A 544,326-nucleotide genomic window follows, 5' to 3' on the forward strand; every position below is an offset into this window, starting at 1 on the left:
ACCTAGAAACACCATAGCAACCACCCTGGATACCATAGCAACACCTTAGCAACCGCCTAGCAACACCATAGCAACCACCTAGCAACCATCTAGCAACACCTTAGCAACCACCCCAGATACCATAGCAACACCTTAGCAACCGCCTAGCAACACCCTAGCAACCACCTAGCAACCACCTAGCAACACCTTAGCAACCACCCCGGATACCATAGCAACACCTTAGCAACCGCCTAGCAACACCCTAGCAACCACCTAGCAACCACCTAGCAACACCTTAGCAACCACCCTGGATACCATAGCAACACCTTAGCAACCGCCTAGCAACACCCTAGCAACCACCTAGCAACACCTTAGCAACCACCCCGGATACCATAGCAACACCTTAGCAACCGCCTAGCAACACCCTAGCAACCACCTAGCAACACCTTAGCAACCACCCCGGATACCATAGCAACACCTTAGCAACCGCCTAGCAACACCCTAGCAACCACCTAGCAACCACCTAGCAACACCTTAGCAACCACCCCGGATACCATAGCAACACCTTAGCAACCGCCTAGCAACACCCTAGCAACCACCTAGCAACCACCTAGCAACACCTTAGCAACCACCCCGGATACCATAGCAACACCTTAGCAACCGCCTAGCAACACCCTAGCAACCACCTAGCAACACCTTAGCAACCACCCTGGATACCATAGCAACACCTTAGCAACCGCCTAGCAACACCCTAGCAACACCCTAGCAACCACCTAGCAACACCTTAGCAACCACCCCGGATACCATAGCAACACCTTAGCAACCGCCTAGCAACACCCTAGCAACCACCTAGCAACACCTTAGCAACCACCCCGGATACCATAGCAACACCTTAGCAACCGCCTAGCAACAACTTAGCAACCACCTAGCAACCACCTAGCAACACCTTAGCAACCACCCCGGATACCATAGCAACACCTTAGCAACCGCCTAGCAACACCTTAGCAACCACCTAGCAACCAGCTAGCAACACCTTAGCAACCACCCCGGATACCATAGCAACACCTTAGCAACCGCCTAGCAACACCTTAGCAACCACCTAGCAACACCTTAGCAACCACCCCAGATACCATAGCAACACCTTAGCAACCGCCTAGCAACACCTTAGCAACCACCTAGCAACCACTTAGCAACACCTTAGCAACCACCCCGGATACCATAGCCACACCTTAGCAACCACTTAGCAACACCTTAGCAACACCACAGCAGATACCAGCCAGCACTGCAATCACACTCGCAGTTTCTGTAGGAACTGCAATCTAGTTATTATTATTCCACCTGTTTTTTGTCCGGTTAACTAGTGCCGCAGTTTTCGAAATATCGACTTCGTTCAAAAGAGAAAACGTGCGTCCATATCGGGAATGGTGGGCTTGTATACAGCTTTCCGATCGGACTTACGTTTTTCGTAAAAACTTCGTAAGTACGCGTTTTTTTGCCCATTGAAAATGAATGGGCAGAACTTTGCACGCCCGTGGACGTCGCAATTTTTGAAATACGAAGATGAAACCAATTGAGGACCTGTAGAACTTATTGAGCTCTTTCCGAAAATATGCGTTACGAAAAGTTACGACGTACGGATTTCGTACGAATGTCGTACGAAGTGGCCCCATTGGAATGAATGGGGCCAATCGGAGGACAGCAGCTAGATCGAAGGACAGGTAGCTAGAACTCCAGTACTGTGAGTGTATGGAGCAGCTATGGGATTAATCAGCGTTAGGTCAAAAGTTTGGACACCCTGGCCCCCCCCAGTACTGTGTGTAATGGAGCCATGGGTCAAAAGTTTGGACACCCCGGCCCCCCAGTACTGTGTGTAATGGAGCCACGGGTCAAAAGTTTGGACACCCCCGAACGGCCAGAGCAACCTAGCGTGCATAGCTGATTGATGTATTTGCACGTTGCGTAGCAACGTGCAAACACCATTTAATCTAATTTATGCATATAAATCACCTAGCAACCACCTAGAAACACCATAGCAACCACCACAGATACCATAGCAACACCTTAGCAACCACCTAGCAACACCTTAGCAACCACCTAGCAACCACCTAGCAACACCTTAGCAACCTCCCCGGATACCATAGCAACACCTTAGCAACCGCCTAGCAACACCTTAGCAACCGCATAGCAACCACTTAGCAACACCTTAGCAACCACCCCGGATACCATAGCAACACCTTAGCAACCGCCTAGCAACCACCTAGCAACACCTTAGCAACCACCCAGGATACCATAGCAACACATTAGCAACCGCCTAGCAACACCTTAGCAACCACCTAGCAACACCTTAGCAACCACCCCGAATACCATAGCAACACCTTAGCAACCGCCTAGCAACACCCTAGCAACCACCTAGCAACCACCTAGCAACACCTTAGCAACCACCCCGGATACCATAGCAACACCTTAGCAACCGCCTAGCAACACCCTAGCAACAACCTAGCAACCACCTAGCAACACCTTAGCAACCACCCCGGATACCATAGCAACACCTTAGCAACCGCCTAGCAACACCCTAGCAACCACCTAGCAACACCTTAGCAACCACCCCGGATACCATAGCAACACCTTAGCAACTGCCTAGCAACACCATAGCAACCACCTAGCAACCATCTAGCAACACCTTAGCAACCACCCCGGATACCATAGCAACACCTTATCAACCGCCTAGCAACACCCTAGCAACCACCTAGCAACCACCTAGCAACACCTTAGCAACCACCCCGGATACCATAGCAACACCTTAGCAACCGCCTAGCAACACCTTAGCAACCACCTAGCAACCACCTAGCAACACCCTAGCAACCACCCCGGATACCATAGCAACACCTTAGCAACCGCCTAGCAACACCTTAGCAACCACCTAGCAACCACCTAGCAACACCTTAGCAACCACCCCGGATACCATAGCAACACCTTAGCAACCGCCTAGCAACACCTTAGCAACCGCCTAGCAACACCCTAGCAACAACCTAGCAACCACCTAGCAACACCTTAGCAACCACCCCGGATACCATAGCAACGCCTTAGCAACCGCCTAGCAACACCCTAGCAACCACCTAGCAACCACCTAGCAACACCTTAGCAACCACCCCGGATACCATAGCAACACCTTAGCAACCGCCTAGCAACACCATAGCAACCACCTAGCAACCATCTAGCAACACCTTAGCAACCACCCCGGATACCATAGCAACACCTTAGCAACCGCCTAGCAACACCCTAGCAACCACCTAGCAACCACCTAGCAACACCTTAGCAACCACCCCGGATACCATAGCAACACCTTAGCAACCGCCTAGCAACACCTTAGCAACCACCTAGCAACCACCTAGCAACACCCTAGCAACCACCCCGGATACCATAGCAACACCTTAGCAACCGCCTAGCAACACCTTAGCAACCACCTAGCAACCACCTAGCAACACCTTAGCAACCACCCCGGATACCATAGCAACACCTTAGCAACCGCCTAGCAACACCTTAGCAACCACCTAGCAACCAACTAGCAACACCTTAGCAACCACCCCGGATACCATAGCAACACCTTAGCAACCGCCTAGCAACACCCTAGCAACCACCTAGCAACCACCTAGCAACACCTTAGCAACCACCCCGGATACCATAGCAACCGCCTAGCAACACCCTAGCAACACCCTAGCAACCACCTAGCAACCACCTAGCAACACCTTAGCAACCACCCCGGATACCATAGCAACACCTTAGCAACCGCCTAGCAACACCTTAGCAACCACCTAGCAACCACCTAGCAACCACCTAGCAACCACCTAGCAACACCTTAGCAACCACCCCAAATACCATAGCAACACCTTAGCAACCGCCTAGCAACACCTTAGCAACCACCTAGCAACACCTTCGCAACCACCTAGTAACCACCTAGCAACACCTTAGCAACCACCCCAGATACCATAGCAACACCTTAGCAACCGCCTAGCAACAGCTTAGCAACCACCTAGCAACATCTTAGCAACCACCCCGGATACCATAGCAACACCTTAGCAACACCTTAGCAGATACCAGCCAGCACTGCAATCACACTCGCAGTTTCTGCAGGAACTGCAATCTAGTTCCACCTGTTTTTTGTCCGGTTAACTAGTGCCGCAGTTTTCGAAATATCGACTTCGTCCAAAAGAGAAAACGTGCGTACATATCGGGAATGGTGGGCTTGTATACAGCTTTCCGATCGGACTTACGTTTTTCGTAAAAACTTCGTAAGTACGCGTTTTTTTGACCATTGAAAATGAATGGGCAGAACTTTGCACGCCCGTGGACGTCGCAATTTTTGAAATACGAAGATGAAACCAATTGATGACCTGTAGAACTTATTGAGCTCTTTCCGAAAATATGCGTTACGAAAAGTTACGACGTACGGATTTCGTACGATTGTCGTACGAAGTGGCCCCATTGGAATGAATGGGGCCAATCGGAGGACGGCAGCTAGATCGAAGGACAGGTAGCTAGAACTCCAGTACTGTGAGTGTATGGAGCAGCTATGGGATAAAACAGCATTAGGTCAAAAGTTTGGACACCCCGGCCCCCCAGTACTGTGTGTAATAGAGCCACGGGTCAAAAGTTTGGACACCCCGGCCCCCCAGTACTGTGTGTAATGGAGCCACGGGTCAAAAGTTTGGACACCCCCGAACGGCCAAAGCAACCTAGCGTGCATAGCTGATTGATGTATTTGCACGTTGCGTAGCAACGTGCAAACACCATTTAATCTAATTTATGCATATACATCACCTAGCAACCACCTAGTAACACCTTAGCAACCACCTAGCAACCACCTAGCAACACCTTAGCAACCACCCCGGATACCATAGCAACACCTTAGCAACCGCCTAGCAACACCTTAGCAACCACCTAGCAAACACCTAGCAACACCTTAGCAACCACCCCGGATACCATAGCAACACCTTAGCAACCGCCTAGCAACACCTTAGCAACCACCTAGCAACCACCTAGCAACACCTTAGCAACCACCCCGGATACCATAGCAACACCTTAGCAACCGCCTAGCAACAACTTAGCAACCACCTAGCAACCACCTAGCAACACCTTAGCAACCACCCCGGATACCATAGCAACACCTTAGCAACCGCCTAGCAACACCCTAGCAACCACCTAGCAACACCTTAGCAACCACCCCGGATACCATAGCAACACCTTAGCAACCGCCTAGCAACACCCTAGCAACCACCTAGCAACCACCTAGCAACACCTTAGCAACCACCCCGGATACCATAGCAACACCTTAGCAACCGCCTAGCAACACCCTAGCAACCACCTAGCAACACCTTAGCAACCACCCAAGATACCATAGCAACACCTTAGCAACCGCCTAGCAACCACCTAGCAACACCTTAGCAACCACCCCGGATACCATAGCAACACCTTAGCAACCGCCTAGCAACACCCTAGCAACCACCTAGCAACCACCTAGCAACACCTTAGCAACCACCCAAGATACCATAGCAACACCTTAGCAACCGCCTAGCAACACCCTAGCAACCGCCTAGCAACACCTTAGTTACCACCTAGCAACCACCTAGCAACCACCTAGCAACACCTTAGCAACCACCCCGGATACCATAGCAACACCTTAGCAACCGCCTAGCAACACCTTAGCAACCGCCTAGCAACACCTTAGCAACCACCTAGTAACCACCTAGCAACACCTTAGCAACCACCCCAGATACCATAGCAACACCTTAGCAACCGCCTAGCAACACCTTAGCAACCGCCTAGCAACACCTTAGCAACCACCTAGCAACCACCTAGTAACCACCTAGCAACACCTTAGCAACCACCCCAGATACCATAGCAACACCTTAGCAACCGCCTAGCAACACCTTAGCAACCGCCTAGCAACACCTTAGCAACCACCTAGCAACCACCTAGCAACACCTTAGCAACCACCACGGATACCATAGCAACACCTTAGCAACCGCCTAGCAACCACCTAGCAACCACCTAGCAACACCTTAGCAACCACCCCGGATACCATAGCAACACCTTAGCAACCACCTAGCAACACCTTAGCAACCACCTAGCAACACCATAGCAGATACCAGCCAGCACTGCAATCACACTCGCAGTTTCTGTAGGAACTGCAATCTAGTTATTATTATTATTCCACCTGTTTTTTGTCCGGTTAACTAGTGCCGCAGTTTTCGAAATATCGACTTCGTCCAAAAGAGAAAACGTGCGTCCTTATCGGGAATGGTGGGCTTGTATACAGCTTTCCGATCGGACTTACGTTTTTCGTAAAAACTTCGTAAGTACGCGTTTTTTTGCCCATTGAAAATGAATGGGCAGAACTTTGCACGCCCGTGGATGTCGCAATTTTTGAAATACGAAGATGAACCCAATTGAGGACCTGTAGAACTTATTGAGCTCTTTCCGAAAATATGCGTTACGAAAAGTTACGTCGTACGGATTTCGTACGATTGTCGTACGAAGTGGCCCCATTGGAATGAATGGGGCCAATCGGAGGACGGCAGCTAGATCGAAGGACAGGTAGCTAGAACTCCAGTACTGTGTGTAATGGAGCAGCTATGGGATAAAACAGCGTTAGGTCAAAAGTTTGGACAGCCCGGCCCCCCAGTACTGTGTGTAATGGAGCCATGGGTCAAAAGTTTGGACACCCCGGCCCCCCAGTACTGTGTGTAATGGAGCCACGGGTCAAAAGTTTGGACACCCCCGAACGGCCAGAGCAACCTAGCGTGCATAGCTGATTGATGTATTTGCACGTTGCGTAGCAACGTGCAAACACCATTTAATCTAATTTATGCATATAAATCACCTAGCAACCACCTAGAAACACCATAGCAACCACCACAGATACCATAGCAACACCTTAGCAACCACCTAGCAACACCTTAGCAACCACCTAGCAACCACCTAGCAACACCTTAGCAACCTCCCCGGATACCATAGCAACACCTTAGCAACCGCCTAGCAACACCTTAGCAACCACCTAGCAACCACCTAGCAACACCTTAGCAACCACCCCGGATACCATAGCAACACCTTAGCAACCGCCTAGCAACACCTTAGCAACCACCTAGCAACACCTTAGCAACCACCCCGGATACCATAGCAACACCTTAGCAACCACCTAGCAACCACCTAGCAACACCTTAGCAACCACCCCGGATACCATAGCAACACCTTAGCAACCGCCTAGCAACACCTTAGCAACCACCTAGCAACACCTTAGCAACCACCCCGGATACCATAGCAACACCTTAGCAACCGCCTAGCAACACCCTAGCAACCACCTAGCAACCACCTAGCAACACCTTAGCAGCCACCCCGGATACCATAGCAACACCTTAGCAACCGCCTAGCAACACCTTAGCAACCACCTAGCAACCACCTAGCAACACCTTAGCAACCACCCTGGATACCATAGCAACACCTTAGCAACCGCCTAGCAACACCCTAGCAACAACATAGGTCAAAAGTTTGGACACCCCGGCCCCCCCCAGTACTGTGTGTAATGGAGCCACGGGTCAAAAGTTTGGACACCCCGGCCCCCCAGTACTGTGTGTAATGGAGCCATGGGTCAAAAGTTTGGACACCCCCGAACAGCCAGAGCAACCTAGCGTGCATAGCTGATTGATGTATTTGCACGTTGCGTAGCAACGTGCAAACACCATTTAATCTAATTTATGCATATACATCACCTAGCAACCACCTAGCAACCACCTAGCAACACCTTAGCAACCACCCCGGATACCATAGCAACACCTTAGCAACCGCCTAGCAACACCTTAGCAACCACCTAGCAACCACCTAGCAACACCTTAGCAACCACCCCGGATACCATAGCAACACCTTAGCAACCGCCTAGCAACACCCTAGCAACCGCCTAGCAACCAAATAGCAACACCTTAGCAACCACCCCGGATACCATAGCAACACCTTAGCAACCGCCTAGCAACACCCTAGCAACCACCTAGCAACCACCTAGCAACACCTTAGCAACCACCCCGGATACCATAGCAACACCCTAGCAACACCCTAGCAACCACCTAGCAACACCTTAGCAACCACCCCGGATACCATAGCAACACCTTAGCAACCGCCTAGCAACACCTTAGCAACCACCTAGCAACCACCTAGCAACACCTTAGCAACCACCCCGGATACCATAGCAACACCTTAGCAACCGCCTAGCAACACCCTAGCAACCACCTAGCAACCACCTAGCAACACCTTAGCAACCACCCCGGATACCATAGCAACACCTTAGCAACCGCCTAGCAACACCCTAGCAACCGCCTAGCAACCAACTAGCAACACCTTAGCAACCACCCCGGATACCATAGCAACACCTTAGCAACCGCCTAGCAACACCCTAGCAACCACCTAACAACCACCTAGCAACACCTTAGCAACCACCCCGGATACCATAGCAACACCTTAGCAACCGCCTAGCAACACCCTAGCAACCACCTAGCAACCACCTAGCAACACCTTAGCAACCACCCAAAATACCATAGCAACACCTTAGCAACCGCCTAGCAACACCCTAGCAACCACCTAGCAACCACCTAGCAACACCTTAGCAACCACCCCGGATACCATAGCAACACCTTAGCAACCGCCTAGCAACACCTTAGCAACCACCTAGCAACCACCTAGCAACACCTTAGCAACCACCCCAAATACCATAGCAACACCTTAGCAACCGCCTAGCAACACCTTAGCAACCGCCTAGCAACACCTTAGCAACCACCTAGCAACCACCTAGCAACACCTTAGCAACCACCCCGGATACCATAGCAACACCTTAGCAACCGCCTAGCAACCACCTAGCAACCACCTAGCAACACCTTAGCAACCACCCCGGATACCATAGCAACACCTTAGCAACCACCTAGCAACATCTTAGCAACCACCTAGCAACACCATAGCAGATACCAGCCAGCACTGCAATCACACTCGCAGTTTCTGTAGGAACTGCAATCTAGTTCCACCTGTTTTTTGTCCGGTTAACTAGTGCCGCAGTTTTCGAAATATCGACTTCGTTCAAAAGAGAAAACGTGCGTCTATATCGGGAATGGTGGGCTTGTATACAGCTTTCCGATCGGACTTACGTTTTTCGTAAAAACTTCGTAAGTACGCGTTTTTTTGCCCATTGACAATGAATGGGCAGAACTTTGCACGCCCGTGGACGTCGCAATTTTTGAAATACGAAGATGAAACCAATTGAGGACCTGTAGAACTTATTGAGCTCTTTCCGAAAATATGCGTTACGAAAAGTTACGACGTACGGATTTCGTACGAATGTCGTACGAAGTGGCCCCATTGGAATGAATGGGGCCAATCGGAGGACGGCAGCTAGATCGAAGGACAGGTAGCTAGAACTCCAGTACTGTGAGTGTATGGAGCAGCTATGGGATAAAACAGCATTAGGTCAAAAGTTTGGACACCCCGGCCCCCCAGTACTGTGTGTAATGGAGCCATGGGTCAAAAGTTTGGACACCCCGGCCCCCCAGTACTGTGTGTAATGGAGCCACGGGTCAAAAGTTTGGACACCCCCGAACGGCCAGAGCAACCTAGCGTGCATAGCTAATTGATGTATTTGCACGTTGCGTAGCAACGTGCAAACACCATTTAATCTAATTTATGCATATAAATCACCTAGCAACCACCTAGAAACACCATAGCAACCACCACAGATACCATAGCAACACCTTAGCAACCGCCTAGCAACACCTTAGCAACCACCTAGCAACCACCTAGCAACACCTTAGCAACCTCCCCGGATACCATAGCAACACCTTAGCAACCGCCTAGCAACACCTTAGCAACCGCATAGCAACCACTTAGCAACACCTTAGCAACCACCCCGGATACCATAGCAACACCTTAGCAACCGCCTAGCAACCACCTAGCAACCACCTAGCAACACCTTAGCAACCACCCCGGATACCATAGCAACACCTTAGCAACCGCCTAGCAACACCCTAGCAACCACCTAGCAACCACCTAGCAACACCTTAGCAACCACCCCGGATACCATAGCAACACCTTAGCAACCGCCTAGCAACCACCTAGCAACCACCTAGCAACACCTTAGCAACCACCCCGGATACCATAGCAACACCTTAGCAACCGCCTAGCAACACCCTAGCAACCACCTAGCAACCACCTAGCAACACCTTAGCAACCACCCCGGATACCATAGCAACACCTTAGCAACCGCCTAGCAACACTCTAGCAACCACCTAGCAACCACCTAGCAACACCTTAGCAACCACCCCGGATACCATAGCAACACCTTAGCAACCGCCTAGCAACACCTTAGCAACCACCTAGCAACCACTTAGCAACACCTTAGCAACCACCACGGATACCATAGCAACACCTTAGCAACCGCCTAGCAACACCCTAGCAACCACCTAGCAACCACCTAGCAACACCTTAGCAACCACCCCGGATACCATAGCAACACCTTAGCAACCGCCTAGCAACACCCTAGCAACCACCTAGCAACCACCTAGCAACACCTTAGCAACCACCCCAGATACCATAGCAACACCTTAGCAACCGCCTAGCAACACCCTAGCAACCACCTAGCAACACCTTAGCAACCACCCCGGATACCATAGCAACACCTTAGCAACCGGCTAGCAACACCTTAGCAACCACCTAGCAACCACCTAGCAACACCTTAGCAACCACCCCGGATACCATAGCAACACCTTAGCAACCGCCTAGCAACACCCTAGCAACCACCTAGCAACCACCTAGCAACAGCTTAGCAACCACCCCGGATACCATAGCAACACCTTAGCAACCGCCTAGCAACACCCTAGCAACCACCTAGCAACCACCTAGCAACACCTTAGCAACCGCCTAGCAACACCCTAGCAGCCACCTAGCAACCACCTAGCAACACCTTAGCAACCACCCCGGATACCATAGCAACACCTTAGCAACCGCCTAGCAACACCTTAGCAACCACCTAGCAACCACCTAGCAACACCTTAGCAACCACCCCGGATACCATAGCAACACCTTAGCAACCGCCTAGCAACACCCTAGCAACCACCTAGCAACACCTTAGCAACCACCCCGGATACCATAGCAACACCTTAGCAACACCATAGCAGATACCAGCCAGCACTGCAATCACACTCGCAGTTTCTGTAGGAACTGCAATCTAGTTATTATTATTATTAGTGTGATTGCAGTAATGCAATCACAGTATTGATCTTCTTAAGTCTGTTTCTTATTATTATTATTAGTGTGATTGCAGTAATGCAATCACAGTATTGATCTTCTTAAGTCTTATTAGTGTGATTGCAGTAATGCAATCACAGTATTGTTCTTCTTAAGTCTTATTCTTCTTCTTCTTCTTATTATTATTATTAGTGTGATTGCAGTAATGCAATCACAGTATTGTTCTTCTTAAGTCTTATTCTTATTATTATTATTATTATTATTATTATTATTATTCCACCTGTTTTTTGTCCGGTTAACTAGTGCCGCAGTTTTCGAAATATCGACTTCGTTCAAAAGAGAAAACGTGCGTCCATATCGGGAATGGTGGGCTTGTATACAGCTTTCCGATCGGACTTATTATTATTATTATTCCACCTGTTTTTTGTCCGGTTAACTAGTGCCGCAGTTTTCGAAATATCGACTTCGTTCAAAAGAGAAAACGTGCGTCCATATCGGGAATGGTGGGCTTGTATACAGCTTTCCGATCGGACTTACGTTTTTCGTAAAAACTTCGTAAGTACGCGTTTTTTTGCCCATTGAAAATGAATGGGCAGAACTTTGCACGCCCGTGGACGTCGCAATTTTTGAAATACGAAGATGAAACCAATTGAGGACCTGTAGAACTTATTGAGCTCTTTCTGAAAATATGCGTTACGAAAAGTTACGTCGTACGAATTTCGTACGATTGTCGTACGAAGTGGCCCCATTGGAATGAATGGGGCCAATCGGAGGACGGCAGCTAGATCGAAGGACAGGTAGCTAGAACTCCAGTACTGTGTGTAATGGAGCAGCTATGGGATAAAACAGCATTAGGTCAAAAGTTTGGACACCCCGGCCCCCCAGTACTGTGTGTAATGGAGCCACGGGTCAAAAGTTTGGACACCCCGGCCCCCCAGTACTGTGTGTAATGGAGCCACGGGTCAAAAGTTTGGACACCCCCGAACGGCCAGAGCAACCTAGCGTGCATAGCTGATTGATGTACACCATTTAATCAAATTTATGCATATAAATCACCTAGCAACCACCTAGCAACACCTTAGCAACCACCCCGGATACCATAGCAACACCTTAGCAACCGCCTAGCAACACCCTAGCAACCACCTAGCAACCACCTAGCAACACCTTAGCAACCACCCCGGATACCATAGCAACACCTTAGCAACCGCCTAGCAACACCTTAGCAACCACCCCGGATACCATAGCAACACCTTAGCAACCGCCTAGCAACACCGTAGCAACCACCTAGCAACCACCTAGCAACACCTTAGCAACCACCCTGGATACCATAGCAACACCTTAGCAACCGCCTAGCAACACCCTAGCAACCACCTAGCAACCACCTAGCAACACCTTAGCAACCACCCCGGATACCATAGCAACACCTTAGCAACCGCCTAGCAACACCCTAGCAACCACCTAGCAACCACCTAGCAACACCTTAGCAACCACCCCGGATACCATAGCAACACCTTAGCAACCGCCTAGCAACACCCTAGCAACCACCTAGCAACCACCTAGCAACACCTTAGCAACCACCCCGGATACCATAGCAACACCTTAGCAACCGCCTAGCAACACCCTAGCAACCACCTAGCAACCACCTAGCAACACCTTAGCAACCACCCCGGATACCATAGCAACACCTTAGCAACCGCCTAGCAACACTCTAGCAACCACCTAGCAACCACCTAGCAACACCTTAGCAACCACCCCGGATACCATAGCAACACCTTAGCAACCGCCTAGCAACACCTTAGCAACCACCTAGCAACCACTTAGCAACACCTTAGCAACCACCCCGGATACCATAGCAACACCTTAGCAACCGCCTAGCAACACCCTAGCAACCACCTAGCAACACCTTAGCAACCACCCCGGATACCATAGCAACACCTTAGCAACCGCCTAGCAACACCCTAGCAACCACCTAGCAACACCTTAGCAACCACCCCGGATACCATAGCAACACCTTAGCAACCACCTAGCAACACCTTAGCAACCACCCAAGATACCATAGCAACACCTTAGCAACCGCCTAGCAACACCTTAGCAACCACCTAGCAACCACCTAGCAACACCTTAGCAACCACCCCAAATACCATAGCAACACCTTAGCAACCGCCTAGCAACACCTTAGCAACCGCCTAGCAACACCTTAGCAACCACCTAGCAACCACCTAGCAACACCTTAGCAACCACCCCGGATACCATAGCAACACCTTAGCAACCGCCTAGCAACCAGCTAGCAACCACCTAGCAACACCTTAGCAACCACCCCGGATACCATAGCAACACCTTAGCAACCACCTAGCAACACCTTAGCAACCACCTAGCAACACCATAGCAGATACCAGCCAGCACTGCAATCACACTCGCAGTTTCTGTAGGAACTGCAATCTAGTTCTTCTTCTTCTTCTTCTTCTTCTTCTTATTATTATTATTATTATTATTCCACCTGTTTTTTGTCCGGTTAACTAGTGCCGCAGTTTTCGAAATATCGACTTCGTTCAAAAGAGAAAACGTGCGTCCATATCGGGAATGGTGGGCTTGTATACAGCTTTCCGATCGGACTTACGTTTTTCGTAAAAACTTCGTAAGTACGCGTTTTTTTGCCCATTGAAAATGAATGGGCAGAACTTTGCACGCCCGTGGACGTCGCAATTTTTGAAATACGAAGATGAAACCAATTGAGGACCTGTAGAACTTATTGAGCTCTTTCCGAAAATATGCGTTACGAAAAGTTACGTCGTACGGATTTCGTACGATTGTCGTACGAAGTGGCCCCATTGGAATGAATGGGGCAAATCGGAGGACGGCAGCTAGATCGAAGGACAGGTAGCTAGAACTCCAGTACTGTGTGTAATGGAGCAGCTATGGGATAAAACAGCATTAGGTCAAAAGTTTGGACACCCCGGCCCCCCAGTACTGTGTGTAATGGAGCCACGGGTCAAAAGTTTGGACACCCCAGAGCCCCAGCACTGTGTGTAATGGAGCCACGGGTCAAAAGTTTGGACACCCCAGAGCCCCAGCACTGTGTGTAATGGAGCCACGGGTCAAAAGTTTGGACACCCCAGAGCCCAGTACTGTGTGTAATGGAGCCACGGGTCAAAAGTTTGGACACCCCAGAGCCCCAGCACTGTGTGTAATGGAGCTGCGGGTCAAAAGTTTGGACACCCCAGAGCCCCGGCACTGTGTGTAATGGAGTCACGGGTCAAAAGTTTGGACACCCCAGAGCCCCAGCACTGTGTGTAATGGAGCCACGGGTCAAAAGTTTGGACACCCCAGAGCCCCAGTACTGTGTAATGGAGCCACGGGTCAAAAGTTTGGACACCCCAGTGCCCCAGTACTGTGTGTAATGGAGCAACTGGTCAAAAGTTTGGGTACCCCGGTCAGCTCTGCAATCACACTCGCAGTTTCTGTAGGAACTGCAATCTAGTTCCACCTGTTTTTTGTCCGGTTAACTAGTGCCGCAGTTTTCGAAATATCGACTTCGTTCAAAAGAGAAAACGTGCGTCCATATCGGGAATGGTGTGCTTGTATACAGCTTTCCGATCGGACTTACGTTTTTCGTAAAAACTTCGTAAGTACGCGTTTTTTTGCCCATTGAAAATGAATGGGCAGAACTTTGCACGCCCGTGGACGTCGCAATTTTTGAAATACGAAGATGAAACCAATTGAGGACCTGTAGAACTTATTGAGCTCTTTCCGAAAATATGCGTTACGAAAAGTTACGTCGTACGGATTTCGTACGATTGTCGTACGAAGTGGCCCCATTGGAATGAATGGGGCCAATCGGAGGACGGCAGCTAGATCGAAGGACAGGTAGCTAGAACTCCAGTACTGTGAGTGTATGGAGCAGCTATGGGATAAAACAGCATTAGGTCAAAAGTTTGGACACCCCGGCCCCCCAGTACTGTGTGTAATGGAGCCACGGGTCAAAAGTTTGGACACCCCAGAGCCCCAGTACTGTGTGTAATGGAGCCACGGGTCAAAAGTTTGGACACCCCCGAACGGTCAGAGCAACCTAGCGTGCATAGCTGATTGATGTATTTGCACGTTGCGTAGCAACGTGCAAACACCATTTAATCAAATTTATGCATATACATCACCTAGCAACCACCTAGAAACACCATAGCAACCACCCCGGATACCATAGCAACACCTTAGCAACCGCCTAGCAACACCATAGCAACCACCTAGCAACCATTTAGCAACACCTTAGCAACCACCGCAGATACCATAGCAACACCTTAGCAACCGCCTAGCAACACCCTAGCAACCACCTAGCAACCACCTAGCAACACCTTAGCAACCACCCATATACCATAGCAACACCTTAGCAACCGCCTAGCAACACCCTAGCAACCACCTAGCAACACCTTAGCAACCACCCCGGATACCATAGCAACACCTTAGCAACCGCCTAGCAACACCTTAGCAACCACCTAGCAACCACCTAGCAACACCTTAGCAACCACCCCGGATACCATAGCAACACCTTAGCAACCGCCTAGCAACACCTTAGCAACCACCTAGGAACCACCTAGCAACACCTTAGCAACCACCCCGGATACCATAGCAACACCTTAGCAACCGCCTAGCAACACCCTAGCAACCACCTAGCAACCACCTAGCAACACCTTAGCAACCACCCCGGATACCATAGCAACACCTTAGCAACCGCCTAGCAACACCCTAGCAACCACTTAGCAACCACCTAGCAACACCTTAGCAACCACCCCGGATACCATAGCAACACCTTAGCAACCGCCTAGCAACACGCTAGCAACCACCTAGCAACCACCTAGCAACACCTTAGCAACCACCCAAGATACCATAGCAACACCTTAGCAACCGCCTAGCAACACCTTAGCAACCACCTAGCAACCACCTAGCAACACCTTAGCAACCACCCCGGATACCATAGCAACACCTTAGCAACCGCCTAGCAACACCTTAGCAACCACCTAGCAACCACCTAGCAACACCTTAGCAACCACCCCAAATACCATAGCAACACCTTAGCAACCGCCTAGCAACACCTTAGCAACCGCCTAGCAACACCTTAGCAACCACCCAAGATACCATTGCAACACCTTAGCAACCGCCTAGCAACACCCTAGCAACCACCTAGCAACCACCTAGCAACACCTTAGCAACCACCCCGGATACCATAGCAACACCTTAGCAACCGCCTAGCAACACCTTAGCAACCACCTAGCAACCACCTAGCAACACCTTAGCAACCACCCCGGATACCATAGCAACACCTTAGCAACCGCCTAGCAACACCCTAGCAACCACCTAGCAACCACCTAGCAACACCTTAGCAACCACCCCGGATACCATAGCAACACCTTAGCAACCGCCTAGCAACACCCTAGCAACCACCTAGCAACCACCTAGCAACACCTTAGCAACCACCCAAGATACCATAGCAACACCTTAGCAACCGCCTAGCAACACCCTAGCAACCACCTAGCAACCACCTAGCAACACCTTAGCAACCACCCCGGATACCATAGCAACACCTTAGCAACCGCCTAGCAACACCTTAGCAACCACCTAGCAACCACCTAGCAACACCTTAGCAACCACCTCAAATACCGTAGCAACACCTTAGCAACCGCCTAGCAACACCTTAGCAACCGCCTAGCAACACCTTAGCAACCACCCCAGATACCATAGCAACCGCCTAGCAACACCTCAGCAACCGCCTAGCAACACCTTAGCAACCACCTAGTAACCACCTGGCAACACCTTAGCAACCACCCCGGACACCATAGCAACACCTTAGCAACACCTTAGCAGATACCAGCCAGCACTGCAATCACACTCGCAGTTTCTGCAGGAACTGCAATCTAGTTCCACCTGTTTTTTGTCCGGTTAACTAGTGCCGCAGTTTTCGAAATATCGACTTCGTTCAAAAGAGAAAACGTGCGTCCATATCGGGAATGGTGGGCTTGTATACAGCTTTCCGATCGGACTTACGTTTTTCGTAAAAACTTCGTAAGTACGCGTTTTTTTGCCCATAGAAAATGAATGGGCAGAACTTTGCACGTCCGTGGACGTCGCAATTTTTGAAATACTAAGATGAAACCAATTGAGGACCTGTAGAACTTATTGAGCTCTTTCCGAAAATATGCGTTACGAAAAGTTACGACGTACGGATTTCGTACGAATGTCGTACGAAGTGGCCCCATTGGAATGAATGGGGCCAATCGGAGGACGGCAGCTAGATCGAAGGACAGGTAGCTAGAACTCCAGTACTGTGAGTGTATGGAGCAGCTATGGGATAAAACAGCATTAGGTCAAAAGTTTGGACACCCCGGCCCCCCAGTACTGTGTGTAATGGAGCCACGGGTCAAAAGTTTGGACACCCCGGCCCCCCAGTACTGTGTGTAATGGAGCCACGGGTCAAAAGTTTGGACACCCCCGAACGGCCAGAGCAACCTAGCGTGCATAGCTGATTGATGTATTTGCACGTTGCGTAGCAACGTGCAAACACCATTTAATCAAATTTATGCATATACATCACCTAGCAACCACCTAGAAACACAATAGCAACCACCCTGGATACCATAGCAACACCTTAGCAACCGCCTAGCAACACCATAGCAACCACCTAGCAACCATCTAGCAACACCTTAGCAACCACCCCAGATACCATAGCAACACCTTAGCAACCGCCTAGCAACACCCTAGCAACCACCTAGCAACCACCTAGCAACACCTTAGCAACCACCCCGGATACCATAGCAACACCTTAGCAACCGCCTAGCAACACCCTAGCAACCACCTAGCAACCACCTAGCAACACCTTAGCAACCACCCCGGATACCATAGCAACACCTTAGCAACCACCTAGCAACACCCTAGCAACCACCTAGCAACACCTTAGCAACCACCCCGGATACCATAGCAACACCTTAGCAACCGCCTAGCAACACCCTAGCAACCACCTAGCAACCACCTAGCAACACCTTAGCAACCACCCCGGATACCATAGCAACACCTTAGCAACCGCCTAGCAACACCCTAGCAACCACCTAGCAACCACCTAGCAACACCTTAGCAACCACCCCGGATACCATAGCAACACCTTAGCAACCGCCTAGCAACACCCTAGCAACCACCTAGCAACACCTTAGCAACCACCCCGGATACCATAGCAACACCTTAGCAACCGCCTAGCAACACCCTAGCAACCACCTAGCAACACCTTAGCAACCACCCTGGATACCATAGCAACACCTTAGCAACCGCCTAGCAACACCCTAGCAACCACCTAGCAACCACCTAGCAACACCTTAGCAACCACCCCGGATACCATAGCAACACCTTAGCAACCGCCTAGCAACACCCTAGCAACCACCTAGCAACCACCTAGCAACACCTTAGCAACCACCCCGGATACCATAGCAACACCTTAGCAACCGCCTAGCAACACCCTAGCAACCACCTAGCAACACCTTAGCAACCACCCCGGATACCATAGCAACACCTTAGCAACCGCCTAGCAACAACTTAGCAACCACCTAGCAACCACCTAGCAACACCTTAGCAACCACCACGGATACCATAGCAACACCTTAGCAACCGCCTAGCAACACCTTAGCAACCACCTAGCAACCAGCTAGCAACACCTTAGCAACCACCCCGGATACCATAGCAACACCTTAGCAACCGCCTAGCAACACCTTAGCAACCACCTAGCAACACCTTAGCAACCACCCCAGATACCATAGCAACACCTTAGCAACCGCCTAGCAACACCTTAGCAACCACCTAGCAACCACTTAGCAACACCTTAGCAACTACCCCGGATACCATAGCCACACCTTAGCAACCACTTAGCAACACCTTAGCAACACCACAGCAGATACCAGCCAGCACTGCAATCACACTCGCAGTTTCTGTAGGAACTGCAATCTAGTTAGTGTGATTGCAGTAATGCAATCACAGTACTGATCTTCTTAAGTCTTATTCTTCTTCTTCTTCTTCTTCTTCTTCTTATTATTATTCCACCTGTTTTTTGTCCGGTTAACTAGTGCCGCAGTTTTCGAAATATCGACTTCGTTCAAAAGAGAAAACGTGCGTCCATATCGGGAATGGTGGGCTTGTATACAGCTTTCCGATCGGACTTACGTTTTTCGTAAAAACTTCGTAAGTACGCGTTTTTTTGCCCATAGAAAATGAATGGGCAGAACTTTGCACGTCCGTGGACGTCGCAATTTTTGAAATACTAAGATGAAACCAATTGAGGACCTGTAGAACTTATTGAGCTCTTTCCGAAAATATGCGTTACGAAAAGTTACGACGTACGGATTTCGTACGAATGTCGTACGAAGTGGCCCCATTGGAATGAATGGGGCCAATCGGAGGACGGCAGCTAGATCGAAGGACAGGTAGCTAGAACTCCAGTACTGTGAGTGTATGGAGCAGCTATGGGATAAAACAGCATTAGGTCAAAAGTTTGGACACCCCGGCCCCCCAGTACTGTGTGTAATGGAGCCACGGGTCAAAAGTTTGGACACCCCGGCCCCCCAGTACTGTGTGTAATGGAGCCACGGGTCAAAAGTTTGGACACCCCCGAACGGCCAGAGCAACCTAGCGTGCATAGCTGATTGATGTATTTGCACGTTGCGTAGCAACGTGCAAACACCATTTAATCTAATTTATGCATATACATCACCTAGCAACCACCTAGAAACACCATAGCAACCACCCTGGATACCATAGCAACACCTTAGCAACCGCCTAGCAACACCCTAGCAACCACCTAGCAACCACCTAGCAACACCTTAGCAACCACCCCGGATACCATAGCAACACCTTAGCAACCGCCTAGCAACACCCTAGCAACCACCTAGCAACCACCTAGCAACACCTTAGCAACCACCCCGGATACCATAGCAACACCTTAGCAACCGCCTAGCAACACCCTAGCAACCACCTAGCAACCACCTAGCAACACCTTAGCAACCACCCCGGATACCATAGCAACACCTTAGCAACCGCCTAGCAACACCCTAGCAACCACCTAGCAACCACCTAGCAACACCTTAGCAACCACCCCGGATACCATAGCAACACCTTAGCAACCGCCTAGCAACACCCTAGCAACCACCTAGCAACACCTTAGCAACCACCCTGGATACCATAGCAACACCTTAGCAACCGCCTAGCAACACCCTAGCAACCACCTAGCAACCACCTAGCAACACCTTAGCAACCACCCCGGATACCATAGCAACACCTTAGCAACCGCCTAGCAACACCCTAGCAACCACCTAGCAACCACCTAGCAACACCTTAGCAACCACCCCGGATACCATAGCAACACCTTAGCAACCGCCTAGCAACACCCTAGCAACCACCTAGCAACACCTTAGCAACCACCCCGGATACCATAGCAACACCTTAGCAACCGCCTAGCAACAACTTAGCAACCACCTAGCAACCACCTAGCAACACCTTAGCAACCACCCCGGATACCATAGCAACACCTTAGCAACCGCCTAGCAACACCTTAGCAACCACCTAGCAACCAGCTAGCAACACCTTAGCAACCACCCCGGATACCATAGCAACACCTTAGCAACCGCCTAGCAACACCTTAGCAACCACCTAGCAACACCTTAGCAACCACCCCAGATACCATAGCAACACCTTAGCAACCGCCTAGCAACACCTTAGCAACCACCTAGCAACCACTTAGCAACACCTTAGCAACCACCCCGGATACCATAGCCACACCTTAGCAACCACTTAGCAACACCTTAGCAACACCACAGCAGATACCAGCCAGCACTGCAATCACACTCGCAGTTTCTGTAGGCACTGCAATCTAGTTTATACAGTAAATCTAAATAGAGTATATATTAAATTCTTATATATTTTCTAATATATATATATATATATATTAGATATATATTTGTTGATCCACAGTGTCTTAGGGAGATCACTGGACACGGTACTCCTCAAAATGTTTATATTTTTGAGGAGTACAGTGTCCAGTGATCATTATATAAAATATTATAATAAGTGGGGATATTATAATAACTGTTAGGATAACCTGACTTCCTTTCCACTCATAAGAAAGGCACCAGCAAATACTGTTCAATTTAAGGGAAAATTACCCAATGGCATTATCAGCAGTGTCCCTATAGTTATTCACATGAAAAGTTATGTTCTCAATTTATTTAGTTTATATTTTAAACGTTTGTTGTTGAACACAAACGTATTTCAATTAATGTTTAATTAACTGCACTTCATAAGAAAATGCTAATAAGCATTTCAAGCTTTAATTTTGACAAATTGCTTGACAAAACGCCAGCACAAATTAAATATACCACTGCTGTGGGTACCTCACCCAACAGGTGTTGGGCCTGCGGTGGTTGGCGTCCCTTATTTTAAATTCTAAAAGGTGGCAACCCTAATTGGAATGTTATCCTCCACCAATCTTACACACTGCTTTTGGATAACTTTATGCCACTTCTGGTGCAAAAATTCAAGCAGTTCAGCTTGGTTTGATGGCTTGTGATTATTCATCTTCCTCTTGATTACATTCCAGAGGTTTTCAATTTGGTAAAATTAAAGAAATTGTCTCTTATTTTTTTCAGAGCTATATTTGTATTATGTTAAATGTTCTCCTTTTTATATGTTGTAATTATACAGCAATAAAAAATGACAAACAAATAAATAAATGGAAATAAAATAATGGAATAATGTGGGAAAACACCACACCCCCTCCTCCCTCTCCTCTCCCTCTCCCTCTCCCTCTCCCTCCCCTCCTCCTCCCTTCCTCCTCCCGCCTCCTCCCCCCCCGCACAGTCACCGGCCGCACTCCGTGGCGCCCCCTGCCGGTGCGCGAGTCTTCACCGGAGAGCCAAGATGGAGGGTCTCCGCTGCCCGAGTAAAGGCACGCACCTACGGGTCGCTTTTCGATGAAAAGAGCGAGGACTCCTCCCTCTCCCACCCGCCTCTTCGAGCAGGAATACCGGCGCTGGAGCTTTCTGCAGACCGTCGCGAACCGATGCAGCCATGAGCTCGGGGGACGGAGACGACACGTCTAAGGACGGGGCAGACATAGCGGCGTTTTTCAAATCCGGTGAGTCCAGCTCTGTGAAAGGGGGCGGCGGTGGTAGAAAAGGTGGTGCACGAGCTCGTTTTTACCCTCATACCCCATCATATTTTCAGATCGGGGCAACGAGCTTGTTTAGAACAAAGCGCCGTGGGTGGGGGGTGCAGGAGGAGGAGGAGGAGGAGGAGGGGGTGTGGAGCAGCCGAGCACGAGTCTGCAGATGTGGTGGTGATAATTGCACGATTGGGCCCCAGTGATGCAGCATGGCAACCTAACAGCAGCAGCAGCAGCTTTAATGTGCTGTGATTTTTTGTGCACTGGAAGACTGCAGTCTGCAGCACTGGATCATCTATTCATCTATTAAATATTATCTATTACAAAAAGATGAATTAGTCCACCAAGTAGATTAATGATGCTAACAGGATAGTAGCTGGGATGCTTCCCATGATGCTCAAACTATGGAAATGTGATGTTCTGCATCATTGTGGCTGTGTGCACTACTCTATATCCCCAGTGAGGCTGAGTGATGAAACCTGGTACCTGTCCCTCCACCAGGTTGGAGATGGGTAGGTTTTACTGCCAACATCTTTTCTGCTCCTATCATGGGTAAGAAAGGGTAACGTTATGTTGCACCACCATTAGCAGTGTTGTATTATTCCTTATCTAGTGAAACTGAAGGTAGGTTGATAATTCCTATGAGGCTGAAGAAAGCAAGCTAGCAACATGTTCTGTTTTTCCCCCTCTAGTGAGGCTGAGTGTGGGTAACAGACCCCATGAGGAGCATGAAGGTGCATGTATTTAACCTGCTAGAGGCTAGATATATGCCCTAGTAAAAGCTGAATGTAAGTTAATGCCTATAAGGCTGAAGAAATCTAGCAACCTACTCTGTTTTATCTCTGGTTATTGTATCACATGAGGATGAAGATATGTAGCAATGTGTTTTATTGTAACACGTACCCAGGGTGAGTGTAAGTTACAAATCCCCCTCTCCCCCAGTGAGGATGGAAATGTGTAGTATTATACTCTGTTTTACTCCTAGTGAAACTGAATGTAGCTGCCCACTTAAAGCCCTATCCGGAAAGGATTAGATTCTCAGGAGTTCCTGGGGTAATTTTCTCTTTTATGAGGGGTCTGCCGTGATCTTACTCCCGCCCGAAAAGACCATGTATGTGTTTTTGTCAGACGTCCTCTGAGAAAATTACAGGCTGTATTACCTGCGTTTTTTGCGGAACTCTGTGGTCCTCCAGTAATTTTAGTCCCGACCAGACTCACATGTCTTGAGTTTTGTCACCTCACGCTTAATAAAATAGCTATTTGTCCACTTCCACGCACCGTAATTACACTTTGGGTGCACATTTCCACTGAAATCCATGAAACACAACAGCGAGTGGAAATGGAGGAGCTACTGAACGTGATGTAATGTGATTGAGAAAGTTGAAAAACTCACTGGTCCTCCTGTTTTTAATTGCAGTCCAGATTTATAATTTTATATTGATTAGAAGTGTGAAAATTTTTTCACAGACGTCCCCCTGAGAAACTTATCCTGTTCAGATAGGGCTTCATGAAACAAATGTTGGTTTCCCCACATCAGGCTGGATATAGAAAACTTTTTTTTTTTTTAACTCCTAGTGAGGCTGAGGATAGGTTACGTCCCCATGAGGTCTATTCTAACCCATACCCTGGGTGAATAAGTGTAGGTTGTGAATCCCTCTCCCCCAGTGAGAATGGAGATGTGTAGTATTATACTCTATTTTACTCCTAGTGAAACTGAATGTAGCTGTAAACTATATAGGCTGCCTCCCATGAGCCTGAATATAGAAAACATGCTCTTTTTACTTCTAGTGAGGCTGAGGATTTATCCCCATCCCCATTAAGCACAAGATAGGTAGCTGCCGATGTGCTCTATTCTAACCCATACCCTGGGTGAGTGTAGGTTGTGAACCCCTCTCCCCCAGTGAGGATAGAGATGTGTAGAATTATACTCTATTTTACTCCTAGTGAAACTGAATGTAGCTAGAAAACATTATCTTTTTACCTAGTGAGGCTGAGGATAGGTTACTTCCCCATGAGGATCAAGATAGGTAACTACCAATGGGCTTTATTCTAACCCTAGTAAAGCTGATGGTAGTTGTCCATCCAAAAGCATTAAGGTATATTTCTTCCCAAGAGGCTAAAGATAGCTAGCATTAAGTTCTGTTTTACTCCTAGTAAAGCAAAAAATAAGCAGCCGTGTGCTCTATTCTAACCATGCTGTGACTGAGGGTAGGTTATAACTCAAGGTAGCTGTCTAACCAAAATCATTAAAGTAGTTTTTTTTCTCCCCATGATGCTAAAAATGGCTAGCAACATACTCTAGTGGTCCCCCTAGTGAGGCTATCAGGCTGAAGATCTGTTTCTGAGAGTATCTGTAGGTACCTGCCCCTCTAAAAGACTCAAAATAGATAGAAATGTGCTCTGTTTTACCCCTACTGTGGCTGCAGTACCTCCCAATATTCTACCCCTAGTAAAGCTGAATGTAGCTGTTTACCTATTAGCTAGTAGCAGCATGCTCTGTTATACCATTAGTTAGGCTGACGGTAGGCAGCTGCCACTCTGGAGTGTAATGTTAGCAGTGTGTTGTATTCTACGTCTAGTAAAGCTCAATGTAGTTTCAGAGTGTGATGTTGTCCAATCTGATCGCACATACTGGAATGACGTCACTCAGCTATGACTAACCACCTCCTAATATGAACATTGATAGGACTGTGGTGATGCACAGGGAAATCCTGCTGCTGATCTCTTGCCGCAGACTTGGATTGAGTCAGCGGATGTTTGTGTGTGAGCTTCAGACCTGCGCTTATTTGCTCAGAACTGAGATTCCTCGAGTTCGGACCACCTCTGGTGGCTGCTCTACACTCAGCTGTTTCTTTGGTATCTGTCAGCTGTCTCAGATGAGACAGGTGCATTTAGGAAGGAAGGGGCTGAGGGTCTGGTAGTAGGCTCTGTGCCCAAGCTTGTGTTTGACAGCAATGAGGTCTTGTAGTGTTTGTGTGTGAAACATAGTGAAAACACTCATGATCTCATATGAATGTATTACAGTAGATACAGAAATCAAATGTGGAGAGGATGGAGATGAAAAGCAAAATGTACATATATTTAGGCTGTTGACAAAATGAATAAAGTATTTGTATATATATGTATATATCAATATTTGTCATGCTTCAATTTAGTCAATTGTGGTGCCTCCATTGTATTTTCTCAGCTGGAGTTTAATGAATGTGTTTTTACATTTAAAATCAACAGATTAAATTGATATCTGAATAAGTAATGCTTGAGAATCAAACATTGTTTTTATTTTTATTTTTTTCTAATGAAGTCCATTATAGAGAGACAATGTGTCCATTACGGCTGGGAGATTTAATCAGTTAATTTAATTAGTCAAGTTACTGTTTCAATTTAATTTTCAAAATTGAGCAATTGAGATTATACATTTTTACACATAGAAGCTTCTCTCAGAAACCTGTAAAGAACTATTTTATAGGGCAGTTATGTGCATATTTTGTTCTTGCTTAACTAAAATGTAAGGAGGTCATTTTTGCACCTTGTTTAATTTAAAAGTTGCTTGTAATGTTGAATGTTGGTTGCAAGTCAAGAGAAAATGGGTAAATTAAACTTTTGTTTTGAATTGGTTTCCTCCAAGTTGAATTATGCTTGTATGATTTTGACTCCCTTGAAAAAAATATTAACTAAAAAATATTTTCCATATTTGATTGGTGCTGTTTGTTAAAATTTTGGCACATCTACTTAAAAAAAAAAAGAATAAATCAAAATAAATTCAGTTTTGTAACTTCAAAAAATCAGAATTGTAATCAACAATCGATTGTATAATTAAAATATATTGAGATTTCTCTTTTTTACAATATCTCCCAGCCCTAGTGTCCATATTCCTCTGTTTATTGCATTGTTTATTAGAAGAAACTTTTGTGAAACACAACCTACCTTCCTCCTACTAATTTAGGATTGTTTATGCAAATCAAGTTAGGCCTTCCTTTTCATTTCAGCTTTATAAATAATAAAGTTTATCCACACTAGTTTTTTAATAAATTGTTGTATGAAACATGTTTACAAAGCTTTTTTATAGATTTGTAAAGATTTGGTATTCACCAAGATTACAGCCATAGTTAAGTCCAAGCTTTAAGAAGCGTTTGTTTTAGTGGGAAAGTCCTTAACCTCCTGCTTGTGAATTTAAAAGTACAAACACAACACCTTCATAGGCTTTGTTGTCTGAACAGCAAGAAAATTGGTAGACAGTGTAGTCAGTATGATCGGGCTAGAATGTTAAATAACATTGTTTTGCAGATTAAAATAAACCATCAACAACACCTGCACAGATTTACATAAATAAATCTATAACATCCAGTGCTGATTCTGTGTTGTTAAAATGTTAACAACACAGAGTCAGAATCAGTTCTCAATTTTAGAACTCAGTTATCTAAATTAGGGCTGTGCCATATTGTATCGTATGCAATAATATCGCCAACATTTTTGAATATTATAAACGATATTATACCCTGAAATATCGTGCCATATCACCCACCCCTAATTATCACATCAGGTACTACTTTTTTGCTGTTTTTAGCAAAAGAAAAATTCACACTGTTCTCATTTCCCATTATATATCTACTAGAGACAGATTATATGTGTCCTGTATCAGTTATTTTACTATGGTCCTGGATATATGGAGATATTTGGAGTGCATTATTGGTATTATGACGTTATGGATCATTGACTTCTGTTACAAATCTGATAAAATTCTTGTATTTTTTAACATCTCAGTTATATCTCATATTGAATGTAATAATAAAATTAAATTTTCATGTTGTTGCAGTAGTGTATTCTTGAAATATATATTTTTGAATTCAGTGTTTTGTCATATCGCCAAGAGTATTGCTATTGCGAAAAATACCATGAAATATCATGATATTATTGTAGGGCCATATTGCCCACCCCTAATCAAAACTATGTTTCCTAGTGTCCCACTAGACATTGCAACTTTAACTTTCAGGTCGTTAACTCATATTTACCGTAATTCTGACAGTTCAGATTTTCACTGAACTCCTCCTGTAAATGTACTGTTGTCTAGGGCTGCAACGATTAGTCGATATAATCAACAATGTTGATTAATTAAATTTGTCGACTACACATTTCATTGTCTGCTAATCGTTAATTTGTAACAGTACTGCATTACACAAAGTGCTGGGGACAGAAGAAACTTGGTCTGTGTCTCCAAAAGTGCCAAAACACAACAGATTACATATTTACTCACTAAATATCAGTACTCTCCACGTTCAAACAACATGTGGACATTTAAATGCCCTTTAAATATCCTGTTTAGCTGTTTTTCTGTTGTTTTTAGAGATGGAGGACATGGCAGAAATATTCGCTGACTAATCGACTAATCGAAAAAATTTTCATCAGATTAATCGACTACCAAAATAATCATTAGTTGCAGCCCTACTGTTGTCAGTTATGCATGGTAGTAAATGTTTAGGCAGCTTAGGTTGAACCGTGTTCTGGCATTTCTACAAACATAGATGATAGCTAAAGGAATTCTCTAACAGACCTGAGATTCTGTTTGCTGTTAATTTGGGTGAGCTCAATTCTGCTGTGTAAGCATATCACAAATGAATTAATGGAAAGCCAGGAGTCTTGATAGATACAAAATCTGAAGTAGTTGTAGTTGTATGCCTCTGGGACCCTATGCTGACTGTGGGTTCAATATTGCACACTCACTGCTTGCAGCTATAAATCTACTGGTTTGTATGTGTTGGACTTGTGTAGTGTGTTGGACTTGTCTTTCCTGTTGATAAAACCATGTTTTTAGCCAAATGGGAATACAAAACTCATTTAAAGACTCACTGTAATATCAGAGCTGATCATTTCTGGTAGATTGGACACCGCAGAGGTGAGAAAAATCACTGGATAATGGTATTAAGCACCCGTTGTCTGTTTGTGCCAGTTTCAGCTAATATCTGATATTTGTGAATGCACCGGTCAGACTGACCAATAGGAAAGTCGCCAAATGTGTTGGCAAAGCACGAGATTAGCTTTCTAGCTCCATGGAATCAACCCAGAGCTATGGTTTGGAAAGGAGGCCGTTCCTCTGTCTCCATTTCTCCAGCTGGCCTCCTAATTGCTCTGGGCTTGTTAAGCACTCTGGCCTTGGCACTCATGTCCAGTTCATCCCTATAGCCACTCTAAACGCATTTGGTGTTTCCGGAGGTTTGGACACCTCCTTGTTGCCCCACTTAACCATTGAGTGGACCTCTTTGGATTTAACAGATCGTCTAAAGTGCTTTTGTCCAGTTTGGAACTGTCTGTCTGCCCAAGTCATGGTTGCCAGAACTGCCCTGTGGAAGCCTGATGGAAGCAGTAAAGGTGCATCTCGAGTATGAGGATTGATAAAGCGTAAATAAACACTTCCAGCAGCATAAACACACCTCTCAAGCGAGTATTCAGTAATCAAAACCTTTGCCTAAAACAAGTGAATCACAAGTAATACGTTGTGTGTAATGGGCAAGTTTGCATATTCTGTTCTCACATAGCAATCGGATTTAAGTCTGACTAAACAGAGACACATTTGCCTAGGCCAGGGCGCTATCTACTTTTTCATAGTCTCATAAGATCTCAAAACATGTCTGTGGTATATGGTGTTTGCCCAAACTATTTAAGCCCTGTATTTATATGCCCACCATTACATCTAATTCTGGGTTATTTTATAATTGAAAAACTGTCAAATACAAATTTCAGTTTGTTTCCAAACTATGTGAACACTGTTCACAAGTCCTTTGAATGGGAAGTGACCACAATACTCAAAAATATAAGTTTAGGCACCCCTGATCATTTTGATGATTTTCCTTTATAAATCATTGGTTGTTCAGATCAGCAATTTCAGTTAAATATATCATATAGCAGATGAACACAGTGATATTTGAGAAGTGAAATGAAGTTTATAGGATTTACAGAAAGTGTGCAATAATTCTTTAAACAAAATTGGGCAGGTGCATAAATTTGGGCACCTCAACAGAAAAATTACATCAGTTTTTAGTAGATCCTTCTTTTGCAGAAATTACAGCCTCTAAACGCTTCCTAAAGCTTCCAATGAGAGTCTGGTTGAAGACCTTCTGGTTGAAGGTATTTTGGATCATTCTTCTTTAAAAAACATCTCCAGTTCAGTCAGGTTTGATGGTTTCTGATCATGAACAGCCCACTTTAAATCACACCACAGATTTTCAGTAATATTCAGGTCTGGGAACTGAGATGATCATTCCAGAACATTGTACTTGTTCCTCTGAATAAATGCTTTAGTAGATGTTGAGCAGTGTTTAGTGTTGAGGGTCGTTGTCTTGTTAAAGTATCCAGCCCCTGCGCTTTAACTTCAGCTTTCTCACTGATTCTTGAACGTTGTTCTCAAGAATCTGCTGATATTAGATAGATAGATAGATAGATATTTTATTATGAGCAGCAGAAGAAGAAGATATACAATACAGCTACTCAAAAAGGAGTGGGAAGAAGAAAACTTATTTAAACCCACCCCTTTCTTCAAAATTAACATAACTTACATAGCTTACATAGCCACTTCCCATCAACTTACATTAGATGAAACTTAACAACAGAGAAAATTAAATTTACAAATACTTAGAATCCTCTAACCTAGATACCAACAGCGATAGTAAAGAAGGTTCTAATACTATACACAAGCAGCCCTCATACCAACAGTGGTAAGAGGGCAACCATACTAGTTACGGTAACAAAGAGAAAAGAGAGAAAAAATAAAATAAAATAACAAAACAAACATACAAGCACATACCAACAGTGATAAGAGAACAACAAAACATGCAATGGTAAGGAAAGAAAACAATCATAATAAACAAATACCCACATTTTTTTTTTTTTTTTTTAAGTCCCAATCACTCTATACTGATCCCAAACCATCTTTTTATAATATAACTTAAATTTATGAATACTTTGGCATTGCTTGTGTTTGGAGTCCAGGCTATTCCATAATTTAACTCCACATACAGACACACAAAATTTTTTTCTGGTAGTTCTAGCTTTACATGATGAAAACTTAGCAAAACCTCTAAGATTATGAGCACACTCTTTAACTATGAAAAACTTCTGAATATTACTTGGTAATAAGTTGTTAAACGCCTTGAATAAAATCTGAACTGTGTAATAGTTTACGATGTCATGAATCTTAAGTAATTTTGATTGAATAAAAAGATTATTACTATGCTCTAAAAATCCAACTTTGTGTATAATTCTCATTGCTCGTTTTTGTAATTTAAATAGTGTTTGTATTGTACATTGATAATTGTTGCCCCATACTTCCGCACAATATGATAAGTATGGGAGAACTAGAGAACAATATAATATACGGAGTGCTTTGTGATCGAGAAATTGCTTTACTTTGTTCATAATAGAGAGGCTTTTGGAAATTTTTGTTTTTATGTGTCTGATGTGGGCTTTCCATGTTAATTTACTGTCTATTATTACTCCTAAAAATTTGTTTTCAGTTACAGTTCCAATTGGGGCACCATCTATGCTTATTTGAAATACAGAATTAATCTTATCATTACCAAATATCATTGCTTTTGTTTTAATTAAATTTAAAGATAACTTGTTTCTGTCCATCCATTCTTTTATTTTACTTAATTCATCATTTACAGTATTTATGAGTTCATTATGATTGTCACTGCTATAAAAAATATTAGTATCATCCGCAAATAATATTAGTTTTAGTGATTTTGATACATTGAAAATATCATTTATATACATGTTAAACAATTTTGGGCCCAACACGGCCCCCTGGGGGACACCACAAGCGATGCCAAGATATTCAGATGTATAATTACCCATTTTCACATATTGAACCCTTTCTGTAAGATAACTCTCTATCCAGTTACCTGCTACTCCTCTAATTCCATATTTCTCTACTTTTTTTAATAATATTGAATGGTCTATAGTATCAAATGCCTTTTTGAGGTCCATGAATATTCCAACTGCATATCTTTTCCTGTCCAATGCATTTGTAATTTCTTCTATTGCCTCAATAATAGCCATTGATGTAGTTCTTTTGGCTCTGAAGCCATATTGACCTTCATTTATTAACTCAAATTTTTCAATAAATTTTTCTAAACGAGAATCAAACAATTTTTCAAAAATTTTTGAAAATTGCGGAAGTAAAGAAATAGGTCTATAATTAGTAAAAATATATTTATTGTCGTTTTTGTAGATTGGTACAACTTTTGCAACTTTCATTTTTTTCGGAACACATCCAGTTTGGAAAGACAGATTACAAATATAGGTCAGAGGTTTTGAAATGTTATTTATAACTTTTTTAACTAATACCATATCTATATCATGACAATCTGTAGATATTTTACTTTTACATTGGTTAACAATATTTTTTACTTCATGTTCATCTGTTGCAGAAAGAAAGATTGAGTTTAAATTTCCTTTTATAGTTTCATTGGACTGATGATGTCCTAAACTTGGGATATCAGCAGCCAAGTCTGGGCCAACATTGACAAAAAATTTATTAAACCCATTTACTATATTGTTCATATTGAAATCATAAACATTTTTATCAACAAAATGATCTGGATACTTAGTTTTTGAAGCTCCTGGTTTAATTAAACTATTCAGAATATTCCAAGTTTCCTTAATATTATTTTTATTGTTTTGTAAAATTTCATTAAAGTACAATTTTTTACTTGTTCGAATGATTTCTGTTAGCTTATTTTTGTATACTTTATATCTTTTTTCATCCACATACGATTTTGTCTTTATAAATTTTTTATATAGGTTATTTTTCTTTTTACAAGCATTTAATATTCCTTTGGTTAGCCAAGGACATTTATTGTATTTATTGTTTTTACGATATTCTTTAAGTGGACAATGTTTATTATATAAAGAACAAAAAATCTCCAAGAAATCATTATATGCCTTATTTACATCTGTCTCTCTATAAACTGAGTTCCAATTTTGCATGCTTAAACTACTATTAAAGGCTTTTATTGTTTCTTCTGTTCTTATTCGTTTGTAAACTACTTCTTTATCCTGTTTAGTGTTTTTATAGTCACAGTTGACTGAAATCCATGTAACTCTTAACTTTAACAAGATTCCCAGTACCTGCACTGATCACACAGCCCAACAGCATGATGAACCAGCACCAAATTTTACTTTGGGGAGCTTGTCATGGAATACTGTGTTCTTTTTCCTCCATGCATAGCTAACCACCCTCCAAATAACTCAATTTTAGTTTCATCAGTCCACAGCACCTTATTCCAAAATATGGCCCGAAAATAATATCTCAATATTTCATGGTATTTTCACGATAACGATACTCCTGGCAATATGACAAAACATTGAGTTTAAAAAAAAAGAAATAAAAAAAATTCATGAATACACTACTGAAACAAAATAAATTTTAATTGTATTAATGTATATGATATGATATAGCACAAACCCAACTGAGATTTTAACTGCGAATTTTATCAAATATGTAACAGAAGTCAATGATCCAGAATGTTAATACTAATAATGCACTCCAAATATCTACATATATCCAGGACTATAGTAAAATAAATTATACTGGACAGATATAATCTGTATCTAGTTGAAATATAATGGGAAATTTTTTTTGCTGTTTTTTATAAAACAGCAAAATATTAGTACCATGATGTAGTAATTAGGAGTGGGTGATATGGCACAATATTTCAGGGTATAATATTGTTCACAATATTCAAAAATGTAGAGGTGGACGATATGGCTCTAAAATAATATCACGATTTTTCATGGTGTTTTCACAATAATGATATTTTTGGCGATATGACAAAACACTAAACTAGAAAAAATTATTTAGAATTTTATTATTGGATACAATATGATATGGCTAACTGAGATATATATAAAAAAAAAGAATTTTATCAGATTTGTAACAGAAGTCAATGATCCAGAACTATGCGAACACTGTACACAAGTCCTTTGAACTATATACTATATATTCTAGACCTATAAAGTGGGCAGGTGTAAACGGGGTCTGAGATCGGCTCTGTGTGGTATGTTGACTGGGTCAGTGGCAATACACAGCAGCACATTTATCAATAGCCTCTGTAGGTATATGCTAGAACAATTAGTGCTCTGTGAACTCTGTGAACTGATCCATTGCCCTTCAGGACTGGCGTTTGTCACTCTTGATTCTGAGCCTTTGCTTTTAGAGCATCAGACAGACAGCAACTTGTCTTTAGAGATTAGGAGAATTAGTTTGCCCTGCATATCAGGAAAAAGCAGGCCACAGACTTTAAGTGTGTCGTCCAGCTCCTCTGGCCTTAGGAGGATCAGTGATCCAGTTTATCCCCCTCACTGACTCGGTTGGTAGGAAGACTGTGTCTGTTTTCCAGAGAGCCACAGGTGGTGTCAGTAGGCCTTGCTCAGTCTACGTGATTATACCTTACTTACGGTTATTTGTTTTGGTTGATTCAATGCATTTTTGTAACTTTCTGCAAAGTCAAAAGTTTACATACACTAAGATTACTATGCCTTTAAACTAATTGGGACAGACCATATGATGATGTCATATCTTTGGAAGCTTCCGAAACTCTTCCTCAGTCTCCACTGTCTGCAATAGCTAAGAAAGGAAAATGCTCAGAAAAACAAGTCGATCAGGAAAAGTACCCATGTCTACGTCAACGCGTGAATTAGTATTCATGGCCTCGCCCACCTTGGCTCGCGACTGCCCACAGACAGAGCCGAAGCCGGGCTGCAGCAGAGCTGACACTGTCTCGTCAGCTACAGAACTTACAACTCTGTTTACACCAGCTAGTTAACGTTAGCTATCTTGTGTAAGTAACTATAGGTTTAAATCGGATCTCCGGTTGATTCCGCGTTTTACTGAAACCTTAAATATACACTAGGGAAGCACGGTTTGACAAGGCAGCACAACTCGACAGAACACTGGTCAAAGTGGGTGCCGTTCACGTCGGATTTTATGATATAGAGAGAACTTTGGGGCTTTGATGTGGTGAAACTGCCCAATCACTGAATCACCATGTCTGAGGTAAGAGTTTAGTAGCATTAGTTTAGCTGAAAGAAATGTCACTCAGCACTATATGCTATATCTTTACAACTAACGCTGTATCTCTGAAAACATATTGTCCGTTGAGTTTTAGAGCTGTAAAATTGACTGGGGGGACGGCAGGTAGCGTTCTCTGCTCCAGTGCTGTTAGCCAATCAGAGGTGATTTGTTTGTATGTATGAATATTCATGAGCAAGAGCCCAAAATTCTGACTTTCTTCAGAGACCTCTAATTTAATGAACTATAGCAGGGTTATACAGAAACACCAGAGCACTTTTTTCCACAAATAAACATCTCACATGGCTTTCATTTATACTAGAGACCACAACTATTCTGTTGAAAATAAATGCAAAAATAATGTAATTAGTCCTTTAAGGCACACCTGAAACATACTGCTTCTTTGTATAACATCATGGAAAAGTCTAAAGAAATCAGCCAAGATATTAGGAACAGAATTGTGGACTTGAACAAGTGATGTTGATTGCTTTATTTAATTGAATTAATGTAACTGTTGTTTGCAAGCTGCTTGCTGGCTCTGTCTCACACTCTCTGTTGCTCTATGTACAGCTGCACCCTGATAAGCAATGACAAGGGGGCCAGGGGAGGAGTGTATTTGCACTTGCCACCACTGCTTGTTATTATCATTATAAGAAACAGTTACGTTTTTTTTTTTTTCTTTTTCATTTATTTGGCCAAATACTTATTTTGGTTTCAACTTTTCTGTGCATTCCTAACATACATAAAATATATATATATATTTTTAAATTATTATTTATGTTGGTAAACTTTTTTCTTTCTGAAGCTGATGCTTCAAGTCAAAATGTTCCCTCACATTTACTCGCAGTTTGCTCTATGTGTGTGGAGGTCCCTATGTGTATTGATAGTGGTGATAGTGACCACTGATAATGGTGCGCACCTACATTTCTGTCCAATACGATCATATCTGTCCTAGTCTATGACAAAGAGCAGATGAGAAAATGCAAGATTGGCTAATCTGTTAAAATTGGCATATTCCTGTTAATAGTTAGCAAGAAAATAAAAAATATATATATTGAGGTAAACAGAAATGACTAGGGTTATGTCTATACATTGTACAATCCTTGAACTTGCCTAGTATCAGCTCCATCCATAGTGATGCCTCAAAGTGCAGCAGAAAGCTGAGTATTTCATGGCCCTGTCACTTTCAAACACCCTACCTGCCCGAGGGATGCTTTGCTAAATTACCCAGATGTTGTAGTTGGGTTATACCTGGAGTTACAGTATATTCGAAGGAGCTTTTTCAATTTGACACAAACTCTTTCCATCCTAACATTTTAGGCTGTTTCAAGAATGGATTTCCAGGCGATATCATCCTCCTGACAAGTTCTGCCTCTGCAGTGTAATCAGCTCTCCCATTTTAAAAGATCAGTGTGTTTCCAATACATTTTCTTGTTGCAATTCCTGTGATGAGGTGGGATTAACTGCCTTTTTCCATTACGCTAGCTGCACATAACCACTTAATTGCGCTGGGAAATTACATACTGTAAAGCCCTTGGCCTCTTGTCCTACTGAAACTGTTCCATGCTCAGTGTTGGTGGCTAATTCAGTGTGGGAGTCCCCACATACTGCGCACTTACAGTTGAGGACGATATTATTAGCCCCCCTATGAAATTTTAAGTCTCCTCGAGATTCTGGCAAGATCCTTTTTAGCAGAGCAAGGCAGTTCTAACAGAGTATTTCTGAACATACAATTTTATATTAGAAGGACCAAAATATTTATATTTGTGCACCAAAATATTATTATGTAAGAATAAGCTAAAATGACCAGGGACATTATTATTAGCCCCCTTTAAGAAATTAACATTTATTAAGTCATCACACAAGCCACTTTTGTGCAGTGATGTGCTTTACCTTCTCAGGTGATGTGCATAAAGGTGATCAGGTGAAACAGATGACTGCACTCAATTAAGTTAAGTTAATTAACTCATTTAAGTTAAAACATGGTATAAAAGCCTCATTATGGAGCTGGCAGTTGAGGAAGCAACATGCCAAAAACAAAGGAAATCAGTTTGGACCTGAGAAAAAGAATTATTGATGCACATAAAGCAGGAGAGGCATATACAAAGATATCCAAGCGTTTCCAAGTGTCAAGAACTGGAGTGAGAGGCATCATTCAGAGATTCAAAGACATCAACACAGTGCAGAACAAGCCTGGCAGAGGTAGAAAGAGAAAGATTTCAGAGAGACTGGAAAGAATACTAGTGAGAAATGTGTCTAGAGACCCCAGATTAACTTCCAAGGCACTGGCAAATGACTTGGCCACATCAGGAATCATAGTCTCTAAGAAGACCATCACTAGAGCTCTGCACAGGAATGACCTGCGAGCGTGCAGACCAAGAAAAACTCCACTTTTGAGGAAGCGGCACCTTCAAGCAAGACTTAAGTATGCTCGGGACAACCTGGAGAAAAATTATTCATACTGGAAGCGTGTCTTATGGTCTGATGAGACTAAACTAGAGCTCTTTGGCCACAGGGACACTGCTTATGTTTGGAGAAAAAAAGGACAGGCATTCAACCCAAAGAACACCATCCCCACAGTGAAGCATGGTGGTGGGAGTATTATGCTATGGGGATGCTTCAGTGCATCTGGAACTGGAAATCTTGTCAAGGTGGATGGAATCATGAATAAAGAAAAATATGTGACTATTTTGAAAGAGAACCTTAAGCAGTCAGCTGTGAAACTGGGTCTGAGACGTCACTTCATTTTCCAACATGACAATGATCCTAAACACACATCCCTCCTGGTGAAGAACTATCTCCAGATGACCAAAGTGAATGTCATTGAATGGCCTGCACAAAGCCCTGACTTAAATCCAATAGAAAATCTGTGGGGTGACCTAAAGAAAAATGTCCATGCAAGACAACCATCGAATCTAGAGGAACTTGAGAGATTTGCCAAAGAAGAATGGGCCAGGATTCCTCAAATGAAGTGTGAGAGACTTGTTGTAAACTACAACAAACGTCTGCAGGCAGTAATCCAGCAAAAATGATACACAATTAACTATTAGGATGTGGGGGGCTAATAATTTTGACCCTGATAGTTTTTGTGTTTTGTGTAATATCTTCATTTCTGAGTGGAATATAATATGGTGTAAGCATCCAAAATAAAACTACGATGTCTAAAAAAGCTGTGTTTAGTTTATTTTGCTCTGGTTAATATCACTTGGAAAATCCTTAGAAAACAAGGACTATTTTGTAAGGGGGCTAATAATATCGTCCTCAACTGTATATGATAAGTGAGTTTGTCATGACACACTCCAAACACTTGACAATCTGGCAGCTGACGACCAAAAGCCATGTCAAGCTGCTTTGAACCCCTCTAGATTTCTACACGCAAAGTACAGAAATCAATAGGAGTGAGCATTTTGCCAAAAAAAAATGTCCTTTTTCTGTGATTTTACTGTCCCTTGACTATTTCTGCACCAGCTTCACATCGTTATCATCCTCAGTCCTTTTGAAGTCAAGCGCAATACAAAGCAGCGCTGTGGCTACTGAATATTTATACTCCACTGTGGTGGCTCTGTGGACTTCATGTCCACCATAAAAGAAGACCACAGGAATCTCTGCTCAGAAAGAAGGCCGGAGATCATTACAACCCTTTCACCAAACTAGCGAGGATTTCTCAGCGTGAAAGGTCTGTTTTGGAGATCAAGGATTCAGATGAAGTGTGAATGGCTTTTGTGGCCTGCACTTGGAAATGAACTGAAGTTATAAGGCTCATGGTAACAGAACCACGAGAAGCTGTTTCTTCCTGTCTCTATTGTACTGAATATCAGGTTCCGTAGAGAATTAGAGCCTGGCTATGTCAGAGTAGTTTTTGGGCTTCCCATGATTTCCCATCATTTTGTCATTTACCAGTGGAAGGCTAATTGAGCATTACCCACTTCCTGTAATCCACAGTGGTGTTTTTAGCTCAGAAGGATATTTCGTTGTTGAAATCATTTGCTACTTTTATTACTTCTGATTAGGGGTTAGCTCAGTGAGCACAGACGATTGCGGTTTGGATGTTCCTCTGCTTTGCCTTATTTCAGCAGTTCAGCTATACTGCTGTGCTTGCTGTATATATGCTGTTCTCTTAGTAGTACAAACTATTTTACACAATTGCATGTTTATCACAGGTTATCCATCTTGGAGATTATACTTTCTTATTAAAAAATCTGTACTAGATGTAGTAAGAAGATGGAATACAGAAATACAGAACTTGGCGATACAATGTGTATCACAATACCAGGATTACAATTCAGTATATTGTAAAGTATTGTGATACTGTAAGCAAGGGATATATCGCACTTGTTTAAAGGAGTACTCCAGTGTAAAATTAACTTTTGGTGTAGTAAAACATAATAAAAAGTAATTACCTTTGAAGAATAGCACACTTTCGTTCTCCCAGAAATTTTAACAGTTTGTCCAAACACCCTCCAGACTGGGTGACACAGGGCATAATTTGCCCCGATAAATCGCTATTTCCACCGCTATTCAGCTCAAAGTAGCTCCACACCTCCCTGCTAGAATCTGGAGAGCCCTGTCATTTAAAACGAGGCATTAATAACTTAAAAAGTGCTTCAAAAAAAGCTTAAGCTCCGAGTGCCACCATTACTGAACTGAAAATAACATAGAAATATATATATACAAATTTATATACACAAAATATGCCCCATGTCACCCAGTCTGAAGGGTGTTTGGACAAACTGTTAAAATTGTTGGATCTCGGAACACTGTGGGAGAATAGAGGTGTGCTATTTATCTATCTATCTTTAGCTATTTTACTACACCACTTTTTTTTTTTTACTACAAGTCCATTTTACACCGGAGTTCTCCTTTAAATGAAATATGAAAGGGGGGAGCATGCAATAAATTGAGGCAGTCACGTTTAGGGGTGTGCCACATCGTATTGTTTGCAATAATATCACCAACATTTTTGAATATCGTAAACGATATTCTACCCTAAAATATCGTGCCATATCACTACCCCTATTTATCACATCAGGGTACTGCTGTTTTTAACAAAAGAAAAAATTCACACTGTCCTCATTTCCCATTATATATTTACTAGAGACTGATTATATGTGTCCACTATCGTTTATTTTACTTCAATCCTGGATATATGGAGTGCATTATTAGTATCATGAGATTCTGGATTACAAATCTGTATTTGTATTTTGTAATATCTCAGTTAGGGTTGTGCCATATCATGTATGCAATAATAAAATTAATTTTTTATTTTGTTGTAGTAGTGTATTTTTGAAATATATATATATATATATATATATATATATATATATATATATTTTTTTTTTTTTTTTTTTTTTTTTTTCAGTATTTTGTCATATCGCCAAGAGTATCGTTATCCCAAAAATGCAGTGAAATATCGTGATATTATTTTATGGCCATATCGCCTAACTCTAGTCAAGTTACAAAATGAACCAATCACACAAACTTGGTGTGGTCTGCGCCGGAGTCCACTTAATGTGAACCCCAGACCAACGATTTCAGGATTACTTGGGATCGGTACACCGGGCCAATCCTGGACTAGACTTTTTACACTTGACTAAATGTCCAGACCCGCAGGGAAAACACACCCGAGTCCAGAAAATAACAGTACCTCAACCAGCTGTTAGCTAACAGACTGTTTATGCTAGTCTGGCTAACGCTAGCAAGATGTGATGTTTGGATTTGGACTTTTACACTTCTACACACTTTTAGCAGCAAACAATATTATATTATTTGTTGCCTGTTGAACCTTACAGCAGTTTTTTTTTAAGGTATGCTACTATTTTGTTGTCCATGAAAGTTCATACCAGAGGTTAAATTAAAACAGGTATATCACCAAGCAACACAGTGGTCAAGGTTTAAACACAACACAAAGCAAACCATTGCCTACCGCCAATCCTGTGTATTTGAAAGTCAGTACAGTATTGCAAATCAAAATATTGTGTTTAGATGCTGTTTTTACATTATTGTTTTTATTTTTTAAATCCTTAATTGATTATGCATGTGGAATAATGTTCTAATGTTAATTCTACTCAAGCAGACTATTAGTACTTCAGCCAAATGTATACCAGGCCTCTGCCTGCATATTTTAGCAAGCGAAATGACATTAATTTCTATGGCATTTGCCAGAATATAAATACATTTTGTGTGACCTTTAAATAAGTGATTCAGCTTGAAAGACCCAAAACGGAGGAAAAGCTAGTGTCAGCTGTGTCCTAGCACCTCTATTTCTTTCCCTCTTGTCTCTAAATGAAATATTAAAGGAGATAAACTGCATACAGTCAGTCAGGAGAGTGTTTAACCATCCTAATGTAACATTACTGTTTATTGTAGCCAGAATTACCCATATAGAATTACCCATATAGAATTATGCTAATCTCTAGCTTGCTTCCTTAGCTGATCATTCACTATACTAACCACAGGAGATACAGCTGCATTTTTATGCTGGTACTCAGTTTGCTGCACTGTACCGTACTAAATATGTTATTAACTGCCACATTTGTAAGTAGCTAGCATGCTAATCGCTAGGTTACTTCCTTAGCTGATCATTCACTATACTAACCACAGGAGATACAGCTGCAGTTTTATACTGAAACTCAGTTTGCTGCACTGTACTGTACTGAATGTTATTTTTCGAAAACATTTGTAAGTAGCTAGCATGCTAATTGCTAGCTTACTTCCTTAGCTGATCATTCACTATACTAACCACAGGAGATACAGCTGCAGTTTTATACTGAAACTCAGTTTGCTGCACTGTACTGTACTGAATGTTATTTTTCGAAAACATTTGTAAGTAGCTAGCATGCTAATTGCTAGCTTACTTCCTTAGCTGATCAGTCACTATACCAACCACAGGAGAAACAGCTGCAGTTTTATACTGACACTCAGTTTGCTGCACTGTACCGCACTAAATATGTTATTATCTGCCACATTTGTAAGTAGCTAGCATGCTAATAGCTAGCTTACTTCCTTAGCTGATCAGTCACTATACCAACTGCAAGAGATACAGCTGCAGTTTTATGCTGAAACTCAGTCCAAAAACACGGAGATCAGGTAAACTGGATACTCTAAAATTACCCAGAAAAACGTAATACTATAAATTAATTTGTATATGTATTGTATAGGATTGTGTGTATAAAATGTATGTATGACTGTGCCCAGATATGGATTGGCACTCTGTCCTGGGTTAATGCTGTAGTGCCCGATGCTGTCCTCCAGGTGGACTGTGGTTTCCAGTTGAGAGTATGCTGTGCGCTATTGGCTGCCGCTTCTCACTGGTGTGTCGATGAGTAAAACGTGTAAAGAAAGGACTTTTGTAACAAACAGCAAAATATTATAATAATATAAAATATTATTAATGGCAATAAAAAATGCATATGATACAATATGGCACACCCATATTGAAAATATAAAGACATGTTCATACTATGTTCACTTGTTTTGTTTTTTTTTTTTTATTATTAATTTTGTTTTGTTACGGCAGCTATACTAGCCAACCTGCTAATTGTTCATGCTTAGAAATATTACAAGTTTAACATTAAACTTAAGTTAAATTGCAGTCTGTTTATTGTGACTAGATATGCAGCAGTCAGAATCAATTTAATAGATGTAATTATTTTTTGTGTTTTGTCTGTTTACGTTTGGCAACAGCACTAAAACCGGGAACATTGTAGTGACCAGCCATCTGGTTAAGCCTTCGTCACTGACTGTGTTCACTTTCTGACTTTTCCGTTAGGTCTAAACCAAAATTGCATAGTGTGAAAGGTGCGGCACACCATGGTCTGAACTAAAGAGATGGTCTCAGTCCAGATCTGCTGAACCATGCTCCAGTTCATCTGCAGTGTAAAAGCACTTTTAGCGATAGCACCAGCACTTTTAGGACTTTTGGACCAATTACAGGATGTTGAGTCAGGCTGTCTTCAGCCTTTAAACAAAACAACAGGAAAAAGAGCCTGTGTTGCGCTAAAATCCAGCTCCCTTTCACATTTTCGTATATCATGCAGCAATATGGATCCTAATGCTGAGACTTATGACTCTTGTATCTCCTGTAACTCTAGATTACCCTTTATTTATACACAGAAATAAAAACCATCCAAGGGTAATCTGGTCTACTCATTCTGCTCCTTGATTTACCTGCCTGTGAACGAGAGTCGAATTTAGACAGAGAGACAGGATTCAGCACAACACCTGGAAAGGCAATTTGTCAAACTAACATTCTACAAACCCCTCATTGTAGTATCCCAAGTATAGTATATCTCAAGTATAGTCCACTTAGGTGGTGATGATAATGAAAAACTGCAGTGTAAATCCAAAACAATTCAAAATCAGTTCTTCTGATTTTGCTATTTATAGGTATATATTTGAGTAAAATTAACATTGTTGTTTTATTCTATAAACTACAGACAACATTTCTCCCAACCCCCCCCCCCCCCTAAAAAAAGCTGAGATTTCAGACCTCAAATAATGCAAAGAAAACTAGTTCATATTCATAAAGTCTTCAGAATTCATTATTTGGTGGAATAACCCTGGTTTTTAATCACGGTTTTCATGCATCTTGGCATGTTCTCCTCCACCAGTTTTACATGCTGCTTTTTGGATGAATTCATGCCACTTTTGCTGCAGTTCAGCTTGCTTTGATTGCTTGTAATCACCCATCTTCCTCTTGATTATATTCCAGAGGTTTTCAATTCAGTAAAATCAAAGAAACTCATAATTTTTAAGTGGTCTCTTATTTTATCCAGAGCTGTATGTAAAATGTAACAAAACCATGAGCCTTGGTTCAATCTCTGATCCACACTTGATAGAGCAGCTTGTGTTTAAAAGTGAGAACTGTTTGTTATTTCAGGCACAAGTCTGCAGTGAAGCATCCTGCCCTATTTCCAGGTTATTAACTCCGAAATGCAAGCTTGCATGCTGATGACCTAGCAGTGTTGTTGAGTTTAGCCACAGTGCCTCCTGAAGCAAAAAGCCCAGTGTTATGTAATGTGATGAAGCTCTGATGATTGCACATTATCTGCTCCTGCTCTCAGCGTAGCTGAGGTAGCTTTAGATATTTTCTAAAAGGAAAAACAGTAATCAGTAGTGATCACAAACAAACCCATAGGTTGTGGGAGAAAGACTGGGGTGGAGTTCTATCTTGTGAAAATCGTACATTTTCCCTCATCTTTAGTCAACAAGGTCAGAATCCTCTCTCCTGCATTCCACGTTAGCCTAATTGCCAGTTAGCTTCAGCGGAATCTAGATGTGGAATGAAGCAGACCATGAAGTAGACCGCTATGTCATCTTATTTAGAACTGAAGGAAGAGCATTTGGCTGGAGTCCAGGCTTTGGCGGTCGCTCTCATTTTTTTCCCTCTGCACCTCTTTTAAGTTTCTGTACGTATTGCGACTGGCAGGCAGATGTTTGGGGGCGGCTTGTTATGCACGTGTCTTCTTGCGTGGGGCCAGAGGGTGCCCAAAGTAAGGCCAAGCTGCACTGAGTAACAAAGCCTCCCAAACTGCAGTAGTCTCTCATTTTCAGCAGTTGTTGGGTGTATCTATCTATTGGGACGGGATTAGTTTCTCAGGGGGACGTCTGTAAAAAAAGATTTCACACTTTTAGTCAGTGATAAAACTCATGCATCTGGACTGCAATTGAAAAAAAACAGGAGGACCAGTGATTTTTTTTTTGCTTTCTTGGTCACATGACATCACATTCAGTAGCTCCTCCATTTCCACTGTGTTGTGTTTACGTGGATCTCTGTGGAAACTAGCACCCAAAGTGTAATTACGGAAAGTGGCTGTGGACAAATAGCTATTTTATTATAATCAAGAGGAAGATGGATGATCACAAGCCATCAAACTAAGCTGAACTGCTTGATGTTTTGCAGCAGGAGTGGTATAAAGTTATCCAAAAGCAGTGTGTAAGACTGGTGGAAGAGTAATTGTGATTAGAAACCAGGGTTATTACACCAAATATTGATTTCTGAACTCTTAAAACTTTATAAATATGAACTTGTTTTCTTTACATTATTTGAGGTCTGAAATATTTTATATTTGGAATTTGGGAGAAATGTTGTCCATAGTTTGTAGAATAAAACGACAATGTTCATTTTACTCAAACATATACCTGTAAATAGCAAAATCAGAGAAACTGATTCAGAAACTGAAGTGGTCTCTAAATTTGTTCCAGAGCTGTATTTATCATAATATACAAATAAACGTGAGCAATATATTAGAATGTTAACCAAACAAATCAAAGATGATTATGTCTGTGATGTCCTTTATGGAAGTCATTAAAAAAGAAAAATAAACCCTTACAGTGTATTTCAGGACCCTGGCAAACAACAGTAGACCCTCCCACTGCTAGTGGATCTGTATGTGTGTGTGTTATTGATAAAAGGAGGGCTGCTCTATGCATTAGTGATAAAGCTATACATCAGCATAAATCTCCGCCCACAGCAGCAGTTCTATTTGGATGGAAATTGGCTGAAGTAAATCATTCATTTCTGCGGGCTGCCGGCACCGCCTGGGGTTATGGACTAGAGCATTGTGCCAGCTGAACGGCGACTAGTCAACCGTAAAAGCCTCATCTGATCAGGGCTGATATCGGCCCCATTAGCGCTTGAGTAGCTAGTCCCAGACCAGCGAAGATGCTTGTCTGATGGGGAAGGTGGCATGTTGGATTCAGATGACTGCTCTGGAGTCAGTGGTTGGGCCCTGGGTCAGGCTCAGGAGAGTCTTATCAATCATTGTCAGTCCTCCTCAGCCTAGCATGAAAGAGGGGTTAGGATTTGCTGTTTTGACACTTCAAGCAAGATTACATTATTGAAAACAGCAAGAGGCTATAGATGTTAGAATAGTATAGAAATGTTACAGCAGTGCCAAACACATGTATTCTAGGGTTGTGTCTGCCATTTGTGACGGAGTTTTTCTTGTTTTGCCACTGCGCCATGTTACTTTGGATGAGCACAGGTATCTCAAAGTACAAAGCCCATAAAATAGGTGTTTTAGGATATCTTGTGTTTGTAGATACACTGCCTGGTCAAAAAAGGTCACACACTCTAATATTTGGTTGAACACCCTTTAGATTTGATTGTGGTACGCATTCGCTGTGGCATTGGTTTGATTAGCTTCCCCAACGTCACAAGGTTTATTTCAATCCAGTGTTGCATTAATTTTTCACCAAGATCTTGCAGCATTGATGATGGTAGAGTCTGACCACTGCACAAAGTCTTCTCCAGCACATCCCAAAGATTCTCAATGAGGTTAAAGCTCACCTTCCGCGAAAATCCGATTTTTCTTGTTTTTTGTGGAATACAGTAGGTCTCTCCGAGTTGAATGTGTACACCTGCACATTAAACTGTTTTGCAGCCCCCATTGTCTGCAGGAGCTAAGCAAAGAAATCCCCCCTCCCCCCCTCCGAAAAACGGGTGAATTTTGAATTATCTTTCTGCCTACGTAGGCAGAAACTCACAGACCAGCCCACCTTGGCTCGAGAAACTCCCAGAGGCGGAGCTGAAGCGACGCAACATCACCGCTCATCAGTTAGGAGGTGGGAGGCAGTGAGCGGCAGAGCGGTGGAGGGGCGTCGCAGTGCTCCTAGCCAATCAGAGGAGAGATATTTGCATGCTGTTTGCATGTATGAATATTCATGAGCAAAGCTGGAATCCGGTCATTTTGGACACACCCCTAAAACAGTCCATTAAAAAAGAGCTATACAGAGACACCTGAGCACTTTTTTTTTACAAAAACGGCTCACATGTCATTCATTCATACTAGAGACCACAACTAGACATTTTAAAATGAAAGAAAAAACGACGGAAGGTGACCTTTAAGATCTGGACTCTGTAGTGAACAATCCATGTGTGAAAATGATGATCTCATGCTCCCTGAATCACTCTTTCCAGACCCATCAATCCTGATATTGTTATCTTGGAATATTCCCGTGAACATCAGGGAAGAAAAAATCCATTGATGGAATAACCTGCTCTATATTCAGTATATTCAGGTAGTCAGCTGATCTCATTCTTTCAGCACCTATATTGTTGCTGAACCCAGACCTGTTCAACTGCAGCAATTCCAGATCATTTACGTATTTATTTATTTTTTTGGCCAGGCAGTGTACCTTTAAGGACTAGCATTCTGACCAGCATCAGATTTAGATAGCACTTCATAGCAGATCCTGATGACCATGTTGACAGTTGGCTATCTTGATTCATTTTTGTTTTAGATACAGCTTTGCGACCACTTCAGTTTCTGAATCAGTTTCTCTGATTTTGCCATTTATAGGTATATGTTTGTGTAAAATGAACATTGTTGTTTTATTCTAGAAACTACGGACAATATTGTTATTTAGAGCGTTTATTTGTAGAAAATGAGAAATGGCTGAAATAACAACAAAGATGCAGAGCTTTCAGACCTCAAATAATGCGAAGAAAACAAGTTAATATTCATAGGTTTGGTGGAATAAACCTGTTTTCTTTCACAGTTTAATGCATCTTGGCATGTTCTCCTTCACCAGCCTTACACACTGCTTTTGGATAACTTTCAAGCAGTTCAGCTTGGGTTGATGGCCTGTAATTATCCATCTTACTCTTGATTATATTCCAGAAGTTTTCAATTTTTTATTATTTTTGTTCCGGAGCTGTATATGTGAGATGCTCTGGAATGTGCTATATAAATAAAGATTACTTACTATTACTAACCACATCTTAGCAACCTTAACTTATATTAGCTAGAGTGTTCTGTTGAGTTCTGTTATTCGGTTTGTACTATATTTTCCTGTGAATTTACACTCGCACACAATCACACACACGGAAAGTTTTTAATGTTTTTAATAGTTTTATGCCGATTATTCTGCTTTTCTCTGCTGTATTCTACAACCTGAGCTTACTGTCAGGACGACACAAATTGACTAAAATTAGCGCCTTTTCTACCACCAGAGAAATTCCACATAAAATGCACATATAGCATTTTTAATCTAAACTTTTTAATCAAATGGTTTGTTATATGGGTATTTCCTTAGCTTAGCTAGCCAGCTAACATGTTAGCACACAGCCCACCAATAAAGAACTCAAAAATAACATGTCTGCTTTTTATTATAATTGATAGCCATATGATTATTTATTCCCCAAAGCTACAATTTTTACCTCTGAGGATGTTTTTATGTGCACTGCAAAGCACTTAGCCCCCAAAACGCGAGGGGATTTGGGATTAAACGCTATTAATTTGGGGAAAGCTGGAAGTTGATACAGATATTTAGGTTTCTTAAATGGGAGCTAATTAGCAGGGTAGCTAAGCTACGCTAAGCTAGTTCTCTAGAAGAGTTTCTAACTGACTAAGCTAAGCTTTTCATTCAGAACTATGTACAGGTTGTGGCTGTGCTAGCTAGTTAAACAATCTCTGATTTGCGCTTCAAAATGGCGGAAGCTATATATTATGATGTCTGTTGAAATGTAATAATCTGCAGTGGTTTAACCCTGTGTCTGAAATTGTAAACACTTCCTACTAGACAAGAAGAGAGCGATCTTCAGAGAAATAGCTGTGTTCAAGTGCACATGCTAACATGCTGGTGGTCTCGACTGCTAAAACAAATAAAACAGGGTTGAAGTCACTTTATATATGGGGGGCGTTTTAATGAACGGATGACTGAAATAAAGGAACGGTCCTTGATCTGCAGTGGTTTTCTGATCTGCAGCTGGAAACAGTATGTTGGTCTCTAAAGAACAGCTGTCCAACAGGAGGATTTACTCACATACACTCACACTTCTTAGTCCTTGCTTTGTTATGATGTCTCTGTTTGTGCTGTAAGGTTGTTTGTTGTAGTTCTGTGTTGAGAGAAAGTTACAAAACACATGTATTTCCCCCCTTCGGTTTATGTTTAAGACTTCTTCCAGGTTTTTAAGTCTTTTTTGCTTTTAGGCTCCCTGTACAAAAGGAAATTGGAATTTTCATTTTGAGGCACTCCTGAAGGACATGCTGTACGCAGAACTGTCACTGAAAGTTAAAGAAGCATATGGACTGAGGGAATAGTATGGCGTCACATCAAGTCAGGGGCCCATAAACAACAGAAGACCCTCCCACTACTACTGAATCTGTATGTGTGTGTTATTGATAAAAGGTGGTTATTGATAAAAATCTGTGAGTTTAAGCATTTTGTGTGTGTAAATGTTCATGTTGTGAGCGCAAAGAAAGAAATTGCGTGTGTGCTGAACTAAATATTGCGCTCAAGCTAAATTTTCCTCTTTTTTTCAAGTGTTCTTTATCCTCTCAAATTCACAGTTGTCCTTGCATGCTATGTTGGAGCTGTTCTTTTGCTCAAGTGAAGCTTTTGCGAGTGTAGAAAAAGTGTTTTTGACAATTTGGGGGCAAGGTCAGGTTCATCTCCCTTAATGAATGCTATTAGCTGTTATCTTCAGGTTTTGTGAGTGACCCCCTACTATGAACAGCTTGCATTAATTCTGCGTTTACACTAGAACCTGACGGGTCGCCCATCGTTTGTTGTTCGCGAGTGTGTCAAAGGTCAATGCACGCGTGTATCATGGTCCAGCTTCAGACAAGAGAAGACACAAAAAATGTATTGCTTCAACTAAAAAAATATATTATAAATTAAATGTGTTTGTATTGTGTGTCATGGCGACAGATCGTGTCCTGCCATAGAAAATAAATGGTCGCTTTCCAGTGTAAATGCAGGGTTAGAAAGTAACTACAGAGGAGGGTGGGATATAAGGACAACAGAAGAATTTGCTAGCTATGCTAAAAGCCAAGCACTATTAATGCGGCAGAGGTATCAGCCAATAGCATTCACTAAGGGAAATGACCCTGACCCTGTCTCCAAACTGTCAAAACTACCCCTTTCTACACTCGCATGCAAAATCATCACTGCGGCTGCAAAAGAGCAGCCGCAGGCGATGCGCATAGTACGCGAGTACAACTGTAAATTCGAGAAGTCTAAAACACAAAAAATGAAGCTTGCGAACGGGCACAATATTTTCTTTTTTTCACAGTTGTGCTCGCAAGAAGAAAATTTACAGGTGCAAAATGTTAAAACTAAGATTAAGATTTTTATTTGTTTTTTGCACAAAATTGATGTATCGCAATACAGTAGAGTTATATTACAGAATTGTACACACATTGGAAGATGTACAAAGTATGTGACAGTACTTATGTATGTTGTATATGTTCTTTCACACTAATGTTCACACTTATGTTATCGACCTATCGTATAATATATGGACAAAGCCTGACTTAATGAGGAGAGCCTGTTACTGTAAATGATTTTGTATGATGACTTTAAAAATGTTGGTATTGTTTTTGTTTGATTTTATTTTATTCATGTTTTACTTCAGAAGGTTCAGGATATTTAAGCATCTTAATAGTCTGATTTAAATGTCAGAATTTTGTTCATAATTAAAACTTAAATTGCTCTTTTTATTTGCTCTTTAGTGTGTAAATGCCTTATTAGTCTGCAATATTAGCAATATATTAGTGGGGAAAATGGTCTAAAAATAAAAAAAATTGTGTTGCCATAACAGGCAGAGTTGAATTGTGTACTTCTCCAGAGTTACATAGTGCAGGTAGTGGTGTGCTAAGCCCAGAGTAGTAGCAACAGAAATGCTCTTTTCCTTTTTACTTGCTAAAGGAACACCATAGTAGCTGTTACTTTAGGGTAAAAATGCTTCATGATGTTGCTTTAAGTAAATTAAAAATAATGTTTTTTTTCAATGATTTAAAACAAAATGTTTATGTATTATGATGTATTTTTTAATATTTTTTTTTTACATTTTTTATGAAATTTAGAGCTTTATTTAATTCTTGTCATCTTATATATGCAGTTGGTATAAAATCAGCCTCTGATTCTGCTCGAGCTCTGTTTTGTTTGTTACTAGAATTGGAAAGTTCAGGTCCAGAAATTAAATATCCAGGCAGTTCAAGCTAAATCTTTAGGTGCATTTTCCATCATTCTGTATTACCGTCCATTATGAAAGGCTACCATAAGCATGTGAAGTTACCACTCTGCCCTTGTCTGGCTGAAGTACCCCCTGGCATGACCAAAGTGGCTTTGAACTGCAGTGATTCCCTCCCCCCAACCAGCAGGACAGATTTCCTAACATGTGGAAGTCTGTGTTGGACCACATGTCCCATGTTTCTAATCTCAAGAGGGACTTAGCCTTCATTGTATTCATTCATCTCTCTCTCCCTCCCTCCCTCTCTCCCTCCCTCCCTCCCTCTCTCTTTCCCTCTTCCTCCCTCTTGTTTTACAGACTGCTCTCTTCCGAAGTGTGAACCCAAGCATGATTTAGCTGGACACACAGGTGAGTGACTGGATCATATGGATGACCTTCTGGCAGAGTCTTTAGGGGCAGATTTGTAGAATGTGTGACAGCTTCTCAGGAGCAGGAAGTCACCATGGGGGTGATTAGTGCTCCAGATTGTGTGTGAAAGCCAATTCATTTGTGACCTAAGATGTGTTGTTATTAATTTAGTTAAGGGTAAAAAGGATGAAATGAGTAAAAAAAAAAACCTTTCAGACCTGAATTATGTTCCAGTTATGGAAAAAAATATGTGAATGCTGTTTTCTGTCTGTAATGCCCACAAAATAAGACACTAGACACTACTATCCCAATATAAAGCCTATATTAAAAGAAAATTAATTTGCATGCCTATATATAATAAAAAATCACAAAGAATGAGCTTGTATTCCATTGCCTCATTTGTTCTGTAGTACTGACATGAGATGCTGATTTTTTTTTTTTTCCAGTGCAGTGGGCGGGGCTAAGCTACTGTTTAATTGGCTGGTTTATGGTCTATTCTGGACAACAGGTCTCAAATAGTGTTCTGTGCATTGAAACATTTGAAAACAAAAACAAAAAAAACAAAAAACTACATGATGTCCGTTGTAATTGACGCAGGTCTGAAAGGGTAAAGTAAAAGAATAAAACACTATCAAATAGAAGCTGGCAAAAATTGTAGTTTTGTAATTGCCTTTTCTAGGAAAAACAAGAAAAAGAAAAAAACACTGAAAGGCTATTTAATATATGCAGTGGTAAAAAAAAAGGCAAAAATTTTTGAAAATCTGCGTTTGTTATTCACTATTCAGTATTTGTCTTTCAGTTTGAGCCAAAAACTTTATTTTGTTCAGTGTCAGTTTGGAAAAAAAAAAAACTATTTGTTGCATCCCTAAATTTAAAATCATAAAGTTCAGTATATTTACAGAATAATTTAATAATACAGAATAATATTTTTTTTGGTGACACTATCAATAAGAGCTTTTTCTATGAAACACAAGACAAAAACTCTCACAGGCTATTTAGTTTATGCATGGTGACAAAAAGCGGTAAAAAAATTTGCAAATAATGCGTTTGTTAATCGGTGTTCAGTATTTTTTTTTTTTTTTTTTAGTTTGAGCCAAATCTTTATTTTGTTCAGTGTCAGTTTGCCCAAAAAAAAAAAAAAACAACTTCAGTGCATCCCTAAATTTAAAATCATAAAGTTTAGTATGTATATTCCATTAATATACTTGCATCAATGCAACTCTTTAATAGTGTCTACCCTAATTAGCATTTCCTGTTGTGAACAGTAGAAATGAACCATTCTTGTGTTTGAATGTGTTACTGCAGCACTGTTCGTTTCGAACATCTCATTAAATGTGTCTGTGTTTTATGAGTCTGGCCCTTTGTGTTGAACTGCGTGGGTCACAAATCTAGGTTTTGACCGATGGACGCTCTTTGATCTTCAGCCCAATTTACACCAGATGTAGTGAAGGTTCAGTCCTATATTAATCACACTAGCCTTTCACACAGAACGCATGGATCATGTAGCACAGCAAATAACCTCTAAAACACAAAAGCACACATTGGTTACGCTCAACTGGGCAGAAACAGTACAGGAAGTAGTATTTTACTATTTTATATTAACATAATACATTATTGCAGTAATAATGCTCAGTGTATGGTAAAGTTATAGTAAGGTAAATAGTAGTAAGTATTTGTTTATATTACACAACAATAAGCTATTTTACACTTGATAACAGCTTGCTAGCTAACAAAAACATAAGACTCATTAGAAGCTAAACATACAGGTAGCAGCAAGGCCTTTTAACCTTATTCAAAGCTAAAACTTGTGCTCAACTTAGAAACTGTTTTTGCCTCACAACACATGTCATTTTGCAGAAGTGGTTCTGCACATGTGCATCACTTCTGTTTTGCCCTGGACTTTAAAGCTACTTCAACCCTTTAACCCTGTTTATGTTAGCATTACAGTCATAACATCAGTCTCATAGGCCCTAAAATAGAAAAGAACCATGTGGGGCCATTTAGCTTCTTTATCCAGTAACCCACCATAGTTTAGTTATGCATAACTAAAAAAAGGCTATTCTATTTGTTTTAAAGGTGTCCTTCTGCTAAAATCCACTTTTTTTGTTCTTTGTGAAATACAATAGATCTCTCTGAGTTGTATATGCATGCTGCACATGAAACTGAATTCAGAAAAACAAGTAGAGAGTTGCTACTGTAAAAATGCTGATTCTACCTAAAATCAATTATTTGTTTTCATTAATCCCTAATAAACCTCCTGCTGCTTGGTTTAAGTCATTAGACTCAAACATTTCAAAATTTTTATGGAAAAATAAAACATCGAGAATAAGTCTGAAGACTTTACAGAAGCTAAAATGCCATGGTGGTCTAGAACTACCAAACTTCTATCACTATTTTTTAGCCAATAGATTGCAATATGTTACAAGTTGGATTAAAACAAACCCTTTAGGCAGTCCATGGCTGGACCTAGAACAAACACTCAGTGGAAAAGTGAAAATCTCTGACTTACCTTTCATTAGCTCCAGTATTAAACACCATAGCTGCTTTAAAAGCCTAAACATAAACACCACTCTGACAGCTTGGTGGGAATTTTTAAAGATAGCTAAGTCTTCACTAATACCATGTAAAAGGACACCCATTTGGAACAACCCAGATATATGTCAGAAAAAAACAGTTATTAATTTTTCGCAATGGCAAGAGAAAGGAATTAAGAATTTAGAACATGTTATACAGGAGGGGACCTTTATGTCATTTGAAGATCTTATTTCAAAATACGAAATTAGCAGTAGCAAATTTCTGGAGTATCTACAATTAAAGTCCATTATACAAGCAAGATTTAATTTAAATAATCTAACATTAGAAATCCCAGTATTGATAAAAGAGTTCATGAATCTCTATACTCCTAAATTGTTATCAAAAATATATAAGTTATTATCCAAAATTAATGATTCAATATCCCTCCCAATTACAAAATGGGATCGAGATCTCTCCATGAACCCAGATAAGAACTTTTGGACACAGATATGTTTAAACAATTTCAAAATGACGAAAAGTCCAAATTTACAACTCATACAATACAAAATTCTCCATAGAACACATTATACAGGGCATAGAATGTTCCAAATGGGCCTTAGAGAAACAAATATATGCACTAACTGTTCGGGCAATCATATTGAGAATTATATACATGCTATATGGTTTTGCATGCCTGTTCAGAGATTCTGGAAGATGATATGTGAAGACTTATCTACCTGGTTTAATTGCAATATCCCAGCTTCACCCAAACTATGCATTTTAGGTGATGTAAGTGAACTAAACATGGAAACAAATATATTGCACATAGTTCTCACTGTCTTATGCATCGCTAAGAAAACTATCCTCATGAAGTGGAAATCAAAAAATGATTTATGCATAAATCACTATAGAAATTTACTTTTAGACCACATTAGTCTGGAAAGAATGTCTGCAACCTCAAAAAACCAATTGGCTACATTTGAATCTCTCTGGTTCCCACTGATCAGCTCCATCACATGATGGGGGTGGGCGGCTGTAGTCGTGTCTCCTGGTGCGTCCGGCAGGTGGCTGGGGGGGAATCGGGGGATTCGGGTGTCTGATGGCCCTTGGACTGGGGACGGTGGCTGCCGCTTGGTGATTTCTGTGTGCGGGCCCTGGTTGTTGGTGGGGGGGGGGCTGGATGTATGCTCTTGTGGTCTTGGGGTGTGGGTCTGGGGGGCCCATGGTGGTGGGTGCTGGCCCTGTCCGGTTGGCTGGGTTCCCCTGTGGCGGTCGGGGTGCGGAGTCCGGGGCCCTGGTGCCCGTGGGCGTCTGTCGCCTGTTTGGGTCCCTCCCTGCGCTGGGGAGGGTCTATGCCTCTCTTGGTCGCGCCGTCGTGGGGGGTGGTGGTTTGGTCCGTGTTGGGGTGTCTGGTTGGCATTCCGGGATTCTGGGTGCCCTCCCTGTGGGGAGGTAGGGGCGCTCAGGTGGGGAAGCGGCAGTCTCCCACTTAAGACCGGTTGGTCCTGGGCTCAGGACCACTGTGTGTGTATGAGAAAGAGTGGGATGTTGAGTGTAAATGTGTCTGTGTGTGTGTGTGTGTGTGTGTGCGTGTGTGTGTGTGTGCGTGTGTGTAATATCTGTTGTCTTTTGTATGTGAGTGGGGTGTGTATTTATGTTGTATTGCAGTGTGGGGATGGGGGCGCTGTCTTGCAGAGCGGCGGTGTCCTGGGGCCGTAGCCGCTCTACACCCTGGACTTGCCTTCCCTGTACTGCGGTTGGGTGCATGGAACTGGGTGCCTAGTGAGCCAGCAGTAGTTGGCTCTCTTCCTCCGGGGGGTAGTCCTCTGCCCCTCGGTCCTTTCCTGCCCTTCCCCGACTCCTACTCAGTCTAACATCGCATTACACATACAAACTCATCATACAGCTTACACACATCATATTACACATAGGGTTTTGGGGGGCAGGTGCTCCCTGCTCCTCAATTTTATTTTTGCATTTTAGACATTGAGGGCCTTTGGGGGGGCAGTGTGGTTGGGTGCTGTTATTCAGTTCTCATATTACAGCTGTCCCTCCAATTTTAATAGCACTGTAGCTTTCATTCATTCTTCTCATTATACACAATCATATCACTGCAACATGCTGGGTGGGGGAAGGAGGGGGGTCAGGTCTTCTCACACCCTGGTTTCGTGCACCCTGCCTGGGGTGTGGGTCGGGTGGTTGTTCGGGGCCGGGCTGGCTGCTTCCCTAGGTTGCCGCTGGCTCGGTACTGGTGCCCGCATGCCCGCATTAGGTGTTTATGTATGTTCTGTGTGTGTGACTGGTGTGTGTGACTGGTGTGCGTGACTGGTGTGCGTGACTGGTGTGCGTGACTGGTGTGTGTGACTGGTCTGTGAGTGAATGTGCACGTGTGCGACGGGTGTATGTGTGACGGATGTGTGTGTGACGGGTGTGTGAATGTGCATGTATGCGTGAACAGTTGGTCCTGGGTTTGGGGCTGACTGAGCATGGACACCTGTGGGACATGGTTGCGTAGGGCGGGTTTTTGCCCTCCCTACCGCTCCACGCTGCTCTCCGCCGATCGTCACTGCCGTTCCTGGGGGGGTGGGCGTCCGTGGGTCCATGGGTGCGTGGCCGGATGCCCTAATGTGGTCTCTGGCCCGCCCCCTTGGTGGCCGTGGCCTGGGGGTGGCTTGGGCCCCCTTGGCGTGGGAGGGGGGGGCCTGCCGGGTGTCGGGCTGTTCCCGGGTGCTTGGGATCTCGGGGGCCGCATGCTCGGCTCGTGCAGGGGGTGCTGGCCTGCCGGGGGGTGGGCTGCTCGCTTCCTTTGGCTCTCTGGACTCTTGCTCTTTGCCATGGGGGCTTCGTCTGGAGTCTCCCCCGTCCTCATCTGGGGTGTGCACATGGTTACCATCGGGATGTGTGGCCGCGGGTCTTCTGGGCTCCTAATGGGCTGTGGATGGTCTGGGTCCACTGGGCTCTTCCCTATCTGCCTCTGGATCGCAGGGGCATGGTGGCGGTTTCTTGCCTCCATTGTGGTAGGCATTTCATGACATAATCCGTAACACATGACATATTTTTGCAAAAAACAATAGAATAGAAGTAATTGTGCGTGTGTGTGTATGTATTTATGTGTATGTATTAATATCTATGTATATTTATGTATGTGTGTATATGTATAAGCATATGTATAGTTAGATATGTGAGTATGTGTATATATGTATGTTTGTTTATTTTATGTTTGTTTTATTTTATTATTATTATTTTTTTGTTTGTTTGTTTGTTTTTTGTTTAGTTTTTTTTTTTTTTTTTTTTTTTCTTCTTCTTTTCTTTTTCTTCTTCTTGTACCCCCCTCCTGTACCTCACACTCCGATCCTTCCAACCCTGAACTCCCACAACTATATCCACACAAAATATATATATATATAAAAAAAAAAAAAAAAAAAAAAAATTAATAATAATAAAAAATAAAATAAATAAATAAAAATAAAGTATTAATTGTCCTCCGAAGAGGGGGGGTGGTGGTTGGGCCAAAAAAAAAAAAAAAAAAAGAAAAACAAGTAGAGTAGGAAAAGCACACGTGTCTACGTAAACCCGGGGATTAGTATTCATGGCCTCGCCCACCTTGGCTTGCGACCGCCCACAGGCAGCGCTGAAGCCACAGTCTCGTCGGCAGAGTGACGTCGTCTCCTAAGACAGGAGCTAACAGTGTTAGCAACAACATGGCAGTTCTTTGCTGTGTTTTTGTGCAAATAACACATCAGTGTTATATGCTTTGCCCAGTAGAATTTTGTCTATGGAACACCTCCAGCGAACACCATTGTGTGTAAGTGGCTAAAGGTTTGCATAGGATCTCCGGTGGATTTTGCGTTTTACAGAGACTCTAAGACTAGGTCAGTGGCTGGACTGCACTTAGCAGGGCATTACACAACTGTTCTCCGTCTCGCTGCCTCGCAGTGATGATCAGAGACGATATGTTTGCATGTATGAATATTCATGAGCAAGAGCCAAAAAAAGTTTCTCCTCACCCACTCCTCAACTGAACTGAAGTGTTCTTTTTTTCACCAAAAACAGCTCACATTACATTAATTCATACTAGAGACCACAACTAGACATTTATAAATGATAGAAAAAACGATGGAATGAAACCTTTAATATTATAGATCATCATTAAATGAAACAACCTGGTTCAGGGGAGGTTGAACCAGGCTATATAAATTTGGCTTGGCATCAGATTTATAGTCTTGCATTGGCTGTGAATACTTAACATCTTTCACTCTTCAATAGGTATTAATGCTGGCATTGTTTTTACTGCACCAATAGCACAGCTTTAGCTACCATTTAACAAATAATCAAAATAAAGTATGTTATACATTTTTTATATTAGCAATGCATGGTTTGCTAGTGATGACAAACTGCGCTAGATCTTCTGTTTCTCTATAGTCCAAGACTTTTTTCCCAGGATAATACATTTTTTTGGCCTTTACTAGTCCTGGCGTTTTAGGCCGTGTGAATATTACAGCTTCGATTTGCATGATTTTTTTGTGTTTGCATAAAATTGTCATGCCAGCAAAGTGAGAAATGCTGTTTATCTCTGTGCTCTCCGAGCTGCATGGAGAATTTCAATTAGCTGTGCAAATTCCCTTTAGCGATGCTGAATGTTGGAACAGTAAAGTAAGCATATCTATAAATATCCAAAGGTGCAGGACACTTTCTATTTTTTTCTGTTATTTGTGCCTTGTCCCTGACACCTTTCTGGGTAGAGCTCAGCCTAAATCCAGGCCTGTTTTTCATTTCATGCTGATTACCCAACAATAGTAGCTGAACTTAAGAAAGGTGATAATGATTACAAGAGACTACACTTTCCTTTCAGGTCAAAACGCATTAGAATCAAAATGTTGATGAAACGGAAACTGGTTGAAATAAGACATAAAGACTGTAAATGTGGAATACATTCTTAAGCTTTTTTAAAACTGTGAACAGTGAAGTCGGACATATTGACTCCAACAGACACTCATACATACTCGGGTTCTGCAGCATTCCCAGCAGTGTTAAGGCCCTCCTCTAATTGGAGACTGAAGCGTTTCATGCTTATACTGAGCTTGGCCTGGCTAGGCTGCTCTCTCCGGGCCGCAGGGAGAACATTTGCACAAAGGAGCTCTCTAGAGAAGGTCTTTGTGTATGTTGCCAAAGCCCTTTACCAGACAGACACTGCCGGTCGGACCGCCGGAGCCGCTGGCCTGAACTGGGCCGGGCTTGAAAGCAGCCGAGCGTCTCTTTCAGCCTCTGCAGTGAAGGGAAAAGCTTTGAGTGTCAGTCTTGTATCCGGAGGGCTTCTTAAGCAGGTGAAAAAAAGCTATTGAGGAATGCTCTGAAAGACCAAGGCAAATGATTCATTTGACTGAAACACAGCGTTTGGAAGGCTGTAGCTTCCAGCATGAGCCTGTATAGACAAATGGTGACAGTAATGGCGTGAAGAAGTTCTTACCTTATTTTTTGCACTAAAAGGTGCGCTTAAAATCCTTTAATTTTCCCAAAAATCGTCAGTACGCCTTATAATCCTAGGCACCTTATGTATGAATTTTACCAGTCAGGTTGTAAGGAGCAACAAAGCAACTCTGCCAAAGAACAGTGTTTATACAGGAGTGTCAGTATAAGCATTAGCCACTAATCTCGCTAAGCGCTAGCTCTTTCGCTGTTCAGATGCGATCATATATCAGCCTGTAGCCTGCTGCTAAGCCTGGCCAGCACTGCTGGAGCAGCATTAGCATTAGCCGCTAACCCCGCTGAGCATTAGCTCTGTAGTCTGTAGTCTGTAGACTGTAGTCTGCGTGTTTACCGTGTTAAAACAAGCTACGTGGGACGAACCACTAGCTAATATCACCCTGACTTCCTGAAACACTCAGGGTTCCACAGTGTAGTGCTGTAGGGCAGCATTAGCTGCTAACCATAGCTAGCGCTATGGAAATCTAAGCTTGATTTAAATGAACAGAAGCGCTTTACTCACCCAAATAAACTGTTTCAGGGGAGAAATCTGTGTAGATTAACATCCAGCACTCGTTTAACTTTAAGTTTTTTTTTTTCTTTTTTGAATTACAGCTTTACTTAACTTAAAAACCCCCACCCTCACCACTGGTGCGCCTTATGTATGAAAATAGAGCAGAAAATAGATGTTTATTGAAAGTGCGCCTTCCACATTAAAAAAAAAAATCCACATACCTTATTTTTTTGATTATTTTTATACGGTAAGTGTTGAATAATTACTGGATGAATCCAGTGACTGAACATGCAGCATCAAATTATAATTCATATTTAACTTTTCCTTAATAAATTACAGGACTAATATTGTGGTACAATAGAGCAACAGACAGCTTCTCAGCTGTATAGTTTATACATATTCAGGTCAGGTGGGTGTCTTGTTAATTGTCAGAAATCTTATAGGATACAAATGAGTAAAGTTACAATTTAGCTGTACAATTTAAAAACTGGCTCATTTATGTTTATAGGCTCTTCTTGCTAATTAAACACAGTGGAAAATTGGTTGGGCAATATGACCCTAAAATAATATAACAATATTTCAGGGTATTTTGCAGTAAATATAAAGGGGTTGGACAATGAAACTGAAACACCTGTCCTTTTAGTGTGGGAGGTTTCATGGCTAAATTGGAGCAGCCTGGTGGCCAATCTTCATTAACTGCACACTGCACCAGTAAGAGCAGGGTGTAAAGGTTCAATTATCAGGCTAAAAGCACAGTTTTGCTCAAAATATTGCAATGCACACAACATTATGGGTGACATACCAGAGTTCAAAAGAGGACAAATTGTTGGTGCACGTCTTGCTGGCACATCTGTGACCAAGACAGCAAGTCTTTGTGATGTATCAAGAGCCACAGTATCCAGGGTAATGTCAGCATACCACCAAGAAGGACCAACCACATCCAACAGGATTAATTGTGGACGCAAGAGTAAGCTGTCTGAAAGGGATGTTCGGGTGCTTACCCAGATTGTATCCAAATTACATAAAAAATCACGGCAGAATTCATTGTGCACCTCAACTCTCCTGTTTCCACCAGAACTGTCCGTCAGGACAATAAATTATTGTGGTCTAAAACCAGGTGTTTCAGTTTCGTTGTCCAACCCCTGTATTTGGTGATATGATAAAACATAAAAAAATCAGGAACACACTACTGCCACAAAATTAATATAAAATTTAATTTACTGATTTTATTATATACAATTAAAATTATGATACTATTTAATAGTAAATGAAAACTGTGAATCTTCTTTTTTGCTACAAACAGCAAAAAAGATGTACCCAGATGACCCTAAAATAGTATCACAATATTTCAGGATATTTTTGCAATAAAGATATTCCAAAATTTTGGTGCTATTTTTCGGTTAGATACAAAATCACACACCCTAGCAGACAATATTGAGGTCAGCTAAAATGATTGAGTATATGTGCGTATATTTCGCAAAAAACATTAACCGTTGTTATATAACACTACCTAAAAAAGAAGTGGTCCGTTTCAGTAACAACAGTTCCATCCATCGACAAACCCTATGTGTAGAATGGGAACTGAGAAATGTTCACATCTGAGTTTAAAAGGAACTGTTATTATGAAGTGAAAGCTACATAATAACAAGCAGCTTCTTATTTTTTTTTATGAAGGTTCTGTTAGCCTTTACACTATTTTTTATCTCTCTTGGTTCTTTTTGGCTGTTATTATTATTTCCTGGAGCTTCCTTCTGGAACCATGAGTGGTTCTTCTGTGGCATCACCTAAAGAACCACTTGTAGCACTTTTTCTCTGCAAGCAGCAATTTGGCAGCTCAATTAAATGGGTTTCCACAGTCATTTTGCCACACACAACCATCGTCTCACAATGTGCAGTGCCAGAATTGAACTACAGTGGTGTAAAGCACACAAATCCTGGACTGGAAACGTGTTCTCCACACTGATGAATCACACTTCACCATCTGGCAGGTTTAACAGACAAATCTGGGCTTGGCAGATGCCAGGGGTTTAGGGAACAGTTTGGGAATAAATTGGAACGCTGACTGTAAGCCAGGTCTTATCGCCTTCACGGAAGTTCTTGTGGTTGAGTGGAAGCGAATCCCCAAATCCATGTTCCACAAATTAGTGGAAGGACTTCCCAGAACAGTGCAGGCTTCAGCCAAGACGGGGCTAGCTAGTCATAGTCCATGATTATGGAATGAGATGTTCAGTTAGCGTATATGTATGTGCTGTACAGGTGTTCAGTCCACTGTACTATACTGGCTGTGCCTCTGTGAGACCTTGGTGATAATTAAAACAAACAGAAAAAAAACAAGCCATGTTTGATGCAGACAGAATATATGCAGCTTATATGACCAAAAATATATATATTTTACTCTGCTTAGCGAAAATAGACACAGCAGGCCATATATTTGAATACTAAACATCTAACTAGGGGTGTGCTATATCGTATCAAGCACAATAATATTAACAACATTTTTAAATATCGTAAACGATATTAAACCCTGAAATATTGTGGCGTATCACACACCCCTAATCATCACACCAGGGTACTAAGTTTTTGCTGTTTTTATATAAAAAAAAAAAAATGAAGTTTTCTCATGTCCTATTATTTATCTACTAGAGACAGATTATATCTTTCAAGTATCATTTAATTTAAATTCTGTCTTGTATTTTGTAATATCTCAGTTAGAGGTGTGACATATAATATCGTATGTAATAGAAAAAAAATAATTTTCATTTCACTGCAGTAGTGTATTTCTGAAATGATTTTAATCTAATTCAGTGTTTTACTGAAGTACAAAAATGAACCTTCACCTTGCACTCTTTCTGAAGTATAACGATGTGTCGGGCATCCAAAAAAAGCTATAATGTTCCCTTCATGGAACAAGGAAGCCCGCTCTCAATAAAAAGCAAGAATTTAACTGCTTAAATCCTTTTATTCCAAGGTGGACATGTTTTGGCTCATGCCGTCTTTAACGCCCTTTTTTGTTTTGTTATATTGCCAAGAATATAGTTACGCGAACATCATGATATTATTTTAGGGCCATATCGCCCACCCCTACATCTAACAGTTTTAAAGTCTGTGTCAACTGTTTCAACAGTTAAAAGCTGTTTAAATCTTTTACGTCATATTTGACAGTTCATATTGAATCTAATGTTTTTAATTCTGATTGAAGAAATCTGATGAATTTCCAAGTTGCAGCAACACAACTCTGTCTGAACAGACAGTTTGGAATTCATGTGACATTCGTTTTACATAAAGCAGAGGCGAAAAAAGGCTTTGAGAAGACAGTGGATGTGAGAACACAGGACTAAGCAACAACAGTGGGTTTTACTGGTGTGAAAAACAAGTAGAAACAGAGCTCAGAATGATTTGGACTGACGTTTCTGTTCTAATAATATTAAAACACTTACTGTTGTCAAAAAAAGTGCTCACAGTTTGCCGGTGCAGAATTAAAGGAAATATTTAAAAAATGTAAAGAAAGAACAGAAAACTAAGCCATGTCGGTGGCTGAATTACCTGCCCTTTATATAGCAATTATCATTTTATTACTTTATTATTACTTTATTACTTTATTACTACTGTGATTCTGGCAAAGATGAAACCGAAACTAAATGTGAAGCATTGTTGTTCTGCTCATATCTTGGCATAAAATTGTATGAATACCCAGCTAAAGGAAGGGGTCAGCCTGCAGTGCTCTGACCATCAACTCTGTCTACATGGCTCAGTTCTAGAAGAAATCCTCTTCTGAAGCTGAAGCACAAGAAACCCCAAAAATGTTAAGGCAGTGTTTAAAAATAATAATATTGACACTTTAGGAATTTGGCCATTTTTCCTTAGTGGTGTACACTCTTTTTTTTTTGCCAGCATTTTAAATATGTTGCTGTGTGTTGAGTTAATCTAAGGGCTCAGCAAATTTAGCAGTTATACAAGCTGTACACTGACTACTTTATATTGTATCAAAGTGTCATATCTATATATATTTTTAAATAAGAGACCACTTAAAAATGATGTGTTTCTTTGATTATACCAAATTGAAAACCTCTGGAATATAATCAAGAGGAAGATGGATGATCACAAGTAGGGATGCAATTTGAAAGAATCAGAAGAAAATTGAATTGTGACCCCAAGAGTCGATTCTTAATCGAATTGTGGGATTCCCAAAGATTCACAGCCCTAATCACAAGCCATTAAAACAAGCTGAACTGCTTGAATTTTTGCACCAATAGTGGCATAAAGTTATCCAAAAGCAGTGTGTAAGACTGGAGGAGGAGAAAATGCCAAGATGCATGAAAAATGTAATTAAAAACCAGGGATATTCCACCAAATAGTGATTTCTGAACTCTTAAAACTTTATGAATATGAACTTGTTTACTAGACATTTTTCTATTTTCTGCAAATAAATGCTCTAAATGACAATATTTTTATTTGAAATTTGGAGAAATTGTTCCCTGTAGTTTATAGAATAAATCAACAATGCTCATTTTATATTTCATCCACTTCTCATTTTCTGCAAATAAATGCTCTAATTTGGGAGAAATGTTGTCCATAGCTTTAAAACAACAATGTTATTTTACGCGGTCATATACAAAAATGCAAAATCCGAGAACCTGATTCAGAAAATGAAGTGGCCTCTTAAATTTCCAGAGCTATATATATATATATATATATATATATATATATATATATATATATATATATATATATATATATATATATATATAGACACACACACAAAAGGTGAGGGGTGTATTTCAGGCTGGGCAACGCTACTTTGAATTTGGTAGCAATAACCAAACTATTTTAAACTAGTTTTGTCAGTCAAACATTTTTTTTTTATGAATTTTTGACTAGTGTGGTTTATGCTTTTTTTGGTATCCAGCCCTAGTTGTCCTTACTTTTAAGAGATACTGCATAAAAATCTAAAAAGAATGATTTTGTATGGCCTATTCAAAGTGGTTGAAATAAAGTTGTAGTAAATATTGATTGCGGTTATTGCTGCTCAAGGACACGCAGCAAATGATTCATTTTAATGGAGCAATTAGCAATAACAGAGGAAGTGATGAATGGAATACATTCCTCTGCACAGCACTGTAGGTTCCCTGGTAACGTTGAAGCCTTGTCCTCTAGTCCTATTAAACCCAATTGACTAATTTGTTCTTGCTGAGATGTTTATGCTCCTCAACGTCGTCTGACTTTGACCGGGGGTTTTCCATTCATGCCTAGGAGGCACTGGACTAGGAGCAAAGCCAGCCTGGAGCTGCTGCTGCTGCTGCTGTTGTTGTAGGTCTGTTGTGTTTAGGCAGGGCTGTGGCTGTGTTTGGACAGCTCGTTGACCCTCGCTGCTCTGTGGAGCTGTGGAGCAGCTCCAGAAAGATTGGAGATTAGGCTGCTGCACATGGACCTCTCGATCGGAAGTGCCCTCAAAACTCGAACAATAGTATCCCACTGACAGCCTAATCCGAGTTCTGAATGCACTGTTGGTTTTGGCCTAGTAGAAATACCGCCTTTTTCAAATGTGGAAATGTCAGCTTTGACGATATGATAAGGCCCAAAACAGAAAAGCAAGTAGATTTAAGTAGCGAAATATATATTATGTCTCTGTATATGCTGCAATAAACATACAGCTCTGAACAAAATTAAGAGCCCACTTCAGTTTCTGAATCATTTTATCTGATTTTGTTATTTGTAGGTTTATGTTTGAGTAAAATTAACATTGTTGTTTTATTCTATAAACTACGGACAACATTTTTCCCAAATTTCAATTCAAAATATTGTCATTTAGAGCATTTATTTGTAGAAAATGAGAAATGGTCAAATTAACAAAACAGATGCAGAGCTTTCAGACCTCAAATAATGCAAAGAAAACAAGTTCATATTCATAAAGTTTTACGAGTTCAGAAATCAATATTTGGTGGAATAACCCTGTTTTTAAATCACAGTTTTCATGCATCTTGGCATGTTCTCCTCCACCAGTCTTACACACTGCTTTTGGATAACTTTTTGGATAAAATTCAAGCAGTTTAGCTTGGTTTGATGGCTTGTGATCATCCATCTTCCTCTTGATTATATTCCAGAGGTTTGTTTTTTAATTTGGTAAAATCAAAGAAACTCATCATTTTTAAGTGCTCTCTTATTTTTTTTTTCAGAGCTGTATTATTGTTTTGATAATTAATCAGTCTGTGGGTACTGCCGCACCCTTAATGCTATGTATTTAGCCTGTTGGTTTTCTGTGTGAGCATTTGCCTTTCAGGTAGTATCACACTGACTGATCACACGTCTGATCCCAGCACTGTTTCAGCGGTGCGTTGACCCAGATAATATCAACACCAGGGTTTGCTCCAGGGAGGGTCAGCAAAGAGGTGGTTGTGGTGTAGTGCAGTACATAAACTGCTCCATGGGAAATTATTGAGAGTAGTACACGGCTCCTGTGATGGAAGGGATTGAAAATAAACAAAATGTTTTATTCTTTAAACTACGGACAACATTTCTCCCAAATTCCAAATAAAAATAGTCATTTAGAGCATTTATTTGCAAAAAATGAGAAATGGCTTTCAGACCTCAAATAATGTAAAGAGTTAAAAAAAAGTTTTAAGAGTTCAGAAATCAATATTTGGTGGAATAACTCTGGTTTTTAATCACAGTTTTCATGCATCTTGGCATGCTCTCCTCCACCAGTTTTACACACTGCTTTTTTGGATAACTTTATGCCACTCCTGGTGCAAAAATTCAATCAGTTCAGCTCGGTGATTTAATGGTTGTGATCATCCATCTTCCTCTTGATTATAATTCCAGAGTTTTTTTAATTTAGTAAAATCAAAGAAACACATCCTTTTTAAGTGGTCTCTTATTGTTTTTTTTTTATTGTCCAAAGCTGTATACATTATGACTGTTTAAATCATGCAAACAAGTCCAAAAGCTGCAGTTAGTGTTTGTAGGGCAGCAGAGTGAAAGCTATAGCTCTGGCAGGAATAGGAATTAGTTGATCCCCTGGATAATTTATAGGCCAAACTCAAAGCCGCTGCTACTAATCACATCAACATCATCATTCCAAGACTGTGTCTTTGTTGGCTGTGGAGGACAGAAATAGCTGCAGTGCAAATGCAAATGGTTCACTGTAGAGAATCTGTGGATATTTCACATAAACAAACACTAGTTACAAAACTCTTGCCTGTATCTTTAAGGCCTTGTTAAGCTTGATTTATTGATCCTCTCCGATTTTTCAGTTTCGCCATGTTGATCTTGCTTCTCCAGGTAAGCCTGCTTATCGACAGCAAGCCTCCACTGACCAGCTTATGCATAAAATTCCATTATGCTAATCGACCCCCATGTGTTTGAACAGCACCCTGGCGTTCGTGCAGCATGGCTAATTTTAGCGTGTTTACCCAATGTGAACAGAAGATGTAATTGTCCTCTGAGGAGTTTCCTCCTGGAGTCGCAGAGAGGAGGAGGAGGAGGACACTTCGTTTTCTGTGAAGGACTTTGTGGTTCTGTGTGTGTGTGTGTGTGTGTGAGAGAGAGAGAGAGAGAGCAGGGGGGCTCTGACCATATTTAGCTGCATTTTAGCAGACTGGTGTTTTGTGTTGACTCTTCATTTGAATGAAATTAAATCCAATTGATTAGTGTAGTCATTTTTATGTTATTTATGTTTTTCCATAGGGATCTGTATATCTCTATAAATGACTGACTGCTGCAGGAGACTAAAGAGGGTTTTCCATCCACCAAGTTTTTGCGCATTTTGAAAATGCGCATGAAAAAAGCTGGATGGAAAAAGTCAAAAATTCGAAAAAAGCCCCAAATATCGCAAAACGATTTTTACGCTAGGAGGGGGTGGAAAAGTTAGAATATCGCATCGCCAAAATTCGGAAAAACTGGATGGAAATGACGTATCAGGCCTCAAGTCATGTGATTCTGTACCATGTGATCAGACCTAAAACATGGCGGGACAGGATTGTCCGTCGCGTTATGTGTGGACGGACGAGGAGACTTCAGCTTTCCTTGATTTAATCGACGAAAGCAACATAAACGCTATACTGGATGGCAAAGCTGATCAGAAAAATGGCTCTGAATGATGTTCTCCCAGAACAGTTTGTTTCATTTGTTTCGTTTGCGCTCCCAGGTATACGGTGGCTGTCGCCGTGGTCGCGCCGAGATTTCCGCCCTTAATAACGTTTCCAGTGCTCGTCCTGCCCGGCGTCTTTGAACAGCAAACACCATCACCATGTAGAGATGGCAAATGGACACGAAAATAATTCTGCACAGAGCAAAAACAGAATCAAACCTCTCCATGCTTGTTTGGCGTCCTCTCCCACGTTATCTAAAGTATATTCGCATAACTGTAGTGAATGGAAACACGGCTTAATTCGCATTTTTTTCTGCCGAAATTTGGAAATTGCGCATTCTTTTTTCGAAAGGTTTGGATGGAAACCTGCCTTAAGGCTATGTTCACACTGCAGATGAAAGTGGTCCAAATGCGATTTTCGATTTACGATGAACTCCAATGTTTATTTTAGGCTGTTTACACTGTAACCGATTTCTGAACAGTTTTCAAGCTTTTTAATCTTTTTATTTATTTATTTACTTTGAAGCTACAGGTGCTTCTCAAACCCTCACCTGCAGCTGTCGTCCATTTCCCCTTCTCCTCATGTCTGTTTATCCTTCTCCACAACATCTTTTTAAAATTTTCTTTTTTCTTTTAAATCTTTGATGTAAAAGTCACATCAAGAAATTGTGTCAGAGCTAGGGACCAAGAGAACGCGTCAGCTAGCTGAGTCAAACACAAGTCTGCTTAGCCTACTGATTATAAAATTACATTTTATTTATTTTAATTTGCGTTATTTATTTTAAGTGTATATATTTATTATACTCTACTGGACTGTTTAAAAAATAAGGTCTCGGAACTCGAGGGAAGAGTCTCTGTGATTTCAATACCACATATTGAAGTAACCCAAATCGTAATTGAGAATGTCAGATTCCGTGTTTTCCTGCTGTTCACACTTGCTCACAATTGACACAACTGTGTCACATGTGACAGGCCATTGTTACCTGCTAGATGAATACAGCCTAATATCAATGGTAGAGGTGGGCAACATGATTGATATTTTATTATGTTGTGATAAAAAAAAAAAGTTCTTATTGTATTGACATTATACCTTTTCAGGCATATCAAGGATACCCTTGGTGCCTAAAGACCATTGAACTCACGTTGACCCAACCTTGTTTCATTACAAAGAGTGTTAAACTGCCTGGCCAAAACATTTCGCCACCAAACAGAAAAAAAGGTCACACACAATAATATTTAATATTAATAATTTGGAATATCTAATATATAATATTTGGACTGCCTTTAGCTTTGATTGCAGCACACATTCGTGTTGCATTAATTTTTTACCAAGATCTTGCAGCAGCATTGATGATGGTAAAGTCTGACCACTGCACAAAGTCTTCTCCAGCACATCCCAAAGATTCTCAATGAGGTTAAGATCTGGACTCTGTGGTGAACTCTCTCTCTCAATCCATGTGTGAAAATGATGATCTCATGCTCCCTGAATCACTCTTTCACAATTCCAGCCCCATCAATCCTGACATTTTCATCTTGGAATATGGCCGTGCCAACAGGGAAGAAAAAATCCATTGATGGAATAACCTGGTCTATATTCAGTGTATTCAGGTAGTCAGCGGACCTCATTCTTTCAGCACATACTGTTGCTGAATCTAGACCTGACCAACTGCAGCATCAAACCCACATCATTTACTTACTTAAATCCATTTTTTGGCCAGGCAGTGTATTACTGTGTATTATCTCTAATTAATTTGAGAGAGTTTTTAAATTGTGTTTTTAAGATCATTTTGTCTTATTATCACTATATTGAGATGGATAAATATTTTGTATCGTGAACTTGTTTTAAAATATTTTGACATGGACTAATATTTTCATCATATCGCCCAGACCTTATTTAGGACTTTCTGTTGTCATTGTGCAAATGAGACAAAAGCACGCAAAATCAAAAGGCAGTTTCTACTTGTATTGTAAATTGATTGGGCATTGCATGAAGCATTTATTTTTAAAGAGTGTATTTCACTCTGTTTTAAACACTTTAGCGTAAGAATATTGTATTTATTACCTCATATCCTTTACGCAGTTTATAATTTAACCTTCTACTAGAGTATAGATGAGAGAGGACGTGCAACCTCCCCTGTACCTTGAGGGCATTCACGCATATCTGCTAGGTCTCAGTCTGTGATGCTCAGATCATCATCATCATTGTCCTCGACTGATCCGGCCTCCAGACCAATCACGTCCCAGAGAGACCAGACCTGGTCCAATGGCACACGATGAGCTCATAATGGGCCCTGTCACAGAGCTGCGTGCAGGGGCCCTTGTATTGACTGCAGGATTGTAATGTGATGTGTGGGGGAGATAGCAGTGAGCGGAGAGCGGATGGATGGAGCGCTTTCCTGCAGCTAGGCCTCTCTGCAGCAGCAGCAGCAGCAGCGCATCTATGCAGTACTGGATCTCTGCAGCCAAGCTGGGCTTGATGGTCAGGATAAGAAATGATGGCCTTGCACATCCTCTCCTCCAGCGAGTGTGAGTTCATTCTATAGCTGCTATGACTCTGCACTTTTACTGCACTTTAAAGTAGAGGTAGAGCTAATGCATCTCTGCAGTTTGTATCTGATGTAAGGCAGATAAAGTAGATGTGTGTTTTCCTATTTAATAGGATAGCAGGAGCACTACTAGATGTGACATCATTGATTATAATTTAAAGAATATGAACAGGAATATGGAAGTACATGCATGTTTAGTTTGGCCTACATAACAGCCTGTGTGTTTTTATTTTGGTGTGTTAATTTAGTTCTAAAAAAATGTTGTTTTTGTGATGCATAATGTACTTCTATGGGCATATTGTGGATGTCACCAGTGCTTAAACACTTAAACACAACAGTTCATTACAAATAGTGAAATTAATCCATTTAAACCGGATGGAGTTCAGCAAATTCTGTAAAAAAAAGTACTATATAAAATATATATATTTTCAATTTCTTTTTTCTTTTCAAAATAATAGATGAATGGATTTTGTTTATGTTATGTAAATTGGTGATACTAGACAGTTAACAGGCAGACAGTGACTGCTAAGGTCACTATATTGTTGTTGTTATTATTCAGTGTGTTCAGCCATAACATGAAACTTGCATTGTAAGATTCAAGATTCAAGATTTGCTCCTCGCCAAGTATGCCGCATAAACATAGAAGTAGAAAATATACAATAAAGAAGGAAATAAACTAACTACATATAAATATTAAATTGGTGTTAAATTTACATCCAGGATGGAAATATAAACATGAAAACTGTAATCTGTTATGGATATTATTTACAAGTAAGTACATGTTATCTACAGCAGTGGAATATGAAAAAAGTGCAAAAAGTAAGGTCATAAAATAAAACTTATGAAGCACAGAATTATTCACATACTTATTTTGTGACATTTCAGTTTTTTTTTGTGACATTTCAGTTATTAAATTGACAAAATACATTTTGTACATATGATGTAAGTGTCACGCCCTTGCTCTGTTGCCCTGTGTTTCTCCGTTCCCCAGTAGTTTTCTATTCACCTGTGTCTATTTGTAGCTTCGCCCCCTCGTTACCCGTTTCCCTAGGTGTGTGCTTTCTGAGTGTATATATAGTCCACTTGTGTCAGTGTTTCCTGGTCGGTCTTTGCACCTTCCTCTGTCGTTTGTCGTTCCGCGTTTCTTCTTGTTATTTACTCCGTGCTTATCTTTTGTTTAATTCTTGTTATTTCTTGTTTATTCCTTGTTTATGTTCCTAGCCCTGTTTAGTTTATTCTGTCTTGTTTTATTTCCTTGTTTGTTAGCCTCCTGTTTATGTTATCGTTACTTCTTGTTTTTTTGGTTTGTTTTCTTGTTTATTTGCTTATTTATTGAATAAATCCGTCTTACCTGCGTTTACAGCTGCTCCTGCCTGCAGTTCGTGACAGGAAGCTGTTGATTAATATATGTAGTGTAACTTTGCTTAAGGAGGTGTATAAACAAGATGTAACAAGTCTGTTTACTATCCTGTTATTTTGCCTTTGATCTTTATTGGCTGGTTAGTGGCTGGTTGGCTCTGTTAGTGACAGCTAGCCGAAGCTGCATGTTATGGCATAGCATTGTTTACAATTGTCACAATAACACTGTAATTATTCCTTTTTCAGATAGTGTTGCTGTCCCATCAGGGGACTTGGCAAACTTAAGACATTTTAGCTTGTTAGCTTTTAGCCTTGTACCCACTTTCTTCCTGGGGTCTGGCTTTCTTAAATCGTTTTTACACCTGTAGTTGGTTTCTATGGTCTGGATCAGTTGATGGTTTTGTTTATTTGGTGTGTTTTCTCCCTCTGTTTGGTTTGGTTTCACACACAAATGTGCATCAATAAACCATGTGACCGTGTTTTCTCCTCTAATTGTTCAGAACTGTCTGGGGCTTGAGCAAGAAAGTAAATATAGTGAGAAGATTCTGTGTTCCAGCACGTATGTCTATGCAGTGTGAGGCTGCTTTAACACAGAATGCTGAAACACTGCGCTTTCAAACACAGTGTTTTAAATAGGACGTGCAGCGCAGATGTTATTCCGCATTTTAAACAGAGTCACATGGCTGTGAATTGTGAACGCTGCACACACCACGCGTGTAAACAGCATGGAGCAGAGACAGTGTTTGTTCATAGCTGTGGTAATTAGCGTTATCTGACCATTAAATCAGATTAGACTGTAGTTTAGCTTAAATAAAAGGAGTAAATTTAATAGCTGGGTTGGATATGGACCCAATCGCGTTCACACCACAAGTGGACCGCTGTAGAATTTGTTTGGGACCAGACCAAGACCATCTCCTCTAGCATGTCTCGGCCTGGTTCTTTTGATCCACACCCGAGTGCAGTTACTGTTCACACCTGCTCAATCGAACCACACTAAGGATACAAACAAACAAGTGTAAATTTCAACCCATTCCCTGTGGTAAAACTGTCTAGTTTGTTAGTACAGTTTGTTTCTGAGAAACTGGACCAAAAGAAAGAAGAGACTGTAGCTTTTAGCCTAGCACTGATTCCTTTTTGTTTTTATTGCTTTTGCTCAATCACTTGCTAAGATTGGGCTTTTACTTATTTGTGTTTTCAGTCTCATGTACTAAGCTCTTACTGCTTAACTATGCCAGGGAAAGTACAGTTTCATTATATTAGGGCCCATTTAATTAAAACGTGGCTGACGTTTGTGTTTTTGTTACATGTTGCTTTAAAACAAAAGCTAAAAAAAAAAAGATGTAGATTAGCGTAGCAAAGTCTGCTCAACCATAATACAGTGAATGATTTAATAATAGTTTATTTGTATAGCTATTTAGTTTCCTGTGGCTGTTTTTAAGTAATCGTTCATGTTCGCCCATGCTAACACATCTCTAACTGGTTCATGGGCTGCTCCTTGGCTCGTGGTAGCTCCCATGGCTTGGTTGGCTTGACTCTCTGTTCCTGGCTCTGGGTGCCACAGTGATGCGAGAGACTGTATAATTGGCCTTCTTTCATTTTACCCTCAAGTGGCCAATTAGGTCAAAATGGCAAGTACCTTTTGACTGGTGGTGTCTCTGGGGATGATGTAAGGAAAATAAATTGGCTTCTTATTTATTTGTGGCAGTTAAGACTCTTCATACTTTCCAAAAAATAACAACTCATAATATAAACACTGCAAAATGATCTAAGTTGTAATGGGTTGTCAGTGGATTCTTTACTTTGGGACAGAGATTTGAACTCATCCAAGAGCTGCTTCTGGGTTTTGGTCTTTATCTCCAGCACTGTATTACCAAAAAAATACAATTCCCTAAATAGTCAGCTAAGCCCTCCCACCACCACCCAGCGGCAAGACCTGAACAGTAGAGATAGTTATTCCAATGAAAGCAGAATTAACCCTAACACTCTTTTTTTAATACTCTTGATTTTGGAAGAAGCAGGTGTCCTAGTACTTTTGTCCGTAGTTTATGTGTATGACGACATGGTATGAGACCAAGCTGTGACTTAATTAAAAATTCATTGGTTTTCTCCAACAGCAAAGCCCTTGCTCAAATTACACTTTTGTCATTTTTCACATTTTGAGATTATTTAAAATATGCAATTTGTTTTTTTTATATTGTATCAATATTTCATGATGAATGGACCAATAGAAGTCCTCCTAAATTACTTAAATATAAAAAATATTATGAAATATTTCCCACTTATCATGTTTATGTAATGTGTGTGTTGTGATGTGTATTATGTGTGATCACTGTGATCATTGTACGTAGAAAAAAAAATCTCTTTGAAAAACTGCCCCTGTTTCCATACAACTTCTCTCCAACCTTTTGGAAGTGCTAAATATTTAACGACACTGGTAATATTCGTCCATCCTAAAGAGGAAAGAAATAAATCAGACTGACAGTATCCCAATCACATCCCACTGCTCCTCCAGTAGAACTGTGATAATGTCCTTAGAAGAACATTGAACTCCTCTTCAGCTCTATCTTCAGCCTCTTTAACCACCATCTTCCCTAAAATTATCTTGCTCTTGGTAGTCATGGCTCCCATTGCTGAGCTATTAAATGGATAAATACATTTGACAGAAGTTAAACTTTCTTTAAAAAAGGTTCTACATACTCTACATACAAGGTACATACAAGGTTCTACATACAGCCCTTTACTCACCCAAATATACAGGAGAGAAAACTGTGTATATTTTAGGGGTGTCACGATTCTCTAAATCCTCGATTTGATTTTATTTCCGATTTTAGGGTCACGATTCGATTTGATTCTCGATTTTCTTTTTTTTTTTTTTTTTTTTTTTTTACAGCAGAGAGGCCTATGCCAGTTTTAGATTAGTCTATGGTCATTCATTGGTTTGATTAATCAAATTTACAATATCTTATTTCAAAAGGTGGGCTTGATATAAGTGATGCAAAGTGATCTGTAATACACCACATTAGACACTAATGGTCAAATTTAAATAATTTAATTAAGATTTATATGTAATGCCATCTAGTGGCTTTTTTTTGGTAGCAACAGTGTGCACTATTAAAACAGCAATGTGCAACATAACACAATAAATAATACAAAAATACAGGAACAGTCATGTACAAAATAATAGAACAATTAGAGCCTTAACAAACTGAACTCTATCCTACTATAACAGTTAAACATGAAAAATAAGATTTTAAGACTTTTTTGGTCCCTGAGAATGACAAGTTTTATTATAATGACAAGATATATTATTAACTTTATCTGAGAGAAAAATGCTCATTCAGGTACCACAACTAATAACATATTTGAGGCTAGACAACTTTAATTTTTTTATTTTCAAGTTTTCTTTATGAAGATAAGAATGTCCACATTCTCTGGAGAAAGGGCTGCTCTTTGAGCTACAGTGCGCTGCGCCATTTGCTTAGCGCTGTGCGTCGTTTGTGTCGATCCTCTTTTTGACTTCGATGCTCGAGACCATGACATAATTTCGATCGATTTTGATGAAATATCGAAATCGTGACACCCCTAGTATATTTACATCCAGCGGTTGTTTGACTTGTCTGACTTATCTGAAATGTACTTTTATGTCTAATCTGAAATATACTGTAAATTTACAGGTCTCTCCTGTAAAGAAGGAAAAGATGGCGACACCCCTGTTGCTTACTAGTGTTGCATAGTATACAATATATGCGCCTTATAATCCAATGCTCCTTATAGTGTGAAAACTACAGTACTGATATTAATACTGATGATACTAATACTGAGACTAGTCAACACATATGAATACAGTGGACATCATTAGTAGAGCTCGTTGTGAATGAGATACCGAGATACGGTACAGTATGTGCTATGTTAACACAGGCTGCTCAATCACATCTCCAGTTCCTCTGCACTTAGTGTTTTACATTAAGGCCAAGAGCTGTGGGCTGATGTCTCTGGTCAGAAGGTCCTGAACTGCTGGAGTCAGTGTGTAATAAGACACAGATGATGTCATCCCTGTCCTATCAGTGAGGGGGCATGCTGCTGCACAGCTGTCAGACAAGCCTTGGATAACCCTTATCTAGCCTTTAGCATTTTACACTGAGGGAGCTTCTCTGTAGGACATTTATAGCGGTGATTAAAAAATGGTGAATACAAGGATTCAATCAGTAAATAATGAGTGAAATGCATTACAGCTTTAATATTGATGTATATAATAATATAATAACTCCTGGATTCTTATTGTGAGCTGTGGACAAAATAAAACCCAGATTTCTATTTTGAGCGGGATTATTTTGAGGTTTACTTAATTGACAGGATTAAGCCTAGTCCTGGACTAATTATTTACTCATGTATGTATGAATTTATTTATTTTTAATTTTTAGTTTTATTCTATAAACTAGAGACATTAGTCCAAAATTACAAGCCATAGTTCATAAATCAATATTTGGTAGAATAACCCTGGTTTTTAATCAGTTTTCATGCATCTTGGCATGTTCTCCTCCACCAGTCTTACACACTGCTTTTGGATAACTTTATGCCTTTACTCCTGGTGCAAAAATTCAAGCAGTTCAGCTGAAGTTTCTGAATGTTTCTCTGATTTTGCTATTTTAGGTATATGTTTGAGTTAAATGAACATTGTTGTTTTATTCTATAAACTACAGACAACATTTCACCCAAATTCCAAATTGAAATATTGTAATACAGAGCATTTATTTGCATAAAATGAGATATAACTGAAATAAATAAAAAATAATGCAAATAAAAACAAGTTCATATTCGTAAAGTTTTAAGAGTTCAGAAATCAATATTTGGTGGAATAACCCTGGTTTTCACCATGTTCTCCACCAGTCTTACACACTGCTTTTGGATAATTTTATGCCACTCCTGGTGCAAAATCCAAGCATTTCAGCTTGGTTTGATGGCTTGTGATCATCCATCTTCCTCTTGAATATATCCCAGAGCTTTTCAATTTGGTAAAATCAAATAAACTTATTTTTGTCCAGAGCTGTATATATTGAGTATTTACACACTAGTCCCTCAACATATCCACATGAAACACTAATCAGATGAGTAGGATGTTATTGTTTTTGCCTGTGGGATAAAAAAAAAAAGACATTGTGGGTAGTGTAGTTCAGCTGCTGAGTTCGTATTAGTTCAGGGTATACTGACATCTGCTGGGAGAGACGACAGCTTGCAGAAGGAGAAAAAGAAAGAAAACAAAGTAGGCTGACGTTTTCTCCTAAAGGTTTTTTTTTTAACAGGAAAGTCAGGAGTAGTTTTTGTTTCAGTCTCATGGCGTTCGTGTGATTTGTGGTCAGACCCGCTCAGTGAGGTTTTATTGCAGTTTAATGGAGGGAGGCAGACTGTTTGGGCCTCTCTCAGACGTGCAGTGGGTGGAGCACTGGAGTGTGACATGAAAACCCAGTTTGAGAGACCTACAATTACAAAATAAGAGCAGTGCATCCTCCCTCTCTCTTTGCTTTGAGCTATTTTTTCCACATGTTAAAAAGGAAATTTGACCCAAACAAGGGCAAGTTCTGCTGTTTAACTGTAATGTTTGAAATGAATAACCTCATTCACCTAGAAGTCTGCACTGTGCTTTCCTTTTTATTGATAGCAGTTATAATTATATGTGCATTTTTATGTTTGTTTGAAATGCATGAAACATCAATATGTAGTGCAGAATGAGCTTTATGAACTGAATTACATTTAGATATGATTTTCCTCAAAATTGTGAAGATAAATTGTATTATTATTCACATTTAGTTAAAAGTACACGCGTGCATTTGTGTCCAAATTTTTTAACCCACACTGCAGTAAAGTGTTTTAGCAAGTTTATTTTTTATCCTGTTCTCAATCAGATCAAATAAAGACTTTTATAATAGACAAATGCACCTAAAATTCCAATATTTTTTTCTAATATCCTCTTAAGACCCGGCGTCCTCGTATGGGGACGTTACATTTCTGCTTCTCCGCAGCAACCTTTGACAACAGTATACTTAATTGATTGAAAACAAGGTTGCAGGAATCCCAGTCAAAAGTTTTTATAGTCAGTACAGATAGAAACAAAGGACATATACAAATTCTGATCAAAGCTACAATGCTGTTTTTGGACTAATTGGGTTATTCTGATCGCAAATTGCAAAGATAATGTTTAATGTTGAAATAAACAACTGTCCCCATATGAGGACATTTTTTCTTTTTTTTTTTTTTTTTTTTGCAAAAACGACTTCCTGTGCAAAGACAAAGTTTTGTTGTTCTACTTGTAGGTCCTGCTAATCCCAAATAGCTAGAAGCATTTACAAAATTCAGACCAAGAAAACGCCTGGGACTCAGGAGGATATACCACAAATGTCCTTAATGTGCTTTTCCTCATTGACTGAATTATTTAACCCCTTTATTAAGATTCCACTCTCAAGAACAGAATTTCAAATTCAATCAGGTGTTTTCATTCAGGCATTGAAAGCACTTGTAGATGTGAACAGAACCATAAGGAGCAGCAGTTAAGCTAATTTAAAAGAGCTTTACTTGGGCGTGGCAGAAAGAGGATGCTGTCGGTGACTGCTCTCCGGTACCTGAAGCGAAAGGTGGAGAAAAATCCCCGGCTGACAGCTGAGGAACTGTGACAGGACTTGTGTCAACTAATGTTGTATGTAACTAAAAGCTTAAATATTATTAATAAAAAGGACATTTTGTTGGTTTATTCGAAGAAAAAAAAAATTGCAATATTTAAGTTGCATTTGTCTAGGAGTGTTTAATCTTCTTCAGTATCACAGATGATGTGAAGTATCATATTTTTTGCAATATTTTGCAAGTATTGCAGAATCACAGTATCGTAATCAGTGTTTGGTTTGCATTGATCCCAAAATACAAGGTACTGTGTGTATAATGTGTTTTTAATAAACCATCTGTGCATTTTCATAGTTCTTAGTTAAGTGTTTTTAAGATGTCAGGATCCTCAGAATTTCTACCAATGATGTGTGGAGCTGCTTAGAGCTTGTTAATGATGTAAATATAGTGATTTATTTGCATTTAGTTGCAACACTATGCCCCATTGCTAGCATTGTAAGCCTGTTGGAAGCATCACTACAACCCACGTCCATTTCACACCAGAGTCCTCCTTTAAATCTACATAGTGCTAATATGATCCTATGTCATCAAAAGAAATGATAAAATGATAAATGATTTTCAGACAATAGTGTACTTTACACAGAATTATACAGAAACATTTACACTGTCTGTTCCTGCTAAAGAAAGTGTTACAGAGAGAGAGAGAGAGAGAGAAAGAGAAAGAGAGAGAGAGAGAGAACAAGAGGGAGAGCATGTAAGACTGTGCAAGAGAGAAGATAATGTGTGTGAGAGTGTGGTGTGGGTGGGAGGGAGAGAGAGCGAGAACAAGTGTCGGAAGAAGTGAAAGGAGCAAGAGAGAAAAAAAGAGGGAGAGAGAGAGAGAGAGAGATAGATACACCCTGGCGTGAATGAGTGAGGGTCTATTCACAGTGGATTTGGTAAAGTGCTCTCTTTACACTGCCTGAGGACTGCAGGAGCTCTGTAATATAGTCTCTGCTGCACAGTCTACTCACTCACACACACACACACACACACACACACACATGCAAGCACACAGAACCCACACTACTGTCTGGGGTGAAAATTACATAACCCACCACACACAGAGCATACCTCTAAATATAATCAATACAATCAAGAGGAAGATGGATGATCACAAGACCTCAAACCAAACTGAACTGCTTGAATTTTTGCACCAGGAGTGTCATAAAGTTATCCAAAAGCAGTGTGTAAGACTGGTGGAGGAGAACATGCCAAGATGCATGAAAACTGTGATTAAAAAACAGGGTTATTCCACCAAATATGATTTTCTGGACTTGTTTTCTTTGCATTATTTGAGGTCTGAAAGCTCTGCATCTTTTTTGGTTATTTTAGCCATTTCTCATTTTCTGCAAATACATGCTCTAAATTACAATATTTTTATTTGGTATTTGGGAGAAATGTTGTCAGTAGTTTATAGAATAAAACAACAATGTTCATTTTACTCAAACACATACCTATAAAAAGCAAAATCAGAGAAACTGATTCAGAAACTGAAGTGGTCTCTTCATTTTTTCCAGCGCTGTATATACATTTATTCCATTAACATTAGAGTTTAATACAAAAGATGTGATTGTGATTGTATGCAGTATTAATGGCACTGATGGATAAATATGATGTGTATATTGTTTGAGTAAGATCTGCAGCTTTATTATATTCATATATCGTAATATAATTTCAGAGCATACTTTTTGCTTACAGCGTGTGGCAGTTATATAATTCTATAATTATAGAAGCTATTGTTTGCTTGAATATGTAATATTTGTAGTTTATTTGAAGATAACTATGAACATTAAGAAACTGTTGAACATGTCAGACATGTACATATCACCCTAATTCCATCATACTCACCAAAAAACAACAACATACCTTTCACAGCTGTTGCTGTTATTATTCATCTGAAATCTGATTCTGAGCCCTGCGTGTGCAAACAAATGAGACAGTAGCAGGAAAAACTGCCTGTGGGCTAGAGGAAGAAACATTGAGAGGAAGGAAGACTCATGAGAGGAACCCATCCTCCCGTGGTCTATACTGGAAGGCAAAACAATAATATCATAAGGCTTTCAGATGATTAAATATAAAAAATGACTGAGTATACAATAATAGAACATAATACTATAATTAAAAAAGAAGGTACCAAAGTTACCTTAAGCTTAAAATAGGATAAAAGTATACTGCTTAACAGATTAAGACAGATTAAGACTAATGACAAGTATCAGTCATCCAATAGAGCACAACTGGCCTATCTCTCTTTTGCTGTTTGCATAGAATTGGGCTATCACTCTCCACATATCACTCAGTACAGTGCTAGTCGTTTTAGTGGTCTTTAAGGTGACATGACAAAATTGGTTATTGGTGTTTTCCTCAAGTGTTTTCAGTTGTCCAAATACTATTTGTATTGTCATGTGATTGGGTGGATATATAGAGACAGTTAACACTCCATTCATGTGCCAACTATGTGAGTTGGCAATACTTCGCAATGGACAAAGGGGACTCCAACAGGTTTCAATAGATCAGTGTAATGGTCAACAGGAAAAACAGCTCAGTTATCAAGTGATTGGCTGGAGTGGAACATGTATTAATGCTAGGGATGTCCCGATCCAGCTTTTTGAACTTCCGATCCGATACCGATATTTATTTGCACTTCCGATCCGATACCGATATCCACCGATACCTATACCGGCCTATCCGAGCAAGTTTAAAGTTATTTAGCCAACTTACTTTGTTGTCAAACTCATGTTGAAAAGCGTTTTACTCTTGATAACAAGTAGCCAGCAATTAGGTATGTTTGAATAATACACAATGGTTGGTAAGGAGAAACTGACCTGTTTATTAATAATAAATGGGTGCACTGGAAAACCCGGATCGGACTTAAAAAAAAAAACTGGATCGGGTGTTTGGATCGGCATTTTCTCGTGCCTGCCGATCCGATACGCATTTTTTGCAAATATCGGTGGCCGATATTGGATCGGGACAAGCCTAATTAATACTATCAGATTGCTGAGGATTCTGGGAAATGTAGTAGTGTGTGGACTCGGTGGAGGCAGGTCCTTCATGATGGAAGCTTCAGCATCAAGTTTGTTCAACAAATGAGGGCCACTAGTATATCCATGTATTTTTTTTATCACAAAATTTCACCTTTTTTTAAGGGTTTGTTAGGGCTGCAACGATTAGTCGATATAATTGACAATGTCAATTATAAAAATTTGTAGACAACTTTTCATTAATTTGCAGCCCTACACAAAGTAGTAGGAACACTCACATATTTTACACTCAACTTGGCCTCAAAAGGTCTCCAAAACACAGGTGCCCAAACACAACAGATTACACATTTCCTCACTAAATATCAGCACTTTCCACATTTAAAGGGCAACGTTCTGGACATTTGAAAGTGCATTTAAATACCTTGTTCAAGTGTTTTTATGTATGAAGCGAAGACATTAGTCGACTACCAAAATAATCATTAGTCGCAGCCCTAGTGTTCATCTGTTTCTCCATAGCTCATTTATAGCCCCCCACCCCCAAACAGCTCACATCTTTTCTGAGCTCAGATTTTAAGTGCTGTGTTCATCTGTAGGCACAGCCTGGTCAGTTTGTTCTTTTGACCTCTTCTTCTCTGGACAGGCTGGATTTATTTGTGCCGTCTCTTGGAAGAGGCCGCCAGAGCCTTCCTGCTTTTATTGATGCACTTTGTCATTGATCTGCACTGAAGCAAGCCCTGAAGCTTCTACAGAGCTATCAAATCCTCCCTGTCAGTATGAAAGCTTTACGGTGCCATGAAGACAAAGGGAGATCACCGTGGTGACGACTCTTGCTCTGAGGGCATCAGAAAACATCGGACATCAAAACCCAATCGCTTAGCAATTCACCTCAGGAGCTGGGACTCAGGAGCTTGCATTAAAATGAACTATGGTGGATAGTTGGAAAGAGGAAGTACCTGCTAGGCATGTTATATATGTGGATGAGTGCTGATATCATTTTAAGCTACATATCTGCTGATGCTGAAACAAAGAGTACAAGTACAAGAATGCCAAAATACATAGTGGAGATTTACTTAATTTTGAAACTGTATTAGTCGGTAAAAGATGTGTTTTTTTGTGTTAATTTGCGACCAAACAGTGACATTTTAACTCTCTGTGCCACTGAACTACATACCAGTATTATGAGCTTTATAATTCAAGATCAGAATAAGGTCATATCATGCAGAAAACATGCCCTTAGATAATCAGTGCCATCGACCTGTCTAACCATCTGAACAAGTGTCTAACCCAGCATGGAAAAACAGTAAGCATCATGGCTTACATCCTGTTCTACGCTTCTTAACTCAGGTTTAATGCTAGACATACTCTATCTAACCAGCACAGTTTCTTCAACCTGTCATCAAGACATCGCCGTCCACCAAAGGAGAGCACTGGAAGCAGCCAAGTGGGCCATGGTCACTCTGGAGGAGCTGCAGAGGTCCACAGTTGAGGAGTGAGAATCACATTACATGGCAACCAATTTGGTTGCACGTTCAAACTAATTTCTCAGTTGTGCAGAAAGGTTGTCTGGAGATCCCTGTATTAGTTGTTTACTCCACAACTCTGGTGATTGTGGAAGCGTGGCAATAAGAATGGCATTTTTGTAAGCAAGTTAATTTAAATTGCAGGTATCTCCCTATTATCGTATTTTTTGCACTATAAGGCACACTTAAAATCCTTTAATTTTCCTAAAAATCTTCAGCATTCCTTATAATCCAATGCACCTCATGTATGAATTTTACCAGTCAGGTTGTAAGGTGCAGTAAACCCTCCCAATGCGTTATAGTTTAGTTTTTTAGTTTAGTTTAGTTTTTAGTCCAGCACTGAGACTGGAGCAGCATTAGCATTACCCGCTAACCGCACTAAGCACTAGTTTGGTTTTTTCGCTGTTCAGAGGCGAGAATATCGGACTTTAGCTTGCTGCTATCCCTGGCTAGCATTGCTGAAGCAATATTAGCATTACCCACTAACCACACTAAACGCTAGTTAGCACTTGCACCATTCAGAGCAAGCATGTCCGACTGCAGCCTGCTGCTAATCTCAGCTATCACTGCTGGAGCAGCATTAGGATTACCCACTAACCGGTCTAAGCGCTAGTTAGCTCTTTCGTCGTTCAGAGGTGAGTGTATTGGACAGAAGCCTTTCCATTTTCTGTGTTAAAACAAACTATGTGGGACGAACCGCTAGCTAATATCACCTTGGGTTACTGGAACATTCAGGGTTCCTCAGTGTAGCACTGTCTGGCTAGCCTTAGTGGAAATCTGTTAAGTTAAGTTTACTGTAATAAACAGAAGCACTTTACTCACATAAATAAACAGTTTTTAGGAGAGAAATCTGTGTAGATTAACATCCAGCACTCGTTTAACTTTAAAATAATGTACCTTATAATCCGATGCCCCTTGTGTATGAAAATAGACCAGAAAATAGATGTTTATTGATAGTGCACCTTATAGTGCAAAAAATACAGTTAGTGTTCTCATCCAAGTGTGTTCTACACCAATGTCTCATTAGCTTTCTGGCTTTATGTGACTCTGAGAAAGCACAATGCTATGCTCCCATCACTGGTAGAATCGTGTGATATCTTTCCTCTTCCCTCCAGTGGCTGTGAAGGCCCTGCCCTACAAGGCCAAACAAATGACCCTGAGCTCTAGCGAGACCAGCGTGATCTGCCCTTTCATCTCTCTAGACAACCAGCACAAGCTGATCCCTGCTGCTGTTGGTGAACTTGACGTGTCAAGTGCTCATGTTGTATTCATTGTGTGTCAATTGTCAATTTTTTTTTTTTCGAGGACACACTAACATTTAACAGCTCTGCAAAAATGCAATTGCTAACTGCAACTGACTGCAGACAAAACTAAATGCAAATAATAATGTGAGCAATTATATATATATATATATAATTATATATTAATTACCCTTAATGGCCCTTGCCATAGTACAGGGCAACCAATCACAACAACGTTATTAAACTGATATGTAATGATACATTTATTACTTTTCAGACAGGCAAAATGTAAAGTAACACTGGTCTAATATAGGGCTGCGATAGTTTATGTAGTTGTCAGTATCGATTACAAAAAATGTATTGTCAACTAATCGTTAATTTGAAACATCTAGCTGAAACATTGTGATGTCTGACTTAATGTTCTGCAATCTCATGCTGAGGGCTGCTATTTTTAGTTTAGTTTAGTTTAAGGCACACTGGATTATAAGGCACACTATCAATAAATGTCTATTTTCTGGTCTATTTTCATACACAAGGGGCACTGGATTATAAGGCGCATTATTTTTAAAGTTAAATGAGCATTGAATGTTAATCTACACAGATTTCTCTCCTGAAAACTGTGTATTTGGGCGAGTAAAGCACTTCAGTTTATTTACAGTAAGCTTAGGTTTCCAGATTTCCACTAAGGCTAGCTAGACAGAGCTACCCTGAGGAACCCTGAGCGTTCCGGTAACCCAGGGCAATATTAGGTAGCCATTCATCCCACATAACTTGTTTTAACACAGTAAATGGAGAGGCAACAGTCCCATATACTCACCCCTGAACTTCTCTGAACGGCAAAAGAGCTAACTAGCACTTAGTGTGGTTTGTGGGTAATGCTAATGCCTCGGGGTTAGTGCTACAGGCCAGTAACACTCATCTCTAAACAGCTAATGAGCTAGTGCTTAGCATGTAATGCTAATGCTGCTCCAACAGTGCTAGCCGGGGTCTAATATACTCACCTCTGAATGGCAAAAGAGCTAACTAGCGCTAGATAATTTAGAAATAAAAGATCTATTTCTTAGTAAATGATAAGTTTTATAGACTTTCTACTAGTAAAACATTCAACAATATTATTATTACTGTTTTTTATTTTTTAAGTTTTTGACAGATTCACTTTTAAATTAGTGTTGTGTTACAGTATAATATAATCATGTTTGTTTAATTGTGAGAGATACTTAATTTGAATTGAGATGGTATAGTTATCTGTGTAGCAGGGAAAGGGTTGGAGATGGTTGTAGAGAAAAAGAGAGAACATAAGCTGAGGGTAAAAAGCTGTGAGTGAGGAGGAATAGAACTTTCTGTAGTCTGACGTATAGAGTGTCTCCTGAGATTGAGGATTTCTCTCATATATTGTCAGGGAATGTCTTTTCCGGTGGGGATCTGTGGCAGCGCTGTGTGAAATTACACATCATCCTCTTGCCCCGCCACGGGGGATGGGATTTTTTTCTATCAAGACTCTTCACTCCTGTCAACTGTCAGGATCCTACAATGTACCTGAAACAAAATAAAACCTTAAAAATGAAAGTAATAATTCATCAATATCATCAAGCACTCTCACACTCTCAGACTTGCTGATGCCTTTAACACTATTTTTACAGCTACCCTATTTTGCACTAGTAGTTAATTCACTAGTTCATTCATCTACTGTTTACGTATATTTTGCACTGCTAAATTTAAATTATTATATAACTATGTATTTGCACTTTCTGTATGGCTGTATCAGTTATCCTCACTTTATGCACAATAACTGGTGTTCACTGTATATTGTGTTCAACTGCACTACCTCCATTCTACATTACACTTACACTAAAGACTTTTATACTTTTAATTTTATTTTTTAAATTTCATCGTATTTATATGTATCGTTATATTTTATCTTTTTGTAACTTTGTGTACTATACATACCTGCTGCTGGATGTGTAGAATTTCCCCTCGGGCATAAATAAAGCATCCATCCATCCATCCATCCATCCATCCATCCATCCATCCATCCATCCATCCATCCATCCATCCATCCATCCATCCATCCATCCATCCATCCAACCAACCAACCAACAAACCAACAAACCAACAAACCAACAAACCAACAAACCAACCAACAAACAAACAAACAAACAAACAAACAAACCAACCAACAAACAAACCAACAAACAAACCAACAAACAAACCAACCAACCAACCAACCAACCAACAAACCAACAAACCAACAAACCAACAAACCAACCAACAAACAAACAAACAAACAAACAAACCAACCAACAAACAAACCAACAAACAAACCAGCAAACAAACCAACAAACCAACAAACCAACAAACCAACAAACAAACCAACAAACCAACAAACCAACAAACCAACCAACAAACCAACAAACCAACAAACCAACAAACAAACCAACAAACCAACAAACCAACAAACCAACAAACCAACAAACCAACAAACCAACAAACCAACAAACCAACCAACAAACCAACAAACCAACCAACCAACAATATTTACACATTAAATGCATGTCTCTATATCTTTATATACAACAGGATGTAGCATTTTAAATTATTTTATTGTGGCAACAGTGGCCATTAGAGCACCGAGCACCGGGCCACTGATGATAAAGTTGAAGGTTTGACGACACAGCAATGACTGCACACTTGTAATGACTACAAATGATCATATAATATTACACAAGTATAATGTATAACATAAGTAATATTTACTGACCTTAGTGTTACCCATGTATTTTATTCATGTTTTTGTTTTAGGATATTTAGATTTTGTAATGTCAAATTTCTATATCATTATAAATTTCTAAATAACTTGGAAAAAAAAGGGTGTAAATGCATTAGAATGCTAATATATTATCATCATTCCACTGTTTCCTGCAGCACTATTTAGGTAAGGCTTGACAACAACCCCATCCCTTAAAGGTGTCCTTCCGCTAAAATCCACTTTTTCTTGTTCTTTGTGAAATACAATAGGTCTCTGAGTTGTATATGATGCTGCACATGAAACTGTTCCTCAACCTCCATTGTCTGCAGTAGCTAGTAAAAGAAAATATATAAAAAAGAGTCCATCAGGAAAAGCACCATGTCTAGCATCAGTGTTATATGTTTGTTGTATTTTTAGAACAGTTCTGTTTACACGAGTAAAAAAAGTAAAAATCTTGTGGCTCAGCCAACCCTGGGGTGTTTTTTTTGGACTTTCTGGACCTGGACTACCCACCTCTGTGTGTAAGTAACTATAGATTTATATAGGATCTCCGGTGGATTTTGCTTTTTACAGAGACTCTAAGACTAGGTTAGTGGCAGAACTACAGGGGTTGGACAATGAAACTACAATGATTTATTGTCCTGATGGACAGTTCTGATGGAAACAGGACAGTTGAGGTGCACATTGAGTTCTGTCGTGATTTGGGCAGCCGTGGTTTAATGTTTTTTGGATACAATCCGGGTTAGCACCCGAACATCCTTTCAGACAGCTTCCTCTTACAGCGTCCACAGTTAATCCTGTTGGATTTGGTTGGTCTTTCTTGGTGGTATGCTGACATTACCCTGAATACTGTGGCTCTTGATACATCACAAAGACTTGCTGTCTTGGTCACAGATGCTCCAGCAAGACGTGCACCAACAATTTGTCAAAAGTCCTCTTTTGAACTCTGGTATGTCACCCATAATGTTGTGTGCATTGCAATATTTTGAGCAAAACTGCCATGAAACCTTCCACACTAAAATGGCAGGTGTTTCAGTTTCATTGTCCAACTCCTGTAGGTCAGAGGGCATTACACATGTAAAGTAAAATATGACATTACAAAGACTGTTATTAGTGTAAAAATGTCTTTATTTTAAAACGTTTCTAACTGTTGTTTGTCTTGCTGCCTCGCAGTGCTGTTATCCAATTAGAGGCAATATGTTTCCATGTATAAATATTCATGAACCAACAACTGCCTGGAAACTCAGTAGTAGTTATGAAATAGTTATAATGAAGAAATTATTAATAGATGTTTTCCAGTTTCTTATCAGTTCTAGGGGACTTTAGGAACCACCCACTGACAGTAGCTGAGGAAAGAAGCGAGGGCTGGGTGTTAGACTGTGTTCAGTTTTGCACATTCTGAGCTGTGTCGCATGGACAGCTGGCGGCCTGTGAAAGTGACCCTGTTTGGTGTGAAACCCTGGCGTTATTGTGGGGAGAAATGTATGCTGCGCTGCTCTCCCTGCTGTCAGAATGAGCTTTATTGTGAATGCCTCAGTGCTTTATTGTTTACTCAGAGGAGTTTATGGACTGGCTTTTATTGCTTCGTAATAAGAGCAGGGTTTCACTGAGAGACCCTGAGAAGTTAAGAGGCTTGTGTAACCCCTAAAGTGTCAGTGGACACATACAGGCCTCTGTCTGCTGGTTAAGTTGGTTAGTCACACAGAGAATGAAAGGGGGGGGGGGGGTGTTCTGGCAGTTGCACAGTTGCAGTGGTTGAATCTTTCATTTGTGATGGCCAAGGTCGTATCTGAGGCCTACTGGCGAAGGGTAAACTAAATCCCCCGTCCCTCTGGAGGTTTATAATTAAAGAACGATAGAAGGCTATGGTGGTGGAGGGTGATCAGCTGATTAGGAGGAGGGGGGTCGGAGGAGTGCAGCGCTCCTTTCAGCACTGTGTAGTACGTTATGCCTTCATTGCTCCTCCACCCATGTGTGCTCTTGCAGCTGTGTGCCCTTTCCATTGGCACCTTATTGTACTCCCTTTAAAGCATGCCAGCATCTGTCCCTCCCTCTCTCCCTCTCTCCCTCTCTCTCTTTCTCCTCCTATCTCTGTGATAGACAGCTGGCACTGCCAGTGACTGAAAGGTGACTGAAAGTCTCTCTGCCTATTTTAGGCCGGGGGGCTTTATTGTGCGGTGACCCTGGGACACAGTTATGAAGACCAACATTAGGAGATAAACAAAGCAGGAGAGCGTCAGTATCTCAGGCCTGGTAGAGAGTGTGTGTGTTCTGATATCTGACTGAGTATGGACTGAGTTTGGGATTGGTGATTTGGATTGGGTCATGGCTAGCCTCTCGGTACTCTTTCGCTTCTTGTACGTGGGCTTCATGAGAGATCGACAGGGACGACTCACACAGCAATGCCTGACCTTGGAGAAAGGTAGGCCAACTAATGATGATTGTTGAGAAAAAAGTAAAATATACAGCTCTTATATATAACAATAGATCAATTAAAAATGATGAGTTTCTTTGATTTTACCAAATTAAAAACCTCTGGAATATAATCAAGAGGAAGATGGATGATCACAAGCCGTCAAACCAAGCTGAACTGCTTGAATTTTTGCACCAGAATTAACGTAAAGTTATCCAAAAGCAGTGTGTAAGACTGGTGGAGGTGAACATGCCAAGATGCATGAAAACTGTGATTGAAAACCAGGGTTATTCCACCAAATATTGATTTCTGAACTCTTAAAACTTTATGAATATGAACTTGTTTTTTTTTTTTTTGCATTATTTGAGGCCTGAAAGATCTGCATCTTTTTTGTTATTTCAGCCATTTCTCATTTTCTGCAATTAAATGCTCTAAATGACAATATTGACAAAATATTTGGGAAACATTTTGTCTGTAGTTTATAAAATAAAACAACAGTGTTCATTTTACTCAAACATATACTTATAAATAGCAAAATCAGTATATTCGTATATATTGGAGGCATTATTTCTTCATTTTTTTGTTTCTGTGTTGGCTGTTTATTTATTGTTTGTTATTTTCTTTGTCATTATCAATTACAACAATTAAACCGCAGTTTATTACTAAAATAAATTACTAAAATATAGACGTATAGAACTGCATCCATATGCTGTTCAAAATCTTTTATGTTCATAGTCTTTAATAGTGGTGTAAAGGATCGCAAAACTCACAATTTGGATCTGATCACATTTTTTAAGTTACATATCAGATCATTTTTCAGATCAACAACAAAGAAAAAGAAAAGACAAATGTAAAAGATTAATTTTAGTTCTTAATTTGACAGTTTTTAGTATTACTACTTAACTTGTGTTTTTTTGAATTAATTTGATACAGTCTGTTTTACAGTAGGGTTGGGTGATATGACCCTAAAATAATATCACAATATTTCAAGGTATTTTCACGATAATAATACTCTTGCCGCTAATTTAAAAATACACTACTGCAACAAAATAAAAAATAATTTTTATTATTGCATACAGTATGATATGGCACCCCTCAAACTGAGATATTAAAAAATACAAGAATTTGATCAGATTTGTAACAGAAGTCAATGATCCAGAATGTCATGATGCTAATAATGCACTCCACATATTTCTATATATTCAGGATTAAAGTAGAATAAAAATGACACTGGACAGATATAATCTGTCTCTATTCGATATATAATGGGAAATGAGAACGAAATTAAAGTGAAAATTTTCTTTTTTGCTAAAAACAGCAAAAAAAAGTAGTACCCTGATGTGATAATTTGGGGTGGGTGATATCGCACGATATTTAAGAGTAAAATATCGTTCACAGTATTAAAAAAATATATTATTGCAGACAATACAATATGGCACACCCCTAACTAAAAAATATGCTTGATTATATGACAGGACGCAGAAAATATTTTATTCATTTTAACATAATAAATGATAAATTTTATATTTAAGTATAATTTGGTTAAAACCAAACATCTGCAAACCATTGCCTATACTTTAAGTGTAAATAAAATGTTAATAATGTAACAAAGTAAATTAAATAAAGTGTAATGTAACTAAAGTGCAGAATTTTAAGTTTCATAATTCTTTCCTTTTTCTTTGCATTGTGAATACTGTATGGTCCTAAATAGAGGAGGCCTTATTAGGGCCTGGTTGTTACAGCAATTCTTGATGGCATAATGACGTTACAATGTTTGGAAATCCCTGGTTTTATCCCTCTCACTGCTTTTTAAATGGCTATTATAGTGTTGCAAATGCTGGCCAACCATAAGGCTTTAAACTCATTAAAGTTTATCTGGGTTTAACTACTGCCTTGCAGAGATTATCAGTAAATGAGAAAATAATGATGGATTTCCGTCTCAGGATATCGTTTGGAGTACTCTGAAGGTTTTAACCTATTTGTGTAATTTTAGCTTCTCATTAAATTACAGATCGAGGTTCTGCGGTTGGTACAAAGCCTTGTTGTGTCTTTCTTTGGAGTGATCTAGGGGGCACTGGAAGTCGACAGTTCACGTTTAATATGGGTATGGCAAATAAACAAGCGAGGGTCCTGACTTTAGTGGGTGGATCAAATCCACAAACCCCCTTTTTGCTTCCCAGGCCTTTTTTTTCCCCTGTTAAGCTGCAGACCTCTAGCACTGTGCTGCCAAACACCCTCACATGTCTACACACTCCCAGGCTAACTTGTAAATCTGTCTTGCAGTAGGGGGAACACCAAGTCACAGACAAAGGGAGGTGGCACTGCCATTAAAACGGAGGCATTTTCTTCCCTGTAGTGCCCATTTTACCCCCTGATTCAGCTTCAGGCTCCACTGTTCCCTTAGTCTTAGTCCAGCAGCAGATGTGAGCTGTGGTATCAGGGTTGTAGTGTGTTGTAGATGTATTGAAGTATGGGCACGGTTGTGGATATTCACAGTTGGCAGTATGCTCAAGCTGGGAAGAGGCTCATCCGACTCTCAGGTACAGTAAAAACTGCTGCTGTTCACTTTTAGTGGACCTTGTATGAAAAGGACCTTGTATTGAAAGGACAAGATTCAGTTGAATACTTGAGTGCTCTAGCATTGGCATTATTAATTACACAGACTGTAGCAAAAATTGCACTGTAGTATAACACTGCAATATATATCTTTTAAATACATTTGAATTCTAAAATATTAATTCAATGAAGATGTTTCATAGACTTTATAGATAGATACTTTCCTGCTGGTCATATGCTGATATATATCTGAAAAAACTGAGAAGTGGCAGAACTCAAAATGATAACTCACTATTTCAACATGTGGCACCCCTGTCAGTTGCTAATAGCTGCATTGCCTCATGTTCTGCAGTTTATTTTCTTGGCTGTATGTTGTCATTTTTATTTGTTTTCTAGTAGAGATGCATTGTAATGTATTTTATTTTTTTTACAAAACTAATCAAAATTTCTGAATGTCAAAAAGTCTGAGAGACAAAGGCGAGTTTTTTCACAAGTTTACATTGATTTTGCCAAGTTTTAATTGATTAAATTTTATTGAATTACCATTGAATATATTAAATAGCCTGAATTTGTTTGTGTTATGCTTTTTAAACAAAAATATTAACTAAACAATGAACCTTTTTAATATGCCAGCAGACATAGCAATTCTGTTCTTGTCGTAACTTTACCTCAGTAGTTTCATACTATTCACACATTTACCCCAGCAGGGCATTTTTAGTCACAAATGTACCTCAGTATTGCTATTGTAATAATATACAGCTCTGGAAAAATTAAGAGACCACTTCAGTTTTATTTATTTTTATTTTTTTTACCTCAGCACTGCTACTGAAGTCCGATATGTGTAGCTACAGGTTGGAGGCTTGTATTTGTGCAATTTACTGATGTCTGCCTGTAAGATGGACAAAAAATGGACAAAAGGAGCGCTCTAACAGCCAGAATGACGGAGCTGCCTACAGCACTGCCTGTCTACATTGTTTAAATATCTGCCTCTTGTGCTTATATTTCGGCCAATGCCGATTATCTAAAAAAAAAAAGTAATAAAACTGGCCCGATTAATCGTCCAGCCGATATATTGGTTGATCACTACATGTGAGTAGCATGTACACAGACTCTTTTGTTAAACAAACATACAAACCATCAAACAAGTGCTAAGGGTACGTTAGCTCAGTTAACGTTACTATCCTTGCCCTGTACAACTGATATCTTCCAGATGGAAAACAGCCCATTTGAAGCAATAGTAAACTAAGTAAGCTGATAGCACGTATGATAAGTGATGCTGAATGCTTTAGTTTGTTTAGCTTGTGTTAGTAAAGCATAAAAATATTAACTTAAACCTGGCTTTTTTTGGCCCTCTCTGCCTGTTATATCCCTCACTCCCTGAATTGTTATATCCGAGCTTTGAAACACAGCACTGCTGGGGGCTGGAGGAGGAGGGGAAGTGAGGGGAAATGCTTTTATTAGAGAAACCACTACAGTAAGACTTTTAGCGGTTAGAATTATTACTTTTTTTCACCTATATGGCCTTTTTATTCATTTGGCTGAATATTTTTAGCTGTCACATATTCTGTGCACCTCTATTTTTCACATTATAAGACGCACCGTATTGTAAAGCACACTATCAGTTAAGGTCTATGTTCTGGTCTATTTTCATATATAAGGCGCACCCGATTATAAGGCGCATTTTAAGATACACTATAAGGAACTTCTAATTCAGCAGGTCTCGCCGCTGGGTGGTGGTGGGGGAGGGTAGCTAATTAAGTTCAGTAAAGCTAAGCTAAGTAAACAACAAACTGTAGAGAAAAAAAACTTTCTTTTAAAGTCAATTTCTCTCCTGAAAACTGTTTATTTGGGTAAGTAAAGCGCTTCCATTTATTTACAGTAAGCTTAGATTAATGAATTTCTCCAGCATTAGGATGGAGCATTAGCATTAGCGGCATGGAGCAGGGCTAGCTGGGTTAAGGAGCAGTTTACAGACCAATAATACTCCCCTCTACACAGGTGAAATAGCTAACGTGGTTAGCAGGTAATGCTAAAGTTACTCCAGCAGTGCTAGCCAGGGTTAGCAGCAGGCTACAAGCTGATAATACTCACCTCTGAGAACAGGGAAATAGCGGTTAGGGGCTAATGCTAATGCTACTCCAGCCTCGGTGCTGGAGAACTAAATTGAAACTCCTGAATAACGCTGCAGTTTGGAGAAATGGCTTTATTGCTCATTACAACCTGACTGGTAAAATTCATACATAATACATACTGGATTAAAAGGTGCAGAAAAGATGTTTTTTGGTAAAATTAAAGGATTTTAAGTGTGCCTTATAGTGCAAATAATATGGTATACAAAACAACAGAATATAATCCTCCTAATAAAGCTAAATATAGCTGAATGCGGGAATCAGTGAACCCTGGCCACTTCAGGGTCAGGGAGACAATTCAGCGATGGCACCGCAGAATGAAATCATGTCTCGAGGGCATAAGGAAGGGGAGATTTTCACTTTTGCTCCGCACATATCATTTTCAGGGGACATATGAGAGTGTAACCCCCTCTTTTGACTCGCTGACCGAGCGGTCCCTGAGGGATGCACTCAGGCTGCATCTTGGCCTCCGTCATGCTGTAAAACAACAAGCAATCAGGGCTTGTGAACAAGCTCATAAAACTGCGCAGGAAAGGTTGCCAGAGTAGAGGAGGCAGAGCAGAGGGAGAATAGCAGGGGCGAGAAATGGAGGGACGAGGCTGGGGAGCTGTAACTCATGCTAGGTACTGGCTGCATTCAGAGGCGCTGATGTGTGAGAAAAACGAGCTGGCATGAGCTCACACACCACTCTTAGCTGCATTGGGCTGTGGTGGAGGGGGGAAATGGCTAGTCTGAATGCTAATTTGGCAAAAATCTAAATAAGTTGTTGTGAAATGGTTTTATTAGCCTTTGTGTGAGTTAAAGCATGAAATGTGCAAACACATTTTAAGTAGTTTATTCATCTTTTTCAGTCTCAGCAGTTTTAAGAAACCGCTGTTCTGCCATGCTGTATGGTTACTAGACATAAGATATTGTGTCACCTGAGAAGTAGTGCAGATGGTGCTATGTTTCTGTATTTACTGTAAATTCTGTATCATGTAATCAGACTTATTTTAAAACAAAAACCTGATCAGATGCCAAGATCAATTTGCATACAGGGTTGCGGACTAATTTAATACAGTACAAACTTTTTAATTAATGTCAAGTCAAGTCAAGAGGCTTTTATTGTCATTACAACTAAGTACAGGTACACAGTGTAGTTAAATTACATTCCTCCGGAACCATGGTGCAACATGGAACAACAAGCAGTAGACAACATAAAGTACAAGAGTGACGACAGTGCAACATAAAACTATAACACTAAATAACAATAAATACAATAAATACAAAAGACGAGACAATTTAAAGACAGGACAGTGCAGTACCGATACGGTATAATAGAGATGTGTAACATACTGTAACGTATATAACATATATAATAACAGCAGTTACTGAGGTAGAGAGTTTATAGTTTTTGAGATTAGCAGCAAATATTGCTGATAGGAATAAAGATATTTCAGTCTCAGTGTGCTGAGTGGGTGTGTGTGTGTGTGTGTGTGTGTGTAAAGAGGGGAGGTTCAGTTCAGTTATGTGTGAGTGTGTTGGGTGTGTGTTGGGTGTGTGTTGGGTGGGGTGGGGTTCAGCGCCGTCTCTGTGTGTTGAGGAGTCTGACTGCCTGGTGGATGAAGCTGTTGCAGAGTCTAGTAGTGGAGGCTCTGATGCTCCTGTATCTTCTGCCGGATGGCATCAGAGCGAAGAGTCCGTGTGAGGGATGGGTGGGGTCGTCCACAATGCTGGTGGCTTTGCGGTTGCAGTGTGTGGTGTAGATCTCTGTGATGGACGGAAGAGAGACCCTGATGATCTTCTCAGCTGTCCTCACTATCCGCTGTAGGGTCTTGCGGTCTGAAGTGTTGCAGTTCCCAAACCAGACGGTAATGCAGGCGCTCAGGATGCTTTCTACAGTCCCTCTGTAGAACATGGTGAGGATGGGAGGTGGGTGATGTGCTTTTATCAGTCTCTGCAGGAAGTAGAGGCGCTGCTGGGCTTTCTTGGTTATGGAGCTGGTGTTGAGGGACCAGGTGAGGTTCTCTGCAATGTGAACACAGAGGAACTTGGTGTTCTTCACAATTTCCACAGCAGAGCCGTTGATGTTCAGCGAGTACTGTGGTGTATCTGTCAATAAATGGTAAACCATCAGTTTGACACATGCCAGTCTTATAGTACTATAAAGGCAAATTTGTACTTCTCCATTAATACTACTGTGTTGCCTACATGTACCCTGTGAAAATGTCTCATGCAGCAGCATGCATACGGTTCTAATTTCCCCTCAGGTATACCGCCCAGCACTACCTTTATCTTATTAAAAGAGCAAAAACATATTTCTTTATTACTCTGTCAAAGGAAGAAGCAACACTGTTCAATCCGAGCAATCTTTTGCTGTGTGAGCTCCATAATTCTATGTGGACGCCTTCACAATAGACTTGTAATTAATTCAGCAGCTGAGGACGACTTGTTTTAACCATATAATTCAGAATGAACAGGATTTCGTTACGTGTTTCAGGCATGCCCTTTGATTCTCTATTGCATCATTGAGCTTCAGTCATGTCTCAGATGTGCTACAGTGTAGCAAATCCCCTTTTCCCTGCCTCATGCTGCTTTTTAATTGAACTGAACCAGGACCAGCTGTCTCCACATAGCTTACCCATCACCCATTAACACACAACCATCAGGACTGGCTGTGGGATGTGTTTGTTTCTCGTCCCCCTCCTCTGTTCTGAGTAGATTGATATGGGATGACAGAATGAGATGAGCAATGGGCTGGTAGCTCAGAGACCTGGCCAAGGCTCTGGCCTGCTTATCCAAAGTCCCCAAAGCTGAGAAAATGGCACGTTGTTACCTCTGAGGCTGCGCTATATTTAGAGCAGAGACAAAAAAAGGAAATCTAGCCTAGCGCTGGCCAATGCACACACACACTAATACACACACACACACACACACACACACACACACACGCTGCCAAAGTTTCCATCCCACCATGATTAGATTGGGGGCCTGAGCGGGAGAGAGAAAGAGCATGAGGCCAGACACCCACGTTTCCTGCCTGCCGTGCCAAGCAATACAGCACTGTAAAAAAAGACCTCCCCTGAATCACTGTTCAGTGCCACCAACCTGCAACACTAGCTAGACATTGTTTCCAGTCCATTTTGGTTATTAAAAGTAGTCAGTGGTTGCCATTTTTGTCTTAAAAAAAAAAAAAAAACCTTGTCAAGATACATGAAGATACTGTTATTTTTATATGACAATGCAAAAGCTGGTTTCCCAATACTTATACTACAATATAATGAGATTTTATTAATTGTGATCATGTTGACAGTTATCTTTTTTTAACCATGTGTAGGAGATAATCAGTGTTTAAAGCACACCGACCTAACAGTCCATTTCATCAAGAATAGTATATAAAAAAGTGTTAATTTAAGTGATGTGTAGCAAAATGTAAAAAAAAAAACTTTACTATGCATTACAAAATAATTTAAACCAGTTTTTAAGAATCTGCTGATGATGATGCATTTGGTCTGCATGGCAAAACTTGTGATTAATATTGTTTATTGCGAAAATATCTTCAAAAAAGTGACAGTCCATAGTATTTTGTTTCTAAACTGAAAGCAGAGAGGGGATAAAATATTGTGTTTAATGGTACCCTGTTAAGCCTAATATATTCATTCTTAAAACTGAGGTGTAGGGTCGCTTCTTCTGGCCACGTTACACATCTTTACGTACTTGTGTCACACTTACAGCCTCTAAATAAGGATCCGGCTCTGTTTTACTGAACACGAGCAGCTGGTGGAGCAATGGAGACTTCAGAAGAGGAAACTCAGACCTCAGTAGCTCTTTCACTCAGAGTAAAAACAAAGAAACCAAGGGGTGAAGCAAGTTCTGAAGCCAAAAAGTAACGTGATAGAGTCCGCATTAAAAAACAGGAGTAATATCGGATTGGCGTTTGAACGGTGGACAGAGCCCCGTGGCCACACTTTCTCTCTCTGTCTGAACATAACCTGGAATCCAATTCATCTGCCCTGAAAGGAGACCGCATCACACCCGCTCAGTTTAAAAGGATTCTTCCACATGCAATTACCCATTCTCACCAGAGAGGGCCCTAAATCCCCCAAATCCCAAAACTTACGGACATCAGCTTTTACATATTGTATTATCATAATTTTGCCTTATCGTCCAGCTCTAAATCTTGCAATGTACTCATGATTTTAATTAATATAATATAATTTATGCGGCCTAAAGCGCTGCCACTATGAGCAGGAGGTCCCAGGTTCGAACCCCCGCTCCTGCAGCTTTGCCATTAAGCTGCACACGATCAGAGGGAGTAAAATTGGCCCTGCTCCCTCTGGGTGGGTAGATGGCGCTCTCTCCCCACATCACTTCTACGGTGATATCTGCAGCACAGAGCGTCTGTGAGCTGATGTACCGGAACCAAGCCGCTGCACTTTCCTCCAGGCGCTGTAATGCTGCTCGGCAAGAAGCGGTGGATGGCTTCACATGTATCGGAGGAAGCATGTGCTAGTCTTCGCCCTCCTGGTGTGTTGGGGCATTACTAGTTATAGGGGGAGTCCTAATGAGTGAGTTGGGTAATAGACCGTGTAAATTGGGGAAAAAATGGGAAAAGTTTGAAATAAAATGATAAAAAAATAAAAAATAATAATATAATTTATTTAATAATTTATTTATATAGCACTTTTTATGCATTTAAAATCAGTACACATAAAACTGTACATATATACAGATGAACAAAACCCCTAGCAAAATGTACCAAACACACAAAAAGCAACTAGGTTTAAAAAAAAAAAAAAGAGATTAACAAAATGAATAAAGTACATAAAAAAAGAAAAACAAAAGAAACTAAAACCAAGCAACAAAAATATATATAATAACCTAGATATAAAAAAATTAATAAAATACAGATTAATATGAAAACTGTTTAATAATAAGAATGAAATAATAATAACTAATGAACATTAATAACATACAGAGTAATACAAGATGCAGAAAAGAAGATCTAAAAAAGGCTAATGGGAGCTAATAAAAGCCAACATATATGAGTATATATTTAAGTATTTATTCAGAATTGATTTGTGCTCAATGTTCAATACATTTTCAGGGACCAGTTTGTAAACAGATTTTCTTTTATCCTAAGAGAAGAAAAACTACAGAATATACAAAAACTCTATAACTATAGAACAGGGTGTGTATATATATATGTGTGTGTAAAATGATTTGGTGAAAGCTAGCTCTCAGTATTGTTGTGTTCACTGTAGAGGCTGAATAGGTCTGAGAGGAATCTCTGCAGGTGCTGAATGAGTAGCAGGGCTGCTCGTAAAGTGTTTCTGACTGCTGTGTAATTGGGTGAGCTGATTGTTATGCTCTGGAGTGCAGTGTGATGTTCCTGTCTCACCGTGTTATTGGATCTTTACCGGTAAGCACTAGAATCATTTGTTGAGCTGTGTTTGAACTGCTGAAATGAAAAAAAAAAAAAAAAATTAGCTCCTGCTTAACGGCACCGAATGATCTGTACTTAAACGACATGTTCAGTTTTTTGTGTAGAAGCTCTAAGTGATTTAACTTACTGGGAATTAAATTTTCTGGTTTGGATTTATTTGTTTTAGATTATTTAATATTTAAAACTGGTTGGGTGGAGAAGATTACAATAAACACCATTTAAATAACAGCTTAAAATGTGCCTAGAGCTTAGATAAGGCCCAAAAATCCAGCCCACCCCGGCTCAAGCCTGTGCACATTCTGCCCGAGCCCAGATATTTTTTAAGTAAGCAGAGTGTTAAAACTATTCAGAGTAATGTTAATTAACATTGCAACATGGAAGAAGCATAGACCTATTATTTAAGAACAAGACCTGCAACAAGTCCAGACCTGCATGATTATTACATTTTAACTTGTGCCACTTTCTTTTAAAAAGTTTGATTTGTTACTTTGCTATATTGTGATTATCACGCCATGTATTTATATGAAATAAAAATAGCATTAAAAATGCCAGACGCCTGTGTCACAGACTAATTTCTGTAGCTTGACCCAACCCAACCCGAGGAAAGAGGTAAACTTAAATGTGCCCTTTAATAGTAGTACAGACCTCCCAAGTTGCAAAAAATAAATTTCAGACACACATATATCACAGTGTCACATTAAAGCAGCACTAGGTAGGATTTCCTTGATTTTTTATCTTTTTAAGAAGTAAAATTACATTTTGAAATTCACTGCAGCGCTCCATTGAGGTGTAATAGGAGGAATAGCGGTCTGTGCCGGGCTCCTCTGAGCTCAAACCAGACTCTGTAAGTTTTCTGAGGCGGCCTGAATGGCTGACTAAGAGACTCTTCGTAGAGAACAGGCCAACCAGAACCCTTTCTGCTTTGTATGCGCTTCTATTTTACACCTGTGATTGAGGGGAAAAAAGTATTGGGCCACTTGTTCTAGATACTGGGTAGATTTTATCTGACTTGCAGGAATCAGGGAGCTGTTATTGATATGTGGTACACTCCCGCAACTTCCAGGAGACTTGGGATGTCTGGTAATACACAGTAATTCATGTCATGTATTATATAAGGAGGTCAGGAAGTTTGAGTTTGTAGTGAAAGTCCATGAGTCGTCCAGAAAGAAACCCGTGTTCACCCCAGCTTGTCTGATCTTGCCGTGATTGCAGTGGTTTGCAGGGTCTCAGAACACAGTGAAGGTGTTGGATATGCTGAGGCTGTCCTTGCCTGTCTGTAGACAGATATCACAATTGTAAAACTTTAGACAGTGATAGTTTCGGCTGTGTTTCTTTTTTTTTTTTTTTTTTTTTTTTTTTTTTTTTTTTTTACAATGGTGCTTCTACACAGTTCAGTCACCCCACTTTACATAGTGGTCATTAAGCACCTACTCACAATGCTAATGAACACTGCAGTTTAGCTTAGCACTCCACACAGAGAGCTTCAAATTGTTATATATATAAAAAAACATTCAAATGTGAGTCTGAGTGGCAAAAGAGGAGGTTAAAATGGTTGTATTGGTATTGAAAACCAGTTATGATCCCCGTTGTTCTATTTACATCTAAGACTGCATTTTAAAATAGAGCAGAACAATTAGCTAGCTAGCGCACTTAGCAGTAGCCTGTCCTGATCTATTTTTTAACATAGCGAACAACAAATTCTGATTTAATTAGTTGTTCACTATGTTAGCATAATTAGAGACTTTCATTTGTTGTTATCTTGCTATGTTAGCTTATTTATGGATGATTAGGCTTTTATTTATTGTGCACTTTGTAGTAGATAACTTGGACACAAGCTTCTGTTTGTTGTTGGTGGGTTTTTTGTGGGTTGGACGGCCAATCCTGGAAAGTGTTCCCCTTAATAAATGAAATTATTATTTAAAAGTGCTTGTTATATTTACCCAGATTGTATTTATCTGATATTAAAATTGCAAATTAAAATGCAAAAAGAAATCTTTAGGGGGGCAAATATTTTTTTTCTCGCCACTGTATGTATTCAAAGGTGTTTATTTAGCATTACTGCTTATGCCATTTTTAAATATCCAGCTGTCAGAATGATAAGAGTGAATCTCTCCAACAAAGAACAAACACGACACATAGAAAATTAATAATAAATTATGGAATATATTTACCAGATCCTTTTAAGAAGAATTCAAAGCAGAAAGCATTTTTTCCCCAATTATTATTTTTTTTAAATAAAATTATATTAAAACTACGTATGAGGTGGCATACCCAGATGTGTATCATTACCTTGTTGAAATGCAGTATATTTACATTAGAGAAGCAGATAAAGCAAAGTGCAGTTTAGAGGAAAATTTGGGTATATTTGGCCCCCAGTGCCGAGGGCATCATTATTTTGCATGGTGTGTGACAGTGGTTACTGTCTGTTGTTTTAAATGCTGTTTGCCATGGACTGGAAGCGGCATAGGAGGAGCTAAATCACTTCCTATGCTTATAAACGAAAGGGTCTATGTCAGAAACACTAACAATTACTGCTCTTTTAAAGACTAAATCATCAAAATTAATAATTACCAGAAAATTATTTATTTTAAATTGAAGTGGTTTATTTGACCTTCTGACCAATTTAAAAATACTTTATATACAGCTCTGCAAAAAATAAGAACAGTTTCTTTGATTTTTCTAAATTGAAAACCTCTGGAATATAATCAAGAGGAAGATGGATGATCACAAGCCAACAAACCAAACTGAACTGCTTGAATATTTCCATCAGGAGTGATGTTAAAGATAAAGTTATCCAAAAGCAATGTGTAAGACTGGTGGAGGAAGACATGCCAAGATGCATGCCATTTCTTATTTTCTGCAAATAAATGCTCTAAATGGCAATATTTTTAGTTGGAATTTGGGAGAAATGTTGTCTGTAGTTTATAGAATAAAACAACAATGTTCATTTTACTTAAACATAGACCTATAAATAGTAAAATCAGAGAAACTTAATTAGAAACTGAAGTGCTCTCTTAATTTTTTCAAGCGCTCTATATGACTTTATATTTTGTAGCATATTTGATACATCAGGAATGTATTGTTTCAACAGGGTTTTTAAATTCAAAATAAAACCTGCAGAAATCAGAGTGTAACTCTTTTTCTGCTACATGCATTCAACACAGATAATCCACCAGAAAACATGCATCTGTGTGCAGTATTTTTTATTAGTAGCCTTTTTGGCGGCTTTACATCAGTAGCATATTTATGTATGTGTCCATATCCTCTTCGTGCTCTGTTTTTTTGCGGGGCAAAGGTCAGATGCTCATCTGTTGATGCTGCTGTCGCTGCTCCATGACTCATATTTTTTTGCGTAACAGAACAGAGGAGTGCAGCGGAGGGGTGGTCTGTGCAGTACTGACCCCTTCACTGCAGGCTGAATAGCAGCATGACATGCTGGAGGGCTTTAAACACAGACTGACGGATATAGGAATGGGATATAGGCAGTCAGGCCCTTATATATAAGCTGCGTATAGATGAGGCCAAAACAGTGTGAGGGTAGAGTATGAGCAGTGAGATGAGGTCAATTTCTCCATGCCTTACCCCTTTCCCAGCTCTCTCTCTCTCTCACAAATACAAACACACACACACACACACATGTACACCCACACAGCCAGAGGCTCTCCTGTTCTGCACTCTTTTGACTGAGCTCTCTGCAGTAACTGATAGTTTTCCCTGAAGCCAGGCAGCACTGGGCAGTTTAGCCCGATGACATAATGTATGATAATAGGCAGGCAGGCCTGACCACGCGCTAAGCTGAGGAATCAATAGCAGGGAAAAAACGAGGGCTTCTTGCATTGAAAACAAGCTCTTCTCTCTCTTAGGACTTTAATGAACATCAATAATACCCAACTGGGGGGGTTGCCACAGCTCTTCTTGACCATCCTTCTGACATTTTGAAGGTCTTTTCTTTGTGAGGAAGCAGCTAGCGTGAAGGTTGTTTTTGTGGCAATGTCGTAGGTGCTAATTCAAACAAATACATCTGGTACTAATACTGATACTAGTATTGCATTTACAAGATGGAGATGTTAGTAAATCAATTAATCTGTGTTAATTTTTCTTTAGGAATTTTGATCTCAAATAAAACACTTAAAGTAAAACAGCTACTATATTTTTCGCACCTTAAATCCTTTAATTTTACTAAAAATCGTCAGTGCACTTTTTAATCCAGTGTGTATTATGTATGAATTTTACCAGTCAGGTAAAGCCACAATTCAGCAGTAAAGCCTCTCTGCTGAAGTACAGAGTTATACAGGAGTTTCAGTTTAATTCTCCAGCACTGAGTCTGAAGTAGCATTAGCATTAACCGCTAACCACTATTTCCTCATTCAGAGGTGAGTATTATCGGCCTGTAGCCTGCTACTAACCCAGGCTAGCACTGCTGAAGTAGCATTAGCATTACCGCTAATCACTCTTGCTATTTCCCCATTCAAAGGGGAGTATTATTGGCCTGTAGCCTGCTCCTAACCCCGGCTAGCACTGCTAGATTAGCATTAGCATTACTCAATAACTGTGCTCGCTATTTTCCCATTCAGAGGGGAGTACTATCGGCCTGTAGCCTGCTCCTGATCATGGCTAGCACTGCTGGAGTGGTTAGCTGCTAATGCTAACCGCTCCAGCCTTAGTTGTGGAAAAATTTGTGAATCTAAGCTTACTTTTAAGAAATAGAAGTGCTTCACTCACCCAAATAAACCGTTTTCAGGAGAGAAATCTGTGTAGATTAATATCTAGCACTTGTTTGACATTAAAAGCTATTTTTTTAATACAGTTTTGTTTGCTGAGCTTAGCTTTACTTAACTTAGTTAGCTTCCTCCCACCACCACCCATCGGTGAGACCTGCTGAATTAGAAGTTCCTTATAGTGTCTCTCAAAATGTGCCTTATAATCTGATGTGCCTTATGTAGACCAGAAAATACCATATAGACCAGAAAAAAGACGTTCATTGATGGTGCGAAAAATATAGTACGAAATAGGAATGCACTGAATATTAGAAAACTGGACATATAAGTGAATAGACTAAATTATTAATACCGAACAATGAGCGATTTATTGTCATAGTCATTTTGTAGTGTTTCCTCTAATGTTAGGATTTGTTCCAGCAGTGGCAAGGGTTGTGTAAAATGTGATTTTGGAAAATTGATTTTGGAACGTACAGCCTCATTTTAATGTGTCTATGCTTATAAGATGTAATTTTGACTGAAGTTTAAGGCCTTTTTTTATACATGTAGTTGGTTTCTATGGTCCAGATCAGTTGATGAGTTTGTTAGTCATACTTGGAGTATGACTAACACTAAACACTGAAATGCTGCACTTTCAAGCACAGTGTTTTCAAAAGGACGTGCAGCGAAGATGTACATGTAATAAACAGAGTCGCGCAGCTGCGAGTACTGAATGCAGCACACACTGCGCATGCATACACACAGGGTTTGTTCATAGCTGTGGTAACTAATTAGTGTTATTTGCCTTATATATCAGATTAAACTGCGCCTTATCAGCCGTATAGCTCAAATAAAAGGAGTATATTTGATAGCTGGGTGGGATCAACACCAGATCATGTATATACACCTCTTATAGCAGGTTTTGGTTTGGTTGTTTTGATCTAAACCCAAGATCACATCTGCTAAAATAAAGTACACTAAGGGTACAAATAAACCAGAGTCTGTTTTAACCAGACCAAATAGTCCTGTGTGAAAACACCCCAAGACATTTTGCTGATTGCTGATTGAAGCGTGTATAAAGTAGTCACCCCACTCACACCCGCTCTCTCTAAACTGCTGACAGTGATCCTGTAGAAAGGTACCTGCTTAGTGCTCTCGTCTCTTTCTCAGGTATTAAGATCATGCCATCTGGTGAGTAGGCGGGAGAGCATGGAATCAGGACAGAAGAAAGCGGGGTGTATAGCCTGAGCAGCTGAAGCAGTTTAAATAGAGGATAGCAGGGGCTCATTAAGAACAAATACAAATATAAATGACATGTAGTTTAACTGAACTATTTACCTAAATGAAAAATAGAAATTTGGTACAAAAAAGTAAGCATGCATTTTATTGCTGTAACAACTGTTGCACAATTTGCACTAAAATCACCATAATTAATTAAGATTAATTAAGTTTTTAATTAATCTTATATATCTTATAGATTTTTTTGTGGCCAAAACTGAAGAAAAAGAATAATGGCAATATTTAATATGTTTTGCACATAATTAAATAGCCTAAGAGAAAAAAAAAAACAGTTACAGAACTACAATTTAAAAATATTTATTCAACACTGAACACGGAAAGAAAGGAAATAAAAAGGGGAAAATGTGTGTAAAGTTTTAATACTTATAGTTTTTAATAAATTATTTAGTCTCTTCACTCATTTGTGTTGAATATTCAGTGCATTTCTGATAAATACTGTATGATATTTCATAAATAATTCTTCTGAAATGATCTCTTAATATTAAAGGTATTAATCCACAAGTTGTTTTTTGTGTTTCTACTGTGAATTATTTCGTATTGCTTAATCTGTGATTGTGATTATGTGAGTTTGATTTAATGGCTCTTTTTAATCTCCTGTTTCTTCACAGGGTTCAACCGAAATGAAGAGATGAAGGCCATCGAGGTTCTGCCCATTCTGAAAGAGAAAGTGGCTTTCTTATCAGGTGAGCTAATGAACCCACATCTGCTCTCCCACAGCTTTCCCAGATCCAGTATTTTTTTGCTTTTTGCCCAGCACTTTTTAAAATGGACACTTAACTTTAAAAAAAAAAAAAAAAAAATATATATATATATATATATATATATATATATATATATATATATATATATATATATATATATATATATATATATATATATATAAATCCTTAAACTTGCAGATACCCTGGACTTATTAACCATTATGTATAATTTATTTTAAAAACAATAAAAGTGCTTTTTTGCTGTTTTAATCCAAAGAGTTTCTGTTGCCAAATATTTGGCGCATCCCTGTTATAAATGTATAGGCTGTAGGCACTGTTATCAGAAGATAACAATGCCCTACCTGTCATCACAAATAATCAAATTTACAATGTTTGAGTATTGTAAAGTTTTTGTCTTTTTGTACAGTCCCTTGATTTAAAACATGTATTTTAGTAATGTACATATTGATTGTAATCATTTTTGGCAAGTATTAAATCAGGAAGGAAAAAAATCTGTATATTCACATCATTTGCCTTTAGTCACAACATTTGTCCTACAGTCCTAGTTTTCCTGTTTCTCCTCTCTGTGTGTGCTTTCTGCCTGAGAGTGACTGCAGCAGGGAAGTTTAGTGTCTGTCTGGCTGACTGACCCAGATAGCATAAGTATGTTTTAATCCGTGCCACACCAACTTGTCTATCAGAGGCTTAGCTTGGCTAAAGTAGAGATAACACACTCCTCCTTTTTTGAACTTTGCTCTGGGGATTAGAGGAAAGTTCAGAGAGGTTAATAGGTCTCGATTTAGAGCATCATCGGTATAATCGGTTTTGTCTTGGGTGAACATTAATATATCTAACTGTAAGCGTTTAATTTTGGTAAGCAGGAGCAATTATAATATGCGTGAGTAAAGTTTGAAGTTATTACTCAACTGTCAGTTAGCTTTTATTATGTTCTTAAATCTTCTTGCTCTCAAAATCTAGTCTGTTCTGAATATATTCATGTTTAATATATATGGCCTGAATCTTTTCCACAAAGTTTGTTTGACCTGGCCTGGTTTTCTAGAAGTGACTTGCCAATAGTTTGCATCTTAATCACAAACACAGCAAGGTTTAGAAATGGCCTGTTGCCTGTAATGCCCGGCTCAGGCTACACGAATTTAGCTCGATTTTGACCCGTTTTGTCGGAGCCAACAAATTGCCAAATTTCAGTTTCGCGAGAGACAAAAGTTCCGTGTAGAGCAGTAATTTGACGTGAGCGATGCCGTCGGAGCGTCCGACGGAAAGACTAGCATGTTAGAATTTATTTTATCGCCTAGTTTGCTCCATTTTATCTCCACATGCTGCTCCTCAATGTGCTCCATGACTCTGACCAATAGTAAGACAGAGCGTTCTTTGACTAACAGATGTAAACACGGGAAAAGAAAGCTGGACAGTGCTCCTGCAGTTCACTGGACCAGCGAAAAGAGTAATCTAATAATTATCTAAAAATCTACTTAATCCATGAGGCACTGAAACCTAAGTAGCTACATCTTTACCATACCTCAAGTTCTCTCTGGAGTAAATTTACACAAAGCCCGTGACGTCCTCTTTGGGTCGCCCAGGAACGAACCCACAGTCGCTTTTTCCTCTTTTTTTTTTTTTTTTTTTTTTAAATAGATTTTCTGATCACAAAACGCTACTATCACACAAATCGCTTCTGTTAGTTTGACCACAAAAAAAAAAAAACAAGAAATAATCAGGATAGTATGACATTCATATATATCTACCTAATTCGTATCATATAAAGGATATGTAAAATATTTGATTTTAAAATCAAATTAATTTATATACACTGTCTAGATTAGTCAATTATTTTTGATATAGTTAAGTTGCAAATACTATACAACATGTTTATCTTAAGTCCTGTTTTTACAATTTTACAGCTTTTAATTTACTCAACTGGTTATTTCCAGTATTATAGGTTTAAAGAACACAGCACAAATTCATAGGAAGCAGCATAGAATGAAAGTAACTTGCTCTTACAGCCTGCAACACTAAGAACTGATGGCAACATACAGCTCTGGGAAAAATTAGTTTCTGAATCAGTTTCTCTGATTTTGCTATTTATAGGTATATGTTTAAAGAAAAATGAACATTGTTGATTTATTCTATAAACTACAGACAACATTTCTCCCAAATTCCAAATAAAATAGTTTCATTCAGAGCATTTATTTGCAGAATATGAGAAATGGCTGAAATAACAAAAAAGATGCAGAGCTTTCAGACCCCAAATAATGCAAAGAAAACAAGATCATATTCATAAAGTTTTAACCCTGGTTTTTAATCACAGTTTATATGCATCTTGGCATGTTCAGAAAAAAGGCTTCAGGAATCAATATTTTTTGTGCGTCTTGGCATTTTCTCCTCCACCAGTCTTGCACACTGCTTTTGGATAACTTTATGCCACTCCTGGTGCAGAAATTCTTGCAGTTTAGCTTAGTTTGATGGCTTGTGATCATCCATCTTCCTCTTGATTATATTCCAGAGGTTTTCAATTTGATAAAATCAAAGAAACTCATCAATTTAATTGGCTATTTTTTTCAGAGCTGTATATATAAAATACAAATGCACACCCCAAAGAAGGCTGCCTGGGGCTGGACAACACCACACTGACGGTAAAGAATGGAGGCAGACATGCCCAGCATGCAAATATATGATGCCAGGAATGCTTTACACAAAGTATTGTACAAACACCCTACAGGTCACAGTTTATTATTTAAACAGCACAGCTGACTTAATAATGTGCCCTTGTCTAGTAAAATTAAATGTCTGTAGATAATAAACTGTAGATAATCTTATAACCTTCACTATATGAAGAATAGAATTTGAAGAAGTATATTTGGTATATATTAACTGAGGAGCATACTGGTTTCGCCTTGAAAGACAAGACAACTGGAAAAACTAAATGTTTGAAATTCTTTGATATCATTTGGTGCCTCAGCAAACATTTATTATTTAAACATTAAAATAGTAGATGATCTGAATAAAACTAAAATCACTTTTTAAAGTCTGGTGCTTTTTATTACATAGAGCAGTTTTAGAGAGATTCCTCTGAGCAAGCCAGTAGCAACAGTGACATTGAAAATCCCCCACAGTTAAGGTAGGAAAAAATACATGAGAGCAGCTGAAATTCAGAAGATTCAGTTTCAGTAAACCCATTCTCCTCTGGTAGAAACTGAAAAACACAACAAATAAAAAACTTAAATGTAAAAGTTATTTAGCTTACCAGGTATAGAGAACTTTGTGAGTGGGTCCTGTGATGCTACGTGCCATTTTGATTAGGCAGTGAGTTTTTACTGTCTTTCCAAACACACACATTAGACAAAATCTCAGGTCAGACTATAAGGGTGTACTCACACTAGGCACGGTTCGGTTGAATTGCGCTGGAACACAGCTCTTCCCCCTCCCCACTCCCCCGCTGACCTGCACACACACTGCGTTTAAACAATCCGTGCCTGAGCACGCTTACCTCATTACTCACTGCTCAGTGGGCTTGCCGGTGTTGTGCCGAATTCAACACCCCCATCATGAAGAGCACCCTCTCTCTTGGGAGCGCGTCTTCTTGATAAAAACGGAGATAATCCACTTTAACTTACTTAGAAATAGGCACCAAAAGTTACGGTTATCTCAGCCACAGTTACATACAGTACATTGCGACTGAGAGGCCACTGATGTTTTTTTTTTCTTCCTCTGGTTGTTTAAGGCAAAACAATTCTACTTATTAGGCTTGTATGTGTGAAAACTAGATTTCCTCTCACATTTCATCACGTTGATATATACCATTAACCATTTAAGGCAGTGGGCTGAGCTCAGGTCATTGTAGTCAGTGTGTAAAATGTTTGTGTGTTGGTTTGTTCTACAGGGGGCAGAGACAGACGTGGTGGGCCGGTCCTCACCTTCCCTGCCCGCAGCAACCACGACAGAATACGACAGGAGGACCTCCGCCGCCTCATCGCCTACCTCGCAGGCATACCCAGGTATGAGTGTGTGTTTGTCTGTTTGTCTGAGCTCTTTGAGAAACATTTGAGAAGGTGATGATATTGATGATGAACAATTTGTCCTACCTTGGATGTGGGTGTAATTTTTGGCCAGAGGTGTTTGCCTGTTCATGAACAGTTCAATCCAGATGCCACTGTTGTTCGTCATTGCAATGCTCTGCACTGTCCACTGTGGGTGGCAATGGTAATGCTTTCTATCACATATTACTGATACAAGCTTGACACTGTTGATCGAGGACTGTTAAATGTCTGCACAGCTTTAGAAATGGGATGCATCATTCATCTCTTTACCCACTGTCATGCTTCACTTGAATTTTTGATTATTGAGGACACTAGCCAGTGTTCAACTTCACTCACAAGATAACACCTTATGATGGGATGTGATATACAGCTCTGGAGAAAATGACGAGACCACTTCAGTTTCTGAATCAGTTTCAGAAAACATGTTCATATTTATAAAGTTTTAAGAGTTCAGAAATCAATATTTTTCGTGCGTCTGGGCATGTTCTCCTCCACCAGTCTTACACACTGCTTTTGGATAACTTTATGCCACTACTGGTGTTCGGTTTGGTTTGATGGCTTGTGGATCATCCATCTTCCTTTTGATTATATTCCAGAGGTTTTCAGTTTGGTAAAATCAAAGAAACTCATAATTTTTAAGTGGTCTCATTTTTTTCTAGAGCTAGAGCTAAAAAAAACAGGCAGTTGAACTGGAAGCCCTGCTGCTTTCAAGGAAAACACTTAAATCTACTTGCCTCATAGTGACCACTAGGGTCCTTTAAATCTGGGTGGCTTTAGGTACGACACCCCCTTCCAAAACATACCCCTACCCCACATCCCTCTCTCCTATGGTGGACATTTGCCTTTGTAGGTCTACATCTGTTTAATCCGAGTTCCTGTTTCCTGTCATATTGGTGATTTCTGACTGGAATCATGGGTTTCTTGTACTATATCTATAATGCATTCAGATATAAAGTCAGGGATTCCCTGAGAAGAGACTCACACTTCATACAGCCCTTTCCCTGTGTCTGGATCTGCGGCAATGTAGCTTCCCAGCCTGCATTGATTTATCTCTGAGGCAAACACAGTGGCGCTCCACGTGAGCCTGTGTCTAGGGAACGTGTCGCAGTGGAAGCCACAGCCAGCACTGCATGATGTAGAACTTGATGTGGGTTAGTGTCTGCCCCGAGGTCCTTTCCAAACGCTGTTCCGGAGCGCTGTGATCCCTCATGATCCAGCTTCTCAGAACTATAGACTGCAGTATAGACAGATCAGAGATTGAGCTTAAGGGGAGTTGTAAAGAGGCTTGGCTAGTCCATAACCTTTGTGTGGGCTCGCGCAGCTATGCACTGAAGGGTTACAGCTGTTTTTGTTATGATTTTTGTGCACTTATGTGCTTTATGATAAAACATTTAAGAGACAGAGATGCTAAAAGGGATAATAGTGAACTAAATCATTTTTAGAACACTCAGAACACTATTGTTTTTGTTGCACATGGCCTGTAAAAATGCCTGACAAGATGGATTGAATTGGAGAATAATTATCACTTACATATATTTTCCTAGAAATCATCAGTGCGCCTCATAATCCAGTGCGCCGTATGCATGAATTTACCAATCAGGTTGTAAGAAGCAGTAAAGCCACTCTGCTGAAATACAGCGTTATAAAGGAGTCTCAGTTAAGCTCTCCAGCACCGAGGTTGAAGCAATATTAGCATTAGCTGCTAACTGTGCTAAGCACTAGCTCTGAGTATTATCAGCCTGTAATCTGCTGTTAACCCCAGCTAGCACTGCTGATGCAGAGTTAGCATTAGACACTAACTGCGCTAAGTGCTAGCTAGCTCTTTCTCCGTTCAGAGGTGAGTATTACCAGCCTGTAATCTGCTCCTAACCCCGGCTAGCACTGCTGATGCAGAGTTAGCATTAGCCGCTAACCATGCTAAGCTCTAGCTCTTTAGCCATTCAGAGACATGTATATCGGACTGCGTGTTTAACATGTTAAAATGAGCTACGTGGAACAAACCGCTAGCTAATATCACCCTGGCTTACCGGAACACTCAGGGTTCCTCAGTGTAGCTCTGTCAAGCAGCATTAGCCATTATCCACAGCTAGTGCTAGCAGTTAGCTGCTAATACTAATTCTGCTGCACCCAGTCTTAGTGGAAATCTGGAAATCTAAGCCTACTGTATATAATAAAAAAGTTTGACTCTAAAACTTTAATTTAGCTTAGCTTTACAGGTCTCGCCACTGGGTGGCTGAATTAGAAGAAAAACATGGCAACACCCCTGTTCCTTACTAATGTTGCTTAATGCGCCTTATAATTGTGTGCGCCTTATGTATGAAAATAGAGAAGAAAATAGATGTTCAATTCTGGCCTGCTTTTAAGCATTTAGATGAGATTGACTGCTGTCAGATAGCTAAAATTATTATTATTTTTTTTATTGTTCCACCCCTCATGGTGTGTTTATGTGGCTCACTTGGTTAGCCCTTCCGTTTATTTACAGTAAACTTAAATTTCCAATATTTCAATAGTGTGCTTAGCAGCAGTGCTAGTCACGGTTAGCAATGCTTAGCCCTAGTAAATCGCCATCCGATAGCCCGATATCGCCAGGGCGATATAAGCTAAAAGTTCATCCTGAAACTCCTGTATAACGCTGCACTTCAGCAGAGTGGCTTTACTGCTCCTTACAACCTGACTGGTAAAATTCATACATAATACACACTGGATTATAAGGCGCACTGATGATTTTTGGGAAAATGAAAGGATTTTAAGTGTGCCTTATAGTGCGAAAAATACAGAACTTAACTGAAAGACATATCAGACAAATCCTAATTTTGGAATAGTGTCCTCATTTGGAGATATGTCAACATTTTTAAATATCATGATATGCAGCATATGCACTGCTAAATAAAGCTACATTGTTTGCTGTTTGCCATTAAACCAAAACACACTGTATCACAAGACCCACATTTTATTTTCATTATGGAAGCCAGTGTGGATCAAAAACAAGTGCAACCAAGAAAAGTGCATTTGATATTGAATAGTGTCAGTAGTGCAGGAAATCAGAATTTTAACATTGAAAAAAAGTTTAAATAATTAATAATTTTGGCAGCATTGAGGGCCAGAGATGACAGAGACCCCTGAGATTGGAAAACAGAGCTGGGGTTCATAAGGATTGTTAGTCCAACATATCATGGGTCTGTAGAGAGACACTGTTCTGACTTAGGGTCTTTCTTCCTTTCTCTCTTTCTCTCTCTCTGTTGTCACAAACATCTTCCTTCCTTTCCTCCATCCTTCCTTTTTGCTTTAAATAACCCTCTCATTCCCTCATTGTTTTTCCCCTCTGCTTCTTCCTCTCTCTCTCTCTCTCTCTCTCTCTCTCTCTCTCTCTCTCTCTCTCTCTGGGAGAGGGAGGGCAGTGTGATTCAGATGTGCTGTTTTCACTCCTCTGTGAGAGTCAGAGCAGGCAGGAAGTGCAGCTGTGGATGTTAGAGCTCTCTCAGGTCCACAGCTCGGGAAGCTTAAGTCAGATCTACAGCTGTGTTATTGTCTTCTTCAGTAGGATGTGTTATTGTTTGTGCTGCAGCTGTAAGTAGGAAGTAAGGAGTTCTTTACTGACGGGGTTTCACTCTTATTTTCTGATATTATATCATATTTCTCATGTATTACTCTTGTTTTTGTTGTGGGGTACAGCGAGGAGGTCAGCAGACATGGCTTCACGGTCATCGTGGACATGCGCGGCTCCAAATGGGACTCCATCAAACCGCTTCTGAAAATCCTGCAGGAGTCCTTCCCTTCCTGCATCCACGTCGCGCTGATCATCAAACCTGACAACTTCTGGCAGAAGCAGAGGACCAACTTTGGCAGCTCCAAATTCGAATTTGAGGTGAGGCATCTTAAGTTTTAATGTATTATTCATGCGCAGAACCGTTTATTTAAGTGGAAAAGGTGGAGATGTGTCCGTGGCACTGTTCACTGAGTTGTAAACTGAAGTGAAAATGAGATTCTGTCAACATGTAAATTGAAAATAGCTATTTGTCAAGTTTTTAAAGTATAAAAATACCCAGAAAGTTTTGGAAAAGTCATAAAAGAATTTGCTCTACTAATCTTTATGTTTCAGTTTATCAATGGAGAAAATCTATTTTGAGTTAATTCAGTAATTTAGCCCTACACAATGGAGCTCTCAGGATCTGACACACATTTTATTGTTATAGATTGTGTGATTCATTTCAGACCTGCTGTTATCAATTTTTAATTGTAGTTTTAGTTGATTTTGTGGTTTTATTGTCCATGTCTGCACTGATGTTTTAAAAATTGTATGGTTATGAAAAAGTCATGAAAAAATCATGGAAATGTATTGGTTAAAACCTGCATGAACCCTGTGTCAAAGTGTTGAACTCAGAGACTCAGAGACAGTTAACCAAACTTTATAACTTCAATGGTTTATATATAAATATACTGTAACCACACACATTTATTAAGTTCTTTTTAGTGTTTAATGTAATAATATATTTGACAGCTAAACAGCTATATACAGTTTGGGCATCCCTAGTGAAATTAAGTATATATATATATATATATATATATATATATATATATATATATATATATATATATATATATATATATATATACAAAAAAAATTAGACAATGTTAAACTGCATGGTGAAAAAAAATGTTTATTTGAAAAGAACAGAAAATGCCGTGTATAAGTTGGTTTGATATGGATGATTTTTTTACACTAATTCTGAACTACAAAATCAACAGATTTTATAATTTGAGTAACTTTTACATAGGAATTGTGTTAATCAAATGAATTTAATATTATTTGGAGTCTGATGAAGAAATAAAGACAATGTAGAGAGGCTTAGGTTGAGCAGATGAGCAGCACTGGTTTCTCATGTAAGCGTGACTCGTTTCTACCTCTGAAGTGATCGTTTTATACAGCACCACAAGAATAATATAATAATATTTTTTTATAATTATTGGCACCTATTTAAATTTACTGATATTTTAAACATTATTTCATTGTTTTAACTCCAGATGAGCGTGTTTGTGTTGACACAGCCGCTGTACTTTATTGTCATTGTTGTATATTATAAGTTTGATATATAGATTTAACTGATGTGTTTTTTTTTTTTTTTTTTTTTTTTTAATATAAGCTAACCAAAACAGGAATTATAAAACAGTTCAATTCCTTATACCCAAAACTGTTACAGAAACTACAGAAACGTAAGGCTTTTGGGCCTTAAAGAATAAGGAAGCTAACTAAAACATTGCAAGCTAAAAGGTTAAAGCTAAGGAAGCAAGTAGGTATTTGTGCTAGGCTTAATGCTAACGCTAGCCCAGTGACTTTAGCCATCTCTTTTCTTAGGGGTATATGTTCAAAAAAAAGCTCAAAAGTAAGTTTTCATGTGCACTCTTATTTCCACCTGACAGTTTTCCTGGGTGGTTTCCAGCTGTTTTACCTTTTTTTGTAGATTGTAACCAAAAAACACTTATTGCTTCATGCATTTCAGTTTTTTTTTTTTTTTTAATATCAGTATTACATTGAAAAAAAAAATAGTTATATTAGTGGTGTGAATCTCTTAAAAATGTATTATAATCACGATTCTCTTTTTTGATGCTGCTAGTTCTCTGTATTTTTGAGAGAGGGACAGTAATAATAGTGTAGTGTGGTTTAGGTCAGGCAGACGTAAAGATGTTTTTTTTACTGTATTATACAGTGGCTTGCAAAAGTATTCATACCCCTTGAACTTTTCTACATTTTTCACCTTATAACCACAAACTTAAGTGTATTTTATTGAGATTTTAAAGGAATGAACAAACACAAAGTATGGCATACGTGTGAAGTAGAACGAAAATAATACATGGTTTTCAAAATTTTCATAAAAAAAAAAAAAAAAATCTGAAATGTGTGACATGCAAAAGTATTCAGGCCCTTTAGTCTGAGATTTTTGTGCGTGCTCTTCACTTGTGCATGTCAGGGTGCTGTTGCGTTTTTTTTTTTTTTGGAAATAAATCGCATTCAAAATGTAAACTGCATAGCAGGCTTCATACTACAGTATGGTCATTTTTAATATAATTTTATTTCAAATTCTTGTACCATTTTATACCAGTTTACACCGCCAATTACCAACCCACTCATTAGGACTCCCCCTATCACTAGTGACTCGGTTCCAATACATACTGAGCTCTCTCAGGGCTCCGGTAGCTGATGGCAAGCTGCATGAACAGGATTCGAATGAGTGATCTCCTGATCATTGTGGCAGCACCTTAGTCCGCTGGACCATCTGCTTTTTTTTATATATCTTGTATATCTTGTATGAAAAGTTTCTCAGTGGCACCTGTACAGTACTGTATATTTTTCCAGTCCAGACCGAACATTTGTTTACAGATTTTATTTTATTTCTTTATCCCAACTGCTGCGTGTTTTTTATCATGGGAACGTTTTATAACAGAATTTTAGTTTCTTAAACAGTCGCTCTGCTAATCTGAATTTAAGTTTTTTTTTTTCTAACACCAGTGATGATACAGACTAACACAGATGAACGCCAGGCTTATTTTCATAACCCAGTTCTTGGACCGCAGTTGTGTTTCCTCGAGAGAAGGCAGATATGCACAGATGATCGCTTTCTGGAACATTCTCGGCTCTGGTGAGAAACTGGAGCTGTTAAAATTAGTGCTGCCCTATTTAAGCAAAGACGCAAGATGGATTGAGCCGCAGCTTCAACCAATCAGGTTAAGGGTCGGCCTGCAGATTGCCTGTTCTCTGGTTAAACTTCACAGCACAACATGCAATTTTTAAAACTTGCGTGATAAGTGAATATTGCTGCCTTACAGTCAGTTAAGCATTTATTATCACTTTATAGCAATCCTAGCAGCTGAACCGTTACTTGGTAATGCTCTTTCTCCACAGTTTTTTTTTTTTTGTATTCCTGCCTCTGTACACCACATCAGTGGATTAGTGGATTAGAAAGATGTGATTGAAGTGAAGACGTAGCAAGTTTTTTTTATGATTATTATTATTATTTTTATTATTATTTCCATTCTATTTCCACAGTCTTTAAAGTAACTGGACAAACTAAAATAAATATAATATATAATTTAATAAGCATTTTTATTACTCACTTTAAGCTGTTGCTTGTTTGTGAGTCTTTCTGCTTTCAGTTTTGTCTCTTTTATGGTATTGTTTGGGTTCATCCTATCATTTTTTCAACATTTGACTGAATCCAGCTCTGAACAGTTCAGAATCCTCATGTTAATTCAGTGCCATAACACTGCCTCCACCATGTTTAACAGATGATGTGGATGATCTGATCTTAAATCTTTCATTTTTCTTTTTTATACTGCTCTCTTTCCATTAATAAGAAACTAATCTTGGTTTCATCGCTGTCCTCAATTTGTTTTCTCTCCAGCCTATTCATGGCCTTCCTTACTTGCATCATCCCCCCCCTTTTTTGTACTGCATATCAAGAGTTTATGTGAACGCATAGCTATGCTACTTATGGGTGGGCGATACGGGCCTAAAATGATTTCACGATATTTCATGGTATTTTCGCGATAATGATACTCTTGGCGATATGATAAAACAAACAAAAAATATTTCAAGAATACACTACTGCAACAAAATTAAAATTAAATTTTATTATTGCATACAGTACGATATGATATGGCACACCCCTAAATGAGATATTAAAAAATAATACAAGTATTTTATCAGATTCGTAACAGAAGCCAATGATCCAGAATGTCATGATGCTAATAATACACTCCAAATATCTTCATATATCCAGGATTAAAGTAAAATGAATGATACTGGACAGATATAATCTGTCTCTAGTAGATATATAATGGTATATAAGAAAAGTGTGAAATTTTCTTTTGCTAAAAACAACAAAAAAAAGTTGTGCCATGATATGATATGGCTCATCCCTAATGCTACTCATTTTTCTTATTATTTTGTCATTAAGCAATAATTGAAAAAATATGAGCCTGAATGTACATATCAAAGTGTTTTAACATTTTAATTCTATTAAAAAAAGTGCATAACCTATAACTGTAGATTCAAATCACACTCTTATGTGTGGACCACTCCCAAATCTCATTCTTAGAGCCGGGAGTTGTTACACATGTGTCCACTGTTGTCTCTGACAACATGACCTGTGTGGAACTTTCTGGAATGTGCTCTGGCACCCTGTGAGTAAAGCATTGGAAGTAAGTGATCTGACAGGGAACACATTCTTGGTGCAAACAAGCTTTAATTGTGTTGTTATTAAAAACGCTGTTCCTGGACTGACTGTGGAAACCTCCCACTGAGAGAAAGATAACAGGAAAATGTGTTGTGCTAATATTGCACCCCAAAAATGTTCCCTCGTTGTGGGCTGCATCATTTTTAAGTTCTTTTTTACTGCAATTTTTCTTTTAAGAAATGGCTTGAACACTAACACCTTTTTATGTATGTTAACATACTGATACTACCAAGAGTGATACAAGTCAGGAAACATCTTTTTCCTTCTCAAGCTAAGCTGGTAATAATGTTTGTGCCCCCTTGTGTCTGCGTGGACCCTTCTACTGATTTTTTTGAAGGGTGTAGTAATGAGTCTGTTAGCAAAGTCGCAGGACAATCTAAACTAATCAGATTCATGATTTTCACTACGGGGGCGGGGCCATGGCTGTCTAACCCTTTCTCAGCTTTCTGATTAAGGGGCTACACGCATTGGTTAGTCGTAAAACGGCGCTCAAGCTGGATTAGTTCAATAGTTGGGTATTGGGTATATCATGGAATTGCAACTGAAAATGTGACAGATATTGTGTCACATCATAATAAATAGCCTTTTTAAAGGCTGCCCTTCAATGTGAAACTAATTCACAATAATAGGCTGTCTGACTGGTGAGTTTTTTTGTGTGCTTAATGTTTTGGCTTCTCTGGCCTCCTGTAGACATACAATTGACTGATCTTTGTTGAACAGCTGTGCTTGTTGGCATTGATTAAGCATTTGGTTACTGCACACCACTGTATTTTACCCACATAGACGTGAGGTTATGATGGTGACATTCCCAATGCTGTGGTAAGGAGAGCAATGTTCTAACCAGAGCTTTGAAAATCCTTAAAGATGAAATTAATGACTAAAGGAATGAATAATGTTCTTATGCCCTTCTCTTTTCTCCCTCTCAGACCATCATGGTGTCCTTGGATGGTCTGTCAAAAATGGTGGACCCCTCTCAGCTGACGGCCGACTTCGATGGCAGCCTGGACTACAACCATGAGGAGTGGATTGAGGTGCGCGTGGCCTTCGAGGAGTTCACGGGCAACGCTGCACGGGTGCTCTCCCGCCTGGAGGAGCTGCAGGACCTGGTGTCTCAGCGAGAGCTTCCTGCTGATCTGGACGGAGCGCGGCGCAGCATGGAGGAGCACGCCTCTCTGAAGAAGCGCGTCACCAAAGCTCCGGTGGAGGAGCTGGATGCCGAGGGCCAGCGACTGCTGCAGCGCATCCAGTGCGGAGACCGGGGACGTGGAGACGTACAGGGACTGTCTCCCAAAGTCTCTGCACTGCTGGACAAACTCCACGCCACCCGCCAGCACCTGCACCAGTCCTGGCACATGCGCAAACTCAAGCTGGACCAGTGCTTCCAGCTCCGGCTCTTCGAGCAAGATGCCGAAAAGGTGAGGGGGGTAGGATTTGGCAGTGGAGAGGATTGGTTGAAAAATGTTGTGAGAAATGGTTGATATTTGAGAAATTAACTGTAGTGCGTATTTTTCACACTATAAGGCGCAGTGGATTGTAAGGCACACCATCAATGAACCTCTATTTTCTGGTCTATTTTCATACATAAGGCGCATTGAATTATAAAGCGCATTATGCAACACTAGTGCAGAACATGTGTGTCGCCATGTTTTCCTTCTAATTCAGCAGGTCTGGTCAAGCAAATCTAAGTGAACAAAACTGTAATTCTAAAAAAAAAAGTTTGTAAAGATTGTAAAGTGCTGGATGTTAAATCTACAAAGATTTCTCTCCAGAAATCTGTTTATTTGGGTGAGTAAAGCACTTCCATTTATTTACAGTAAGCTTAGATTTCCAGATTTCCACTATGGCTGGGTGCAGCAGCATTAGAATTCGAGGAACCTTAAGTGTGCTTTACTGCTTTTTACAGCCTACACCAGATTATAAGGCACCTGGCACTGAACCTGACATACAGTAGATGTCAATAATTTTGTCATATTGGTTCCAAATTTAATTAAAAAAAGTTGTAAATGCCATGACCATGAATTAGGGTTAGGCGATATGGATCAAAAATAATATCCCAATATTTTTTCACTGAATAATATACTGTTATTTTTATTAATATATTTTCATTTCATAAAGTAATATCATACATAGTATAGTTGCGTAGCCTAGTGGTACTAGCAGCATTTTGTCATCAATAACTAAAAGGCAAGATTCAGATTATGCTGATTAATTACACATTACATTACATTACATTTGGCAGACGCTTTTGTCCAAAGCGACTTACAATAGTGAAGTACAAAAGTAATAGAAGTTAAAGTTCAAAACACCTTATGGGGATAGGGCTTGAAGGAGGTTGAAGGGAAATAATGTGATAGAGGAGAGAAGGAGGGGAAGAAGGAAGAGAGGTTAGGAGTTCAGGAGTTTATTAAAGATAGTGAGAGACGCTCCTGATCTGGTAGTAGAAGGTAGTTAGTTAGAGGTTTGGCAAAGCGAGGCGACGTTCATTGGACGAGCGCAGCGGCCGGGAGGTGGCGTAAGCCTTCAGGAGTAATCAGTGCAGGTAGGAAGGAGCCTGTTCTGTCATCATCTTGTAGGCGATTGTAGCAGCTTTGAATTTGATACGAGCAGCAACTGGTAGCCAATGGAGCTCAATGAGCAGCGGGGTGACATGTGCCCGTTTTGGCTGGTTGAAGACCAGACGTGCTGCTGCATTCTGGATCATCTGGAGTGGTTTTACTACACAGGTCGGGAGGCCACACACACACACTCTTTAAGTAAATGCAAACCAATGGAAAATAAAAATAAATAAACTGCACAGTTGAATGTTGCCGTGACAGGGCTTTCTACAACCTAAGCCTCTGATTGGCTAACAAGTGATTAATAAAAATAGAAAAAAGTGTAAAGATGGCTGCTGAACTATGATCTGTAGTTTCTGGATTCCAGAGCTCAGTTTCACTAGTTGGAATGTGTCACATCTCAAATCATTGCAAACTGGATGTTAGGGACCACCAGGAGTCTGCAGGTCACTTATTAGGGGGAGCTAACTTTAATTAGTGGTTGAGGATGGTGTTAATATTAGTATTAAATGAATGTGAATGATGACACTGAGCATGACACTGAATATGCCATCAGACATGAACTTGTATTGTGTCCCATGATTTTTGCCATGTCCTTGACCTGCAGGGTAATTGTGTGGGGTCTTCTGCGTTGATTGTAGATGTGATTTGCTTGTCTGTTCGCATGGACAGTTCTAGCCAAGCACTGCCAGTGACTCTCATTACCACCCGCTGTGCTCTTGACAGTGGGGGGTAATGGCTTCTGTGATGTGTTCTCAGTACACATGTGACACTGTGGATTAAGCAATTTTAGATTCCTGTTGACCCCCACTATCAGGCCTCACTCAGACCTCCACAATCCACATTACAGATCAGCTGATATCACCTGACAACTTACTCACATTACTGTATACAGGTTGATTTTATTAATTTTCTGATATTTTAATACTTACCATATTAAATATTTAACCTTTAATTTTCCCTAAAATTATCAGTGTGCCAGTCAGGTTGTAAGGAGCAGTAAAGCCACTCCACTGAAGTACAGAGTTATACAGGAGTTTCAGTTTAGTTCTCCAGCATTGCGACTGGAGCAATATTAGCATTAGCCGCTAACCGTACTAAGAGCTAGCTCTTTCCCCGTTCAGAGTTGAGTATTATCGGCCTGTAGCCTGCTGCTAACCTTAGCTATCACTGCTGGAGCAGCATAAGCGTTACCTGCTAACCGCGCTAGCCTTTCAGAGGTGAGTATCAACAACAAGCTAAATGGAATAAACTGCTAGCTAATATCACCCTGGCTTAACAAAACACTCAGGGGTCCTCAGTGTAGCTAATTGCTAGTTCGCTAGTGGTTAGCCCCTAATGCTAATGCTAAAGCCTTAATGCTGGAGAAATTCGGGAATCTAAGCTTACTGTAAATAAACAGAAGCGCTTTAGTCACCCACATAATCAGTTTTCAGAAGATAAATCTGTGTAGATTAACATCCAGTGCTCGTTTGACTATTTAGTACAGTTTTATTTACTTAGCTTAGCTTTGCTTAACTTAGTCACCTCCAAGAAGGAAAACATGGCGACACCCCTGTTCCTTATTAGTGATACATAACATGCTTTATTATCCAGTGCGCCTTTTGTATAATAATAGACCAGAAAATAGACGTTCATTGATAGTGCGCCTTTAAATATGCTGTGCCTTATAGTATGAAAAATACAGTATATATGTATTTAATATTTATGTACAAATACATGTTGTTGATACACATACCACTATAGTTCTCTTTCTAAGCTTTATGGTCTTTTGTGATGTATTCTCAGTACACATGTGACACTGTGGATTAAGTAATAGATCGATTGCTGCTGACCCCCACTATCAGGCCTCACTTAGACCTCCACAATTCACATTACAGATCAGCTGATATCACCTCACAGCTTACTCTGCTTACTGTATACAGGTTGATTTTATTAATTCTAGTTCTAGTGACATTCATTTTTGTACCAGCTATTTTTTTTTCTGGAATATTGTTTCTGATATTTGAATACTTACTATATTAAATCCTCTTAATTTTCCCCAAAATCATCAGTGCACCTTTTAATCCAGTGCGTCACATGCCACTATGGTTCTCCTGTCTTTTTTTGCCATCCTATAGATGTTTGACTGGATTGTGCACAACAAGGGCCTGTTCCTGACCAGCTACACAGAGATTGGAGCCAACCACCAGCACGTGCTGGAGCTGCAGACCCAGCACAATCACTTCGCAATGAACTGCATGGTAAGAGCAGCGCGGCACCCAGTGGGGCAGCACTCATATCTCTCCCCCAGGCGGGCATTGTTATTCGCTGCACTGTGCTCTGCGGTTACATCACAGCAAATTACTCTGTGTGTGTGTGTGTGTGTGCCGTTACACGTGAGTGCCTCGTACCACTCACTCAGGAAACACAAATACACTAGGGCTGCAGGATGTGAGGAAAATGCTGCGCTGCACTTTTATTACTGTGCAAAATATTCAAATTAATTTTCTATCAAGTTCTACATTGACTAAATTGCCTCATATCATGCCTGTATTTATCCAGCAGTAGAACATCATTGATCAATACAGAACTGTAGGAATATTGTTTTATATACTATACTTTTAATATATTACAATTACCTAATGATCTGAAATGAGGTTGTCGTGCAATTATGCAAATCTATTCAGAGCCTGCTGAGTGGGAGGCATAAGTGTTAAACTGTGCAGTTGGCACGGCATTTTGGTAACAGTGCTGCCCTCCTCACGGCAGACTGATGCTTGATTCCGCATTATATGATGAGAGTTCTTAGATAAGACGTTTAGAAGACGATTCATTTTAGCCATTAATAAGCCAAAGTTGCTCTGTACACTAAGTAAATGTAAACAACGCATTAATACAGATAACATAATATGATAAAATGCATCCAAACCTATATTAAGACAACAAAACCTGTATTAATGTTTTTATTTAAAAAGGGCTGATTATAGTAAAGAAAAAACTTGGGTATGTAAAGACTTTTTAGAAGTTGTAAAATGTATACAATACTGTGCAGTGAGTTTTAGCAAACAGTAAAGGGTCTTTTCTTGACAGTATGTTTGTAAATATAGAAATTGTAAACAATATACCAGCATGAGAAGTACAAAATTGGGTCATACATGCAAAAAACTGCAAAAAAAAAAAAGAAAAAAAAAGGGCAACGCAAAAGGAGAGTCAATATACAAAAATAGGTCGGCAACAGTAAACAAATGATATAGAGGGCAAGGCAAGAGAGAAGTCAAAAAAAAAAAAAAAAGGTCGTAACAAAGGAAAACAAGAAAAGAAACACATCATAGAAACGCTAGCAAACTAGATTCAATACTCTGCGAAGAGCTAAGGAAACAGAGGGGTAGTTATACTAAAACAAAGCAGGTATGAGCAATCAGAAGCTAGGAGAGCGTGAACGTCATAGTGTCACATGATCAGCAGAATCAGGAAGGTCCAGTGTGAGTGCATGCTGGGAATTGGAGTTTTTGTTGTGTGAATCAGAGTTTAGAGCAGGCATATTGACGATGTCAGGACTAACATGCGCCTTATATCATTCAACTGGTCACTTCTGTTGAAATCTGGTTATAAATACGTGTATATAAAATTCAAAATATACTGCTGAAGAAAATATATTGCATCGTCAGTTTTGTTTGTACTGTGCAGCCTTAGAATGTTCAGTTTTTGACATGATATAACTATATTGCTCATTGTTACCGATTATTTGAATTGATAGCTGCTAGAGACATATAAAAACAGTGCATTGATATCTCCTTCATGTTTTTTTTTTTTTTTTTTTAATGTGAGATAACGTGACAAACAAATCACTTACAGATCAAATTATAAATGAATAAATGAATACTAAAAATAATGCAGTACAAATTAGATTGAATTTGATCAAAAGAACAAAGAACACTCGAGTGGATTGCCTTTAAATGTAAAGTAGGGATGAGTGACCCTGCATTTAAACAGTTGTAGACAAGGGTATTCTTTATATACATTCTCTAAAAATGGAAAACGTTTTCCAGATTTACACTTAAGAATCAGGTTTTATTTGAGTATTATTAGTGTTAAGAGGTATTTATTTGGGTATTTTATAGAAAACCTAAAAGCATTATTATAAAAAAGGGCAACAGGGAAAGTTGAGTTGTACCCAGTTATAATAATGAACAAACATAAAACACTGATACAAAATAATCATTAAAAACAACTTATGTTCATGTCTTTCTTAAATGGTTGATGATACACTGGTTCATTTCATCTTAACAGGGTTCGTACGGGTGCTTGAAATCCTGGAAAATGCTTGAATTTTAACGTTCTGTCTTTTCAGGCCTGGAAAGTGCTGGAATTTTGGAGAAAGTGCTTGAAAATGCTTGAAATTGTAACTGTATTTACTTTACTACAAATAACTATCTGACTAAATAAGTTTGCTTAAGGAAAAACTTGCAGAGTATAAAACACAAACACAAGTCTGGTTGTATTTACGTAAATATAATACTATCTCTTGCAGTGTGACAAAAAACAAATCAGTAATTTTGAGTATATGTATGTATAAATGCTCTCAACTCATTCTAAATTTGACATACTACAGTAACTGTTTAATTAAATGAATAAGGTGAAGAACATTGGTATTTAAATTGTGTGAAACTGACACCAATAATTGCATAATTCTTTTATATAAATTTTATTGAAGTTTTTTTTTACAGGAAAACAGTACATACAAAATATTTCAGTCATGTTTCATCATTACATCCTTGTTACATACATTAATAAAAATGAAAAATAAAATACAGGTTACAATTTCATACTATGTCCTTTTACAAAATTCAAAATATTTAAAAATAACTGTATTTCCAAATAACATCATTCAAACATTTTTCTGAATCTTTTCTTCTTTTTTTAATATCAACCAGAGCTTGTTTTAAAACGCAGAGACCTGGAATTACACAATTATCCATAGCAATCTTACGTCGTGTCATGCCTGACCCTGTTTCCTGTCTGTCCTCGTGCCTGTGTTGTCCCACGTGACCCGTGCCCCTGTGTTCTGCCTGTGATTTTCCATTACCTCATGTCTCATTTGTAGCTCCACCCCTTCCCCAGGTGTTTCCACTCCCAGTGTGTTTCCTGTTTAGTTAAATAGACTTCCTCTGTCACTTGTCCTCTGTCGGTCTTTGCACTGTCTCCTGTTGTTTGTCTCTTTCTCTGCGTTTCTTAGATTCTTAGTGTTTCCTTGTTCCTCGTAGCCGTTAGCTCTCTTCCCTTGTTATTTTGTTCCTAGTTTAGTAGTTATTCCCTGTTTAAGTTCTTAGCTCTGTTTAGTTTCTTGTCTACTCCCTTGCCCTGTCTAGCTTTAGTTATTAGTTTATTTCTTTGTTTATCTACTCCTGCTTTGTTTGTTAGTTATTATCTATCTAGTTTAGTTCCTTATTGTTTTCCTCGTTTGTTTTTGTCAGCCTCCCTATTTGTTTGTAGTATATATTCATCTTCCTGTTTATTCTGTTATTTTCTAGTTCCCTGTGTTTTCCCTAGTTTATTCCCTTGCCCTGTTTTGTTTATCCTGCCTAGTTTTATAGTCTCCCCGTTTGTTTATCTTTAGTATGTCTTGTTTGTTTGTTAGTTTTAGCTCGCCTCTGTTTCTTGTTTTTCTTTGTTTCTTGTTTACTTGTTTATTTGTTTTTATATATATGTATGTTTATTAAATTATTCGTTTCATCCCTACCTGCACTTGTGTCCGCCTCCACGTCTCCCTGCCTGGGTCATCCGTGACACGTTGAGTTTTCCACATTTTATTTTTAACAATACATACCCATAACCATACGAAATCTATTTGGGATCTAGAGAGGTTTTCTTTACAAATTCCGTATTTTATGGTTTTTAAGTCGAAAGTTATTTTAAAATTAAAAATCTTTTCAGAAAAATCCCAGATCAGTTTTGATCTATGGCGTTCAAGAATTAAATGATCTATTGTTTCTTCTGCATGGCAATCTGGTATAGGACAAGTCGGGCTGTCCACGTTATAGTTCCATTTTAGCAATCTTTTAACAGGTAGTCTTTCATTTGCTATTAAACAGGCAGTATCTTTTATATTTTCTGTTAGATTAGAGCTCGTAAGATTTTTTATAGTTTTTTCAGTTTCTAAATTATTTAAACCTTTATAACTAGCTATTTCGCCTTAATCGGCTTCTTGTATTATTTTATATATATATTCTTATTTGTTTCAGTAATCCAGTTTATTTTAAGGTGTTTATATTTATTTATAAAGTCTAAATAAATTAATTTAAAATAAGGGATGGAATTTCGTTTTAGACCACGCTTTCTTACCCACTGAATTGCATAATTCTTGCTATTTACTTATTAGACTTTTTTTTTCTCAGTAGCATAGTCACTGTGAAGTGTGGATAATAGTTTTGTAATATATATATATATATATAATCACTGAATGTCAGTTTTGAGATATCACCATTATAATTAATTTACCACAACTGAAAGGAGCTGGAAAAACTTAAAAATGGGCTTAGAAAGTGCTTGAAAACTGCTTGCCTTGTAAAAGGTGAATGAACCCTGTCTTAATATTTGTTAAATTTCCGCCTTAAAGAAGCTCTATTTTCTCTGGACTCTAGAGCTGGCTACAGTACGCTGCTGTGCAGCCGCTGGGTATTGACAGCAGGTCAATAGATGTTTTATGAGAACGTCAATGCTCGTATGTTACTGTGCTGAAGCCTGGTTATAGCTACCCCCATAACCACGCTCTAGCACTCCACGAGCCTCATGGGTTAATGGAGCTGGAGAGCAATATTAGACCTGTATGGGTTAAAGTGATTCTGTGTCCACTCAGTCACACTGGATAATAAAGAGAGAGAGCAGTTAAAACACCATCTCCTCCTGCTAACGGCTTATTACACACAGCAGATCCATACGCAATCTTCCATCACTGCTGTCTATTGATCAGTTCTATAGATCAGTGAACCGTGGATTGCAGTTCTTATGCTTCAATCATTTGAGACGTCAGTCTCTCCACATAAATGCAGGTTCCACAACCTGTGCTGCATGCTGGGATTACATCCATGAGAGTGCAGGAGTTTTATCATTTAGTTATTAATTACAAAGCGTGTTATGTGTGTGTTTAATATACGCTGATCTTGATTTTGCCCATTATTAATTTCTAAGCAAGTGGAGCCCATTAACATGAATAAGTCAGTGTGTTGACTGTTATATAAAAAGGATATTCCAATTCCAGTATTTGAATATTCTTAATAGTTAAAGATTCACTTTCCTTAAAAAAAGAGTGTAACTGCATTATTTTGCTTATACATCTCTGGAAAAATATATAAGAGAGCACTTAAAAATGATGAGTTTCTTTAATTTTACAAAATTAAAAAAAAAAAAAAAACTCTGGAATATAATCAAGAGGAAGATGGATGATCACAAACCAACAAACCAAGCTGAACTGCTTGAATTTTTGCACCAGGAGTAAAGGCATAAAGTTATCCAAAAGCAGTGTGTAAGACTGGTGGAGGAGAACATGCCAAGATGCATGAAAACTTGATTTCTGAAGTCTTAAAACTTTCTTTGCATTATTTGAGGTCTGAAAGCTCTTCATCCGTTTTGTTATTTTAGCCATTTCTCATTTTCTGCAGATAAATGCTCTAAATGACAATATTTATATTTGAAATTTGGGAGAGATGTTGTTTATAGTTTCTAGAATAAAACAACAATGTTCATGTTACTCAAACATAGAACTATAAATAACAAAATCAGAGAAACTGATTCAGAAACTGAAGTGGTCTCTTAATTTTTTTTTCCAGGACTGTATATATATATATATATATATATTTAAATATAATATCCAACACGTATATGCATGTTATGTCAATAAAGCCTTCCTTATGTCTTATGTCATGTTATAAGCACTGGCATAAGCTATTGAATAATATATTGAAGTATTGCTTTATACACGCACTATTCAATCAATCAGCCTTTATTTCCACTCGGTAAATACATTGAGGGTAACCTTCGTTTTCAATGCAGCCGAGCATACATTAAAGGGATTGAAGATTATAAACAAGCAAACAATGTAAGCTTTAATTAAATCAAAACAAATGAAAATAAAAGGATATGTAGACAGGCTAAAATATAGAGCAATAAAACAAAGCGATTAATAGAATAGAATAGATAGAATAATAAAATGTAAACAAAGTAAATAAAATGACTAAACTAATCACAATTGTAAAAAAGTAAATGAACTAAAAACTATTAACTAAAAACTAAAATAAATAATAAGTAAAAAAACAATAAAAAAATAAAAAAAATAAATGAAATAAAAAGGTAAAAGGCCAAAAGTAAAAGTAGTAATAAAACAAATAAAAGGATAAAATAAATAAAATAAAAGTGCTAAAAGGTAAAACATATAATTTGATAATTAAAAAGACAAAATAATTAAAATAAATAACAAGGTAAAAGAAAAACTCAACTAAAACAGTTACAGGCTATCTGAAGGTGGTTAGATATTAAAAGTTTAAAATGATTTAGAGACACCAGTAAACTGAGTTTTTCAGTTTTCTGTTTTGTTTTAGAGTTTCCAGTGCTTATGAATGTGTAATGAAGCTCCTTTGTAGGTACACTTCAAATAGAGTATTACTTTTTCCCACTTTGTCAGAGAGATGAAACAATGTTTCTCCTCTTACCTTTTGGCTCGGCTTCGATAGTGTAATGTGATATATACATGTATATATATATATGTGTATGTGAGTGTGTGAGCGTAAGAAGCTGAGGTATGCAAGGGCCTTCCTCACTGTTGACTTTACATTCTACATACGTTTTCCATTAATCTGTGAGCGTGGTCTCTGAGCACCCCCTCTGCCCCCCCCCCCTCTCTGTGAGGAAGCCCCTGCAGTAATGGAGCTGCTCTCTTTAATGCCCTACAGATGGATCTGGAGATTCATGCAGGGCTTTTAAGATTGGTGGTCCCATAGCTGTGGTCAAAGAATGGATATTGGTGGCCTGCCAGTCTACATGATGTAGTCGACTGAAGGGAATACTCCCGTGATATATCTGGAAGACCACCCAGATGTGATGTTGGGATTGAGTTTCAACATATATGCACCAGTGTATTGCTTTATAATTGATTTGTTTTAGCCAGGAAAGAGGTGTCGGATTAGAACAGCCCCCCTGTGCTCGAGATTTTAGTGTTTTCCTGATCTGCTCCTGTGATTTTTAACTTTATGAAGGGCTTGGCAATGAGTTAGTGAGTTCACTCAGGGGTAAGTCCTGGTTTTATGGTTTTCATGATCATGTACACTCTTGGTCTGTTTTATTAGAAGTAGATATATTTTTGTTGCACAACTTGCCATCAACTCTCTACCGTATTCATTAGAAATGCACTGAATATTTGGCAACTCAAGGTTAGCAAAATACACATTTTACTTCACTTCACAATTATTAAGTGATAAAACTGAATAATTCATAGCAAACAGTGACTTCATTTATTTAAATCATATTGCGATTGGTTGTTAATGTTTTGACCTTTTTCAGCAGTGTCCAGTTTCTCCTCCCAACCCTAGAATAGTAAAAAAAAAAAAAAAGAGACCTCTTAAAAATGATGAGTTTCTTGAATTTGACCAAATTGAAAACCTCTGGAATATTATCAAGAGGAAGATGGATGATCACAAGCCAATAAACCAAACTAAACTGCTTTAATTTTTGCACCAGAAGTGATATAAGGTTATCCAAAAGCAGTGTGTAAGACTGGTGGAGGAGAACATGCTAAAATGCATGAAAACTGGGATTAAAATTCAGGGTTTTTTCCACCAAATATTGATTTCTGAACTTTTAAAACTTTATAAATATGAACATTTTCTTTTCATTTTTTAAAGTCTGAAAGCTTTGCATCTTTTTTTGTGATTTCAGCCATTTCTCATTTTTTGCAAGAAAAAATGCTTTAAATAACAATAGATTTATTTGGAATTTGGGAGAAATGTTGTCTGTAGTTTACAGATTAAAATAACAATGTTCATTTTACTCAAAGATAAACCTATAAATAGCAAAATCAGAGAAACTGATTCAGAAACTGAAATGGTCTCTGAAGCTTTAGTTCTCCTTCCGGTAACATTAGTGTGTAATTTAGCTTGTTGCTTAGATTAGCTAGCTCATCGCTAAGGTTAGCTAGCTCGTCACTAATGGTAGTTCTCTCCCCGGTAGCATTAGTATTTAAGTTAGCTCATCGCTAAGGTCAGCTAGCTCTTTGTTAGCTTTAGTTGTTACTCCAGAAACATTAGTGTGTAATTTAGCTTGTTGCTAAGGTTAGCTAGCATATTTAAATTAATTGAACTGTTTAAATTAATTGTTTATGTTCAGTAACGATAAAAAAAAATGTTCAGTTTCTAATGAACTTCACTTCAGACAGAGGTCTCTTACTCAGCCCGTCTCGTCCACAGTCCACTACACCCCCAGACCGAGACAAGTCCGATTCCAAACATGATCGAGTCCAAGACGAGATAGAGAACACTTTACTACTTCTACTTAAGTGTGTAATTTAAAGAAAACTTCAACTTCTACTCAAATCACTTTTTTGATAGAGCTCTTTTACTTTTACTCAAGTCTGGGTCTCTAATACTTTTTACACCTTTGGTCACTAGAATAGCACTGCTGAAGTAAATGTATGTCTTGTTCTATACTGTCTTTTAAGCAGCATTAGCATCCATTTAGCTATCGTATCACACAGGCCTGTCTCTCATGGCCAGTTGTGTTTTGCAGCTGCAGCTGTTGTAAATTAACATGATAATGAGGTAAAAGAGGCTGGTTATTAAATATATTCTTGAGCTCGTGTACAATGCACACACTGGCGAGCACATGGTGAAAGGATCTGGGCTAATTATTTGGTTTCTGCTGGTGCATGGCATGGCTCCTCAGGGCAGAACTGAAGGTGTGTGTAATTCAGCAGCTCTTCTTGCAGGCGCTGCAGTGATTTGTGAATTGTGTGCACGTTGTTTTGTTCATTTGTAATTTCGAGGATTGATGATAATTTATTTATTGACGATGCTATTGGGGATACCAAAATGCAGTGTTCTCATATATAAAGAGGGTGTGTCCAAGCAAGCAAACTATTTATTTATTGTGAAGTATGATGTGGTATCAGACTTCCTTCTAAGAATGTCCCAGACTGATCCGGTGGGCCGATCCCGGCATATTTTAATAGATTGGGTATTAAATATTAAAATCACAGTCCCATTCTCCTTTTTTTATATATATATAATTTTATTTCAGTTTGTTTTCCCATTTTCTCCCCAATTTACATGGCCAATTACCCAACCCACTCATTAGGACTCCCCCGATCACAAGTGATGCCCCAACACACCAGGAGGGTGAAGACTAACACATGCCTCTTGCAATAAATGTAAATCAGCCACTGCCTTTTCAAACTGCTGCTGATGCAGCATTGCTGAGTAGCATCACAGTGCGCTCGGAGGAAAGCGCAGCGACTCGGTTCCGATACATCAGCTCACAGACGCCCTGTGCTGCGGACATCACCCTTTGGAGTGATGAGGGGAGAGAGCGCCATCTACCCACCCGGGGAGAGCAAGGCCAATTGTGCTCTCTCAGGGCTCCGGTAGCCGATGGCAAGCTACATAAACAGGATTCGAACCGGCTACATAAGCTACATAAACAGGATTCAAGCCTGCTGGACCACTCTGAGCCCCATCCAAGTCCCATTTTAAAACCTTAAAACCACAGTGTTCAGGGAGCCGTCTGGTGTCCTCATGGTACCGTTAACAGACATTAACCATCGCCCAGCCTGCAGCACTGAGGAGAGTTCTCAGGGAGTAAATTAAGGAGTTTAGTTGAACCAGTGTCTGAACAGCATGCTCAGAACGTAAGAGAGAGACAGACAAAGAGAGAAGGGGAGGGAAGTGTTAGACACTGAGAGTCAGTTATGAGAATAATCCATATTTCAAAATAAAGAAAAAAATAATCTACCTTCTAAACTCCTTCTGCAGTATTGTTGCTGTGCTAGATACTGCTAAAAATGTTAAAAACAGCCTACCAGTCCCTGTAAAAGAAAGTAAAAAGAAAGTATTTTACTTCAGTATTAATTAGCAACACATCTTCTTTAATATAAACACAAAGATCAGATAAGATGGGCCCAGAGTTGTTCAACAGTCGAAAGTGCTATTATTATGATCAGGAGATCGCTGGTTCGAATCCTGTTCATGCAGCTTGCCATTGTCTACAGAAGCCCTGAGAGAGCACAATTGGTCTTGCGCTCTCTGGGTGGGTAGATGGGGCTCTTTCCCCTCATCACTCCAAAGGGTGATGTCGCTTAGCACAAGGCGTCTGTGAACTGATGTATTGAAACCGAGTCCGAGTCCCTGCACTTTCCTCCGAGTGCACTGTAATGCTACTCAGCAATGCTGCATCAGGAGGCGTGTGTTAGTCTTTACCCTTCTGATGTGTTGGGGCATCACTAGTGATAGGGGGATTCCTAATGAGTGGGTTGGGTAATTGGCCGTATAAATTGGGGAGAAAATGGGATTTAAAAAAAAAAACAAAAAAAAACAGATAAGATATTTTTGGCTGATTCTCAGAATTAAGAGACTTAAATATCCTGATTAGGGCATCCACACTTCCTGTCCATGAAGTTTCATTCAGATTTTTAAAGAAACAAATGCAGCCTGACCGAGTTCTGCACGTGTGCAGTGGTGATCATTGTGTTGTATCATTGAAATCAATTCCACTCAGGCCATTAAATGTCTCCCAGTAGGCTCAGTGGATTGATCCTCTGCCCTGCCAAATGCCCCGAGCTCTGTAATTACCCCTCATGAGGTTAACAGCGTCAAAACTAGCGCTCCAGCCCAGAGCTCTCTCCCACACACATACAAACATGAATACACCACAGTACTGTGACTGAAACTGCACGTGCTGTACTTCCACTGGGTTCAGATCACCACCAGAGAAACACTAGTGCTTCAGAGGCTCATTAATGTTGCAGTGTTTATGCTAAAAGATTGGCATTGTCATTTCATTTAAACAGACAGTACAAAGGGTCAGTGTTATAGATACAGATTTAAACAGTACTGGATTTTAATCCAGGTTTTATATTCCAAATCTGGACCATCCATTAAGATATGTATAGTTTTAGAATGTTTGCTTAAAGTTCTCATTCCATCGTTTTTTTTTTTCTCTCATTCATTTTAAAATGTCTAGTTGTGGTCTCTAGTTTAAATAAAAGCAATATAAGCCATTTTTTGTGAAAAAAGAAAGTGCTCCGATGTTTCTGTATAACCCTGCTTAATTTCACTGGATTAGTGGTCTCTGAAGAAGGACAGGATTTCGGCTCTTGCTTATAAATATTCATATATGCAAACATATCGCCTCTGATTGGCTAGCGTCACTGCAACAGAGAATGCTACCTGCTTTCGCCCCACCCACTGTCAATTATACAGCTCTAAAACACAAAGGACAAAATGTTTTCCATGATAACATTTCTTTCAGCTAAAGTAACGCTACTAAACTCTTACCTCAGACTTTGTAAATCGGTGCTTGGGAAGTTTCACCACGTCAAAGCCCCAGAGTCCGCTCTATATCATAAAATCCGACATGAACGGCTTTCGCTTTGACCGGAGTTCTGTTGAGTTTGTGCTACCTTGTCAAACCGTGCTTCCCTAGTGTATATTTAAGGTCTCTGTAACAGGTGGAATCCACCGGAGATCCGATTTAAAACTTTTAAATACTTAAACAAGATAGCTAATGTTAACTATCTGGTGTAAACAGAGCTGCAAGCTCTTTAGCTGACAAGACAGTGTTGGCTCTGCTGCAGCACGGCTTTAGCACTGTCCCAAGCCAAGGTGGGCGAGGCCTAGAATACTAATTCAGGGGTTGACACTGTGCTTTTCCTGATTGACTTGTTTTTCTGAGTATTTTTTTTTTTTTTACTAGCTACTGAAGACAATGGAGGTTGAGGAAGAGTTTCATGTTCAGCATCAAAAACAACAGAGAGACTTACTGTATTTCACAAAGAACAAGACAAAGTGGATTTTACCAGAAGGACACCTTTAACAACCTTGAACATCTATATTGTGCATGATGCTATTGACACAATATAGCAGAGTGTCATGTCACTAAAATATGCCACTGAAACACTGTAGATGTAGCTCACTGATCCAGATATTTGTTAATTAGTCCACATTAAAATTCAACCCAGTTTCTATCATCTGGATAATAGCAGCTTGGGTGAGAGTTAGTCTGCCACATTTAGTATTGCCGACATACTCTTACAGTGCTACCAGCAGAGACTCTTGCACATTTTATCCCCGTATTTTCCGCATTATAAGGCACACTCAAAATCCTTTAATTATTCCAAAAACAGTGTGCCTTATAATCCGGTGCTCCTTACGTAGGAAGTTTACTAGTCAGGTTGTAAAGAGCAGTAAAGGAGATTCAGTGAATTTTCTCCACGGCTAGTGCTAGCCACAAATGCTAATGTTGCTAATGCTGTCTTAGTGGAAATCTAAGCTTGCTGTAAATAAACGGAAGCCCTGTACTCACCCAAATGAACAGTTTTCAGGAGATAAATCTGTGTAGATTAATATCCAGCACTCGTTTGATTGAAGAAAGTGTTTCTTTTTAAGAATTACAGTTTTTTTTTAAACTTATCTTAGTTTTACAGCAGTGAGACCTGCTGAATTAGAAAGAAAACTTGTTTCTCACTAGTGTTGCATAATATGCCTTATACAGGGGTTGGACAATGAAACTGAAACACCTGGAAAGTTGAGGTGCACATTACAATTAAATTGCAATTTGGAATGTTTTTTAATGTTATGCTTTTTTCGCATAATCAAACATAATAGATTACATAATTATCCCTAGTGTTTATATATATATATATATATATATATATATATATATATATATATATATATATATATATATATATATATATATATATATACACACACACACACAATGTAAATAGTCATTAAAAATAAAGAAAACGCATTGAATGTGAAGGTATGTCCAAACCTTTGGCCTGTACTGTACATATTACCAATATAAATAACTTTACATTTACACCAGAGACAGAGCTTCTTATTCTTTTGTAAACAAATTTAACAGATCAATACAAAAGTGCTTCAACCAGGATAAAGAATGCAAGAAGCCTTCATATACATAAAAGGAACAGGATATCACTGTCAAATAAACGAACCTATAGGCTTTATTAACTATAAATAACTTAGATACAACATAAACTATGCGGTTAAACATGTGTTTTGAATTTAATTTCCCACATTCTTTTCAAGTTGCTATTCTGTTTCTGTTATGTCCTAGGATGTTAAACTAACTGGAACCACTCACTGATATTGGGCTTGCACTAGCTGGATGTTGTGATGTGTCACAAGAGAGGGGACTCTATAACCTTTATAGACCTGGATAATGGAAAGAATACGCTTATTAAGAATAAGCTTGTTCAGTTGAGCCAAGAGTAATTACAAGTGTTGCTCAAGCACAAGTTGCTAACTCAAGTGCCCATCTCTGCATTGCTAAACTATATTTACGACCCTTTATTCCATTCTTAATATATAGGATTTAATACGATGTCGGCCTTTAGACCCTTTGCAGCTATAACAGCTTCAACTCTTCTGGGAAAGCTTTTCACAAGGTTTAGAAGTGTGTTGAGTGGTGCACAGTAATATTGGAACAGGAAGGGGCCATCCACAAACTGTTCTGAGCAAGGTCTTGGTATGATTAAGCATTAAACGTTCCTTTCAGTGGAACTAAGGGGCCGAGCACAACTTCTGAAAAACAACCCACACCATAATACCCCCTCCACCAAACTTTACACTTAGTCATACGGGTACCAATATGTGTCTTTGTCATAAACAATTTGGAATACACACTGTTATTACAGTTATTACACACCTATAATTTATGTTATATAAGTGGTTCTACACATACAAACAGAAAGCCTCAGAGAATACTTTTAAATGATAACATTTAGAGATGTGATTTTGCAAACGTCGTACATATTTTTGCAGCCAAGTCTGCATTACTCTGAATTGATCAGTCTCTATACATGTCCAGCTTATTCACCAGCTGAATCTGAAAGCCTGGAAGGAATAAAAATGTATATTAAAAAGGTAAAGTCCCACATAAATGTAAATTATACCAGTATAGCAAATTTGTGAACTTTGAGTCCACTCACTGCAGTCCATATCTGGACTAAGGAATGTTACAGAATGTATTGCTTTGATTGGATGTGTTTTGTTTAAGTGTAAATGTATTTAACAGATTCTCACAGTGTGAATATTTCTGTATGATCTCCTCAGTATTCCAGAAATCGAAAAGGAAGAGAAAGAAAAGTAGAACCACTGACCCAATCATGAACCTGCTATAGAAGTTCCCTCCCCGCCTTGAGATATTTCCTCCCAACAGGAGACACACACATAGACACAGGCCACAGGCTGTGGTTAGCACAGAGCTACTCCTCCCTGTGTGTGTGTGTGAGAGAGAGAGAGAGAGAGAGAGAGAGAGAGAGAGAGAGGAAAAAGAGAGAGCCATCCTCTTATAATAATAGTTAAGGAGGAACATATGTGCACACAGACTGACCTGTAGAGGTCAAAACTGCCTTTTCTTATGTCTTCACCTCAAACCAATTTTAACCGGTTAATTGAACTTTTTTGAAAGTTACTGAGCAACTCTGAAGCCCAGTAGTGCCCAGCTTCCGTGCTTCTGTTTCCTGAGATTATCTCATTGTGTTTTGAATATTATTTCCTAAGGGGATTATTATTATGATTATTATTATTATGTTCCATTTATAATGCTTTTGTTTGGTTTGACGTTGCATGGAATGCACTGGCAACCAACTTTTGTAACTTTATGCAAGAACAGCTTGATCAGAATGTGTGAATGGCTCTGATTTTTTGTTTTGTCCAATAAATATTAAAGCGACACTATGTAGAATTATAGCTTCAAAAAAGTTGCTTCAAAAAAGATTTTCATGCTGCGCCGACCTTTTTTTCATATTTGCGCAGATGTAAAATCAAAGCTTTGAAGGAGAACTCTGGTGTAAAATGGACTTTTGGTGTAGTAAAACATGATGAAAAGTACTTACCTTTGATATATAGCACACCTCCGTTCTCCCACAGCGTTCTGAGATCCAGAAATTTTAAAAGTTGTCCAACCACCCTTCAGACTGGGTGATAAATTGCTTTTTCCACCGTTATCCAGCTCAAAGTAGCTCCACACCCCCTTGCTAGAATCCGGAGAGCCCTGACATTTAAAACAAGGCATTATTAACTTAAAAAGTGCACAAGAAGCTTATTAAATTCACTGTTTACATTCTATAACGCTAGCTTTAGCTCCGATCGCCGCCATCACTGTACTGATAATAACATAGACATCGGGGCAAATTATGCCCCGTGTCACCCAGTCTGAAGGGTGTTCACAGTCGTCTTTAGGGGTGGTGGGTTTTTAGCTTTGTAGGTCAGTCTCAAGGTTCTGGATATGATGTAGGGCACCAGTAAAGAGAGCACAGTAAGAGTTGTATGCCTGAGCTTCTAGATCAGTTGTAAGAGTTTGATGGCATGCACAGGAAGACCTGCCAGCATAGCAGCAGTCAGTTAATACTTCACACTTAACCTCCTGTGGTTTTCTCCCTCCTGCAGAACGTGTACGTAAACATCAGTCGGATCATGACGGTGGGGAACCGCTTGCTGGAGGGAGGTCACTACGCAGCGATGCAGATCCAGCAGGTGTCCGGGCAGCTGGAGCAGGAGTGGAAGGCGTTTGCAGCTGCGCTGGATGAGAGGAGCACTATGCTGGAGATGTCTGCCAACTTCCATCAGAAAATGGACCAGGTGATTATTCATATACACATGCTCAAATTTTATACAACACAAATTGAAAAGGGATTAAGGAGCAACAGCAGAGGAATTACTAGAAAATAGAGAAGTGTGCTAGGTTCGCCTTGTCTACGACATTGCTTTGTCTTAATTGCCCAAAGAGGGGACGTAATAGGCAAATAGTGAGTAATAGTAAAAGCTAAGCTATAGTTAGCTGTAAATGGCTGTGTTATTAGTAGGTGTCTTAAAGCAGGAAACACACTAATGTACAGTAGAGCTTAGATTCGTTTAGTAATTAGAGCTTTAAACGTACCTTTTAACTACAAATCCTAATTGTTTGATAAGATGTTAATGAACAGTGCAGCACAAATGAAGCAAAGGCCTGTTATTTAAGAAAATTGTTCATTAAAAATGGAACTCCAAATAGGCTATAAGAATGATGTTTGAAGGACTTTCCTCTACTGTAATACAATTAAACAATCTTTAAATATATAAAATACTTCCTGAAGAAACAAACACATTTTATGTTATATGTGTAGCACAAATACAAAAACTCAAAACACAGATTTCAGACCGTAATTTTGCACTATAAGGTGCAGCGGATTATAATAAATGTGTATTTATTTGGTCTATTTTTATACATAAGGCGCACTATGCCTTTAACTATATGGGTTATAAGGCGTATTATGTGACTCTAGTAAGGAACAGGGGTGTCGCCATGTTTTCCTTCTAATTCAGCCAGACAGTTATATGGGGTTCTTTTAAGGGTTTGTTTCCAAAGAAAACTGTAAAAATCTTAGCTCTTGATTGTTACGTTCACAAAGGCTACCAGTATGCAGCTGTCTGCTGAAAAAACATGCACACGCCATCAAGATCATACTTCAAAAGAGGAGATTACAGGTTTTCAGACTTCAGAAAGAAGATCATACAAAGACACGTTACTGTATGTTCAGAGGAACTGTAAACACAGGTGGGGAATGGGGGCATACCATACCATCCTAAACCTGAACCTGACTGGTATGCCAGTATGTTAAACATATTCCAGGTCTTTGCTCTTAGTGGTGCAACAAATATTTGGCAAAAAAAAACACTTTAGTCTGAAAAAGAGAGCAAAATAAAGACCCAATAGTTTTAATCGTCGCTGTCCAATGAAAAACACTCAATCTCCAAAACAGCAACTTTACAGGAGAGAGAAAAAACCTTGTAAACTTTAAATGGAAGTCAATGTAAAAAGAGTTTATTTCAGGTCATTTCAGGTCAAACAATAGTTTCTATTGGTCCGTTTATCAAGAAATTTTGGCACAGTTTGTGTGTTCAAATTATGTAGTAAACTAAAAATCAACAAAAATGGAGATAAGTGTTTTTCATAGGACAGTGACGATATGTATCATTGCTAAATGCGTTTAAAATAATATTATATTGTTTTCTTTAATATTTAGATTTTTATTTAGCAGTGGTGGCAGCCCCATACTACACTACTTTCTTCCTTGGTACCCAGCCTTGATGCACTATTTGAGCACTGCTGTGTGTGAGGCAGGGAGTGTGGGAGAGAGCCATTAAATGACAGGATTACGTTCATTTTTATTTTTACATGGGTGTTGTGTGTAGTGTTACATAGAGCTTAGATTCTCTGCCCAGACCCGACCCGACTCGAGGCCTGGGCTAAAGAAAATAGTCTGCGACGTAGGCGTCTGTTTTTTAATGCTATTTTTATTTTATATAAAGCTATGGCGTGATAATCACAATATAGCAAAGTAATAAATCAAATAAAACTGTGTTTTATTAAAGTTGCACAAGCGCGCAGTGCACACTCCTCTTCTCAGTCCATTTTACGTACTTGACTTGCAGCGCTGTGCAGTACAGTGCATAGACTTATTAGTTTGTTTAGAAATTGTTTTCTATTCTTAAACCATCTTAAATTATATTAGATCAGAGGAAAGTCAATCAGACATCATTCTTGTTTCCTAATTTACCGATGTTTAGGCCTGTGGATCATTGTTCGCGTTTTAATCTTTCGGCGATCTGTTCTTAATAATCATTTTACTTAAATAATAGGTCTATTCTTCTTCAGTGTTGCAATGTTAATTATCATCATTCTGAACAGATTTCACTCAATCAAACAGCCTGGACATGTTTTTTTAAAAGCTAATTTTTAACTCTATTTACAAAAAAAATGTCGGGTCGTTGTTCGCATTAGTCGTCTTTTAATTTTTCGGAGATCTGTTCTTAATAATCGTTTTACTTATATAATGTGTCTATGCCTCTTCAGTGTTGCAATGTTAATTAACTTAATTCTAAACAGATTCAAACATCTGAAAAATGTTTTTAAAAGCTCAAAAAAAACTAAAAAAGTGTCGGGGCGTTGTTCACATTGTTCATTTTTACATTTTTCGGAGATCTGTTCTTAATAATCGTTTTATTTAAATGATAGATCTACGCTTCTTCAGTGTTGCAATGTTAATATACATCATCCTGAACAGATTTCGCTCATTCAAACAGCCGAAAAATGTTTTTAAAAGCTAAGTTTTAAGGCTCTACTCAAAAAAATGTCAGGTTTCAAATCGGACTCGGGCTCAAAATGACAGTGTATGGGGCGGGTCGGGGCGTGCTGTGTCGGGCTGGATTTTTTGGGCCCGATCTATCCTCTAGTGTTGCATATGATTGCTGTGGTATTTCAAGTTGTTGCTTTGGTGTTGCTTAGTGGTTGCTATGGTGTTGCTAAGGTGTTGCTGAGGTATCCCAGGTGTTTATTTCTTGATCCTAGTCTACAAACAAGCTATGGATCTGCTAAATACCTTAAATGTAAATGTGTGTTTTATGGTGTTAGTGGTCGAAAGTGATGATTGCGCTGGTATTTCAGGAGATCAATTTAAAAAGGTAGAAATGCAAATTACACCCACAGTTTCATGTTCAACTAGCATTAAAAGCATTGAAAGTTAGTAAATAGAACTGTTGGTCAAATTTCAGGCTGAATTGTGGTGATGTATCTTGTGGAGATAAAGTAAAGTAAGTTTTGAGATGCTCTGAGAACAGCCTAATTGAGATGCACTCCACATCTTGTCGGCACGGTTTGTTGTCCTTTATGAGTTAAAACGTAACTTTGTTTGGAAGTGTATTCCAGAGGGGAGAGCCTGAGAGAGGGAGCGATGGTGAACCAGATGATTCCTTCCCTTCTCTCTCTCTCTCTCTCTCTCTCTCATTCTCTTTGAACAGTAATTGCTTGTTGTCAGCATCATAATTAGGTTGATGTGCTCTTTGTTCTCCTCATCCTTTGCCTCCCATTAGAAAAGACAAAAATAGGCTGGTGTATATTAGCTGTGTGTCCCTCTATAGGCCAAATTGAGGCATACAGAGAATCTTGTGTGTTTGTCTTTTTTTATCTGCTAGTTGTTGTAGTAAACATTGAGATGAGTAGCTCTTTCAGTGTCTGGCTTCAGCTCCGGGCTGAATTCACTCCTTTGTTTGGGGGAATAATGCGCGTCTCTTGATTATCTGCTTTGTAAGCGTCTGAGTAGCACTGAAGTCTGCCCAGATCATCAGCAGTCTGCAGTGAACTGTCATTATCTGTTATGATCATCTGCAGCAGCTGGGCAGTGTGAATATTGTTGTTCTCATAAAGCTGTTTCAATGCTTTTTAGAACAAAACCTTATTTTTATTAATATAAGCTCTATCTAAGCTGATAGAGCTTAGATCGGGCCCAAAAATCCAGCCCGATCCGGCCCAAACCCGTGCAGGTTTTGCTGGAACCATAAGTACATGCGTTCACGTGCGCCCAGAGCTACGTGATTATAAGATTTTTCATTATAGTTTAATTTAATTTTGTTTTTATTTTTTCTTCTACAATTCTGCCGAATCAGACTCCCTGCTGAATCCGACTCCGCTTCACGAACAGAATCGGCACAACACCGCCCGCTGTACAACTGCGGGAGTAAAAACAGAGCTTATAAATAAATTAAACACGAAAATGAGGGTATTCTATCAGTAATTTAAGTTCGTTTTAGTTCGTTTTAAACGCACAATACAGTTCCAGTTAGTTACGTTTTTTCTTTTAATTATCGTTTTTATTAGATTTATTAGATTCAGTTAACAAAAATGTTTTTTTCACTTTCAGTTTTCGCTATTTGGTTCGTTTTTGGTAACAATAGTAATTGGTTACTTAGCAACATTGTGATTATCACACCAGAGCTTCATATAAAATATAAATATAATTAAAAAACAGATGCCTACATCTCAGACTATTTTCTGGAGCCTGACCCGACCCGGTCCGCGGAATGTGGTGCGGAATCTAAGCTTTAGTATGAGTACACATTTCCCTAGCACCTGTTTGTTTACCGAAAGACTGACTGCCTTCCTCTGTGTGAATTACACTCTCATGTGACTTAAGTAACACTACTGAGGTACATGTATGATTAAACTAACTGAGGTACATTTATGACTGTAAAGCACTACTTAATTAAATTCATGATTTAGAGTTTGCATTGCTAATGTAAATGTGTTGTGGTTTGCTGGCATGCATCCTGGGATGTAAAAAATGTTCAATGTTAGTGCATCCTTTTTTAATAGTTAAATTGTAGATTTGTAATTGCTTTGTCTTTGAAAAAGCAGACAAAAAACATTTAAGCTGTTTCCTTTTTTCAGTGTTTAAAAAAATGAAAACTTTTAAACACTCATCATTTATTAATTTATTTTTATTTATTTATTTATTTTTAAATCTGATATAATAAAAAAAGAATCTGAAAATGGAGTTCCTGGAGTTCCTGACCTCGGCTCTAGTATCTTGCTGTTCATTGCACAGGTTTTTCCCAGGCTTACCTCACCTCTCTCTCTCTCTGTTTCAGTATCTGAGTAACGTGGAGCCATGGTGTAAGGCCTGTGGAGAGGGAGAACTGCCCTCTGAGCTACAGGACCTGGAGGACACCATCCACCACCACCAGGGCCTGTACGAGCACATCACAGCCGCCTACTCTGAGGTACTGACCCTTCTGTTGACTTGTAGTCTTCTGTCGACCTATTGCTGCTTTGAATTGCTAAATATGAATAAAAATACAAAAAAAATATTTCACTAGTATCTGTCTCTGTCTAACTTTGTAATATAATCATAATAAAACAAAAATAATGCCATTGCAATAACAGTAGTAATCAATCAATCAATCAACCTTTATTTTAACTCAGATGTACATTGAGGGCAGCCCTCATTTCCAATGTAGCCGAGCATTTACAAAAACAGGGATTGACATGATAGAGAAAATAAAAGCTAAATTTAATTATTGTTAAATAGCATTAAATAAAATGTAAAAATAGATAAAAAAATAAAAGTAGAATTAGAATAAAATATAGAAAAAAAATGATTATAATTAAGTATAGTTTAATTGACAAAAAAATAAGATCAAAAGAAAGTAAGACTAATACAACAAAAATGAGTTAAAATTAGCTAAACGTAACTTGTACATAATACAATAAAAATTCAAATAAATAAATTAACTAACAAAAATAAACGCAATCATAATAATAAAAATAGTAATTACAATAAAAGAATATCAAAATAAGTTAAAAAGCAATAATACAAAACTGTTAAAAATAATAAAAATAATAATATAATAACTATAAGAATAATAATAATACAAAATATATAAAATGAAAATAAAATAAGGAAACAAAATTAAAAAAAGGAAATAAGAAAACTAAAAGAAGAACTAAAATAAAAGTTAAGAATAAATTAGATTAAGTAAAACAGGAACAGGCTGTCTAAAGGTGGTTAGACATTAATAGTTTAAAATGATATAATGACACCAGCAATAATAATAGTAGTTAGTAGTCCTACTAATGACACAGTAGTGATAATACTGTTATTACTAATGTGTAATAAGCGTGCTAACACTATAGCGATCATGGTAATAGCACTGAGGTAACAACATTGTATTAGCACTATAGTATTAAATAATAACACACAATAATAAAAACTAACATGATAATAGTGCAATAGTAACACCATAGCTATAACACAATAGTAATAACATAATATTAGGGTAATTACATTGTAATAACTTCAACAAGGCACTTTTGTTAATTTTGTTATCATAACAACCTTATGACGCAATGAAATATAGCTACAAACTACTATCTATCTGTCACTCTGTTTATTAATTAGTCTCTCTGTCTTTAGCCCTATCTGGATGGGATTAGTTTCTCAGGGGGTCCTGGGGTAATTTTCTCTTTTATGGGGGGTCCTCTGTGATTTTATTCCTGTCCAGAACAACCATGTATGTGTTTTTCTCAGACGTTCTTTGCGAAAATGACAGGGTGAATTACCTACTGTTTTTAGCTGAACTGTGGCCCTCTGGTAATTTTAGGTAATTTTTTTAATAAAATAGCTATTTGTCCACTTACACACACCGTAATTACACTTTGGGTGCACGTTTCCATGGAGATCCATGTAAACACAACAGCGAGTGGAAATGGAGGAGCTACTGAACACCTGAATGTCATGTGACCGAGAAAGCCTAAAAACTCACTAGTCCTCCTGTTTTTTCAATTGCAGTCCAGAAGCAAGAGTTTTATCACTGAGTAGAAGTGTGAAATATTTTCCTTCAGGAAATATATATGTAGTTTTTTTTGTAGTATTTATGGAATTGCATTCTAACCCTCAGGTGAGTCAAGATGGGAAGTCCCTGCTAGACAAACTCCAGCGCCCTTTGACCCCAGGCAGCGCAGACTCACTGACCTCCTCAGCCAACTACTCCAAGGCAGTCAACCACGTGCTGGACATCATCCACGAGGTCCTGCACCACCAGCGGCAGCTGGAGAACATCTGGCAGCACCGCAAGCTCCGCCTCCACCAGCGCCTGCAGCTCTGTGTTTTTCAGCAGGATGTGCAGCAGGTAAGCCCCGCCCCCAAAGTGCCACGGGCCTGTACACTTAATGGCAAAAAAAAACAAACAAACAAAAAAAAGTGATCTAGTGGTCAATCACAGTGTCCAAAAGTTCCATTATGTTTGTTTTACCAGATTACCACAGATTTGGACCCATTAGTACTACAGTTCCAGTCATCTTTGAATACGAGAGTGTTTGTAGCAGGTGTTGGCAATTAAGTTTGGCCGCGGGACAGATATTTTCCAAGCCATTACGTGGCGAGCCATAAAAAAAATTGTTTTGCTGTAAAATAAAGTATAATGGGATGGAGTGCTACAGACTAGTAGCTCTCCAGCTCAGAAGGTTGTTGAACCCAATTACAGAACAGTTGATCTCAAAGCAGATAAACCCAAGAAGAAAGGAAAAAATAAATACTGTGAATAAACACTCCGCTCCTCACGCGTGATTGAACCCATGTCTTCAGGGTCGCGGTCCAAAACGCTATCGCTGCCCCGGCTAGTGAATTGGGACACGGCCAGGGGAAAACGCCCTTATAAGGAGATAGGGAGCCCGAGAACGGGTGGAAACTAAAGTGACGCCGAGAGTGACAGAGAGACTGGGGAGGAATGTAAACACAAGCTCACCAGAGAAGCATTTTATTTTTCTTTCTTTTTCATTATTAATTCATTTTAGTTCAAACAACCTCACGGGCCAGATATTTCCAGCTTGTGGGCCACTTCTGGCCTGTGGGCTGCATATTGTTGACCCCTGGTGTAGATGATAAAAATCTATTATATTAATCGCAACATATTCTGTGATTTAAGGTGATCAGAATGGACAAGATAAATCTCATTTAGTACCCTTATATCATGTTCCATAAAAGTATAGTGCTAAAATATGTGAAAAACAGAATTTATAAATGGCTTATTTATTGATATACAGCTCTGGAAACAATAAGAGAGCACTTAAAAGTGATGAGTTTCTTTGATTTTACCAAATTAAAAACCTATGGAATATAATCAAGAGGAAGCTGGATGATCACAAGCCATCGTGTAAGACTGGTGGAGGAGAACATGCCAAGATGCATGAAAACTGTGATTAAAATCAGCGTTATTCCACTAAATATTGATTTCTGAACTCTTAAAACTTTTTCAATATGAACTTGTTTTCTTTGCATTATTTGAGGTCTGAAAGCTCTGCATCTTTTTTGTTATTTCAGTCATTTCTCATTTTCTGCACATAAATCCTCTAAATGACAATATTTCTATTTGGAATTTGGGCGAAATTATTTTCATTATTTATCATTATTTAAGTTCTTTTTTAAATCTGACATTGTAAAATCTATTGTTTGAGTCAACAGCAGATGATCACAAGTGAAGTGACATTGCTGCACTTTGTGGTATTTGGGATGCTAATAGTGCTTTAGTGTCCAAAGCTCAGGACAGTGTCCTCTCTGTCTGAATGTCGATAGTCTCGGGGTAACACACTGCTGTGTCTTGAATGATGAATGCGAAAGCAGATTCTCACTTATCTGTCTGAAACAGGCTTCTGCTGCTGGACTGAGTGTGGAATAATGAGAGCATATGAATGGGATTCAAGGCGATGCGAGGCGTCTAATCATTGTAGCGGCTCATGGGTGTCGCAAATGAAAAATGTACTCTAATGCAGCTCAGAACAGATGCAGTGATAGCTGCTGGATCTTCTAGCTCAGGGTAGAGGAATAGCACAGTAAACATGCACATTTACATACTTCAAATGTAGTAGGTCAGCCAGGACACTTTTGGAGAAGTTTATTGCACCTTTGGATTTGGGTCTGTGGTCTGTGGGTTGACTATGACTGTTCTCACCATCCTTCTCCTCTGCTTATCTGAGTTTTTTTTCTCGATCACACACTTTCTTTAAGCTGCCTTAAGTTTGTCAGTAAGCTTACAAAACTTTGCTCATGTACTTTTAGACCTTTTTTGTCAATTTTAAATGATAACATAGTCATGCAGTTTCAGATGTCTTGCAAACATGTTGATTTACAGCTATCCTACACGTAATCCTAGGTTTATTATTTACTTTTTAGAACTAATATAAAAGCCGTTAAAATTTTTAGCTAATATTTGCATTCTCACAAGGTTTTGTTTAGGATTTGTAAATCTGTTTTCTAGATTAACATCAATGTTACCATTACAATTCTCGGCCTATCCGATTTTACACATGTACAGTGGTATAAAAAAGTTGGGGCAACCCTATAAAATTCCTATGATTTTCCTTGGTTGTTCAGATCAGCAATTTCAGTTAAATACATCATATAGCAGATGAGCACAGTGATATTTGAAAAGTGAAATAAAGTTTATAGGATTTACAGAAAGTGTTCAATAATTCTTTAGACAAAATTAGGCAGGTGCATAAATTAGGGCACCCTAACAGGAAAATACATCAATATTTAGTAGATCCTCTTTTTACAAAACAGAACAGTCTCTAAACTCTTCCAATAGCTTCCAATGAGAGTCTGGCTTCTGGTTGAAGGTATTTTGGATCATTCTTCTTTACAAAACATCTCTCAGTCAGGTTTGATGGTTTCTAAGCAATGGCTTTTAGCATACCTCAAGTGACTCTGTTTGTGGCGTGTGCTTAGAAAAGGCTTCTTTTTAATTACTTTTCCATACAGTCTCTCCTTGTGTAAAGTGCGCTGAAAATCTGAACGATGCACAGTGACCCCATCTGGAGCAAGATGATGATGTAGGTCTTTGGAGCTGATCTGTGATCTGTGGGTCGACTATCACTGTTCTCACCATCCTTTTCCTCTGATTATCTGAGATTTTTCTTGTTCTGACACATCAGGTCTTAACTAGAACTGTACCTCTTCTCTTTTATTTCCTTACTATGTTCCTCACAGTGGAAACTGACAGCTGAAATCTCTCAGATAGCTTTTATTATTCTTCCTCTAAACCATGATGTTGAACAGTCTTTGTTTTCAGGTTATTTGAGAGTTTTGTTTTGAGGCATTTGGCACATAAACCCGTTCTTATAATTAGATTCACCTGTGTATGTAGGTGTAGAGTCTGTAAGGTTTACCAAACTAATTCTGTGATCCAATAATTAGTGCTAAAATAATTTAAATCAATACAACTACAAGGGTGCCCAAATTTATACACCCACCTAATTTAGTTATAAACGTCTTTTCACTTCTCAAATATCACTGTGTTCTTCTGCTATATGATATATTTAACTGAAATTGCTGATCTGAAAAACCAATGATTTATAAAGGAAAATCTTGAAAATGATCAGGGGTGCGCAAACTTTTTTTTATACATACGTACATAAATGCCAAATTTAATGGCGATATACACAGTTATATCTCACTGAGAGACTAGGCGCCCTGGTATTACTTCATAACTGTAAAACTAGTAACAAGTAAATAAGAATTAGCGTAAATAAAGGGACTCGAAAGTAGAGAAATAGTAGTAGCATGGTCTTTTTTTGGCATACAATAAATATGTCAGCAAGTATCGGCCAAATGCTTATGCTGATGTTGCTAAAAAAAAAAGTTATCATTGTGAATCCCTTTTTACTATTATTTGCTTACTGAGTGCTTTGCTTAGTTAAAAATACTGTATTTTTAAATTGAAACCCCTTTTCATCATTAACAGTGTGAAGGAAAACCCATATTCCCAAGGGTATTGTGGGAATTGTAGTAGATTTGAGTTTGATAATGGTGATGGTAGTTTTGTTCTCTCTCTCTCTTTCTCTCTCATTTGCTGCCTCTGTTTTGTTTGCAATTTGGTGAGATTGAGAGTGATTTGGGTCAGTTTACCTGCTGTGTGAACTGAGCTGCAGTCTTTTATTAGCTGCGGTGGTTTATTATAAACTAAAACCAAACCATGAGCTCCATACTAGATTGTGACCAAGCTGTGACTTTTGTATATACTCACATTACACATTTTTTTTTTTATCTCTGCAGTTAAACTACCGTATGCAATTAATTAGCTGTTAGCTATAGCAGCCCTTTAGCTGTAGTACAGAAATAAAGAAGCAGAATACTGAGGCGCTACATTAAAAATAGTAATTGTAATGTAAATTTGGTTTCTGAGGAAATCAGGACTGTTCCTTTAAGAAGTCTTATTCTAGTTTTATTCTATCTCTTCTTTAGGCTCGCACACGCAAACGCACACCCTCTCAGGGTATCCTTAAAGGTTGCCATGGTTACGTCCTTCGGTGGGCTTATTATGTGGAGGGTATGCCCCATCAAGTGATGCGGGAGGAGGAGGAATCCTCTGTACGGGTCTGTGCACGGGCGAACACACTCGCGGCGTCTGAGTGCACACTCAGAAACGTTCAGGACAGCGTGTGCCCTGCTGAGGCTGATCAAAGGTGCTATAGTGAATAATGCATGAGTCACACAGCTAGGTGTGTGTGTGTGTTGAGATTTTGGTAGGGAGCAGCTCTTTTTCTTGTAAAATGAAAAGTATCTCTAGGTTTAAATGAGGATGTGCTGAATAAAACATTTATCAGTGTTTTTCAGTTATGGATAGGGGAGCGTTTCATATACAGGCGATATACGATTTTTCTTATGCTTTATTTTAACACAATATATTCTGTGCATTTTATATATTTTTATTTAATAGAAGAGCAATATTTTTTTTTTTCATTTGTGCATTAACACACAGAGAATAAAGCAGTGAGCATGATTAGGCTAAATAAATCAAAACTGTCTTTAACCCTATTTGAATGAGATTCATTGTACTGTATCTGAGGAGATGGAATAATGTCATTTTATAGCAGGACTTGCCTGAGACTTGTAGTAATAATATCATTTTACTTAAAATTTAGCAGTTAAGCTCTGAGTGGTTGGCACTATGATCTGGAGATCACTGGTTCGAATCCCGTTCATGTAGCCTGCCATAAGCTGCCGGCAGGGCCGGATTAAAAGAATGGGCTGAAAGGACTGCAGCCCCGGGCCTCGCCACTAGGGGGGCGTCCGGTCGCTGAATGTCAAATGACAAAAGTGAATTTAAAAAACGAAAATTACAAGCAATAAAAAAAGGAAAGAGCGACAGAATTATTACAGAAAACACCCAAATTAACCAGCGTGGAGAAGTCAGCCTGCTGTAGCAGCTACCACCAGCACCACCAGCAAAGATGCGCTGCGCTCTCTCTCTGTCTCTCTTTCTCTCTTTCTCTCTCTCTCTCTCTCTCGCTCTCTCTCTCTCTTTCTCTCTCTCTCTCTCTCTCTCGCTCTCTCTCTCTCTTTCTCTCTCTCTCTCTTTCTCTCTCGCTCTCTCTCTCTCTCGCTCTTCCGCAGCGCGGAGCTGAATTCAGCGCGAGGCTACAATAATAATAATATAAATAATATAATACAATAATATAAAAATCAGTTTAGTTAAATAAATGAAGATGAGTAAGGACCTGTAAAGTTAATCGAATATTGTCAAATATAAAGGAAAGGTTGAGGTTTTGATGAGCTGTTTCAATGACTTGAAACTGAAACTAACTGAAACTGAAACTTGTATTATTCTGCGCACTATAAGAAAGCCTTTGATTGTGTTTTAAATGAGTTTTTATTTTATATTAATTATTGTTTTATTCATCTGAAATATTTTTATTATTTTATTGATTCAATTATTTTTTTTCCTTCATAAGATATCCATTCTTTATTTTTTATGTATCCATTTTAATGATCTTTTTAACGTGTCCTATTTTTCCTTTTTTGCGTATATATTTTATTCGTCTATAGTAAATGTATAGTAAATATAAGTAAAATATAGTAAATGTCAGTTTTTAGTTATTTCTAATCAACACCCACCCCCCACGATATCATCGTCCATCGCGATGTTTCCCTGTAAACATCGTCATCTGCCAATTAAAGAGACATCGCCCAACCCTGAATTGAATTGAAATCATAATACCAGTTCACTTTAAATGGTAGTCTGTCATAGATTGGTACTGTGTACGCTGTCGCTGATGTGTCAGTGTGTTTGTGTGAGGTCATGCATCAGAACATGATATGAAGGGCCTCATCCTGGTAACTAGCCCCGGGCCTCAAAAAGTGTTAATCTGGCACTGGCTGCCGGAGCCCTGAGAGAGCACAATTGGCCATGCTCTCTCGGAGAGGGTAGATGGCGTTCTTTCCCCTGATCACTCCAAAGGGTGATGGCGATCAGCACAGAGCGTCTGTGAGCTGGTTTATCAGAGCCAAGTCACTGCACTTTCCTCTGAGCGCACTTTGGTGCTACTCTGCAATACTGCATCAGCAGCAGTTTAAAAAAAAGGTAGTGCCTGACTTTACATGTATCGGAGGAGGCATGTGTTAGTCTTCACCCTCCTTGTGTTGTGACATCACTAGTGATAGGAGGAGTCATAATCTGTAAATTAGGGGGAAAAAGGATAAAAATAGAAATAAATTATTTTTAAAAAATAGCACTTACACATTTTTAACATGTGTGAATGACTTCAATCTGCAGTAATGCTGATCTAGGCCATACCAGAAATGTGTTAATGAGGAGTAACTTTAGGAATAGAATTTCTTATAAAGCTAATCATGGCACCTATTTATGTATAAAGTGCTGCCTTTCAGCAAAAAGAGCCAGTCAGCTTGCTGGTTGTATAGACACAGAGAAGAGTCAGCATGCTAGTGGGGAAGCCCCCCTCACTGTGGAGATGTGCACAGGCGCAGTAGCCACAGCAAGCATAAAATCTACTTTGCTAATAAAGAGGTTTTTTTTTTAGCAGATTTCATCAGCGATTTAAAATATGTTTCTAAAATGTGTTTCTAATGTTTGGTTTCCTGTATTTTGGTCTCTCCCTATATAAATAAATGAAAGGCTGGTCTTGCATGACTGGAAATAAGCATGGTAGAGACCAGGGACACAACTAAAATGTGTATTTTAACCCTTGTGTGGTGTTCATATTTTTGTTACTCGTTTACTTTGTTACTTGTATTTAATTCAGCAAAATTAAGAAATTTTACATTAAAATGCTTTACACATGCTTGCTTCACCTAAATTGCAAGCAATATAAACAGCTTACATGGTTAATATTTGCCCTTTACCTTTCTTATGTTACATTTCTTTCAAAAAGTGCTACTCTTTTTTTTTATTAGTTTTTTAATAAAATGTAAAAGAAAATGAATTTAACTCAAGATATGAGTAGAAAATATGTTTAGTTTCAAATTTACAAATGAAACAATGTTTATTAGCCCTTGGCCAAACATACTGTATGCAATATAAATGTGTGTGTGTTGGGGGGGGGGGGGGGGTGTACAGTTTGTGTTTATCGAAAATGTGTTTTGATATATGTTTCTCACAAAAAATGAGCCAATGCCAATGAGTTTGAATTAGAAAAAATATTTTTTTTGTATCATTTGATGAAAAATGAAAACGGGTCCCACAGACCTGAACACCACACAAGGATTAACTTAAATCTTATGGATTTATTATGAAATAATTAATTTTGGGATTTGGACTCACAGTTTATAGTTAGAGAGTGGGGACAGGTAACAAATGCTATTTTTTAAGTGTTCTAATTCATTTTATTAATGTTCTTAATAACATATATTACTTTTGCAATTAGGTCAATGTACAAGACACTATGCTTAATAAAACATGTATTTTAAAGTTATTTTTTGGTGTGCACATTTATACATGTCATTTCCTGTGGACAACAAATAGCACCAGTTTGGCAGAATCTGCCATTTATGATCCTACAAATTCCTGAGCATCTCATTTACATTTAGAGCAGGTCCTGTCTGAAGCTGGATGATGACTTCACTTCACTGTGAGTGCGGTGACGCAGTGGCTTCTGCTGCTCCAAACTGCCCCCTTGTGTTTTTACAGAGCAAGTGCTGGTATTGACCTGATTCCTGTTTACAGTCTCATCTCAGTGCTTTAGAACCAGTCTCAACTTCTTCTTTCTTTTTTTCCTTCCTGACCTTCAGGAGAAAAATAGAACATTTACATGGTTAATTGCTGACTTTTATCTGCTGGTAAGCTCATAGACTTATCATGGGTTCCTGTAGGTCATAGCAGATCTCTGATTTTCTTGATCAGTGCAATATCTTCATTATCTTTTTTGTTTCTTCTTCAGGTTCTGGACTGGATTGAGAACCACGGTGAGGCGTTCCTCAGTAAACACACTGGTGTGGGGAAATCACTGCACAGAGCCAGAGCCCTGCAGAAGCGCCATGAAGACTTTGAGGAGGTGGCACAGGTGAGAGGAATAATGGCTTCATATATGTGCAGAACTGTATAGAAATAACGGCTTCATTATGCGCATATCGTAATGCGGTGAATCATTATTAATGTCTTATTTTCTATTTTTCCTAAAATTAATTCTCCACACAAGTGATGAAATCAAGGGATGCACCAAAATGGGTGAAACCAAACCCGAACTAAAAAAATAGCTTTTCATTCAAATGTGTCACTTTATTCACTGTTGGATTAATTTAATCACCTAAATGTAAATTGCATAAATGTTATTTTAAAAACGTTTATTTCACATCCCATCTCACTGCGATTTTGTCAGGTTATTAAAAAAACGTCATCTTTTACGATAAATTATCTGATCTTTTTACAGGTTTTTGCATATCTGAACACAGAAAGTGTTGGACAGATATTTGGTACATACCTAATCATATTGATTCATGGTGACAACAGCAGATTTTTTTCTTAACTTTATCAGGCATATCAGCTGATTAAAGCTCTCATTCCATTGTTTTTACTTCATTTTAAATTGGCTAGTTGTGGTCTCTAGTATGAATGAATGCCGTGTGAGATGTTTTTTGGGGGAAAAAAAACAAAACTCAGCTGTTCAAGGGCTCAGGTGTTTATATTTAGCCCTGCTTTAGTTCACTGAATTACTTTTGCTCATAAATATTCATACATGCAAACATATTGTCTCTGATTGGCTAACAGCACTGCAGCACTGCAGACTGCCTACCTGCTTTCCTCACAATCAGTTATACAGCTCTAAAACTCAAAGGACAAAATGTTTTAAAAGATACAGCCTTAGTTGTAAAGATATAGCTTTCTGAGTGCTAGATAAAGTTAACGCAAGGCGAGTCGCCCTCCGACCAAAAGAAATGTTATCAATGTCGTGTGCCGAGTGAAGGCTCCCCGTCGTGGCGCATATACAACTTAAAGAGACCTATAGTATTTCACAAAGAAAAAGTGGATTTAAGCGGAAGGAGACATTTAAGGATGCTGTTGCCTGAGACTTTAGTTTTACGATTCAGCGACGTCCATGCCTTTTACAACCAAGACCATGCAAACCATATGCTGCACACATTACAGAGACATGGTTCTGTCCCTAATAGAGAATGTGTGGAAAACTTGGGGGGAACAAGAGACAATGGCTTACCCTGGGGGGAAGAGACAATGGCTAACCCTGTACTGTTGCACATTTTAAGACCCTGGTTACGGTCACCTGTTGACATAGACCCTGCCTTGTCCTAACTGTTTTTGAAACGTGTTGCAGGCCAGGAATCTAAGTATAGAAATAAATGAAATCAAATTGAGCAGACAATACAATGCAATCAAATAAAACAATCTGAAATCTCAATCTTCAGTCTTGAAATTTCATCTCTCTTTTGTAGAACACGTACACTAATGCTGATAAGCTGCTGGAGGCTGCAGAACAGTTGGCTCAGACTGGCGAGTGTGACCCGGAGGAGATCTACCAGGCCGCCCACCAGCTGGAGGACCGCATCCAGGACTTTGTGAGACGAGTGGAACAGCGCAAAGTTCTGCTGGACATGTCTGTGGCCTTCCACACCCACGGCAAGGAGGTGAGAGAGGTTGTGTGTGTGTGTGTTTGCGTGTGCTTTGAGTATCTAGTGCAGTCAATAAATACTTTTCAGTGTCCAAAATCCCTGTCTCGACTACGCTAGTGGTGGCGATATATTTTTTTAAATTACCTATCTATAGATTTACAGTGACCTTACTCAAGAATGTTGTGACTGTTGTCTATACCTGGCAAACCAGGGTGTGGAAATGGCACTGGGGATGATAGGCAGATTCAGAGGCTACAACCCACATAGATTTATATGACATACCACACAGATCAAATAAGGAAATACTGCCTGAAGTTCTGCTGACAAGAGCTGCCCCTGCTTTTACTCAGCATGTTTTCTTAATATCTGATGATACATCCTGGCCTTGTTATGAGTTACTGTAGAAAGTATAATCCTTAATCGAACTTTAAGTTACTTACTTAACCACCAGAAATGACTTTTATAGGGTTACAAACGTGAAAGAACTGTTTGAAAAGATTCCACCAGCTAAAATACTTAGTTTTCTGAAAGTCCTTCATATGAAGACACTGATTTAAGGCTGTGATGCTCAAGATATGAACATTGTTGATGCCATAAAATAGCCAACATGTTGCTGATATGGCACAAAACCCAAACAAACAAACAAAAACTAAATATTTGAATTGTGTTTGTATTTAGATTCAGGCTTCCGTTGTGAAATTGCTCTTGTTTGTGTTTGGATATCTCTGGATCAGAGTATCTATTTTTTATTATTTCATTTTTTTTCTTGGTTTGTAGCACACAGTGTACAGTTTTATTTATTTTTTTATTTAGCCTTTATTTAACCAGATCGGTCCCATTGAGACACAATGATCTCTTTTTCAAGGGAAGCCTGGCCAAGACAGCAGCCTAAACATCAGTTTCAACATTTAAAACAGACAGTTCACAGTTAAGCCATAAAACAAAGAATCAAACAATAAGGAATCAAACAGTAATGTACAATATACAGTCTGGATGGGTCAATATGGTTGAATAACAGGACCTTCACACAAAACATGAACAGAAACAATAAGAGGCTGATTCCAGGTTTCTTACAAAATTTCTAAATGTTCGAAGGGAAATAAGTTCCTTCAGTTTCAGAGTACTCTGCAATGAATTCCAGGCAGCAGGTGCAGAATGCATAAAGGAGCGTTTGCCGAATTCAGTGCGAACTTTGGGAACATTGAGGAGATAGCAATCATTTGAGCGTAAAGAATAAGTACTCTGGAGTCTCGAAATGTAACCACTTAAATATTGAGGGAGTTGCCCCAGGATGGCTTTATAAATAAAAATGTGCCAATGTGAGAGACGACGTACAGCCAGTGAGGGCCATTCGACCCTGCCATATAATGTGCAATGGTGGGTGAGAGCTTTACAACCTGTGATGAACCTCAGGGCACTATGATACACAGAGTCCAACGATTGCAGACATGTTGCAGGGGCATGCATATAAATAAAATCCCCATAATCCAATACTGGAAGAAAAGTAGCAGAAACTAACTTTTTCTTGGCAGCAAATGAAAAGCATGTCCTATGACGATAAAAAAAGTGTAATTTCAGCTTTAATTTCTTGACTAGATTTTCTATATGAGATCTAAAGGAAAGTCTGTGATCAATCAAGATACCCAGATACTTATAACAAGGCACCAACTCAATTGCAGTCCCTTGTAGGGAAAACACACTAGGAGAGGGCTCAGGTATCTTCCTGCCATTTGAGAAAATCATCACTTTGGTTTTAGAAGCATTCAGAACAAGTTTTAGGTCTGTAAGCTGGTGTTCCACAAGGTTAAAGGCGGTCTGTAAATAGCCAATGGCTTTGGCAAGAGTGGAACCACAACAGTAAATAACTGTATCGTCTGCATAGAAATGGAATTTTGCATCAGGAACGTTTCTACCAAGTACGTCTACATAAATACTGAATAAAATTGGTCCTAAAACAGATCCCTGGGGCACACCAGAATTTACATTTAGCATTTTAGAGGAGATACCTTCAAAATGTGTACACTGCATTCTGTCTGACAAATAATTAGCAAACCATCCAACAGCATGATTAGACAGACCAATATTCGACAATCGCTCTTTCAGAATGGAATGATCAACAGTATCAAAGGCCCTAGAAAGGTCAACAAAGAGAGCTGTGCAGAATTTATTATTGTCCAATGAGTCTATTAAATCATTTATAACTTTTAGGGAGGCTGTAATAGTACTATGTTGTTTCCTGAAGCCAGACTGATATGGAGAAAGAATATTATTTGTATGTAGAAAGTCTTTCAGCTGACCATTTATCAACCTTTCAAGGACCTTTGACAAAATACATAACTTGGAAATTGGCCGGTAGTTGTTCAGACAGGTAGGATCTCCTCCTTTCAAAAGAGGAAGAACATGAGCAACTTTCCAGATGGCAGGGATGCAGTTTGTAGCTATTGTAAGATTAAAAATACATTGAACAGGTTTAGCAATGAAATCAGCAGCTAACTTTAAAAATTGAGGTTCCAATCCATCTGGGCCTGCAGATTTAGTAATATCCAAAGAGAGGAGAGCTCTACGAACTTCCTCTACTGTGAACGGTTTAAAACAAAAAGGCTGCACAGCAGATTTAGAACCATCAGCTGAAACAGAAGGTGCTGGGCTTAAGACTGGTGGATCACTTTGGGGAGAAGAACTAGAGAACAGGGAGCCAGAGGCGATAAAATAATTATTAAAACAATCAAGCATGGTGGCCCTATCAGATATAGTTGTGTCATTGTAAACAATGCTGGGTGGGAGATCACTATGATTTTTATCAACTGAGATAGATTTTACCACCTTCCAAAATTTCTTAGGATCATTTAAATTTTCCATTGTTGCAGAGAGGTAAAAGTCAGATTTGGCTTTTTTAATCAGAAAAGAAAAACGATTTCTGAGTTGCCTAAAAGTGAGCCAATCAGCCTCAGACCCAGTTTTTCTGGCCTTTGCCCATGCAAGGTTTCTAATTTGCAATATGTCGGATAACTGTGGTGTAAACCATGGATTATCTCTCCCCTTGACTTTATACCTTCGGTAGGGAGCGTGTTTATCAACAAGGGAGGAAAAACCTTTAAGGAAGAACTCCCATGCTGTCTGCACATCGCTACATAATTCAATGCGCTCCCAATCAAAGGCATACAAGTCATGAAGGAATCCCTGCTCAACAAATGCCTTCATGTTACGTTTAATCAAAAACCTAGGATTATTTTTAGGCACCTTTGCATTTCTGACTGCAGCAATCACACAATGGTCACTTACATCGGTCGCGAAGATGCCTGTAGAAGAATACTTGTGAGGAGCATTAGTCAAAAACAAATCGATCAATGAAGATTTATCTGGGAATTTTAGGTTGGGATGTGTGGGACTGTCAATAAGCTGTGTAAGGTTAAATGTAACACAAACGTCCTTGAAAGCATCAGATGAAGATGAAAGCCAATTCCAATTGAAATCACCAGTCACAATTATTTCACTATGGTTCAAATCAGCCAACAACTTAGTCAAAGAGTTAAGTGTCTCAGCAACAGCTGATGGTGGTCTATAACAACCCACCACAGTTAGTGAAAACCCTGATGAGACTTCAAGATTGATAGCCAGAAACTCAAGCTGTTTGCAAATTGATTTGGACTCTAAGACTTTAACATTAAATTTAGATTTACAATAAATTGCAACCCCACCCCCTTTTTTGGGGCGATCAGTCCTGAAAACATTATATCCCTTAATAGGGATGGCACTATCAGAACATGATTTACTAAGCCATGTTTCAGACAATACAATAACGTCTGCATCAGTTGATTTAGCCCAAATGCGTATCATATCAATCTTTGGGAGCAAGCTACGAATATTCAAATGGATTATGCCTAGGCCTGACCTATTCTTAAACTCTATAGGGGTGTTACAAGTAATAATATCAGGACCAGGGTTTATCCGTAAGCCAGAAATCAGGAGTAAAAGAAACAACAAGTTACGTTTCCTAACTTCATTGTGATTGCTAGGTAATGCCCTTCTAGAGTAAGATGTAGCTGTAAGTAGGGCAGAAGGCCTTTCTGATAGAACAAAGTTGGACTCTAAAGCAAACAAACTAACAAGACACAACCAATTGGCATAATCAAAAGTATCTACATAAGAATGAGATAATGCCTGGCCAAATGGACTGATAAACAATGCAGTTGTTAGAGGGTCTGGAAGGATCAGAGGGGAGTACACCCTTTCTGATGTGCACACCCCAGTGGACCCACTTAAGTCCCAGAGAGTCAGAGCAGCAACAAGCAAAGCCAGGGAGAAATTCATTGTAACCATATAGATTTCACAACAGAAGTCCAAAAAAGGCTGGTAGCCTAGTGGAAGCTAGATTCAGTAGAGCTGGAGGCTAATGGCCTGATAGAAGCTGGCTTCTACAGAGCTAGAGTCTGGTAGCCTGGTAGAAGCCAGATTCAATAAAGCTGGAGGCTAGTGGTCTGGTGGAAGCTGGCTTCTGCAGAGCTGAAGGCTGGTAGCCTAATGGAGGCTGAATTCAATAGAGCTGGAGGCTGGTGGCCTGGTGGAAACTGGCTTCTGCAGAGCCAGAGGCTGGTGGCCTGATGGAAATTGGCCTTCAATAGAGCAGGAGGCTAGTAGTCTGGTAGAAGCTGGCTTCTGCAGAGCCAGAGGCTGGTGACCTGATGGAAACTGGCCTTCTGCAGGGCAGGAGGCTGGTAGCCTGATAAAAGCTGGCTTCTGCAGAGCCAGAGGCTGGTAGTCTGATGGAGACTAGGATCAGTAGAGCTAGAGACTGGTGGCCTGGTGAAAGCTGGCTTCTAGAGGCTGATAGTCTGGTGGAAGCTAGAATCAATAGAGCTGGAAGCTAGTGGCCTGGTGGTAGCCCAGGCTTCAAACAGTCCAGTAGCAAGCTAGGCCTCAATGTTTCCTTAAAATAAATCCCAGGCCTTCAGCAGGGCAGGAGGCTGATAGCCTGATAGAAGCTGGCTTCTGTAGATCTGGAGGCTAGTAGTCTAGTGGAAGCTGGCTTCTGCAAAGCCAAGGGCTGGTGGCCTGGTGAAAGCTGGCCTTCAGCAGGGCAGAAGGCTGGTAGTCTGATGGAAGCTGGCGTCTGTAGAACTGGAAGCTAGTAGTCTGGTAGAAGCTGGCTTCTGCAGAGCCAGAGGCTGATGACCTGGAGGAAGCTGGCCTTCTGCAGGGCAGGAGGTTAGTAGCCTGATAAAAGCTGGCTTCTGCAGAGCCAGAGGCTGGTAGTCTGATGGAGACTAGGATCAGTAGAGCTGGAGGCTGGTGGCCTGGTGAAAGCTGGCTTCTAGAGGCTGATAGTCTGGTGGAAGCTAGAATCAATAGAGCTGAAGGCTGGTGGCCTGGTGGTAGCCCGGGCTTCAAACAGTCCAGTAGCAAGCTAGGCCTCAAACATGTCTCAAACAACCAATTCAAAATGTTTCCTTAAAATAAGTCCCAGATATATTAGAGTTTGGAAATCAGGAAGAAAAAAAAACAGAAAAAAGAAAAAACATGAAGAATATCCCATGTTCAACCATATCTATATCCCCTAGACAACTTAAAACATAAGACATTCACAGACCTCACAAACAAGGAGAACAAACAGCTGCCATCTTGGTTTATAGGTTTATATACTGTGGTTAGTTACTATTTAGCTTCATGTATAAAGTAAAAACTGCCTCCTGCATCTTAAACAGAAGGGTTGGCTCACTGCAGTGCAGATGGATGCTGAACTCTTGGCATTTCCGTGTTTACAGTGCACACAGCCTTATCGCTGATGATTATGTATCATCTACATTTCTGTAGTTAATAGCATAAAACAGCACTTTCTTTAATGTGTCCATATGGCGCAGTGTTAGCCATCTGCTAGCGGGGCGCTTACAGAGACTCCTGATTAAGAGTAAAGTGTGTGTGTTCGGGTGTGTGTGATGGAAAATGAAGGAGGTTGAGGTGGAAAGGGACTACAGGGTGGAGTGGACAGGCAGTGCAGGGCTTGCTGGGATGTGAGCTTGGCTCTTTTTGGCCTGTGCCAGTACAGGCAGATGGCTAATCCTGTGAGCTCACCCTTCACCAGGCCATTGAGAAAACAACAGTGTCCGGAAAGCCTGGCCTAGCCAGTGTCTGCTCCGCCGGACTTCATCTCCAGCCTTTATCCGGTCGACCGCTTCAGTCCATCCAGGCCTTTCTCACAACACTGAGCGTCAAATTAGCACTAGCGCTAGCTTTATCAGATTAACAGTTAGCTTGCTTTAGCTGCTAATGCTGCTGCATGCGTGTATACCTGCTGTATATCTAACAGACAGTTCTACAGAAAGTAAGCTTATGTTACGATTAATATTACAATAATGTGTAATATTCTATGTGTTCTCTAAAATCAACACTAGGGGTGGGAATCACATGGTATCTTAAGATAATACCACAATATATTGCCCATGATAACAGTGGTATCTTGATACTGCAATTCTGTGATACTCGATATATACTCATAACACAATTCTCTACAGTACTTCACATCATCTGTTACTGAAGAGAAAAAAAATGCTCCTAAATACCAGGAATTATGGATTTATTTCACATAATTTAACAACCAATATTATATACTGCAATCTATTCATCTGATTAGCTCCACCATGTGGAGTAATGAAGCCATACCTGTCAAGTTTTAGATTTAAAAATAAGGGATATTTTCCTCTGTGCGCTTACACTGTACGCCGTCCTACCAGCCCAATGAAGGTTCAGTATCCCTTACATTTTAAGACAGGTTTACAAAAAATAACCACATGTGAACCACTTACACACTACAATTAGATTATCAGAATCTGAAATGTTTTGGACATTCCTACATATGTCTTTCTCTTAATACAGCCAAATTAATACAGCCTTTTCTATATATTTAAAAAAGGTTAAGATTTCATGTCTTTTTTGGCATAAATGCATTTTTTAGTATGATATATTTTTTATTTATTTAATGGATGTAAAATTGAACAAAGGGTGCACAAATTCTGCAAAATGACTGTTGGTGACCTAAACATAGTATCATGAGCTTTTACTAAAAGGACATGGACCAGATATATTCCATCAGTAAAAATGTGTCCTAAGGGGCCTACACAATAATTTTTAATTAATACTTCTTCCTTTTGATCACTCCACCCCTGATCAGTTCAGTTAATTTCGGTCCTCTCCACATTTCTGCTTAAACTGAGTCACAAGCTGTATTTTTTTTTTATTTTAAAAGGTTTAATCTGTGTGTTTTATTTCGGAGACGAGTATTTTTAAACAGCTATCAGAAAAATCTCATCACAGTGTATATGATTAGCCTACCGTTACCTTTCTTTTAGAAAAATCGCTGTATATCCAGATATGTTTTAACATCAGCTGCTCCAACTAGCTGCCTGAACTCTCAGCGACGGGGGGCTTCCCCACACTGACCCTCCTTTGCAAGCTGATTGGCTGTTTCTCCTGAAAGGCGGGACTTTCTCCTTGAATCGGCTCCACGATTGGTTAAGAGACACAGAGCGGTCAGTTCCTTGTCTCCTCAATAATATATATATATATATTTATTTTAATATAATACGGGAAATTTACGGGTAAATACTAATACGGGAGGACGGCGGGAAAGAGGAGTAAAATACGGTAGTTTCCCGGCCAAAACGGGAGACTTGACAGGTATGAATGAAGCAGTAACTTTTGTAAACGTTCGTAAACTTTTGTAAGTCAAATTGGGGGCCAGTCATAGGAACTAGGTGCCTGGGGTTCATTTTATTATATTATATTATATGACAAAAATTATATAAAATAAAGCAATATAAATATTTTCTTCAACCCCTAATCAACACAATGTCAGAATTATACACACAATTTTTTTTCAGTTGTTGACAAGTATGCAGTAAAACAAGCTTTTTTGTAAATACATTTTTGAAGAAAAAAATATTTTATTAATATTGTATTAAATCTAAAAGAATGATATATAAAAAATGGTGGGTCACTAACTTTGTCAGTTTTTTTTTTCCAAACATGTGTGCTATAGTGTTGTTTATTTAAAATTATTTTTTTTTGTGTCCCCATGATTTGTTAAACTTGTGGGCCAAACTTTTTAAAAGTTATTTTTAAGATAAAAACAAATGTGTGTTTATTTATTTTGTGTCACGCTATGGTGCATTATGTCACATTAATAGAGAGAAATGGTAGTTACTGGTAAACTTTAGCTTTTAGCCAAAGGTTTTTGGACTTTAGCTTTTAGCCAAAAGTTTTTGGACTTTAGCTTTTAGCCAAAGGTGTTTGGACTTTAGCTTTTAGCCAAACATTTTTGGACTTTAGCTTTTAGCCAAATGTTTTTGGACTTTAGCTTTTTGCCAAAAATTTTTGGACTTTAGCTTTTAGCCAAATGTTTTTGGACTTTAGCTTTTAGCCAAATGTTTTTGGACTTTAGCTTTTAGCCAAAAGTTTTTGGAATTTAGCTTTTAGCCAGAAGTTTTTGGACTTTAGCTTTTAGCCAAAGGTTTTTGGACTTTAGCTTTTAGCCAAAAGTTTTTGGACTTTAGCTTTTAGCCAAAGGTGTTTGGACTTTAGCTTTTAGCCAAACATTTTTGGACTTTAGCTTTTAGCCAAAGGTGTTTGGACTTTAGCTTTTAGCCAAACATTTTTGGACTTTAGCTTTTAGCCAAATGTTTTTGGACTTTAGCTTTTAGCCAAAAATTTTTGGACTTTAGCTTTTAGCCAAATGTTTTTGGACTTTAGCTTTTAGCCAAAAGTTTTTGGAATTTAGCTTTTAGCCAAAAGTTTTTGGACTTTAGCTTTTAGCCAAAGGTGTTTGGACTTTAGCTTTTAGCCAAACATTTTTGGACTTTAGCTTTTAGCCAAAGGTGTTTGGACTTTAGCTTTTAGCCAAAAAATTTTGGACTTTAGCTTTTAGCCAAATGTTTTTGGACTTTAGCTTTTAGCCAAAAAATTTTGGACTTTAGCTTTTAGCCAAATGTTTTTGGACTTTAGCTTTTAGCCAAAAGTTTTTGGAATTTAAATTTAGCCAAAAGTTTTTGGACTTTAGCTTTTAGCCAAAGGTGTTTGGACCTTAGCTTTACCCAAGGTGTTTGGACTTTAGCTTTTAGCCAAAAGTGGTTGGACTTTAGCTTTTAGCCAAAGGTATTTAAAAGGTATTTTTGAGATGAAAACAAATGTTTGCCACACTATGGTGCATTATGTCACAGAAATAGAGAGAAATGGTAGTTATGTCATAAAAGTAAAAATAAGAGGAGTTTTATTTTAAGTTTAAGATTAGATTAGTGACAAAAGCTTAACATTTAAAATGTAATACAAATATAATACATGTTTATTAAAGTATTAGATGTGCCATTTAATTTTTTTTTTTTTTTTTTTTTTACTAATGTTGCACCACAGAACACACTTCAAAGAAGTCTCTGACAATCCAGTATTGCACACAGTACTGCAGTATATTGTGTGGAAGCACTAGTTGAGTACTTTACTGTGTATCCCCCGTCACTAATACCGTGGTGATTACCTGTGCAGCTGTGGACGTGGCTGGAGGAGCTGCAGAAGGAACTGCTGGATGATGTGTACGCTGAGTCTGTGGAAGCAGTGCAGGACCTGATTAAACGCTTCGGCCAGCAGCAGCAGACCACCCTGCAGGTCACTGTCAATGTCATCAAGGAAGGAGAGGACCTCATCCAGCAGCTCAGGTACAGAACCGTCACTTTACACCACCTCTGAAGGACATTCATTACACATGCTTTTCTGGACAAGCTGAGAGATTCAGAACTGTCATGAAAAATTAGAGAAGCGTGCTGTAATATTACACAGTGAAAGAGATGTTATTCTTCCTTTTTACATTCAGTGGAGCATCACAAACATTTTAAAGCTGTCATTAGTATAGCACCTTTCATACATCAAGGATGTAGCTAAAAGTGCTTTGCACAGTGACAAAAAAAAAAAACACTCCTTTAATCTGTGCAGGTGTGCAGATGTAAGCATAGTCAGTGATATTGAAAGTTAAAATATTGGAAAAATAATGAATAATAATAATAATAATAATAATAATAATAGAAGCAATTAGAAAATGTATAGTTAAAGCCTGTGTATAAGATACATCTGTTCTGATTTGCTGTCTGTATGTCTTGAAATGTCCTTAAATGTAATAATAAATAAAATTACAAATTCAAAACACTTATTACAACTAATTAACATTAACAACAAGTTAAATGTACATTTACTTATTACACATAATTTACACATATTTTGTTTTAATAAAGCGAGGTAAATAGTTAGTTAAATGTTAGTCTTTGATAGGTGCTCTTTGAATTTACTTAAATTTAACTTGAATTACAGAGAGGTGTTGTTCATATTTTGTATTTTATTTTCTCTCACTTCTTAAATTTACTTATTTATTTATGATTATTATTATTATTTTTTTTTTTATAAGACATCTAACATTTATATGGTTTTCTACTTTTTACACACAAAAAAAATAAAATCTGATGTATGCAGTGCACAGATAATCCACCAGAGAGCAGAAGACATATTAGATTTTATTTATTTATTTTTTTTTTTTTGCCCGCCACCACCCCCCCTCTTCGGAGGACTATTTAAGACTTTATTTTTATTGTTTATTGGTTGAGGAAGGGTAGGGAGATAGGTAAATATGAGATTCACAAATGATAAGGAAGAAAAATAAAAAGAAGTGGGGAACAAATTATAAAGAGGAAGGTAATGAGAATGGGGAAAAAAGAGAAAAGAAAAATAATAATAATACAAAATAGGAAAAAGAAAAAAATCAAACAGAGATGGGTGGAAATAGAGAATAAGCTTAAATGTTGGTAGAGAATGATTCAGTAATTAGTGGGACCATCAAAAATAAATATTTATGGGGAAAAAATAATCTCCAAAATAATTCCAAGTGTTGCTTTGTTATGTATTTTTGTAGGTGTGTGTGTGTGTGTGTGTGTGTGTGTATGTGTTTGTTAGGAAGACAGTAGTGTTGAGTTGGGTATTGGATCTCAGGTAAGCTGTTTTCATGGTGGAGTGGTTGATTTTGTGGGTTGATTACTGTTGGAGGAAGGTAATGATGGATGTCCAGATTGAATTGTATTCAGGGATTTTATTTTTGGTAAAGCAGTAGAGCTGGGCGATATGGGAAAAAATCTTATCACGATATAGTTTTCCATATCAGTCGATATCGATATGTATCACGATATAAATCAAATCACTTTGTGTCACACTTAAAGGTTTGTTTTTATTAGTGAGAGAATAAGGGAGTGATGGAAGTTTTATCACAATATTTTTTTCTGTATCTCCATAATTATTAGGGCTGGCCCGAATAGCATTTTTTGAGCTCCGGATATTTGGCAGTAATTGGTAGCGAATATTCCAATATTAGTTTTTAAAAAAAACAAATTAATCATGAACGCGAGCCAGAACCCGAGCTTGAACGTCAGCCTGACTCAGGCGCTGCATGAACTCGGGCTTTTTTCCAATTTTTTCCAATTTTCCATGACTGAAAAAAAAACTTGGGCTATAAGCTCAATATTAAATATTTCGTTTGTTTAGAAATTATTTTATATTCTTAAACCATGTTAAATTATATTAGATTAGTAGGGCTGGCCCGAATAGCGTTTTTTGAGCTCAGAATATTGGGCACTGATTGGCAGCCAATATTGGAATATTTGTTTTTAAAAAGACGGATTAAAAACTGATTAAAGTAAAACAAAAATTGCAACTCGGCCCCTTTAATTCACCACAAAGTTTTCCAAGACCCAGCCGGAAAAAAAAAGATTTCCCACCTTTTCCTCAGCTGGGTCGGGCTCAAAAAATGATTTGTGATAGGCTGTTTTTTGGTTTGTTTGTTTAAGCACTTAGGCTTTTGTACTGCTGCAGTGCAATATTTAGATTTTATATTCTGAAATTCGTTAGGTTTTATTTCTTTTAGCATTTTGAACTTTTTTTCCAATTTCAAATTTATTTTTTTCTGTTCGTTATGTTCTATCGGTCCTTGCGTTTTTTGTAGTTGAAGTTGAATTTAATATTGAAGTTCAATATTTCTAATTTATATTTTGAAATTCGTTAGATTATATTTATTATTGTATTTTGAGCTCACTTTAGTTGGTTATTTTCCAAATTCATATCTATTTTTCTGTTATTATTAAATGTTATTAGCTTATTAGCTTAGCTTGTCATTTAGCATACAGAACTTCTCACGGATTTTTAATGAATGTTGATTTATTAATTTAAAAGCTGTACCTTATTAAAAGTATTTTAAGCCAGACAGACACTGTGTGATTTTTTAATGAGTTTATCTGCACTTTTAAATGGTTTGTCCTGTAGGAAACGCACACGATTTGTATGCTGACACTGTTGTCTGACTGAGGAGCTGCTTTCCGTCAAATGCAGCCTGTAGGCAGGAAAAAATCCAGCCAGAACCGACCATATCATGAGCCAGTTTTAAAGCCAGTAATTTAGTAGAGCATTAAACTACAAATCTGAGATGTACCTGCTGTACTTCTTAATCTCTGCCCCCAAAACGGTCCATTAACTTGCTTGACAGACGCGTCAAATCCCCCGCGAGCACGCGCGGCGCACAGCGCACCGATTAATTCATGCGTTGAGCTTTAAACGCGCAGCTGAGCTGTAATTGGGGAAATATCACAAAAATCACAGTGTGATTTGTTACATTAAAAAAAAGACCATTTTCTTCCGCCTAATCTGAGAGGAAAGCGGTGTTCTCGACCGGCCCGAGTTCATGCAGCGCCTGAGTCAGGCTGGCGTTCAAGCTCGGGTTCGGGCTCGCGTTCAGGCAGATAATCTAAATGATAAATGATTTTGTGTTTTTGCACTTGGGCCATAAGCTCAATATTAAAAAGTTCGTTTGTTTAGAAATTATTTTATATCCTTAAACCATGTTAAATTATATTAGATTAGAGGAAAGTCATTTAGACATCATTCTTAAGGTGTTTTTGTCCTGTTACCGCTCCGCAAAAAAACCTCTTCCTTTAATCCGCGCCCCACATACACATTTTTGCAGCACCTGCCCCGAGGTCCTAATATAAATTGAATTAATTACATTTAGTGCTTAAAATTTACTTAAAATTTATTTAAAACGTGCTGAACAGTGCGGCCGTTTATTCCCAAAGTACAAACACTATGGTTGTTTGCGTGTGTCGGGCCATACTCCACTATTCTTTAGGGTTTTTTGTTGCATGCATGAGAATAACTATTACAATTTTCTTAACTATTTATTAATTTGCTCCAGCGTCTTCTGGATTGATTACACGTTGTGTTTTCGTTGTTTGCCGCGCCACTTAGACGGAAATGGAAATGAATGTTTATCGAATTCTATTGCACAGGCTTATCATCGTCATCGAGGGAAAAATTATCGCGAAACAAATCGATATCGTTATATCGCCCAGCACTATAAAGCAGTATTTTTTTCCATGGATATATGATCAATTAATACATTTTTCCATTGGTTAATAGTGATGTTGTTTTTTGACTTCCAGTTCATGAGGATAGTTTTCTTGGCGATGGTTAGAGCTGTAAGTAAAGCAGTCGTGGTTGATTTTGTTGTGCTGATGATTGCTGTTGTGTCTCCTAGTAAACATAATTCTGGGTATAGAGGGATAGTGGTATTCAAGGATGTGGTTAATATTCTGATAATTTCTTGCCAAAAGTTTTGTACGGGTGTGCAGTGCCACATGGCGTGGATGTAGTCATCTGTGGTGTTTTGGGTGCAGTGTGAGCAATTTTCAGAATCAGTAAAACCCATTTTAAACATCTTTTGTCCGGTGTAGTGGGTTCTGTGGAGAACTTTATATTGTATAAGCTGTAGATTTGCCGTTGTGATTATGTGAAGGTTATTTTTACATATCTGTATCCAGAAATCAGAATCGGGGGTGATGGATAAATCTTCTTCCCATCGTTTAGTTGGGAGTGTTATTTTTGGGTCTGGTTTTGGTATTGATTTATAAATTTTAGATTTTTAGCGTTTTTTTGGAGAGGATATGTTAATAATGTCGATTATTGCAGATGGTAATTTTAATTTGTTTTCAGTCTTTTTGATTTTGGAGCTCAGCAGTGATGTTAACTGGTGAAATTCGAGGAAATGATTGCTTCCAATGCCAAAATTCTGGGTGAGATATGGGAGAGATACCATGGTGTTGTTGTGGAATATATGTTTAAGATGGGCGATTCCTTTATCGCTCCAGGTAGTGAAGTGGAATGTTTCTTTAATCATAAGATCAGGGTTATTCCATATGGGTGAGTTGGTGCTTAGTGAGAGAGTGGAGTTTGTGATTTTGTGAAATTTCCACCAAGCTGTCAAAGTTGTTGCTATTGTTAAAATTTTGAAGCAGGCATGCTTTTTAAGTGTATGAGTGATAAATGGTTAATATTTTTGCTTAGGGTTTGTTCTACGTCTAGCCATGTACTGTCAGTCTGGGAAGGGCTTATCCATTTTAATATATATTGTAATTGCGTTGCGAGGAAATAGTTGTAGAAATTTGGAGCTTCTAAACCTCCCTGGGTTTTGGAATTTTGGAGTGTGGTAAGTTTAATTCTAGGTGGTTTATTTTTCCAATAGGATTTAGAGATGCGTCTAAGGATGTTAGCCATTTAATGGGAGGTTCGACAGGAAGCATAGAAAATAGATAATTGACTTTGGGTAATATTGTCATTTTGACTACTGCTATTCTGCCTATAAGGGAAATGGGAAGGTTTGTCCAGCGTTGGAGATCGTCACATAATTAAGGTTGGGTAACTCTGACAGCTGGGGGACACTTTTATGCCCAGATATGTGATAAAGTCGGTGTTCAGTGGGATAGGGTGTGTCTGAATTGGGGTGTTATATATATGTTTGTATTTAATGGTAGGATAGTGGATTTAGACCAATTAATGGAGTAATCTGAGATTTTGGAATATTGATCGATGGTTTTAATTATTTCTTTTATTGAGGTTGACGGGTTTTGCAGGAAAAGTAGAATATCATCTGCATATAAGCTGATTTTATGTTGGGTATGTGATGTCTGAATTCCTTTTATAATCATATTTTGTCGTATTGCTGCAGCTAATGGTTCAATGGATATGGCAAATAAATGGGGAGAGAGGGGGCATCCTTGTGTAGTACCCCTGTGGAGAGTGAAACCTTGTGAGATTATACCATTGGTGGTTATAGTGGCCATAGGTGATGTGTATAAGATCTTAATCCATTGTATAAATGATTCCCCGAAACCCAATCTTTGTAATGTGGTAAATAAGAATTTCCAGTTTACTTTATCAAAAGCCTTTTCCTCATCTAGGGTTATTATTGCTGTTTGTGACTTTTGTTCAGTAGCATATTGTATTATGTTAATTAGTCTACGCATATTGGTGGAGGAGTGTCTGCCTTTAATAAAACCTGTTTGATCGGGGTGGATTAGATATGGAATAACTGTTTCTAGTCTATTTGCTAATGTTTTGCTTATAATTTTAATGTCTGTGTTGATAAGGGATAGATGTCTGTAACTAGATGGAATGGTGGGGTCTTTGTTAGGTTTGAGGTGACGGGAAATTGAAGCCGTATTCATACCAGTGGGCAGTTTCATTTTATGTTTGGTCTCTTTTAACACTCTTCCAAAGAGTGGAGATAGTATTGGCCATTTTATTTATATATTATATAAATTATTGTGAAAAATTATGTTATTTATTTAACCCTCCTATTATGTTCTGGGTCAAATCGACCCCATTTAAAATGTTGAAGATCTTAAAAATAGAAAAATAGTTAAAAGTAGTTTTTTAGTATGAAACATCTTCTTTCCATAATTACTGTAATCAAAATTTAATATGAAACTGGTTAATTTAACATATTTACAAACACTCGCTACAAAAATTAATTTGAAACAGAAAAAATGTTATGTTTCAATGTTACGTAAAACTATTGTGTTTTATATGTTGGTCTTTCAAAAGTAATAAAGTATTGTAAAAATAAAATAGTTTAAACATGAAAAATTAGTGAATTATCCTAATTGAACCATTACCTGCTAGAGGTAAGGAACACCATTGCAGTAAGCGTGAATAATTAGTAATGGGGGGGGGGGTTAGTAATTATATGTTTACACTGCTTGTTAGGATTTTTGTTTTAATTAAAACTGACCCAGGAACACTCTTGCCGTTGGAGGGTTAATACTCAATGCTAAAAAAATCAAATATGTATCAAATAGATAGACTTGATAGACTTGGCTTTAAAGAGTTAAATGATTGCTTAATATTCTGACACTTTTGAATAATCTAATCTGATTTTGCTTATTGTCATATCTTAAACTTATCTTATTCTTGAAAAGTTATCACAACACAGTTTGTTTAAAAAAAAAAAAAAAAAAAGTATTCTTTAAACCCCCACAATCTTCTCCTGCAGAGACTCGGCCATCTCCAGTAATAAGACTCCACACAACAGCTCCATGGCCCACATCGAGAGCGTCCTGCAGCAGCTGGACGAGGCGCAGGCCCGCATGGAGGAGCTCTTCCAGGAGAGGAAGATCAAACTGGAGCTCTTTCTGCAGCTGCGTATCTTTGAGAGGGACGCCATCGACGTGAGTTTATACTGTATAAGATAAAGTCTTGCAATAGTTCAACAGTAGCTTTCAACAAAGCAAACATGGGAGAAAACGGCTGATGATCAACTTCTGGATGTCTGCACTTTTAAAATGGATCTTTAAGCAAAGTTTAAGCAACTGCCCTTTAGGTTGGGCTTAAACTTGTTTCTCACTCGTTCATCCCTCTGTTTTAAGTGTTAAGCCCAGATCATATAGACCAGGGGTTTCAAACTCGCGGCCCGCAGAACGATATTTTGTGGCCCGCTACTTGAAATCTAAATTTAGTGTTAGTGCAGAGCTCAACTTTATTCAAAAGAATCCAGCCGCTGCGCTACGTCCAGCCAATCAAGGAACAGCAGGCTGCGACTTCACACACACATACGAGCCTCACACACACACACACACACACACACAGAACAGCTGCCTATCAACCACGGAAGAGAAGCTCAAAACAGCAGAATATGGATTTATAAAACTATAGATCACAGTAAGGTTGATTACAGATCTTAAAGTTACGATTGACTACATCTGTTGCTTCATTTGAATTTAAAAACGGTGTTCTGTCGAATTGTGCGACCCTGTCAAACCGTGCTACTATTTTGTTTATGTTTAAAGGTAAAAATACAAAAGAAGCACAATATTAGAGCATGTTTCCAGTAGAAGTTTATGTACTATTTTGGATAGCCTAAATTACTGCATCAGGGTAAAGTTAAGGTAGTAAGAATTTATTGTATTTTTTTTTTTTTTAGATAATATTTTTTTCATTATTATTAATAATTGCATTACACTTTGACTTTTAAGAGATCCCTTAAAAATTAGTTTTTCCTTGATTTTACCAAATTGAAAACCTCTGGAATATAATCAAGAGGAAGATGGATGATTACAAGCCATCAAACCAAGCTGAACTGCTTGAATTTTTGCACCAGGAGTGACATAAAGTTATCCAAAAGCAGTGTGTAAGACTGGTGGAGGAGAACATGCAAAGATGCATGAAAACTGTGATTAAAAACCAGGGTTATTATATTATACTGAACTCTTAAAACTGTTTTAATAAACTTTTTTTTTTTTTTTGCATTATTTGAGGTCTAAAAGCTCTGCCTCTTTTTTGTTTTGTTATTCTCATTTTTTTGCAAATAAATGCTCTAAATGACAATATTTTTATTTGGAATTTGGGAGAAACGTTGTCTGTAGTTTATAGAATAAAACAAAAATGTTAATTTTACTGAAACATATACCTATAAATGGCAAAATCAGAACAGAAAATGATTCAGAAACTTAAGTGATCTCTTATTTTTATTTATTTTTTTTTTTCCAGAGCTGTATATGCTACACTATACCAGTGTACAGTGGTGATGCTTTACTGAACAGATATGTTTGTTCATTATCAGGAAACCTGATCTAGAGTAATCTGACTCCAATAATAGACTTGGCTCTATTGTGACCCAGCTATGGCCGTGATGTAACTCAATACCCACCATGCTATCGTTATCACTGTTAGACTCGTGTCCATTGGGGCTGCTGTAAGCAGTGGGGGGGTCTTCAGGTAAATGGAGCTGCATTATGAATGATGGGTGAGAAAGTGTTTTCCAGGGTTCTGCTTGCTGGGGGGGGGGATCAGGTTTCAGAAGGTTCAGAATCTGCGTGTGGATAAATGTTACTGATATAAGAGGATTAGTGTAATGCTCAGCGTGTTAACACATTTAAAACTAATAAAAAGAAATGAAATGGAGGCTAACGCTAAAGCCTAAGCCACTTACTCAGAGCTGGGTGGAGCCTCAGCTGTCACTCAGAGCGGTGCAGGCGCTGGGGCATGCGGACGGGCGTGGGCGCTGGTGTGTGTGTGTGTATATGTGTATCTTCCTAAACACACCCTTGGCACTGTGTTTCTTCACTGGAGTCTACCAAGCTACAGTCTGGCAGCGTCCGTTCAATTTAGGAATACCGCTTAAAGAACCGCTAGAAGAACCAGGTGATAAAGATGTTTCTACAGATGGACAGTGGAACACCTCACAGCTGCCGGGAAACAGAGTATGTTGTGGGAACCCTCTAAACTTTATGATTATTGTGTATTATTTCACTATCAAGTCTTATTTTTCAGGTACTATAAACTGTTGGCCGTTTATTCAGTAAATCTGCTGACATTAATATGTTACGTATAGTCATTTAGTTGAATTGAGTTTAATTGTTACAGTGAGAAACCTACCAGGTTTAAGTCCAGGTTTAAGAAGTTAATGGGCTTCATGCAGTGTGTATGTGTGTGTGTATATGTGGAAGCACCTCTAAGCTCCATGTTACACAGCATTCAACAGCAGTGGTATTGTTGTGGAGACCAGCACTGGTGAATGAATGCAACAAGTCAGTCTAATGAAGCTCCAGTATCAGACAAATGTTTGGATATACAGTACTGTGCAAAAGATTTAGGCACCTAAGAAAATTACACTAATCAATTTATCTCAGCAATATGAGGGTTTTTACCTGAAAAAAAAAGCACCACATATGATTTAAAAGATGCAAATAAATATAAATACAGGAAAAATGAACAAGAATTTCACATTTTTAGGTAGGATTTTTAGTCTGGATGCCCTCAGCCAGCATGTGTATATGTTCAGTTCCGTCAGCAGCTCACCTGATATAATGAGATCTAGAAATAACTCAGATGTGGAGAGATTAGGAGATATTTAAAAGAAATCAGTGCTGTAAAAGCTCTGCTTTTGTAAAATTGCTGTTTGTATTTATTGTAATACTCGTGTTTTACTGAGCTAGTAAACACTTACTGCACAGATAAGAAGCCTTTTCTTTACTACAAATTTCCACAGGTGCCTAAAACATTTACACCATACTGTACCTGAGGCCCGTTCACTAACATTGCGATAAGCAAGTGGAGATCTGCAAGATGTGCCTTTTTTTTCTGTTGCCTTTCGATGAGTGTTTCACAAAAAAATTGCAGAAAATCTCAGAAAATGAGCGCAAAAGGCAATGCACAGTCACACAGAGTTTTTTTTGTCACAGTCAGTCTATCAGTCATCGTAAAACTGCACACCACACTAGGGCTGGAGCTAATAATAATTTTGGTAGTCGACTAATCTGATGGTTATTTTTTTGATTAGTCGACTACCAAAATAATTATTATGAACCAAACAAGGTCAAACGAGATAGAAAAACGTCAATACTCCCTTATATAGGTGTAAAACCATGTGGCTAATACTCAGGTGATCTGCTTGATCTGTTGTCATGTGCTGTGTGAGGTGATCGGGATTGGGTGCAATGTTGGTTGTGGTGCATCCTGGGCAATGTAGTCCCGAGGCTGCAGATCGCAGGCAGAGCTGAATGTGGGAGAGATAGGAGTGCTTTTAGTGCCAGACGTGACAGTTTTTTTTCCCATCCTCATTAAAGACATTTTGTATAAATATTTGAATGCATACAATAACAAGTTAAACAAGATTGAGCTTCCAAAAATTAAGTTTTTTATTTGTTTTATACAGTTTGATGCAAAACTTAACCACCACCAGTCAAACTTTATTTCTTATGTTTTTTTTTTTTTAAGTTCCAATATTTAGTTACAGCTAATTTGCCTAATTTAACAAAAAAACAAATGTAAGAATCGCAGCGCAATTTAACATGTACCCAATTATAGCACAGTTTGTGTTATTTTCTTTAGGTCAAATTAGTCCAGTCCTAGAGACCAGCGACTCAGATATTACATCCACATTAAATGCAGGAGACTTGAAATGAGAAATGGCTGAAATAACAAAGAAGATTCAGAGCTTTCAGACCTCAAATAATGCAAAGAAAATAAGTTCATATTAGTTCATATAAGTTTAAGAGTTCAGAAATCAATATTTGGTGGTATAACCCTGGTTTTTAACCACAGTATTCCTGCATCTTGGCATGATCTCCTCCACCAGTCTTACACACTGCTTTTGGATAACTTTATGCCTTTACTCCAGGTGCAAAAATTTGAGCAGTTCAGCTTGGTGGTTTGATGGCTTGTGATCATCCATCTTCCTCTTGATTATATTCCAAAGGTTTTATAATTTGGTAAAATCAAAGAAACTCATCATTTTTAAGTGGTTTCTTATTTTTTTTCCAGAGCTGTGTACAGATTTTTTGTTATATGCTGAAATCTTCTCTGAAGATCGTTTGTAGCGTGTTTACTAGGCAGGCATATTAATGCAGGTGACGTGGGGGTTTGGGGATTTACAGACTTTTTCCATGTGACTGTAGGTGGATCATCTTCACGTCTGCTCAGACGACTCCCCATAAAACTTCTTGTAGGAGTGCCAAGAGTGTGTAAAGCTGTCTGAAGGCGACGGCTGCTATTGAAGAATCTAAAATAGCACTTTTATAATCTCAGCGTAGTTCTAGATGTTGCTTACTCCTCTGGTTGCTCTTCTGAGATATAAGTAAATAAGGAAGACCGATCTGTGGATAGGTGTGTCCAGACATTGTGGCACATGCTGGCACTGTGGGCTGAATAGGAAGAGTGAAGAGCTTTATTTGAGGAGATATAAAAGCTTATGAAAAAGTTTGGCACTGGTACAGCTGGCTGGCTCTTCTGTGATTCATGCAGGCTTCTTGTTTTTTCTTCCACTGTGAGGTGAAGATGTGAGGGCTGAGATCTCGTCTGAGTTGTAAAGTGTAAGGATCTTACGCTTATTAGTGTAGTAGTGTGTGAAGTTTGAATTTTTTAAGGGTTTTCTGCTGAAGAAGAAAAAAAACAGAAATAAAAAGGGTTTGTTCTGGTTCTGAAATCTGATTGGATAAGACGCACTCAGAGTACTGTGGAATCTTCAGTAAATGGTAAACCTTACGATCATACACATCACTTTATTAGAGTGTTTCATTATTATGTTATATAGCAACTATAGCTTAATAATAAAAACAATAATAATATTACAATAAATAATTAGTTGTGTATGGTGTATTTCGACCATATTGTATGTTGTCATAAATTATATGTTATAATTTAAAATATATATATAAATTTTTTATTAGGTAATCAGCCCATTGTTCTTCCTAAGTACAGTTGTGTACACCAGCTTTGTAATATTTTACAGAGCCACTATGATCAGAAAATCGCTGGTTTGAATCCTGTTCATGTAGCACGATTGGCCTTTCTCTCTCTCTCTGTGGGTGGGTAGATGGCACTCTCTCTCCCCACAACACTCCAAAGGGTGATGTTGATCAGCTTCAGGCATCTGTGAGCTGATGTATTGGAACCGAGTCACTGCGCTTTCCACTGAGCGCACTGTGATGCTACTCAGCAATACTACATCAGCAGAGGTTCCTGATGTTGGGGCATCACTAGTGATAGGGGGAGTCCTAATTAGTTGGTTGAGTAATTGGCTTTTAAATTGGGGAGAAACTGGGATAAAAAGAATTACACAGATTAGTGCTTTAGCAACTTGAGCTGGCACTGTACTCTCTATGTAATATTATCATTTTTTTTGTATGTTATTATTTACTAAGTACTATTAAGATATTTATATTAACATAAACTATTAACATAAAAATATGTATAATATTAGGTGTGAGCAGGTTCACCAGGAGTGTAGTTATCTGGTATGATAGAGGTATTTGTGGGGAGACAGGGCTGTAATAATGAATAGTGCTAATAGTGCTAATAGTGCTAGAGTTAAAGCTGCTTGATAACTGCTGTCAGTTCACACTGCCAAAACACAATTGGGTACCAGAGACACACACTCACACTTTGTTCAGTTATCCTTTAGTATCTTATGTTGGACGTTGGGTAATATCAGATTGCATCACTGACAGAACCTGCTGTCACCGGTTTTATGTTTTTGGTATTGTTTTTAATTCCTGGCATCCAGAGTGACTTCCTAGCTCTAGATACTAATATTTCATGCACTCTCAAGAATGGAGGGTCAAGCTGAGCCATTCCTGAAGCTTAAAGAGCTGTGAGTACAGATCAGATGTTGACCGTTGCTGTCAGCCTGGGCAGCCCATTTTAGCTGATACATTTTAGCATTTTAGTTCAAATCTGATGAGGGCAGCCAGTAGGAAATGATTTAGAGGAAGAAATTTCTGAACTTAGAAAAATTGTAGCCTTTCTGAATCTATTCCAAGAACTTGATTGCACTTAAAAAGAAAACACTCCAGTCTAAACCAGTGCCATTGGTAATCTCAATAGAAATATAGTGTTAAATCCTAAGGTGTTGATGCGATAGAGCAAACATTTGGATGTGATGTCGCACTTCAAATCTGCTGAAGTGTTTTGTGTCTGTCTGAGTTTGGTTTTTTTTTGGAGCGTTTTCCCTCTCTGTTTGGTTTGGTTTCACACAGGCATAAACCTAAACACACCATAATGTGCACCAATAGAATAATAGAATAGAATAATGGTCAGAGCTGTCTGGCACAAGAAAGTAAATATAGAGAGAAGATTCTGTGTTCCAGCCCGTATTATATCTGTGCAATGTGAATCTGCCTTAACACTGAACGACACAGGTAGTAAACGAAGTCGCGCAGCTGTGAGCAGTAAACACAGCACATACTGCGTGTGTAAACAGCAAGGAGCAGCAGGGACAGTGTTTTTTCACAGCAGTGGTAATTAGCATTATCTGGCAAATATATCAGATTAAACTATGACTTATCAGCAGTTTAGCTCAAATAAAAAGAGTACTGTATATTTAATAGCTGGGTTGGATCAAGATCGGATCAAGTTCTCACCACAAGTGTGATTACTGTTTTCACACCTGCTCAATCGAACCACACTAAAGTTACAAACTAATCAGAGTCCGTTTTAACCAGACCAAACAGTGCTGGTGTGAAAACATCCTGGTCCGTATTCACTAAAGCTGCATGATATTGGAAAAAAAATACATACAGTATGTATTTGATATTCAAAAGAAACCATTTTCACCATATTTCTAAGAAGTCTTTCTAGCATGCTGTATTATATATAAATATATATATATAATACAGACTTTGGTAGAAATTTCATGGAAAATAAGGAAAACATTGTACTTTTTCAATTAGTATCAAGCAGTTAAAAGGTTCTGCATCACAGAACACAATTTACACATGCATTTCTGGACAAGCTGAGAGCAACAGAGTCGTCCCTGAATGTGGACTGACACTGTGGAGTAAAATTCCAGAATTTTACAGAAATATGACGCTGGTTACAGAGCAGTATCTGTCATTCTTACAAGCCTTTTCCTTAGAGGACAACATAACAGCTGGGTTTGGTGAAATTCAGTATACTAGTATCTGTGATTGACTCTTGTTTTTTTTTTTGTGTGTGTGTGTAGGTCATCTCCGACTTGGAGTCATGGAATGAGGAGTTGTCTCAGCAGATGGGGGAGTTTGACACTGAGGATTTGAATCTGGCGGAGCAGCGTCTGCAGCATCATGCAGATAAAGCTCTCACCATGAACAACCTCACCTTCCACGTCATCCACCAGGGTCAGGAGCTCCTGCAGTACGTTACTGAAGTGCAGGCTTCAGGTGAGTACACACACACACACACAGAGTTAAAAGTGCAATCTCATTGGCTCTGCTGGAACCAAACATCATCAGGGCAATGGTCATTGTTGCCATTGCTCACTGTTGCTATGCCCACATTTACCTTTTCCTCTGGGCATCAGTGGCCTTGAAAAAGAAGGAATACTGCTGAATGGGGTCCTTTAAAAGGGGTGGAGACACAGGTCAAAGCATGATTCACTAAATTATCATTGTATTCTATAGAAAAACTCACAGACACAGTTAAATTTATTGTTTATTGAACAGATCAGGACCATTTTTACACACGTGGACATGTTTTTTTTACATTCATTCTATTACATGAAGGTCTTAAAAAAAATAGTAATACATGCTTAAGTCTTTATATATATTTTTTGTTTGAAGTGTAATATGCAGTGTAATATGCCAGTTCAAAGTTGAGTTCATATCACCTTATTTCTCACACTATAAGGCGCAATTATGCCTTATGCATAATGCCTTATAATCCGGTGCACTTTCTGTATGAATTAAACCAGTCAGGTTGTAAAGAGCAGTAATGCCACTCCACACTAAGCGCTAGTTTGCTCGTTCACTGTTTAGAGTTTTAGAGCATTATCGACCTGTAGCCTGCTGCTAACCCCAGCTAGCACTGCTGGAGCAGCATTAGTATTACCCGCTAATCGCTTGCATCTAACGAGTGCTGGATGTTAATCTACACAGATTTCTCTCCTGAAAACTGTTTACTTGGGTGATTAAAGTGCTTTTGTTTATTTAAAGTAAGCTTAGATTCCCGAATTTCTCCAGCATTAAGGCTGGAGCATTAGCATTAGCGGCTAACCGGTAGCGGGATGCACTATAATGAGGTACCATGAGTGTTCTGGCAAGCCAGGGAGATATTAGCTAGCGGTTCATCCCACGTAGCTTGTTTTAACATGGTAAACGAGCAGACTACAGTCCGATATACTTACCTCTGAATGGCGGAAGAGCTAGTGATGAGCACAGTTAATGGCTAATGCTAATGTTGCTCCAGAAGTGCTAGCCAGGGTTAGCAGCTGGCTATGGGCCGATATACTTAACGCTGAATGGCGAAAGAGCTAGCGCTTAGTGTGGTTAGCAGCTAATGCTTGTACTGCTCCAGCCTTGGTGCTGGAGAAACTTTACTTAGACACGTGTATAACGCTGTACAGTGGAGTGGCTTTACTGCTCCTTAACAATTTTTGGTAAAATGAAAGGATTTTAAATGCAAACAAATTCTCACAGCTATTCTCCAAAATCTAGTTAAAAAATATATATTTCCCGGACAGTAGAAACAGACAGTGCAGTTTATAATAATACATATGCATATCGTCGCTGTCCTATGAAAAACACTTATCTCCGTTTTTGTTGATTTTTAGTTTACTGCATAATTTGAACAGACAAACTGTCTGTTACACTGTGCCAACATTTCTTGATAAACAGACCAATAGAAATTCTTCAGAATTACCTGAAATAAACTCTTTTCCATTTAAAGTTTACAAGGTTTTTTCTCTCTCCTGTAAAGTTGCTGTTTTGGAGATAAGTGTTTTTCATTGGACAGCGACGATATGAAAGGGAGCGTTATCTGTCTTTCTGTGGTCAGTCGATCACTGTCAGGCGGGCTGATGAAGGCGGGCAGTCGAGTGAGCGGGTGAGGGAGTGTGAGGGCAGGCCGTGCTAGGCTTAATGGGGGTGGGGCAGCCGACACTAATGCTACAGGCTAAAGCTCACGCAGCGGGAGCGCACGAGCAGCCCGGCCTGCATGCGCACTACTGTAATCCTATACACTCACACTGACCACCAAATCACTGGACATCCTGCACGGGCCGCCTCCGTCTCACACACACACACAAACACACACACACACAAACACACACACACAGATTTGAAATGATCCAGCACACGCAGGCAGTTTAGAGCAGAGCAAAGCCTCATTTTTGCAGGAGACATCTGTGCATCTGCACCTCTGTGCATGCTCACACACACACTCACACACACTTACACACCAAAGCAAGAACACAAACACACACACACCCGTTACAGTGGACAGTGGAATGGTCTCTTGAGCTTGGACACAATGCACCTTTGGACAGCGGGGGTGAAATGTGAGTATGAGAAGAGCTTTCTTACCTGTGGTCACTTGACATAAGTCAGTCAGAAAAGTAATGTTAACACTATGCTAATTGGTGGCTTCTCTGACATCACTGTTGGCGACTTTAGCATGCTAGATCGCGCTAATCTTTCAATGTTGGTGAAAGTGACCAGATCACACTTCCTCTGTCTCCTGTGAGTTCCTTTTCTGAGTTTTGATTCCAGTTCTAATGCTCTTAAGCTCTTTTCAGCCAGAATTGGATTTACATGGGGTCCTGGGATTTTTCTCTTTCAGGATCTTCTCTGGGATTTTAGTTCTATCCGGATAGGCCATGTCTGTGTTTCCTCTCTCCTCCTCTGAGAAAGTCTTATACAGAATATCCTGAAGTTTCATCCAAATGTGCATCACAGTGTGTGTCCAAACAGATAACAGTAACCGTGGCTAGATATTAAACTCATCACGTATTACAAATCAATGACAAAAACCTGGAAACATGTCCAAATTGCTTGTAAAGTCACATTGTTGGAATTTCTTTGCCCTGGTACTGGCATTCAAGGATTCAAGGATTCAAGGAGATTTTATTGTCATTCGCATCTTATGTGGTACATGAGGTGGAACGAAATTGTGATCTCACGATCCAGTTTACACCCAGGAGCTGTTATTAAATAGATATATAGATAAAAGTACAATAAAGGAATACAATAAAAATAGAATATACAAAATAGTTAAAGATAAATACCCCAAATGAAATAAATAGAAAGAGTAGACAGGTTGCAACAACAAGTCCAGAGTGCAAATGTGCTATAGCAGCATGAAATGAATTAGAGCAGTAGAAAATAAAGTGTCTCAGTGCGGGTAAAGTGACCGTGTTTGTGCAGTAATTGTCCTTGTGCGTCAGTGCAGTGTGTTGTTAAGTGGAGTTTAAGAGTCTTACAGCTTCCGGAATGAAGCTGTTTCTCAGTCTGGTTGTTTTGCACTTGATGCTCCGCAGCCTCCGTCCTGAGGGAAGCGGGACAAAAAGTGGCCTGGCATGGCCCAGTTCCAAAGTGTGAAGCCATGTCACAGGATGTACTGTAGCAGTGTATCATTCATGATCCCTATCCACTGGTGCAGTGCTAGTTTCTGTGGTGGTTGCTAAGGTGTTGCTATGGTATCTGTGGTGGTTGTTATGGTGTTGCTAGGTAGTTGCTAATGTGTTGCTAGGTGGTTTTCTAGGTCTTGCTATGGTATCCTTGGTGGTTGCTATGGTGTTGCTAAGTGGTTGCTAAGGTTTTGCTAAGGTGTTGCTAGGTGGTTGCTAAGGTGTTGCTATGGTATATGTGGTGGTTGCTATGGTGTTCTAACTAGTTGCTAGTTGGCCCACTACTTAATGAGCTCATTAAATACTGTATTTATTGCACTTTAAGGTGCACTTAAAATCCTTTCATTTTCCTAAAAATCGATAGTGTTTAGTTCTCTAGCCGTGTTAGCATTAGCCGCTAGCTGCGCTAAGTGCTAGCTCTTTTGCTGTTTAAAGGTGAGCACTATCAGCCTGTAGGCTGCTGCCAACCCCGGCTTGCACTGCTGGAGCAGTATTAGCATTAGCCGCTAACCACAGTGCTAAGTGCTAGCTCTTTTGCCGTTCATAGGTAAGTATTATCAGTCTGTAGTCTGCTGATAACCCTGTCTAGCACTGCTGGAGCAGAATTAGTCTTAGATGCCAACCACAGTGCTAAGCGCCAGCCTTTTAGCCGTTCAGAGGTGAGCATTATCGGCCTGTAGCCTGCTGCTAACCTTGGCTAGCACTGCTGGAGCAGCATTAGCATTGGCAGCTAACCACAGCGCTAAGCACTAGCTCTTTCGCTGTTCAGAGGCAAGTATGTTGGACTGTAGTCTGCATGTTTACCATGTTAAAACAAGCTACATGGGACGAACCACTAGCTAATATTGCCCTGGCTTACTGAAACATTCAGGGTTCCTCAGTGTAGCTCTGTCAGGTGCCATTAGCTGCTAACCGCGGCTAGAAAATCTAAGTTTTTTAGAATCACAATTTTACTTAACTTTAGCTGAATTAGAAGGAAAACATGGTGACAACCCTGTTCCATACTAGTGTTACATAAAATGCGCCTCATAATCCAGTGCGCCTTATGAATAAAAATAGACCAGAAAATAGATGTTTATTGATAGTGTACCTTATCAACCGGTGCATCGATACTGTACAATAAGTTTCTACAGTACATTCCAGAATACATTATATCTCATACGTAGGTGTAAAGCTCTATCTTGATCACAATTTTCCTTTTCCATTGATCACTGATCACTGGTCAGTTGTAAAGGCTGATGTTGACTAGATAGATATATGTTGGGGTGGTAGAACATTCTCAGGACACCAGTATTATCAGCATCAGTAACAGGGTAATGTGTGTGGTTATGATATAAGTATACCCAGCATAGTGTAGCTGCTGGGGTTTTTCCACACATCAGGGACACTGCTAGGTTCACAGTGAGTCCACCATCCAAAAATACCCCAATATCCAGCAGCTATGTGGTTAGAAACTGGTAAGTAAGTGTAGTCTCTCTCTCTCTCTCTCTCTCCCTCTCTCTCTCTCTGTAGGTGTAGAGCTGCTGTGTGATCGAGATGTGGACATGGCCACTCGCGTGCAGGACCTGCTGGACTTCCTGCACGAGAAGCAGCAGGAGCTGGATGCGGCCGCCGAGAAACACCGCCGTCACCTGGAGCAGTGTGTGCAGCTGCGCCACCTACAGGCTGAAGTTAAACAGGTAATTTCTTCCTATCTACAAGCAAACCTACGCTATATACTGAGATGCATGTCTCCCTGCTCTTGCTGCAGTTACGCTTGTGACCTTTACTTAATATAGTATCAAAAGTGTGTTTTGTTTTTTTTTTTTGTTTTTTTTTTCATTATTTTATTATATTTAACATTGTCTGCATTATATATTAATACTAATGTCATTCAAACTATGAAGAAAAACATAGGGAATTATAAGGTTACAAACAATGTTAAACAAAAAAGTAGCACATCTTGCTTAGATAACTGATTTGCACATCTTGGATGGATTTTATCAGTCAGCTATATGATTCGCCTGGAATGGATTTCATTTAACAGCTGTGCTGAACTTGTCAAGAATTAATTATTTGAATTTTCTGCCTCTAAATGTGTTTAAGAGCATCAGTTGTAAAGTTGTGAAGAAGTAGAGTTACAGGTATACATTGAATAGCTCCATTCGCGTAATGCTCTAATCCAGGGGTCTCACACTTGATATTTAGAATGATATTTTGTGGCCTGCTACTCTCGCTAATCAAATTTTAGTGTTAGTGCGGCCCCGCCCACAAGAAAGACGCACTAACGCAAAATCACACACAGAACAGGCATCTTTCAACCATGGAAGAGAAGCTGAAAATGGCAAAATATGGATTTATAGAACTATAGATCACAGTGAGGTTGATTAAAAATCTTAAACTTCTGATTAACTTCATCTGTTGCTTCATTTGAATTCAAAAACGTCATGGATGCGCTCACACGGCGAGCCGAGAGATCCGGTGTTGTGGCGAATTCAGCACCCCCGCCAGGAAAAGCACCCCCTCTCGGAGCATATTTCTGAGTAAAATTAAAGCGCTTTAATCAAGAAGACGATGTGTATGCGCAGCCAAGAGGGGATGCTTTTCATGGTGGGAGTGCAGATTTCGCCAGTACTATTTTTCATAGTGGGGGTGCAGATTTCGGCACTACTATGGTGGCAAATTCAGCACCCCCGCCAGGAAAAGCACTACCTCACCGGAGAGGCTGCAGGTGAAATTAATGTTTTTCATTATTTCTTACGAGTCAGTGTAGCTCAGAACAGCATCTTGGGAATTTTCATTTTCTAAAAAGTTAAAGCCAAGAAGTCGTGAGAGGGGGTGCTTTTCCTGGCAGGGGTGCTGAATTCGGCACAAGAATGCACTGAAAAAAAAGTGTAGTGAACACTCAACTAAAAGTAGAGTAAAAAATATTGTAAGATATTAAGGTGCAGTCACAAAGACCATTAAAAACTTCATGGTGAAACTGGCCCTCATCAGGACTGGTTTAGGAAAGGAAGACCAAGAGTTACCGGCCTTAAAAAACACAACTTAACAGCTAAACCCCAGATAAGAGCCACCCAAATGCTTCTTCACAGAGTATTTTTAAGTGTGTTTAACACTTTTAAGTTACTACATGATTCATTATGTGTTCCTTAATAGTCTGAATGACTTTAGTATTCATTTACAGTGTAGGGGAAAAAAACAGGATTAAATGAGAAGGTGTTTCCAAACGTTTGATTGGTACTGTATAATACAGAGTATTAGAACCTAATGTGCTCCCTTGCTGACACAAAGTAAAGTTTTATTGCTAAGCCTGCATGCCAGAACCTGTGTAGAACCTTTTCTGCAGAGGTCATATTGACATTAGTATTATAGTATTAGAGTGCTGATTGCAGAGGGGTGAATGCTAGTGGGATGTGCATTATTGCAAGGATGAATGGATATTTTGGCCTTTGGAATCCATTAGTTGTAGGTACAGCTTTTGAGAAGATGACTGCACTTCTTTCATTGATACTGTGCAGCATTATGTTGATATTGTGCAGCAGCATGTTCATCAGAAGAAATTTTATTTTATTTTATTTTTTTAAACTGTACCCGATGGACTAGGAAGCTGCTTCATGGAACATTAAACTAATGAAGGCCTTCTTAATGTCAATAGAGTCAGTAGAATGTCAAAAGTCAGGACATCAAGTCATTGTCCTACAGTTTCTCCTCAATGTTTTGTCAGTAATTGTTTGTTTGAAGGTCTCATTCCAACATTGTTTATTCATTTTAAAATTTCGCCTCTGATTGGTTGTTTTTTTACAACATGTGTAATGCTCTACTAAGTGCAGTTCAGCCACTCACCTAGTCTTAGAGTCTCTGTAAAAGGCCAAATCCACCGGAGATCCTATTTAAACCTATGTAAACACACAGAGGAGGGTAGTCCAGGTCCAGAAAGTAAAAATCCACCCCAGGGTGTAAACAGAACTGTTTTGAAAATACACACCTACCTAAGTCAATTGTACGTCTCTGGTGGTGTTCCATAGACAAATTCTATCCATTTGTTCCCTTAGCTCTGAATTACTGGGCAAAGCATATAATACTGATGTGTTATTTGCACAAGTAACACAGGAACAAACTGCCATGTTGTTCCTAGTGCTGTTAACTTCTATCAGGTGAGACGGTGTTGCTGTCTGGCACCAGCTCTGTCTGTGGGCGGTCGGGAGCCAAGGTGGGCGAGGCCATGAATACTAACTCACAGCTAGTTGACATAGACACGGTGCTTTTCTTCATCGACTTGTTTTTCGGAATATTTTCTTTTACTAGTTACTGCAGACAATGGTTGAGAAGGTTGAGAAAAAGTTGAGAAAAAGTTTTATATGCAACATGAATATAGTACAACTCTGCCGGCCTATAATATTTCACAAACAACAAGAAAAAAAACATTTTTGCGGAAGGAGACCTTTAAGGACAACATCATTCTTCAGTATTCGCTTCTTTCCTCTCTTGCAGTGGCAGACAGGAGGTCTCTTTCTCACACATTCACATTTATTCACCTTACGTATTAAATGCACACTCCTCTGAGTGTTGCCATTACAAATACCAGTGTGTGAAGCTAGTGGGTGCAGACAAATATGTAATACATAGACAGACATGCACCTCATGCACATAAATTCACGTGTCGCAATACTGATGTCATGTGAACTGTGTGTGCTACAACTTTGGGCAGAGATCCAACACACACACACACCCCGTAACTTATTGGCCCCATATAATGGGAAAATGTATTTTATTTGTTTTTTTGTTTTTTTAATTGAAGCTGATAAAAACAGCCCACAGTTTATCAGTTTAAAACTGCAGATCTCCGGTGTTTCAGCTTCTGAGGGCTTTTGAATGAGGCACAATAAAGCATGTCCAATCAAATCAGACATCAGTATTAAAAACATGGCACAGTAGCACCAGTAATCGTAGCGAAGGTTGGAAAATATAATATAATATGAAAATATGAATTATAGTATGTGGCTGTTTTTCAGTGGGCCTTCAGTTTAAATAAAAAGCTAAAGAAATATGTGGGTTTATGGGCCTTTAAAACACTCAACTCACCAGGTAAACCCACAAACACATGCACACACTATCAAAGCCCCATACTAATCCACAGCAGAGGCTCTTTTAAGGATTTATCTTTGAACATAAAAGGCAGGTTTTAGCCACAGATGCTGCTGGTGCTGTCTATACCGGCTGTGAAGAGCATGCAGCATTCAATAGCAATCATCCTCTAAATCTGCCTTAACATTGATGTACCGTACTTTGAACAGCAGATTTTTGATCTGATTACATTGCACTGTGAGGTGGTCCTTGTGCTTGTTTGCGTGCTGAGAATAAATGTTTTTAATGTACAAAAAGTCAGTTTAACTTCAATTATATATTGCTGTGCATATAATTAAGCAATAATACGCGAGAGGAGTACTATAATGTGTAATATTGGCACTGCTACTTTCGTAGATAATATTGCACGCTGTAGCACAAACCTTGAGTGTATTATTGGGATTATACCACAGTTCCATTATCACTGTTTTTTAAAAAAAATTTATTCAAAGAAAACGAAAAATATGATCTGTTTATTCTGGTTATAAAACTCCAAAAGTTAAAATAGTTCCATAGCTGCTCTGCTTGAGCTGCACTGTAAGCTCTGCATTGTTGCTAGGTTAGTGTGGGTGCCTCTATTTTTGTCTATTTCAGTCAAAATTGTGTAAATCTAAGCTTACTGTAAATCTGTAAATAAACGTAAGAGCTTTACTCACCCAAATAAATAGTTTTCAGGAGAGAAATCTGTGTAGATTAAAGTCCAGTGCTCGTTTGACTTAAAAAAAAAAGAAAAAAAAAAAAGTTTTTTTTTTTTTTTTAAGCATTCAAGTTTTGTTTACTTCAGCCACCTTACATTCAGCCTAAAATACCCTATATTACCTGGAAAATATGTAAAATTAAGCTTTTATTTTAATAATAACAATTCTTATCCTAATATTAGTGGCTGATAATGTATGTAATAATGCAGATTTTCGAATCGCTGGGCTTATTTATTTGTGGGGTCTGCGCCAGCTATTGGAGACATGGTGTTTATTCACTGTCCCTATCCAGTGGTGTATAATAACATCGCATTTGGTTTGTATTTGGTTTGTAAACTCTGCATCGTTGCTAGGTTACCTGTATGTGATGGAGTAATACATGGAGAGCTTCGGTTACAGTGCATTACTGGATGATAATGTCACTCATAAAACTCCTCTCAGCCAATCACATTGCAGGGTCGGAACTAACTGTGGTGTAATACATCATATTAAAGCAGCCTATATGTAATGTTTCTTGGTAAATTAATAATATTTCTAAAACTTACAGTGTTACGTTTGGTAATGGCATCTTATTCTTTATTCAGATTAGTTTTACCTTAAAAGCTGCCACTATGTTCACTCAGTCACACTAGTTCCACCTTCAATCTTACTCTGTATTCAGACAGTCATACTAGTTCTACCTTAAAAGCTGCCACAATGTTCATGAAGGGACGCTAGTTCCACCTTAAAAGCTGCCACTATATTCACTCAGTCACATTAGTTCCACCTTCAATCTTAACCTTTATTTATGAAGTCACGCTAGTTCCACCTTAAAAGTAAGCACTATACTCACTCAGTCACGCTAGTTCCACCTTAAAAGTAAGCACTATATTCACTCAGTCACGCTAGTTCCACCTTAAAAGTAAGCACTATATTCACTCAGTCATGCTAGTTCCACCTTAAAAGCTGCCACTATTTTCACTCAGTCACACTAGTTCCACCTTCAATCTTTCTCTGTATTCAGACAGTCACACTAGTTCTACCTTAAAAGCTGCCACAAAGTTCATGAAGGGACGCTAGTTCCACCTTAAAAGCTGCCACTATATTCACTCAGTCACACTAGTTCCACCTTCAATCTTAACCTTTATTTATGAAGTCACGCTAGTTCCACCTTAAAAGTAAGCACTATATTCACTCAGTCACGCTAGGTCCACCTTAAAAGCAGCCACTATATTCACTCAGTCACACTAGTTCCACCTTCAATCTTATCCTTTATTCATGAAGTCACGCTAGTTCCACCTTAAAAGTAAGCACTATATTCACTCAGTCACACTAGTTCCACCTTAAAAGTAAGCACTATGTTCACTCAGTCACACTAGTTCCACCTTCAATCTTACTCTGTATTCAGACAGTCACACTAGTTCTACCTTAAAAGCTGCCACAATGTTCATGAAGGGACGCTAGTTCCACCTTAAAAGCTGCCACTATATTCCCTCAGTCACACTAGTTCCACCTTCAATCTTATCCTTTATTCATGAAGTCACGCTAGTTCCACCTTAAAAGTAAGCACTATACTCACTCAGTCACGCTAGTTCCACCTTAAAAGCAGCCACTACATTCACTCAGTCACACTAGTTCCACCTTAAAAGCTGCCACTATATGAATGAAATCACACTGATTTATTTTAAAAAGCAGTTTTGGAAACTATTTGAGTCCCATAATTTCTGTACTACACATTTTTATACTTTTTATTAATATCGTGAAAGAGGGCACCTTAATCATACCATAACTTTAGCTAACAGCGGTGTGTACAGATCCAAATTCCAATCAGCTTTCTCAGCTCAGACATATCTGGTTTATGGAAATTGTACTGCAGACATGATATTATAATGAGCTTATAGCTACAGTTAGCATCATAAAGAAAACAGATGTTTGAATCATAATATTTTCCTTTAATTGCGTCAGATCAGATCTTACTGCTCTTAACACTAATTCCAGCCCAGTGGAGATCAGCCACTCTGCTATCTGCAGTTATGCAACACAGGTGACAGTAAGAGACAGTAATAATGAGGGACTGGTGGGAATTACTCTGCTGACTCACGGCGGGGGAACGTAGACTAAAAAGACGCAGCTGAATATCAGACAGTCTGAGACTGTGCTACAGCTGAGCTGCAGTGAAATATTTAACATTTAATGCGGGATTACAGCACAGCCAGGCTGGTTCAGTCAATGTAATTGTATTAGTTATTGGATTAGTTCATTAATAAGATGAAGGGATTTTTTTTTTCAGAAATCCATTATCCATTATTTAACTATACACAGAAATAAAATAAAATATTAGTAGAAGTAAATTAGAATAGAAAAAGGAAGTCAATAATAACTAGATTGCAGTTCCTGCAGAAACTGCGAGTGTGATTGCAGTGCTGGCTGGTATCTGCTAAGGTGTTGCTAAGGTGTTGCTATGGTATCCGGGGTGGTTGCTAAGATGTTGCTAGGTGGTTGCTAAGCTGTTGCTAGGCGGTTGCTAAGGTGTTGCTATGGTATCTGGGGTGGTTGCTAAGGTGTTGCTAGGTGGTTACTAGGTGGTTGCGAAGGTGTTGCTAGGTGGTTGCTAAGGTGTTGCTAGGCGGTTGCTAAGGTGTTGCTATGGTATTTGGGGTGGTTGCTAAGGTGTTGCTAGGTGGTTGCTAGGTGGTTGCTAGGTGGTTGCTAAGGTGTTGCTAGGCGGTTGCTAAGGTGTTGCTATGGTATCCGGGGTGGTTGCTAAGGTGTTGCTAGGTGGTTGCTAGGTGGTTGCTAGGGTGTTGCTAGGCGGTTGCTAAGGTGTTGCTATGGTATCCGGGGTGGTTGCTAAGGTGTTGCTAGGTGGTTGCTAGGTGGTTGCTAGGGTGTTGCTAGGCGGTTGCTAAGGTGTTGCTATGGTATCCGGGGTGGTTGCTAAGTTGTTGCTAGTTGGTTGCTAGGTGGTTGCTAAGGTGTTGCTAGGCGGTTGCTAAGGTGTTGCTATGGTATCCGGGGTGGTTGCTAAGGTGTTGCTAGGTGGTTGCTAGGTGGTTGCTAAGGTGTTGCTAGGCGGTTGCTAAGGTGTTGCTATGGTATCCGGGGTGGTTGCTAGGGTGTTGCTAGGTGGTTGCTAGGTGGTTGCTAAGGTGTTGCTAGGCGGTTGCTAAGGTGTTGCTATGGTATCCGGGGTGGTTGCTAAGGTGTTGCTAGGTGGTTGCTAGGTGGTTGCTAGGGTGTTGCTACGCGGTTGCTAAGGTGTTGCTATGGTATCCGGGGTGGTTGCTAAGGTGTTGCTAGGTGGTTGCTAGGTGGTTGCTAGGGTGTTGCTAGGTGGTTGCTAAGGTGTTGCTATGGTATTTGGGGTGGTTGCTAAGGTGTTGCTAGGTGGTTGCTAGGTGGTTGCTAGGTGGTTGCTAAGGTGTTGCTAGGCGGTTGCTAAGGTGTTGCTATGGTATCCGGGGTGGTTGCTAAGGTGTTGCTAGGTGGTTGCTAGGTGGTTGCTAAGGTGTTGCTAGGTGGTTGCTAAGGTGTTGCTATGGTATCTGGGGTGGTTGCTAAGGTGTTGCTAGGTGGTTGCTAGGATGTTGCTAGGTGGTTGCTAGGTGGTTGCTAAGGTGTTGCTAGGCGGTTGCTAAGGTGTTGCTATGGTATCCGGGGTGGTTGCTAAGGTGTTGCTAGGTGGTTGCTAGGTGGTTGCTAGGGTGTTGCTAGGCGGTTGCTAAGGTGTTGCTATGGTATCCGGGGTGGTTGCTAAGGTGTTGCTAGGTGGTTGCTAAGGTGTTGCTAGGCGGTTGCTAAGGTATCCGGGGTGGTTGCTAAGGTGTTGCTAGGTGGTTGCTAGGCAGTTGCTAAGGTGTTGCTATGGTATCCGGGGTGGTTGCTAAGGTGTTGCTAAGTGGTTGCTATGCGGTTGCTAAGGTGTTGCTAGGCGGTTGCTAAGGTGTTGCTATGGTATCCGGGGAGGTTGCTAAGGTGTTGCTAGGTGGTTGCTAGGTGGTTGCTAAGGTGTTGTTAGGCGGTTGCTAAGGTGTTGCTATGGTATCTGTGGTGGTTGCTATGGTGTTTCTAGGTGGTTGCTAGGTGATTTATATGCATAAATTAGATTAAATGGTGTTTGCACGTTGCTACGCAACGTGCAAATACATCAATCAGCTATGCACGCTAGGTTGCTCTGGCCGTTCGGGGGTGTCCAAACTTTTGACCCGTGGCTCCAGTACACACAGTACTGGGGGGCCGGGGTGTCCAAACTTTTGACCCATGGCTCCATTACACACAGTACTGGGGGGCCGGGGTGTCCAAACTTTTGACCCGTGGCTCCATTACACACAGTACTGGGGCTCTGGGGTGTCCAAACTTTTGACCCGTGGCTCCATTACACACAGTACTGGGGGGCTGGGGTGTCCAAACTTTTGACCCGTGGCTCCATTACACACAGTACTGGGGGGCTGGGGTGTCCAAACTTTTGACCCGTGGCTCCATTACACACAGTACTGGGGCTCTGGGGTGTCCAAACTTTTGACCCGTGGCTCCATTACACACAGTACTGGGGGGCCGGGGTGTCCAAACTTTTGACCTAATGCTGTTTTATCCCATAGCTGCTCCATTACACACAGTACTGGAGTTCTAGCTACCTGTCCTTCGATCTAGCTGCCGTCCTCCGATTGGCCCCATTCATTCCAATGGGGCCACTTCGTATGACATTCGTACGAAATCCGTACGTCGTAACTTTTCGTAACGCATATTTTCGGAAAGAGCTCAATAAGTTCTACAGGTCCTCAATTGGTTTCATCTTCGTATTTCAAAAATTGCGACGTCCACGGGCGTGCAAAGTTCTGCCCATTCATTGTCAATGGCCAAAAAAACGCGTACTTACGAAGTTTTTACGAAAAACGTAAGTCCGATCGGAAAGCTGTATACAAGCCCACCATTCCCGATATGGACGCACGTTTTCTCTTTTGAACGAAGTCGATATTTCGAAAACTGCGGTGGTTGTAGGTGGTTGCTAAGGTGTTGCTATGGTATCCGGGGTGGTTGCTAAGGTGTTGCTAGGTGGTTGCTAGGTGGTTGCTAGGCGGTTGCTAAGGTGTTGCTATGGTATCCGGGGTGGTTGCTAAGGTGTTGCTAGGTGGTTGCTAGGTGGTTGCTAAGGTGTTGCTAGGCGGTTGCTAAGGTGTTGCTATGGTATTTGGGGTGGTTGCTAAGGTGTTGCTAGGTGGTTGCTAGGTGGTTGCTAAGGTGTTGCTAGGCGGTTGCTAAGGTGTTGCTATGGTATCCGGGGTGGTTGCTAAGGTGTTGCTAGGTGGTTGCTAGGTGGTTGCTAAGGTGTTGCTAGGCGGTTGCTAAGGTGTTGCTATGGTATTTTGGGTGGTTGCTAAGGTGTTGCTAGGTGGTTGCTAGGTGGTTGCTAGGGTGTTGCTAGGCGGTTGCTAAGGTGTTGCTATGGTATTTTGGGTGGTTGCTAAGGTGTTGCTAGGTGGTTGCTAGGTGGTTGCTAGGGTGTTGCTAGGCGGTTGCTAAGGTGTTGCTATGGTATCCGGGGTGGTTGCTAAGGTGTTGCTAGGTGGTTGCTAGGGTGTTGCTAGGGTGTTGCTATGGTATCCGGGGTGGTTGCTAAGGTGTTGCTAGGTGGTTGCTAGGTGGTTGCTAGGGTGTTGCTAGGCGGTTGCTAAGGTGTTGCTATGGTATCCGGGGTGGTTGCTAAGGTGTTGCTAGTTGGTTGCTAGGCGGTTGCTAGGGTGTTGCTAGGCGGTTGCTAAGGTGTTGCTATGGTATCCGGGGTGGTTGCTAAGGTGTTGCTAGGTGGTTGCTAGGTGGTTGCTAGGGTGTTGCTAGGCGGTTGCTAAGGTGTTGCTATGGTATCCGGGGTGGTTGCTAAGGTGTTGCTAGGTGGTTGCTAGGTGGTTGCTAAGGTGTTGCTAGGCGGTTGCTAAGGTGTTGCTATGGTATCCGGGGTGGTTGCTAAGGTGTTGCTAGGTGGTTGCTAGGGTGTTGCTAGGGTGTTGCTATGGTATCCGGGGTGGTTGCTAAGGTGTTGCTAGGTGGTTGCTAGGTGGTTGCTAGGTGGTTGCTAGGGTGTTGCTAGGCGGTTGCTAAGGTGTTGCTATGGTATCCGGGGTGGTTGCTAAGGTGTTGCTATTTGGTTGCTAGGCGGTTGCTAGGGTGTTGCTAGGCGGTTGCTAAGGTGTTGCTATGGTATCCGGGGTGGTTGCTAAGGTGTTGCTAGGTGGTTGCTAGGTGGTTGCTAAGGTGTTGCTAGGCGGTTGCTAAGGTGTTGCTATGGTATCCGGGGTGGTTGCTAAGGTGTTGCTAGGTGGTTGCTAGGTGGTTGCTAGGTGATGTATATGCATAAATTAGATTAAATGGTGTTTGCACGTTGCTACGCAACGTGCAAATACATCAATCAGCTATGCACGCTAGGTTGCTCTGGTCGTTCGGGGGTGTCCAAACTTTTGACCCGTGGCTCCATTACACACAGTACTGGGGGGCCGGGGTGTCCAAACTTTTGACCCATGGCTCCATTACACACAGTACTGGGGGGCCGGGGTGTCCAAACTTTTGACCTAATGCTGTTTTATCCCATAGCTGCTCCATACACTCACAGTACTGGAGTTCTAGCTACCTGTCCTTCGATCTAGCTGCCGTCCTCCGATTGGCCCCATTCATTCCTATGGGGCCACTTCGTACGACATTCGTACGAAATCCGTACGTCGTAACTTTTCGTAACGCATATTTTCGGAAAGAGCTCAATAAGTTCTACAGGTCCTCAATTGGTTTCATCTTCGTATTTCAAAAATTGCGACGTCCACGGGCGTGCAAAGTTCTGCCCATTCATTTTCAATGGGCAAAAAAACGCGTACTTACGAAGTTTTTACGAAAAACGTAAGTCCGATCGGAAAGCTGTATACAAGCCCACCATTCCCGATATGGACGCACGTTTTCTCTTTTGAACGAAGTCGATATTTCGAAAACTGCGGCACTAGTTAACCGGACAAAAAACAGGTGGAACTAGATTGCAGTTCCGGCAGAAACTGCGAGTGTGATTGCAGTGCTGGCTGGTATCTGCTAAGGTGTTGCTAGGTGGTTGCTAAGGTGTTGCTAGGCGGTTGCTAAGGTGTTGCTATGGTATCCGGGGTGGTTGCTAAGGTGTTGCTAGGTGGTTGCTAGGTGGTTGCTAGGGTGTTGCTAGGCGGTTGCTAAGGTGTTGCTATGGTATCTTGGGTGGTTGCTAAGGTGTTGCTAGGTGGTTGCTAGGGTGTTGCTAGGCGGTTGCTAAGGTGTTGCTATGGTATCCGGGGTGGTTGCTAAGGTGTTGCTAGGTGGTTGCTAGGCGGTTGCTATGGTGTTGCTAGGCGGTTGCTAAGGTGTTGCTATGGTATCCGGGGTGGTTGCTAAGGTGTTGCTAGGTGGTTGCTAGGTGGTTGCTAAGGTGTTGCTAGGCGGTTGCTAAGGTGTTGCTATGGTATCCGGGGTGGTTGCTAAGGTGTTGCTAGGTGGTTGCTAGGTGGTTGCTAAGGTGTTGCTAGGCGGTTGCTAAGGTGTTGCTATGGTATCCGGGGTGGTTGCTAAGGTGTTGCTAGGTGGTTGCTAGGTGGTTGCTAGGGTGTTGCTAGGCGGTTGCTAAGGTGTTGCTATGGTATCTTGGGTGGTTGCTAAGGTGTTGCTAGGTGGTTGCTAGGGTGTTGCTAGGCGGTTGCTAAGGTGTTGCTATGGTATCCTGGGTGGTTGCTAAGGTGTTGCTAGGTGGTTGCTAGGTGGTTGCTAGGGTGTTGCTAGGCGGTTGCTAAGGTGTTGCTATGGTATCCGGGGTGGTTGCTAAGGTGTTGCTAGGTGGTTGCTAGGTGGTTGCTAGGTTGTTGCTAGGCGGTTGCTAAGGTGTTGTAATGGTATCCGGGGTGGTTGCTAAGGTGTTGCTAGGTGGTTGCTAAGGTGTTGCTAGGCGGTTGCTAAGGTGTTGCTATGGTATCCGGGGTGGTTGCTAAGGTGTTGCTAGGTGTTTGCTAGGTTGTCTCTAAGGTGTTGCTAGGCGGTTGCTAAGGTGTTGCTATGGTATCCGGGGTGGTTGCTAAGGTGTTGCTAAGTGGTTGCTAGGTGGTTGCTAAGGTGTTGCTAGGCGGTTGCTAAGGTGTTGCTATGGTATCCAGGGTGGTTGCTAAGGTGTTGCTAGGTGGTTGCTAGGTTGTTGCTAGGCAGTTGCTAAGGTGTTGCTATGGTATCCGGGGTGGTTGCTAAGGTGTTGCTAGGTGGTTGCTAGGTGGTTGCTAGGGTGTTGCTAGGCGGTTGCTAAGGTGTTGCTATGGTATCCAGGGTGGTTGCTAAGGTGTTGCTAGGTGGTTGCTAGGTTGTTGCTAGGGTGTTGCTAGGCGGTTGCTAAGGTGTTGCTATGGTATCCGGGGTGGTTGCTAAGGTGTTGCTAAGGTGTTGCTAGGTGGTTGCTAGGTGGTTGCTAAGGTGTTGCTAGGTGGTTGCTAGGTGGTTGCTAAGGTGTTGCTAGGCGGTTGCTAAGGTGTTGCTATGGTATCCGGGGTGGTTGCTAAGGTGTTGCTAGGTGGTTGCTAGGTGGTTGCTAGGGTGTTGCTAGGCAGTTGCTAAGGTGTTGCTATGGTATCCGGGGTGGTTGCTAAGGTGTTGCTAGGGGGTTGCTAGGGTGTTGCTAGGCGGTTGCTAAGGTGTTGCTATGGTATCTGGGGTGGTTGCTAAGGTGTTGCTAGGTGGTTGCTAGGCGGTTGCTAAGGTGTTGCTATGGTATCCGGGGTGGTTGCTAAGGTGTTGCTAAGTGGTTGCTATGCGGTTGCTAAGGTGTTGCTAGGCGGTTGCTAAGGTGTTGCTATGGTATCCGGGGAGGTTGCTAAGGTGTTGCTAGGTGGTTGCTAGGTGGTTGCTAAGGTGTTGCTAGGCGGTTGCTAAGGTGTTGCTATGGTATCTGTGGTGGTTGCTATGGTGTTTCTAGGTGGTTGCTAGGTGATTTATATGCATAAATTAGATTAAATGGTGTTTGCACGTTGCTACGCAACGTGCAAATACATCAATCAGCTATGCACGCTAGGTTGCTCTGGCCGTTCGGGGGTGTCCAAACTTTTGACCCGTGGCTCCATTACACACAGTACTGGGGGGCCGGGGTGTCCAAACTTTTGACCCATGGCTCCATTACACACAGTACTGGGGGGGGCCAGGGTGTCCAAACTTTTGACCTAACGCTGATTAATCCCATAGCTGCTCCATTACACACAGTACTGGAGTTCTAGCTACCTGTCCTTCGATCTAGCTGCCGTCCTCCGATTGGCCCCATTCATTCCAATGGGGCCACTTCGTACGACATTCGTACGAAATCCGTACGTCGTAACTTTTCGTAACGCATATTTTCGGAAAGAGCTCAATAAGTTCTACAGGTCCTCAATTGGTTTCATCTTCGTATTTCAAAAATTGCGACGTCCACGGGCGTGCAAAGTTCTGCCCATTCATTTTCAATGGGCAAAAAAACGCGTACTTACGAAGTTTTTACGAAAAACGTAAGTCCGATCGGAAAGCTGTATACAAGCCCACCATTCCCGATATGGACGCACGTTTTCTCTTTTGAACGAAGTCGATATTTCGAAAACTGCGGCACTAGTTAACCGGACAAAAAACAGGTGGAATAATAATAATAATAAGAAGAAGAAGAATAAGACTTAAGAAGAACAATACTGTGATTGCATTACTGCAATCACACTAATAATAATAATAAGAAGAATAAGACTTAAGAAGAACAATACTGTGATTGCATTACTGCAATCACACTAATTACAAATAATTAGTACTGTCAGCTAGGGGTGGGCAATATTATATCGTATACAATATATCATGACACAGAAATATCGTGATATTAAAAATCCATATCGTGATAATAGAGATGTTCTGTCTTAAAAGTAGTCTATTATTTACTGTGAAGCTTTAGGTGTATTTATTGTATAATTGTTTTAGTTTGCAGTTTATATGCATGCACTAAATATTCTGCAATATTATTTGCTGCATTATATTATTTTATGCTATATTATTTATTTTGCCACATTATGATTATACTGTTATACTATTATACTATATTCCTGAAATGAATGAATTATTTTTCTGTTTTCCTATATCGGCAAGTATATCGTTAATGCAAAAATACCCTGAAATATCGTGATATTATTTTAGAGCCATATCGCCCACCCCTACTGTCAGCATTACTGCATGGGATTAAACAAAAACAATCAATTGTTACAATTTTTATGCAAATTAATATACATACACACATACAACCATTTGACATGATTTTTCTTCTATCTGGATTAATCCATTTATTTATTTGTTAAAAAGCTAAAGTTAATGCAAAACACACAGTGTTTGAGCTGCTGGAGCTGTTCTACACTAGCATTCATTTCTTCCATTAAAGCTTCTGTTTTCAATCTTCCTCATATTTGATGGTAAAGCTACACATTATTTTTTTCCTCAGCACAATAAAATATTCATTTATTAATTTACAAAGCATCAAAGCTACAGATATAATAATAAAGTCTGTCAGACCCCACATTACAAAACTATTCAAATATTTAATCTCATCATTGATTCATTAATTTACATTTACAAATATTCATTATTAAATGCTTTAGTCTTGAAGGTCTCATTCCATCGTTTTTTCATTCATTTTAAAAAGTCTAGTTGTGGTTTCTAGTATGAATGAATGCCATGTAAGCTGTTTTTTTTTTGTGAAAAAAAAAAAAAAGAAGTGCCCCAGTGATCCGTTTTAACGATGCTTTAGTCTGGTGGAGGAGTGGGCAGGGAAAAACGATAGGATTTTGGCTCCTGCTCATGAATATTCATACATGCAAACACATCGCATCTGATTGGCTAACAGCTCTGCGACACCAGCGAGAGAGACAACAGTTAGAAATGTTTTAAAATAAAGACATTTTTACATGAATAACAGTCTTTGCAATGTCATGTATTGCTTTACAACAAGTGTAATGCTCTGCTAAGTGCAGTTCAGCCGCTGACCTAGTCTTAGAGTCTCTGTAAAACACAAAATTCACCGGAGATCCTATTTAAACCAATAGTTACTTACACATAAAGGTGGGTAGTCCAGGTCCATAAATTGAGATGTAGGTAGGTGTATGTTTAAAACAATTCTGTTTACACTAGTTAAAAGTAAAAATCCACCCCTGGAGAAGAAGTAAAAATTATTTTTAAGCAATTGACCCCACTACAAAATACTGTTGTAATGAATTAGATATTTTGTAATCAGTTTAAACCACCAATAATAATTAGCTTTGCCTTTTTTTCTGCACTGAGTCAAGGATGGAAGTGACTCTAAGGAGGGCATTTTAGCTGCATCCAGTGAATATGGGTAAAGCTGTGATGCCGCCTGGCCGATAGAAAAACTGGAGCAATCCTGCAGCATCAAATTGAGAGAGGAAAATAGGGCAGGAGGGCCAGCCAGCCACTAATCTTATTTGGCTGTGCCATTTATTTATTTCTTTATTCCTATATTTATTTCATTTTCTGCACTGCAGTGGTAGGTCAGACATGTCTAGAGGATAGAGGGTAGTTTTAAAAGACCTATATTGTAGAAAACCTTTTAAATGATGAAAGAGTGAGATGTTTGTTGGTAAGATTAAAGCTGCAAAATGTACCAAGAACTTCCCACCCCATATATATGTTTAGACACTGACACCCAGTGGAGTTAAAATAGCACTTATATAGCATCTGTCCTCAAAGCTAAATGTGCTACTTAAGCTTTTATCTGGATGGGATTAGTTTCTCAGGTTCCTGGGGTAATTTTCTCTTTTATGGGGGGTCCTCTGTGATTTTATTTCCGTCCGGAATGACCATGTATGTGTTTTTCTCAGACGTCCTCTTTAAAAAATTACAGGCTTAATTATCTGCTGTTTTTTACTGAACTCTGTGGTCCTCCGGTAATTTTAGTCCCGTCCGGATTCACATCTCTGAGTTTCATCACCTTGCAATATTTATTTTATATTACTAGCCATGCATCTTGGTTACACTCTGGCTGCACGTTTCCACGGAGATCCACGTAAACACAACAGGAAATGGAGTAGAAATAGAGGAGCTACTAAACGCGATGTCATGTGACCAAGAAAGCCTAAAAACTCACTGGTCCTCCTGTTTTTTAATTTTTTTTATTGCAGTCCGGATGCAAGAGTTTTATTACTGAGTAGAAGTGTAAAATATTTTTACAGACATCCCCCTGAAAAACGAATCCCGTACTGATTTTTAGTGGCTTTCAAGTGGAGTTCATATGGTAATAGAAGCGGTCCTGATTGTGTGTGTGTGTGTGTGTGTGTGGGCAACTTTTAAATCCAGAGTACAATTTAATGAGTGTTCTCATGTGTGATTTATGTGTGTGTGTGTGTAAGTTTGAGTGCTCACATTGTTTTCCTCTCTGTCAGAGGCAGTATGTCAGAGCTGAAGCAGGTGTGTGCATGTGGTGAGTCAGAGTGTGTGAGGAGACGGTGTGTGTAATACAAACTTCACTTCAATTACTCACTTTGTTACTGTTTTTACTATAAGTGAATGAACTACTGAGCTCTGACTTTCCTCTTCTGAAGTCTCCACTGTTCCACCAGCTGCTCGCGTTCAGTAAAACTGAGCCGGATCCTCTTTTAGAGGCTTTACGCGTAACATAAGTACGTAAAGACGCGTGACGTGGCCAGAAGAACTCCTGTGAAAAGCGACCCGACACCTCAGTTTTTAGAATGAATATATTAGGCTTAGCAGGGAGGGTGGTTTCAGCACACTGGTACCCTTAAACACAATATTTTATCCATATTCTTCTCGAAAGCAGAAGAAATGCTTCTGCTTTCAATTTAGAAATGAAATAATATGACTGCTACTTTAATAAAGATCCTTTTAAACCATTAAACCAAGCAAAAACTATCAATGGGTTTCTAAATTCTTTAAATTCAACTGTCATGTTTGTCTTTTTGCATTTATGTAACACGGATATTGTGTGTGTTTTCCAGGTGCTGGGATGGATTAGAAACGGAGAGTCCATGCTGAATGCTGGTCTGATCACGGCCAGTTCACTGCAGGAGGCTGAACAGCTTCAGAGAGAGCACGAGCAGTTCCAGCATGCCATTGAGGTAACCCTCACACACTTCCTCTATCTCTCTCACACACACACAAACACACAGTCTCACTGATAGGACTGTCTATTCTGCAGACACTTATACTAGGGCTGTCAGCTTTAAAGCATTAATGTAATTAACTTGGAATCAGTAGCACGTTATTTTTCATTTTTAACGCAAATTAATTACACAATGAAGTTTGACCCCAAGTTCAGCCATAATTTGCCCTGTCCCCGTCCAATGACTGACTGAAACAGATTGTGGTGCAAGCAGTGCGCTGCCACAAGTCCTTTTAGAAGACCACCAACATGTTGCTGCTTCGCTGTGTCATGTGGTGGGCCACTGAGCAGTCATGAAACCCTTTGAGGGTGGCAGCAAGCAAAGGAACTTTGTGGCCGCGTAGATCCCGCTTACATGGGCTGCTTTAGAATGATGGATTTAAGTTGTTTGCATCTGTAATTCTGACATTTAGAAAGGAATTATATGTGGCCCAATCCCATTTTTAATTTGTAAGCCCTACCTATTGTTTTGAGTTTTTGAGTGTAATAGTGAAGATGGATGGATGGATGGATGGATGGATGGATGGATGGATGGATGGATGGATGGATGGAAAATGCATAGATTTGTTGGTTTCTTTTCGTCGCTTTTGACGCCATATTGACAGGGATTTCTCATATGCCTCTGTTTTGAATGTGCCTCTGAAAAGTCTAATTTTGAAGGGCCATATAGCCCAAACACTTCCCATTACCACACCAGCCTAACAAGAATCGGGAGAGCCTACGTGCTAAGTGGTAGTGCCAAAGGGTGAAATAGGATTGGGCCTGTGTATTCCTGAAATAAAATAAACCTGCAAATTCATTTATAAGCTGAATCAAACATCCCTGAAGTGGGAAAAACACCAACATCTACTCAACAACACCTCCTAGAATAGAAATCCCCTGTCCTGCTGCAATGACATAAACCCTTCTTCTTTCTTCTTTACTTTCTCTTTCTCTTTCCATTTCCCATTCTCCATCCTCTTCCTCTCTCTCTCTCTTCCTCTCCCTATCTTCCTCTCTCCGTAGAAGACTCATCAGAGTGCTCTGCAAGTGCAGCAGAAAGCCGAGGCTCTGCTGCAGGCCAACCATTACGACATGGATATGATCCGGGACTGTGCAGAGAAGGTGGCGTCTCACTGGCAGCAGCTCATGCTGAAGATGGAGGACAGGCTCAAGCTGGTCAATGCCTCAGTGGCCTTCTACAAGACCTCAGAACAGGTCAGTGATTACAGCATATTTATATATAACAGCGTCTCATGGTCAGCTATATCCTTCATGATATATAGTATAGATGATATATCTCTGGACAAAATTAAGAGACCACTTCAGTTTCTGCGTCAGTTTCTCTGATTTTGCTATTTATAAGTATATATTTAAGTAAAATGAACATTGTTGATTTATTCTGTAAATTACGGACAACATTTCTCTCAAACTCCAATTAAAAATATTCATTTAGAGCATTTATTTGCAGAAAATGAGAAATGGCTGAAATAACAAAAAAGTATGCAGAGAAGACAAGTTCATATTCAGAAATCAATATTTGGTGGAATAACCCTGTTTTTTAATCACAGTTTTCATGCATCTTCGCATGTTCTCCTCCACCAGTCTTACACACTGCTTTTGGATAACTTTATGCCACTCCTGGTGCAAACATTCAAGGGATCATCCATCTTCTTCTTGATTATATTCCAGAGGTTTTTAATTTGGTAAAATCATGGAAACTCATCATCATTGTGATCAAGTGGTCTCTTATTTTTTTCTAGAGCTGTACAAATAGAGGACAGAGGTCAAGTGGTGTTTAACAGTACAGGAGCAGCATGTGTTAGGGAGAGGGATTGTACACCAGCAGCGTATCCAGAGTTAAACGTGTCTGTGTGTGTGCTGCAGGTGTGCAGTGTGTTGGAGAGTTTGGAGCAGGAGTATAAGAGAGAAGAGGACTGGTGTGGAGGCACCGATAAACTCGGACCCAACTCAGAGACTGACCACGTCACTCCAATGGTCAGCAAACACCTGGAACAGAAGGAGGCCTTTCTGAAGGTACTGCAGAACACACCTACAGGTCTTATTGTACATATTATAGCCAGTGGACACACACACAGTTCACAGGATGTCTCTTACTACTTACCGTATTTTTTGCATTATAAGGCACACTTCAATTCTTTAATTTTCCTTAAAATTGTCAGTGCGCCTTATAATCTGGTGCGGTTAATAGTCCGGTGCGCTTTATGTATCAATTTTACCAGTCAGGTTGTAAGGAGCAGTAAAGCCACTTTGCTTAAGTGTAGCGTTATACAGGAGTTTCAGTGAAGTTTCTCCAGCGCTGAGGCTGGAGCAGTATTAACGTTGGCCGCTAACTGCAGCGCTAGCTCTTTCACTGCATAGAGGTGAGTAGATCGAACTGTAGTCTGCGTGTTTACCATGTGAAAACAAGCTATGTTGGATGAACCACTAGCTGATAGCACCCTGGCTTACCAGAATACTCAGGATTCCTCGGTGTAGCTCTGTCTGGTGGCGTTTTCTAGCACTAAGCGCTGCTAACTGTGGCTAGTGCTGCTGCAAACTGCGCTGCTGCAAACTGCCCTAAAATACTGGAAATCTAAGCTTACTGTAAGTAAATGGAAGTGTTTTTTTGGTTTACTTAGGCGCCCCCAGCGGCAAGACCTTCTGAATTAAAAGGGAAACATGGCCACACCCCTGTTCTTTACTATTGTTGCATAAAATGCGCCTTATTATCTGTTTATTAATAGTTTTATAGTACGTAAAATACAGTATATTATTGTGTCACCAAGTCCTATAAATGAAGTTACCCTGATCTCACAGTTGTAACCATAGAGGCTATAAAAATACCTGTGTAAATACAGCAAACGAAACTAATCCTTTTGTAAGAGCGGTGAATAGATAATCTGAGTTTTATTGTTGATGTCGGAATTAATAATGAGTAACTACACAGTTATTATAGAACTGTTATTAGGGTTCTGGAATTCTGATTCTCTTCTTGATTCTCTTCCTCCAGGCGTGCACTTTAGCCCGCCGCAATGCTGACGTCTTCCTGAAGTACCTGCACAGGAACAGTGTGAACATGCCAGGCATGCTGGCCCAGATCAAAGCTCCTGAACAGCAAGTCAAGAGTAAGATCATCCACGACACAAACCGACTGCATTCAATTATAGTAGCACTAATATTTTTATTATTCTTCTGAGTGTCTCTGAATGTGTGTGTATGTACTGATCTCTGTGTGTGTGTGTGTGTGTGTGTGTGTGTAGATATCCTGAACGAGCTGCTGCAGAGGGAGAACAGAGTCCTGCATTTCTGGACCCTGAGGAAGAGGAGGCTGGACCAGTGCCAGCAGTATGTTGTGTTTGAACGCAGCGCTAAACAGGTCAGTAACAGTATGTGCTATACACTCATACCCATACTGTGCAGTGTACAGTATTATGGACCATTCCTGTTTTAACCTCAATCTTAGGCTCTTTATATATATGCTGTTTAATTCTAATGTTAATTACAAATGTAAAACAAAAACATGAATAGGTCACAAGGTACCACTTTAAAATAAGACTACCTTTATAAATTGTTTATACATGGTTTACAATTTGTTTATTAATGGTTACTAATTAGGTTGTGAATGCCTAAAAATCATTAATAATCAGTTAAAACACATATGTAAAAAGGGGAACAATGACCTTGTGTTGTTTGCCAAATAGTGAACACACAGCCATCTATATTGTTGCCTTTGTATGTGTTATAACTGATTATTAATGATTTTTAAGGCATTTACAACCTAATTAGTAACTGTTAATTAAACAAATTGTAAACCATGTATAAACCCTTTATAAAGGTAGTCTTATTTTAAAGTGGTACCGGTCACAATTATAGCCAATTATATATCTCAATTTAGCTAAATGAATACAACACAAATAATTGTGCTATTTTTTAGCACACGGGATTAACGAACCCCCGTGTTAATGACCTTATTAAAAAAAAATAACATAAAAAAGAGACCACGTAAAATAATGATTTTCCTTGATTTTACCAAATTGAAAACCTCTGGAATATAATCAAAAGGAAGATAAATGATCACAAGCCGTCAAACCAAGCTGAACAGCCTGATTTTTTTTGTGCACCAGGAGTTGCATAAAGTTATCCAAAAGCAGTGTGTACGACTGGTGGAGGAGAACATTATGCCAAGATTTATGACAACTGTAATTTAAAACCAGGGTTTGCAGGGTTGCGTTATTTGAGGTCTGAAAGCTCTGCACCTTTTTCTTTTTTTTTCAGCCATTTTTTTCAGTCATTTTCTGCAAATAAATGCTCTAAATGACAATATTTTAATTTGGAATTTGGGAGAAATGTTGTTTGCAGTTTATAGAATAAAACAACAATGTTCATTTTACTTAAACAAATACCTATAAATAGAAAAATCAGATAAACTGATTTAAAAAATGTGGTCCCTTCATTTTTTTCCAGAGCTGTATATCTTATCATCCCTTCCTGTTCTAGAAATATTATGTTTAATTGGTTCCTCCCAGTTCTCCTAAATATACATTAAGTACCATATGGGGTGGAACCCAACAATAGAATCTGTTACATCATCATAGCGTTCAGCTTCATCTCTGCTTATATACAGTGTTCTGGTTCATGTTTTAAGAGGTAGGCTGTGTTCATTTGTGTTTGGTTTGAAGCTGATTCAGGCCACAGGGATTATTTCAGTCTTCCGGCAGTGTGGAGGCATGTCAGCTTGAGCATGCAGTGGTTTAGAGACTGCTATAATAGAGTCTTTCAGGGTCTGACCATGCTCATGCTATATTATAATTTATTATATTATATTATATTATAGTATAGTATAGTATAGTATAGTATAGTGTGTGTGTTTTGCCTTTATGAAGATATAAAAGATTTGTCTGTGGTCAAACTGCAAAGCTTTTAAGTCAGCGGTTTACCGTCATCCACATGTACAGAAAGATCTATTTTACATTTCCATTACAGGAGTTTTTGCCAGCTTTACCGTCTGAGAAAATTAAGAGCGTCATTCACAACTATCACAAAATACTGTAAAGCTGTAGTTGATGTTAGAGGGGGCAATACACGGTATTACTATTACTAAGAATAGGAATATGTGAACTTTTAATCAGGGTCATTTGGTTGTTATTATAATTTAAAAAGAGAAAAAAACATTTATTGTTGTTTGACAATGAGGGGCTTCACCCAACCACTAACCATGAGTGGGGAAAAAAAGTTTTTCTGTTATCTTTCATAGTTTCTAATATATATATATATATATATATATATATATATATATATATATATATATATATATATATATATATATATATGTAAACTATTAAGTACAACTGTATGTTTGATGGTGACTAGCCTATTTCTTTTTTTCTTACTTCTTCTTCTTTTTTTTTTTTTCTAATTTTTCCCATTTTCTCCCCAATTTACACGGCCAGTTACCCAAGCCACTCATTAGGACTCCACCTATCACTAGTGATGCCCCAACACACCAGGAGGGCGAACACTAGCACATGCTTCCTCCGATACATGTGAAGTCAGCCACCGCTTCTTTTCGAGCTGCTGCTGATGCAGCATTGCCGAGTAGCATCACAGCGCACTTGGAGGAAAGCGCAGCGACTCGGTTCTGATACATCAGCTCACAGATGCCCTGTGCTGCAGACATCACCCTTTAGTGATGTGGGGAGAGAGCGCCATCTACCCACCCGGAGGGAGCAGGGCCAATTTTTGCGCCGGCAGCTTGATGGCAAAGTTGCATGAGCAGGGGGGTCGAACCTGCGACCTCCCACTCATAGTAGCAGCGCTTTAGACTTCTGGACAACTCGGCGCCCGACTAGCCCATTTCTCAATATGCACAATTTACAGACACCCTCTAAAAAATGTATCAATTGTCAGTATCCGACATCTAAACTTTTTTTGACCAGGTATTATTTATTTGGATGGTGTTTAATTTGTATTACTTTAGTAACAGATATGCTGTGTGGATGTGTGTGGTTTTGTTCACAAGTAGAGGGTTGGTCCACCACTTATACCACTTAAATATAAAGTTAAGAGCTGCTCCAATCCCAGATAACTTTTCAGGTTCAGAAAGTTTCTCAGAAGCGTGTTTGTAAATGTAGTGAATAGTGAGTGTGTTCAGTAAGAATGTAAGTGTGTAGGGAGTGTGTAGATGCAGTAGGAGCTGCACTGTGGAGAATACTGAGCATGAGAATCATCTCCTCACAGCTGCAATTACTGAGCCTGTTCTTAAAGCCTGTGTAATTACAGTGGAGGGGCTCGCTGCACTCTGCCTGTTTATGTGGTTAAAGCTTCAGTCTGGTTACTTTACTTCATAACAAATCCTCAGGACCTGGCCTCAAGTGACCTCTTCCTTACTGTCAGCTTAAGCCTGTGGAGGACCAAAACAGCCAATAGTATAAATAAATAAATAAAACGTATATAAATCACTCAATAAAAGTAATATGTTGATTAAAACGGTAAAGAATAGTTATAATTAATATAAAAATAAATACATATACATAAAAATAAATATCTTCATAAATTGTTATTTATGGGTTTCCTTATTAACATTGTTTAATTTTTCTTTTGACTCATTAATTAATTAATTTATTTACATAACTATTTATTTCTGCATTCATTAATTTCCCAATTTATTTATTTCTGCATTTATTTATTGCCTGATGTGTTTATTTCTGCATTCATTTATTTCCCAATTTTTTTAATTTCTTTTTTTCCTTGTTCTTATATGATAATGAAGGGGCTGTCCAGCAATGATGTCACAGTGTCTTAACATTCCTATTGGTTGATCGATGTCAGATACTCTAGATCGATTGTACATGTCTTGCTTCTTTGGCGGTTACTGTGGTAACGTGGAAAGTTTTTTTAATAAAGATCACTTAGATTGTATGTGAAAAAGACGCCCTTCATTATCATATAAGGACAAGGAAAAATAGAAATAAATAAACTGGGAAAAAAATGAATGCAGAAAAAAATCAATCGGAAAATAAATGAATGCAGAAATAAATAGTTCTATAAATAAATAAACGAATGAATCAAACAACAATGTTAATAAAACAACCATAAATAACAAACTAAGATATTTATTTTTATGTATATTTTATATTAGTTATAATTATTCTTTACTATTTTAATAACCATATTACTTTCATTGAGTAATTTACTTACATTTTTATTTATTTATTTATTTTTGGTCCTCCATAAAAGCCTTGTGTCCTGTGTGTGAATGTAAAGCTATGGAAGTGTTTAGGCTGAGAGACTGAAGAGCTCTAGCTCCCTCTTGTGGACATGAAAGGGCACCTCACCACACACAGTTGCACACACATACACAGTAATATGTAGTATATAAAGTGAAGAGAAGTGCATTATATCTTTTTAAGTCTGATTCACTTGTTTTGTGACCTACACTCATTTATGTATTGTTTTCTTTTCATCCTTTTTTACTCCTATGGTTTTTGGAATGCCTTCCCAAATGTTAAAAGTAGTTTTGATCACTACATACAGCTCCAGAAAAAAATGAGACCACTTAAAAACGATGAGTTGCTTTGATTTTACCAAATTGAAAACCTCTGGAATATAATCCAGAGGAAGATGTATGATAACAAGCCATCAAATCAAGCTGAACTGCTTGAATTTTTGCACCAGGAGTGGCATAAAGTTATCCAAAAGCAGCGTGTAAGACTGGTGGAGGAGAATATGCCAAGATGCATGAAAACTGTGATTAAAAACCAGGGTTTTTCCACCAAATATTGATTTCTGAACTTTTTTTTTCATATAAATGCTCTAAATGACAATATTTTGTTATCTGTAGTTTATAGAATAAAACAACAATGATCATTTTACTCAAAGATATACCTATAAATAACAAAATCAGAGAAACTGATTCAGAAACTGAAGTGCTCTTTTAATTTTTCAAGAGTTGTAGTTGTGTGTGTTACGTGTATGTATACTATATGGAAAAAAGTATTGGAACACCTGCCAACACCCTTTTTTATATCAAGGGTATTAAAATAAATAGTTAATTAATAATTTGTGTGCATTCGGCAATAAAAGCATTAGTGGGCAAAAAAGATGGTTGGCTGATCATCACCCCACTCCATCCTCATCACTCTAACTCATCTCAGAAGTACTGGATACAGGAGCTACAGGGTCTAGACACACTCAGTCAGCAGTGGCTGCTTAAAGTAGCTTAATGCTACTTTAAAAGGGGTGTCCACAAACATTATAATGAATAATGCTGTTATTATGCTGCTGTGCAGGCTCTGGAGTGGATCCACGACACTGGAGAGTTTTACCTGTCTACACACACCTCCACTGGCTCCAGTATCCACCACACACAGGAACTGCTGAAAGAGCACGAGGAGTTCCAGATCACAGCCAAGGTGTGTGTGTGTGTGTGTGTACTAATGCATAGCATAGTATGTTTTTTTTTTTTTTTTTTTTTAATATTTGTATGTTTTAATTTCCAAAGAGTATTAGATGTTTATTGTGGAAAAGACAATGTGCCATATCTTAACAATAAAACTGTTTATTAGACAGTGTAGTGCCCTGCTAAAGCTAGCACACAAACTTGTGATTGTGCCAGTGGTCAAATCTCAAAATTATAAACTAAATTTGTATTAAAACTAAGTTTTAAGTAATATTTTGTATTTATTATCTTAGTTTAGGTGTTTTCATTAGACTGCTGATTTTAAGCTGTATGGGTTACTTCTTAAATAATGATGATAACTGTTGGCATTCAAGGATGCTTATGCATGTGGGGCCTAATATATTTAAAGTGAAAGTGATTTTGGCTTGTCTGTGCCTATAGACAGTTCTAGTCACAATCAGTACCATCCACTGCACTCTCCATTGTTGGTGATAATGTCTTCTAGGGTTGTCACATTACCAGAATTTTGACTTTGATACTGATACAAACACTAGCATCACGAATCTCGTTACCAAAACGATACTTAAAAGTAAACATAAAGTTATTTCTGCCAGTCATACTGCTGTATCAGATTTCTAAACCCAGATTTCTCAACTATAAACAGTAAATCTGTGTTTGACTTAAAAAAAAAAAAAAGTTCCTTATAGTGTCTCTTAAAATGTGCCTTATAATCCGGTGTACCTTATGTATGAAAATAGACCAGAAAATAATCGTTCTTTGATAGTGTGCCTTAATAATTCAGTATGCCTTATAGTGCGAAAAATATGGTAAATAATTCCATAGCAAATACTCCTGCATTTGAGTCTCATTGTGCACCAGAATGTACCAGAGAGCAAAACAAAATAAAGGGTTTGGTTTCTGACCTTGGCACCTTTTTCATTACAGTAGATTTCCTCTCATCTTGTTTAGAGTTTTTTTTTTTTTTTTTTTTTTTTTTTTTTTTTTTTTACTTTTTTTTTAATATATATCTTGATTAAAAAAAACAAAAAAAAAAACATATGTTACTAGAGCTGGGCGATATAACCCAAAAAAAATCTTTGATTAACACTGTGAGAGAGAAAAAAGTGAGTAAAAAAACTCTCTAAATATGTTAGAAATTAAACAAATGAACAACTTCTGTTGCTTTTTAAATAGGCAGTCACATCTCAAAATAACTTTAAAACTCAGAGAAAATCGATTTTAATAAAAACACATTGTCCTTAAGTGTAAATTTGAATTAATCGATAAAATCGATTAATCGCCCAGCTCTACATGTTAAATATCACTGAATGCTCTGCAAGGTTTGCTGCTTTGATAAGCAGGTTGTATTAAACTATTAATCTGTTGTACTCTATGGAATTATAATTTGACAAAGATTTGGCAGAGATGTTCGTGTGTCAGTCTGAACTGTATGGTATAATTTTCGTTACTGGGAAAATCACAGTGTGTCTCCATCCCTCTCTCTCCCTCTCTCTCTTTCTCTCTCACTCACTCTTTCTTTTAATGCCCTTTTTCAGCAAACCAAAGAGCGGGTGAAGCTGCTGATCCAGTTGGCGGATGGTTTTTGCGAGAAGGGCCACGCCCATGCCTGCGAGATCAAGAAATGGGTCGCCTCGGTGGACAAGCGGTACCGGGACTTTTCACTCCGCATGGACAAATACCGCTCCTGCCTGGAGAAAGCACTGGGCATATCGTCCGATACCAACAAGGTGGTGAGTGGGTGACGGTTGGGGCGTGTGTGTGTGTGTGTGTGTGTTGTATGAAGATGTAAAGATGCTGTGTGTATGAGAATGAGGTGCTGGAGTACAGGCCTACAGGCCTTTTAATGGGTTATTTAATGGGTTACTGATGCAGCATATGAATGAGACCTTATAGTGCATTATAACCAAGGACAGGAACAAGATAAGCGACAGTTCAGACAGATAAAGTCTGCGGTGGTTTCCTGTTTGTCTGCTAAATTAGTTCTTATTGTACCGTGTTTTTTCTCAGAGCAAAGATCTGCAGCTGGACATCATCCCGGCCAGCGCCCCCGGCGCAGAGGTCAAACTCCGAGACGCCAACCATGAGCTCAATGAAGAGAAACGCAAGTCAGCCCGCAGAAAAGAGTACGTCCACTCTCCACTCCCCCACCATCATACACACACAGACCAATAACAGCAGTCCTGAAATAGATGCGCTACTGTATCCGTATACATGGACACGTATAATTTCCCCCTTTTTTTTTTTGTATTTCCTGGCAGATCTGGCCGCACAGATCCAGCTGTTGTGAAGTGCTGTTTATAGACACTGACCGAATGCCTGCTGCTGTTTTCTTTATAGGTTCATAATGGCTGAGCTGATTCAGACTGAAAAGGCCTATGTGAGAGACCTGCGCGAGTGTATGGATGTGAGTATGGCCAAAGTGCACTCACACTGGTGTCCCACTATTTCTTCTAATATAGCTTAGCGTCAGACATATTCACTGACTTAGATTAGAACTTCTTCACTTTCTCAGCTAGATTAGTTTTTTTTTTTTTTTTTTTTTTTTTTTTCTTTACTTCTTTACTTTTTAGCTTGGTTTGTTTAGATCTACCCTTTTTAGCTTGGTTTATTTAAAACTTCTTTACTTTTTAGCTTAGTTTGTTTAGAACTTCTTTACTTTTTAGCTTAGTTTGTTTAGAACTTCTTTACTTTTTAGCTTGGTTTATTTAAAACTTCTTTACTTTTTAGCCTGGTTTGTTTAGATCTTCCCTTTTAAGCTTGGTTTGTTTAGAACTTCTTTACTTTTTAGCTTAGTTTGTTTAGAACTTCTTTACTTTTTAGCTTAGTTTGTTTAGAACTTCTTTACTTTTTAGCTTGGTTTATTTAAAACTTCTTTACTTTTTAGCCTGGTTTGTTTAGATCTTCCCTTTTAAGCTTGGTTTGTTTAGAACTTCTTTACTTTTTAGCTTAGTTTGTTTAGATCTTCCCTTTTTAGCTTGGTTTATTTAAAACTTCTTTACTTTTTAGCTTAGTTTGTTTAGAACTTCTTTACTTTTTAGCTTGGTTTATTTAAAACTTCTTTACTTTTTAGCCTGGTTTGTTTAGATCTTCACTTTTAAGCTTGGTTTGTTTAGAACTTCTTTACTTTTTAGCTTGTTTTTTTTTTAGAACTTCTTCACTTTTAAGCTTGGTTTGTTTAGAACTTCTTTACTTTTTAGCTTGGTTTGTTTAGATCTTCACTTTTAAGCTTGTTTTTTTTTAGAACTTCACTTTTAAGCTCGGTTTGTTTAGATCTTCACTTTTAAGCTTGTTTTTTTTAGAACTTCTTTACTTTTTAGCCTGGTTTGTTTAGAACTTCACTTTTAAGCTTGGTTTGTTTAGAATTGTTTACTTTTTAGCTTAGTTTGTTTAGATCTTCCCTTTTTAGCTTGGTTTATTTAAAACTTCTTTACTTTTTAGCTTAGCTTGTTTAGAACTTCTTTACTTTTTAGCTTAGTTTGTTTAGAACTTCTTTACTTTTTAGCTTGGTTTATTTAAAACTTCTTTACTTTTTAGCTTGGTTTGTTTAGATCTTCACTTTTAAGCTTGGTTTGTTTAGAACTTCTTTACTTTTTAGCTTGTTTTTTTTTAGAACTTCTTCACTTTTAAGCTTGGTTTGTTTAGAACTTCTTTACTTTTTAGCTTGGTTTGTTTAGATCTTCACTTTTAAGCTAGTTTTTTTTAGAACTTCACTTTTAAGCTCGGTTTGTTTAGATCTTCACTTTTAAGCTTGTTTTTTTTAGAACTTCTTTACTTTTTAGCTTGGTTTGTTTAGAACTTCTTTTTAATTTTTAGCTTGGTTTGTTTAGAACTTCTTTAATTTTTAGCTTGGTTTGTTTAGAACTTCTTTAATTTTTAGCTTGGTTTGTTTAGAACTTCTTTTTAATTTTTAGCTTGGTTTGTTTAGAACTTCTTTTTAATTTTTAGCTTGGTAGAACTCCTTTACTGGCTTAGCTTAAAACTGGCTTAGTTTAGAACTCATTTACTGGATTAGCTTAAAATTGGCTTATTTTAGAACTCCTTTACTGGCTTACCTTAAAACGGGCTTATTTTAGAACTCCTTTACTGGCTTAGATTAGAACTGGCTTAGTTTAGAACTCCTTTACTGGCTTAGCTTAAAACTGGCTTATTTTAGAACTCCTTTACTGGCTTAGATTAGAACTGGCTTAGTTTAGAACTCCTTTATTGGCTTAGCTTAAAACTGGCTTATTTTAGAACTCCTTGATTGGCTTAGATTAGAACTGGCTTAGTTTAGAACTCCTTTATTGGCTTAGCTTAAAACTGGCTTAGTTTAGAACTCCTTTACTGGCTTAGCTTAAAACTGGCTTAGTTTAGAACTCCTTTACTGGCTTAGCTTAAAACTGGCTTATTTTAGAACTCCTTTACTGGCTTAGATTAGTAGAACTGGCTTAGTTTAGAACTCCTTTACTGACTTAGATTAGAACTTCTGTACTGGCTTAGCTTAGAACTGGCTTAGTTTAGAACTTTTAGACTAAGTGTAAAAACGTGTAGAAACATGACAATCCAGAGACACATATGGTTGTTAAAATGTTAGTTTTTTTTTGTCTGGCCAAATGGTTTGGCTTTTCAGATTAAAATATCTTTAAATTAAAAAAAATGTTTCCTAGGTGGTTTCATACAGCTATGGCAAAAAAAAAAAAAAAAGAGTTACAAGAACAACATGTCATAGAAGTTTTTCAGTACTATAGAAACCTGTGATTATTGTATTACTTTGTACGCTGTCACAGACATACCTCTGGGAGATGACCAGTGGAGTAGAGGAGATCCCTCCTGGAATCGTTAACAAGGAGCACATCATCTTCGGAAACATGCAGGACCTTTACGAATTCCACCACAAGTCAGTTCCTGTTTTTTTGCTCACATTTATTGTCCTGTGTTTCATCTGTTTGCTCTGCTAACGGCTTCCTTTACTCCCCCTCTTCTACATCAGCATTTTCCTGAAAGAGCTGGAGAAGTATGAACAGCTGCCTGAAGATGTTGGTCATTGCTTTGTTACGTGGGTGAGTGCTCAGGGCTGAGAGAAAAATGTTCTTTGTAGACTTTTGACAGTATTGAGATAGTTAGTCTTGACCAATAGGTGTAACTGTGCATGTAAAATGCATAAAATCAATACTAACATCATAATTATATTATACTGTATATCGTCTGTGATGTTCAAAATGTTTGTTGTCTCTCCAAAATGGCAACTTTACAGAAAAAGCAAAAATTACATTAAAGCGACAGAAATGAATAAAATTTGAAAAGAAATCACATTTAGAACATTCACACACCCATAAAAAATTCTGATCTGAGCTACATTGAGCTAAAAATCAGATTTGGAATGTTCACACAGCCATAAAAAATTCTGATCTGAACCACATTGAGCTAAAAATCAGATTTGGAACCTTCACACACCCATAAAAAATTCTGATCTGAGCTACATTGAGCTAAAAATCAGATTTGGAACGTTCACACACCAATAAAAATTTCTGATCTGAGCTACACTGAGCTAAAAATCAGATTTGGAATGTTCACACAGCCATCAAAAATTCTGATCTGAGCTACATTGAGCTAAAAATCAGATTTGGAATGTTCACACAGCCATCAAAAATTCTGATCTGAGCTACATTGAGCTAAAAATCAGATTTGGAATGTTCACACAGCCATCAAAAATTCTGATCTGAACCACATTGAGCTAAAAATCAGATTTGGAACGTTCACATACTCATAAAAAATTCTGATCTGAACCACACTGAGCTAAAAATCAGATTTGGAACGTTCACACAGCCATAATAAAATTCTGATCTGAGCTACATTGAGCTAAAAATCAGATTTGGAACGTTCACACAGCCATAAAAAATTCTGATCTTAGCTACATTGAGCTAAAAATCAGATTTGGAACGTTCACACAGCCATAAAAATTTCTGATCTGAGCTACATTGAGCTAAAATCAGATTTGGAACGTTCACACAGCCATAAAAAATTCTGATCTTAGCTACATTGAGCTAAAAATCAGATTTGGAATGTTCACATACTCATCAAAAATTCTGATCTGAACCACATTGAGCTAAAAATCAGATTTGGAACGTTCACATACTCATAAAAAATTCTGATCTGAACCACATTGAGCTAAAAATCAGATTTGGAACGTTCACACAGCCATAATAAAATTCTGATCTGAGCTACATTGAGCTAAAAATCAGATTTGGAACGTTCACACAGCCATAAAAAATTCTGATCTTAGCTACATTGAGCTAAAAATCAGATTTGGAACGTTCACACAGCCATAAAAAATTCTGATCTGAGCTACATTGAGCTAAAATCAGATTTGGAATGTTCACACAGCCATAAAAAATTCTGATCTGAGCTACATTGAGCTAAAAATCAGATTTGGAATGTTCACACAGCCATCAAAAATTCTGATCTGAACCACATTGAGCTAAAAATCAGATTTGGAACGTTCACATACTCATAAAAAATTCTGATCTGAACCACATTGAGCTAAAAATCAGATTTGGAACGTTCACACAGCCATAATAAAATTCTGATCTGAGCTACATTGAGCTAAAAATCAGATTTGGAACGTTCACACACCCATAAAAAATTCTGATCTTAGCTACATTGAGCTAAAAATCAGATTTGGAACGTTCACACAGCCATAAAAAATTCTGATCTGAGCTACATTGAGCTAAAAATCAGATTTGGAACGTTCACACAGCCATAAAAAATTCTGATCTAAACCACATTGAGCTAAAAATCAGATTTGGAACATTCACAGACCCATAAAAAATTCTGATCTGAGCTACATTGACCTTAAAATCAGATTTGAGTCACTTCAGCTTGGTAATGTGAACGTAGCCTAAAAAAAATATATAATTCTGATCACTTAAGACACTTCAGAATAGGGATGGACAATATGGCCCTGATATAATAATATCACGATTTTTCAGGGTGTTTTCGTAATAACAATATTCAGGGCAATTTCAAGGATATAATACTGCAACTAAATAAATATTTTTATTCAGTATTCATTTTATAAACTTTATACACTCAGTAGAAACAAAGAAGTCTGCAAGCGTTTCTGTTTAATAAACAAAAAAAGTAAGCAAAACAATGATTTTATATGAAATAATAATACTGAAGCAAAATATCTACAACAGCCAAAAAGTGCAGCATGCTTAGTGCATGCATTTAAACTGCAAATTAACAAATAAAGTAAAGTAAATACAGTAAATAGAAAAACAAATACAAAAACAGATTGCTTTTAAGAATAGCATGACGTCACTTGTTAGACTGTCGTCAGAAACAGGGTATCTCAATACATGTAGAAGAGATAGATATAGAGAAAACACAAAAGAAAGAAAGGAAACATCTGTGTATCTAGTGTAAATACTTGTGGTTTTACATCTTATTATTGAAGATAAACCAGCCTCTACATTTCCAGCGTTCCCAAGTTCCGCAGCTTATGCAACATATTAGAAGTGTTATGAAATGTTTCACTTCTTCTAATAATAAAGTCTCAGAATGTTTCAGTACTAAGAATAGACATTTCTGATTCATGTAAAGATAAAAAACTCCTACATATAATGCAAATAATGGTATGTGGGCTGCAGCAGTGTTCCAGCTGGGGTTGACTCTTTTTACATGCCCAAATATTGTAGTTATTTCAGAAATGTTTTTTTTTTTTTTTTTTTTAAACAGTGTAGTCCAGGTCCAGTCATAAATCAGTACATTTCCATAGGTTAAAATACATTTGTACAACTTTTTTTTTTCTCTTTTACATTCTTTAAATTTTACCACATATTATTTCGATTTTAGAGATTAGGTATAATATTGTTTTCACTGTTTTGCAGGCGGATAAGTTCCAGATGTATGTGAACTATTGCAAGAACAAGCCAGACTCTACTCAGCTCATTCTGGATCATGCTGGGCCCTACTTTGACGTAAGTGTGAACAGCATCAGTCTGTTCTTTTAACAGTGGAGAATTATGGGTATTATAAGAATGTGTCAGACCTTGCTTAACCCATATACAGTACATGTGCATGTTTATATATAGAAATCTAATCTCTTAAATATGTAATTAGTTAATGAACTGCATCATTAGGTTACTAATTGTTGATTTAGAATTGACTGGTTCAACTCTGCAGCTTGATGATTGATACATCATCTAGTTAAATACATCATCTTCTGCTATGGGATTGGCTACTGGTGTAGAATTTAGCACACACTGGAGAATAGTATAGAAATAGCGATTACGAGAAATAGAAAAACAGTTACAGTTGCTGTCAGAATTTCAAATACACTCAGAATGCACATGAATGATTTCTTTGAACTGTTCTTTATCTGTGGCAGAATTTAATGTGAATAGTATATTCAGAATTAGGGCTGGACTGTAATTCAATATCAGCTGCATTCCTGAATTCTGAGCATCATAACCAAAGATCAAGTAATTTGGAGACTTGTTGTTCCTATTTTATTAAATAAACATACTGTATCTAGGTACTATTCATCTGTATCTATTATTAAAGCACCATTGATCTGTTATCAACCATTAGCGATTAATCCAGCTCAAAAAATCAGCATCAGGACTAACACTCTTCAACACTCGTCATTGCTAAACCTCCCCCAGAGACATTTTAAATAATGTGACCAACCACTGGCTGAAATATGACTGGGAGTCCGTTCAAGGATAAAGATCTACCCTTCAACTAAAACATCTAGTTAGCTTGCTGCTTAGTCTGCGAGGAAATCTGAGTAAGCTTTACTTACTGATTTTTATTTTCTCAAAAATAGTCAATATGACTTAAAATCTTTTGCGCCTTATGTATGAATTTTACCTGTCAGGTTGTAAAGGAGCAGTAAAGCCACTCCACTGAAGTACAGCATTATACAGGAGTTAAAGTGAAGTTTCTCCTGCACTGAAACTGGAGCAGTATTAACATTAGCCTCTGACTGTTCAGAGGTCAGTATTATCGGACTGTAATCTGTGTGTTTATAGTGTTAAAACAAGCTATGTGGAAAGAACTGCTCTCTAATACCGCCCCGTCTTACCAGAACACTCAGGATTCCTCAGTATAGCTCTGTCGGGCGGCATTAGCCGCTAACTGCGGCTAGCCTTAGTGAAAATGTGCAAATCTAAGCTTACTGTAAAAAAAAAAAAAAAAATTAAAGCACTTAACTCACCAGTAAATGCACAGTTATTAGTAGAGAAATCTGTGTAGATTAACATGCAGAGCTCATTTAATTTTTTATTATTAAAAAATAATAATAAAAGCCAGACCTGCTGAATTAGAAGGAAAAGATGGTGGCACCCCTGTTCCTTACTAGTGCCACATAAAACATGCCTTCCAATCCAGTGCACATTATGTATGAAAATAGACGTTTTTTGATAGTGCGCCTTATAGAGTGAAAAATACGATAAAATTCCTTTTTTTTTTTTTTTTAATTAATGTTAAAATCTGTTGGTTGTACACTCATTCTGCTCTAGAAATGTGAAATATTGAGAGTGGTTGGAGGTGTTGATGGCGTGTGGAGGTGCAGCGCAGTAGCTGCTCAGACAGTTTAATCTGGTTTGTGTGTGTTGGTGGATCTGAGCGGTATGAAGGTGTGAGAGAGGAAGTCACCTTGGCTCTCGCACACACTCTGTCTCCGCCGTTCCTGTTTCACTGCTGCTGCAGGGCTTATGTAACACTTCACAAAACCAAACGGCTGTGAGCATCACCGCCCGCACTGTGCAGACTTGGTACTGTCTGTGTGTGTGTGTGTGTTTATATGGATGAGTGTGTGTCTGAATGTGGAGGTGTGCTTGTGGGAGCAGGTCTGCATGGGTGTGTGTGTGTGTGTGTGTGCTCAGACTACAAACCTCCTGCATCATCTTTATCTATAACCATAGCATTCTCAGCACATTCTATCCTGCAGAAAACCCATCCCACCACTGTGCTTCTCTTCCTGCATGTTTAATAGTGATAGGATATGTGTGGAGCTACTTTTGACTGAGTTTTATTTTATTTTTGTGTGTTTGTAGGAGATCCAGCAGAGACACAGGCTGGCCAACTCCATCTCCTCCTATCTCATTAAACCTGTACAGAGAATCACCAAATACCAGCTGCTCCTTAAGGTGGGTTTGTCCTCAGATGTCATGAAGCTACTTTATGTGCATATGTGTGCACAGGATGTAGCTTCAGGGGGCTTCAGGTGGGGCCTATAGTCCTTTTCACTCTGAAGCAACATGATGACCTCACATCATTTAATGTGTTAATCAATTAATTAATCAATCAATCAATCAACCTTTATTTCCACTCGGTAATACATTGAGGACAAAATTAATTCATTTACAAAATTAAAGGGACTGAAAAATAAGTTTAAATTATAAAAACATGCAAAAATATAAGATTTAATTAAAAAGAAATAGAATAATTCAAAATAAAAGGATATGCAGACAGGCTAAAATTTAAAGCAATAAAACAAATAAATAATTAGAATAATAAAATAAAATATATACAAAATAAAATAAATAAAGGACTAAAATCACATCAAAATTATAAAAAAGATAAATGGTGGAACTAAAATAATAACAATAATAATAACAATAATAATAATAATAATAATAATAATAATAATAATAATTATTATTATTATTATTATTAAAATAATCATAATAATAATTAAAATAATAATAATAATAATGAGGAAATAAGCCAAAAGTAAAACCAGTAATAAAACAAATAAAAGGATGAAATAAATTGAATAAAGAAAATAAAAGAGCTAAAAAAATAAAACATAAAATTAGATACATAAAAAGACAAAATAAATAAAACGAATGAAAAGGTATAAGGCCAAAAGTAAAACCAGTAAAAAAAAAAAAAATAAATAAAGGGATGAAATGAGTAAAATAAATAAAAAATAGGGTTAAAAGTTAAAACATAAAATTACATAAATAAAAAAAAGACAACATAAATCAAATAAATAAACAAAAAAAAAAACTCAACTAAAAAAGTTACAAACTCTCTGAAGGTGGCTATAATAGCTTATAATGATTTAGTGACACCAGTGAGCTGAGTTTTAGTTTCCTGTAGTGAATTCCAGCTTGCTGGTGCACTATAGCCAAAAACAAATTTTCCCAGTTAAAGGGGACATATCATGCAAACCTCCAAACTTTTCTTGTTTTTGTATTTCCACTTAGCTCTCGATTGTCTCAAAATAAAAAAAATATCCATCCATCCGTTTTCTGTGAATCATTTTCACCAAGATTTTGGTGTCAGGAATCATGAGCTGTTTCGATTGGTCCCTTATTATAAAGTCACAATAAAGAAATGTGTGTAGAGCCACCCTATTACTACCCGTCACCCCCACCAGAGCCCCCCTAGAACCCTCTAGATCAGTTAAAGAAGTTCCATTTCAGTCATTTTTTGCTAAGAACCACAGACAGTACACATCAGGTTTTGCCAGCTGACTTCGTCTGACGGAGGGATCTGTACCTACTCTCCATAACTAGTCAGCAGGTGACGTAAGCTGAGCCAGAAGAGCTGGTAACACCACTAGCCATTTCACTTCATGCAGCGCCCTGTAGAGCCGCTAACACAGCCGGTTCCACCATATGCACCATATAGCACAAGTAAATATGTAAACATGGGATGTGGCCAGCAACAGCTTATAAGCATAAAAGTGACAGAGCCATTATTGTGTGTGCAAAGCTATCCTGTACTCTGACAAGCAGTAACCATGCTGTTAGCTTCTCACACAATAACAATGCATTTTTAACTAAATTAACTAACATAATTCCTAACTATATCACCACTAGTAGCTGAACTATAACACCATCATTTACGCCATTGCCTCATGGATATTTGCCTAGGATGGAGGTGGATGAGCTTGACTAGCTTCCTGACAAGCAAAACAACAGCTCCTGAAATCCCCCAGAAGTGACCCAAACAGGAAGTGACATCATACAATAAATAACTAGAGAAATAACACAATTTTTTTTTCCAAAAAAACACCATCAAACATAATGTTAAGGACACTTTCTTAGCTTTTCACAAAAAAAAATCATATCTAATAAAAGTCTAAAGAAATTCAAAAATAAAAAACTTGAAATGTTAAGCAACACAGACCTATTCAAACTTGTGTAAAAAGAGATATATAATGGAAATACGCCCCTTTAAAAAATGCCTTTCTCAACACCAGCATGTGACGTAAAAGTGTGTCAGTGTCAGCATCAGTGTAAAATGATTGAGAATAGTATTTGCTATCTCATGAGCTGCTGAATGCTTTCTTTTTAGGATTCTACTGTAAAATAATTATGTTTTATGTTAATTATATGGAATATATATATATATATATATATATATATATATATATATATATAGTTTTTCAGTGTTTTTCAGCAGTGGTGCCTGCCTCCACTTCCCTAATCCCTCTCAAAAATATCCCGTGTGTTTAATTTTGCAGGAGTTGTTGACGTGTTGTGAGGAGGGTAAAGGTGAGATTAAAGATGGTCTGGAGGTCATGCTCAGCGTACCCAAGAAAGCCAACGATGCAATGCACCTCAGCATGCTGGATGGTCAGTAAGACACATGCACATATGCACACACATTCATTCCATAATATTATATAAGACAAGAAGGTCATCTCTCTCTCTCTCTCTCTCTCTCTCTCTCTCTCTCTCTCTCTCTCTCTCTTTCTGCAGGTTTTGATGAGAACATAGAGTCTCAGGGTGAGCTGATCCTGCAGGAGACGTTTCAGGTGTGGGACCCTAAGACCCTCATCCGTAAGGGCAGGGACCGCCACCTCTTCCTCTTTGAAATGTCACTCATCTTCAGCAAAGACGTCAAGGACTCCAACGGACGGAGCAAGTACCTCTACAAAAGCAAGCTGATGGTACGCCTAGTTTTTAAATGAAGTTTTCTTCTTAGAATAGTTTGAAGGTTATATTTGGTGCAAAGTTTCAGCACACGACTGGGCTAAAAAAAGCAACAGTGAGCCTTTTTCCCTTTCCTTACCAAGAGTATAGCTGGCCTTCTTCTTTTTCTGTGGGTAGGATTACACTCCCGTTCACTAAGCACACTTTGAGGTGCTAATCAGTGCGAGCATCTGTTAGCTGGTGTGACAGAATGACCAGTAACGGTTCTCCTCCAAAGGATGTGGTGTTACTGTATTTTTCACACTATTAGGTGCATCATATTATGAGGCACACTATCAATAAACTTATATTTTCTGGTCTATTTTCATATATAAGGCGCATCAGGTCATAAGGAGCAATTTTAGTAACTAGTAGTAGAAACTTAGTAGAAATTTAGAAGGTCTGGCCACTGGGTGGTGAGACCTGTAAAGCTAAGCTAAGTTAAGTAAACAAAACTTAAAAAAAAAAAAAAAAAAAAAAAAAAAAACATTTCAAGCCGATTAAACGATCACTGGATGTAAATCTGCACAGATTTCTGTACTGAAAACTGTTTACTTAAGTAAAGCACTTAGCGGCTAATGCCAATCAACAGCGCTACACCGAGGAACCCCTGAGTGTTCCAGTTAGACAGGGTGATATTAGCTAGCGGTTTGTCCCATGTGGATTGTTTTAACACAGTAAACACGCAGACTACAGACTACGATATACTCACTTCTGAACAGCAAAAGAGCTAGCGCTGTGGTTAGCGGCTAATGCTAATACTGCTCCAGCAGTGCTAGCCGGGGTTAGCAGCAGGATACAGGCCAATAATACTCACCTCTAAACAGCCAAAGAGCTAGTGCTCTTAGATTAACCTAACATGATCTTCCCTAGACTAAGTTTACCATCTAGCTGTTCCTCATTCGTCTTTGTTGAGATGGTGACAACAGGACTGCTAATGGCCTGATAAAATTCAGGTAGTGATTTCTATGATGGTGATATGGTAGTAGTATGGCTGTTTGTGTTATGCTGGTGTTACTGGAGATTTTACAAACTCTGCTGTCACTGCTTATTTAAATCCAGGCAAAAACAGCTCTGTGGTCAAAAACACAACTTTGATGAGGGGGTAGAGGATGACTAACACAAACTATGTGTCAGCAGAGAGGCTAGTGTCTCCAACTGTACTCCAGAAAGGTGGAGCTACATGGTAGGGGTGTCTAATAAAGTGAGTAAGAGACATCTTCAGAGGTTTTGTTAAAACCTGGAAGGATTGCAAACATTTAAGATGGATTAAAGCAGTTCTGTCCAAAGCTAACCAATGGAAATGTTAGATTTTGCCTTAATAGATATTACTGCACTCTAATTGTCGTTTTAAAACTGTGTAGTGTTTTAGAAATAATGTGTACTGCTTTCTTCGTAGCAACTGACATATGACTTACATTAGGAGATGCATGTATTTTTGGTAAATGTAGCAACTGTTGATATCATATCTTGAAAAACTGTGTTTGGAAAAAAAGGTTTGTACTTGTGGGCCTGACTTGTGTGCAAATAAAAATAACTGTTAGTGCATCTAAAAAAAAAAATTAAAAAAAAAAACATTAAAAAGTAACTTTGTTTCAGTAATTCAGTTCAAAATGTGGAACTGAAATATTATATTGATTAGGGGTGGGCGATATAACTCTAAAATAATATCACAATACTTCATGGTATTTTCACGATAACGATACTTTTGGCGATATGATAAAACTTTTTTTTTTTTTTTTGTATTATTGCATGCAATATGATATGGCTAACTGAGATAATAAAAAAATTATTTTATCAGATTTGTTACAGAAGTCAGTGATCCAGAATTTCATGGTACTAGTAATGCACTCAATGTCTCCATATATCCAGGTTTAAAGTAGAATAAATGTTACTGGACAGATATAATCTGTCTCTAGTAGATATATAATGGGAAATGAGAACAGTGTGAATTTTACTTTTGCTAAAAACAGCAAAAAAGATATGGCACGATATTTCAGGGTATAATATCGTTCACGATATTCTACATTTTTGGCGATTTTATCACGTACGATACGATATGGCACACCCCTAATATTGATGTATTAAACACAGAGTGATCTATTTCAAGCGTTTATTTATTTTATTGTTGATGATTATGGCTTACAGCCAGTGAAAACCCAAAAAGTGCTGTAAGATTTTGTGGGAAAACACTGCACTGCACTGGTTTGGAGAGACATGTTATCTGCTGGTGTTGGTCTACTGTGTTCTATCAGTTCTAAAGTCAGTGCAGTTTTGTTTTCCCACAAAATCTTACAGCACTTCATGCTTCCCTCTGCTATTGACAACTTTTATGGAGATGCGTATTTCATTTTCCAGCAGGACTTGGCACACTGTCCACACTGCAGAAAGTACCAATTGGTCTTCAATAATTTTCATATTTTCTGGTTTTAATTGGGCTGTAAGCCATGATTTTGAACAATGAAAAAATAAATAAAATAAAATGGATCACTCTGTGTGTAATACATCTATATAATATATGAGTTTCACAATTTGAACTAAATTACTGAAATAAAGTAACTTTTCAATTATATTCATTTTTTTTAAGATGCACTAGTAATTTGCAAAAAAAAAAAAAAATTGACATACCTTGGGTTTATAGTGCTTGCAATCAAATAAGAGTCAAAATAAATGTAAGGGGGAGGTAAAAAAAACAAGAAATAGTGTGTGATGTAATGTAATAATCACTACAGATGATCCAGAACGCAGCAGCACGTCTGGTCTTCAACTAACCAAAACGGGCACATGTCACTCCGCTGCTCATTGAGCTCCACTGGCTACCGGTTGCTGCTTGCATCAAATTCAAAGTGCTTACAATCGCCTACAAGGTGATGACAGTACAGGCTCCTTCCTACCTGCACTCACTCCTGAAGGCTTACGCCACCTCCCGGCCGCTGCGCTCCTCCAATGAACGTCGCCTCGCTTTGCCAAACATTCACACAAAGCAATCCAGACTGTTCTCATACAGAGTTCCCCAATGGTGGAACAAACTACCTTCCACTACCAGATCAGGAGAATCTCTCGCTATCTTTAATAAACTCCTGAAGACAGAGCTCTTCAAAGAGCACTTACTCTCCTAACACCTCTAACAAACTAACTAATTCTAACCTCATCTCCTTCTTCCTCTTCTCTACTCCTCTATCCCATTATTTCCCTCTGACCTCCTTAAGGCCCTATCTATAGATGCTTTATTTTTAAATTCTATTATTTTTGTACTTAACCTCTTCTATTATTTGCACTTCAATATTGTAAGTCGCTTTGGACAAAAGCGTCTGCCAAATGTAATGTAATGTAATAATCTCTCGCTCTCTCTCTCTCTGTAGACCTCTCAGCTGGGAGTTACAGAGCATGTGGAAGGAGATCCCTGTAAATTTGCGCTCTGGGTTGGACGCACGCCTACCTCAGACAACAAGATCGTGCTGAAGGTGTGTTCCTGCTTTTACACTGAAACGCTTCACTGATTCAGGGATGAGTAATAATATATAGTTCAAAAATCTGGCAACTTCAGGAGATGATTAAACAAATCATTGTCTATTGTTTCCAGACTGCAGCTTGATCAGCTGCCACTGCAAATCTGTTGAGTGTAGTGTAATTATATAACAAATAAACTGAACACATTTCAGCTGCCCACCAGTGTCTGTGGACATTATCTGGTTGAATACAGGTCATTACTTCAAGTTACCAAAATTAGGTGTTAGGACAACTGTAATGCCTACTGTATTTTTTAATATATAATTGTGATCATACAGACATTTTGATTGGGGTTGTTTTATTTTGTTGTAAGTTAAGTTGTGAGTTACATAACCGAAACCCATTGTCTGCTAAACTTAATGTTAATATCCACAAAAAAACATGAAATTCTGGAAACCCCTTACCCCTGCCTCTTCTTTTCAAGGGGGATAATGGGATACATTTACCCCATAAGAATTGGGAAAACCTTTCAAGCCTCACTGATGTGTTCAGTAACCTAGCTGTTGGTTAGCTAGTTAACTTTAGGATATCGTATGTCTTCAGAAAGAGGGGAGATGGTGCAGAAATGTATTATTATTGTCCGTTCCTTAATTCCTCTGCTTTAATTAGCTTATATTTTATTTTATTTTTCCTTTCCACCTTAACTGCTGCAGCCCCTGTCATCTGTTGCACCATTTAAGGTGGAACAGGAAAGTTAGCTAGCTATCTAGCTACTGAGACAAACTACTAGCGACCTTTTTTAACCGTTATGGTTGTTATGAAGAATTCGGCCACTACACATTAAACTCTGGTAGAGCTAATAGTCACTTTTAACAAGGAAAGAACTTACATTTGTGGGTTTCTTTGGTCGCTTGTTTCGCCATCTTACCAGTGATTCTCATACCCCTCGGTTGAAGTGTTCATCTAAAAAAAAAATCTTTATTAAAAGGAAAGGGCTAACAAGCCTTATCTCTTCCCCCTACCTGTCCATCTTAAAGCTGATTTCTGTAAATTTAGGGATTTAAGGGATTAGGGCCCTCTCTGGTGAGAGTGGGCAATTTCACTGAGCATGCAGAAGAATCATTTTGAACTGGGCGTGATGCATTTTGAACTCCTTTCACAGTGGATGAATCCGAATCCAGGTTATGTTCAGCCAGAGAGAGAAAGCAAATCCTATTCAAATGCCAATCTAATATTAATCCTGGTTTTTAGTGCAGAATCTTTCCTCTATCCAAAATGTTCCTTTTTGGCTTCTGAGCTTGCTTCACTCCTTCATTTCTTTGCTTTTACTATGAGTGAATGAGCTACTGAGCTCTGAGTTTCCCCTTCTGAAGTCTCCATTGCTCCACCAGCCGCTCTTGTTCAGAAAAACTGATCCGGATCCTCTTTTAGAGGCTGTACGTGTGGTGTAAGTAGGTAAAGGCACTTTACGTGGCCAGAAGAACTCCTGGACACCCCGTTTTTTTTTTTTTTATTAATATATTAGGCTTAGCAGGGATGGTCATTTCAGAACACTCTTACCATTTAAACACAATATTTTGTTTCTTCTTCACTCAGAAATGCTTCTGCTTTCAGTTTAGAAACAAAATAATATACGAACCGCCACTTTAGGCTTATTTAATCGGTTCAAAACATAAGTCCAGTGACGTTCAGCCATTTAAATTGATGAAATTGGTAATTGCTGGGATTGGAAGTTGCTCTACTTCCATTTAAATACTTTCTAAACTTTTCAGAGGCCTCTGCTTTCACATTTACACACAACGCCTTTGTAGGATGATTGAATATGTGTAAACTGTTGCCAGATTGCAAGATATATCCAATATTCTTTAACCACCCTGGTTCCTTCCCGTCCTTCGTGAGTCATGCTATTGTGGAAATGAGCATTTTATAAGATTGGAGCATCTTATTTGGACTCTTATGTAACTCGGGGCCTTGAGTAAGTGTGACTGAGGCCTAGAAAGGCAAGACTGATGAGTCATATGCTAATCTGAGTGTCTACACGTTAGCGCACACTCGAACATTCTCAAACACACTCACCAGAAGGGGTGCAGAATGTGAATCTGTAAGTCAAGGGATTGAATCTGTGGAGAATTTAGTGAGGAGGATGTGCTGTTTACCTGTTTATTGTGTTCACAGGCCTCCAGTTTAGAGAACAAACAGGAATGGATAAAGAATGTGCGCGAGGTGATCCAGGAGCGCACCATTCACCTGCGGGGGGCGCTGAAGGAGCCCATCCACATCCCCAAAGCCACCAGCAGCAAACTGAAGGGCAGGAGGTACGTAGGAGAGCAGGGTCTCAGTTAGGAGTGACCAATGCAGCTTATACACTATGCAGCCATGTTGAAATGAAAGCGAAACTAAACTGGAAATTGTAAGGTATTGAGGTAGCCGGCAGAATATCCACCAGTTTAAATAGCAGTATCTGTGTGGACAACTAACCTAGCACACCTCCCTGAATTAACAGTGAAATCAGTGGAAAAATGGGCAGAAAATAAGTTCAAGATTCCCCGAGCTGATACTGTAGCTAAAAGGCTACAGTATCAGGGGGGCATTGAGGGGGCATTGCCCCCCCAAGCACAATGCAAGCAAAATACAATTTTTAAAATAATCTCTGAACCAATCACAAAAATGCATTTTACTTTACCTCATACACTTTACCTCATGCAATTAAAGACAGTATCAATAGCTTTGCTGTCGTCATTCATGTACAGATCAAGCCCTGAATATATTTCTGGCTTCAACATGAATATCAACATGCCCACTTAATTGTACTGCCCCCCAAAGCAAATCAGTCCAGAACCGGGGCTGTATGTGGTCGTCCTCACGTTATCTATCATTGATTTGGGCTAGAGCGGCTAGTTTATCTGGTGACCAGTCGGCTAAAGGTGCTTAGTAGTTTGTATGAGACGTTTTACTGCACAACAAAATGATTTCACATTGGGTTTAGAGGGCAAACGGTAGGATTTTACTTGATGTGTATGTTACCTGGCTGGTGGGACACGGAGGAGAAGAAGCCTACGTAGTATCTGTTGCTGTGCTGCTGTGCTGAAGACTCGCTGAACTGAACTGCTGCTGCAGCGCATCTAGTGTGCCTTGCGCACGACTGCGCGGGGTCACGTGACAGAGGAAGAGAGAGGTCGGGTGTGAGCGAGGCAGCGAGCTGATTTCAGGGCATTCTGTTTTCACTCGGTTTTAATCGCTCAGGTTTTCAAAAGATCATTTCAAACCGGCCTCAGTAAAATCTTAAAAATAATAATATATATATATATTAAAAAAAAAAAAACCTAAGCTGATGTCTATGTCTGCACGCCTCTGAATACAACTGTAAACCGTTCATCTGGCTAGATTGCCTGGCTGGTTAATGTTTACTCAAACATATACCTATAAATAGCAAAATCAGAGAAACTGAAGTGGTCTCTTAATGTTTTTTTTCCAGAGCTTTATAAGCCATTGATTTGTTTGTTTGCATATTTGCAGCCCTGCATAAATCAGAATGCAAAGTGTATCGTCACTAGTATGCATCTAAAATAATGCTGATTTTACAGGTAAAGGAAAAAAAATTGTTTTAACCTTCTCCAAGCGTGCTTAGCTGTGTCCACTGCTGTTGTGCTGGTGGAAATTAAAAAAAAAAATTGTGATACTTCACATGTTCCTCCTTTAATCTCCCAATATTCCCAGTGCTCCCAGTTTTAGCCCATATTGTGTAGCTCATATATGTTAGGTAGAGATTGGCCTGCTTGTGTTTTTTTTTTTGTTTTTTTTTTATCTGCTGCCAGCAGATACTGACCTGTTATTAAGACTGCAAGCTTTAGTTTGTTGAATCTTCACTGTAGTTGAATTTGAGTGCTTGTTCTGTTTGATTGACATGTGTCTTAACCAATCACAGGGATGGAGAGGACCTGGATAGCCAAGGTGACGCAAGCAGCCAGCCTGACACGATCTCCATCGCCTCCCGCACCTCCCAGAACACCCTGGATAGTGACAAGGTGAGTGTGAAACCTGTCGCGTTCACACACAAACACAGTCCACCTGCTGCTGGAATGGAACAGGTCATCCTGAGCACAACTCCAGAACTGAAAACAGATGGCTTGAATTTCTTTTTGTGAATTTTGTTTTGCCATTTCTGTCGCAGTTGTCTTTATGCAATGGTTTATTTTACTGCTAAAAGTCAAGATTGCCTCTTTAAAATAACAGCACAATTTATGCAGCAAATGATATCTATGAGATTTACGGTACAGTACATTAGCCACATTAGTTAACATGACATCAGTTATCTGTACCATCTAGGTGCTGTATTTTTTGCATTATAAGGTGCACTTAAAATCCTTTAATTTATCAGTCAGGTTGTAAGGAGCATGGATGGATGGATGGATGGATTTAGTTAATTTAGTTACCTCGTAAAAGGAAATCATGGCGACACCACAGTTCCTTACTAGTGATGGATAATGCACCTAATAAACGGTGTGCCTTAAGTATGAATGAAAATAGACCAGAAAATAGACATATTTATTGATAGTGCACCTTATAATCCGGTGTGCCTAAATCTAAATATTCTGTCGGTCGTTCTTCAGGAAGCATATTCTGACATAGTATTTTTAGCCTGTGATTTTACCAAATTACAAACCTTGAAAATGTAATATAATCAAGAGGAAGATAGATGATCACAAGCCATCAAACCACCAAGCTGAACCGCTTGAATTTTTGCACCAGGAGTGGCATAAAGTTATCCAAAAGCAGTGTGTAAGACTGGTGGAGGAGAATATGCCAAGATGCATGAAAACTGTGAAAAACAGGGTTATTCCACCAAATATTTATTTCTGAAAGCTCTACATCTTTTTTTTTTTTTTTTTTTTTGTTATTTCAGCCATTTCTCATTTTTTGTATATACACTATGTTATTCCGTTTGAGTCAACAGCTTCAGGCAGTATGATTAATTACTTATATACAGAATGTGTTTATATTAGTATATATAATGCATGTGTGTAATATATTTTTGCATATATGAAAGAGCAACCAATACGAATGTAGAGGAGCAGCAGCAAAAATTGTTCTGCCTCTAATTGGTACGTTAATTGGTCTGATTTATTGCAGTGAAAATCACAGAACAAAAGCTGTGCTAATCAATCTCTGTGTTTGCTGCATGAATTGTGCTGTTTCTTTACGTTTGGCAGTAAAATAAATGCTATTTAAAATTGAATTGCTGAGGTTACAAGAACATTTGGTGGTTGATTCTGGTTGTCCAATAAAACGTTAGGTGTCAGAAATACTGTACATTTACAAATGGTTTGTTTGCCTTTATTTCTATCAGTTTTTGGAATGTGAAGGTCTGTGCTTATCTAAGTGCTGTACATTTGGATGCTGTGGTCAGTGTATTATAGAAGGCTGTATTGTGATGGTTGATGTGGTTGTTGTGGTGTGTGCTGCGGGTAGAGCTGATCAGGTGTCTGTAATGTAATAAACTCCAGCAGGCCGGTCACGGGAGATGGTGAAGGCTGAGCTGGCGAGGTTGCCGGAGTTTCTCTTAACAGCACAGACGTTCCTCCTCCCACTCTCTGGCTCAGCTCTCCTCTCCCACAGCCTTGTTTTTCTCACTGATCCCCGTCGCAAGCCTCCTACCACACACACACACACACACACACACACATACACCCTCGGGCTAATCACAAAGCATCTAAAACACACACACTTACATAGACAGACACATACATGCACAAGGTCTTAACCTATTCAATAAATGTTGTATTGACAACAGTATTCATTACTGTGCAAAAGCTTTCAGCATTTGTGAACATTAGAATGAGAAATTGTTTAAAACAGTTCTAATATTAGAATACATAAAAATAACATAAATACAAAACATTCACTAAAAAAATAGTAATTATAAAAAAGTTATGTTAAAATTGAGCAATATATAAAAACGTATAGTGTAGCGCATGTGTAATACAGCATGCCAGACATCTCAGCATGGAGTTGTAGAGGTTCCTCATGGTGTCCACTTAGGGATCGGTATAGACAAAGCTCCAACATGGGAATCCTGGGCCATTGCCGATATGCAATATACACATTTATAACTTACAGAAAATTAGAAACCCAGATATACCTTTATAACCGATAAAAATAAATAAACATTTGCTGAAATCAACAAACCTTAAAGTAGCAGGTGTCAGCCAGAAACCACTTCAGTTTCTGAATCAGTTTCTCTGATTTTGCTATTTATAGGTATATGTCTGAGTGAAATGAACATTGTTGTTTTATTCTATAAACTACGGACAACATTTCTCCCAAATTCCAAATAAAAATATTGTTATTTAGAGCATTTATTTGCAGAAAATGAAAAATGGCTGAAATAACAAAAAAATATACAGAGCTTACAGACCCTAAATAATGCAGATAAATGCAATAAAGTTTTAAGAGTTCAGAAATCAGGGGGCACCGAGTGGTCCAGCGGTCTATGGCGCTGGCACTATGCCTCTAGCCCCGCTCATGCAGCTTTGCCATCAAGCCTCCGGCGCTCAGAGGGAGCAAAAATGGCCCTGCTCCCTCTGGGTGGCGCCTAGTTGGCGCTCTCTCCCCACATCACCAAAGGGTGATGTCCACAGCACAGGGCGTCTGTGAACTGTTGTAAAGGAACAGAGTTGCTGCGCTTTCCTCTAAGGGCACTTTGATGCTGCTCGGCAATGCTGCATCAACAGCAACACGAAAAGAATCGGTGGCTGACTTCACATGTATCGGAGGAAGCATGTGTTAGTCTTCACTCTCCTGGTGTGTTGGGGCATCACTAGTGATAGGGGGAGTCCTAATGAGTGGGTTGGGTAATTGGCCGTGCTAAATTGGGAAGAAAAAGGGTGGGGAAAAAAAAGTTCAGAAATCAATATTTGGTGAAATAATCCTGTTTTTTAATCACAGTTTTCGTGCACCTTGGCATATTCTCCTCCACCAGTCTTACACACTGCTTTTGGATGACTTTATGCCACTCCTGATGCAAAAATTCAAGCAGTTCAGCTTGGTTCGATGGCTTGTGATCATCCAGATTTTATTTTTTATTTTAAGAATATAGTATTTTTTATTTTATAGAATATAATATCATGCGAAAACACAAGGGCAGGCTTGCTCAGCGGAAAACCCATGTTGTACTAGGCCGATAGGGTGAAAACACAAAAAAAATTCGGGCTGAAGACACAAAAATGACACGAGGCGCCGGGAGAATTGACAGTTTAACAGACAGACGCCAGCATGCTCTCACCCATCAGAGCACGCAGCACAACGTGAGGAGACATAATGCAGTCCATATATTCAGGATTACAGTACAATAAATGATGAAAATAGCAGTAAAAAACAGATGCCTACATCACAGATTTTTTTTTTTAGCCTGACCCGACCTGGTCTGAGGAAAGTGGTGGGAAATCTCGGCTAAACTCTTCCCGAATTCGGTTCGAACATCGGGTAGGGCTCGGGCAGAGAATCTAAACTCTACCACACACACACACATACACACACAGCTGTGAGGAAATAATTATCTCTAAACTGAGTGTTGTATCTGATGCAGCCTCTTCACCACAATGCTCCTGTGTCTCCTGTGCCAGTCAGCACACACAGAGCGCTCTCAGTCCACCGGCGAGGTGAGAAGGTCAGGGCCTGTCGTGCGCCTCCCCACTGCCGACTTTTAATTAGCCTCCTGCTCCTTTAAGACAGCTCCACAGTCTCCATGCGCCTCCACCTCCGCTCTCTCTCTCTCTCTTTTATTTTTCTCTCTCTCTTTTATTACTCTCTCTCTCTCTCTCTCTCCCTCACTCTCCCCCTTTCCGACAGCCCTCGCGCCTCCTGAGCGTGAGTGACGCTGTCACCGCAGCGACGGCACAATGTGTCAGCATCCTCCAGCCGTCTGCCTGCAGCTCGGTGGAGTTGGGTTGGACCGGGGGGACGAGGGCTGGCGATGAGATGGAGAGGATGGAGAGGAAGGCTTTGTCTCTTTGCGTGTAGCGTTCTGAGCGTCTGAAGGACGCAGCAGTCCTTCGCCGGTAGAGCTGTGTGAGACTGTGTTTGACTGGGATCGCTGTGCTGTTTCGCTGGTTCAGTGTGGACTTGCTGAGGGACATGGAGTGCAAAAACTCGCTGGCACAGCTGATGTGCTCTCTGGCTACGCCACACTATCAGTGGGTATGTGTTTGAGTGCTTGATTGGACTCTTCCCACTGTTTGCTGGTGATTTGTTGTATTGTGTGAGCTGTAGGTGTTGTAAAATGAGGTGGTTATGGGTAAAGCTGAACTGTGCTGGTATATGTATATTGCTGAAGGCTGTGATGCTTCTTGCAGCTTATAAATCATACTTCGTTCAGTCGATAATGTGGCATAGTTACGGATTGGTCTGGAAATCCGTTTAGTTTTGATGGATTAGGTAAGAGCCTCCATTCATCCTGACACCCACAGAAACTCTCATGCATGTGGAATGCTGATTGGTCAGGATGCTCCCGGACTCAGTTGGGATTGTTACTGGTATTTAAAGACAAGCAGGCACCAGATCATCATTTTAATGCATTTGTAGTTAGTGGACACACATGCACTTAAAGTGTACTCGAGGAGCTTCTAGAAGTTCTTCAGTTTAAAACTGTGGAGGGACCTCTTCAAGGCCCTTATCTTTCAATGAAAGTTAAATTCAGTTTTAAAAAGATTTTATTTTAAGTTATTTATCGAGCATTTCTATTGGTCCTTTCATCATTTGCTTCTCGTACTTTTCTCTGTTGATTATTTACTGTAGTTATTGGCTGATTGCATTATCTACTGCACTGTTCCACCTCTGCTGCTGTTCTAAGATTTCTATCCTTTATTTAGCTCTTTGTATTGTTATCTACAGGGAAAGCACTTAAAAATGATGAGTTTCTTTGATTTTACCAAATTAAAAACCTCTGGAATATAATCAAGAGGAAGATGGATGATCACAAGCCATCAAACCAAGCTGAACTGCTTAAATTTTTGCACCAGGAGTGGCATAAAGTTATCCAAAAGCAGTGTGTAAGACTGGTGGAGGAGAACATGCCAAGATACATGAAAACTGTGATTAAAAATCAAGGTTATTATAAGAAGAAAATATTAGAAAATATTGGGTTTTAACAATATTTTATTTTTTGAATGGAAAACATAAATTTAGTGTAAGGATTTGTCCTTTGACCAAATAATTTTGGTAGCCATCAGCGTGCATCTGGTAGTATTCTAGTTAGATATTTGACCACAAGTTTAGAGATGCACTGAAACAAAATTATTGCTGAAGGCAAAATACCAAACTTTTTTTTTTCCATTATTTTTTTTACACAATTGCATGAATTAAATAGCCAAAGTGTATTTTGTCTTGCTTTTCAAAAACAAAACTATGTATTGGATACTGAAAATTTTTATCAGCTGACATACCAAAAAAAGAAAACACCATAAAACTTGAAAAAATGATTTATTTAATTTGCCCCCTGTCCAGTTAAAGTAAAAAAATAAAATATGACAGTATACACAGAGAACCTAACTCTATGGTGTGTTCTGTTTTCTTCTCTATTCTCTATTCTTCAAAAAGTGCTTTATTTGCCATTTTTTGGCAACATAATGTTGGATGAATATTTGGTACATCCCTGTAAAATAGATGGGGTCTCTAAACAGACCTGACTTTTAAGCGCAGTCCACTTATTAATAATAAAGTTAAATATGAAAACCTTATATAAGTGGATAATTTTATTTTTAATAATTCTACTGACTGTAAAACAGCCCCAGAACATTATGCTACCAACACCATGTTTAACAGAATCAACAGTTCCTAGCACTTGGGATTAAATGCTTCACCTTTGCTCCTTCAAAAATGACCTCCAGTCGTTGTGGTCAAACAGTGAAATCTTATCTGATCATGAAATTATCGCCCCTAGTTGCACATTCTTGTCGAGATTGAAGATTAGAGCTTGATTTTAGAGCAGGGGATTTCTTTTTTAGAAAAAAAATTGAGGTGAACACTCATCCTGCCCTTAAAAAAAGAGGTTTATTTAATAAATTAATTAATCCTTATATTATATATTGTTGTGACATTCATGTCTATTATAAATGTATCTAAACTTCAAAAGACAACTCAATATAGAGCTCTGGAAAAAAAATAAGAGACCACTTAAAAATAATGAATTTCTTTGATTTTACCAAATTGGAAACCTCTGGAGTATAATCAAGAGGAAGATGGATGATCACAAGCCATCAAACCAAGCTGAACTGTTTGAATTTTTGCACCAGGAGTAAAGGCATAAAGTTATCCAAAAGCAGTGTTTAAGACTGGTGGAGGAGAACATGCCAAGATGCATGAAAACTGTGATTAAAAACATCTTCCGCTGCTGTTTGATGATTGTAAAACTGTCTTTTTTCTTGTCCACAGCTGTCTGGTGGTTGTGAGCTGACTGTAGTCATCCATGACTTCATGGCCAGTAATGGCTCGGAGTTGACGGTGAGGCGGGGTCAGACTGTGGAGCTGCTGGAGAGACCCCACGACAGGCCTGAGTGGTGCCTGGTGCGTACCACTGACCGCTCACCTGCCCAGGAAGGTCTGGTGCCCAGTGCCATGCTGTGTATCGCCCACTCCCGCAGCAGCATGGAGATGGAGGGGATCTTCAATCACAAAGGTAGGATGAAGGGATTTGTAATCAGTTACATTGTTTAATCAGAGCAAGGATATACACTTACCAGCCACTTTATTAGGTACACCTTTCTAGTACCAGGTTGCACCATCTTTTTGCCTTCAGAACTGCCTTAATCCTTTAAGGTACTGGAAACATTCCTCAGAGTGTCTGCTCCATATTGACATGATAAATAGCATCACGCAGTTGCTGCAGATTTGTCGGCTGCACATCCATGATGCCCTAGAATCTCCCGTTTCACCACATTCCAAAGATGCTCTACTGAATTGAGATCTGGTGACTGTGGAGGCCATTCCAGTACAGCACAAAAACTCATTGTCGTGTTCAAGAAACCAACCAGTCTAAGATGATTCTGTTGCGCTTTATGACACGGTGCATTATCCTGCTGGAAGTAGCATCAGAAGATACAGGTACACTGTGGTCATAAAGGGATGGACATGGTCAGCAACAATACTCAGGTAGGCTGTGGTGTTTGAGACACGATGCTCAATTGGTGGTAATGGACCCAAAGTGTGGCAGAAAAATATCCTCCACACCATTACTGCACCACCACCAGCCTGAACCAGCTGTTGATACAAGACAGGATGGATCCATGCTTTCATGTTGTTGACCACAAATTCTGACCCTACCATCCGAAAAAATGTCGCAGCAGAAATCATCAGAGACTCATCAGACCAGGTAACCAGGTTTTTCCAATTTTCTATTGTCCAGTTTTGGTGAACCTGTGTGAATTGCAGTGGAGTCAGGGCACCTGGTGTGATCTTCTGCTGCTGTTTTTATCTTCCTCAAGGTTGGACGTGATGTGCTGTGGTTCAGAGATGCTCTTCTGCAGACCTCGGTTGTAACGAGTGGTTATTTGAGTTACTGTTGCTGTTCTATCAGCTGGAACCAGTCTGGCCATTCTCCTCTGACCTCTGGCATCAACAAGGCATTTGCTCCTACAGAACTGATATTTTCTCTTTTTTTGATCATTCTATGTAAACCATAGAGATGATCGTTCGTGAAAATTCCAGTAGATCAGCAGTTTCTGAAATACTCAGACACACTCAGCACATCTGGTACCAACAACTATGAAACATTCAAAGTCACTTAAATCACCTTTCTTCCTCATTCTGATGCTCTGATGGTTTGAACTGCAGCAGATCATCTTGGCCATGTCTACATGCCTATATGCATTGAGTTGCTGCCATGTGATTGGCTGATTCGACAGGTGTATATGGTTCATTTGAGTTTACTCAGTTCATCTCAGATTGCTTCAGTTTATATTGTTTTTTGACCTGTAATTGAATTTGTCAGTTACGGTATTTGCTTTAGTATTCTCGAGGCTTTCAGTGTTGTCGTGTGACGTGTGGCGTTAATGAAAAGCTCTTTCTTCTCAGAATAATTAAAGCTGAGCGCTGTGTGGTGAAGTTCTACTTTTTTATTTATTTATTTATTTTATTTTTTTTGAGGTGTTTGATGTTTCTTTCCTTTGACTTTGGTATGGGTTCTGTCCTGAGGAGGGGTAGTCCTTAAAAATGTCTTTAGCCTAAAATCTACCAGCCCTTCCCAAACCCCCCTTAACCGGCCTTAAGGGATTTCCACACAGGCAGGTTGTTACTGGTTTAGGAGGATTCCAGCTGTTTCTTTCTACATACCTTGTAGACTAGCAACAGTGACTCAGTCTCCGAGCCTGTCATGCCTTGATTACCAGCCTCACAGTTCCCATACATGCAGATGCTTAACATGATCTCTGAAAGAAGAAGAATGGTTAGTGCTGCCTAGTAGCTGTCAGAAATCACTACTGCTTTTATAGGGCTGAGTAGATAGTCTCAGTAAGCACATTCAAAAATTGAATGCCAGTGAAAAATGTATCATTTTTTCATTTTTTTTTTTTTTTGAATCTAGAAAATGTATTGAATTAAAAAAAACCTGTAAGAAAAGCCTCAATGTCACATGTTGTTCTACATGTACGAGGAGGTCTATTGCTAAAGAAGAATTATAAAAAAAAAAAAAAAAAAAAATTGAATTAAAGTTGAAATACAGATATTTTTGAATAATAATCTATGAAATAAAATGTTATGGCTACTAATAGGAGTAGGAATCTCCATTGTAATTAATATAAACCAAGTACTCAAGTTGTCTTAGCCACTAACATATTTTTTTTTGCACATGGGATTATAATGTGTACTATCAATGAATGACGATTTTCTGGTCTGTTTTTATACATAAAGCGCACCGGTTTATAAGGCGCATTTTAGGAGACACTATAAGGTACTTCTAATTTTAGACCTGGGTGGTTAAGGAAAGCTTAGTAAGCTAAGTAAACAAAACTGTAATTAAAAACCCTATCATTTCACTGTAAACTTAAACGAGAGCTGGATGTTAATCTACACAGATTTCTCTCCTAAAACTGTTTATTTGGGTGAGTAAAGCACATTCATTTATTTACAATAAGCTTAGATTCACACATTTCTCTAGCACTAGGCTGGAGCATTCTCATTAGCGGCTAACCGCTCCAGCAGAGCTAGCCGAGGTTAGGAGCAGGCTACAGGCCGATAATACTCAATTCTAAACAGGGAAATAGCAAACTCAGTTAGCAGACAATGCTAATGCTACTTCAGCAGTGCTAGCCGGGGTTAGGAGCAGGCTACACTACAGGCCGATAAAACTCCCCTCTGAACGGGGAAATATTAAGCACAGTCAGCGGGAAATGCTAATGCTACTCCAGCCCTGGTGCTGAAGAACTAAACTAAACCTCCTGTATAAAGCTGTACTTCAGTGGAGTGGCTTTACAGCTCCTTACAACCTGACTGGTAAAATTCACACATAAGACGCTGCGAATTTAAAGGAACACTGATGATTTTTAGGGAATTTTTTTTTTTTAACTCCAATGCTTGTATACAAATGACATCATACATGTTACCATGCCTAGAGACCATCAGCCTGCAGTAACTCTAGCGACGGCTCTTGTTATCTGCAGTGAGGACTTGACTTGCCCCAAAGGATTTCCCACAATCCCAAAGGACAGAAAATGTATTAGGAAAATCTTAGTGATAAGTGCTCATTATTTATTTTTTATCACGGATTTCAAACTGTTTCAAACCGTCTGAAGCCTGGGGGGCACTTCTTGGTCCCTTAATTAATTAGTGGAGCCCCAGCAGATTAATATTAAAAATACAATCCAACTTGTTGACATTTCAGGTACAATAGGCAAATATATCTCATGATATTTATTTAATTGTAGCTAGATATAAACATATTGAGTATATTTCTTTCATTATTGGCCAATAAGAGCCTAAATACAGTTCTGAAAAAAGTTTTTTTCTATAAACTACAGACAACATTTCTCCCAAATTCCAAATAAAAAAAATTGTCATTTAGAGGATTTATCTGCAGAAAATGAGAAATGGCTGAAATAACAAAAAACGTGCAAACTTTCAGACCTCAAATAATACAAAGAAAACAAGTTCATATTCATAAAGTTTTAAGAGTTCAGAAATCATTATTTGGTTGAATAACCCTGATTTTTAATCACAGTTTTCATGCATTTTCTTGGCATGTTCTCCTCCACCAGTCTTACACACTGCTTTTGGATCATTTTATGCCACTCCTGGTGCAAACATGTAAGCAGTTCAGCTTGGTTTGATGGCTTGTGATCATCCAGCTTCCTCTTGATAATATTCCAGAGGTTTTCAATTTGGTAAAATCAAATCAATTCATAAATTTTAAGTGGTCTCTTATTTTTTTTTCCTCAATCCAAAATAGATGAATTGCTCATTCTATAATCACTTTTCTACATTTATAACCTGCTGCTTATTAATGCTGTGTTGTTACTGTTAAACACACCTAGCCATAACATTTAAAAATACTTACGTACAGCGGCTTGCAAAAGTATTCATACCCCTTGAACTTTTCCACATTTTGTCACCCTACAACCACATACTTAAATGTATTTAATTAAGATGTTAAGTGATAGACAAACTTAAAGTATTGGTAAGTGTAAAGTGGAACGAAAATGATACATGGTTTTCAAAGAAAAAAAAAAAATCTGACGTGCAAGAGTTTTATTTACTCTAAAACCACAAAATAAAATCCAGTGCAACTAACTGCCTTCTGAAGTCACTTAATTAGTTAATAGAGTCCAGCTGTGTGTAATTTACTCTCAGTATAAATACACTTTAAATCTCAACAAAATAAGTGTGATGTGCGGTGTAGTATCTAGTCAGGCTCGTCAGTGAACTGTGTGAAAGACTTTGCTTGGTAAGAGTTTTGTAACAAAGGGGAAATCAGGTGGTGATGTGCTTTAATTGGCAGAGTGACCAAGCACAGGCTTCTGGGGTTAACCAGAAAGAGTGAGTGAACAGCTATTGTGATAAATCCAGCCATGTGTGTCAGCTTTTAGTTTCCATTGTGGAAAGCTGGAGTGCATTCTGACTCAGAGTTTAAAGAGCTTTGTATCTTTTTATTAATGTAGTGTTTCTGTTAGCTTCTGTAGGAATGTTCTATTGGTCGTCAAATACAGAGCAATATTAGTCATTTTGATTTAAAATGTTTGAGTTTCTAAACAGTCTAAAGTCTGCACAGGTCTCATTATTGTACCTGATTAAATAGAAAGAACACATAACTGTGGTAAAATGACTGTGTCTCAATTAAAAAAGAGATAAAATAAATTATTCCCGTCACTTAACCATGTCCAAACCAATATTCAGAAGTGTGTTCTTTAGTAGGATAAAAGCAAACCTAAACAAAATAAAATATTTGTCCAAAGGCTGAATACTGAAATGTTTTTTACACATTTTCAAAAATGTTGCTACTTGTAACCAGGTAAATAAGCATTAATAGATTAGTTAATAGATATTAAATAGATTATATAGATTTTTTATTAAGTGCTCTCTAAAGAGGTGGGTCTTGAGCTGACATTTAAAGATCGCTTAGTGATCAGTGAATCGATTGCTTAATAATCAACCAAACATACAATTAGTTCATAGTTTGATTAATGAATTTTGAAATGCAAACACAAACTCCAAAAAAAACCAACAGCACAATACTTTTACCTCAGCTGTGCTATTCTAATCATGAAATTATTTCAGCAGTGCTATTCCAGTCACACAAGATTTATCTAGCTTGCTACTTAAAAGCAGTTAAATTTTAGACATAAAATTACCTTAACAGTGTCATTCTAATCATAAATTTACTTCAGCAGTGGTCTTCTAGTCATACATTTACCTCAGCAGGGTAATTCTAATCATGAATTTACTAATTAAAAAAAAAAAGTTTTAGTGATTCAGTAGTCAAATTGACATTCTTGACAGAGTTTGTTGACTTGTAGGTATGATAAGGTAAGGTTTTTTTTATGATGCAATTCCTCCTTCCAGTCGACACATTCATTAATTTTACATTTGCGTTTGTGGTATTTAGCAGATTCTCCTAGCTAAAGTCATTTACTTATGTTAGTCCTTCATTTTACTGACAGACTTTACTGAATTTCAATAATTCACAACACTGTTGAGCTCGCCACACGATAAACCTATTCCTTCCTAGAATTCCTACAATTCCTAAAAAAAAAAAAAAAAAAAGAGTAAAAACAGTATAAGCAATAATAGGTATTATTGATTTTTTATTAAGTTATCTAAAGAGTAGATCTTAAGCAGACATTTAAAGAAAATTATAGAAAATTATTTGGCTTAATGATCAGTAAAGTGATTGCTTAATGATCAGCCAAACATACAGTTAGTTCATATTTTGATTAATAACTTCTAAAAAAAAAAAAAAAAAAAAAAAGCAAATGATGAACAACATTTGGAAGAACTAAATGGCAGTTTGTGCCATTTGATTTGAAAACTACATTAAATAATTGTATTAATATGGCAAAATGTATAGAATTCAGCAGATATCGTCTCCACAGTGTTCATTATCACATTTTTGTATTTTTGTGGTGTATTGTGTCACAGTGTATTTTATGCTACCATTTTTTTTATTCTGTTCTGTTTTCTGTTTTCTATGAAGTACTTATTTAGAAGTGCTGAAGGATCATCAGATGTTAAGCTGTTTTTAAGCAGTGGTTGATTAAACAGTGATAATTGATGGATTTTAGAATCTTACAGGCTCATATTGGACACGTCGTACATTGTGGCACTGAAGCCACTGAATAAAGTAACTACTGAGAGCCAGTAACTACTGGAGGCAGAACAGCTATTTTATGACGGATGACTCCTGCACCTGCTGAATTCACAGAACTGCGTGTGAATGCCTGAGACCTTGAAGCCATCAGTGAATTGCTCGTCATTGCATTCATAACAGCTATCTTTCACCCTCACTGACATATGCAGACGCAGTGCGTCAGTTACTAAGGTGATCATCAGGTACAGAATAAGTTATCTATATATTCAGAAATCATTTCCGTCACTTAACCACGTCAAAAACAAAATTCACTAGTGTGTTCTTTAGTAGAATAACTTGAATTGATCATTTTAACCCTAAACCTAAAAAAAAAAATAGGCCAAATGCTAAATACTGAACATTGTTTTTCACAGGTTTTCATTAATGTTGCCACACACCAGACCAGCACAATTCTTTTACCTTATCAGTTCTACTCTGATCTTAAAGTTATACAAGCAGCGCTACTTCAGTAATGCATTTAGCATCTAGCTAGCTACCTCAGCAGCTCAATTTTAGACATAAAATGACCTTAACAGTTTCATTTAAATCATAAAATATACTTCAACAGTGCTATTTTTGTTAAACATATACATCAGCACTGCAAAATTAGTCATACATTTACCTCAGCAGGGTAATTCTAATCATAAATGTATTTAAGTGCAGTGTTGTATTTAAATGCAGTGTAAGTGTTGGCATTTTTTGTTCCTTTTCCTTTGTAGTACTCTTCTGAACATAATTCACATAAGCAGTGCCTTTTTTGCCATATATTTACTTTGGTTGTTCAATTGTAGTCATTTTCCTTATTTACCTCAGCAGTGTATTTCTAATACATTTGCATTAGCAGTGCTATTTTAATCACACACATTTCTGCGATGCAATTTTAGTCATTAATTTATTACAGCAGTGACATTCTAATCATAAATGTACTCAAGCTGTGTAATTCATTTTAGTCGTACATTTACCTCAGTAGTGTATTTCTAATAATAAATGTACTTCATCAGTGCAACTGTAGTCACACATACCTCAGCAGTGCAATTGTAGACATACTCATTCCTTTTTTTATTTACATTTACATACTGCAGTGCCATTCTAATTAAAGATTTACTCGAGCTCTGTGATTTTAGTCATTTTTTATTTCTGTTATACTCTATATACATTTAATTAAGGAGTACATTTTTAATTGTAATTCTTTCTCAGGAGTGAATTTTTATTCATACATTTACCTAGGATTGGTATTTCTAACAGTACATTTACTTCATCAGTGCAATTTTAGTCACATACATACCTCAGCAGTGCATTTCTAATACACTTATATTTACATACTGCAGTGTCATTCTAATCAAAGATTTACGTGAGCTGTGTGATTTTAGTCTTTTTTTTTATTCTGTTATACTCTTCATACATTTCCTTAAGGAGTGTATTTTTTTTTTTGTAATTCTTTTTTTTCAGTAGTGCATTTTTAGTGATACCTCGCATGTACCTCAGATGCACCTCAGCAGTGTATTTCTAATAATACATTTACTTCAGCAGTGCAATTTTAGTCACACATATATTTCAGCAGTGCAATTATAGTCATACACTTACATTTGCATTGACATACTGCAGTGCCATTCTAATCATAGATTTACATAAGCTGTGTGATTTTAGTCATTTTTTATATCTGTTGTAGTCATCAATTTTTGTTTTTTTTTTTTTCTCAGTAGTGCAATTTTAGTCACACACATACCTCAGCAGTGCTATTTTAGCCATACACTTACATTTGCATTTACATACTGCAGTGCCATTCCAATCATAGATTTACTTAAGTAAACTGAACCTTTTCTTTATATTACTGTTCTAATTATTCATTTTCTTTAGTCAGAAAATTCACATGTGAGAGATGCAGATTGCTCTATTTTGTTTAAATTAGGCAGGAAGAGCAAAACCATGAGCTTAATATATTGTATAGACCAGTGGTTCCCAACCTTTTTCTTCAGGGACCCATATTTTTACCATTGTAAGCTTTGGTGACCCAACATAACATCCCCCCCCCCCCCAAATGTAAAAGATGTAAGTGTATAATTGGGTTGGGGGGGGGGGAGGTTTAGAAATGACAAATAAAAACTGACATTTACTATAGATGAATAAAATAAAAATTGATACATAAAACATAAGGAATTTTTATCTTATGAAGAAATAATTAGATCAATAAAATAATACAACTATTTAAAATGAATAAAAAATAATTTATATAAAAAAAAAAAAAGAATAATATCAGTTTCAGTTTCAGTTTCAAATCAGTAAAACAGCTCACCAAAACCTCAACCTGTCCAAATATTGGACAATAATTGATTAACTTTACAGGCCCTCACTCATTTTCATTTATTTAACTAAACTGAGTTTTATATTCTTATATTATTATATTATTATATTCAGCCTCGCGCTGAATTCAGATCCGCGCTGCCGGAGAGAGCGCCCGCGCGCGCGCCAGAGAGAGAGAGAGAGACAGAGAGAGCGCAGCGCAGCGCGGCGAATTTTGCTTACCCTAGACTATATATAGTATTAAAATTAAACCCCTTAAAATCAAGAGGGCTTCGCCCCATAGGTTGAGAACCACTGGTATAGACCAATGCTCTGATAGGCAAAGCCACCTGGGACCTGATTTTAGAGGAAAAACTGCAATATCTCTTAAATTAGCCATTTTTTTTTACTGAATATTATTCAGTCTTTTCACTTACTCTGTCAAACACCAGCGATTTTTGGACATTTTTGCCAAAAAATGTGACCATTTTATATGCATCCTTGGTGTGCTTAGTCATACACTGCATATCGCATATTGCAGTGCATATCGCCATCACAGTGGGTGGAAAAGCATTTTTTTTTTTTGTCCATTTTGTGCAGTCATATTTGAGGTTGTGTGAAATGAACCAGTGATCTTGCAGCAAGAACAAGAAGTATTTATAGAACGGCTAAAAAGAAGCAAAAGAACATTTCCTGCCTGGTCCGTGTTCCACCTCTAGCATTTACATTCCTATGACAGCTGGTTTGGAACAGCATGTAGCTTATTAAAAAGAAGAGATGCGTGGTCATATCAGCCAGGTCTTATCAGTGTGCACATGCTCCCTAAAGCAGAATCTTCCTCTGGATATCTGTCCGTAGGACAGACTGGATGTTTGAGAGGGGAAGAAGCTGAAGAAGTCTTGTGTGAGTGTTCACGTGTGTTCGTTCAGCAACAGGAAGCGGTGCTGCTGGCCACAGCCCAGTCTTAAGAAACCCGCCAAACCCCCAGTTCAACAGGAGACCCTTTGTACTGACCACTGTGGCCTTTCTATATTCCTGCTCTATCCACCTCTATCAATGGAGCTGGTGAGAGAGGCACTTGTTTGTGTATTAAAAATATGTGCTGCCACCTGATTGGTCATACACTGAACATTTAATTACTGTTCTTATGCAATGCCTATTAAAACAGGGACTAACATGCACAGCAACCAATTACAACCAGCTTTTTTGGTGTGGCATTCAGAGGGATCTCGTAGGTCACAATTGAAATGGTAAAAATAGTTTGCTTAACTTATATGGCAAAAGTCGTGGAAAAAGGGCATGTTGATTGACCATACAGTATTACCTCAGAAAATGGCCACGTTAAGAATGCCCACATCTGTGCAAGTTGTGAGGTGTTATTGTGTGAGTAAGGTTGTACACTGGTCATTGTACTCATGGCAAGGTGGCATAAAGTATCGGCGTTCAAGCAAGGCCTGATTATGGGGAACAGAAAGATGGGAGATTTCATTTCCTGAGCTGTGTTGGCACTCTCCTGCGGCTCAGCCAACAAAACCCTGGAGTGTATTTTCACTTTCTTGGTCTGGAATACTCACCTCTGTGTGTACCTATAGGATTTACATAGGATCTCCGGTGGATTTGGTGTTTTACAGAGATTTTAAGACCTAAGGTCAGCTGCTAAACTGCACTTAGCAGGGCATTACACGTGTTGTAAAGTAGCACTTAAAACAGTGCAACGACAGTTATTAGTGTAAAAATGTCTTCTTTTTTTTTTAGAACGTTTCTAACTGTTGTCCATCTCGCTGCCTCCCGGTGTTGCAGTGCTGTTAGCCAATCAGAAACAATAGGTTTGCATGTATGATTATTCATGAGCAAGAGCCAAAATCCAATCGTTTTTCCCCAGACCACTCCTTCACGTGACTAAAGCAGTGTCATAACAGATCACAGTTTTATGTACTTAACAAAAAATGACCTGGCCTCCACAGTCGCCAGACCTGAACCCAATCCAGATGGTTTGGGGTGAGTTGGACCACAGAGTGAAGGCAAAGGCAACAAGTGCTAAACACCTCTGGGAACTCCTTCCTTCAAGACTGTTGGAAAACCATTTCATGTGGCCACCTCTTGAAGCTCATTGAGAGAATGATGCCAAGAGTGTGCAATAATCAGAGCACAAAGGGTGGCTATTTTGAAGAAGCTAGAATATATATATATATATATATATTTTTTTTTGTATAAACCTTTTTTGTGTTAAGTACATAAAACTCCACATGTTCATTCGTAGTTTTGATGCCTTCAGTGAGAATCTACAATGTAAATAGTCATGAAAAAAAAATGCATTGAAAAAGAGGTGTGTCCAAACTTTTGGCCTGTACTGTATAAATATGTCTTATGTGTATAAGTTTATATGTCAAGTCATATGTAGTATATAGCTTAGTATAAGCTATTAGTATCTCCTGAATCCCATTATAGGCCACTAAATGGTAATGGAATATGATGAAATTAGCTTAAAGCAGCAGTTCTTATGATTCTTTTTTTCTTTTTCTGATTTGGTAGGGATCAAAACATTCTAATAAATTGGGGCACTATCCCTACAAAGTCTAATAATAAAAAAATAGAGATCTGGTAGGTTTTGGTGGAGGGAGGTTCTGGCCAAATCAAGTTATGTCTTGATGTTCTTATTTCACATGTATAGCCTCTAAAAGAGGATTCTGCTGTAACCTTTTAAAAAAAAAATGCTGCCGAAAATCTAGTATTGGGTGGTATGACCAAAAATGTCTATCATCAAATTCTTTATTTTATTCTGACGGTTTCACAGTATATCACAGTATTATTATTATTATTATTATTATTATTATTATTATTATTATTATTATTATTATTATTATTATTATTATTAATTCATAGTTTTTTGCATGACTGGGCTTTAATATAGGTTTATGACTTACTGTACTGTTAGGAGTACCGTATTTTTCGGACTATAAGGCGCACCGTATTATAAGACGCACTATCAAAGAACGCCTATTTTCTGCTATTTATCCATACATAGGGCGCATCGCATTATAAGGCGCGTTAAGTGACACTAGAAAGGGTGCCTATATCAAAGTGAACAGGGGTGGCGCCATGTTTCCCTTCCCCCACCGGGGGTGGTCGCTTGCCGGTGGAGCGTCTCAGTATACAAATCTAGCTATTTCAAAGTCAAACGAGTGCTGGATATTAATCTACACAGATTCCTCTCCTGAAAACTGTTTATTTGGGTGAGTAACGTGCTTCAGTTTATTTACAGTAAGCTTAGATTTCCAGATGTCCACTAAGGCTTGCTGCACCAGCGTTAGCATAGCTATCCGCTAGCACGCTAGCTAGTCACCTAAACTAGTAAAGTTAACCCAAACTTAAACGACAGCGTTACACTGAGTAATCCTGCGTGTTCTGGTAAGACAGTGAGATATTAGCTAGCGATTCGTCCCCCGTAGCTTGTTTTAACACGGTAAACAAGCAGATTACAGGCTGATAAAACTCACCTCTGAGAGAGTTAGCGCTTAGCATCTAGCTAATGCTAGCCAGGCAAAGCAGCACAGACTTACAGGCCGATAACTCACCTCTGAACGGTGAACGCTTAGCGATTAGCATCTAACTCTAATAATACTGCTCCAGCAGTATTAAAAGTGCTAAATTTAGAAAATACTGATCTCTGAACAGTGAAAAAGCTAGCTAGCTAAGCGGTTAGCATCTAGCTAATGCTATTGCTGCTCCAGCCTCGGAGCAGCACGGCTCTGCACGGAGTGTGTGTTTACTGCTCCTTACACCTGACGGGTAAAATTTAGATAATACTGATCTCTGAACAGTGAATAAGCTAGCTAATGCTATTTGCTGCTCCAGCCTCGGAGCTGCACGGCTCTGGACTCTGTATAGCACTGAAACTCTGTATAACGCTGCACGGAGTGTGTGTTTACTGCTCCTTACAACCTGACGAGTAAAATTTAGATAATACTGATCTCAGTGAATAAGCTAGCTAGCTTAGCGGTTAGCATCTAGCTAATGCTATTGCTGCTCAGCCTCGGAGCTGCACGGCTCTGGACTCTGTATAGCACTGAAACTCTCTATAACGCTGCACGGAGTGTGTGTTTACTGCTCTTTACAACCTGACGAGTAAAATCCATACAAAAGGCGCACCGTATTATAAGACGCACTGTCAATTTTTGTGAAAATTAAAAGTTTTTAAGTGCGCCTTATAGTCCGAAAAATACGGTACAAATAATATGGCTTTAAATTAAGGCTTTGATTAGTATACTCATTGAACAATATATGATGAAATCAGACTTTATCAGCAGAAAAACAGCTAAAGAATGTAAACAATATACCTTGAAAAAGAGATACGCCAACAACTTTAACACGGCTTCCTTTTAAAAACAAAATGTTGTAAATAATTCCATAAACACAATAAGTGGACCTAAAATACTCAAATTTTTAAGTATTCAAAGAGATATTTCTTAAATGTTGTATTGCACAGGTTAAACACAAGTTTAATATGAATATTATCCTTCAAGCTGAAGTGTTGCTATATTTAAAAGCGCTATAGTTAATGAAGTAAATGATTCTGTACCAAAGACTGATACTTGGCTTATCTGAGGGATGAGAGGAACTTTTTTTTGAGCTGTGGATAAAATACGTAATTCCATTCCTCTCTTTTTCTCTGAGTGAATAATTGCGAAACCTTTGGTCGTTTGCTGTTGTTTTTCTATTTTACTCATACAGTGAAGAACAGCAGCAGGAGCTCCTCTGATAAAGTGCTGTTTTAAATCTCTCCTGTCAGGACAGAGCAAGATAAGCGTTCGACTACTGTCACTCCTGTGTGTTTGTTATGCTAAGTAGCTAACGTTGCGCAGCACTCTGTAGCACCTCTAGCGATATGGCGGTACGTGAAAAACGAATACCGGAATATTGGATGAAGCGATATACTAAAAAAAACATTCAAAATACTCTTTTAAAAGAGATTGCTGCAATTACATATTCACACATTCTCACCAGAGAGGTATTTAAATCCCTAAATCCACGAATCCTACAGACTGCTACTTTAATATTGTTTGATATGGTTTCTTTAAACCATTAAACTCATTAACAAGGCCAGCTGTGAGCCGACTGTGTTTAGACGACAAGAAAAGTCAGGGAAAATCCTCCTAAACTCCCATCAAGTTCTTTAAACCTCTCTAGTAGCAGTCTACGAATTATCCTGCTCTCTCTTCTTTTTCCTCTCTCCCTCCCCCTCTCTCTCTCCCTCCCTCCCTCTCGTTCCCTCTCGCTCACTCTGTCCCACCCTCGCTGTCGCTCCTTTACCAGTCAGCGCAACAGCAACTCTCCTCCGCTCTTACTCTCTTACTCACTCACTCTCGCGCGTTATCCGGCAGGACACTCTCAGTTCCATGCACAGCTTTTCGGATCAGTCGCGTTCTCTCGGGAATGGCACACGGGCTGGGCTCGCTTTTATCTTTCCGTCCAGCGTACCATATGAACCCGGCAGGAGGACACTTGGAGAAGTGCAAGGTCTGGGTGCTGGACTTGGGTACGTACTGTGGACCTGAGGACATGCTTGTGTTTGTGTTGTGATATCAACTTAATTCAGCTCTTATTTCAAACTTATTTTACCTTTTACCTTTATTTTATTTTACCTTTATTTTACCTAACTTGGACTTACAGTACTGTGCATAAGTTTAAGGCACCTAAGCATGTTTTTTAGACACCTAAGAGTGTTTTAACTGAAAAATGCTCCACATGTGATTTTAATACATGCAATAAACATAAATACAGTAAAACATAACGGTAATTCTCATTTTTAACTGAGTATGTTATTTCCTGTGAGCCTGATGCTGAAGAACAAAGTGTAGAGATTCCAGATTTCTCCTGGATGATTTCCCTCAGCCAGCATGTGTATATTATGTTCAGTTCCGTCAGCAGCTCAACTGATTTACCACATTTACCAATTTACCAAACCAGGTGTTGATGTGATGAGAACTAGAAATAACTCTATTAAGCTCAGATGAGGAGAGATTAGGAGATGTTTTAAGGAAACAGGGCTGTTTTTTTGTATTTATTGTAATTAGGGCTGCAACGATTTGTCGATAAAATCGACGGTACCACTTTAAAATAAGACTACCTTTATAAAGGGTTTATAAATGGTTTACAATTAGTTTATAGTATAAATGGTGACTAATTCGGTTGTAAATGCCTTAAAAATCATTAATAATCAGTTATAACACATAATTAGAAAGGGCACCAGTATAGATGGCTGTGGGTTCACTATTTAACAAACAGCAGGTCATTGTTGCACTTTCTACGTATGTGTTATAACTGATTATTAATGATTTTTAAGGCATTTACAACCTAATTTGTCCCCATTAATAAACTAATTGTAAAGCATTTATAAACCCTTTATAAAGGTAGTCTTATTTTAAAGTTGTGCCAAATTGACAATGTCGATTATTTAAATTTGTCGACTATAAATTTCATTGTCGACTAATGGTTAACTTGTGACATTACCACATCACAGCACTACACAAAGTGCTGGAGGCAAAAGCACAATGGGAGATGGGTAAATTGCTCACCTACACAGTTTACACTCAACTAGATATCAGTACTTTCCACGTTCAAACGACATCTTGAGTTTTAAATGCTTTTTAAATCTCATTTTCAGCTGTTTCTATCATTTTTAGAGATGAGGAAATTGCAGAAATAATCGTTGACTAATCAACTAATCGAAAAAATAATCAACAGATTCATCGACTACCAAAACAATCATTAGTTGCAGCCCTAGTTGTAATTTTAGTGTTTTACTGAGCTAATAAACACTTACTTTACCGAAAAAATAATCCCACAGGTGCCTAAAACATTTCCACAATTCTTTACAATAATTTAATTTGCTTCTGATGCTCATTGTAGTCATTGACGTACTTTTTCTGAAGCAAGAAAGCTAATTAAGACTAATGAATGGCCTGGACTGAAATGCTTGGAGCTGCTCAGATTCAGTATTCAGTAATGAAACAGTCTTAAATTCAGAGTATTTAGAGAGTTAGCAGTCGTCCTCCGGTGGGATTGTTGTGTCCACACCTGCGTGTTGTTGCGCATGTTGTCGGGAGTCGAATTCCCTCCGGGGTGTCTGTGGGACATTCTTGACATTGCTGACCACTGTCTCTGGTCTCGGAGAGCACTGCTGCTCCTGCTTTGGCAGTCAGTCGTTTTGTGACTAGGATGCTCCGTAAGGAGACGTTTTTTTTTGTTTTTTTTTATGGTGTAATTGGAATGCCGTGCATTTGGTGGGGCTGTGTGTGTGTGTGTGTGCCTGCTTTTTATATCCACAGGGAACAAAAAACTAAAAGTGTGTCAGCGCTGTAGATGACTCTTTAGATCTCTTTTGAGGCAGGGATTGTGTAATGGGGTGGTTGAAGAGTTGCCATGCAGTTCTGGGCTGGAGCTCTGCTTCTGTGTATTAATAATAATAATGAAATAAAGTGTTAATGCTCAGTACACTTACCAGTGTTTAATCATAGAGCTCTGTGTGTTTGTGTGTGTGTGTGTGTGTGTGTGTGTGTGTGTGTGTGTGTGTGTGTGTGTGTGTGTGTGCGTGTGTGAGTCATGATCCAAAGGGAATGATCCAGACATCTCAACTTAATTGGACTTGGACTGAAACTCAGAAGTTTGTAGGCTTACTTATGTGTCTGTGTCTCTGTCTCTTTCTCTCATTCTCTCTCTCTCTTTCTCATTCTCTCTTTCTTTCTCTCATTCTCTCTCTCTCTTTCTCTCATTCTCTCTCTCTCTCTTTCTCTCATTCTCTCTCTTTCTCATTCTCTCTCTCTCTCTTTCTCTCGTTCTCTCTTTCTCTCGTTCTCTCTCTCTTTCTCTCATTCTCTCTCTTTCTCATTCTCTCTCTCATTCTCATTCTCTCTTTCTCTCATTCTCTCTCTTTCTCTCATTCTCTCCCTCTTTCTCATTCTCTCTTTCTTTCTCTCATTCTCTCTCTCTTTCTCATTCTCTCTCTTTCTCTCATTCTCTCTCTTTCTCATTCTCTCTCTCATTCTCATTCTCTCTTTCTCTCATTCTCTCTCTTTCTCTCATTCTCTCTCTTTCTCATTCTCTCTCATTCTCTCATTCTCTCTCTCATTCTCTCTCTTTTTCATTCTCTCTCTCTCATTCTTTCTCTTTCTCATTATCTCTCTTTCTCATTCTCTCTCTCTTTCTCTCATTCTCTCTCTCTTTCTCTCATTCTCTCTCTCATTCTCTCTCTCTTTCTCTCATTCTCTCTCTCTCTCTCTCTCTCTCTCTCTCTCTCTCTCTCTCTCTCTCTCTCTCTCTCTCTCTCTCTTTCTCTCATTCTCTCTCTCATTCTCTCTTCTCTCTTTATTGGGGACTGCAAAGCTCTCAATCTGGTTAACACGGAGGAATGTGTTGAGAGGGACTGGGACAGTGAATCCTGAGGTGATGCTGAGGAACTTGGTTAAATCCAGATTAATGTGTTAAATCTCTAATGTTAAATCTCAAAAAAAAATCTCTCTCTCTCTCTCTCTCTCTCTCTCTCTCTCTCTCTCTCTCTCTCGTGTTCACACACTCCTGAGCTTATTTTACACCCCACAGGACAAGAATGTGTCACGACTGTTGACTCTTTCTCTCGTAAATCAGGGTGGACAGAAGACCCTCTTCTAATATTATCCAGTAGCTTCACAGCGAGCGCTTCAAACAGGAACACTGACATCTTCCCTCACTTCAAAGCCCTCACGAGAAACAGACACGTCTAATCCTGATTATCTGCTCGTGTAAAGCTCACCCTATAACTAAGCCACAGTGATGAACCCGCTCTGTGACCCTCGCTGACCCGCTAATGCAGGAGTACTCATCCAAACTTACAGAGCACCCCCGCTTTCTGACAAAAAAACATTAAAACCTAATAAAAAATTATTTGTTGGAATGATCCTTCTCAATTAGATCTGTCACAATAATTACATTACCAACCTATCATATAATATACAGTATAGATCAAACCTCAATAAGTTTTGCTTACCTCAATATTCTCAATTAACTTTTTCTTAGCAAGGAGAGCCCATTAATGTTTCATTTTCTCAAATATCAAAAAAATATATATTTTTAAATATTTATATTTCAATAATTAACTGTTTGCTCATTTTTAAAAATGAAAGAGTGTAGTTGTTTTATTATTATGTTGTTAAATGTTTAAGGCTGTGTATTGTTCCTAAATGTGAGAAATGTGAGATTGGATATCTTGTGTGAGGCAAGATATTTTTTAAATAATTCAGTGCATTATCTATCAAATATATGTACATTTTCTATAAAAAGCTGTATATTATTTTATTATTAATCAAATATTTAAATTGTCATATCATCTTATTATCTTTCAGAATACCAGCTCATTATCTGTGAAATATATGAGCTCTTATATGTTAAATATCTTTTTGTGTATTAAATATATGGGCTCATTATCAAATGTATTGGTCTATTACCTATCAAACATAGCAGCCCATTATCAAATATACCAGCAAATATATGAGCTTGTTATTTTATCAAATTCACCATCTAATTTTCTATATATGAGCTCTTTTTAAACAAATTATAGACTAATTTATCTATCACATATATCAGCAGCTCTTTATCTATCTATTTATATATTTATTTAATATATTACTTTACTTTTAAATATAGTGACTCATTTTCTATTAAATATCAGCTTATATATAAATATAAATATAGCAACTTTCAAGTGTACAGACTCAAAATGAATCATTAGTATCAGCTCATTATCAAATATCAAAATAACTTTTCTTTATATATCAAATGCATGAGCTCGTTATTAGCAAAGGTGGAAAGTAACGAATTACATTTACTCACATTACTGTAATTGAGTAGATTTTATGAGTAATTCGTAATTTTTAAAGTAGTTTTTAAAATAGGTAATTTTACTTTTACTCAAGTACATTTTGACACAAGTAATTTACTTCACTAATTTGGAAAACTCCCCATTACTGAGTAAAAAATGAAATGCTGAGGAAAAAAAAATGGTTTTGTTCTCCATGGCAGCGCAGCTGAACTTCTGCATGTAGTGTTTATTACGGTTAGCGGAAGAGACGCTGTGTGAATCAGCTTTGTAGCCTGGGGTCTGTGTGTGCGGCTCGGGGGAACCGGCGTTCTGTCCAGTTACGATACCCATCGATATGTGCTTTACGGCACTGTGCATGCGCCGACCAACATTCTTTTTGTATGATTTCATGTTTTTAATGATTTTTTTTTACATCAAATAATTAAAAGTAACTATGTAACTTTTAATCAAATTGAGTACTTTTAAATTTTTCTCGAGTAGATTTTTAGATGAGTACTTTTAGTTAGATTTTTAGCAAAGTAAAGGTACAATTTTTCAGTACTTTTTCCACCTCTGGTTATTAGATATTATGGCTCATTATTTATCAAATATATTGGCTTATTATTCAATATACCAACTTTTAGTAAGCAGGTATGTTACACATAATTTGGGCATGTGAGAGATGCTGACTGAACAGTCCTTCCTCACATGCTTCTCAAACCTGGGGTTTGTAATGGAGGAAAATAGTATTATGATGTATGATATATTACAAATATATACATTACACTGTTGTCATTTTGTACACATGAGAACTGCAGGCTTAGCTGTCATGTAACCTGCTACACAGAACTAATCTCTGTTCACTGCAGAGGAGATAGAAGTTAGATACCTGTTAAACGTATATATTATATATGGTTTTATCAGAGCATCCTGTAGCCGGAGCTGCATGTGAAGCACTGAGCAGTTGTCCAGCAGCAGCTAAATGCCCCTGGTCTCATCTCGGGGTGACATGGAGCTGATCCAGCTCTGCTAAAAGCTGCCTCTGTTCAGGTGCTCATTCAAACTCCCACTTCCTTCCTTCTAACAGCCACAGACAGATCCAGAATACATATCACCTAACTCACACTAGGAGAGGCAGGAGTGATGGAAAATGGGGGGCTGAGTTTTAATTAGACATTTATAAAGGATTTATTCACTACTTATTAGGCATTACTCTGTGTAAGTGTTATTGGTGCTTAATTAGTGGTCTGTTATGTGGAAATTATTAATAATGGCTGTATTAGTTCTTATAGTGCACAATAAACAGTTATGTCAAACAGATTATTGAGCATTAACTATTAGCTAATTCTACATGTTATTACCGTATCATTGGCAGCAGGTTGATCTATGTGACTTTGGAAAGGTTGTGGCTATGCTGGAGTTTATAAGGGCTTAATAAGTCACTAATAGACCAAGATGTGTACCAAGTGAGGTTCTGTTCATCACTAATTAGACACTAAAAGGAACTGAATAAATATTTAATAAATCACAGACCAATAATTAAGCACCAATAACACTTACACCGAATAAAGCCTAATAAGTAGTGAATAAATCATTTACAAATGTCCAATTAAGGCTTTAGTAAGCAAATAATAAGACATTAATAAACTCCTAATTTGTGTTCCTTAAAATAAAATGTTACCCATATTTTATATACATTTATAGTATAATATATCATATATTTATAATACAGCTCTAGACAAAACATAAGAGACACTTTCTTTGCTTTCTTTGATTTATAGGTATATGTTTGAGTAAAATGAACATTGTTGTTTTATTCTATAAACTACAGACATAATTTCTCCCAAATTCCTCATAAAAATATTGTCATTTAGAGCATTTATTTGCAGAAAATGAGAACAATAAAAAGATGCAGAACTTTTAGAACTCAAATAATGGAAAGAAAACAAGTTCATATTTATAAAGTTTTAAGGGTTCAGAAATCACTATTTGGTGGAATAACCCTGTTTTTTTAATCAGTTTTCATGCATCTTGGCATTTTCTCAAAGCCTTTTTTTCACCAGTCTTACACACTGCTTTTTGATCATTTTGCCCCTCCTGGTGCAAAAATTCAAGCAGTTTAGCTTGGTTTTATATATTAAGTGTTTATGAATAAGTGAAATGAATTGTGGATCTATGATGTAGAGTTTGCTGCAGACCCAGCTGCAATAAAGCAGACCCAAACCATGATATTCACACCTCCATGCTTCACAGTGGATGTAGGGCTCTTTTGCTCAAATGCTCTTTTTAGGATTGTTCCTAGAAATGGTAATTTTGGATCAATTAGTCCAAAGCTTATTGTTCCAGAAGCCCTGGTCTTTGTATAGCTGTTCTACGGCAAACCTAACATGTTAAAATGCCTTAGCCCACAGATGGGCCTTAAGTATAATTAATAGCTAACAATTTTATCTGGAGTAACCTTTGGTATTTACATTTTCAACATTTGTGAGGAGGGCATGGAGGGCATGGATTTTGACCGTTGCAGATTTATCCCAATATCTTTGAGTATTTTCTAGCGAAGGTTTAAAGACTTTTTTAACGACTGTTACGATTGCGAATAAAAAATCTCAAGAGATGGGTGTGTAATTTCAGTTGGAAAATGGAAAAAAAGTTCCCTGAATTTATTTACTTTATTTATTTTATTTTTAATTTTTATTATTTATTGGGTGCCCACCCTGTACACATCTCTTGAAACTGTATAACAGACTATACCACTGTTAAATACAGGACAGAGCACGCTGATCTTTCTCCATTACTGACTAGAAGAAAAGGCTTTATTATGCTGCATTTGTTGTGGTGATTTGTAGTATTGCTGAAGGTGGACCTGAAGTTGGATTGCATCGCCTTGCAGCCCTGCAGGTGCAACACCTCTAGCTGCAGATCAGTGCCGTCTATTTCTTGCAGCACAGTGGTGAGACTTGTGAGCAAAACTTACACGCACTCGTGCACCTGAAACCCTGAGATTGCAATCTGTGGTGTTACATAGTCATTCTGAATGGAGGAAGGTGTCATAATCAGATGTGGTATTGGTAATCATGGGCCGTGTTTTTCAGCAGTGTGTGTGTGTGTGTGTGTGTGTGTGTGTGTGTGCGGGTAGAAGATTACACTGTGTGTTTGACTGATAAAGCAACAAAGGACAAGTGCAGGTCACAGACAAGTTCCAGACGTGTTCCCCAGGCCTAAACCCTTTCCGTTAAAGGATCAGTGCAATATTACTCACTGTGTAATAAATATATATAAAGCATTTCATAAGAGTCTTGACTCAAAACAAGACAAGTCCAGCAAACAAGGCGCTGTCACTTTAATCTGAGGATTCCAAGTTCCAATCCCTAAACATTCTGCTTGCCCTCAGCAGCCAGAGTCCAAGAGAGCTTGCTTTCTTTGAGCGCTTTTTCTACCAAAGAACTCCATACAGGCTTATAAGAAGCGTCATCCTTTTTAGCTAACTTTAGCTAACTGTTTCCAACAGGTTTAGTAGAACCTTTAAAACGTCACATCATGTTGCCCACAGATGTTGTCATGGTTCTCTTCGAAGAGCTTAGTATTCTTTAGTTTCTGCTGTGAACGAATGTTCTTGGTTATGGAATCACTTTTGTTGTTGGAAGCGCAGAATTAGGTTGGCGAACCAGAACGGTGCCGGTTTCACATTGATAAAAAGGCGCTATCAGGGGCGGGTGGAAGGCACTCTCTCCCCACATCCCAACTAGTGTTATGCTTGCCAGCACAGATATCAATTAGCTGTTGTATCAGAAGTTGGGGCTGTTTAATGTAAGGGCATTGTTAGTGATTTTTGGGGTACATGTGAATGGCCATTGGGAAATTACAGAAAATAAGTAAATAAATCTCTTTCTCTTGAGGCTGGATGTATGTTTACTAGCCCTTTGGGGCTAATCACAATGGCTACTTGCAAAAAATATGGAACCAAGGCTAAAAGCTAACAGTAGGCCAGTTGAGCTGAAGCAGGGCCAGTTAGAGAAATTGCACATGCCACATGATAATAAGGCTGGACGATATGACTAAAAACATTATAGATTAAGGAGTAAAGGTTAGTATTTGTATGTAGTATAAAAACAAAGCATGCTGAACATTTAAAGAGTAAATATCTAACTGTGTACCTAAGAAATATGTATATTTAATAATTAACTTAAGAGAGTGGTATTTCACTGACTCAGTAAACTGCACTTAATTGTGTTGTTTGAGATGGTGAAACAAAGTCGCCATTCTGCTACTTTGATTGCAATGATTCTGTGGCATAATTTACTAAAGAAAAAAACTAAATTCATTTCTCTGGAAATTGAGCCAATTCTACCCATATTACGATATTGCGATATGGTCAGTTTTTTTATCTATTGTACAAAATATTTTTAAATATATTGATATTTGCAATATATTGCCCAACACTACATGGAAACCTGGGAGATGAGCAAGATGAGTAAAAAGATAACCAAGTGATCAGCTTTAATCTCTTCAGTTGCTAAACAGACACTGTACTGAGAAAATGGAAAATGCAGAGAGAATAGAAACTCTGATATCTTAAAAGATCTGGGATTCTGAATGCTGTTTGACAGAGGTATCAAGTAATGAATTACAAATACATCACGTCACACTCCAGCAAGAACATAGCAGGTATACAGGGGTTGGACAATGAAACTAAAACACCTGTCATTTTAGTGTGGGAGGTTTCATGGTTAAATTGGAGCAGCCTGGTGGCCAATCTTCATTAATTGCACATTGCACCAGTAAGAGCAGAGTGTGAAGGTTCAATTAGCAGGGTAGGAGCACAGTTTTGCTCAAAATATTGCAATGAACACAACATTATGGGTGACATACCAGAGTTCAAAAGAGGACAAAGTGTTGGTGCACGTCTTGCTGGCGCATCTGTGACCAAGACAGCAAGTCTTTGTGATGTATCAACAAAGCTACGGTATCCAGGGTAATGTCAGCATACCACCAAGAAGCACAAACCACATCCAACAGGATTAACTGTGGACGCTGTAAGAGGAAGCTGTCTGAAAGGGATGTTCGGGTGCTAACCCGGATTGTACCCAAAAAACATAAAACCACGGCTGCCCAAATCACGGCAGAATTCAATGTTCACCTCAACTCTCCTGTTTCCACCAGAACTGTCCGTCAGGACAATAAAATATTGTGCTCTAAAACCAGGTGTTTCAGATTTATTGTCCAACCATGGTGTATGTACTGACCAGTTATAAAACTTCCCTTATGAAAGCAATTAGCAAATCTTAAAGTGAAGAGTTACTTAACAGCTCTGCAAGGCCAGGCTCCCACGTGTCCCCTAAGGAACAGCCTGCAGAGACAGTGGAGGTGGATCTGTATGGAGATCATGCAGTGGAGAATGCCTTACGCAAGCTTTACATAAGACTCCTTTCAGAGGACAGCGCAGGATTTATAAAAAAGAATTGTCCACTTTGAGGAGGAAATAAAAACCCTGCAGGCTTCTAAATATACCAGCTCTCTAGAGAGCTCTCATCAGTTTCATCTCATTATCATTATCTCTTATCAGGATGCATCAGAATATGATACAGGCTTACTTAAACGCTCTACTTGGGTGTCCAGATAAATCTAGTTCTGTTAGAAATGTGTGAGAAGAACCACCCTGGCCTTGAACATGTTGACGCACTTTAGAATGGACCTGACCTGACCTGTGTTTTGTTCAGTAGGTTTTTCAGTTACACCAAAAATGTGATGAAAAGTGATGCACCAAAAATGACTTAAAAAATGACTCAATTCCATTTTATTTCTATATTTACTATAGCACTTTTTGCAACAAAAGCGGTCACAAAGCAGCTTTACAGAGAAAAACAGGTCCACCCCTCCTATGAGCAGCACCACAGGGATGCCAATTATTGTGTGGACAACAGTGGCAAGAAAAAACTCCCTCTAAGAGGAAGAAACCTTGGAAGGAACCAAGACAAGTCAGAGGAACCCGTCCTACTCGGGTCGACCCGCTCAGTACGAACAAACAACAAACAAATAGCAGAACAAAACAACTGAACAGGGAATTAATGTCAGCTATAGCTTATATAACAGGTACTAATTTATGAATGTGGAAATGTGATGAGCACATAATATAGATTAAACTGATTTTAAAATATGAGATTAATATATTTATTTATATATGATTTATATATTTGGACCACACTGTAAAAAAAAGAAAATATTCTTGAGCCCTGTAATCTTTCATTAAAATGAAAAGATTCTACCTAAAATGATCATTTTTGAACTTTGCTTAATTTTAAAAACAGCAAGTACAGTCCAATATTGTGTTTATTTTGTTTAGAATTGTGTAAAAACGTTGCATATGAATTTAAGTAAAGTTAACAAGACTTGAGCCCAGTAATCTTTGCTTTATAATGAGAGGACTTTACCTAAATGTATACCTTTTTTAAACTGTGCTTAATTAAAAGAGCAAGTAAAGCCCAAAACTGTTTTTTAAGACAGGAAAAAAAAAAACAGAAAAAAAATTCTGGAAGCCATCATGCAAAAAGTATTTTCAGAAAGACTACACAGTACAAGCACAGTGACTGTTTATTTCAAGTGTGTGAGAAGTCACTGTGTAGTGAAGGTGTTAATTGACATGTTTTTAACACTGTCAACATTTTAAACCTTATTATTTAGTAATGTCAGTTTAAGATTTTTTATAAAAATGCCCAAAAAAGATTTCTGGGTTACACCTAAAATCAAGCTTGCAAAAATGTAAAACTAGCAAATATTTTTTTACAGTATGTCTTTTTTGGACAGAAATAAGTGATTTGATTTCCAGTGCCCACTCTTTCTGTTTCTCTGCTCTCTGTCTGCTATACTCTCTTTGATTTTAATCTTCCACACAAATGTTCATTGGCGAGGGAATGTATGGTTTGTGTTTTTTTTTTTTTTTTTTTTTTGGAACATGAACAGACTAGGATGCTTCAATTAATTAATCAAACCAAAAGTGTCCAAAATGAGTGTCCTATGTGTCTTAAACCCTAAATAATGTTTAAAATTGAAAATGTTTTGAAGTGTTCCCAGATTGTTGTCTGATAACACGTAATGTTATAAATGTTATACATAATCGTTATATACTCTGCTACAAGTGGAGCATATTGACTTATTAGTGCTCCTTTCTCTCCTTGCAGATTCTCTCTCAGTGTCCAGTAATGATGGTGGACTGTCAGGCAGTGCCACTCTTCAGCCCGGGCATCTGCAGGGTTCTCCAGGGGCCAAGCGGCCGGGCAACACGCTGCGCAAATGGCTGACCAGCCCGGTGAGGAGGCTCAGCAGTGGCAAGGCAGACGGCCATGTGAAGAAGCTGGCTCACAAGCACAAGAAGAGCCGAGACATGCGCAAGAACGCAGACGGAGCCTCGCAGAAAGACTCGGACGACAACGCGGCCACGCCCCAGGACGAGACCTTGGAGGAGGTTAGTGTCTATAATGCTCACGTACTGTTTAAATGATCAACATCCCTTAGAGGATGCTATCAGAAATTAGCCTCATCTTATAGGTGGATTTTTCCTTGATATGACATTAATAGTCTGTAACTTGCATTCTAGGAAATCTTTACAGTACATACATTACGAATTTTAACTACTGTCAACCTCAAACACTGTTGTTTTTACTGTCTTTACGAAAACAGAGCAGATGTATATATAACAGTAAAACGGATGAAGTGATGCCGAAAGCATTGAGATTGAGAAAGTAGATGCAACAGGTTTCAGTGCTAGACTAAAAGCTAATGCTAGCCCTGCAGCATTCCTGATAGTGCTGGGCAATTATGGCTTAAAAAAAAAAACTTTTTTTTACAAAAAATCAGATTTTGTATTATAATCGATTCCCCCCCCCCCCCCCCCCCCCCCCTATTAAAAATCAAAATACAGATAAAATGTAGAAAGAAATGGTTCAAAACTAGGTTTACCGGTAAGAAAAAAAATAAAAAAAAAAACTTGTGTACACCCAGAAACTCACACTCTGGCTAATACTGGATTATATACTTCAGAACGCATGTTTGTGACTGAAAATTGAGAAACAACACCCTAAACGAGTCACAGAGGAAAATTTAAAGGAGAGATTATTATTGTTGTCCATAATTAATCACAGATCCTCAACGGAGAGCAATGATGCTACAGTTTTTAGAAACGGTAGGATTTATTTCTGAATAAATATATGATTTATCCCACTGAGTGTTTGTACTGGAAGTGCTGGAACTGTTTTCGGTAGGAGCTCAGTCCTCGGAGGTATGTTTATAAAATATGCGCGGGTTGGTCTGTGGGAGGCGCCGGTAACCTAGGTAAGATGGATAAACACTTCAGAAATGAGGAGCGTTTTCAGATATTTTAGATTAAAAAGATAAAATGTCTGTATGTAAAATTGTGGTTACTCCATTCTGAAATCACATTAAAACTGTAATTAGAATTTAGCTAATTAATCGTTAAAAATCACCCAGCACTAATTCCAGATGAGCCAACCACATTTCAAAATTCCAAATGCTAACATTGTGGCTACACTTGGTAACTTTGTTTAAGACCATTTTAATGACTTTTAATGTAAACCAGCCAATCAGAGCAGAATTGATCAAATTATTCATAAGCCCTGTAAAATCAGCCTGTTTAATTCTTGTTGTAAATGGGTGTGTAAAACTGCATTTGAACATTTCTCACTTTGACATCAGAGAAGAATTTTAAATACTGTACAAGATGAGTTTAAATGCTTAAAAAGCATTCTCTTTTCCATAACATACACATCAGTTCTCAATCTTAATTACTCACTGATCCACTGTAGACCCAACTAATCGATCGTTTAGTTAGTTAGTTGCCCTTAGTTAAGAAAGTTTAATAAAGAGGATTGCTGTGATTGTTCAAATGGTTGGGACATGTTCTGATGAAGCTTATTTTTAAGCTTATTTTATTTTTACTATACTATATTAATTATTTTCAGTTCAAATAAGACAAATAATTTGATAGCTCAGATCAGTAACTTTGAAAAAGAAAAAAAAAAAATCTAAATTAAGCTGTCTGTGTCTTCAGGGCTAGTTCTGACTTTATTCTTTTCTTTTCATTTCTTAAGTGTTCTTGTGTTTTTATATTTAATTGTGTTGTATAAAGTGTTTTCAGTGCGCTGCAGTATAAAGTGTGGTGTGGCTGTGCTGCTGTTTCTATATTAGAGCTCGTGACTCTGGTCCACCTGCTGGTATTTGTTTGTGTTGAGTCCCGCTGTTAGTCACTACACACCAGCTGTTTCTCCCAGGCTGAGTCACCTTTCAGGAATCAGGGCTTTGTGTCATGGGACAGGAGCAGAAATAGGCTGACCGGGCTATGAATCAGGTCCAGGAGAATTCCCCCTGCCAGGGAATGCTGACCCCAGCACTGCTCACTGTAGAGCTTTTATAGTAGCACTGCTTCTCTTAGAGCGTTCTGATATGAGTGAAGTCACATTCTCATTTGCCAAATGGATTCATCAAAGTTTAATATTATTTGGAACAGGGTTGTACAAAATTCAGAATTGTATTGAAGTTCCATAACAGGAAGTTCATTGCAGGAAGTAGAATTGGAATTCCATGAAATTAAATAAAATTCATAATACTAATGTTTGTTTAACAATGAAGCTTTAGAATGTATTTTATGATTTTACATATGATACAGAAATTATTGTATAATCACAAATTAACTTTAAAAACAGATCAATAAAATTGTGTTTTACCACAGTTAGTTTCGACCCTGCAATGTGATTGGCTGAGGGGCGTTTTATGAGTGCCGTTATCAGCCGGTAATGCACTGTAACAGAAGCTCTCTATGTATTACTCCGCCACATACAGGTAACCTACAGTAGCAAAGATGCAGCGCTTACAAACCAAACAGCGCAGCTACAAACAGAGCATCAATGGAACTATTATAACTGGCGGAGTGTTTATAACCAAACAAATTGTATTTTCTCAAAACATTTCAATAAACAGCAGTAATGAAACTGTGGTGTAATCGCATTAATAGATTTAAAGTTCGTGCTATAACGTGTAATATTGGCACAGCTGTGCTGATCTACAACTGCAGCACAATATTACACTTTATATCACTCCCTCTCGCGTATTATTGCTTAAATAACTTTTAAATTGTGTGAAATGATAGAACAGCACTTCATTTCCCAGAATAACTTGCCTTGTCCAAGTCTTTAAAGTAGTTGTCCAAACATTCAGGCGATTTGAGGAACTGTTGACCATTAGCTGCAGCAGTGTTACCCTACAATAAAGTACTTTATTAAATGATAATTGCATTTACATAATTCCAGTTGAATGCTTTGAAATAAAGACTTTGCTAATTATTCAACATCAAGGGAGTGTATGCTTAATGGTAATGTTTTTACTTCCTTTTAGAAGAAATATTTATGGTAAAAGTATCTAATTTCCCCTGATATGTAATAAGAATGAATTTCTCTGAATTGCAGTGAATTAAATTTCACTTCCTGTAATTCTAATTCAAATTCAGTTCAACATCATGTAGGGTGGATTCAATTCAAATTCAAATTTATTCCATTCATTTTTTTTTACTCACATTAATAAAATACATCACAGCTCAGCAGGTTTTCTTATGGACAAGATTAAAAACTGGTGATAATAAGACTTACATGACCTGAAAAATGCCTCCTCAATCGCCTCTATACTACAGACAAGTAGAGGAAACTAAATTTCCACAGGATATAATGGAATATTTACCCACATGACAATTCACACAGGATTAATATCTTGATATTAAAATGTTAAACTGCAGCTGTTTTTGCAGTTTATTAGAAGATAAACCTTTTCTGTTTTCTGTGTTTATTATTTATTTATTTTCATTTTTATATTTACATACAACATTATTCGATTTTTCTGTGACTACAGCAATACATAACTTTCCTCTGGGACTGATTAAGTAAACTGTCTATTGATCTGTCTATCCATTCCATCTATCCATCCATCCATTATTCATAATTGGGCCCAAGTTTCACCTATAAAAAACAACATTTCACAAAGCAAATCTTTTGTTCTTCATGAATAAATAATAGGTTGTATACAAGAAAACCTGGACTGTGATTGGACTTATCACAATGAATCAAAAATAAATTAAATCTATCAAATCTATTTTGCATTGGGGGCTCTGAGTGATCCAGAGGTCTAAAGCGCTGCCACTACGATCAGGAGATCGCCGGTTCGAATCCTGTTCATGTAGCTTGCCATCGGTTACCGGAGCCCCAAAAGAGAACAATAGTCCTTGCTCTTTCTGGGTGGGTAGATGGCGTACTCTCCCCACATCACTTCTAGGGCGATGTCAATCAGAACAGGGCGTCTGTGAGCTGATGTTTCAGAACCGAGTCGCTGCGCTTTCCTCCAAGTGTGCTGTGCTGCTACTCAGCAATGCTGCATCAACATCAGTTTGAAAAGAGGCTTCACATGTATCGGAGGAGGCATGTGCTAATCTTCACCCTCCTGGTGTTGGGAAATTACTAGTGATAGGCGGAGTCCTAGTAAGTGGGTTTGGTAATTGGCTGAGTAAATTGGGGAGAAAATAGGATAAAAATGTTGTAAAATCTGCATTGCTTGTTATTTTTTGATTACTCAAACTGTAGAATAATTATTAGATTATTATTCTATTATTACTTGTACAATCACATTACTAAAAGCCCTAAATAGAATTGATAGTCAGTGCACTAACCCACAAAGTGTTACAGTAAATGATTAAACTAATTGGTCAGTATGGATTCACATTTGAGCATGTCTCACTTTTCAACCCCACACCCTCTCTGTCTGTTTCTCTCGGCAGAGGATGAGAAATGAGGGACTGAGCAGTGGAACGCTCTCGAAGTCGTCCTCCTCAGGCATGCAGAGCTGTGGGGAGGAGGAGGGAGAGGAGTGTGCCGACACCGTCCCCCTGCCGCCCCCCATGGCCATCCAGCAGCACAGTCTTCTCCACCAGGACTCCCAGGAGGACAAGGTAAAGTTCTTTCACCAGCGGCTACAGCTGACCTTTCACACCAAACCAGTCTCTAGATATCTGATTAAATAAACTGAGCAGGATTTAACAGTATGGTTTAATGACCTGCTATATCAGCGTTTTTCACTTTTATTTCCCATCTTTTTAAATTGTTTTAAAGTTATGTTTGTATTATTTTCATGGACATTAAAATAAATAAAGTTTTTTATTTATATATTTATTTCTTAAAAAGTTGTATTAGGAATGTTACGACAGATTTCTCTAGTAACACCCTCACCATCTATGTTCAAAGAAGAGCTGCCCGATAATAATTTAATTATTAATAATAATAATAATAATAATATTGGTTAATTATCAATACTGATGTTTCAGACAGTTTTACTGTGTATAAGGAGGATCTGATCAAACACCATTTTTAAAAAGTGTAATATAAACTGTTTATTTGGGTAGGTAAAGCACTTCCGTTTATTTACAGTTTATTTAGAGTTCCGAATTTCTCCAGCACTAAGGTTGGAGCATTAGCGGGTAACCGTTAACTGAGTAACAGAGTAACCCTGAGTGTTCCGGTAAGCCAGGGTGATATTAGCTAGTGGTTCATCCCACACAAACTACAGTCAGATATACTCCCCTTTAAAAGGCAAAAGAGCTACTGCTTAGCGTGGTTAATGCTAATGCTGCTTTAACAGTGCTAGCCGGGGTTAGCGGCAAGCTATAATTTGATAATACTCACCTCCTCAGGTTTGATACGGTAAAAGAATGCTTCTTGACTACAACTCAGCACTCGTTTTTCTTAACTTCTCCGTTTTCTTAACAAACAGCCATAGATAAGAACCACATAATTCAGGAGCAAAACATCAAGATTTTATACACTGATTTCAACACAGCTAGAGAGATTTTGTTTGTTGAAATTTGTGCTGTTGAGCAATCACAAAAGGACACACTTTACACGTGCGTTTCTGGACAAGCTGAGAGATAGACAACTATCCTTGGATTGTTCATCCAATACAAAATATGACACAGGTCATGCAACATTAGGCAGTTCTAGCAAGCATTCTCCTGCTTGTTACTTCACCAAAGTTACAAAGGGCAGTTAGCAGCATGCCTATAATATAGACTCCATTCTTCTTATTAAAAGTCTTAGGAGCATAAAATGATACTAAAGCTGTTACTTACAAGTATTTCTATACTGGAATGAGCTACTTGAAGCTGTAGACAACAGGTGTAATGCAGAACTAACCAGAACGTATGACATACCCCCCCACCCCCCCAATGATCAGTTCCTTATGAGGCCAGGAGAGGGAGGCAGTACATGTCAAGTGTACTGGGCTGATATCACATACAGCTCCTTTAATTTGCTAGTGTTGACCATGGTATTGATTGACCTACACAATACTGAATGTTTTGTGTTGTACTTTATTGAAGGGCAGTGTAAAACATGTTAAAATAGTCAGTTATTTAGTTATTCGTTTTTACTTATCTTGTTCTAACACTTTTGTCTCATGTTTTCTCTTCTTTGTTAATGTTGTTTTGCTCTCCAGCACTATGTTGACTTTTGTTCTGCGTCTGTTTTGTCCCAGTTCCCATATCTGTCCATGTAGCTGCCCCACGCAAGCCATTTCTCTTCCTCCTCCTCTTCTTTTTTTAATGCCGTTTCAGTTTACCCTCTTCCCCTTTCTCCATCTTGTTTCTTTGCTTTTCAAATACTCCATGAGAAGCAATAGCTGCAGTAGAGAACGATTAAAACCTGTGTGTGTGTGATTGTGTTCATAATTAAATATATACAGAAATTCAGAAACCCTTCCTTCCTTTGTCCGGACTGTGGTGATCCTCTTTAATGGCGTATTGGAGAGTATGTAGCATCACATGCAGCAAAGCAGTCACGTGTGTTACATTTACTCTCAGCCAAAACAAATCCAACATAACCTTTTCCAAATCGAGAATCCAAACCTTGCCCACAACCCTGTTATTGGCCCCCTCTTAGCTGGTGAGTTCAGAGGCCACGCCCCATACCCTCATACATTCGGACTGGTGGAATGTTGAACTGGTGAAAGAACTGCAATGGTGAGCTTTCCTTCACGCTGGATTAATGTTGAAACTTCCACAGCAGGACAAGTTGTGTAGTTATGGATTCAACATTATTTGATCAGGGTCAAATTGGGTGTGTAGAATAAAATGTCCTTAATGTTTCTTTCTCACTCAGCTTAATTACTTGAGAAAAAAAAAATGAAAAAAAAAAACATTCCTTAATGTTAAGTCTTTTATTTGAAGTTATATTTATGTTTATCTCTGTTTTCTCTGTCTTTTTATATTTTTTCAAATTGTTATTGGAATTATATTGTATTGATCGGCCAGTAATTTTGACTGTCATCCAGCCCCATATTTAAGTATCAAACTGAAAATACTGAGAATTATTATGGAATTATATAATGTTATATGTTTTTTTTTATAAGTGGGCATCCTATTTTTTATAAAAAAAAAAAAAAAAGAATACTTTTACATTTAGAGGTGCATAGGCCTAGTTATAGACACTAAGCTGTGGTTGGACGGAAATTACTTTAGTTAAAGCTAATAATTTAAAAATCATATCTTAGATGTAACATATACAACATACAGCTCTTGAAAAATAAGAGACCACTTAAAAATGATGAGTTTCTTTTACCAAATTTCAATTTTATCAAGTTGAAAACCTCTGGAATATAATCAAGAGGAAGATGGATGATCACAAGCCATCAAACCAAGCTAAACTGCTTAATTTTTTGCATTAGGAGTGACATAAAGTTATCCAAAAGCAGTGTGTAAAACTGGTGGAGGAGAACATACCAAGTTGCATGAAAACTGTGATTAAAAACCAGGTTTATCCCACCAAATATTAATTTCTGAAATCTTAAAACTTTATTAAAATGATTTTTTTTTTCTTTGCATTATTTGAGGTCTGAAAGCTCTGCATCTTTTTTGTTATTTCAGGCATTTCTTATTTTCTGCAAATAAATGCTCTAAATTACAATATTTTTATTTGAAATTTGGGAGAAATGTAGTTTATTGAATAAAACAAAAATGTTCATTTTACTCAAATATATAGCTATAAATAGCAAAATCAGAAAAACTGATTCAGAAAATGAAGTGGTCTCTTTATTTTTTTCAAAGCTGTATATATCTGCAGAAAGTAATGGAGTGAGAATGATTTTTGTTTTTGGCTCTTCCAGAATGGACGTACTGCAGTAAAATACAGACACTGAAATATATGTGTTTCTTTCTGCAGGGTTCCTCCCGTCTCTCAGGACGTCCAAGCAGTTCTGAGACCCCCAGTGCAGCAGAGTTGGTCAGTGCCATTGAGGAACTGGTCAAGAGCAAGATGGTATGAATGCAGGAGAGTCTATCTTATTTATTTCATTCATATAAGAATAAATAATTAACAATGATCGTTGATAGTAATAGTTGATAGTTATTAATAGTTGATAGTAAATATGATTTTAGACTTTTTAGAGTATTTGCAAACATTATATTTAAGCAAAGACAGTTAGAAGGTTACATGTCTAATGATTGTAGCTCAGCATTGTCAAAAGTTTCATTCTCAGTTGTCTATTCTCTCTTTCTCCTTTCTCTCTCTCTTTATCAGAGTCTGGAGGACCGGCCCAGTTCTCTCTCGGTTGATCAGGCAGACAGCAGTAGCCCCTCCTGTAATCCCTCAGATAACTCCCTCCTCTCCTCCTCTTCACCCGTGGATGAGATGGAGGAGCGCAGAACAGGCTTCCTCAAGAAACGCCAGTAAGCAACTACAGCAATCATTCACTCCCTAAGCTACCGGTATAACCCTGCTTTAGTCCAGTTTCGGCTCTTGCTCATGAATATTCATACATGCAAACATATCACCTCTGATTGGCTAACAGCACTGCGAAGCAGCGAGACCGACAACAGTTAGAAACGTTTTAAAATAAAAACATGTTTAGACTAAAAACAGTCTTTGCAATGTCACCTTACAGCATGTGTAATGCCCTGCTAAGTGCAGTTCAGCCACTGACCTAGTCCTAAAGTCTCTGTAAAACACAAAATCCACCGGAGATCCTATTTAAACCTGAAGTTACTTAGACGCAGAGGAGGGTAGTCCAGGTTCAGAAAGTATAAATCCACCCCAGATTTTTACTTTCAACTAGTGTAAAAAGAACTGTTTTAAACTATGGCAATTGTACTTCGCTGGTGGTGTTCCATAGACAAATTCCAACCATTTGTTCCTTAGCTCTAAATTACTGGGCATAGCATACAGTATAACACTGATGTGTTATTTGCACAAATAACACAGGAACAAACTGTCATGCTGTTCCTAGCGCTGTTGGTTCCGGTTCAGCGAAGCATTGTCACAGTCACTAAAATGTCATTTTTATCTTTTTTTCTCTGTGTTATTTTCCAGCTATGTGCTTCTGGAGTTGGTGGAGACGGAGAGAGACTACGTTAGAGACCTGGGTTCAGTAGTGGAGGTAAGAACACAGGCACAGCAGGGAATTAGACTCGGACGTCATCTTTGTAAATAGCTCCAGCATGCGGTTGTGTGTGTGTGAACGCTGATGAGGCTGGAGATGTATAGGAAGCAGTGTGTAGGCTGGATGAGTCAAGCGCAGGGTCAGCGTCGGGTTGTGCATATTTTTACAGTAAGCTGTTCATTTGTTGAGTTTAGTGAGAAAACTCGTGTCTGCAGTTTGAGGATGTGGGATGGCGGGTTGGGGGAAGGGTGGGGGGGGGCTGTTGCAGCTTTAAACTGGATGGATGGATTTTCTTTTCAGTGGCAGCAGAAATGTGGAGGTTTGGAACAGGAAGTGAGCTGACGGGCGGTGGGCGGTACCACCTCCTCAGCGTTGTCCGCATGGTGCGATCACATGTTTGGTGTCCGTGTCGCTGTCTCCATGGTAACCGTGTCTTTGTCCTCCTGATTTATCAGGGCTATATGAGCCGGATGAAGGAGGAGGGGGTTCCAGACGATATGAAGGGCAAAGACAAGATAGTGTTCGGAAACATCCACCAGATCTTCGAATGGCACAAAGAGTAGGTGGCGCGATTCACTGGAGCTGATCGGTTGATGCATGATTAATCATTTGTAGCCCTATCAAATCAAGAGGCTTATATTGTACACAGTGAAGGATAAAGCTTAAACTAGAATAAATTTCAATAAATATAATACCTGTGACCAAGGCTCATAATCATCGTAGACAAATCTATAAATATTAGCCCGTGGGGACTAGAGGAATATAAACCCCTCGCGTTGAGCTGTGGAGCAGTGGGACTATGTTCTCTGGAATGATGAAACCCTGCCCAGTACTTATAGGGGTTAGATAACTAAGTTAAGTAAAGCTAAGCTAAGTAAACAAAACTGTCATCACCCTTAGTGCCAGTCCATACACAGGCATACAGTCATATACAAATTCACACACATACCACACATACACACCAGGGCATTTTAAAGTATCAAACCCATAATCCAGTGCACAAGGTAGAGGGCTTTCAATAAAAAGTGGCCAATAGAGTGTGTGGTGGTAGACTCAGACTCCTTTTTTCAATCACACATTATATATTATATATTTTTATTGACCTGAGGTGTTCATATATGTTTCTAATTGGACTTTTTTTATACACAGTTTCTTCCTGAGTGAACTGGAGAAGTGTTTAGAAGACCCTGATAGACTGGCACCACTGTTCATCAAACAAGTAAGCAATTTTGTTTGATGGTGGTTTAATGTTACTTTATTGAGATATTGTGTAAAGTAATGCTCCTGAATAATTGTTTTATGATGGTATCTTGTATGTATTTTGTATACTTTTGAGGACATGTGTGTGATCATTAACCCCCTTTTTTTTTCTTTTTTTTTTAATCCACAGGAACGGCGATTACACATGTACATTGTGTACTGCCAAAACAAGCCCAAATCTGAACACATTGTTTCTGAGTACATAGACACTTATTTTGAGGTAAGAAAACAATGTGTAATAAAATATACATTGCTGAAAAACATCCATAATACCAGTCTAGTGTTTTAGCAAATGAACTTGTTTATTTAATTTAATTTAAAATTAAAGTGTTATTTTATACACTTTCTCACAATTTACACTATAGTAAGATTCCCCCAGCTATTAGAATACTATCCTAAATAAACATTTGTCTGCAGTGACTGTTATTTTCCAGTAACACAGCAGTGAAACAAATGCTAATTGTAGGTAATCACATACATAGTAGCCTACTAACCTACACCTCAGTAGCCTACACCTCTGTTTCTCCGTTTCATGATGGAGAGAGTCGATCATCCATCCATCCATCTATTGTTTATGTAATTATATTTTTGCCAACTGGCTCTGACAAATCCAGTTATAGCTGACAACAAATTTCTGACCAAATCTAAGCGAACCTAAAAAAGTCAATATATCAATGTGTTCATATTGACTGACAATTACAGTTGTTTTTTGTGTGAAATGTGAATTAATATCTTCTCTCTTCTTCTTTAAGGATTTGAAGCAGCGTTTGGGTCACAGGCTGCAGATCACAGACCTCCTCATCAAGCCAGTTCAGAGGATAATGAAGTACCAGCTACTGCTGAAGGTAACTCAAAACACTGGAGTTTACACTGCTGCCACGCCCCCTGCTGGATACTTAAACTAAACAAATTAAACAAGCAGTCCTACTCTACGTTCACTTAATAACTCTGCAGGAGGTCTGAGAATAAACAAGACTTTAATTAGCACCAATCACAGTCCAGGAGAAGGTGTCCGAACAATCAAGGTGATGATTAGGACCAATCACAGGCAGCAGGGGTCTCACAACAGAGCACACAGTTATTAGGTCAGTTATCAGGCAGGCTAGTGCACATACTGCACTGTACAAAATATTTGATTTAAAATTACACTTTAAAGCCTCCTTAAACCTGGAGTGTTTCTTTGACCTTATGTTCAGATATTTAAATAAAAATATAAATTACACATTGTATATATTAATCTATTTTGTATAGTATTTTAAACATGTTTTATTTAAAGCAGCAGTCCCTACATTGCATAAATGACTCTATTTTTATCATGCACTATCATCAAAAGTCTTCACCTGGATTTAAGTAAGTAAATGATGTGGGGTTGCTGCATTTGGTCAGGTTTAGATTGAAATTGTGAAAGAGTGACGTATTTTTCCCAATATAAGGTGTACTTAAAATCCTTTAATTTTCCCTAAAATCAACAGTGAGCCTTTTAATCCAGTGTGTTTTGTGTATGAATTTTACCAGTCAGGTTGTAATGAGCAGTAAAGCAGTTATACAGGAGTTTTAGTTAGGTTCTCCAGCACTGGGGTCAGAGTAACATTGTCATCATTTGCTAACCGCTATTTCCTCATTTATAGGTGAGTATTATCGGCCTGTAGCCTGCTGCTAACCCCAGTTAGCACTGCTGTAGTAGTATTAGCATTACCCGCTAAATGTGCTCGCTATTTCCCCATTTAGAGGTGAGGTTTTTTTTCGACCTGTAGCCTGCTGCTAACCTCGGCTAGCTGCTGGAGCATGTAGCCGCTAATGCTAATGCTCCAGCTTAGTGCTGGAAAAATTCAGGAATCTAAGCTTACTGTAAATAAACAGAAGCACTTTACTCACCCAAATACATTTTTTTTTCAGATGAGAAATCTGTGTAGATTAACATCCAGCACTCGTTTGACTTTAAAAGAAAATCTTTTTTTTTTTTTTTTTTTACTAAGCTTGGCTTTACTTTGCTTTAACTAACAATGTCACAGTGAATGTGTGCTGCAATCAAAGCTAAAGGTGGTCCAACAAAATATTAGAGTGTGTAACCTTTTATATGTGTATTTTATATATCAAAATGAAGTACAGCATTTTGTTTAAAGCAGCAGTCCCTAATATTTTTTTTTTATTTTACATTGAAAACAGTAGCATTTCCAGGTTTGTTAGCTTTTTTTTTTAATTAATGGTACTATTTTCCCGGTATGTCCATTATTGTGTTAAATAAACAAACAATATGCTTATATATAAAAACACAGAACTGTACATCTTAATGTATTTACAGAACCCTGCATTTAAAATACTCGTACTTCTGTGCAATTACACACTCTTACCAGACAAATTCCTAAAACTTATGTGTTGAGTGTTGCTTTAAAAAAAAAAAAACTAAAAATACACAATACACTACTGTATTTTATAAACTGAACTGTATCTATTTTGTATGTTGCCTTTTTGATATCCTATAAAATAAATGTATCATCACATTCATGTTAAGTACGCTTCCATCTTAAGATTTTGGGATGTTGGCTTTAGTGTTAGATCACACTCTTTCATACGGGCTTTGGCAATAAAACAACTATGACAGATATGTTTTATTCTTTAAAAATATCTTTATCTGTGTGACCACAGAGTAAAATGGAATTTTAGACACCTTTAGGTGTGATAACCTGCTGTTTCCGGTGAAACCTCTGCACCAGAACTGTGAATAAAATTAGACCACCAGACTGCACATCTGGTAAAGCTGAAACCTGAAATGTCTTAATCATTAGCAGTAGAAGTTTCAGTTTTCTCTTCATTTTCTGCTTTAGGACTTTCTGAAGTTTTCCAAAAAGGCTGGAGTTGACACAACAGAGCTAGAGGTGAGGATTGATGTCTTGTTCCTCTTTTTTTTGCTCGTTATTTTTTACTGTCTTGATCATTCTAATCTTTTAAACAGAGCAGTTCAGGTTTAAGTGTATATATAGTGTATATATCATGTTTTCTTGGCATATGTATTTGATTGTGTTTTACAGAAAGCTGTGGAGGTCATGTGTGTCGTTCCTAAGCGGTGCAATGACATGATGAACGTGGGCCGTCTTCAGGGCTTTGATGTGAGTCTCTTTAGCCAGATGGACGATCGTTTTCGGTCTTCACTTCTACTATAAATTTGTGTACATACAGCTCTGGAAAAAAGAGAGCACTTAAAAATTATGAGTTGCTTTGATTTTACCAAGTTAAAAACCTCTGGAATACAATCAAGAGGAAGATGGATGAACACAAACCATCAAACCAAGCTGAACTGCTTGGATTTTTGCATCAGAAGTGGCATAAAGTTATCCAAAAGCAGTGTGGAAGACTGGTGGAGGAGAACATGCCAAGATGCATAAAAAACTGTGATTGAAAACCAGAGTTATTCCACCAAATATTGATTAAAACTTTATTTGAGATCTGAAAGATCTGCATCTTTTTTGTTATTTCAGCCATTTCTCATCTTCTGCAAATAAATGCTCTAAATGACAATATTTTTATTTGGAATTTGTTAGAAATGTTGTCTGTAGTTTATAGAATAAAACAACAATGTTCATTTTACTCAAACATATACCTATAAATAGCAAAATCAGAGAAACTGATTCTGAAACTGAAGTGATCTTTTATTTATTTATTTATTTTTCAGAGCTGTATGTACAATGGATGCATACATTTACACTTTGTTCTAAACTATGTTGTTTGTGTTATTCAGGGGAAAATCGTGGCTCAGGGCAGACTCATCCTCCAGGACACCTTCATGGTATCGGATCAGGACGGCGGGCTGCTGTCCCGCATGAAGGAGCGACGCGTCTTCCTCTTTGAGCAGATAGTTATCTTCAGTGAGCCTCTGGACAAGAAGAAAGGCTTCTCCATGCCAGGCTACCTGTTTAAAAACAGCATTAAGGTGAACAGAGCCACAGGCATTGTTTTTCCCGCATTATTTTGCTTGTAACGTACACTTCCAGACAAAAGTAATCGGAAATGGTACAAAATTAAATGGACGAAATTTTGCAATAAACTGCCAGGGCCTTTATAAAAAGAAAACATATGACCTAAAAACTGAAAAACATAATTTTAGTGTTTAAAAAAACTGCATATTGTAAAAATAAAACAAACTGAAAAAAATCTAATATATTGTTTAAAAAAAGAGGGAGTATTTTCTTCTTTTATCAAACAGCTTTCAGCTGATAAGTAGCAATGGAAATAAACTGCGCTCTGAAAATCATTTAAAAATTGACAAAGACTTCTCTCTCTACTGCACCACGTACATAACACACAGCACATCATAATAACTAGAAAAAGACACAGAAACTGTAAATATTAAAAGTAGAAGTATTTTCTTTAGAAATCACAGATACAGCCAGAGAAAAGTGAGAACTGTTTCCTACACCTTTAAATAAATGGAAAACTGGTACAGGAAGAGTCAGGTCTGGCTGACCCACATGGCAACATCAGCCTTTAGCTCAGCTTTAAAACTTTTAACTGGGTGTAAATATTTTTATTTTTATTGTTTTATAATATATATATATATATATATATATATATATATATGTGCATGTGTTCTAAATAAGTCCACAAGCAGGTAGAAGAACACAAATACACTGACCAAAAATCACAATAACAAAATAATAATAAAACAAAATGATAATTTCAGAAAAGTCTTTCACGCTGCAAATAAACAAGATCACAGTTAATTTGAACCCTCACCCCTGCTTTTTTTAATTGAACCAAACCAAACAACATAGGTGTGAAAGCTCTCCTCGTCTGTTTTTGAGTAGTTTACTGTGTTTTGATGAAAGGGTTTTGGTGTGACCACAGTGTTTTTTTGAGGTGAGACGTGAGAGCCACTGGCTGTGGGTGTAGAAAGCTTTGATTCTTGTGGGAGAATTCTGGTTTGACCCCTTCTGTATTCGCTCTTGTTGTAAGAACACAGTGTTACTACATAATACTACATAATACTCATATCTAAACTGCAACACTTACGCTGTACTTCTCAGCCTGTCTTTACTGCTTTTTTAACCATGTATTTTACACTTAATCATATAGTTCGCACTATAAGGCGCACCGCATTATGAGGCGCATTTTAAGAGACACTATAAGGAACTTCTAATTCAGCAGGTCTCGCCGCTGGGTGGTAGTGGGTGGGTGGCTAAGCTAATTAAGTTAAGTAAAGCTAAGCTAAGTAAACAAAACTGTAATAAAGACCTTCTTTTAAAGTCAAACAAGTGCTGGAAATGAATCTACACAGATTTCTCTCCTGAAAACTGTTTATTTGGGTGAGTAAAGTGCTTCTGTTTATTTACAGTAAGCTTAGATTGGCACATTTCTCCAGCACTGAGGGTAGAGCATTAGCTAGCGGTTAGCAGCTAATGCTGCCTGATAGCACTACACTGAGTGAGTCTGAGTATTCTGGTAAGCCAGGGTGATATTAGTTGGTGGTTTGTCCAACATAGCTTGTTTTAACACGGTAAACACGCAGGCAATACTCCGATATACTCACCTCTGAATGGTGAAAGAGCTAGCATGGTTAGCAGCTACTGCTAATGCTGCTCGAGCAGTGCTAGCCAGGATTAGGAGCACACTACAGGTTGATAATACTCACCTCTGAACAGCGAAAGAGCTGGCACTTAGTGTGGTTTGCGGATAATGCTAAAGCTGCTCCAGCAGTGCTAGCCAGGGTTAGAAGCAGACTACAGGCTGATAATACTCACCTCTGCACTACAATACTAACACTTGTTTCAGGGTGGTCTTAGCTAGGTTACAATAAAGCAGAATGTTTCCGAGTTTCTTTCAGGGGACAGTTATTAGCAGATATTGGCATTCTCTTTCACATAGCAAGGTTGAACATTGGCATAATGGTTAATAATATATTATTTTAATAACTGCATGAAGTTTAAATATACTTCCTCCCATGCTCAGCATTGCTTTCAGTCTCCCTATCTCACTTTGTGTCTGTCCCTCTCCGCTTATAGGTCAGCTGGTTGGGACTGGAGGAGAGTTCAGATGGTGACCCCTGTAAGTTCACTCTGACCTCGAGGTCATCCACAGGGGGCAGTGAGCGCTACATCCTCCACTCTTCCAGTCTAGCGCTCTGCCAGACCTGGGTCCACCAGATCAGCAGCATCCTCGAGAACCAGAGGAACTTCCTCAACGGTAAAACGCTGCTCTGTTCACTTCATTCAGTTGATATAACTGCCAGCATATAGGTTAAAGTAGCGTTTGGTAGGGGACAAAACATTCAAATGCATCAATGCAACATCTGATATAAACTTAATTTAAAACCAGTGTGGTCTGGTAGGTTTGTTGGATGTATTTGCTTTTTCCATATTTACCATATTTGATAAATGAACAAAATAATCAAAACAATGTTCTAAAAAATACACAGTAAGTCACACAGTAATTTATTTACATTATCCTGCTTTTACAGTAATCTTCCACATGTTCTGTGCAATTATACGTTCTCACCAGAGAGGTCTCTAAAATAACAAAACTCTCATAATGTCTCTTTAATGTAAAATCAGCATCATATCAGTAAGTTAACTGTTTCAATTGAAATCACGATTTGAATGAACGCGATTTTTCAATTGCAGAAACTGAGATTTGAATTAGCCAATAGCCTGCAAGTGTGTCTGTGTGTCCGGAGACGTGTCACAATGTTGCGGCACCTGTGCTGTGATGTCACCGTGTTTGTAGTCTGTAGAGTGCTGGGGATTGTAGGCTTATAGTCACTCACTTATTATTATTATTATTATTATTATTTATTTTATTTTTTTTCGTTGAAATGTAAAAAATAAAACTGAAAACTGCATTTAATCTAACAAACCTAGGAACACTTTATATTTATGTGGAAAAAAAAGTTTATTATTATATTTAATATATATTTTAACCACTAATACAGGTTTAGGCTTAAATGGATTAAAAATAATCACAATTTAAATCGCATTTGCAATATTTTGTGTAAAAAAAAATCGCAATTAGATATTTTTATATTATAAATTGTGCAGCCCTAGTAACAAGTGCAGAGTATAATTTTGTATTATAAAGAGTAGGATATTTTACTCTGTACTGTGGCTATATAACCATCATGTATTCTCTTAGACTCTTTCTCTCTTTCTCTCTCACTCTCTTTTTCAGTTGCTGCCATTCTCTCACTCTTACTTCCTTCCTGTACCCTCTTTACTCGGCACAGTCTTTTCTAATGCTAGAATTATGCATGTGATTCTCACACAACATTAGAATATAGTTTATAGTTTTAACACCTGTTGGTTTAAATAGTTTGAGTCAAAAATGTGCCTTTAAATTCTATATCGCTTGTGAAAGCAAGATATCACAGTAATCCACTGAGTGTATCTGGTTCTAAAGGGATATTTATTTATTATAAAATAAACCTGACTTTTAGCTTTATGAACTGAAATTAAATAAGTAAATCCAAATATATGGAAGTCCTTGTCATAAGTACATAGCTACCGTAATTAGAAGGCTTTTGTGTGGATAGCTGTGACTTCTGACTCACCAGGTCATCTAAGGCTGAGACAGAGATGGTGTACAGCTTTACTGGGTGACATGCTAACATGTCTGTTGTATTTCCATACGTGTTATTTTATACTCGATTTTCTGTATGGTAAAGGTAAGGTGAAAAAACATATATAAAAATATACCTCTTTTTTGTTATAATGCAACAAAATATAACAGAACATGTAAGTTGTATAAAAAATAGCTTTTAATTTTCCTTTTAGATTTTAAGTAATTTTGGAGTATTTCTTCTGGTCTCATCTTAATCAGAGACACAATATAGATTCCAAAAATATCAAGAGGCCAAAAATTATATTTTTTGTATGACAGCAATGATGTACATTTGTGATATTCACAATATTGTAACAATGGTTTTTAACACTAATTATTTGATTGAATTTTCTAGCACTAACGTCTCCCATCGAGTACCAGCGGAACCACGTGGGGGCGAGTGGTTCGGGCGGCCCCGGCAGCAGTGGTCTCCCCGGGGGCAGCAGCAGCAGCAGCTCCAGCTCGTCTTCACGCTCTCGCAGTTCCAGAATCCCGCAGCCTTCCTCCCGCCTCCCCCAGCCAGTGCAGCACCATCACCCCCACAGCTCGGACAGCCGCACCTCAGGTACGTGCTCCGTGGCCGAGGGCCAGGTCCAGCCTGGGTCTTCCATCCCCAGAGCAGCGGTGGCCCCTATGCCCCCGGTGCCCTCCATGCCCCTGGCCATTCCCAGGCCTCGAGCGGGCCTCCCTTCACCCCTGCTTTCCCCTTTAAGCCCCCCGAGCTCTACACCCTTCACCCCAGGCAGCCCTGCAACGAAAGCTTCCGCCCCCTTCTGGGCTTCTGCGACTGTCTCACCCCCTGGCCGCCCCCCTGGGACCTACGCGGACCGGGACGACCCCCTGCCCGTCCGCAGCTCCAGCCAGAGGCGCAGGCTCTCGAGTCACAGCAAGGAGGCAGACCGCATCAGCACCTGCTCCTCCACCAGCGAACAGTCCCTGCACTCCACACACAGCAACGGGGTAAGGGCCCGACTCGGCCCCTGGCTTTAGATGGGCCTCGTCCTGCTGTTCTGCTCTTCTGGCTTTCTACTAACCAGCGGAGACCCTAAGAAGACCACCGCCGGCATCCTGCGGACATTAACCACTCCACTACTGCTTACCCACTAACTCTGACCTGCGGTAACTTCACATCTTCAATCAGACAAATCCATAGATCTGCGGTGTTTCTACTGTCTTCTGCTTCACTCTCACTCACACTTCCACACTTCTACCCTAGTCCGGTCTCACAAGCTTGGGTTAGAAGCAAGCAAACTAATCCTACTCTACTCTACTCTCCTGACTTTACCTTGCTTTGCATTCCACAAAACCCTCTCTCTGTGTGTCTATCCCTCACCCTGTCTTTTTATTAAAGCAGTAAAATTCACCAAGGTTTCATGGTAAAAGGTGTAATTGCATACACATTAGGGTTGGGCGGTTTAATGCTAAAACTGTAAGTTAGAGTGTCTGGTGTGTCAAATTGTATTGTTGCAGGAAAAAGTATGTGATCCCTTTGGGATTACTTCGATTTCTGCATGATTTGGTCATTAGATGTGTTCTCATCTTCATCTAAGTCACAACAACAGACAAAAACAGTCTGTTTAAAAGAGAACTCAGGTGTAAATGGACTTTTGGTGTAGTAAAACCAGATAAAAAGTGAATGATGAATAGCACACCTTTGGTCTCCCACAGCGTTCCGAAGTCCAGTAATTTTAACAGTTTGTCCAAACACCCTTCAGACTGGGTGACATGGGGCATAATTTAAAGTAGCTCCACACCTCCTTGCTAGAATCTGGAGAGCCCTGACATTCAAAATGAGGCATTAATAACTTAAATACTGCACAAGAAGCTTATTAAAAAAACACTGTTTACATCCTATAACGCGAGCTTCAGCTCCGTGCGCCGCCGTCATTGTACTGATAATGACCAACATATATAGATTCCACATAGTGTGCCTCTTGGCGCCGGCTGCATGAGTTTTTTTTATCGTCAGGACTCCGGTCAGTTCGTCACCAGCAGCTGTGCCTACTCTGGGTAGCTGAGCAAAGGCTAGCTTAGCAAGTGGGCTACAGACCCCAAACACCACAGGGAAAAAATATAAATATATTTTTAGCAACAGTTTTTTTTTTCGATATGAATCATTCTCATCTTAGCTATTACGCTAATGCTAACCAGCTTCTCACTTCTGATTCACAGTAAATATACATCTGTAATGGTGTTCCTGACTGTTTAACATTTATTGAATGATTACTTTAATTGTGTGCATGGTGTTAACTTTGACTTTGTCTGTGACTCACATAGTCTGTTAACAAATTGAATTTAGTATTTGATCATTTTTCAGTTTTAAAATAACGCTGGATAAAAGACGGTATGAAAGCTACATTTGTATAGGACAATCTGCACTACTTGCACTACTTACATTTACATCTAATACTGTATACTGCGGTAACATTTTCACACGGTAAAAAAAGTGGCCCAACACATTGTATATGCATGCACCTCTGTATTAAGCTTCTTACTTCGTCTTTTACTTCTTTCTTCTCACACTCAAGTACAAACTGTAATCCTCTTTCTGTATGTGTGTGTGTGTGTGTGTGTGTGTTATTCTCTCAGAGTGAAAGCAGCAGCAGTAGCAGTGTATCCACCATGCTGGTGACCCAGGACTACGTGGCTGTGAAAGAGGATGAGATCAGTGTGTATCAGGGCGAAGTGGTGCAGATTTTGGCCTCCAACCAGCAGAACATGTTCCTGGTGTTCCGGGCAGGTACTGAGCAGGGCCCCGCCGCTGAGGGCTGGATCCCCGGATTCGTGCTGGGACACACCTCCGCCAGCGCCCCCGACTACTCCGAATCAACCCTCAAGTAATGATCCCCCCCCCCCCCCCCCCCCCCAAAAAAAAAAAACACACACACACACAGTCATTTTTATTATTATTATTATTCTATGTTTTATTATTATTATTATTATTATTATTATTATTATTATTATTATTTGTTTTTTATGTTTTACTATTATAACCGGAATTATGATTTTATTATTATTATTATTATTATTATTATTATCGATAGAATTTGTATTATTATTATTTTTAGTACTACTATTATTATTATTATTATTATTATTATTATTATTATTATAGCTAGCATTTATTATTACAACATCAGGCATCACATGTAATACATTAAATGTAATATAGGTCTAGAAATAAATATCATGAACAACAGCGAAGGTACAGTTTTAACATAAGACTTCCATTTGACAACACTAGAAACTAACACAACTAAGAGTAACACACCTAGCAAGCTACTCACATACCGCCATACCACTAGAGGCGCTGCGGAGCCCTGTGTAGAACAGCACCACCAAAGAAACACGCTGGGACAGCTCACTAGCTAACACTAGCCTGTTAGCATAACAAGCTAACGCACTGGAAGCTCAGCTCTGTGGAGCCAGTTTATACTCCTGCAATGAACATACGCCTGCTAATAACATATTTAGTTCTGGTAATAAAGTCTGATTTCTTTATATATTGTATAATTTTTGTGGGACAAGTAAACCCAATAGTAATCAGAGTCTTGATTTAAAGCCTTAGTGTTTTATATTATATGTACTCGTAACAGTACAGTTAGTAAAAATTTCTATTTTACATATTTTAGAATCAAAACATACAAACTACAGGAATACTTGTACCCCAGTTTCACTAATGAACTAAAGGACTAATAAACAAAACAAAGTAATGACTGTGCTTCAACAATATCTAAAGAGAATATCTAAATATCTAAAAAAGAGAATTTATATATATATATATATTGGAAAGCATTTTTAGAATCTAAAACGTTCATTTAATTGAATATCTCTAGATGTTTTGATTTTTTTTAAATTCAAGTACTCTTTTAGATTTCTACGGTGGCCGAGAAAGCCCAACGCAGTGCAAATTGAAAAGCGCTGCAAAAGCACAAAACACATCCATCAAAATTACAACACAGGCGTAGCAAATAGAAAAACGCGCTGCAAATACAACCACAACACAACGGAAGTGAGTCACAACACAACGGAATTTTCCCGGGGGACCTTAAAAGATGCTGTACCAGCTGTATACAAAGGACAATAAGTGGCAAACAAGCTTCTGAAAAGTAAGTTATGTTTATTACCTGTGATTACCACGGTTGTGTGCATATTATTAAAAGTTCTGCTTCACAAAACACCTTGTTTGCCACTTATTGTCCTTTGTACACATAGTGAAGTCCGAGACGTTACTGAAGACGCAGCTTAGCTGGTACAGCATCTTTTAAGTTCCCCGGGAAAATTCCGTTGTGTTGTGACTCACTTCCGTTGTGTTTGCAGCGCGTTTTCTATTTGCAGCGCGTTTTTCTATTTGCTGCGCCTGTGTTGTAATTTTGATGGATGTGTTTTGTGCTTTTGCAGCGCTTTTCAATTTGAACTGCGTTGGGCTTTCTCGGCCACCGTAGATTTCACTGCAGTATGCATGTATGTAGAGCTCTGCTTGTATGATCTTTCTCTGCAGTTAGTTAAAGCCCAGGCACAGAATATTTTTTTCTGTAAAGGAAGTGGTTTGAGGGGTGTTGCTCTTCTTCACAGCTGTGAATGTGCAAATAACCACTCAATTCTAGATATTTCCATTAACTAAAATAGATTGAGAACATCACAGAAAAAGAGGGTGAGGGAAAGTCAATCAAAAATGTAAAATTTTCAAGTGTTAAAGATGATATAAATGTATTGTCAAAAGCTTATGTTACAGTTCCGAAGTCATCAGATGCACAGTGCATGTAAGATTAATAATTAGTTTAATATCTATGATCTGTCATTGCTGAAAACAAGACAATTTTCTAAAAGGTAACTTCACAAGAGAAGAAAAAAGTCTTTCAACTTTTTTAATAGATGTCAGTGTATAAACACAAAAAATCAAGCTCATTTTGGAGCATTTCTATTTATTCATTTAATTTGGACATACTTTTAATTACCACCACTGGTTTCAAGTTATGTTTTTCTATTTTTAACAAATAGTGTATATACTATATTTCACACCACCACCACCATGTTTTACATTCAGTATTAATATATATATATATTTTTTGTTTCTAGAAGTATGTGTAAGTTTTACGCCAGATGATGCGGGGCATACACCTTCCAAAAATTTCCACTTTTGTCACGTCAGTTTGATTCATATTTATCCGAAGTCCTGGGGATCATCAAGATATTTGTTGGTAAATGTGAGACAGGTCGTTGTGTTCTTTTAGGTCAGCTGTGTTTTTGTTGTGGAACTGTTCCATGGAGACCATTTTCACCCAGTCTTTATCTTATTATTGAATCATTAACACTGACTATAACTGAGGCAAGAGAGAGCTGCAGTTCTTTAAATGTTGTTCTGGGTTATTTTGTGACCTCCTGGATGAGTTTTTAATGCCCTTTTGGATTAATTTTAGTAGGCTGGTCACTCCTTCACAAAGGGCTACATTGGTTTGGATAGGTTTTTTTTTTCTATTTAAATAAATTGAATCATCATTTATCATTTTTATATTTACTTAGGTAATATTTGTTTGATATTAATGTTTGTTTGATATTTGTTTACAGACATTTTGAGCAGGTTATGTATCTTCAGATACAACATCCTTCCCAAACATGGCATTCTGAATATTCATTTTATTTTAACATAATTTAATACAACTTTTACTTACAAGTTGTTCTACAACCTACTTCATATGGAGACAACTGACAGTTTGCAATGTAAATATTTAATAGTTATGAAAAATGTACACAAATTTAATATATAAACAAAGTTTTTTGTGTATTTTGGGTAATATTGAAACCCTTCATTCCAAGTTCTTTTCCCGTTATTTCCTTCTCTGCAGGAAGTCGTCCTCATGGCACACGGCTCTCCGCATCCGCCGCAAGTCTGAAAAGAGAGAGAAAGACGGCAGGAAAGATTCCAGGCAGGAGAACGGACTCCGCAGGTCCAGAGAAATTCCAGCCAATAAGGTTTCTGTAAAGGTATCTGCTGCTCTTTCTGCTGCTGCTTTTCTTGTGTATGTTTCTAGATTTCACTGTGCTGATCTTCTGAAATGACTCAGAGGACCATTCAATATCTCCCCATTCTCTTTCAGCTTCTAAATCCAAACTACATCTATGATGGTAAGTCTGACATTTGCACTTTTGTTCTTAGAAATCTTCTGTGAAAGCTGGGGGATGTTTTTAACAGAGTGAGATGAGATAAACGTTCTCACTGTTGTTCCTGACAGTTGCCCCAGAGTTCCTGGTGCCCCTGTGCGACACGGTGTGTGAGAGTGGTGAGGGCGTGACCCTCCGCTGCAAAATCTGCAGTCAGCCCAAAGCCTCGGTCACCTGGAGAGGACCAGACCAGGCCAGTCTCACTGACGAAGGACGGTACACTCTCTCTCACAGGTATTGACACACACTCAGTATCACACACTTCATTTTCTTATCTATGCACTTTCAATTTTGGGACACTAGATGTCTCTGTAGCTCTCTCTTATTATTGGCTCGTTGTTTTGTTATCAGTTCAGATCAGTCTCAGGTTTGTGTGAATCTGGAACCCTCCTCCACTGTAACCTTTATAAACATTCCAGTGGAAATATGCCAAAAATCACTGACTGAGTCATTTCTAATTCACACCTGTTCATTTAGAATCTCGTGGGTTGTGTAATGTTCTGTGTCATCATAGTCTTTTGCTCTCCCTCTTGTCCCAGTGATACAGGTGAGGTGACCCTGTGCATTTCAGCCGTGACTGTAGAAGACAGCGGCACCTACACCTGCATTGCCACCAACGACGCGGGCACGGTCACATCCTCCGCCTGCCTCCAAGTGCAAGGTGCCCATCCACCTGACACCCCACAGCTTCTCTACATTGACTCTACTGTCTCTAAAAAGACAGTCATTAATAATATTTTGTATTTGGAATGCAGAGTGCTGGATATAGCTGTTGGATAGTGTGATGATGAATATAAGCAGTAATTATTATATTAATTATATAAAAAGAATGAGTCTCTAATAATATATCATAATAATAATAATCAGCCTTTTATACAAATACAAAAAATGCAACATTACAGCAGCCCCATTCATTACTGTGCAAAGTGCGAAATAAAAACGATTAAAAACTACAGTATTGTACAAATATAACACCTGAGATTTTTTATATATTTTTAAATATATCTTATTAAACTTATTTGTTTAAAAAATTAGAAATATTAATTTAAAAAATGATAGTAAAAAAGTGATTTTAGGTGCATCCATGATTTTTTTTGTTTTAACAAATTCTCCATAGTAGTTTTAATCCAGTACCATATTTGATTAATCAGTTCTTTATTTCGTTACATTATAACTTATTACATTTTACTACAATCATGTTTCTATTTTTAATGTTTAAATGTCAAAATGAAAGCCTGAGACTAAAGGTGTACTCACACGGTATGCATGCAGTGTGAGCGCTATCACGGAACAAGATGACAATAGTGATGCGACATTCATGTAAACAGACATGGTATGGCGGTGTTGTGCCAAATTCAGCACCTCCATCAGGAAAAACACCCCCTCTCGGCAGTGTGCGCTATGTTGCAATGTATGAAATCGTGACTGAGATAACTGTGACGTTTTGCACGTATTTCTAAAACGGATTATCTCAGCTTTTATCAAGAAGACGTGTTCTCGAGAGAGGGTGCTTTGAATAGTGGGGGTGCTGAATTCAGCACAACACCAGAAATCCCACTGAGCAGTGAGTAGTGACGTAAGCATGCTCGGGCACGGATTGTTTAAGCGCAGTGTGACTACAGGCCAGCCGGGGAGTGGGGAGGGGGCACAACCCTCTCATTACAATTTAACTGAACCGTGCCTACCCTAAAAGGATGATGTGGGGAATTTAAATATTTATTTATATTTATATATATATACATATATATATATATATATGTATATATACATACATATATTATCTAAATAAAAAAGTGTGTCAAGTACAAAAAAATATGGAATATTTAATCGGTTATGATATATTTTTTCACAAAATAAATTAAATTCGAAAAATTAACAAAATGTTTCCTTTAAAATGTGCAGAAAATTTTAATATAATTTAGGTTTGATTCCTGTAAATTATTTGTTTTATTTCTACAATCATTAAAAGACCATATACAGTTTGTGTGCTGCAGATGTTTTAAAATTAAAAGCCTGTGTTTATTGCATTACATTACATTACATTACATTACATTTGGCAGACACTTTTGTCCAAAGCGACTTACAATAGTCAAGTACAATGTAAAATAAGTTTAAAGGTAAAACATCAGCCCCAGTTAAACTTTAATATATTATTAATATTAAAACAAATACAAGTAACATTCATTCAAAGATAAATTCAAGGGGTGGTTTTACTTTACTGTGTTGTGTAAAATGCTAAAGCTTTGCTTATGGGAGTTTTTATTGGGACTTTAGTATTTTTATAATCACCAACAGTATTTGGTATATCCATTTTAAATTATGTCAAATATTTAATCAGAACTAATAATGTCTATACCAACAAAAGTATTGGTATACCTGTCACCCTAATTGCCCCAATATCTAATTCTAAATTAGGGCCTTTTCCCAGTGTTTGTAGGAGTTGGTCTGTGAGAAGATACTGAGCTTGCGTCAGTTTATTGTGCTTAATATTACACTTCCTCAGAAACAGCATAAGGAGAGATAGGCAGAAATCAGCCCACAGATCTTCCTCTCTTGTCTGTGGCAGAGAAATACAGGCCTGAGCGGGAGCCCACAGGCCACAGCGCACTAAAAATCTATTTGAAATGTAATGAATCATACAGCGGTAGAAACTGAGACACTCGCTAATCTCTGATACATAGATAGCATGCAGTGTGGACGTGTTTCTAACAAGTAAACTAAAATGTACTACTACTAGTATATACTGTACACGTTTTAGTAAGGAGCACGAGAGAATTATGATGAATAAAAAGATACTGAGTAAAATCACCTGCTTTTACAATACCAGTCAAAATGTTGGACACACCTCTTCTCATTCAATATATTTATTCTTTTTACAATTTTTGCATGATACATTGAATATTGAAGACATTAAAGCTATACAGGAACACTTGCAGAATTGTTCAGCAAGCAAAAAGTGTTAAACAAACCCAGAATATGTGGTAAAAGAACCACATTTATCTTTGAGGACAGATCTGCACACTCTTGGTATTTTAATCTCAGTGTCTTCATAGTTTTCTTAGAGTCTTGAAGGAGTTCCTGGAGGTGCTGAACAATAGTTGCTGCTTTTCCTTCACACTGTGAAGCTCCAGCTCATCCCAAATCACCCGCAAATCACCATCTCAGTTAATCATGTTTAGATCACGGGATTGGTCAGGTGGAGGACAAACACTATTTACTGTTTACTAAATAATTCAATTTGTGTCCCTTAATTGTTTTAATTTCCTAATATTACTCTACAACAGGGGTCTCAATTAAGTTTTGTAGATATTTTCCAAGCCATTATGTGGTGGGCCACAAAAAAAAAAAAAAAAATCTGTTTTGGAAAATGAAGTGTAATGGGATGGAGTGCTACAGACTAGGTAGGATCGAACCCGTATCATCAGGGTCGTGGTCCAATACACTGTTCGTGCCCTGGCTAGTATATTGGGACACGGCCGGGGAAAAAAGGGGCCCTTATAAGGTGATAGAGAGCACAAGAACAGGCGGAAAAACAAGAACAAGCAGAAACTAAAGTCACGTAAATGCAACAGAGAGACAGAGGAGGAACGTAAAGAAAAGCTCACCAGAGAAGCAGTTTATTTATTTATTTTTTCATTATCGTTTATTATGGTTCAAACAACCTCACAGGCCAGATGTTTCGTGCTTGACGGCCAACAATTGCCGACCCCTGCTCTACAATGTAGAAAATAAATTAAATTAAAGAAATAGAGAAAAAACATTAAATGAGAAGGTGTGTTCAAACTATTGACTGGTATTGTAAGTCTGTCTGCAAGCTAGTGGAAGTAACAGAAGTAGTGTTTTTGGTTTTTATACATTAGTGACACATCTATAAACCACAAGCCCCCCCATCATCTAAACTTCCTCATTCTCAGTGACGTAGTGTCTTTCTGTCTTTTCTTGGCAAATATTTTGTGGTTCTTCACCAAAAGAGAAGCAGCAGATGCAAATACAATGTGTTTAAATGCCTATAATGTCTACACTGTGCTGTACGCGTAGACTAAAGGGCCAAAGTCTTGGGACACCTGCAACAGAGTTAAACTATGTTCAGCAATGAAGCCTAACTGTAGTGATTATTGTAATACAGTATGTTGCAGCTAAGCTTCACTTAACAAAATAATTCCCTGGTGTTAAACACATTATTTACAGCATTAATGCACGTGTCCTGGCAAGAACCGGCCGATACAATACGTTATCATGATACAGGGGGGTTACGATTTACTATATTGCAAAATAATGCAATACTGTAATAATCATTAAATTTATTTATTTTTAATCAATCAGAAGAGTGGAATCTGCATAGTGTATAACTGATATCTAGTGGTTGATGTTTAAACACAGCAAAAAAATAACCACTGTCTCTGGCAACAATCTCTCTTTGGATCAGCAATTTCAGTTAAATATATCATAGCAGATAGCAGATGAACACGGTGATTTGAGAAGTGAAATTAAGTTTGTAGGATTTACAGAAAGTGTGCAATAATTCTTTAAAATAAAGACAGTTGCAAGTTTTTCTCCTCTTTACATCTTCATTGCACAGTGGCAACATGGGAGCCTCAAAACAACTCTCAAATAACCTAATAAACCAATGACTTATAAAAGAAAATCATGAAAATTATCAGGGGTACCCAAAGTTTTTCATACCACTGTATGCCACTTAATATAAAATTAGAAGACAGTAGTATAATAATACAATTACACCCTTTTAAACATCAGCAAACTTTAAATTATTTAAGAATATTCAGACATTGGAAAATGAATATATATATATATATATATATATATATATATATATATATATATATATATATATATATATATATATATATATATATATATATATACACACACAACTGGGAAAAAATAAGATACCACTTTTGAATCAGTTTCTCTGTTTTTGCTATTTCTAGGTTTATGTTTGAGTAAAATGAACATTGTTGTTTTGTTCTATAAACTACAGACAACATTTCTCCCAAGTTCCACATAAAGAAATAACAAGTTCATATTCATAAAGTTTTAAGAGTTCAGAAATCAATATTTGGTGGAATAACCCTGGATTTTAATCACAGTTTTCATGCATCTTGGCATGTTCTCCTCCACCAGTCTTACACACTGCTTTTGGATAACTTTATGCCTGCACTTCTGGTGCAAAAATTAAGCAGTTTAGCTTGGTTTGATGCCTTGTGATCATCCATCTTCCTCTTGATTATATTCCAGAGGTTTTCAATTTAGTAAAATCAAAGAAACTCCAATATATATATTAAATAAATAATAAAAATATATATATATAATAAGAGCACTATTTTAAACAAACCGGCTCATTTACATTAATAGGCTCTCATGTAATGTAGGAATTTTTGGGGTCCATATATTATGAACAAGTCAGTATTGTAATTAATGTTGCTGTGTTTGTGTCAATACAATATTGCAGAACATGATAGAAAAAGGGTATACTATATAGTATATTTTTTTGCACCCCTAGTTATATTTAGTCTGTTTTTTCTGTTTATTTTGTTTTGAACAGGAACCTGCAGTGATGGCATCTTGTGGAAGGAGAACTTTGAGTCTCTTTACTCAGAAGTGATGGAACTCGGGAGGTGAGCTCAGTTACATTAACTCACATTAACTGTGTGCTCATGCATGGCTTTGCTGGGAGGTGTATGAGTGCTGATGTTCCTGGTTCTGATGGTTTGTTCTGGTTTATCTGCTGGTTTTTTAGAGGCAGGTTTGCTGTGGCCAAGTGGTGCGAGCAGCGGGGGACCAGGCGCTCGGTGGCGGCTAAGCTGGTCAATAAGAAGCTGATGCGCCGCGAGCAGGTGGTCCGAGAGCTGAACGTTCTGCAGTGCCTGCAGCACCCGCACCTGGTGGGCCTGCTGGACACCTTCGAAACCCCCAGCAGCTACATCCTTGTGCTGGAGATGTAAGCAGCCACACTAAAAAACAATATATAGCACATTTAGCATCATATTTCCTGCTTCAGCAAGGTTTCAGGGTCAGTGGAGCATGTAAACAGTTCTGCTTAACGAAAAGTTTAAAATAAATGTTTTAAATAGTATGAAACTGGTTTAGATTAGATTAACTAATTATGGCATGATGCTAAATCTCTACAGCTACACATAATGATGATTCTTAGAGTTTTCTGAGAGTTTTATTTAATTACATAATAAAGTAAAGTTGAGGTTTTTTAATAAAGTGAACAGTGAGGGTATATGTTTTTTGTGATTGTGCTTCAGGGCCGATCAGGGCCGTCTCCTGGACTACATTGTGAGCTGGGGGAATCTGACTGAAGAGAAGGTGGCTCTCTATCTGAGGGATATCTTAGAAGCTTTACACTACCTGCACACCTGCAGAATAGCTCACCTGGACCTGAAGGTACCGACTTTAGACACTCCTACATTAGTTAAGAGCCCAGATACAGTACTGAATATTGACAGAATTCAAAATTGACTCAGTTACCCATAAAGAGCCAATGGTTATGTGTGTCACAGATCCTTTAAAATCTGTGTAAAGTTTCTTACAGCACTCTGTCCATCATAAAAAAACCTGAACATCCTCAGTAGATCATTACAGGACTGTGTGTGTGTGTGTGTGTGTGTTTGTTCATCTAACCTTATTTGCAAAATATAGGTGAGCTGAGTTAGTGCTGGAGATAAATCTAGCTTCTTTTAACTTCTTTTTAGCTTATACACCTTTGTCCCATTTATTTAAACTATTTAAATACATTCATTGAATGTTTTACAATTCATATAAATAGTTCTGATAAGAGTGTGAAGTTACAAGTTATTTTTGTTACATCAGGATGTTAAAAATAAAATAAAATAAAAAATATTTAGTCATGTTCCCACACTAAGAAAAAACATGAATGCTCACTGAATTTATCTCATTCAATTTTGAATGTACCTTTAATATTCAGAAATGGGTCTGGGCTCTTCTGGGTCAAATAAATTAAGCAGTTTACTCATGTCTTTTATTATTGTCTTTATTCTGATAAAGGAGATAAAGGAGAGTGGCGGCTGGGAACTGTTTAAACATTTTCGATACCGATTAGATACTTTAAATTCGGTACCAATTCTTAAACAATATTTTTTTCTGTACCTTTTTCAAAACACGAATGTCTATTTCTGGCACTTTATTAAAAAACAAATAACAACACCGTTACTTCAACTGCTTAAACTACAAATATTTTTTCCTAAGCATATTTCTGGATGCGTTTCAGATTTTAAGAGTTATTTTTAAGAAATAGCTAAATTAAATAATATTTATTTTAGTGGTACCAATCAAAATTCTGTATTTTTTATGCACATTTCATGCAAAGTAGCGAAAACAGGCACCTAGACCTTTTGGTCCTCGGTAGTACTGAGACATTTTGGAAAAAAAAAGTGTAATGGGTTGGAGTGCTACAGACTAGTAGCTCTCAAGCCCAGAGGGTTGTTGAACCCAATTACAGAACAGTTGATCTCAAAGCAGGTAAACCCAAGAAGAAAGGCTCATAAGGAGATAGGGAGCCTGAGAACGGGTGGAAACTAAAGTAAACAAAATCTCACCAAAAAAGCATTTTATTTATTTATTTATTTATTTATTTTATTTTTCATTATCGTTCATTATAGTTCGAACAACCTCACGCGCCAGATGTTTCACGCTTGCTATTTGGGAGCCATGACATAGGGTATGAGTGGGCTACAGTGTAGGTCCAATGCAGAAGTACAAATTGGTCTTTACTCTTTTTGTTCTTTTTTTTTATCTTGATATAATGAATTGTGTGTGGCACAGTATGACTTTAGTCTTTTCTTGTTTGTCTTATATGTCCTCCCAGCCTGAAAATGTGGTGGTGGAGCAGACCTCCACCCAGCCTGTCGTCAAGCTCACTGACTTCGGTGATGCGGCTCATCTCTCCGGCTCCCCTTACGTCCATCGTCTGGTGGGCAGTCCGGAGTTCTCTGCTCCGGAGCTGGTTCTGGGTGAGCCGGCCTCGCTGGCCTCGGACCTGTGGAGCCTGGGCGTGTTGGCGTACGTCATGCTGAGTGGAGCCTCGCCGTTCCTGGACGAGAGCGCCGAGGAGACGTGCCTCAACATCTGCCGGCTGGACTTCAGTTTCCCTGAGGACTACTTCCGCAATGTAAGCGTGGCGGCGCGCGACTTCGTGCGCTCGCTGCTGAGGGCCGAGGCGTCCAGGCGGCCGTCCGCCCAGGCCTGCCTGCAGGGGGAGCCGTGGCTGCGTCCGCTCGCCGCCTCCGGAGACGTCCGCCTGGACACGGCACGCCTCGTGTCCTTTATCGAGAGGCGGAAACACCAGAACGACCTGCGGCCCATGGACAGCCTGGGGGTCTTTGTTAGAAGCCGGCTCCTCGGGAAGGCCTGAAGAATGAGGACGAAAAAGATCTTAAAATGATTAAAGAGAACAGGGCATGCCAGGGTAATCGGAGCTAGCTACACGGAGGTCATCAACCTCAGCCTGACGGTCCATTGAATGGATCCTGGAGGAAAATGTCCACAGCTGGAAACACAGCTGGAATCTAATCCTCTTCCTACAGCCATCTTTCGTAGTAAAGTGGTACTGGGTTTATATACTGCTGCTGCTGCTGCTGCTGCTGCTGATAAAAAAAACTCATAACAACCCTCATCCCCAACCAAATCATACCCTTCTTAATGGAAAAAAAAAATAAAACAAACAACAAAATCATGAAAAATTGAATTGCATCAGCCTCATGATCATATCCTCTTTGTATGAAACATGCACACAAGCACAAAATAAAAAAAAAATGACTTTTTTTGAGAGTTTTCTTCTATGAGCCAGAAAGGGCAAGCCTTTTGTCTTGACAGTATTTGAATCAGGTTGTTGCAGTACTGTATAGCTGTATTCAGGAACGATTGCATTTTGTACAAAAAAAAACATGTATAGAAGCACAGCGAAAAGGAAATATCTTTAACTTTGGAGTTTTTGGAGGAAAAACAATATTTAAGGGTAGAGAAAAAAAAAAAAACGATGTGTTAAAGGTTATGTGTTGACTTTAGGTCCATTCATCTCATCTGAATGAATCATCATAGCTGTAAATTTCTTTGTTTTTTTTTTGTTTTGTTTTTTTTGTGAGATTGCTCTATGGGATTTTAAACAGAGTAAAAAAAAACAAAAAACTGAGTTGTCTGAATCCCAGAAGCTTTAGATCCTCTTTGATTAGAGGGGAAAAAAAGCTATTTGAAAGGAAGCTCTTCGTTTAGTTCTGTTCTTATCTGTCGGCCTTACATTGTAAATAAACTCCACCCGCCTTTGTTGATGTCCAACCGCAGAGAACTCAGCGCTCCGGATGTGATCAGAGCGCAGGTTTACCGTGATTTTGTTGGACTCTTTCTATGTGCAATGTTGGGGCTTTTTATGCGGCTGTTTATGATAACCTGCTGATGTCCCGTATGCGTTTCTGGCCACTCCTCCTCCTGCTAATTCCCCCGTGTTCAGTATTATTTTGTGGAAAGCCTAAGCTCAGTGGGTGAAAATCGTTTGTATCTCTGTCGCGCTCCTTTCTTTTTTCGCTGAATGTTCTGATTTTTTCCGTTATAATACCAAAGTTAACCTGTATGTACCTAAACGTGGTTTCTTCCTCTTCAGTGGTTATGATTCAACGACGATGAGTTCTGAACGAGTGGGCGTTTACATTTCTTGATCTTCACTTTATTTATTGTATCTGGTGTTATTTTCGTGTGTGTCGATAATTGAAGTAGTGCTACGTCTTGAACTAGTTCCGATCCTTATTTTAATATCCGATCACGATAGAAGACGTAAAAAATGTGCATTTGCATGAACAATGTCTGTAGGTGACTCTCACTGCTACAAAGTTGGTTTACTTGAATTAGCGAGGCGCAGAAGCGGCGAGGCCGTTTTCTAGTTCTGTTCCTTCATTTCACGTCGGTTTCTTTGCGCTTCGACAGTGTTTAAGATGTAAGAGCAGGATTTTAACGTACATGTTGTTAACTCTGGATCGGTATAATAGTCACTATTGTTTTTGTTCTAATTTATTTCCTCATCATGTATAGCTGTACAGACTCAGATGACTACAGAAACCTGGACGTAGCCACATCATATTTTATACATGCAGTTAAAATGTCATTTTGAATGTTTCTGACTCGACTTTGCATTTTGAGTGTATATTTCTTTGTACAGAAACCATACATGTCTGCACATTGTGTGCTGTACATATTTTATTTTGCTCCCCCTCCGTTATTTTTGAGATTAAACATATAAAACATTTTATTGTTATTTTCAGTCTCTGTTGTTTTTTCTTCACACCATTTAAAAAATGAACTGTGTTTTCATTAGTTTCATTTGAAAGGTGTAGAATAGTAACTTTTTTACAAGAAGTAAAATATTAAGTTCTAATTTGGTTTTAGTGGATTATTGGACCTTAAATTCTCAAAATTAAATATAATATATATATATATATATTTTTTTGGAGATTGACTTTTGGGAGTCCTCTAAATTGTGTTGAAAATCCTTGATGGAACCAATAGAAATGGTCCAAATCAATTGAACTTTAACATGATTTTTTTTCTACTGTAAAGTTACAGATTAGGTGATATATTTTGACTGTTACGTTGTTTTATTTTACATGCTATGTTAACACTTATGGTCAAAATGGTTGCCTATGGTCGAAAAATATGAATAAATAAATTAGGATATAATATTTACTTCTAGTTTAAGATATTAGTTTGTTGCAGTCAATTTTAGAATGCAAATTGTTAATGATGATGATTTGTTTAAAAATATCAAAAACAAATATTTACAACTTAATACCTGCTGATTTTATAAAATTTGCACAGCTGCTCATCACTATACTTTATCTAAAGTAATAAAATAAATGTATATACAATTATAATAACACATTTTATACAGAAAACAAAATGTAGGAAATTTGAATCACTTAAAAGAAAAAAAATGCTCTGATGGTGCTATTTATAGGTATATATTTGAGTAAAATGAACATTGTTGTTTTATTCTATAAACTACAGACAACACTTCTCCCAAATTCCACATAAAAATATTGTAATTTAGAGCATTTATTTGCAGAAAATGAGAAATGACTGAAATAACAAAAAAGATACAGAGAGCTTTCAGACCTCAAATAATGTAAAGAAAACAAGTTTATATTCATAAAGTTTTAAGAGTTCAGAAATCAATATTTGGTGGAATAACCCTGTTTTTTAATCACAGTTTTCATGCATCTTGGCATGTTCTCCTCCACCAGTCTTACACACTGCTTTTGGATAACTTCATGCCACTCCTGGTGGTAAAAAAAAAACAAGCAGTTTAGCTTGTTTTGATGGTTTGTGATCATCTATCTTCTTCTTGATTATCGCTGTGTATGTACATACAAACAAATGTCACATTTTAGTGTGTTTCATGAAGAGGAACAACTTCTTCAATCACTTCTTTAATCACATGATCTGCTAAGCTGGAATGCAAAGCTGTGGTCACACTGCAATCACTACACCTTTGGTGAAGATTTGACTCCCCTGGCCTATCGTGCACCAGTGTGGAAGATGGAGAGAAAGATGGAAACAAGTCTTTCTTCAGTTTTTCTAAAATGCAATAAAACTGTTTGCTCGTTTGTCCTTTGGTTGGATTAGTGCACATGTGTTCTCTATGGGAATCTCAGTCAGGCCTCCTCACCCTCCACAAATCATAAGAGAAGTCTTGAGAGAGCTGTATGGTACGTGAGCGGAGGTGAGGAGGATGAGAAGCATTGGTGCAGAGCAGTGGTGCGTGCTGATCTGCAGATGTGAAGATAAGAACTAAAATTAAACTCCTCTGATCTTATCGCTGACGCTCTCATCTGTGAAGGTGGAGTGTGAAAGACAAAGGTTGCGATCTCCACTGATCGGGCTGTAGTTTAACAGTAGCAGAAAAACACTGTAAAGGTTTTTTTTACCTAAAGAGATTTTACTGCAGGTCATTAGAAGGGCATTTCTGTTGGTTAATTCATAATTGATCCAAATTTGTACAATTTTTCTTTGTTTCTACACTTATTATCCATTTTTTAAACTCCTCTGAGCATTTATATATACAGCTCAAAATCAGTTTCTCTGATTTTGCTATTTTTAGGTTTATGTTTGAGTAAAATTAGCATTGTTGTTTTATTCTATAAACTACAGACAACATTTCTCCCAAATTTCAAATAAAAATATTGTCATTTAGAGCATTTATTTACAGAAAATGAGAAATGAAAGAAATAATAAAAAAATATGCAGGGCTTTCAGACCTTAAATAATGTAATGTTATGTGGTTTTTAATCACAGTTTTCATGCATCTTGGCATGTTCTCCTCCACCAGTCTTACACACTGCTTTTGGATAACTTTATGCCACTCACTTCTGGTGCACAAATTCAAGTAGTTCAGTTTGGTTTGATGGCTTGTGATCATCCATCTTCCTCTTGATTATATTCCAGAGGTTTTCAATTTGGTGAAATCAGAGAAACCCGTCATTTTTAAGTGGTTTGTTCTTTTCCAGAGCTGTAGGAGCACTTTGTAGTTCTATAATTACAGTCTGTAGTCCAGTATCTGTTTCTCTGCATACTTTATGATCCTCCTTTCACCCTGTTCTTCAGTGCTGATGACCCTGATCCTGACATGGTTGTGATGTAGGAGTTGTTGGAGTGAGTTGTTCTGTTTTTTAAACACCCCAACCAGCAGTATTCAGGCAACAGCGTCCTTTGGTGGGCAGCGTCTTGTGGACAGCATCCTGTGACCACTGATAGTCGGAAGGACTAAAGAAAGCTGAGCAGCAAGAGCTTCTGAACTTCAGTTTTTGACTTCATCTCCTTCTAAAAGGTATTAATGTTCAATAGAGTGGGCAGTGAGTGGAACACAGTGTTTAAAACTCCAGCAGCACTGCTGTGTCTTCTGTGTATCTGTTCGTTTCAGCACAACGCACACTGCAAACACACCACCACCGTGCCAGTGTTAACCCCAGTGCTGAAAAAAAAAACGGCCACCACCGAAATTATAGCTGTTCTGAAGTGACCCTGTGTGGAAACATGGAGGTGGTTATTATATTGTGACTGACTGTGTAAAAATCTATAAAATATGATCGATGTTTGAACTTGCTTTCAGTGGGACTGAGTTAAATAGTTGTAAAAGAAAGGCGAGTCCTTTCACCTTGGCTGACTGCAGTCTGTTGTTCTCATGAGAGCACGCAGTGTGACGACTTGTTTGTCAGATGGTGTGAATATAAGATTCCACATCCTCATCTTTTCAGGTCAGGTGTGAAAGACGTGGAAGAGGCCTCTCTCTGCTTTGTACTGCTCTTGTTTGTACTGTTTACATGTACTGTTTCTTTGTTGAAGGTCTTTATGAGCATATGGTGTGACATAAGTACATTACATAGCATGTATTATAGTATGCAGTACAGTATATAACATGTATTATAGTATGCAGTACAGTATATAGCTTGTATTATAGTATGCAGTACAGTATATAACATGTATTATAGTATGCAGTACAGTATATAACATGTAATATAGTATGCAGTACAGTATATAGCATGTATTATAGTATGCGGTACAGTATATAGCATGTATTATAGTATGCAGTACAGTATATAGCATGTATTATAGTATGCAGTACAGTATATAACATGTATTATAGTATGCAGTACAGTATATAGCATGTATTATAGTATGCAGTACAGTATATAGCATGTATTATAGTATGCAGTACAGTATATAACATGTATTATAGTATGCAGTACAGTATATAGCATGTATTATAGTATGCAGTACAGTATATAGCATGTATAATAGTACACAGTACAGTATATAGCTTGTATTATAGTATATAGCTTGTATTATAGTATGTAGTACAGTATATAACATGTATAATAGTACACAGTAAAGTATATAGCATGTATTATAGTATATAGCATGTATTATAGTATGTAGTACAGTATATAACATGTATAATAGTACACAGTAAAGTACATAGCATGTATTATAGTATGTAGTACAGTATATAACATGTATAATAGTACACAGTAAAGTATATAGCATGTATTAAAGTATATAGCATGTATTATAGTATATAGCATGTATTATAGTATGTAGTACAGTATATAACATGTATAATAGTACACAGTAAAGTATATAGCATGTATTATAGTATATAGCCTGGATTATAGTATGCAGTACAGTATATATCATGTATTATAGTACACAGTAAAGTATACACAGTGTTGGCCTCCTTCATGATTTTTCATATTGTTTTTTGCATGTTTGTCAATGTTAAATGTTTCAGATAATTTCAGAAGGGAGAAAAAAATAAAAACCTACATGGCCCTGTGTAAAAAAAAAAAAAGGGTCCAAAATCTTCACTATTTTTCTTCAGCCATTCAGAGGTGGACTTGCTGGTGTGTTTTGGATCATTGTCCTGCTGCAGAACCCAAGTTCGTTTCAGCTTGAGGTTTTTGGTAGACAGCGGAATTCATAGTTCCATTTATCACAGCAAGTCTTCCAGGCCCTGACGCAGCAAAACAGCCCCAGACCATCACACTACCACCACCATGTTTTACTGTTGGTATAATGTTCTTTTCCTGGAATGCAGTGTTTCTTTTACAGCAGATGAACTAGGACACATGCCTTCCAAAGGGTTCAACTTTTGCCTTGTCAGTCCACAGATTATTTTCACAAAAGTCTTGGCGATCATCAAGATGTGTTCTGGAAAAATTGAGACAAGCTTTAATGTTCTTTTTGCTCAGCAGTGTTTTTTCTCTTGGCACTCTGTTATGTAGGCCATTTTAGCCCAGTCTCTTTCTGATGGTGGAGGCATGAACGCTGATCTTAACTGAGGTAAGTGAGGCCTGCAGTTCTTTGGCTGTTGTTGTGGGGTCTTTTGTGACCTCTTAGATGAGTCATCACTGCCCGCTTGGTGTAATTTTGGTCGGCCACTCTTGGGAAGGTTCACCACTGTTACACATTTTCACCATTTGTGGATAATAGCTCTCATTGTGGTTCGCTGGAGTCTCAAAACTCTAGTAATGGCTTTATAACCTTTTCCGGACTGATGGATTTAATTACTTTTTTCTCTTTTGTTCCTGAATTTCTTGCTTTTGAATATCTTTTGGTCTACTTCTCTTTGTCCGGCAGGTTGTATTTAAGTGTTTTTTTTTTTTATTTAATTGAACAGGAGTGGCAGTAATTGGGCCTGCGTGTGGATAGAGAAATTGAACTCAAGTGTGATAAAACAAAGTTATGTTATGTTTTAACTGGGGGGCAAACACTTTTCACGCAGGGTCATGTAGGTTTGGATTTTTTTTTTCTCCCTTATTATTAAAAACTGTGTTTTGTGTTTTCTTTGACTAATATTTAAAAAAATCATTAAGGGGGGAAAAACATTTTCACATCACTGTAGCATGTAGAATAGTATACAGTATTTGAGCAAAAAACATTATATATTAATATAATCTTATTGTTATATTTTATATATAATATAATGAAAAGTGACAGTACTTTTATTTGATCTTTGAACATTTCTGTCCTTTTTATTGGACTTTCCCTTGACAGTGACAGACCAGCTTTCTAGGAAATATTTTGTCTGACATATTTAAGTGACTCATAACTGTCCACTGATGAGTGAGGCAGTCGAAAGTAGTCACAAAGGTGTAAAGTCTTGAAAAACAAGAAATTAGAAGAGGGGATTTTAGAGCTTATGTCCCCGGGGGTTAAGCAGGGTGAGGTGACGGCACACAGAGTCAGTAATGAACCACCAGGAGGAGCACTTGGATCAAATCTGAAAGTCTGAAAAGTCTGCCATTGTCTGTGTGTTAATTCCAGGCCACATAACAACAATTTTAATTATAATCTTTTTGCTGCTGACAGTAGAATTAATGATTTTTCATTGTTCTGAAATCCTTTTAAATTCCTCCCACACTTACTGAAGTCCTCAGAGAGCTCTTCAGATCTGGCCTCAAACCAAACCAAACTAATGTAATACAGGCTCCTTCAACAACCTCTCTAACCATGCTCCAATCAGCTGCAGCTGATGTGTGGCATCCTAATTCTAATTCATACATTTTGAGACAGTTTCTCAGACAAGGATTAAGCCTAGTCTTGGACTACACAGTGTTTTCAGTTGAGATTTTCAATTTAAAGAAGAATATAGTCGAAGATTACACTTAATCCTTGTTCAAAGAACTGACCCTTTAAGTTGTAAAAAATAATACAGAATAGGTGAGTGTGTCCTAACTTTTTCACCAGAGGGAAAAAAAAAAAATTCTGCTATTTTTTGTATTAAATTTCATTTTATATATATATTTTTTTTTTTCAAATTAAGATAGAAATCTGATAACAAAAAATAAAGGTTTAATTGGGTGTCATATTTTTTTTACATGTCTTTAAAGACACTTTGTTGATCTGTATACATCATATATTCCTTCCACCAAACAAAACCTGAATCTGACCTCGACCTCAAACCAAACTCTTAACCTTAATATACACCTTAACTCAAAATCTAAAACTGAATTATGCCTCTAATCTTAACTTTAACCCTAACCTCAACCCAAACTCTAACCTTAATATACGCCTTAACTCAAAAATCCCCAAAACTGAACTATGCCTCTAATCTTAACTTTAACCCTAACCTCAACCCAAACTCTTAACCTGAATATACGCCTTAACTCAAAATCTAAATCTGAATCCAGCCTCTAATCTTAATTTTAGCCCCAACCTCAACCCAAACTCTAACCTGAATATACGCCTTAACTCAAAATCTAAATCTGAATTCAGCCTCTAATCTTAACTTTAACCCTAACCTCAACCCAAACTCTAACCTGAATATACGCCTTAACTCAAAATCTAAATCTGAATTCAGCCTCTAATCTTAACTTTAACCCTAACCTCAACCCAAACCTAAACTTTAATCTGAAAATAGGCCTTAACTCAAAATCTAAATCTGAATTATGCCTGTAATCTTAACTTTAACCCTAACCTCAACCCAACCTCTAACCTGAATATACGCCTTAACTCAAAAATCCCCAAAACTGAATTATGCCTCTTATCTTAACTTTAACCCTAACCTCAACCCAAACTCAACTCAACCCTAATCTGAGGGCCATTCCACCAAACTGGTGCCGTTTCTGTCCACAGGAAATTACATGTATAAATGTGCACACAAAATAACTTTAAAATACATTTTATTATTAAGCATAGTGTCTTGTACATTGACTCAATTGCAAAAGTAAAATATGTAATACAAATAAATGAGAAAAAAAACTACTAGGAACACTAAAAAAAAAAAAAAAAAAAAATTTACCTGTCCCCACATTTGTTACCACACCCCAAACTACCATGAAGTATAATTATTAAAATCCTTCAGAGATGTATATTTTTGCGTTGTTGTGTGAGTCCAAATCCTGTCTATGCTTTATAAATATTTTTTTTCATAATAAAGCCATAATATTTAAGGTAAAATACACATTTTAGTTGTGTCCCTGGGTTTTCACTCAGCCCTGTTACCGTAACAGATTACCCCATCTGAAACATCTGGAACATTCTACAAGTCACATCTACAACAGGAAGTGACATCACCTGGTTCTTCTGAAGATCATAAGAAGAACAAAATTCAAGTTCCCTCATTAGTTTTTCTGTATATTTGACCTTATTGTAACTATGACTGAGGAGGTCAATCTCAACACTGTGTTCTGTTACCTAAATTAATTCTTACATCTTATTTGATTATTTTTAAAATACAAATTTTGGGAAAACCACTAGAATGTGCTCAGTGTCCTCATGCTATTAGCATAGCTGCTATGTAGCTATTGTTCATGTTTTTGCTAATTGTATGTTAAAAACTCTTTCCTGTTACTTAAAACATAAAAAGTAACAGGAATGAGTTTCAGTAACAGGAGTGATTTTTTTGTCATAAATATCAATTATTTGAACATGCAGTCAGAGTTTTCTTTAAAATAAAGACTTTCTTGAGATCATGGAATATAATATAAATAGACTAATAAAAGCTCTTTAAGCACGGTTTGATGTGTTTATTGGCCAATAGACTCTATTTTAAGCAGGAGGGATGCATTCTGTTTTGGTTTTCATAGAAACTGTTAGAATGCTGCACACGACACACGTCAAAAATAAAGCCAGCAGCCCCGCCACAGTGACGCTTTCTGACCTACTAAACATGAAATGTGGTATTCATGCTGACTGATGCACCATGCCATGCTGCACGCAATATTACTATATACATGCACCTTGCAAAACGTTTTAAAAAGATGAGGGAATGCATTCTTGCAGAACTGCTGCTATAATTTAATATAAAGCTGTTTTTTTATATATGTTTATTGCTCTATAGGTTGTACATTGTGTAAATTCCAGAGTACCTCATTCTCTATTGGTTCTGCATAGAAACTGCAGCATGCCACATGTAAATAATAGACCTAAAACAATTTTTGGTGCATAATAGGGGAAAGTGGGGTGATTTGTGCCAGTGGGGAAGTTGTGCCACCACCTGTCTCTAGGGAACCACATAAGAAATTGGTCATGTGATCACACATTTTTGAAAAGTCAGCCATTTTTCTCATCCTGCAAAGAATAGAGCCTCACTGCATGAGTGGCAAGCACATTATAGTTCTTAGTGCCTTTCAAAGTAAAAAATTCTATGATTCTAGGATTTTTGATTTTTTGTGTCTGATCAGCTATAGACAAGTTTGAAAACATTTCACACTTGCTTTAGTGCTTTGCTAAGCTACACTATGAGTCTATACAGCTAGCATGATGTTAGCCCAAAACTACTGGATAATGCATTTTTTCCAAAATAGTGGGGTTGGGGTAACAGTGGCACAACTCACTCCCACTTATGAACATATATATTTTTAATTGTACATTGTACATTGTTTTTTTACATTTTATCCATAAAACTATGCGACATTCTTAAATTTAGACCAAAAATTTTGAGTATGCACAAAGAAATGACATCGATATCCCTGCCAGCTGGATCAGAGAGGAAAAAGCAGGTTGGTGTGCATTAAGTGTGCATAATAGGGAGCATTAATAATTAATAATTTCCCCAGGAACTTCTCATTATCAGTTACCACAATGCAGATAGTTCACAGAGAAGCAAAATTGGCTACTTATTTAAAGCGTATAGCTTCAACTTATGCAAATGTGAATGTAAACTGCAATGGCTCAATAAGAGACAAATTAAGAGATGTGCTAATTATGCTAATAAACCTTTAATCTTTGCTAGGACGTGATTGGTTTCCTAGGCCTTGTTTTAGAACAGGGGTATTTAAATTAGAGTTCAGTATGGTCCAGTTGAAGAAAATTCTGTCAATCCATGGTCCGGACCGTCGCCAATATATGTATATATATATATATATATATATATGTGTGTGAAACATCTGACCCGTGAGGTTGTTTGAACTATGATGAAAAAAATATGTAATAATAATAAAATGCCTTTCTGGCCAGACTTTTTGTACATTCCTCCCCTTTCTCTCTCTCTCGCGCTTGGCGTGTCTTCAGTTTCCACCCGTTCTCAGGCTCCCTCTCTGTTTATAAAGGCATTTTTTCCCGGCCGTGTCCCAATTCACTAGCTGGGGCAGCGTCTGCACAGATTTGATTGGCACACGTGACACACACAGTTGAGATATTTTCAACTTTATGCAAATAAGAAGCGAGTTTCGCTGGGCGGTAGCCAATCAGCGCCACGCAGACCATAGGCTGAACTACAGAGTGAGAAAACGGAGGAGATTTCTGAGGTATTTCAGGCTTTTTTGTGCTTTAAGATACCCATTTGTTAGAGAGGAGAGACGGAGTACCAGCTGGTCCTGAACTGAAGGTTTAGCAGGGTTCACTGGCTGATAAAAAAGAACAGCGTCTCGTTCATACACAGCACTGAACTACAACTCTACACATTCTCGCTGGTGGCAAATAAACGACCACGCCCCAAAGCGGTGAGCGAGTGGCGGAGAAAGTGATTGGGAGCGATGTCGCATCGCTGCAGTGTGAACAAAACAATTTACACCGCTTTAAATGAACGCTGTCAGAATTAAATCCTTCTCAGTAGTTTATTGGTTTGGGTCCGCATTGGACAACGTCTGGGTCCGGATCCGGACCGCGGTCCGCCTATAAGTGACCCCTGTTTTAGAAAGTTGACCCTTTGGTGTGCTCATGTGTGTGACCTTTCGGTGTGCTTAATTTGACCTTTGCTGTTGTAAAGTAACTTTAAATAAACCTTAAATTAGTAATTTTGTGTTGAATTTCTCTAGATTTTATATAGCAATACAGTTCCTGAGATCAAAATATACTGTTTTACTTCAGTAATCAATGGCACAATTTACCCCAATGTATTCTCTCCAAAAGCACAACTTACCCCGCACTAGGGGGAAAGTTGTGCCACGAGACCCTTTTTTATTTTTTTTTAAAGCTGTATTTCTTAAACACTATATTTCAGTTCCAGTGACTGTTTCCAGGGATATATTAGTTGGAAGCATTACTGTCATGGTCTCGCTTTAAAGTCACTTTAAGTAAAAGCTGGCACAAATCACCCCACCCATCTCCCCTACTGCCAAGCTGGCCACCAACATCCATAGACGTTAATTTCAGGTTCAATGTTGGTCATGACGTCAGCATAATGTCTAATACTGTTACATTTGAATTTCCTAAATTGAAAACATCTGGAATATAATCAAGAGGAAGATGGATGATCACAAGCCATCAAACCAAACTGAACTGCTTGAATTTCTGCACCAGGAGTGGCATAAAGTAATCCAAAAGCAGTGTGTAAAACTGCTGGAGGAGAACATGCCAAGATGCATGAAAACTGTGATTAAAAACCAGGGTTTTTCCACCAACTATTGATTTCTGAACTCTTAAATCTTCATGAATATGAACTTGTTTTCTTTGCATTATTTGAGGTCTGAAAGCTCTGCATCTTTTTTGTTATTTCAGCCATTTCTCATTTTCTGCAAATAAACACACTAAATGACAATATTTTTATTTGGAAGAATTTGGAAGAAATGTTGTCTGTAGTTTATAGAATAGAATGTTAATTTTACTCAATCATATACCTATAAATAGCAAAATCAGAGAAACTGATTCAGAAACTGAAGTGGTCTCCATTTTTTCCAGAGCTGTATGTTACATTAAAAACAGGTTTGTCAAGTCTTTGTTAAAAGTCGCAGTCTTTTTATATTTTGAAACAAGCATCAGCTTTGTAATTCGAGTCTTCGTGTCTGGTTTACACGACGTAACGATGTGAAGGAGACACAGGCCGACAGACGGTCAGGTTCATGTGTTTCAGAAACTGCTAATCTCTTTGAATATCTGGGTCAGAATTCTACAAAACCTCCAGTGAGCCGCAGTGCTGTAGGTGGAATCCTTTGTTGAGGTTAGAGGGGCATGGCCAGACTGGTGGGAGATCAGAGAAAAGATGCAGTAACTCAAGTAAAAACACTTAAACCACAGTAAAAAACTGCTCCTTCAGAATGTGACAGACCAGGGGGCGTAGGTGTTTATACAGTACTGTACAGAAAGAATTGGGTGTCTCAGAAAAGCTGTGTATTGTATAGATATTGTATAGAATTGTATAGATAGATAGTGAGTATTGAGTATTTGTTAAAAAACACACTAGAATAAATTAGGATAAATACCAACAAATATTATTAAGTATTTTATATAAATAAATGTTGTATTTTAATTGAGGAAGGCTTGTGTTTTTAATCATCGTCCATTCTTCTTACATTCAGTTGAGATACTTAAACACCTGTTAACTTAAACATCTGTTAACTTATACAATATATTATAGAGTAATAGCATGTAGTGCTGTGCAATATGACGATACATATCGTTTCTACAGTAATTTCCTCAATTATTTATGCAAATATATAGAGTAGGCTACGATGCAATGTATTGGTGTGGTCACTTTGCATAAACTCGGTTTATATAAGTGATAATAAAAGTAATCTTTGCAAAAAAAAAAAAAAAGCTTCATAATATGGTTTTGCAACATGACGCTGCTTTACGTTATTTGACGGACACTTTAAAAAATGTTAATTGAGTTTATTTTGATAACTCAATATAAATAACTGTATAATTTTGAAAAAATTAGCTACTGCATCTACCTCATCTGTTTTCATTTGATATATATATATATATATATATATATATATATATATATATATATTGCTGCACTAAAATGTAGTAGTTCTCATTTGTGAAAGTTTGGTTTAATGCCACTTTGAAATAAATTTGGAAAAAAAATTAGCAATGATATTATTTTGTCAATTTTTTTTCAAAGAATAACTGAAAACATACTCAAATGTGGTCGTTATCGTGATATAAAAATTACATATTGTGATATATGATTTTTCCTATATCGCCCAGCACTAATAGCATGTACGTTTTATCATGAACTGAAACTTTGAAATATTTAAATATTGAAATATTTATAGAAAAAATTACATTGAAATTGTAATGCATCATATTATAGAAACATTTGGGGTATGATAATGATTACATAAATGTGCAGGATAAGACAATGCTTAAACTGCTGTTGAATTAATCAGACTGTCACATTTTTGGCATGTTTTCTTGTTTTTTCTGATCTATCTCTGTGTTCTTTCCCATCTCCACATGTTTCCCTAGCACATGGCTCTCTGTGTTGTTCTCCTTGTCTGCGTCCTTGTCTTCAGGGCATCCACCTGTGTCGTTTGTAGCTCTGCCTCCTCGTTACCTGTCAACAGGTGTTTCCTGTTTCCTGTTTGTTGTGTGTATTTACAGCCTCTTTGTTTCAGTGTTCAGTTGACCTTTTCTGTTTCAGTGTGTTCTAGTTTCTAAGTTCTGTTTTTTTTTTTTTATATATAATTTTGTTTAATAAATAGCTCACATTTGCTTCTGCCTGCACGTCTTCCTGCTGCACAGCTGGACACGTACAATGTTTATTTGTGTGTTAACTAAATATAACTAAGTGTACAGCAAGTACAACTTGCTACTGCAAGCATAACTCATAGCATAGTTATAAACCCCAATTTATAAAAGTTATGAATGTAAATACAAACAGAAAGCAACAGTTTGAAATTCTGATTGCATCAATTCTGATGCAATTCCATATTTTATTATTCACAATAGAACAACATTACTGATTAAAATAACAATTTCATTCTCGACAAGTGTATGCCAGTGTATAATTTTTAATTGCATGGCAACTTTAATAGAGTGTGGCAGTTCTTAGTGGATTAATGGTAACTTGTTCTTATAGCCAACAACACATCGGCTAGGCAAACAACCATTATATAAAATATCATGAAATTTTACAGACTGTTATTAATAAAAGAGGGAATGTTTAGCAGTGGTAGACATGGCCCTGTTCCAACATTATTTTTGTTTTTAGAGTTTTGTGCTACAATAAAGTTGTATTGTGAATAAAATGTAGGTCTATAAGATTTACAAATCATTACAGTCTGTTTCTATTTACATTTTATATATTTTTTGTTGAAGTTGTAATTAAGCATATTTAAGTAATGTATTCTTAATTTATTCATGTTTTTAAAATTTGTTTAATCCATTTTAGCAGAAGCCTTCTGTCATTAGGTGTCATTATGTACTCATTATGTGTTGCCATCTGTAATCTCTGGTAACTGTAATGAATTCTAAAATAATAAGAATCTAATTTCTGTTGCTGAAATATGAATCATTAATATTGTATATCTAAGATGACGGGGTTTCTTTGAACGTTCAGTTGTATGTGATTTACAGGAAAATAATTATGTGTATTAGTAAGGCAACTGTTACTTATAGAACATTACAGAATAAAAGTATCATTATTTCTAAAAGCTTTGCAAACTCTACCTTTAACTCGTAAACTGAAAATCTAAAAAAAAAAAAAAAAAAAAAAAAATCAATTGGAGCTTGCCATCAGCTGCTGGAGCCCTAAGAGAGCACAATTTGCCTTGCTCTCTCTGGGTAGGTAGATGGTGCTGTTTTCCCTCATCACTTCAAAGGGTGATGTTGATCAGCACAAGGCTGTGTCTGTGAGCTGATGTATCGGAACCTTGTAATACAACCTGAGGTTGTATTATTACTGATTGTATGAAGCCTTTTCTTCACACCTCAGCAGGCAGCTTTATGAAAATGAAGCACTAACTGTTTAGTACTGAGAGGAAAAGAGTTCAGCAGATGATTCTGTTTGAGGAACAGTTTCTCTCTCTACTTAAAGTACAAAAAACAGACGAATTGTGAAGATCTTCAATGTTTAAATAAAAAAAAAACTGGAGCTATCCTTTATACTGTGCTATATTATATGTAAATGTGTACACAACTAAATTAACCCCAACCAGATGATGTGTAAAAAGTCTGGAGCAGGATTTGTACTGCTTACTCCACCCATGACCCTCTTACTCTGGGTGTTCATTATGCCACAGTGCTGCTATGCCTCTCAGTCTCTGTGTGTTGTAGTGACGCCTCAGTGATCATTCACAGCTGCTTCATCTTCCTTTATTACCACTGCAGCCTGTAGAGGGCCTACGTGTATTAAACTATACTCTATATCTGACATAAGGAACTCTGGTTCTGAAGGACAGATCTAAGGGTTTTCTGCATAACCACACCTGATTTAAATCCTCAGCTGATGACTAATTTCTCTATTATACAAGTCCTTATTTGATCTGATTGTGAACAAGATAAAAAATAAATGTTAAACCTGCTAAAACACTTTACTACAGTGCGGGATGAATAATTTAAACACAAATGTACAAGACTACTTAAGACCTGATTAAAGGGTTTTCCCTGTGGAGTAAACTTCTATAAACTGCTCTATATCTAACCTTTTAAATATCATACCTTCTATAAACTGCTCTATATTTAACCTTTTAAAAATGATACCTTCTATAAACTGCTCTATATTTTACCTTTTAAAAATGGTACCTTCTATAAACTGCTCTATATTTAACCTTTTAAAAATGGTACCTTCTATAAACTGCTCTATATTTAACCTTTTAAAAATGGTACCTTCTATAAACTGCTCTATATTTAACCTTTTAAAAATGGTACCTTCTATAAACTGCTCTATATTTAACCTTTTAAAAATGGTACCTTCTATAAACTGCTCTATATTTAACCTTTTAAAAAACGGTACCTTCTAAAAACTGCTCTATATTTAACTTTTTAAAAATGGTACCTTTTATAAACTGCTCTATATTTAACCTTTTAAAAATGGTACCTTCTATAAACTGCTCTATATTTAACCTTTTAAAATGGTACCTTTTATATACTGCTCTATATTTAACCTTTTAAAAAACGGTACCTTCTATAAACTGCTCTATATTTAACCTTTTAAAAAACGGTACCTTCTATAAACTGCTCTATATTTAACCTTTTAAAAATTGTACCTTCTATAAACTGCTCTATATTTAACACTTTAAAAATGGTACCTTCTATAAACTCCTCTATATTTAACCCTTTAAAAATGATATCTTCTATAAACTGCTCTATATTAAAATATAAAAAATGGTACCTTCTATAAACTGCTCTAAAGTTAACCTTTTAAAAAAGGTACCTTATATAAACTGCTCTATATTTAACCTTTTAAAAACGGTACCTTCTATAAACTGCTCTATATTTAACCTTTTAAAAATGGTACCTTCTATAAACTGCTCTATATTTAACCTTTTAAAATTGTACCTTCTATAAACTGTTCTAAAGTTAACCTTTTAAAAATGGTACCTTCTATAAACTGCTCTCTATTTAACCTTTTAAAAATGGTACCTTCTATAAGCTGCTCTATATTGAACCTTTTAAAAAACGGTACCTTCTATAAACTGCTCTATATTTAACCTTTTAAAATGGTACCTTCTATAAAATGCTCTATATTTAACCTTTTAAAAAATGGTACCTTCTATAAACTGCTCTATATTGAACCTTTTAAAAATGGCACCTTCTATAAACTGCTCTATATTTAACCTTTTAAAAATGGTACCTTCTATAAACTGCTCTATATTTAACCTTTTAAAAATGGTACCTTCTATAAACTGCTCTATATTTAACCCTTTAAAATGGTATGTTCTATAAACTGCTCTATATTTAAAATATAAAAAATTGTACCTTCTATAAACTGCTCTATATTTAACCTTTTAAAATGGTACCTTCTATATACTGCTCTATATTTAACCTTTTAAAAAACGGTACCTTCTATAAACTGCTCTATATTTAACCTTTTAAAATTGTACCCTCTATAAACTGTTCTAAAGTTAACCTTTTAAAAATGGTACCTTCTATAAACTGCTCTCTATTTAACCTTTTAAAAATGGTACCTTCTATAAGCTGCTCTATATTGAACCTTTTAAAAAAACGGTACCTTCTATAAACTGCTCTATATTTAACCTTTTAAAAATGGCACCTTCTATAAACTGCTCTATATTTAACCTTTTAAAATGGTACCTTCTATAAACTGCTCTATATTTAACCTTTTAAAAATGGTACCTTCTATAAATTGTTCTATATTTAACCTTTTAAAATCGTACCTTCTATAAACTGCTCTAAAATTAACCTTTTAAAAATGGTACCTTCTATGAACTGCTCTATCTTTAACCTTTTAAAAAACGGTACCTTCTATAAACTGCTCTATATTTAACCTTTTTAAAAATGGTACCTTCTATAAACTCCTCTATATTTAACCCTTTAAAAATTATATCTTCTATAAACTGCTCTATATTAAAATATAAAAATGGTACCTTCTATAAACTGCTCTAAAGTTAACCTTTTAAAAAAGGTACCTTATATAAACTGCTCTATATTTAACCTTTTAAAAATGGTACCTTCTATAAACGGCTCTATATTTAACCTTTTAAAAATGGTACCTTCTATAAACTCCTCTATATTTAACCTTTTGAAAATGGTACCTTTTATAAACTGCTCTATATTTAACCTTTTAAAAATGGTACATCCAAACTGATACTGTGTTTCAGTAAGTACACAAATACACAGGCTGCTATTAAAAGTATTTAATCAAGTATTTAAAAGAGTAAGATAATAGCTTTAAGAGGGCTTTGAGTGGTCCAGCAGGCTATGCATTGCCACTTTGATCAGGAGATCGCCGGTTCGAATCCTGTTTATGTAGCTTGTCTTCAGTTGCCGGAGCCCTGGAAGAGCACAACTGGTGGGTAGATGGTGCTCCCTCCCCACATCACTCCAAAGGGTGATGGCGATCACCACAAGTCGTCTGTGAGCTGATGTAGCAGAACCGAGTTGCTGTGTTTTCCTTCAAGCATGCTGGCTACTCGGCAGCAGTTCAATTAGAGGTGGCGGCTGACTTCACATGTATCGGAGGAGGCATGTGCTAGTCTTCACCCTCCCGGTGTTGGGGCATCACTAGTGATAGGTGGAGTGCTAATGAGTGGGTTGGGTAATTGACCTTGTAAATTAAAGAGAACATGGGAAAAAAAATTAAATATAATTATATAAAAACATGTTTTTACATGTTGCTTGGTGTTCTTTTTTATTGTTCACACTTTTATTTGCACATAGGACAGTTTTATGAAGCAAGTTATGAGTTATGAGTTGGTCTCATGTGTCACATTAACATCAGAATACATTAGCTGAGTGAATGAATGTACTATTGTGTAAAATTTAGAAGCTAATTTAATGTCTGATGATTTATACAAACATTCAAATTTATTATACAGTATTATTATGAATGCATTGCTCATTAATTTCTACAAAGCATCTAACCATAAATAAATAAGATAAATTAATAAAACTAGCCATACTCTGAGTGTGAAGTGACGGAAAGTGTATAAATTAAAGTAAATCGTGAATATTAAAATGTATCTGAAACAGTGGAGGATCTAGGATTTTTCACAATATTCAGAAGTATATATTTTATATATACTTGGTTACTCTTTTATTCTCTGCAGTGATTTTGTGGATTTTGCTGCTAAAGTATTTTGCTTCTGTAATCTCTCGCTTTCTTCTGCTTAACTGTTTCACTTCTATATTTATATATAATCTGCAATGTTTGAACACTTCCCTACTACCAAGTTACAAACTACGGGTAAAATACTTTAAAACAAAGAACATTCCTAACACAAAGCCTAAAAAGTCATTAATTAATACAAACTTAAGCCCTATCTGGACAGAATTTGTTTCTTAAAGGGTTTCTGGGGTAATTTTCTCTTGTGTGTGGGGTCCTCTGTGATTTTATTCCCATCCGAAATGACAATGTCTGTGTTTTAATCAGACATCCTCTGAGAAAATTACAGGTAGAATTATCTACTCTTTTTCACTGAACTCTGTGGTCATCAGGTAATTTTAGTCCCGTTCAGACTCACATCTCTGAGTTTTGTCTCCTCGCGTTTAATAAAATAGCTATTTGTCCACTGCCACGCACCATAATTACTTTTTGGGCGCTCAAGTCATTTCCACGAAGATCCACGTAAACACAACAGCGAGTGGAAATGGAGGAGCTACTGAACGTAATGTCACGTGACCAAGAAAGCCTAAAAAATCAGTGGTCCTCCTGTTTTTTTATTTCAGTCTGGAGAAGTGTGAAATATTTTTTTTTTACAGACATCCCCCTTAGAAACTAATCCCATCCAGATAGGGGTTTAGGTGTCAAACTCATTCAAGTGAATCTTATTGATTCAGAGTCTGTATCAAAACAGAAAAAGCCATGTGACTGTCCCAAAACAGGTTTATTATGTCACACAGTTTCAAATTATTTTTAAATATTTTTGTGCATTTGGTACATGCAACTGATCTGAGATCAGAATGTTTTGTATCTCTGATCTCAGAACTGTGTTCCTTGTCTCAAAAAAGACCTAGATCTGCTGTTTGGGATCATTTTGAAATAGAAGACAAACAGGTAAAGTGCCTGATTGCCAACCAGATGTCACTGTGCACATATGTACAGTATATGTAACATAGAAATTCTACGTAAATGAGTTCAAACAGGGATCAGGGCCCTAACCAAGCATAAAATGAGCAAAACCTGTTTGTTTAAAATTGAGGAAGTCTAATTTTTGAATGAGGTGAAGGTGTAATATGTGAGAAAAGCTGCTAAAAAGCATTTCCTGATGCACTCAGCCATGCAGTGAAGAGACAGATGTCTACTGAAGTTTTTAGTTGATGATAAAAGGGGAACACAATTTCTACCACAATGTCGGTCTTTCTCTGGTTCTCAGGCTTAGTGCTGTCCTCCACTGTCTTCATAAGTTCTGTGATTGATTTTGTCTGCGAGGTTTGAATCATGGTGCGAATTATACAATGATGATTGGGGAGGGTCAAGTATTTATCCGGGGTGTAAATGGAAACCAGTACAGCGCAGGCGCTTGCTTCACTAAACTGAAGTCTTACAAATGTCTTGCTTCCTTACTGTAATGTCTACAACATGTAAAAGACAAATCAATAACATCGGCTAATGTAGCACAAACCACACAATAACCTTTATAGTCACAAATAATATATTATACAGCAAAATCCACAGTTAATCCTGCAAAAACACACACAATGCTACTGTCTGCTATCTTTCATCAGCTTTCTCACCATTAATTTTAATTCATATTCTACAGGATCTGTACCACAGGAATAATTTGTTATTTAATTTTAAATAAATAGAAAATAACAATGTAACTGAAAATCCCTGTAGATAAGAATTTTGGGTACCACTTTAAAATAAGACTACCTTTATAAATGGTTTACAATCAGTTTGATAATGATTACTTATTAGGTTGTAAATGCCTTAAAAATCATTAATAATCAGTTACAACACATACATAGAAAGGCCAACAATATAGATGGCTGTGGGTTCACTATTTGGCAAACAACAGGTTATTGTTGCCCTTTCTACGTATGTGTTATAACTGATTATTAATGATTTTTAAGGCATTTATTAAATGTTAAGGGGAGATGTTGAAATGCATTTATATAGCTTGGCTAATGCCTTTTAAAAAGCTTGGCTATTTTTTTATTTTCAAAGTAGCCTAAAAAAGATTGAATCTAATGCTTACTTTAAAAGATTGTAATACACCAGCTTACTGTAAAACTACTCATCTGAGTAACTAATTCCTCACTAGGTTCTACTGCAGCGTATGAAGCTTTTAGTTTCTTGTTCAGATTTCCCTTCCACCTTAAAACACATTTCCATTCCACCTTAACAGTTCCCTGCATTAAAACTTATTTTCTCTATGTTAAAACACAGTTCTCTTTTTAGACTGTAGTAGATAATAGGGTTTTAAGTGTTTTACACATTTCTGCTTAGGATGTGCAGAAATCACAAACAGTCCATGTAAAACAGAACGTGGATTACCATTCCACCTTAAAAGTGATAAAAATAGCATCTAAAGCCTGAATCGTGTGTGCTGCGACAGCAGCATTTAAGGTGGAATGGTAAATTAGCAGCATTTTTTTTTGTAGTATTTAACATTATATGTAAGAAATATATTTAAATGTTTTGACCCCCCCCCCCCCAAACAATTGTTTTTACCCCTTAAGGGGGCATTGAAATCGTAACCCACCCCTCCTTAATCCATTGCTGCTCTGCAGATGCTGGACAGTGATGCACTAATGCTTTATCTTACGTGACATACGTTTGGCTGTTGCGTTGTGGATGCTTCTTTAATAACAGAATCTCACAATATGTACATATGAAAGGAAGCCTGCTACTCGGTGTGTTTATATTTACTTCACTATCTTATCTGCTCTTTGGTTAATGAGCAATACAAAGGATGTCATCACCAACCAGTGTGTGCTAACCATTATAACCAACAAGAGCTTTGGCTTTTTACCTCATTGACTCTTTAGTTATTCAGAAATTTCTGCATAGACTGCACCTTACGTCATGACCCTGCTTTGTTGAAACTGCGTCCGCAAAGTTCAGCTGTAAGGGACAGGAAAGTCTGGCACGATACCATTGCAATATTTTTGTATCATTGGCGTGATGTTAAGGGAGCAGGTGTAGTAATGGTCTGCAGACACGTAGTCCTGTGGCATGCAGCCAACAGTACTGGCACTAAGAGTATGACTAATGGAGTGCATTACTTCTCATATTACTGGTCATGTGAGGTCCTGACCATTTGAAGAACAAGATTGAAAGGAGGATAATAAAGTATGGAGAGAAAAAGAAAGACTATAGTCTAGAGGGCATATATGATCATAATATTCTGGTATTATTGTGTATATTTGTTTGTAGCCTCATCTTGTCTCGTCTGTCTCAGCCTGGCTTTTTCTGGTGTGGTGTGTGCTTCTAAACTTTCGTGTCGGTTGTTGCTGACTGTTACGTTTTCTAAGAAATACAACGCCTAGTCTTGTTTCCTTTTAGTTTCTGCAAAATGAAGTCAAACACCTACGCCAAGCTTTCAATATCAAATGTAACAGTTAGTTTGTTAAAGTAAATGGTCTATGATTGATGAGGCCTTTCTAAAAGACTTTTAGCCACAATACAGCATCACTTTTAGCAGATGGACTGAAGGATCACTAGATCAATGCTTCATAACTTTATCAGAGGACATTATACAAAGTATATTATGATGTTTATTCAGTATATGAATCGGAGGTTTGATGTATTAATGATAAATGGGTGAATTTAGCTGGGGTAAACAAAATACGTAGGTCGGTTTTAACAGCAGATACTTAACCCTGTTATTGTGTCTGAATAAAGCTTGTGTAAAAAATGTTCTGTTTGTGAGCCTAGAACAGGAGTTCCAACCTTTACAACCTCACAGCCCACCCGTACATAACAAGAAAGCATGACAGCTCACAAGAAAAAAAATAGTGTTTTATCCTTATTTATTTCTTTTTATTTTGAAGAGCTGACACTGAAAGCCTGGGAATTAAAGTCTGAGCAATAGCCTAAAATATATATATTTAATTTGTCTTTGATCACATAAAATGTAAGCTTTTGGTTTAGCATTATCAGCTTCCTCAGATTCAGATCTGTATTTGCCTGTATTTGGTGTTCGGTTTACATTTGCAGATTTTTTTTTTTTTTTTTTTTTTTTTTACTCTTTCTAAAGAACAGCATTACTATTTTTTCTCTGCTCAAGAAACTTCTCCATCTCTGGTCAGCTGTTTGCAGACGCCCACACTGAAAATGTCTCAGTCTGAGTGCTTTTAGTTTGCTAAATTCTTTTTGCTTAATTACAGTCAGCATTTCATAGAGGGTTTTCTGTCTTAAGCTGCTTTCACACTTAACATGGAAATTTGCTGCTGCAGTTTTAAACACATTGCTTCAGCTTTTGTTGTCAGTTCAGAGTGAGATTTTGTTGGGAAGGGCAGGAGTGGTGTTATAGACAATATTCCTAATACCAACTCTCATTATTTGTATGATGCAATACTAAAGTCCATTGGGGAATACAAAAATCACATGATGAGATGACTTACTGTAGGATACTCCAAATATGACCTTCCCACGTCATCCAATGTGTCAAAATACTATATAGGTAACCATTTGGTTGTGTATCTCTGAGTCAATCAGGAGCTGCTTTGCATTTTAAAACTTTTGATTTAAGTCCTGATGCTGTCAGTCTGCCTGCTCTTGACTCCACTGCACTCCATTTCCCAGCATTCTCCCACTCAGGACTACAATGACTCATCGGATCACGTGACACTACACTGTTCCAGTTCACATAGTTATTGATTGTTTGCACCTGGACTATGAGTATAAATACCCTTCCCTGCTGAGTATTGGATCTAGCTTCCCTAGTTCTTCTACGACGTGTTTCTCTTGGTATATTGACCCGTTTCTATATTCTGCTATACATTTTGCTGCATTACCTATGTACTGACACTGTGTACCGACTCTCCATGTATGCCCGGGATGTCCAAACTTTTTTTGTTGGGGGCCAATTTTCCTGATTACTTTCATTTAAACACCATTTTACTTGACTTACTATCTTTATCTTTGACAGTGTTGTGTAAACTAAGATTTTTCAAATTGATGTTTCATTTCATGATGTCTCTTAATATTAAACTCCTTAATTACGACAACTTTTAGACTCTTTTGCCCGTTTTTCTGCACTAAAACTGCGCACTCTCTCCGCTTTTAGACTTATTGGCAGTTTTTTTGCGCTAGAAATGCGCACTCTCTCCTCTTTTAGACTCTTTGGCCAGTTTTTCTGCGCTAGAAATGCGCACTCTCCGCTTTTAGACTCTTTGGCCCGTTTTGTTTGCGCTAGAAATGCGCACTCTCTCCGCTTTTAGACTCTTTGGACCGTTTTTTTTTGCGCTAGAAATGCGCACTCTCCTCTTTTAGACTCTTTGGCCCGTTTTTCTGCACTAGAACTGCGCACTCTCTCCGCTTTTAGACTCTTTGGCCCGTTTTTCTGTGCTAGAAATGCACTCTCTCCGCTTTTAGACTCTTTGGCCCGTTTTTCTGCGCTAGAAATGCACACTCTCCTCTTTTAGACTCTTTGGCCCGTTTTTCTGTGCTAGAAATCTGCACTCTCTCCGCTTTAAGACTCTTTGGCCCGTTTTTCTTCGCTAGAAATGCACACTCCCTCCGCTTTTAGATTTTTGGCCCTTTTTTTTGCGCTAGAAGTGCGCACCCTCTCCGCTTTTAGACTTTTTGGCCTGTTTTTTTGCGCTAGAATTGCGCACTCTCTCCGCTATTAGACTCTTTGGCTCGTTTTCTGCGCTAAAACTTCACTCTCGTCGCTTTTAGACTTAGCGTTCAAACTTTGAATCTCACATTATAAAAACCTGCTTAACAGCGGGCCAACTTTCATTCTATTTCTAAAATACCTTGCGGGCCGCTCCAAAAAAGGAAACGGGCCGCAAATGGCCCGCGGGCCGTAGTTTGGACACCCCTGTTTGGCCTTTCCCTGTTGTTAATAAACTGTTTTATTTGTGTAAACTGTATCAGCATGTGTCTCTCCTGGTCCTGGTCTGTGTGAATAATTTTTTGTGCAGATGTCCAATTTTTTTATCTATGTGAGATATTTAAAGGTGGCATTTTGCAAGATAGCTTTTAGTACTTTTTTGTTGCATATGCATGCTGCATGTAAAACTGTCCTTCTACCCCATTGCCTGCACAAGCCAATAAAAGAAAATAGGCAGATAAACAAGTGAATCTGGAAAAAAAAAACTCGACTGACGTCAACCAATGAATTAGGATTAATGGCCTCGCCAATCTTGGCTTGAAACAGCGCCCTGCAGAGCTGTGGAGGGAGCATTACAGTGCTGTTAGCCAATCAGAGGCAATGCAGTTGCATACCATGAATATTCATAAGTAAGAGGGAGCAGAGTTAAAGTCGAAATCCTGTTATTCTTCCCCGCCCACTCCTCCACTGAACTAAAGCAGCCTAAAACAGGGGCTTTTATTCATACTATAGACCACCACAAAATCAATCAATAAAACATGTTCAAACTAATAATGGGTAAAAGAAAACTTGCAGATGCTACATGGCAACAGCTTTGACATCCAGGATGCAGTTCTGGAGGCTCACAGCACTCACAGCAGAGTTTAGTATTCCATCATATGGTTTCACAACCTTCAGCCCACACAGATAACTACTGAACTACTGTAGGCCTTGTTTCCCATAAGCACTGTAGTGTCATGCTAATGTTTTGTCAAACCTTGTCCTGGAGAGACCCTGCTCTACACATTTTTGCTTACAGCAGAGAACCTACCAAAATGTGCAGGACAGAGAAACACTGAGTACATTCATAATAGGATTACTACACTTATCTTATCTTATTATTCAAGTATACAGCAACTTCTGGAGTTGGGTAATCTATAGTTAAAAAAAATTATGAAAGAGGTTTTTGGAGGACATTTTTGAGTTAAGCCCTATCTGGATGGGATGTGGAGTTTTATAACATAAATTTGGGAGTTTGATCCACGCCCTTACTCCTTCCACTCTCCAACCTATATAAACCGTCACTTCCTCTCTACCTGCGTGTCAAACAACCTCACACCCACCTCCTCCCCGTCTTCCTCCTTCATTTATTTTCTCCCTTTCTCTTCCCGTATCTCTTTGTGTGGGGGGGGGCTTCAGCTTCACGCTTTTCCAGCGAAGCTGCTCCGAACTCCTGCCCAATCATCTGCGTTCTCTTTCAGTAAAGGGCGTGGGGAAATACTAGCAAAAAGTCTCTTAGGGAGCCCTGGGGTCATTTTCTCTTTTATGGAGGGTCCGCCGTGATTTTATTTCCATCCGGAACGACCATGTATGTGTTTTACTCAGACGTCCTCTGAGAAAATTACAGGCTGAATTATCTACTGTTTCGCTGAACTCTGTGGTCCTCTGGTAATTTTAGTCCCGTCCGGACTCTAAAACATCTCTGAGTTTTGCCACCTTGTGTTTAATAAAATAACTATTTGTCCACTGCTACACACTGTAATACACTTTGGGTGCTCGTTTCCACGGAGATCTACGTAAAAACACAACAGCTAGTGGAAATGGAGAAGCTACTGAATGCAATGTCATTTGACAGAGAAAAAAAAAACTCACTGGTCCTCCTGTTTTTTCAATTGCAGTCCAGATGCAAGACTTTTTTTTATCACTGAGTAGAAGTGTGAACTTTTTTTCACAGACGTCCCCCTGAGAAACTAGTTCCATCCGGATAGGGTTTTAGATTACAACTTAAGGTCAGGGGTACTCTTTTTGCTGTGTGGATTTTATTTACAAGGTGTTGAGGAGCATGATTTAACTGAGACACAGTTAATAAAGTAATGTCTACCTAACATGTCTTCTACCTAATTTTCTATTGGCTCCTATTCCCTTTGGGTACTCAGTTATGGTTTATAATAATGGTTAACTGCCTGGTCATGTTGTTGTAGGCCATAAGAGCAAGTTGCCATTTTCCTTGCAGCAGTGTCTGATGTGCTGGCTGATAACTGCAATGATTTAACCCTGTACTGGATTGATTATCTGATGTAAAAGAGAATTAAATCCCAAAAAAATAGAATATGCTATGTAGCCATGAAAACAGCATACTCAGATTTTTTTTTTTTTTTGACTAGAGTAAGGATTAAGACATGTTATAAAGTTAATATAATGTTCATTTTTAATGTTCATCACATATTTTCCTGTGAGCTTATTGGCTGGTTGCAAAGCAAAAATCAGATTATTGCCTGACACTTGCCTCAACGTTAAATAAACATTTCTGTGCTAAGTTACATATGGGAACTCATCAGTGCCTGCAGCAGAGGAAAACACAGAGAGAGGGTGAGGCAGAACAACTTCTGCAAGCTGCTCTCTAAAGCCAGGTTTCACTTGTGTAAAATAGTGGAACTGGTAAATGTGGAGCGAGTACCAGACACAGCGGTTTTTCTGAGTAAAAGCATGTGGTTCAATGATTTCACTGGTCACTGTGTGGCAAGGGGCACAGACATATGGCGGAAGTTGTGACGTCAAACTATAGTCAGTGTCACGCGAATATTATGTGCAAGTATAACTGAGTTTGACAAAGGTTTGGAATAAATACCCTGTAAGTTTAATTAACTCATTATGAGTGTATATGTGCAGAGGTGGAAAAAGTACTGAACATTTGTAATTAAGTAAAAGTACCTTTACTTTGCTAAAATTCTACTCAAGTAAAAGTAGCCATCTAAAAAATTTACTCGAGTAAAAGTAAAAACTCAAGTACAGAATTTAAAATTTACTAAGAGTAAAAGATACATTGATGTAAAAAGAAGAACAAATCATAAACTAAATTGTTTTGAATGAACTATTATTCCAAATAATAATTTGGATTTTTCAGGCAGTATTTGTTCAGACCCCCCCATAAAACATTTTCAGTAAAACAGGTGGTATAGGTTTCTATGATCCATTTTTTTTTTACTGTTAAAAAGTTACGGTCATATAGGTGACTATAAACAGTATTTTTATAGTTTTACAATTCATTATTATATAACTTGCCATTGCTATGCTTTAACTGCTATTAACATGTTTTTTTTTTTTTACATTCAAGCAGACTGTTTAATGTTTCCAATAAAAACTTAAGGAATTATCATGAAAAACATGAAAACATGCAAAAAAAATGTTGGTCTGCACATGCGCAGTGCCGTAAAGAACACCGGTTCCCCCGAGCCGCGCACACAGACCCCAGGCTACACAGCTGATTCATAGCGTCTCTCCCGCTAACCATAATAAACATTGCATGAAAAAGTTCAGCTGCGCTGCCATGGAGAACAAAACTCAACTTTTTTTTTTCAAAACTCAGCATTTCATTTGTTATTCAGTAATGGGGTGTTTTCCAATGTAGTGAAGTAAATTACTTGTGTCAAAATGTACTTGAGTAAAAGTAAAATTACCTATTTTAAAAACTACTATAAAAATTACAAATTACTAATAAAATCTACTTAATTACATTAATGTGAGTAAATGTAATTTTTTACTTTCCACCTCTGTATATGTGTGACTGTAAGATTATTGATCTGTTTTTTATATTTAGTATCAGGTGTGATACGTCATAAAGAAGAAAAGAGATCCAGTCCAAAAACTGTAGTTTCGTCAGATTTATTCAAAGAATCTTCTGAGCAAAAGAGTTTTGGGTACATTAAAAGTGAGTAAAAGATGATTGAAAAATGAATTGGAATAAAAATGTGAAAATAAGAGGAAAACCCCAAAGGTGTGAAAGTTGGGGCTTTCAGAGTTCTCGGCTGCGTAACATATCACTGCGTAACATATCACTGCAACATGCTGGGTGGGGGGAGGAGGGGGGTCAGGTCTTCTCACACCCTGGTTTCGTGCACCCTGCCTGGGGTGTGGGTCGGGTGGTTATTCGGGGCCGGGTTGGCTGCCTCCCTAGGTTGCCGCTGGCTCGGTACTGGTGCCCGCATGCCCGCATTAGGTGTTTATGTATGTTCTGTGTGTGTGACTGGTGTGCGTGACTGATGTGTGTGACTGGTCTGTGAGTGAATGTGCACGTGTGCGACGGGTGTATGTGTGACGGATGTGTGTGTGACGGGTGTGTGAATGTGCATGTGTACGTGAACAGTTGGTCCTGGGTTTGGGGCTGACTGAGCATGGACACCTGTGGGACATGGTTGCGGAGGGCGGGTTTTTGCCCCCCCTACCGCTCCACGCTGCTCTCCGCCGATCGTCACTGCCGTTCCTGGGGGGGTGGGCGTCCGTGGGTCCCTGGGTGCGTGGCCGGATGCCCTAATGTGGTCTCTGGCCCGCCCCCTTGGTGGCTGTGGCCTGGGGGTGGCTTGGGACCCCTTGGCGTGTGGGGGGGGGGGGGGGGGGGCCTGCCGGGTGTCGGGCTGTTCCCGGGTGCTTGGGATCTCGGGGGCCGCATGCTCGGCTCGTGCAGGGGGTGCTGGCCTGCTGGGGGGGTGGGCTGCTCGCTTCCTTTGGCTCTCTGGACTCTTGCTCTTTGCCATGGGGGCTTCGTCTGGAGTCTCCCCCGTCCTCATCTGGGGTGTGCGCATGGTTACCATCGGGATGTGTGGCCGCGGGTCTTCTGGGCTCCTAATGGGCTGTGGATGGTCTGGGTCCACTGGGTTCTTCCATATCTGCCTCTGGATCGCAGGGGCATGGTGGCGGTTTCTTGCCTCCATTGTGGTAGGCATTTCACGACATAATCCGTAACACATGACATATTTTTGCAAAAAACAATAGAATAGAAGTAACTGTGCGTGTGTGTGTATGTATTTATGTGTATGTATTAATATGTATGTATATTTATGTATGTGTGTATATGTATAAGCATATGTATAGTTAGATATGTGAGTATGTGTATGTATGTATGTTTGTTTATTTTATGTTTATTTTATTTTATTTTTTTGTTTGTTTGTTTGTTTGTTTGTTTTTTGTTTAGTTCTTTTTTTTTTCTTCTTCTTCTTGTACCCCCCTCCTGTACCTCACACTCTGATCCCTCCAACCCTGAACTCCCACAACTATATCCAAACAAAATATATATATATATATATATATATATATATATATATATATAAATAATAATAATAATAATAATAATAATAATAAAATATATAAAAAATTAAATAAATAAATAAATAAATAAAAATAAAGTATTCATTGTCCTCCGAAGAGGGGGGGGGGGGGGGGGTGGTGGTTGGGCCAAAAAAAAAAATATATATATATATATATATATATAAATGTATACTAGTATTTTAAATGACACTACTAATATAAATGTAATTGTATTTATTTTTTTTTTTTTTTACATTTTTTCTTCTTTAATTTACATTTAAATATCTACAATAAAACTTGTATCTTAAGAAAATAGAATACTGTTGTTGTGATTAATCAAATTAAGATTTTTAATCGATTAACACTACTGGTATAAAGGCAATAACAGGCATAGGCACAGTTAGCACAGTGAGCTGTTATTTCCTAATAGCAACTTTTCTTATTACATGCAGTAAAAAAGGTAACTTACTCTTATAGCCTACAACAGGGGCCTGCAATTAAGTTTGGCAAGTGGGCCAGATATTTTCCAAGCCATTACATGGCAACCCACAAGAAAAAAATACCTGTTTTGGAAAATAAAGTGTAATGGGATGAAGTGCTACAGACTAGTAGCTCTCCAGCCCAGAGGGTTGCTGAACCCAGTTGCAGAACAGTTAAACTCAAAGCAGGTAAACCCACGAAAAAAATAACGTACATCTGGCCAGCGAGCCGCCTGTTGCTGACCCTAGCCTACATTAAGGTGGCCAGATAGTTAACCATTAAATAAAATATAATTAAATTTCACATGGATGGTAGCCCTTAAAATAAAGAATACACACTTTCGCAAATTAAACATTGCTTTATTTTTCAGCTGCTTAATGTAGGTAACATTTAATATGTTATATTTAAAAATTCTGAATGCATCCCAGTTGCATACTAATAAATACTAACTAGTTTTGTACTCAACATTTTTGATACTTAACTTTCCTCAATACATTTTTTGCAGTATTTAATTCAGAGAAATTCAGTGGAAAATTATAATTATTTGTACTATGAATGTACAGTGTAAAATATAATGTACATATAAGGGTTAGATGCACAAATATCCACATTCTTTCATGTAACACCCACAAAATTAACATTATTTTATTGGGATCTTTTCTGCTAGACCAACACAAAATAGCAAGTAATTGTGAAGTAAAAGATGTATATACATACTTTAAAAAATAATAATTATTGGAAAAAAAGTTGGGCTTGCTTTGTATTCAGCTCCCTTTACCTTTACACTGATACCTTTAAATACAATCCAATGTGACCAACTGCCTGCAGAAGTTACTAAATTAGTAAACAGGGTCCACCTGTGTGTAATTTACATTTTTCTCCACACTTGTCGTTCATTTCTCTGATCTTAATATGTTAATGAGTTTTTTTAACTTGGAGCATTTTCTCACTGGGTTTGGTTTGATTTCAGTTTTAACCAGACTAAATAGTGCTGGTGTGAAAACACCCTTATTCTCAGTATGTTACTATAGCTGTGCTATAAAGGCCTCAGAAACTTGCTAGAGAACACTAGTGATCAAACAGCATCATGGAGACCAAAGAACAAACCAGACAGGTCAGAGATAAAGTTAAGGAGAAATGTAAAACTAATTTGGGTTACAAAAAAAATATTCCAGACGCTCTCGATCTTCACTGAGCTTGAGCTTATCTACAAAGAAGAATGGGCAAAAATTTCAGCCTATACGTGTAGAAAGCTGGGAAAAACATACCCAAGAAGCCATGCAGCTTAAATTGCAGCGAAAGGAGGTCATACAAAGTATCGACTCAGGGAGCTGAATACAAATGCAGGCTTTGCGGATTCTGTTTAGTAAAAATTTTATTTTCACTTCACAACAAAATCATTATTTTTTTTTATTTCAAATTTTTTTCCTATTTTCTCCCCAATTTGCACAGCCAATTACCCAACCCACCCACTAGGACTCCCCCTATCACTAGTAATGCCCCAACACACCAGGAGGGTGAAGACTAACACATGCTTCCTCCGATACATGTGAAGTCAGCCACCGTTTCTTTTCGAGCTGCTGCTGATGCAGCATTGCCGAGCAGCCAGCGCGCTTGGAGGAAAGCACAGCGGCTCGGCTCCGGTACATCGGCTCACAGACGCCCTGTGCTGCAGACATCACCATAGGAGTGATATGGGGAGAGAGCGCCATCTACCCACCCAGAGGGAGCAGGGCCAATTTTGCTCCCTCTGAGCGCCGGCAGCTTGATGGCAAAGCTGCATGAGCTGGGGTTCGAAACAAAATTATTTTTTTTATACTTATTAATTCACTCTAAAAAGTTTATCGAACTTTTAAGTCAGCAGCAAAAAAAAAAATCAATATTGGATTGTAAAATTACAGCATACAACTGTATAATAAGAATAGCAATTTACTGTAAAACCAATTATTAAAGTATTTTAGCTTTTTGGCATAAGTAAATACGCAATAATATTTACTTTAAATGTTTGTGCTCTTTAGTTGCTGCTGAAATTACTTTAGTTTGTAGTAGTTAGTTTGTGTAGATTCTATAGGTTTCTATATTTTACACTCTATAATTGGGTAACATTTAGGGAGCTTCTTCATGTGGTAAATTTGATGTGTTTTTATTAGTTGTTTAGTCTCACATAAAAGCATTAAATTCCTGTGAAATGTCTTTTAATAAAGCTACCCATTTTCCCTAAATTATATATATATATATATATATATATATATATATATATATATATATACACACATACACAAGTGGCAGCTGTTTTCATATTGCATCCCATGGTGCATTGCATTCTACATAATGCTATCATTGTGCAAGTTGTATTAATCATAATTTAGACTCTATTTGTGTAAAAAAAAGAAGAAAACTTAATCTTGTTCAAAATCTTACATTGAATGGTTTTTACATAACTTTTTACATAACATATCTTCAATGCTGTATTCAAACTATTCACACTAAAAGAAAAAAGCTTTTTTTTTCCCCTTTTTGTTCCCCATTTTCTAATGATGCTCCAACTCCAGGAGGATGAAGACTAGAGCATGCCTCCTCTGATACATGTGAAGTCAGCTGCCACCTCTTTGTGAACTGCTGCTGATACAGCATTGCAGAGTAGCACCACAGCACACTTGGAGGAAAACGCAGCGACTCAGTTCTGATACATCAGCTCACAGATGCCTTGTGCTGCTCGACATCACCCTTTGGAGTGATGTGGGGAGAGAGCACCATCTACCCACCCAGAGGGAGCAAGGCCAATTGTGCTCTCTTAGGGCTCTGGTAGCTGATGGCAAGCTATATGAACAGGTTTCGAACTGGTGATCAGGGATTTGAATAATTTATGGATTGTTAATTTTCTCTACAACATTAAAGGAAAATTTATGTTAAAGTTAAAATCAGCATTATCTGATTATCTAGCCCCTGCAATGGTTGATCAGCTCCAGCTGAGCTGCCCAGTTCACAGTCAGAGTTCTCAGATTCTCTGTGTGTGCTGAGATGCGGAAATGTAAAAGTGCTGATTTAAGTGAGACTTCTTCTCACTATGTTTGACACCTCAGTGATGGTTTACGAGCAGCTCTGTCTATTACAGAGAAGCCTGTATGAAGTTTACTATGCAGTGTTACCACATCACACAGATCACTCAGCAAGAAGCACTGGCCACAGAACGGCCTCTCACAGCACGTCTGTGGAATGTGTAATGTCATCATGGATGTCAGGTCATTACTGTTGCTTTTCACTTTGAGTTTATTTTATCAGAATGCAGAAAAAGTTACAAGAAAAAAGCAACAAAAAAGCTTATTATCTAGCATTTTGTACTTTGACTTCTATTTGATTTCAGATAGTGTGAACCCAGGATATATATTTTAAACTAAATCTCCTGTTTGCCAATATATGCATGGGACAAATGTACAGAATGTACTTTTTTACGGTATAAAACAGAAGACCATATATGTGGAAATTCCTTTTAAAAACTGAACATATATTAATTATCAATATACTTTCCATTATTCCCATTATTTTCATTATTTCAATTACAATCAGGCATGTTACCCCAACTTACCTACACACAAACTACACACGAAAAAAGCACACGAAAGCCTGAAAAGCTCAGAAGTATCACAGCAATTTCACAGCATACCTGAACCTTAACCACTACTCTAACTTATTCCACTCTACTTTAAACACTACTCTATCCCCTGAAATTGATGGCAGGGGGTAGAAATAACTCCTACTGACTAGCCCCAAAAAACGTAGTCTTAGCCTTGTTTCAATCATGATGTTTTTTTTATTTAAAACTACCAAAACATCGAGCCGACCTCACCAAAACGGTGTGCTTAACAAAACTACTAATTGACCTTTTTTTTTCCTTTTAACTAAATATACATCCCAATCACACCCAAAAGCATCTCGGGAGCACCCTACTGTAACAAAACTTTACAATTCTGAAAAATATCAGGATGACAGTAACACACATATATGCTTTTGCAGTTATAAACTGTACATTACCATTAATAAATCTGCATAACATTTCATTTCACAGTTAGTCTCCTTAAAATCAACAGTTCCCAGCTGTTAAAGTACTGGTAATTTCCGTATTTAGAATGTTATCATTTTTAAAAACATTTCTAAAACAAAATTACAGGAAAATACTGTAAATTGTTACTAGGGAAAAAAACTATTCAATAATATGTTTTTAATTTTAATTTTAATTTAATTTTTTTAATTTTTACAGTGTATGCTGCACACATTACAAAGATATGGTGTAGGATATAAGGAAGAAGACAGGTACTGGACTGGACTAAAACACTCACTCATTATCCTTGCTGCAGTGTGAAGGATTGGCAACATAACAAAGTGATCAAGTGAACAAAGCTGATCATACAAAACATGAAGTATCATGGGTTCATTCTGTCTGCAATCAAATAAAATTATAAGTCAAGTCTTATAATATATATTTTTAAATAATACACATTTTTTTACTGTTACTGTCACGGATGAGTAGGATGGATGTACGTACAGATAAAAGATTTATTTAAACAAAAAAGATATAAAAAAGCTGTAAGCTAAAATGGTTAATGCAAAAACTAAGAAACAAGACTAAAATGCTAAATTAACTAAGATAAGAACTAAGAGTAAGTTAAGCTAAGAAATAAAAACAGGAAAGTCTATAACAGGAACAACACTGAGATCTAAGACTACACAAACCTGAAAAGCATACATGCAATCTTTAGAACACAACTCAACTAAGCACACAAAACAACAGACCTTTGTTCATAAAACACAGAGATTCTATGGAACACAAAACATGCAAAAGACTCGACAAGGAAACACTCAAACTACGGGCTATATATACACAGAGAGGGTGAGGAACACCTGGAGCAGGAAACAAGGAGGTGGGTTTACAAACAAGACACAGGGTGACAACACTATGAGACAAGACCAGTTACACATTAAAGCCATGTGCTCAAGGAGGAAAACAAAACAAGAGAACTGAGGATAGGAGCAGAAGACCGACCCAGGCTACAGGTGTGACAGTTACAACTTTATTCTGAATTAAGCTTGTTGAATTAGAAGTCAGATAATTTCTGGCATTCTCTCGTTATCATGCACACACACATACAAACATGGCAACAAAAGTAATTCTTCTATGGTGTTCCGTCATTTTTTATATTTGAGTGTGTAGTTGTGTAGATGTGGACTACACTGAGAGAGAGAGAGAGAGAGAGAGAGTTTGATCACTGGTTGCTGTGAATGCAAGCATATCTATGAATATCGCTGACATTTTAGATTCCAGAAAGAGGATGTCTAAGAAAAAGGGGATGTGTGATCACACTGAGTAAAAATATGCTGCGTTGCTACTTTTATTTATTACTTTTTATTTTTAATGCTGTATCTGTACTTTCAACATGCCATCGGATAGTCAATGATTTAATGAAATATAACTGAATATCTAAGTAATGGTAATCTTGTGAGGAACCACTTTACACTTATGATGACTAAGGGCAGAGAGCATGCCTACTATGATAATAATGGATATCAGGAGCCAATAGGAAAGAAATAATCAAGTAATTAATACAAAATGAAATAATTGTAATTTTATTGTGTGTATAAATTGTAAGTATACTTTGTTTTGAGTTAGAATCAGTTATTACAGCCAACATCATGCATCACATAGTATCTGTCACAACCTTGTCCTGTCCTTATTCTGTCTCTTGACATGTTTATCTGGTTTTGTGCATGTTCTTTGTCAGTCAGTTTGCTGTTTCTTCTGTTTTCTTAGTTTATTCAGTGTTAATTCTAGTAGCCCTGTCTGTTCATGTACCTTGTTTTAAGTTTAGTTTTGGTTTATTGTTTGTTTTCTTGTAAATAAAGTCATATGAAAAAGAGAAGAAGAATGGTGAGAACAGTCAAGAAGCCATTTCTGCAAGCACGCCACAAACAGAGTCGCCTGAGGTGTGCAAGACTCTGTTTGTGGCGTGCTTGCAGAAATGGCTTCTTTCGCGTCACTCTCGCATACAGCTTCTCCTTGTGCAAAGTGCGCTGTATTGTTGACTGATGCACAGTGACACCATCTGCAGCAAGATGATGCTGCAGCTCTTTGGAGGTGGTCTGTGGATTGTCTTTGGCTGTTCTCACCATTCTTCTTCTCTGCCTTTCTGATATTTTTCTTGGTCTGCCACTTCTGGGCTTAACAAGAACTGTCCCTGTGGTCTTCCATTTCCTTACTATGTTCCTCACAGTGGAAACTGACAGGTTAAATCTCTGAGACAACTTTTTGTATCCTTCCCCTGAACAACTATGTTGAACAATCTTTGTTTTTAGATCATTTGAGAGTTGTATTGATGACCCCATGATGCCACTCTTCAGAGGAGATTCAAATAGGAGAACAACTTGCAATTGGCCACCTTAAATACCTTTTCTCATGATTGGATACACCTGGCTATGAAGTTCAAAGCTCAATGAGGTTACCAAACCAATTTTGTGCTTCAGTAAGTCAGTAAAAAGTAGTTAGGAGTATTCAAATCAATAAAATGATAAGGGTGCCTTAATGCATATTGCACATTTTCTGTTAATACAATAAACCTCATTTCAATCCTGAAATATTACTGTGTCCATCAGTTATTAGATATATCAAACTGAAATGGCTGTTGCAAACACCAAAATATTTAGAACTAAAAATGATTAAGATTAATAGGGGTGCCCAAACTTTTTCATATGACTGTAATTAATAAATAATTTAAGTGCTAAATTACCTTAAATTACCTAATAAAATATTGTTGCATTCCGAGTGATTTGAAGTATTTAATTTGTCCTTTGCTTCCCTTAGTTACCTATAATTCTCTGTGCATATGCAATGCACAATAAAAATAGAAAAACAGCAGCCCAAGTAATTGTGAAAAAGGGGAAACTTAAGCAGATTTCTCTAATTGCACAGTTCTAGCGCAGAAAAACGGGCCAAAGAGTCTAAAAGCGGAGAGGGTGCGCAGTTCTAGCGCAGAAAAACGGGCCAAAGAGTCTAAAAGCGGAGAGGGTGCGCAGTTCTAGCGCAGAAAAACGGGCCAAAGAGTATAAAAGCAGAGAGGGTGAGCAGTTATATATACAGCTCTGAAAATAATTCAAAGACCACTTCAGTGCTGTTTTATTCTACATAATTTTATTACAAGACACTATGCTTAATAATAAAATGTTTTATTATTTTAAAGTTATGTTCTTTGCACATTTACAAATGTAATTTTCAGAAATGACAACCATTTGGTGGAATGGCCCATATTTACATATATTGTTCCAATTTCAAATTGTTTTTTTTTATATTTTGTAAATATGTACATACATTTCATATACAGTATTTAAAGCTCATGTATGTACATATCTTACATTTCTGGAAGGATTGTTTAATGAAATAAGTGACTGCCTGACCTCTGTGATGTACACTGTAAGAGCATGTTAGCATTTGGCTGTGTGCCACAGGACTGTTAGTGTTTAAAATGTAGTTATTATTAAGAATGAATCTTTATAGCTCAAAGCATTTTATTAATTCATTAGGACAGTTGTTCTAAAATACAGCGTTCAGTATGTAGTGATGAGAGGAGTGCTGGTAATTGGCCTGTAAGTGTGTTCTGTAAACAGGAAAGGGAAGTGTGAATGCTGCAAGCAGTTTGTTGAAGAGAAGGGGGTGTCAGTGGTCTTTTGATATTCTTAGACCCTCTCTTATTCTGCATTACACGACAGGATGCAGAAGGGCGTGAGGAGCGTCATATTTATATCAGCTGATTCCTGTTTGAAGATACTTTTTTTTCGGTTCTCTCTTTCTCTGTCTCTCTGCCCCTTTATAATATGAAGCTGGAGGCCGTATAGTAGAAGTTTATGTGCTCAAATGTGGGATATTCCCCCTGAGTATGTTTCTCATTTTTGAATGTCAAATGTATCAGTGTGGTGAGGGTAGTTTTGTGCACCTAAAGTCTAACACCTTCCAGTCTGAACAGACCACATTTTCTAGTTATTACTAGTGTTTATAGTGTCTCATAATTGTTCGTGAGAGAATCTCTTCCAATTTTCTAGAGATGAGTGATATTTGATGAAAACTAAAAAACATAATTAATACTTCAGAGAACTAAAATCATTCCAATCACAGTGCTGTGCAAATGTCAGACCACACTTCTTTTCATATCCAGTCAGACGTGTTCATTTCATCATGTAAAACATGTTTAATTCTTTACTGTTAAAAAGAAAACTTTCGAGATGTTTAAGTTTTATAAGGCCAACTCAAAACAAAACCACCACCAGTTGTGAACTAAAAATCTTTAGTTCAGATCATTATTTTTTTATATGTATAAAAACGTAAAAAAAATTAAGTCTCACTATGTCACGACTGCAGCAATGATAGGACGCGGAGAGCAGACACAATTATTATTAAAACAGAAAATAGACAAACAATAAACCAAAACCAGGATAAATAGTGCAAATGGAGCCAAACACACAACCGATACAGACGTATACACGTACAAGATCCGACCAACTAACACTGAAGACACAGGGGCTTAAATACACACACAAGGAGGGGAAAGGAACAGGTAACACCTGGGGACTGGTAATGAGGGGGGGGGGGCGGAGCTACAGATGAGCACAGGTGAAAACAGTTAAGGAGGAGACACACACACACACACAGAAATACACAGGGCCATGTGGTGAAATAACACGCACAGAGAAGAAAAGGTAAACAAACACAGAGAAACACCAGCACAGAAGGAAAACAACAGGGAAACAGGGCAACTAACTTTTCACCAAATTCACTTTAAGTTTTATAAAATGTGTTTTAAATTTACATTAATCAAATTCAAGCAGTGGGCCCAACACTATATATATATTTATATGACTAGTGATGTCAAACTTGATACTTAGATTTAAACTAAATCGGTTAATTTGAGTCACAGTGTTTCAATACACTGCTTCGGAGTCTGTATCAAATGTATCAAAACAGAAAAGGCCATGTGACTGTCAAAGCAGGTTTCATTATGTCACACAGTTTTGAAAGGTTTCAAAACTTTCTTTAGGTGTTTTGGTGCAAGCAGCTGATCTGAGATCAGTGTGTTTTTTCCCCCAAATGTTTCTAAATGAAGGTTGAAAAATCTGATCTCTGATCTCAGAACTGTGTTTGTTGTCAGCAAATTGAAGAAAAACAAGTAAAGTACCTGATTGCACAGAAACTGGCACTGTGGTGGTTGATGATTTGAAAAAGACTGAATCTTATTCCAACTCATTTAGTTGCTATTACATATTTTGCCTTATTGATAATTATATAAGCTTGCAGTAATGGAAATGTGACCAGCTGGTCCCAGAATAGCATAGCAACTTGCTCTTATAGCCTTTAACACTATACATGACCAGACAGTTAACTTTTATATAACACACATATACATTTGAAAAGAAGGCTGCAACCTGTGGAGAATGTGCTGAGCAGTTTGCCTGCCCTCAACTAAGGTTCAACTACAATTTGTAATTTATATTGCAATTTATATTTAATTTGCACATATAATCAGATTTACAAGTAAAAACATTTCTGGGTACACACTCACATGGTATACATGTAAAACAGAGAGAATGTAAAAAAGAATGTAAATGAACAGTCACGTATCAGTTTAAGACAATTCTTCAAGCTATGACATCAACAATTGCCATATCTGCCAGAATACGTTCGTTTCTTACACTGTAAGATCATCTAAAACAATTAACTCAATAAAGTCAATCACATGTTTTACATAAATCAAACTCACATAATGAGCACAATACTGTATGTTTTATTAATTTAAGTTATTAACTGAGAATTTAAAACATACTTTATTACATATATGTCTTATTGTCAGTCATATAAGTATTGCGGTAATATGACCAGCTGGACCCAGTCTTCATACACTCAGTAACACAAACATAGAAACTTGCTCTTACAGCCTTCAACACTGAGTCCAGGCAGTTATTGTAAAACATATATAAATCCCAAGAAAAGCAGCAGCAGCCTGTGGAGAATGACTACACACTGATGGTGAGTGAGAGGTGAGAGGACACATCCAATATGCAAATAGCGTGACCAACAACATGTGAAAACCCCTGCATAATTGCTCAGTAGACCCCGTTTAACTAAAGAGTCAAACTGAGCATGTGCAGAGTAGCTGGCCTGGCCTCAAATAGGGTTCAACTCCAATTTGTAAATTTTCACCAAAACAAATTGTTTAGTTTAATTATTTTGCCAACTTTTAACAAGAAATGTAATAATGTTAGTTGAATTAATTAGTTTGCTATAGTTTACAGTGCAATTCAATATTTCTTGTTCAGCTGACTTAAAAATCACATTAAGGAGAACAATTTTAAGTTTTGTTTGTTTTACAGTGTATGCTATATGTCAGTTGCTCCAGAGGAAGTACTGTTGTTATTTGTGTTAGCCAGAAGCAAACCGATGAAACTTGAGGGACTGACCATAAAAGGAAAATGCATTTCTTAGCTAAAGTAAACTAACTAAAAAAAAATAAAATAAAATGCCTTACTTTATAACTTTTTTTATAAGCACACATTCTGTATCAAAATCCAAAAGAAAAAGGGCAGGAGTCAGACCTTCGAGATTTTCTTTTTTTGATGTTCTTGATGTATTCCTTTCCAAAATAACTGAATCTTGTCACATGACCAAAAACAATGTGAATATGTATCTTTTTCCTGTTTATATTTGAAACAAAGACCAGAGTGATCTGATAGAATCTTTGGAAGACAGACTGGTGTAAGATAAGTTCTATAAATACATTTAAAAATAATTTATTGAAGATATATTGAACATAATGTAGGCTATTGGCCCCACCTATATATTTTTTCTAATTATCATCTAGTTAGACCAACTTTTAACAAAAAAGTAGTTAGCTGAGGCAGGTAGTTTGCTATAGTTTACAGTGCAATTCAATATTTCTGGTTCAGCTAACTTCAAAATCACATTAAGGAGAACAATTTTAAGCTTTGTTTTCTACAGTGTTGTAGCATGTTGAAGAATAAAAACATTTCAGGAATTCAACCTCAAACAAGCTGTGATTTTTCTACTGTATTTTTCGCACTATGAGTCACACCTAAATCCTTAAATTTCCCAAAAATTGTCAGTGTGCCTTTTAATCCGGTGAGGCTTATGTATAAATTTTACCAGTCAGGTTGTAAGGAGCAGTAAAATCAATCCGCTGAAGTACATACAGGGAGTTATACAGGAGTTTCAGGTTAGTTCTCCAGCACTGGGGCAGGAGAAGCATTAGCATTAGCCGCTAACTGCTATTTCCCCGTTCAGAGGTGAGTATTATTGACCTGTAGCCTGCTGCTAACCCTGGCTAGCCCTGCTGGAGCAGTATTAGCATTACCCGCTAACCGCGCTAGCTCTTCTGTTGCTCAGAGGTGAGTTTATTAAACTGTGGTCTGCGTGTTTACTGTGTTAAAACAAGCTGCTGTGTTAAAATATCACTAGCTAATATCACCCTGGCTTACCGGAAAACTCTGTGTTCCTCAGTGTTTCTGCAGAAATCTACAGGATAATTATATACTCCTTTAAAATTTTAAAATTCTAAAAGTTACACAAAAAAAAAATGCCTAAAAATAATTTTATTTAATCAGAGACAGTTGTTCCACATAACTGAATTGTGTTTTCTTAACATGAAAATATTTTAACGGAACTACACAATATATTGATATATTTGGTCAACCAAGTCATATTTTTCACATTAACACCTTCAAAAGATTCTTTGAAGATCTTTTATTTTATTAAAAACCATCATTATCAATGACAACAGCATAATTAAGCACTACTGCAGAAATAGTCCTCACAGCATTTAGCCCAAAACCACTTTCTGCAGCAGAGCAAGTTGCAGCTAGCTCTTACAGCCTGACTACACAGTGATGAGTGATGATGAGGGAGGTGGAAAGACACTTTACAGTAATCAAATATATGATGCCAGAAGGCAATGGGAAAGGTGTGAGATTTTTTTTTTTCAATGCTGCGCAAACATAAGGTATGAAAATAGTTGTGGGCGGATGCTGAAATTACCTTGTGTGCAGAAGTATGAATGCAAGTATACTGAAGATAAAAACAGCATATTTCCTACAGATGCTGGAGAATGTTCTGCTTCTCACCATCCAATCCGTTTTTAAAACAAATGAAGTGATCCTGAGGTCTGGACTCTAGACTGAGTAATCAACTGTTCTGAGATCAGCAGATTCAGCAGACTGATTAGATCAAATGTTCTTTTCGTCTGTTTCCTTTTCTTAGTAAGAGCTTCTCAATCAGCTCTACATCCGTTGTGTGAATATCTTCAGATGTGAAGCAAAAGTGGAACATGGTTTTCTTCTTTTCCTCAAATATGAAAGCCCTTATAGTGTTTTTTATCTGATAAGAAGTTGTTGTGGTCTACCACATTTTGTGTGGTGGTTAGTAATGCCTGCATATTTTAATGATGTTTTGGAAGCGACTGTTTTGTTCCACTTACTAGCTATTGACTTTCTGCTTTATTTTATATTTAATCTCATAAAAATTACTTTTGCACAGTATTTAATTTATAAAATTCCTTACCACAAAAATTCTAGTTTTAACTCAAGTTAAGTTTCTACTGAACTAAGGCCTAATTGCATTACTTTTTTGTCCCCCTACCCCTTGTTTTTAAGTGTAACCCTTCCAATTGGGACAGAGTTACAAGTGGAAGGGGTAAAAAGCTCCCCCTAAAAATTAGGAAAACCATCAAGCACCTGATACAGATATAAATTATAGCAGTGGAGCACTAAAGTTAACTAGTAAACTTTAGGGCATTGTATGTCTTCACAAAATGGGGCAGGTGGTGCAGCAATTAATTCTTATTGTCCATTCCTTAATTCCTTAATTAACTTTTATTAGCTTTTATTTTAATTTACTTTTCTGTTCCACCTTAAATTGTGCAGCCTATAACCCACCTGTTTTGCCATTTAAGGTTGGAATAGAAAAATTAGCTAGCTAGATACTGAGATTAAATACTAGCGTTTTTTTTTTAATGCTATTGTGATGAAAATGCCCAGAATACTTGGTAATACACTAGGTTATCATCATTTTAACAAGGATACAAATACTTTTGGGTGTCTTTGGGCCATCATCTTCCCAGTGATTCTCTGCCCTCTGTTTTGAGTGTGTCAAAAGATCTCTGTTTGAAAGATAATAAACTCGTAGCACCTCCCCCTCCCCCTAGGCATGCACATGTAAAACAGAACAGTAGGACTAAGTAGTTGGGCCAATGGGTAAAATGGGATTGAGCCTTAGCCATTCCTAGATCTGTACTGTGTCTGTATACCTTCTCTAAATAATTTCAACTGAAACGTACTAAATGGAAAGTTGATAACCTGCTATTTCTGCACATATTACAAAGGCATGGCTCTTTTAGAAGAAGATCCTGGACCTGTCGCTAATAGAAAATCTAATGTTGCAAACTACAAAAACGTATACGAAAAATGTAATGTAAAACACATTAAGATTGACCTGTAACATTTCATGTAATTGTTATGAGAAGAAGTGGCAGATGCTGTACTGTCCTAACACTGTCCTGCAATGTGCTGCAGGGCTGAGAGGCAGGAATGAATATACTGTATGTATATATATATATACATATATATATATATTTTTTTTTAATTGGGGTTGTAAATAATGTACTTTTGGTTACATTTTATTCATTAACATTTAGTGACTATTTACTGTTTTGTGTTTGGTTTCTACTGTAATTGATGCTGATTTATATCATACTTTTACTGTTGTGTCACATCTCTGATATTTTAGATGTTTTGTTTAAATTTACCCTAAAAGTGCACCAAAAAGATAAGAACTTCTGCAACTTCAGGTCTTCTTCTAACAGGTGATGGATGACACTGGATGTCCTGCTGCATTTCTATTAATAGTTTTCTTTACCTGTGGTCTCAGGTCTCTATATTTTGCACACTGATGTAGGTGGATCTCATAAGATGGCCAGTTATAAAAAGTACATGGTGGGAGTTTCTAATCAAGTGGAAGATTAAGTGTAGGTAGCAGGTGTCTGATAAAACTCTGAACCCGGTGTGCCGCCCCAGCTGCCTGGAACACACCAAAGCAGATCATCCAAAACAAACCGTGTTTAATTTTTTTTTTCAGCTACAAAACTTACCCCAGGTTTTGTGACAGCTGCTACACCCTACACTCCTGTGTCAGACTGAAATTGGGTTTTTTGTGGTAGGGGTTTCACTGCATGGGAAAGCAATGCAAAAAATGTGCGCCAACAGCTTCAACCTGTTTCTGTGGTGTTGAAGGTGAGGGGGCTGTGGTTGAGCCTCTGACCTAGATTCACAATTCAGAGCCTGATACAAGTTTCTGGTTTTGAATAATGAAAAAAAAAACAATTTTCTTGTTTTTATTCAGTCATTAGGATCTAAATTTTCTGCTCCATAACCAAAAGCAAAAATCACCTGGCCAATACTGCACACCAAGCCTAAACTGCAACAGTCCAGTTTGAATCTAGGCCTAGCTCTGGCCCAAATGCTTAGTTCCCATTTTGGAACAATTTGTTTCAACACTCCGGTTGCTGAGTATAATGTGGGAATCTGCCCGAGCCATTTGTGCCAAAACCCTGGTTGCAGAATATAAAGTGTGAATCAGCTGAAGCCGATTGTGCCAAAACAACTATGTTTGCAGAGTATAATACTGAAATTGGCCCAAGCCATTTGTGCCAAAACAATGCTGGTTGCTGAGTGTAATATGGGAATTGAACCAAGACGCATGCCATTTGAGCTACCACCCCAGATTCCCAAGTCTCCCATACATCAGCCATGTGAGACTCATGCATCATGCCATCTTGGTACAGTTCCTATAATCTAGGGGTGCTGATTTCTGGTCCTGAGATCTACCAGATCTACCAAGTTTACCTCTAGGTTCTGGAATAAGCACCCTTGCCTTAATACCTGACATGGTGGACATATTCAATTCTTGAGAACTGGTTCTGAATATTTTTACATCTATCTTTATTTACAAGCTATTTACATCACATACATAAAGATTTTTCAGTAAGCTTTATCTTAAACTCTTTTCAAATCAGTAAACTGTGGCTTCAAATCTGCAACTGTGTGAAACTATCACATAAAACATCAAGACATTATCACAAGATTATCACAAAATTAATACTTCAGAATGATTAATGTAACAGAATGAAGGATTGCCTAAGAAATAAACTGTAAATACAAGCATGCTTATATCTGAAAACAGAAAATTACAGCATATAATTCACAGCGGTACCCGACTTGTAAAATGAGATTTCGTATTCGTTCAAGAGTTCTGTGCCTGCTTCATTTACATGGCAGTAGAGCGCTCGTCCACGCTGGTAGTCTGCGAATACACAGAGCCTACAGCCTGGGACAGGTAGCTCGTCATGAACTTCAGCTTGATGCAAGGTGTCAGGCGCAGGAGCTTGATGAGATGCCTCTTAAACTTCTCTCCAACAAACACGTAGAGGAAGGGATTCAGGCAGCTGTGTGAGTACGCAATGGCCTCGGTGATCTGTAGAGCCAACTGAATACTCTTGCTGGTCTCACAATCTTGATTTATGAGATCCTTTAATTCCAGACCTTTGATGAATGCTGCGATGTTGTAGGGTGTCCAGCAGCAGAAGAACACCACCATAACCAGGACAACCAGGCGAATGGCAAATCTTTTGGGGGAGCGGATCTTGAGGAGCCTTCTCAGCACCATTGTGTAGCAGTATCCCACAATCATCAGTGGAATCAGCAGGCCGAAAACGTTGATTTTAAATAGGCCAAAGGTTCTCAAGGAATGACTGGTAATTTTTGGATATGCAGTGCAAAGTGATTCGTTATTGATGTTTTCAACCTTAATGTAAATCAGCTCAGGGAAAGACGCTGAGACAGCCATGATCCAGATGATCAGGCTGGCCACAATTCCATATGTCTTTGTTCGGATCCTTAAAGCATAGACAGCGAGGACTACAGCCAAGTACCTGTCGATGCTCATCAGTACAATGAAGAAGATGCTGCCATAGAACCCCACGTAGTACATGCCGAGTACCACGGTGCAACAGACTTGCCCAAAAATCCAATGGTTGGCGGCGTAGTAGGCCAGAAAGGGGAGAGACATGACCAGCAGCAGGTCGGCTACAGCCAGGTTCAGAAGGCACACGTCGGTCATGCTTTTCAGCTTAGCGCCCACCATGATGACCCACACCACGAGCGTATTTCCAAAGAAGCCCACCAAAAAGAATAGAGAATAGAGCAAGGGCAGGAAACGGCTCCCGTGGCTTCCATACTCACAGGGTTCAGTGTCAGGAAAATCATCAGTGTAATAAGTTGTGTAGTCATAGCTGAAAACAATAAAAACAAAATAAGTGTTGATTAATTTTGATATTGCTCCGGAACAGCGTTAGCATATTGATCTATTTTTTAATGATGATAAATATAGGTTTAGGCCTTTAAAACAATTCGGTTTACTAATGCAGTTTCATGACAATAAGCATCGTGTAGCCCTTACCTTTCAGTAATATTACTGGCAGAATCATTCCCTTTCTGAAACAAAGATTCAGTTGTGGAGAAACTTGAAAAAAAAAACACAAAGGGTTTACATAAAATAAATGTTAAACAAAGTGGCATATTAGAGAACTATCCCCTTTAAATACAAGCTCAGCATTATTCCTACAAGAGATTTGACTGTACAACATTTAATCATACTACTTCCATTGGAGCCCCTTAAATTAGCTTGTATATTGATTTGTAAATGTTCTCACCTGCTTAATGTCATATGCAGAGGAATATCAGTGCTGTTCGACGCCATTGTCAAACACAACTTGAGCAGTCTTGCTGGTGCTGAGGATAAAGAGGAAAATGCAGAAATGTCACAAAGGTATTGACTATGTAGCCAGCCGTCTGTCATGCATAAACCACATGTGACGTACGTCACTTCTTTTGTGCAAATCGTATTTTCTGTACCATTTTCTATCTTGGGTGATCAAATGTCAATAACAAAAATTAGTCAGAAAAATGTGTAATACATGTGAGTCCTATTCTTAGAAACATATGAGCAAGAATTAGATGGAAAGGTGAGCGGTTGCATTTTTTTCTCCATGTAAGAACAAGATGTCAAAATTGACTTTGCATGCAATACATACATAATTTAACAATTAAAAAAAATATTTACACCCTGTTAAAAATAAATTTAAATGTGGGAAACATGTGATTCCTATTCTTAGAAGCATTTGTGCAAGAATTAGCTGGAAAGATAAGCGGATGCATTTTTTCCCCATGTAAGAACAAGATATCAAAATTGACTATGCATGCAATAAATACATAATTTAACAATTTAAAATAATGATCTACCCTGTTTAAAAATTTCAACAAGTACACATACAAAGAACAGGTACTTACATAACTGGATGATGAACCTAGCCCGTAAGGCTCAAAGATAAAACTGAGATGAAATATTGTAGGTGTTTGAGGTCTCTGGTTTTGACACTTCCTCTGATGAGGAGTGAGGGGGCTTTGCAAATGATGCACTTTAATTACACTGCTGACATGAAACGCATAGCAATCGCATGATTGGCTCATGCTAACTTTACACGTGATGAAAAAATAGAAAAGCTAACAGCTAATGCTATGTGGTGCAGTTTAAGCTGCAAACTTTAACCACTCACTCAAACTTGTTACAACCTGCTGCTGCTGGGCAATAAGTTTGTGGTGAGTTTGCACATACCTATAGCTTCTTGGCAGTTCTACGGTTGCAAGGTATTGATATCTCAAGAAATTTGCATATGCTTGCAAATGGTTCTGCTTTTGTGGCCGGATTCACTCACAAAGCTCTCAAAGGTTAAGTTCTGAAAGTGCTTTGGATGAACAGAAAAGAGGTTTGTAAGGTTTCTATACGCAGGTTGAAAAACAACACTTATGACACACGTCGATACCTATGTACAGTTCATTCACTTGTCTTTACCTTTTTCAACAAAATAAGAAAGGACTCTTTGAAGGCATTAACAAAAGTCAATCTTTTGTCATTTTAATGATCATAATAATCCCAATTCGGGCAAATAAACTCTTCCTTACACTGTTTAACTGTTTGTTCTTCTGATTTTATTTGGTACTGCCAACATATAATTAAGGTCTGACATGACAAGCTAAAACAATCCAGTCTGTACAGTAACTTTAGCGTCTGCCTGTTTGCATGTCTGAATGAATCTTAGGTAGTTAAAACATGATGGTGGTAAATGCTAAATGTTCAGACTTTATCAGGTATCATCATGTAGTGTTAGCTCAGGTTTGTATGCCGGCCCATAGAGACTTCTTTTCGGTTTTACGCAGTGCACAAATCTGAAAGACCTCGGGCTGTGAGAGAGCACGTGCTGTACACTCATCTCTTACAATTCATTCTCAGGACTAGTTTCCAACCTTTAATCTCTTTCTCATCTCACATACTTTCAAATTTAGTCTTTCACAGTCTCGTTCACAGGTGTAGATTCGGGGTGGATGGAGGGTCAAACTAGTTCTAGTTTGTTGTGAATTTTAAGATTCATAGGATTCAGTTGTAACATCAATAACAGGCAATAGTTTGCAAATGTATGGCTTTACTTTCTATGGTTTTACTTTCATCTAATTTAACTAATCAGCTTATAAACAATCACTTTCAGAGTTGCATTGGGAGAAATCCTCTAAAATTTGCTGAGCGGGGGGACGCCAGGACTGGGACTGAAGAACACCAATTTGTAAGTAATATAGCTGACAGACTTCTGTATATATTAAACCAAGATGGACTGATTATCTAGGATATTGAAAACTTTTGTATTGATAGCCTATTAAATAAAGAATTACTCCAAAACATCAATACATCACTGCATTCCGAATTATTATGCAAATTATATTTTTCCCTGATTTTTCTAAATGGTCAATGCAAATGACAGTCAGTATAATAAAAGTCATCCCCAGTTAGAGTATAAATAGAATTTTATTGAACAAACCTCCCAGTGATAACAGTATATTCTTCAAAACTCACAATGCACTGTTTCAAATGATTATGCACAGCAGAGTTTCAAAACATTTTATAGGTTGTAAAGAACTGAAAATAGTCATTTGTTGAATTTGCAGCATTAAGTGGTCACATTTACTGAAATCAAAAGCTATTTTAATCAAAAACATCCTAACCGGCCAAGTAACATGTTTACATAGGAACTTTAATATCACCTTAACAATTTTTTGTTTTTGGAGAGTTTCTGCTTGAATTTTTTTGCATGATGTCAGAACAGCCTACAAGAGCTGCTGTTTTGATGTGAACTGCCTCCCACCCTCATAGATTTTTAGCTTGATGATACTCCAGATGTTCTCTATAGGGTTTAGGCCAGGGGAAGATGGAGCCACACCATAAGTTTCTCTCCTTTTATGTCCATTGCAGCCAATGATACAGCGGTATTCTTTGCAGGCACGATTCTTCTTTTTGTACCATGGAAGAAAGTGGTCAGTCAGAAGCTCTATATACTTTGCTGAGGTAATTTTCACACCTTCATTCCGGCCCAAAACATGACCCCGCCCACCTCCTTGCTGATGTCGCAGCCTTGTTGGGACATGGTGGCCATCCACCAACCATCCACTTCTCCATCTATCTGGACCATCCAGGGTTGCACGACACTCATCAGTAAACAATGTTTGGAAATGAGTCTTCATGTATGTCTGGTTCACTGCAACCGTTTCTGCTTGTGAGCTCTGGTTAGGGGAGGCCGAATAGTGGGTTCATGCACCACAGCAAGACTTTAAAGGATCCTACAGCTTGAGGTTCGCGGGACTCTTTTTTTCTGCACAAACCCGTCTGTGCTCTGAATCAGCTAAAAATCTCTTCACAGTACGATGATCACGCTTAAGCTTTTGTAAAATATCTAATGTTTTCATACCTTGTCCGAGGCATTGCACTATTTAATGGTTTCCGCAGCAAAGAGATCCTTTTTCTTTCCCATGTTGCTTGAAACCTGTGGTGTGCTTAATAATGTGGAACATGCTTCTTAAGTAGTCTCCCTTTAATTGGCCTCACCTGGCAAACTGAGCCCTGAGACACAATACCATCCATGAGTTTAATTAAGGAACAAAAAAAATGATATTTATGACACTTAAATCCAATTTGCAAAATAATTTAAAACGCGGTGTAAAAAGTACATGATGCTCAAACTGTGAAACAAACATTGTACCTCGGTATGAATCCTATACTGCATGTAGGCTTAAACACATATATACTTGGATTTATATGTTAATGCAGGCTAAATTATCATATTGCATTTTGCTTTTTTAAAGTGGCACATTGCTTTTCAACTACATTGTTATCCAATTTATATTCGTCTACATCCATTCAATCATGGTTGAATGATGCATGGTTTTCGTAAAAAAAAAAAAAAAAAAAAACTGGCAGGGTCCAAGAACAAGTCTTTTTTAACCTTTTTAACTTGTTTTTACTTTTATCTCTCTAATTTTACTTTCATCTCTCATTACTCTTATTCACTCCTATTCTTTTTTGTTCCTAGAAGAACTCTTTGTCTGACAACCACCAAACAACATGTATTCTTTTGGTCTCTAATCCACAATCATGCTGACCCGCACTCATTTATTTGTATTTTTTTCATCCAATGCCTCTCCCATTTACTCCTATTCATTTAACCGGTATCTTCAAACAAGGATGGTGTTTCATAAATATGAAATGTCTGATGTGACAAATGTGTATGATTTGATCCTTTGAAACACTGTTGCACTGATGAGGGTTCTATCTGTGTGATAGCTTAACGGTAAAATACTGATTAGCTGTGTTTATTTTTTTATTCATTAGACTGATGCTTTAACATTTACTTTTTGACTGACATAAACATGTGTGCAGTATTCATTTAGTCTGTAAACTAACTAAACTTTGTATTTGATCATTTTTCAGTTTAAATTCCCAGAATTTGATGGGATTGTTTCCACGTAAACCCGGGACTTGCACTGCTTTTGCAAATAACATTGCACAGAGTGTCTGACATTTGTGCATGGCTGTTCAGCACTACACTGATCTGTTCAAAACAGAGAGATCATTTCAGTGTCAGAGGGTGAAATGTGAGTGCAAGGTCATGTTTAGACATGCAGAACATCAGTTCTACTATTACGACTCTGGAAGAAATGTTGTCAGTTGCACGATTTAATGTTTTAACATATTTAGCAAAACAAAGATACGTATATGAAGAGGTTATAATGAAACAGTCTTCTAGTAGAGTCTTTGGCGTAGGCCCCGTCATCGGCCCAGGACTTGATACATCTGGGCTCTGCAGATCCTGTCGTACATTGGAGACATGGGCGGAGCCAACCCCCGGGCAACCAAACGGGACCAACCTGGAGGCGGTGGGGAAGGAGGAGGGTGAGAAAGACCATCAGCGTCTGAAAGGCAGCAAAGGTACTGAATGAGTGATCTTATTTAAAGGCAGAAGGGAACAGCTGATTGGATAGGTAATTAGGTGACGTAGCATTGGAGTCTTTAGTAGAACTTTCGCTGCGCTTTCATTCAGATGCTCCACTGATCTTGATTAACTGTATAAAATTGAATTATTACAGAATATATATTTTTTTTACAAAGAGTAGAGAATGTTGTACAGAATATATTTCAAAAGACTAAAGATTTGCAAAGAATTATTTTCATCATGACCCTTGCATTTCTCTTTCCTTCACGAGCGTCAATGAGGAAATAATTCTTGGTTAGAAAAAGTGTCGCCCAACTTCTGTTTTAAATATGAATCAAACAGAAAGTGTAATGTTATACACAGCCCGTACAAGAGTTGGCAGAGTCAGCTCTACTTCCTGTGGAGGCTGAGGTCTTGTGTGTGAGAGGTCAGCTGCTAACCCGGTGTTCACACTGGAACTTTCAAATAAGTTATTTTTAAGTTCAATTATTGATAAAAAGAAAAACTAAACTAATAGCACTACATATTAAAATAAAGAAATAAAATACTGTGACATAATTTAATCAACAGAGGAAATTCTCATTAAATTGAATTAAACTCTCAATGAAATTTTTCATCAAGTACAGTTGTAACTACAAAGTAAATATCTGGACTATCTTAGTTTACTCTCTACGTTAGACTACAATGTGGGAGCGCAGTATGTCAGAGTTTATTTGCAAGTCGTTGAGGAGCATGATTCAAGACTTAGTTGCTATTTGAAGCACCAATTTAACTCAAGTACATCCCATATTTTAGCTATTGCACAAACAGTTATGTATATAAAATATGTATATGTATATAATGTCTTCCCGGACATCCAAAGTCTCCTGAAAGTTGCGGGAGTCTACCACATATCAATAACGGCTCCCTGATGCCCGCACAAGGGCGTAGGAGCGGGTTTGATATCAGGGGGGGGGGACACATTTGCTAATATGAGCCGAAGCCCACCCTACAGTGTCTTAAAACAACATTTGTGGAATTACGTTTAATCAAAGAATCAAAGAATAAATTTTTCTGTATTCTGTTTATAATTAGTTACATCCAAGTAAAGGTGACTTTACAACCTAAACATGTTACTCCACATTACATTTAAATATGCATGAAATTATATACATATATGACAAAAACTGATATGTTATCATCTGCGTTTTTATTTTTTTTTACTGAAAGCACTTACGAAGGTGTCCTTTTTTGAAAAAAGAATGTAACTTGACGCTTCATGGAGATTTTTGACAGAAGTCAAATAATAATATTAGACATCAGAAAAAAACATTTGGATTCGCCTGGAATCCCTCTATTTACTTAGGACATGGTCTTACTGTGAACTACAAATAAACAGAAGTCAGGTTAGAGTTGTGTTTCTCAACCCTGTTCCTACACATTCTACTGCATGTACCCACTGTTTTCTCTGCTTTAAAGTCACTTAATAAAGTAAGTGGTGGTATGATGTGTATAAAACACTACTGGATATACATAATGATTTATGCTCAATAGGGGGCTAAGGGATTTTAACAGGTAAACTCAGTAAAGGATGTTTATTAGCTGATCAGTTGAATCTGGTGAAAAACACACATTTTAGGGCAGAGACCAGGGTTAGGAAACTGCTTTAAACTGCCAACATAAAATATAGTACTAAATTCTGGCTATTCACAAAATCCAGTTTCTAGATCACTAGTTTTTTCGTTCACTATAGCTTACAGTAAGTCCTGCAATACTAAATTAATAAACACAATTTGCTAATTAAATAGTGATTAGCTGATCAGGCACATCAGGGCAAGATGAACATTACATACATAGTTTATTTTTTTTTCTTAAACCTTGACTCCCAATCGAACTAATTCCAAAGTTAAGATAACTGACTCACACCGCTGCAGTTTATTAATCACACGGTGGCTTTAATCTGTGTGTTTTGATTCGGAGAGGAGTCTTTTTAACCAGCTATCAGAAATAATCTCAACACAGGTCACATGGTTAGTTCTGTTACCTGTTACCTACCTACCTGTTTACCTTTTACCTCTTACCTCTTGGGGGGTTAGGTTTGCACGCAGTTCTTCAGTTGTTCAAGGGCGGGGGGGGTGGTGGTGGGCGGGGTTGCCGCCGTTCTCCTTCAGTTGTTCACCGACGTGTGTTTCAGAACTTTCGAATCGGACAGTTTTTCGCGCCTGACACTCTGGCTGAAACTCCACCCTCTTAAACTCTTTTCAAATCAGTAAACTGTGGCTTCAAATCTGCAACTGTGTGACACTATCACATAAAACATCAAGACATTCAAGATTATCACAAAATTAATACTTCAGAATGATAGATAGATAGATAGATAGATAGATAGATACTTTATTGTATATTTCATATTCGTTCAAGAGTTTTGTGCCTGCTTCATTTACATGGCAGTAGAGCGCTCGTCCACGCTGGTAGTCTGCGAATACACAGAGCCTACAGCCTGGGACAGGTAGCTCGTCATGAACTTCAGCTTGATGCAAGGTGTCAGGCGCAGGAGCTTGATGAGATGCCTCTTAAACTTCTCTCCAACAAACACGTAGAGGAAGGGATTCAGGCAGCTGTGTGAGTACGCAATGGCCTCGGTGATCTGTAGAGCCAACTGAATACTCTTGCTGGTCTCACAATGATGATTTATGACATGCTTCAATTCCAGACCTTTGATGAATGCTGCGATGTTGTAGGGTGTCCAGCAGCAGAAGAACACCACCATAACCAGGACAACCAGGCGAATGGCAAATCTTTTGCGGGAGCGGATCTTGAGGAGCCTTCTCAGCACCATTGTGTAGCAGAATCCCACAATCATCAGTGGAATCAGCAGGCCAACAACGTTGATTTTAAATAGGCCAAAGGTTCTCAAGAAATGATGATCGGATATGTTTGGATATGCAGTGCAAAGTGATTCGACCTTATTTTCAACCTTAATGTAAATCAGCTCAGGGAAAGACGCTGAGAAAGCCATGATCCAGATGATCAGGCTGGCCACAATCCCATATGCCTTTGTTCGGATCCTTAGAGCATAGACAGCGTGGACTACAGCCAAGTACCTGTCGATGCTCATCAGTACAATGAAGAAGATGCTGCCATAGAACCCCACGTAGTACATGCCGAGTACCACGGTGCAACAAACTTGCCCAAAAATCCAATGGTTGGCGGCGTAGTAGGCCAGAAAGGGGAGAGACATAACCAGGAGCAGGTCGGCTACAGCCAAGTTCAGAAGGCACACGTCGGTCATGCTTTTCAGCTGAGCACCCATCATGATGACCCACACCACGAGCGTATTTCCAAAGAAGCCCACCAAAAAGAATAGAGAATAGAGCAAGGGCAGGAAACGGCTCCCGTGGCTTCCATAATCACAGGGTTCAGTGCCATCATAATTTCCATCGTAATAAGTTGAGTAGTCATTGCTGAAAACAATAAAAACAAAATAAGTGTTGATTAAATTTGATATTGCTAAAGAACAGTGTTAGCCTATTTGTCTATTTTAATTATAATAAATGTAGGTTCAGGCCTTCTAAACAATTCGGTTTACTAATCCAGTTTCATGACAATAAGCATTGTGTAGCCCTTACCTGTCAGTAATATTACTGGCAGAATCATTCCCTTTCTGAAACGAAGATTCAGTTGTGGAGAAACTTGAAGAAAAAAAAACAAACACACACAAAGGGTTTACATCAAATAAATGTTAAACAAAGTGGCATATTAGAGAACTATCCCCTTTAAATACAGGCTCAGCATTATTCCTACAAGAGATTTGACTGTACAACATTTAATCATACTACTTCCATTGGAGCCCCTTAAATTAGCTTGTATATTGATTTGTAAATGTTCTCACCTGCTTAATGTCATATGCAGAGGAATATCAGTGCTGTTCGACGCCATTGTTAAACACAACTTGAGCAGTCTTGCTGGTGCTGAGGATAAAGAGGAAAATGCAGAAATGTCACAAAGGTATTGACTATGTAGCCAGCCGTCTGTCATGCATAAACCACATGTGACGTACATCACTTCTTTTGTGCAAATCGTATTTTCTGTACCATTTTCTATCTTGGGTGATCAAATGTCAATAACAAAAATTAGTCAGAAAAATGTGTAATACATGTGAGTCCTATTCTTAGAAACATATGCGCAAGAATTAGATGGAAAGGTGAGCGGTTGCATTTTTTCTCCATGTAAGAACAAGATATCAAAATTGACTTTGAATGCAATACATACATAATTTAACAATACAAAAAAAATATTTACACCCTGTTAAAAATAAATTTAAATGTGGGAAACATGTGATTCCTTTTCTTAGAAGCATTTGCACAAGAATTAGCTGGAAAGATAAGCGGATGCATTTTTTCCCCATGTAAGAACAAGATATCAAAATTGACTATGCATGCAATAAATACATAATTTAATAATTTAAAATGATGATCTACCCTGTTTAAAAATTTCAACAAGTACACATACAAAGAACAGGTACTTACATAACTGGATGATGAACCTAGCCCATAAGGCTCAAAGATAAAACTGAGATGAAATATTGTAGGTGTTTGAGGTCTCTGGTTTCCTCTGATGAGGAGTGAGGGGGCTTTGCACATGATGCACTTTAATTACACTGCTGACATGAAACGCATAGCAATCGCATGATTGGCTCATACTAACTTTACACGTGATGAACAAATAGATAAGATAACAGCTAATGCTATGTGGTGCAAACTTTAACCACTCCCTCAAACTTGTTACAACCTGCTGCTGCTGGGCAATAAGTTTGTGGTGAGTTTGCACATACCTATAGCTTCTTGGCAGTTCTACGGTTACAAGGTATTGATATCTCAAGAAATTTGCAAATGCTTGCAAATGGTTCTGCTTTTGTGGCCAGATTCACTCACAAAGCTCTCAAAGGTTAAGTTCTGAAAGTGCTTTGGATGAACAGAAAAGAGGTTTGTAAGGTTTCTATACGCAGGTTGAAAAACAACACTTATGACACACGTCGATACCTATGTACAGTTCATTCACTTGTCTTTACCTTTTTCAACCGATGTGGGATCAACTTGTCAATCACATATGTATCTTAATAATTCATCCTTTTCAAAATAAGAAAGGACTCTTTTAAGGCATTAACAAAAGTCAATCTGTCCAAAAACTTTTGTTTGTCATTTTAATGATCATAATAATCCCAATTCGGGCAAATAAACTCTTCCTTACACTGTTTAACTGTTTGTTCTTCTGGTTTTATATGTAACTTCCAACACATAATTAAGGTCTGACATGACAAGCTAAAACAATCCAGTCTTCACAGTAACTTTAGCGTCTGCCTGTTTGCATGTCTGAATCAATCTTAGGTAGTTAAAACATGATGGTGGTAAATGCTAAATGTTCAGACTTTATCAGGTATCATCATGTAGTGTTAGCTCAGGTTTGTAAGCCGACTGCAAGATGGGCTGATTCTCTATGATAATGAAAACTTTTGTGTTGATAACCTAATAAATAAAGAATTACTCCAAAAATATCAATACATCACTGCATTCCAAATCCATCCAGGGCTGCACGACACTCATCAGTAAACAAGACTGTTTGGAAATGAGTCTTCATGTATGTCTGGTTCACTGCAACCGTTTCTGCTTGTGAGCTCTGGTTAGAGGAAGCCGAATAGTGGGTTCATGCACCACAGCAAGACTTTAAAGGATCCTACAGCTTGAGGTTCGCGGGACTCTTTTTTTCTGCAGAAACCCGTCTGTGCTCTGAATCACCCAAAAATCTCTTCACAGTACGATGATCACGCTTAAGCTTTTGTAAAATATCTAATGTTTTCATACCTTGTCCGAGGCATTGCACTATTTAATGGTTTCCGCAGCAAAGAGATCCTTTTTCTTTCCCATGTTGCTTGAAACCTGTGGTGTGCTTAATAATGTGGAACATGCTTCTTAAGTAGTCTTCCTTTAATTGGCCTCACCTGGCAAACTGAGCCCTGAGACACAATACCATCCATGAGTTTAATTAAGGAACAAAAAAAATGATCTTTATGACACTTAAATCCAATTTGCAAAATAATTTAAAACGCGGTGTAAAAAGTACATGATGCTCAAACAGTGAAACAAACATTGTACCTCAGTATGAATCCTATACTGCATGTAGGCTTAAACACATATATTCTTGGATTTATATGTTAATGCAGGCTAAATTATCATATTGGATTTTGCTTTTTTAAAGTGGCACATTGCTTTTCAACTACATTGTTATCCAATTTATATTCGTCTACATCCATTCAATCTAATGCATGGTTTTCCAAGAACAAGTCTTTTTTAACCTTTTTAACTTGTTTTTACTTTTATCTCTCTAATTTTACTTTCATCTCTCATTACTCTTATTCACTCCTATTCTTTTTTGTTCCTAGAAGAACTCTTTGTCTGACAACCACCAAACAACATGTATTCTTTTGGTCTCTAATCCACAATCATGCTGACCCGCACTCATTTATTTGTAATTTTTTCATCCAATGCCTCTCCCATTCACTCCTATTCATTTAACCGGTATCTTCGAACAAGGATGGTGTTTCATAAATATGAAATGTCGGATGTGACAAATGTGTATGATTTGATCCTTTGAAACACTGTTGCACTGATGAGGGTGTTAGCGGTTAGCCTGTTAGCTAAATAACCAAGACTTTACTCTCTCTCATCGTTACTTACTTCTCTTATAAAGCGCCTCAACTCTGGAATAATCTCCCCGAATATGTTCGGGACTCAGACACAGTCTCAATCTTTAAGTCTAGACTGAAAACTTACTTGTTTAGTTTAGCTTTTGGTAATTAATGTTTTCCCCTTTAGATAAGGCTGCAGATTCAGGGGTTCATGGACAGAGGAAATTGTGGTAAACTGAGATGCTGGTGCTGTTGTTCTCCCACTGCACACGGTCACTCAGGTTTGTGGACGGTGGAGTGGGTGGATGCCAGTGTTTCAGGGAGCCTCCATGTCTATGTTACCTTCTGGCTCTCTGCCTTTAGTTAGGCTGTTTTATTTAGATCTGCCGGAGTCATTAGTTTGCCACACTCTGATAATGTTTTATATTCTCTGTTTTACATAAATCCAGTCAAAACTAATTCCATCTCTCTGCCTTCCTCCGAGTTACTGACTGCCCACCTGTCTGACCCGATACCGCGGGATGTTGGACCCTCAGGCTCTCATGTCCTCTGTCTGGCCAGACTGGAAGTTTCTGAAGTCAGCTCTTCTCCATCCACCACCACAGATCAGCTGCTCATCATCCATCTTACTCTATAAGCCATTAGTGGAGCTGCTATACACCTGAATATATAAAACCTATGTGGATGTATGAAAGACTTTTTAAAATTAATTTAAAAACCATTTGACCAGTGGTAGGATGGTCCCCCCTTTAATGTGAGTCTTGGTCCTCCCAAGGTTTCTTCCTCCTCCTGCAGCTCTGAGGGAGTTTTTCCTTGCCTCCGCGCTCACTGGGGGTTCTGTATTATGTATATTCTATGTTTAATGTTTTGCCTGATTCTTTGTCCTGTAATCATGTTTCTGTAAAGCTGCTTTGTGCCAACACCAGTTGTAAAAAGCGCTATACAAATAAATTTGATTTGATTTGATACTTAGATTAGTTAGTTAAAAATAGCTGTACTGAGCTGCCTGATACTCTGTGTATCTGTAATAGAGGCTAGCCTAGCAAGTGAGCTACAGAACCCAAAAATTACAGAAAAAAATAATAATTTCTGCGCTCTGACTGTCCAGTCGCCCAATGATTCTCATCTAAACATCTATATAAGTGGACTTTTAGTCAGACACACTTGAGAGTGTTCTGTGATGAACAGAATATTAGCTACCAGTATATCTGTGTGATAGATTAACGATTAGCTGTGTTTTTAATTTTTTTTATTCATTATACTGATGCTTTAAAATTTACTATATGACTGACATAACATGTGTGCAGTATTCATTTAGTCTGTAAACTAATTAAACTTTGTTTTTGATCATTTTTCAGTTTAAATTCCCAGAATTTGATGTTATTGTTTCCACGTAAACCCGGGACTTGCACTGCTTTTGCAAATAACATTGCACACATGACAGATGAGTGTTTGATATTTGTGCATGGCTGTTCAGCATTACACTGATCTGTTCAAAACAGAGAGATCATTTCAGTGTCAGAGGGTGAAATGTGAGTGCAAGGTCATGTTTAGACATGCAGAACATCAGTCAGATGCTCCACTGAGCTTGATTAACTGTATAAAATTGTATTATTACAGAATATATATATATTTTTTACAAACAGTAGAGAATGTTGTACAGAATATATTTCAAAAGACTAAAGATTTGCAAATAATTATTTTCATCATGCATTTCTCTTTCATTCACGAACGCCAATGAGGAAATTATTCTTGGTTAGAAAAAGTGTCCACCCTCTTAAACTGTTTTCAAATCAGTAAACTGTGGCTTCAAATCTGCAACTGTGTGACACTATCACATAACATCAAGACATTCAAGATTATCACAAAATTAATACTTCAGAATGATAGATAGATAGATAGATAGATAGATAGATAGATAGATAGATAGATACTTTATTGATCCACGAGGGGAAATTCTAGAAGATGTAACAGAATGAAGGATTATCTAGGAATAAACTGTAAATACCAGCATGCTTATATCTGAAAGCAGAAAATTACAGCACATAATTCACAGCGGTACCTGACTTGTAAAATGATATTTCATATTCGTTCAAGAGTTTTGTGCCTGCTTCATTTACATGGCAGTAGAGCGCTCGTCCACACTGGTAGTCTGCGAATACACAGAGCCTACAGCCTGGGACAGGTAGCTCGTCATGAACTTCAGCTTGATGCAAGGTGTCAGGCGCAGGAGCTTGATGAGATGCCTCTTAAACTTCTCTCCAACAAACACGTAGAGGAAGGGATTCAGGCAGCTGTGTGAGTACGCAATGGCCTCGGTGATCTGTAGAGCCAACTGAATACTCTTGCTGGTCTCACAATGTTGATTTATGACATGCTTCAATTCCAGACCTTTGATGAATGCTGCGATGTTGTAGGGTGTCCAGCAGCAGAAGAACACCACCATAACCAGGACAACCAGGCGAATGGCAAATCTTTTGGGGGAGCGGATCTTGAGGAGCCTTCTCAGCACCATTGTGTAGCAGAATCCCACAATCATCAGTGGAATCAGCAGGCCGACAATGTTGATTTTAAATAGGCCAAAGGTTCTCAAGAAATGATTGTCGGAGATGTTTGGATATGCAGTGCAAAGTGATTCGTTATTGATGTTTTCAACCTTAATGTAAATCAGCTCAGGGAAAGACGCTGAGAAAGCCATGGTCCAGATGATCAGGCTGGCCACAATCCCATATGCCTTTGTTCGGATCCTTAAAGCATAGACAGCGAGGACTACAGCCAAGTACCTGTCGATGCTCATCAGTACAATGAAGAAGATGCTGCCATAGAACCCCACGTAGTACATGCCGAGTACCACGGTGCACCAGACTTCCCCAAAAATCCAATGGTTGGCGGCGTAGTAGGCCAAAAAGGGGAGAGACATGACCAGGAGCAGGTCGGCTACAGCCAGGTTCAGAAGGCACACGTCGGTCATGCTTTTCAGCTGAGCGCCCATCATGATGACCCACACCACGAGCGTATTTCCAAAGAAGCCCACCAAAAAGAAAAGAGAATAGAGCAAGGGCAGGAAACGGCTCCCGTGGCTTCCATAATCACAGGGTTCAGTGCCATCATAATTTCCATCGTAATAAGTTGAGTAGTCATAGCTGAAAACAATAAAAACAAAATAAGTGTTGATTAAATTTGATATTGCTAAAGAACAGTGTTAGCCTATTTATCTATTTTAATTATAATAAATGTTTAGGCTTAGGCCTTAGGTTTAGGTCTAGGCCTTTTAAACAATTTGTTGTACTTATCCATTTTCATGACAATAAGCATCGTGTAGCCCTTACATTTCAGTAATATTACTGGCAGAATCATTCCCTTTCTGAAACGAAGATTCAGTTGTGGAGAAACTTGAAAAAAAAAAAAAAAAAAAAACACAAAGGGTTTACATCAAATAAATGTTAAACAAAGTGGCATATTAGAGAACTATCCCCTTTAAATACAGGCTCAGCATTATCCCTACAAGAGATTTGACTGTACAACATTTAATCATACTACTTCCATTGGAGCCTCTTAAATTAGCTTGTATTTTGATTTGTAAATGTTCTCACCTGCTTAATGTCATATGCAGAGGAATATCAGTGCTGTTCAACGCCATTGTTAAACACAACTTGAGCAGTCTTGCTGGTGCTGAGGATAAAGAGGAAAATGCAGAAATGTCACAAAGGTATTGACTATGTAGCCAGCCGTCTGTGCCGTTTGTGCAAAGCGTGTTTTCTGTACCATTTCCTATATTGGGTGATCAAATGTCAATAACAAAAATTAGTCAGAAAAATGTGTACCAGGACCAGGACTGAAGAACACTGATTTGTAAAGTCAATATAGCTGACAGACTTCTGTATATATTAAACCAAGATGGGCTGATTCTCTATGATAATGAAAACTTTTGTGTTGATAGCCTAATAAATAAAGAAATACTCCAAAAATATCAATATCAACATCACTGCATTCCAAATTATTATGCAAATTATATTAATATATTAAATATATTTATATTTATAAATATAAATATATTTTCCCTGTTTTTTAATGGTCAATGCAAATAACAATCATTATAATAAAAGTCAAAATTTATCAAAATAAATCAAATTTTATTGAACAGTATATTCTTCAAAAAAAAAACTCAAAATGCACTGTTCCAAATGATTATGCACAGCAGAGTTTCAAAACATTTTATAGGTTGTAAAGAACTGAAAATGGTCATTTGTTTGAAATTGCAGCATTAGGAGGATTTCACATTCACTGAAATCAAAAGCTATTTCAATCAAAAACATCCTAACAGGCCAAGTTACATGTTAACATAGGAACCCTTCTTTAATATCACCTTTACAATTCTTGCATCCATTGAACTTGTGAGTTTTTGGAGAGTTTCTGCTTGAATTTCTTTGCATGATTTCAGAATAGCTTCCCAGAGCTGCTGGTTTGATTTGAACTGCCTCCACCCTCAGAGATCTTTAGCTTGATAATGCTCCAAAGGTTCTCTAGGGTTGAGGTCAGGGGAAGATGGAGCCACACCATGAGTTTCTCTCCTTTTATGCCCATAGCAGCCAATCACACAGAGGTATTCTTTGCAGCATGAGATGGTGCATTGTGATGTCATGCATGAAGATGATTTTGCTCCGGAAGGCTCGGTTCTCCTTTTGGTAACACTTTATAATACTGTTTCATAGTTAATAGGTAACTAAGCAGTAGCTAAGCAGTAACTAATTAATAGTGCTGCATTAACACATAAATATTTTCTATTAACTACCAGGGAGTACTGAATAATTACTCAGTAGATAGTACTGAACTAATGATTATAGTAGTTCACTATTAACTCCACAATAATTACTGAGACTTACATATCTCCCAGAGAACTACTTACTAATTATGTCTCCTTTATAATAACTATTCATTAATTACTGCTCAAATCAACATTAACTACTGAAAACCGTTACATCCCACCTGGGGAACTATAGATCTAAATCAGTCTACACAAACAATTATTCTATCAGTGGTGATATTAAAGGCATATTTGAGTGACACTATTTGTAGTAGTAGTATCCTTAATTACCTTATTATCATCATTATCTTCCAAATATTAGCAACATATAGTAAAATACTACAGTGTGTCGTAATCTGCTTAAACCCCATTTTTAAAAGAAAAAAAAAATAATAAAAAAATAACGTAATATTATTACATAGTAGACATTATTTTTGTTCTCCAGAAGACTCTAAGACTGACTGTACTCAATTTTGTTTTAATGGTCACTGCTTTATTTTTCAGCACCAACCTTATAAACGTTCATCTTTAGCCTTGCAGTCTCAGACTTTTAGTGCGCATTATTAGGGTAATTACGGTAATTCCACAGCGCTGGACCGCTGGCCTCTATCAGTGTGTTTATCTGCTGCTGCAGGTTATTCTATCAGTGGTGATATTAAAGTCAGTGACACCACTTATCATATATTAACCTTACTTACCTTAGTATGCTCAATATCTTCCAAATGTTAGACACACTGAAATGTGCAGTAGTCTGCTTAACCCCCTTTTTGTAATGTTCTGTCAGTGAGTTACAGGTGTTTATTGTAAACCTGTGCTCTTCTTCAGTCCTCCTGGAGATGTGCTCAGTAGAAGTGATGGCTCACATACAGCTTTACTGTAGGTTGTGTCCTACATCCTTATTCTGGGGGGAATCATGTTTAAATGAATAAATATTTGTGTTAGATAACGGACTAGGCATCCCTGTGTTCTTCATAGATAATTAATAAGGGGTCCCTGTCTTCTTTTTTCGGGAGTTAACAGCAGCACATGGTAACCCATTACTAATTACTGAGGAGTTACTGTGTTCTTCTTTAGGAGTTACTGCAAATCACACCACAGTATTATAAAGTGAGAAACATGTTAACTAATTACTAATTACTGAGGAGTTACTGTGTTCTTCTTTAGGAGTTACTGCAAATCATACCACAGTATTATAAAGTGAGAAACATGTTAACTAATTACTAATTACTGAGGAGTTACTGTGTTCTTCTTTAGGAGTAACTGCAAATCATACCACAGTATTATAAAGGGAAATATACATTAATAATAATAATAATAATAATAACACACATTTAACCTAGCTAACTAACACACATGCATTTAACTTGCTAACACACATATAACCTAGCTAACTAACCCACACATAAAAGTTAACTTAGCTAGCAAACGAACACACATAACCTAGCTAACTAACACACATTTAAACTAGCTAACTAACACACACATAACCTAGCTAACTTAGCCAGTTAACTAACACACACATAACCTAGCTAACTCAGCCAGTTAACTAACACACACATAACCTAGCTAACTTAGCCAGTTAACTAACACACACATAACCTAGCTAACTTAGTCAGTTAACTAACACACACATAACCTAGCTAACTTAGTCAGTTAACTAACACACACATAACCTAGTTAACTTAGCCAGTTAACTAACACACACATAACCTAGCTAACTCAGCCAGTTAACTAACACACACATAACATAGCTAACTTAGCCAGTTAACTAAGACACACATAACCTAGCTAACTTAGCCAGTTAACTAACACACACATAACCTAGCTAACTTAGTCAGTTAACTAACACACACATAACCTAGCTAACTTAGTCAGTTAACTAACACACACATAACCTAGCTAACTTAGTCAGTTAACTAACACACACATAACCTAGCTAACCCTAGCCAGTTAACTAACACACACATAACCTAGCTAACTTAGTCAGTTAACTAACACACACATAACCTAGCTAACTTAGTCAGTTAACTAACACACACATAACCTAGCTAACTTAGTCAGTTAACTAACACACACATAACCTAGCTAACTTAGCCAGTTAACTAACACACACATAACCTAGCTAACTTAGCCAGTTAACTAACACACACATAACCTAGCTAACTTAGCCAGTTAACTAACACACACATAACCTAGTTAACTTAGTCAGTTAACTAACACACACATAACCTAGCTAACTTAGTTGGCTAACGCTAACTACACACACAACTTAGCTAACTTAGCTAGCTAACACACATCCTAAAGCTGGTTAACAACCCACAAAGAGTCCTCCTCTGATCCGGGGGTAAAATCAGCTGGAAAAGATCTCAATATCTTGATTACTAGTTTATTTTCTATCAAATACAGAAATATGAAAGCAGCAGAGTCTCTCTTAATCCTCCTCCAGCAGCAGCAGCAGCACAGCAGAGAATTTACACAAGGACCAGGAGAGCTGCGTCTGCTGTGAAATTACCGTAATTACCCTAATAGTGTGCAGTAAAATAAATCTCTGTGAGACTGCAAACGCTGAAGATACACTTTTATAAGGCTGAAACCTAGTATTAAAGCAATGATTGTTACATTATTACAGTCTTACAGTCATTTTTAGAGTCTTAGATCCCTTCTGGAGAACTTTCATCAATGTCTTCTATGCAATAATATTACGTTATAATGTTGTTTTTTTCTTCCAAAAATGATGGTTAAGCAGAGTAATACACACTGAAGTATTTTACTATATGTTGCTAATATTTGGAAGGAACTGAGGATAATAAGGTAATTAAGGTTACCACTACTACAAATGGTGTCACTTGCTTAATTCAAATATGCCTTCAATTAATATGCCTTTAACTCAAATATGCCTGATTTAGATCTATAGTTCCCCAGGTGGGATGTAACGGTTTTCAGTAATTAATGTTGATTTGAGCAGTAATTAATGAATAGTTATTATAAAGGAGACATAATTAGTAAGTAGTTCTGTGGGAGATATGTAAGTCTCAGTAATTATTGTGGAGTTAATAGTGAACTACTATAATCATTAGTTCAGTACTATCTACTGAGTAATTATTCAGTACTTCCTGGTAGTTAATATAAAACATTTAGGTGTTAATGCAGCACTATTAATTAGTTCCTGCTTAGTTACCTATTAACTATGGAACAGTATTATAAAGTGTTACCCTTCTTTTTGTACCATGGAAGAAAGTGGTCAGTCAGAAACTTTGCTGAGGTCATTTTCACACCTTCAGGGACCCTAAAGGGGCTACCAGCCTTCTCTCTTCCCATGATTCTGGCCCAAAACATGACTCCGCCCCCTTCTTGCTGACATCGCAGCCTTGTTGGGACATGGTGGCCATCAACCAACCATCCACTACTCCATCCATCTGGACCATCCAGGGCTGCACGACACTCATCAGTAAACAAGACTGTTTGGAAATGAGTCTTCATGTATGTCTGGTTCACTGCAACCGTTTCTGCTTGTGAGCTCTGGTTAGGGGAGGCCGAATAGTGGGTTTACTCACCACAGCAAGACTTTGAAGGATCCTACAGCTTGAGGTTCGCGGGACACTTTTTTCTGCACAAAGCCGTCTGTGCTCTGAATCAGCTAAAAATCTCTTCACAGTACGATGATCACGCTTAAGCTTTTGTAAAATATCTAATGTTTTCATACCTTGTCCGAGGCATTGCACTATTTAATGGTTTCCGCAGCAAAGAGATCCTTTTTCTATCCCATGTTGCTTGAAACCTGTGGTGTGCTTAATAATGTGGAACATGCTTCTTAAGTAGTCTTCCTTTAATTGGCCTCACCTGGCAAACTGAGCCCTGAGACACAATACCATCCATGAGTTTAATTGAGTACCAAAAAAAATCTTTATGACACTTAAATCCAATTTGCAAAATAATTTAAAACGCGGTGTAAAAAGTACATGATGCTCAAACAGTGAAACAAACATTGTACCTCGGTATGAATCCTATACTGCATGTAGGCTTAAACACATATATTCTTGGATTTATATGTTAATGCAGGCTAAATTATCATTTTGGATTTTGCTTTTTTAAAGTGGCACATTGCTTTTCAGTTACATTGTTATCCAATTTATATTCTTCTACATCCATTTAATCTGATGCATGGTTTTCGTAAAAAAAAAACTGTCAGGGTCCAAGAACAAGTCTTTTTAACCCAAACTTGTTTTTACTTTTATCTCTCTAATTTTACTTTCATCTCTCATTATTTTTATTCACTCCTATTCTTTTTTGTTCCTAGAAGAACTCTTTGTCTGACAACCACCAAACAACATGTATTCTTTTGGTCTCTAATCCACAATCATGCTGACCCGCACTCATTTATTTGTAATTTTTTCATCCAATGCCTCTCCCATTTACTCCTATTCATTTAACCGGTATCTTCAAACAAGGATGGTGTTTCATAAATATGAAATGTCGGATGTGACATTTGTGTATGATTTGATCCTTTGAAACACTGTTGCACTGATGAGGGTGTTAGCGGTTAGCCTGTTAGCTAAATAACCAAGACTTTACTCTCTCTCATCGTTACTTAGATTAGTTAGTTAAAAATAGCTGTACTGAGCTGCCTGATACTCTGTGTATCTGTAATAGAGGCTAGCCTAGCAAGTGAGCTACAGAACCCAAAAATTACAGAAAAAAAAAAATAATTTCTGCGCTCTGACTGTCCAGTCGCCCAATGATTCTCATCTAAACATCTATATAAGTGGACTTTTAGTCAGACACACTTGAGAGTGTTCTGTGATGAACAGAATATTAGCTACCAGGCTATCTGTGTGATAGATTAACGGTAAAATACTGATTAGATGTGTTTTTTATTTTTTTATTCATTAGACTGATGGTTTAACTAAACTTTGTATTTGATCATTTTTCAGTTTAAATTCCCAGAAATTGATGTTATTGTTTCCACGTAAACCCAGGACTTGCACTGCTTTTGCAAATAACATTGCACACATGACAGATAAGTGTTTGACATTTGTGCATGGCTGTTCAGCACTACACTGATCTGTTGCAAAACAGAGAGATCATTTCAGTGTCAGAGGGTGAAATGTGAGTGCAAGGTCATGTTTAGACATGCAGAACATCAGTCAGACGCTCCACTGATCTTGATTGACTGTATAAAATTTTATTATTACAGAATATATATATATATATTTTTTTACAAAGAGTAGAGAATGTTGTACAGAATATATTTCAAAAGACTAAAGATTTGCAAATAATTATTTTCATCATGCATTTCTCTTTCCTTCACGAGCGTCAATGAGGAAATAATTCTTGGTTAGAAAAAGTGTCGCCCAACTTCTGTTTTAAATATGAATCAAACAGAAAGTGTAATGTTATACACAGCCCGTACAAGAGTTGGCAGAGTCAGCTCTACTTCCTGTGGAGGCTGAGGTCTTGTGTGTGAGAGGTCAGCTGCTAACCCAGTGTTCACACTGGCACTTTCAAATAAGTTATTTTTAAGTTCAATTATTGATAAAAAAAAAAAAAACTAAACTAATAGCACTACATATTAAAATAAAGAAATAAAATACTGTGACATAATTTAATCAACAGAGGAAATTCTCATTAAATTAAATTAAACTCTCAATGAAATTTTTCATCAAGTACAGTTGTAACTACAAAGTAAGTATCTGGACTATCTTAGTTTACTCTCTACGTTAGACTACAATGTGGGAGCGCAGTATGTCAGAGTTTATTTGCAAGTCGTTGAGGAGCATGATTCAAGACTTAGTTGCTATTTGAAGCACCAATTTAACTCAAGTTCATCCCATATTTTAGCTATTGCACAAACAGTTATGTAAATAAAATATGTATATGTATATAATGTCTTCCCGGACAGCCAAAGTCTCCTGAAAGTTGCGGGAGTCTACCACATATCAATAACGGCTCCCTGATGCCCGCACAAGGACGTAGGAGCGGGTTTGATAATGGGGGGGGGGGGGTGACACATTTGCTAATATGAGCCGAAGCCCACCGTACATCCAAGTAAAGGTGACTTTACAACCTAAACATGACAAAAACTGATCTGTTATCATCTGCGTTTTTAATTTTTTCTACTGAAAGCACTTCTTACGAAGGTGTCCTTTTTTGGAAAAAAGAATGTAACTTTACGTTTCATAGAGATTTTTGACAGAAGTTAATATAATGTTAGACATCAGAAAAAAACATTTGTTGTTGGGGGGTTGGATGCGCGCTGTTCTTCTTCAGTTGTTCAACGGGGGGTGGGGGGGTCCGTGCAGTTTTTCAGTTGGTAAACGGGGGATTGGCTCAACGAGAGTACATTATAATATACAGCCGATGGATTGGCAAGCGTGAGAAATACCATGTGTGGCGTGTGAGCGTGTGAACTCGCTGAGGTGCGTGTGTCACATATAATTTTTTTGGCGGGAACAAATCCACTTGTTTCTAATATTGGGTCCCATCCCCCCGGTTCCTACGCCAATGCCCGCAAGTCAGATAAAACCTCCCGTAATCTAGAACTAGTTACCCAAGAGTGAACACGAATGCACATGTAGGCGACAGACTTTTTTCCTCAATCACGTGTGCGAAAGAGAGGGAGAAAATTACTACAGCATGAAATCAGGGGTAGTATTTGGCGGTGTAGTATTTCTGACTTTTTCATAAGTGTTGAGGAGCATGATTCAATTTTAATGCTGTTGACTCAACTTTACTGCTTTGCTGCAATTTGTAGCTGCAGTTTGAAGCAACATTGTATACTGAACATTGTTACTCAGGCAGGGCTATTCTACTATATAGTAAGAATTAAAAACACAAGCTAAACTTCTTTACGTAAGCAGTGGTTAGTCACGCTGAGTGGACAAATATGATATAGGCCAAGATCTGCCTCCAATATGAATCACTTTTACTCACTTTTTTAAATATCAGTTGAATACCCAAAAGACCAAGTATCATTATTTGGAAAGACAGGACACTGATGATGAGTTAGCGGGGGACCTGCATAAATTATGCCAGGAGCCAATGATGATGGCAGGAGTGTAGGTAGGTAAGCTATATTGTTTTAGCACACCAGTTTTCCATACAGTCTATAAAACAGTTAATTACAGTATATTATACAGTAGAGGCACAGTACAATAACAGTAACATTCTGGTATTCAGTATATTCAGTACAGAACTGTTGAAATAAATGACAGTAATGCACTGCAATATAACAGTAACATGCTTTCAGTACTTTCTGTCAATTTGCAGTGTAATTCTTTCAAGTTTAAATTCAGTGATGTGTTAAGTACTGTTGAAATGTGGTGTTTAAAGATAGCAAGCGACTGTTGTTATTATAGCAAGCGACTGTGTTATTTCAATGAGAGAATAGAAACTTGTCTTCAAGGTTTTTGTTTTGGGGTTGCTGACCTGTTGCTGTGCTGGTCATAGTGGTTGTTAAGTTGTTGACGTACAGTAGTTTCTCTGTTTGCAGTTAGTTGTTAGTTACTGTTCTGTTGTTAAACATATTTCTTCTACATAGATCTACACCAACATACAGCTCTGGATAAAAAATAAATAAATAAGAGAACACTTTAAAATGATGGGTTTCTTCGATTTTACCAAATTGAAAACCTGGATGATCACAAGCCATCAAACCAAGCTGAACTGCTTGATTTTTTGCACCAGGAGGAAAGGCATAAAGTTATCCAAAAGCAGTGTGTAAGACTGGTGGAGGAGAACATGCCACGATGCATGAAAACTGTGATTAAAAACCAGGGTTATTTCAACAAATATTGATTTCTGAACTCTGATTTCTGAAACTTTATGAATATGTACTTGTTTTATTTGCATTTTTTGAGGTCTAAAAGCTTTGCATCTTTTGTTTTATTTCAGCCATTTCTATTTTTCTGCAGATAAATGCTCTAAATGACAATATTTTTTTTTATTTGGAATTTGGGAGAAATGTTGTCTGTAGTTTAGATAATAAAACAACACTGTTTATTTTACTCAAACATATACCTATAAATAGCAAAATCAGAAAAACTGATTCAGAAACTGAAGTGCTCTCTTAATTTTTTCCAGAACCTTCACACCAACTCTGGTGTGTTTTTGCCTTCTATACTCTAGAAATGGTCTGAACACAGCATAGCTCTAATAATTGTACATTCTTTCAATTTATCTATCTGCTTTTTGCTCTGTTTTTCTGCTCGTGATCTACTGGACATTGGACTTCCACACATATACTCTAGATATCTGCATATCTATATAGCATTGTATATTTATATATTCAGTTTTACTTAACATATTTCTGTGCCATTTGTCACTATATCTATAGTGTAAGTTAGTGTGTGTATTGTTATTATGTATATTGTGTATACTGTAAAGTTATCTGTGTATTATATTTATCAGTTAGTTAACAGTTAGTTCCGACCTCACAATCTGATTGGTTGAGAAGTGTTCTAGCCGTGATGATATTTATGATAACATCACGGCCTTCTCACACTAAACTTGTATCACTCCGCCAACGCATTGCCGAGTAACAGCGTATATACACAGTACAGCTTAGAATCATCAACGGCATCAGGGGCAGCGTTAGCTTAGCACAGGCTAGCGCTCAGCCGCGGCACGCTCGCCCACAGCGCTGACTCGTGGAAAAAAGAGAAGGAAAATCGCTTGGCTAATGCCGTCTGACTGCCAGAACGCTAACTTAACCAGCCAGGCAAGGCTAGACTAAGTTAATGCTGAGCTAAAACAGGCTATGCTGACTGGGAATTTCCGAAGCGTGGATAGCTTGACTCCGGCCACCTACCCACAGTCCAGCCACACTGGCAAGCTAACCAACACCACCCAGCAAAACTAACAGAAATGCTCAAAAAATGCGCAGCGTTCACCTGAAGACAACTCCACAGAGCAGGAGAGGAGAGTATTAGCGTTATTTCACCCTCCGAACCATCTTCGCTTATTCCCAAGTTTGCTTTCAAGCTAACTTTCGTGGTGTTAGTCTGCCTGAACCATACACCGTTTTGTAGTTAAGTTGTGGTGGAACTACTTTTTGGCGGAAGGCACAGTCCATATTAAAGCATATTCAAACTGAATTTCTTAAAGTTCTTTGATTTATTTTCTTTATTCATTTTGTAAAAAAATAAACTGTTGTATAAAAGCAATAGAACACTCGAGGTCGTGTGTTATCACAAATAACATCACGGCTGTGATGATCTACGGCACTCGTGATGTTATTCGTGATAACACACTCCCTCTCGTGTTCTATTGCTTAAGTATTATTCTTCTTGTAAATATTGTTCTCTGCACACCAGTGGGAATCTGCACCCAAGTTTTTCACTCACATGTACACCTGTACTCTGTGACGTGACAATAAACGTCTTAAATCTTGAATCTTGAAAGTCTTGAATCTTGAATCATCTCCTCCACATTCTTGGCGACATCACATTCGCTTAGATTGTACTGAGACTCGGTCAGAATGCAGCAGTTGAAAACACTTAAACGTACTAACTATTTAATTATTACTAACTTATTAAATTGACCCCCTGGTCATGCCTCTGTGCGCCGCAGTTAAAGGGAACTGCAGGAGTTCTACAACATGGTGAAACAAAAGAATGTGATTCTTACATTCAACTAATTGCTCTTTTATATTTAAACCACAAGAAAAAAAATCTCCCTAAGTAAAATTGCAGTGCTTGCAGTGTTAGTCTTCCTTTTTTAAAAATGGCGCATATAAAACCTGCTGTGGTAACAAGGATTGTCCCAACGACACAACATATCGTCTCGCTTTCCTTGAATGCAAGTTGCTGAAATGAAATGAAACTCAATTTTGTTTCTTTAAATTACAGAGAGTCACTAACTTTCTTTTAAAAGTATATTGTTAATAAGGTAAAAAAAAATTATAGATCTGATATGATTAGTATTGGTTTACCTTCTGAAGACAATTCTGCAGTTCTCTCGTGGATCAATCGTTGTAACCACATCCCAAAAATGTTTCTACAAACCTATACCAAAAAAACGGGAAATAAGATTCTCCTCCCATGCTGACCATGCTCACCACTTCTGTGTTTGAATAAAACAGGCAGATCACTGCTGACAATTTTAATAAAAAAAATGGCATTTGATGAAGACACGATTAACGTAGAGGTTGCAAACAATTTTGCATAAACCAAATGTTTATGGTGACCTTGGTTTTAATTACCTTCACAGGGTGGACAGTTTAAGTTTATCCGCTCACACATACAAGAATTTATGTTCGGTTACAGTGGCAGATGATTGACGACATTTCACAGCAGATACACTTTTGCAAATCGTCGCTGTCCAATGAAAAACAAATATCTCCAAAACAGCAACTTTACAGGAGAGAGAAAAAAACTTGTAAACTTTCAATGGAAGTCAATGTAAAAAGAGTTTATTTCAGGTCATTTTGAAGAGGCAGGTGAGCTCTGACTTTGAGATATTCGTATCTTAACAGTACGCCACTTTGTGTGTCTCATCAGAGGATACAGACCTGTGTATTTACACTGTGAAGGTACACCAGCAGCTCATTTAAGAGAACATTCATTGTTTTTTGTTGAGTTAAAAGTTGGGTTTTGCGCTCTGCAGCATGTTTGTGTGTCTAAGATAGGATTGGGCGGCTGACTGTTGACCATTGTCATGGTTTTAATCAGTCAGTGTGGCACTTGTATTTCCCTCTGCCAAGATACAGTAAAACACGCCAGATATTTACATGAACACACCTCACTCCCAGACCATCACGCCCATTGGCGTAAATATATTCCTTAAACCTGATTCTATTTCAATGGTGCAGCTGGAAGGTGTGAAAATAGACTGTTGATGAGGTGTAAGATAGCAACGAGCATCGCAACGCGCCTTGCGCAGGGTGTACGATTGGGCCTCTGTGTTTCACTAAAAAGTGGGTTTCCGCCTTCACAGTCTGATTTTAGTGCAAGTTATTTGATTAGCGCTCTCTGTATCTTGAGCCACATTCAAATCCATACAAATCTGATTCACTGAGGAATATCTTTGGTAATATTTACAGCACACGCGATTGGTATGTTAGTTTCTTGCATTGCAAAAGTTAGTAAAGTTATGGCACTTAAAATCAACACTGTAAAAATGTAATAGTCATCAATAGTTCATCAGGTAGTATAGTTTATTAACCAGCTCCTCTTCCACACTTTGGGTCGTATCATATACCTTGCAGAAGGTGTGTTGTGATGCTCTTTGCTATTCGCAAGTGGCCTGTTTGGGAAAAACACACTCCAGCTGCCACTGATGTCCATCAACCTGGGCTACAGACAGGAGATGGCGAGGCTCGTGTTAGAGCTGAGAGACTCAACTGACCCGTTTGTAAGAAACACCACAGCACCAGTTCGAACAGGACACAAGTGGAAGGCTGAAGAGGCTGTTGACCAGGCCATCAGCAGGTTGATGCACAGAGAGATTGTTGGGAGGACACAGTCAGGGAGAGCTGGCTTGCGGTCGGGATAAGCCCCCCTTAAGTTTTGGTAAAAAGCCACAAGAAAGGAGAGAAAAGACCTGGTAATTGAAGAAATTGTCAGGAGTGAGGAAGAGCAGTACAAGGTCAATGGGCTCAGCCAGCAGCAGCAAGGACGTTGGACAACCTGGGAGGGAGTGGTCGACAGGACCATCAAGTGATCCGATATATGGAAGATGCCTCAAGCAAGGTTATGTTTCTTCATTTGGGCCACCTACGACACCCTCCCCAGCCACAGCAATCTGAGTCAGTGGGACGGCTCTGAGGAAAACTGTCATCTGTGCAACGCCCCAAACCCAAGTCTTCAGCACATCCTGTCCAGTTGCAAGACAGCTCTGGCTCAGGGTCGGTACAGGTGGCGGCATGATCAGGTCCTGTGGAAGCTGGCAGAAGTCCTTGAGGTACGAAGGCTGGAAGCAGCCAAAGACCATGTTTCAACAGCACGAAAGCTGATCCATTTTGTTGGACACGGGGCAGGGGCTCAGAACATCACCCAGAGGGAGAGAAGATCCCTGCTAACACCTGGATGTGACTGGATCTTAAGAGTGGACCTTGATCAGCAGCTCAAGTTCCCTCCAGAGATAACCACGACCTCTCTGAGACCAGACATCATCCTGTGGTCCCCCTCAGTCAAAACAGTGATCCTGGCAGAGCTCACGGTCCCTTGGGAGGGAGGAATGGAGGCAGCATTCGAAAGGAAGAAGGAGAAATACACCAAGCTGGCAGCTGAGTGTCGAGAGGCAGGATGGTCGACCGTTATCTGTCGTGTGGAGGTTGGCTGCAGGGGGTTTATCGGAACATCCATCCAGCGCCTCCTGAGGAACGTAGGAGTGACCGGGCCAAAGCTGAAGAAGATATGCAAGGACTTGGCAGAGGAGGCGGAAAGAGCCAGCTTCTTGCTGTGGCTGAGAAGGAAGGACACGTCGTAGGGGAAACAGGGGTCCTAGGGGTAGCTGCAGGGGGCTCCACCATCATGAGATGTTCTGGGATTAATGGAGCAAAACATCAATGAAGGGTGGCTCCCGGCTGATGACCCTGTAACTACCCCCTTTGGCACTTTCGGAGGTGCGTCAGGCGGAAACGCCCTGCAGGTAGCCCTTACCTGTGCTTATATTTAGTTTCCTACACCCTGTCAACAGTCTTTTCTCACGCCTTGGGCCCCCGACATTAAAATAGCTGATGGGCGTGGTGGTGTGGAAGTGAGGTGTGTTCAGATAAATATCTGGCGTGTTGCTATTGAAGTGGCGGAAAACACATGTACGCCACTGACTGAATCCATTCTTATAAGGGTGTCTTGCTCACTGTGTGCACCCAGTGCATGTACATCTCTGCTTGTTAAACACACACAGACGTGCTCCAGAGCCCAAACCCAACTTTTAACTCCATAACAAACAGAATAAAGAATACAATAACATTGCTGTTATCTTATATTAGCTGCTGGTGAACAAGGTAAAATTAGCAGTGCTGGATTAACACCTAAAAAGTTAACTGTAACACTTCTTCAGAGCATATATGGTCCCACTCTACAGAGAGTAAAAATTACACTGATAGCAGTGTTAAATGTTTAATGTTAATATGACACTGTGCAGTGTACCATTTACTCATGCTAGTGCTGTTTATTAGTGTTATAGCAACACCTAAAGTTTTGAAAAGATGAAAACGTATCCTTTTTTACTATTCAGGTTATTGTTTTTTTAACTTAAAATGGATCACATTTAATCACAAAATTATAGTTATGAATCAAGTGGCAGTAGGGTACAACAGGAATAATTTAGAATGCAGTGCCAAACTTACCTATTGCGTAGTTTAAGGTTGACCAGAAAGAAATCCACCTTAAATGGTAGCTACATAAGTTATACTCCGTCCCTGTGTGTTCCTTCCCCATTTGCTCCCCTGCTCATAGCCCTGTGTTTTTCCTCCCGTGTCTCCTTCTTAGTGTTTCCACATGTGTTCATTTGTAGCTCCGTCCCCTCTTTACCTGTCCCCAGGTGTCTCCTGTTTACTGTCTACTTCCGTGTGCATATATAGCCCTTATATTTCTGTGTTGGCTTTATGTCTGTTAGGTGCTTGGATATTCTTTGTTTCCGGTCTCAGTTTACTCGTTATTTCTATGTTGTTTATTTCATTTTATTTCTTGTTTATTGTTTGTTGTCTGTTTGTTGTTATTGAATGCTTGCAACAACTACTCCTGTGATGCAGAATTCTGTATATCAGAATGTAAAAGAATTAAATAAAAAAGAATTTATCTCAATCCATCACTGTTATTGAGTTTTGAAGTGTGGTAAAATATATTTTTCGGAATACTCTTTAAGAGAAAATGGGTTTGTTAGGAAAATCACAATTTTTCCTTTTTTGGAAAAAGCATATTTCTTTTTTCTGCATTCATTGTTTTGTCCATAGAGAAGTGAACCTCTAAGTAGTCTAAAATTGGAAATCCAGCTCTGGGAAAGTTGACTTTGTGGTGTGCGTAATTAAGGGCATCAGCATCTTTAACTCTTCCTTAAAGAGTTATTTTTATATTTTTCACTTCTTGTTTCTAGGAAAAAATTTACAAGTCTCTCCAAATGTAATGTCTAATTGAGTGACTATTTGTGCATGTAAAGGGCATATAAAAGAGGAATTAATGCTGAATCGACACTTAAAATAACAGTATCACATTTTTTGTTAAAATGTTTTCCACACATTCTGTCGGGGACAGGTCTAAATCTGTGCAGTAAGTGTTCCCCCCCCCCCACCCCCCACCCATGATATCCTTTTAGTTTCTGGTCTGGAGATCACATTATCCATTTTGACCACAAAAAAAAGATTCGGACCACTGATTTGTCTGACCCCAGTACACTTTTCCATTGTGTGTTGGTCAACCCCAGGTTCTTCTGATCCCAGAGAAGCCAATGCTGCTTCTGGACATGGTTAACATAAGGCTTCTGTTGTGCACAGTACAGTTTCATGTGACATTTATAAACGTAACTCTGAATTATGTTGCTTGACACAGGTTTGCCAAAGTAATGCACTGTCAATTAATCTATTGTTCTGTTAGCTATCATTGAATTACTGATCTTGATGCAGTGCTGCCTGAGAGATTGGAGATCACAGGCTTAATACATATTATAATCATCTGTTATATCACCTGTTATAATCAACTGTTATATCACCTGTTTGAAATCAAATGATTATTTAGTTCTTTTCCTTATGACTAGCTCTAAACTCCCCCAGTACAAACTTTTTTTGGAATATGTTGCAGACCTGACATCCAGGAATGTAATTATTAATATAATACCAGGCCTGTAGCCAGCATTGTGATGGGCAGTGTTGGGAAGTAACGGATTACATGTAACGGCGTTACGTAATCAGATTACAAATTATAAGTAACTGTAATCCGTTACAGTTACTGCTTCAATAAATGGTAATCAGATTACAGTTACTCTGCTAAAATTAAAGGATTACATTGCGGTACTTTCCTATTTTTGCTCTTCCAACACTGACAAAACGCAAATAACATTTTGCGGTGAAATCGCTCTGATATGACAGGGAACTGTCTGCCCCTCATCCCGTCTCGCTGCACACACACACACACAACGAGACGAAATTAACTGACATTTTGGTCAACGAATAAAAACGAGACGAAAATGTTTGGCAGGGACGAAATCCAATCAGAACTGATTTAGTTCTGTGAAAGGTAGTGACCAGTTAGGAAGAGATCCAATCACTGCTACTTTAGCGAAGGTGGAGAGGCGGGACAAGCGGGGTACTCATCCAATCAGTACCTGTTTTTCCTGCAGTAGCGCTGCGCGCTCAGTTACAAACCCGGGAATTAACCTGTCGTTACGGAGCTCGACTGGAAGTTAACTCGACAGTGTTCAGCAAGGAGAGAGAGAGAGAGAGGGGCGATATATTTCTCCTTTGACGTCGCAAAAAACAAGATAACGTGTAAACCGCGTGGAGCGACTCCATCTCCGGTAAAAACACCACTAATCTTTCAGCTTCTGCAGAGCAGAGTCACACAGATCTCCATGCAGAGATCCGCGTTTTAATGCTGATGTTATTTCATGAGCTGATGTGTTTAACTCAGCAGTGCACTAAAACACAGAACTGATACAGAACTCACTCATTAAGATCAGATCATCTGTTTAGTCTCACAGTGGGAAAGATATAGCTAGTGTTAAAGCAGGAGCAGGTCAGAAAGGAACTCAATAATATATCCAAAATATAACAATAAAATAAGTGAATCTATGAACCCAAAAGCACTTTCTCATCAGTTTCTCACTTTAACTCATGAAGTCTCTCAGTACATCCTGAGAGCATCTCTACAGCACAGTGTGTGAAGGTGTGTTTTTGATCTCATTTATAGACTGTAGCTCCAGTAGGTGTGCTGGGTTAGTGCTGGAGATAAAACTAGATCATTTAAAAGCTGTTTTTGCATCTACAGCTCTGTTTAAACTATAATTTAACTATTCAGATGTTTTATGACCTGATTTCTAGAGCAAAAATTTAAATGTAAAATATATATAGTCACACACCTACAATAATAATAATAATAATAATAATAATAATAATAATATACATTAAATCATATATAAATATATTTCACATTCAAACATTAACAATATTACTCAATTGGTTATTAAACGTTTCATTTCGTATACGTGTAGAGTTAATAATTCAAGGGAACTGATGAAAAAAGCATTTACATTTACACCCTTTACATTTTAGTCGACTAAATTTACTGTAATTTTAGTAGACTATATTCTTATGACATTAAGTTGACTAAAACTAAGTCGACTAAATTACTGAATTGTGACTAAAACTAAATGCTATTTTCGTCACAAGACTATGACTAAGACTAAATCAAAATTTGTTGTCAAAATTAACACTGGTGGCAAACCTGCAAGTAGATAGCTTACAGTTGTTGTTACATTGTTTGGTTTTAAATTGTTTTATCATCAATTTATAGAAGTGTTTCATAAAATTGTTTGATGAAATGGTTTCATAAGTATTTTTATAGAGTGATTGAAAAGGCTGTTTTATTTGTTTATCTATTTGTTAACTGGAAAGAAAAATAAAAGAATAATATGCAATATGTGGTTGCTACATTCATTCAGGCTTAAAAAAATGACAATATTGTAAGTAATCCAAAGTAATCAGATTACGTTACTCACTTGAAGTAATGTAACTGATTACGTTACAAATTACATTTTGAGTGATGTAATCAGTAATCTGTAAGGGATTACATTTTAAAAGTAACCTTCCCAACACTGGTGATGGGGGGGATCTTTTTCCCCCAAAAGTGGACCCTCCAAATGCCAACCCACTGAATAAATACAGCAAAATAATACATTTAAAAACATTTCCATATTTAACCCCTTTTTTACACCTCTATAGTGTATTTTATATATGGCCTTAGGAGCAACAGGCATGTTGAGAATAAAATACACCCTAGCTTGATCGTCAGCATTGCAAAGTGAGTGACTGAATGTTATTGTCACTTAACCTACATTTCTTTAAAATCAACTAAAATCCAGACTTTGGAGTTATCTGAATAATAACAGTATTAATCCGGTGTTACATGTACAATATACTATTGGGCTAAGCTGAGCCCGGCACTGTTAACGCAAGGTAGTTGTAAAGAAATAGAAGCACTGCACTCAGCAGCTTACCGATTTTGGGCCCTTTTTTGAACAAGTCACCAGTGTTTTGGGACAATGTTGTCGCCAATTTATTCCGTTTTCACTCCTTGTCTTCTTTGTTACCCATTTTCTCAAGTAACTTTCCCCTGATTCTTATTCTTTCCACTAGCTAACAACAGAAATGGGGGAATTACCGCCACCTACTGGATTGGTGTAAAACAGTCTGAACAAAATGTGTAAAGAGAAACATTAACAATTTTTTCTTACTCGTCTACTTTTCTTTTTTATTAGTCTGGATGAGATATTGTAAATTAAGATTTGATGTATATTCACCAGAGATTAACAATTCATTCATTGAATAGCCTACATATCTTGAGGGGCATCTACGGGGGGATGGGCGAGGGGGCTGATGTGCGGGTGTGTTTTTATGGGGGGGGTATTCCTGAATACAGGAAGTTGGTAAATCCTGCACCTAACAACTGCAGTTAAGCATAGAGCTAACTAACAACAAAAATCACCACTACCAATCTGATACTGTCTTAACAAGGGTCCAGAAGCACAGCATAACACTATATTCATGGTCCATTGCCTCAACTGTCAATTATTCAAATCTACAGAGAAAACTAACTAATACTGTGTACTCTTAAGAACAAACAGAAAACACTCCTTAGGCTCAGGCCCCCTTTGCCCCACCACTTGCCCCCACCCCTTGTTTTTTTAGTGTAACCCTTCCATTTGTAACAGAGTTAGAAGAGGAAGGGGTGAAATCCTCCCTCTAGAAATTAGAACAACCCTTCCAGCACCCGATAACAAGCAGCCAAAACATTAAGTACACACAAAATCTCACCAGTCAGGCGGCATTTTATTGTGAATTAGTTTCACATTGAAGTGCAGCCTTTAAAAAGGTTTTTTGATATGATGTGATACAATATCTGTCTTATTTTCAGTCACAGTTCCATGATAGTTCGCTAACTATTGAACTAATCCAGCATGTGCTCCGTTTTACGACTAACCAATGCGTAGCCCCTTCAGCACAGCACTGAGAAGGGGTTAGACAGCCATGGCCCCGCCCCAGTAGTGAAAATCATGAATCTGATTGGTTAGATTGTCCTATGACTTTGCTAACAGACTCATTACTACACCCTTCATAAATTCATCAGAAGGGACACACAGACACAAGGGGGCAAAGCCATTTTAAAAGCATTTTGATTGGTCAGTATCGCTGTCAGTCAGATAAGAGTCCTATAAAAATGAAAAACACAGAGTAATGCTTTGAGTTAGTTGCTGTTTTTTTTATTTTACTTAATTTATTTATATGCATGCTTATACTAACAGTAACTATAATATATTTCCTAATTAAATATTATGTGATGATTTAAATGCACCTATTGTCACCCCTTCTCTGAAGGGTTAGATGGGCCTTACTGCACACCACTTACTTGCTCACTTCCTTTAACCATAACAACAACCAACCAACCAACCAACCACAGAACCCTACCTAAGCACAACAGCACAAAATAATGTTCACAGAAAGATATGTGACAAATTACTACAAGAACAGCAACAAACAAAAAAACACACCAAGCACCCAAACACAACCAATTCCCTCCATCCACACCAACAATTCCCCTCATCCCTTCATCCACATGACATTTTGGAAGGAAAATGACAAGCGGTGTACTCACTTTTGTTGCTGGTGGTTTAGATATTTTTGGCTGTATATTGAGTTATTTTGAGGTAAGAATAAATTTACACTGTTATATAAGCTGCACACAGACTTTTTCTCATTGTGTCAAAGTATCATTTTGTCAGTGTTGTCCCATGAAAATATATACATGGGTTGGACAGTGAAACTGAAATACCTGTCATTTTAGCTAAATTAGACCAGCCTGGTTCCTTGCACCAGTAAGAGCAGGGTGTAAAGGTTTAATTAGCAGGGTAAGAGCACAGTTCTGCTCAAAATATAGCAATGCACACAACATTATGGGTGACATACCAGAGTTCAAAAGAGGACAAATTGTTGGTGCACATCTTGCTGCTGCATCTGTGATCAAGACAGCAAGTCTTTGTGATGTATCAAGAGCCAAGAAGGATCAACCACATCCAACAGGATTAACTGTGGACGCTGTAAGAGGAAGCTGTCTGAAAGGGATGTTCGGGTGCTAACCCGGATTGTATCCAAAAAACATAAAACCACGGCACCTTAACTCTCCTGTTTCCACCAGAACTGTCCGTCACCACAATAAATGATTGTGGTCTAAAATCCAAAAAAAGTCCAACCCCTATACTTAAATATCTGCAGAAATTTGAGGGTGTACACACTTTTATAATACACTGTATTAATAAATGAAATGAAGTCAAAACTTGAAGTTAATACTGCAAATATTCAAAGCAAAGTAAAAGCAAATTTAAGAAACGCTTTTTTTTTTTTTTTTTTTTTTTTTTTTTCATTTTTTACATACTTTCCCAAACTATTATGATTTTGGGTTGTAAATAATTAACTTATTCATGGTTACAATTATTATAATAGATTTAGAGCACATTGATTAATCTGGACTTCTCAAATTACTATTTGAGTTCAGAGTCTGTCTACAAATTACATCATAAAAGGTGATCTCAAAATATGTATGATATTTCATTTGGATTCATTCAACAAAACAATTCCACAACAATTGTGCCTGTTTTTTAGTCTTACCGTGAACCTGAATGTACCAGAATTACATTAAATTAAATAACACAACAAACATATTCACCTATTATTAGGATGATCTGAATTTGCTACTGCTCCTGGGTTTAAAGTCTGAAAAATATTTTTACTCTCCATAATTTTAGAGTGAAAATTGAAGACCTTTCACTTGTTTTAATTGTTAATTTGAAAATAAATAGACCTCTGGGAAAATGTTCTCAGTCTATGTGGCATTTGAAACTTAGCCAAGTCAGTTTTTTTTTTTTTTTTTCAAGATTCTCACTTCTTGTTTCTAAGGAAATTTGACCACTCTCTTTAAATATAAAGGGAACGTTGTGTAGGCTTTGAAATTTGCCTTTTGGCCAAGTATGGAAACATAATATAAAATAACAACATACGAGACTGTCGTTATGACCATAAATCAAAAGCACATTTGTGTTGACTGGGGTTTGTCAGGTGCGGGTGCAGGGAGGACGCGGAGGCGGACGCAAATGCAAACAAAAAGGGATTTATTAACGAAAACAAAAACAAAATACACATGGAATAAACTGGGACTGAGGAAACTGGGGAACACATAGAGCACTGGGACAGGAATAGAAAAACCACAGTGGACAGGAACAGGAACAAACACAGACACGGGGACCATGACAGGGAGAGAAAGGGGCACAAAAAACACATCCACAAAAACACAGTACTGGGGGCAAAGTCAGGAGGCCCCGGGACAGGCCTGGAAACACGGGGCTTGGGACCAACCATTGTTCTGGGAGTTGGCTTGGGGGTGTACAAAGTTCTAGGAGTGGGCACAGGATCAGAGACGGCCGGAGCCGTGGGCACAGGATCAAAGGCAACAAAAAGGGATTTATTAACGAAAACAAAAACAAAATACACATGGAATAAACTGGGACTGAGGAAACTGGGGAACACATAGAGCACTGACAGACGATAAACGTACAAGGATCGACACCCGGGAAATGGAACACGGACCTTAAATAGAGGTGCACACACACAGGAAACAGGAAACACCTGGGACGAAGGGGCGGAGCTACAAATGAACACAGGTGAGTGGAAAAACACTGGGAATGAAACACAGAGGAGCCGGGTCACATGAGAACATACAGACAAGAGAACAGACAGGACATGACAGAAACCTCCCCCTAAACGCGCAGCTCCCGAGGCGCGTAAAAACGAACCCCGGGGGCCGGCGGCGGGGGCAGGCCGGGGAAAACGGGAGCCGAGACCGGGGACTGAAACCGAGACAGGACAGAGAACAGAGACTGGACAGGGCTTGAAAACTGAACAGGGGACAGAGACTGAACAGGGAACTGGACAGGGGACAGAGACTGGACAGGGAACGGAGACTGGACAGGAGACAGAACGGGAGACTGGACGGGGAACTGGACAGGAGACGGAGACTGGACAAGAGACGGAGACTGGATGGGGAACTGGACAGGAGACGGAGACTGGACGGGGAACTGGACAGGAGACGGAGACTGGACGGGGAGCTGGACCGGAGACGGAGACTGGACAGGAGACGGAGAAAGGACGGGACCGGACACGGGAACAGGGACGAGAACATTGACGGGGACGGACACAAACACAGTGACTGGGACAGGAATAGAAAAACCACAGGGGACAGGAACAGGAACAAACACAGACACGGGGACCATGACAGGGAGAGAAAGGGGCACAAAAAACACATCCACAAAAACACAGTACTGGGGGCAAAGTCAGGAGGCCCCGGGACAGGCCTGGAAACACGGGGCTTGGGACCAACCATTGTTCTGGGAGTTGGCTTGGGGGTGTACAAAGTTCTAGGAGTGGGCACAGGATCAGAGACGGCCGGAGCCGTGGGCACAGGGTCAAAGGCAGCGGGTATCACGTGGGTGGCAGGCACTGCTGGTGCTGGAGCTGAGGCTGTAGCAGCGGGAGCTGCTGGTGCTGGAGCTGAGGCTGTAGCAGCGGGAGCTGCTGGTGCTGGAGCTGAGGCTGTAGCAGCGGGAGCTGCTGGTGCTGGAGCTGGGGCAGCGGGTGCTGCTGGTGCTTGAGCAGGCGCGGCGGGTGCTGCTGGTGCTTGAGCAGGCGCGGCGGGTGCAGCTTGAGCAGGCGCGGCGGGTGCAGCTTGAGCAGGCGCGGCGATCCTAGGAGCTCGTGACCTGGGAGTAGGCACAGGAGCAGAGGCGGGCAGCCCAGGCACGTGAACTGGGGTGGCAGCGGGCACAGAGTCAGAGGCGGCCGGAGCCGCGGGCACAGAGTCAGAGGCGGCCGGAGCCGCGGGCAGCGCTGATACAGAGGCGGCCGGAACCACGGGCAGCGCTGATACAGCTGGCGAAGACGCCGATTCAGCGGGAGCTGAGAGTGTGGCTGCCGCCAAGATCCTGCCTGGAACCGCAGATTCAGCAGTGGGCAAGGCGGTAGAAACCGGACCGGAGCTTGCTTCTGGAGCAGGAGTCGCAGACCTGGAATCCGGCCGGGCTGGAGAGCTGGAAGCAGGTGGGGCTTGAGAGCGCGGTGGAGCTAGCAGGCTAGCTAGCTTAGCCGGAGCTTCAGAGAGCGGCGCAGCCGCCGGCGCTTTCTCGGGGGGCGGCGCGGCCACCGCTGAAGTCTCGGGGAGCGGATGAGCCACGGGAGTCACAGAGCGTGGCGTCCCATCCGCTGGCTTCACGGAGCGTGGCGTCTCGGTCGCGGGATTCTCGGAGCGCGGCGTCTCGGCCGCGGGATTCTCGGAGCTCGGATGAGCCACGGGAGTCACAGAGCGTGGCGTCCCATCCGCTGGCTTCACGGAGCGTGGCGTCTCGGTCGCAGGATTCTCGGAGCGCGGCGTCTCGGCCGCGGGATTCTTGGAGCGCGGATGAGCCACGGGAGTCACAGAGCGTGGCGTCCCATCCGCTGGCTTCACGGAGCGTGGTGTCTCGGCCGCGGGATTCTTGGAGCGCGGATGAGCCACAGGAGTCACAGAGCGTGGCGTCCCATCCGCTGGATTCACGGAGCGCGGGTAGAGTACAGCCCCTGGGGGAAACGGCAATGGAGTACGGGCTGGTGCGGGGTAGAGCTCCTCCTCCTCCTCGGAGCTACTGGGCGCACATCCCAGGTAGTCCCACGGGCTGCGCGCCACTTGCCTCGGGTACTCATGGCTACTGCCAAACATGGGATGAGACCCGAGGCTCAACGCACCAGCCCTTAGCGCCCCCCCACGAAAATCCTCCCCCGTAAAGGGATCCTCTTTATGCTGGCGGGACCCCTTAGAACGTCTACCCCGAGGCCTGTGGCGTCCTTTAGGCCTCGGGGATTCCAACGCCGGGCTCCCGCATGCTGCATGGCGGATCGCCAACCTGGATCCGGCCCACTTGTTTGCTGAGTTTCCTCAGTCCTGTTGTTTCAATAAACCCCTTTTGTTTGCATATGCGTCCGCCTCCGCGTCCTCCCTGCACCCCTCACCTGACAGGGTTTGAGTGTTTGGAAAAAAAAACTCAGGTTAGAATCTAGAAACGTTGTGTGCATTAAATTGTGTCCTGTTCTGTCCTTTTTTTATTAAATTTGTGGTGCCAAACTACAGACAACTTTCTCCCAAATTTCAAATAAAAATATTGTCATTTAGAGCATTTATTTGCAGAAAATGTGAAATGGCTGAAATAACAAAAAATATACAGAGCTTTCAGACCTCGAATAATGCAAAGAAAACAAGTTCATATTCATAAAATTTTAATAGTTCAGAAATCAATATTTGGTGGAATAACCCTGGATTTTTTATCACAGTTAGGCCTGTCACAATAATTACATTATCGACTTATCGTACAATAAATTGACTTGACCTCAATAATATTTGGTATTGTGATATCGTCTGTTGTGTTTATGTATACACACTAAGAAAAGTAAGTACAGATTTGTACTTAAATGAGTACAAAGCTTGTCGCTGGGGCTGTACTTTATATTGAGGTACAAAAAGGTACCTTTCAGTGAAAGTCCTTTTTTGTACCCATGTTTTTGTGCCAGTAAAGATTATAAAGATTATAAACATTATCATCAACTAAAAATGGCTCAAAAACTCGAAGATCAAAAATTGTCTGGCTTTCAAATAAAAAATGTGCAATTAAAATATATATATATTGTTTATTAATACAGTGATACAGAATACTGAATGTACACTTTGGCTGGTTAAATGGTACAAATTTGTACTTATTGCTGTTAGAAATTACTTTGTACTTCAGAGGGAACACATCTGACCCTGTAAAGACCAATATTGTACCTTTTGAGGGTACAATTACGAAGAGTGTACCTTTGAGTACAAAAAAGTACTCATATCATACCTCTGTTTTTAGAGTGTATGTTTGTTCACATATATAACACTGAAGAGTATTTCAGTCAGCAATACCAGACCAATGCTTCAATAACTGAGACTCCATACACAAAGTGTGGCCTGCAGTAGGTGAAGAAAAAATATTTATTTCCCAAACTATGATTATTAAAATTTGGTTTTCTTTAAAAGGGTATAATTTTTTTGTTATGAGGTTCTATTATCATTATATCAGTGACATTAAATGGTCTTAAAATTACAATAATATCGATTATCGCAATAATTACTGGGACAATATATCGGCCACAAAGAAATCCTATTGTGACAGGCATAATATCAAAGTTTTACACATCTTGGCATGTTCTTCTCCACCAGTCTTACACACTGCTTTTGGATAACTTCATTTCACTCCTGGTGCACAAATTCAAGCAGTTCAGCTTGGTTTGATGGCTTGTGATCATCCATCTTCGTCTAGATTATATATCACGTTTTCAATTTGGCAAATAAAAAAAAAATCTAAGCATTTTTCAGTGGTCTCTTATTTTTTTCCAGAGCTGTATATACTACTTACTTGTCTGTTTACTGAATGACTTGAGAGCTTCAAACTGAAAACTCCCCATGTGGCATGTGGTGCATAGGTGTTGCTATAGTCCCAACCAGACTTGGTTACCCAGTTTCCTCTCTCAAACACAGCAGAAAATTCATGAGGTGAAGGTGGGACATTTTTTCCCATTGGTGTTCAAGTGTTGCTTAGAGCCACTATTGCATGGTCTTTATATCAAATCTTAGCTGTGAGCCTGGCAGTGCTAAAGAAATCTTGTTACTGGGGTCAATTGCAGCTGTATTTGTTTTTGAAAAAAATAATGAAGTGGACCACCCCAAAGAACACACATTTCCCAACAGAATAATAGTCCTGCTTCAAACTGTGACAGGTTACATGTCGCGGCCTGTTTTTCCTATTCCACTAGTTTCTACAACAGCGTTGCTCATTGGGAAATATTCATAGTTTCCACTACTTCTGAATAAATTTGTACACTCTATGAATTTGCATTGGCAGCAGTTGAATAACACATGAGACGACACCCAACCCTAAACAGCAGAGACAGGTAATAAACCTCATATTCAAAATCTCCAAGATTAGATTTCCTGTACTACTCTACTTTCAGTATTAATGTAAAGTTAAGGATTCATATATACATATATGTAGTACCTACTGCAGCTAGCATACTTCATTGCCCTCACATTCTCCTGTCATAATAAAGACAATGACATGCCTGCAATCAGTTCATATAAATCAGGTCCATAAGTGTTTGGACAGTGACACATTTTTGTAATTTTGTTAAGGAATCTTGTTAAGGAACCTTAAGGAATCTGGAATACTGCAGATACGATATGACAGAAGTGTAGACTTTCAATTACTTGTTAAATTTATTAAACTTCACATAAAGATTAAAATATATAGAGATTTTACCCTTAATATTACAGGCTCAATATGAAAAAGATAAAAGGCCTTTAGTTGATTTGTTGAAGGGCTGAATTTACCTTTCATGGAATGTCTTAATATGACTGATCACATTAGCAAGTATATTAAAGGTTATACCACAGTTAGTTCCGACCCTGCAATGTGATCGGCTGAGAGGCATTCTATAAGTGCCAAGTGTGTGTGTGTGTGTGTGTGTGTGTGTGGTTTAAGGGGTTTTCAGTCTGGGGAAAAACGCTGCAGAGTCTGGCAGAGATGATGCAGCTGCACTGATATCTTCTCTAAACCGACAAAGTGGAAAAATAAAAAATATAGAAAAATACTGGAAAATGACATTTGAGTGTGGGAACCTGAATGCGTACTGTAAGTGTGAAACAATTCTACTAACAAATGCTATTAACTATCCATGCTAATAGTGTGAGGACATTTCTTAAAATGTATGTGCCTTGTGTGTGAATGTATGTGAAAATGTGTGGATAGTATGAAAAATCAAAAATAAATAAATAAATAAACTCAGTGCTTCTTACAGTTAACGCTACATTTATTTTTAACTCAATTTAACATATTTAGTCTAATATAAATCCCTTCCTTCATTTCAGGCCAAAAAAAACTTTAGCATTTGCCATTTTGTAATGTAAACATTTCACCTCACAAGTCTTAAAAGACACTTTGAAACGGAGGACACAAAGCGATTAACTGTTTCAGGTGTTATTTTGTCCCATTTTCTCTAGAAAAATGTCTTAAAGTGTGCTGAAGTATGGGGTTATCTCTGCACGTTTCTCCACTTCTCTCCACAATTCTTCACACTCTGTTTCACCATGTTTTTGCAATATGTACAGCAAAATGGTTTTGAAAAATGCATGATTGTCCCTAGAATGTATGTCAAGCAGCATGTATTGCTAAAACCACAGTGTGGTTCCTGCATTAATGACATAATAGGTCCTGCTGATAACAGTATGGATGGTCCTTTTCTTCCCGAAAGAATGTAGAAGACCTGTGTGATGGTCCGTTCCAGATGCCTCAGAGTCAAGAGAAGTAGATGCCACTTCTGGACATGGTTAATATAAGGCTTCTGTTTTGCAGAGCAAAGTTACCAAAAAAACAAGTGTTTTTTCCCTTTTATAAAACTTAAGCAAATCGTTACTTTACATGTATTTAACCTTTACATTCTTTAGACAGATAGATAGATAGATAGATAGATAGATAGATAGATAGATAGATAGATAGATAGATAGATAGATAGATGTAAACTACAGTTCGTCTAAACTAGCACTTCAACACGTGTGTGTTTACTTGAAGCTCAGTCGAGGTAAGCGATTTCATTGGTCGATTTCCTGACAGACTGCTTTGCGTTTCTCAGGATGTGGTGTCTGATGCAGAGTCATCTTTTTTCTTTACCAAAAGGAAAATAGTTGTTTTTTTGTTGGTGCCATCAGTCCTCACTCAACTGAATCCCACAGCTTTGTAATCTGCAGCATGCTCCTGAAAAAGTAGCGTATATGACAGAATGCAAATTCTCAGTTACCAGACTAACCTGTGACGTAACTAAGCTATCGAGCACTGGTGAGTTGTGGTGAGACATCCTTTCATCTGTATTTCACACTGACAAGCTTCATGGCATCTTGTTAGAGTGTGGTCTCTGTTGCAGGCAGCAGAGCTGATAAAATCATTAAGTTCTTCATGGTCAGGAAGTAGTCTGTAAGCTGACACAATTTCACACGAATGTTATACATCCATTCATGTAATCCTTCAATGAAGTGCAGGATTCATTGTTTACTCTTACACACGACCATCTTTGCAATATTGGATACTTCAGAATTTAACATAAATCAATTAAATTTACATTTTAGCGATTTTAGATATTTTATGCAAGATCAGCAATATAACACTGTACTTCAGCAGAGTGTCTATACTGCTCCTTACAGGACTCATACATTCATACAAGACGCACTGGATTAAAAGGCATACTGACGATTTTTGGATCTTAAGTGCGTCTTATAGTGCAAAACATCATCCCAAAAGCTTCCACTTGTTTTTTTTTTTATGGATTTGTTTTATGGAGCTTTCTGGGTTGACTATGTCACAAGAAATTTGAATTCAGAATTTGCTGATAATTAGTGAAATTCAACCTACAATCTGCCATTGCAACTGGCTGCAAAAATGCATTACCCCTTTTAAATTCTGGTCAAAAGTAAAATTTAATACTTCTTATTTCATACTGCATTTAGCTTATCTAGATGTTATTTTGTGCTTTAAAGATGATGTTTAGCAATTCTGCACAGTAGAATAGTGCACCACCACTTCTGTCAAACTTCCATCAGTCTGGCCAGACAGATGACAGGAGAACCTGAGGGTCAAACATCAGGTCGGACAGGTGGGCAGCATGTTTATATATATATATACATGTAATTTTTCTAACATTACATTAGTTCAGTGCTTTCCCCACTACAACCTTTATGTAAACCTGTAACAGTTCAGTCCTTTACTCTCAGAACTACAGTTTTATAATATTAACATTAGTTTTGTTGGCCATAGACTAAAACCTTGTGGAACGCCACAAGACATGTTCAATCAACCAAGTGTTACCAATAGCTCACAACATTTTCTGTCTTAGAATAAATAGTTAAATAAGGCAGTAAACACTGTAGTTCACTGCTTGGCTTTCTTGTGGTTTTTCTCTGTCTAAATTGTTCAGAGATCTCAGTAGTGATACTGCATAAACCAGAAACAATAATCAATCAAACAACTCACTATATTACTAACTTACAGACTGCACAGACACAAAACAGGTGAAGAACGATTGGTAAAAGTTATGAAGTGTATATGTGTGCATTACACATCTAGATTACTGTGTATGAGCATGTGTGTGGGTACCACTTTAAAATAAGACTACCTTAATAAAGAGTTAATTAATAGTTTATAAAGCAGTTTGATAATGGTTATTGATGAGGTAGCAAATACTTTAAAACCCATTAATAAGCAGTTAATAAATATATAACAACACATACATAAAAATGGCAACTCATTTACACTGTCAAACCTCCGGTATCTCTAAACGCTGATCTTACTTTGTGTTTTCCATCACTCAGTATTTCCCCAGTCATATTAATACAGTATATTTGTATATATGTTTAACTGTTTACTGTAAATTAAATGACTATGTTGAATTAAATGAAAAAAGAAAATTCTAAACAAAGGATCACTGTTGCCTTTTCAGTTGATGAGTTGTAACTTCAATAATAATTTATAATTTAAATTATAAACCATTTATAACCCATTTAAAAGGGTAGTCTTGTTTTATAGTGGTAGCTGTGTGTGATACATGTGTTCCTGTGAAATGGCTTGTAGGTACTTGGAAGTTTTAGTTTGGCCACTGGTGGAACAAGGTTTAAAAAGTTTGAGAACCACTGTTATAGACGATTGGGAAACATGTATGCTATATAATAATACTGTATGTTGTTTTATGAGAATTAAATATTTATAGTGGTTGTGCCTCTTCTTTTAATCATGCACAAATGTGCTCAAAAAAGGTGTGTGAAAAAGAAAGTCTAAATGTTACACAAAAGTAGGGTTGCACCTTTCTATTTTTTATTTTTATATTTATTTGCTATATTGATCTAAAGATTATTATTATTATTTTTGGAACAACCAACAACTTTTGCTTGATTAAAATAATTTTACCAGAATTAAATAAAAATGTAAATAAATCTCCTAAGGGTTATTGTAATCTGTGGCATACAGGCAACATTCAAGTAAATGCACCACAAAATGTCTAAGGAATTGAAGAGTTCTGGAATTACCAATTACAAAGTCAAAGCCGAGAAAGCCTGGATCTTAAGCTTATTGAGATGCTGTGTGGTGATTTAAGACTGGATGTGCATGAAAGAACCCCCTCAAATATCACACAGCTGGAAGAATTCTGCATGGAGGAGTGGGAAATCTTTTATCTGGGTCTATGTCAGAGGCTGGTAGAAGCATAAAAAATGCCTAATTTACATTATTTTAATCCTAATTCTTTTTAAAGGCATAGGAAGTTCTATTTTACCATGTAAATATTACATTGTTCATTACATTTTACAAGCTATGTTTAAAAGCATTTTTTTTCAGTTTTATGTTTTACTCATATAAGCTCCAGCTCCGTTTTAAATATTTTTTTTAAAAAGGCAAAGATTTTCTTGGGGTGTTCAATTTATTTCGAGTGAGTGTAAAATCATATAAATAGACACCAATGACATATAGCAGTGCATATAAAAAGGGGGGCATGGTGTTGATTGGACCTTTTATACTGAGCATGTGAAATAGAAACACTGTCATTTTTAAACAGTATTATATTTATACTCACAAATATTGAATATTACTGTCAGACCTAATTTACACTATTCAAATTATGGAAATATAGTGTAGTATGAAAATGACTGGATCCCACTTTGTGTCCAGCATTCTGAAAGGCCTTCTTTGTTTCAGCTACTGGCTGAGGCTCTTGCAGTAAAATACTTCTCTCAGATGTAGTTACAGACTATTTGTTTACTGTTGTACCAAATGTGTATTCATTAAGCAGAACATTTTCTGAAGCTGACAGTTTTTCAACCTAAAAAAAATCTTTTACACAGGCCTGGCATCACATGTAGTATATCCTGTATCACATTGGGCCAGTCCTGTGATGGATGATCATGGGCGTGTTAAATCTTTCCTGCTGTCATATTAAAATAACAGACTTTATATCAGTTCTGCATAGAATGCAGTGAGAGATAATGGCATCAATACTGGTAAAATCAAGAGCTGGTCACAATGAGGATAAAAAATATGAAATGTAGGTCTTGTCAACATGTTTTGCCCCCACACTATAACCATTCACCAGTCTTTCACCAGTGATCATTTTCTGACCACAGAGTTGCTCTTGGCTGACTAACCAAAAACAAAAACCCCAAATATTTCAATATTTTTCCATTCCTATTGTTGGACATTCTGTGTAATAAATGATAAATAAATGATAATTCTTTAATCAGTTGACACGGGTGTCATGCTGGCCTGACACGCGACAGACACACGCAAATACCAAACGCACAGTTTCTTAATAAAGGGATCAAAAAGGGATGAGCAGGAGGTTGCAAGTACGAACCCCAGCTCATGCAGCTTTGCCATTAAGCTGCCGGCGCTCAGAGGGAGCACAATTGGCCCTCCTAGGGTGATGCCTGCAACACAGGGCGTCTATGAGCTGATGTATCAGAACCTGAGCCGCTGTGCTTTCCTCAAAGCGCTCTGGCTGCTCGGCAATGCTGCATCAGCAGCAGCTCGAAAAGAAGCGGTGGCTGACTTCACATGTATCTGAGGAAGCATGTGCTAGTCTTCTCCCTCCTGGTGTGTTGGGGCATGGGGTGGAGTCCTAATGAGTGGGTTGAGTAATTGGCTGTGTAAATTGGGGAGAAAATGAAAAAAAAAATAGAAATAAAATTATAGAAAAAATAAATAAATAAATAAAAAAAGAGATCAAACTTACAGGAATAGTCGGAGGGAGACAAGATCAGTAACAAAATGGCAGCAATAGTAAACAACATACCAGGTAGAGAGCAGGCAAAAAAAACATACATGGGAGATCCAAACAAGAGAACAGAATTAAGTGTCTGCAATGATAAGTACAAGGCAGTCGATAACAAAATAAAAAGTGCAGTAAACAAAAGAAACACTAGGAACGAGAAATAGAAACAGGGGGTGTTTATACAAACAGGACCAGGAGCTGGTAATCAGAAGCTCGGTGAGTTAGAATGCCGTAGCGTCCTGTGATCAGCAGAGTCCGGAAGGTCTGGAGTTGGTGCATGCTGGGAATTGGGGTCTTTAGTCTGTGTATCAGAGCTCATGGCAGGCAGACTGACAACGGAGGCCACTGACTTAAAATGACTGGACCCATTGATTAAAAATGGATTTTAATATTAAAAAAAAAATCTTAAGCTTGTCTGAAAAATAATGATTCTATTCTGCACTGCCGAGTGACGGCTGCTCGCCCCCCACACACATCACAACCCCTCACCCCATCCCCCCCACCCCCATAAGTGGCCGAGCAACACTAAGAGTCTGATGTTAAGTGAAGTTTAAGGGTTAACTTTACCTAGAACTCAGTGCTATATTTATATAACATTTTGGCCTTGACTGTGAGGGAAGGCAGGTTCTCTGCTGCAGTGCTGTTAGCCAATCAGAGGCAATATATTTGCATGTATAAATATTCATGAGCAAGAGCCAAAATCTTGTCTTTCTTCAGAGACCTCTAACTCAGTGAAATAAAGCAAAACGGCATTCATTCATACTAGAAACCACAACTAGATCATTTAAATGAATTAAATAAATACACAATAGGTTACAATTTCTCTATATTTGTTATAATGAGTTTAGCATGTTTTAAAGTAAATCGTATTGGTTAAAATAAATTGTTACTGTGTTTTAAATAAAATATGAAATATAAACAACTTTACAGTGTACACAAATGCATGTTATATTGATAATGATTTATATACATTACTACTCTACAATGCAAGTATTAAAATACAGACTATAGAACATCTCCAGATGTTCAGGTTGGAAGCACTGGTCTGCTGCTGGGAAGATTTGTGAAATTCACTTTAGCACAGCAGTTGTGGTATGGTGGTGTGTAATGCTACAGTGTCATGTTTACAAGTTACTTTCACACAAGTACAACCACAATGTTTATCAGATTATCAGAACTGTCATGTGATATGTCAGTTCTCGTGTGAACGACGTACAGTGGTATGAAAAAGTTTGGGGACCCCTGATCATTTTAATGATTTTCCTTCATAGATTATTGGTTGTTCGGATCAGCAATTTCAGTTAAATATATCATATATCAGATGAACACAGTGATATTTAAGAGATGAAATAAAGTTTATAGGATTTACAGAAAGTGTGCAATAATTCTTTAAAATAATTAGGCAGGTGCATAAATTTGAGCACCCTTGTCATGTTATTAATTAGTTTGGTAAGCTCATTGACCCTTGACCTACATACACACAGGTGAATCCAGTTATGAAAAAGGGTTAAAGTGGCTAATTGCAAGTTTTTCTCCTCTTTGCATCTTCTCAGAAGAGCAGCAACATGGGAGCCTCAAAACACACTACTCTCAAATGACCTGAAAACAAAGATTGTTCAACATCATGGTTTAGGGAAAGACCTGCCTTATTTTAGTTTAAAAAAATTGCACACTTTCTGTAAGTCCTATAAATTGAATTTCACTTCTCAAATATCTGTCATGATGAGCACAGAATTGCAGACACATGCAGGTACTGATAAAAATATATGTTTATTATAAAAATAAACAGATGTAATACGTGGTTGATACAGAAAACAGTTAATCACCAGAAACCAGAGCAATGTAGACAAAACCATACCATAAACGAGAGACAGTCCAGAGTTCATACACGAGAGATCCAATGTCAGAGGTAATCCAAGAGGCAGTAGTGAAAACACAGTCCAGGTAATACACAAGCAACCCAAAATCAGAGGCAAAAGCAATAATCGGCGTCGAGAAAACAAAAGCAAGGTCATACACAAGATAAACTGAGACAAGAGATATAGAACGCTTTGTAATGAGGAGAACCTACAATACGCGGCGTGGGTGTTTGTGTGGCATGCACCTTTATAGTGCCAGTAATCAGTATTCAGGACTTCCTGGAGGAAGCAGGTGAGGTGTCACGTGATCAGGTGAGTGCGTGATGTCAGCGGGTGGTGCATTCTGGGTAATGTAGTTGTTGACCTGAGAACCTCCGTTAGAGCTGGGTGTGGAAGGGACAGAGGAGCTAACAGCACCAGACGTGACAATATCACTGTGTTCATCTGATATATGATATATTTTTCTGAAATTGCTGTGATCGGGGTGCCCAAATATTTTCATACTCTTGTACTCTGATTTCTTAGATCAGTTTAGCCGTTACTAGATTTCTAGAAAATCTGATGAAAAGTGAGATTTTAGCTCAGCAATTTGATTTGGCCACTTGATAAATGGGAGCCTCTAATACAACTTTATATAACTTTATATGTTTGTGTTCTGGTAGGTTTAAAGTCAAACACACTCTGTTTAAACAAACAGGAAAGGATGGAATAACAGAAAGGCGTCTGCACTAACATGCAAATTCAACAAACCACAATATTTTGCAACATTTGCATATTCAAATCCAACTGAATTAATCTCACATTTACGGAGATGCTGATGTTTTTCTTCTTTTAAATGAACACAAGTGTGACTCGAGTTTCTTCAGCTCCTTAAACTTGCCTTGAGTCTGGTCAATAATTTAGAATTTTAATTATTCACAAAAGCTGCCACAGTCGTCCTATACATTTAATGGTTAATATTTTCATGTGGTTCTAAATTGCACGAATATACTGTAGCATTGTGTTAGGAGGTTCTCCATCAACTTTAAATGGATAATGCTAATAAAAAAGATTGAATGGAAAAATACCAAAAAAGATCAAAAACAAAATGATTAAGTATAATTATTAAGTATTAATTATTAAGTATTTTTTCCATTCCTATTATTGGACATTCTGTGTAAACACATCAATAAATGATAATTCTTTAAAAATGACTGGCCCTATAGATTAAAAATGGATTTTAACCTTCCAAAATACCAAATCTGAAGCTTTTCTGAAAAATAATGGTTATTTTCTGCTCTCACAGAACTGTCTGGTGTGTTTGCTCTCCTAGATGTATGGTAGACAGTCAGTGTCGTGGCATGGAGTTTTTAGACCTGAATAGATGCTCCTTATTGGTAAGCCATAAAAAAAATCTAAAAAAGCAAAGCCCAATCTCTCCATTTTGCTTGTTTTTATGCTGCCAACCATGGTAGATTACATCATTTGACGTTTCTGTGCATACAAATAGTGAATGGAAAATTATTTAGTTATTAATTTGGTTACTTTCTCAAAAAGTTGGATATAAAACCAGTTATTGTTCGAATGCTGAAATATGCCTTTCTGATGTTTGAGGAACTTGTCTATATTTCTTGCTTCCACATGCATTCAAAGCATTATTGTAAGTTGCTTTGCACAAAAGCGTGACTCAAGTGTGTACTCTTCAGCTCCTAAAACTCTTTTTTTTCCAAGCACCTCTTCACCCTTGCAAACTTGTTGTGAAGTTCGTCAGAACAAAGCAGCTCAGGCAGGATATCCGGCTTGTGTGGTTCATCTCGCTTCAGCGTTTCAAACCCAGCGGCTTTGTGGTTAACACTCTGGATGCTGAAGGCATGCACTGGGCCTACCAGGCTTCTGTGTCCTGTCTCAGAACACACAACCCACTAAATACTCTCACTTAGGGGATAAATGACCACAGAATGCATTTAGGATGTAAGATAAATCGTATTGTTATCGTTATCGCTCATTTTTCATGAGTTTTCAGGATAATCACATTGAAAGAGCTGCAATAACATGGTGAATAACAGCAAACTTAAACTGCATTAACTGCATGCAGCAAAGAGAGAGATCACAGGTGATCATGTGACATAATGAAGCTGGATGTTAAGTAAGTGACATTAAGTAAGTGCCAGAATTTTGCATATTTGCAACAAAACGTCTGTTATGAAATATGGTAGCTTGCCTGGCCATTAGTAGATCCCTAGAAATTCAAGGAGCCATGGTAAAGGACTTCTATAAAAGTCAAGGGACCCATAGCAGGGGCCCTCGTGATCACGGGCCCTCTAATGGTATGCCCTGCTCTTCTCTAGGGCCCCCTGGTAGGGGCTCCCATAACTAGGGTCCTCTAAAAATATGCCCCTCTCTTTCCTAGAACCCCTAATATCCAGAAGTCGAAGTCAGAGCAGTGCCACAAGGCCTCACCCATTTTTATAAGGGGCCCAAAAGCAAAAATGTTTTGGCCCTGGGCCCCCCGAACTTAGGGGCCCCTGGGTGCTGGCCCCACTGGCCCGGTCTGTAATCCAGCCATGCATCAGCCTATTGCAGCCAAGCCAAGTGCCATAAAACCTTAGAGGAGATTAATCTAATTTAGGATTTTAATTGATCATGTCTTACATCCATATTGGAATTTCCAACAGCATAATGGCATATCACATTTTTTTTATTCATATCGCAAACCCTAAGAATTCAGGCACACTTTGTTCTAATGTTTGTAGAAAAAAGCAACACAAACACATAAAAAGAAAAGCAACATATGCACTAGTATTACTATCAGAGGTGGATAAAGAACATGGGAGAACTCCAGTTCTGAGATATACTGTATTTTGTCTTCTTGCAGTCATAGTTCACTAAAAGTGTAACAGGTGTAGAGCTTCCTCTCTCAAGAGATCAAAAGCTGAAGGTGAAAAAATTAATCAGAACTCATGCGGTTAGGAAAAGCGTCATCATTTTTTTTTTTATCTAGTCATCAGGTTGTGGTGACCTAATGTACACATCATCCTCTAGATCAGTCTTCTACTCCTTCCGTTGTTTGTTTTTTTTGTTGTTGTTGTAAAGTGACCTTGGTGCTTTATTAACATATTCCTTCTTCTTCTTCTTTTTCTTTTTCTTCTTCTTCTTACTATTATTAAGATAGATCACCCACATATATTTATAAAAAAAAGAGAATGAAGAAAAAATATTTACATTACATCTGTTTCATCTGTTTAATTTCTCATTTATTTTTCATTTACAGATTTCTTTTGTTTTTACTTATTTTGTCATGCGGATATTTTTCTGGTTATCATACAAACTTTAATATCAGACAAAGATAATCTGAACAAATATAAAAAAAACACTTTTAAATTATAATTTTATTTATTAAAGGGAAAAATAAGCTTACCAAAACCAATCTGGTCCTGTGTTAAAAAGTATTTGCCCCCTAAACCTAATAACTTGGTTGAGCCACCCTTGGCGACAATAACTGCAGTCAAGCTTTACTGATAACTGGCAACAAGTCTTTCACATCTCTGTGGAGGAATTTTATTCCACTCTTCTTTACACAATTGTACAGAATTGTTTAAGATCATGCCACAGCATCTCAATCAGACTTTAACTACACCTCTCCAAAACCTACATTTTCTGTTTTTTTTTTTTTTTTTAAGCCATTCAGAGGTGGACTTGTTTGTGTGCTTCAGGTCATTGTCCTGCTGCAGAACCCAAGTACACCTGAGCTTGAGGTCATGAACAGATGGCTAGACATTTACCTTCAGGATTGTCTGATAAACAGCAGAATTCCTGGTTCCATCTCTTACAGCAAGTTGTCCAGTTCCTGAAGCAGCAAAGCAGCACCAGACCATCACACTACCACCACCATGTTTTACATTCAGTATGATGTTCTTTTTCTGAAAGTCTGTGTTAGTTTTATAGAAATACAGAATCGTTCCTTATTTGGCAACTAAATGTTGCGTCCTGGATTGAATTTATATGGGACGCGATTTGTTCCGTATTTCCATAAATGCCCAATCCACATGTCTGTCACACACAGATCAACACTAAACCCCACCTCCCTCAGCCCGCTTCTCTTTGTGATGCAGCAGTTACCTACAGACTCCAGGAGATCATGAACACAAAATGCACAGAAATCTGTAAAAAAATATATTTCTCAGATTAAAAATGTTTGTACAGATTTCTGTGTATTTTGTGTCAAAATGTTTCTATTTTTGAGGAATACAGTGTCCAGTGATCATTACATAAAATATTATAATAAGTGGGGTTTAACTGTTAGGATAACCTGACTTCCTTTCAACTCATAAGAAAGGCACCAGCAAATACTGTTCAATTAATTAAAAAAATGCCCCATGGCTCAAAGAGTGTCCCTATAGTTATGTACATAAAAAGTTATGTGTTCCATTTATTTAGTTTATATTTTAAATGTTTGTTGTTGCACACAAACATATTTCAATTAATATTCAATTAACTGAACTTTATAAGAGAATGCTAATAAGCATTTTAAGCTTTAAGTTTGATTAATTGTTTTTTTCGATTACTCCTTCAATAGAAACACCAGCACAAAATAAAACATACCACTGCTGCGGGTGCCCCGCCCCACAGGTGATGGGCCTGTGGTGGACATGGCCCAGAGGAATGGTGGTGGGCGTCCCTTATTTTAAATTCTGAAAGGTGGCAACCCTAGATGTAACGGGACACACACCTTCCAAAAAGTTCCACTTTTGTCACGTCAGTCCCAAGAATATTTACCCAAAGTCCTGTGAATCATCAAGATGTTTTTGGTAAATGTAAGATTTTTTTTTTGGTCAGCAGTATTTTTTGCCTTAGAATTCTCTTTTGGAGACCATTTTCACCCAGTCTCGTTCTTATTATTGAATCATTAACACTGACCTTAACTGAGGCAAGTGAGACCTGCAGTTCTTTTAATGCTGTTCTGGGATCTTTTGTGACCTCCTGGATGAGGTGTCCACTCAATTACACATTCCTACCCAGCTGCTCCACCTTGTAGATGTAAAGTCAGAGACAGAAGCTCATCTATTGCTGCAGAGTTTGTGTTGTACTCTAGTCCTTCATCAGTGGTCAAAGGCTGCTGTCCACAGGATGCTGCTGGTGGACTACATATAAATAGCAGCAAATATAATACCAGTCAAAAGGGGGCAGAAGCCATTTTAAAAAGCTTTGACTGGTTAAAAGATAAGTCAGATAAGAGTCCTGTAGCAACTGAAAAACACAGACTAATGCTTTGAATTAGTTGCTGTTTTTTATTTTAGCTAATTTGTAAAATAAATTCTTACACTTACAATAGCTATGACATATATTTCCTGATTTAAAATTATGTAATTTATTTTCACCCCTTCTCTGAAGGGCCTCACTGCACACCATTGATATATATATGTATATATATATATATATATATATATATATATATATATATATATATATATATATATATATATATATATATATATATATATATTAGGGGTGGGCGATATGGCTCTAAAATAATATCACGGTATTTCGTGGTATTTTCATGATAACGATACTTTTGGCGATATGACAAAACACTGAATTAGAAAAATTATTTAGAATTTTATTATTGCATGCAATATAATATGGCTAACTGAGATATTTAAAAAAATAATTTTATCAGATTTGTAACAAAAGTAAATGATCCAGAATGTCGTGATACTTGTAATACACTCCAAATATCTCCATATATCCAGGATTAAAGTAAAATAAATGATACTGGACAGATATAATCTGTCTCTAGTAGATATATATTGGGAAATAAGAAATGTGTGAATTGTTCTTTTGCTAAAAACGGCAAAAAAGTAGTACCCTGATGTGATAATTAGGGGTAGGTGATATGGCACCATATTTAAAGGTATAATATAATTCACGATATTCAACATTTTGGCGATATTATCACCAACGATACGATATGGCACACACCTAATACAATTTGAAACAATAAAATAAAAATATTGTGATAATGTTCTTTCTTCAAAGCAGTCCGTAATTTACCGTGAAACTTTAAGTGTAATTTGCGTTGTTGTTAGTTCATACTGTAGGTCATCGTAGGGGAGGAGCAAAGAATCTGACACTCATAGCTATTGGTCAGCATTGGGGAGCATGACGCAGAGCATGTCAAACTAGACGATAAAATACCCCAAAAAATTCTAACATGCTGTTAGACGGGCATCATAAAAATTGATTATAATTTTTTGACTATAAAAATTAAGAAAAAAAGTAATAAAAGAAATACATAGAAGTATCTTGAACTAAAATCCCATGAAAATAACATCCAGTCTGTGTGAATGTTTCCTATAATATACTTTGTAATTTTTAGTTTAAGATAAGATAAGATAATCCTTTATTAATCCCACAATGGGGAAGAGTCTGAATGGTCCTCACTGTCCTCACTGTCCTCGGGCTGTGTGGGACAGTCTGCTGAGCGATTTCTGAAACTGTCCTTCCGTCTTTTGTTCTCTCTCTTCTTCCTTTGGTCTCTTTTTTTCCTGTTGTTTTGCCGTTTTCCACTGTAGGCTGACTGTGATGTTGGCATTAAAGGATATCTCTTGGACGGAGATCCTCAGAACACACCCTCTTCCTTGGCAAGTCTCTCTGAATGTGTGTGTGTGTGTGTGTTTGTTGTCTGTCCGTGTGTATTTCCCCACACTCAGACCTGGATGTCCTAAAAATTTAACCAAACGTTGCTTTTGATCGAAAAGTTACAGAAAAGTTTGAATAAACAGTCATACAGATATAATACTCATTAGGGGTGGGCAATATGACTCTAAAATAATATCACGATATTTCAGGGTATTTCTTGCGATAACGATATACTTGATATAGGAAAACAGAAAAATAATTCATTCATTTCAGGAATATAGTATAATAGTATAACAGAATAATCATAATGTGGCTATATAAATAATATAGCATAAAATAATATAATACAGAAAATAATATTGCAGAATATTTAGTGCATGCATATAAACTGCAAACTAAAACAATTATACAATAAATACACCTAAAGCTTCACAGTAAATAATAGACTACTTTTAAGACAGAACATCTCTATTATCACGATATGGATTTTTAATATCATGATATTTCTGTGTCGCGATATATTGTATACGATATAATATTGCCCATCCCTAATATATATATATATATATATATATATATATATATATATATATATATATATATATATATATATATATATATATACAGTACCAGCCAAAAGATTTACATATATAGTATATATATATAACAGTTAGCTTAAATTAGGATTGAAAATAATATATTTTATCATATTTTATTTATTAGTAGTTAATTAATTTATAATATGCTGTAAATAATGAAAAATAAAAATATTTATTAAAGCATCATTTTATTTTTTAAATAGATTTTAAAATGTACACAAATTTTATTTTTGTTAATGTTTAATGTTTAATATTATTTTATTTTCCTTTATATTTTCCTTTCATATTGTACAATATTAATAACACTGGATAGATTAACATCCAAGCAAGAAGTGCCTTGTTTTAAAAATATGCTAATTAAGAAGCACTGGATGCAGTCAGTTATTTTAAGGTCGACAACAGGATATATAAACTGAGTGAAGCTGCATGCTCACACTTTAACACATAACACTTTAAGTGCTACACATGTCACACCTTCCAGAGCTTGATATAAATTTCCATTTTACAGCAGACAAACGAACGTGTTAATCGCTTTCTTTGGAACTCTGAGCTCAGGCGCTTTCACAGCATTTGCATGTTTATCCTGACTGCAGTTTCCATCACTTTTTTACAGCTGTAAAACACACTGTTCTTCTGACTGTATACTGTAACACCATGTTGGAGTGTGACAGTTGTCAGAAGGTAACATAGACAGTAGCTTCTTGTTTTCTTGGTGAAGAACTTGATGCATGATGTTCACACAAAATTAATGAAATGGGATTACTTTGTGAAAAAAAACATTATATAATATAATATATATTATATTATATTATATAAAAAAAAAACATTATATAATAATTATATAATATGTTCATTACTGATTGTAATACAGTCCTACTTGCACTGTTTAAGACAGAGTAATCACAGTACTATTTTATCAGCTGTTAAAATTAAAATAAACAGAGTTGATTTTTTTTATGATTTTCATATGTAATAAAGAAAGTCAACCTTTTTCTATAATCTGATAAAAGAAAAGTGTATGATTTTATGTTTAATATTTAATGTTTTAATATTTTGTATTATTTTATTTTCCTTTATATTTTACTTTTTTGTAGTACAATATTAATAACATTGAAATGATTAAAATGCAAACAAGAAGTGCCTTCCTTTGAAAATATGCAAATTAGAAAGCAATAGATACAGTCAATCATTTTAAGTCGTATTAATAGAGTGAAGCTGAATGATAAAAGAAAAGTGGATGGTTTTATTCTGTGATTAACATGGTTAATTTTTCATGAATCAGCTGTGATTCATTTTTCTTTAATTCTTTCAACACATTCACAAAGCTCTCTTTCCCTGTGTGGTTAAGTATGTTGTGGTCTGGTGGGACTTCCTTACTGTCTACTGTGGTGAAATGTTTCGTCATGCACGGCCCTGTGCCAAACTGTGGGTGGGATTCAACTTTTTTGTGTCGCTTTTTTGTGCTTGCCATTCATTATTTGATCATTTGTAGTTAACAGTGAATCTCTCATCAGTTACAGTGCAATATTTCAAATATTGCTTTCAAATTTTGTGTGCACATCTTTCTTGGTAACACTTTACAATAAGGATACATGAAATATCAGTATTTATTACTACTGTAATAAACGTTGTTAAAAAGTTAAGTAATGTCTCACAACTAACTATTATTTGAAATTAGTAGGGGTGTGACGAGACACTAATATCACAAGACGAGACGAGACACGATATTGGGTTCACGAGAACGAGACGAGACGAGATTTAAAAATAAAATTTTAAAGAAAACGTCAAAAATGAAAAATGGCTTGAAAACTATAGTTTTATTTGACAAAATCATATAACGCAAACCTAACAGACTGGTTTCTCTCACACATTGACTCTATAAGAAATAAAAATAAGAATAAAAATAAAAAAATAACTTTTCTTGGTCTTATATAGTGCAAACAATAAGCGCAAACCACAATCAGTCATATTAAGCCTGTGGTTTGTGTTTTTTTCTCCTAAATCTCTTGTAATTTAACTATGCATGGTTGGGGGTGAGATGCGTTTTATAATCGCCAGCGGGGGGGTTGGGGGTCTGGGAGATGCGTTTTAAAATCGTCAGCGTCCTGTCATTACTTTCCCACCGCGCTCCACAAATTGATTTGGGGCTTGGATTTGGCGCCCCGTCTAGTACAGCGCCCCTATGCGTCGCATAGGCTGCATACCCCCTTTTTGCGTCACTGCTCTCCACCATACTCTATCGCTACTGGGTTGCCAGATCCCGCTTAAAAAGTCCACCCTTAACTGTTTTTTTTTTTGCCCCACAAGACAGGTTTAAGCCTGACGAGAAATATCGTCCGTTTTAATCTCGCGTGCCACGAGATCTCGTCACACCACTAGAAATTAGTTTTTAATTTTTAAACTAATATCTTATTTGAATTTCATTGTTATTTATGACAATCTGAAAAAAAATCTTAAAAAAAAAGAAATCTTAAAATTGTAATGTTTAATAATGTCTTACTTGGTGTCAAATAATAATTGGTAAGGAGACCTATCCTTACTTAACCGTTTGTTTACAGTAATAACCTTCTCTATGCGGCTTAAACTGATGACACTGATGGCATTTTCTAGCAGAGGGACTGCCATATAGCGTGCCCAGGGTTTTTTAATTGACCTCAAACACTCTTGCTTTGAGTTACAACTGAGTTATATGTGTGAGTTGATTCTTTGAATTGAGTGTAGAAGTTTAAAATAGGCAGAATATGAATAATCTATTTACCATCCCTATATGATTTTTGATTCCTGGCATTCACAGACGTCATTTTTACAAACATGAGTAAATGAGTGATGAAGATATTCTGAAATAACTTGAGGTAATAATCAATCAAACAGATACATCTTTAAAGAAATTTTATGATGTCTTTCTATTTACAATTACAGTTGCCGTGAACAATCTTTGGGGTAAAAGAAGACCCTTTATAATTTACCTTTGACTTGAGCTCAGAGCCTCAAACTTCCAAACTCTTCAAAGCATATCTGTCAGGAAGGCGGATGGCTAACTGATTGGTATTAAACATTATGTACAATACAGTCTTTGGGACAGTTAGTTAAGGGGCATATAGAGGATGTACTGTGGGGGCCCCAAGTGGTCCAGCAGATTAAGTAAGGCACTGTCACTATGATTCCAGGTTCAAATCCTTGAATCCTTGATCATGCCATCAGCAGCCAGAGTCCGAGAGAGCACAATCATTCCTGCTCTTTCTGGGTAGGTCAAAGAGTTTCCAAAGAGTTTGAAAAGAGGCAGTGGCTGATTTCACACGTATCAGTGGAAGCTAGTAAGTCCTAAGTAGTACATTTCTTTTTAGACAGTCTATAGCTCAAAATATATAAAAAATAATATAAAAAAAATATATACAAATACGTAAGTCTCTGGTCTCTTACAAAATCGTGTTGGATGTTTCGTCCGAGGTTTTCGAGTGAATTGGCGTGGGCTGGTAGACCTTGAAAAGATACTTTGAAACCACGCCAGCCAGACATTTCCTAAACTTTTCTCCAACAAAGGCATAAATCACTGGGTTCACACAGCAGTGGACAAGCGCCAGGGTCTCGGTAAGCCCCAAGGCGGCAGTGATCCATCGAATGCCATTGCATGTGTCTATGATGTTCAGGTGCTGCAGGGTCTGCAGGAACACCACCACATTGTACGGCACCCAGAAGGTCACGAAGGCAGCGACAACGGTGAAGATTAGCTTCATAGCTCGACCTTTTTTGGAGTTCTTCATCCTCCTCAGGACCAGCAGGATCTGGATGTAGCAGTAGACTGTGACAGGCAAGGAGATGAAGAGGCCTACGGTATTTTCACTGAAATTGCGGAACAGCTTCCACACTTTCACTGAGTGGGACGGATATATCTTCGAGCACTGAGTGACATTGTTCTCGAAGGTCATGCCGGCAAAAATGGCCTCTGGAAGCGCAGCACAGAAGGAGATAATCCAGATCACAAGACTCACAGCTACTCCATAGCGCAGTGTCCTCGCCCCCATGGTCGACACCGCATGAACGATGGCTAAATAGCGGTCAACGCTCATCAGTGTCACGAAGAGGATACCGCTGTAGAAGCCCAAGTTGTAGGCGCCCGCCATGGCCTTGCAGACAGCATGAGCTCCAAAGTGATAACCCTGGTTGTACAGGGCCCACCAAGGCAGCGACAGGACGATCAGCAGGTCAGACAGCGCCAGGTTCAGCAAGCACACGTCCGTCATGGTCTTCAGGCGCATCACCTTCAGCAGAACCCACAGGACCATGCTGTTGCCTAGCAGACCCAGGACAAATACCAGATAGAAGATGACGGTCATGACGGCCGGGTTCAGGAGAGATACGTTGGTGTCGCATGGTTGTGTGTCATTGAGGTAATCATAATAATCAGTGATGGTGGTATCCATTGTGTTCATTCTGTAAAGAGAAAAGAGAAAAATATATATTTAGAGATGCTTTTAAAGAAAAGAAAAGAACGGTCATTTACTGTCATTTACCCTGCGTTCACTCTGGCAGCTAACAAGTTTCTTGTATTACTCCTAGAGGTGCGTCCCAATCACATAGTAATTATTAATACTAACTAATTTAAGTTTTAAGCAAAGCATAGATTAGTGCTGTCACGTCATGTTAACATGTTAATGTGTGCGATTAATCTGGAAACTTTAATACATTTATGTTTTTAAATTATTCATAATCTCTTCCCTTTTTGGCTCCAGTGTCCTGCTGTTTTTAACTCGTTTCACAGACCCTACTATTAGCTATCATGATGGGGTACAGAATACAGACACTCGCAGTACCAATTAAGGATTTTATTAAAAACCCACAGGGTACAAAACAAAACAGTAGCAGCAGGTAGTGAACACTGTTTAGCAGAAACCAGGAGGGAGAGACCATTACCGGATAGTGAGGCAGTCCAATGGTCGTACACGAGGCAGGCAGTATCAGAGAAGATCCAAAATCAGAAACAATACACAGTCCAGAGTTCATACACGAAGCAGGCAGTATCAGAGGTAATCCAAAAACGTAAACGATAAGCAGTCCAGGTAATACACAATAATCCACAGAGTAGGCAAGACAAAAATCAGAGTTGAGAAAGCAAAAGGTCATACATGAGAAAACTATAACAGAGAATAACGCTTTGTAATGTGGACGAAACCAGGCAATACGCGGTGTGTGTGAGCAGACCTTATATACTACAGGTAATCAGTATTCAGGACTTCCTGGCCGGGGCAGGTGAGGTGTCACGTGATCAGCAGCGTGTGTGATGTCAGTGTGTGGTGCATTCTGGGTGTTGTAGTTGTTTGACTGAGAGTCTCCGTTGGAACTAAGTGTGGAAGGACAGGGAGCGCCTACAACACCAGACGTGACATTAGCATTTTTTTAATGATTTTTTAGCATTAGTTAGAGATGCAGCTCCTGCTCAGAATTTCAGAAGGTAGATGAGTATTTATTTATATAAAAATAAGGATTCCTTCCACCCTCCTCTCTCTCACACTCTAATAAAACAAACACACACACAAATTGCTGCTTCTGTGACGTAGTTTTTTTTCATCATTTTTGCTCTACTAGCAGTTTAATCCACCATTTAAGGAGATTCCTTTTTCATATTTTGTATTGATATGACTTATAAATAATAACAGAACTAAACAAACATATTTGAATATTAACAAAATTATATTGTGATGAACTTACACTGATTAATTTCCTTTTTTCCATTAATAAAAGTATGATTGACACCTTTAGAACAGATGTGTTAAGTGTTAAAGTTGAGTATACTAAAAAATCCATGATACATAATCAGAGACAGTTGGGGTTTGAGTGTGGTTATAATGGACACTAATATCACACAATGCAAGGAATTACTCACATCTGGAGGAATAGATTGTGAATAATAATGCAAGTGCAGGGACATTGTGGCAGGAGATTTTTTAATTACATTATGTATGTTGACATAGCAATGCTGTATCATGCACTGGCTCTACAAAAATGGGTTATTACATTTATATTTTGGGTACTAACCTGTCAAACACACACTCTTAAGATTAGTATATAGTATATGCCCTTTAGTATTTGTGTATAGTACACAATTGGGACGCAGCCCATGTATGTCTTGTGTGGGTGTGTATTGCTGTTGTTGGTTCCTTGCGTCTTTTTTCTCCAAATTATCAATTATCCCTCATATAAAATAGGAAAATAAGCAAACAGTGGGTATGAGTGTCTCTTCTATGTTCACATCCACAATGCTAAAAAAATTGTGTATTATTTTAGTGATCTATAGGCGAGCCATCAACCCTGCACACTGTAAGCTCGGATAAGTTGAATTCACTTAAGAAATTAGAGGAAACCGGTTGCCTTAAAAAAGTTAAGTAATGGGGAATGAAAACTTAAGTTAGCAAAACTTAGAACATCAAGTTATAACAACTAAAGATAAAGTTGATTTAAATTTTTAATTTTTGTTATACTGTAAGACCGGATAAGTTACTTAACTTTTTTAAGGCAGCCAGTTTGCTCAGTTTTTTAGTTGAATGTACTTTAAAAAATTGAGGAAACTGATTGCCTTAAAAAAGTTAACTATTAGGGAATGAAAACTTAAATTAGCATTACTTAAAACATCAAGTTATTACAACTAAAGGGGAACTTGATTTATTTCTAAGGTAGCCCAGGGGGCATCACCATACACTGATGGTGAGTGTCAGAAACTGTTGGACACACCCAGTATGCAAATTTATTGTGACAGAAGCCAATGGAAAAGAAGCTGACAATGACAACAGACTAAACTCAGTTATTATAATTTGGCTCAACTCAAAGATCTCTGTTTAAGTGTATATGTGCCCACAAATGTTTTACTAACTCAAAATAGTTGAGTATTGTTTAGAAATATCCAATTTGATGTAAAACAGACTTAAATAATTTGAGTTAAAACAATGTATGGGTTTACAGTGCACAGCTCTGTTGTACAGTTTGATTTAGGGTGTGTTAATGTGTCTTTGCCATCATACTGATGCAAAAAATATGCAGAGCATGCACGTATGTGTCAAGTACACACTGTGCACCTGCGTTGCCAAGATAGCAATGAACGTCTGACTGTTGATGTCTGTCTAGATTGCTTTTCGTCAGTGACACACCAATTTTCCATTGCATGTTGCCAAGATAGCAATATGCCAGAAATTTATCTAAACCGTACTTTCAAACCACCACACCCATCAGCATAGATACCGAGTATCACAAAAGTGAGTACACACGCCTCACATTTCTGCAGATATTTAAGTACCAACGCAAGCTCTGTTCTGATTGGGCTCTGCTCTTTTAAAACGCTGGATGATCTTTGCCACTGTGCTGCAGCTCAGTTTCAGGGTGTTGGCAATCTTTTTGTAGCCTTGGCCATCTTCATGTAGCACAACAATTCGTCTTTTAAGATCCTTAGAGAGTTCTTTGCCATGAGGTGCCATGTTGGAACTTTCAGTGAGCAGTATGAGAGAGTGTGAGGGCTGTACTACAAAATTGAACACACCTGCTCTCTATGCACACCTGAGATCTAATAACACTGACGAGACACATGAAAATGTAAAATGTAAAGGAAAAATGACAAGCAGTGCTCAATTTGGACATTTAGGGGTGTAGTCTCTTACTCACTTTTGTTGTCGGTGGTTTAGACATTAATGGCTGTATATTAAGTTATTTTGAGGGAAGATTAAATTTACACTGTTATATAAGCTGCAGACAGACTACTTTTCATTGTCTCAAAGTGTCATTTTGTCAGTGTTGTTCTATGAAAAGATATACTTAAATATCTGCAGAAATGTGAGGGGTGTACTCACTTATGTGATACACTGTACATTCACAAATGTCTTTGCTATTTAAACAATGCACATGCAAGGCCTTAAAATAAACTGTTCACAGGATGTTAGATAGCAATGAGCATCACAATATAAGATCGATCCCTATCAGATGCCCTTGGACATCTGTGTCAGCGATTGGTACAAATCATTTTATTTAGCATGTTGGCATAGAATGTCTCTTCACTGTATCATAATTAATTTGGATAAAGTTTGGAAATACTAACTGGATTTGTCACTTGTTATTCTGTAACCGTGTCACAAATTGCGTACTTCCATAGGAAATGACTGGTCGCTTGTTGTTCTGCTGTCTGTTAGTGTGAATGCAGGGCTACAAAAACCCCAGCTTTATTTTCAACACTGAATCTTGTGTTAAAAACAAAAGAGAATATTCCACTGTTGATGTATATATTCTAGCATCATGTGATTACTCACTATGCACAAAACTGCCACGAAGGACAAATAGGGTAAAAAAAAGTGTTTCACAGAAAAAGGTCGAACATACACTCATTTGCATGCTGAGCGATAACAGAAGAGCTCTGGAAATTTTGAGCTGAGGAACATAGTTCTGATGGTCTAATGTTCTAGACTACAAAAACAGTATACAGTCACGTGTACTGTCTCACGTGTTATACAGCAATAGATGTCAAGTTCTTAAAAGTACTTACACTACAATAAATAATCAAAGCTTAATAGCTAACACCTCACTAACTTACAAAGTTATAGTTTTAATGTTTAAAAAAATGGGAAAAACATAATTTAACACTAACAAATTCTTATTAACCAATCAGTAAATTTGGAATAAACATAATGTATCATCATGACTATATAAGCATTTTTATGTATTGATCATAAGATCATCTCAAATATCTAAATGTATGAGTTTAAAATAGAAAATAATACTAAACTAGAAAGTAAAAGTTGCAAACAAACCTTGAATTGTTTTACATTTAAACAGGAAAATGGTTTTTGGGTGTTCATGGCTCTAAATAGAAAAAACTACCCTATTAAACCCTTGAATAACCATATGTTTAAGAGTGTACAACATAGAATAAAAAGGGAGTGTAATCTGTAGATTATTAAATGTTAAAAAATAAGAAATGTGAGTAAAGTCAGCTAAAAAACAAACATAATTCAGCATTGATGCATTGTTTTGATATTACATTCGATTCAACCGTGAATAAACATTGAAATACATGGGATGGGTTGGTACATAAACAAAGCTTTAAACACTTTAAATTCTTTTAAATTGTTTTTTTTTATGGAAATGTAATGTATCCAATTATATTCATAGCCAATAATTTATATTTAGTTACAAAACAGAGACTAATTATTATAATCCTCAGTTAAAATAGAATGTTTGTGTTTTATATATTTTCTTTTCTATTTCCTCTTATTTTATTTTATTCTATTTTTCTTATACCTTTGTATATCTATGTGTATCTGTATGCAAGCAGTTGGAACCCTCTTATGTTATGTTATGTAATCTTATCTAATCATAGCTGTAGTGTTATGATTAACAGTGCGTATCAACATTTGTAGCTTCCTATATATTTAACCTGAACACTGCTTATGCTTGAGATAAAACTCACAAGGTTAATTGTAGCAATAAATTGTATATAAGGCATTTATGTGATTACACAAGCTCATCTTACCTCATTACCCCATAAAGTAAATTCTTACTTTATTAACAGTCCTGATAAACAGAACCATTAACTTTTTAAGCAAGAAAAGCCTCAGAGCTATACACCAATGCTTGCTTAGTTCTTGCATCCTTCTGTATGAGCGCTGTAATCTCGTAGCACCTCTTAAACCACAGGCCCCAATAGAGCCCACCGCAATCCTACTACTGCAGCCAACATTCATTTATCACTGTGGTTTGATCTGTTGTTTCAAACTAACAACTGAATTACAGCTGACACTACTTGACACAGATTCACACAGTTATCACAGAAATGCTGGAACAATACTCTATAGGAAGAATCTATAGTTATCCAGTTATAGATACGTTTAAGAAGGTATGCGTTCAAATTGTAGGTTACCTTTCTGTGGTCCCGGTTGCCTCCATATTGGAAAAGTTGTTGAATTTGCTAGAAGCTGGGACTATCGTCCTTTTCTTGTGCGTGACTGAGACAAGGGCATTTCATCTTTCTCTTTTTCTCAAGCTTCATCTGAAGTAAATTTCCTGTAAAAATGAGTGTGTACACATTTTTTTTTTTGAGTTGCAGATGTAGATGTATGCGTGAGGTGAGACTTCCTGTCACTGTCTTAGAGCATTTGGATGCGCTGCAAAAATCCCTGCAGGGGAGATAAGGTTTTTTGAGTCATCCTGTTGTATGCTAAGCTTCGGCTCAAACGACGCTAATGAGCTGCCCCCACCCACACTTGACAAATCCACACTTGTACAACCCTTTGTCTTAAGTGACTGGTTAAATATGATAGCCAAAGGTCAGAAGGTCTACAGCCTAGAGCCTCTAAGAATTAAGAACGTGGCGTTGCTTTGATGGCTGAAGCTGTTGTGTTAGCCTACAGAGCATTTGTGGTTTTGTTCTTTTTTTTTTTTCAACCTTCTGAAAAAAGGTGCTGCTGTGAGGTTAAGCTTGATACTAGAGCAGTACAGCACTAATAATAATGTCGATACTATAAGACTGCACCTAGTGAACCATAGCACACTTTATGTGGTGACCATGCTACCTGCTGGTAAACTCTGATGTAGAGTCATGTTATGACTGGCCTAGTTACACAGCAAATTCCCTGTGAGTTCACTCAACTCATTCTATGTATATGTATATATAGAGTACAGGCCAAAAGTTTGGACACACCTTCACATTCAATGCGTTTTCTTTATTTGATCATGACTACTTACATTGTAGATTCTCACTGAAGGCATCAAAACTATGAATGAACACGTGTGGAGTTTTATGTACCTAACAAAAAAATGACCTGTCCTCCACAGTCACCGGACCTGAACCCAATCCAGATGGTTTGGGGTGAGCTGGAGCACAGAGTGAAGGCAAAGGGGCCAACAAATGCTAAACACCTCTGGGAACTCCTTCCTTCAAGACTGTTGGAAAACCATTTAAGGTGACCACCTCATGAAGCTCATTGAGAGAATGATGCCTAGAGTGTACAAAGCCGTAATCAGAGCAAAGGGTGGCTGTTTTGAAGAAACTAGAATATAAAACATGTTTTCAGTTATTTCACCTTTTTTGTTAGGTACATAAAACTCCACGTGTTCATTTATAGTTTTGATGCCTTCAGTAAAAATCTACAATGTAAATAGTCATGACAATAAAGAAAACGCATTGAAAAAGAGAAAGGGGTGTCCGAACTTTTGGCCTGTACTGTATATATAGTGGCGTGAAAAGTTATTGGCACCCCTACAGATTTCTTTTCTCATACTGATATTTTTCAGATTATCAAACAAACTCTAAGTTCTTTAGGTTATATAAAAAGCACTTTTGAAATAGTAATTTTAATTATGAAAGGGAAAAAAAAAACTATCCAAACCAGTCTAGCCTTGTATGAAAAAATATTTGCCCCCTAAATCTAATAACTTGGTTCTGCCACTCTTAGCAGCAACAACTGCAATCAAGAGTCTTTCACATCTCTGTTGAGGAATTTTTATTCCACTCTTCTTTGCAGAATTGTTTTAATTTAGCCACATTTGAGGATTTTCGAGCATTAACCGCCTGTAGAAGATCATACCACAGCATTTCAGTCAGACTTTGACTAGGCCACTCCATAATTTTGTTTTTTTGTTTTTTTTTAAGCCATTCAGAGGTGAATTTGTTTGTGTGCTTTGCATCATTGTCCTGCTGCAAAACCCAAGTACACTTGAGTGTCAGGTTGAGGTGCAGGGAAGACGTGGAGGCGGACGTAAATGCAGGTAAGAAATAAATATTTAATAAATAAATAACAAATGAACAAAGAAACAAGGTACAAGTAAACACGTAACAAAGATAAACCAAAAACCAATAACCAAAATAAACAGTGAAACAAAAGAACATAAACCTAAACAAACAAGAGATACTAGAAAATAAACTAACAGGGCTAGAGAATATATATATATATATATACAAGGGAATAAACTAATAAACACAAAGCAGGGTTATATACAGGGAGCTTGGGAACACGGAACTAAACAAGAAACTAGAAAAAACAAACAAGAAATAAACAGAGGTAAACACGGAGCAAATAAACGACTAGAGCGAAGAGATACGTGGAACGACAAAACAACAGGGGAAGGTGCAAAGACCGACGAAGACAAAGTGCCACAGGAAGACTATAAATAGGAACAGGAAACAATGAACACCTGGGGAAGGGCGGAGCTACAAAAAAGACACGTGGTGGAAAACTACTGAGACAGGAGACACAGAGGAGCAGGGGTCACGTGGGAATAACACACAGGCACGAGAACAGACAGAAACAGGGCAGGACGTGACACTGAGGTCACAAACAGATGGCTGGATATTCTCCTTTGGGATTGTTTGCTAAACAGCAGAATTCCTGCTTCCATCTATTACAGCAAGTTGTCCAGACCATGAAGCAGCAAAGCAGCACCAGACCATCACACTACCACCACCATGTTTTACATTCAATTTTTTCTTAAAATTATGTGTTAGTTTTAAGCCAGATGAAACGGGACAGACACCCTCCAATAAGTGCCAATTGTCAGTTCTGGAGATCATCAAGATGTTTGTTGGTAATGTAAGATGGGCTGTTGTGTTCTTTTTGGTCAGCAGTGTTTTTTGTCTTGGAACACTCCCATGGAGACCATTTTTACCTGCAGTTCTTTAAATGTTTTTCTGGGTTCCTTTGTGACCTCCTGGGTGAGGTGTCCATGCCCTTTTGGAACAATTTCGATTAGCCGGTTCCATTTAAGTGATTTCTTGATTCTACAAGTCTGGTAGTAATCGAGCCTGGTTGTGATTAGTGAAATTAAACTCAGTTGCAAATAATTAATGCCAGGAGACAACAGGAAAGATTAACTTTTTGTATTATGTACTAAGAAATGTTAGATTGACATAACCTTATTTTTTTAATGTGTCACAGCTGATGAATAGGTAATATTTACTCAAAATATAGGGTGTAATGAGTGCAAATTGTTGATTCAAAGAATCAAACCAGTAAAGGTAAATCACCCAAGAACACAAGGAAATTTGAATCATGCTTCTCAACACCTTGCGAATAAAGTACCCACCAACGAGTTTTTATAATTTAACTTTTTAACAAATTTTCCAAACTCCAGATTATCCCATTTAAAAATGTGCTGTGTAGTAGCTGTGGTGAAAATGTCATGATGTCAAATGATCACATGTCACGCGGTCAAGTTTTGCTAAACATATCTTAATGTTCTCCTTTACAGTAGTTATACCAGTAGTTCTATGAAAGGCCTCACAAATACATCAAGTGAAACTTTTCTATCTGATGGACAGAATTTAGCAATGAATGCAAACAGCCTTCCAGTAATGAAAGTAATGAGTTTAGAAATGAATCAACCAGTGAATTCCAATCGTTTTTACAGTAACCCCCTCAACAACTGAGTGACCTTTGGCAGACCATTGACTCAGTCGTGTTATCAGAGTAGACAGAGTGGGCATTTGAGCACCAGTCAGTCTGAAACTCTGTAGGAGCTCTAACAGAGAAGATTGTTGAGTATCATCGATAGTATAGTCTGCTGCCTTAATCAAATTTGGAGGAAATGCGTGTGGTTTTAAGCTCCACTGTATGTTGTTTCCTTTCTTGGAAGTTCTGCTTCTCCCTCTCCCACACAGATGTGTGTGTGTATCTTCCTGAGTGCTTCGCATCAATGCTCAAATGTTACCCCTTCTTCTTTGTGTTAATGGTACAGGGTGGAGACACATGTAGACCTGGCTGTAGGCAAATGTGTTACTTTGTCGCTGTCCAATGAAAAACAAGTATCTCCAAAACAGCAACTTTACAGGAGAAAGAAAAAAAACCTTCTGAACTTTCAATAGAATGTTTCTACTGGTCCGTTCATCAAGAAATTGTGGAACAGTGTAAAAGACAGTTTGTCGGTCCAAATTATGTAGTAAAATAAAAATCAACAAAAATGTAGACACTTGTTTTTCATTGGACAGCAGCAATTATTTGATGGTCATGTGTTTTGTGTGTTGTGCTTGTATAAGTGGTGAAAGGGTGACAGGAGGATTTTCCTTTATAAATCATTGGCTGTTCAGATCAGCTATTTCAGTTAAATATATATAGCAGATGAACACAGTGACGTTTAAAAAGTGAAAGGAAGTTTATAGGATTTACAGAAAGTGTGCAATAATTATTAGGCAGGTGCATAAATTTGGGCACCAACAGAAAAAGTACATCAATGTTTATTATATCCTCCTTTTGCAGAAATAACAGCCTCTAATCACTACCTATAGCTTCCAATGAGAGTCTGGCTTCTGGTTGAAGGTATTTTGGATCATTCTACTTTACGAAACATACCCAGTTCAGTCAGGTTCTGATCATGAACAGAACCCTTTCACACCACAGATTTTCAATAATATTCAGGTCTGGGGACTGAGATGATCTGAGATGATCATTCCAGAACATTGTACTTGTTCCTCTGCATGAATGCTTTAGTAGATGTTGAGCAGTGTTTAGTGTTGAGGGTTGTTGTCTTGTTAAAGTATCCAGCTCCGGCACAACTTCAACTTTCTCACTGATTATTGAACATTGTTCTCAAGAATCTGCTGATATTGACAGAAATCCATGTGATCCTCAACTTTAACAAGATTTCCAGTACCTGCACTGATCACACAGCCCCACAGCATGATGAACCACCACCAAATCTTACTGTGGGTTTGTTTTGGAATGCTGTGTTCTTTTTACTCCATGCATACCTCCCTCCAAATAACTCAATTTTAGTTTCATCAGTCCACAGAACCTTATTCCAAAATGAAGCTGGCTTGTTCAAATGTGCTTTAGCTTTAGCATACCTCAAGTGACTCTGTTTGTGGCGTGTGCTCAGAAAAGGCTTCTTCTGCATTACTCTCCCATACAGTCTCTCCTTGTGTGAAGTGAGCTGAATAGTTGAACGATGCACATTGACTCCATCTGCAGCAAGATGATGATGTAAGTCTTTGGAGCTGCTCTGTAGGTTGACTATCACTGTTCTCACCATCCTTCTCCTCTGTTTATGTGAGATTTTTCTTGTTCTGCCACTTCAGGTCTTAACTAGAACTGTGTCTGTGGTTCTTCCATTTCCTCACTATGTTCCTCACAGTGGAAACTGACAGCTGAAATCACTCAGATTTTGAGCTTTTGTATTCTTCCCCTAAATCATGATGTCGAACATTTTTTTGTTTTTAAGGTCATTTGAAAATAGTTTTGAGGCTCCCATGATGTCAACAGGAGAAAAACTTGTAATTGTCCGCATTAACCCTTTCTTATAATTAGATTCACCTGTGAATGTGGGTCAAGGGTTAATGAGCTTACCAAACAAATTTTGTGTTCCAATAATTAGAGCTACAGGTATTTAAATCAATAAAACGAAAAGGGTACCCCTTGTGATTATTGAACACTTTATGGAAATACTGAAATGAAATGGAAGATTTTCATACCACTAGATAGATCGATAGATAGATAGATAGATAGATAGATAGATAGATAGACAGACAGACAGACAGACAGACAGACAGATAGATAGATAGTGCACTGCAATATAAATAGTAGCACAAATTGTAAACAAAAGCAAGGCAAGTATTTATTTAAAAAATATTTCATACAAGAAGTCAACAACATTTCTTTACACAGTCACATACACAGATATGAGCCCTTTCATTGAATAACAATATATCAAACCTTATGTTTTTTTCTTCAAATTAATTTTTCATAATTTAGAAATTAATTTATAATTAATGAATTAATCGTTTGTTATATTTTTGCATCTTTAATTTTTGGACCTTCAAATAGCTTTCAACAGTATTAAATAATAACAAACTTTTCCTAAAGAGGATAAATGGTCAATATATGGTTATTCAGTAGACAATCTCAATTACTGAAAAATTAAAAAGACTTTATAGAACATGAGAACATGTTTTACTACTGGCACATTCGGCAAATACATTCAACTAAATACAAATAAATGACATCTTTTTCTTCTTTATAAATCACAGGCAGCACTGCAGTCTAAAATAATGCAAAGCATAAAATGATGCATTAACCCCTTAAGCTCCCTGACCTTATTAAACTTATTAAAAGAATGTGGGTATACTGGTAAATACATGCAAACCAAGCAGTGCAAACTGGGTGAGTTGTTTCCAAAATTATAGAGCAGCTCAAGAACTGGTAAAAGCAAATTATTGCAGTGGTTCTGTGGAGTTTAGGAAGTTAAAACCCTGAGATTTAAAGACTTGTGGACTGACAGGTCCAGACGACCACATCTTTCCTCACAAAGCGTATCCGCTTTCTATCTTTATAGTAGATATTGGATTAATTACATTCGCAAGCCATAACAAGCCTCGCAACCAGCAGTTAAGTGATACAGCTAGAGTTAAAGAGATATATGATATCAACAAGTGGAAAAATGCTATCATGCCCCGAAAAAAGAGCTGCACTCAGAATTGTACCAAAACAGAGAGTAGAGATAGCATGTGAGGCTTTGCAGATTTGATTTTCTCTGATGTCACCATGCTAGCATGGACCCACTGCAGCTACATAATTTTTGTGGTTGATATTTCAGAGGAGCGCATGGAATACATTGAACTCCTCCTCTCTGATATCTCGCTGGTAATCGTAACGCAGTGCCTGAAGGCACTCGGAAACCATTGTTTCAGGGTCTTGATGACTAATGTCCTGAACTTCTGCCCCACAAAGGCGTAGATGATGGGGTTGAGGCAGCAGTGACTGAAGGCGATGGTTTCGGCCCACTGCATGGCCAAGCCGAGACCACTCTGCCAGCCACAACTGTAAAAATATCCAGAGTAATGAAGAAAGTACAGGAACATAACCACGTTATAGGGAGTCCAGAAGACAAAGAAAACCAGGATCAAGATCAGGATGAGCCTGATGGCTTTATGCCTCTTCTGAGATTTCATGGAGATCAGTTTGGGGATGATCCGACCGTAGCAATACAGCATGACGAAGAGAGGAAGCATCCAGCCAAGGATGTTCATTTTCATGTAGCTGACTTTCCTCCACACATCGTCTGTATATTCTGCCTTGCATGTGACTCCGTTCGTCTCGTTCTTCGTTTGTGAGAATATGATGGTTGGCAGAGAAGCTAATAGGCTGAGAGTCCACATGAATATACACATGCATATGCCGGCTTTCACTGACCGGCGCTTGGAAAAAAGGGAGGTGTTGGCATGGACGATGACAAAATAACGGTCTGCTGTCATGAGGATCATGAAGAAGATGCTGCCGTAGAAGCCCAGCATGTAACAGAACGTTACAGACCGGCACATAAAATTCCCAAAGGTCCAATCGTTGAGGGCAGCGTAGTGAGCCCAGAAAGGCAGAGAGATGAGGAACAGCAGGTCAGACAGGGCCAGGTTAAGGAGGCACATATCCGTCATATTAGAGGTCTTGTGGAATTTGAAAAGGACACACACCACCAGGGCATTGCCAATGAATCCCAGGATGAAGACGATGCTGTAGAGGGTTGGGAGGAAGACTTGGCCGAAAGCCCGTACATTGCCGTTGTTGCAGGGCGTGGCAATATCACTTTCACTGTAACCATAGTATTCAGCATATTCGTCCGCTGTTTAAAGAAAAAAACAAAAACAGTTTCATTACCACACATACCTAAACTGACTGCAGGACAAATAGCATGGGAAGCAAAGCAACATGCAATCATACGTGAAATGAGAGTTTTTGATTTTCATATTCTATTAGTGTGTACATGCTTCAAGTTTTGGGATTGAAACTGTGAGAATCTTTAGGTAACTCTTACTGCCCTTTTGCCAATTTTTTATTTTTTATTAATTAATTTATTTTTTAGTAAGTGTATGTGTGAAAGTTTTGGCCGGGAATCTACCATATTTTAACCCTCTTTTCCGCCGTCTTTACGTATTAGTATTTTCCCGTATTATATTAAATAATAAAAAATAAAAAAAAACTTTTTTAATCAGGAGACCACTGTGTGAATGGGACAGCTCTTAACGCCAATCATGCTGCCGGTTCACGGCTAAAGTCCCGCCTTTCAGGAGAAACAGCCAGCTTGTTGCAGAACCACAAGTCCAGGGGGTGGGGCTGGATCTGATCCAACTCTTCCTACGTCGTGTTTTCATTGGTCTGAAGCAGATCGGACTCTTCCCCATCCGGTTTTACTCACTCGCCTTTCGGAGTCCTAACCCTACCCCTACCCCTAACCCTAACCCTAACCTAAAAGAAGATATGGGTGGTCAGGAGGTCAGGCTCCACCCCTTGGATCAGATCCAGCCCCACCCCCTGGACTTGTGGTTCTGCAGCGAGGGGTACTTGGGCTTGTTTTGCGGAGCGTGGTGTGAGTGGGGAAGCACCCCAGCCCCCACCCTCACTGCAAGTTTTAACAGCAGCAGCAGCTGACGTTAAAACGCATATGGACATACGGGGATTTTTCTAAAAGGAAGGTAACCGTAGGCTAATCATTTTAAACTGTGATGACACTGTCTCTGATAACTGGTTGAAAATACAAGTCTGAATCAAAACACACAGATCAAAAACACTGTGTGCTTAATAAAATGCAGCTTGCGTCTAGTCAGTTAGCTTAACTTTGGAATTAGATAGATAGGTCCGGGTTTGAGAAAAAAACATATAAATGTAATGTTTAAATTGCCCTGATGTGCCTGATCAGCCATTAACTATTACAATTTAAAATTGTGTTCATTAATTTAGGATGCAGGACTTGTAAGCTATAATGAAGGAAAATGATTTTAGCTAACTAGTTTGCTAGAAGCTGGATGTAGAGGATAGCTAGAATTTAGTACAATACTTTATGTCGGTAGTTTAAAGCAATTTTTTAACCCTGATCACTGCCTTAAAATTGTGTATTTTTCTTCCTGATCCAACTGATTAGCTAATTAACAATCCTTTATTTTGTTTACCTGTTAAAATCTCTTAGCCCCCTATGGATCATAAAAGTGCAATCATTATGTATATCCAGCAGTGTATTAGACACATCATACCATCCACTGACTTTATTAAGTGCCTTTAGAGCAGAGAAAGCTCTAAAATATTCCAGAACAGTGGGGAAAATACAGGAACAGGGTGTAGAAACACTGATCTAATGTGACTTCTGTTCGTTTGTAGTTTACAGTAACACCACAGTAAGACCGCAAATCAGCTGGTTATATTGGAAGGTATGTTTCTGTGTATTGTTTTAAATTCGTGCTCGATGTGCCCCCTTTTGACCTTTTTTGAGCACCTGCACCTCCAAAGGTCTCTGCATGGACCTGATTATGAGAAGACTGCAGCGCAATGGAAAATCTAATGTTGTGTTGCCCTGCCATCTGCTGGCCGATAAGGGAAATGGGCTGGCGTATCGACGAATAATTAAAAAAAAAAAAAAATAATAATAATAATATATATATATATATATATATATATATATATATATATATATATATATATATATATATATATATATATATAATTAATAATAACTAACAACAACCTTTTATTTTTATGTAGCATAAAATCTCCTATTGCAGTAGTACATATGCATTACTGAGAATACATTTTGTTTTTATAATTTTAAGTTGCTTTAAAGCAGCAAGTAGTAGCATTCCAAAGTGGGGAGAGGTCAAATAATAATAAATATTAATAATAATAAATGGCATCAGTGTGAGTCTGATACCATTCCTGCTAAGCCATATAAAGCAGGGTGTCTGGTAGGTCCCTGGACCTTTTTCTGGCTATATAAGATTTTGCTGGTTACCTGAGCAACCGTGGTGTTGCTAATGGGGCTGATACAATAACTACTGTGAACATGGAGATATCAGAACGGCAAACTTAATCTCTATCTGTTCATTCTCAAAAGAGAACAGGCAAGATGAAGAGAGTGATGAGAGTACAACAGAATCCCGACTAACATCAGCAGTTTTATTCACTCTAAAAAAGGGACTACACCACAATGCATGTTTTGAAAGTACTTTTTTGCACGTTTGGAGCGATAACATATGAAAAACCTATGGGCTGTCACTTTAAAATAAAATACAATATGATACAATAGGATCCGCTACAGCAAAACAGCAGAATAAAAAGAGCACAGAAATAAAAAAAATAGGAGATATAATGTGCATAGAAACATTATATGTATATTTTAAATGGAGCTGTGCTGGTTACACAGTTATCAGAGTGCTGGTTTTACAGTCTGACTCCATGTAAAAAAAAAAAAAAAAAATATATATATATATATATATATATATATATATATATATATATATATATATATATATATATATTATTTAGTTACAATTAACTACAGCTAGTTTATTGTTTCTATATTAGCACTAAAAACAACAAGGAAGTCTGCTTTTACTTACTTGTATTGAGCAGATGTCTAGCCATGTCTGATAAGTCCAAGAGCTGGCAGTCAAGTCAGGGAGGCAGTGGCTTGTGAAGCCTAGTATATGTCAGGAGGCTGGGCTGCAATTTCCTGAGGCGTGCTCTTGTTCTACTGACAGGACAGTTTGTCTGAAAAGGCTGTTTGTTCTAATCTAAATAGATTTGTCTAAACAAAATCTACAGACTGGGTGTGGTCTTAACAGTGAATTTGTGATTAATGGCATCCAAAAAAAAAAACTGTGCTTACACATGCTGAAAGGGGAGATACCTCATCCCTTTAAGAGCACATATAAAGGACTCCGAATCCACTGTTTTAAAGATGGTACATTTACTACTCTTCAAGCTTCCCCTTTAAGCCCTACTTTTCCATTGGCTATACAGTCCATCAGCTTTTAGGTCAGGTTCTAAGCTTTAACTCTAATTTTAACTCTCATTTTAAACCTATTACTGTAAAATAAACAATTTTATGGAAAGATTGAAAAGAGTAGTTTCTTTACTGACCTTGATTAAATTATGAACTGAAACATTTTATTCAGACGGCAACAGGAAACAATGAGGAACTATTTTTGTATGTGTGAGATTACTGTAACATTGTGGTGGTCAGTGTATAAAAACAAAGAATCTTCCTCTGAACAACTTAAAAACCAACTTAACCAACCTTCTAACCTAACTGAGGGCCGTGGAGGAGTTATAGGATGATAAAAAATAATATGTTTATATTGGGTAGAAGATAGACATGTAGAAAACGGATTCTACCATACAGCAGTAAAAGCCAATTAATGAATAAGGACCTGTAAAATGCAATTATTAAAAATACTCTGAAAAACGTTTGGCTTTGTTAAAACCTTTAACAAAAAATGGCACAACAAATGTCCAAGCCAAAATGATTACATTAGGGTATACATTTATTTGTGTTGTTTGAGAAATATTCACCCTACCTATTTAGTGCACAGAACATACAACATAAATACATAAATCATGACCACCAAACTTTCCTATAATCTAATAGGGTCCTTCTTCCAAATCATCAAAACGTTCTGCATTAAAACACATTTAAAACAGAACATTAACATTTGAATATAAAAATTAGGGGGGGGGAGGGCAATATAGGCTGTGGTGTGGCCTAAGCTTTTATTCCTACATTACATTTACGCTCTAAATAGTTTGGAATACTCCTACTTAATAAAAAGCTTAAGTTGATTTTTCAACTTCTACAGAAGTATTTTAAACTCTAGTATCTATACTTCAACCTGAGTAATACATGTGAATACTTTTGACACATTTGCCTTTGACACCTTTAATGTCAGACCTCTGCAGATCTGAGATTGATCTCAGAGATAAGCAGTTCACCAACAGTCAGTTCCGAAACTTTGCACACTGCTCTGTTGAGCTGTTTCTGCTCCACAGCTGGGTACAACAGCACAGTTGTGATCACATCTTTTTAAAACATCTATGCTAAGTGGATATCAGTGTCTCTCAAATAACCCACTGACTAAATTCTATTTAAGTGGTTCTTTAAATTGTTATTGCACTATAGAGCCCTGTGCCACAGACTAAGCTTTTGTCATCAATGGTATTTTTCCCCTTACATTACTTTTACCTTTGTACTTTAAGTAGTTATGAAACCAGTACTTTTACACTGTTACTTAAGTAAAAAGCTTGAATTAATATTTCAAGTTGTATTATTTTTAAACATTAGTACCTATACTTTTACCTCAGAAATGAATTGCAATACACCTTTACACATAATTCCAGAAAGCTGTAGAAAACTACATTAGTATAGTAGTGCACACATACTTGTTCTATATGATACCCTTCAACCCTTAGATATTTTTTGCCAATTGTTTTAGCATATCTTATAGTGTTCCATTGTAGGACCAATATATATATATATATATATATATACATATACATATACACACACACACATATATATATATATATATATATATATATATATATATATATATATATATATATATATATATATATTTGTTTGTATGTGTGTTTGTGTGTGTGTGTGTGTGTGTGTGTGTGTGTGTGTGTGTGTGTGTGTGTGTGTGTGTATATATATATATATACAGTGAGTCCAAGAAGTATTTGATCCCTTGCTGATTTTCTTCATTGGCCCACTAATAAAGACATGATCATTCTATACTTTTAATGGTAGATGTATTCTTACATGGAGAGACAGAATATTAAAAAGAAAATCCAGAAAATAAATCTAAGGAATATATATTAATTGATTTGTATTTCATGGAGTGAAATAAGTATTTGATCCCTTAGTATTCATTAGCAGTTCTGGCTTTTACAGACCAGTTAGACACTCCCAATCAACTTGTTACCTGACCTGAAGCCACCTGTTCTCACTAATCACTTGTGTGAAAAACACCTGTCCACAGAATCAGACAGATCACGCAGATTTCAAGTCTCCAACATGGGTAAAACCAAAGAGCTGTCACAGGACCTCAGAGTCAGAATTGTTGACCTTCACAAAGCTGGAATGGGCTACAAAAAGATTAGTAAGGTGTTGGATGTGAAAGTAACAACTATTGGTGCAATTATCAGAAAGTTTAAAGAGTATAACATGACAATCAACAGACCTCGGCCCGGTGCTCCAAAGAAGATTTTGCCTCGTGGCGTGGCAATGATGCTGAGAACGGTCAGAAATCGTCCTGCAACCACTCGGCAGGAGTTAGCAAATGACCTGAAGGCAGCTGGGACCACAGTTTGCAAGGAAACAATTGGCAACACTTTGCGCAACAATGGATTCACATCCTGCAGTGCCCGAAAGGTACCCCTGCTGAAGAGAGCACATGTGGAGGCGCGCCTCAAGTATGCCAATGATCATTTGAAAGATGAACCAAGTTATTGGGAGAAGGTTTTGTGGTCAGACGAGACCAAAATTGAACTTTTTGGCCTCAACTCCACCCGCCATGTGTGGAGGAAGAAAAATGCTGCCTATGACCCCAAGAACACTGTGCCCACCGTCAAGCATGGAGGTGGAAGCATAATGTTTTGGGGGTGTTTCTCTGCCAAGGGTACAGGGCTACTTCACCGCATCACTGGGAAGATGGATGGAGCCATGTACCGCACAATCCTGAGGGACAACCTCCTCCCCTCTGCCAGGGATCTGAAAATGGGCCGTGGTTGGGTCTTCCAACATGATAACGACCCTAAACATACAGTAAAGGCAACAAAGGATTGGCTCAAGAAAAATCACATTAAGGTCATGGAGTGGCCCAGCCAGTCGCCAGACCTCAATCCGATCGAAAATCTATGGAGGGAGCTGAAGGTCAGAGTTGCCAAGCGACAGCCCACCAACCTTCATGATTTAGAGAGGATCTGCAAAGAAGAGTGGGCCAAAATTCCCCCTGGTGTGTGTGCTAAACTTGTGGTTAACTACAACAAACGTCTCACCGCTGTGCTTGCAAACAAAGGCTTTGCCACTAAGTATTGAGTGTGTTTGGCAAGAGGGATCAAATACTTATTTTCCTCATTGAAATACAAATTAATTAAAATATATAAAATATATTCTTTAAAATTATATTCTGGATTTTTGTCTTGATATTCTGTCTCTCCATGTTAGAATACATCTACCATTAAAAGTGCAGAAGGATAGTGTCTTTATTAGTGGGCAAACAAAGAAAATCAGCAAGGGATCAAATACTTCTTGGACTCACTGTATATATATATATATATATATATATATATATATATATATATATATATATATATATATATACATGCAAGGTGAAAACATGTATTTCAGTCTGATATATCCAACATATTACTACACACAGCAGAGTTTCTGAGGTTATCTGGCACACCACCTTGGGTCCCTCGTGTACCACCAGTGGTAAATATAGCGAATCAGTTTGTGAACCACTGATTTAGATTACTGCCAATACTGACATGCAGCCATTTGATACTTGAAAAACAAAACTACAGTTTTTAGTGTTACTGCTTTCTAGTCTTTTTTCATAATTTATTAATTATTTTATTCTTTTCAATAGTTACATTTAGTGCATCTATTTTACAAAACACAAAACTGTGAAACATCTGAAAGTGAAAACATGACCTAGATTAGCAGGTTTGGTGTGTTTTACTCAGCAGTATAAGCATTGATACACACTTCACACAAATTCCCCCATCTGTTTATCAGCATTTCTTACAACAACAATAATAAAAACTTAAATTAAAACCACAATGTTTACATGAAGCAAAAATAATGCAGATATGAACTGTAGGCATTAAATGTGTAAATACTAAATAAACTTTCCTAATCTATAAACTAAATAAAATTATTTTAATTTAAACAGAGCTAACAACATTATTTCAATGTTTTAACCCTTTTAGACCGTGCATCCATTCCATTGCAATGAACATGGTGTGTTTTCTAATTTCTTGTGTATTATTTTACTTCACATAGATTAAGACCTGTTTTCAACCAGAACAGACATTTATTAGTAAAAACAAACAGACGATTAGCCCGTCCACTGCATTGGAAAATTAAAAATCTGCACACTGAAATAAAGCATGGTAGCATCCTAGCTAATGTGGCAGGGTAAAACCTTTTCCTATCATGTTATAAGTTTTGGTCTTGCTTAATAATTGTAAAAAAAATACATATTAAACTGTGTGTGGAATAAAAAAATATATAAAAAAATATGTTATTTCAGCCATTTCTCATTTTCTGCAAATAAATGCTCCAAATGACAATATTTTTATTTAGAATTTGGGAGAAATGTTGTCCGTAGTTTATAGAATAGAACAACAATGTTATTTTTTTTCATCACTAGAACATAAGTCAGGTCTTAAAGGGTTAATGGATTCAGAGCACACATTATCCCTGTAAATTACTTATTTATATATTCAGCAAGCCTGACCAATCAGCGAACATGGTCGCGAAACATGGGCGGGGTATGAAATGTGACTAACCAATCGGAAGGGAGGAGCATGAATAGAACACGCGCGTTTGAAATTTGAATACTGGAGCTAAATTATTGTAAACGGTGAGATTTTTCCCCAAGTGGAATAGCGCACATGATCGTATAGCTAACACATTAACTAGCTAACGAGTGCGCACGTATTTATTAGCGTTTGTGATATGTAGATATGCAGAAAAGCAGCAACAAAAAAACAGCTCTCGTTAGATTTGTCTTGTCAGAAATTCTATGTACATAGTACTATATCTATAATATATGGCTGAACGTGGATTAATATTTCGTTGTTCCTGATAAAAACGTACATTCCGAGAGCGCTGTAACTTAAAAGTTATGAGTTAAAGCAGTTTTAAGCGGTTTACACTGTGTGTAATGTGGCCACTGTCTCCCCAAACAGTCTATAAGCTATACGCTTGTTTGGTAGTAAATCCCGCCCCCGATGGTGAATAATGGTCTAGTAGCCAATCGTTTCATTGGGGGCAGGATGTATTAGCCAATCGTAGCCCTGGAGGGCGGGCCTTGCCGAAAAAGAGGTGGGAAAGAAAAGTGGTAAATCCCGCCTCTATCCTGATTGACATGGCCGTTACCGGCTGGAAGGGGCCGCGGCGGTGACGGGATTACAGCTACACTAGCAGAATTCCTCTGTGACTTTTCCCGAACGAGCACGCGACGAGTTTCGTTTGTAATAAACTGACAATGAGTAAATATGCGGATTTCAGTGAGTATTAAATGATATTTTCACTATAATTTTAGTTTATCTGAGTCTGAGACTGCGCTGCTGTCGCTGGAGCTACAAACACTGAGACAAGTGTCCAGCTTTAATACTGAAGAGCAGAGGGGGAAAGTGCAGTCTGTGAGTTTACTGAACTGCTGTTATACGTAGGTAGGTGTTATATGGCTGTGGCTGGGTATTAGCGCGTTTATGCGAGTTCCTGATGGGTTTTTAGCTAAATTGGAGGGGAATTATCTGAGGTAGGAGAGAATATGTCCTGAGGGAACTGGGGGCTAATTTGGCTGTGTGACAGCTAGCGTTAGCTAATAAAGCCAGGTAATGCAGTGTTTACCTAACTAACTAACTACAGCAAGCTAACATAACCTACCACCTGAATGTGTTATATTAGAGTTAGGGAGATCAAATGTAATGAGAGAGCCTTTCTTTAAGTATTTTCCCACCTTTTTTTACTTTCGTAAGGAAAGTGATTTTAAAGTGTTATTTATGTGTAGTATTATTTTCGTGAGGTGTTTTTATGTGAGGTGTTGTTTTTGTGAGGTATTATTTTCGCGTAGTGTTATTTTTGTAAGAGGTTTTTGTGAGGTACTATTTTTGTTAGGTAACGTTAGTATTTTTATGTAGTGTTATTTTTGTAAGATGTTATTTTGTGAGGTATTGTTTTTGTGAGGTATTATTTTGTGAGGTGTTTTTTGTGAGGTAACCTATTATTATTGAGAGGTGTTATTTTTGTGAGATGTTATTTTGTGAGGTGTTGTTTTTGAGAGGTGTTAATTTTGTGAGGTGTTATTTTTGTAAAGGGGTGTTTCTGTAAGGTGTTATTTTGTGAGGTGTTATTTTCTGAGGTATTATTCTTGTGAGGTGTTATTCTTGTGTGGTGTTATTCTTGTGAGGTATTATTCTTGTGAGGTGTTATTCTTGTGAGGTGTTATTTTTGGGAAGTGTTATTTTTTATATTTTCTCCTGAAATTCCCTCTGGCAGCATCTATATTTAAAATTGTACAATCTCAGTTATCCCAGTTATTGTACAGTTTATCATTTATACAGTTTATCATTTACAGTTATCGCATTAAAACCGTAGTTTGATTAATCAAGTTACTTATTATTTAGATGTCCCCTTGTACCTCTGTTGATGGCAGCTAATTTTAACTGTATGTGAGTCATTATTTCATTAAGTTAACAATATTGTTCCTTGAAGATGATTTAGTTTTTTTTTTTCTTCCTGTAGGGGCTGTGCACTTTAACCAGCTGTGAATGGCATTTGCCCTGAGTGGAATAGTCTGAGAAGAACATTGGAAAGTGAATGTAGTCTCATAAGCAACAACTCTACAATAAAAATATGGATTTGAGCACTTCTTCAAGACCTCCAGTTGGGTGAGTGTTGTTGGAAGACTAATGTCAACCATGACAAAGCTTAATTAAACATAGTCATAATAGGGTGCTACCTGTGTGGGCTGGCTTTATGATTGATATGGTCATGTCACAAAATCACAGATGCTGTCAGGATTGTTACAAGAGAGAATTTTGATACCAGGGCATCAGTCATGTACTCTTTATTGAGTCAATTCTTAGTGATAATTGTGTGTGTGTGTGTGTGTGTGTGTGTGTGTGTGTGTGTGTGTGTGTGTGTGCGCGCACGCGCACCCTTGTGCTTGTGCTTGTTAGACACATTCTGGCAGCTGCTGGTATTGGTTGGCCCTGTAACAGAAGCTCTGCTTTTGTGCCAAGTCTGTAAATGAATTTGTGTTTTCTCTCTGTGGCTCTTTTGTCACCTCTGCTATTGATCGGCCTTCAATAGGCCAATGCTCTGTTTTATACTAAATCCAAAAAAAAAAAAAAGAAAAGGGTTCCTAGGGTTCTAAACATGATGAAGCTCTGTGTATCTCTTGATCCTAGTCTACAAACATTACAACTTTACAAGCTTTGGATATTTGAAGTGACATCGAAGCACTGTTGTAAGTCGCTCTGGATAAGGGCGTCTGCAAAATACCTTAAATGTAAATGTATAGATTGACAAGAGCAGAGACAAAACTGGAAACTGGAAAACCTTTTTCAAGTGCTGATGATTGTTATTAATTAATAAAATACCCTAAATCAGAAGTGGCAGAATTTGGTATGATATTACGCTGATACCCTTAAAAGCATTGAATAGTATGTTTGAGGGCCTCTGCCACAAGTATGGAATGTGTTAAACTGCTCTCCTGTCTTGGAGAAGTCTCTAGGTACATAAAGAGCTCCACTGCCTTTGAGGGTTTAGCCCTCTGTCCCTCTCTGACAGGACAACAGTCTGCTTTGTGCAGCTCACCCCCGGCCTCCTGTGCTTTTATGTAATTGGACCCCATTCCAAAGCAGAAGCACTGGCCGATTGGGTTTATTTAAAGCCTACAGTTGCTGAACATTCTCACAGCGACGCCTCGTCTGGATCAAAGCATGATTTGTTGGCTCGCTCACTGGAAGTTTAATGGAAAGATTGGTTTAGCAACAGAATTTGACTGAAGTTTCAGGTGTCATTGCTGAACTCTTTTGTCTAGATCAGCATTCATTTTCATATTCATAAAAGAAAAGTACAGTCAGTTTAGAGTAGTTTAGATTTAAAACTTAATATTTATTATAAGCAACATACGAAAGTGCTTCATGGCTTGGCCATATGGAAGCTTGGCCAAATGAGGGCTGCAACATATGGCCTAAAGCTTGGAGATATAACAGATTTTTTTTTTAATTATGATGGCACCCATTATGTGGTAAGACCAAACCATGTTCCAGTTCAGATGTCTTACACTGTTCTCAGTTTTATATCTGAGGACAATAATTTTTACATTCATCCTAATTTAAGCTATCTAGTTCCCACCCAGAAGCTAGGATTCCTCCTGTCAGATGAGGCCACCAGTTCTAAGAGGAAATCACAAGGCTTAAAGTTGTGGCATCACAGTTCATTAAACGATGATCCACTGATGATGGGGTCAACCTTCAAATATCTGTGCCACTTAGAAGTACCAAATAGATATTTTCATCATTTATATCATTTATATATTATTATTTTTTTTTTAACAACTGACCTTGTTTCTAAACAGTATCCTGAGTCATGCAATCCAAAGAACACATTTTAGATTGTCCTCCCTGGACAAGAAAGAAACAGTAAACAAGCAGGTGTTCCAATACTTTTGTCCATGTATATTTAAAGTGTTGGATAAAGCTTTGGGTTTTAGGTGTAATGTTTTCTACTCTACAGTTTGTTTGCCCTTGAAAGGTTCTGGTGTTTGGGACTTTCACTGTCGAAATCATCTGATTTAAATTTTATTGTGTCGAGGCATTTCACAGCTTCATCCTCTGTGTGTTGCGTCACTTTGCCATTAAATTTAGCGGGAACTCATACAATCTTGCCAGGGAAGCTTTTGTTTAAAGGTGATGAATGTTTATGGTTGTAGCTGAGTGACCACCTTTTGAAACAAGAAGTTTTAAGAGGCTTCTTTAAATTGAAGCACGTTTTGTCTAAGTTTAAAGAGTAACATCTCTGACCTCTAATGACTGACAAAGACACCAAACAGATTATTTATTTTAGCTGCTGCTTTTTATCCCAGGATAAAACCTGGGATAAAACTGGTTGATAAACTGGTTGCTGGTAAAAGCATTAAGGCCTAAAAGCCATAAACATGCAGCTAAACCTTCTCTGCTCCTGTTCAGGCCCACATTGTATGTTGAATTCCAGCAGTGTAACTAGAAGCTAATTACTTTTTTATCCAGGGGATTTTTTCTATTTGTCCTTATCGTGAAGTTTAAGGCCAAACTGTACGATTGCTATCTTAGCAGGCCTCTTTGGGCTTTGCTTATCATGCATTTAGGTCTCTGAGGAGCTGTGGTCTATCACAGGCTCATGTTTTTTGTTCGCGTGTGCATTAGGGCTCACCTATAATGATAATTTCTAACGGATGTATTTCTGGTGAGTCAGTTAATCTAATGGCAAATTATTGTTATTAATCATTGATGTGTTTTTTTATGTTTGTTTGTCTGTTTATTTATGGGGTTGTGTTCAATAAAAACTATTTAACCATAATAATAGAAAAAAGAATTATTATTTAATTATGTTCTCTTAAAACATACAGTATGCATTACAGGGCATTATTCTGCAACAAAATAACTCAGCATTAGCAGGTAACCTCTTTTTTCATAGCAACCCATTACCTGAAACACTTTGCAATTATACACTACAATCTTACTACAAAATTACTTGGAATTATTTTAGCAGTGTAGTGAAAAAAAAACTGACTTACAGGCTGTAGAAAGAGAATGTTTTATTGCTTTAAGCAATTCCCTCATTTAAACATGACCAAAAACGAAAAAAAATGTTATCATCACTGCCAAAAAGGAAGATGCTAATGTAACAGCAGCAATTACGTTTAATCCTGGGTTAATAAAGACACTGAACTTACATTACTGTTTTGTTGTCACCTAGATGAAGTGCTCTGTGATGCTTGCACTTCCAGAGCTCTCAGAAGAAATCCATGGCTGTGTCCCAAACCACACAGTTCTATGCTTTACTTACTAGCTACAATATTTACACTATTTAAATGTGATAGTGTGCAGTTTTGGAACACTTTTTCAGTAGGTGGAGCCAACTTTGCGTTGCGTTACATCAACGCACCTCATAAAAAAAATCGGTATAATTTGATTATTAGTGACAATGATTATATTGATTTAAGAAGATTAAATTAACTAGCTGGTCCAGTGTCTATAAAATTGCTAATTTGTTGAAAATATGGTGTAATGTACCCGAATGGGCCGGATTATGTATTTCAATCCTTATAATCATATCAAACTATAGGATATATTGTTAGTGTTATCAGTTTAACCTGCAACCTATTGCCTACCATCCTTGGAAAAGTGCTTGTTTAGAAACATACAGCATCAAGTGAAGGAAGGTTCAGTTTTTATCTCACCTCAATGTTTAAGGTAAACTGAAAGCTGGCCATAAGGACTTTTCTTGGCATAAATTTTGGTGTTTGTTTTTTTCATGCCTCACTATCGACCCTTAATTTTTTAATCTTTGCCTGTGCACAAATGTGCATTGCTAAAGGCACAATAGCGATGTGTCCACCTTTGCTAGCAATAGACTCTGTTGTGTTTTTGATTACTGTTACAGCTACATTTTCAGTAACATTTTATGTTTTAAAGAAAACTCTCAAGCCAAATACTTATCATGTGGCTCTAAGATGTTCTTGGAGTGAGAGTTAGTGAGAATTAAACATGAGTATGTGAGTTTAATTCTTTCCCTGAGCACAAGTGAAACCGGCAAACTTTTCATGATAATTTTGCTCTCCTTGGTTGTGTTTAATAATCTGGCCTTATTGTTATTATATGCATGAGTTACTGTAGAATTGTACACACCTATTTAATTAAGAACACATATTCTTATTACAGTTTCCTTCTCTTTATACAGTAATTTAGGATATCTAAATGTCCTGCCTATAAATCTGCTAATGAGGCTTTTAGCACAAATATCCGCCTCTGTTTTATTTAGCTTGCTAGCTTTAATTATAAACGGACACTACGGTAGCACAATTCGTCTGAATTTACCTGTAACACTGGCATACTCAAACCAGGCCGCAACTCTTCAGAGAACCATCTTCTTCTCCAGATAACTGATTAGAATCAAAGGTACAACGCAATGTGATGAAAAGTTCAGCTGAGGTGAACTTTATGCAACTTTATGTAATCCATTCATCATGATGCGTCTACCCAAACAGAGAGCAGGTGTTTGCCTGATATGTGTCCTCAGCGCAGTGTTTAAAAACATGTTAATTCTGTTTTCAAGCGTTTCAGAGAAGCGTGGAAGAAATGCTAATCATTGCAGTTTCAGGCTTTCCTGTCCTTTATGATCAATCTCTGTTGATTTACAGAGACTCTGATCAATGTAATACAGCATAGAAAAAGGTTGCTGAGATTGTAAGTGTCTTCAGGCTGCTGCAGTTGGATATTTCATGTTTCAAATGGCTCTCTACACCATAGAAAGTTTATGAAGCAGATTACAAAGATAGTTTTATGTACAGTTAAACAGTGAACATAATGTCCAATACGGTATTGTTCATTGTGAGCACAGTGTAAAAAAAATGTTGCTTGTAAATGCTCTCTTAACTAATCAGAAATTAATAAGATGGTGTTACTTGTTTCCATGTTACAAGTACAAAGCCTGTCGACAAAACTTAAAATCATCCTTATTGCCAAAAAGTACAACAAAAAGGCTTGATTTACTTATACCCAACCCTCCAAAGAAATCACATCTGCTAATATAATAGAAACAGGCATATCTTTTAACTCCTACATGTCATTTGTACTCGCCATAGTCAGACACCAATCAGCTGGAACTGAGCTTGGCATGGCATGTGGCTAATTTGCTATCTGATCACAGCTTAAGATTTCCAGATGGAACTTGCACTTACGTTCATCAGTCTCTGTACGCACAGAACCATAACATGTATGTCCATGTACCTTTACACCTCCAATCAGTACACCAGTTTCTGAATGGATTTATCTGCAATAATAAGCTCTTATCTTTGTGAACATGATAAATAGCTGTGTACACTTCACATCCTATCTCAGGTCTCCTGTTTATCTGCCGTTCAGAGGCCAAAGCTTAAAATAGACACAACAGATAGTCTTATCCATCAAGCATGCTGTATCATTAAACACCCCCTCACACATACACATACACACCCTGTGCTTTGCACACTCCCTGATGATCAGGAACCCAGTGAGACACCCTGTGAATGAGTGTGTAACAGTGAGTGTAAGGACGTAATTTTGTAAACCAGTATGAACTATAAGTGCTGAAACATTGTGGCTATATTTTTCCAATAGAATATAATTTCTAGGCTGGAAGAAGAGAGGTGTGGTTTGTCATCTTTGGCTGAGCACCACAGTGCAAAATATCTTTCTGTTTTTGAGTTAGCCAGCCTATGTAAAAATACCATATTTCCTGGCACAGATATGTACGCACGCGCGCAGTAAAGTAATCTCTTCCATGACCATGAGTAAGACATACCAAGTACTGTAGGAATGTTTTGTCTGAAGGTTTTTCCCACTGGAGAAAATGTGGTAGCTGGTTTATCCTTCTGTTTAGAAGAAGTTAAAGCTTAAGTTTTGGTCCTGTTAAGGTCAGGGATTGCATTTGTATTGGTTGCAGTTAACTCTGTTCAGTTCGTCTGTGTTTAGATATAGTAGCCTTGGTATCCTCCCTGGGCTTGGCTCTGTTATGCAGGACCTATTTTGGGAGACTGCTGTCAGGCACTTTTATTGGAGTCAGTGTGGGGCTCAGTAGTTTGGGAGTAAGGGAGAAGCTTGACAGGAAATCTAATTTACTCAATTTTAACATATGTCTAAATGTAGCTGATTAGCAAGTTTCCTGCTTTTTGCACTGGAACAGTAAGAGTTGTACAGATAACAAGTAAAAAAGTTCATACTCCATTAATTTGTACAAATGTGATTTTATTTCTGAATCTGATCAGAGACGTTATTAATGAGTAGACCTTATTAACTACTGACTGAAATATTGTCGGGACTAATGCTCAATCCAGCATCCGTTCCAGGATAAAGCTCCGCCTTTTAACAAGAAGAGTCAGTCAGCATGCTGCCTATGCTGCAAAGGGGGGTTGGGGGTTACTGGGGCTTACTGGTGGCTCAGAATACTCTGCTTGTTACATTCGTTCTTCCTGTTTTTGTCTATGCAGTTAAACTTCAGTAATTAAGGTCTTATTCTAATCGTTTTTTCATTCATTTTAAAATGTCTAGTTGTGGTCTCATTTTTTGTTGATTCTGTAGAGTATAGTAAGACAGGATTTCGGCTCTTGCTCAGTTTCACCAAATTGAAGTCCTAGAGTCAGCTCTATTATCATAAAACCCGCCATATCCGCAAACGCTGCCCGCTTTTACTGGTGTTCTGTCGAGTTGTGCTAACTTGTCAAACCGTTCTTACCTAGTGTATGTTCAAGGTCTCTGTAAAACACAGAATCCACCAGAGATCCGATTTAAACCTACAGTTACCTACACAAGATAGCTAACGCAAACTAGCTGGTGCAAACAGAGCAGTAAGTTTGTTAGCTGACAGTGTCACTATATGCAGCCATGCTGCAGGGCAGTATGGCTCTAAGGCCAGAGTTGGGAAACGTAAATGTAAAGCAGCTGGAGCTAACAGCAGTTCTGCAGGGCCTTAGTTAATGCTATGCTGTTGGGTTCTTTGTATAAATTCACACGTAATTACATCATGATAATCAGCAGCCATTCCTCCAGAACCCTTACGGCGTGTGGGAGCAGAGCTGCTGATGATACCTAATAGAACTTACTCTAGACAGACAATTACTGAGAAGCAGAATACATTTTTGAAAGGGTTCAAATATTGACTATCAATATTGGCCCACAGATACCGTATCTGTACATCCCTAGAAACAACAGAAACCATTAGCTGTGTTCCAAACCATTTTTCCTATGTGGGACTAACAGGTTACTGAGAAAGGATTTTTAAAAGGATGGTCCTACCAATGACCTGTCCCACCTCGACTATTTTGACTATTGTAACAGGTAAGCAGTAAGGTTTGTCGGTCATGTCAGAACCCTCAGTAGGTGTTAATAGAGTGGGAAGAGCAGAGAGCAGAGTGTGAGAGTCTTCATGCGGGGTGAGAAACACTAATCACTGGTGTGTATTCCTAATTTGTTCAGCTGCTTTGGGACTATGGAACAGGTTAATTGTTATTTCCTGCTGCTCCCACTCCACCTTCCAACTCGTTCCCACAGGGTCCTCCCCTCTCATGTGTTATGATGATGTTTGTCCTCCATTGCTCACTTCTTGCTCTTACAGATTTTTTTTTGTCTCAGATAAATGGCTGCTTATAAAGTCACTGTGTTAAAGCCCTTTCACATAATGCACTTGATGTTTTAAAAACTAAAATGCTTAAATAGTCACGATAATCACATTATCCACTACAATAAATGGACATGACCTCAATCATTTTGATGATCATGATATTGTCTATTGTGTTTTTGTGTTCGTTATACAAATGTGCTTACAAAAAGTATAAATTCTATAAAGAACAAAGAGCCAAAATCTCAGTCCTTACATGCGCTGATATACCCAAAGATCAAACCTTATTCCACTTCACAATTGTGTGTTAATTTGTGTTGGTTTTTCACTTTTATTTTTTTTTATACGTTTTTAATAAGTTTGTGGTTGTAAGGTGACAAAATGTGCTAAAAGGGTTGAGGGGTATGAATGATTTTGCAAGCTACTGTATAAGAGTAAACAGTATTTTAGCCAGTTGCGAAAGAACCAGTGATTCAATAACTGCGACCAAAAGAACTCTAGTTCTGTAACTTGTTCCTTTCAGATTTGCTTTTCCTGCGTTTGCATTAGTTTTAGTGGAACCAAGGATAAGACACAAAATGCGTCATCAACCTATTTTTCTTGGTGGTAATGCACCAAACGGTTCAAAATCAGATGTGCGAACTGTGACAGAAAAAAGGTCATTGTCTGTAAAAGGGTGTCATTTTTTTCTGATCTCATGATCTTATTATATTAGTGCCATTTAATGCTCTTAAAATGGCAATAATATTGTTTATCGCAATAATTTTTCCGGAAAATTGTTATTGTGACTGGCCTATGCTTTAAATTAACATTCAACATAGCATTAACATAAATGCTATACTCTGTCTCTAAGATCATGTTGAGATGCCTGTCTACACTTAACAAGTGATCAGATTGGATTTGTGTCTGGACATCACAATGGTATCTGCGTGGGTTGCTTTGTTAATGAAGTCTGCATCAGTATCTAACGTTTGGTATCCTTTTTTGGACCACCACACCTTCTTTACTCTGGGTTTGATAAGGTTGTTGTTGGCCGCATTGCAAGTGGCGCAAAACACTCATTGAAATCTTTGGCCAGAGTGCATTCAAACTGGGACACTTTCTCACCATTTAGTGCTCCTTCCTGAAGACATGTGTCTCGTCTTATCCACTAAGGGCCAGGTTGGTTTTCATTCCAACAAAGCAGATCATGTGATCAGGTGTTTGAAGATTGAAAGCAGCTGATTAAGCAAATGGAATCAGGTGTGCTCCAGCTTGATTGAAGGGGAAACCCACTGGGGAGAATACACACCTCTGGTTTAGATACACTGGGATATGCTTTTTTTTTTTGGCTTACATTGATTTTTATTACTAGTTAATCACATGCTTTTTTCCTAAAATAGGAAAAGTGATGAGGCAGTTGCCAAGACAAAAGAGCATTTGATGGTCTCTAGGAACTCCTATTCCTGCGTTTTTACTGATCACTGCTGAATGATGAGTAGATTTATTTAGCTAAAGGGCGTACCATGTTTGCAGCTCCCAGTAGGGAAGCCCAGTACCTTTCACCATGAACTCTGATTCTTAATGGAGCATATTTCCAGTATTCTCCACCCACATCAGACAGAGCCACATCAGTCACAGTGCTCTCCAATGCAGTGTAAACAGTTATTGTGAAAATTAGACAAAGATGTCTGGGGTTGGAGGCCAAATAGATATTTTAAAACATTTTAAAACAAAGACAATTCAGTGTTTTAGAGCTGAGTGGATATTGTCATGATGTACAACCCAATGTAAAAGTGTGTGGTGTGGTGAGCCAACTAACAACATGCAGTCAGTGGATTAGACACTATGTTTAAGCCTCTGGCAAGGGAGTTCACCTCCTTCATCTGTGTGAGACTGCTCTGGAAGGAATAGCAGAGCTGTGACTCTACTGCTGCTAAGCACTCCTCTGTTGTGGCTGTACTTTTATTATTGTTGCTTGCTGTTGTTGCCAATGCCTGTAAAAAAATCATGACAGTGCACCATCTCTCAAAACTGAAGCCATCACTGGTCTATTACCTCTGCTGGCTGGTTTTAGTATGATGTGTAGCTCTACCTATCTTTAAATAAAAAAAAGAGCAGCCAAACTTTGTATTGAACTCATTAAAAAAAAGCTTGATCTCTATGTGGTCCTACAATTGCTGATTAGTTTTTATAACAAATAAGCAAACTTTACTTCTTTACTTCTTTCTTTTATTTAGTTTTTATATTGATCTAAATAAAAGTAAAATTGTTGCATTTTTTTCTGAAACTGAGGAAAATGAAACAGGTTTTCATTCATTTATTTTATTTGTGTGCTTTAGCAATGCTATTTTAGGGTTAGTGCACTTTAGTCATAAAGTGCTAATCGAGTCACAAATTTACCTCAGTAGTGCTATGCTAACATGTTTTAGCCCTGTATGGCTTGTATTTTTCAGCTGGAAAACAGACAGTTTTTGAAGACGCAAGTTGGTAAACTGTTACCAAATGTAATTAGTGATGCAGAAAACTTTATTTTGTTTAGGTTGTGTGAGTAGATTGTAAGAATTCTTTTTTGTTCTCTGTTAGAGAAAATACAGCCGACAAGTGACTTTAAATATATCAATCATTGTTTGGTATGAATTATTTGCCTTTTTCAATTATTTGAACACCAAAAGGGCTTTTTTCCCCATTTTCAGCCAAATAATTTGGATTGTCGAGTATACAGTGCATCCTTAGATTTAAATCATATGTCTTAATTGTGATGGGGATAACAACACCTACAAGAGAAAAACGTACACTAATTCAGTCTAGTCCAGTGTAAAGTATGTTTTTTTATATATATGTAAAGGGTCTTTTTATTTTCCATGTGTTTGAGGAAAGCATGCAGGTTGGCACTGGTAGAGCTTGAATGATTTGACTGTGAAGTGTGAAGGTGACTGTACAGTAATTAACACGTGGTCATCTTAGACTGGACTGCTCTCTTAAATCTCTACTTTTTCTTTCCTCTTCTCTCTTCTGCCCGCCGTCCATGAGTAATTGCTCCCAGAATGGCAGAGCGTGTTTGTACCACAGGGCTGTGTGCTTTCCGTCTCCCTGGAGAAGGAACTGTGTTTGTTCCAGCATCCATGGAACGTAAAGACCGCCAGCTTTCTCCGGCCTCGAGTGGGTGGCTGAAGTGCCAGAGCTTGGCATTCTGGGTAAAGGCCAGTGGGTGTTGGGAGCTTCTAAGTTTTATTTCTATCTGTTCTTGGTTCATTGATCTGTCCCAGTGACTGTACATTAATCTGGACAAACGCAATGTCTCTCAGAGGTGAAGCCACCACAAATCTAGAGCCTTTGCTGGCTGGTTGCAGTATGATGTGTTCTTCTGCTCATCCTCGTATTTCATATGGCGATACTGCCTACATTCCATTATTTTTCTCTTCTAAACTGTCTTTTCATCTCTAGTGTCTAAATCCAACAGTACGTTTTCCTTGTGCTAATAATAGTGCATTTCAATCTTCCCACAGATATCCGTATTTAAAATGGTATTGTGCTATCATTAGAAGGCAGGGTTACACCTATGAATGAAGTGACTGACAGGCTTGGCTGGAACTGACTGCCTGTTTTGTAGCTGTTAGCCAGTCGGCTAACACTAATGTTGTTAAAAAAACCTGTCTACTTGTAGAAGCAACTGTGTTCATTCCAGGAGCCAAAAATTGTAAGGAGCGTCCAAGTTGTTACCCTGTCACACCTTTTACCAGTCTAAATTTAATCAGTTTCAATGACTGTACATAGACAGTGCAGTTTAGAGGTCTGTACCCCCGCAGGAGTCCCTCAGGATCTGTCAGAATATCTTGTGGCACGGGACAGAATTGAATTGTAATTGGTGGGAGCGGGAGTTAATCAATCCAGGCGATGCAGGAGCAGGACCACATATACATAGAAAAATCCTACACATTAATAAATAGTCTTGAAAATTATAATAATCATGCAATGATTTCCATGCATAAGGAAATGGCACATGGCACGAGATCTCGCGAGATTAAAATATGACGATATTTCTCGTCAAGCTTAAACCTTGTGGGGGAAAAAAACAAACAGTGTGGACTTTTTAAGAGGGATCTGGCAACACAGTAGCGATAGCAGCGAGTGTGGTGGCTGAGCAGTGAGAGCAGCTCTCAGCAGAAGAGGAAAATTCGGGAAATTTGCATAGTAGATGCTTCTGCTATACTTTTTTTTTTTTATTTCTAATTTTTCCCATTTTCTCCCCAATTTACAAGGCCAATTAACCAACCCACTCACTAGGACTCCCCCTATCACTAGTAATGCTCCAACACACCAGGAGGGTGAAGACTAACACATGCTTCCTCCAATACATGTGAAGTCAGCCACCGTTTCTTTTCGAGCTTCTGCTGATGCAGCATTGCCGAGTAGCATCACAGAGCGCTCGGAGGAAAGCACAGCGACTCGGTTCCGATACATCAGCTCACAGACGCCCTGTGCTGCCGACATCACCGTGGGGGTTCTGTGGGGAGAGAGCGCCATCTACCCACCCGGAGGGAGCAAGGCCAGTTTTGCTCCCTCTGAGCGCCGGCAGCTTGATGGCAAAGCTTCATGAGCGGAGCTTCAAACCTGCGACTTCCCGCTCATAGTAGCAGCACTTTAGACGACTGGACTGGACTGGTGCCCATGCTTCTGCTACTTTTAAGTTGTATATCTGGCTGCATTTTGGCTCCAGTGGAAACAATAAACGGTAACAGAGTGACCAACAAGGCACGAACTATATGTAAATACTGCAAGTAAATCATACACGTGACTGTTTCATAGGTGGTTATACTAATCACTTAGCTCTGTACTGTATTTAAAAAAATGTTCTGTCTCTGTTTGCACTTCAAGCATAGTCTTAATATGACTGGTTGTGGTTGTGCATAGTTAAACTACAGGAGATTTAGGAGAAAAAAACACAAACCATAGGCTTAACATGACTGGTTGTGGTTTGCGCTTATTGTTTGCACTATATAAGAAAAGTTGTATTTTAAATTTTTTATTCTTATTTCCATTTCTTATAAAAAATAAATGTGTGAAAGAAACCAGTCTGTTAAGTTAGCGTTATCTGATTTTGTCAAATAAAACTCTAGTTTTCAATTTTTTAATTTTTGAAGTTTTCTTTAAAATTTTATTTTTAAATCTCGTCTCGTCTTGTTTTCGTGAACCCAGTATCGTGTCTCGTCTCGTGATATTAGTGTCTCGTCACACCCCTGTTAACCAGCGATATACTGAGCGTTTCCTTTCTGTTTGTATTATCTGTGTATGGCCCTTGTTTGCTCTTTTGACTACGTTTTTTACCTAGCCATTCTGCTTGTTTGTATGTGACTTCCTGGTTTGTGATTCGGCTCTAATATTTTGGTTTATTGCTTCTATGGTTTTGACCCCCGCTTGATATGTCATTAAACTCTGTTTACTTGCCCTGTAAAAGCCTTGTTTTGTTTTTACTGTAAGCATCTTACTCACGTCTATAACGTTACATTAATAGGCATATATCTGTTTATTTATTTGAATTTAATTTTATATAATTTTTTTTTTTCCTGAAACACAATCCCTTCATCCAGTGCACAGGCCTAAATCCACATCTACCACAAGATTCTTGACCTGGCTGCAATCAGTGCTTAAACCTTAATCAGTGCATTCAGCACTGAGAAAATCTTAAAGAAATTAATTCTAAAACTAACTTTGAGTATAACAGACGCACGACTGGCAAAGTAAGAAAGAAAAATGGAAGCAGTTTTAAGTAAATAGTCAATGCAAAAAACAAAAAACCCTCAAGATATTACTGATAAACATCAAAGAGCATACGCTGCTTAAAAAAACAGTTCTGCACAGATCTCTAATGCAGTGTATATTTAAAGCAGAAGTTACCACAGGTCTACTGCCTCTGCTAGCTTTCTGTAGTATAATGTATGACCTAAAGAAAGACCTAAAGAAAGAATAATAATGCTGATTTTCTAATAATGTTTTTATGAAGAGGGCCCTTGTATTTTCCAGGTGGAAATGGATTGCATACAGGTCATCACTGGCAGAGCTGACTGATTTGTTGGTGATGTGTGAAGGCGACTGTAATTGCTAATTTTATGTGTGTAGTGTTTTTTAAAAAGTGACGCTTCAGTGTCGACCAGCTAACATGCATGTAGTTAGAAACTCGTAGTATAGACATTCAATAGTTGTATTTGGTTTTTATACTTGGTCTCGAGCCCAGAATTCAAGACCGTTGCAAAGGTGTCTCCTCATGATGTTTATGAAGGCTAAGAAGACCTGAGCTAACAACTAACTAACAACTTGGTCCAGACTTCCTGACTTTTCAGTGTGGTCCAAACTAAATAGCAGGTGTTGCAGGTACAGCAGCCACAGTCTGGACAAAGGAAGTGGTCTAGGTCAAGATCTACCGAACCATGGCCTGGCTTGTTTGCAGTGTGAAAGCACTTTTCTAGATTGTTCAGCTTTACAGACAAATTACAGATCACATTTATCTACAGAATAAGAAGAATAATCATTGTTGTGCAGAAATAATGCAATACTTTGGGTGCAAATGCTTATGCTGGTGATTTCAGTATGCTCTCTAACTGTAGATTACTCTTATTTATACACAGAAATAAAATCAATTAAAGTGTAACCTGTTACACTCAGTCTGTTGTGTAATGTGCATATCAAGTTCACCCTGGGACATATGCTGTTATTGCAAATTGTGGGAACTAGCTGAGCTGTTTGATTGGATCAGCAGGAAGGCTGTCTTGTGTTGTTTAGTATTCTGTTGTGCTGTTCTTTGAGATCCTCTCTTAGAGCTACTGTAGTGTATGTATGCTCCGTGTTGTCCTTGTATTTTTCACTGTATTTCACACACTGCACAGTGCTTTTGAAGCTGTCAAAAAGCTCTGGATGTCAGAGTAGTGAACCTCCCCCTGACTGTAAACAGGGTGGGGCCAGTCCACTAGTCAAGCAGACATGGAACTGGAGAAGGAAGGTGGGCACAGATGCCTAGGCCACATGCCTAGCAACGGCAAACAAACGCTGGGAAGAGTCGAATGTCCCTGCAGATCTGTCCGTCGTCTGAGTCATTCACTCTTTGCGTGACACCTCAATCATAAATTTGCAGCTGCTCTGGTGCAGCTCTCTCTCTCTCTCTCTCACACACACACTCTCTTGCTCTCTCTCTCTCTCTCTCTTTCTCACGCTTTTTCTGTCTCTCTCTCTAGTTCTCTTGCTTACTTCTGCTCTCTCTCTCTCTCTGGGTGTAAATATAGGTTGCTAAGCGAGAGCTGTGGTTGCTGGGAAGCATGTGGAGCTGTTTTGTCATTTCCAGTCAGAGAGTGAAGGAACTCCAAGACGGTGCACCGCACTGCGCCCAGAAACTAATTTTCTGCCATGTAGGCATTTCTCATTTCTGCCAATACTATAAGGGTTTCCTTCATATTTAAAGTCTTGAAATACAGCAAATATCGGTCACTGATTCATTTTTTCACTTCCCATTTTGTGTGTGCATCCAAAGAGGAACTTTTTTGCGGTCAGTTTTATTTTAGCTATTCTTTTGAGAAAATAATGACTTACATACAGCCTTCTAAAATACTGTATCTCATAAAATCCTACTGACTTCATTGGGCACTGCAGTCTGATTCAAAGCATTTGTTCTGGCCTAAAACAGAAAAGCCTGAACAAAAGTGGGATTAATGGGCTCTAATAAAGCTGCTATTGTTTGTGTGGCTGCTCAGCCACTTGGCCGAGCACATACAGGTCAGCTCTTTATGCTCCAGTTGCCTGGGGAGGTCCTGCAAAAACAGGTGGATGGTTTGGTTTGGTTTGGTTTGTTTAGTTTGTGCCCATGAGAAACAAAAAACCCACATTCAAGGTTAGGGCTGGGCGATACTGTAAAAAATTACATTCATATAGTTTTATTCATGTTTTTTGCAGTCAAAATAGGAACAAACTGCACAATTTATAGCTATTAAATATGAAATCTATTAATTCTTTCACATTTTCATTCATTCAAAACAATTTAAGCACAATACAATGAATAAAACAATTATGAAAACAAAAAACAAGCATAGGCTTAAGCAGAGACAGGGACGTCATCAGGTTATTATATAGACTAACTAACCTGAGTACTGATAAAAACATGTCTTAGTTATCCCGAACACTCTAACACAGGCCCATAATGCCAGCTAACTGACTAACCGCCAACACCATATCTCAGCACAGACTGTGTTTCAGGTAAGGGAGGCTCAAATCACACACTAGAATATAAAGCTTTAAACCAGCACACACATTCGAGTGAATGATCTTGCAGACTCCTGTTCCAGCAATTTGTGGCTTTGCCCACATCACTAAACTCACAATTATGTTGTTTGTGTGTTTGTTTTTGTTTGTTTGTTTGTTTGTTTGTTTGTCTTCTCCCCAAATTTATCACCTTCATCCTGTGACCATCTTAAATGCACATGAGTAAATTAGTTATTTTGGCCTGAATTAGCTAAACAAAGATGTGGGATTTTGCATGTCATATTTATGAAATACTGTACTTGTTTGGAGATACTGTAAAAATGTTTTACATTACATTACATTACATTACATTTGGCAGATGCTTTTGTCCAAAGTGACTTACAATAGTCAGATACAAAAGTAATAGAAGTTAAGATGAACCATTTTTTAGATAGGGCTTAAAGGAGGCCGAAGGGAAATAAAGGGATAGAGAAGTGAAGATAAAGGGTTAGAGAAGTGATAGAAGTGATAGTTAACACCATACCTGATAGGAGCCTCCATTACCTGAAAAACAGTCTGTGTATATATATATGGTGTTAACACCGATATATATGGTATTACATAGGTGTGGCCGATATGGCCCTAAAATAATATGATATTTCTTGGTATTTCCACGATAACAATACTCTTGGCTATATGACAAAACGCTAATTTATTTATTATTATTTTTTTGAGAATACACTACTGCAACAAAACTAAAATTTAATTTTATTATTGCATACATGTTGCACACCACTAACAAGGATAGGATATTAAAAAATACAATAAATATTTCAGATTGTAACAGAGGTCAATGATCCAGAATGTCATGATACTAATAATACACTCCAAATATCTCCATATATCCAGGATTAAAGTAAAATTAATGATACCGTTCAGATATAATCTCCAGTAGTCTCCAGTAGATATACAATGGGAAATGAGAACAATGTGAATTTTTCTTTTGCTAAAAACAGTAAAAAAAAAAAAAAAAAAAAAAAAAAAAGTAGAACCCTAATGTGATAATTAGAGGTGGGTGATATAGCACGATATTTCAGTGTATAATATCATTTACGATATTTAAAAATGTTATTGTGTACGATATGATATATGATATGATATGATATGATATGATATGATATGGCACACCCCGAGTATTACAATCATATCACTTAACCCTAAGCAAGCAGCTCCTGTCAACCCTACATTCAGTTTTTATATTAAAGAATGTGCAAATATAACCTAATAATAAGCTCAAAATACTAAAATCACTGCCACATTAAAGAGTTCTTTACAGATTTATATCAGAAGCTCTTAGCCACACCACTGAGATCTCTCTGTTAGATTATTATATACGTAAATCTGTACAATCTTAATTATAATATTTAGAAACTTGAAAATGGCTTTATTTAAAGTCAAATTAATTTAAAGTGCACAGTAGTCAACATTTATTGAATTTTGTTGCTCAGATTGTGCATGTAATGTATAAATACTGTGCCTAACCTCATTCACAATGCTATTTGTAACCTGAAGATACAATGAAGCTGTCTGAATGAATCGGTGCTGGGTGCTTTTCATGTGATCTCCTATTATGTTAGACATGGGAAGGATTTTAGAAATTGGAAGTGGAGCAGACGGTGCAGTTTTTGAATGGCACCTTTGATTGTTTTGTGTGCACGGCCATTGTGAAGTGGCAATCTGATGCCACATGGTCTGCCTGTTTATTTTTTCACCCTTTCCTTGAAACGTGGAAAGAGAAATCATTAAAACGTTTGCTTAACAGTGTTTTCAGTTAAATTATTATGTTTTAGTTGATATTTCTGACCTTGCTTGTTTTTGACTGTATAAGTAGTACAGTCGAGGAGGAGCTTATAGGCTATACTTCAACATATCCACAATGGGCCACCACCAAATAAAGATAAAGATTTTGACAGGCCCATTACACAGAACATGACTCATTATGATGGAAAATCAGTGAAAAAAACTTTAAATTGCAGTGCAGTAAGATGGCTCACAGAACTAGAATTAGAATTTTGCAAGGAAGAATGAGTAAAAATAACCGACACTGGGATTAAAAGATTCCTGGTTGTTTTAAATGCATTTATAATCCTGGGATACTTGCCAAAGGGAGTGTTCCATGCAGTGTGGTTTAAGCGCTTTTTCCTGTTTAGTATTTTGTAATGATAAAAGACAGAATTAAAACCTATGCTTGCTTAAATTTCACAGAAATGTATGAACTTCAACCACACATTTGTAAGTCAGATCATCTTTTATTTTCTCAGCTATTTGCAGTCACTGAATTGTGCTCAAACAATGCCACTGTACATGTTTCTCAACCTACAGACTAGCTGCTTCTCTTGTTTTTACCATTCCACTTTTAGAACGTGCAGCCAGCTGAATCTGGGCAGCGTACATGGGGGCAGAAAGAGGTTTTTGGAATTTCATTTGTTGCAAATGCGCATCGTACTCTAAGTGGTGATGAATAGAGCTCAGATGCCAAATGACTGCTTGAAACCCAGTTATTGTATTTGTGAGAATGTCTTTGTCTTGTCATGAGCTTTGAAACAAGACCTTGCACTTACAAAAAAATAATTTGAAACCAAAACCATACAAAGTCAAAGTTTCTTTTCATGCATCTTGTTCACATTTTAAAGTGACAAATCTGTTTTTGTACCAATGTCATTTATTCAGTTTCTTAGGGAGTGCCTTAAGTGTATAAAAATAATATAATAATAATAATAATAATAATAATAATAATAATAATAATTAGTGGCAGTTTACCCTTTTGATACCAGTTTTTGATTTGTTGTAAGTCAGACCAAAACCTCCAACCCAATTCTAGCACTATTGCCTTCTTAGAAGCAAGACAAAAACAAATGGTTAGAATTAGTCTTTGCAACTCCACCAGCGAAGTACAATTAAGATAGGTAGGTGTGTATGTTCTGCTTACACTATTTGCTTAGCTAGCTAGCTATCTTGTGTAAGCAGAAGTGGGTAGTCCACTTAAATTACCCTCCTCTGTGTAAGTAACTAGGTTTGCATAGGATCTCCAGTGGATTTCATGTTTTACAGAGACTCTTAAGACTAGGTGAGTGGCTGAGCTGCACTAAGCAGGGAATTACATGTTTCATAAAGTAACATATGACATTGCAAAGACTGTTTATTAGTGTAAAAATGTCATTACCCCCCCCCCCCCACTCCTCCACCAGACTAAAGCAGCATTATATCTGATCACTGGAGCACTTTTTTTTTTTCAAATATATATATATAATGCATTTAAAATGCAATATAAAACTTGTTTCATTTTTTCAGTTTGGCAAAAAATGTTTAATTTAGTGCATCTCTTATTTACAGATATAAACAGGGACACTTCTACACTCTCAGTTTGAAGAGAACTGTCACAGTGTCAGCAGCTAATGGAGACGAAAGCTCTTTTGCTTGTATAATCCTTTTGTTTGTTATTGTATGCAGTGGCCTCTGCCTCTCTCCATCAGATATCCTCTTTTGCATCTTTGCCCTCTAAGAATACCTGTTAACCTTGTTTCCATAACTTTATTTAGAAAAACAACATATGAAAAAACGTCCAGTGTTTTGGTATTTGTGCTCATTTGCATGTCATTTGGTTTGACCAGCAAACAGCACCATGGAGAGGTGCTTGCTTGAGTGTGATAAAAGCATTCCTCTAGCTTTTACTGAAGAGAACAGGACATCTTAGGTAGGACTTACATAACTGCTAATAAAACCAAAAACTCAGTCCAGCCAAATCCAAACTATTGAGACTCGTTTCTGGATGGCTTCCATGATAGGGGCCTTTCTTATGCAAATCAGATGCAGAAATGAACTGGAGCATGGGTTTGAGTATGCTGGGAGAGAGTGGGGCCGATTTGGGTCACGGAGAGAGCTAGAGCCCGTGAATGCTAATCTCTTAATCAGGCTAGTCTGTGTGTGTGTGACTGTGTGTCTGTGTGTGTGTTGAGGCAGGGCTTTAGCTCAGGATTGTTATTACCTGTATCTGGTTAGGTGCTGTGCCAATGCAATCATGCAAGTGGATAATAATTATAAAAATAAAGACACCTTAAAATTCCCTAAAAACTACCTTAAAAGTCACAAGCTGAAGGTTTTTTCATGACCCTTGTATGCCCTGAAATTAACATCACTGAGAATCTGTGGATAGACCTCAAAGCCAAGTGCATCTTTCGCAAGAAAGAATGGATGAAAATCCCTCAAATAAGAATTACACAACTCATAGTTGGCTACAAAAAGTATTTAAAAGCTCTGATACTTTCTAAAAAAGTGTTACTAGGTACTGACAATGCAGGATGCACAAACTTTTGGCAAAAATGGTTTCAGGCCATTTTAGTTTTTTTTTTTTTCTCTCTAAATGTCTGTTTTATTTTGTGCTGTACACACTAAAAACAGAGGTATAATATAAGTACTTTCTTTTACTGAAAGGAACACATTAAAATAGTATCCTCAAAGGTATAATATTGGTCTTAAGGGGGTCAGACGTGTTCCCTCTGAAGAACAAAGTCTTTCCTAACAACAGGAAGTAAATATTTGTACCATTTAACCAACCAAAAGGTACATTCAGTACGCTGTATCACTGTAAACAATATATATTTTAATTATATATTTTTCATTTGAAAGCCAGGCAGTTTTGGGTCATCAATTTCTTGACATATATTCAGTTGATGATAATGTTTATAATCTTTATAGTTTTTACTGGTACAAAAGACATGGGTACAAAAAAGTATTTTACTGAATAATAATAATAATAATAATAATAATAATAATAATGTTTAATTCATAATTAATAATGTTTGTATAACACATCCACACATAGTATAAAATAAAAATAATATATAAAAATATTGATCAAACTTTTTTGGGTATTTGGGTAAAAATGAGAAACCGGGCCCCAACTATGGAAAGTCCTTTATAATCTAAATGTAAGGGTATACATCAGTGTCTTAAAAAAAAAAAAAAAAAAGAACAAGCAGCCCCACATTAAAAGCTCAGTCATCTTTTAAAAGACTGCGCAGATCCATTAGTAACCCAGTCCCAGTGAACGCTGCGTGTTTTGGAGCGCCAGCTGGGAAACTGAGAGTTTCCTGCTCTCCCACAGAAGTTGGCTCAGACCTAAAGGGCTCTTTGTTGTAGGTGCTGTGCTATCCGAGCAGCCGCTGGGCTCGAGACAAGAGCACACTTTCAGGACGTCCTATCCTGTCAACACCGGAGGTGTGGCTATTCACACACATCACTGCTGCTGCTGCACTAACTCAGCCAATAAGCATAGACTGCCTGAACAGTCTGTGCAGCTCAGATTACATTCATTAGATATGTGGGTAAAATTGACAGGTACAGCCATATGCATGTGTGTCTGTAACGTCGGCTGTTCAGATCTCTAAGATCTCTTTTGCTCTAATTGGGTTGGGTTTGATTTGGATGACCTGACTTGTTATATGTTGATCGTACACATCCCAAGGGTAGAGGGCAGTCTTGATTGCATAATAGCTGCATGACACAACAGGGCTGTGATATTAGAGAGCCAACCCTTTATTAATAATTACCAGGCTGAGGTCGACGTCTACATGCCGCGCTGCTCTCACGTGCATTCCAACAGCTGTCCTGTGCAGACGTCGCCTGTCAGCCTGCGCTGCTGCTTCTTTTGCTCTGGTCCTGGTCGGGATTGGATTATTATTATATTTAAACGCTGCCAAGCGCTGAAGGACCACCCGTACGCAGAGATCAGCACTACTTTAAGTGAGTTTAGGGATCTTCTCTCCTAATGTGGTACTACTGTGTGTCTGGTTCTGTTTGAGCTAGTAAAATAAAAATGCGCTAGTCTATGATCAGTATTTACAGGTAGCTGGTAAACATTTGAGAAAAATTCGACACATGGCTAAAGTGTGAGTGTTCTCAAAAAGGAGCAGAAAGGGAAGGAAAGTGACATTGAAACTTGTGAATGATTTACCTGTGTCCTCCTTCAAGGTCTCAAAGAGTGAGAGTGAGAGTGCTCGAGTTGTACATAGACAGGGATTGATTTATAGACATGCTTGTAGGAAATGCTTTTATTTATTCCTCATCTGTCTCTCTTCAAACTCTTAACCCGTTTAGATAAAAATAAATCAGTGATATATGAAAGGTAATTGGCTGCCTGCCGTTAGATTAGCTGTAGGAAGGTTTTGTTGTATGAAAGTTTATGGTAAGTAAGAATATTTGGTCAATAACTCCATGTTTGATGTGTGTGTGTGTATATATGATAAGTACATAACTTTGGTTGGGTTAAAATGGTCAGATGGGGTTTAACAAGCACTGTATTTTTGTCACAGAATCAAGCACACTAATTTATTTATTTTTTGGTTGGCACTTAGACTATCGACTGGTTTACGTAACTGTAACAAGAACATATTTCATTTTCTTCTCTCTGTGTGCCTTGAGGTTTGGCTTCCTTTGATTTAATTTGCCTAATGCCTGGTTCACACTGCACAATTATGGGGCAGTTTTTTTTAGTCGCTGACAGTTTTTCGTTGATCGCAGACAAAAACTCAGGGATCTCTCGGTGCTCCCTCAGTCGTGTAAAGTAAACTACTGAAAGACGCTCGCCGAGTCGTTACCAACTGATTGCTGACAAGTCGCAGACACCCAGCAAATATTCCACATGTTTAATATCTGACTCAGCTGGTGACTAGGACTCAGGAGCAGCAGCTACCTACAGCCAATGGGATCACAAAAAAGAGAGAACCACGGGTCCCAAACACACCAGAGCAGATCAGTAAATGAGTGTTAAACTCAAGAGTGAGCCTTCAAGTGAGTCCTCTATGAATGGGGTATATGGAGCTACAAGCTTAAACTTAAAAAATGTGGCTGTATAATTTAGTTTATCTACAGAAAACATGTTTTACACTGTGAAGACAGTAGCTACTGCTACTGTGAGCTGATTGGTTGGCGAGCTGATGCTGGAGATACAGGTAGAGCATGTTTTAAAAGGCTTATAACTGGAGACTTCAAAATGATCAAAAAATTATGTCTGCAGTACAATAAACTCTGATTTTATTCATTTGCATATTAACCTATTCATTTTCGTGTGCATTTAGTTTAGGTGTGTTCCTGTGACCCTGTGACAACAATCAATCATGTAGTGTGAACAGCACAACAACTGCCAACTCAAAAAGTCATGTAGTGTGAACCTGGCTTGAGGTGACATTGCATGTCCTGCAATGTTACTATTGCACACTGCGAGAGAAATTCAATTTAAGGAAAAATGTCATGAAAAAAGTAACACACCATCATTTGAATAATACCTGAATAAATGAAAAGTTAACTTTTAATGGAGTCAGACCAGTGGGATCTGATGACTGAGCACTTCTACAATGTAGTGGTCAGAGTTTAAACACAACACCACAGCACCAATATTTTCATTTAAACTATTCATAAAAATTGATGCTGTGTTTGGGGGTATTCGTATAGTGGTTTAACTAGCAAAGTGTGGTGATGTGCTGCTCTCCAGTATCAACAACATCATCTTCTCCTGAAGTCAGGCTTTGTTTACCCACATCTTATTCGTATTATCATCTTTGTAAGTCATTTCACTAGTTCGGAAATTTGGGGATATGATTAAATCCATTGTAGATTTTTTTCCCTACAGCTGTTTTGTTTCTGGTAAAGTTTCTTTTTGATAGAACCTTGTTTGAAATTTTGGACTCATTATCGTTTTAGATAATGCTTTAATTTAGAGTTGCCCATCTTAATAGATTTGAAACAGTACTTCATTCCTATCAACTGATTCTGGAAGTTGTAGGAGGCTTAGGTTGTTTAAATGTTGACCTTTTACCCTAAATGGTGTGTGTTACAGTGTATGTTGCAAAATGTGGTTAGTAATGACGTTTGTCAACAGATCTTGTACATGATAATCAGACTGCCAACTTTAAATTACCTGAGGGCAGTGGTGCAAGTAAGATATGTTTAGATTACTTGTGGAAAAACTGTTAACTGTTGATGGTGCCGTCCTGATTACTCTCTATTATGTTAGAGGCTTTATATTTTCATTTCCACCAGTTTTTAAAACTATTGTTTTGCTGTATCATAAGAAGGTGAGCTTTTACTTATGCATGAAGTGATTGGCAGTCTTGGTTGTAACAAACTGTCTTATATTAAGTAGTTAAAGAGTTGAGTTGTTGTGCAACTATCTACTTAATCATACCGTTACTGATCATGTAGTGTTGTGCTGTTTGTCAAAATGGCACAGTCTGAGAAAGCTGAGGTCTGGTACTGTTTTTTTTTTTTTTTTTTTTTTTTTTTTTTTTGGAAATGTAGATTGTTCAGGAGTAAAATATAGAGCTATACTTTGTCAAAATATACAAAAAATACTTTCTGGTATTCAGTGGACAAAATAGTTTTGCCTCTGATCCTTTCATTTCTGCTATAAAGTCTATAAAGGTGGTTTGAGACACTTGTTTTGGGAGAAGGGATCTCTGCATCTGATCCCTGCTGCAGACTCTGGTTGCAATTTGTTAACATAGTGAACAATTTTGGCTACAGTTTTCTGCTAAATAGATAAAAGAGAACCATTGCATCAACGTGCGACATGTTTTTTGCACTATAAGGCGCACCGGATTATAAGGCACACTATCAATGTTCGTTTTATTTTCTGGTCTATATTCATACATAAGATGCACTTGTAAGGAACAGAGGTGGTGCCATTTAATGCCTTGTAATTCAGCAGGTCTCGCCGCTGGGTGGTCAGGTGGGGTGGTAGCTAAGTTAAGTAATTTAAGATAAGTAAACAACACTGTAATTCTTAAAAAAAAAAAAAAAGAAAGAAATCAAACAAGGGCTGATTTCCAGATTTCCTCTAAGGCTGGGTGCATCAGCATTAACATTAGCAGCTAATTGCTAGCGCTAGCCAAGGTTAATGCTAGTAAATGCCCTCCAACAGCGCTACACTGAGGAACCCTGAGTGTTACATTTTGCCAGGGTAATATTAGCTAGCAGTTCGTACCAAGTAGCTTGTTTCAACATGATAAACCCGCAGGCTACAGTCCGATAAAACTTAATTCTAATTGGGAAAATAGCTAGCACTTAGTGTGATTAGCAACTAAAGCTAATGCTGCTCCAGCAGTGCAAGCCGGGGCTCGCAGCAGGCTACAGACTGATAATACTCACCTCTAAATGGCAAAAGAGTTAGCGCTTTCCGCTGTTAGTGTCTAATGCTGATACTAATCCAGCCTCAGTGCTGAAGAAACATCACTGAAACTCCTGTATATTGCTGTACTTCAATGAAGTGGCTTTACTGCTCCTTACAACCTGACTGTTAAAATTCATACATAAGGTGCATCGGAATTAAGGCGCACTGACGATTTTTTGGGAAAATTAAGTAATTTTAAGTGCACCTTATATATGGTTATTGGGACACTGATGTACACCCTTTTCAGTCTAATCATAACCAGGAAATTATTTCAGTGTGAAATAACTTATCTGTATGTTTTTGGATCAATGTTTTTTAATGCAAACTGTGTTCTTTTTAAGAGACTAAAGTATTTTCTGGGTTGGAATATGTATAATGGTCAGCTCTAGAGTTGTACTTGAATAATTATTGCCTTGGACAGGTGGACCTTGCTCCAAAGGACATGTCAGTGCTCAGAGTTTTGTGAGCTGTGTTATCAATTCAGCTGCTTGGTGACAAGCTTATTATAATGGAAACATGCTCTATAAGTAGGGTTGCAGCGGTAACCGGTTTCACGGTATACAATGGTATTAAAATGCACGGTTATCATACCGTGTGTGTTTGCTTATTACCGGTAAAACGCAAGCCAGCGGAGAAACTCACCCGCGCATGCGCAACTCTGCTCCGCTTCAGCAACTGCGGGTAAGCACCCGCAAAAGCGCTGAGTTATCCGAAATTTGGGCACGCAGGTACAGGCGTGAAGTGCGTGCTACGATGGATTCACGTGTCCGTGTAAAGGTCCTGGCCGGACTGGATGTGAAAGACGGCATTCATTTACATGCGTTCATTTTCAAATTCTGACGTGCCTGTTTTTCATATGTTAAAACCAGACTCGGTGTGAAAGCCTTAAAATAGAAATCTCTATTGTGAGGATCATGTCAGATATAAATCCCCTCTTTCTGCAGTATCTGGTTATATACCAACTTGGCAGTAAAACGGACGTTTACGTTTGTTGATCAGACACTGACCCAGGCTCAGTTTATCAGATATTAAATAATTTAAACTTAAATAATTGTACTGAATATTTTAAATACAGGATCTTTACTTCTTAGAGGACATGTAATGTGTGTAACGTGTGTATGTGTGTATATATATATTATATATATTTATATATATATATATATATTTATATATACTCTTAATTCCCCTTAAGAGTAGTGCAAAAACCTGGTTTCCTTCACCTGATGGTGTACAGCTTATTTTTTTTAAGGAGACATTAAAATTATAATTGTTCCAGGTTTCTACAATAAATAGTTAATTGAACAAAAAAACCTTTGTTGTAATTTCTTTAAGGGTCAGTTTAATAATATATGTAACAAACTGTGATACCGTGATAACCGTGATACCGCTGTATTTTCTGAGACGGTTATCATACCGTGAAAATCTCATACCGTTGCAACCCTATCTATGAGTCCCTCATATCTTAATCTCTTTTCATTTCTCAGGAGGAGAATGAAGGCCAAGGCACCCCCTCCGCCCCCAGCTCCTCAGCCTGCCCCTCGCAAGATCTTCCGCAATGCTGTCCCCGATGGAGGAGGGTCTCCAGGAGGAGACACCAAGGAGAACATGCTGCGGCCTATGGTGGACCTCCATATTACCTTGCCTGATGCCTACCAGACCACGGTCACTGTGGACGGCAGGTAATAGCGATGGTTAATGCACAGCCTTTATGTCAAGAGTTAGGTCTGTTTCAATAAATAACCATGTGGCAGGAAGGAGAATTTATTATAGACCTTTTTCACAGTCACTGCATCGTCAAAATCAGCAGCGTTATTACACTTCCACCTACACTGTCTAACAGGGAGCTTGGCTTTTTAAAAACTTCCTCATTTACCTACTGGGCTTTGGACGTTTTTCCAGCACCAGCACCACGTCACGCAAAAGTTAAAAGCTGTGTGTGATCCTGCACGCCTCAGCGCCACTGTTTACACATCCACTACACAGCTCCATGTGTGAGCAGCTGCATTCAGACGACATCTCTGAAGGGACAGAATAAAATAATAACACTTGCTGAGCCAACACACACTGCTGACAGTCCTCACTAATAATACTCGAAATAAATGTTAAATGAATTAATGTTGCTGTGAGCATTAACTGGAGTGTGGGTTGTGTGGGTTGTGTGGGCTGGTCACTTTGGTTTAGTTTTACTTTCATTTTATTGATTTTCTCACATAATAATCAGAGCGCAGACACTTTTATCATTCAGTTCCATATCCTGTAATTACACTAAAATTATAAACTATACTGTAACTTTTCCACTTAAAGCAGTCTAAAAACAAGGGATACATAAAAAAGTATAGTGTGCTTTTGGAAAAGTGTTTGAGTTTTCTGTAAATCTGGGATAAAACCGTGTCAGGTCTATTCTCACACCCATGTGACGGAGCTACTTGGTCAGTTCAGGTTAGAGTAGGCGTGTCTGCTCTAAAAAATTGTGTTTACTTTAGTGGTAATGCTTCACACTGCAAGTGTTTATTAGCGCTATGATCTCAAAACAGGAAGCATGCTGGTTTTGAACTGTCCGTGTCTGGTTCTGCCGTCAGTGTTTTTATAGAGCACGCTAGCTGATGAGTGTACTTCTCCTATGTGTGCCACACTTTATTTAGAAAGTTAGAAAGCGTGTGATTGGCCTTTAAGTTTTCAACACCGCAAATCCTCCACTGCAAAGGTTAAAATAAATCCTGTTGAAATTAACTATTTCTCAAAAGTTCACCAGTTCGGGTTCACTTTGGACAGCTTCTGGGTCTGGACTCGGACCACGAGGTGTGTTCAGTGAGAGGGGAAAGGCAGGGAGAGGTAAAGCCATTCAGAGACACAGGGGAGAACTGACAGAGCTCACTATATCGCAGTATAGTTTATATCGATATAAACAATATTGTCTAATATACTTCTTATATCTTGTATTAAAATATATATATATTTTAAAATCTCAATATTTCTTCCAGCCCTAATCGGAAACCATTTAACACAGCTAACAATGCTTCTGCATTAATGAACACGAAATGTAAAAAGGGTCTGTTGTTTTTATTTAAAGAAAGTTTCACCTGAGCATGATACATACACCACCATGTTTAATGCAATGTTCTTAAAATTGCTGGTCTCACATTTACACCTTTAAAAGTATTTGTCGAATCTGACCATAATACTTTTCTATAGAAGGCTTTTTTGTACATGTAGTTCTGCTGCACAATTTAATTTAGTATTAAGATGTTGATTTTCTAGCACTATCCTTCTTTTTGGATGGCAGTCTCTTTGTCCATGGCAATGTTAAATTTTCTAGGCTTCAGAAAGAGCCTCAGCAGTTTCCAGGTCATGTGACTTGGTGGTTTCTAGTTTGTTCCTGATCTTATAAAGTGGCTACACTTCCAAGTATCTCCATGTTACATATAATTGTGTGAGGTAATAATGATAGAATTGGCTTTTGGTTAGAAATGGCTATATACAATATTCTGGTCAGATCTGCCCTGAGCTCTTTGGACTGAACACCATGGTCATGGCCATGATCTTGGCCAGTTAAAAGAAACAGTCTAAGTGGGTGTATATATCATTTTCTTTGGAACATACTAGTGGCAGCTATTTTAGCATTATAGGACATGCTTATTATAATGTTATTGTGCATCCCAATGCCCAATTTAAATTCCAGTTTCCTGCTTGGTTACTACCAAGATGTTTAGACACTGGTGGGGGGCAGCAAATAATTAGGATAATATTGATTATATCAGTGTTAGCATTGGAAAAAAAAAAATTTTATCATCAGAATTGACTAAATTTGATATTTAGTAACACATACTAAATAACAGTAGAGTAACACTCGGATATTCAGAAAAATATTGGCATTGTATTAAGTACACTGCTTTTCATACTCTCCAAATATAAATACAACATGTCTGTGTAATGCTAATCCAGTTAAGTTTAGTACAAATTCGATAATTATTTAGGTATTTATGTTGAATGAAATGCTCAAGAGGAATATCAGTTATAGTTCTAGTGAATACACAATGCATATTAAAAGTTAGATAACCAACTGTGCAATTAATTGGGTAAATATGTAATAACATTTAAATAGTAACTGTAAATATTTTCTGCTCTCTTATAGGGGCTGCAACTAATGATTATTTTGGTAGTCAATTTTTTTGCTTAGTCAATTAGTCAGCGATTATTTTTGCCATGTCCTCCATCTCTAAAAACAACAGAAAAACAGCTAAACATGAGATTTAAAGAGATTTAAAGGGCATTTAAATGTCCAAATGTTGTTTAAATGTGGAGATTACTGATATTTAGTGAGTAAATATGTAATCTGTTGTGTTTTGGCACTTTTGGAGACACAGACCAAGTTTCTTCTGTCTCCAGCACTTTGTGTAATTCAGTACTGTTACAAATTAACGATTAGCAGACAATGAAATATGTAGTCAACAAATTTAAATAATCGATATTGTCAATTATATCGACTAATCGTCGATATGCAGCCCTGCTCTCTGAAGATAATATTTTAAGAACTTTCATTGAGACTGTGGCTCAAGAACATGCATAACTGTTGTAAAATCTATTAGCTGTCCAGAATTGCTCAGTTTTCAATCTGTTGTCTGCTGGAAGACTCTCTGTGGTTGCCTTGTGGTTTTAGAACAATCAATCAGATTGTATCTGCAGTGTCCCGGTATTGACAGGTTTTCAATTTACAAACATAACAGGGTGTGTATGCAGCCAGGGGGCAAAAGCACTTTAGTAACATAGCCGGCCACAAGATTATAACATTAGTCAATTGCTGTAATAAATTTCAACCTAAATAAACCTAAATAAACCTAAATTTCATAACGTTTGTAAATTATTGTTGACTCAATAACAAAAAACTAGTTCTGATCTGTTGGTGTTGTTTTATTGCATTTGAATGTATTATGTAAAGGGCAGTGGTGGCTCAGTGGTTATTGATTGATTGAAAGGTTAGCTATCAGTAGTTGACATTTAATATTGTCTAGTCATCAGGTCTCTAGTTATGCCACAATGATTCCTATTCACTAAAAGCTTTTTACAAAACACATTGTAGCTTGCTGACATGTCCTATGATTTTTGCCCAATTTACCTGTTATTTTTCTATTTTTCTAACTCCAGCTATTTGACAAAATCAGGGGCATGGTGGTACCATTAATGTCGCTATGCTAAGTCTATGTAAAAATGTTTACAATGTGTAATTTACAACTTCCCACAATACAATTTGGCAGCTATTGAAAAAAAAGTTTCACCATTCCTGGATTTCAAATGTCCAGCATTCATAGACATTTTTCAATCCGTCTTCTCTGGGTTTATTGCTGTTTATTGCACAACAACTCATTGTTGGAGATAGATTGAGCACTAATGCCAATCACCAATCATTTTTAAGCCAGATCAGGTGATTGCCAATACCGATCAAGGGTGGGACTGGAGGTCACATTAGTTAACCACACTTTAAATGATTTGGAACTCAAGCACCAACTGGAAGAGTGTTGATTATATTGCAGAACTGCATTGTGGACCTCAATTTAGAAACACAAGCAAAAGGGTTTCTTATACAATGTTTGAATCCTTAAACGTTAAGACTGCTGCTGCTGTACTTTTTAGTTAGTTCTGTTGTGTTGCTGTGCTAATAGCTACTTACTGTACGAGCTAAAATATCCTGAACGTCTTTCTCTTTTCTCTTAACTAATACATAGCCAATCGATCTTTTGATTTCTACACATTGCAGTTGTTTCCCTCTAGCATTACCAGTTCTGCTTTCTGCTGCGTTCTGTCCCCTGGTTATGTGTGCACCTGTGTGATGTTGCACAGAGCCACATCTATTCAATTGTGATCATGGTGGAAGTTTTTCTCATTTTGACATGATGAAGTCAGTGGAGGACTGTTTACTGCGTTTGTGTTGGTGAGTTTAATTTGTTGGCCTGCAGCTGCTCTTTTTTAGCTTTAATGGTATTCGGAAGTGAACATCTTACCCTGTTTGTTTCCATACAACCCAAAGAGTGAGGGCTAGAAAAACAATAATAAAGTTAAAGTTCTTTGTTTAAAGGCCCATACTGACTCTGAAAAATCACTACATAAGCTGGTAAATGAATAAGCTAGTTCACTTTATGGTGTAATGCAATATATTGTCCTATTTTATTGGACTCAAATCATGTCTTTTGCACAAAACAAAGATCACTGCATTGTAGGGAGTGCCCAAGACTCTGGGACATTGGGATGCTGTGCAATGCAATGACTTGCAAATCTCATACCAGAGAAAACTGTAGCATTTATGGATTTTTTTTTCATACCAGATGTCTCATTTCAGCAGATGTTTTATTTTTTATTGCTAATAAACAAAGGATTTATGAGATATAACTTATAGAGTAGGAGCATGAATAATGAGAACTTTATCTCCTCAAACTTGGAAGAAGCAAAGTTGGACAAACTCATGATAAAGACAGAGTATTATTGTACACTCACGTTATTACACAGTGTGTTTGCAGCATAACTCGTGATATGAAATGACCTGTTGTGGAGGAGGCTGTATTAGATTAGATTAGATGTTTGTTACGGATAAACATGACTTGCTGCAGTGTAATATTATATCCTATACTAATAATTTACTATAACCTTTAAACAAGGGACTTTTACACATGAATTTGATTCTTTTACCTCAAACTCGATCCAACCCAGCTATTAGGTGGACTCTGCAAGTTTAAGCTAAATGTAACCAGGTTTTTGACACAGGGGAGGTAAGCGGTTAGAGCGGTTAGAGGGTTATTGATGACAGGGTTGTGGGTTTAATGCCCAGGATTAAGCTGTATTTACTTTCTTGTTTTCTCCATGAAAGTCTGACTAGTCTGACAAATAAGTGGAGAGAACGTTCCCACATGGTTTGTTGTTGTTTTTCAAGTGTGAAACCAAACCAAGGAAGCTTGGTAGCAAGCTTATAAGTATACACTATTGTAGCATACGTTTGCAAGGTAGCACAAATCGACAGTACCATGTTTCATGTAATTTCATGTAAAGAGTGGCAGCTATAATTTTGTTGAAAATACTAGTGTAGCAGAAACACTGTTTATTAATTAAATAAAATATATTGAGTAAATGCATTTAAATAAACTTTTTTATAGTCAAAGGTCACAAACAATATATTATAGTTAAAATCCCCAGTTATTAAAGGAGAAATACGGTGTGAAATGCACTGAGAAAAATGAGAACAGACTTTAGTGAAACATGAATACAACCGGTGCTCCCAACAGGCTTACAATGCTAGCTATATCTATTTTTACACTATTAACCCTTTCAGACACTGCGTCCATTACAACAGATATCACTTATTTTCCTTTATTTAATATTTTCTTGCCTATAACAGTAATTGAAGCCTGTTTGTTCAACAGAATAGACCATAAACTAGCAACTGAAAAAGTTTAGCTTAGCTCCGCCCACTGCACTAGAAAAAAAATAAATAAAAATTTACTCATTTCATGTGGTTTAGAACACTTTTTGAAATGTTTATTTGACTGTTTACTACTGCTACTGTTTGATGAACACATCAAGATCAAATATATAATAAAAATGCTAAACAATGGAATGGACATTAAAAAGCTATTCATACTTTAGTTATTTGGATTTCGTTTTTATATCGAATTAATATTAAAGTATTACAGTCCTGTGTTGTGTCCATCACAGAAAAAAACAGCGGAACATAATTCAGGTCTGAAAGGGTTAACAAGTGCACAGGCAGTTTTATGAAAAACACTGTTTATATACACACAGTAATATGATACAGCGCAGACAAATGGTTCAAACTTGTTCTGAATTTGAGTCTGCTCTTTCAAGCTGTCTTGTTACAAGATCAAATGTGACTCAAATGCAGAACTGCAAGGCTGTGAATGAGGGATGAGATGTTCATCATGCCCCAGTGCCTAATTTTTGCCTCACTGAAGAAGCAAATTGAAAGGCTGCATTAAAATCCACAAGGTTTAACATACATTTAGCCATTAAATTATGCAGTAGTAAGAAAGTGGCAAAATATAGGAAAACTGGTGAAATTATGTTTGGCATTCAGTATTTGGCCAAATGTTTTAGTTTCGACTAAAGAATTCCATTGCAGTTCATCACTAGATAAGATTTTGGTGTTTGATGAACAGGGCCTGCAGCAATGTAATATTATTTTATGTAAGAATTGTTCACCAGTGCTTTTGCATAAGGTACTTTTACGCGTTTACAAGCTCATAACTTTCCAGCACCCACACACGCTGCATTTGTGTAGAGTGGTTTCACACCTTTTCTTACCTCAGTTTCTCCGGAAGGCACCTGAAGTGCTCAGATGAGACCTACACAGGTTTGACCAAATAGCTTATGGCTACAGAGTGCATACAAAGTCCTAATAAATGTAGAGCCTAGCATTTGCAGAGGTTCTGAGCACAGGACTGCTTTTGACCATTCTTACTACTGCAGAGACCTGCACATGGTGGTACTAGGAGGTATGGTAGGAATAAAAAGGCTGGTGTGAGCAGATCAGGCACAGTGGTGTTGCTGCTATGTTTGTCACTGTCACTGTCTCTGTTAATTTGAGTGGTCTACCAGCCAGAAACATCCAGATAAGAACAGATTGTGAACAGAAACTGACCACTAATGAAAGACTAGAAGATGACTAAGACGCACTATTGTGCATCAACAGATGAGCTACAATCTGGAACTGAACACCAGCATTGTGCAGCTACATTGCCCTTAGAATTTCGCCTTGTTGCAAGATTGTACGCGACTCAAATCCAAATTCAAAGTTAAAAGCCTATGAATAAAGGTGGAGATTTTCATCACACCCCAGTACCTGATACTCTGCCCTGGTAAAGAAACAAGTTTAATTGGAAGGTGGAATGTTATAGGGTAGGCTACCCCTACCTATCACCAGTACACTAAAAACATTTTTATCTTTAACACAAAGACTGATACACTTCGTCTGATACTTACCTTGTGTCCTTGGGGAGTGGCAGCGGACAGCCCACCCAGCTTTGGTAGCCAATTGGGGCTTAATTGATCTGTAAAATAAAAGGAAAATATTAATATATCCTTATGTGACATGAGCGCAGTCTGCAGTGTAAAGAGCTCCCGCTGTTGGTGCACATGGGTAATCGATCATCATGAGTCGATCATGATATGACTCACAGCTCTATTACTATTCTATGACTTTAAATATATACCATTTTTTTTTGTTTTCCCAATGTGATTTTCCCAATAAACACATTGCGAGAGCTGCAGTATATTTCTAATACCAATAAAAATTGCTGAGGGTGCTCTTCAGTGCAGACTTTGCTTATGTCACATATTCAGGCTGGAGGCAGAGTGAGGTAGAGGTCCACAGCAAATTTAAATATAAAACTACTTCTCAGTGCAGCCAATCCCAGTGACTCATTTCTAAATTAAACAAATTTATGATCATTATTTACGATGTTTTACATAAATATTAGGATATCTAACAGTATTACACACAATATTTTTGTCCACATTATATGTGGATCCATGTTATTCAAAGTGCAGATATTTTGAGTAGGAATGCCTAGACTTTTAAATGACACTATAATGTTGGGTGGCTTGCAGGTAGTGAAGCGCTGTAGAAACCATTTAAAATATGGATTCATGTGTCTATCTGTCTGCCAGTCTGTCTATCTCTCCCTCTCTTTCCATTAATTCCTTGTGCATCACATGATGTAATTACACGTCATTCTTTTGGTGCTAAAGACTTAGTAACTCTATACCTCTTCTCCTTTCTCTCTCTCTCTTCCTCTCTCTCTCTCTCTCTCTCTCTCTCTCTCATTGCAGGAAAGCTCTGATGGATCTGCTGGTGGATTTGTGCAGTCAGTACCACCTGAACCCAGCTTACCACACTCTGGAGCTGCTGTCTCCTGAAGCACATCCTGTGGCCTTTAAGCCAAACGCCCTGCTGGGTGCACTGGATGTGTCCTGTGCTCTGATCAAAGCGAGAGTGACTGAGGAGCGAGTGGTCAAGAAACCGCCACCCAGAGTGCCAGAGGTGAGGAGCCCTATTAAATTGAGATAATCTGTTATGTCTTTTTCTTTTTTTTTTTTTATTACTTTTTTATATCCTTGTTCAGCGTGTTCTCGTTGTTTACATGCAGAACTTTGAAGAAGGTCTTGGTCAAAAAAAAAAAAAAACTGTTGTGGGTCTATGCTGATATGTGATCACGATACCGACAGCTTTTACTGACCGGATAGTGTGACACTGTGACAAGTCTACTGCTAATGCACCATGAAACTCCAGTGACACTGCTGATTAATTGCTGCTTTTAGTTGCGTAATACACTTACACTGTTACTATGCTCACTGACATACTATATTTTTTTTATACAGAACAAATGGTACTATTATTATAGTACCGAAGTAGTGTGTGACATAGCATTTTTAATTGATACTGTAACACTGCTGATTTACGTTTTTACTATTGATTTGCAGTGCATTTATCCTGTTTTAATCAAAGCATTATACTATTTTTTTTTTTACGTTTATTAAGTTATTTTAACCTCAGCCTTGTTTATCTGACATGTTTTAAAAGAACCTGAACGAATCAACCAATACCAATTGTAAATGTATTATGGCAGAAATATTTAATTGATCTGTTTTTAGGTTAAAATAGCACTGATACAGAATTACAGATTGTATCATTAAGTTCAGCTTATTAAAGCTTTTAATAGGCCTCTCACAGTGCTTACATCATCAACTTCTTGTACACTATATGGACATGACTTCAGTCAAGAAGACAGAGGTTATTAACATGATAGAGTTAGTATGTCAGCTTTGTATGTATAGCATTGCTTTTATTTTCAGTTAGAGATCTGTTATAATAACTACTGGATTTGGATTATATAGTATCCCAAAAATAATTGTGATACATTATTTTTACACCCTTTTAAAGAGCACCAAAAAGGCACAGGCTGCTCTGTGCATGGAGGCACCATTATTGATACATTTGTTAATGAGTGACTAGATAAAATATTGGTGAAGCTCATTGACTCATTGAAATACACAAACATGCAAGGCAACCCACTGGATGATACCACAGTCAGCAAAACTGATCGAGGTCATGTCCCTGTATTGTACAATACGTCGATAATGCAGATATCATGACAGGCCTGTCTAGCAGTTTGTCACTGGTATTCCCTTGATGTTGCTTTTCTTGTGTTAGTCCCCTAAAGCTCTGTCTGTGCATTATTGTGTGTTTAACCCCCTCTCTGCTGTCTGGCCTGACGCAGCAAGAAGAGCCAGTGGCTCCCAAAAAGACTCGGGCTAAGGTACAGTGTCCTGCCTATCACTGCCTCTGCTGAAGTGGACCCCAGCTCTACTTCTCGAGTGTCCTTTCTCCTTTCTCTATGTGTGTGTATGTGTGTGTGTGTGTGTGTGTGTGTGTGTGTTTCTCTCTCTCTGCCTCTCTTCATGCCTCCTCCTCCTCCTCCTGATGTGTGGTGAATTTTTAATGCAAGGCTTACCTTTAGTTACCATGCATTATTGCTGTCTCCCTCTCCCTCTCTCTCTTTCTGTGGCCTGGCAGGCTCCTCCTCTGAACCTTTGGCCACAGCGAGAGGCTCCTGCCAGGGCTTTGACCTCTGCTGCTGTCATAGCAACAACACAGTAGGAGACACAATATTTGGACTGTGAACAAAAGATTGTCTCACTTCAGGGAGTGTAAACACTAATAGTCCCATGTTTTGCATATGTGGTAAAAAAAAAAAAGTAAAAGTTGTTATTAAAGGTTTCCTGTTATGAAAAAGTGAATTTCCTTTACTTTATTAAAAGGAGTTTGAATATAAGGAGTTTTGAAATCACATTAGGGAATCTCTGTCTTAGGCCCTATCCGGATGAGATTAGTTTCTCAGGGGGTCCTGCGGTAATTTTCTCTTTATGGGGGGTCCTCTGGGATTTTATTCCCGTCTGGAATGACCATGTGCGTGTTTTACTCAGACGTCCTCTGAGAAAATTACAGGCTGAACTACCTACTGTTTTTAGCTGAACTCTGGTCCTCCAGAAATTTTTAGTCCCGTCCGGATGGACATCTCTGAGTTTCGTCTCCTTGCATTAAATAAAATAGCTATTTGTCCACTGCCACGCACCATATTTGCATTTTGGGAGCGCATTTCCACAGAGATCCAAGCAAACACAACATCGAGTGGAAATGGAGGAGCTACTGAACTCAGTGTCGTGACCCAGAAGACCCAAAAAAAAAACTCTGGTCTTCCTTTTTTTTTCTCAATTGCAGTCTCGATGCAAGAGTTTTATCACTGAGTAGAAGTGTGAAATATTTTTTACAGATGTCCCCCTGAGAAACTAATCCCATCCAGATAGGGCTTTAGCCCCCCACCCATTCCTATTGCAGAGACCATATGAGTCTTTCTTTTCATTTTTAACCACAGAGTTGAGAGCACCGACTAGTGTCCACAAAGCTGCTATTACCACACCATTATTTCCCAACTGGCAGCACAGAGGAGAGTTCTCAGAAGACAATTTCTGCATTTATTTACAGTCTACAGTGTGGAAATATTTGACAGTGGAGCATTAGAATATGACCTAATATCTAAAATTATTTTTCCAGGACATTTTTTAAATGAAAATTATTTAAGTAGACCAAGAATCCAAAATAGTTGACGCTTGAGATTTTTGGAGCTGTCAGTATACAAAATGAAATATGAAAGAATTATAATCATCTGTTCAAGCAGATGTATATTATATGTATATGTATATGTATATTAGGGGTGTGATTTAAAAATCGGTATATCAAAGTATTGCGATATTATGCAATACTGTATGAATTGTCAATCGGCTTTAAACAAAAAGTTACATGTAAATTTACTTTGCCCTCAAATCCCACTGTTCTGATTGGGTAAAAACATTTTTTTGCTTGGATTTTATGCATATGATGGTGTATTTTTTTATTATAGTAAAGCTTCATTTAAAATGTGACTTAAACAAATACAATAAATATTTGTGTGTACAGTATAGTAATATATCACAATATATTTAATTGAGACCCCAACTTGTCACACCAGATTTTTGACACGAAAACAGCTTTAGTGTTTGGTTCTTATTGATTTTTCTGGAATGTTTGCCTCTATAGATAATGGTCAGCTTTTATTTGCATTAGCTTCAGTTTGACAGGCAAACTATTCAGTGTGTTCAGGCTGGTGTTCCTCAGGGTGTGTTATCTCCTCTTCTTTTCATGCTCTGTTTGAGTAGTCTAGATCAGATGCTGTCTTCTTGTGTGGAACCAATTATGTATGCAGATGACCTGGCCCTGTGTGAACTGTTAACGGGATCTCTTCCTGACCAGGCTGATGCAGTTCCTCAGCAGGGTCAGATCTGGTGTTTCTCTACAGGTGCCTGTAGTTAGTTTTTGTAAACCTTATAGTAGATCTGGTCCTAGTATCATTTTTCTAAATCACCAGGATGTGAGGACTGTGGATTTTTTCAAACTCTAAGGTGTCCTGATCAGCTCAGACCTAACATGGGGTAACCACATGTCCTGTATTACCTAGGCAACATTTGATGTGCTACTTTATGTACAGTCTGATCTGATCTGAATCTGATCTTTTATATTTATTGTCCAGGAGTATGCGTCTCCTGTTGGGGGAGGACTAAACAAATGCCTCATAAAACAACTTGAATCCATAAAAGATGATGTAGATTTTTTATTGGCATATTCTGGGAAATAGAGCTTGATACAATCACACATGACAAGTGTAAAAACAGCTTGATGTTCTTGTTTATTAGTTTATTCTTAGTTTATTCTCACTTCTATTGTGTTTAAATTTCTATTTTGATAGAAAAGTTTCTTCCAGCATGATGATGCCTTTTTTTACCGGGCATAACAGTCGAAGAAATAACTTACTGAGTATAAAAGTATGAAAGTAATGAAAATCAGATCCTGTGGGTTTACATTCACCTTATCTCAATCCAGCCATTCACTGACACGTAATTCTCTGCACACCACGACAATCACCGTGCATCATGTTGTTGTGGCTGCTCGTGGTGGCTCAAACCTTTCTGAGAAACGTCTTCAGTACATCCGCCATCTGTATATTGCGTGTGTGAAACTGTGATAAATTGCATCACTGACACCTTTACCTTATGTGTGCGTGTTTATCTTTTTCACACACAATAACATTGTCCACAGGAACAGCAGGTAATAACCAGCACCTCTTGACACAATGAGATTTTAGAAAATTCTTGTGTGTGTGTGTGTGTATGTATGTATATACAGTATATATATATATATATATATATATATATATATATATATATATATATATATATATATATATATATATATATATATATATATATACATACAGGGTTGAAAAATGAAACTGAAACACCTGGTTTTACACCACAGAAATGTATTGTCCCGACGGACAGTTCTGGTGGAAACAGGAGAGTTGAGGTGCACATTGAACATCTCTTTTAGGCAGCTTCCTCTTGCGTCCACAGTTAATCCTGTTGGATGTGATACGTCCTTCTTGGTGGTATGCTGGCATTACCCTGGATACCGTGCCTATATATGTGAAGTGGACTGTGAGAAATGTGTAACATGGAGACATTTTGTACGTATTACTGGAAATACAGCTCCAGTTCTATGGTGATGTTGTTTCACATAATACACACAACATTGTATGTACTTAAAGAAGAATTTAGAAAAAAATGTTACTACAGCTTTATTCATGTGGCCTTTGTTAAAGTTAGGTATAATTTTGGTTTGGTCATGGTTAGAACTAGATCATATCATGTTCTGGTTAGGTTCAGCTTAGGTTAGGTTTTGGTTGGAATTAGCTTTAGGTGTAATAAGATAAGTTTAGGTTTAGGCTGTAGTGTTGGTTAAGGTTAGAATTGGTTAGGTTTAGGGGTGGGTGTTTTGCTGTGTGATGGTTCATTCTGGATGCCTCAGAGCCCAGACAAGTTGGTCCCGCTACTGGGCCTAGTTAATATAAGGCTTCTGCCTGAAATGTAGAAATGGATGTATTTTAACAAATAAAATGAAGTTGACCAGACAAAACATGATTTTATACAGTCTACAGTAAGTAAATGTTAGAAAAATTTTATTTATTTTTAGCACCATATCACCTGCCCACAAGTAAAGAGGCAAACATTGACATTCTTTCTGGCGAGGTTTCTGATAGTAGAGTTTATGTTGCAATGGTACTGGATTATTTGCTTACCCTCTCTGCAGGAGAATGGTTTTTAATCCAACCATGATCCTTAACATGTAATGGGTTGTTTTGAAGCAATAATTTGCAGTGAGATCCCATCATACTATTTATCATAATACAAATCTCACAAAAAATGTTATTGTATCAAGTGCCCTGTGGTGAGTCCCAACTGATTGAATGTCAATGTTGGGGCTGCAGGAATTTGATTTATGCCAAATGTATTACTTTAAATTATCGGACAGTAGTTTTGAGACCTTCTTCTTTGCCTTTCTTTACATGTTCCATCCTTGTTTTGACATTACCAGTTGGGATTGCATGTTTTTCTCTGGGTGCTAAAGACTTGAACTCTATATCTTTGACCATCTCACATTTCCCTTTCTCATGTTTTTCCTCACATTTCCTTTTTGTCTCACCCTTCTGCAGAAATCAGTGCGTCTAGTGGTCAACTATCACCGAGGTCAAAAGGCAGTAGTGAGAGTGAACCCCCTGGTGCCACTGCAGAACCTTGTACCGGTCATCTGCCAGAAGTGCGAGTTCGACCCGGCCCACGTGCTTCTGCTCAAGGACAGCATCAGCAGCCACGAGCTAGACCTGCACAAGTCCCTGTCTGAGCTAGAAATCCGCGAACTCTATGTGCTGGACCAGACACTGGGTAAAATATCAACAGCTTTGGGGGTTTCTTTTGACCTTGATTTTTTGTCAGATATTGTCCATAGGCTTTCACACAACTGGGATTTTGTCCACAGGTTTCATGTTGGCTCCATATATAATTTTTTTTTTTTTTGTAATTGGCCTAATCACGATTAATGACGGGATCATGAGGATCATGCCTTATCTGGGCTGTACACTGCATTGGGGCTTAGATGGGGTTGATTGATTGATCCTTTTTCCAAAGACCAATTGATTTTCAGTAGAAACAAATATACAATCCTACTCAGAGTCCATGCCCAACTTAAACCTACCTGGCCCAGGTTCCACCCATATAGGCCATGCATAAGTATATTGGCTGGATAAGCAGTTTTTATTAGGATAGATAGGCCAGTCACCATGCTTTATCTCATTTATATGGCATTTTAAGGAGCAGTATGTTTGGTCATGTTATGTCATTCATATCAGAAACAGTGCAAGAGCTGCTCTGGAATTCATGTGGAATTTCAAGGCTTGGTTTTGCACTGATAACACACATAAAATAGTCCATTGTATTTAGCTTTTGTACTTACATTGCGTTGATCATTTCATTCCCCAAAGGCTAAATTCTCTGCTGTTATACTTAGACATGAATAATGGGCCACCAATACAGTGACTGTATATTTGAATCAGAGACTACACACTTTCTCCATTGAGAGGAATAATACAAAACATGCTTTTACAGGGGCTCTGAACTTCACTGACTGAACTCTCGGCCACTGACCTCTTGTTTGAGTGTTTAAGCCTCAGAAAGGAATCTGTTTATATCTAGCGCTCTCTTTCTTCTGCTTTGAGCACTAAATGTCCACTGGTGTCTTTGTTTTTCCAGTTTTCCAACATAAAGTGGCTTCAGCTCCTGTTCTTAACTACTCAGGTACTGATCTCAGTGTAGCTGCAGATGCTGCTTGTATAACTGATTAGTTTGTTGTCCTGTGAGCATGAATGAATTAGTCCACAGTCTCCTCTCAGAATGCCTAGGCTACGTTTACATTACTAGGCTAAAGTGATTCAAAATTGTTTTGTTTTTTTGTTCTGTTTTGTTTTATTTATTATTATTATTTTTTTTTTTTTAGGAAATATAAAGTCAGATATTTTTTTATTTAGATTAGAGTTACTTTCATAAGTGGTCCAATATCAGATTATATCAGATCAGATAGCTTTGGGCTGATTTTTAACCAATATATTTGTTGGAAGATCAACCTATATTTCTTCAATTAGCCAGTCAGAGAAACTGTCAGTTCATATGTCAGTTCATATGATAAAAATTACAACATCTAAAGGAGCTTTAATCGGACAAGCAGTCTAGTGTGTTAGTTAGTTTCCACACTGAGCTCCACCGTTCAGTTCTGTATGGTAATTCAGAGACATTCACAGCTGGTGTTTGAAGTTTCACAGCATTTTAATTGAAAATAATTTTAATTTAATAATTTTCAATAATTGAAATAACATTTAATCTTAAGAAACAATGTAGGAACATTACAGAAGCCCTGGGTGATGCATTACCAAGTTTACCTGGAAATACCTGGGTTATTGTGGCAGTCAGCCCCGCCCTCAGCTGGTAGCAGTTATCACACTAAAAGATGATATTCTCTTTGTATTCCTAGTATATTAAAACTTATTACGATTTATGGTAGTACTGTTTATTGTCTGTTGTATCAGCTCAAATAATACGTTGTTTCTGAGAGAAAACTTTGGACTAACAGTATTTCTTAGTCTTGCATTTTTTTCGTTTTGCTAATTGTAGAATGTGCTTGGTTTCATTTTAACAAGCTTGTATATCTTAAGCATTGCAAGTGTTTTAGTAAACGTGCAGACTAATGCATTTTAAGTGTCTGTCTATTATCTGTTGCACTGTGGACATTGTAGAAAAGCAGAACGATAGCTCCATCTACTGGAGAACTGTGGCCTCTGCCACTGTTTGTCTTGATAGTAGGGCATGATTGAGCATCGGGGGCTGGAGTCCAGCACAGTTTATTACTGATTTTCCTGTTTTAACTGGCATATTAAACCTGGCTGTGGTCAGGCGAGTGCAATCAGGTGTGCTTGAACAGAAATCTGGAATCACCCAGCCCTGGTTTAGAGGTTAGAGCCGGGGTGCACAACTGCAATCCTGGAAGTCCTGTCTTGAGCAAAGTCTTGAGCAAAAGTTTGGTAGTTGGTAGGGGTGCAGTAAAGTGCTTTTTTTTGTCCTAAAGGCCAAATACAGAACATTTTTTTAAATTATTGTTTTATATCATTTTGACTTTTTTCCACCATTGTTAACAAAAAAACTGGTAGTTGAAGTTTTGTAAGCAATTATAAAACTACAACTTAAAATATTTGACATATTACTAATATCCCAGCAGGCAAACCAACAAAGCACAATACATTTTTGAGCTTGCTGCTGCCGCTAAAAACAATCCAAATATTAAGAAACACTAGGAAACATTAAGAAACACTGCAACGTGACTTATAAATTAGTAATTGTTCGGTATAAAATATTTGCTTATTTCACTAAGCTGTTCAAACACCAAAATTGCTTTTTGCCATTTTCAGGCCACATATTTTTGGTTTCCAAATATTTTTGGCTTCCCAAACAGTTGAGCTGCTCAAACACAGCCCATTAGTTAATGACCTGGAAAATGATCAGAAATGGTGTTGCGCACCCTAGGTTAGAGGTATCCAGTCCGGCCCTAAATGACATGCATTAAGTTTTGAGTTTTGAAGAAATTCATAAAATGTGGATTCAAGGAACTATGCATTGTTTGGATATTAGTGTGGAATAATTTTATCAATATATACATCCTCACTAAGGGTTTGCGATATGGCCCTAAATAATATCACGATATTTCATGCTGTTTTGGCGATAACGATAAGACATGACAAAACACTGAATTAAAAAAAAAAATCAAGAATACACTACTGCAACAAAATGAAAATGAAGTTTTATTATTGTGTGCGATATGATATGGCACACCCTTAACTGAGATATTAAAAAATACAAGAATTTTATCAGATTTGTAACTGAAGTCAATGATCCAGAATGTCACGATACTAATAATGCACTCCAAATATCTCCATATATCCAGGATTAAAGTAAAAAGAATTAGACTGGACCGATATAAAAAAAAAAGTCTCTAGTAGATATGTAATGGTAAATGAGAACAGGGTGATTTTTTTTTTTTTTTTTTTTGCTAAAAACAGTAAAAAAAAGTATTACCCTGATGTGATAATTAGGGGTGGGTGATATGGCACGATATTTATGGGTAAAATATCATTCGCGATATTCAAAAATGTTGGTGATATTATCGTGTACGATACGATATGGCACACCCCTAATCTTCATACCACACAGAGATGCTTATCTGCCCACCAAAAGCACACTACCTGAGAATATAGTCATTCTTTAGTGTGTTTAATATGTTTGTGTGTGTTGGTAATGGGATGTTTCATGGGCAAAAGCAGTGTAACAGAACAGAAGGTTTGCATTATAGTTTTGACATTTAGATAAATAAGATAAAGGAAAGATCGTCATGTACCGGTAAGTTATGCTTTGTTTCCCCTTATCTTCTATACTTCTATACTTAACTCCTTTGTTTTGGTGTAAAATGGAATTTTGGTGTAGTAGAACATAATAGCACACCTTCGTTTTCCCTCAGCGTTCCGAGATCCAGAAATTTGAACAGTTTGTCCAAACACCTTTCAGACTGGGTGACACGGGGGCATCAGTTGCTTTTTCCACCGTTATCCAGCTCAAAGTAGCTCCACACCTCCTTACTAACTTAAAAAGGGCACAAGAAGCTTATTAAAAACTACTGTTTACATCCTATAATGCGAGCTTCGGCTTTATGCCCTGTGTCACCCAGTCTGAAGGGTGTTTGGACAAACTGTTAATATTTCTGGATCTCAGAAAGCTGTGGGAGAACAGAGGTGTGCTATTCATCAATGTTAAGTACTTTTTATCATGTTTTACTACAACAAAAGCCCTTTTTCCTCCAGACTTCCCCTTTAAAGGGCAGGATGTTATCTATTAACAGATGATATGTTAAGCATTACGACAGCTTAGGGCTGATAAGAGAGGATATGGCCGAAATCTTCATCACACATAATTTATATCTCCATATATTTTTTATGTTTCTGTTGAGACAATATAAATCCCATTACAATATGAACAAAATTAAAGCAAGAGAAAATCTGCCAAGAGCAACCACAATGGATGTATTTATCAAGAAATGGATTTGCTAATTCATGTAATATGCCCTGTAATTGCAGATACTTTAAATAAATATATATTTTAAAAAAAAGGGAGGAATTTGTTTTAAAAATCATATAAACTAAAACACGGCAGTATGTTATATTTGAACATTCTAAGCTTGAACCCAACTCCCCTTAAGAAAAAAAAACAGAAGCCAACATTCTTGCTGATTTAAGAGAAACAGCATAGCTCAGCAACTTGCTAACAGGTCACAGCAGCAAGGGAACTAATAAGGTTGTGTAATAATGGCATGCTATTGCATAGCATTCCTTCAGGGTTCCTCCAGAAATAGATCAGCTTCATCCAGCAGACACTAACCCTGTTTGAACTCTCCATGTACTTCATTCAAAACTCTTACCCTGAGCTTTCAGTCATTTGCTGTTTTGAGTTCTAACAAAGTTAAAGGTTAAATGTATAACTAGACAGTTACAGCTTGTAGATCATCTGCTGATGCACAATAACATGAACTTTTGGAAATGTTTCTGGATGTATTTGATGTAAAAAACTTCAAACTTCAGCTTGATGTCACTGTTGAGAATGGGTCAGCTACACTAAAATATACACTAAGAAAAAATAAAAAAACAACGATAAAGAACGGTGATAAAGAACTAGCAGACAGTGGTGAACATGTAATTGTTTACTGTAATTTTATTGTATCTTTACTTGACCTGTCATGATATAATTATGTTATGTATTAATTTGACAATATTTAGACATTTTTATACGTTAATAATTGTATTACCTGCGATATTACTCATTTTCTAATCATTTTAAAGTTTTTTGCTTTTTTAACAGGTGTATGTTATTTTATTATCATTATATTCGTGGCAGTAAGTGGTCTTAAAATGAAAATAACAATGTTTATCGCAGTTATGTAATATTTTAGATGCAATATATTGTCCAAACTAATTTATTTATTGTGACAGGTCTAATCTTTCCTTTTGTGAAGTATTTCCATTTTGAGTCAAATATCTTACTTTTATTGCAACATTGTGGTGTATAAAGCTTTGGGTGCCCCTGATCATTTTTTATAATTTTCCTTTATAAAGCATTGTTTTTTCAAATCAGCAATTTCAGTTAAATATGAAATGAAATTTATAGAATTTCCAGAAAGTGCGCAATAATTCTTTAAACAAAATTAGGCAGGTGCATAAATTTGGGCACCTCAACAGAAAAATTTCATCCAGCCTGCTTTAAATCACACCACAGATTTTCAATAATATTCAGGTCTGGGGACTGAGATGATCTGAGATGATCATTCAGAACGTTGTACTTGTTCCTCTGCATGAATGCTTTTGTAGATTTTGAGAAGTGTTTAGTGTTTAGAGTCGTTGTCTTGTTAAAGTATCCAGCCCCAGCGCAACTTTGACTTTCTCACTGATTCTGGAACATTGTTCTCAAGAATCTGCTGCTAAAGACTGAAATCCATGCGATCCTCAACTTTAACAAGATTCCCGCAGCCCCACAGCATGATGAACCACCACCATATTTTACTGTGGGGAGCAGTAAAGTGTTTGTGTTGGAATGCTGTAGTCTATTTCCGCCATGCATACAACCCTCCAAATAACTCAATTTTAGTTTCATCAGTCCACAGCACCTTATTCCAAAATCAAGCTGGCTTCTCCAAAGTGTGCGTGTGCAAAGAAAAGGCTTCTTCTGCATTAATCAATAAAATGACAAGGGTGCCCAAATTTCTGCACCTGCCTAATTTTGTTTAAATAATTGTTGCACACTTTCTGTAAATCCTATAAACTTCATTTCACTTTTCAAATATCACTTTGTTCGTCTTCTATATGATATATTTAACTGAAATAGCTGATTTGAGCAACTAATGATTTATAAAGGAAATACCTGAAAATTCTAAGCCGTGCCCAAACTTTTTCATACCACTATAGTGTGCTTTTGAAACCACTTGTAATATTATATATATGAATATTATTACGTTCAACTAATATTCAAGTGGTTTCAATGATGTAGCTTCCATGTGTCTTGGCTTGCGTGAGCAAACGAGTTATGCTGTGTGTTCCCCAGCAGAGTCTATCCGCTCCAACACTCCAAGTACCAGTGGTGGGGAGAAGAAAGGGCTTCTGGGATTCTTCAAGTTTAACCGGAGGAAATCTAAGGTAAAGGACAAACACATTCACACCTACTGCTAACAGCTAACAGCATTTGGTAATAATAGATAATAATAATCGCATGTTTAGTTTTAAATATTTCCTGTAGTATAGAACATACTAATTAACCTGCAGCTTTTTTGTAGAGTTTAAGCAACATAGTGTCCTTAAATGTAGTGTTTTGCATCCTGTTACTGCTTGGTGTGTGTGTGTGTAGTACTTTGTGCTAGTTTTCCCCTCCCTGTTTCAGACAGAGGAGCAGAGTGCTGAAGACATGGATGAACTTGATGATAGTGTTATGCAAAATACAGGCACTTATGAGAATGTAAGTACTAACCCTTTGCTGTACTAATTACACCTTACTAATTATACTCATCTTTCTCTGCTTCGGTCATGCCTTTGACTTAAATCTTTAAACTGTTAAATAATGCAAGTTTTTTAAATAATTTGCTGAAATAATTAAAAATTAGTATGTTGTGTTAGTGGTTGAACCTACTTGAGATCACTAGTCACTTAGTTCACAGGTAAAATAAGACTCTGCATTTTCACTGTTTTTAACTCTTTCTACCACTAGATGGCAGTAGAGATTAAAAAAATAAAGTGCTGTATAAAGAGTTTCTGTCTGACATACATCATTCAAACTGTAGCATTTTACTGCTTGAAACACCTACTTTGCATGTCCACTCTTGTAGCCCTTAATGAACTTAATAAGCTTCACCGTGGAGGTGTTAAGCTCATTTGATGTCATGTCCCTGTTTAACTTTGTCAGTGTGAGACCAGCTAGATTGAGAGTGAGTCAGTCAAATAAGCAAAAATACTTGAGAGATAGTGCTATAACGTGTAGTATATAATATGCCAATATTACACGTTATAGCACAAATCGTATGTATTATTGCGATTATACCACAGTTCCATTGTTGATGTTTATTGAAAGATTTTGACTTAAAGAGGACGAGAAAATATAATCTGGTACAATACGTTTGGTTATTAAAACTCTGCGAGTTAAAATAGTTGCATTGCTGCTCTGTTTGTAGCTGTGCTGTTTGGCTTGTAAGCGCTGCATCGTTGCTAGGTTATGTGGTGGAGTAATGCATGGAGAGCTTTGCCGTTATCAGCTGTTAAAGCACTGTAACCACTCATAAAATGCCTCTCGGCCAGTCACATTGCAGTGTCAGAACTAAACTCTAATGCATTTTGTTTGTGTGTCAAAATATGAGAAATACTGTGAATCGTAAAAAGTGTGATATAACATTTTTGCCATATCACCCAGCTCTGGCTTTTATACTGTTCATAATGACCAGAATTATGAAAAAATATTGTGATATAGATTTTAGCCATATCGTTCCGCCTTATACCCATGCAAAACAAGCAAGGCCAATTGTTCTATCTCGGACTCCGGCTGCTGATGGCAAAGAGCATGACCACTGATTTGAACTGGTGGCGATCCTTTAAATATATAGGCAACACCTTAATATGCTGGACCATTCAGAGCCCTTATAAACTAAGCTTTATTTAATATAGGGCCATCTACACTAACTCAAGCACACACTTTATACAGTCTGTTCTTTGGTATTCATAAAGTCACAACATGTCCTAGAACAGTGTTTCTCAAACAATTAGGGCTATGTATCACCCCTGATCATACTGTTCCAGATGCTACCTAAAAGTCTACAACCAGAAACACATGTGCAGCGCTAGGGGTGGACGATTTTTCATGGTATTTTCGTGATAGTGATACTCTATATGACAAAACACTGAATTAAAAAAAATATTTCAAGAATCCAGTACTGCAACAAAATGAAAATAAAATTTTATTGTTGGATACGATTAAATAAAGTACACTCATAACTGAGATATTAAAATTACAAGAATTTCCATATATCCTGGATTAAAGTAAAATGAATGATATTGGACAGATATAATCTGTCTCTATAGATATAATGGGAAATGAGAACAGTGTGAATTTTTCTTTTTGCTAAAAACAAATTAGCTTTAATTATATTAAAAAATGTTGGCGATATTATTGCGTACAATAAGATATGACACACCCCTATCTATTGTATGATGCTTAATTGATTATGTGTACTGATGCCTCTTGGAAAGTGTGGCCTCAAGAAAATTATAGTAGCTGATTGGGTTAACATATCTGGTGGAGTTTTACTGTAGGTCCTTCACTGATGTTAGTTGTTATAGTATTGTAGTTATAAAGGGAAAGTACTTACATACAGGTTTAACAGAAGAAAACATAATGTTGTGACAGTTAGTGTAGATTTAAGTGTTATATATTTTAGTACATTTTAGTAAATTCACTGAGGTTATCTGGTGTACCAATAGTGATACTTGGGTGCATGTAGCACAGTTTGAGATCCACTGTTCTTTTAAAATATGTTCACTTCCATCATAGACACGCTCACCTACACTGCTGGCTTACATTTCCGTGCAGTTCATTGTTAATGTGCATGTTCTATGTCTTCTCCAACTGCTATCCACTGCAAGGCGTCTGAGTGTGTTTATACACAGCCAGGTCAAGTCGCCTTGGAAGATATTTCCCTCTAATTACACACGTTTAGAATGAGCCGACCGGCATGCTGCGCCAAAGACAGTTTTTTTCTCCTTTTCCTCTATTACATAACCCGCCCATCACAATTCCTTCCTTGAACATTCTGTTCTAAGGGCTGGAGACAGTGTGCATGTCCTTGTATTGTTTTGTATGTATGTATGTATGTATTAAGCATGCAGCTCCTTCTAACCAGCTGAGACCTGCTGCACAAGGTTCATGTGCTGAACTTTTAATCTATAGTGCATGAGTACGTAGTGCATTGTACATTCTGTAGCTTGAACAGAATTAACTGCTTAACTGTAATATTATGTAACTGCACTAAATAATTACAGCAGATTGACAGCAATACCTCTAGGCTTCTGATGGGTTACATTTGATTTCCTCTTAGTTTGCAGTCAATTGCTTCAGAGATAATAAGTGGAGTGATCAGTCATTGGGTAATGTAAAAGGTGATGCACAGTTATCAGTGGTGTTAAGGTAACTCATAGTGCCGATCAGTAAACAGAGTCTGTAATTGTATCACCATGTTTAAACTGTACTTCACTCACTCTGAATCAGCTAAAGTTAAACAGTGGTTTTATACCATACAAAATAGTGTATATTTCTAGGCTGTTTGAGCCAGAGATCATTTTTACAATTTACTAATATCTCTGATCTAACAGACCTACTAAATCTGGCAATGAACAGGCTGCTTGAACCAGGTGTGATATAGCCAGAAAAGCACACAATTGTGCAGAAATCTGGCACTTTACAACTGTATTTGCCGTCTTCTAATTTATGCCCCTTTCACATCAAATCAAATGTATTTATATAGCGCATTTTACAACTGATGACACAAAGCAGCTTTACAGAACCAAGAATCGGACAGAAGGAAGAATCAGACAAAACACTGAACATACACTGTGTGCACAATTATTAGGCAAGTCTTATTTTTGAGAATTATTTGTTTTAGTCACCAACTACAGTGTTCTCTGTTAATGCAAAATGTTAATAAACCTCAAACATAATTGTTTAAGAAAGTAAAAGTGAGGTGTTGGCTTTCTTAGGAGAATATCTATATGTGCACAATTATTATGCAACTATTACTGTGCAAAATTATTACGCAGCTAAATGAAAAACACATTTTTTTCCATATCACTTTTTATTTTCATCTGTTTAAGTGAGAATTATAAACAAACAGCTCAAAATTTTCCAATTAACATTTCTAGTTCTAAAAAAAATTCAGTGACCGATATAGCCACCCTTATTTTCTATAACAGTGATAAGCCTTCCATTCATGGAGTCTGTCAGTTTCTTGATCTGTTGACGATCAACTTTTTGTGCAGCAGCAACCACAGCCTCCCAAACACTGTTCAGAGAGGTGTACTGTTTTCCGGCACTGTAAAATTTCTGTTTAAGAATTGCCCACAAGTTCTCAATTGGGTCAGGTTAGGAAGGGGGCCATATCATAAGTTTTTCATCTTTAATGCCTTTACTGGCCAGCGATGCAGTGGAGTACTTGGATGCATGTGATGGAGCATTGTCCTGCATAAAAACATTGTCTTTTTAATAGATGCAGACTTCTTCCTGTACCACTGCTCAAAGAAAGTGTCTTCTAAAAACTAGCAGTAGGCTTAGTAGTTGATTTTGAGGCCATCTTCAACCCGAAAAGGTCCAACCAGCTCATCTTTAATAATACCAGCTTATACCAGTACCCCCCACCACTGTACTGGCGTCTGACTCGAAGTGGAGCTCTGTGTCTGTTACTGATCCAGCCACAAGCCCATCTATCTGGTCCATCAAGAGTCACTCTCATACCATCAGTCCATAAAACCTTTGAAAAATGTGTCTTCATATATTTCTAGACCCTTCAGCTTATGGGTCTTGTTTAGTGGTGGTCGTGCTTCAGCCTTCCTTACCATGGCCATGTCTCTGAGCACTAAACATCTTGTACTTCTTAGTGCTCAAGGTAGGACGCAGTTCTGGAATATGACAGAACTGGAAGATAATGGGTTTCTGGTAGCTTCACGCTCGATTTTTCCCAAATCCTTGGCAGTTAATGGTCAACACGTTTCTTGCGACCCTGTTGACCATTTACATCAAAATGTTGATGGTTCTGTGATCACGCCCAAATATCTTAGCAATTTCAAGTGTGTTGCATCCCTCTGAGAGATTTTGGTCATTTTTGACTATTTTCAGAGTCAGTTAAATTACTTTTTGGCCCATTTTGCCTAAAGAAAAAAAAAAGCCTAATTGTGCACACCTTGATATAGGGTGTTGACCTCCTTAGGCCACACCCTCCCTCATTACACAGACACACATAACCTGCTCTGCATAAATCCATTAAGCATTCATGTTTATCCAGGTTGGAGTTAAGAAATATGCCTAAGAATGATAATATGGTCAAAATACTCACTTGCCTAATAATTGTGCACACAGTGTATAATACAGAACCCCCAGTGAGCGTGGAGGCAAGGAAAAGCTCCCTCAGAGGTGAAGGAGGAAGAAACAAAGGAGGACCAAGACTCAAACATAAGGGGGCACCATCCTACCACTGGTCCAACAGCTTTTGAATATTAAGTCATTGTGCAATCAGTAGTGGAGAATGAACAGATAGTCTGAGGCAGGTGAACAAACTGTATTATGGGCAGCTGAACTGTACGAAAAATAGATACTGTTTTTAACAAAGTCGAACCTTCTGGACATAAACCTGAAACCTGAGTCTAACACTACAAAGCTCTCACAATGTTTCACTCTTCCTGTTTCTCTACTTATTGTGTGCCTTCTGCTCTTTTTTCTGCTCTCTTAAATGTTGCTCCTCCACACAAGTGTTCATTAGTAAGGGTAGCTATAGTTTGCAGTTCTAGATGGACATGAACAGACTAGGATGCAGCTAGACAAACTAATGAAATGGCAACATGAAGTTACTGTAAAGTGCTCATGGTCATTCCCCATCCTTTCAGATCTGCCTGTCCAAAAAAGTCTTTACCTGGATTTAACTAAGTAAATGATGTGGTGTTTCTGCAGTTGGTCAGGTCTAGGATCAGGCGATCCAATGAAATATTAGTGTGTGTGAGCCCTTTTTTTTGACCAGGCAGTGTATATTTTAATGTATTTTAACCCCCGCATTTTTGAAGTTTCCATTTTATAGGTAATGGAGCTCTAAATTGTCAGCCTGATTTGAACACATAAGACAATGCAGAAAATCTAATAAAATCTTTGTTTTCGACTGTATAAGACTGTATAAGCTTTTAATATATTAATAGTTTTACCACATCAGTGTAAATTATCCTAGCCTCGAATCTGCTAAACTAAAAATGCGCTGATGAGATTATCACTGCTGTTCTTTTTTTTTTTTTTTTTTTTTTTTTTTTTTTTTTTGTTAAATCACACTTACATCAGCTTATTTTCACCCTCAGTGCAGTTCATTTGGGTGTAAGTGTGGTGTGATTTCAGTAATTGCACTCTAATGCAGACCAAAACTCCTGCACTAAGACCCCTGAAAAAAAGGTGGTTTCAGTTCAGCACTTTCCCAAACTAAATCTGCAGTGGTTTGTATGTGGTGAGAATGTGATCCAACACTGAGCTCAGACAACTATCAAATATACTCCACATGTCTGAGGAAAATGGCATGTGTTTGCGTATAATTAGCTCTGAAAGAATGCTGTTAAACAAATCTATGCAGTTGTTCTGTGGTGAATGTTCTCGTGAACATTCTTATTAGGTGTGTTTTAACACATTTTAGTGTGGTAAGTAGGGCTGCAACTAATGATAATTTTGGTATTTGAATAATCTGATGATCATTTTTTCGAGTAGTCGATTAGTTAACGATTATTTATGCCATGTTCTCCATCTCTAAAAACAACAGAAAAACTGCTAAACATGAGATTTAAAGGGCATTTAAATGTCCACATGTTGTTTAAACGTGGAGAGTACTGATATTTAGTGAATAAATATGTAATCTGTTGTGTTTGGGCACTTTTGGAGACACAGACCAAGTTTCTTCTCTCTCCAGCACTTTGTGTAATGCAGTACTGTTACAAATGAACGATTAGTCGACAATGAAATTTGTAGTCGACAAATTTAAATAATCGACATTGTCGATTATTTTGACTAATCGTTGCAGCCCTAGTGGTTAGGTTCCCTAATATTGATTAGGTCCCACTTGTGCCACCAAAGGCAGCATTTCCTCTCCGTTGAGTCCTGTAAATTGCAAGGTAGGGCCTTCTTGGACTTCAACAGTGAACCTTGGGCACCCATGACTCTGCTATTAGTTCACAGGTTGTCCTTGGTAGATCCAGACCACTGCATTCCAAAATATCTGCCATTTTTTGACCCTGTCATCTGTCCATCACGTTTTGGCCAAAAGTCTTTCAGATCCTTCCACTTGGAGATTATTTTCTACTTCCAACACACAGACTTCGAGAACTGAAGTTGATGTGTTTTAGAGCACAGTGTAGATCCCGCCCCATTGGCAGTAGCCTCTATAACTAGTTGATTATTACTTATCACTTTACCTGTTCTTGGCATGAATTTTGACGTTAGCTTTTTTATCTTGGTCTTTATGATAAGTTTAATTGTGTGTTGATGTGAATTTGATTCAAGCTGTTCTCTGGAAGCACTGATAAGCTATCATGGGGTTTGGCAGCAGAATAAACGCACTGTGTTAAGAGCAGCCAAGATTAGTGAGAGTGAGTGAGTGAGTGAGTGCTATCAAACAAGTATAACAAAACACCGTCAAACTTTTACCCATTTCACAGTCTGAACCTCAGCACCTGAAAGGTAGACTATGACATACAATAGTAGGGCTAAATGTACACACTCTGGAAAAGCAGCTTCAAATCATAGCTTGCCATTTCTATGTGCGTGTATGCATGTGTGAGGCAGGCTCGAAAGGCCCAACTGCCCTTTAAATGCCACATGACGGCCCTGAGCACAGTAGGGCTTTGGAAACTGCAGAGTTGATCTGTGTCTGCTTGCTAACTCAATATGTGTACTGCCTTATACACAGCATGGGGACTGTTCCGTCAGACTCGCTTACCTCGGGTGACCTTGATAAAATATACTCTCACATACATGTGTCTTGGTATCAGTCAGAAGTTTAGAGGGTATTTTTTGTATAAAAGCTTATACTTTTAGCATGCATGTTGCTTTTCCATCCATTTATTATCAGTTATATTGGACGTCTGCACAAATAGTCCAAATAACTAATCCATTATACAGGGCTGTGAAGACGTATTTGCTGCCTTACATATTTCTTTCAGATTAACAAATACATTTTAATATCAGAAAAAGATAACCTAAGCAATTGTAATCAAGCGTTTAGGATAACTGACAGTCTTTTACATCTCGATAAAGGAAATTTGGGCTACTCTTCTTTGCAGAATTGTTTTAAATGATTCACATTGGAGGGTTTTCGAACATGAAAAGCCTGTTTAAGATCATGCCACTTTTAGGTCAGCAGTTTTTTTTTGTTTGTTTTTTTTATTGTCTTGTAACTCTCCCATGAATAGAATATTTGCCCACTCTCTTTTCTATTATCATTAACAGTGCTCTTAACTGAGGCACATGAGCCCTGCAGTTCTTTAGATGTTGTTTTGGGTTCTTTTGGGACCTCTTGGATGAGTTGGCCATGCCCTTTTGGAGTAATTTTGGTGGTCAGTCACTCCTGGGATAGAATTACTTTTTTTTAATAGGGCCACATTTGTTTGGATAAATTGTTTTCCTTAATAAATGAAAATATCATGTAATTTTTTTTTTTACTCAGGTAATCTTTCTCTGATATTAAAGTTGTATTGATAATCTAAAAAAAAAATGTAAGTATGACAAAACTAAAGAAATCTGTTAGTGGGAAAATAAATGTCCACAGCACTGTAGGTGTAAGTGCCCAAACTTTTGACTGATACAGTACACATGGTGACAGGGTGCTGGTGCTGAGATGCACATGCTATACCTATGCTGCTATTATGTACATAACTGTCTACTGTGCATAACTTTCTTTTTTTTTTCTTTTTTTCAGGGTTTGTCTGTGGTCGTGGGTCCCTGTGTGGAGGTGCGGCCCAACACTCTGGGTCAGTCTCAGTCGGCCATGAACCTGTCCAGATTGTCTCCTAAGTTCGAGCCCAAGAAGCGGAGAGCTCCTGCTCCTCCCCCTCCCTCAGCTCACACACACACAGCTGCCCTGGTCTCACAGGTAAGTGCTAAGCAGTACACACACATACACACCTCAAGTGAGCGATGCACACACAACATGTAGACTGCTGGTCTTTCTGTAGAGAAATAAATACTTTAAATATACTTGTTTCTCATGTGTAAACAGGCTCCACATGGATACACTCATAAACCGTTTGTCATTTGTGTAGAAACGGTTTGGTTTCCAGAGAGATGACTCTTAATATAGTCGAGTCTTGAGCTAATTATCCTGCAGAAATAATGATAAAATATATTACTTAGATGTACAGTTAAATATTAACTACTTAAGGCAACTGTCCTTATGTTATGGAAATTAAGAGACCTCTCTGGTAAGAATGTGTAACTGCACTACTTTTATTTAAATTAGGATAATATAATTACATTTCTGGGTCAGAATCTGTGTTTTAAAGTATATTGATTTGTTATTTTTTTTTCTTATAAATTAAAAGTGAAATATTATCAAAATGTAGAAAACAATTACATACAACAAACCTACCAGACCGCTCTGTTTTAAAAATATATATAGTAGACATTGCAGGATTGGTCGTGACAGGACAATGATACCAATAATAATAATATTTTATCACCTCAAACCTCAGGATAATTTTTTCTTTTGATTTAAAGAAAAAAAAACTGCTGCTTTAAATATCCAGCATTTTGTGTTTTTGGTGTTTGGCATTTAACATGTACATATACTGACTCTCTTAGTGTGGCGATTTTCCTTCTGATGTGTGTTTAGCTCCAGTTTGGCAGTCAGCTGAGGTCACATTCTGATAACTAGGATGTGCTGCTTTGTTTTAGAAAATTAATTAATAAATGAATCAACAGCCACATATTTTCCTTTAGTGGTTTGTTTGCATTTTATAGCGTATAGCTTTAGATATTGAAAGGCTTTTGCTTGTAATGTGTGAGACAAATAGCTATTTTACTAAACGTGAGGTGACAAAACTCAGAGATGTGAGTCCGGACGGGACTAAAATTACCGGAGGACCATGGAGTTCAGCAAAAACAGTAGGTAATTCAGCCTGTAATTTTCTCAGAGGACGTCTGAGAAAAACACGTACATGGTCGTTCTGGACAGAAATAAATGAATGAATTAATAAAGAGGACCCCCCCATAAAAGAGAAAATTAACACAGAAACGCCTGAGAAAAACTAATCTTGTCCAGATAGGGCTTTAGGCTCACAACACCTCCAGAAGGTTCAGCAGTGAATTAAGCATTGATTGCCCTACACATTCACTGTGGCAATGTTTCAATAAGCTTCTGCAATGTCACAAGATTTATTTCAATCCAGTGTTGCATAATTTATTTTACATTTTTTTATATCCATGGTAGTAGATTCTTACCACTGCACAAAACCTTCTCCAGCACATCCCAAAGATTCTCAATGAGGTTAAGATCTGGACTCTGTGGTGAACTCTCAATCCATGTGTGAAAATGATGATCTCAATTCCAAACTCATGAATCCTGACATTGTCTTTTTGGAATATGGCCGTGTTCATCAGGGAAGAAAAAATTCATTGATGGAACCTGGAACCTGGTGGCACAAGATGGAACCTGGTCTATATTCAGTATATTCAGGTAGTCAGCTGACCTCATTCTTTCAGCACATACTGTTGCTGAACCTAAACCTGACCAACTGCAGCATCAACCCCACATCATTTGCTTAGTTAAAACCAGGTGGAGAGTTTTTTTTTTTGTCCAGGCAGTGTATGTCTTTTTTACAGATGTCGTAAAGGTTTGCACAGTACTGTATACTAAAAAACATTCGTTTTCCATTTTAGTGCAGCTTAATTTATTTTTATCATAAGAGCTTAATAGTTTCATTGAGGTGATCACAGGGTCACCCAGTCCAAGCTCCCTATCATTCACCGTAGATAAGGACATGTCCTCATACAAGCTAGTACAAGTTTGTTTGGACTACAGGATGAGACCCACGCATGAGTAATCACGCACTCACTGTAAAAACCCAACACTACTTCCTAAGAACACATTGCTCTTGCAAAACCGTGCTGTGATTCAGTGCTGTCCTCAGGTTATACTTTCATTTCAGTTTAAAACCATGGAATATTTTAGCCTCTGAATTGCACTGGTGTTTAGACTGCCTGAAGCTTAAAGCAAGCTTCACGTACACTGCATATCAAACGCTTGAGGACAGTTTAATAGCTAAACAAACCAAACAGGAAGTCTTTTAGATCTTAGAAAAGTAAAGAACAAAACTGCTTTAAGAGTAAAACCATTTATCGGCAGTCAAATCTTTTATCTGTTTAAAGCTACCTACAAAAGTGTTTTGATATATTCTTTTACATATTTAAGGTCCTCCATCTGCACATGATCTGGGTGTCACATCAGTCCACAGCAACTTTAGCCTTAGCTTTGTTCACACAGGCCATCAATAAAGTTTCTTCAACAAGTCAGCCGAGGGCGATCTTGCTTCTGTGTTCCTCTAGGTGGCATCTGTGTGATAAGAGCTTTCTGAAGGCATGGTGGTCATTGTCGCAGGACATGGTCACTAGGGCTGTGAATCTTTGGAAATCCCACAATTCGATTCAGAATCGATTCTTGGGGTCGCGATCAGATTTCGAATCGGTTGGAATTCTTTTTGTTCATCCTCCATACTTTAGCGGCGCAACAACAAACACCGTAACACGACACTACACGCCCCTCTGTAGTCTAATAGGGAGAGGCAGTAAGAGCAAAAACTTTCCCTGTCCTGTTGCTGCTGTCTCGCGACACTCACCTACTGTCCCGCGGGGCTCAGCTACTGTCCTGCGGAGCTCTTTAACAGTTAAAGAGCTCCGCAGTACAGTTTAAAAGCTCCGCGCGACAGTAGCTGAGCTCCGCGGGACAGTAGCTGAGCTCCGCGGGACAGTAGCTGAGCTCCGCGGGACAGTAGCTGAGCTCCGCGGGACAGTAGCTGAGCTCCGCGGTACAGTTAAAAAGCACCGCGGTACAGTTAAAAAGCACCGCGGTACAGTTAAAAAGCACCGCGGTACAGTTAAAAAGAAGAATCGATTCTGAATTGTTCTTTGTTAGAAACGCGATTCGAGCTCAACTTGATTTTTTCCTGCACCCCTAATGGTCACCCAATCACAGGTGGCATTCAATTACAATGGTTTTTTTGGAGACGCCATCCTTGCTGGCCAGTGGAGCATTACAATGATACCAAAGCTATTATTTTAGGGTTAAAATGCTACATAAGGTTACTCTAATTTCCAGCATACTTAATGACTTCATGAAAACTGATAAAATTTTAGGGCAGAAATCAGAACTGGGCTAACTGGGTGATAAAAAGTTTGTATCACAATGCTTAAAGAAATGTTCATGACGCATAAAATTTTGTATTATTTTTTTTTCCACATGCAGCCAAATTGTATTAGTAGATAGTAGTAGTGTGAGGCTTTTGGTGAAGATGTTTAAGAGGTCATAAGAGTGCATGGCCTCATGTCAGCCTGCTTTTCCTTGACCTGGTGGAAGCTCACAGTGAGCTCAGCTCAGTATTTGTGAAACCTGTGCTCATACTGCCAAGACTCTATTTTTTTTTAATTATACAACTAATACAAAACAGCAGGAAGGCCACCACAACATTATGATTATATGATTAGAACTGCTTTCCAACCAGTGTTGGAGCTTTATGTACTGCTTTTGTGAATGTCTGAGGGTTTTGTGATGTTTTAAAGTAAGTTAAAACAAGTTTATTTACACAGCGTTTCAGAAAGCTGTAAAATAATGTATTAATTAATGAAATTAGAAGAAAATTAATTGTTAATTACCTCAAAAAAGCTAATTAAAGTCCAGTCTTGGCACACCTGGAGTCTTGCTAGATTGGAGGTGTGGACTAGAGCTAATTTGACAGATTAAGAAAATCTGAAACCTTTATAGTTTGCTCTGAACATGAAGGATACTCCATGCCGTGCCATACAAAAAGAGCTTTCAGATGATCTACAATCAAAAATTGTTGATCTACATAAAGCTGAAAATGATGTGATTTTAAAGACCTTAGAAATTCATCAGTCTACAGAAATGTAATCAATCTACAAACAAAAAAAAGTGAGTGCCCAGACAAAATGACCCCAAGAGCACAAAAAAAGACTCATCAATGAGGTAAAGAAAAAAACTTGAAGTAACAGACAAAGATTTAAAGGTGTCGTTGGTACAGGCTAACATCTGTAAACCTTGAACAAGCAGGATGTCTTTGACGGTACACCACAAAGGAAGAACATTGCTGCACTCCTGATTTTTACTCACAGTGGTAATGGAAAAATGTTTTGTGGACAAATGACCCTAAGATTAAGCTAGTGCTGCACTAAACCTGGCATAAAAAGGCCCTGCACATTACCCTAAAAAAACATAGAATGGAATAGAATAGAATGGAATAGAAAAGAAACATGAATAGAATGGAGGGAATATCATGATTTCAGCCTGCTTTGCTGCATTAGGGCCTAACCAGCTTACAACATTAAGGGAAAGATTAATTTCCAAGTGTATCAAAAAAAATCTGTAGGATAATGTGAGAGTGTCTTTATCTCTTCTGAAACTCTGTTGGAAGATGCAACAGGACAATGACCCAAAACACAGGATTAAGTCCACAACATAATGTATTAAGAAGCTAAATCGGCCTTTGGAGTGGCCATGTCAAAGCCCAGATCTCAGATGCTATGGATTGACTTGAAGAGAGACATAAACTTCTCATGAAGAGAGACTTGAGAGAGAAACTCTCATGGAGAGAGATATACACTTGAGGCACTCAAGGAATATGACGGAGTTAAAGGTTTTCTGCCGGGAAGAATGGGCTAAAATTTTCTTCGGAATGATGTGCAAGTCTGATCTATAGCTACAGGAAGTGCCTGTTGTAGCAGCCGGGGGGGGGGGGGGGGGGGGGGGGGGGTTGGGGGAATCAGGGTTTAATTACTTTTTCCCCTAACAGTTTAAGTTGAATGAGTGTGTTTACTAAAATCCTGCAAGATCATACTTTTTGGCTATTACTTTAGGCACATTATATTTGTCAATACCCTTCACTTAGATAAAGGACAGATCACATTTTGTGACAAATTTATGCAGAAAACCATGAAATTCCAAAAGGTTTGCATACTTTTTCTTGTCAGTATTTGTGTGGAAGCCTTAATACATAAATGAATCAGTGAACAAAAGCAAATTTCACAGAAATATTCATAAGTATATTTCCTTCTTTATAAAACATAATTTCATTACAGATCAGATCCAGTCTGTTTTTTCATATTTTGAATTTATTAATAATGCATTTGTGAGTATCATACTTTAAAGTGTTCCTGGTGTCTGATGATATTTTCAGTGTGTGTGTGAGCGAGAGACAGTTAAAGTGAGACTAGCTTCCCCTGGTCAGTGTTTATTGAGAATTAAGTCATGTGTTATCTGCGAATGTGTGCACAATCTTTAGAATGTGTACTGAGCCACTTACTGTTAAAACAGTCGCTGACTGTGTTAAACCTTTTACATCATGTCTCTGTACTGCATGATTCAGGATGCCCAGTCACATGGCTTTATACAAACTCTGTGTGTACACTTATCACCTGACAGGAAGAAAATGCAAGGCTTTGCTGTGCTAGAACAGAACATTAGTGTGATGATGCTGATTGTGCAGCTCAGTACTGAGTACAGCTCACAGGGTACATCACTACTGAGGACATTCACTTCTTCCCTTCATCACATGATGTCTCTCTCTCTCTCTCTCTCTCTGTGTCCTGGTGTAATACGAGTGCAGTTACATGAGGACAGCTGCTGCTGGAGTGATGTTGGGTCCTGAGCTTATTTTAGAACCCCCTCCCCTGAAGGACCCTGTCGATGTTTGTGCGAGTCAAAACACGATCCTGCAACGGCGTCTGAAATTGATTCCTAGTCAGAGTGATAACTGAGGTTTCAGTCACTGTGATATTTTTGTAATGTGTTTGTGTAGGAGTTTTACTGAAGGAGCTCTAACCTTCAACCTGAGTTGTGTTTGTGTGTGTGTGTGTGTGTGGCTTTTAGCAAAGGTGTTTAAGAGGTCATAAGAGTGCATGGCCTCATGTCAGCCTGCTTTTCCGTGACCTGGAGAAAGCTCACAGTGAGCTCAGCGCAGTATTTGTGAAACCTGTGCTCATACTGCCAAAACTCTTTTTTATTTTTTTAATGATCCAGCTAATACAACGCAGCAGGAAGGCCACCACAACATTATAATTATATAATTAGAATTGTTTTCCAACCAGTGATGGTGCTTTATGTACTGCTTAAATGTAAATAAGTTTGAGTTTTGTTCTGTTTTAAATTAAGTTGAATCAAGCTTATTTACACAGCGTTTCAGAAAGCTATAAAATAATGTATTAATTAATGAAATTAGAAGAAAACATCCTTTTAACTCCTCACTGGTATAATATCTACACCTTAGCAGGTAAATCAGTCATGGAGCACAGGTTAAAATGAGGTAAAAGTAATTTCAAATGTCTAATTAAAATGTCAATGCGACGCTACAATACCACAATCCTCTAGAACAGAACTCTCAAGAGCAAAAATAAAACAAATGAAAACAAACCTTCACTGTGGTCTTAAACCAAGCCTTAGACCTTCCCCTAACCCCTGAAGTACAGTCCTGACGAAGCATCCAGTCCATATTGCATTCATTTGGCTAAAATCTCACCAGGAGACAATCCATATACTAATTAAGCAGGTGAAAATGGAGCCTTAGTGTTCTCATCATTTAATATTTTGCATTAACCTAAAATAGACAGGTGTTGCCAGACGTGTCAATGTTACAGAGTAATGATCTATAAGCGATTCTTCATAGAGTTTAAATCATAGTGCCAGGACAATTGACTGGAAAAAAGCACACCAGCAGTAATAAGACAATTTGATGATGCCAGTATTATAGAGCAACTTCCTCTGCACTTTAGGTTGCATTCATACAGCAGGTAAAGTTCTCCCAAATCTAATCTTTTTTTGTCACGTTTTGACACAGATGTGTCGTTTGTGTGGCAGAGTGAGCAGCAAAAATCATCAGGAAAAAATGTGATACTCAAATCTGGTACATATTTGATATGTGGCAATGCAACTTATTCTTAAAAGCCAAATCAGAATTTTTTTTTTCTTCATGCAGAAAAGTAAAATTGGACCTAATCTGATCACACTCTTCAAATGTCCTGATACTATCCAGATACAAACCAGGCAGGCTTTTACTGTATGTAAACTATGTTAAGCATTTTTCAGAAATTGGGCACCAAGTGGTCCTTCCCCTCGAAAGCATCTCTGACCTCATGGAGCTGGCTGACGATATCTGTGGATGTTCTCATCTACACTCCTTACAGTGGCAGCTGGTTATAGGCACGATCAGGTGGCACTGCGGAGCTTGGAAGGTGACCTAGACGGGTTTGATAAAAATAAACCGGCCAAAACACAAGGAAGCATGACACCGCCAACGTGAGACGAGACGAACGGCGCAGACTGTTTACAGCAAGTCTCAGTCTCTGTTGTCAGGATGAAAATATTACTCTCCGGAATGAAGAAACTGGTCCTTGGTGCCAGAACACATGTCTTTACTGGTAGAGGAGCATGAGTGGTATTTCTGGGACATATGTCTATGTTCTTTGATGTGTACATTTACTGAAATAAAACACAAGATTAAATCAGATTGGAATCTGATGCATGAACCTTGCCCTTGAATGGCCCTCCCAATAAAATGCTTCCCAGCAGTGTAAGACCTTAACCCTGTCAAATGTGCTCAAGATCAGAACTCTGTTCCGTGTCATGTGCATTCTGCTTGCATCTTCAAGAATTACATTGGCCACATTCTGATGGGGAGGGAAAGAGCTGAGTCTCTAACATAGCTGAGTGTTTTTCAGTCGTGGTCTTTGACTACTGCTGTAATTTATTATCCCATATTTTAGCATATAGGCATTTAGGTTAATTAAGATTACAGTTTAGTTTAGAGACGCTTGACCAAATTGCACAACTGTACATGAGCCTCCATCTCGGTTGTACACTGTATATTTGAGCCCAGTAAAGACACATGTATGTACGTATTTTTTGCAAAGACGCACTTAAAATCTTTTAATTTTCCCAAAAAACGTCAGTGTGTCTTATAATCCAGTGTGCCTAATGTCAGGTTGTAAAGAGCAGTAAATCCACTCCACTAAAGTACAGTGTTATACAGGAGTTTCAGTTTAGTTCTCCAGCACTGAGACTGGAGCAGCATTATCATTAGCCGCTGACCGCACTAAGCACTAGCTATTTCACTGTTCAGAGGTGAGTATTATCGGCCTGTAGCCTGCTGTTAACCCCGGCTAGCACTGCTGGAGAGGCATAAGCATTACCCACTAAGCGCTAGCTCTTTTGCTGTTCAGAGGTGAGAATTATCAACCTGTAGCCTGCTGTTAACCCAGGCTAGCACTGCTGGAGAAGCCTTAGCATTACCCACTAAACGCTAGCTCTTTTGCTGTTCAGAGGTGAGTATTATACCTGTAGTCTGCTGCTAACCCTGGTTAGCACTGATGGAGCCGCATTAGCATTACCTGCTAACTGCGCTAAGCACTGGCTCTTTCGTTGTTCAGGCGAGTATATCAGACTGTAGTCTGTGCATTTACTGTGTTAAAACTATGTTAAAAGCTATATGGGACGAACCACTAGCTAATATCACCCTGGTATACCGAAACACTCTGGGTTCCTCAGTGTAGCGCTGTCGTGCGGTATTAGCCGCTAACCGCAGCTAGCGCTAGCGATTAACCACTAATGCTGCTGCACCCAAGAAATCTATGAGATCTAAGCTTACTGTACATAAATGGAAGTTCTTTACTTACCCAAATAAACAGTTTTCAGGACAGAAATCTGTGTAAATTAACATCCAGCGCTCGTTTGACTTTGCTGCTGAGACAAACCGAAGCTACTACAATTTTGAGGTGTACGAAACCTGCTGAAAGGTCCTACAGATGATCTTATCAAAATTAATAGCAGAATAATTTTTTAAAATCTGATTGCTGGCGGAAAATGAAATCAAACCTGCTAATATTAGCACAGAGAAACCCAGCTGTTGGAATTAGACACTGGAGATGAAGAAAAATTAGGTGAAAATGGGATGTTTTGTCGTTAAAATATATGGGGATGGGTAGAGCTACATCATCACGCTCCAATCAGCCACCAGAAGCACAAGATCTGTGATGGCTTCACTTTTGAGACACTTTTTGTCCATGCTTTCTCTAGTCTTTAATCTAATCAATTCATTGTTTTTCTCAATAATAAAAAAGCAGATAAATATTTAATTAAAGTTTTTTAGTCATTGTATAAAGCAGAACAAAAGAGAATATAATTAGGGTTTACAAATTAAAGTGTAAAGCTGCAGGTTTAAACTTGCAATTTCTGAATAAAGAGTTGTGCTTTAAAATAATGGCAGAAATAACATCATTGGATATTTAATCGTGCCCACAATACTGTAAACAAACACACTGGAAATGGATCAGTCAATGTAGATTAAATGTAGATTGTAGCCTTACATTTTTTTAACTTAACACTTGTTTAATGAAACATGTGAGGTAGCAGGCTGGCAAGACTACAGCACCCCTACTAATGGTTAATAATCACCAATAGAACAGGCATATGGTTGTTTGGCCATTTCTGATGGTCCATGTTGCAGAATAGAGCCAGTGTGTTTTTTTTTTTATGTTTTCATCACAATCATCACATTTGTGCTGCTTAAACCACCTTTTCTGTGTGCTAATTACCATACTTTCAGTGTTCATTTTTGGAAACCCGTGTTCTGTTATGAATCGATAATGAATTGCATATGCAAGTTAGATAAAGTACTTAAGCACCACATTATGAGTCTAGACCCATAATGGCGAGACCCTTTGTGGCGGCAAGGTGGCTTAGTGGTTAGCACGTTCGCCTCCCAGCACTGGGGTCTTGGGTTCAAGTCCCTATCTGGGTGGAGTTTCCATATTCTCCCCGTGTCTGCGTGGGTTTCCTCCGGGGACTCCGGTTTCCTCCCACAGTCCAAAAACATGGAGATCAGGTAAATTGGATACTCTAAATTGCTCAGAAAAAATTGAATACTCTAAATTGATCCGGTGTGTGTAAGTGTGTGGTATGTATGTAAGTTTGAGTGTGTGTAAATGTGTGTAAATGTATGCATGACTGTGCCCAGATATGGATTGGCACTCTGTCCTGGGTTAATGCTGTATTGGACGGTCGTTTCCGGTTGAGAGTACGCTGTGCGCTATTGGCTGCCGCTTCTCACCGGTGTGTGGATGTAATGTGCTTGTGTGTAAAAACGTGCAAATTGTAAAGCGTCCTTGGGTTTCTAGAAAGGCGCTATATAAGTTAAACTTCATAGACCCATGTGTATATGTGATCACATTGTTTTGAAACAGGCTGTTCAAGGCTACACTGTACCTGTGCCTTTTCTGAGATGTCTGAGAAAACACTTTTCTTGCAGTGCTCCAGGGCAAGGTCAATCTGTCTATTCTAGGATCAGCCCAGCTTTTTTCTGCACATGTATATTTGCCGGCATATGGGAGACCACAATTGCTCGTACATCAACACTTAGCAACATGGCCATGCATATGGGCTAAAGTTGAGTCTGCGCACAGTGGCATTGAGGCCTGGGGAAAATGAATGGCTGACCAGCCTGTGGGGAAATGGAACCCTGTAGTCCAGCATGCCTGTGGCAGGACCACAGTCCTCACGGCCCTCGTACGCTATAATTACATACTTTCGCTACCTCCTTCTCTCTCTTCTGTCCCCTCCCACTGCTTTTTTCCCCCTCCTAACTGCTTCAGTTCAGTTCAGTTCAGTTCTCGTTCGTTTTAGTGTTTCCAAAAGACACTGTTTCGAAAAACAGCTTTTCTGAAATGACGGTCCAGAAAGCCAAACACCAACCAGTCCTACTTGTATAATTCCTTAGACCCAGAACATAATGCATTTGCTATTTGTGTTTCATTAGTGGATTAACATGGATAATAGTTTGATGTAGTTCTGAATTAAAGTAGCAGTTAGAATTCTGTTAGGATAAAGATCTGGACTGGACTCACTGGTTTAAGCTGAAAGAAATGCTATAGTAATGTTGATAAACAGTCTGTAGAATTGTGGTAAGTAGGGTCAGAATTTGGCACCAGGTTGAATCCATGGAATCATCCCAGACTGGTGGATGTGGTGTAGTAGTGTGGGGAATGTTTTTCTGGCACATTTTACGCCCTATATTTCCATTCAATCAGTACTTTAATACCACAAGCTATTTAAGTATTATTGTTGACCATGTGCTTCCATTAATGATCGTAGTTTACTCATCTTATAACTGCTACTTTTAGCACAATGATCCCTCTAGATCCTGTATTAGAAATAACCACATTTTTTTTTTTACATGTACATTTATTTTATTTTAGGAGGTTTTAAGAAGACCTAATAGTGATTAATTCCACTATTGTTTTAATCGATTGACACCACTACTTTTTAATTTCTCCTTATGCTCCCAACCCCTGTCCACTGTCCCTGCAACCACCCCCTCTTACCTCCCCTTCACCACTTTCCTTTATGCATCCCCTCTCCTCTCTCCTTTTCCCCAGCTCCCTTCTCCTTTGTTACAGCAGAGTTCTCATGGTTTGGGGTGAAGGGGTTAAGTATGTGCTGCAGGCATGAAGCATACCTTAGGTGTAAGTCCACATTAAATGTGCTTAAAGACATCATAGGGAGAGGGGGGGGTGTTCAGTATGAACTTTAGCCTAGAGAGAGTATTTCTGCTGAGTGGGAATAGACTGGATCATTCAAACGGCACAGTTTGACTTTTTTACATTTTGTAAAATCCACTAAGAGTGTATAAAGGGAGAGTTACCCCTGTAAATGTTTAAATATAATATCTGTAACGGTACTGGCTAAGAATGCTTCTGAAGTGGAAGATGTTACCTGTAATTCAGTATTTAATCAAAATGTTAACATTGCACTACCTACTGTTTTACTATGGATTAATAGAATATGTAAATATTGTGTAAATAAACAGTAAAGTGCAAGTCATTTACAGAATCTGAAGCAGCCCAAAAAAAGATACTTCCAATTATTATCAACACAGACACAGAGGACTGGGCTGCACAGAGAAGGTCATGCTGTACAGATTTCTGTAATGTTATACTTGAAAACTTAAATTATCATACTTAACCTTACTTACAATACAATACAAAATCCTAAACCTGCCCATGACCCACCTTGATCCCTATGACCCAAAGTCTAATCTGATTTCTGACTAACTTAATCCTAATCCTAACCTTCAGATCAACCCTAAGAACACTTACTTTTTACAATAAGGCTATGTTCACATATCATCGTCATATGTGACGTGTTTTCTGTGTGGCAGTGTAAACAGCAAAAACACATTAAATCTGACATTTTCAGTTTCAAATTTGGCTTTTTCACTTATCAAATACTCTGCAGTGTGACTCAAGCCCTATCTGGACGGGATAAGTTTCTCAGGGGGATGTCTGTAAGAATATTTCACACTTGTACTCAATGACAAAAAAACTCTTGAATCTGGAAGTGCAATTGAAAAAACAGGAGGACCGGTGAGTTTTTAGGCTTTCTCGTTCATGTGACATAGTGTTCAGTAGCTCCTCCATTTCAACTCGCTGTCATAGAGGGAAGCTGAGTGTAAATTTAACACTGATAAACTAACAAATTAACGGAATCTTTCTAAGATTTGTATACTATTTTAACTACGAATTCTCAGCTTCGTTCAAAGTCCCGTAAAGCCCATGTACAAGCTTAGTCGACACGAGGCCCTGTAGTGTGGTAGCCCTTCTGTCTGTTGGAAGCTTTAAGCCAGCTCTGACGTCTTTTTGGCTCTGTTTTGCGTCACGGAATCCTGTAAAACCTTAAATGAGGGATTCTAATCTTATTTGTGCTGTAACCACCACACAAGTGTGTTTTGGCATGTTGCCATTTTAGTTTAAAACCAATAATAAAAAGTTTGCGGGGGGGGAAAGTGGGCGTGGCCTAAACAAGTTCTCAAAAGATCTCTACAGCCTAGCTTTCTTGTTAGAGCTGTAAAGTCCTTTCTGTACAGTTTGCAGTTAGTTAGCCTGGCAGTTTTTAGCTTAGCATACTTAGCACCAGAATTTGTGAATTTTTATCTTTACTGTCTAAAATGTTTTTTACCTTGTACTTTTTCCCTCTATTGGTAAATGTGCATCAATATTGTAAGTCGCTTTGGACAAACGTGTAATGTAATGTAATGTAATATACTTTGGGATGAACTTAGAATGCACAATTTACTAAACTTGCAGACTTTTTACTTAAAAAGTAAATGGTGCAAAACCTTCTCAACTCAAACATGCTTTAAACATACATGTGTAGTTCACAAACACCATGCTTTCTTACGGCATTTACATATGAACTGCCAAAAAATCTGCATACTAATGAGACCTACTGTAATGATTGCATTTAAAAAGTGGGACAGCCCATGATCCCACTGTACATTCCTTCTGTTTGTATGACCCACTCTCTCCATTTCACTCTCTCGCTTTTGTCCTTAAACACAGCCGTCTATGTGTCCCCACCACGTTTATTTAGGGTGACCCTCGGGTCATCGGCACAGCACTGAAACAGTCCTCATCATGGGGGGTCTCCTAGCTGTGAGCCCATGTCTATATTTGTGTGTACAGTCAACGTATGGCGTAACAATTGATTATGAAGAGCAGAGGCATGATGTGTGTAACAGGCTAGGCATATGTCAAACCATGTAAATATTGACCCACTTCCTTTGTCCTTAGATTTCTCATATATATATATATATATATATATATATATATATATATATATATATATATATATATATGTGTGTGTGTGTGTGTGTGTGTCTGAGAGTGTTTTGCTCACCTCTGACCCACATTTATGCCCACTTGGACTGTGAGACAGAACTAGTGTCTTGTTTATGTCTTTGCTCATGTTGTTTTTGCTGCACTGGGCCTGCTGCTGTTTGCTGTGTTCTGTTTTTAGGTTAGTTTATTACATTATTCTAAAGTAAGGTGCTGAAGTAATGAGAACTGCACATTGAAGGTTTGGTGGGACAAGCACTACTTCAGTAAAATGCAGCATGAATATATTCTTGTTTATGCATTATATGTATATAGTCTTAATATACAACTTTTCTACTGCTGTTTATAGTACATTTTTAATAAAAAGAAAAAATCTCAGAATGCTCCATCCAGGTTAAGCTTCCACAGACCTAGAATCAAGGCCATGAGAGTTTGTTTGAATTACCGTATCCCTTTGGCAGGAGCAGAAGAATTCATTCATCTCCTGCAGCCAAAAGAGTATTTCAGAGCTTGACAGGCATTTAATAGCTTTAGTTCTGCGAAGTGAAGGTTTTCTCCTCCTAATGTGGGTCAGCACCAGTCAGTGAAACATGTGCAATAAATCTCTCAAAAGAAACTTTTGAATTGTACGGCTGTTATACGGTTCAGTGAATTATTCACTACTAATGTTTGTTATCTAAGGTATGAAAGTTTTAATGCACTACTGGACTTTCTGGAAAATAGCCTTGCAGCTAATGGACTTTAAATTAAATTAATGGCATGAAGTTAGCAGTCTAAATACTTTGTATGGTTCTTCCAGGATCTCATACTGAACCTTCCTTTGTTTCTTTCTTTTCTCTTAAGGCAAAGCCAGGATCCCCACGCCTGGACAGCCAGATGAAGAAGCGCAAAGCACCAGCTCCGCCACCCACCCCGGCCCCCAGCACCCCTGAGCTGACACTCACCTACCCTCCTGCCATAGTCCACGTCCCAGCTCCGGCTTCAGCTCTGTCCAGGACCTCCGAACCAACCCAGGTCCTCAGCTCCACACTAGTGGCTGACGACTCTCTGTCTGACCTTAGCCACAGTATTGAGGACTCTGAACCCGTTGGCTCTGTCTGCAGCAGTTCCAGCGATGATGCTGCTGCCGAATCTGCCTCCAGCAGCAGCCTGGCTGAGGAGCCCATGCCCGAACCGGTCTACGTGAGAGCGGCGAGATTTACTCCAGTGCCAGTACCAAAACCAGAACCAGAGCAGGAACAGAAGCAGGAAAAAGAACAAGAACCACATCCACAGCCTACTCCTAGAAACATTGTTAAACAAGAGCCAGGCCCAAGTTCTACAGTGGAGGAGACCGAGGACACAGAATCAGTCCTAGAGCTTAAGATGGAGGAAGTGGAGAACAACCGTCACAGTGCAATAGGTGTGTGCGTCTTATTTATTCCAAACAAATTTGAAATATTTGAAGTATTTCTTTGTTACAGGAACGAAGAGTCGTACAAACTACAGAATTATAAAGTATTTCTTTGTTACAGGAACAAAAAAGTCGTACAAACTACAGACCTTCAATAATTAATGCTTTTGGCAATATTGAAGCTGACTAAGTAACTGGTGCAGTACTTGGTATAACACTGATATGTATACTGTCTTACTTGCTTACATACTGCACTTAATTAAAAACCCTCTTTCTTGCTGCTCCAGGTTGCTGATGTACAGTTATGGACTGTAGCTCATTTGTTAATACACATTATGTGTGGTGAACACCACCCCACTGTGCTTAATACATTCCCACCAACCCCACACACATACTAACAGTTCTGTATTGGGAATAACACCATTGCCTAATATTAGCTAGCCACCTCAAAGGCTGCAAATAATGACTATTTTAGTAGTTGACTAATCTGATGTTTATTTTTTTCAATTAGTCAATTAATCACAACAAAGAACAAGTTGTGTGCTACGTTTTATGTATTGCGGCCACCAAAAAGCCTTAATTGCAAACCTTTCTAAATGAAAATGTGCTGTGTTGTAAACATCTGTGACAACCTTAGATATTGGGCTAGTTTAAATCCTGATGGGCAGGTTTTAGGCAGATTTTGGGACCTGGCTGCAGCTTGTAAAAAGCTGTCTGCTTTCTCTCTATCGCTCCAAAAACAACAAAAAGCACTATATGTGAGATTTAAGCGTTAACAATATGTTTCAATGTATAATAAGCTGACGTACAGTTAATATGGGTGTTGTCTTGTCCCTTATCTGGTATGTTTACATTTTTGTATGCACGGAGAGCGACGCATCGTCAAGAAATTCCACATCAACACATTTTTATAGTTAAGGTTAATTAATTAGTTGACCAATCACTGCAGCCCTAACCACCTCACTACTATATTTATTGCAGAAACATATTGCTAGTCTGCAAAATGTACCTTCACTGTCATGCCAAATGTCATGGTTTAGCAACTAGCATTGTGTCCCGTGACTTTTACCATGTCCCTCAGAAGCAAAAGAACGCTTGCATTAAATGTGGATGGGATTTCTGCCAGAGTTGGCACAGGCAATTTTAGCCAGATGGTACCGGTCATAATCATTACAACCCCATGTGCTGTCCACTCTGGGTGATAAGGTCTTATATGACATCATATTTCTGGTACACACATAATACTTTGGATTGTGGAATATTAAATGTCCACACTTTCACTTAGTAAGGTGAAGGAATCTCTAAGTCACCCTCTAAGGTAAAAGTCACTCAGTGATTATTTTACAGACTGCTATCCCATGACTTTTGGCATGCCATTGCTATACATTAGGTGGTGCTCATAGATTTGCAGTGCACTGCACATGGTAAACTGTGTGTATAACTCATTGCCTATATCTGTATATGTATAAGTAGAACCTGCGTCTCTTTGTTTTTCAAGCATTAAGACGTTTGGAGTGAATTGCGTTGATGGAGCAATGATGCATAACTGGAGTTTCTGTTTTTTATTTTCAGCACTCTAACATTCCTCTGACTGGTATTATGCTCCTATCACTCTCAATCTCAATAACCGTTCTGTTTACAGATGCCTGCATGCAGATGTATCTGATGCAGGGAAGGCAATGCTCAGTTCAGTGAGAACTTGCCTTGCTGAAGCTTTCCACTTCAGCTGGGCAGCATGTGTTAATGAGCTTAAGTTATCAAGGCTATCGACCGTATTTCAGAACAAAACCAAACTCAAGCCCTTACACTCTAAGTGCTAACGAGATCCTTAGCTTAAGAAACGGGATTTGTGTTGTTTAACATTAAATATAGAAATCAGCTTCATTGTGCAACCCCAAATCAGAAGAGTGGGACAGTATGAAAAATGCAGATAAAAAACAGTAATAGTTGTGTTTACATACACTGTATTTTTTGCACTATTAGTCAAATTTAAAATCCTTTAATTTTCCCAAAAATCATCAGTGCGCTTTATAATCCAGTGCTCCTTATTTATGAATTATACCAGTCAGGTTGTAAGGAGCAGTAAATCTATTCCACTAGTGCAGCATTATACAATAGTTTCAGTTTAGTTTTTCCAACACAGAGACTTGAGACTGGAGCAGTGTTAGCATTAGCCACTAACCATGCTAAGTGCTAGCTCTTTTGCCATTTAGAGGGGAGTATATCTGACTGTAGAATGCCGCTAACCCCGACTAGCGAGGCTAAAGCAGTATTAGCATTAGCCGCTAACCGTGCTAAGCACTAGTTCTTCCGCCGTTCAGCAGTGAGTATATCTCGGACTGCATCCTGTGTGTTTACTGTGCTAAAAGAAGTTATGTGGGATGAATCACTAGCTAATATCACTCTGGCTTACTGGAGCACTCAGGGTTCCTTGCTGTAGCTCTGTCGGGTGGCAGGAGAGAAACCTGTGTAGACTAAGCCAGCACTCGTTTGACTTTTTTTTAAAGAATTACAGTTTTGTTTATTTAACTTAGCTTAGCTTAGATTTACATGTACACACAATCCTAGTTTACCAAAGTATTTCAGGTGTTATTTTGCTGTTCTAACCATAAAACCAATTTTTTTCCCCTGTGTGATGGTTCATCCTAGATGCCTCTGAGCCCAAAGAACTGTACTCTGCTTCTGGGCATGGTTAATATAAGGCTTTTTGTTTGGAACAGTAAAGATTTTAGTGATCTTTGTAAATTTTGGTATGTATTGTAGTGTGTGACAAAGCTTTGCTAAAGTAATTCCTTGCCCCTGTGCTGGTATCACTTTTTGTTGAATTATGTTCTTGATGCAGTGCAGTCTGAGGATTCAGCATAGGCTTGTGCCCTTACCCTTTATGCACAAAAAATCCTCCTAACTCTTTTAATTGTTTTATATTATGCACTGTAGAGCGGGAAAAATGTGAATCCCCTCCAAAAGCCCTTAAAGTTGTTTTTAAGCATTACAATAATTGTCTTGAGCATTTCTTTCTGGATCTGGAGATCCTATTCCCATGTTTGCCCATATATTCATATATTCATATATTCATTTCGTGGATACTGCTTTTATATTTTGTACCAAATCATGATTATATAGTGTGACACGCTTTTGGGTATAGGGGCATGGCCACTGTGGCCTGGTAGTCAGAATGCAGGAGAGAGAAAGAAAAACACAGGGATTTAGTAAACTCTAAAAGTTCCTATTAGACAACTTTCACTAAAATGGACGGAGCTTCAGCTCCGTGTGCCGCCATCACTGAACTAAAAATAACATAGACTTCTTTGTTTCTTTGCTTTTACTATAAGTGAATGAGCTACTGAGCTCTAAGTTTCCCCTTCTGAAGTCTCCATTGCTCCACCAGCCGCTCGTGTTCAGTAAAACTGAGCCGGATCCTCTTTTAGAGGATGTAAGTGTGACATAAGTACGTAAAGATGTGTGACGTGGCCAGAAGAACTCTTGTGAAAAGCGACCCGACACCTCAGTTTTTAGAATGAATATAATAGGATTAGCAGGGATGGTCGTTCCAGCACACTGGTACCATTAAACACAATATTTTATCCATATTCTTCTCCATTTAGAAATGCTTCTGCTTTCAGTTTAGAAACGAAATAATACGGACTGCTACTTTAATTGTGGTGAAGTGAGAAGTATAAATTCTATAAAAAGTATACCTTTCCGACACCCTACTGATTTATACAGGATCCATCACATCTGCACACGTTACATCACACTTCAGCAAGAGCATAGCAGACGTCTATACTTCGACCTTAGTAATGAAAATTAATATTTTTGACACGTTTGCTCTCACATGTATGTGTGCTGAGATAACTGAGAAGAAAGATTATTAAAATAATCTACTGGCTGCAAACAAATAAAAGTCAAAGTAAATGTAAGAATTACTTAAATTTTTTAAAACCACATTCTGTAAACTGTCCCGTCCTTTTCTGATTTGGAGTTGTATGTAAGCAGGTAAAATGAGAACATCTTGTTCTCTTTACTTTATCTTCATTTCTGCTTTCAGCCGAGCGTTCATCAGTTTGACCCATGTTTTATGTAGAGCAGAAGTTCCACTTGAGCAGGTTGTTTTACCTGAGCAGGTTGTAGCGTGTTCACACACACACACACACACACACACAAATAGAGAGAGCGGTGGGGGGTTGTGGGGTCAGCCAGAAGACAACATTGTGCAACACAGATCGTTGGCAGTGAGTCAGAAACACCACCCAAATAAAACTGAGCGTTTAATGGGTAACCACACAATTCCACAAGTGCACAGGCAACAACATACTACTGTTACATCAGCCTTGGGCTGAAGTTCAGTTGAAGCAGGTGGCTAAATAAACACATAACACATCTGTCCAGGATCTCTTTACCTGGAATGAGAAAACACTTTGTACTTTAAAGCATGCAGCGAGCAGATACATAAAAAATCAGAGGATAGTATTTCAGCACTAAAAGTGGCTCCTTTAAAAAAAAAAAAGGCTTACCCTGCTCTGGCTATAGTGGCCGACCAGTTAGAGGAAAGTGAGGTTCTGTCAGATTAATCACAACAGTGTTCTGTAATAAATTATGATACACACTTTGTCTTAAGACTAAAGCCTTAATAATGGATATTTAAATATAAATATAAGAATAAATGTACTTTGAGTACTTGGAGAGCTTAGTACTTAGAGAACATTACATTGTGTGTCTTTCTCAGAGTTTCTCTCTCTTTCTCTTTCTCTGGTTTATTGACTTGATTTGTTAAGTACAGGATTTGTTAAATACAGGATTTGCTAGGCTAAATTCAGTAAAAACAAACAATTTTTTTGGAATAAGACAGAATACGTTCTGACTTTCTTATGGACGTCTGTTTCAGCTTCTTTATTTGGCTAGGCCATGTGTATTGACCTAGCCAAAACTGTGATCCTTATTGTACACAGTATTCAGTATTTTACCTGTCTCTCCCAATATATTCTCTCTCTCTCTGCTTTTCCTTATCATAAGGCTTTGTTAGTTGCAAAAAGTCTTTTAAGAAACTTTTAAATCATTACAGGCATTGATTTTGTAAGTAGAAAGTCAGTACAGTTCTGTACAGAGCAGATTCACTGTTCTAGAGAAGCTGGGGGGAGAAAATGTGAGACAGATGTGTTCAGGGTATCAGGGATCACAGCTGCAGTCTGGATAATAGCTGTTGACAGTGGGGCTTCTGCTACATATATGTATATGTTTTGTCATTACAAATAGAGAAGAATATGCAGTGATATTGGTCTGTCTCCTTTGACACTAGAGTAGAAGTTATTGTACATCTGTATTTAGTGGACAGCAAGTTTACTTTAAATTTAATATTTAATATATTCAATTTAATCATGTATTTTAGTTTGTACACACCAGCTCCAAAGATTATATTCAGCACACTGAAGCAGACAAGCTTGCTTATAGTTAGTGAATTTACCCACAATTAACTTTCTACTGTATCTCTAACACAGTAGCTTACTGTACTTTTCAGCACTAACAGTGTCTCTTTGTTCTTTTTACTTTTTATCCTTTTTAACTTTTAATGTATGTAAAAATGTAAATGTAAAGAGATTTAGTCAATTTGGAGTGTTTATATTGGACATTGAAACACCATATAACACACAGCTGTCAGCTGACAAATCATACATAGTTTTACAAAGTGTAAAACAGCAACAAATAAGATATGTAGACCAGTCAGTGTGGTTCAGTGGTGTGCAGTAAGGCCCTTCTAACCCTTCAGAGAAGGGGTGACAATAGGTGCACGTAAATCATTACATAAGATTTAATCAGAAAATATATATTATAGTTATTGTAAACTATAAGCATATATTTTGTAAATTAACTATAATAAAAAACAGCAACTAATTCAAAGCATTAGTCTGCCTGTTTCAGTTGCTATAGGACTCTTATCTGACTGACAGCTGTTCTAACCAATCAAAGCTTTTTTAAATGGCTTTTGCCCACGTGTTTGCGTGGACCCTTCTCCTGATTTTGAGAAGGGTGTAGTAATAAGCATAGACCTCATAGATGTATAAGATATCTATGGTATTGAGTATATTAGCAAAGTCATAGCACAATCTAACCAATCAGATTCATGATTTTCACTCAGGGGGCGGGGCCATGACTATCTAACCCCGGTACCACTTTAAAATAAGACTACCTTTATAAAGGGTTTATAAATGGTTTACAGTCAGTTTATAAACGGTTACTAATTAGGTTGTAAATGCCTTAAAAACCATTAATAATCAGTTATGTGGCTGTAGGTTCACTATTTGGCAAACAACAGGTCTACGTACATTTCTACGTATGTGTTATAACTGATTATTAATGATTTTTAAGGCATTTACAACCTAATTAGTAACCATTAATAAACTAAACCATTTATAAACCCTTTATAAAGGTAGTCTTATTTTAAAGTGGTACCCTAACCCCTTCTCGGTGCTGTGCTGAAGGGGCTACGCGTTGCTTAGTGTAAAACGGAGCGCATGGTGGATTAGTTAAATAGTTAGCGAACTATCATGGAATTGCAACGGTAAATAAGAACAAATATTGTGTCACATCATATTAAAAAGCCTTTTTAAAGGCTATCCTTCAATGTGAAACTAATTCACTATAATAGGCCGTCTGACTGATGAGTTTTTGTGTGTACTTAATGTTTTGGCTGACCTGGCGTCTTGTAGGCATGCAAATGAATGATATTTGTTGGCCGGATGTACTTGGAAGAAAATTAAGCGTTGATTTTTAGTTTGTAGTTCTGTATTTTTGGGCTCATATAACTAAGTCGAGACAGAATATGTAGTTCTAATCTAAATCTATGTGTAGGTCGGAGGGTTTAGGTGGAATAGGGAAGTCGGTTGTTGCAAAAGTGATACCCACTATATTAACTGCACAAAACTGGTGTGGTTATGCCAGATCCTGTCCAGAATTAAACAGTGCCAACAATGAGATCTTTTAAGCTAAACAAACATATGGGGAATGTGCTAGAATAACAAACCTAATCCACTGTGGTTCCTACTCACAAATTGTAGGACTTAAAGGCTCGACTGCAAAAGTTTTAGTGCCAAATAAAATGCCACAAAACACCTTCAGAAATGTTGTGGAGTTCATGAGCTGAATGTGTGGCAATACAGAGGACCAGCAGTATATTAGAGAGTGGATGAAATAATGTTTTGATTCAGAGTGTATGCATACCAGCATTAGTATTACGATATTATTAAGGTATTAAGATGAAACACTTATTTTTGTTGTGTAAATATGATATCCATTAATACAACCTTATCAATATTAGACTGTCCGACTAAACTATTTTGTGAATTGTTACACCTTTAGTGTTAAGTATCTGCGTCTTGTGTTTGACATATACAGTGGTATGAAAAAGTTTGGCCACTCCTGATCATTTTTATGATTTTCCCTTATAAATAATTGGTTGTTTGGATCAGCAATTTTAGTAAAATATATCATATAGCAGATGAACACAGTGATATTTGAGAAGTGAAATAAAGTTTATAGGATTTACAGAAAGTGTGCAATAATTATTTAAACAAAATTAGGCAGGTGCATAAAATTGGGCACCCTTGTCATTTTATTGATATGAATACTGTTAGCAGTAATTATTGGAACACAAACTGTGTTTGGTAAGCTCAAGTTAACCCTTGCCCTACATGCATAGCTAAATCACAATTATGAGAAAGGGTTATAGTGCCAATTGCAAGTTTTTCTCCTCTGTGTATCAACATCGGAGCCTCAAAACACAACTCTCTCAAATGACCTGAAAACAAAGATTGTTTAACTTCAAAGTTTAGGGGAAGGGTACAAAAAGCTCAAATCTCAGAGATTTCAGCTGTCAGTTTCCACTGTGAGGAACATAGTGAGGAAATTGAAGAACACAGACACCGTTCTAGTTAAGACCCGAAATGGCTGAACAAGAAAAATCTCAGATAAACAGAGAAGAAGGATGGTGAGAACAGTGATAGTTAACCCACAGAGCAGCTCCAAACACCTACATCATCATCTTACTGCAGATGGAGTCACTGTGCATCTTTCAACTATTCAGGGCACTTTACACAAGGAGAGGCTGTATGGGAGAGAAATGCAGAAGAAGCCTTTTCTGAGCACACGCCACAAACAGAGTCAGATGAGGATTGCTAAAGCTCATTTAAACAAGCCAGCTTTATTGTGGAATAAGGTGCTGTGAACTAATGAAACTAAAATTTAGTTATTTGGAGGGCGGTATGCCTCATTTCAAGACAAACACTTTACTGCTCCCCACAGTAACATTAGGTGGTGGTTCATCATGCTGTGGGGCTGTGTGATCAGTGCAGGTACTGGGAATATTGTTAAAGTTAAGAGTTGCATGGATTCCAGTCAATATCAGCAGATTCTTGAGAACAATGTTCAATAATCAGTGAGAAAGTTGACGTTAAAGCGCCGGGGCTGGATACTTCAACAAGACAACGACCCTAAACACTAAACACTGCTCAACATCTACTTAAACATTCATGCAGAGAAACAAGTACAACGTTCTGGAATGATCATCTCAGATCATCTCAGTCCCCAGACCTGAATATTATTAAAATCTGTGATGTGATTTAAAGTGGGCTGTTCATGCTAAGAAACCATCAAAGCTGACTGAACTGGAGATGTTTTGTAAAGAAGAATGATCCAAAATACCTTCAGCCAGAAGCCAGACTCTCATCGGAGGCTATAGGAAGTGTTTAGAGGCTGTTATTTTGGCTAATGGAGGATCTACTAAATATCGATGTAATTTTTCTGTTGAGGTGTCCAAATTTATGCACCTGCCTTATTGTGTTTAAATAATTATTGCATACTTTCTGTAAATCCTATAAACTTTGATTTACTTCTCAGATATCACTGTGTTTGTCTGCTAAATTATATATTTAACTAAAATTGCTGATCTGAACAACCTCTCACAGCACTCTTCAAGGCTCCTGAATCAGACTAAGTCAGTACAAAATCACAAACAGTCTTATATACATGGTTTCTAACACTGTCAGTAATACTACCTATATAAAAATGGACAGATATATGCTGCATGGGCACAGCAGGTCTCCATATGCCTGCATCACTTTGCTGCCCCTTGTTGTAGCCCTTATCTGAGATTTGCTGACAGCAGAGAAATCCATCATCTTAATCTCTCTTTACTCAAAGCTCATGCACACGGCATCTCTCCTCACGCTTTTGAGTCACTGGCACGTAGCCTGAACCGGCAAACGTGAGTCCACACATGTCCTCCCACCGCCCGCGCTAAACGATCGCCATGCTCCGTCCCGCTGAATAAGCAGAAATGAACGCTGCCACATGAGCACTCTCGAATCTAAACACCATCACACATCCCCCCACAGCCCCTCTCTGACACCCCCCTCCAGCTGCTTCATGCTTCCAGTGATTGAAAAGGAAAACAAAAAGTATGGAACAGATACGCTAAAGAAGGCACATTTACTGGCCACTTTATTAGAAACCGTTTCTTTCCCCTAGCACCCTCGTCTTGCTGAAGTAGAGTTAGAAATCTTATTTGCGAGGGGCCGGCCGGCATGATTACAGGTTCTCATTCCTCATAGCTGCTCAAGTGTTTAAGGCTGAGAACAACCAATTCTAAAACTAGCAGAATCAGGTGTGTGTTCTGGCTTGATTGGAATGAAAAGCTGCAGGCACACCAGCTACCCTTCTGATAAGACTGGTGACCCCTGCTCTATCTTTTCTGCAACAGTCCGTTTCTAAAGGATTGCTCTGGGCTGGATACCTTTTTTTTCAGCAGTTTCTCAATAACTTCCAACATTTAGTACCAGAGATGACAGCATAGTACTGTCAGATCACGTGAAAAATACCTGACCAATGGTCAAGAAAATAGCTTTAAAAGAGTTTCAATTAGGGATGGGCATTATTATGTCGTATACAATATATCGTGACACAGAAATATTGTGATATAAAAAAATCCATATCGTGATAATAGAGATGTTCTGTCTTAAAAGTAGTCTATTATTTACTGTGAAGCTTTAGGTGTATTTATTGTATAATTGTTTTAGTTCGCAGTTTATATTCATGCACTAAATATTCTGCAATATTGTTTTCTGTATTATATTATTTTATGCTATATTATTTATTTTCCCACATTATGATTATGCTGTTATACTATTAAACTATATTCCTGAAATGAATTAATTATTTTTCTGTTTTCCTATATCGCCAAGTATGTCGTTATCGCAAAAATACCCTGAAATATCGTGATATTATTTTAGAGCCATATCGCCCACCCCTAGTTTCAATACAGTAAGGGTGTAAGAAAATACTGCTAAGCCTTAATATCACAATGTTATGATTTGCAATCCTCTACTGGCATGTATTTCAATAAATGCTTTTTGGTTGGACTATATTTTGGCCACAAAATCACCATTTAAATCTCCTCTTGGGAATTCTACTGTTTCGCTGTTTTTGTCATTTTGGAGCAATAAGGAGAGATGATTAACACGACTGAACATGAAGAACACAAAGGGAGAGCTGGATGGGGAGGGGTTATTTAACTCTCTTTTAGGGTTAAAATTGCAGAATAACCTCAGATCTCTGCCTTCATCTTTTCCACTAATCAACCACTGCCCTCTTATTAATTACTCTCTATTCATCATCTACTTCCTCCTTTACCTTCATTCTTTCCTTTCACACAGGACCTCTTCAACAATGACGTTTGTGGAAATTTTTACAATTCCAAATCAACCCAGTTGAAATTTATACCTCTTTATTACTCTTTTTCTTTACATTTGAATCAAATCACTAGCTTCTATAACCCTGATTTAAACCAGTTAACAAACAGGTTTTTATGAATCTGATTCAGACCACTTGGGGTCTGACTTCTATAAACCTGATTTAAAACAGATTTAAACTGGTATTTGTAGGTCTAACTCAGATATGTAATCAATAATGTAATTTCTGTAAACCAGTTGATATCTGGCTCCTATAACCTTAATTTAAACCAGATAAAATCTGATCTCTATGAATCTGTTTCTTGACTTTTTTTAAACCTGATCAAAAACAAGTAGAATCTGGTATATGTATGAATCTAATTCAAATATTGCAATAATTTAATTTCTTTAAATATGTATTTTGCTTTTCATAAATCTAATCCAAACAATGTTAATTAATTTATTTAATTTCAAAGCACATCAATTCAGATTTCTATAAATCTGACTTAAACCAGTTGAAAACTTGTGTCTATAAATTCCACCCAAACCTAAGCATTGGATGAAATTTGTTTAAATGGAGTTTCAAATTTCAGAATAAAAGTTCCCAGCTCAGGTTACACAAATAGATCTTATATAGACTACATATATATTATAAAAAGCTTTTTGTTTTTGTCTTTGTCAGGCTAACCAATACAAATAGCTCAGCTCAATACTCTATAAACACTCTATATAAAGTTGGAAATGGAGTGTTAATCTTCAGATCCACCTGTTTTGATTGGATAAAAGGAAGCCTTCTCTTTACTCAGATTTTATTGAATATCAAGGTGTGTTTTATACTTTGACAGTTTTCCCAAAAAGTTTATTTAAAAAAAAACTATATTGCAATATCTCACAATGTTTTGAAACATAACATGTATTGTGATATGTATAAAAGAGTCTGGTTCTTTGCAATATACAGCACAGCAAACAAAACAAAGCAGTCCTAATCATACTAAGGACATGAAAGTGTGTCTCTAATTTATGACCCATTGTTATTGTGCATGCTGTCAGTTTGTGCTTGCCTTAAGGAATAGAGCCTTGAAAGACTGGTTTGTTGTCTCTGATGGTATGTATGTAGAAAACTGAGTGCTTCTGAAGATCCCAAGCACTTAATATAAATAGCATTTGGAAAACTGCATTTGGTTGAATCACATACTGTAACTGTTGCGCTGATTGTGAAGGCTTTTTTTTTGTTTTTTTTGTTACAAAGACTGACCACGTTTTCTTCCGCAGCCAATCCCAGTAACTTTCATTATTAACTCCTGTAGGGTCTGAGAGTAACGTGCCGCTCAAACCCAGGCGGAGTCCTTTACAGAAGCAGACAGAGCTGACCAGCTCCTATCCCCCCTTCAGCCCTCCCCCTCCTATTGGACAAGACCTCCAGCAGACCTCAGAGGACGTCCATATAGAGACAGCACCTCACTGTAGGTCTCAGACTCTCACCTGCAAACCTCAACCTGCCTCTATTCTTCCTCCTCATTGTCCAGTCTTCTCTTTCATCTTAACCGTCTGCTTCCTCCTTTACCTTTCTTCTTTCCTTCCTAACAGGAACTTTTCAACAGTAACAACTGAGCTGCTGAAATTATGTATCTGGGTGCCACTTTATAAGAAGGCTCCTATAGAAAGGGTTTATAGATGAGAGTCTTTGTGGAAGTTTATTAATGGTTAATAATTAGGTTGTAAATACTTTACAATCTATTAAACAGTTACAACTCATATAATGTATCATACTTAGTTTTTCCCCATCAGTCAGTATTAACATATCTTATAAATTAATATGGAAAATTCAGTTTAGTTATTTAATGCTATTATATAGTAATTTAATGCTATTTATATTAATTTATACACCACATTATGATTATTTTGGAATAAATAATTACAAAGATGTTATTAACAGATATGTTAATTCTGATAGAACAAACAAAATAAGAAAAACAACCAGAAATATCTGAGCTTTAACAGAATAAATGAATGTGGAATCACTATTTGGCAAACGACAGGCCACTGTTGTCCTTTTGTATATATGTGTTGTAACTATCTATTAATGGTTTATAAAGTATTTACAACCTAATTAATAAAACTATTTATAAACTCTTTATAAAGGAGCATTTTTTTTAAGTGGTACCTGACTTTACATTTTTTACTGAAAAAAATCTGAATAAATCTGGTTGGAATATGATCTCTCTAAATCTGAATCAAGCCACAAAACTTCTGATTCCTATAAAAATAAATCTGAATCTGAAACACCTTGAAATCAGACTGCTATACATCTGATCCAAACCTCAAATCTGCAATCTGCGCTAAATAAAAAAAAAATCAAGCCATTTGACTTCAATAAACCTCAAAACAGTTGGAACCTGATTTCTATCAATCTGAATCAAACCACTGTAATTCAGATTTTTTTATATACCTGATTCAGACCAGTTTGTATCTAATTTTCTTTTTTTTATCACTGTGGTAGAATAGGCATGCGCTGTTCATGTCAGATTTTATAAACTAATTGAAATGTTCTGTATTGTGACCACAGCTCTATTTGTCTTGCTGTAATGACAGTGGCAGCTGTGTGGACAGACAGTGAATTGGTGTGCTTGTGTTTGATACACAGTTTGTGTCCTGGTCTATGTTTCTTATGTGTTTCTTTCTGTGACTCCTCTTATAACATGTGTCTGCAGAGCTCCTTGTGTTCTGTCATGTCTCTGGGTTTGTGCAGTAATTCCGTCAAAGCTAAACTGTCACTCTTGACCCTTAAGCAGAAATCCTGCCAGAGGTCCTGTCCTCAGAGCGTGTTGCCTTTTCAGTGAAGCTGTTCAAACACTCCCATTCACACACAGTGGAATCCAGTACGTTCTATTCTACAGTGTGTTCTGGCACAGTATGATGGGTTGTTGTCTCAATAAAGTGACAGTTGAACATTTTGCGAACTAGATTGCATTGCATGGTATGATTTCAGCTGAAAAAAATGTTTGAAGTTCTGTTCTTGTGGACACAGTGCGTACTTAGCATTGATACATTTCTGGTTCAGCAGTGGTGAGTATAAACAGGAAAAGACCACAGGGCTCCTCTTGTAGCACCTTGTTGCTGCTTTGAAATACAAAACTGATTACGTTGTAGCTCATCCTGTAGTCTTTCCTCCCACAGTTCTGTCAGATGTCAGTTTCTACCCTCTTAAGTGCACCGAAATATATATATTTTTTGGCCGAAACAAAATTGAAAGATTTGGAAGTTTTCGTTATGAAATATATTTTGAAGGACATTAAAATGTCAGTAGATGTAAATTTTAAGTGAGAAATTACTCACCCTGCTGTGTTTGGGCACTTGTAGGCACAGAGACTCTGAACTCACCGATCAGACTCTCAAACAACCTCAACAGCATGGGGAGAGGACAAGCTCACCTCACAAAGTTGAAAATGTGATTCCTCTTAAACTGTTTTCCTCTTAAAACAGCCAATAGTTTATTTATTAGTAAAGATTTGTTATTTATTTGTAAGCAGAATAGCGGGTTAGTCAAAATGCTAACTCGTTAGGACCGTGAGGTTAGTAGTCACAGCAGCTAGCCTTAGCAGTGTTGGAGCAGTTAGCCGTAATGTTATCTGTTTTCTGGGCTGGATTAATTGCTGATAGTTGATGACAGAATAGTTAGATAGTGTAAGTCTTGCTAAGGAATGTGATATGTGTATAATTTGCATGAATTATTCTGATTCTGAGATAAAAAAAAACTCAGAATATCAACATGCAGTTACCTGGCAGAGCATGTTAAAATACATTTGTCATTGTTCTGTATAAATTATTATTATTATTTTTTTTTTTTTCTTTCACTTATTTGGTGGTGAAAAAAAATAAGTTCCAAAAATTCAGAGCATTACTACTCCTAACTGATTGGATATCCATGAATTAGATCATTTAGCTGTGTAGTTCATTTACTTCCCTCTTTTTTTAATACAATCTCTCTTTTCTCTGCAGTCTATTGCTGTGCACCTGTCTTGCTTCACTCTGGACGCCGATGAGTGGACGGCCAATCTTTTGCCTCTCTCGCCCACCTTCATCCTCCTCTTCCTCTTCTCTGCTCCTTCTCTGCTCCATTCGTCCATAGCTCCTCTTCCTCCTTCCTCCCTCCTGTTGTTCAGAGCTGCCTTTTTTGCTTTTTACTGTAATGTGTTTTAATCTATCCTGTCTTTCTCCATTAAATTTGTTTTTATAAATGTCTGGAATTATAACACAAAGTGCCTATAGTAATGTCTATGATGAAGACATGCTTTATTTGTATTTGCCTCTGTGCACATTCTCAGATTTTAGTGATATTAAGGATTATTTGCGTGCATGTTTGTTTTATAATGTAGAAATTTCTGCACGTGCTGTAAATAGCCCACCGTATTTCAAGGATATGAACACTGGGCTACAAAAGTGCTTGTGATTATTCAGATTATTCAAGTATAAAGTATGTTTTGCTTTAGTAGTGTAGATATAGCTGAGCTCTTTACTGTAGTTCTTTATTATTGTTCTATTATAAATATGGCTATAAGAAATGTTCTGTTCTAGTGCTCTCTCAAAGTGTCTGTGTGCTGTGACCTCTCCATTAGAAGCAGACAATAACAGTTTTTGTGATTCATTGCTGGGTTTATTTCCATCAACTGTGAGTATATGATGTGTTTAATGGGACAGTGGGATTGGTTTATGTCTGCCCGGGATTTATCCTGATGCTTAAAGACTTTACCATATTGATTGTTGGGCAGATTGAAAAGAAGGTGATGCATGCTGTCTTAATTGCTTGACTTGGGGAAGGATAACTTGTGAAATTGAGCCAATGTCTGTTTCAGGATTGCTTGGACTTGGGCTTTCCAGGATCAGAACTAGGCTCGTTTGGTGTGAAATATGGAACTGGTCCACTGTCTGATACAGTGTGTTAAGGGATGTGCAAGAATCATTACAATAGATGAGCAGTAGGGAATTGTTACAGTAGACAACCTAGACATTTTGAATAAAGCAGCCTGAGGCTATGATCAGTGGTGATTACTTACTGGCTGATGCTATGCTTTGTCTTTGCTGATGTCCTTGTTTACCTATATTTGTTTTATTTCTGTAAGCATGATTTAAATGTAATGTATTTTCTTTTTACACTCATGAAGGCTTATCACTTTTGTCAAAGCATTATCACCTTAAATTAGAATCACAGCCAACTATCGACAGACAGAATTGTTTAGCACTGTTCTGTAGAAAAGTGCCTTAAAAAGTCCTTTAAAAAAGACATCTTTGTACCTTTTATAAATGACTGATAACCCTTCCACTACCCCAGACTCTCACAAATGAGACCTTTATTCGACTTCTAACTGGTTTTCCCTGCCAGACCTGTTGAAAGCATGTTATACTGTTTTTCAGCACATCATGAAACACCAAACCCACATCTTAGGGGGCAAACTGTTTTTGTATCTTGCAACAAGCACTAATGTAAGGTTAAATCATTTGATTAGCAGTGTGTTTGTAGTACATCAGGATTAAAAACTAATTCTAAAACAAGTCCTGTATTCAAATTGTAAATGGAAATGGTGCACAGTAATCAGAATGTCACAGTAATCAGAAGTTATTGAATAACTAGTAGCCTATAATAGTCATTACTCTAGATCAGGGGTATTTAATTAGAATTCAGTATGGTCCAGTTAGAGAAAATTTCATCAGGTCAAGAGCCGGACCGACTTTTAACATGTGTTATGATTCAGTGCTATATCATGTAAGGTTGTTTGAACTACGATGAAAAATATATATAATATATATAATAATAACATTCCTCACCTGTCTCTCTCTGTCGCACTCGGCGTGACTTTAGTTTCCGCCCGTTCTCAGGCTCCCTATCTCCTTATAAAGGCGTTTTTTCACAGTGTGTCCGAATTTAATAGCCGGAGCAACACAGGTTCGATCTCGCGTGAGGAGCGGTGTGTTTGTTTATTTATTTATTTATTTATTTATTTATTTATTTATTTATTTATTTCCTTACCACATCTGCACAGATCTGATTGGTAGAGGAGAGCGTTTGGTGATCTTACACCACACATGACACATGGTTGGTCTGTGAGTTTACTGCGCCACAAAGCATGAATACAATTAAATCCTTCTCAGTAGTTTATCGGTTTGGGTCCGCATTGAACAACGTTTGATCCGCCTATTAGTGACCCCTGCTCTAGATATTAGTGTAAGGCCTCCTTTAAACATATGCAATGCCCTGTTATGATTTAGAATTCATCATTTCCTGACTTGTATAGTACACTACAAAGGGAGTAGTGTAATTAGGATTAAACCACTATTGCCCCAAACAGGGCTGGCATGCTCATTCACACCCATTTCTATAATTTATATATAAATATAATTTTTTGAATTCTGTTGCAATGCAATTTTGCTGTAGAGTTAATTAACTTTAAAAAATAAGTTTGTGTCTTTGGCATGTGCAAAGTTTAAGACATTCTTCCAGATGTAAAGTCTCAAAATTGTATTAGCTCATCAGGCCATACTTATTGTGACAGGCCTAGTTTAAATCAAAGCAAGATGTGTGCGGTGTGAAAGCAAGTTGCACAGGAAGCTTTACACACACAGAAGAATGGATTTCTCCACTTACCAGAAAATTCTGCAAGCGAAAAAAAGGATCTAGTAATCTTAAATAGGGGTGGGACAATATACTGATGTTGCCATATATCATATCATTTCGTTATTATCGCTTAGTATTGATAGCATAGTATGGTGTGAAATATTGAAAAATGTATTTTTTCGAAACGGTAAAATGTGTTATTTAGTCATGCATTTGTTTACATACAGCAGTTAACATGATGGGACACATGCCATGTATGTTCCAGGTTTGGTAATCAGGGCTGCAGCCAGTGCCAGTCTTAGCCTAAGGGTGTCCTAATGAAAGTTCTGTTTTAAGAGGCCACCTGCCATGCCCCTGTATTTGCAGTCTGTAGTCTTGAGAGAACAAACTAATTGGGGGCTGGGACCTGTCTGACATTTTAAAAACTTGTTAGGCCTTCTTCACTGAGTAATAAATAACAATCATATTCATGACACCTATATCGGCATGAGCTGGGGGGTGGGGGTTGAGTGTGCTGTCTACCTTACTTTTTGTGTTGGTATTTTTGCATGTAGGCAGGACCATCACTGTCTGTAGCTATGGAAAGTGTGATCAGGGAGCTCAGAGGCCTGCCAGCTCAAACACACATGCTAGGCTAATAAAAGCAGTTTGCTGTGTTTATTTGCTTGGGTGTGACAGTGATGTTTTACCAGGGATTATAAGAGCTTTATTCAGTTCACAGTGCAGAGGCATTCAATTTAGATATAGCTGTATATACATGTTTTTACTAGTATAAGCGTTACCCACAAACCGTGCTAAGCGCTTTCACCATTCAGAGGTGAATATTATCTGCTGCTAACACCAGCTAGCACTACTGGCGCAGTATTAGCATAACATGCTAACTGCTTAAAGCGCTAGCTCTTCCGCCATTCAGAGGCGAATATATCAAACTGTTTTCTGCATGTTTATCGTGTTAAAACAAGCTACGTGGGGCGAACCGCTGGCTAATATCACCCTGGCTCACAGGAACCCTTAAGGTTCGTCAGTGTAGTGCTAGCTACACTAGTTGCTAATGATAATATTGCTGCACGCAACTATAGTGGAGATCTGGAAATCTAAATTTAATGTAAATAAGCGGAAGTGCTTTACTCACCCAAATAAACAGTTTTCAGGAGAGAAATCTGTGTAGTTTATCATCCAGCATTTGTTTGACTTAAAAATGTGAAAATGCTTTTTTTTTTTTTTTATAAGAATTACAGTACAGCATAACTTAGCTTTACAGGTATTGCTACCCAGTGTCTAGACCTGCTAAATTAGAAGAAAAATGTGATGACATCCCTTTTCCTTACTAGTGTTGCATAATGCGCCTTATAATTTAGTGTGCCTAATGTATGAAAATAGACCAGAAAATAGATGTTTATTGATAGACCGCCGTATAGTGCGAAAAATACAGTAATTGTGCTTACCATCTATTCTGTGTGCAGCTGCCCATGTCCTGTGAAGGTTCAATAGGAATGCACATACGGTTACATGCATACAATAGTCATACCAGTACCATAGTCAGCCAGAGTCTAAGAGAGCACAACTCTCCCCACATCACTCCCAGTGTAATGCTGGTCAGCACAGGTAACAGGTAGCTGTTGTATAGGAATTGGGAAGGAGAGCAACAAAACAAAATTTAAACCAAATAATTGCTGATGGACCTGAATAAACTGGAATGGCAATGCTGTCTGAATTAATCCAACCTAGGCCTGTCACAATAACTACATTATCAACTTATCGTTCAAAAAATGGACATGACTCCATCATTTCAGTAATCTTGATATCGTCCTTTATGTTTGCACTTACAAAATGTACTTACATATATTGTCATATATGTTGCTTTTATGGGGTTTTTATATATACCGGATATACCGGGAATGTACGTCATGGCATGGTGCAAACACGTGGTTCCCCTGCCTCTGCACTTTGCAGTGTGTATGTATATATAGTACATACTAAAAAATTTACTATAACATACTTTGGTTCAAGCTGGAACTTTTCAGGGTCCAAAATTAGGTGCGTAAACAGGTTTGGGAAGTTTATTTTCTTTAAAAGGGTTAATTCCTTTGTTACAATATTATGTTATATATTATGTCTTATAAACAATATCGTTTATCGCAATAATTTCTGAGAAAAATATCGTTCCCAAAAAATGGTAATCGTGACAGGCCTAATCAAACCTGAAGTAAAGTATATGTAATGTAATATTGAAGACATTAAAGCTACACAGGAACACTTGCAGAATTATTCTGTTAACAAAGTGTCGGAAAAAAAAAAAACAGAATATGTTTTATATATTAGATTCTTCTAAGTAGATACATTTAGCTTTGAGAACAGATCTGCAAGTATAGAAAAATGTATAGAATATTCCACAGTATTCACAGTATGATATTATTTTACATCGTAAGAGGACGTGTGTACAAGATACTGGTGGACATGTATAGTGGTAAAATAATGTGAAACACAGATATATTGCACAATAACTGCATTATCTCCATTTATACAGATAAATAATATATAAATAATAACTGTGTTTGATTATTGTCTATTATATATTTGGTTCTACAAATCCACAACAGTTCTTCAATATTGGTATTGCCAGTTGTCCCATGCCAACATTTAGCTTACAGTTAGCAGTTTGATTGCTTTGTGGAACTTTTACTACAGGAATATTCAGTGGGATGTGGGATTGTCAATGAAGGTAATTTGAATGATTTTACACTGTTGAAATTCTGTGGTATAATATTGTTATAGCTGCAGAGGTCAGACTAATCCTGCTCAGAACTGATGGCATGGTGGTGTGTTTGCTTCATTATGTGTGTGTGTGTGTCATGTTGCTAAATGTAGAGTTATGCAGGCATGATTGGTGTGGTGTGTAGGGGTAATGGGTGAGGAGCAGTGCCTGCCCAGAGCTGTTTGCTTTTGGACTTGTGGCTGTGTGTCACAGTTTCAGCCGTGCATGTCTTAGAGAGTGAGAGAGTGAGAGTGTATATATATGAGACTCCTTGCTCATGTCTGTGGCATGCGCTTCATCATTAATTGGGAGAGTGTGTGCGTATATATATGTGTGTGTGTGTGTGTGATCTGTGGTTGCAGCTGCTGTGTTTTAAAGCTCTGCTGGGAAAAGGTTGGGAAACAGCATGTGACTCATGATATATCCAGGAACAGGCCTCTCTTTACCCTCACCACTTAGTCCAAATCTGACAGTAGATATACACACATACACACACACACACACACACACACGACCCAAGGTTACCTACAGGTTGGTTCACTTTTTGTGTCCTAAGCTGAAGAAGTCTGATGGTCTTATCTGAAAAGCTGAAGAGTGAGTGCTCTTGCCTAAAGTTGGAAGCATTAAGCAGCAGGAAAGTGGGACTGGTGTCAGAACAGATTACAGAGAGTGGTGGAGAAGGCCAGCGTTAGAAGGAAAGTGAAGACGAGACGTGGTTGGATAGAAAAGAAGAAAAAGAAAAAAGCTGGTGTTAGAAGAGAAGTGGTGTTAAAGTGGAGGATCAACACAGTGAGAGCAGTGCGACCTGCTTAGTTTGGATTTGTTCCATGGCTTTTACTCCATTTGGCCCTGCTTTCTAAGCCAAGGTTCACAAAGTATTGAAGCATACAGTAAGTCAAACAACAGCTTGATTGGCTTTAGAGAGTGCAGCAAAATCCACATTGCTTCTTCAGTTAAGGGGCCAATATACTGTGTTTGCCTTCTGTTTTATTTATTTTTTTCGAAGCTGAAACAATTCTGAGCAGTTTAAAATTAGTTGGCAAGGCTGAACTGTGGTAGACTGCATCGCTGGAAATATTTAAATGACTTGGTTCTCATGATAATAAAGTAAAAGTGAATGTAAAAATGCTATTTTTACAACAAGATTACTGCATGCACTGTTAGCAGGGTTCATATGGCAGGGTTCAATGGCAATTTCTAGGCCTGGATAAGTTTTAGAAAAATAAAAATACCCAGAAAGTTTTGGAAAAGTCATGGAAATTTGCAATCTACAAATATTTTTTTTTCGACAGAGAATTTTGAGCTATTTTGAGCTACCAAATATATCAGCTCGGAGTTTGTTCAGTAATTTAGCCCTACATGATGGAGCCCTCATAATTTTACACATTTTATTACTGAAGATTGTGTGTTAATATTGCTTAAAGAAATGAATATATATATATATATATATATATATATATATATATTAATTTTAGACCTACTATAATCAATTTTGTTGTTATTTTAGTGGATTTTTGGTTTTATTATCCATGTCTGCACTAATATTTTAACAATCATATTGTCATAAAAATTAGCCTTGAAGGTATGGATAAGTCATGGAAAAGTCATGGAATTTTTTGGGTTAAAAACTGTATGAACGCTGTGTCAGGTATTTAAAGCAGTATTATGTGAGAACTGGTATTTCCTGCTCCTGCTGGACTTTTCCTACAATGGGCCAGTGGAATATGCAATTCGTGGTACCATTGAACAACACACTTTTCACATGCATTTCTGGACAAGCTGAGAGATATAAAACCATCACAGTATGTGAAAGACTCTTGTTAGGTTAAGGTGTAGAGTAATATCACACAGTACACCATATTTGCTACCTTTTCCTGCCTTATAGCAACGACAGACACACTATTCTTCCTTTATACATGTCAGTGAATCATGCCTGATTTATTTTGAAGCTGTTACTTTAAGATAAAAATGCTAAATGATTCTGTTTTAAATCTGACCCACACTACACACACACTTGACACAATGTAGAGTCTCGTTTGCTGTTTGACTCTTGTCTTTTGGGTCACCTCTGTTTTCCTCTCTTGTCGTCTTGGCTCCACTCATGTATATACCTTTACACACTCCTCCACCAGGCATGAAAATGAGAGTGAATTCTTGCGATTTGTTGTACTAAGCTAATTAAGTGAGTTTGTTATGCTTCCCCTAATCTTTATAACAGTGTCAGTACTGTCAGGTAGGGATGACACTTGGGATAGTACCTGTCTATTTTAGTACACACTTCTTCAAACTGGGTGTAGGTTTCAGCTAGATTTGTACCTCAAGTCATATGTCGCTGTTTCAGTGTTTAGTTCTGTTCCAGATTAAGAACTGTGACTAAGGTTTGGATTTTTTTTTTCAACATCCAATTGATGCTGGTATATGAGAGATGATATGACTGACTTAAGATTCCTAAAGGAACAGTCAGACTAAGTGACAAAACATTGTATAAAATGCCAGCAAAAATATAATAATACTATTATATATACTAATAATACTATTATACTATAATAACAATCAATATAATATGAATCATCTCTTACAACTGTCCTTTCTCTTCTTTCTTTTCTGGCTTTGTAATTGCTAAAGTTTCATATTTTGCTGGCTGCAAGAATTTCCTGCATTGACTGATACAGAATTTAAAGGGGCGCTCCCTCAGTTTTCATTGTATTCAATTCACAACCAGTCATTTTCTGGGGGCCCCAGCTAGACTATTGATTGGTGTGCTTGCCTTGTGGCAATGGCCATGACCTGTGACAGGGGTGTAATTGAGGGCTTAACCTGGACATGATGCAGATAGTTAATGAAAGAGTGGACAAAAATGGACAGGAACTAAAGCATCCCAAGAGACAGAAGTCTGACTCGGTTATAAGACAAGAACTAATGCATTTCTTTAGGAAGCTTATTTAATGATTTAATTTGAAGTAAATCATTTTTAAGTGGTTCTAATGGAAATGTTTCTGCATTAAAGCATGCAAACCAAATACAGTTACTGACAGACTGATTAAAAATGAATTTACACTAATGGCATTGACCCTTCTGTCTCCGGTCACAACCTTTTATTGCAGCCTGGCTACATTCAGTGGAGCCGAAAGTGGAGCAGGAGGTAGAGACGGTCTCCATGTGCAGCAGCGAGAGCTTGGCGGATCAGGGCTACGCTGCATCAGAGGGTATGGCTGATGACTCGGGCCTTCTGAGCTCTCCATCTGACCTGACTCAGCCCACCTCCCCAGAGGACAACATCTCCCTGACCCATGACCCCTCGCCCAGCCCCAGCCACCAGCCCAAAGACTGCTCCAGCGACAGCGACGAGGGCTGCGCCACCTGGGGCTCACGCCACAGGTACGACCATACTGAAATTAAAAAAAAAAAAAAAAAACAATCAAATAGAATAGAACCACCAGGTTTAGAGTTCATAATGGTGTTAACATTGATATGCCACATATCATAAAACAGAAACTACTATTGGTGTTTCATGACTTTTGAACTGTCCCATTAAGCTAAAGAACACTACAATATTAAGTATGGGGCTTCTTGCATTGAATGTGAATGTGATTTCTATCAGAGTAGATTATTTCTGTTTACATAGACAATTCACAATTATTACTACTAGAGCTGGCCGATATGGTAAAATTATAATATTTTGCAATATTTAAAGACATTTTCACAGTGCACAATATTTTGCGTTTTTTTTTTACATTGACAAAATGCAAGTAGCAGTAGCAGATTCTTAAAAACTTTTAAATACTTCCTCTCATACATAGCTCAGTGAGTGTATTCAGTTTTTGCTGCACTGTTTACTCTATGTGTAATTAAATGTATAATCAGTGTTCTTTAGCACAAAACATATCAGCGATCCTTAAAAAAAGCACATTGGTGATGCAATAAAATAATTCATGCCTTCTATGACATGTGCCCAGTATATGTGTGACACTGTGAACTGATAAATGTTAAATTCCCATCCATCTAGCGCCCACTATAAGGCCTTTCTCGTACTAGTTCAACCTCACTCACAAGAGAACACCTCTCAAGTTATACAGGTGTGGGTATTCCCAAGCCATCCATTGATTCATTTTACAGTTATATATTTATATAGTGCATTTCTAGACACCCAAGGATGCTTTACACTCACGTTCCACCACTTAGCACTCAACCGACACATACAAGCACCACACACACCGAATAAGAATGGTCGCCAGTATACACAGTATGCACAGTATACACTGCCAATGCATAGCTGGGCATACAGTCATACTTACACACATCAGGGCAATTTATAGTATCCAATTTTTCTGGCCAATTTAGAGTATCCAATCTCTATATTTTTGGACTGTGGGAGGAAACAAGAAGACCTGGAGGAAACCCACACAACACCAGGAGAATATGGAAACTCCATCCAGATAGGGACTTGAACCCAGGACTCTGTCTTGTGGATATTTTTTTATAAATGATGTCTACAATCCCATAAAGATATCTCACATACCCACATATGGGAGACAACTGAATTTTCATCGACACCTAGTTCTCGATCTTTTAATATGGACCAATCCCTCCATTTGCACTTTTGTTTTATTCAGTATATTAGGATTATACTATTTTAGGTTGCTATGCATTATTTTCTGAAATAGTCCATCCTGCCCAGGTCTTTTCTGGCAAGCAGCAGCTGGAGTTCTCCCACGTGGAGCAGAGATTGTGCAGAGAGATTTATCTCCCAGTCCATCGGCGTGTTTGCCGAAGCTGGCCCTCTCCCAGCCTGCCTCAAATTTCTCCTCCATTCAGTGAGCCATCGCTCCTATGAGGCTGTCTCTGTGGTCTGGCTTTTAAAGGACTAGTCTAGTAGAAAACCATAGTATTTATGTGGTTTCAGATACTGTATGATATACTGTTATCCATAAAATGGACAAAATCTGAACTGAATTGTCAGATGTTCATTTCAGAGATAAAAACAGTGCTGTTGGAAAAGACATAAATCTTTAATCATGATATTCCTTTTGGACTATCCTTTTAATGTCACTGATTTATGGAGCCAACAGGCCTGTTGACTGGCCAGACTGATTGGTCCTAAGGCTAAAGCTGCCAGAACACGCAGTGTCACCTGAAACTTCTCACTAGCCCCGCCTGTCCCGAGGGACTCAACTTTGTTTCTCATGCTTACTGCCTTCCAGGAAAGAGCTACTCCTTCTTCAACTTCTTCTTTCTTCAGTGATTTAGCTACTTTTTTTTTTTTTTAAGCTTGTCAGGGTGCATTTTTGCACCCCTGCTGTCAGAGTAGCAGTGTTTAAATAATGCAGTGAGACTTTTTCCTCACTGAGTAAATGGTGCTTAGGGGTAAATGCGGTCTCTGCTGAAGTTCTGCATTTTCTGCAGGAGTATGCTGTGTATGGACAGGTGCCACATCACATCCTGAAACCTAAAATCCTAAATATTGGTACAGTTAATGAATAATTTCTTTACCTTTCCTCTTAATATAGAGATGTCATAATAATGAATAACCCTCTTAAAGTCTAGGCACATTATTCGGTTCAATTAAAGCTCCTTTCACATTACAAACATCATTGCTTCATTCTAGTTTTTGCTCAGATGGTTTTCAGAAAGAATGAATCCGACCATTGTGATTAAAATTCCATGGTCAGAAATCAGATGTTTTCAATCTAAGACTGCATATGAAAGTGACTCAGACCCAAACTTAAAATTCTCTATATGGAAAAAGTATTGCAACATCTGCTCATTCCTTGAATTTTAAAGAGTTCATCCATCTTTTGTTGGAGAAACTGTTTCTAGTATCCAGGGAAGCCTACATTGTTTTTTTTCCCCAGAGCATTGCTGTGAGGGTTTAATTGCATTCAGTTACACAAACATTAGTGAAATTAGGATTTTAAATGAGCACCACTTCACCCACCTCCTCCCCAACTCAGCCCCACTGCTTTACAGCTCAAAACTGGGGGGCTTTACACCCCTCTAGCCCATGCCTGGCATTAAGCATGCCAGTTATTATAGATCTGTAGATCTACAGTGAAGGAAATAATTATTTGATAATTATTGATTCCTTGCTGATTTTATAAGTTTGCCCACTGACAAAGACATGACCAGTCTATGATTTAAGAGTAGGTTAATTTTAACAGTGAGAGATAGAATATAAAAAATAAAATCCAGAAAATCACAATATATAAATTATATTAATGCAAAGAGAAATAAGTATTTGATCCCAACGGCAAACAGGACTTAATACTTGGTGGCAAAACCCTTGTTGGCAAGCACAGCAGTCAGACGTTTTTTGTAGTTGATGATATGCACACATATCAGGAGGAATTTTGGTCCACTCCTCTTAGCAGATCATCTCTAAATCATTAAGATTTTGAGGCTGTCACTTGGCAACTTGAAGCTTCAGCTCCCTCCATAAGTTTTCTATGGGATTAAGGTCTGGAGACTGAATAGGCCACTCCATGACCTTATTGTGCTTCTTTTGTTGCCTTGGCTGTATGTTTCAGGTCATTGTCATGCTGGAAGACCCAGCCACGACCCATTTATAATGTCCTGGCGGAGGGAAGGAGATTGTCACTCAGTGTTTTGCGGTACAGGGCTCCATCCATTCTCCCATTGATGCAAGTCGTGTGCCCTTAACAGAGAAACACCGCCAAATCATAATGTTCCCACCTCCATGCTTTACAGTGGGGATGGTGTTCTTTGGGTCATAGCCAGCATTTCTCTTCCTCCAGACATGGCGTTGAGTTATTGCAAAAGAGTTAAAGTTTTGACTCATCTGACCACAGCACTCGCCGAAACATCTAGGTGTTCATTGGCAAACTTCAGACAGGCCTACACATGTACCTTCTTGAGCAGGGGAACCTTGCAGGCACTCCAGGATTTTAATCCATTATGGTGTACCAATTGTTACCAATGTTTTTCTTGATGACTGTGGTCCCAGCTGCCTTGAGATCATTAACAAGTTCCCCCTGTGTAGTTTTAGGCTGATCTCTCACCTTCCTCATGATCAAGGAATCAAAGATAACCCATGAGGTGAGATTTTGAATGGAGCCCCAGATCGATGTCCATTGACAGTCATTTTTTATTTCTTCCATTTCCTTACTGTTGCACCAACAGTTGTCACAATCTTTACCACCCACTATTTAGTCATGAGAGTAGGGCTCCCTTAGAGACCAGGTAATCAAATCTCACTGCTGGATTTTGTAAGTACTGAAAATTAAATGGTGTCACACCTACCAATCTAGTGTCACACCTTCCAAAGATCCCATAGTTTAGGGACAGAAACTGGATTCAAGGTTAAAAAATAAGGGCTTAGTTGCATTTTGGATTAAATTGCTCTAATTCTGCAACTCATGTTGTTCTGTAATGTGATGCCAACAGTGGAGGGGCACGACAAGGGAATGAGACAGACAGGAGAAAGCACAACTATGAAGAGGAGGCAAAGATTACTGCCGAAATCAACCTTACCTTGGCCGATCTGGATGCTGATCTAGCAGGTAATACAAATTAAGTGCTTACAATTTTTTAGTCCTGTACATTTTAGATAATCAATGGCTTTGCTATTTTTAATCCTTGTATAATTTACATGTTCTAAAATAATTAGACATGTTCAACATATATTCAACAACTCTTCCTCCTGTGTCCTAGAAGCGAATCACTCTGACGAGGCACCTGCATGCACGGATGACGAAATCCCTGTGTCGGTGGTTGATGTGGACATTCCAGTTACCACCATTGATGAAGTCCTTGAAGATCTGACCAGCCGGAGACCTCATGGAACAGGGCGTGGTACTGAGGGTGAAAGCAGGAAAAAACAGGACGTCACTGATAGCTCAAATAAGCTGAGTGTGGACGTCCAAAACAAAAACAACAATGCTCGTGTGGCAGACAAAACGATGCTTAGTCAAACCCAAACAAATCACATTGAGATCCCAGAAAAGGTGATTGTGAGCCCTGTTGTTATAACCAAAGCTCAGCCAGAGAAACCTGAGGTTGTGAGCTGCAGTGTTCAGCAGAGGTCTCAAAGTCCTGCTGTTCAGAGTGTTTCAGAGAACAGACTCAAGCCTCCACCCTTAGTGCGGAGCTACAGCTTGGAAAATCCTGAAATGCAGAGAGCTTTGTCTTCTAAACCACCCACAGCAGCTCAGATTAAGATCACCCAGAGCCCTGTGTCAAAATTTGGCTTGAAGACCTTCACGGTCATTCCTCCTAAACCAGCCGTGTCCCACACTCATAAACCAGCAGGAACCCTTAGTACAGGCGCCATTAAGATTGACGAGTTTGGTAACATGGTCAAACAGCGAGCAGCTAGGCCAGCCTCAGTCCAAGACAAATGTGATCACACTGATGATGCAACTAATGACCCAGCTTCTCCACTCCTGGGCAAAGCCAAGGCCTTCTGGAGTTCAGCTGAGAAGCAGGATGCAAGTTCCACAGCCAACAAAGAATCTCCTGTGAGGATACAAGAAGCTGAAGTGCCTAAACCTGTCCCTGTTCCTGTAACAGTCATTTCTCAACAGCCTCCAGAGAAACCGAGTGTTGACCAAGTGGAAAAGCTGAAAGAGGCCAACGGGTCAACAAACCACTCGGTCTCTGCAGCGATGAACAAGCTTCCTGCCTCAGATCCTATAGAAACCACCTCTTTCTCAGAGCAGAGGAAAAATCTTTTCTTCCTCAAGCCTTCCAGAAGAACCTCAAGCCAATATGTGGCCTCGGCTATTGCTAAATACACCAGCATTCCCTCAACCAAGACAAATGGTCTTCAGGAACTGCCAGAATCAACAACTGCTGGACAAAGGCAACTTTCTAAGCAAAACTTTAAACCAGAGGTAAGATCCAACTATAAGGATCCACATACCTCCACAAATGCACCCACAAATCCAGTGCCTTACTTTGCTGGACCCAAACGTTCACAAAGCTACCCCAATCACAATGTAGAGGATCAGGCAGACTCTGAGGAACCTCAGTTTACTGGGACAAGCAGAAGTACCCGGACCTTTGGAGCAGCAACCTCTAAATCCTTGGACTCCAGTCCAGTAAATGCCAAGCTTCAAGAGCAAGTAAAAGCTTCTACATTCACAGAGTCTGTGCAGGTTTCTTCAAAAGAGTACACATCCACAAAAAATGCCCCAGAAACCTCTTCACCCACAAAAAGTCCTAATGCTACAAATGCTATTCGTCCACCCATAGCAAAGAAACCAGACATGCACAGTCCAGGTGTTCTGCCCGAACCGAACCAGGTTAGCATATTTGGGCCGGTGAAGAAGTTTAAGCCCGTGATGCTGAAATCCGTCGAGAAGGAGACATCTCTTCACAGTTCACTGATGGAGGCCATTCAGTCTGGAGAGGGAGCTGAACGTCTCAAAAAGGTATTTGAAGCATGCACTTCAGCTAATTGCAGTTGTGGTTTAGTAAGTCAGAACATTAATTGATGGCAGAGCTCTGTCACTGTTGATGCAGAACCCACATGACAAGTGATGTGTTAATTTCAGTGCTTTAATTGCTCTGAAAACACACATCCAATTAAATCAATTATTAACATTCTTAAAGGAATGGTTCAACAAAGAGTCACATATTCAGGTCATGTTCAGGTCCAGTGTTTGCCCTGGAGCTATATGAGGCTATAATAATGTTGTTATTTCAACATTGAGATATTTAACGTTCACAAGCAAATATTGTTTCTGATATGGTTGTTTAGATATTTATTTTGATATTTTAGAGCAGGGATCCTCAAACTGTGGTATGTGTACCACTGGTGGTACCCAAAATGTGGTATGCCAGATTATCTCAGAAAATGTGCACAATGGATGCACAAAACTAATAAGAACTAAATCTTTAAAGTTTTCATACTGTATTTTCATCAAATTAGATTTGTTGGTGTTTAGTGTGTAACCTAATTAAACTTGTTTGTAAACCCACACTTCTTTACAGTTTTTCCTTTTTTTAACTACAGTTCTTTAATTATTATTATCAGCTTCACAGGCCCTAGAACTATAGAACCATGTAAAACCCCATAATTCCCAATAGTCTGCATAAGGATTAATTCAGTAGCTGAATAGTTAACCTGGTGTTCAAGGGGACGCACTCTTGTTATTTCCCTCCCTCTCAAGGGGAGAGAGGGAGAGAGTCTCAGTAGACACACTACACTGACTGTTAACAGTAATCAATACTGAATTTCCTGCCAATTGCAAAAGTGAGCAAAGCACACACATTACCTAACTGCAGTAGATTTGATAATGAGTGGTACATGGTCTAAAAAGTTTGAGAACCACTGTCTGCATTATATGCTGCTTTCAAGACAACATCTTTTCCAAGGACGCTCGTGCATATCTTAACAAGACAATGCAAAACCACATGCTGCACACGTTACAAAAGCATAGCTGTAGGAGTACTACACTGTCCTGTCCCCAATGGAGAAATTGTTGAACAGTATAAAAAGAAGAATGAGAAAAAATAATGGTGTGATGTTTTGTGAAAGTGTTGTAAAAAGGAAGGGCAACATTAGAAAGTGCTAAAAGAAAATGTCCAAGTTCCAAGCCTAAATCATTGGAATGGATTAGTGCTGGGCGATTATGGCCTAAAAAAAATAGCTTAGATTTTTTTCACAAAAAATCTTATTTTCAATTATAACTGATCCCCCCCCACACACTAAAAATCAAACTACAGATGGCACAGAAATGGTTCAGAACTAGGTTTACCTGTAAAAAAAACAAAAAAACAACAGGCTTTGGGTTGAGTTGACTCATTGAGTGAATCAACGATTCAAAACAGTGTTTAACAAGCCCATACGTTTATATCATGCACTGACCTCATGTACACACAGCCAGCCAGGGAGTTGACGGACACTGGATTATATACTTCAGAACGCAGATTTGTGACTGAAAATTGAGAAATAACGCACTAAACGAGTCACAGAAGAAACTTTGAAAGAGAGATTATTATTGTTTTCCACAACTAATCACGGATTCTCACCGGAGAGCGATGATGCTGCAGTTTTTAGAAATGGTAGCATTTACTTCTAGCTAAATACAGTATATGCTTTATCCCACCGGGTGTTAGTGTCAAAAGTCCTGGAATAATGCTGGAACTCGGACTGAGCGGAATGAAATTGTGCGTGGGTAACCAGGGTAAGATGGATGAACACTTTAGAAATTAGTAGCATTTTCGGGCATTTTAGATTAAAAAAATAAAATATCTGTATGTAAAATCGCGATTTCTCCATGTTGAAAATCGCATTAAAACTGTAATTCGAATTAACCGAATTAGTCATGAAAATCACCAAATCACAGCACTAGAATGGATGTACATTTAACAAGTGAAGTTTCCAGGCGAAACATGAAATTTCTTGGGTTCATATGGTCTGCAATGAAATAAAATAAATGTCTAAATAAATATAAACCCATACTGTGCTTAATGTTTCTGGTTAAGGACTGTATATAACTCACATCTTTTTTTCTGTGCAGGTATCTGGGACTTCTTTGACAGCTACCACGAAGAAGCCATCCTTTGTGGAGACTGAGAATGAGCGTTCTGCACTTCTATCAGCCATCAGAGCTCAAAGTAACTCTACAAGACTGAAGAAGGTATGTTCATGAGATTGGTATAGTGCAGAGCCAAAAAATAAAATCATAAAATAAATAAGCAGGCAGAATGTATTGTATTTATGCTGTAGGTAGTTCTAACAGATATGCTACTACTGCCCTTAGACTAAATCGGAGGCGGCTGCAGAACTGGAGCAGTTCAGGAAGGTAGAGGAGGACCAGTCCGCCCAGAAACACGTCCCTTGCCCAAGCTCTCCTGAGCCCCCTGCATTTATACCTCCTCCACCGCCTGTATTTGCTCCTCCACCTCCTCCTCCACCACCCTCAGCCCCGTCCAAGCCTGCGGTAGTGCTGCCTGCAGGTGGGAACCCAGAGCTGGCCAGAGAAGCACTGCTGGAGGCCATCCGCACTGGTGCTGGAGCTGAACGGCTTAGGAAGGTAAATTATCCTCTCAAACGTGATGGTGAAAACGGGTTTTCACATCTGTACTTAATTTATCTGGTCTGAATCAGTTGATGAGTTTGTTTATTTGGAGCATTTTTTCCCTTTGTTTGATCTGATTTTACACCAGCATAAACCTAAACGCACCAAAATGCTCACCAATAAACCCCATAAAATGGAGGTAAATATAAATATAAAAAAGTAAATATAGTGTGAAGATTCTGTGTTCCAGCACGTATATCTCTGCTTAACACTGAACACTGAAACACTGCGCTTTCAAACACAGTGTTTAGATTTGCAGCGTAGATGTATTCATAGTAAACTGAGTCACGTGGCTGTGAGCAGTGAATGCAGCACAGACTGTGTGTACATGGACAGCGTTTGTTCATAGCTGTGGTAATTAGTGTTATCTGGCTAATATATCAGACTAAACTGTGTTTCATTAATAGTGTAGCTCAAATAAATTGACTATATTTAATAGCTGGGTCGGATCGAGACCGGACTACGGTCTCACCACAAGTGAACCGCTCCAGAGTTCATTTGGGCTCCTCTAGGTCAGGGGTGTCCAAACTCCGCTCCTTTTTTTGGAGCAGCCATTGAGGTATTTTAGAAATAGAATGAAAGTTGGCCTGCTGTAATGCAGGTTTTTATAATGTGAGATTCAAAGTTTGAATAGGTGTCAGAAACGGGCCAAAGAGTCTAAAAGTGGAGAGGGTGTGCATTTCTAGCGCAGAAAAACGGGGCAAAAGAGTCTAAAAGCGGAGAGGGTGCGCATTTCTAGCGCAGAAAATCGAGCCAAAGAGTTTAAAAGCGGAGAGGGTGCGCATTTCTAGTGCAGAAACCTGGACATAGTGGCATTGGGGGCAATGAAAAAGCAGACATTTTAGCAAGGGAAGCAAGAAACCAGGACCTTTCTTGGAACTATGTCCCAATTACAGATGCCTACTATCTCGCCGACTTTCACTGTAGAAGAAAATGGCAAGATAAATGGTCCAGCACTCCACAAAATAAACTGTATGAAATATCACCAATCATAAATAGAAAATGCAATATGGACTTCCTTAATAGACAAGACCAGACAATCATGACTAGGTGCCGAATTGGACATACTGCTCTTACCCACCGTCACCTCCTGGTTGGCGAACGGACTCCAGCCTGCCAGTTCTGTGATACTCCTCTAACAACTAAACATATCTTAGTAGACTGCCCTGCACTTTTGACCACCAGAAAGGACTTTTATAGGGTTACAAACGTGAAAGAACTGTTTGAAACGATTCCACCAGCTAAAATACTTAATTTTCTGAAAGTCCTTCATATGAAGACACTAATTTAAGACTGTGATGCTTAAGATATGAACATTGTTGATGCCATAAAATAGCCATCATGTTGCTGATATGGCACAAAACCCAAAACAAACAAACTAGCGCAGAAAACGGGGCAAAAGAGTCTAAAAGCGGAGAGGGTGCGCATTTCTAGCGCAGAAAAACGGACCAAAGAGTCTAAAAGCGGAGAGAGTGCTCAGTTGTAGCGCAGAAAAACAGGCCAAAGAGTCTAAAAGCGGAGAGGGTGCGCATTTCTAGCGCAAAAAAACGGGTCAAAGAGTCTAAAAGCGGAGAGGGTGCGCATTTCTAGCACAGAAAAACGGGTCAAAGAGTCTAAAAGTTGACGTAATTAAGGAGTTTACGACACATCATGAAATGAAACATCAATTTGCACAACACTGTCAAATATAGATAAAGATAGTAAGTCAAGTAAAATGATGTGTAAATGAAATAATCAGGAAAAAAGTATTATTTAAAGTGGTATATTTCATTATTTGTTTTATTACAGAGTGTGGCCCGTGATTTCAAATATATTTCTCCTTCTGGCCCCCAACAAAAAAAGTTTGGACACCCCTGCTCTAGGTGGTCTCGGCCCGGTTCTTTTGATCTGCACCTAAGTGCAATTACTGTTTTCACACATGCTCAATCAAACTGCACTAAAGTTACAAACAGACCAGAGTTTGTTTTTTAACCGGACCAAGTAGTGCTGGTAAAACACCCTGAAACACAGCAGTGCTGCTTGAGTTTTTAAACACCTTTGTGTTACTGTTGGATAAAGGAACATCCAGCCAATAGTGGCCAGTGGGCAGCATCATGTAAGCACAGATGAAGAATTAGAGGATGGCCAAAACAGACTGTTCAGCAATAGATGCAACTGTTGCACCTACCACCCAAATAATACCTGTAATGTGGTGGTCCCCTGGGGTCCTGACCATTGAAAAACATGTTGAAAGCATGTGAATAAAGCATGCAGTAAAAATATAAAAAAATGAATTAAATAAATACAAATTAATCTACAGTCTGTAATTATGGAACTACAGAGTTCTCTTGTATGGTCACTGGAGCTGAGTGAGTTTTTCTCAACTTCTTTTCAGTTTATTTTACAAAAAGTAAAATGTGCTCTGCTCTCTCCTACAAAGTAATTACATATTTATGACTTTAAATGTAAAACACATATTTCTGTCTGAGTATTATTGAGTTATAACTTTGATGTGTATGATTATCTCACTAAAATTATATGAAATATTTGTCTGTTAATTCCTCAGGTCCCGGCCTCAGTAAAAACCCTGCAAGTGAATGGGAGGCTGGGCATCATAAAGCCTTCATCATCATTTTCTCAAGAACACTAAGAAGCACTTCTGGTCAGCTTTTCTGTTTCAGAAATTCAAATAGCCAAATTTCACACTTTATCAAGTTAACTCTTTGAAGCTGATTATAGCTCTTGTGATTAGGGTTAAAGTTTTGTTAATAGTCATATGCTGCTTTCAGTCGGTGCCAATACTTTTTTTTAGTTTGCTTTCTTTTAAGCAAGATTATTTTATGTATATTTTGCTGTTTAAATGTATGTATCTGCTACATATATCACTCTTAATTAATCTATCTGCTTCCTTTTCATCTGCCAGTATTTTCCTGAAGAATTCACATGTATTTATTTTCTGTTTCAACTCACGGTTATAAGGTTCATGTTCATCTTTTGTGTTTTGTGTCATTTGGATCCATTTCTTTTAATTGACCTAATTTGACACTAATCAGACTCTGAGAAGTTCTTTTGATGTACGTTTTTGGTGAAAGGCATCATCATAGCCTTTTTATAGAGGATGAATGATATTTTCTGATTTATGTATAGACTACAGCATATCAGCAAACCGATCTTCTCAGACTTCAATTACTGTAGCAAACACTTACTGTCTAATACTTGATTATACATAGAGTTATTGATCAATGCTGTTCAATACCAGTTGAATCATTTTCATCATGCTGCTAAAAAGAATTAACTTTTGCTAAGACTTATGTTTGCCATTTTGGGAAAAAAAGAGAAAAGAAATCAAAAGCTACGACACATAGATTTGTTAATATATACACTAAGTTATAAACCCTCTGATCATTTGTTCAGTTTAATGGACTGTATGACAGAACCTACAGAGGATCTAGACAGGTCCAGAGTTTTGATTTATCAGCTGTTCATATATATATTTATATATGAATGTGATGGATAAAGGTAAGAGTGGACTTTTTTTTTTTTGAGCATTGTAAATTTGGATAAAAATGGATGCCACGATATTGGTGGAAAGATTTTTTTATTTTTTGCTTTTTTATGTACAGTGCACAATATTTTTTGAAGGATTGCACAGCAATTGAAATCCCATTTTTAATCAATAAACTATTTTGTAATCCTTTGTCTCTTGTCAATCAACTGCATACAATGGCATACTGTTTACATATATTCATCATGGAAATTTATGTTAAGGCAATATTAGGATTTCAGTGAACTGTCTAAGGCGCTGCCAGGAGGTCGCAGGTTCGAACCCCAGCTTATGCAGCTTTGCCATCAAGCTGCCGGCGTCAGAGGGAGCAAAATTGGCCCTGCTCCCTCTGGGTGGGTAGATGGCGCTCTCTCCCCACATCACTCCTATGGTGATGTCTGCAGCACAGGGCGTCTGTGAGCTGATGTTCCGGAGCCGAGCCGCTGTGCTTTCCTCCAAGTGCGCTGGCTGCTCGGCAATGCTGCATCAGCAGCAGCTCGAAAAGAAGCGGTGGCTGGCTTCACATGTATCGGAGGAAGCATGTGTTAGTCTTCACCCTCCTGGTGTGTTGTGGCATTACTAGTGATAGGGGGAGTCCTAATGAGTGGGTTGGGTAATTGGCCGTGTAAATTGGGGAGAAAAATGGGAAAAATTATAAATAAAATTATTTAAAAAAAAAGGATTTCAGTGAACTATTATTTTATGAGTTAGATTGTATGTGCAATAAAGTGATATGTACTTGTGTGATTATTTTATTGATTTGAACACCTTTAGCCTTTAGCACTAATTATTGGAAGCACTATTATTATAAGCTCATTGACCCTTGACCTACATATACAGGTACAGGTACATACATATATATATATGATACGTACAGGGGTTTGACAATGAAACTGAAGCACCTGGTTTTAGACCACAATAATTTATTGTTTGGTGGAAACAGGAGAGTTGAGGTGCACATTGAATTCTGTCGCGATTTGAGCTGCCGTGGTTTTATGTTTTTCAGACAGCTTCCTTTTGCGTCCACAGTTAATCCTGTTGGATGTGGTTGGTCCTTCTTGGTGGTATGCTGACATTACTCTGGATACCGTGGCTCTTGATACATCACAAAGACTTGCTGTCTTGGTCACAGATGCTCCAGCAAGACGTGCACCAACAATTTGTCCTCTTTTGAACTCTGGTATATCACCCATAATGTTGTGTGCATTGCAATATTTTGGGCAAAGCTGTGCTCTTACCCTGCTAATTGAACCTTCACACTCTGCTCTTACTGGTGTAATGTGCAATTAATGAAGATTGGCCACCAAGCTGGTCCAATTTAGCCATGAATCCTCCCACACTAAAATGACAGGTGTTTCAGTTTCATTGTCTAACCCCTGTGTGTCCACTGTGTGAATGTTCATACCACATGCCTTTGAGCCCTAAGAAGTTGACGCCACTTCTGCACACGGTTAACGTAGGGCTTCTGTTTGGACGTGAAACATGATATATTCTATGTTCATTCCATCTGCAATGGAAGAATAATTAAGTAGATTTTAGGAAAAACTTCATTTTCCATCCTGTCCCAATTTGTTTTTCTAATTTGGGGTTGCAGATACAACAACCCTGCAATTAATACCCTAGTGTTCTGACCACCGAATACTGACCACTAAACTATTAAAAGTTTAGAGACGCATAATGCTATTGGAATTAATTCTGTACCAGGGGACATTGGCTTAATAATAATCATTCACAAATGTTTAGATTTAAATATGTTAAACTGAAATTTGATGATACATTCATTAAACTTCAGATGAATGCTGTTTAACCATCAGAATGTGTAGGTAATGTTGGACGACTGTTTTAAAATGTAATTGGAAAAATTTGCCATTATCTCCAGACCTCTGGTGACCATCTGCAGAGGAGACAGTGAGCAAAACCATCCCCATAAGCAATAATATGAAGCTGTGCCACACCAGCTAATGGCCTTATCATACAAGTAGAACAACTGTAGTCACACCTAATAATAAGACAAACCCAACAAACAAGACAAAAGAGCATGGCAACTGTATGGTAAAGTGTTATGGCAACTGTAACATGAACACACCTACCTCAGTAGACTGATGGTGTCTGATCGTGAGCTGTGTCTGCAGTTATTTGATTTTCTGCTCTGTCATGCTGTTTCTTGAGTCCAGGCCTGGAGGAGAGTGGAGATTTAGCATCTGTTACTGGCTGCTCGTCTGCAGCTCAGTCATGATGCTTCAGCGTGTAGTCAGCCTTTTCTTATCACTGCAGTCACTGCTGCGTGGACCCAAGTGAACCCATTTCCAGTTATAGACTGATACGGTAATACACCGCTCACTGTGTCCACACACACACACACACAGACAATTGAGTTCCAGGAGTATGCAGTATTATCTCTCGCTGTGTATCAGACCACTGTAGGTCTGTATAAATCATATTTAATTTATATTTATATTTAATTTATTATATATAACAATATATTTAGTTATAATGGTACAGGTTCCTTTTTTAGCAAAAAAACAGATACAGTATATATACATTTGATATACAATTGATTTTGCTTTTTTTTGGTCATACTAATATTTTTCTGTTTATCAAACAAACTTTAATATCAGGCAATGATAACCTGACTAGAGATAAAAAGCATTTTTTTAAACAATAATTTTATTTATTAAGGGAAAAAAATAAAACTATCCAAACCAATCTAGCCCTGTATGAAAAAGTGTTCCCCCTAAATCTAATAACTTGGTTGTGCCACCCTTGGCAGCACCAACTGCAATGAAGCTTTACCAACAACTGGCAAAAAAGTCTTTCACATCTCTTTGGAGGATTTGGAATTTTGGTCCACTCTTCTTTACAGAATTGTTTTTATTCAGCCTTATTGTAGAGTTTTCTAGCATGAACAGCCTGTTTAAGACCTGCAGTTCTTTAAATGTTGTTGTGGGTTGTTTTGTGACCTCTTGGATTAGTTTTTCATGCCCTTTTGGAATAATTTCAGTAGGCCGACCACTCCTGGAAAGGTTCACCACTATTCCACGTTTTTTTATTCGTGAATAATAGCTCTGACTGTGGTTTGCTGGAGTTCCAAAGCATTAGAAATGACTTTGCAAACGTTTTCAGACTGAGGTTATATTTGTTTCAAATTAAAGTTTGTAAAGTAAGTATGACAAAAATGCAAATAAATGCAATAAATCTGTATGGGGAAAATACTTTTTCACGCCACTGTATATAAACATATACAGTATATAGCCAAACGTTTTTGAACCCAATTAAACAAATAAGATATACATTTTAAACTTAATCATTTATTTATTGTGGAAAATGATAAAAAATATCACCTATTTGTGAATGACAAAAGTATGTAAAAGTATGAACTTCAGGTTCTTCCACAACATTTGATTGGATTAAGGTTAGGACTTTGACTTGGTTTTTCAAAAACATAAATTTTATTATTTTGGAACCATTCTTTAGTAAAACAACTTGTGTGCTTAGGGTCATGCCGCATGATCCACATTGTATTGAGGTTTAATTCATGGATAGATGAACATTTTCCTTTCAAATTCTCTGATATAATTCAGAAATCATTGTTCCATTAAAGTCGACCAGAATGGCTAATGAGTCAGCACATCCAACTTGCTGCATGTTAAGAAAAATGTTCTTGTGTTAACCAACAATTGGATGGCAGACACTTTTGACTTTTGTAAAGCATCAGGTTTATACCAGGCAGAAAAAAAAACAAGGAAAAGCCCTGAATTAGCATCGCTCTTGTCTGGACCCCCTGTAGGGTTGTGACCCCCAGTTTAGATATACTATAGCAACACCTCAGCAACCAACACCTATACCATATAAAACCTTAGCAACAAATACTTATACCTAAAAAAACATGAATTGCAACCAGAAACAAGCTTGTAGATGAATTCACTTAGCAACATTTTGACAAATGCCAAGCAACAATTTAGCAAACTACACCTATACCACAACAACACCATAGCAACACCCTAGGAACACTTTAGCAACCAACACTTATATTACAGCAGCACAACTAAACTGCAATCACTGCAATTTCTGTAGAAACTGCACTCCCTACTACTAAAACAAATGTACTTTGAATTATTAAAATCTATTAAACAATAAATAACTTGCATGTAAAAAAAATGCATATTTTAACTGTAAACTGAATCTGAATGTTGGATTTTTGCAGATTAATGTGTAAGAGGTATTTTGCTACAAGTCTAATTGTGTTTTAGGCAGTCAGATATTAGATTTAGAACTATCCATTACATAATCCCTGTTTCCAACACTTCCAGACAGTCTTCCAGAACTCTCTATCTACTGATTGCTTGACTTCAGCACTTTGGAAGCTGAGCTGGAGCAGAAGAATGTTCTGGATAGCTGGTCACCTCTGTTTTCGAGACGTTTCGGGTGCAGATGTTGGTTCATCAGATCTGTGTGTTTGTATACTGCACTGGTAGACCACATTGTCCCGTTCAGCTTCTTTAAGCAGCTCATCTGTCCTGCTGTAAGTGTGTTTGAAATTGGCAGAGGCCGTGTGCTCTGAGGGCTGCGGGCTGGATGCTTCAGTCTTGTCTGTTTCCTCCGCAGGCCTGGGGTAATCCCCTCTCTGGCGGATAGCTGTAAATTCTTCCTGACCCACAATCGCTCTGTTGGTCAGAATTCCGGCTCATTTGCGGCCATTCTGATCTGCGTTACGAAACTGGTAAATGACTGTTTGCTTCCAAGCCAGTGCAGCCATTAGTGAAGGAAAACAAGTTCGGGAGAAACAAGTTCCCCTCTTAGAGCTGTGCATGTCAAAAAGCCTGTCAGATTAGTGGAAAAGATTCAGATTTTAGTTAAACTGATGGAAAAGTATAAAAAAAAATCCTAGAAAGTCTAGGTTTTCTCTTAATTTTGGTTCAGGGATTTACTCTTTAGTCCAATTAACTTCTCAGCTGATGATAACTAAATGTGAATAGGTGCTGTGGAAACAAAGAAAGAAACTGCAAGTTGAACATCTTGATGTTGATGCTGCATCGCTAAGTACAAGAACGATATTTCTGAGAACAAAATAATTGAAAAAAAAAAGATAATTCTAAGCAATACACACAAAATATTAAACTGTTCTCAGTGGTATCAATGGTATCTACACATTTGTAATTTGCGATTTAAGAGTCTATTTGGGCCAAAGCAAACATTTTGAGGGGGTCCTCTCCAACAAGCTTTTAACACCAGTGTGTTTTAAATAATCTGACACCAACTTAAAAATGTGAAATGTAAAGTTTTTTAATAAAATAAAATCACATTACTATTATTATATAAAGTAAATCTAATCTACAGTGCTGTGAAAAAGTATTTGCCCCTACACATTTATTTTGTTTTTGCTTTTTTATCATACTTGCATTTTTCAGATAAACACATTTTAATATCAGAAGTGTACCTATTAATGTTCTTTGGATCATTGTCCTGCTGCAGAACCCAAGTACACCTGAGCTTAAGGTCACGAAAAATTCATGGCTCCATCTATTACAGCAAGTTGTCCAGTCCTTGAAGCAGCAAAGTTATTTACAGTAAGAGTCACAGACTTCCACTAAGGCTAGCCACGATTAGCGGCTAATGCTGCCTGACAGCGCTACACTGAGGAATCCTGAGTGTTCTGGTAAGCTAGGCATATAATAGCTAGTGGTTCGTCCCACATAGATTGTTTTAACACGGTAAAAACGCACACTGCAGTCCGATATACTCACCTCTGAGTGGCGAAAGAGCTACCAATTAGCATGATTAGCTGCTAATGCTAATACTGCTTCAGTCTCGGTGCTGGAGAACTAAACTGAAACTCCTTTACTGTCTGTTTACAACCTGACTGGTAAAATTCATAAATAAGGCGCACAGGATTGGATTATAAGGTGCAGTGACGATTTTTAGGGAAAATAAAATATTTTAAGTGTGCTTTATAGTGTGTAAAATATGTTAATATGAATTTCTTCCATTAATATTCTGTGTATTCCAGTAAAATACCCTTTAAAGGCTGCCTGTGTGATTTCCTAGTCTTCTTTTCTCTTTGTCAGAAAAGGGCAGGTTATGATGTTTGAATTTCTCACATATTAAATGTGTTTACTTCCATGGGATTAACAGCTTGTGGATGCCTCTTTATCTCACACGATTAAAGACAGTGTGACCCCAGCACTGTGTGGATCCCGTCCCTCCTCTCGCTCCTCTGTCAGCAGGCTGCTCCACTTCATCCTCGGCTGAGGAAAGTTCCAGATAATTAACCTTTTGCATGGAGCAGACCCACAGTGTTTTCCCAGGGCTGGGCCGCTCCAGCAATTTCTCAGGGGCACGGAGACTATCAGCTTACTCACTGGGGCTACATGCCCCCGCTGAAAGACAATAGGCAACTGTTTTCAAGGCAAACACAGAACGTGACCTGCTTTGGATGTCTCGCTTTCTCGTTTTTTGTTTTGAAGACGTACACAGTATAATGTGGGAGAGCCAATATGGACTTTTTTATTCCAATTCCAGACCACACACTTAGGTTAGGATGACAATGACAGCTGATATGTTGCTTAGACATCTAAGCATCTAACATCTAACATCCAGAAGACTGTGTGTCAAAGATTAGTAAGGCAGTGTGAGATGGGAAACAAAGCTGTTAAACCTTTCAGTGAGGTCATAAAACTTTTGCATTTCTTAAACAGCAACTGATTTCAAGCTGGAAATGGGCCAGATTCATGAAAACAGTGCATTAAAGGCAAAATGCCATGCAAACTGTTTAGAACAGAGTATTTCTGTAAATGATGTGCTTTTGGCCCTCAAAACACTGCACAAAAAATAAACAAAATCTTAGCAAGTGAAATTATCTCATCTCATTTCATGCTTACCAAGCATTGTAAGTGTAAGATTTTTGTCTTATTTTTAGGAACTAAAACCTTAATTCTTATTCATTCTTATTCTTAATACCCAAAGTAAGCACAACATGTCATCAGTTAAGTTATTCTGATTCGTGTGTCCATGTCCAATATATAAAATTAAGCATTTTTAATTGCTTCAAGTCTTTGATTCAACAATTTTGAGATTATTTAAAACAATTGTACAAATATTTTTATTACTGATATAAATGTATATGTCAATTGTAATAAATTTTAATAAAAATATATTTTAATATTTTAATAAAAAATAATAATATTTTTATTTATTATTTGATTTTTGATTTTTAATTAATTCAATTTTGTCTAGTTTTTGCCAATTAACACAGAAATCATATTTTGCTAGCTAAATCACTTTTTTATTCCAGGGTGAACAATTTTACACAAATTAGCATTTGACAAAAGCATGGCTGACACAGAGTTGCAAACATTTTTAATTGTTCAGGGTGACATTTTCAAAAACTTATTAAAAAAAAAATTAATGACCTTGTTGCTTAGAGAGCTGCTTCCTTTGTAGGCACACTTTATACTCCCATTACAATAAAAAATATATCTTATATTTTAAATGTTATTTTAAAATAAATGTTATTTTAAGTGTTAGTGTAACTGGCAAGGCCCACATGCTTATATGCATCCTGAATGTTGGCATGGATGTAATGAGTAATATCTACTAAAGGTCAGTTCAGGGTCAAAAGATTCTGACAGCAACAAACATGGAGGTTGTGATAATGTACTTACTACTATAAAGACAAAAAAGCAAGAGTATAAACAAAGCTGTAAATTGTGGTCTATGCAGTGTAGAATAGTTCCACTATAACTTTCTTTTCTTCAGGAGTAGTTTTGTCATCATGTCAGGTAAACACATGGATCTGTGTTCCAAACATGTGCACAAAGACTTAAGAAATAAATAAATGCAGAGTATGGACAGGAAGATCTGTCTATTAACGTATCCATAAAGCATAAATGAGTTTTATACTCAAATGGTATTTGAACACATATCCTTAGTATTAGCCAAAACATCCAACATCCACTGAGACCAAAAAAGTGAAAGCCAGACATACAGAAAGTCCCAGCGCTTCCCAGCTGCACAACTGTACTGGACTGATTACTCATATTAGTTTAAATCATGACAGATCTCAGCTCCAGTCCCTCAGCTCCCAAAACACACGGTAGATGAACTGACCATGCTGAACTGAGTGAATGTGTGTGTGTGTGTGTGTGTATGGTATCCTGTGATGGACTGCTGCCCTGTCTATGCGCCATGTTGCTAAAAGTTTTTTGTAAAAGAATTTGTAAAAATATTCTAGAATTATAGAATTATTGTCCAGACTTCTTCTGTCAGATTATACCTTTTTTCCCTTTTTTTGACTGCTGGTGTTTAATTAATGTAGTTAAATATAATTCCGAGCCTTTCTGGACAATAATTATTGGTCATGATCATCAAATCATTACATCATGTAAATGAGGATGTAGTTTTTAAATCGTGTAAAAATGGTAGGTTCCAAAATATATGGGATGTCCATTAGATAGAGAAAAAAAAACATACAGCTCTGAAAAAAGTTAAAAATGATCACAACCATCAAACCAAGCTGAGGTGCTTGAATTTTTGCACCAGGAGTGGCATAAAGTTATCCAAAAGCAGTGTGTAAGACTGGTGGAGGAGAACATGTCAAGATGCATGAAAACTGTGATTAAAAAGCAGGGTTATTCCACCAAATATTGAAAATGATCTACATGATCTAAAATCCTAAAACTTTATGATTATGAACTTGTTTTTTTTCTGCATCTTTTTGTTATTTCAGCCATTTCTCAATCGACTAAATATTGATTTCTGAACTCTGAACATTTTTTGAGGTCTGAAAGCTCTGCATCTTTTTTGTTATTTCAGCCATTTCTCATTTTCTTTTAATAAATGCTTTAAATTAAAATATTTTTATTTGGAATTTGCGAGAAATGTTGTCTGTAGTTTATAGAATAAAACAACAATCTTCATTTCACTCAAATATTTACCTATAAATAGCAAAATCAGAGAAACTGGTTCAGAAACTAAAGTGGTCTCTTAATTTTTTTCAGAGCTGTATACATCAAAGCATCAAAATGGGTTTTTACTAGGCCCTGTTGAGGATCTATTGATTCATTAAGGCATTTAATTTTAAAGATTTTAATTATTTTCTTATGTTCTGTTCTCTCACTTTCTACGTTTTTATCGTGTCTATGAATTATTTTGAAGAGGACATTTTTGTTGTTTTTAAAAAATATATGTAAGAGATGCACAGTGTTGGAAAAAGTAAAAGTATAAAAAATATTGTGAAATGGTTTAAAATGAAACAAAAACATACAAATAAAAACGATTAACTTTATGATCAACAAACAATATTTGTAATATTCTGAATGATCTTGGAATAATTGAATGTGAGAAACTGCAGAGGATTCAGTCCAGGAGAATTTTATTTCTGGCCTCATGAATTCTAGTGACTCCAGTGATTCATTTCATGTGAACTATATTTTATGTGATGGGTTAAATCTACTGTTTAATTTGGCAAATGCTGTTTTTCCAAAAGAGAGCAGAGACTGACCCAGGAATGTCAAACTTGGAAAGAACGAGGACTGCCCAAAAGCATTCCACTTAAAAAAGGAAATTTCATGATATGTAAACAGTCATTCAGAATGAGTATATCCATTTAATTTACAATCCACAATCCGCAGCCAGTGAACCATCACACGTGTTGTGTGGTTTTATATATATAATGTTGTTGATCGTTAAGCAGCGGTACATCCATCAGGAAAAAAGGTTTCTTTGGATAGTATTTTGTGTACAAAACATATTGTATAAAATATTGTGGGGAAAATATGGCACATAGAAATATAAAAACTACAAAAGACTTTAGATTATTAAGAGATTTAATTTGATACAATTTCACATTGTCTTCAACACATTGTGTGTTTCTATATATTCTAGGCCAGAGGTCCTCAAAAGCAGTGTACCACCCATGATCAAACCAAATGTTTAAATACCACCTACTGGGCTACTGTGGACCTTATCCACTTTGCAATCATTAAATTATTGATTATTGTTTCTTGTAAATGCAGTATGCCTACTGAGACATGTCAGAAAGCTCGAGACAGGGGGAAATAACATGAGTGTGAGAGAATGTAGTGAACTACAGTGTCTACATGGTAGACCTTGAACCCTAGGCTAATTCATTTGCTATTATTACTAATACAGAAATGATTGTGAATGCTGTGAATGATGTTCAATTGTAGGGCCTATAAAACTGTAAGGACATGAAGTGTAAGCATACATATATTTTTCTACACACATTAAAATAAATTAAACTACATAAGTCGTTTTGGAGCTTTTTGATCCTCCAATGATTTCTGTAATGGTTCTAAAATTATTGAACTAAGTAATTCGGATTTGCATCAAATGTTACGTAAGTCTTGGGACTTGGCTCACACAAATAGTGATGTGAACAATGTCTACAATAAATAGGAGAGCTACAGGAATCCACAGGGCAATTTTTTTTACGTGACTGTTTACAAACAATTTGAAAAAGAACACATTTTGCAGTTAATATGCCTTATAGGATTTTACTGTAATATGTACAGAATTTTAAACATAGATAGCACTTTAAAGTAATTATAAGTTATAACTTATAATTATAAGTTATTATTTCATTTTGCACTACTTTTTGTTATTGTGCAGTGTTATTTTTAACACAAACAATTTTAATAAATACACATTTTGCAAGAATGATGCAAAATTCTTGCAAATTCTTTATTGCACTAATTCTATCTACAATAAAGGCAAATGTACAGCAGTGAAACTGTGATTTGCTTTTTTTTTTTTTTTTACAAGATTTGCTTTGCTTTACAAGATTGTAGCAAAAAAGGGGGGAAAGAAGCTTATAGGCACACAAAATGTATTCCATTAAAAAATATCAAGAACTAACAGTGTGGCAGAAACATAAACTGTTGATAGGGACAAAGGTTACGAGTCTCTGATTATCACAGTAGTGATAAACACATTATTTGTAATTTAACATGTAATATGTGTTGTATGTATGTATCTCCACCATAAGCATGATGGGAAATAATCTCTCAAAGAATTTAGTTGCAGTCTTGCAAATAGTGATACCCAGTCTTTGCTAAATCTTAATCCGTGAATAAAAAGTCTGTGTTTTTGTCTTTAGATGTAAGAGGGTGTCAGACTTCAGTCTGTTTAAAGTCTTTTGAGAGTCTTTTTAAAGTCGTGTAGTGTATGGAGAGCATAAACTGAGTCTTGTCCTGGGATCTTCCAGAACAACATGTAATATAATAAAAAAATAGATAAATATGTAATTACACACAAGTTCTGCTCCGTTTGAGACACATTGTTATATGTGCGATGCTGTTTATTCAGTCTTTTCATTATTAATTAACATTCACAGAATTCCTCTGAACAAAATATCAACAACA

The 544,326-nt window shown here is 38.2% G+C and overlaps 7 protein-coding genes across 21 annotated transcripts; 2 read left to right on the forward strand and 5 right to left on the reverse strand.

Moving 5' to 3' along the window:
* Positions 1-22,149: 22,149 nt before the first annotated feature.
* On the forward strand, positions 22,150-296,592 carry triob (trio Rho guanine nucleotide exchange factor b). Of its 5 annotated transcripts, none has more exons than XM_049480843.1 (58): positions 22,151-22,408; positions 50,776-50,826; positions 105,575-105,649; positions 109,566-109,680; positions 113,395-113,587; positions 118,880-119,368; positions 122,629-122,751; positions 138,169-138,360; positions 143,185-143,316; positions 144,994-145,224; positions 153,266-153,388; positions 154,773-154,964; positions 164,478-164,647; positions 171,346-171,520; positions 178,792-178,987; positions 183,682-183,848; positions 200,951-201,070; positions 202,120-202,311; positions 202,981-203,130; positions 204,107-204,221; positions 204,357-204,472; positions 209,385-209,507; positions 211,051-211,245; positions 211,523-211,638; positions 211,853-211,919; positions 214,282-214,391; positions 214,485-214,554; positions 217,387-217,476; positions 219,559-219,651; positions 221,982-222,093; positions 222,220-222,410; positions 225,795-225,896; positions 228,058-228,197; positions 229,808-229,907; positions 236,311-236,554; positions 261,998-262,281; positions 266,650-266,820; positions 270,080-270,175; positions 270,437-270,585; positions 271,226-271,292; positions 271,751-271,854; positions 272,445-272,514; positions 272,686-272,775; positions 273,308-273,400; positions 275,381-275,431; positions 275,585-275,662; positions 276,292-276,483; positions 278,552-278,732; positions 280,498-281,102; positions 282,732-282,979; positions 285,989-286,127; positions 286,241-286,268; positions 286,376-286,538; positions 286,844-286,965; positions 291,868-291,940; positions 292,063-292,263; positions 292,577-292,715; positions 294,157-296,592. In XM_049480843.1, exons 1-58 carry the CDS (start codon positions 22,342-22,344, stop codon positions 294,700-294,702), a joined length of 9,027 nt encoding a protein of 3,008 aa, XP_049336800.1. In that variant the 5' UTR covers positions 22,151-22,341; the 3' UTR covers positions 294,703-296,592. The 5 variants fall into 5 exon arrangements, with proteins under 5 accessions (XP_049336804.1, XP_049336800.1, XP_049336801.1 ...); XM_049480844.1 differs by having other exon boundaries at positions 211,051-211,242; XM_049480845.1 differs by lacking the exons at positions 22,151-22,408; positions 50,776-50,826 and adding an exon at positions 88,612-88,869.
* A 44,105-nt stretch (positions 296,593-340,697) lies between these two features.
* Positions 340,698-343,200, reverse strand: LOC111193413 (C-C chemokine receptor type 4). The gene is made up of 4 exons (XM_022674127.2): positions 343,121-343,200; positions 342,484-342,562; positions 342,231-342,293; positions 340,698-342,063 (listed from the first exon to the last, which is right to left on the reverse strand). Exons 2-4 carry the CDS (start codon positions 342,528-342,530, stop codon positions 341,040-341,042), a joined length of 1,134 nt encoding a protein of 377 aa, XP_022529848.2. The 5' UTR covers positions 342,531-342,562; positions 343,121-343,200; the 3' UTR covers positions 340,698-341,039.
* Positions 343,201-346,871: 3,671 nt separating this feature from the next.
* LOC111193414 (C-C chemokine receptor type 5-like) lies at positions 346,872-351,841 on the reverse strand. Its single transcript, XM_049480603.1, has 4 exons — positions 351,654-351,841; positions 351,017-351,095; positions 350,754-350,816; positions 346,872-350,588 (listed from the first exon to the last, which is right to left on the reverse strand). The coding sequence occupies exons 2-4, from the start codon at positions 351,061-351,063 to the stop codon at positions 349,565-349,567; spliced, it is 1,134 nt and encodes a 377-aa protein (XP_049336560.1). The 5' UTR covers positions 351,064-351,095; positions 351,654-351,841; the 3' UTR covers positions 346,872-349,564.
* Positions 351,842-355,728: 3,887 nt separating this feature from the next.
* LOC111193412 (C-C chemokine receptor type 5) lies at positions 355,729-368,608 on the reverse strand. Its single transcript, XM_022674126.2, has 4 exons — positions 368,542-368,608; positions 357,403-357,481; positions 357,139-357,201; positions 355,729-356,952 (listed from the first exon to the last, which is right to left on the reverse strand). The coding sequence occupies exons 1-4, from the start codon at positions 368,591-368,593 to the stop codon at positions 355,926-355,928; spliced, it is 1,221 nt and encodes a 406-aa protein (XP_022529847.2). The 5' UTR covers positions 368,594-368,608; the 3' UTR covers positions 355,729-355,925.
* Positions 368,609-401,675: 33,067 nt separating this feature from the next.
* On the reverse strand, positions 401,676-408,982 carry si:cabz01093077.1 (C-C chemokine receptor type 4). The gene is made up of 2 exons (XM_007232023.3): positions 408,696-408,982; positions 401,676-403,234 (listed from the first exon to the last, which is right to left on the reverse strand). The coding sequence occupies exons 1-2, from the start codon at positions 408,719-408,721 to the stop codon at positions 402,220-402,222; spliced, it is 1,041 nt and encodes a 346-aa protein (XP_007232085.3). The 5' UTR covers positions 408,722-408,982; the 3' UTR covers positions 401,676-402,219.
* Positions 408,983-414,354: 5,372 nt separating this feature from the next.
* LOC103028160 (C-C chemokine receptor type 5) lies at positions 414,355-419,297 on the reverse strand. Its single transcript, XM_007232024.3, has 2 exons — positions 419,142-419,297; positions 414,355-416,377 (listed from the first exon to the last, which is right to left on the reverse strand). The coding sequence occupies exons 1-2, from the start codon at positions 419,164-419,166 to the stop codon at positions 415,329-415,331; spliced, it is 1,074 nt and encodes a 357-aa protein (XP_007232086.3). The 5' UTR covers positions 419,167-419,297; the 3' UTR covers positions 414,355-415,328.
* A 5,386-nt stretch (positions 419,298-424,683) lies between these two features.
* On the forward strand, positions 424,684-533,098 carry cobl (cordon-bleu WH2 repeat protein). 11 transcript variants are annotated; one of them, XM_007232026.4, is made up of 17 exons: positions 424,684-424,827; positions 426,068-426,213; positions 452,603-452,797; positions 460,950-461,160; positions 466,763-466,991; positions 467,856-467,900; positions 473,292-473,383; positions 473,625-473,699; positions 481,933-482,106; positions 496,746-497,304; positions 509,321-509,476; positions 520,483-520,756; positions 524,780-524,895; positions 525,047-526,767; positions 528,862-528,981; positions 529,105-529,377; positions 531,968-533,098. In XM_007232026.4, exons 2-17 carry the CDS (start codon positions 426,179-426,181, stop codon positions 532,049-532,051), a joined length of 4,359 nt encoding a protein of 1,452 aa, XP_007232088.3. In that variant the 5' UTR covers positions 424,684-424,827; positions 426,068-426,178; the 3' UTR covers positions 532,052-533,098. The 11 variants fall into 11 exon arrangements, with proteins under 11 accessions (XP_007232088.3, XP_022529834.2, XP_022529841.2 ...); XM_022674113.2 differs by having other exon boundaries at positions 473,295-473,383; XM_007232025.4 differs by lacking the exon at positions 424,684-424,827 and adding an exon at positions 424,839-424,992.
* Positions 533,099-544,326: the final 11,228 nt, after the last annotated feature.

The sequence above is a fragment of the Astyanax mexicanus genome, chromosome 6 (genome assembly GCF_023375975.1).
Source record: "Astyanax mexicanus isolate ESR-SI-001 chromosome 6, AstMex3_surface, whole genome shotgun sequence".
Lineage (NCBI taxonomy): Eukaryota > Metazoa > Chordata > Actinopteri > Characiformes > Acestrorhamphidae > Astyanax > Astyanax mexicanus.

Coding starts and splice junctions, on each gene's coding strand:
- triob (XM_049480843.1), top strand. CDS start 22,342: ATGAGCTCGGGGGACGGAGACGACACGTCTAAGGACGGGGCAGACATA. Junction 201,071..202,119: donor AGTTCCAGCATGCCATTGAG/GTAACCCTCACA, acceptor CTCTCTCCGTAG/AAGACTCATCAGAGTGCTCT. Junction 229,908..236,310: donor ACACCCTGGATAGTGACAAG/GTGAGTGTGAAA, acceptor TCTTGTCCACAG/CTGTCTGGTGGTTGTGAGCT.
- LOC111193413 (XM_022674127.2), bottom strand. CDS start 342,530: ATGGCGTCGAACAGCACTGATATTCCTCTGCATATGACATTAAGCAG. Junction 342,294..342,483: donor CTGCATATGACATTAAGCAG/GTGAGAACATTT, acceptor TTTTTTTTCAAG/TTTCTCCACAACTGAATCTT. Junction 342,064..342,230: donor GCCAGTAATATTACTGAAAG/GTAAGGGCTACA, acceptor TATTGTTTTCAG/CTATGACTACACAACTTATT.
- LOC111193414 (XM_049480603.1), bottom strand. CDS start 351,063: ATGGCGTCGAACAGCACTGATATTCCTCTGCATATGACATTAAGCAG. Junction 350,817..351,016: donor CTGCATATGACATTAAGCAG/GTGAGAACATTT, acceptor TTTTTCTTCAAG/TTTCTCCACAACTGAATCTT. Junction 350,589..350,753: donor GCCAGTAATATTACTGACAG/GTAAGGGCTACA, acceptor TATTGTTTTCAG/CAATGACTACTCAACTTATT.
- LOC111193412 (XM_022674126.2), bottom strand. CDS start 368,593: ATGTGGTTACAACGATTGATCCACGAGAGAACTGCAGAATTGTCTTCA. Junction 357,482..368,541: donor TGCAGAATTGTCTTCAGAAG/GTAAACCAATAC, acceptor CTTTATCCTCAG/CACCAGCAAGACTGCTCAAG. Junction 356,953..357,138: donor GCCAGTAATATTACTGAAAT/GTAAGGGCTACA, acceptor TATTGTTTTCAG/CTATGACTACTCAACTTATT.
- si:cabz01093077.1 (XM_007232023.3), bottom strand. CDS start 408,721: ATGGAGGCAACCGGGACCACAGAAAG. Junction 403,235..408,695: donor GCAACCGGGACCACAGAAAG/GTAACCTACAAT, acceptor TTCTCTTTACAG/AATGAACACAATGGATACCA.
- LOC103028160 (XM_007232024.3), bottom strand. CDS start 419,166: ATGGCTAGACATCTGCTCAATACAA. Junction 416,378..419,141: donor TAGACATCTGCTCAATACAA/GTAAGTAAAAGC, acceptor TTCTTTAAACAG/CGGACGAATATGCTGAATAC.
- cobl (XM_007232026.4), top strand. CDS start 426,179: ATGGATTTGAGCACTTCTTCAAGACCTCCAGTTGG. Junction 497,305..509,320: donor CAACCGTCACAGTGCAATAG/GTGTGTGCGTCT, acceptor TAACTCCTGTAG/GGTCTGAGAGTAACGTGCCG. Junction 529,378..531,967: donor GAGCTGAACGGCTTAGGAAG/GTAAATTATCCT, acceptor TTAATTCCTCAG/GTCCCGGCCTCAGTAAAAAC.